Raw genomic sequence first — 540,677 nt, forward strand, 5'->3', positions numbered from 1 at the left:
TGTTTCCAAGATGCCCCAGGTTTTGATTTATTATCTGATATAGGAAATAACTATATATAACCTTTCATAGCATGGAGCCTTGTCTGTCAAAAACAGATTGACTTGATATTTCAGGTTTGAAAAGGCCGGCGCTGTTATCAGAGCTGAAAACAGTTGTTAATCTGCGCTGATTCTGAAAGTTGAAGTTTCATGTACCACACTGGCCAAGAAAAACCCCAAGTAATAAGTGTCAAAATGATGAAATCATGTATGTGTACGTTGGCAAAATTCCTCAACATAAGGCTAATTCACTGATCCAAAAACGCCAACATATTCAATTGACATTAATCCAACAAACGGCAACAAAAAAACGGTTGTAAATCACATCATTAGGGGTGTAACGATACGCTCAGCTAACAATTCAAAACGACAAACAATACTGGGTTAACAATTACGATTGCATCACAATATTTGTGAAAAATATGAAACTCAAATAAAAGATTTTTCACCAAACATTTTTTTGTAAAATGTGTTATTTTGTTAAAGAATTGACAAGGTTTAATAAAACCATTTTTATGTAAAATAATAAAACTGAATAGATCTGTCACTAAAAAACAAACTTCATTTTAAGATAAAAATATAAAAACTATATATATTTTAAATATATATTGGCAAAGGTCTACAATACATACCTTATATAGCACCCTATACCCAATACCAATACATACCCTATATAGCACAGTTTCTGTATAAAGAATCTGCCCCTGTATGGTTCTTTAGGTTCTACATAGCACCTCAATCACCCCAAGGACCGCTGAAGATCCACTGAAGCACCAAAATCTGGTTCTATATAGCACTAAAATTGGTTCCCCTTTGATTACGAGCCAAGAACCACTTTTAGTGCTACATAGCACAATTTTTTAGTGTACACATCAACTATCCACATTGAGGGTTGTCTTTTCCCAGTCCTGATTAAAAGCACATCACTAAGACTCATGATAAATACGATTAGACTTTGACTGACTAATCGACGGCCACCTGACTAGTCAATCAGCATGAATATGTTTTCCCATGATGCTTCTAAACAGACTCACAAAGCTTAAATGACGGAGAGAGTTTCCCTGAGAGCATTTGTGCATGCTGTGCTTTACCACGCTCGCAGTCAACAGGGTGAAACTCTCTCTGAGAGGTTCTGTCCTCATTTGCAGCTCCACAGCATTAAGCAGTGAATGAAAACAAAAACGGATGTACTTCAAATCACCCGTTGCAGGCAATTTTTCTGTCATTTTACAGAATCCACGAAAATGTATTTATCTAACAAATTTTTTGCTTGAATTTCTGAGTTTATTTTTTTCTGCAGGACACAAAAGCCGTCCAAATATAAAAAAATTGTCAAGGCTTATTCACTGTTGCGTCATTCCAAACCTCTATGACTTCTTCTGTGGAACATAAAAGATATTGAGAAATGTCTCACTGTTTTTTGTCTGAACAAATGTAAGTCAATGGTAGCAAATCTTGTCTGGTTTATGCATAATTGCAATGACAAAAGGGCAAGAAAATGATGAAAGAATTTGCCTTTTTGGGTGAAGTATCACTTTAAATAACATTGACAACCAAACAATCACTGGCCCGACTGACTTGTATAGACACAAAACCAAGGTCAAGGTCAAGTATATTTTGTAAAGCGCCCTAAAACAACATGAGTGTTGACCAAAGTGCTTAACATAGCAGTAGAAATAAAAACAAGTATACAACATACATTATGATATTTCATAAAAAGAAATGCTAAAACACAAACTACGACCCCTAGTACAGTAAAAAACACAAAATGAAAACCTACTCATGAATAAGCATGAGAAATGTCTTAATAGTCGTTTTAAAAGCAGTTAATGTAGTAGAGGCTCTGATCATTACTGGTATTGTATTCCAGAGTTTAGGAGCATAGACTGAAAAAGATCACCCATAGATTTCAAACCACATTTCGGGACGTTCAACAATAGCTGGTCTGAAGATCTGACAGATCTCTGAGGTGAATAAAGATTCAAAAGTTCTGATATATAAGAAGGAGCAAGTCCATGTAAAGCTTTAAAAACAAACGTTAAGACCTTAAAATCAATTCACCGGAAGCCAGTGGAGCGGGGCTCCAATCTGTGAAATACGGTCTCGCTTTTTTGTCCCTTTCAAAAATCGAGTTGCAGCGTTTTGTACTAATTGAAGTTGTGAGAGTGATGACTAACTAATTCCAGCATACGTTGGAGATAAAAAATTATCCAACCACTGAGACATTTCTCAAAATATCTTCTTTTGTGTTCCACAGAAGAAAGATTCATATACAGGTTAGTCTCAGCCTCAGACCTCACGCCCACCGACCGTTGGCTTTCTGCATGGTCTTACTGCACATGTCGTTTACCGTATATGTTATTTCAGTTGTACAACTTCTTTATAAGCACTACTGTATTTCATTTCTGTATTTCTGTATTTTCAATTTATGTCATAAAGCTTGCCAACAAACTCCTCGAGCACAATAGTAAATTGTGCTTTGTCTGAGGAGTCGTGTCCATGAAATAATCCATGTTTGTTAGTTTTAGATTCTTTCAAGGTCTGTAAACAAAGTCTACATACGTTTCCTACCGATTTACTCTGTGTTTTGCTGAGAGGTGCTTGTGGAGATCGATGCGCCATTATTATTATACACTTCTGCAAAGTTTGTGTGCAAATGACTGACTAGCTGCTTGTTCTCCATTGTCTTTGATTTTCAATGTTGTTTTTTTCTATGATTGACTTGTTGCACGCCGGTCTATTGTTGTGGGGACGTTACTAAACATGACACGGCACAAAACGAAACCTGATTGGTTGCTTTGCCTGTCAGTCATACGCACTTGTCATAAGGGCGGGCCTTGGCCAAAGAATGCGGCGATAAGTTTAAGACCTTCACTATGAAGACTATATGCAGTTTGACATGAATGACATGAAATATGATGACAAAAACATATTTTTACCTCTCTTTCATATCAACCAGTCTACTTGTTATTTAAACTACCCACCGATTTGGCCTATGCTAAATAGCAATGTAGAAAGTTGAAAACCTGCCAGCAGAATTAGCCGAGCGGTGGTCAGGAGCGCTCTGCATCATTTATTTTACATAATGAGTCTTGCAAGCCATGTGCACGCGACTCGAGAAAATATGTTAGATGTCAAGCCAAAAGTAAAAACGTGAGAGGCAAAGGGTTGCAACAAAGATTAAAGAAACGGTTATTTAAAACCTAAGGCGATAAAGGAAATATTATCTGTCTACAGTTGCTATATTTCATACCTCTGTGTTTAAGAGAGGGACATGTCCATCCCTGGCTCTGGTTTCAGGGCACGCTGTAAGCTTAAGGGGTGCAACAGATGGCCTGGCAAGCGGAGATGCTGTTCTGTTGTTGCATTGAGTCGATCTCCAACAGAAACAGCTTGAAACTGCTGTCGCGTCGAAGGCGAGTTTGTTCTGTTCTACTGGCACGTGTGGAGGGACTTTCACTGCAGATGTTAATTTTTTCTTCTTTGGTGACAGAGTCACCTTCCAAACACCTCCGAGCAGTGCAGGCATCTGTCAGACGTAAAGCCTACAAATGAGACTGAGAAAACATGCCTATTTTGGTCAAAATTCAGTGAAGGAAAAAACACAAAACTTTAGTGCCAAACATTTAATTGCTCTCTGCTTGATGCACGCACATTTCTTTTTGGTATTTTTACAAGATAAACCTGTTCTTCACTATTGATTTGTAATTTTACTAATTGTAAAGAGCGTTGTTATTTGGTGACTTTACTAAAATTTCAGATGTAATGTTAATGAAAACAGCTTTCCTGTTGCTCACTGGTAAGAGCATTGCGTTAACAACGCAATCTTGTTTCACGAGTTCACCTATGCAGATAATAAACGGTTAGCAGAAGTGTAAAAGGTATGCGTGTTTGGCGTGCTGTCCGGGGAGCGGGCTCCGAGCTCGCCGGTTCCTTCTGAACCCGGAACACTCCCCCTGCTAGGGTGAGTGTCCCGAGCTCGGAAACGGCCCGAACCCAGAGCAAACCCCCCGGATTCTGCTAACAGGGGAGTTCGGGGGAAGGAGCTGGGGAGGTGGGGTGGGTGTTAGAAACAGAAGAGATGTCGCAGGTAAGAGGTCTTGCTTATTTATGGGCTGGCTCGCTTAGCAGGTAGGTTGGAAGCCATGATTGCTGATTGCGAACCAGCCGGGTTTGATTATATGCTCCGGCTCCTCCCGAACTTTGTTTATAAAACATCATTTCACGAGTTCACCTATGCAGATAATAAACGGTTAGCAGAAGTGTAAAAGGTATGCGTGTTTGGCGTGCTGTCCGGGGAGCGGGCTCCGAGCTCGCCGGTTCCTTCTGAACCCGGAACACTCGCCCTGCTAGGGTGAGTGTCCCGAGCTCGGAAACGGCCCGAACCCAGAGCAAACCCCCCAAAGGCGTAGAACTAGACAGCAGCCGGACAGCGCATACCCCCCAAAGGCGAGGCTAGAGGCTGCGTGGTGTGCGAGTGGGTAGTTGATGTGAGCTCCGGCGAGAGCGGATGGAACTGCGGTGCAAGGGATGACACTCTTGATAGGGCAAGTTCCTGCTGTGGCGTGGATGATAGCTGGCCTGATGAGTTGAAATAGCTGGGTTGGAAATGGGAACTGATTATTTTGTGTGGGAGGGTGTGTAGACAAGGCGAGCCCCCTGTGGGGGGGAAACTTGGGTGGGAAGGGCTGAGGAAGGTTGTGACTGCTGCGGCAGAGCACTAGGAAGAAGCACGGGCCCCTGCGGGGGCGGTCGCTGCGGCGATACTGGCTTCGGGAAGGAAGGTGGGTGGGAGGATTTGGATAATGGTGTTGACTGCTGCGGCAGAGCACTGGAGGAAGCACGGGCCCCTGCGGGGGCGGTCGCTGCGGCGATACTGGCTTCGGGAAGGTGACTTGGAGGGACTGGATAGTGGTTGTGACTGCTGCGGCAGAGCACGAGGAAGAAGCAGAGCATGAGGAGGAAGCACGGGCCCCTGCGGGGGCGGTCGCTGCGGCGATACTGGCTTCGGGAAGGTGGCTGGGAGGAATTGGATAGAGGTTGTGACTGCTGCGGCAGAGCATGAGGAAGAAGCACGGGCCCCTGCGGGGGCGGTCGCTGCGGCGATACTGGCTTCGGGAAGGTGGCTGGGAGGAATTGGATAGAGGTTGTGACTGCTGCGGCTGAGCATGAGGAAGAAGCACGGGCCCCTGCGGGGGCGGTCGCTGCGGCGATACTGGCTTCGGGAAGGTGGCTGGGAGGAATTGGATAGAGGTTGTGACTGCTGCGGCAGAGCGTGAGGAAGAAGCACGGGCCCCTGCGGGGGCTTTCGCTGCGGCGATACTGGCTTTGGGAAGGTGGCTGGGAGGAATTGGATTAAGGTTGTGTCTGCTGCGGCAGTGGACGAGGAGGAAGCACGGGCCCCTGCGGGGGCGGTCGCTGCGGCGATACTGGCTTCGGGAAGGTGACTGGGAGGGATTGGATAAAGGTTGCGACTGCTGCGCCAGAGCACGGGATGAAGCGCGGGCCCCTGCGGGGGCGGTCGCTGCGGCGATACTGGCTTCGGGATGGAGACTGGGAGGGATTGGACGGTGGTTGTGACTGCTGCGGCAGAGCACGGGAGGAAGCACGGGCCCCTGCGGGGGCGGTCGCTGCGGCGATACTGGCTTCGGGAAGGTGACATGGGGAGGGATTGGATTATGGTTGTGACTGCTGCGGCAGAGCACGGGGCCTGAAGCACGGGGCCCTGCGGGGACGGTCGCTGCGGCGATACTGGCTTCTGTAGAATTGGTGTCTGCTGCGGCAGAGCATGAGTTTGCTGCGGGAGAGTATAGAAAGCATTGGCCCCTGAGGCTTCTGATGAAACGCTTTTGCTGCGTTGGATCGTTGGGGGGAAAACAGGGCTCTGGCCGAACTGAGGGTGGCTGGGGATTTCTTATTTGATACTTAGATGAGTCTGGTGATGAGTGTCCGATGGGCTTCTATGATGAGGGCCCGGTCAGACCTGATGTAAGTCTTGAATGCTTCAGATGACCAGCGTCCGAGCGCTTGAAGTTGAGAAAGGCCCTTTTGTGATCCTGTAGTTGCTGCGCCAATGCGGAATGAATGACTAGAGAAATGGTCTGCTGGAATGCCGGAGTGGAGCAAAACTGACTTCAGGTGTTTTTGGAACCAGAAGCGTGTGACGGGTAGGTTTGAATCGTCTACGAAGAGCGGTTCGGATGGTGATTTGACTTGAGATCTTCTAAAACGGAGGTAGGCTACGAGGGTTTGGTATGGCTGGAGTGGAGTTTGAAGATTGAAGATGTAAATAAAATGTCCTCTTCTGGCTTGATCTGTCTTGCTTTGCTTGATGAAAAAGGAGATTGTTTCCGAATCGAGCACTGATAGATCTGAAAAGTTGGGATGAATTGCGGGATCGTAATTTGCTGTGGTGGAGATTTCCGAACATCGGAGAAATCCAAAGAAAGCCAGAATGAACATGGCATCTAGCGTGCGAGCTGTATGTTTGGAGTGGTATCCTCTGCGAAGGGTTGTAATACATTTGCTCAAAATTTCTATAGTGATGGGTTGTCTGGCATCTGGGAGGGCGGGTCGGTTTCTCTGGATGCCTTTTATAAGCATGGAAGCTTGGGAGCTGGCTATGACTGGGGAAGGGGCATTGAACATTAATTTATGGAAAAATTGGATTCCGCTCAAGTATCCTTTAATTGAGCTTGCTTGAAGATTTTTAATGGTACTTAGGAAGGAGATAAATGATGTGATGGAGAGGAGAGAGAAATCTGGGAAGGGGAGGTTATAGGTGTGGTGAAATACTTTGAAGTTTCTCCAGGCTGTGAGATAATGCTGTATGGTCCTTGGGGAGACAGCTTGAATGATGGCGTCGAGTGAAACGTCCAGCATGGCTTTTAAAGGGTGATTTATATGAAGATCAATTCTGAATATGGAGGTACAGGTGTTGGATAGAGGTCCGCATCCGGCGCTAGCTGCCTGAATTTCTGCTAGAATCTGTGCCCTGATGTTGCTGGACACTGGGGGCGGTTCCAGGACCGGGGCGTTGATGGGCACCGGCATAGGAGCTGCTGAGGCCAGTGAAAATTGAGGGCGGGCCTGAGGCAGAGCGAGGAGGGAGGGAATTGCGGCCGCTGGAGCAGCTGACGGAGGAGGCCTTTCGATAGCGGCGGCATCCATGGCGGGGGCTTGAGGGAAGGAGGGATGGCCGAAGCTCTGGGGGAGGTAAGGGAAATTTTGAGCCGGGGCCTGTGTCGCTGACGGAGGCGGTCTCACGTTAGTGGATGACATTGGCGCCGCTGGCCACGAGCTTGCAGATGTGAGGGGAAAAGGTTGGAAGCGATCTGGAACCGCATGCTGAGGCAGGCTCGTTGGATGTTGGTAGTTGAAGATGGTGGGGGCGGGCCGAATTTCCTGTGAAGCCGCGGGGAGAGGAGTATGCAGCGGCTCGTGCTGTTCATCCGGCGCGCGGCCCAGACTGGCCGAAATCCTTCTGCGACGGGCTGGGGTTTCCCTGACATGCCCTGCTGATGCGGCGGAAGGCCCTGCCCGGGCTGAAGGAGGCCTGAAAGCCTGAACCGGCTCATTAGCAACTTCCTGTTGCGGGGAAGATCTGGCTGGTGGGTGTTCTGACTGCAGCGCGACGTAGATGTCGTACAGCTCGGCTTTGCTCAGCCGGCTGCTCAGGTTAACATCCCGATTGGACAGTGCGAGTCGCAGTCCTGCGACTGTCCACTTCCCGATGGCTGGGATTACTGAGTGCGCCGAGGCGTATGATGACGCCGGTGAGGAGGACGGGGGCCTAACCTGGCTCTGTACGGAAGAGCGGTTGCGTTTAGAGGCTTGACGAGTCGGTCGGCTTTGCTGGCGGCCTCGTTCTTGTTCTGCCGGTTGGGATGTAGCTTCCGGGCTTAGGATGGAACGCTGCCGAGCGCTCGAAGAGGCCGGAGTATCTTGCATGATTGGGCTGTCGTTAACAGCGGATTCGTGGGTCTCAGACATGTTAGAAACAGAAGAGATGTCGCAGGTAAGAGGTCTTGCTTATTTATGGGCTGGCTCGCTTAGCAGGTAGGGTGGAAGCCATGATTGCTGATTGCGAACCAGCCGGGTTTGATTATATGCTCCGGCTCCTCCCGAACTTTGTTTATAAAACATCATTTGTTCGATCCCAGGGGATAGCAAATACCTATGTAAAATGTATAGGCTAAAGCAATGTTAGTCGCTTTGAATAAAAGCATCTGCCAAATGCCTAAAAATGAAAAGAACAATACATTACACAACCACTTCGGAAGACGTGAAGAACGGTTGTCCTGGTCCAGAAGGACTTCCTGTATTTTTATTAAAATTTCTTTAAGTGTACATTTCTTTGTTCTGCTGAAAACAAAGGAAGATATACGGAAGTATCTCCAAAAGAAAAACCAAACAGATCTCATCCCCCGTTTATTGCCATATTAGGGAAAATAAACAATATGTGGGTCAATGGGTTGTCAGATCTGTTTGGTTACTGACATACTTCTGACATATCTTCCTTTGTGTTCAGCAAAACAAAAAATAACATACAGCTTTGTAGAGTAATTGATGACAGGATTTTCATTTTTTAGGTGAACTATCCCTTTAACACTATACAAAGGTTACAAAAAAATACTTCCAACAGAACATCTATAACTGAATCAAAATGTTAAACACATATTTTTAAGACTTGACTATGTATGTAAGATGTATGTAATGTTTCTGGACCAGTGTTTACTTCTTGTGGTCTAGTTTAATTTGGTTATCCTGTACTTAGTTCTTGTCGGTCAAGTAAAATTGGGTTGCCAGATATCTAAGCGTCTCACATTGTCAAAGTGACTACAGATATGTAACTCTGTCTGTAATTGTTGAAGAAATAAACATAACTACTTAATGTAAACTTTGTAACCTTTTGTTGCTGTTCAGTGGTGTAGGTCTCCCTCCAAAACAAGCTCTTGTGTGCACCGCGCGCAGAAAACAAATTCTCGATTTGTTCCACATCATTTCATAAGGTGTTTTGTATCATTTCATGGGTCACACTTGGGCCATTGCTCAGCTCTAATATGTTCCTCCAAACCCAGTAAAATACACCAACACAAAATACACGCTGGGCAATTTCACGGTGGATACTGACACTCGCACAATTATTCGTGTGTCCATTAATCTGCGAGCTGAGAGTTCTTAGACTTATTGAAATAAAACAGGCGTCTGTGCTAAAAAGGACACATCATATTGACAGCGGCGGATAGAGACGTTGAAGCCAGTGTGATGTTTATTGAAACATTTTTAACCTCTTCCCTCTGGCACAGAAACCATACTATGCTATGGATCAACTACGAAAGATCAACACCGCGTAATTGCTCCAAAAACCACACGCATGTGCGCTCCCACAGCTCTAAACAAGGATGTTTGCCCCTTCATTCATCTCAGGAGGTGGTGATGGTCTCAACATATTGGCATTTCTGAGCCGCTCAGCGGTAATTGTCAGTCCTGTGGCAGTTGCTCGTTTGTTTTGCTGACATTTCGCCTTCTCCTGATTGTGTATTTAAGGGAGGAAAAGGAGGAGAAATTAATTGGAGTGGGGCCTAATCTGTCTGCCTGAAATGTCACCTCTGTATAGCCCGTGCCCACCCTGACACTGTGGCATCAGAGAGGAGACACAAAGGAAAGGGCGGGCGCAAGAAAAGAGAAAGAGAGAAAAAAGAAAGCTGTTAGAATGCATTAACATATAATCACTTCGCTGACATTCAAAGCGACTTGAGAAGAACAGAGAGAAAAAGACATTCGAAAACAAGAGAGAAAGAGGAAGCTCTTGATTGCCGCTCCGCCAGGCGTTTAGATTAAATATCAGCCTGCTAATGCAAGGAAATTACCTTGCGTTACATGGCATGTCTATTCTAAGGGGCTCTATGGATTTGTTTGGAGACAGTGACACCTCTAAGTGCCAAAAAAAGATTCTTTAACATCTAGAAGGACAAAAATGTAGATCTCTTTAAAGGTGCTGTTTGTAATTTTTTGCAGGATCTATTGACAGAAATGCAACATAATATACATAACTATGTCTTCAGTGATGTGTAAAGACCTTACATAATTAAGTGTTTTGTTTTAATCACCTTAGAATGAGCTATTTCTATATACTGCTGGTCCCCTTACATGGAATTCACCATGTTGTTTCTACAGTAGCCGGGACAAACTGCTCTACGTGTTAGTAAATACATGTTTAATACGTTTTCGTAAATACATCTCTTTCAGTAAAGAAGCAAAAACGTGACATCTTAGTTCCGTGTCAGCCACCGTAGTTCTCCAAAAGGGAGGGGGAGGGGTGGAATGAGACATTGGTTGCAATTCGCAACCTCACCAATAGATGTCGCTAAATACACTGGATCTTTAATATGTCAATCACAACTTTGCTATATGTTTAATGAAGAGTACATAAAGACACTGGAAATCTTACACATATATTCTATTTGCCTTTTTGTCTATATTGGTGCTCCCAAACTGGTCTCGCTTCTCACTGAACATTACTTCATAACTCAACCACAAACACTGTGGCCTTGTTTAAGCAAACTTATTTTGATGTTCAAAGTATATTAATTCAGTGGCTGGATGCCATACGAGCTGGCGTTGATGTAACCTAAAAAGTTATTTCCAATTACAATGAATACAAAACAACTTCCAAATTAAATTCATAATTAAACTATTTAAACACAGGGAGTAGCTGAAGCATTAAGTAAAACAGAATTATTCATCAACTGTAAGCACATTACTATTCATTTCAACGACTGTATGTACTTATATAGGTTTCTGTTGTCTACGGTCGTTTCAGATCTTAAAGGTCCAGTATATGAAATTTAGTATACCTGGCGGTGAGGTTGCGAATTGCAACTAGGGCTGCACAATAATTAATCGTGATACCACTAAATCCTATTGCAACCGAGCTGGCTGCGAAATGCAATGTTTCGATATTTTTTTTAATGCGTAGCTTGTCCGTGAAGCACGACTCTGGGATCAGTAGGAAATGTTGCTTGATCTAAAAGAAGTGCGAGTTTGAGTCGCTTATAATGTGCATTTGAAAAAGCAACACCCGTCAAACATGATCATTATAAATATACTTTATTATCATAAAAATACCTGATGAGGCTCGAATAAAAAGATGTCCATAGGCATTTCCTAGATTCTAGAACATGTTATGGTCTTCTTCTGCAGTGCGTATTTGGATACGTTTAGGGTCACTGTAGAAACTACATGGTTAATTCCATTAAGGGGACATGCGGTGTAGATAGAAATAGCTCATTCTTAGTTAAGAAAAACATTACACTTCAGTATGTAAGGACTTTATACACCTCTGAAGACATAGTTATGTATATTTTATTGTATATCTGTCAATAGATCCTCCATAAAATTACACATTGGACCTTTTACATTTTAACAAACTGTGCTTAGATTTGCCTAGAGACCAAAGTTTGTAATCAAAAGTCGAATTGTTCATTATGATCTCCAAGTCCAATGATTATTTAGCTCTGAAAATCCACAATTGACTTCTCATTGTTTTTTTCTCTCAAAACTTAGAAAAAAGCATGTGACAGAAACACTTTCTAGGGACACCCTTTGTAAATTCTCTTCACAACAGTGAAGCATGAGTGTGTACTTGCAGGAACAGAAGAAAGAGGAAACACAGATCAAAGTGTGATGATCCAGCAGTCCCATTCCCTCCAAATCAAGCTTATCCCGGGAGACTCCTTCAAAGTTCCCCTTAGCCTGACGACCGGCTGGTTCAGAATGGTAGACGGCAGGAGAGTGAAAGTGGTGGGTGTTCTGGCGCTTGAGATGCAATGAGTCTGAAAGTGTGAAAATAAAAGAGTCTGTGCTAATGTTAGTGCAGTAGTGCTATGGGAAAGTGCTATGTGTTCCACCCAACAAAAGTCTCCATTTTAGCCTGAAGAGGAGGAGAAAGGAGAGACGAGGAATGAGTAATAGCTCCTACACGAGGGTCAGGTGTTTAGTGGATATAGATAATACTGTTTTTATCCTCCAGGAAACAATTTTCTTTCTGTCTTCTAGCCAGTGCTGAATTGTAGTTTAGGACTAGAGCTAAATTGTTCAGATACTTTCTCTACCTTTATGTCGTAAAAATACTTTTTTTTAGTTCAATATTAAAATGTATATATTTCAAAATGCTGTCATATGTATCTACACGCTGTACATGTAATTAAATATCAATGAAACTTATTTCATAACAAAACTACGTTCTTTAGTGTTTTGTAAATTACTTTTCCTTATTTTTTAACGTTTCCCCTGTCTCTGCCTTTTTGCTTATATGTATTTTCTGGAAAACCTGCTTTGCAACAAAACCTGCTTTGAGGAACAACCTTTAGACATAACGTTACTTGGTTTGCTCTCCCTTCTCATGTTGATTCAAGTTTCTAAATCTGGGATGTCGAAAATTTGAAGTCATTCTTAAAGTTTTTGGAGAAAAACAGACCGAAAATCTTCAACCATTCGACACTACGATACAAGCAAAGCGCCATTGTTGTTTACACATGCCCTGTCGCAGGAATTGTCCTTCAGTCCGCAAAGTCTTTCTTTCTTTCTTTCACCCATTTAGCGAAAAAATAAGTAAAAATAAGTGTGGGCAATGATACATAATAGTATTGTGGTTATATGAATAATACCTGGATCTTACATGCCATCTTTTAACAGGCACAGGTTTGCCACCTCTCATACAGGAAGTCAGAAAACCATATCGACCGCCTTCTCCCCTTTCTGTCATGGACTAATGACTAATGACCCTCACCCACAGACTGCCCAATAGCCTGGCTGGCGAGGAGCGCTTTCTCTCCGAAAGGTCAGACTCTCAGGGCCCAAGGTGTCAAAGCTATTTTACAATTTGATAAAGGCTGCCCAGATCCTGTTCTATTTCAAGGTAAAGAGTACTTAACTCTTAAAAATTACATTGGAACCTTTTCCTCTGTTCTGGTTTTAAACTGGGATTTCCTCACCTGAATGGACATACATTTCAGAATAACCTTCTGCTACAGTTTTGTAGATTGTTGTTTTTTTATCCATGAACTGATTCTGCTTGTTTTGATAACACGTCACTTATCATTCTCAAATTGTGAAAACAATGTAAGAGTTGAATGTTGATAAAAATGCATTATCTTTTTTATGTGAAATGATTGTTTTTACATTTTTGAACCCCCTGTTTCCTCATATTTATGCATTTCAATGTCATCAGAGTAAGCAGAACATGTATTGGCACTGTATCATCAAGACGTCACATTCTAACATTGCCAGATGCATTTCATACGAAGTGTGTCTGCAAGAAGACTTTGACACTACAGTTGACACTGTGGACCATGTCTGTGTTTCTGGAGCAGAAGAGATTTAAGCAGATTGGCACACAGATGACCAAACAACTTCACACCCTTGAGCGGTCACATGAGAACACAACTGACAGATCAGACTGATGGAGTGGAGCAGACTTCCACCTGCTGACTGCAATTTCTTCTAGGTTTTTTATAGAAATCAGACAACATAACACTGGTGAAATCTGAGGCTATTTAGCGTTCATTTAAATAAATATAACGAGTGATCGTATACACGCTTTTCTCTTTTATTCAACACAGGTCACCATGAGCTCAAAGGATTTACATACTCTTGGCCTTTAATAATCTGCGAATATTTTTATTCAAAAAACATAAAAAAGTAATAATGGTAGTAAAATGTAGAAAAAAGTTCACTTCTGGTTTAAATACATCTGGTTGATGTCAATATAAACAATACAATGTTCTCCCCATACCTGTAAATGGATGGACTTGAAACGATGTTGAATCAAATAATCAATAATCTTATTACTTAAAGATATTTTTACTTTATTTTAATTTGTGTTTTCGAACACAATGTTCTTAGAAAACCTAGTATTATTTTAACATGATAATGCTGCATGGAAGGATCTGCATAACATGGTTAAGTCGGATGTTCAAACGTTGTGAAGTCAAGGACTTAATACATGTTGAATCGATGTCCTAGACACATCTTGCACCATTAGGCATGTTTTAAGACGGGGTCATGTCTTTTTTAATCTGATTAAACCATTATAGCACCTGCCGTTTTATCGGCTCATTCCAAATTGCTCTACTTTTATTTTTATGCCGCCCCTAAGCAGTATTCAGATGCACTTTTAACCACAGTAAATGCTCTTTTGTGATAATTGACGTCAGTTAATTAATGACATGAATGATTCATTCTGAAATCAACTTAATAAGAAAAATATTGATTTATGAGCTCTTAGGCTCAAATGGAACAGAAGAACAATATTGAGTGTTTTTGTTTGAACATTGCAATGAGGCATAAGCAATTAACAGTAAGCAATATTTTTTCTTTAAGTTTTATGAAACATGCCTAAAGCAAGTTTTCCGCAAGCATCATAAATTTCAAAAGCTCATGACTTATTTACATTCACAAAGACAGTGAACAAAAAGCCGCTGGCACTCAGCTGTAAACGCTAATTTATCAGCCATCAACAACAGAACATCGTATGAAGTAAGGACAAACAGATGGCTCGAGTGACATTTCTGTAAATTGTATGAATAATAACTCGTGCTTCAACTCTGTGGAGAGAAAGCGGCAAAAGATCAAAGTTCAGCAGAGACACAACATTGGAAAACGAAATCATGCTTCATAAAGTATTGAAAGAAATGTTACGCCGAGGTAAATCTGAGGCTCCAGAAAGACAAAGAAATTTCATTAAAGTTGTCCATATGACTCCTAAACTACATCGCAAGGCTTTTGAAGTTGTATGACAGCTGTGACATAAAGATATCGGTACTTATGTGCATGGTTATAACCAAACACAATAAAGCCTTTTCATAGAAAGGTTACTGTATCTGACAAAAAAAAAAATTCAACTTTATATCACCATGTTATTGTATGAAAAAAGCTGTGAAATACTGCAAAGCAACTTGTTCTTACAATTTTTTTAGCAATTGCACAGTTTTCCAATACCATTTTTGAACATCCTTAAAAGGACAGTTCACCCAAAAAAGAAAAAAAATTGTCATCATTAACTTTGTCATCTCTTTGTCAAGCCTGTATTATTATTTACAGTACCCATTCACTTCTCTGATACAGACACAAAATGAATGCAAATCAAAGGGTTCTGCCGTTGTTCAGTTACCAACATTCTTTAAAATATCTTCTTTTGTGCTCTACTGAAGACCGTACGTCAAAAAGGTTTGAAATGACAAGAGGGTGAGTAATGATAACTTAAATATCATTTTTAGGTGAACTATCACTTTAAAACAGAATTCTGCACATCCTTCAATGTAACAAAAATCTTGTTTTCTGAATAAAAATATTGAAAAATCTTAAATCAAGACACATTTTCTTTACAGGAAATGTCACCCGAGATATTTATTCTTGTTTTATGAAAGAGGTATAAAAAATGAGTAAGTTTATTTTCAAATTAAGTTATGCTTGAATTATTTTTTCTAACTTATTCATGTTTATTAACCCCATTGGCTGTTTTACTTTTCTGCTTGTTTTTAAACTTTTTCTTCAGAAAACACGATAAAAATATTACTTTTAAATGAATCGTCTCTTGATTTAAGATTTGTTTTTAGGTATTATTACTTGAAAACGTGACAAAATGCTTAGAAAGAAATCCTTTTTGCAGTGTTGAGAAGCAAAATGATTTAGAGAGTTGATTTGCAAAAAGTCTGTCTAAGGTTTTTGTTATGCATTCTAAGTAATACCAATCAAATGGCATTTGGGTTGTTTTGATCATGTAATAATAACTCACAAAAATAGACTTAACTAACACAAAAGACAATAAGACATGATATCACAATAAAATACATCTTGGTTGAAGGTTGAGATGGAGGGAAAGAAAGACTTTGTGTGTGTGTGTGTTTGATGGCATATTGTTTACCCGAGAATGACTGTTTCATAGGTATCTGACTGGCCAATGCATATCTCACTCTCTCTCTGTCCTGATAGTTCTCCAAGGGCCAAACGCACCAGCCACTTGTATTCATTTCTCACAGCCAGCACGGGGCCCCTTGCCATGGACCAGGCTCCCAAATTGAAAAGAGACATTGCCATTTTTCACCAGGCAAAAACACATTACTTCCCACTGACATCACCCTACCCCAGGGACATCTCCCAGGTGACGTTGGTGTCACAGACCTTGAAATCAAAGATAAACCTCGAGCTTCGCTCACCAGGGGAGAGTGAAGAGTTGAGCCGAGGATGATGGGATCACCACAACCGGCAGGACTATGGGATTTTTTTTTTAAAAGAGCAAATAAAATTAAAATGGTAGTTTTGTGGATTTAAGTCTGTATCGGTTAAAACCATCTAATAAGTGTACCAAAAAGCTCTTTTAGCAGATTAGAATCTCGTGCCAAAATCACTAGATTTTGCAAAACAGAACCTCACATTTTTGCATTAATTATCTTCACTACACTTCCAATGCTTGGTAAGAAGGCCATGCATTTTTTTTAAGGAGACGCACAAACAAACAAAACAAAACTTTCAAGGCTCTTCAAAGTTCAGGTCATAAATAAAAACCTTTGTTTGTGATGGCTACTTCACTTGTGAAAACAAATTCCAAAAGCAAGACCATGCTTTCACAGAGAAGCCCACATGGCCAGAATTCAAAGAGATGCAAACATACTGTTGTGTTTACATGTCCTCCAAAACTGCTTTAGGAATAGCAAGGTCCTTATCAAACTGAGCAGGTTCATGCTTTCGTTTATCAATCTTTAATTCAAAACGTCCATTATACCTGACCACACAATCTACAGCATAACGTAACGTGAGAAACTTATATTTGTGCGTCTCTTCCAATAACATATACAGTAAATTAAACATAGAAATTGTACTATTCAATTAAATTTCAAATAAATGTTAATGCAAAGCTGTTATCAAACAAAAGATTCATGAGGTCTTTATGAAGTCTTTAACCATTCGACTCTATCAAATAGTTTAACCCAAAGTGTGTTAGTTGAGAAAAGCTTTAGAAATCTACACCATGTGCTCGTTTAAAAAAGCAGGCAGGCAAATTGAAGTTCAAGAAGGTCATGAAGCACATGAAGACCATGGTGGATAAAATGTAGTAATCACATGTACTTTTTCATTAAAATGAAAATCCTTGACTGTCGTATATTTTCTGAAAGCATCCATTATACAATTATGACCTTTGCAAAGAAAAATCAAAGTGGATACATTCTCTTGCTTCACAGTATACTTTTTTATTTCCCATCATGGATAAAAACGGTAATTGGGCAATAGGTTCAACTATTTTAACCTATTAAGGGAACATAGGGGTAACCAGTAAATTATTTAACTGCTTTGGTTTGAATGCAAAGTTGTTTGTCCTGGGTTGCTATGCATTCACTTATAAAATAAAAAATGGGCATTTATTAACATGATCGTATAACTCGGCTAATCTAAAAGATACAGTAACAAAAAATACACACACTAAGACCTCAGACAAAAAAGAGTTTAATATTCTACATATAATACAGCTAGACAACAAAGAGGATGGTTGGATGGTCAGACGGATGAACATACTTCATATTTCACATGACAAAAGTCATGCTTATTTTAATTGAATTGTACTACAGTAGATACCAAACTAACATCAAACCAAGTGGAATCTGCAAATCAATGAAGCAAGATATTTTAATGGGCAGATGTGAACTAATAATACATTCTTCCTGTTCTATCTCCACATTAAAGGTGACCTCAGGAAATGCGATTTCTTTCAGCTGAAGTGAGTCATGTCCCATCTCCACCCCTTCATCAGCCAATCCCAAAGCAGATACATACCGGACCTGCTAAGACTGTTGAACTGTCATAAATCACCATTTACTAAAAAATGATTTTTCTTTTTGTTTTATAGGAACCATTAACAGGAGAAACCTATTACCTGACAATACTGTACGTCAGAGAACAGTGGAAGTAAATCTATATCAGCGAGCACAGAAGCTGAGACAGAAGCTAACTTAAAATTTCTAGCAACTTAAATCACAGTTTATTGTCCTTATGGTTTTGATGGTGGGGTTGAGCGAAAAACAGATGCGGTGGGACTGGCATCAGGAATCAGAGGTGTTTATTTAAACATTAAAACAAGGTGTAATATAAAATGAATAAATTGTCTTTTGGGGAAGGTATTGGCCAAAATAAAGGGGACTCGGAGAAGGCATGTAGAGTATTGAAGGGATCAGGTAGGGGGCATAGTCCCGGTGGCCTTCTCCTGTGGACCAGAAGGGAAAGCGTCTCAGCATCACTTACGATGCAACACTTATGGGGAATTCGGCAGCTCGAATTTGGGCGGGACTGTAATCAAAAAAAAAAGGTTCATGTAATAAATAGTCATGACTAAGCGCAAATGATGACAAAAAGAAATAAGAAAAGTAAAAGAATTGAAAAAGAAGAAGATTTGTTTTTAAAAAGCTCTGGCCGGCTATGCAAAACTTAGGAACCAAAGGCTGAAAAGTTCATTATTCACAGTTCATTACTCTCAACACTGCTGTTGATTTATATTTGATTCATTCGTTTGTTTGTTTCCTCTCTTTTCCATTTATCTCTCAACAAAGTCATCAAGATATATTGTAGCTTTAGGGCACAGCCATAAATCCCCTGCTCCATAAGTCTTAAATTCCCTAAATCTGCAATTAACTCAAAATAAACCTCAGTTTCTGTACTGCCTTTATCTAAGAGTAAGACAGACGAAAAAATATATTTCTCATTAGATACAGTAAACCATGCCTGCTCTGAGGTGAAAAATGGAAGTCAACCTGAATTAGTCACAGTGCTGGATGCGAACCGGACTCGGGATGGAGGGAGTCGTCTACTTTCCCCGGCCATCAGAAAACTGCCCTTTCATGTCAACACTGCAAAATCTACGGCAATGAAGGTTTAGTGCCATGGCAACAAATATCAGGGTTCCAGAATGGCATGAGAGGTACAGAAAGTCCCGGAATCAGCCAAAAATGCACAAACTGATGTCTAATTGACCTCGCAGATGGACCCGTATGCCAAAACACACAAGCAAAACAAATTCATTAAATGTAATTCGTTATAGTTGGGTAAAATTGCAAGTGTTAATTCGTTTTCATGCGACGCTGAAATGGAATTCTACAGAGAGACACAGGTGAAAGCAACATAATTGAAAGAAGTGTTTTTTGGGGTCTGGAAATGAAAAGCTTTTGTGTGAGTTCTTTACATTTGATAGGAATAGTTCAGACATCATTTACTTACCCTCGTCATTTCAAACGTGCATTTTTTTCTTCTGTTCAAAACAAAAGTCACAGAACTTCCTAGCCACTTTTTATACAATGAAAGTGAATGGCCACAGGAGATATGGATATAAAAAGCACAATAAAGGTTTAAATAAAGTGGTCTATCGTGACTTATACACAATTTATTTAAAGTCTTCTTAAGTTATTAACATTACAAAACATCTTGCCAAAATTAACATATTAAATAAAATAAATTGATAAAAAACAGCATCAAAGTGCTTAGCATAGATGCCAAGTTTTTCATAAAATTAAGTATAGAATTAGTTACAAACTTTCTAGTATTTACTAAAAAGAATATACTGTATAATTTAGGAACGGATGGTTCAAACTGAGATGGGGAGAAGACATGGAGTGGATTTGACTCGGACTGAAAACTGAACAATATAATACAAAAAAGGTAGGTGGTCTCTTCAAAAAGCTACGCTGTTTTTTGCAAAATCTACACTGTAGAAAAAGAGTATAATTGTATTGTTATTTATTTTTTAAAGATTTTTTCACTTAAATTTCATGAAATTTTCTTTTATTTCTGTAAAACATTTTTATGGTTTATTTCTTGCAGAATTTCCATTATTTGTATTTTTTAGATATGGTCAAAACTCTGATTACATAAAAAGTCAGCAAATGTACAAGTAAAACAGGGAAAATATTTAATTTTAAATATTAAAAGTCAGAAGAGATGTGTTTTGAGTCGATTCTTACAGATGGCTACAAAATCTGCTGATCTTGTAACAGCCGGCAGATCATTCCACAAATGTGAACAGATCCAGAGAAGGTACGTGAGAGTCATTTTTTTACCTTTTTAGGATGGCACTACAATACGTCGTTCGTTTGCAGAGCGTAGGGATCTAGCGGGTACATATTCTGCATTAGCGAGTCACATAGGGGTGCCAAAACCAGTTCTGGTCTTGTAGGCCAAGAGCAGAGCTTTGAACTATAGAGAGTCAGTGTAACTTAATGAAAAGAGTAAAGTGTACTCAGTGTTTTACACTGTAATTTAAGACTTAAGAGGACTTAATATAGGTTTTAAAAGTAAAAAGAACTAAAGAATCAACTCCTGATCTGGAACAAATTGGCCAAAAAACTCACATAAGACAGGAACGCTGAAGCATGCAAATACCTGAAGAGAAATATGACAGGATTTTCAATTTTGGCCGAGTGACTTTTAAAAGTGATGAGCACAAGAGGTAAAATCATTTGTATTTAGTTGCTTGTGCAACGTTTTTAAGCCTTCTCGTTTGTCCTTGAACATTTCAAATTCTCTCCCTCTCTTTTATCCATTCGTCATTTCTCTCGCACACACTAATTTTGCTCATCCTTCACTTCTCTCTATCCGCCTCATACTTTCCCTTGCCTTCTTACATTATTATCTAATCTCTTTTTCTCTCCCAGTGAAAAACTCATTCCTCATTTTCCACCCACTCCCTCCTTCCACCTTTACCCAAATTCTCTTTCTCTCTGAGAGTCTCTCTCAAAAACGAAATCATTTCATATGAATCAAAAAAGCGGAGATGACAGTTTAATGGCTGTCAGTCATGTAGACGTACCTTGATGAATGTTGTGAGTAATTTACTGAGGTAACAAGTATTTTAATCATACTTTTGGTTCTATTGAAATGCTTCTTGTCTTCTTTTTTGTATTTTTTTGCCAGATCTTCACAGAATACTCTGGCATAGAATAACACCACAATTTTAATACCTATCTGCAGGTAAACTGGTAAGAACACCGGGGTCATGGGTTTGAGCCCCAGGGAACATGACAACTTATTAGAAAAATGAAAATTCTGTATCTATAATTCATCATCAAGTTGTTGCAAATCTGTTTAACACCGAGTCTACACCGGACATGACGCCACACGACACATGGCTTGTTCTAATGGGTTGCTTGTAACCAAACAGTTCATGGCCACCATTGACTACCATAGTAGGAAAATTGACAATGGTAGACAAAAGTGCCCCAAACAGTTTGCTTTCCTACATTCTTCAAAATATTTTTTTATAAAGCATTCAGTTCCCACTATAGTACTCAATGGTGGCCAATAACTATTTGGTTACAAGCATTCTTCCAAATATCTCTATCTGTGTTCATCAATATGCAACCAGATTTGGGACAATTTAAAGGTGAGTAAATGATAACAGATTTTTTTTATTTTTGGGTGAACTGTTAAGTTTTCTTTGAACTACTGGGATTTTTTCAATGAAGCGTTGGGTGTAAAATGTGACAAACCCCAAATACTGGGTTATTTTAACTCAATGTTGGGTCAAATACATACTCTTTCTAGATTAATCAAAAAAATTATAAAATTGACAGAATGCTGTAAACATCTCAATTCCTCGCTGAGCATGACTAGTGTTAAGCTTCTCTATCTTGTTTGTTGTCTTGTTATTGTGCAAGTAAACAAATTACTGTAAAGACAAAGTTTAAGTGGCTGTGCTTGAGCAAAGCACGTTTTAAGTCTGGTTTATTACAGAAAAAGTTATAGTAGCAATGCACAACACACAAAACGTACACCCTCTAGTCGCAGCATCTGCCAAATTAATGCAAATGTTTAAAGCAGGCAGAGAAGGAAGCTCATTGAGATTTTGCAAAGAATAAGAGCTTAGCTGTGCTCTACTTCACAAATCCTCAAGTTCCTGAACCTTGAACGTTGTTTACCGACAACCACCACGCGGGTGAGGATCGTGAATAATGCCACATCGGTTTGCATGAATTTACACTTAAATGTTTAGCGGTTGTTACGTCCTCCTTTCAATATGTGATAATTAGAGATACAGATTCATTCGCTGTTGTCTTGTTTGTTCCTCTGCTGCGAGCTCAATGGAATCGATATACACACTAAGACATCATTATTGTTAATGATTTGTGCCGTTTGATTGAGGTTTGGGTGAGTAGAGTTTGGCCACCCATTATGTTCGGTTTAGTGGTCGAGCATTTGGGACATTTTAGGCTTAAAGAAAATATTGTGCGTAGGACATTTGGAAACGATAGAAACCCAATAGAAACCATCAAAATAAATCTAATTGTTTCCCTTAAAATATCATAATGAACCAAAATTCCTTTTTGTAGTGTGTTTTGGGCATTATTCAAATAGGAATCCATCACATTGTAGACACATTATGATTTACATTCAAACCAATACAATTCCCATTATAACCAATAAATACATTATATTTACTTTTGTGATTTGGGCAGGGTCTTTTTTTTCAGCAGGGTGGTCTACACTCACCGAAAGGCTCAAAATCCAAAGGACAGCCAGTCTTGTTATTCCTTCTTTTATGTGACCTCACTGAAATGATGCTCGAACTTTATAATGTTTTCATACTCATCTAAATCTGTTTTACCTGTAAAACCTCAAGAATGGACCACTGTATCATTTATGATGTCTGATATCCGTACTGCTTCAATATTGGCTGAAATGTGAGCAAGTAAATGGGTTCCGTTTTCCACAAATCTCTCATTTCCAAACGACGCCTGTAGTGAGGGAGATGAGCTGGTCTCTGTCCCTCGCTCCTGCCACCAGATGAATAACTGTTTACACACCGGCCAAACGAGGCCAGATTTACCATCCCTGTCAAGCGCGAATGGAAGATGCGCAGAGCGGCTACGCTGGCCGGGATGAAATACGGACGTGCCGTCATGGACAGCGTAAAGCCAGCAACTCCAACTTTTTTAATTCGGATTGGCAAGCGAGCTGTCAGTGCGCTCATATTTTAAGCCCCTCTCATATTTGAGGGTCCTGCTCCTGCACTGAGTGGCTCTCAATCACATCTGCCACAGGGTTTTATTGAATAACAGTGAGAGGGACGACGTGCCGCCTCCCTAAACAGCAATGCATTGTGGGATAGTGAGGGGGTGCTGAATTGTTATCTCTCAACACATTTCTTCTCACTGGAATTAGTAACTGTTTTACGATGTGTTTGTACGATTATTAGCAGCAATACTTAACCCCCTCTCCTAAACAATACTTGCATCTGAGAAAATAATACTTAAACCTTAAAATTCAAGGCACGTGCAGTAGTTCTCTTCGGGTGAGACACGAATGCAAAGCTCATCAAAACATGTATTTAGCCCGTCATGTGTGTGGCTCGTCATGTCAAAATATGTGTTCGTTGTGTCATGCGCATCATGTCAAAATACGTGCCTGCTGCAGAGGAGTCTAAAGGTTTTTTGATAAAAGAGATGCTCAGGTTTGCTACATACTCGCTAAATATCATATGTAATCAGTGTTAAGCAAGTGTCTTGCAAGTATCTTCACAAGACGCACCAAACACATTCTGTATTTTACATGACCAGCCAAACACGAAACGCCAAACACATATTTTACATTCCTGCCTCCCCGGAAGAGAAGTCGTAAAATAGATTGTGTCGTCACATGATTAATGGCAACACACCTTTTTCTACTCTATACATCAGCTGAAGCCATGATCAGATTTACTGTTTAGGGTCCATCCGACTGCATTAAAAAGAAACCTTAGATTAATATTTATGTGTGGTGGTACCTGAGCTGTAAAAGACCACAAGTTAAAGGGGTCATATGACACGGCTTAGACAAATATTCTCATTCGTTTTAGACGTAAACACGATTTAAGGCTAGAAAACACAGTATTTTCCACATGCCGTGCATGTTTGTATCTCCTCTCTGAAACACTCTTTTTACTAAGCTCATCACTCTGAAAAGCGAGTTGTGCTATGATTGGCAAGTTAACTAGTGCATAGGGAGTGGTCGAATACTGCAAGCATGTGACCGAAATGTAACTCTTATTACCATACTTGGAACATCAGGTTCCAAAACATTGTACTGACAGGTACGCCCACCATACTTGCGAATACATTTTGTTGGTCTTAGTCAAATCAAACCACGAACTAACGTAGAGTTGTGCGGGTGTGGTTACACAAGATGTTTCAGGCAGGTCTCGGTGAGCATTCGCTTTTAGATAGAATGCATCTTTTTCTGACCCTTTAATTTTTGCAATTTTAATACATGCATGGGCAACTTATAAAACACCAAAGACACAGAAAAACACGTATTGGCGCATGTATGACCCCTTTTATAAAACACATCTTTAAAGCTGTCAGATTTTATGCGGTTACTGTAAATATTAAATTTCACTTCATAAGACTCTTTAGACTGCGATGGGTTGGCACTCCATCCAGGGTGTATCCTGCCTTGATGCCTGATGACTCCTGAGATAGGCGCAGGCTCCCCGTGACCCGAGGTAGTTCGGATAAGCGCTAGAAAATGGATGGATGGAAGACTCTTTAGAGGTCGTTTATCTGTAAATAAAAATCAAATGAGTTGGGAGGTTTAATAAACGTTGTCATTTCTGACCTTTTTATGGCAGAATTTAATCATCAGAAGTCCATCTTTACACATGTTGGATTATGTGGCAAAGTAGTTTTTTATAGTAAAATTATAGTGTTCACATTTCCAGTGTGTTATGAGTTTTGAACTGCAAATAAATTTGATTGCAAAATGCAAACATTTGAATGGATCCCAAGTAACATGGAATTGATCAAATTGTTTTAAACAATCATGCCATCATGATATTCAATGTTAATACAAAATAATAACTTTTTCCTGCATCAAAAATTTATGCAAAATATGTGTTTGTTTTTTCAAAGAGTGTAAATAAAACAGCATCCCTTACACAAAGCAATATACAGTAGATGCACCATGTGTTCGTGCTCAGCGCGCCGGCATATTTGTTAAGTGCAGATGTTACATTATAGCGATCCGAGCATGAGTAACTTCATTCACATTACAGACCTCCCTCTCTCTTTCTTCATCTGTAGACACACGCCCACAAAACCCGAATAACAAGACAAAACAACGGATGGGGGAAGAGTCATTACTTTTTCATACTGTGGCTAGTAAAACAAGGAGGCGCCATTACCGCCCAACTGCGATTAATGGGTGACATGGGCCTTGGTTACCAAAGCCAGGAAAGAGAGAGAGAATGAAATAGAGAGGTGAAGGGCAGGGTGCCAAAGCACACTGGATTCTTTACCCACCTTCTCTGGCTTCTCGTGTGGGTCGGATGAGCGACATTAGAGATTTGGAATGTTCTCATCTCCTTATTTAGCTCTCGTCTTTGCTATCAGAGTGTCCACAGAGCTATATTGGGACTCAGGCACAAGAATGCGTGTGTCCGGGTGTCTGTAGTAAGACAATGGTGCATTAGAACACTGAAGGTGAATTCGCTGATATTAATCAGTACAGACTTGAATTTCACTCTTGTGGTCTCCGGGCAGTTTTGTAAAGCTGTCAATGATGCCATTCATTTCAATGGAGAGCCGGCAACTCAGTAATGTTTGTTTATGCTGCTGCTTTGAAACCATCTAAACATTTACATTTAGTCATTAAGCAGATGCTCTTACCAAAGGCGACTAACAGAGTTCAGAGAGCAATAAGCGATCTACCATTTTAAGTGAACTTGCTTTACTTTAAAATTATGTTTTTTGAAACAAACTTTCTCAAAATCCCCTTTTGTGTTTCAAGCAAATATCTTTGCATTACTAAATGGTACAGTGTTCCTTTGTCCTTGTGTGATGAGCCTCACAACAGCGTATGAACTGCTGGAAACGTCGTTACCCACATGCGTCTCCACAGTCTTCTCTTAAACAGGCCCTTATTTATGCAGGTAATAAAAAGGGCATTAAATAAAAGCAGGGTGTTACACATGGCGCCTTTGTCACGCCGCTGTGATGCACCGGCATCCATAACTCACTATGATGGGCACGCAAAGGCAATAAGACCCTTTCAAAACAACGGCAGTTCCTCAACCCGTTCTGTTCACGTTCAATCATTCTCGCAAGGCTTAATGCGCTTGGTAGATTCAGCTTGTTTACGCATTGTCGTTAAGAAACTGTACATTCACCATATGAGTATACATTTGGATTCACAGTATTTAACCGTTTTTTATGGATCATGGAGGATCCAATACAATGAAAAAATGACGATTATACGGTTGGTTTATATATCGTAAAATCACAATATTGTGAAAATTCAGTGAAGAAATAAAAAGTTCCTGAATTATGTATTTACTTGCTCTTTCTCAATTTGATGTTTTGATGATTGTGCCATATCGCAATTGAAAGAAAAACAGTAAAACTAATATGCAATATTTCCTTTGCGTTGGTTGACACAACATCTCTCAGTACATTCTTCCCTTTTTACATCCTTCAGTTTTTTTTCACATTACTCCATGTATCATAACTGGGTGGCAATTTATTACCATTATAAGTATGATATGCTTCCATGCTGCCCACCCCCAGGTCATTTTTAAAGATTATGATAGAGATTATAGTGATCCAGCCATTTCACTCAATGAAAGTAAATGGGGACCAATGTTATTATTCATAATTTAAACATATCTTCTGTGTTCTGCAGAAAAGAAAACTCGTACAGGTTTGCAAAGACACAAGAGTGAGTAGCCTAAATAATGAAAGAGCAAACTATCAAGAACGTGTCTATAGGGGCTAAGCAAAGAGGTCTTCGGTGTGGTATGTCCTACATTTACTGTAGCCCACCTATGGACCAATCAGCTTCCAGGACTGGAGGGATCCATTTTCTAATCAGCTATATTTCTGAGGTCAGCCACTCATTCTAGCCACCTTGCCCTGGACCTCCATGTTCCTAACCTCAGGGTCACCAGACATTTGAAAACCCTTTCCATCATCATGCTTTCAAACCGCAGTCTCTTACATGATGGAGTAACACACGGCCCCATCCATAACCATTTACCAGCGTGCCCGACGCACTGCTGTCAACCTGAGGCTCGCGGTGATTAGCGACTGCCCAAGTGGTGATATTACAGCCAGAGGCCTCAGTTTTAAAGGACATGATCTGACAATTTTAAAGGAAGAGATAATGAACAAGACCTGCCTTGGTGGTCAGAATAAGGCGTTGGGAAAGGTTAACAGCCTGCCTGGCTGTGCCTGGCAAGGTTTTCTTCTCTTTTTCATTTGTTACACTGAAAATGTCAGGGGATGAAGGGGAAAGGGGTCTTGATGACCTGGAGAACGGTGTGACGTTAGCACGCTTTCACCAAAAGATGCTCATTAACTCCGACGAATGAGATGGCGTGACATTTCGCAGAGCCCCTGTTAATTTTATTTGCCACACTTCCAATTCGTGGCACATAATTAAACGCAAACAGTCTTGATGACACAGAAGGAGAGTAAATTATGATTCACCTTTTAATAAACGACTCCAAATCATAAGAAGATGCTCATCACAGATTCAAACTTTCCTGCTGTTAGTATTTTAGGTTTTATATGTTATACTTACCTTCTTTAAAAAATGTAATTGGTGGAGAGCAGTTGATCAATCATACAGGCTTTATTTTTACACGCGGGTTTCACGTTCCTCTGGGCCACAAAACACACTCTTGAATATTGATCCCAAGATGCTTTTGGGTATCAGTGACGCCGTGTAGATTCCAGCGTGCTCTCAGGAGACCAGGAAAACACAGCGTGTATAATCCATGTGCTTCCCCTAAATGATTTATTAACAATCATTTTTGTTGGAACCAATTTGTTTCATTGGACACCTTTGTTTATTTATTGAGCAGAGGGGACAAAGTTAAAAATTAATAGGCAAATAATTGCCTACAAAGCACACCTTCATAGAGGCTAGCTGGTGAATTATTGCTTCGCAGAGAGATCCAAAATGACCCCTGGTGCATTGAGAGAAGTGTACCCAGCAGCCCAAGCCTTTATTAAAAAGCCTTCTCTGGGTTAATGGGTTATAATGTGTAATGTCTGACACTGACTAGTGGCACATTACTAAAGTAGCAATGACTGTCTGATACGTGCAATGAAGATTTAAGAAGCTAATGAAATACGTCAGCAAAATACAGAGGAGATTTCTTCGCCTTCAGAGCAACTCTATTCTTATTGAAATTCCCTCAATCCACATTACAACCATTTCACAGAACACGGTGGAGTGTTTTTATAAAATGCAATAAAAATGCTAATAAATAATAAAACGACCTAGCAAACAAATAATCTTTTTTTGTGATACTGCAAAAGTCCATTATTTAGGAAAATATTGTCTGTATTATTAATTCTTCTTTTAGAGTGGATTAATTATCTGATATAAATAACTAGATTTGCATTTCCTAAAGGAGGTACCTGTGCTTGCAAGCCTGCAAAAATGATCATAGAAACTCAAATACAAAGCGAGAGAGATGAGAGGTAATATGCTTGCTATACACAGAGCCATTGAGAAAGAGAGTCTCGTCTTCTTCGTTGACTCCAATGGAACAGTTTTTCACAGTTTCAATCAGTGCGGAGCAATGTGACAAGATATAATAAAACGCGTTAGAACCCATAATAATTTTACGTTTTGTAAAGTTGTTATTGTCACTGTTCCATCTGTTTACATATCTGCTTCATCCTGTGTTCCCCCATGGACTCCGTTTGCCTTTACGCTCCCGCACCTGTCCCATGTATGTAATCATCGCACCTGCCCGTCATCAGCCTCATCACTGGACACTGGACATCATACTCTGCCTGTTACTCTGCCTTTGTCATGTCTTAATTGTAGTACATGTAATACAAGCCGTTCCATGACAAATGTAACATTACATAAGAAAATAAGTAAACATAAAAATATTTGCAAAAACAAAGTTAGCATGTTGAATAAAAAATAAACCTGATTTGCAATATTGTAAGATGCAGTAGTAAAGAAAACACTATATTTATTCTATTCTAAAAACCAATTCAACTATATAAAAAATATATATAATTTAATAATTATCTGTACCTGTTCATAAAGAGGTAACTTGACTTTCTCACAGCTCTATTACAGACGGCTCTAGACGAGAGGGATGAAAGAAGAGATTATACTCCGCTCTCCCACACCTCCTCTCTCACCCCTGCCACCACAAGATATTCAAATACAATCCTTAAAAGTGCAACTGACCTTTAAGGATTTCAAATCGGCTCAGCTGCCCAGAGGTCTCCATTGCGTCGCCTGGGCATTTTGCATTAGCTACCTTTGGCTAAATGCCCAGTTAAAAGTTCCTGTACTGGAATACATGAAGAGAGGAAGAGAATGTTGTTGTTAAAGATCCGGTAACATCCTATGTCATCTATTCTGACTTCTTTACACTGTTGAACTCGCTGGCTTCGCATGCTTAACATGGTCAACTTCTTAAAAGACGTATTGGACGTAGTATTTCTGTGCTTGATTCACTCCCCCTGCACTCCAACTTTGTTCAGAAAGTTTTTGTAAATCCGGATCAATTTTTCGTAACAGGGATCCTATTCCTTTTATTGGGAAATTCTCCCAGAAAAGCACGGCAAGGCAAAGGAATGATCACACCCACGAGCCAACCGACGTGCTTAGGAAGCCCCGCTTATCAAGATTGGCTGCGTTGCGACAAGATTGGCTGCGCTGTGGGCCTGGAGCTTTAGCTCGTTACTCTTGTGATGGTGAGAGATGTTGAGGTGTGTTTGTTTGTTCATAGCATTTCAGAGATGTATGTTATATAAACGGGGAATATAACGCTGGACTTGGAGATTGTTTGAAACTGATTGATGGCGCGGTCCTAGTGCTAAAAGATGCCGGATATGAACTGCACACGGTAAGTCAAACTAGTTCATATGTCTGTGTTTTGTTGGCAACCGGTGTGTATATGCATAAAGTATAAAAAACTAGGGGATTAATGCGATGATGTGTTGTGTACTCGTGCTATTGTTCCATTCCACTGCCTGCCTCCAGCAGCTCATGTTTTTTAGGAAATAATCGTACACCTAGGGCTGGCCGATATATCGTCCGATTCTTGTGCTCTCAGTTTCTCAATGACTTATGTACAGCCCTACGTACACCTATATCTCTCTTTTAACAATTTGATCAAAATAAATACTCTTCGAAGATATGATGTGTGCAGTACTAATGTGTAGGTACTTAAGATTAAAATGAGATTGGCAGAAACTGTAGTGTTAACAGATCTTTAAATTACTGTTTTTCTGACGCTTTTAATTGCTGTCTATCATTTTGCACGGACTTGAACAATACAGTATTCCATTCAATTTTATTTATAAAGCCTTGTTCACAATGTGCATTGTTCCAGAGCTGCTTTATAGGAGAAAATAAGAAAAAAAAACAAAAAAGGTAAAACACAGCACAGTGTTTGTAGAACAGTAGAGCCCAAAAGCCTGAGAGACAATGTATGATGTGGATGTGAATAAATGATAGTAAATGTTGTGACAACTCTTTTGCGGTTGAAGGTCAGGTTTCTTTCCATCTATTAAAATGCACAAGATACTCTTTGGAACATTCTAGAAACATGGCGAGAGAACACGGATCATCAGGTTTTGCACAAACTTGTTACAGAATCCATGACAGCTTGCCTGCACCATGTCATTAAAGAAAAACACAGTTTTATGTTTTCTTTGTTCAACTTTTCACTCATTATATGATTTTGATGTTGAATAATTATATTTAGAATATAATTTAGTATTAAAAAAGTATATTAAATCAGGAAACGATTCAGCCACATGACTGTACCAAGAGCTCAGATGGCAGGAGGTGTTTATACAGGTATATAACCTTTGGAAGTAAGTAACATTTATATTCCACACATTCAGTGAAGGACAATGCATTGATCTGGCACACAAGCGTCTTGAGTAGCTCAGCTCTGGATGGCCTTTTCTATTCTGCCCTCCGAGAGAATCATCTTTGCTTCCTGACATTCACAGGAACTGACAAAGAATTAGATTAAAGTCATGCACAGCTGATTTCTTCCCAACACTCTTCCTTATAGCTGTCATCGACCACAGAATTATGCACGTAAGACAATATTTACTGGTGCACCCTGCCATATGGACTCTGAATGCAACAAGAACATGTATTATCAACATAATGTTATTAGTGTTTGAAGGGCCGGCCCATCCAACAGGCAATACAGGTGATACACGACAACATGGGGGCCTCCAAAGTCTAAAAATAATTTTGCTATTTCACCAACCCCAGACACGGTCGGGCAGAAATAAGCGCTATATGTGCAGGGACCTTATTGATTTAACAATAGGAATCACAGGAACGGAAAGTGAAAAAACCCACAGGGATTTTAAAACAGGATAAACCCTCCACATGATAATTGACAGTAAAATGGCAATAAATACAAAACAGCAGTTTACTTAAAGTTATAAAACGTTGGACAATAGGACCAGAGTGGGCTAACCTGCATAATGTTTATGACGCGATTGCGTTGGTGCGTTAGGTGATGTCAAATATGTCTCCTTGAGCGTGATTGGAATGTTCACAATTATTGGTAATGTATCTTACAACAAAGTAATGTTCACGTTACATCAAAAAAAGCGCCTCATCTTAATTGATTAAGAGATTGCGGTGGCACACTATGGCATCAAATTCAGTACTTTTCAGGAGCTAAAAAGAGAGAGGCAGAGGAAGAAAAGCACTCTCAAAATATAGAAGAAGCTTTACATTGTTTTATGCGTAAGCTAATTTAAAAAATTTGACCAATATTCATCAACCTACATAATTTTAATCACATCATAAAATACTATTATCATTTACTATAGTAAACTGTGGTAAAAGTATTTAAAATTTACCATAGTAAGGTTAAATTCCTTGTCTACACTTGAACTTGAACATACTGTAGTTCTGTTGCAGTGTTGTACTTTAATAACTTTGCACTTGTTAAATGCACTAAATAAACACTTTTACACTTACATTTATACATTTTATAATATTAAAAAGAAATATAATAAATAACTTAAATATATACAATTAAAGGCATCAAAATTCTGAACGCTTTTCCATATGACCAAAAGTTAACTAATCCTTTGAGGTTTACACCCAGCTTATCATGTTACACATAAGTTATTTTTACAGTATTTATAATAAAGACAAAATGTGTTTATGACCATCACATTATTAACCATATTCGACTTATTCAGTCAATTTGACATTTAACATTTAATTCTGTTCAATGTGATTTTGAAAGAGCTGTCGGACCCCCTGTGACACAACCTAGGACAAATAAGTAAATTAATTAAACGAAAATTATATTTCATACTTGTTGAGCTTTGATGGTAATTAAATTCAGCCATACAAAAAGACACAAATTATTTTCATCAGCCCCATCTGGATTTCATTTCTAAATAAATTTGACATTTGAAAAGGTCTTTCTCTGCTGATATGTCTGCCTTTACACTGACACATTTACTCCTTCAACTCTATACTGTTTTATGCTGAATATGTTTCCATGCAGCAGTCCGCACTTATCCGGGCACTTTACAGCTCCGGCAAGGCTTCGTTCCGTCCTCAATGCGATGCCGATTTACACCAGGAGCGTCAAACACCAAGCGGCTGAATTCGCGAGACCGCGTGGTTTGACTGTCCTACCTTGATTTTTCATGATGAAGAAAATTGGCAAAATGGTTAATTTTGTCTGGTATATTGTTGTTTAATTTTGACATAAAACTGTGCAGGTTAAAAACTGCTGCTGCGCGGCTGGTATAAACAAAAGCAGTGACTAGAGTGGCCGAGTCGGGCCTGTATGCGCCGCAAACGCATGCAGTGTAAATGAGGGGTTACCCTATTGAAAAATATTTAAAAATATACATACACATTTTAAAGTTCAAAAAAATCATTTCAACGTATCATGTCAGAGTACGCACGGTTTGTATACGATATTGTGGACGCAATCGGTTATCTGAAAACATTTGAAATGAATTAAAGAAGCTGGAATGCTTCTATTCAGGGATAAATGTAATTTCGCTTTTCCATTTAAAAAGGCTTTAATACAACAAGGTCATCAAATATTTTCCTTCATTTTCCAGTTCTTTTGCTCTCTGTGTGTTTGAGTAATAACATTCATTTCCTGTGCATGAGGGCGTCATACCGTCTTTTTATCACTAAACTCTAGTGTCTAAGTACAAAAGAAACAGCAAATGATTCACAGATACCCTTTCGCTGGGGGGAGCAGCTCTTTTTATGAGTTTCTCGCCGCATGCGCAGGTGTTAGGGTGGTCTGTCATTTCCCGGTTTCGCGAGGCTAAGTGGAAAAAATTGATTGGTTGACGGTGGGCGAAAGCGTTAAAATGAGGGAGGCTTTCCTCACAAAACCTACTAAGTGCTGCCCGCTTGTTATATCACAGGACCATTTTTCAAATATACGGCTGTACGGGTGGGCACGTAAGCCATTGGCTGCTGCCTTTTTAGTGGCAGTTGAATCTCATCATGGAGAGGAACTGTTATCCATCTATTAAAGTCCAGAATGCACCTGCTTCCCCCTGTTTGGGCCGCGCGCACTACATCATCTTTAGCACTGCGGCTCCAGCACCTGGTAGGAATACAGCAAACCAATCATTTAAAGTGATGACTGCCTTTTACTGTGAAGTTGTTGAGCTGGAGAACTGGTTTTCAAGCACTCGGGCAATCTGTGAACGTCAAACTCACACACACATTCTTAGTGTGAATTTCATTACATAGAATCACAGGGTGTCAAATTAGTCCAAACAAAATTCTTATTGGTTATCTTGTCAAAATTGCATTCTCACTTTGTATTTTTATGTTATTGGAGCATTGTGAATCACTTGTGAGTTGCCGCCTGTCACGTTCTCCAAATCAGTCACTATAGAGTATCTCAAAATATAGAGCTTCTTTTCTGTTGCTTTGACGAGTTTCTCCAGTTTTTATTTTCTGCAAATAAATGACATTAGAAACAATATTTTTATTTGAAATGTGGTGGAAATATTGTTAGTAGTTTCTAAAAAAGCTCATGTTACCTAAATGCATACCTTTAAATAGTGAGTAAAAAACAGATTTTGAAATTAACTCTTTATTTTTGCTGTGACAAATATATTTCACATTGGCTTTTAATCACACTCGCATGAGATTCCATTTGAAGAATTAAGTAAACTTTGTGGAAATCGTACTTGCAAATATAGTTTTCTATTTTTGTCAAATGTGACTTCTCTTCTCCAGTTTTCTGCCTAGAGCACCAGTCATTTACTGGTTAATTTTTTAGTAGCGAATCATAGTCATTTACTATTTGGCAAGAACAACTAGCCATCTTTACGATGACATCATTAGTGTAATGTTTTGGAGCAAATGGGTCACACATACATGGATTAAATGTGTGATGCCACTGAGTATCTTGTGATCCTCTCTGCTCTGTTCACAAATAAACATCTTCTGTCATATGATACAGCACCTTTTGGACCATACATCAAAGAAAACATACCATGACAGGTAAAACTTCTCACTTGCTTTCTCTTCACATGGCTTATATCAGAGGGCTGCTTCTCACAATGCGTTTGAGGTTGGACTGCTACTGTCTACGAGATAGTTTCTTTTACAGTCCTTTCATTTGTTATCACATAAGGAAAAGCGGAGAAAAGTGGAAAGCAATATTCATTTCAAGAGGGGGACATTGCACACAAAGATACACGGCCTGCTTTTAATACATTTTGCTGCTGGATTTTAAATCAATATGAATGAAAAACACCTTTTACTATTGTATAAAGGTTAAAACAAATCGTAACATGCAGCATTCTGACAATGCAAAAGAGGCATGGCACCGATAATGCTTCTGCTGTTCATCATCTTTTAAAAGAAACTGTTTGTCTCCATTCTGCATGCTACATTGACCCATACAGGTATCTAAATAAAGCAAGCAACACAAAAAAAACTTTAAAGAGACAGATAACAAACAAAATTTTGGCATCATTAATTTATCCCATTGTCGTTAATAATCTGTACCTCTCTTTCTTTGGTGGAACACAAAACAAATTTTCAGAAATGTCTCAATGGAAGTCAATGGTTAGTGACGTTTTTCAAAATATCTTGTTTTGAATTTTGCAAAAGAAGGTCATTAAGGTTTGGAATGGCATGATGGTGAGTAAGTCAAAGAAATGTACTTTTTGGGTAAACAATTCCCTAACTCCAATTATTTAGATACTTCATATATCCACCGAAACTGATCAAGGAACTACCTGGTTAAAAAGAATTGACAAAAAGAAAGAAAGTTTGTTCTAGCGTTACTATTTATTTTAAGATGTTTAGTTTGTTTTATATTTGATCTAATGCAGTTTGATGTACGGTTCTAGCCATAAAGGCACTTTCATTGCTGTATTGATCTGGCTTGAAAAGTTATAAGTTCAAATCCTGGTCTGGGCAGTTCATTGCTACCATCATACCACCCTTGAGTCTGGACTTAACCCTGGGCTGCTCCACGGTGAATCAACCTACAAAAAGTAAAGCAATGAAACTGTTTTGGACACGAGCATCTGTGTACGGTCAACATTCTTAATTCTATTTGTTTGTCTTTATGATTGACTGAGGCTATAACCTTAAATTTCCCTCCATTCTCTAACTTACAAGCAATTTATCACAAAAATTTAAATATTTCAAAAAAACAGTTCACTCCAAAATGAAAGAAAACTCAAGTTGTTCCAACTCTGCATACATTTCTTTGTTCTGATGAACAGAGAAAAAGATATTTGTAAGAATGCTTGTAACCAATCAGTTCTTTGCCAACATTCTACCATAGTACGAATATTTGCTTCATACATTTCTTTGTTCTGTTGAACACAAAATAAAATATTTTGAAGAATGTATAGGCAAACAGTTCTGGGGCACTTTTGACTACCATTGTAATTCCCCCCATTATGGTAGTCATTTTGGAACAACTCAGGGGTAAGTAAACGATGACCGAACTTTTATTTTGGGGGGTGAACGGTCCCTTCGATCAATGTGTTAACAATATAGAATTTGAATGCAAATGAATAAAGCAATATGAAAACTTTATTATCTCAGCCAAAAATAAACAATTGCCTGAAACTCGTCATGAAAGAAACATGAGACAAGAACACGAGAACAGGTGTCAGATTGATTTAAACCTGTATGATTCATCATAAACCAGCTTGCAAAGGTAGAGTTACTTATAAATTGTTGTAAAAATAACAACAAATGTACAGAGTAAATAACACCTTTAAACTTTATTCTCCCCCACAGAGTGAACAAATGTTAATTGATCCCAGGTGGCTTCACACTGTACATTATGCCACTGTGAAAGAAGCACCATTAGGTATGAACAATGCTATATATAGAAATAGAATATTATACAAAAAATAAATGCGTATGAAAGAAAAGTACTAAACTGAGGGGCTTCAGTCTTACTCTTGTAGAGACATCCCTGAATGAAATAGGTAACCTTAAAAGGAGAATTGATCTAATCCATATAGATAAAATACATCGCAACCAGTTGGAAATAGTCAAAGTGAAGTAGTGTCAGTAATTCTACAATTTTTTTCTTCTGAACCTATGAATAATAATATGTAATGGCGAGGTGACCTATATCTAATCTAAATATGTTTCATTCACATAAGGTGTTGCATCGGTTCGGACTTCACTTCTAAAGAGTCTATTTTATCAACTTCCATTTTGCACTTGCTGGAGCATGTATTCGTCAACTCATTTGCGCAGTTCTTTTGCCTGGTCACCTGTTAGCTATAAAGCATGAAAAATGACTTGCAGTGAGCACATACTGAACAGAACAGACTGAAGTTAAACTGTTACGCTCGTATCTTATGGCCTTCTGGACACTTCTCTATAACTCTTGGATATTTCAATCATTTTCCAAAGTTCTCTGGTCGTGGTAAAGATTCAAAGGGTCACCGATGATTGGACTTCACAGACTTCAGAGTTAAAGGGATGTGTTTGGATGGTGGTCCAAAGCATTGGATGCTCTGATGTCAGCAAAAGATCATACAAGACTGTGATGAAGAATTTTAGACTGGTACACCTTGTAAACCTACACCAAATCTGCATAAACCAGATCCACATGAACATTCTTTCTGGTTCGCGTTTGTATTCTATGCAGAATGCACAGCTGTGATATTTCTTTCTTGTTTATTTATATGTTTCTTAAAAACTGCCCTTACTGCATAATTCCCAGCGTCACAGTGTGCACTCGCCTCAAATTAATCTAGCAAAACCACGTTGTTGCTATCCTGTCAGACTCGCGATAACAACCTTCCGACCGAACTGCTCTGAAAGCCGAGAGTCGCCTTTTAACCTGAGAAAGAGACATAGTGTTTTAAGGTCCCAACGTATTTCTTCAACAGGGGGGTGATTAGAATGAAATGGACATCTAGGTAGGGGTGGTTGGACTGCAGACCTTGCTCTTGGTGAGGCTGGTGGTGGTAAGCAATCTGTTGGGTGCCCTTCTCTGCCCATAATGCATGCAGAAGTGTGTGATTGATTTTCAGCAAGCGAGTGGGTGTCTTAATGTCCTAATGCATTGCTCTGTCACAGCCGCCGTTGCTTGGCAGCCTGCCCTTTTCGTGGAGAAATCGCCTGCTCGATTGGATGAGACCTGGGCAAATAAATAAAGAGAGGAAGGTTTGGTAAAGCAGTTTAGGACGTAGAAAGTGAGACAGCAAGACACACCGAACAGAATGACCACACCAAGAGGCAAGACAGCTGTTTTTATCATTGCTTTTTGGTTTTCGGCACACCTTGCTGTTGTCTTGTCGGCATGTCACTCAAATTTTTTTTGTTTTAGGCTTCTGTAATTTATCATTTGAGACCAACAGGCCACCATGAGAGTCAAGGCAAGTTGGCCACCTCTTAACGAAACAATAGCTTCTCAATATTGAATGATTCACACGCTTACAAACTACTTTGACATTGATTTCAAGAAAATAAAGTTTTTCCAGAGAAGTGAAAAGTGTTTTTTTCTGCCTCCGATATTATTTTAATGAACCGCCAATACATTTATAGCATGGGTTGCGACAACAGAACTTTAATTGTGGACATGCACGAAACAGAACGGCAAAACTTTATAATGACTGATGTGCGATATAGAATTGCAGCTAATGAGTGTGTACCCCGAGTCATTTGCATCCGAAGTGTGAAAATAGAAAGTGAGACGTGTCAAAAAAATACTCAACAAGGTTAAACATTCATTAGACGCAGCCAAACATGTCCACCATGTAACAAGCTACAAATGTTCTATATGTTGTGAAATCCCCAGAAGCTTTTCTGTACTGTTTACCAGAAATTGTCGTCACGCTCCATTTTACGATATGGTAAAGAGGCTGACATTATATATCGCGTTGAATTTAATGAATACAGTGGTGTCTTGGAGCTCAGGGGCTCATGGGATGAACACAGACCAGCTCAAAGACAATGCCGTACCAATTACTCCCTCGAAAGGACTAACCCTCCGATGAGAAATATTTTTTATTCCCAAAACAGCTATTTAGCGCATCAGTGAAATGTTTCTGTGTGATGACTGTAGGTGTGTAGAAGGATTTCAGGAAGAGGTATGAGGATGGAAGTCCATGAACATGTACAAGCCCCCCCACACACAGGCAGATTTCATCATGCAAGCCCTGCTGCTTCATGCTGTTGATTCATGGCCAGGTCAGCGTGTGGACGGCAATTACTCCCTATCGATCTCAATCTCCCGTGGGCTGAAATGCATGCGTGTTTGCTTGTGCGTGTGTGCTGTCAGGACTACCACCAGACTCGTTCAGCATTTACAACGTCCATGGGGGTTTCACCTTGGTGGTCCCACTAAACCTATAGAACTGACACGAGGTCAATTTACCCTCAACCCCTCCATATTTCTTTACTCTTGACTCTCAAAGGCGACTATGATTGACGTGAAATGCTACAGGAAAGGTCGAGTCGGTTGCCACACATCCTTTACAGCATTCCAGGCGCCTTCAATGAAAACCAAATATCCCTTTAGCCAGTGGCTGTAGCAGTGGGTTACATGTGAGCGCCGGAGGATTTGTATAAAAAAATATAACCTTTCCAAAACTTTCTTTCTTTCGCACAACACAAAAGATGATTTTAAAGAACGCTGGGAAAAAAAACAACAGAGCCTCCATAAACTTCCATTATATGGACACAAACCATTGAGAGATTTCTCAAACAACGAGCTGAGGTTTTTCTTTTTGGGTAATCAATCCCTAAAACTTTTAGATGAGCCAATAATAGAAATTCTCTGACCTCTTGTATTGGAAGATGCTTAATTCAACTAGCACCTCATACTGAATTGAATGCAATGTTATGTCTGCCGTACCCAAATGAATCTCTGAATTTTAACAATCTGTGATGGAAACACAAAGGTTTTTGTGATGAGAAAGAGTTTGCCTGTCACAACTGAATTGGGCTTTAGATTCAAGCTTTCATATGACAAAAACAGAAGCGAAGTGGGATAGAGGTGTGAGAGAAATGTGTTAATCCATGTCACGACTGACGGAGCGTGATATTGGGAAACGTCTGGGCGTGTGTGCGTGCGTTTGGCGTGTTACCTGTAAACCCCAGAGGCTGTGGGTTGACAGAGAAGGTAGTACACTCTGTCCCAGACCTCTGTTTTGGAAGCCTGTCTGAAGCATTTATATGACACCGTTTACACCTGGTATTCACATGTGCATCTCAGATGGCTATCAAGTGGTCGAGTTTCTCTGATGAGAAATTTTGAAACAAAATTTAATTTGTCCTGTTTGTTGAGTTCATAGATGCCACATTGACTGCTGAATTGATTTACATTGAGTTTACAGCCCACTGGTATTGACTATAACCACAATATTAAAACATGTGACAATATTGTAAATAATTCAGCTGCCACTAAAAACCTTTCTCTTCAGTGCGACAATGGTTATAAACTCTCTCTTCCCACTCATTTTAAGTGTGATTGGCCAAAACAAGAGAAACTACAGAATAAACAAAAGTAAAGATGTATTTGACTGTCAGCATTTATTTAAAGGGGACTTTTTCCATGTTTAAATGCTAAAATCGGGTCTCTTGTGTATCTGCCAACTCAAAAAACCTGAAAAAAGACAAATCATTAACTTTTTATGTGAGCCTATTTCTGCAACCCTGTGAAAAAACGATCGCTTCAGAAATCGCTCTCTCAATGACGTAAGTAGCCGTGTTCTTATTGTAATATTTCCGCCCCTTGTTCTGAACGTTTCCACCCATTGCGCCGCGGCCATTTTTGTTTTTGCATGTGTGAAGTTCCAACACCATGGCAAAAGTAGCAAAGCTTACGACCAGTTCTGTTTTTGAACATGTGACGCGGTTCTCTCTCCCATTGCGGTCGTGACGGGACCAACAGGGACCGGATGGGCTACGTGAATGGCCCCGGAGGAAACAGGTTTGCTTATCGAAAACAATGTGTTTGGTGTTCAAAAAGACCAGACCTTGTTTCACGTTTGCTTTATGTGACCATACTTTATTGTTTTGTCGCTGGAAACACAGGCTCACAGCCCTGGCTGCGTTTTCTACTGAAAAGGGGGCGGAGACTAGCAGCTCACTTAAAGAGACGCTCACCAAAACGGCGCGTTTCTCCTCACATGCAAAAGTGGGCTTGTAGTGCATGGGATATTAAACGATCTGTGGTGTTTTATGAGCTGAAACTTCACAGACACATTATGTGGACCCCTGTGATTTATATTACATTTGTGTAAAGCTAGAAAAAAATCACCCCTAAAAAAATCCATAGGCCTACAGTGAAATCTGTATTATAAATTATTTTAGTCACAATAATCCTGTAGTGAAATTCTAATTGTGTCACAGCCCTGAAACTACTTTCAAATGATTTATTGCGGTAGTTGATCGACATACAGGAATGTGGAAGGTTTTCTAGGTTGTATTATAATGCAGTAATGTAAACAATGCAAATTCAATGTGGTCATGTTAATATCAGGTGTAAACTGGCCCTGTCAGATTTCTATTTATGCCGTATCCCTCACTCAAACACTAAAGTCTGATTGAGGTCTGAATATTGCAGCAATTATCTGACATCCTTTGATGCAGTATTTTGAATAGCTGAATGAATGTCCAAGGACAGAATAATAGAAGTGAACAACAAAAGACTGAGATCTGTAAGACATCCTACAAGCTCCATTTCATGCCTGAGGGCAGAGGTTGGTATAGATCATCGCGCACACCCTGAACCGCAAAAGCTATCAGAGAAGCTTCCTTTTGATCAATGTGGGGTCTGAGTCTCTTTGTAATCCAACAGTGGCGCTGTGGAGCCCGTCATGGACGGTTGGGGAGAGAGCTGTCTCCGGCCTAACAACTTCATCAGGCAACCTGCTAATTATGCACAAGGCTCATTAGCAAGGCCCGAGGAAATGTGGAGCTCTGAAACTTCATTAATGTAAGCATTCAGCCTGACCATAATTACATCCCATGCCCCCTCTTGCCACGAGACGCCACATTAACCTGCAACTCCATCCGGACGCTGGTACAGACTCTCGCCAGACTTCCTTTGCAGCTGTTCTGGCCGGGATCGCACGCTCCAGTGTGTATTGGGCGTGTCCTCTTTCCCCCTTGGACCCTTTTCTGAGCGTTCCATCAACACAGAAGAGCAGGCCAGATCCCTGATGACTGTCTCACCGCTCTCTTACAAGCTTGCATGTTATCATGGCTCCGAACGTTTCTGAGGGGAAGCAGAGAGCAGAACAGGGTGAGAACAGGGAACCGTCTGGATGGGGTTATCGATCTGATGATGTGCCTTTTTTTCGTACTCGAATTTCGTTAAAAGTACGACTCCCCAGTTTATAGGGTTTGAGGTTTCATGGCTTTGCAAGTGAATTTCATCAGCGCCTCTCCGTCTAATGCATATGTCAGGCTAATATCTCAGCGGTGATGACGAGACCTTTATTTGGAAAGAACGGGTCATTTTCTGTCTCACATCTCACAAGTGATTGATGGATCTGACTGTGGTTGGAGAACACTGTTTGGCTGTCTCCTTAAAGATGTGTATAGAAGTTAACCAAGCATGTGAATGCAGATTCTTTGATTCTGGCTGATTTATTTAACTACTGATTTTCATTTGTTTGGGATGAACTGAAATAGTTTGACAGACCTAAGAAGTAAAATAGAACAAAATAGGCTTTACTTTACATACTTGTCGTTATATCAGGAGGGACTTGGGAAGAGAAGTAGTACAAAATATTAATTAAAACATACATAAAATAATTATGTGTGTATATGTACTATACATTCGGATAAGCGGTAGAAAATGGAATGGAATGGAATGGAATGTACTATACATACATATATACAGTATTGTCCTGAGCAACATGCATGCAATATAGGAAATCATAAATATTATTACATTTATAATATAAAGTTTCCAGACACCTCTGATTTAAGATATTTCCCACCGAGGTGTCTAACGTTACACAATTTCATATTTTAATGACAAGAAACCATTTGCAACCACATTTGGCAGGATTAAACTTTATTTCAATCTACAGTTTTTATAATCTGAACAGGTTATTTTGAGCGCCAAATCCGAGCTGTCTGGAACCCAACGTTAGTAATATAAAATTTCCATTAGTGACCCTGCATGTGTTTACCCAGCTAATGTAATTTAATGTGATTTATTGCTAAAATCGTCCTACATAATGTAAAGAGCATTCTGTGAAAATAAACCTTAGAAATTCTAGTAAGGCCATGTCAAAAAAATGTATCCATTTGATTTCAATGTACATCTATTTCTTTTTGTGTGCCGCTATATACAAATTTCAAAATACTCTGAAGTAAATAAAAACATTCTATATTTATTTAAAGTACTGCCCATCTTGTTTTTTAAGAGACTCCCATTGAGGCCCTGAACGCCTGGCGGTACTTGACACACACAAACTGATGCTTCATAAAGAACATCCCATCACAGGTTTTACAATGTAAGTGGAGTTTAATCTTAATGTATTCAAATGTGAAATTGAATCCTTGAATATTAAAAGGTATTGCTGATATAAGAGATCTCCATTTTTGTAGGCTGTATTTGACAAAGCGCTATATCCATATTTTAATATTCTGAAACACTGAAAAAAAGATGATGTGCCTTAGTAGAAATTAATAAAATATACTTAATAGAATTATGCTCCTGTTTTTAACAAAATAGATTGAGTTAAAATAATAATAATACAATTTTGGGGGGAAAATCTATACATTTTGGTTGTTAAGATATAATTTTTTATTTTGTTTGAGTAATACTAATTGAACAAATTATTGAGTAAATCAATCTAAATTTGTTATTTTAAACCCTTTTAAATTGGTTTAATTAAGTGCACTTATTTATTTTGTGTTGAGACTACATTAAATATTTTTGTAGATATGACAACCTTGGGGGGGGCATGGTGGCTTAGTGGTTAGCACGTTCGCCGTATCCTGCCTTGATGCCCGATGACTCCTGAGATAGGCGCAGGCTCCCCGTGACCCGAGGTAGTTCGGATAAGCGGTAGAAAATGGAATGGAATGGAATGACAACCTTGGGAGTTGATCTGTAGTTCCCAGCATGCTTTGTATCTAACTGCATGTTGAGTGTCTTTCAGTACAAAGAAAGACTTGTTCGTTTATGTTGATTTATCTTTGAGATTTAGGAGAGTTTTTGTATTAGTAGTTTGGGTTTTTTAAGTGGTTTTAAAGTTAAGATCTGCTAAAGCAAGTACAGAGACCACCAGCCTCTTTTTCCCTCTATGTTGTAAAAATTGTGTATTTGAGTATTAACGTGAACTGTGAGTTAAGAGTTAAACACGTTTTTGTTCAACACATTTTTTTTGTTTACTTTAAGTAATATTTACTTAATATTTTAACAAATACTAAATGTATTTAACAAGTAAAATTAACTTTATTCTGGCTAGTAAGTTGTACTTGAATTATAGCAGCACATTTTACTTAGTATTTTTTCTCAGTGATGGAACTTGTATTGTGAATTCAGGCGATATTATCAGGATAGCTTATCATTGATCTTTTAATTATCAGACACAAGCTGCATTGCAGAGGTCTGTCCCCGAGTGCTGTGCTTTATGGCGTGGAGCACATCTTGGCAAAGATGTTTCATAACATAAATTTGTCCCCGTTTTGCAAATTGCTGTGATCTCTTGACACGGGCCCCTCTTCGTTTCCCAAGCCTCTGGTGCGCTTGCCAGCGAGTGACAGATTTAAATAGGATTTGCATCTCAAACTAGTTTGTGAGGAAAATGAGTGTGATTTGTCGACAGAGAGGGAGATGAACACATCCAGAAGAAGACAGCTAGATTGCATTACAGTTTAAGGGGGGGGGGGTTCTGTATCAGCACTGACCTTGAAGAAAACACATCTGAATGAAAACAGGGAACAGAGCAGTTGCAGAGAATGATACGCTCAGAGATGAGGAAGATAAAGGTGTAGAAAGGGATGAGAAGATGGAAGTCGGTACAATAGCGCGCACCCTCATATCATGTTTATGGATAGTAGTGCGGAGAAATCCATCCTGGAAGTGCGTTTAAATAGATTAGACACAGTCAAGTCCGGGAGACGTAGTGAAGGGGAATCTGATGCTGCAATAATGAATAAAATGGCACAAATGTGACAATGCAGATTCAGGCATATGCTTGCTCTATATTTTCACCAGACATATTTGAATGTTAATTTGCAAGATGAAAGGTCTGTGCCAGGGTCACGGTAGTATCACGCTTGTAGATGGGCCTTATTAACGGTACAAACTATAAAATGGAAAAATCGTACATGGTGAGTGAGAGCGTTTGCACCTCTTGATGTGTTTGTGGAAGACCTGATATTTTGCAGTTTGTGTTTCTTAACTTTGATTATGCATTTTGCTGAAGTTAAAGTTGTGTTGTACAATGTGTTTAGTGTAGAGTTAGCATAACTCACTGTAATGAATAGCTCTGTCTCACAGACACTTGAAAGAGTGCATGGTTTAGCAAATATTAATTCACAATCATAATTTAGTATATTTTTTTAAATCATTACACCAGAACGATGGTCATAACGTTCTCTACTGTTCTTAAATGTCCGCAGATGGAACAGTGCACTGAAAATACAAAAAATTCGTAAAAATAGATTTAGTGTACTGGTAGTACCAGGACTTCGTTCTAAAATTCTTTGAAGGCCTGAAATAACAAAATGTAGGTTAAAAACTATTCAACTCGGTTCACTCCAATGAACAGTTTTTTCACATGGCTGTTCATGGAGTCTCCCAATAGTTCCCAGAAGATACTAGAAACAGTTAAACAGAACAATTGAGGTAAACTTTTAACAATTTCAAAGATGCAAGTTGGTTAATGAATAAAAAAGGAAAGAAATAAGGAAAAAAACATAACTTCCTGGAACTATTTGAAGGCTCCATGGATCACGTGACGCTCAAACAAAGTCGAACTTCTGTTGTTGCGACTCTCTCTCTCAATGGCTCTGGGTTAAGCTAAATTTGCTTTCCCAATACCATCATTCATTTGTGGTTGGTTGGACTATAATCAACAAGTTTTTTTTTTGTGTCAATTCTCATAGGGGAAATAAAATATTCAAATAACTTTACAATAGATGTTGATAGACAAAATTCTGGGCTATGTTACATTTGAATACATCGTAGGTATGGGACACCAAAGGGATGCTAAAAGCAGAGCTTCATTTCATGGATCAAACCATTGGCTCATCAACCATTGATGGCACAGGCCTGTTAGTATGTGTCGCCTGTCTCACAGATATATCATTAAGAAGGATTGTTATGCCCATCGAGGAAGAAATGATTATCATTCTGACACTTGACAAATCAGAGGTTTCCACACTTGTTTGCATGTCTTGTTGCTCTTCGTTCGTGGCAGCCAAACACATGGCATATTTTCTTAAGGGGATTATTTTCACACATTTATTGTGGATCAGCTGATTTGACAGTGGTTTGGCTATAACAACATATCAATGAATCCATCATAAACAACCAGTTATAATTGGAAACGTAATGGACGGTATGTACTGTTCAATTGAAATATGTTGCCTATGAAGTAACGCAATATGTGCTCTTTCAGTAGCTCAACTAGAAAAACCTTTTTCTGCCTAGCAACATCACTATACCGCCACTACACTTCTATCAGTGCTAAACCAGCTTTGACAGGCATGTGAATTCTGGTCTTTTTAGCCGGGTAGCACCACACAATTTTTTAGCTCTGACCAGTTAATGAGCGTATTTTACAACACAGGTGCCTATTGGTGTACCCGGTAAATCACTGCAAGGTGGAGAAAATCTGCCATTCTCGCAGTGGAAATTGGCAAGAACGTCAATCAGCCATTAAAGAAAGGCATAAAAAGAAACTAGTGCTTCTCAACGTGGCAAACAATTTTGAAGAACTGTTATATACTGCACCAGTGGAGCTTTGACACCATCAGTGGAATGCAGTGGATTCATCATCATAGCCGTGCTGTATGTAATGCATAATGCAGAGACTCGTAGAAGTCATAAATCAAATTCACATGAGCCAGAAATGAGTACGGTCAAGATCTCCTGTCACAATATATAGTCAATTATAATACCATGTCTCACTATAATATATTGGATCAAATGATGAAAGATTAATTAGTTACGATATACCGATAGATTATTCTGATTTACATTTGCCGATACAGATTTTGAAGATGAATTAATATTTCTTAGTGTTCTGAAAGATATGAATTCATATAATGACTTTTTATATTGAACATCAATCTGGTGATGTTTCTTAACATATTCTATATACAGATGAATGACGAAGCATTATGTAATGTAATTTTATAAAAAAATATTGTGAAAATATTATGATTTTTTAGGTTGTCTATGAAGAATTGAGACTATCGTGCATGTGATTTGAAACTTTTGTCATGGTTTCACCTCTCCCTGTCTGGTATTTCTTGGATTAGAGGTGGAATCATACAGAATCCTTTGTTTCATGTGGGGAGAGATAATTTTGACCCGTGTGGTCTTCCATATTCTCCCCAAGTCGCGTCATCGTTTCTACCCTCCTGTTCCCTAGTTTGTGTTGATTAGCTTTCCGTGAGGGTAATCCCTTGCACCTGTTCCCTCTTGTTACCTCTTCCTATAAAGAGTCCTCATGTTTCTTTGTCTTGTGCGCATTCATTGTATGATGTCCCTCGTCTGAGTAAGTGTTACCTTGCCTGTTTGCTGTTTGAAATTATCCTGTTTATATCTGAGTCCTTGTTCCTGATTCCCTTTCTTGTAAGTGTTAGTTTAGTGTTCTAATCCAGTGTTTGTTTTGTTAGTTTAGTCAGTCTGTTTCCTCATCAATGTTTATTATTTATCCTGTATTGTTTTTCCCCACCGTGGGTTTTGTTTTGCCTTTTGCCTTTGGTTCTGTCTTGTCATATATATTAAATCTGTTAACCCCGTCTCGTCCCGTGTCTGCCTGCAATTGGGTTCTCACGCCATGTCTCATGAGAATCATGACAACTTTCATGAATGATTTTCTATAAGGACGTATATGGAACGTGATTAGTAACTAATGAACTCTTGAAGTGATTATTAATTGACGAACTCTTGTAGTGATTGGTGTTGTCACTATTTTAATGGAAACTTGTATTCACATATGTTTGTATAAGCCTGGTAAAGGTCATGAGACCAAATTGTTGTTATACTCATTAAATGTACCTCTTTGTAAGTACTTGTATTGTACAGGATTTCTTTTCTTTTTTCCCTATGTAAAGAGCACACAATCATTGCATTTACCTGTCCTCTTTTGATTGACGGGATATATCGGCCCTGATCATTGGCTGTTTTCAAACTATCGTCTGATTGCTTTCATTGACAGATACCGGTTATTAGCTGATGTATAACTGTAAATATTCCTGACAAGACTTAACAATGAGTGCGACTATCGGGAAGAGTCATAGACAGGTGAGGGAGATGAAACACTAATGGGACGCTAGACAGAGATATGAGAGGGCGGAGCTACACGGAAGACACGTGGCGAAATGTCAAAACAAACAGCCACGTGTCTCCACACAAGACCAAACGCACACACACAAGACATGATATTGTCACGGCTCTGTCCCCAAGGCCCGAATACTCAGGACTGGAAGGACAGGACCGTGAAAGCTATATATAACTTTAGCGGTTTATTTCACTTATCTCTTTCAATCAACACTTTCTCAAAATCCAACACAAGCACAACACAAGTCTGTGAGCTCCAAAAGCTCAAAATATCCCATCTGCCACATGAAGAATATTGCAACCAACTCTGTCAAGTGGTCACCGATTGGGTCCTCTCACTTTCTCCTTTGTTCTGATTCCCCCGTTTGCCTCTTCACACTTGCTTGTTTGCCTGCAAAAGCTGTAAGGCTCAAAATACCCCATAAAACTCTGTCGGAGAGACAAGGCGAGCGTGAAGCTAATAAGCTTTTCGCGACGGGCATGCTCAGAGAGGAATAGATCTCGGGTCATATTCCACAGCCTGCATGCGTGAGTGTTAAAGCCAAGAGCATGACAGTGAAGAAGAAGAGGGGAGATGAGAGCAGAAAGAGAACGAGCGCAGAAGCTTGAAAGATCAGCCAGATAGTTTTTTCCATTTCTTGTCAGCAGAAGCCTTGCCGGGTTTCTTTCCAACCAGGATTTGACTACACAAAAGCAGGATAAGTAATACGGTCTAATCCCTCAATCCAGGCCTGGTAGGGTGTCTGATAGATTTGTAAATGGTGCCCTTTACAAATCTGTTTCATTCAGATTTTGTCTTCTCACATTTGTGTCTACAAAAAAACAGAATAGTCTCTTGTATTAAACATCCTTCTTTTCTCTTTGCTCCAGAATGCTCAGAATTGTGATTGAGTTCACAGTTATTTTTTTCCATACAGGTTTGAAATGACAAATTGTGACAACATTTTATTTTTTGGGTGAACTATCCCTTTAACAGTCTATATTTATGATATAAGTTTCATTGCCTGCTATATATTATTTAGTTGTTTTGTTTTTTTGTTATTCAAGTGATACTTCACCCATAAATGAAAATTCTGTAATCATTTACTTACACGTGCTCCTACTGCAAAACACAAAAGAAGATATCAAGAGGTTAAGCGAACAGCAGCCATTCACTTGCATTGGTTTTGTGTCCATACAATAGAGGTGAACGGGTACCGCCATTGCTCGGTTACCAACTTACCTCAAAATATCTTCTTTCGTGTTCTGCACATGATAGGGAGTTTAAAAGGACAAGAGGTTGAGAAAGTGACGTCAGGATGTTTACTTTTGGTAGTATAGTTACCTTTTATTTTCACATGACACGAACAGTATTTCTCAGCTAGTGGTTTGGGACCCAAAAGTGGGTCACAGGTTTATGGGCAAAAGAGTAAGATTAATCTACAGCTCTTTGTAAGATTCAGAGCGGCAAACAGACAGTAAAATCAGCACAAAATAGCATAATTCACCTTCAAGGGAGAATATTGCGTCATTGTATTATCAACATTACAAAATCTGAGTAACTTGAAATTGGTTGTTAGTGTTTTTTTCCGTTTGAGTAGAAACAGTGTCACAAGGGGAGGCGTAGGGTAACATCTGTTAATTTCCCAATGGTGGAGACATTCATAATACTGAGTAATTTTAACACGCTCTCAAAGGCAAGCGAGGGACTGAAGGAAATCTCACCAGAGATGGCAGAATTTAATTAGTATGCATAAAGGAAGTCTTTGTAAAATGGCTTTTTTCGCCACAGCTTGTCATAATTGTCTGTTAGCGCCATTCCCGAAGACACGTTGAACTTAAAATTTTAACATGTTTTTTGTTAATGTTAATAAGGTTGCGTATGACTGGCTCGGGTTTCATTTGCACGATATTGTTGTTAAGCCTAAGGTAAGTTCGTACATTGGTTTTGTTGGCGACAGAAAAGTTTATTCGGGGGTTGGAGATTAGCTATCATCAGGAAGCAAGTCTCTGGGGAAAATTAAGAAACGTATCAAACTCTCTTTACACCAGCCTCAAGTGACTCACTTTTTTCCCCATAAAATGATTAATTTCTGGTGCTCAAAGCATGAGTGATTGCACAACTGATTCATTCTTTCATAAACACCCATTTGGTACATGTGTAATCATTCTTAACAATGTAATCAATTTAACAACTCCATTTTTCTTTCTAAGTCAAGCGCAGTTTTTGCCAGGTTTAGGTAAGCCGCCCGAACATCAAGATTATGGCATATACCGCAGATCTTTTTGTGCTCAGACGGCTTTGACGGCTTGATTGTCTGTCCCTTTGTACGTTTATTTGTGATTCTCTCGCACTTCTCTTCACAGAAAGCCTAGCAATCAAAAATAAAACGTTCCCGCGTGATTTAAAAACGCCAGACTGTAAATAAATGAGAAGGCAACGATTTTGCTACTTTAGTTTAAAAGCAAGGTCTCTTATGGATAGTACAAAACAGATAATCACACCGGATGGTTTGCAACCTGTTTTAAATAATTTGTTTGATAAATATTAGTCTGAAAAATTCAAACACAACAATTTATGAAACATAAGTGTGACTTTACAGTTATGTTTGATAAATCGATTTGAATGGGGCCTTCAGAATTGCGGCTGATTTGTAGATGGTGTTTTCACAAACCCAACAGAATTGAGGTTTTGATGGCGGTCGTGTAACTTAGCCTCCACTTTAAGCGTGTCTCTCAGTTCTTCAGAAGGCTGTGATCTTTTTAATTCTCCACCTGCGCTCACTCGATTAGCGCGTGTCTGGGTAATCCCATTAAAGTCTGAAGTTTCCCCCGGCAGTGCGGTCTCGGCTGTTGTCGCTCAGCTGGAGGTGAACGTGTCCTGAAACAAAGACTTAAGAAGCTCTGTGTCCATCTCAGCCTCATGGACTCTGACTGGACTAAGAAGTTATGTAGCCATTGCATTAGAAGAAAAATCAGCGATGAGACAGTGAGGTATTACAAAAAGTTTTGCTGGACTTTAGAAATTTCATTATGTCTAGAGGTTAGTATGTTTTCATAGTGCCACAAAGTGTTTACACTTTATGGAAATCAACTTATAGCCTACCTTTAGTTGTCTTTAGACACCGTTCTGGGATGAGAAGAGTTTTACAAGAAAAACACTTTTGCGGGGTTTTTTTCGACCCTAAACATCATGTCTAGTGATATAAAACTAATAAAGAAATTCAGTAACTAAGCAAAATACAATAACTGCATATTTCTTGACATTGGTTCTAATTGTGTTTCTTCCGCAAACCACATTACTCTACGCATAAGATTATGGGTTATCCGAGGATACAGCAGCCAAGCAACTTTCAATAAAACGATGAGAAATGCTGACAGGTACCTTTTTCTAGGTATTATAGACATTCTTGGCCTGAGCTGGCCTGCGTTGATATCATTTTGAGGTGGTGAAATATGGTACAAATTCTTTTTAGATCTTATGTAGCACCAATACGATTCCTAACACATCCGCATATTGAAAACGTTAAACACTCTGACTACAAAACTTGCGGAGAGTGCTCCATTGTATTCGTTTAGTCCTATCTTTAGTTACTTTAGGGACTGGGCATCAGTTGCTTGCCTAGGGGCTCCGGGTAGATTGAGCGTTTTGGCTTGAAAGAACTCTGATAAATTGTACTGATGGGCATCTTGATCTGACCATGAGGGAGAAATATGGCAACATTGTATACAATCAAAAGAGAAGAACTGCCCACACATACTCTCGTTCTCGCCTCTTACTGTGAAAGACAATAAGCAGTTATCACTATTTCTCTCTGACAAATACGTTTAGCTGACTGTTGGCTCTGAATGTTTTTCTTGTGCATATGCCTGTTGGAATTTTGTTACAGAAAAACATTTCCTGTGGACATGTTGGTAATGTAGTGTTTGTGTGATCATTATACACAATGAGCTTTGCAGTTTTACACTAATACGTTTGTTAGTTACTTTGTTCATTGAAAGGTTCATTTGACGGAAAGATTACCTTTTTTGAAAGCCAAAAAAATATGGAAAAAAAGGCTAAAATATTAGTGTTTTTCCTCAAGTTGAGATATTAAAGCTTTGTTATCAGTTTTTTTTAGTATTAATATTTTGACTTCATATTTTGAAACATTTTTTTAAATTAATTTGTCTTTATTTAACAAAATGAATACAAATTATTATATATTACTATTGATTTTATATTTTCTTAATTTATTTTAGTATTTAGTATTTTATTTTATTTTAAGTTGAGTAATTATTTTCAGTTAATACTTTTATTGCCTCAACTTATTTCAGTTTACTGCCGACAAATTTTTTCTAATTTCTCCAATAATATTTGGTCCAGTATTTTATTTGATGATAATTGACATAAACGTTTGAATAATCATAGTTTATAAGATGAAATATCCTTGACTTCTTAATTAAAGAACTGTATTGAAGTTAAGACTTTTTTATGCCAATAAGGCAAAGTTAAAGAAAGTGTCAGGATCACAATTCAGTGCTTTTAACCCGACACAGCTAATATTGCATTTTTACAAACCACAAATACTGTAACCAGTGAAAACAGAGTTTTAAAAGAGACCATTGTGTATACTGTTGTTTACCGTCTAAAGTTTAATTTATGGACCCCATGAACTCAAAATAATGTTTTGTGGCTTTTAGGATGAATAGTTAGCCTTAAGGATATCTATAACTTGTAAGATAAGAAATCAAAACTTAAGATTCAAAAGTAGCCTCCAGGGCCATTGTATTTCCAAACCTGGTAAAAGCAGAATGGACAACGTAGACAGAAAGTTACAGCTTCACTGTTTCTGGGAGGCAGAGCACAGCACCGCAGTCTGATCAGAGATCAGTGTGAGTCCTCTTCCACCATCATTAATCTTACTTTTCCTCGCTTTCAACTACTGCTTTTGCCACTGTTGGAGTCAGACTCCCATGGGCTCTCATCTCTCCATCCAAGTGTCTGTGTTTTTTCTGCTTCACTACTTTCTCTGTCGAACAGAGATTGTGATTAAATAGCGCTTTCCAGCTTTACACATAAAACAGTGTGCCTCGGTTGGGGGGCTTTTTGTGACTGTGTGTTTGCCTACAGGATGCATCCAGGAATGGTTGTCAAGTATTTTGTGGTAGTTCCCTCAGTTCATGTTGTTTTGAGTTATTAGGAAAATTGATCGGTGGATGATTCTGACATGTAAACGGATCGGTGTGGAGGTTTAAAGTGTGAATACTGTGTCATACAAATGGTAGACTATTCTTATTTTATTTTGTACAAAGCAGCACAAGAGTTTGTTTGCAATCTGTTATTGCATGAAGAGCACTTCATCTTTAGATAAATGCTATAAAACGTTGTGTGATGTGTGTAAATTAGCATAATTATTCATACAGTATATTAATAATAATTCAGAATGATTTATAATTACAGATTCAAGGACAATGTTTTAAATTGTAGGCATCTTTGGTATGTCTGCTTAGAAAAAAGTTGTATTATTTAAATAGGAATTAATCATTTAAGGTGCGTAGTCACAGTCTTGACATCTCTGAGTCACTGAGCTGGAATTGAAATGTTTGTCAATCTATTAATCATTCATTTTTTGCATTCCTACAGTCTGCTTCTAATAGATGGATTTGTACTGTATGATTAAACATGTAACTTGGATGTTGGGCTAAATAATAATGAAGAATTTCATTAAACTTTGGAAAAAGCAGCTTTAGGAAATGTGATCGTATGCTTGTTTGTACTTGTATTTCGTATTTCCCATCTCAGTTGTGTTCGAATGTGCTTTTTATTGCTGTCTTGAGTATTTAAATCCTCGTGTTCTGTATGTTCATGGTAGCTCATATGGGTTTGGATGAATTAGCTGTACTTGGATCGTACAAGTCCTTTGACTAGCTGTAGCCCTTACATCAGATTTAAAGTGATAGTTTACTCAGAAATGAAAATCCTGTTCTCATTATTTTCTCGCCCTCTCGTCATTTCAAACCTGTATGACTTTCTTTCTTCCACAGAACAAATAAAAAGATATTCTAAAGAATGTTGGTAACCAACGGTGGTACCCATTTATTTTGAATTGGTCACAGCATAAGTGGGTACTGCCGTTGTCCTACATTTAACAATACAATTTTTGTCCCTATGTAGTGATAAAAAAACTTAATCAAAATGCATTTTCAAAGGAATGGATAAACATTTGTTTGCACAATATCTAGAAACTCTTGTTTTTGTCTATTCTCAAAATTGGCCTTTTGCGCTTCGGGGAAGTGCTTCATAACAACCGTGAAGGACAGCATTGAAATTTTAAAAGTATGCATTTGAAAATACTCATGTAAAAACGAAGAAATTCAGCTAAATGTGGCTTCATTTGGCTTGGTGCTTAATGGGCAAAAAAAAACGATTTATTTCTTCTTCAGTTATTTCATTTTTGACGCACATTTACAATTAATCCTGCTGTAGACTCACCAGCCGAAGGCAAGGAACAATGAGATATCGCATTGACTCGAAATGTCAGGAATTACACGACTAGGCTTCAGCACCTCGCTTTGAGACCTTTATTAAAATGAATGTCTGAGGATTAAGCTTTCATGTTCCCCTGCACCTCGACATCTGTGTCTTTTCCCTAACATTGCTGGTCACAGTGTTCAGGGATTAGTGGAGAAGCGTTCACTTATCCTTTCTGGCACAGGATGCTAAAATAATGTGTGCCTGAGCAAATTTAACTAAAAATGACATTATTACTGTAACACAGAGTCGGGTTCATTTGGCCTTCATATGTGGAAAGTTTCAGGTATATATGGCTTCTGTTCTTCTTCAATTTCGTGATTTTTAATTTTGGCGAAATATATTATTATCAGTCAGCCTTGATGTTTGTCACTGGGTTTTGCATATATCTAACCAACAAAAATGATTTAAAAGTGCTTGTCAACTTTGAAACCATAGTGTGTAATCATATGAAAAAAATAATCAATTTCCTGAAACACAGCAAATTTGGATATTCACGTTTTAGAAGGACACGGACAGTTAGATGATACACAGAGCTGATGTTTTATTAACACGGAAGGATTTATTTTTTATTTGGTAGGGGAAATACGGAGTAAGTTGAGCTAAAATAACCAACAATAAAAGATTCACAAGAATTTGTAAATATTTGGGGTGTGAAATACTTAGTCGTTCATTTTAATACGATTTGCTTTCATTCCAGTGACCATTAGGGGAGGGACTTCATTATTACTCTTTTCTAATTATCGTATGTTTTTGTACTATTCACATCCTAACCATTCATACGAATTAGCCTCCTCGTAAAATAGTTCAGAATTCCCATGAGATCAGGTTGAAAGAACAAATGTAAGGTCTCAAACAGGTTTTTGCACATACATTCCGAAAATGTCGTATAGGCCTACGTGTTTCCTTTTTGTTATTAAAAAAAAATCTTCACGCACAGATCTTTGCACACTGAGTCTGATGCGGATTAATGATTCTGTTGCGAGAAAAAAAAATCGCAAAAGAATCCCATCCTGCATTCGCTCTGCCCCATCTCTTTTCTATGCTATCCTCACTCTCTCTTCCTGCATTTTCTTGGATAACTTTCAACACTTCTGTTTTTCACACCTATCTGCCACAATCCGTCTGTTCAGTTATTTCTCTCATGAAACAGTATTTCAGTTTCGCAAATGGACCGATGGAGACAGGGAACAGGCCCAGTCAGATTTCGGACGCAAATTTCGGACTGTGCAATTGGCTTCAGATTCTGTTGTAATGTGTTATTTGTATTCGGAAGCCATTCCAACAGCAACAGTACATCATTGCTGGTTGGAGAGTTGACTGTCGATTGAGAAGCTACCTTTGAAATTAAAGTTTCACAAACAAGCACCTTTAAAAGCAATTTAATAGCTTTTAAAATATGACTAATAGCTGATATAGTTGGCTTTTAAGGCTAAATTTGTATAAAAAGGTTACTAGTTGGAGTGAAGCATTAACAGATGAATTGAAAGTAAGTGGAGCAACAATTCAGTTCCGTGATTCATAGGCTATTGGCTATTTTAAAAGGCCTTAAATAGCCTATATATCCTGTGTTTCAAAAGGATAGCAAGTGGGATCTTTGACAGGCACATTATCTTTTCTCAATTAAAAGAATTGGTTTTATATTCACGGTTCAAGGTGAGTACGAGACAGCATCGAAAAAAAAGCTCCATATAAGGCTGTGTCTTCAGCATGCAGCTAATGCAACAGAACACAAGGCAGAACCAGGACAGAGAGGACGAGTTTAAAAAAGGCTGAACAACATCAAAGTGTAACTTTAAATATCATACCAGGGACCAAAAAAAGGGAGCACAAAAGAAAGGGTGAAAGGGAAACAGCGAGAGCAAGAGAAAGAGCGGCTTTGATGTTCAAAGGTCTCTTGAATGCACTCAGAAAAAGCACACAATAAGAAATGCTGTATGTATTAATACAGACCTAAAGACAAGGAGCGCTCCTTAATGCCTAAGGTTTGTTTTGGATGGGACGAGATCAGCTCTCGCTCTTAATATTAAACCATCGTTTTAAGTTTTGTTAGTGTAATGGGGAGCTGAATTCATGGTTTATGGAAAGAAACATGGAGATTTTACACTGGCCTAAAGCGTAATTAAGAATTAAAGCGGATGAATATGAATTACCTGTGCTTAATCATAGCCTAAAATCCAATGTAATGAACATCCTTGAGTGATTTACAATTAAATCGGCAAAACATTTTCATATCAATGAATTCTTCCAGCGTGTCGGCTATACAGAATCGAACCTGGAAGAGGCAATCTGAGAAAATCACATTTTAATGAAGGTACCGGGAAATGAAACGAGCGGATTGTTTGGGTAGCGGGAACGAAAGGCTGAGAGGGAGAGACTCAAGCGGCTCCAGAAAGATTTACAAGTCTGGAGGAGCTTTTCACATGCATGCTTATGTAAATAATCTGTTAATTACAGAGCATCCAGGATTCAGATTACAGACACGAAAGTGGGGCCTCTTGTTGTGACCTTTCTGAATGGATTTGCAATCAGACGCTGGTAAATAGACCTTCTATTTCAAGTGCTCAGCCTCGCCCCCCCCTCCCGCAGGCCAATCAGTGCCTCTATCTCCATCGTTTTATGACTGCATCTCCACATCAGCTCTCCTTGTCCTCTCCTCTCATCTTCCATCTTCTATGGAGCTGCCTTGATTTGGTACTGAGATCCATACCGCAGAAAAAAAGCAGAGTTACAGATTGTAGAATCTTGCTTTATTAAAAACAATACATTGATAGTTCATATGCCCTACATAGATTAGTGTTACTAAAAGCTTTTGGCCACCCAGGAACTCGTCTTGTTGGGAAACGTCTAATCTTTAAAGACTCATTTTCCTGTGGTGGGGTTTTTCAATGCAAATGTCATGTAATGCTTAGAACGCGACATTAAAAGAAGGGCAGATTGACGGTAACAGCGTCGCATAAAGTTCCCCTTAGTGTATACACTTCATATAGTTATAAAGCTGCAATCCATAACTTTACATACCTTTACGTACACTCTTAAAAAAAAATGTGGTTTATTTTAACCCGCCGATGGGTAAAAATGGACAAATCCAACCATTGGGTTATAAATGAATCTATGTCTGGTTGCCTAAACCCGAAATACTGGGTTGTTTTAAACAATTGTTTTGTAGAAATTTCTATCGTAGAATAAAAAACATTTGCTGGTTTAAATCATACCTAATTGTGTATTGTGTACAGTTTTAAAAGGATTTTTTTCTATTATTGGTTTTTATTCTTCACAAAAAATGATGGATTGGAGCTTTAATTTAAAATGTTTTTGAAATATAACACAAATATGATACAGGTTCAAATAGAAATCTCGTTGTCAATATAGTACAAGTAGACGTTTGAAAATACTTTTCTTTATATGTTATACCTTTTAAAATAATAGTAAACTCCTCAAAACCACGGAGAAGGACAAGTGCAGCTCTGAGAATTATGAGGTGACTTAAAGCATCTAAAATAAAAAAGACTATATTTTAACACCTTCAAAGTAGTCACCCTTTGACTAGAATTTGTTAAATTGTTCTCTTGGCATTTTACAGTATCTTCCAGCTTCTTGAGGTCTCAACCTTCTTAAAATGTATTAGAGGAGTTCCCATCTATTCAGGGCTCTCATTGGCAGATTTTTTTAGATTGGTTTGGTCATCCAATACAAATACATATATTTTTAAATAAAACGTTTTTCAACAGTGTTTTCCAAACAAGAAGACCTACTGTATATTGTCCGCAGTCATTGAGTACATTCTCCGAGCTATCAAACAGAAAAGGATTTTTTTGACCGCGGCATGACAGGGCTTGATGCAACGGGCAGTATTTTGAAAGGTCCTTCAATGCCATGTTCTTTTACCTCAAAACTTGCTGTGACCTACTTTTTTGTTCTATAAAATGGATTATGCGTTAACGTTGCAGGAAAATGAGATTGGCACACCCGCCGCGACACTCTACGCAACGTCGACACACCGGAGCTAAAACGTCCCATTACAAAGTACACAATCTTTCGGTTACCCACTCCAAAACGGATTACCCTTTTCCAAATTCCTAAGTATGTTCCAGTGGAGTTATCACCCTTGAAAGCCTTCATGAGCTTTTGAATTGCCTCTTCACCTTCCGAGTAGGCGCTAATTACCCATGACTGCCTGCTACACTTTACATAAAGCCCAGCTGCACACAGAAAACACCCACCACACAAACCCCAGGGCTCGTTTCATTTACTCTCCCTAGAATGACTGTACAGCTAATTTGAGCTCGCATCTGTGGCCGGCGCTGGCCTACAGGTCTCACTAAACACACTTTAATGATCTCTCCAAATAGAAATACCCTCAAACATCTCCCAAATTATACTATAATTACAACAATTAAGTTGTAAGGGGAGGGTCACCTGTAACAGGAGTGGGTGCACCTGACTGGGACATTTCCAGAGCTTATTTGCTCCAGCGTTAACAAACATTGCTAAAAACGTTAAGTTTTGTTTAGTGTCGGTTTGCTTTCTTTCACAATAGGTTAATCATGTAAACAAACCTTCAACTTTATAAATCTGAGGTTAATCATGCATATAGAAATGGACAGGGTTGAAACAAGCTAAGCGGTGATGTGCTGTAAATGGCCACAGAAAATATTCAAGACTTCTCTTTGTTTCTCAATATTCACAGCTAGAGCTAAACAATCCCAAAGATCAAATTCAGATTTTCTCTCATAAATTTTGCAACAAAATATCTTTCACAAAATGGGCTGCTTTAATAGGCCTTGGCTCCTCCCGTCGAGGAACAAACCTTTCAGACAAATACATATGAAATAAAGGTATGAAACGTTTTAAGCAGATGGTATTTTAAGCGATACGTGTAAAAATATTAAACAAAATTTTAAGCAATAAAAGTGTTATTTCTCACAAAATACATAAAAAAATCTCTATTTTGACAATATGGACGTGATGATGCAATTTGGCCAATGAAGATTTTCAATAAGGCTGGTTTCCTGTGTTTGGTGGGTTAGAACCTGTCAAAAAACTACGTCCCGCAAGAAAAAACTGTTGATTTCAATGTTGATTTGTTTAGAAATCAAATAAAATGGACAGTTTAATTTTGAGCAGTTTAGATAAATCTGAATATTAACTAGATAGATAAATAAACAAATACATAAGCAATATAAAACTGTTCAACTGTTTGTCTGGTGTACTAAATAAACAATTTATGTGTGTACATGCACATTTTTCAAAATAAAAGACTTACCACTGTATGTTTATGTCGTATCTGTTTGTATATTGTCTCTACAACAAAAATCCAGCACATTTTTTTCCTGATCTATGTTATGGCTGGACGTCATCGTGAAAAAGTAATTTAATTCAGCAATGTTGGAAAAATGATTTTAAAAAGCTTGACAGAATCACGTAGGATTTGCTTTAAGCACATTTATGATGTGTCTTTACAGGAGCTGTAAAATGTGCACAATGTGCTTTGAAGTAATGATGCAATAATATGCTCTCTGTCCCCAAAGTGCTCCGGCGAACCTGTTTGAGATCAAGGAATCCCTGTTCTGCTGACGATGAACTTCGAGAGCGCCAACAATGAAGATGGATTTATGCAAGAAGGTCTCATTACGCCAACTTAATTTAACCTTTGCGGGTGAGCAGTTCATAATATTACCTTCTTTTTAATTGCCCTGTTTGAGAGTTTGTTGATAGTCATTGTTATTGCTGCCATCAACAACTGGCTTTGCATTTATAGGCGAGATCATTAAAAATCCATCATGGAGAAGGGAGGCAGAACTTCAAACGCTCGCCCAGGGAAAGGCGTTTAGGGTTCTCCCACACCGACTACAATTACCGATACCATTGCCTCCCAATAATAACAGAGAACAGGTCGAGTCGGGGAAAGAGATGTGAGGTGGATGAAAGAGAATTAAGTGCAAACAGAGAAGAAAAGTGTGATGCGTGTGGCGGGGCAATGAACATGTACTGGGGGATATTAAGAGGACAAGGGGGGCGACTCCAGTTCATAATCTCTACTAACTGCTCCCGTTGATGCCACTTTATTTGCTTCTTCATTTGAGACAAACTAATATTAAAGGCGAATAACACAGTTTTTTTTTCTAAAATTATCAACACGGATAATTTACAGATTTTAATTTAGTGTGAAATTATTTTACTGTCATCATCTCTCTCTCTCTCTCTCTCTGGAGTGAGTGACACACGCTGACTTTGTGTCATCCAATATTTGTCCTTCAGTTTGTACACAACTTTTAATAACAAACAAATAATTTTGATACATATTTTTACGAGAATCTTACAATACACCGTATACGGATAGTTCACCCAAATAGGGACCTTATAGGAATAGTTTACCCAAAAATGAAAATTCTGTCATCGTTTTTTTCCATCATGTGGTTTAAAACCTGTATATGACTCTTCTGTGCAAGAAAAAAGAAGATCATTTGAGATCATTTGATCGCTTTACGTGATTCAAGATCCATTCATGTAATCCTTTCCCATGGTAACCTTGTTTTTTTACTTGATGTGTTCGTGTTCATTTCAGGTTGAAGGAGAATGTTTGGGGACCCCTTTCCCAAATGGCACATTTGCAATGGATGCTGAATGCTGGCGCATGTTAAGTCCACAAGGCCGAAGAGTGTCTCTCTTGTCATTTTGTATTTTAGGAAGCTCTCAGTCACAGTCTTTTACTTCACCAAAGTGTGGACCCGGAGGAAGGCCACGAGGGCTTATATATGGTACGTCTTAATTTCATCTGTGTCCTTCATAATATAATGTGTATTGGTAATTTTAGAAATTAGCAATACATCAGAAGTGTAACGTTGCTGTCCTTACAAGACCTTGAATGCCTAAATTCACTCTTTTTGAGTAAATTGAAAAAAAGTATTTTAAATGATTAAATTGTTAACAAGGACTTTTTTAATACCTTTTTGCTTAATCCAATGATAGACATAAAGAGTGTCAAATAACGATGATGTTGCAAAAAAATTTCATTCCATTCCATTTTCTACCGCTTATCCGAACTACCTCGGGTCACGGGGAGCCTGGGCCTATCTCAGGAGTCATCGGGCATCAAGGCAGGATACACCCTGGATGGAGTGAGCAAAAAAATTAATATCACAAAATATGGAGGAATTAGAGCAACGATACAATGGTTTATTTTTCGAATGGTGTGATATAGCTTAACAGACGCGGTCAATATTAACTGACCTTAAACTTTTTGTTTTATTTAGAAATGTTTAATAAGATAAAAGTTTGCTAGTCGGAATATTAATTTTGACATCATTTGCATTTGTGGGAGAACTTTAAGCGGTTGAAAATTGAAAAACATGCACCTATTGTTGTGGTGTGAGAGAGATAAAAAGTTAGAAGTATAAAAATTATGTAAATACCTTACAAAAATAAAGCAAGAGCGTGTTAGCGTGGGAGGCTTTGGAAAAATCATTGAGTGGGGGGTTGAAGGTGATTATCAGAGTAAACAAGCCTGTGTGACTGAGCTCAGTGTTGTTTAACCGTCAAATCGACAGTTAAGAAAATAATGGTGTTGACCTCACGGACGCAGACAGAAAGTCCACAAATGAGACAAATAATTGAGAGTCTGTGAATCCTCGACTTAGTTTGAGGCTTTGGTCCAGTTTTGATAGGAAAGCATTGTGGGAAGCGATCATTTGGAAAGAGACCTTCAGCCATCAAGTGCCTTCATGTGTAAACTGTATGCTCTGTTTCTTTCTCTCGGTGTCTTTAGAAGCAAACCAACCGATTTCTTCCTTCGGTCCTCGCACGTGTTCAATAAAGTTTGAGGGGAGATTTGTCAGTTCTCTCCGTTTCTTACTCTTCGTGTGAGATGTACATGTGAAGCGTTTTGCAGTAAAAGCCTAGTTTACAATTTTTTATTGATAACAGAAAACGAAAGGATCATGGGGTGTTTTTTCTTCTACTACTGTTTGTCTGGTTCGCTTATGACAGCATGGGTCAGGCTGACTGACACGACACATGCTGTGGAGGTTTAAACCAAATCTCTACTCAGCTGATGCAAAAGAATTGGGAGCGATTGAGTGCAAGAACAATTCAGAGAGATGAGAGAAACGTGTCAAGAGCAGTAAACTGTAAGACTTAATATTCAGTGTCGATAAGAATTGAACTGTGATTGAAAAAACACTCTTGAAAAAGGTCTTCGGAGCAATGAAGGAACCATTTTTGGTTCCCAGAAGAACCATTCACAGAAAGCTTTTTATGAGAACCATCTCTTTCTTATATTTATAATCTATAATCTATAATAAAAAGAATCAATTTCCACTACAAAGCACCTTTTGTCCAATAGAGGGGTTCTTCCGATGTTAAAGGTTCTTTACGGAAGGGAACATTTATGGTTCGTCTATGGCACCGTGAACACCTTCTTGTAAAAGTGAAGATGAAAAAATATATTTCATTACCTCTGTGATCATGTTTTCTTACAGCATTTCCAGAAACAATTACATAAAACCAATTTGATATTTTCTATATAAAATCTTATACAATACTTTTCTGAACATATTGAATAGGGAAAAATCATATAAAGGCATAAAGGCAAAAATAAATGTTTTTCAGAATGCTTTATTTTACTCCTGATATTTATCAAGTTTACACGATGGATACAAGATCCGGTATGGCGGATATTGTTAACATTAATCAACTACATTTGGCTGGAAAGTAAGAAGTAAACAGTCGTTCAATATTGCCTATTTTTGTACCACCCAGTTAATTTAATACTATACGTACTTAATTTTGATCTTTTTCATTTCCAACGTAATGGAAGCAGACCTAAAGATGATGAAAAGATCAGTCAGACTAAAACACCGCACATCAACTCGCTTCTATTTTAATGAGCCATGATGTGATGTTGCTTAGAAATGTGTGGTCTTTCGATATTGATGATGTCATTTATGTTTAAAACATTTCTTCACATCTCTCATTATCAACTTCTATAACATCAAGAGTCACAGTGCAGGACTGTGATGTGTAAGCCTCAAGCTCAGAGTTTCTCCAGCTACATAGAATATAATAATCTTCATGTACGCCATTAAATCACAGCTAGAGTTTTGTGACTCATGTCTGCCAATCTTTTGTGGCTTATGGTTCACGTATGGTCATATTCTGCCATACGTTTTCTGCTCCAACTGTATAAATTAAATAAACGCAGGAGAGAATGTTCAGTTCTGCACAGTTTCTACCAATTAATTAGTTTCTTCATTATTTAGATTGTATTTTAAAGGGCAAGGAAACATCAAGAACACAAATCTTTTTAAGCCTTGTGAAATGGCACTGTTACTCTCTGTAGGGATCCGTTACTTATCTCATACTCTGATAGCAGGGCTAGTAAAGACAGAGTAAAAGAGAGATGAAGAGAGAGAGACGGGCCGTGGGGGGCAGCTTGATCATGGTGGGCGTTTGCTAAGTGAGAGATGAATAAAGGACTTCCATAATTAAGGTGCTATGAATGTGGGCCTTCTGGAAGAGTCTTTAATAAACATCAGATCTTGTCTAGCCAGCGTCACATCTCTCTGTTTTCTCTCTCTCTCATATACACAAACATTTAGAGATTAAAGAGACAGATATGAGGTGGGCTGTTTTCATGTAAAGATTACAGATTACAATATTTACAGAAATCATCATCTCTGTATTTCATACCAGGGGAAATAGTTCATGTAACACTGAAAAGCTCATTTGACCTTACTTTTAAAAACCATTCAATTTGTTTTTCCATTTATATGATAGATTTTTCGTATGCTTGTGCTTTTTATGATGTTTCTGATATTTGTTGTAGTGTTTATTTCTGTCAATGCAAAATTGTAAAGAGCGCTATAGAAATCAATTTAAATTGAATTAAACAGCTCACCCCAAAATCAAAATGTTCATATTTAAACAGATTCGTAAATACGTATTTACTTATTTATATTTTATTATTTATGTTTATAACTATATTGGAAGTATGTTGCAACAAAAAAACTAAACTTTTAATAGGGATGCACCGATGTGTAAATTTAACTGGATTATAACTGGGAGCAGTGTGCATCTGAAGTGGTTTAACCAGGATTAATGATTCATAATTTATTATTAACGATTTTTTTCTGCCGATACCGATAATTTATTGTACAGCCCTACTTTTAATATTTTAGCATCTTTAGAGTAGTCACATTTTGCCTAGGATTTGCAGAAATATTTTCTTGTTATTTTATATATTTATCTTGAAGTCCCACCCTGAGATGCTTTAAAAAAAATCTGATCTCTTATTGACCTCTCTTTCTTCATTCGCAGCAAGATGAGAAGTAAAGGGGCGAAGACACAGCACATCACAACAAAACAGGTACGATAAAATCCCCAAACTGCAAGAAGGAGGGAAAAAAAATCCAGAGCGACTTCTGAATAAACCGGGTAGCTTCACCGGAGGATGTTTGTATTCCTGCCGAGCACTGAGAGAGGTGAGGCTCTGTCGCACCTTCTGTTCACCTGCCACGCTCGCCCACCTTCATGATTAATGAGCAGAAGCGTGTGTGTGTGTGTGTGTGCGTGCGTGTACTGTTGGACTCTGAGAATTTGAATCGGTGTGTGTGTGTGTGTTTGTATGTGTACAGCATGAGCAGAGCCTGGCGTCAGTCTCCGAAGATTTGAAATGTGTGAACAACATTACGCATGGAGCCAAATGACCTGCCTTTAATACTTAATTGATATGTAAATCATCTTTCTCAAAGCTTTTCGAAATTTAAAAGTGCATAATCCCCCCTTAGACATGTGGTTTACTGCAAAACAAGCACACACACACAAACACGGTCGAATTTAGAAGACATCCCGAGAGAGCACAAAACAGCATTACTGCATTTTGACAAGTTAGTTTGAAGCTAATGAGCGAGATTTTTCATGCAATGCTCATGTGGGTTCGGGCGGTGTAGGGTTAGAAGTTGATATAGGTACAGAAGAAGGAAATATTAACAGGGAGAGGAAAAAAAGTCCGCTTCTAGGAAAATACAACACTTTTGTGCAAGATTTGTGCAGACTGAGTTTAATTTTCTGAATAAGTGCGTTGTTTTAATCTTTAGATGTGTTCGGATGGGATAAGGTTCGTATGGGAAGGTGGGGTTTTGTAATATTACCAGAGCTTCTATGTGATTTAAGTCCCGTCCAAATCGGCCATGTTAGCAGTTTTGGGGGGCTCTTTGCAGCCTTGCATGTTCCAGTGCTAAAAAAAAATTAAATTATTCTTTAGTTTCTCTAAGTTTCCGAAAAAAAAGTAGGCCTACAGGTGAGGTGAAAGCAATCCCATATGAAGTAGCATTGTGGGGAAAAGCCCTTGAAACTATACGTGGATTCGTGTAGCCTTTTTAACTTTTTTTTTTTTTTAAATTGATGTTTCAAGTGAATGCTTGCCTATAGAGAAGACAGTGCTTATCAACTTGTAAAAGAGACACATTTGTGCATTATTGTGTGGACTATTAAATTAAAAATACTTTTATTAAGCTTGCGTGGTCACACAGAATCTTGAATGAGTTTCTTTCCCGTCCCTTTTGGGAACAAGAGAGTCAGTAGCTAAGTTGTATAGTTGAATTTAGCCTAAACTTTGAAGTAATTTATTTGAGTAATCTCACAGGCAGTATTGAATATCACTACTGTCCCTCTGAAACCTAGTATGTCCATATTTCATGATTTCTATATTTTGCAATAAATCCGTATGATTAGTCACGTTTGTCACTGGGTTTTGCTAATATCAAACCAATAAAATGTATTAATAAGTGCCTGTCAACTTTCGTTCGTCAACAACGACAATATAGTATTTAATCATTTTTAAAAAATAGTGTTTTTTCCATTTTCTGAAAAATGTGAATTTGGACAACTGAAGGACAACAGCGTTATATAGTTTGGGCTGTGAACTACTCAAACAAAACTATTCGAAAATTATAACGTATGTAAGAGAAGCATGATAATCGACACTAAACCGCACACGTTCGGCGTTTGGCTGTGAGTTTTTTTATGCAGTTTGTCAGTGAAGTATGATTAAATGCAGTTGCATCTAAACACCAGAGGATGCTCTCACGCTCAAACTCCAAATAGTACAACGTACAACTGGTGCTGCGTCCTAATTCGCATTATACTATGGCCTTGAAGTATCTACGTTTTGCTATAGAAAAGTATACACATTTGATTTTATTGCGTAGTAAAACTGTATGAAGGCACTGGGACATACTAATGCGAAACTGACGTCGTTGCCTAGACGCAACTATGATCCTTAACCATCACAAACATCAAAATACAGCTGTTCCTTGCATTTAAGTATGTATTCATTCATTATTTTGTATGTAATGTTCACGGCATTCCATTCCATTCCATTTTCTACCGCTTATCCGAACTACCTCGGGTCACGGGGAGCCTGTGCCTATCTCAGGAGTCATCGGGCATCAAGGCAGGATACACCCTGGATGGAGTGCCAACCCATCGCAGGGCACACACACTCACTCATTCACTCACGCACTCACACCCTACGGACAATTTTTTCCTGTTTACGGCATACCTACATTTATTAATTTAGCGAAGCATCTTTTATTTCATTTTGTCAATGCAGTGTAGCGTCACTAAACTCATCCCTCTCGCGGTGAGTTGTGGGTAATATCAGCCGTTAAGTGTCCATGGATTCACACTTAGAATTTTGACCAAAAGCAGTAGAGCATACTCATTTCAGCATACTAATTCTATTTTTGAATACTATTCAGGACGGATACTATGCGAATTGGGACGCAGCTTAGGAAATGCCATCGTCATATCTTTCTAAATGGCATCTTTGTATCACTGTTCTTCAAGCCTCCAAGTATTTTCAGGATGATAAAGTATATGCGTTATAAGCAACTCAAACTCGCAGTGTTTTCAGATGGCACAGCATTATCTACTGATCAAAGACATGCTGCAGAAACAAGCTGCGCATAAAGCATAATCGCTGCATTTGCGATTAGATAATCGCACTATGGAGATGGATTTAAGCACGATTCCAATGGAAAGTGTGATTTATCGTGCAGCTCTATGTCTTTTACAATCATTGGCAAAACCGGTGATTCGTTTTTCTCTCAAAACTCTTTTTAACATAGAACAGCCAATCAAATTGGAGCTTTCTAGGCTGAAAAATGCAGTTCCAGATTTCTGTGCGTAATGCATCACATCATGAAATATACTGTGGGTGGGGCTGTGGGCGTGCCCTCTAAAGCTACGGTCATTGTAGTTGCATTGACAAAGTCATATACACAATTATATGTGTGTCACTTAGGTAGCGATACAGCTGCCTGAAACACGGTCAAGGCATTATTCTGCATTCATACTGAACGAGAGCCTGCTTTCAAAATATGCTGCTCCGTGTGCCCACATTGAGACATATATCACTGCATTACATCATCAGACATGAAAGCCAAATAAGATGTCTGCTCATAAATCTCTCATAGGTTGGAGCTTTGATGCTCTGTTTTGTACCACTGTCAGGCGTGTGTGCGTGCATCTGTTTGTAAGTGTGATTGTGCATGTCAGCCCACACTCTGCGGGTGTGTGGGAGTCACATGTATTGATCTGTAACAGATAGAAAGTGCCAGTTCTCTGATAGCCGCTCCTGATGTAGGAATGTGTTTAGAGAGAGACATTTAGGACAGAAGTCTTATGGTGTAGAGATTGATAAAACTCAGTAACATGTTTCTCTGCCTCCCGCTGTAAACCACCTATGTTTTCTTGACTTACAGAGACGACCGTGTTGAGAAAGGGTGATTTTGAGGAAAGCTTTAGATTTCACTCGGACATTCACTGGACTGATTTTGCCTCAGTTTGGATGTCTGTTGGTTTGGCAGGTGTGATTCTTTAAATATTTCTCAAAAGATCAGACTAATAATTACAACAGGGCACAGAAGTCGTCATAGAAATTTAAGAGGTAGATTAGAAGGACTGAATGAATGAGCCAGATTGAGAGAGAGAGAGAGAGAGAGAGAGAGAGAGAGCAAAAGGTAAAATGGCAGACAGGCATGCTAGACATTTCAAGTACATAAAATCACAACATCAATCTGAAGCGTTCTTAAGAGATACAAAAAATGTACCTGCATCATGGCATTCATGGAATATAACAAAAATGATTGATATTGTCCTTGAAGTCTTCAAATATCATGCATTATATTATGAAAAAGAAAAAGAAAAAGGGGCACTTTTGGTACCAGGATCACATCATTGCTGAAAGACTGTCAATTAAAGTGGTTTTCAAAAACAAAACGTGAGGCAAGAGAACTGCATAAATGAGCTTTAGGGTCGTATTATGAGATATACAATTTCAGTGCTTTGTAGCTTTTAGCACTTAACCTCCACAGTTTATCAAGAGAAGTTAGAAGTACATACCAAAAATTATAAAGCACCAATAGAGGGTGTTGACGTGTGGTCAGTTTACCATGTGAGCACGACAGAGGTGCCCCCATTGGTGGCAAGAGAAATTTCAGTTTCCAGGAACACCTGACTCTTCGTAGGAATGTCATACGGATCACGTCAAGTCCAACTGATAGTAATTTCAGCGAATAATTGCGTGTATTAGTCCCGGTTTCTTTGTTTCTCCTATTCTCCCTCGCCATTTTGCTGGGTGTTTTGCCACCCAGGGAAGCGTGTCTCGACAACTTCACGTGGGAAAGTGACGTCAATGCATACCCTACTGACCAAACATTAACGCCGATATTATGCTCCCCCCTTACAGTTCCCATTTTATCTGACAATAACGGCTGCACATTATGCGGTTTTCAAAAGTCCTTTGCGATCTTTGCTGGCTGTCACACTGTACCAAAATGATCCCAGCTGAAAGTCATGTCAGTTGGGAATCTTAGTTGTCATAATGCACAACATTAAATCAGACTCATACAAGAAGACTTGTCCTGAGTTTTACCAAAGGCTTTACCTCATAGACTGAATGTCATATGATCCCCACTGAAGGACTGCATCTCATCAACGCCGCCAGAATTTTACAGAAGGTAAAGTTTGATCTTTATGGTCATAATCACAGTTTCACCTGTTGTCTAAACATGTCAGAAACAAATGTCGCTCTCAATATGTTATGTTGTTACAACAAGCACACTATAGGCTACTGTTAGAGTAGTTAACCAACGCCAGCTAGGTTGACTAGGTTGTAAATTCATACTGTTTTTCCTTTTTAATGATGAGACTAGTCAATAGAAAGCTACTCAGGAACAGTGTTCCTCCTCAATGCAGTGATTCTCGATCGCCAGATGAAGCAGTGGTGTCAGTTTTATGATCTGTAGTCTAGAGCTCCAAACTTTATTTTGTTTACTTTTATCGAGTCACTTTCACATCCTGAAAATATACTTCAAATGCATTTTGCAGACCTTCTTATTGCTTTTGGCTGAAAGTACATTGTCATTTTTTTCCGGAAATTATTATTTCACAATAAATATTCTTTAGTGCAGTGGGAGTGCTTGGGATGTTTTGGACATAGCAAAAGCGGGCGGGCTTTGCGAAGGGTTACTTGTCCTCAAATTCTTGGATTTCAAATGTCCGAAAGCTGAATTCTCTTGTTTTGGGTGTCAGTCAAGGTAAAACATAAAACGTTTATAGCTGTTTATGTGAGTAGAATATTCAAAATATTCACCATATCTGTCCGGCTCTAAGCAGTCGAGCATCTCAGTTCAGCCTTGGATGTGTGTGGCACTTTTCAGCCCAGATTGTTTTTTGAAGGCTTTGCAAAAAGAGGCTGTTTATTGAAGACACGGTGGGGGGGGCAAACTATAAAACCTGACTGCAGTTTGCGAGTAAGCGCTTCAGTTACACGTTACATGCAAAGAGGCTTTTTACATGTAAGTTAGACCGGTACGTCGGCAAAAACATGTGGAAAAGAATGCTTCATATCTCTAGTCTGAGACGCTGTGATTCACCAATAAGCAGATCATTTGATGTACCATGGCACAATGTTTCCCATTTTGCACGTCATGTCCCTCCGTGCACCATTCAAGGAACACCAGATGATATTTATTAAAGTTCAGATCCGTTTCATTGAGCTTTAACTGAAAAAAAATTCAACAACAAAGAAAGCCACAGGATAGAGAATGATAGAGACGCGAGGCTCGCATCGATCGCTTGTGTTTCAGAACGTCTGAAGTACAGAGAGGGTGTGACCGTGGACAGAGAGAGAGGCTATCAGGACACACGCTCAATCGATAACAGTAGCCTTTGTCTGACCGCAGTCTTACAACATGATATAATCTGTATGTGCATTTGCTTGCATGAGCGTCTTTGTTCAAGTGGGTAGGAATGTAGTCTTCACGTCTTCACCGTATTTTGTATTCATTTAATTGCAAAAAATGTAGTAGTCTTCACAAATTGTCAGCAGAAGTATGAGTGAAATTTTTGATTGAAAATGATACAATTTTTTGCAACTAGTATGCCTGGGATATGATATTCATAACTATACAATTAATTAATATTCATAAATGTAATATTATAATATTATTATTATTAGGATTAATATTAGTAGTGGTATTACCACAACAACAACAATACTAATAATATACAAAAATGAAAAAAATTTTTTTTATTTTTTATATATATTTTATTCTTAACAAAAAGGTATGTGTTGTATTTTACTGTATATCTTGAATCATGTTTGCCTTGATGCATCAAAGTCTGCTGTAGCAAAAACAAATATACCAAAGCAAACCAATTCTAAAATTGTTTTTATGTTTCAAGCTGAGCTAGTGTGGATATTTTTAAAGAATGGAAACTTCAGTCCAAATTGTAATTCTATGCTCCAAAATGTTGTGTTTTATGTAGAATATTATGACATGTGGCTTTTGAATAATATGAGTAATTAGTAAATGCTGATGGAATCTTCTTTAGACTTCTTTTAAATTCTGAACGTGGCTTTATTTTTGGAGGCATGTCTGCGGTGGAGTCAGACCTACAGCCCATCTTTGAGTACACTGGAGAACTTTTTATGGATTAAAGCTACTTTTTGGACTGACATAATGGTCAAAATAGCAGGCGTTTGTAACAACCCTTTCAGACGGCTGGAAAATTCAGTTCCTTTTTGCACTCGCCCTCAAATTTCCGCCTGTGTGTTTATGTGATCAATTCTACGCAGACGTATTTTTAGTGGTATTAACTGAGATGGAATTGACAACGAACTTGCACAGACCAGATTTTACAAAACGTATAAATATATTACAAATGTACTCTGATGTACATTTTATGTGATTTTGTTGAAAGGACGAGACGTCTTCAGAGATGTTTAATCTTTGATGGTTTCATTAGCAAAGTATTTAATAGAATCTAGTCATAATGGCAGCACGAAACACTAATCATTACGAGAACAAAGAACCTTTTCTCGCTTTTTCTCTTTACACCACAGCCTTAAAACATAAATGCGTCATTCCTTTGGCCTTTTCCTGTCATTTGATTTAAACTGTGGAAATATTGGACTGTTGTAGTAATCCAAATCTGTACAAGTCAAGTTAAAATGCAAGCCAAAGATGGATGGACGGCCATCACTTCTGAACTGATAGTCTATGAGATGATGCTTTTGTCCATCAGCAACACTGATTCTCTTGTCTGTCACGTTAAATGACTTTCAGTCTGGCTGTCTTGATTGTAAAGAGACTGAGACTGGTGTGAACTCTTGATTACAGGCGAACTGAGTCTCTCCTGATCCACATTTCACTTTAAACGGTGACACACGATCTCCCGGAGGTGAATGTCATTGCTCTGATGTGTAGGTGTACCTTGAGAATGTTTGTCAGTTGCTTTACTGGAGGAGACTTAAAGGGGAACAGTCCATTTCCTCACCATTTAAAGGGACACTTCACCCAAAAATGACAATTCGGTCTTCATTTAATCACCCTCGAGTTGTTCCAAATCTGTATAAACTCTATTGTTCTGATGAACACAGAGAAAGATATTTGGAAGAATACTCGTAACCAAACGGTTCTTGGCCACCATTGACTACTATAGTAGGGAAAACTACAATGGTAGTCAAAGGTGTCCAGAACTGTTTGCTTCAAAATATCTGCTTTTGTGTTCAGCAGTGTTAAATTTTAATGATTTCATGTGTGATGCATTAAGAATTTAGATCCATTGTAACAGCAAACAGAAAAAAATGTTGCCATTATAGCTCGGAAGGTGGCTATAATGTCAGCATCAGCACCCTTTTCAAATATTCAGGGGTGCACATATGTCTGGTTCTCAAGAGAGCATCTGGGGATTGGGTTTGGTGCTCATATTGCACATAGTGTGACAAATTATATTTACCTATTAAAAATAAAGTAAAAAAGTAGTTACTTTTTAATGAACAATAAACTAAATAATATAATACTATATTATATTATTTTAAAGTACACTTTAAATACAATGATAATATATTTCTTCTTGTTTTTTTCTTTTACATATGTAAATATTAATTTTCAACACAAATTTTGAAACCTAAACGACAACCTTTTTGTTTTTTGGCAACTTGCTGGGATGTGCACTTGCGAGCGCACATGGAGACTTGCAAAGAGCATAGAGAAACACAAGCAGCGTGCAAGTGTCAAGTTTAAACAGCTTGTCCGTTTAGAAAGTTTAAGAGAAGCTGTGTTTTGGTAGACATGCAGCGCAGCGCAGATTCAGACATTCACAGAGGTCCCCGGTTTTATCTAGTAACGAGCACATTTTTATTCAGGTCGCGCATGGGCACCTGCGCACCACTAATGTGCATCCTCATAAATATTGTCAGGACTTTCAGTTGATATTGTTCATACAATATATACTTGAAATAGAAACACCAACAAATGTGAATGAAACTAGCTGGACCGTTTGTACAAAAGCATTGTGGAACTTACATTATTTTCTTCATGCGTGTATACAGATGTTTTCGAATAAATCCGTCTGGTTGGATGACAGCTCAAAAATTTTGATCTATTAGGCTAACTCCCAGTTTTTTTTAAACGAGTGCAGTTTCACACTCGTTTTACAATGACTCTTTTCTCAAGAAGCCATAAAGTACTATTATAGGGCTATTATGGAAAACAAGGCAATTATCATTACGCATTTCCCTAAGTGCTCACCTCTGAATGCACTCTGTCGTGGAAAACTGAGTGCTTTTTGCTTATTTTTTATTTTTATCAAATGAATTGAACACATGTGTGAGTTTCCTATCAGACAATGCGGCAGAAGTTCATGCTTTATGAAAGACATTGAAAACAAGTTGTTGTCCCTTATTATTGACATGAATGCATCAAATAATTAACAGCAATTATCTTCATTAGCAATTTGTACAGAACCCCTTTAGGGCCCAAATAATTATCTTTGTTTTATAGAGAAACAAAGTCGTTTTTGTTTCGCTTTTCATTCACATGCAACGCTTCATTTCAAATTTCCTGAAACATTTTACACATAAACTCGCTGTCTCTGTGTCTGAGGAATACTCTCCTGATCTGTAAGTGTAATGGGTCATTTGTTCCAGTCCAGTAAACTATTCATTTATTCAATGTTCATTCATTGTAAAGCACACATTATATTAGCCATAAAGTGCAAGATGACAAGACAATTTAAAATAACTAAAACTTCTTTTACATTTACATTTATGCATTTTGCAGATGCTTTTATCCAAAGCGACTTACATTTCATTATCCTATACAGCTTTCCTATAGCTCAGTGATAAGAGCATTGCGTAAACAACGCAAAGTTGTGCGTTCGATCCCAGGGGATTGCAAATACCTATGTAAAATGTATAGGATAAAGCATTGAAAGTCGCTTTGGATAAAAGCGTCTGCCAAATGTAAAATGTAAATGTCTATACATTTATACATACAGTAGGTATGGGCAATCCCCTGGGATCGAACCCACAACCTTGTTAACACAGTGCTCTTACCACTGAGCTACAGGAAAGCAAAACACTAACACTTTTAAGCAAACACTATATTAACCAAAACAATATTCAACTTGAATATTCTCTAAATGTTTGGATGATGTGAATGGTTGCTAGGGCTTTGCTATGCGTTTGCTAGTGTGTTTGTGTAGTTTCAGTCAAGCGCTAAGCAAATGTGTTGGTGTTGGTTCTACAGCATTTAAGGTGTTTACTGATGTGTTCTGCGTGGTTGCTTACATGCCTAAGGTTAAGAGTTCCTTCCCCCACATTTGACTCGTGTCTTTTCTTCAATGTTTATACTGTATATAAAATATAACTTAAAATAATACACATACAAATATGCAGAATGAGAATGCTATGAGATACATCAACTCATTACGAGCGGGAGAGATTCCTCCTACGGTGTTAGCTGAGAGCGTCTCTCTTAGATATTCAAACTAATTCTATGAAAATGAGAACTGTAATCAATTTGGGAAAGAAGCGTACTTAGAATGAGACCGCATGAAATTGAGAATGATAATACATATTTCAGATGTAATTATTCTCCGGTCTCCGCGTGCGTGTGCTGTGGGTGTGTGTAATTGTTCCAGAAGATGGAACCTTCGTTTTCGAAGAGATAATTGAGAAATATGGAAAAATGTGCTTAGAAAAAAGCTCTCCGGCAACACAAACCATTAAAATTTATTTCATGCTTGCTCTAAACTAACAGCTGAATGGCTCCTTAATTTCCAAACAGAAACTCCAGAATTAAAAATATCAATCAACAACTTCTTAAAAGTTAAAAATAAATGAATAAGACATGAGCCCAGGTATCTCTCAACCACCTGCATCTTTACACTAGCTCCACACACACACAACCACAAACAACATGTGGTTTACCACACAAAAGACGCATGATTAAACATGAATTCTCATTACAACACTTTTGATGGAGTTTAATCACTAAATATGAGCACTTCTCAGGAGTAATATAGGGCCGATGGAGCCTCAGGAGACCACAGCTGTTCTCTCCCTGGGGGATACAGCATCAGCATCCACCCAAGGATCCAAGAAAACCCAAATTTAGAAAGCAGGCTTAGCTGCCTTCCAGCAAAAATTCAGATGAAAATGATTTGATAGCAGCTCGGGTTTAACCTTGATGTGGTGTTCAGGTCGGTGGGACCGTGTTCAGTGTGTACTGAAAATGACAAATTTTAGCCACATGTTCTGTGTGTTTTGCTTATTATGGTATGATTAATAATTGGGATGAAGACCACTTCAGAAAACGTAAACAACACTGTTCCAGAAGAACTTACTGTTTTAGTTTTTTAACACTACACAAACGTTTAAACGGAATACATCCAACAGAACATTTATAACCGACTCGAAATGTAAATAAATATCTTTTTTATATTTACATTTTACATATTTGAATTTATATTTAAGATTGAACATGAAATAGTGTCGGTGTCTTCTGTGCTTCTGCAAAAGTTTTTACATCTTGTGACGTGATCTAAAGTTAAAATATGAAAATTATGTATTTACATATTCATGGCTTTATTTGATTACAGAAATTGGCCAAAACAGTGGTTCGCAAAGTGGAAAGCGCGACCCATAGAGGGGGCTCAAGGTCACTACAAGGGGGGGCGACAAGGCTTGGGAAATTTCAGTTGACATTCCCAACCATAAATGAATGAACACCATATAAGGGTCAAATAAATATTTTGCATTGAAGTAAAAATGCATTTACTGTTATTTAATTCTCATTGTCTTCCAAACTCTGTTACTGTTTTTTGATGCTCGAAACCAATATTTATTTCAATAATCTTCAAAAAGATCTTTCACAGTAATTGTGTCTATTCCAACTAATTATTAAATTGTTTATGTTGAGTTTGACAGCAGCGGTCACAGTAAACTGTTATTTAAAAAATCCAGTAATTTTTTTATCGTACTGTTTTACAGTAATATAACAGCATTTGAGTCTGAAACATCACAAGGCCGATTAAATAATGAAAATGCACCAATTTTACATTGCTGGGTAAGTTGTTCTCTTTCCAAAGAAACTGCAAATGTGAAGTTGTGCTTGGGTTCTGACTACACAGTGAAGTTATTTATGGAAACTCAATTGATAAGTGAGTAGTCAAAGAAACAGACTGCAATGCTAGAAATGCTGCCGCGATTCTGCAGGTGAAGATATTGTTTTACAGCCTAGCGGGGAAAACTCTGCCTCTATGACACACACACATGCACACATGCGAGCACAACACCTCTCCGCAGAATTCATCTTGTCTGTCTTTTCCAGTTTTTATACCCACTGTCTTTAAGTGTCCCTCTTGGATCGGTTCATTTCATTTTTATCTACATATTTATTAGTATGCTTTGAAATCCGCCATAAGATCATGATATTGTGAGATTTCAAACTGCTATCTCGTGGTAGCCATCTAGTCCCGAGCTCCATACATGTGCAGCGTGGAAAAGAAAAACCTGTCCCATTGTGGCCGCCATGTAATTGAAAAACTCTTTCCTCAAAATCATTTCCCTCGAGACCATGAATTATTGAAATGAATAAAGAAATAGAAGAAATAGCTCTATAGGCCGATCTTCTGATCTTTGATACTTGAGAGAGAAAAAAATCAATTTCAAGCAGATTGGTGCTATACCTCGCTCTATTGCCAGAGACAGAATATAGAAAATGAACTGGAAGGACTCAGACTTTATGCCTTCATATTTCCCTATCTCATGGCTGCCCAACCAGACAGGTAATTTAGATCAATGAAAATCAGCTTGCAGGTGCAACCAACCGTGTCCGCCGAGACAAATCGGAGAATATGCGGTTGTATTTCAGCAATAACGACTCGAAATGCGCATTGCAGGCAGATATTTGCTAAAAATGGACTGATAAAAACCCACAGAGATAAAACATACATCCAATTGCCGGCTTGTTTTGCACTATCGAGCGATCCGAGGTATTATAATCAGAACTCTGGGGAGTAGTGCAGCTAAATACTCCCTGAAGGAACAGGGGATCACTGATTCCTCCTGCCTTAAATACAAGGGAGTGAATAGCTGAGGAAGATAAAACCAGTGAGTGATACAGTAGAGGAAAACCCAGTGATTTGCTGTCAGGTGCTTGACTATCCGCACGGCAAATGGAGAGGAAGTGGGAAAGAGTTTTTTTTCTGACTCGGTCTGTCAATTACCGCGAGGCGCTCTGCTCCTGCTGGTGGAGGCCTCCATCACGGCTCTCTTCAACGCGGCCGTATGCACTGAACCACCGGGAGCTCTAATTGGGAACTTTTTTCTATGGATAAAGGGGAATTGGGGACACCTCTGCCTCCCTTACTTGGCAATTAGACAAAACTCGGACTGCTGAGATCAAAATCTCCAAGATATTTCTCTCTCCGTCTCTCTCTCTCTCTCTCTCATATTTCTTCTCTCTTCAGGCTGAATGCTGCAGTCAGATTTGGATTGCTCAGGTGTTCTTGGTGCAGCGGAGGGACTCGTAGACTTTCTGACATTTAACACCAGCTATCACGTCTTTTGGGAAGGTCTGTTAGAATGTTGTGGAAAAGGTGAAGATGAGAAAATGCAGAGTAAGATATTTTTGTAATGAAATTAGCATTAGAGTTGCAAATTCGCCTTTAGTGCAGATTGGGGAGTGTCATTTGTTGGTGTCACCTTGATGATGTGGAAGTGCTGTTAATAAGAAGTTGTTTGGTTCTTCTAGGCGGTTGTAAGGTGCACTGTCTGAAAAAATAGTACCTTGCTTTAACCGTGGCTTGATGGTTCAATAAGGGTTCTGTTTTGGACCTTTATAAGTATACGAAAAGTAAAATGTTACTTTCTTGGGTACATTTGCATACTTTAAAGGTATAGTTAAATTGTAGGGGTACAAAACATTTAATTAGGGTACACAGTAGGTATCTCTTTAGTAAATAAATCATTTGTTGGGTTATGTAACTTGTGGCTTTAAAGTTTAGCCAGGAAACGCCTCTTTTATTGTTAACCCAAAATAACCCTGGCTAGACATACTTTTAACTACCTAATGTAATTTTCTTGTTATTTATTTTGTTTGTTATCAGATATAATCTACAGGTACTCGTTCTTGCAGATGTGTACCGAATGTTTAGGCCACAAAGTTGCGCATACGCAGTAACGTGTTGTTGCTTTGAAACTGTCAATAATATTCGGTGTCAGGATACAGTAATGTTCACTTTATTTAAGTGTGACCTATGAATTGTTTTGACTACTTAGCTAGCCAAAAATCTCACGTCAAAACAACTTCTGAATGTCGTACTTACAGTTGCCTTTGCACATTAGGCTGGGCTGGCTGAACGTATTTTGACATCGAAGGAATTACACACATCACCTTTTAAGAGAAGCAACTCTGATTTGTTTTTTTCTGAGAACCGCTCTAATGGAAAATAAGTAAACAAAAAGCACGTCCAAAATGACTCTTCAGAATGTCAACATTAATGTCATGGCTAATTTCTGAGCAAATATGAGAAATATTAACAGAAGCGCATTTTTTAATTCAAAGCCGGTGACCTGAGGCGTTTTTATTATGGTGTTTATCGTGCCTTTTAATTTCTTGTTGTACAGTGCTTGGAAACAAAATAACAGGTTTTTACAAGTCATGATGCGTTTAACACTCGCAGCCTAAAATCTCAAGGGCCTCGTCTCTGAATATCCACGCGACTTTCATCTGCTGTTCCGCCTTCTGTCCCGCAGCTTTTAATGTTTGTATAATTCATGTTTAAGTGGACAAGTAGAACTGTCCTCGTGGGATTATTTAACTTTTCATTGCGAGATGAATCTTTTTACGTCCCCCTAAGGGCAGTCGTTTTATTGAAATATCGACACTGTCCTAGTTAAGATGATATTGATTCAATGCCGTGTGTTTTAAAGGAACAGTTGATGTATACTTAATGTATATGCCGTTCTTTAAACTCGGCTCATGTAAGGATTTATGGTCCTTTTTGAATTGTTTGCTGGAAGTAGTTAAAAGAAATAGTTGTCTGGTCTGAACGACTGCTTTGACTCAGAGCCAATGGTAAAACTAAATAGGATGTTTTAGTTTTATCTCAAGGTTTGTGAGAGACCAGTTTTGAAATGTTTGGTAAATTATGTTGACATGTTATTTGTGGAATTCTTACTATTTATTTAAAAATGTTTCTAAGCGTGTTGTTTATTTCATTCTTACAATGGCATTGTTGTTTACAAATCAATGTAATTTATCATAAATTAATAGTAAATCAAACATACTTCAATTAACAAATAACACATGTCATGTTGGGGTCAACCCTTGAGATTAACTTGGTTATAAAAAACAATATAAACATTTCAAACAGTATTTACAGCCGCTTGCTAACCCTGATCTTCCGTCCCACTGTCATATAACCAAACAGCAAAAATGCTAATATACACTCATGGCGGAAAACGGCGATCCTCACCTTTATGCCACATGGCCAGTCAGCGCTTTGTTTCCCAATTTTTTCATATATTGATGTCGGAGATTCCGTGAGCCTGGAGACTGTATTTTATACTTTGAGTTTTCGCCTAAATATGCAATATGTGTAAACTGTGCTCATTAACAGCTGTTAAAGCTGTAGCCCCGCTTGAAATGAATGGACTCTTGGACCCGAAAACGTCATAGGAATAAAACGTTATTCCTTACATCACTTAACAAGCGGACTTGGTTGTATTTGTTAACATCGGTAAATGCACTAGTTAACATGAACTTACAATGAACAATATCGTTTTTCAACATTCATTACACTTTGTTAACATTGGTTAGTATCAATACAATTATGTATATTGGTTCATTTTAACTATTACTTTACTTTATATCTATTTCTTGTTAGTCCATGTTGCTAATGCGTTACCAAATATAACCTTGTTGTAAAGTGTGGCCCAATATTGAAGGATAAAGTGAGTTTGTAAACTGAGTTTGTAGGAGTTACTGAAGCTAATAAATAGTTAAATATGCATGCGTGTTCCTGTTGCATTGTGCAAAGGTCATGGCTTCCTTATCCTTATTTATTTATTTTTTGATTTATATTCAGGCTATTAGCACTATTAACATCATGAGAAAGGGTTGCCATATGGTGATGTTGATATTCCTGTTATCGAAACTGTTTTATTAAAAAACCCTAAAAGATATTTCATCATCGGAACATAATGTGTACCGTAGAGAGATGACATAACTTTCCACACAAACAGCGATCGAAGACATTTAAACAGGGCTTTGAAGACGTGTGGTGTGTAGGTGGAAAATAACTACATTCAGCATGGGGGATGGTTAGAGCATGAAAAATAGCTTGAAGTGAAATGATTGCTCATCAGCCAGTTTGCTGCTGGAGGAGAAGTAAAGTGAGATGGCGAGATTTACTCAGGGCTTTACAGACTTTATGCCTCACTCGTACATGTGCCCTGTAAAGACATCTGGATTTCCCTAGCCCCATAGCACAAACACTGGAAATCCCAAACAATAGCTTGTCTGACACATACGTCGCTGTGCCAATACCATGACAACAGCATCTGCCAGAATCTCCAAATCCACCGCATATCTGCTAGAAACGCTCTCTGTCAAGCTTCTCGCCACAAGCTGAGCTCATGTTACTAACTTAAGTGGATGTAATTGAGTCCTTACACACTGGCCTGTCGCCTGTTGTAGTTTCAAAACGGATATGTTCCTGTCATTCATCCCAACCGGCAGTGTCGGATGCCTGAAACGGGCAGATTGTGTTCGGAAGGCTGTTTAATTGTCTGTCAGAGTGATAACTGTGCGTTGTAGGGACATCATGAAGCATTTAATATCTTTTGTGAAGTCGTACACTTCTAGACATATAAACACCAAATATAGAAACTCAGTGGTCACGACTGCCAAGTTTGTAAATGTGTGACTTCACTCTTAACATTAACGTTCACTTTGTGTACATATCGTCCTGGTTGGGCGGATCCTTTGTATTTGCAAAACTGCTTTAAATTGTGTGACAGGCTCTTTTAAAGAAGTCATATGGCCCGAACATGTGTTTTTCTGTGTCCTGGATTTACCTTCCGGTCTGTGTTTGGTTACTGGTCAGGCTGGAGCTAGTAATGACAATTTATTTTATGTCATTTATATTAATATTTGATTGTATATTGATTGTATTAAATTTTACTTATTAATGTGTCTTCCTTGAAGTTTAGTTTGGGCCAGCGTTTCTTTATGTTGTTGCCACTGAAACCATCTATACAGTTAATGAATACAAGAAATTGTGTGAAATGGATAACAAGGGCTATAAAATGTATTTTAGGTGTAGTAGAGACATTTTTTGAGTGGTGGGGTTGTTGGGCTAGTTTTGTCAGATCTGGTAGCCCTGCTTAGTTTTGCTCTCCATTTAATATCATTGCTTTCTGAGAGAAACAGTTGAGACGTTAAAGAGATCTCATCTAAGATTTTACCTTCTTTCGTAAATAGGCAGACCTTGCTATTAAAAGCAGGATTAGGCTCACATTTGAGAATTAAAAACCAGGAGTGTGTTTGGCGCTAAAGTGTCAGAGCATGTTTGCTAACAGCTAAGACACAGCTTTGCCAAAAAGCTACTTTATTATAATGCTGGCATAAATGTGAAGAAAATGTCAATTAACATTAATACTGATGTGACATCACACATTGACACCACAACCCAGAGCTACAGCCGTGTGTAGCGTTGTGTGTAGGGTGATTTAGCTTTGCCACCGCTAACTGTGTTTCTTTTATTAGTATGGAGAGATAGCAAAGTTTACAGATAGTTCTTCACGTATTGAACAAACTCTCAAGGTTGGTAAGAGAGCGTTTTGAGGATAATGGCGAAAAACAAAACATTTGCAATAAAGCATGTGCAAAACACAAAGTATTAACTCTTTCTTACAGCTGTTTATATTTTTATTTTCAGGAATATGGCTCAAACTTCAATAATCAGTTGTGAAAACTTCATTTTTAAAGTTTTAATGCAAATGTACTTATAATCCTTCAAACTTTTAATCATCTCTGTTCAACTGTCATTTCTCCTTGTTACGTTGTCCTTTTGTCAAACCAACTCCTAAATGCATTAGTACCGTAAAATATAATTGGTCAGTTTGAAGTTGTTTCCAAAGTCATTAAATTTGCAATTCTGGCTCCATTGCTGATCATACTGGAGTCACTTTGAAGTCCAGCTACGATTATTACAAATGTCATAGCATCTAAAGACCCCTAAGGTGTTTCCGACAGGCCGAACCTTTTTCTAAAGGCAGTAATTTTTCCGTGAGGCGCACAACCCCGGTTAAAGCACCAAGTGCCATTTGAACCCGCCACTCTTCATTTAGAACAGTGGAAACTGCGGTTGTCAGGGAAACCAACGGATGCTTTTGAACCAGGAGTCTGCGGAGGTCAGAACTGAACTGTGAGGGCATGGAAGCATCTTGCTAACTTTCTCTTTCTCTGTTCCTTCAACCTCCCATGAAATCAAGAGGTGGAGAAATATCAATGATCTGTTTGATGTCTGTGTCCAGCGGACTTGCTATTCTTTCCAATTACCACAGTGCTTCCGTTGGTTCGTCTGTGTGTGCCGATTTCTGTGTTGTTGTCCATGTGTCAGCTCCATAGTGGATATTTGCAGGTTGCTCTATTTTAATCTGGGGGTCCTCTGAGGTTTGAGGGAGAGACCGTTGACTCAGGTTGGCAATAGGGATTGGGTTACTTCCATAACACATAGCTGAGGAATTAGAGAATATGCATGATTCACAGTACAGAAATGCAAGACGTGGCTCTTTGCTCCCAATTCAATCGTTTTTAAATAAGAGGCTCCGTTTCGGCTTTGAAAGAGATTAATAATCATTTCCCCCCTTTCTGCTAATAAAAGGCCAAAAAGCCTCAGGATTTACCGACAGCAGCTTCGCAACGGCTCACATGTTTTGTCACTTCTAGTTCGTTCCATGAGGATGTGTGCGCAAATATCAAGTGGCTTAATATAACCTGAGGTCTTGTAAGATTTGTTCTGGAGCTTTGGCATATTTTTGCCGTGAAAATATGTAATGTGATGAAAGAGATGACAGTGAATTTGTGAAAACATGTTTCCTGAAGTCTTGAGACAGTATATGGAAGAGTTTAATGGTCTTGAGCCATTTAATTGTGATGCCCTGTCAGGTCAGATTATATAGCACCAGCACCTTTCAGTCATAACATTATAACCAAATATAGGTTTGTGAACAGATGATACAACTTTTTTGGATTTTTTGAATCATGTTTTTTTTAATAAGGCTTTTACATTTTACGATTTTATTGTAATTTTAGTTTGTTTTATTTTTTCTCTTTATTGTTCATTTATTTATATAATATTTTTACGTTTAAATAGCGAGTAATACGTATTTTAATAATAAATTAAAAACACACTAAAATGTATATACTTTTCCATTACAAAAACATTACATGCTTTTAGTGCATAGTATAAGATGGTGAACTGGTATGCAGCAATACAGTTGCGAAACACCAACAGGGTATTTCTGTTTTTCATTAAGCGGCATCTATGTCAGGGAGTGAATTTGCGTGGTCACTGGGCTTGTGAAATTCATTTGGGTATGAACGACGAAAAACGTATCGAAATCCGCTGCCGTTAAACGGGTGCAATTATCGTGCCGGTGTGTACAAGCATAATATCAGCCTAATGATTGGTCCGATCACATGTCAATCAAACTCCATGTGAAAGGTCAATTATGCCTAGTAATGCACCTTAAAATTGTAATGCGTCATGAATAATTGTAGTTACAGTTGATACATTATCAACACTTTGCCGTAAATTTATTTTATTTGACTATAATTCTTTAAAACAACATTTAAGGTATTACAACAGACATTATGAACAATTATAATGCATCATACCATTTAATATCCCTTTATAATGTCTTACATAATGCTAAATACATAAATGCTTAAAGCAAAGTGTTACATCACATCATCATATAGGAATAGAAGAGAACAGCATAAAGCAGCATTTTTAACCTTATAGCATATGTCCATGAAGGGGTAATTATGCATATTCATGTGTGTGTGTGTGTTTGTGTTGAGGGAACAGCGTATTAAAACTAACTCCGCTCAATATGTCCCCTGCACTTCCAAAACGTTATAACCGAGAAACAGAGATCCTCAACTCCGACCTGCACCATCTGTCAGGAGCTCACTGTCTGCAGCCCGCTAAAACACAGAAGCTGAAAAATCTTCTCATTGATAACCGAGTACCAGCACTGGTTACCAGCACACAGCCGAACTGGATGTAGGTGTCACGGCTGTGCGACTCCTACACACATATGTACATATCTTACTCCTCTCTGCTCTCTTGATCTCTCTACAGCTTTCTCAGAGTTTATATTTCGTCATCTCACGCTGAAGTTGCTTCCTGTGTTTGGAGGAGAAGTGAAAACTTTGGTTACAAGTTTTTTTTCAGAGCCAGTGTGTGAGGGACCGTGTTGTGGTGTAATGGCTCTATCACATTGCTGAACGGGTGACTGGGGCTGAGAAGAGACTGAGGAAAGTCACAGAACAATGAAGCTAGAGATTATTTTCATAAAGTGTTGTTGTTGAATTAAAAAAGACGCGGGGTAGTTATTACCACAGATCAACCTTGAGGAGAGCTCCAATGACGCTACAATGAGATACGATGGGAATTCATGCTATTGTTAATAATGGAGATGGACTTAGTGCGTGCATTTTCAATCCTTGTAGTTTTTGAAGAGCAAAGGGTATTTGGTTGGTTTGCAGAGATTAGGTTGATCAAACAATGAATTACTATTGAGTGTATGTGTGTGTGTGTGTACGGAGTAATAGAATCATATCCATTTTTCTGAGTTTTGACCAAAATGTTGTTTTGACGTATTTTGTAGTTGGTTTCGTGGTAACAATATGATAATAACAAATTATCAAATGGTATAATTAAATGCTGAGTAGGCAATCCTGTCCAGAAAATGTTTTTGTCATGCTGGTTGGAAGTCTCTTTACATCCTATAGGAATCAAATCCAAATCAAATCTCTTTATTGTCACACATCATTGCCATGGCATCAATAAGTAAATGGTGTTTTTATAATTACGTAACATTTTTTGTCAACCTATTACATCCCACCGCGCAAGTTCAATAATTGAAATTATTTATACTAAAAAACAAGGTAATAAAACCATGGCACTTATGTGAGAGGCGCTGCAAACGGTGCGAGACACAGGCATAACGGTTAAACATGTCCATCTAGAGCGTGTTTACATAGAAAAACAATATAAAAGTAGTTCAGCAGAATAGAAAAACACCTGTGAAAATGCACAAAATGCACAAAAACTGGTTTCTTCATATTTCGCAGTACTCAACACCTAAAAAAAGGTTTCTGACCTCTCCAACTCATATTACATGGGAATATTCCTTGCATAATTTACATTTTTGCATTAAGTAGTATTTAACAGTCCATGCATTACAAACTAAGCAATATCAATCACCAAAGCATTTAACGTTATCTTACTAAAAAGTTGTGACTAAGCTGAGAGATAACGTTTATCTTTTGTGATTTCCTCAGTGAAAACTCTTCCACAATGTAATCCAAATCCTGCTGTCTCACAGGACTGCATTCAATGGCCATTAAAGACAGCGAACTGAGATGTCTTTGACACATTTCTGTGGTTTTAAACAAATTTTGTTACTTTCCCTTCCCTTCTGCACGCTTATATTACACAGCATTATGATTATTTATTTGATTTATTCGCTAGGGTTGATACTTCACAACTGCTAAAATAATCCTTTATTCCACAGTATTTAGTGCTATTTTATGAGAAAATAAAAAATGAACACAGTTAAAAATTTGCCATTCCCCCTGCTGGTCTAATGGACCTGCCACGTGTACAGTTTGCCCATGTGTTAATCCGTCCCTGGATGAGTATGATTATAATCTGTCCTGTTTTTAAATACTACGGGAGTCAAGGGTTTCAAAGAAGTTGCCATGGTAAATGGCATGGACAGGTAGGTATGTTATGATTAGATTTTGATGGGTTTTGATTATGTAGTTTGTGGACCTTTATGTATTACATCGTTACCCGGCGTCTAATGGGAACTATGTTGCATCTTATCCCGTTTTAAAGCTGTTGTTTACGTTAGGAGTTTTCGCTACTATAAGATGATCTTACTGGTGAATGTGACACGATTTAATTGGAATGGATCCAAGAGCTTCTGGTTTGTGCACGTTCATGTGTTTTAGAGGAGGCGTGACTTTTGATGGTGATTCGAATGGAGGGTGGGGGGATTTCAGTGCTAGCAGGCTAAAGTTAGCATCTTACCAAATCCTCGAACATTACTCCTTTAAAAAACTCTTGTTTCTTCATGATTGCCTGGCAAAAAGCATCTCACTCGAGTGACTTAGCCACACACCACACACATTTTTTTTTTACAAAATACACAAATTAAAAAACAAGACATTTTATTCCATCACAACAGTATATACATTTCCAGAGAAAGGATTGGAAACACCTTTTCATGTAAGTAAAGTTAACACCCTTTGGCATTTTATCATCCCGCTTCTTGTGGTCTCACACTGGGAAGCTTTTTATAGAGTATTGATGGAGTTCCAGTCTATTCAGGATTCTGATTGGCTGATTTTTCTTCACTATTTGGTCCAAGTCATCCGTTTCAAGAATATTTTAATCAAATTTCTACTTTCTAATGAAAGATATTGATTATTGAATGACTCATCTGAATGATTCATTTGATTCATTGAATGATTCATTAGCAGTTCTGTTTTTATTGTGACAACCCTTATAGCTAAATGCTGTTGTCGTTCTCAAATCAGGGATAAGGTCACATTTTGCATTATGTATGGCTTCCAACATGGCATCCTAGAAAAAGTGCTCTATGAAAATTTCAGAGGAACACATACTCATTTGTTCTCAGAATGTGTGGCTATACAGTTTTTTTTAATAACCCATTATTAAAATGGGTTTGACCCGCATTGGGTCAAATAATGGGTTGTTTCAAAATGCTGTAATGTTTTGACTCAAAGTTTGGTCAAATATAAACATTTTCTGGTTTAATTTAACCCAACGATTGAGTTTGTACCTTTTTTGACCCAACGCGGAGTTGAAAATAACCCAGCATTTTTTAGAGTGGCAAGTGATACTATTGTACCTATTTAAATGAACCTATGATGGGTTGTTTTATCAGAAAATTCTGAGTTGTTTTAGCTTAAAGTTGCGTCAGACATAAACATTTTGGTGTTAAAGGCGCTGTTCTTGATTTATAGCAGCCACTAGCGTTGTATTATACATTTGCCAAAAATTGCTCACTCCAAACACGAACGTACGCATGTACGGTGGCCACCACAGTACAAAAAGATGTCGTTCTCATGTTGAAGGAGGGAAGAGATCATACGGGCATAAAATAGACTGTAGAAAGAGCAAAGTCTTATTTATGACATACAATTAAAGGTCTGTGGATTTTAAGGATAAAATGAAGGATGAAAGTTAGCTAAGACCTGCGTTAGGACCCACGGTAAGGCTTTTAGCAGATATACTCTATGGAGATACTTTCCAGGAGAGAGACGTTTGAGAGAAAAATCGTCTTAAAATCACCCCCGATGATGTAGCTTTGATTCGGATCAGTATGTGACTAACATTGTTTTTTCTGTTTGTTAGAAACAAGATATTTTGTTGTTGTAATATTAGCTGTGTGACAGAGCAATTTTGAGCGTCATTGTTTATCAGGAACCGCTTTCATATTTTATTTATCCAAACATTGTAGAGAGAGGGAGTTGGCGCTAAAACTGTAGAGAGAGCATGTTTTACTCTCTTTCTCAGTGATGAATAAACTTACTTACATTTAATCCACGGTTCACATGCGTTCCGAACCGTAGATTACAATCCGTACAGATCATCCGCGATCCGTTTCACCACTATATGGGAGGGGAGAGGGGAAACGCGTCATATAGATTTTCCGTTTATGGCTGCTGTACAAAACATGGCGGCGAATTCAATGAATGTAGATATACACAGCTCTGAAGAAATAGTTTTGTATAATATATTGCATTTCTGCAATAGATCCTTCTAAAATCACAGTATTGTTCATTAAATATAACCTAACGGTTGGGTTCATTTTTGACACAACACTAGGTTGAAAATAACCCAGCAATTTTTTTTAGGTCACCACATTACAATAAGTTTTTCTTTTTAAATGAATTTTGTACTATTAAGCCTGACAAGGCCAATATTAATGTAAGTATATCTTTATCAATCTATATTACTACAGATGATACTAAGTAACTTAAAGTTTTTCATTCTCATTGAGACGTGGCGATTTCTGCCTCAATCAATATAATAGTGGGGCACCCATTAGAAGAAACTTTAAATATAATTCATCATTTATCTTAAACATAAAGTCAGACAGATGAAATACTATTCTTAATGTTTAGGACAGAAAAGTTCTGCTTTTTCTTCTGTCGTCTCTAGGTCTCTGTGAAATTAGTGAAAGAGCTTTGTGGAGTGGCAGTGCCAGAGAAACACAATAACACTCGATCAGAGCCGCTGTCTGTCTTCGCTTTTATCTTAAAACTTTTTGGCCCAAGCGTAACCTCTCTGTAGCCGACACTGAGTTCGATAGGGTGATGTCACCAAGGTGTAAGAGTGTCAGACCGTCACGACTTGTTTTATTCTCTCACACTCAATCAGTTTTCCATCCTCTCTTCTGAGAAACAGACTCCCAAACAGAAAGCAACAGATAGAAGTGGATGTGAGACTTTTGGTTTTACAGGATGAACTGAAACATCACTTTATGCTTGTCCTTGACTTGTCGCCGAGATGTTTGATATACACCTACAAATCCTGCTGTGCCGGCGTCATGTGTGTTATATAAATGTCACACAGCCGACGAGAACACCTAGAATCAATAAAGAAGCTATTATTTACACCTACTCTGAAATCACAAGCGTCAGTCCTTGGCTACCCAGTCGAACTTTTAATTCCAATAAAGTGGGCTGTTTTCCTCTCTGTAAAGTTTCTCTCCTCTCATTTTTCAACTGATTTAATTCCGATGAACTTCTCTGGCTTTTCACCCTCTCACCATCTGTCATAATGCCTACGGTTAAAGCTTCTTAAATTAATTAGTCTGTCCATCAGCTTATTAATGTCACAGTATGGACCTGCTGGATACGAGGGCTCCCTCTTCCTCCGTCCTCACGTTGTTTACGCCTCTGTGACAGCACTATGACAAAATGACTCGAGAATCTGAAACTTGTTGATGCGTTGCCTTCTTTTTTGCGTATGACCTTCACTTTTCTCTCTTCCAGTTCACTTACAGTAAAGTATTTTTCCTAATCACTTTTTTTATCTTGTTTTCCAATATACTTTACATCAAAACATGCACAGACTTTAGCTTTCAAATATTTTTCTTACCTTCACTCTTAAAAATAAAGGTGCTTCAAAGGTTTTTCACAGCGATTGCCATAGAACCATTTTTGGTTCCACAAAGAACCGTCTCTTTCTTACTTTCTCATAATGTATATGTTAAAGGTTCTTTATGGAACCAAAAGTTTTTTTTATGGCATCGAAGAACCTTTTTAAGCACCTTCTTTATGAGTGTTGTTGGTCAGTTATTTTGTGTGTATAGTGTAAATACTGTATAATTTCTGAAAAATATTCGTATTTAATATCCTGAACTTGCTTTTGAAGTATGTTCATCTTATATATATATATATATATATATATATATATATATATATATATATTATATGATATGATATTTTTAGTGGGGGAGAAGACAAAATATAAAAATGAAACTTAATAACTGAGTTACTTCACAACACTTTACAATAAGGTTGTATTTGTTAACATTACATAACCAATTACCCCGTGACCCGAGGTAGTTCGGATAAGCGGTAGAAAATGGAATGGAATGGAACATAACCAATTAGCTAACAACAAACAATATTTCTACAACATTTATTAATTTTATTGTGTATTACCAATACCTTTAATTTAGTCAAAATAATAATTATTAACATTACTTAAAGGTACAGTTCACCCCAAAATGAAAGTTCTGTTTTTATTTCCTCATCCTCAAGTTGACCAAGAACTGTTTGGTTTTAAGGATTTCTCTGTGTTCATCAGAACAAAGCATTGTTTACAGATTTGGAACAACTTGAAGGTAAGTAAATGATGACAGAATCTTTATTTTTGAGTGAACTGTTCCTTTAATGAATGGCTAACATGAACAACTGTATCGGCATATACGTACATTAAGAAAAGATAATTAATGCTGAAAAACTACAGTATAGCCCTACTGGTTGTAGTTTATGTTAGCTAATGCATTCACTAATGTTAACTTAAAATATTACCACTTGGTGAATTAAAATAAGAAAGTAAGCAATAACAAAATAATTTGATGGATTACTTTAAAAAGTAGCATGTTACATGATGTAAGCAAATAAATATTACAAAATGATATAATGCATTTCTTTAAAAAGTAACATTCCCCAACACACTCTTTCCACATCCACCAATTTCTCTTACTGTACTTTAGAGTCACTGTTTATTAAATTATTCAGTACTGTAGTATCTGTCAATCCAGTACACATGCAAATCTATGACATTCAGTTTGGAATCCTCCATGTTTCTATGTCTCCAGCTCTGAATATCAAAGGTGAGTTGGGGAAATATACGCGATAAAGACTTGTAAAGAAATCTTGTTGAACTGAGCAAATCACTTCATCTGAAGGCGGATGTGAAGAGGCTTGGCGAGCATGCGAAATAGAATCCGCGAGGAAGTTAAAGACAAGAAAGCAAATGTTAAATGAGTCTGGTATCAATTGTCAAGAGGAGAGAATAACTCCTTACATTGATAGTTTTACATGAAAGAACAGTTGATGTTAGATCAGGTACTTAAAAGCATTACTATTACTCTTGCTTGTATTTAAAGGCGGTGATTTGAACAAAGCTTTAAACAACGGCGTTGTGACTCAATTTGACTTTGGGCCAGAAATTAAACATTTTCTTCATACTAAAATCTACTTAGAAACCACCTTAGAGACCAATTTACTATGTTAGGCAACCACAACACTGCAGCAGGTATTCTAACCCAAACTTTTTTGTTTGCTCTGTCACTGCACTCTTTGTCACATCATTCTTAAACCACCATAATGTGATTGAAAGAAAAATGAAGTTATTGATTTCTACCTCCGGTTAATTTGATCCTACACCATGTGATGTGAATTCTCTGGCAGTCTTTCCAAAAACAGCACTGTTCCAGACCTCAGATCTGTTTTCTGCTTTCAGCACCACCCATCATATTTCATGAAGGCTCTGTTCTTTGGGAGATGTCATTTTGAATGACTTCTCTTTGTCTGTTTTAAGTGATGACATGAGAACAGTATGGCATTGTTCATCTCACTGATGCAGTTGATGCTGATCGGACTGCTTGATAAACAGCCTCGGGTTCACTTTTTGACCATACTGCTCTTTCATTCAGAGGAGGTTTATTATGATTTTTAGTCTTGAGTTGTTGATTCATCTCTTCAGGTTGGTAAAAAAGTGGTTTTGCGCTGTTGTATAAAATCCATTGGCGGCACAGTTATGCTTTTAAGATATCTTATCTTTGCATGAAATGTACACTGTATGGACCAAGAATTTGATGACTGTAGTCATTTCTGTGAGTACAAATCTTACAGCATTTAATGATAGTCTGTGTGTTTCTTATTTTACAGAGACAACTTAGAACAGGCTCTTTTATATTCCAACACGACAATGTCTGAACAAAGCAAGATTTAAAAAGAAATGATGGATTCAGTCTAGTCTGTGGAAGAACTTGACTGTGAACCCATTTGAACACCTTTGAGCCAAAAACTCATCACCCAAACCCATCAATGACTTCAGTCATTTCAGGATAGAAAAAACCCTTCCAACCTGTTGCACAAAGATGGAAACTATTCTTTAATATGGTATTGTATGGCATTAATTATTGTAAATATTTTAGCAATAATATTTGATTTGTTTGGAATTACGGGAAGAGATAAACACGTTTAGGGTTTATCTATTCAGGCACTACAATTCCATAAAGCATTTAAACTAAGGACTTTTAGAATTGACTGTTTTGTGATGGGATATACATTGTAGGCTTATTTAAATATAAACAGAATGTTATTTTATCGACAGAAGTCCCGCCTTCTTGTAAAATCAGCCAATCAACAATTGTTAAAACTAATGATTCTGAATGGGGAGGGGCTCTGTACATTGTTGTGCACAGTGCAATTTGAGCTTAAGACAAATTTAACTAAATTAGGGTGACCATACATGCCACTTTTCCTGGACACGTCCTGGCCAGAATCTCAGGTAAATCCTCCCGTGGTTAACAGTTACATTTCAAGGTAAGAAGGAAACTACAATGATTTCATGTTTAAGGTGAAATAAATGTTAATTTAAAAAAAAAATTGTACCTGAGGTGTAATGGACTTGATGATGTATGCGGTCGACAAATGCAACCTCTGGAGAACTCCTCCAATTACGTCCTCTCCAGGACATATCTGGAAAAAGAACACTATTTGTTTGACTCCGTTAACCTTAACTCAAGTAACTAAAACAGGAGTTATTGCAAAATTTCCATCCGTTATGTTTCAATTTAATGGTTGTATGATTTACAATCATAATCACTTGCTCTTAAGCTCAATTGCATTTTTGCTTCATTTACTGAAATAATTGTTTGCTCGGCCCCCGGTTCGCTCCAAACCCCCCTGCACGTTCTATAATCTTGAGCGTGGTTAAGGTTAACCGGTTCAGATTGATGTCCACAATTATGCCTACCATGAGAATCAATTTGAGGTCAATGCTCTTTTTCCCAGTCCTAGTTTGTAATGGATATAAAGTGGAAAGAATTGCTGTTATGTCATTAAAATGAACACGCTTCTACCTAAACGGCCCACGTCTACAGCATCTACGGCTCCAGTGCCACATCTCCCCAGTGACGGCCGGTCAACTTGTAGTTCTCTCTATCTAGCCGTAAAGCTACTTTACAGGGTTATTCACAGATTAGCTCGGACCCTCTGACATGTATGATTAACCCAAAGGAGTGCTGCTTGATGTGGAAGTTGTTTTTCCCGCAGGCCAAAGGAGATCAATAGTCTTTGAAGTGTGTGTGCGTGTGTGTGTGTGTGTGTGTATGTGTGCATGCGCGTGTGGGCGAGCAGGCTCTGCAGAGGGAGAAATCAGACCGGTAAACTAGTCCACTGATGCCAGCTTGTTCTGCAATCTGACGTCCATTCTGGTGAAGCATTGCTACCGTTCTTACAGTAAATACGTATAGATTTGAAAGTGCTTGCATTTGCATATTCGTTGTGTGTGCGCGATTGCATACTATCCCGTAGTTTGTGAAGGTGTACGTTCTAGGACCTAGTGCTCCAGAACATGACTAAAGCAAGACTGCAGTCATGGATCACCACTGTCAACATGTGTCCGATCATGATTATGACTCATTTAAAGGAGGCCGGGGTTAGTTGTCACGCTTACTCTGTGTACATTAACTTTTCTATTTTGGTGACTTTTTATTTGGACTGTTATTAAATGACATAAAAATGTCACAATTCATTGCAATACATTATGTATTAAATAATATTTAGAATACAGTAGAGATTAGGCATGAAACATACAACGATTAAACTTTTACAGCATGACCCGACATGACATGTATAAAAACACCCTTGTCCTTTAAACTTACTGTTTTGTTTCTCTCTCAATTTCTTGATCTCAAAGTCTCTTTTTGTGCAACCAATATCCATAAATTGCTTATACGAGATCCGCATTCCCAGGCAAAATGCACTTTCATTGCTAAATGAATCGAATTTAATTTGAAAGTAAACCTGGTTTGAGGTAGATGGGTTTGGGAATGAGTTAAGATTTTAAATTAGAAAAGTCCGTCTACACCTTAATGTAATGGAAATAAATGTATACTTGCAGTTATATCTTTTCAATCAGCAGTTTCTGCTATCCAAAAAGACTTCAGGGGAAAAACAAGCCCATATGATTAAACTCTGAGCCAACTCAACACAAACATTTGGTTAAATGTTCATTTACAGTCGTTCTGCGTGCATTCGTATTTGCATTGGATGAATGTTGAGAACCGTTCGGCATAAAGCAAACAAATGACTGATTGAAGGACAGATAAAGATACAGATGGCCACCCAGACAGATAGATAGAATCCATTGTAAAATAGATGAATGGAATAACCTGTTTCACAGTACGGAAAAAGCGTGAGCTTGTCTGATTCTCTGCAACAGACTGTGCCACTGATTTAATGTCCTGATAAAAAGATATAGAAAGCTTGAAATGCAAACAAAGTAGGGCTAATATCATATAGATGAAATGTATAGGTAGCACGTGAATCCCCAAACGCCATGCATATTGAGTTTAGTCATCTGAATGTCAATGCCAATCACTTTCAGATCTGTAAGCACATGGCACAACCAGTGACAATGCAAAGGCACATTACTCTATTTATAATATTTGATAGAGCAATGTAGTGCGTAATATAGACACGCACTGATAATGACGGCTGATAATTGATCCCTACAGTCAGTGTAAGTGTTAACTATACACGTTCATTCCCGTGCATTCAGTAGCCAGCGCCCGTCTGTCTCACAGTGTCTTATTGGAGCTCACCGCGCGGTGGCACCGTGCGTCAGCCCCCTCCGTGCGCACCACCGTCTCTGATCCGCTGCTCATATGATGCTCAAGATCTTCAGAGGTTCATACCGACGGGTCGGTTCCAGCGCGACACACACCGACCGCAGTTTGATGTTCTGCGCTTTCTGTCTCCAACACGCTTAGCATGGTTCGTTTGGACCAGGCGGCACCGTGGCGTACTAAAACGGGACTTGGAAAGTAACTTATGCCGAATGAAGCTTGTTCTGCGTCTGGATTGACTCTGTGAACGGGAGGTTCGTCACTCGTGTTGGAAATAACGAGCTGCAAAGCAAAACTATAACTTTTGGTTTATCGGAAAGACGCATGAATGCGTAAATGTGACTAAGCGACAAATACGCTGGGCGCAGTTGCAGTTCTTCAACTAAACGTGCTTGCGCGCAGGATTGGGAATATACTCGTTGATAAAACATTTGTTGAATGAAACGCCGGTAACTGCAGGAGAGTACAGGCACTGGATGTAACATAAAAAGTCAACGAGTTATCGCTGAGAAAACAAACCCCTTGCAACGGAGTGCGTACAGCTGGTCTTGCTCAAAGTTTTCGCATTTTAAAATCTTTACCAACTCGGACCTAAAAGGGAGCTCAGAAATATTACTGTCATACACATTAATGTGCCATATGGCTGAAGCATCAGTATTTAATTGAGTCGCACAACACCTCGCTTAATCGCGCAAAGGCGCAGGACGCACCAGAAACCACAAACGCTCCAGAAAGTTACGCACTGTCCAACGCGCACAACTGTGGAGCAACATGTACCCGGCGTGCCGGACAAACCTGTTCAATATCTCTCCATCTGCTCTCCTGGCAATGTTTGGGAATTCGGGAAAACCGAGGAGGAGACCTTGTTGGATTGTTATGTTGCTGTCGGTGGTCCTTCAGGTGGCATCAGCGCAAGGTATGGGGCTTATTTAAGTACTCTCTGGAAACCAAGATTGACTTTGTTTGTCTTGACTAGCAATGAACAGTCTTCAGGGACCACTAAACGTGAGACCGGGACAATATGGTATAGCATGCGCTTGGAGTTTTACAACAATTTGGTTTTGAATGATTACAGGTTAATGAAAAATACATTTATTATTATTAAAAACAGAGCGGTCCTTTTGGGTATAAAAATGAAACATTTGTACCTTTAATCTTCAGGCATAAGCAATACATATTTTTCCTTTTATTTCCCTACATGGGGGTACGTATCGGTCCCACACACTATACATAATTTCGCAGTGACCAATCTATATCCGTATAACACTATGAAAAATAGCCTGCCTCGATGTGTAAGTTCATACCTCACGCAGCCAGTGCGTTATTGCGCGCACCTATTATACACGACATGGCTACGAAATCAGGCAAAGCAATTCAATGGACTTAAAGTCTGTAGATTAACCCTCAAAATTAATGAACTCCTTGTTTTATTACTACACCTAGCTGGAGAGCTCTGGTACAGAGAACTTTCCAAAGCTTGCAGTGATTTTCTTGCTCATAAAACTGTGTCAGATGCATGCTCAACCGGCATGTTTATCAGACTGCTCACAGCCTATTATGTGAAAATTAATGAGGGGATGATTAAGTATTTGTTAATTAATCAGACGGGGGCTCAAAAATGGGAGCTTGGCACCTATACCGGAATTTTCCAATGTAACATTTCTGAATGTAACTTGTTATGCATTCAACAAAGTGGACCATTAGATGTTTTACCAATGCCGTGGGCACATGTGCATCGTAGATGCATGTCATTAAGGATAGAAAGTATCCCCTCGAGTTGCTCAGCGTGTGTAGTACAAGGCATTTTAACTGGGCACTTGTGGTAATTTGCCTCTCTTCTCAGCTGATAGCCTCAAGCAGAGAAAATTGTTTTCGTTGAAATTTTCCAGACAGCAGGCGAGCAACACAAGCGTCACTTTTGTGCTTTCTGACTAAAAAAGGATTGAAACGCTATCCTTGAATACTCTCCATTGGCTCACATTCGCAGTCGCAATTTCCCGCAATGCATTTACAACGTATCGCTCCCCAACTTTCTTTAACATGTTTGTGGCTTTCAGTTTCTTCCGCTTGCAGCGTAGCTGGGACGCATAGGCAGGTAGTTGTTATGCAAGCTCAGGTGGGAGTGTTAGGAATGCATGAGAGCTGCAAACTCTAAGCCCTGGATCGGAAAATAGGCTATTCTGTAATGCTGCCTGGAGAGGAGAGCACGGCAAACAAGAATGTGCCATATATCCATCATTCATGAGTGTATGCAGCAGTCTAACCTGACATTTACAATAGATCGTAAACTTACACATTGCAAGGATTAGGCCACCGGTGTGTGCGTGTGTGTGTGGAGTAAAAAAGAGGCATGTGTGACACCGAGATTCTTACGGCACCAAATGTTTGTGCCGTCAGTGGATTCGTTCTCCACTTAATACATCATCTCGCAGGTGCTCTGAGACGTTCCTGGGGTTTGGAGATCTCACCTTAACCTGATTCAAAGCACCATATGCACCACATGGCTTAATATCACGACCTCCGAATCTTGGCAGGATTTTAATGAAACTTCTATTGAGATGTTTCCACTTAACGGAGGGATTGAAGTAGAGTGTGTTTTAACGCCAGACAGAACTGTGAGGGCCGTTTGACCCGATTCCATTGTACAGATGGTACAAAAAAGTGTTAATTAGGGTCTTGAAGAAGCGCGAGTTGTTATATTGAACAGCAGGGAAATTATTATTCAAGTAGTTCAATTATCAGAATTATTGCTTATACTTACTGTCAGGGATTTAAACAAAGCCCTAGAAGAATGCGCAAGTAAGAGACACGTTTTGTTGGCATGCACACAAATGTAATGCCAGATGTGCTATGCATTTAAAAAGGAGAAAGCTACATCTGCAGAGCCGTGCTGAGTGTGATGTTATGGGGGTGTATGTGCGATGTGAATGTCATGATTGACATGTGTATCAGTTGTTTAGGTTACGTAGATTATCTTGGCTGTCATGACTCATGTTTGGAAATAGTGTGTCTCAGGTATTCTAAACATGAACAGCAATGATTTCGGTGTCAGGTGTCTGGTAGAGGAATGCTGGGAGTTCTTGTTCACCATTGACTACCATAGTAGGAAAAATGACCATGGTGCCCCAGAACTGTTTGCTTTCCTACATTCTTTAAAATAGATTTTTTTGTGTTCAACGAAACAAAGAACTTTATAAAGCAACGTTTCCTACCATAGTAGTCAATGGTGGGCACCAACTGTTTGGTTACAAGCATTCTTCCAAATATCTTCCGCTGTGTTCATCATAACAAAGACATTTATACAAATTCGGAACAACTTGAGGGTTGAGTAAATGATGACAGAAGTTACATTTTTGGGGGAACTGTTGCTTTAATGCTTGTTTTGTCTTATTTGAATGAATTTGAAGTCATCTCAAGACCCCTCAGATGTTTGTTGAGGACCCAATGTCAGGAAAATGATGATAATTAGTCTGGACTCTGTGATCAGTCTATTCTTACGCATCTGAAGTCCGTCATAACGCGGCGTAGTAGAAAACCCTACTAGCGAATGTCATTCTCTGCTCGGCTGTGGTGTTGAAGTGAAGGTAATGACACATTGATTGGAGGTGGTTGTGATTTGATGATGCTCTTCAACTAAAAGCCTCGTCATTGACGCGACATATTTTTTCCAGAGTGCCTCGACGTCGTAGATACTAAGCACTTCAGGAGGACATTTTCTGTCAATTATACTACACCATAATTGGTTTCTCCTCATATGACCTCATTTCCAGTGGAGACTTGCCACGGGCGGCGGAAAGAACCGCAGGGAGATGGGGCTTATGATGTTTTTAGTAAAGCACAGATTGTTTTTATACCTTAACTGTCTTTAAGGGAAAAATATAAATGATGCAATTATTTTCTCACCAAGCAGTTATTTCAAACCAATAAATGTTTTCTTATTGTGCTGAACACAAAGAAAGATATTTTGAAGGATGCTTGGAACCAAACAGTTCTGGGGCTCTATTGACTTCCATAGTAGGAAGAAAAACTACTGTTGTAGTCAATGGTGCCCCAGAACTGTTCAATTTCCCACATTCTTAAAAATGATCAGAACAAAGAAGTATATATACTGTAGCTTTGGAACAATGATGACAAATTGTAAATTTTGAGTGAATCTTTAAGTGTTCCATATGAGGCAGTGAAGGATGGCTAAAATATAGTCCTTTTTTTGGTTTTGTGTCAAGTATTACTTTCATAACATGTTTTAAAAGAGTAAAATATTTATTCAAAAGATGGTTTCTTTGCATCCACAGTTGTCCGCTGATCTTAGAAAAGCCCTTGAGACAAGGTTAGACTCCGCAACAAAAGATCACACCAGGGTATTTTAAGATTTTTAATTCAAGATTGACAGATTGATTCACAGTGTCCAAGAGCGCGACCTTGGCGACTCTACAGTTTTCAAAGCCAAGCTAAATATCCTTTTAAGTTCTTCTATTGGCACTTACTGTAGGAAACCGCTCTGCATGAACAGACTTATCGAGTCCTCTTTACTTTTTTATAAAGATCCCCTCTGGCTCTCGACTCACCTCAGAATCCAGAGACGGAGGGGAGGAACCGTATCGATCCGATGTCTTCCTTTATTCACTCCGCTAGGATAAACAGGGCAGGTGTGAAGCTCACCCCTACCCCTCCCTGTTGGGTCAGTCTGGGTTTTCGGGGCGCATGGCTTTCTTCGGACATACTGTTGCCATGGGCGATGCCTCTGGCCATTTCCGTGCCCGAATACCAATTGAACATAGTTGGCTCTGTGGATTCTTTGGTGTATCAATGGCTCGCATGTGAGTTGAAATGTATGTAGCACATTTGGAACATGTTGGACTGTTTTCCATTGATAGACTTTTCTATGTTATGAGCAATACATGTGCAACTTTATTTCAAAATGCACTTTTTTAAATAATTTTTTACTTTATGCTTTGCCTTTAGTTTTCAGATCTGAGTTTGTTACGCCCCTCATGGCACATCAAATGTCAAGGGTGGACGGGGTAGTTTCTCTCTGAGCTTTTTCTGCTGTTTGTTAATGCAACATTTTATTAACAAAAGTTAATATTTGTGTTTTGGATTGGCATTGGTTGAACCGACGTGCACTAGTTACCTGATGTTATCTTCACAGATTTGTAAACTTTTTTTAATTCATATTTTCAATGCATTTTTATTTAAATTTTTCTTTTTTGTTTCAAAGCAGCTTAAAAAATAAGAAAATTCTTAAGCGTATATAGTACAAATGGAGAAGAATGCAATACAGTAGATGGTGTTAAGTTACAGAATTGTAATTTTTATAGTTTGGACTGTTATTCTGCGTTTTTTGGGCTTCTTAAAGGGATAGTTCACCTTTAAAATGACAATTCTGCCATCATTAACTCACACCGTTGTCATTTTAAACCTGTGTGGTTTTCTTTCTGCTGCAAAACACAAAGGATATTTTGAAAAATGTTGGAAATCAGAAACCATTGGTCCCCACCATTGACTTCTACTGTATGGACACAAAACCAATGCAAGTCAATGGGGATCAACGGTTTTAAAATAACTTCCTCTGTGTTCTGCAGAAGAAAGAAAGTTACAGTGGTTTATAATTGAAGAGGGTGTGTCAATAATGACAGCATTTCATTTTGAAAGTGATCTATCCCTTTAATAGTTTTATTAAATTGTTATTGTGTTGACCCGTCATAGGCTTTTGCTGTGATACTTTTCCACTTTTGTTACAAAGAAAACATATGCTAGCTAGTTATAGCATCAGAAAATGTCAGGGAGCAGAATATCGAGTCTTGAGGGGATGGCTTGTTCTGGTGTACAGTACTTTACAGTTTCCCTGTGGAGCTTAATGACACACTGTGTCTCAACAAACCTTGAGAAACATAATAGAGTCCGCAGAGAAGTCCTCACTGAAACCTTTGAGAATTGGGTACTGTATACATGGCACCTAGTGTGATGGTATTTCGGGCTCTTGGCGAAGAAGTCTGCAAATATTAAATGTCTAAACCTTTGGGAGAGAATGAAATTAGAAATGAAATGCCACAGTTTTTTTTTCATTCTAATCAGATAATGAAATGTGTTGACTAAATCACGCTCAGTTTAATATATCTGCCTACATTTATGATTTCTTCCGCTTCTGCTCTTTTCAACCGATGTGTTCGCATTATGATGAGACACGTTAATCCTTCACTCTCGCTGTGAAAAGAAGCAACGGTTAAAAGCTCGGACAAATCCGTCTGTAAATGGAGCCCCTTGGACTCGTGCGTGCCAACAAATGCAGACAAACGCGCTCACACACACCGACGCACTACCGAATACTAAGTTCAAGGACTGTGCCAGGGAGGCATTTAGCCAAGGTGCATGTTTTAAATGCTCGATGTGAGCGCACAGAAGCAGGCGTTATGCCTTCTCAGTCTGTGGAGTCACGGCCGCTGAACAACAGACTAGGAGATGTCACTGGGGACAGACTTCTGGTGTGACACGGTTCCATCTCACACATAGATTCTTGGTGTGTTTTGCCGTTGTGGGCTTCACAAACTCTCAAGAAAGTGTGTGGTTGCTTAGGACTTGTTGTTTACAACTGTGTTGTTTAAAGGTCCAGTATATGAAATCTAGCGCCATCTTGCAAAATTGCAACTGGTGGCTCACTCCACCCCTCCCTTTCGAAGCACTCCGGCGGCTGACACAGAACTAAGATATTGTCATGTTTTCACTTCTTTGCCGAAGGAGATAACGTATTTATGAAACACGGTTTTTGCTTCATGTTTATATATATCTCTTCTGTCGTGTGTAGGAATCCCTATGTCCAGGGTGAAATTACTGTATTCACAATTTTAAGAAATTATCCTTACCATGACAAGGATGATTTATTTTAATTTAATTTAAATGTAATTTAAAATGTCAATCCACCACAAAAATGTATCATTCTAATTTATAAAAAAAACATAATGCATATTTTATGCATAACACATTATTTTGCCTGAGGTTGAAATCAACTGCTGGACCAAGAAAAACTAGTGAAAGTGTGGAACGTCTGATTTAGAATCATTCGATGGGTTCACATGATCAGGACTAGCCATAGAGACATCCTGAGCACATAGGTACAGACCGGAAAAAACGAAGACACATCAGTGCTAAAATGAAAAACAGCTGATGATGCTCATAAATTCTGAAGATATGTTGAGGAAGATGAAAAGAACAGACGAGCGGGGCCACTGGATGTTGCCGGTGTCTGGCCGTGAATGATGCAATGCTGCAATTCTCTTTCTTTACTCACATCTTAACTCAATTGGGCTTATTGTCACTCCAGAGGCCCTCTGTGCTTTATTCGACCAATGTATTCCCACCTTTATTTGCGCTTTTGCAGCAATTGCTCTTTCAAATCATATTACATAGGTGGGCTGCTAGGGGTCATTTCCAAGCTCATGATAAAATAATTTGTACAATTAATATTGAACCGCTCGCCCTGCTCATATTACTGTTTGTTGGAAGCAACTGTGTTTGATTCTTTGGATTCTGGTTTATTTTTGGACTTATTGGCTAGTGCATTGTGGGGTAGATTGTTCCAGGCTTGGTGTATGTCTACACCATTGGCCGTATGGAAATCCACTCCAAGAGGTCAGGCAGTTGCTTCACGGTTTTAGTCTCGGGGTCGATGTGACAAACGGTTTGCATAGTGACCATTCTAGAGTTTAGACAAGTTGCGTGTGAGTGTTGCCTTACATTTGAATCATTTGTTGTTTGATGGATGGCAACGAATCATTTGGCTTTAAAATCTTTAAAAGGGAAGGTTAGTAGGCGCACGGCCGCACATTAACCATCTCCGCTGTGGGAGCGCTACGCTTTGAAATATTAAGTTAACGGTAGTGCGTCTGCCTGCTGTGGATTCTTTGAAGTCATGGGTTCCTTCTCAATGATGTCAGACCTGGCTTGGATCAAGACAGGAGGGGGAAGAGACCTTATAGGGAATGGCATTTCAGCATGTGTGATAGCCGTGACAAGAACAGCCACAGTATCTGATCCTATCTCCCCACCCAAGCGTTTCAGCCTGGAAAGCTTTTTGCCGCCCCCCTCTCACCCTGCCTACATCTTTTGGCTCCCGCAGTCAGTTGTCAGATCCTTTTGAATTGCCCAAGCAGAACCACACCTGGATATTACGATACGTCTGATCTGCGATCAGCTCTTCTGTGTCCTGGTGTTTAATAGAGACAACATTGATACAAGGTTCGAAAATATAAAATGAGAATTAGATCTCCAATATCGTCTAGTTCTACATCTGTGAACTGGTGATTTGACAGGAAACCAAAAATCAATGTTGATCAAATGAGCATACATTGTAACATCAGCTTTATCACATTATGATGCCATGGATGTCGTTTGTTGTTTTGTTATATTAGAAACATGTAAATAGCTTACTTTCTTTCAATGCTTCCTATTTTCTTAAAGAAGTTTGTGTACCTTTGGGCATTAATATTGGGACATCAGTTTGCTTTGTAGCCTTTTCTTATAAATGCCCCCATCAATTGTCCTGGTGTGCTTAAAGGGATACTTCACCCGAAAAGGAAAATTCTGTCATCCTTTCACTCTCTCGTCATTTCAAACTTGTATGACTTTCTTTCTCCTGCAGAACACAAAAGAAGATATTTTGAAGAATGTCGGTAACAAAATAATGGCGGTACCCATTGACTTGCATTGGTTTTGTGTCTATACAATAGAAGTGAATGGGAACCGCCATTGTTCGGTTACATTCTTCAGAATATCTTATGTGTTCTGCAGAAAAAGAACCAGAAACCAGAAGAACCTGGAAGAAGTGAAGTGAAATAGTTGAATTGTTAAATCAAGTATTTCGTCTTGTGGAATACATGTAAACATCTTTTATGTGAACTAATTTATTCATGTCAGTATAAGCAAAAACTAAGTTTTATGATCTTGCTATATTTTTAATATTTTCTTATTAATATTTAAGTGTTTTATTTATAAACATCACACAGATGTAGTGTAGCTAAAAGAAAATCTTTTTAAATCACAGCATTTGTTAGTGTGTCAAGCTGATCTTTTCAGTGGGTTATACAATGAAAAATGTTTTTTAATAAGACGACCGCTAAAAACCCTGTATGTTTACAGTGCCGCCCTCTTAAACATTTATTCTTGAGGGACAAAAGAGCCAATGCATAACCGGTTACATTATTAAAGGGGTCATATGACACGGCTAAAACGAATATTATCGTTTGTTTTACATGTAATGCAACATGTACACACGATTTAAGGTTCCGAAACGCTGTATTTTCCACCGTGCATGTTTGTATGCGCAGATTTATTTTCATCTCTCTGATAAACGAGGTGTGCTATGATTGGCCAGTTAACCAGTGCGTAGTGATTGGTCGAATACTGCAAGCATGTGATGGAAATCACGCCTCTTACCATATTTGGAACATCAGGTACCAAAGCAATAGTACTGACAGATACACCCGAGGATACATTTTGCCAGTATTAGTCAAATCAAACCACGAACTGACGTAGATTTGTGGGGGTGTGTTTACATGAGGCGTTTCAGGCGTATTCGTGCCATATGACCCCTTTAATGATACCAGACAGAATAGTAAAGCTCATGCAACCACCCGTTCAGGCATGATCCCCACCACACCCGAGCCTCCGCGAAAATACAGAAGCTGTGACTCTTTTTAAGTCTTTAATGCAGTAAATCGGACAAACGTGCCTCAGAGAGCGACACACTCAAGAAGTCATTCAGTGTATAATAGTCAGCCGAATCCCAGACCTTTTAAAGACTAATTATGTAAAGCGAGAAGACGGTGCGAGGCGCTTTTGGGGTTGTTTACCGGAGTCAGACAGTGCATGGAGGAGCAGTAATGAGCATGGACTGGCGTGCGATGCGTTGTTCACAAGGCCTTTATGCCTCAGATTCTGAAGCAGTGAGCTGTGCGCTCGGAATGGAAATGCAATCAGATCGGCCAATGCTTAAGAAACCACCCATGAACCCTGTAATTGCCGCTTCCCCAGGGTGCGTATGTGTGTGTTTGTTAGCTGAAGAAGGCCAGCGGTCTCAGAATTCTATGAATAATTGGACCTGTAACTGCCATTGTGACTGTTGTATGGTGCCACATACTGTATTCCCTCAGGTGTTAATGATTTCGTCGCGAGCTGCGTGCCACACGGCCGAAACGCAGGGGGTGAGTTGGCGGGGGTGCGGAGACGAGATCTCCTAAAGCTTATCCAAGCGCTAGATGTAATGAGCTGTGTGTGAGATGTATGAAATGTGAGTTTGCATGTTTCAGATTGACTTGTTTTATGGTCTTAAATGTGCCATTATTGTATTTATAAAGAGGTAACCGTTTGAAATCTTGTGAAAAAGTGTATTTGTACATTTCTTTGTACTGTTGAAGACAAAAGAAGATATTTTGAAGAATGTAGGAAAGCAAACAGTTTGGTGGCACTTTTGACTACCAATGTAATTTTTCCTACTCTGTTTGTCAATGGTGGCCAAGAACTATTTGGTTACAATCATTCTTCCAAATATTTTTCCCTGTGTTCATCAGAACAAAGACATTTATAGAGATTTGAAACAACTTTAGGGTGAGTAAATGATGACACAGTTTTTTATTTTTGGGTGAACTGTTCCTTTAATATACAAAAAAGTCATTTTTTTGTACTTCTGTTCGTGGTGACTCAAAACGGCACAGTTAAGTACACTTGGATCTTCTTAAGTTTATCCTAAGTATTAAAAAAAAATTTTTTAAGTAAGTACAAAATTAGTGTGTAAAAATAGAACACTAGTTTTAAGTGTATTGTAGTGCACATTTTTCACCTGTGAAGCTCCAAAAAGGGCGTACGCACGTCCATCATTAAAGTTTTCCAACGATTGCCTGTGGTGTCTCGTGGCGAAACACGCATATGATAAATTGTCCCGTATTTTTGGGGGAACTATTCCTTAATATAGAATATTTCGCTGAAACAACACTGCAGAGATTGGGTTTCAGACTTCATTAAAACAAAGATTAAATTCGAATACAGTTTCAGATAGAATATAACATAACGTTTTCTAATCTAACTTTGTTGTGCATGCACATGCGTGACGGTTGGCATATGGTGCTCACCGCTCTCTCCGTGAAGATGCGATATCTCCCAGTCCACAGAGGAGCTGAATCAATCAATGCCAGAGAGCAGAAGTCATTCGCCAGAGGAAGTCTAGACCCCTGATCAATTCCCGCAGATACCCGCCCTTGGCTTCCGGAACTCTCTGACTTCTCTCTCGGCCCCTTTGAGAGTTTATTTACCCATGCGTCATTGATAATAATAAAACACTTTCCTTTCTGGATTAATCAGATGTAACCATATGCTCCCTATGAAATTACAGTGTAATTTGGACCACGAAAGACAGCTGTTGCCATTTTGGAAGAACAGGGCTATGGAAGTATAATTGCCCAAACTTTGATTTGTCGGGTGCTTCACTTTTATAAGCGAACTCATTTGTGTATTTCACATGCTAGCAGATGGGGGCCAGAAACAGCAATGTGGCCATAATCAAGCTGCCGTTTTCATCACCCCTGCGAGTGCATTCGGATGACCAACGGCTTCACACCTATTGTGATAATGCTTATCTATTTTTTGGGTCGTCATGCCAACATGGTGATTATCTCTTGAATTCCTCTGTTAATCTGATGACGGTATGCAACGCTCCATGGGTTGTCACTGCAATCGTTTTCTCTAATCCTTCAGGTAATTGAGGCGGCTTTCTCTTCAATAGTTTTCACATGGCGAGGATTTTGGGTGCATTTATAGGCTTCCAAGGTCTCACCTAAAAATGTATATTCTGTCATTATTTATTCAACCTCATGTGATTGAAAATCTGTATACCACTGTTTCATCTGTAGAACACAAAAGAAGATCTTTTGAGAAATGTCTCGGTGGTTTTGTGTCCATACAATGGAAGTCAATGAAGTCAAGTGTTGTTTGGTTACCATTGTTCTTGGTGAACAGGTTTGACATTTCTTGAAAGGATTTTGGAATATTTGAGAATTTTTGCGCTTCTATACTGTGATCGATTAAGATTAGTTGTGAAATTTTTAGGCACTTGTTGAATGGAAATATACTTTAAAAGGCAAACATTTGCCTTGCTTCATAGAAATGCAAATGTCATGATCCCAGGGAACACACATATACTGACTAAAACAAAAAATGTGTAACAATGGAAGTCACTTTGGATAAAAGCGTCTGGCAAATGTGTAAATGTAAATCTCAAACATCTATTCAATATATTTTCTAACCAGAAATCAATTATTTATACTTATTTACTTAGCTTTGAGATTCTTGTCTCTATAGTTAGACTTTTGACCTCACTGTTTAAAAGCTCATTCACACTTGTGAGAATTGAGCAAAGACAATCTAAACTGACATTTAATTTATTAATGCCGAGTAGCTATAGCACTGTATTGTATCTACTTTCTCCATGTAGCTCCACTTGAAGAGTGTCAAGTTCAAATCTCTTTCTTTATTTTCCTAGAAGTCATTGGCTGAGTGAAGGTTGATTCACAGAGGTCTCTCTGATAGGGATTTTGTCAAATAAACTTTAGATTACTTCTTTCTATAACTCTTTGTTGTAAAGATGAGAGCCGATTTCTCCCACGCACCCTTTATGAAAAACCCACGGCATCAAAAATCGAATCGAGTTCAGCACACGCCATTTTCATCCACCTCTTCCTTATAGACTAGCCTCTGGTCAAACTCTTATGTTATGTGCTGTAGCAGGCGGTTTCCTCTCAAAGAAATAATCAAAAAAAGTTCAAAAGATCTGCTCTAACAAGACTCCGCTTCTCCCAAACTGGGATGTTCTCTTCGGATGTTCTGAGAGGCAGTTTCTGACCGATATATTTATGACGGATATTGAGTGACCGGGATCTTCAAACACATCAGGTGGGATGCTTGAAGCTCCTGAGATGTTCCTTCAGTTGAGTTTAAATGCAATATCCGTGACAAAATCTACAAAGTGTACTACACTTTCATAATATTGAGATTTTACTCTTATACTGTAATACTGCTGTTGTTGCGGTATACATGAGTTTTTTCCGACTCGGTAGCTGTTTGTTCGTAGTCTCTTAAACCGGTGGAATTGAAATAATTCAGTATGAAGCAAGCAATTAAATTCAGTATAAATGGGGCACGTTTTATCATGAATTTTACTGTAAGTTGCAACCAAGTGTAATATAGAGTAATTGTGGGCAACAGCAGTGAAATAATGGTAATAGTTTACAAATAAACTAATTCAATTTGTGTCTAGACAACAGAGATTAAAAAAAAAACTGATCGAGCATTTGCTGAAGTCTTTTGCTGAATCCATTATTTATATTATTTGTATCTCAACAATTGCCTGCATTTTTTTATATTTATAGTGCCACTAGATGCATGCACCTGGCCTGAAGTTAAATTCCGGTCTGTATTTGCCTGGAATATAACTTTTTATTTTATGTGTTATTAATATGAATGTACTTTAGATGAATATTTTATTGTACATCCATTTAACAATAATTGAAAAAATATGTATATATTAAACTTTTTATATTTTACATACCTGTTTATTTAAATCTATTTAGTTCCCCCAAAAATATATATATAAAAAAAATTGTCTTTATTCTATGGAGCACAAAAGAATATATTCAGAGAAATGTCTCTGTAGTTTTGTAGTTAAACAGTGGAAGTCAATAGGGACCTATTTCGTTTGGTTGTTTGGACAAAGTCATCCAGGTTTGGAATGACATGAGGATCAGCAATTGATGAAATACGTTTTATTTTTTGGCATAAGTACACATTTTAGCCTAGTAAGCCATGAAAGGTTAGACACTGAACAATACATTTTATTATATTTGGAAGAAATATCTGGTCCAAAAAATGACCCAGGGTCCTGTAATCATTTTGATTGGCTCTTCGCTCAGACGTGCAGTGGCGTGGCAGTCCTCCATCCATCTTGATTTGTCGATAGCTACATTTTTAATTACACCTGAGTGCTGTCAGCCCTCCACAATGAATGTGGGGTGATGGGGGTGATCGATCTGCTCCTTCTAATTGATTCATTACTTGAACGATGAGCAATCTCTGCTCTCCTTTAACATCCCGTGTCACGTCTGTCTTCGAAACGAGGCCCAAATACCGAAGCACCTGTCTGTATTTAGAGCCAGGGTGAAAATACCTTGTTTTACAGTGTTTTTTGGCAGCACTGTGAGTAGTTTGGTCGGAAATGAACTCTGGGATGGAATGACCGTACATCACTCTTGTGATTATATGTCAGTTATGGTGGGTGCAGATAGTGAGGGCAACAGCCAGTGACTTTAATTCCTGCGGCCGTTTTTCAGTCTCTAACAGCCATTTTGCCACCATTTCGGAAATGGAGGAGAGGATATATGTTTGTTATTAAACAGAAAACAGCACCTTGACCAGTTCTTCTGTTTTCAGGTCTATAAAGCATAAAAGAACAGGGTAATAGAACCAGGAGCTCTGCAGGCGCCTGTTGTAACTGGAAAGATACGTGCTGTGATTTTGTTGAGGAAGGTATGTGGAGGTGACGTACATGAGTTCTTTGGTTTCACAAGATTTTCGTTCATCCATATTTAATTTGCAGGATAATGCAAGGTGCGATAAGAGGTGACTAAATAAGAAAAAAAGAAGTTGTGTAAAGATACAATCTTAAAAATAAAGGTGCTTCACGATGCCGTAGAAGGACCTTTTGGTCTAAATGGTTCCATAAAGAACCTTTTTAATATACAAAGAACCCTACAGTTTCACAAAAGGCTCTTTAAGGTGCAAAAAGATTATGAAAAGACAAGAACGAGATGGTACTTTAAAGAACCTTTGACTTAACGTTTCTTTGCGGAACCAAAAATCATTCTACTATTGCATCACTGTGAAAAACCTTTTGAGCACCTTCAATTTTTAAGACTGAGTGTGAATCTTTCTATTTGAAAAGATCTCTTTAATATCGCAATTATTTCTCCAATACATCAACGAGAAATTGAAAAATTTCCCTATTTGCTGCGTTTATATTTGTTCCTGGGGTAAAAGAGCAAGAAATATCACAAATGTCTCCACCTTCAGTTTCAAAAGAGATTCCAACGATGTCCATAATCTATTCAATAAACACTAATTGACGACTTCAATTCAAACTTAAACATCTCATCAAATTCACTTCAATCCAGACTATTTTACCTTCACAGCTCTATACCCTTCGTGTGTTTTAACAATTTCCGTTTCCTATATAGGTCTCATCTCTTCCTATTTTGATTCTTGAAATGTCAAAGAATAAGCTGATATACTTAAATGAAACACATCTGAGTACTCCATCAAATCTCTTGACCTTTGACAGAGCAACATCTGAGCATTACCATATTTCTCTGGGTGTGTGCGTATGTATATGAAATGAATAAGGCAAACTGCAGCCTTGTGTGACAGCCAGCGATCGTCTTGCATCTCCGTTGAATGCAAAACAGCTGTTTTGACAGAATAATAATAGCTCATTTTCGCAATTATGAGATGTTCAGAAGAGGGGGGTCTGTCAGAGAGGGATTTTTTAAATTGTGGTAGCAGGTAATTCCTGAAGTATCTTACTGGTGATGCTGGTTCTGCACTTGAGATCCATTTATTCGAGTGATATTTCTTTTAAATGCTCTTTGATAGTCTCTCTAATAGTCTCAACACCACCAGCTGTGCTTGGCGCACGGGCATGGTAATCATTTTGCATGCAGAGCGATGGCTCCCTGTCATGGTCCCACGTCGGCATGAGGTGGGTGGGCCTTTTAATAGACATAGTGGTTAGAGGAGAATGTGCATTTTAGAGACCCCGAGAGCTCAGGAGAGAGAGAAAAAAGTGAGACAAAGAAACGGAAACAGACGGGCCAGATGCTGTACAACTTGAACGTAATGACCTCAGTGCTGCCCGTGTGTGACAAGGCCAAATCAGCCTTCGTTTTAGAGACTCTGCCGGCCCGCAATGAGCCACAAAAAAAGGAAACAGAAACGTGAAAGGGGAATTGGAGGGCTCCCCATTGAACACGACACAATAATGGCAAAGTAACGGTTTCTGGGTAAGGTGACAACCTTTCTTAAGCAACGCCTGAGGAACAAAAGGAGCCCGTGAATGAATGTTGATTGGGGTATTTGTGTGTGGATGTGTTTGTGACGTATCTAGCACCGCTTGCACGCTTTTGAAAGACTGAAATATCCTCCCCGTCTGCAGAATTTTTCAGGTAAGCTACTAAATACAACAACACAAAGAGAGTGTACGCTGCAAACAAAAGGCTTGTCTTTGCAATCTGCCACGGTGCACAATGACCAAATCTCTCTTTCTTTTTGTTTCTGTCCTTGTGTCTCTCACTTCTTTAACCAACAGCCGAGAGATGTTCCGCTGTAGTGTAAATGCAAGAGTAATCCCACCTGAGTGATCAGTCAAGGCAAGGAACGGATCATAAATCGATGCCATTAACTCTTTGCGCCTCATTGCCACTGTAAATTGAAATAAACAAGCTTAACCGAACGTCTCTGTTGTCATGTGGGTGACAAATGTGCTGGTTTTCTCTTGATATGAGTTGTGAAAAATAACCAGACGCAGATAGGTTTTGGCTTTAATTGTGGATCGCTGCAGTCTGTCGGAGGCCGGTGCGGTTTTCGTCCCCTCAGCACGTTGCTCAGAAACATCTCATCGTGCAGCTTGGCCTTGACCTTTTGACACGCCACCTGCACATAGATACTTAAAATAGCAGATGCTGAAAGACCAAAAGCCTCGTTGAGGACAAAACTGTAATTTTCTGTAAAGGTGATGCCGGATAGTAGTAAAAGTGTTTTGTTAAATAAAACAAAGATTGTTCTTTGTAATGCTGTGTCTTTTCAGATTTAAGATTTGTAGTGTGGATCTCTACTGAATTGAGTAAAAATAACTTTGTAAACTTGATATGAGGATTAACCCAACATTGCATTAAAGCACATGAAAGTATTGAAGTTCAGTCACTTCCGGTTGATGGAAATGCGTGTTACATTTTACAATCCGAGTCAATTTATTCTATTCAAGTCACAGAGAAAGTGTGTAAACGTTTGCTGAACAATGATTGTCACCCAGACGTTTGCCTGGTAGCCTGGGATATTCAGACTAGAAAATTATTATTCATATGTTAAACCTTCACCGATGTAGAATGTGTTAATTCGTCAAGTGATTAATGTCCGTTTCTGCATTCCAGCCAATGAGTTAGGAGAACATCTTGTGCCGCAATTCATATTCATGAGCAAAGTCTTCACTGTAGGGTGATTTGTAATTTACAGTGCATAGACACTACAATAAAAAATGTTCCGTGGTTTATGTGAACCTCGAAGAGGATAAATTGTTAAAGATTTATTGTAAGTTATAGTGACAAAGACCTTTCAACTATAATACAGAAGAGATCAGTAAGGAGATGTTGAATGTTACAAAGGTTTGATTCATCTATTATTTTTTACGCATTCATATTCAAATGTTCATGTTGCTAGGTAGTGTAATTTTGTAATTATCCGTGAAACTTTATATTTTATATTGAAAGTATCTTTTAGATTTTTGCTCAGTTCAATACTTGTTCAGGTTGTGAATTATTAACCTTATAGTCTTTTACTATAACTGTGCTTCTTACACCGTGTCTACACCGGAGGCAGCATGACGCGATGAGACACAACAAAAAAGAATATAGAATGCAGTAGAAGCCATTATAATTAAACATTTTGTCCACACTTGATACGCTGCAACATGACAATCCCATTAAAACAAGCCGTTTGTTGTGTTGTGTTGAGACACGTCGCGGCAGTGTTAGGTCCTCTCATAGTCTCAAAGTCCTCTGAATCAAAACTCTAAGATTTTATTCACAAGTTTATTCAATTGTGCTATTAGTATACTTATAAAGTATACTTTCATTTCATTTTTATGTAATTACGACTTATTAAACTTAAGTGTACTTGAGTTATACTGACAGAAAATCTATACAAATCTGTATTTGTTCTAAACTTGTGCTTAATTTTACTTTAATGTATACATTGATCAAGTGTTTTGATAACACTTTCCTAAAAGCATGTATGTATCATGTCTTATAAAGCATTATTAAGGGGTAAAATGCATTATAACTCTTCATAATGTGTGTTGTGGTGCATAATATGTAGTTGTCAAGAAATATAACCAATTTAAAATGTGTAGTGTAACAATGAATTGCTAAGTGTTATAATGTACTGTAATAACAATTATTTATAAGACATTACAATACATTAAAAAGTGCATTACAATGCTTTAAAAATAATTTTATAATGCATCATACATACATGCATCAAGGAAAGTGTTCCACTTTTTTCCTTTACCTGTTCTTTCCAGTTTAGTTCCAACTTCAAGTACGCTACAAGTACTTACTACAAACAGAATACTCAAAGTGCACTTTTATGAACTAAACATACCCTACAAGTGTTGAGCTAGTTAACTGAGAGTTTACCTCTATTTGCGCTTGTAGTCTCTGTGATGTACACATGACCATGTAGTTGTACACTAACTGTGTTCTCAAAGTTTGCTACTGTGAAACTTAAAGTATACTTTAAAGTGCACATGTACTGTACAAACTAAAAAGTATGCCAATTTAGGCTCTAGTTCACTACAACTACATCAATCTTAGTATACTTACTACAGGTACACCCAGAATACTTCAAAACATACTTTAAATTCACTGAAGTATACTTCTGAGTGTACTTTCATGATCTAAAAATGTGTCATTTGTACTGAGCTAGAAAACTGTCAGTATACCTCTAAGGTCAGTTGTAGTATAGTTGCAGTACAACTTGGATGTAATTTACAGTCATTCTGTACTCAAAGTTTGTGTCTACACCGAACGCGACATGCGCGACATGACACGACAACCTGCTTGTTCTAAATGGGTTTGTGGCTTCACGCCGCGCCACATCCAGTGTGGACAAAATTTTCAATTATATTGGGTTATAATGCATTTCTAATGTCATGACACGATGTTACACTTAAAGTCTACATCAAAGCGTACTTGAATAATCTAAAAAGTGGGCCAGTTAAGTCTCAATTATGCTATTGGTACGGTAGAATACTTACTACAAAAAATTGCGGCGAAGTATACTTATATTTGTAAGAGCAAACCAACAGAGGCTCTCTGCATTTGGCTGCTGAGGGACACATTCGTCTTGTACAAGTTGTAAACCACATTACCTGTCCAGCATCTCTAATGGAGCTTCTTCATGCATTTCCTACCAGCCGCCCATCAAATTCATCACACAAAGTGACTTGCCGTGCGAGGGACCGAGCAATTTTTGTCAGTATTTTGCACACACAGGCCACTAATATTAAACGTTTAACACGAGTGAAATTGACTATAGCAGACCACTCCACCCCGTACAAGAAATATGAATTACCCTCTATAAACTCGTCTCTCTTCTGAAATGCATGCTGACATCACTAATGAAAACAGCCGTAACCCCTGTCAGAATTCTTAAAGCATGTTCTCTTCCAGCATTCTGGTTGCTAATGGTTAACAAAATTCGCCTCATCACAGTAGCGGGCTGGAGCGTGCCACGCATACGTGATGCTGTTGGCAGGGAGCCTGGTACGTCTACAGCAGGCATCCCATATTGGTGAAGATGGGGCGGCCTCCCTTCAGCCCGCTCCCTATGGGAGCAAAGCTCTGTTTGATGCCACTTTTACTTTTTAGTGATTGTTCCTGTGTTCCCCTCTTTCTCTCTCGCTCTCTCTCGCATTCTGGGATTGAGTATGAGACCAATGTTGAGAGAGACAGCTCGCTCCAAAAGTTGCTTTTGTTGCAGCTCGCTCTTGTTAAGCTTTCTCTCTTTATCTACTTTTCTGGTACTGGAAATGAACTGGCAGGATCTTTAAGAGATTTTGTGCTTTTCTCATGAGAATTCGCAGGTCTTATTAATAATAGAAGCAGCATGCTTACATGCTAATGAATTGTTTCCATGATTGACAGCACAATTAATAGATATATTTAGTAAAAAGTGGTTAAAGTGCAGGGATTGTGTTGTAATTGAATACATTTTGTGTGCACTGAACCCATCTGGGCACAAAGGTTGATGCTTTGTTTTGTCTGTAGTGTACTTCACATACTACAAGCACTCATAGGGATTATGAGAGTTTTTTAGTGATACCAAAGTGGTTTGGTTTAAATGGATAATTCACCCAAAAATGAAAATTATTTTATTACTTTCTTAACCTTGTAATTCCAAATCTTTATGACTTTCTTTCTTCGTTCTTCAGCACACATATTTAGAAGAATGTTTGCAACCAAACTACATCAGACCCCATTGACTTCCATTGAATGGGCAAAACCAATGAGGCATTTCTCAAAATATCTTCTTATGGGTTCCACAGAATAAAAAGTCATATTCAAGTTCTGAACAACATGTGGATGAATAAACAACCAAATTTAACCATTCCTTTAAATCCAATAGCCTATAAACTCCAAAAGCTACATTATTAAGCTATATACTGTACTGTATACCTGTACAACTACATATTCTTGTTTTAATTTAATTTAATAGCCATTTTAATATTTAACTTAATTATAAACTAGCATATCCATCAAGTTTTTCACTAAAGTTTAAAAATAGATGTAGTAGAGTAGGCGGGGCGAGACCGTGGTTCGAGTCCGGTGAGTAATTGTGAATTAGCGCCAGCTGTGCGCACACCGGCCTCGAATCACGTAGGAGATGGGAGAATATAAAAGGAACGAGCGACCGGACCGTCGAAGAGAGAGGACCGGGCCCGAACTTGTGTTTGTATTTATGTTTATGTTAATGTTATTGCGCCGGCGGTCGTCCGTGAGGGGCCGCCGGCTATTATTACTTTATTAAATGTTTGTTTAAATGTCTTCCGGTTCCCGACTCCTTCCTTCCATTTTATTGAGATTTGTTACATTGGTGCCGAAACCCGGGAGGAAGGAGAGACATGCTGTCGGAGAGCCCTCGCCGCCGAGTGGCCTCGCGGTGCCGGAGAGTTCGGGCAGCGCGGACGAAGGGCGTCCGCCAGTGGCTGCCCGAAGCGGTGGCTCTGGGGAAACGGAAGTGCACAGTGCGGCCACCGTCAAAACTTCGGTGGAACGGCGACCTTTAATGCCGCGCCCCTGGGTCGAGGTGGGGTGGCTTTCGTCCAAGTGGGAGCGGGGGGGTTGCCGCCGTCCGCCAGAGGCCGGAGCCTGTGTCCGTCCCCCGAGGGGGAGGAGCAGGGGGCGGAAGTGCCGGGTGAGCCACCGCCTGCCAGAGGCCGGAGCCTGCGTCCGTCCGCCCAAGGGGGAGGAACAGGGGACGGGGAACCCGCCCCGACTCCCGGATAAAGGAGGAGCCACCGCCGGCCGCCAGGGGGCGGACGGTCGAGCCGTCCACCGAAGCCCCAGGGCCACCGCAAGGCACCGCGAAGGAGAGTACTCCGGCTGGTTGAGGAACGAGCGGCAGCATGTCAGGGAACCGGATTTTTTTTTTTTTTTCCTCTCTCCCCTCTCTCTTTCCGGTCGCTCCGAAGGCTCCCGTCTCCGTTGTCTCGTCTCGTCGCTGCATACCCCCCACCCCACCCCCCCCGAGGGAGGGGGAGGGAGCTTGCACAGTCGCGGGGGTACCCCCCGGCCTGTGAGGGGTGATGGGGGTATGTAGTAGAGTAGGCGGGGCGAGACCGTGGTTCGAGTCCGGCGAGTAATTGTGAATTAGCGCCAGCTGTGCGCACACCGGCCTCGAATCACGTAGGAGATGGGAGAATATAAAAGGAACGAGCGACCGGACCGTCGAAGAGAGAGGACCGGGCCCGAACTTGTGTTTGTATTTATGTTTATGTTAATGTTATTGCGCCGGCGGTCGTCCGTGAGGGGCCGCCGGCTATTATTACTTTATTAAATGTTTGTTTAAATGTCTTCCGGTTCCCGACTCCTTCCTTCCATACTTGAATTGTGTTACAATAGATTTTACTCTTCTTAAAGGAGCAATGTGGAGATTTTACCAGCATCTAGTGGTGAGGTTGCGAATTTCAAACAACCGCTCAAACACATAACGCTTCATTATGTAAGCTCTTTATACACCTCTGAGGACATAATTATGTATATTGTATTGCATTTATGTCAATAGATCCTTCAAAAAATTTCACACTGCTTTTGTGAAAGCCCATTTTTAGCGAAGCATAGTGTTCCACTCTCTGAATACCCTTTTATTTAAACTTAAATATCAGTTTGATTGTTTTGCATGTTGGGGGACGTCTGTATAAGTCTGTATTTATGAGTCTGATACGACGCCCATCCCCTCAGGAACATTTTCCCAGTGTACTGTACGCATATCTTTTCCATTCCCTGCACACGGCGCTGTAAAAAGTAAGGCAAGCTTCAGTGATCGCAAACTAAAGTTCAGCACATCTAATCGTCGTATACCTGTTAATGAGGGTTTAACATCCGATCGTACCTGCCTCAGCTAGCGGGCGTTTATGAGCTTCTGCAGTCTTCCTACGAGAAATATAAAGAAAGAAGGGCTGTTTCAACATTGCCTTATTGTAGTCCTGAAACCCAGCTATTAATCTTGCCCTTTTTATGTGGCTCTCACAGTGTCTGGCTATCATAATTTATATCCAATGGTATTGGGAATCTTGGTCAGCATGCCTCATTTTCGCCATATCTGTGCTTGTTATTTCTGTGTCTGGGACCTAGCCACTGATGTGCTTATTTTTCACCTCTGACCACACAGATTTTTTTGTTGCATAGAGAAAAGTGTGTTTTGCTGAATGGATACCATATACAAGCAATTGGAACCTAATGAGCGCTGTCTTCTAACTGAGTTTTGGATACGCGTCCATACGCACCGTATTGAAACCACAAGGGTCATTGTGTTTCAAGACCTCTGCCCGAGTACATCATTTGGTTCTGGGTCGAAGGTCACGCTTTAAGACCGATTGTACCATCTCAAGGTGCCGTGAGAACAAGGTATTTATACGGTTCGTCATTGTGTTATTTATGTGTACGCTTCAATTCCACTTGCCTTTCCTTATTTGAACTGTGAAAAGTGTTTCTCTAGGCAAATTCTATATGTTGTCCAATGTGTACTACGAATCATCGACATAAATAATAACATGTGCTTTTAAACAGCGTTTGGTCCTGGCTGATTCTGTTCTCACATCGTAAGTAGTGGTTCTGTTGAGCCGCGTCAAACTTATCAAAAGTATTCAGCCAACGCTTTTGCATTAAACATGCCGAGAGAGTTCCTCAGATTTGCCCGCGGGTCCAATGTGTGTGTGTGCCTGTGTGGGTAAGGATGTGCCAGAACACAGCGCGTATTCATCCATGAGAGGTAGAAAGTGAGAGAGTGATTGAGTGTTCGAGATATCAAGGGAGACGGGGCAAAAATGGCAGTCACAGAGTTTATATTTGGAAGAAACACATAAAGAGGAAGTTAGCTTGTCATCTTTAATGACTAATAATAGTTTCAGATTAGTCAGCTAATAGAGCTGTATCAAACTGTGTTAGACGAATGCCAGCCAACCCGCTCTTCCCGACAGGGGTCAATTGATCGCCACGGGGGGCAGAAGGAGCTCTTGAATCCGGCTAACCTGCCGTGAAGAAGCCCTGAAGGGTAGGGACCTCTTTAGTCTGAAGGTAGAAGTCGAGTAGGAGGGAGATTTGGCTTCAAAGAGCAGGATTTGGCTTGCGGTAATGCAGGCCTTGAAAGAACGTGCCATATTACCTGAAGGGAGAAAAGTAGGTTTGGAAGAACACCGTAGGTGGACACCGTGGATTACTTTGGTTCAGATTTCAGCACGTAGAGGTGTGAAAGCTGTTATCGAGTGGTGGGGTGAAGGTTTTCTTGTGCAAATGCAAATGCAAATCAAATCTCGGCAAGGTATTATTAAGAAATAGTCATATCAACTTTGAAAGAGGAAAAGTGCTTTTTGCGGCTGGGGACAATGACATCTTAAGGAGTCAGACTGTTGTTTTATTTCGTCGTCTATATATTCTTTCTTATCCTACAAGGTTATTTGACTGCGCTTATTAATTTTCTTCTACCACTTTTTTTATTTCTGCTGTATTATAGCGGTATCTTTGATATCATATTTAGCTATTAATCTCATGGGAATATGCATGAGAACTGGGTTTTCAAAAGTTTACACTGAATTAAGGGAAACTAGACCAGCTTTGGATCAGTATGCAAAACATTAAAAAGCATTGGAATGAACAGCAGAGGTTTTCAGTAGATGTGTAGTAATGTGGTATGATGGCTGTTTGATTCTTTAAAGTCCCCGTGAACCGGAAGTTGAGATCGTTTTTGATTCCATATTCTGATACATTTCCGAGTGTAACGGAATTCCAAAGGAGAACATTTGTGGACGTGGCTTGCGTGCTTCACTGCCAGTTGATTGGATGTGTAAGAACAGCTGTTGCATTTTGAAACAAAACTGGAAGCAGACTGACAGTTGAAGGAGTTAGAGGATGCCACGCCCAAGCCATCTAATTCAAGTCATTTGAGATGGATAGTCATTTCAGTGCAGAAGTTCCTTTTTAGATTTAACTGAAGATTATAAGGATACTTCAATTTAAAAAGACAATGACCGACAATGATAAGCTATTTACTATAATCTCTGCAATATTTCATGAAAAAATGAGAGTTGTCATTTTTTATTTCACTAGGACTTTAAAATGGCTCATGCATGCCACTGAACTCCCATCTGAGAAAATTCAGTCCGAATGAATCACCTTCTTTCTTTTATTCTTTTATTTTGCTGTCTCTCCCTTTATTTCGGTTCATTGGTTTGCTGTTAGATGTTGAATTGGCCATGCAAACCGGGGGTTGTTTTTGTAATAGGGATGGCAGGTGCCCAGAAACAGCCATCGGACTGGCAGGACAGTGTGTGACATACTTTCGTTTTCATGCTTGGCCAAGCTTTTGTTAGCAGGGATGCTAATTGTATTTAGAGTAGACAATGTAGCGATGTATAAAATACTATATTCATAATAGTTGGTTTTCAAAATTTTAGCTGTCACACCAAAAGTACAAAAGTAAGAATTGAACTACAGGAACACAAAATCCAGTTAAAAGTGGCAAGCTATAGCTTTAGCCTAAATCTGTTTGATAAAATGACATGTCCGGTGATATCAATTATTGTAGCTCATTATTATAAGCTTAGAGTTGCCAATTGGGATCCAGGGATTTGAACAAGGACTTGTAGGCTAAATATGCATTTTTAATTTTAGGTACCCGTCTCATGATTCGGTTCGATCATACGGACATGTAAACTCTGTCATAAGACGATTTATGCGCACGGATCTGCGCTCATTTCTACATACAGTAGATTGATAAATGATGCCCATTGTCTCTGACAAAAGAAAAGAAGCGTGATCACTCACACTCCCTAATTAAAACAGAGCCTTCGTGTCATTTTCTGTCCACTGATGCACTCCCTTTTCTCCCTATATCTTTATAAAACCTGAAATGTGTCCAACTATTGGATGCTTTCAGCACATGCCCCCGCTCTCCCTTCCGCCTATATATGAACAAACAGAAGTGACATGTACTTCCAAAGGTCACAAAAAAAAAGGTAATTTTGTTCTGTGCATCAATGCAGAATTGTTACGTCTGCATCGCCCTGCATCGTACAACTATTATGTTCCACAGCTCTATTTTTATACCCCCTCCCAAAATTACAGATTCAACACAATTTTCCAGTCAACATATAATTTGATCTGCCGAAAATGTGAAAAGTCTAAAAATGTTGGTCTAGGCTTGATGGGTTTCAAACAAATGGGGTCGTTCGAAATGAATCCAAACAAAGCCATTTGCTTAAATTAATCAGACGCTACTTGAGTGTATGTGGGTCTGTGTGAGAGAGAAAGAGAGAGAGGAATCTTTCGCCTCTGCTTTCTAGCAGCACATTGCAGTGTGAATTCAAACTCTGAGATTTGTCACGTTACACAGTCAGAGGATGGAAAACAAGTAGCTTCATAAAATTGATGCTGTTTTCAGCTAGACACCACCAAAACAGCGTATTCTCACTTATACTTACAAACACACACATTTTCTCCAAAAGCGGTGGTCTTGGTGGGCCCGCTTCATGTTTATAAGATGCTCAGTGGGGGTGAGAACATTCATGCTGTCGATGTGGCTAAAGAATGATCTCCCTTCCAGGTTTGGTGGTTATGTGGTGTATAGTTCAGTAACTTTTTCACGATGAAAATAAGCAAGACACTGTGGTATTATTTTGGGTGCCGTTCGTATTCCTGTGAGCGTGTTTTTTACCGTTGCGGAGTCTAGGTGTGTGTTCCTCGGCTCTCACACCCTCCCGCTGTTCTCCGGGGGATGGAGCCTGTTGGTGGCTTCAACACCTGCTGCTGTAACAGTAGATGCGGTTTTACCCAGAGATGAGGTAAAAATCCCCCACTGAGTAACAGGGAGAAGAAAATAACATGTGAGGTTTCCTCCACAGTCTTGGAATCTGCATTCACACACACACATAAACTGTAGCAAGGAACTTTTCATATACTAAAACTTGTTTAAAGGCAAATACAATATGAGATGAAGACGGGACTCTCTATAGAGGTGCTAAGCTGTAGTGACAGGGTTGCTAATGCAGAAAGAGACTGATGCTAAGACTCATTAACCACAACAATGAACTAATGTGTGTTGCTCTAAGGACTTGTGGACGAGTGTGTGATAAACACAGATAAGTAGTGTCCATGAAGAAATCAATGAGGGAACCTCATGTCAAATAGGAGATAGTGTTTTAGATGTGTGTGTATATAAGTTTAGCCGTACTTCCGAACCCCCCAAAATGTTTGCATGTCCAAAATGTATTAAAGGGGTACTCCACTCGAAAAAGAAAATTCTGTCTATCCATCCACCCAAACACCCATCAATCCATTCAAGCTCATATCTATCTATTTATCTATCTATCTATTCATCCATATATCCATCCATCCATCCATCCATCTATCTATTTATCCATCTATCTATCTATCTATCTATCTATCTATCTATCTATCTATCTATCTATCTATCTATCTATCTATCTATCTATCTATCTATCTATCTATCTATCTATCTATTCATCCATCCATCCATCCATATATCCATCAAACCATCCATATATCCATCCATCCATCTAATCCTCAAATGTTCATATGTTTCTGTCCAGATGTTGGAAGTTTTAATAAGACAAATAAAAAATGACAAATAAAATATGCTAGATCGCATCTCTAAGCAATCTATTCGCGTTATCATTTACTGTAATAGTGAAAATTGAAGATGCAATGCGTCGTGCAATGAATCATATTGAATCAAATCCTTGAAGTGGTAAATGAATCGTGAATCGAATTGAATTTGAATCAAGAGAACAATGACGATACACACTTCTATTATATTATAGATCGGCCTCACGTGTTTTGATTATATTAGTCTTGAGAAACAACAGAAGCCAATTTGGTGTCCATGATCTATTTATTCTGCGTATGTTTCATGTGTCATGAATGAGGCTCGATGGGGGAATCAATTTGGTTTTTGCCAAAGCAATTGACAATGTAACAAACAAACCTCATTTATAAAACATGAGAACGGTGTTTTACAGTTAGTATAAATAGTTGCATACATCACACACTGTACATCCGTATGGGTGAAAAGTCCCCACTATGATATACCAACAAACATACATTGGTCCGGGCATCATATTGAATGTGATAAAACAGTCCCGCTGTCAAGTGCATAAGTATGTACTTATGCACATTTCACATGTCCTTTTTCTCACAACAGTTTACTTACACATTACCACCTCTGTCCGTTCAGTCCTTAGGGCTCAAACATAGATTTCCATTACAGTTCTGCTGTCCTCCAGCGTGGTGTGAGGATTAACCAACACACTTCCTGATGAGAGAAAGGATAAAGCTCGGGGAAACATCACAGAATGGCCTCATTTTTTCTTACCTTTATCTCTTTGTCAAACCTGTTTCCTCATCCTTGTTCTGTACGTGTCCACGAAGACAGGTCCAGTCGTGCACCATGTTTCTGCCGTTACTGTATCTCCCACAGGTGCATCTTAAAATGTGCCAAATCCTATTAGCATGCTCGGGCCTCTCATATCTCACTATTGATGTAATTCTCAATGAGTTGTGCTATAGAGCTCCATCACAAGAAGGGGAAACATGTGTTTCTGCTGACTAGAGCGTCTTTTTAATGCCCACTGAGAAAAATCTATGAAGGTCTGAATGGATTCAGAGGAATTGTTCACCCCATCCCGAATGAAATGTTGTCATAATTTAATCACCCGAGAGTGTCTACTTCCATACAGGGGAGGCTGATTCATGCTACACTTCTGGTTCACACAACTCGCATTCTTAAAACAATACACATTGCCTCGAGAAGCAAAATAAGATAATATATTAAGTCTTGTTGACAGAGAAATCTAACAGAATGTAGTTATGTATTTGCCTGTGGGGTTTATTTTAGGTTTATTTTCTCTTAAATTGAGTTCATATTCAAAGACAGATGTGTTTCTTTCTCTTTTTTATGCCCAAACCACTTAAACTGAATGTAACTAGGTTTGTTTTGAAATTCGATTTAATACCTCGAATGTTTTCTGTACATGTATATGTGACTCATTTTATGTGGCTGAAATGTTTACTTTTTTAGATATTATTTTTGTATTCAGTTTGCAGAAAAAAGTCTTTTTGCCTGAGATTGGAGAACTCTTTGCACTTTTTTTTGTAATGTTGAAGAAAACCAAGTAGTAGTTTATCATGCTGTTGTGGCATTTCAGAAGACAGTGCTGATATTTAGACTCCCTGCACCATACATTTAAACTGAATACTGCAGTGGATCGCATCCAGACGCGGCAGACGATGGAAGCCAGGACCTGTGAAAGGTGTTTGAAAACACACTTTAGATTATTTTTTATGGGTTGATTACATTGGGATTCTAGACCAAGCGTTAGGACAGAAAAGTTAGCTGTGCAAAATGTACTGTTGCATCGAATGAAACAAGAATCTAAGGTATAGTTCACCTTCAAAATGCAATTTCTATCATCATTTACTTACCCTGTCGTCAGTTTAAATCTGTGTGACTTTCTATCTTCTGCTGAATACAAAAGAAGATAATTAGAAAAATGTTGGTCACAGAAAACTTTGGGTCCCCATTGACTTTTCATATTTTGCCATTTCATGTCACCTGTTAGTTCTTGTCTGTCTGGTAAAGAGCTGTTCTTGATGTGCGCTGGGTAACTTCACTTGTTGAATCGGAAGCCTTATATAAAACCTCTTGCAGTGCTGCCTTAGCACGTCTGCGGGTTCGGCACGCTGCGGTTTGTTTGTCCCAAGATGTCTCGTAAATTCTCGGTGACTTAACAGCTGCAGCGATGGCTGCAATCGGCTTCTGGGGATCTCAGCTGCACCCTTATTAAGATCAACATTAAACTGAGCCCGCTGGAAAATCACCCAGAAACTATCCAAGACCCCGAGGCCAACTCGGCCATTAGAGTACAGTGAAAGCTACTCAGCTCTGTGTTTACTCATTAGTTTTGGTTTGTGCGTCCCAGTGGTAATTTGTTAGGCCGGGTGTGAAGGATCGCTGGGGTGTATGTTATGGCCACGGCCCCAATGCTGAGATGCTCAGGTTGGGAAACCGGTGCACTCGCTGTATGAATACATGCAGAAGTCTTTGCCATATGCCGGCCCGGTGATGATATAGAACGTTTTGAAACTGAGCTGACCAACTATCTTTTTACTTTGTCTTCTTTTGTGTTTGGAATGTCTTTTGGGTCCACCCCATTTTTAGCGCCCCATTTTCACAAGTATCACAATATCCGTCAATCAAAAGTATTTTGTGTCTTTTAATGTATTGACAGAGCTGTGTGGATGTTTTTAGACATTGTCCATCATTAGCTAGGTGACTGACACACAGAGATGAGAGGTTAGGGGTCAAAGGTCATGTTCCCTCTGGCTATTTATCTTGCTCATTCTTCTCTTTTGGTGACTGGATTCAGAGACTGTGGGAATGTCCACAGCAGGGTCTGGTCAGCTCACCCGAATTAACCCGAGGAGAATTCAGCCTTGTCATGAACTAAATGCATTTGAACTGAGCCTGGGAATGTCTCGTGATTCATTTGGTTTGAAATGTGTTGTGCTTTGTGATGGAAGAACGGATCAAAAACTAGCTGACAGCGGTGATCGACTAGTGGACCATAGTGACCCATATCTCTTTGGTGTGCTCTTTTCCAAGTTGGTTTTCTTGAAGGCCCCTGTGTTGCAGTATGTATTACGGAGTCCACGTATTCATTTTTGAAAGGACTGCTTGAGATTCTTCACTTTGTGGAAAAGCAGTGTCTGCATGTATATAGTGTGACCGTGTGATCGGATGTTTAGCAAACATTGTGAGTGGGCAAGGAGCTGGTGTCATTTCATTGTTTACACTTTGATATTTAGTGCTAGATTGTAACTATGTCTCATTTCGAATGGTGTGTTAGAAAAAGAAAGAAAGAAAGAATGAATGAGGTTATTATATTGTGCAGTTTTTTATAAAAGATTTTTTAATCATAACAAGTTTCAGTGAACCATTATTCATGCACGACAAGACCAGGAATGTACACAAAGAGAGTTAATTTGGACCAATCAGAGGCTAGGAACATGTTTATTATAGGGAATTTACACTGTGTCAGCTGTACGTCTTTTATTACAATGCTATAGAAGTGTTTAGAATGAAAGTGTTTGTAAACATATCAATGAGAAAATTTAAGACAACTGTGTGTGATCACCTCCAAGACACAAGAAGAAATAGTTTTACTGTTGGACAAACTAGCAACCCCAGGGGGTTTTAGTTTTGTTTTCTTTCTGCATTCTCTTCACTTGTGTTTGTGAACATTGGGGGGATTCTCATTATTCTGTCTTCAGGCCATAAGCAAATCTTGCATGGCTGCGCTTGCACCGGCAGGGCCTGCGACAGGCCATGAAGAAATATGCTTCAGCCATACGGTGATGGAATTGCAGTAATGAATGCGGGCTGCCGGTGTAATGTGGCCGATGCACTCGTTTTCTTCTCCTTCCATCTCTGTCCTTTCTGTTTTATTTTTTCCTCTTTTATAGGGTATTAGTGTCTGGTGTATGATCATTTTGGGTCATCATATGAAGGAAGAGATTCCCTAATATTCTATTTGAAAACATTTTTAATAGATTAGATTTTTAACGTTTAGAACTTATTTTTTAGAACTATATTATTTTAAATGTTCAAATAAAGATCTAGAAAATATACTATTATAATGTATAAAATAAAATGAAATATAATATAATATGATATGATATGATATGATATGATATGATATGATATGATATGATATGATATGATATGATATGATATAATATAATATAATATAATATAATATAATATAATATAATATAATATAATATAATATAATATAATATAATATAATTTATCAACCCTGTTGATGTTTGAGAAAAGTGTCATTGCTTCCCCGGAAGCAGATGGATAAAGCTCTTAATCCTGTAAATTCACAATCACACTTATAAACGCGAAAGTTCTTCCCGTGTCGATTCGCACCCCAGATGCCGTGACAGATAGCGGGGTGGTGACCACACAGAAACTTGTGGAAGCGGATAAATCTAACTCTCATTCACACACACACATAGAGACACAGAGCTCCTTCAGATCAGAGAACAGATGTCATGACTTGGATTTAAAAAAAAGATGAAAAAGTCTCCAACATAACCACGCAAACATTCACAAAACCCTCTCTCTATTCTGTAGATTCATGCCGGATTTCCCTAAAGCTCGGCTCAGATTTCTCGGTATTGAGTCACTGTTTTAATGCCAGTTCTCGCTGTTTCCTGTTAATGGAGATGTTAAACATTATAAGAGGTTTATGAGACATGAAACCTTTTCGTCTGATTAAGCGATCAGAGGAAAGAATGCGGACCACTCTGTGAAAGCTCTTCTCATTTGTATTGTATGGGGGCTTATTCAGCTCGACCGTCTGCCTCTATATCACACGCGTGGTTCTGTGGCAATCCAAAGCATTTGCTGTGATCGTTGAGCCCTTTGTCCGGAAGGATCCTGTTCATCTTCCAGAACCGTGACTTTGATCGCAGAGAGCCGTGTTTGTACAGATAAGCGTGTTCTACACTGCCATAAACAAAATGCGCCGCACCAAGGTCAAAATGCGTGAGCTGCAGAGAGGAGGGATGAACTGAGATCTCAAGAGGATGAGCGCAGAAATGGGTTTGCTATCATAGGCTTTTCTTTCCGTCAATGAAGGAATTTTGAATATGAAGCGAATGTGTGCTGAAAGACTTTGCGCAGTGGTCTCTTTTGACTTGACTTTTAATATGAGTTACACTCGATTTGCAGCATATGTGGAATATTGTCGATTACCACAAACTTTGGATTTGAGGAAGGGCATGCAAAGGATTGAAAGTTAACAGATTTCCTTTGAATTGGAGTGCAACCTTACACTATTTGAGAGTGTATTGATGTATAACAGCTTTGGGTTATTCAATACCAACATCATTTCATTTGGTGGAATGTGCCATGTGAAAAAAAATTCAATTAGCAAAATAGTTTCGACTCATCTATTTCTATGAATCACATTAATTTTTTTACGTTAATGTTTTCACATTCTTCAAAGTTATACACAAAAATGAAAATTCTTTCTTGATTTACTCACTTCTGCAGAAGAAAAAATAAGATATTTTGAAGAATGTTGGTAACCGAACAGCGACGGCACCCATTGACTTGGTTTTGTGTCTATACAGCAGTGAATGGGTGCTGCTGTGGTCTGGTTACCAACATTCTTCAAAATATCTTCTTTTGTGTTCGGCAGAAGAAGAAAAATCATACAGGTTGGAAATGAAAATAAGAGTAAATGATGACAAAATGTTCATTTTTGCGTGAACTATCCCTTTTAAGTTATGTTTGTGTTTACATGCTCATGACAGATTACAACGTTTGAAATAAATAAGGTTTTGCGGCTCGACTTTTAACTCTATTTTTTGAGTATTTTAATGTTTATTCGGACTCCACGTTGTGGTCCGAATTGATTTGACAATTTAACTTGATAGAGTTGAACTTGTATTGACCGCAGAATGCTCTTTTTAAATGGTTCTTCTTTATTATAGCAACAATCTTCAAAACCCTGTTTGGACCTGTTCAGCAGCCCGGAAGGACGTCAACATGAATGCTGATCTTCTAAGTATCTCGCACTTAACCCTCGCTCCCTTTGTAGTAATTGAAACACGCATTCTTAAAAAGCTGTGTATTATGTCAGACAGTGTCATTCTAATGAGAATGCTTTTTGCAAGAGACACCAGGCAACAGCATCCAACATCCATGATTCCCCTGCACACACACACACACACACGAGCTGCATTCAGAAGTGTTTCCTGACATCTCACGAGGTTTTGGTCTCTCAGAGTAAAAAACAAAAGCTTAATGAAAAGATGTGATTAATACGCAACAGTCAATCATTTCAATATAATTAAAATGCTAAGCCTTTTGTGTAGATGAAGAATACGAGCAGCATTACTTTTCCAGCGGTATCTGTGTCAAATGAACCAGCGAGACTTCACACACATACAGGCAAGTTGACTCATAAAACTCTTCTCATTCGACAGGCCTTCAGTCTTTTGACAATGCAATTCAGCTCAAGCAGCACGTATAGAGGAAGTCAGAGATGCGTTCTAGTTTTTGCTCATGCGTTCAATAGGATCAATTGTGTAAAGAATACACGATTGCCTCGAGTAACAAGCGCCTCGCTCTCTTTTGGCATTTTATAAGACACAAGCAGTCTTTTTATAACCAAGCAAGATGGATTTGTGGCGTCAAGATATTTAAAATCAATGTAAAGGACATATTTAAGGATGCATTACAGTTCATGTATTTGAGTTTGAGTATTTGAGACGACTGGGAAAATATGATGTCATCTAATTGATATTCATGGACAAAGCTAATAAGGTTAATAATGTTGATGTGTTTACATACCCTTTGGAATGTAACGTGGTTAACACAGTAAAAGTATGGTAACCACGGTATTATCATCGTATGCATTTGATGGCCATGTTTTTTTAACACAGTTTTATCATAATAAAAGTATAGTGGCCTTGGTTTTATCATGGTAAAAGTACCGTATAGTAACCACGTTTTTACCGGAGTAGAAGTGTTGTGGTCGCAGTTTTATCAGTGTGGAGTATGATGGCCACATTTTTTGGGGTGCGAAAGTATAGTTTCCAGGGTGTCATCATTGTGAAAGTATAGTAGGCAGGGTTTTGTCATTGAGGGAGTATGATGGCCACGGTTTTGTCATAGTGGAAGTATTGTTGCCATAGTTTTATCATTTTAAAAGTGTAGCGATCACATTTTTAGTTCAAGAATAACATCCACGGTATTAACATGATAACAATATTGTGGCAACGTTTTTTTTCTTGGTAAAAGTATAGTGAACACTGTTTTATCATAATGAAAGTATAGTTTACTGCAGTTTTATCATGATACAATCGTAGTAGACACGGTTTTATCATAGTGAAAGTATAGCGATCACAATTTTATCGTTTAAGAATAACATCCAGGGTTTTAACATGATAACAATATTGTGCCCACGGTTTTATCTTCGTAAAAGTATAGTGAACACTGTTTTATCATAATAAAAGTATAGTGAACACTGTTTTATCATCATAAAAGTATAGTGAACACTGTTTTATCATAGTGAAAGTATGATGGCTGCTGTTTTATGTTAATGTTTAGTGAACACGGTTCTGTCATGGTAAAAGTATTGTAACCACAGTTTTATAGTCTATGTAAGTAAAGATTCATAAATATGACATCAATCTTCACGTTCATTGTTTGTTTTATGTGTACACTAGCTTCTCAGTTGAATTCTTCATGCTACAGAGATAATTAATACGATATTATTTACCGTCATTAAAATAAACCCAAGGCACTTGGTTTCTATCCTCTCTACACACTTTGCACTGTCTTGTTTGGTCTGTGTGTCGTGATTAAATAAGCACTTTACTGATGGCCGCTGTTTCCTGCTCGAGTGTGTTGACATTTGTCCTGCAGGAAGGTTTATTCTGTAGAACCTACATTAGTAGTGTGACGGTTTCTTTGTAACAGGGTCATTATATTTCACAACTGTGTGTAAGGGAGCAAGCGTGTGCGTTCTCCGTAGCGGTCGTCACTTATTCCAAGTGCCGTTACTCTCGTCTCTTCAAAACTCGGTTAAACAAGAGCTGCTCTTAACATAAACACATTGACTGCTGTGGTCAGACGCTCCGGGCTTTTACCATTTAAGTAAGCAAGGAGCCGGCCACCCGGCTTGGCCTTCATGTTTCTCTCTTTCTCTGTCAACGATCACCGACACAGTGCTGGTTTCCGATGACCTTTGACATATTTTACTGCGGGAGGGGCGTCCATCTCAAGGCGTTTGCTTTCCTATTTTATTTTTTGAAACAAATCCTCGTTTTTATTCTTTGTCCTTCTGTTCCTCGCAATAAAGAACGCTGTGTGTTCTAGCGTCTTTTTGAACAGATATTCAGTAATCTTGGCTTGCCAAAGACAAATATTTGTAAGAGAAGTTTGTAAATCAGACAGACAAATGTTCTCTCTCTCTCTCTTTCTCTCGTCAAACTACAGAAAAGCTACACTTTATAAAACTTTGTATAAAAGTCCACTTTCATTTAAGCCACAAAAGGGTGCAATATCTGTCTTAAATTATTTTATATATATATTTTTTTAATAGTCGGATTTAATACTGTATCGTTTATATATTTTTTTACAGTTAGAACTGTATTTTTTAATTTTCACTTTTTTTTACAATACGTTTGAATTGACCATTTTAAAAGTGGTGACTGAATCAGTGAGTCTTTTTTAAAGTTTACAAAATACATTTTTGTAATATTCAGTACTGTATTTTTCTGACATATTTTTTGTTTTATTTGACCATATTCAATGTGGTGACATATTTTCATCAGTTATTTTGAAGCCATCCAACGTGTTTGCTTTTTGTCTCCATTCGCCTGAAAAGTTGCTTGAAAGAATTAACGTGACACAAATAGCTGAAAAAGAATCTTTTTATTGGAAAAGCTATTTGAAACTCTCATGAAAAAGCTGAACTACAGACGCAGTCCTGTAAAAGTAAGTACCGTCGATCTTTTCATTTAGTGACTCCCCAGCTCTCTCTCCCTCCCTCCCTCTCTCTCTCTCTCTCTCTCTCTCTCCCTCTCCATCTCTCTCTCTCTCTCTCTGTAATGAGGGCGTGTGGTTGACAGAGGCAGATGGAAGTGCCTGTGGGATTGTGGGAAGGCAAGAAAACAGAGGAGAAGAAACTACGTGGAAGGATATGGAGGCGGGTAAGGGTGGTGCCATGTGGTGCCAGGGTCCGTTTCTGCCCTCTGGACTTTCTGCCAGTCCCGCTTGGTGGTCATCCAAGCTCACACCAGCCTGCCAATTAAAGACCAGCTCCCAGGCTGCCCCTGAGCTTCCTATTCCACCTCGCCTTCACTCTGTCAGTCTCCCTCCATCCCCTCGCCGTCGCCCTGTGTGGTTTCCGCAGACACGTCTCTCTTGTTTCTCCTCGCTTCTAGTCCTAAAGCCAGATAACCCACTTTCAAATCTCAAAGCAGGATCTGGCCAACAAACCCCTTCAAGCCCTGACATACTTAAACCACACGTTTAATATTACGAGGCCTGGTATTCATATCGGTGTAAACAGGAGTATGTGTATATAGATAAAGGTTTTATATTCAGACAGACAGAGAGAGCGTTGCGTGACTCTGTGTTTGTTGTAGACAAAAGGCCAAATACCGGTTTCAAGGTATATCGTGTTTTGAAAGTCATAGTTTTATTTCTGTTATTTTTTTTTGGCTCATAAAAGATGGAATGTGTAGGAATCCATCAGGTTCTCTGTTTTTTTTTTTTTATGCTGAATTCGTTGTTTGCTCATCTGCATTTATTATTCAGTGTTAAAATCATTAAAAGACTAATTACTTTTTTTCAAGGTTATCAAAATATCATACCGTCCTACGCCTAGTTGTTAGTGGTTTGTTATATAGCAGGGGTTCCAGAACTTTTCAGCTCACAACCCCCAAAATAACAGTGCCAGGGTCTCGAGTCCACACTATCCTTGGAGGTGGTGAAGTATACAAACATTGAGCGCAACTGCGCAAAAGCACTTATTAGGTCTATCCAAACAAGCGCATCATGACAACACAAAAGAACACAGTCTAACATAATATGACTTTATAGTTATTTACTTATTATTTCACTTGTTGTTATACATAAACCATGAACTATTACAACAGATGGTCAAATTTCATCAAACTGATTCGAGTGCTGATGGATGTCCTCTTTATGCAAACATTGTTCTCTTTTCGTACCTGAGCAGGTTGGCCTTTCTGTCTGTGGGGCTTCTCTGGCCTCCCCGCGTTGTCTTGGTTCAATATTAACCAACGTTACATTTCGACAAATAAAAATATACTAAATTTAAAGTGTGGACAATAATCTGCATGGTCACGATCGAGGGGGAGGTAATTCCAAAGGCTGATGGCTTTTTATTTGCGTGGATTTAACTAATATTTTTATATTTTGTTACACTTATTGATTAAATACGCTATTCCTAATAAAAAACTAAAAGATTTCTGGAAATCATCTTAGGACCCCACGCTCGGCCTTGTGATCCCCCGGGGTGTCCCGACACCTACTTTGGGAACCCCTGTTATAAAGTGTATAAAATGTATGGATTACCTTTATTATGCTTTTTCTTGTTTTGTGGGCAAGAGCACCTCTCATTACGGCGAACACCGATGCACATTTTGTTCGATGTCTTGACCACCTGCCACACCTGCGCCCTGTTACTGTCTCCGTAATGGCTAGCTTAAATTCTTCAGGCTGATGGAATTGGTCTCGTGAGTGGTCTTAGTGAAAGGTAAGAAGGGTTGTAGACCTTAAAAATTAGCAACACGGCATGTGAAAATCTGAAAATACCAGTATGACCATGAGATGGACCAAATTCTGTTTGGATGCTCAGTTGGTAAAGCGCTGCAGGAGAGGCCAAAGTCACAGGTTTGATTCTTAAAGAACACAAATACTGATAAAACAAAATGTATGCTTTCCTTGCATTCTAAATCACTTTGGATAAAATGAAAAAATGTAAATGTAAGTCCCGCATGTTGACAGGGTTCTACCGTTTACATTGCACGGATCAAAATGTGTGGCCTTGACAAATGGAGCACAAGGCAGGTTCAAAGGATCGAGCTGGCTGTGTACAAGATCCTTCCTGTGTTTTAATATCTCCCCTCGAGCGGCGATGATAAGGAAAGACTCTTAAGATTTTGTCTGTGCGCCTGCAAGACCGCTTGGAGGAGACAAAATATGTATTGCTTGTTTGTTTTCTCGTCCTTGGACACAGGTTTGTGTGTGCATATGACAAATGAATGGTAGATTGTGGAGCAATGTTAAATGATTTAGCAATAATGACATCATGATATTTTTTAAATGTCAGTTTGATACCTGAAGTCTCAGAATCAATTGTGCCATTTTCCGAAGGCTCTCGCCTCGCTTCATTTCCGAACCGTGTAGCTATTATGAGAATGTACGTCTGGCGGGTTTAACATATGGGAGAGAAGAGTAATGTCTCATGAATTCGAAGCATGGCTAGAGCTCTAATTGGCCCACTCGGAGAATAGAGTTTGTTTGCGGGAAATAATAGCATAATGCATTGGCTATAGACTTTGGGTCGAGACTGCTTTTGTCCATTGGCCTGAGGAGCTCTTCCAGACCTCTCCAAAAACCCTTCATCCACTCTCACGTTGAGAGCAATTCATCCGTTCCTGCAATCCTTACCTCCATCTGAAGGATCCAAAGAGAATGCAGATAAGCTTCTACATTCCCTCAGTCTTGAATGTTTGTTTCCCTTTTCTAGAGACTCTCACCTAACTATATGCTTGTATGTAACCACGACAAAGGGGTTGTTTTTAAAAAGTTTCTTCATTATATTTATAATTATTTTGGTTTTATCATTTTTGGGTTTGTTTTCCCTTTTTTCTCAAACATTTTCGCCCCTACATTGTCATGAATATTGTAATGGCTCTTATACCCCGACACCGGCTCATTTCAGTAAATATAATGTACTGACTGTAGACCACTTCGGAAAGTGTAAGCAAAGCTGATCCAGAAGAACTTCCTCTATCAATTTAACACTACACAACAATTGAAAACAAAATATGACCAACAGAATATTAAAAAATTATTAAAAAGATAATATAAATTAAAAGGAAACCGGACCAATGTTTACATTTTATTGTAATCATTTTAATAATGTAAAATTGCTCTCTCTGACACCTCAATTTATAAATAAGGAGAGAAGATAGTTTTCAACACTGCTTTTTATTTGAACTTGCTCGGTAATTTATTTTTTTAGCAATAAAGTGACAAATTGCAGTTTTAAAAATGTGTGGCAAATATCAGCGGAAACATTCGACCTGGCGTCTCCTGTTGCGTTCTTGAGAAGATGATACAATGCATCATTTAATTTTCAGCCTTCAAATTACAGCCTTTCTTATCCCTCCTGACTGATGCCCAGCGTACTCGCCCTTTACTTCCCTCCCGGGGCTATGGAAACTTTCCAAGTTTTCCTCCTGATGAATGTCTCGCCAGGTCCTCCTGATGGGGTAAACAGACCCGGGTTCCATATTTATGAAGCCACCACTTTAGTGTTGTCATTAATAATGAGCGCCCATGAACAACCTTTCTGTCATTACAGTGAAAAATAAAATCGCGAGCGGCACAGAAAGGGCTGTAATGAGACTAAGCGCATGGATCCTTTGGGAACCTGAGATAGAGGACTCGGGCTTGATTGACACGATGTTTGCTGGCATCTTTCTGTCCTCTATACAAATTCAACAGATGGTTTTAGTGAGGTCAAACAAAGCACTGATTTAGATTCTACATGACCATGTTTTCCTTTCCAATTAGGCTCAATATGTACACACAAGCTTAAATGTTGTTTCTCAGTGCAGATTAGAAGAGAACAGAGGCAGGAATCAGTAAATAAAGAAAAGAGATGGATGGAGAAGTCCTTCCCAAGCAAATCAGAGCTTCTTGGACTGGAGCGCTCATTAGTTTGGGGATAAGAGGTACTCTATTGAAGGAAAACATCTCCTTGTGTCTTTTGAGATGAAGTAGTAGTGCTGTACTTGTTAAAATTATATTCCCATTATTTTATGTACACAATAAAAAACAAGAACCTAATAAAGTAATCCTACTAATAAAGTGATTTAGACAATTTCACAGCCTTAATAATACATTCAAACCAGATCTTAAATGAATTCCTAACTATTTTATGATGGGACTAATTTGTGCGATGTGAATTTTTAGAAAAACGCAATACTGAAGCCCCTCCCCTAACCACACCCCTAAACCCCTAAGATCACTGACAAGAAAGCTAGTTGTACAATTAGCAACCAGTTATATTTTCTCACTTTCGAGTTATATTTCAATTCTAAAGAGTTTAAAAAACGTTTTTTTCTTCACCAAAAATAAAGATGGGGTTTAAAAAGTGGAATATTCTTCGCTCATTATACTTTCTTCAAACTATATCTTTCTTGTCATTCATACTCGTTTTTTTATCACCCCCATCTCATCTTTTCCTCTGCTATTTCTCCTTTCTCATTCTCTGCTTGATAATTCTAGGATATTATAGATCATTGTTTTGGTCGCATGTCTCCGCGGGGAGATGCGGAGAGCATCTTTACTGCCTGAAGGATGACAGGACTCATAAAAACAGATTCACACAGGAATTTAAACAAGTCAATAGCGTTCATTAAAATTAATGAATAGCAAAGCTTTGGCACCAGATGCCTGCTTCTTTAAGTCCTCGGTGGTCACAGAACGTGACTCAACCAACCGTGCTTCCCCCCTAAAGCAAGGACAAAGCACACACAAGATGTAATGTGACTTCAAGGGAACTGGCACCAACTGCTTGATTCCTTCCCATGATAATATAGGCACTCCGTCCTCAACTAAATATTAGCATTTCATATCTCGAGATACGCATACATTAGGAGGTAACCGGCAAACTCCAGTGTGTCGGTGTGAAAATCCTCAGTGAAAGTGACAGCGTTGAGGGGAGGTTTTGCGGGATGTACTAGAAATCGATAAGCTTTAGAGGACTTGTTTAGGGTCTTGCCCCAGCAGATTAGCCTGGCTTTGTCAACGCCAACAGGTTTGGTGTTCACACATTGGACTCAAGGAGGTTCAGAGCTTCTATGTCCGGTGGTCAATGATGATGTAGTGTTGGTGAGAGAGGAAGGGAAACTCCAACACGGTTTGATTAAAGTCCCACACAGATTATATCATCAAAGATTGAACATAATCCCATTTAATGAGAAACAACTCCCAAACACAACAGAGCTGGATGGAAGTGAACGTGTGTGATATGTGGTTGTAATTGAATGTGTGTTGAAGATAAAATAGATTCGATCTGAAGGTACTAAATGAGATTTTTTATCCGACTATATTTTAGAAGTATTTTTTGGTGTGTTTTAGAGTTTTACTTTTTAATTTTTTGACCGTGACCTCGCCAGGAGGTCAGCAGACATACTGTTCTCGATATAACAAGTCTCAGCCTTTGCAAGAGAGTTTGCTCCTGTTGCTGTTAGAATATAATAAAGAACAACAAACGTGAACCAAATTCATATATTTATTATTAAATATAGCCAAAGAAAGTTTAAGAGACCACTCAGTTTTTGAGAGTTTACTATTCATATTAATTATCACTTTTTGTGAAATTCTGTCAACCCGTGAAAACAGTTCTTCCACATTCCAAAAAGATGTGTTTTATTTGCATTTATTTGCAAATTGAGAAGTGACAAACGGGTCAAAATAAGCAAAAGGATGCAGATCTTGAGGACTGCAAAGCAAACAAGTTCAAAACATGAAAAATCGACACAATACATGTTTACATGTATGTTAGGATCATGAAAAATAGAACACATGATGGAATAAGCCTCATTATTTTTCACAACTTTCATGCATCTTTCATTCATTCTCTTACTCCCTGTTCAGACTGCAAAGCGACAATCTGACATGAATCGACATTTCCTGAAAGCTCATAGTTTCATTCATATCCAAATACAAGAGACTCCATTGAGGCGAAGAAAAAAGAATGACCTGATCATTACCTGTTGTTTTTATTGAACGCTAAAAAGAATAGCATTTCATCATTCTAAAAGCAAGAAAACGTTCTTTCCAAGTAATATCTTCTCAGTGTATTGAAACTCATGTGATTTTCATAAGTGATCATATGCACGTTATGCAAGCTTTCTTGTCATCACAAGTGCTTATTGAACCACCTTGAAATATCATTAAAACCCACAGATTTGATTTATAACAGTGTCCTTCTCTTGAAGCTTGAGTGCTCGATTCTGTAGATCCATTTGAAGATTTTTCCTGTCTTTTGTGACACTTGAGCACCTGAGAGTGTCAATTATGTGACCATCAAGCTGTCCACGCAGCGAGTTCTTGAAGCCACGTGTTATTAGAGAAGTTTGTGGTTTAGGGACTGAGAGGACAATTGTCAGTTGTTGTGCGAGGATTTAACTCGCTCGATCGGGGGGGTGGAGTGCCCCATTGATTCCTTCAAGCTCATCACAATGATTTTTATTGAAGAACCGAATAAAACGGAAGAGTGGCGCTGTCAAATCTTCTCTCAAGCCGCCTCTCCTGAGTGAGAAAAGACGCACCCTCCTCTATTTTCCTTTGGGCGAAAAAGACATTTAAGGCCTTTGGAATATGTAAAACTCAATAGTCTGTGGTTTATGAAAGTGCTAAATAGAGCACATCATGGATTGATTCACGCTGAGCTGTTGTCAACATGCCCTTTTCACTCCTTTGAAATTTCGTATTAATTTTTTAACGCGGTCCCTTTGATTGAGCTGGAGGAGGAGGGTAACGTCCACTTTATTCTCTGTATGTTTTGTCACTTTTGGATGACTGCGGTGGCTCATGCTTGACAGCATTATGTTTGACGGGACGGTCGATGTAATGTCAAAATAAACATAATACATCTTAATGACAGCAAATGAGGTAGTCACAGAGTTGCAGAAATGAAATCCACACAGTCATTTAATTCCAAAAAAAGAAAGGAAGATTGTTCAATCCCTTGACAAAACTGTTTTAAGATGGTCTTGACGCCAGAGGAGGTTAACACGTCAATCGGTCATGCAGAGAAAATGGCGAAATTATGTCAGTCTGTAATTTGTTTTGCTTTTTAATGTACTTTTTAATGTGCTTTTTAACGACAAACAACCACATTTCATCGTGCGTATTTTATATATTCATTGTATATAAAGGAAATATGTATGCATGCATATATTTATTTATGTATGTGTATTATACATATTGAAATGTGTTAAGTAAAAACATGAACTTATAAATGAAGTGTATATAAATATGACGAATATCTGGTACACATATGTGACCCTGGATCACAAAACCAGTCTTAAGCAGCACAGGAAAAAAATTTGTAATAGACAAAAATACATTGTGTGGGTCAAAATTAGCATAAAAAAATATTTTATGCCAAAAACCATTAGGATATTAAGTAAAGATCATGTTCCATGAAGATATTTTGTAAATTTCCTCCCTTAAATATATAAAAGCTTTATTTTTGTGAGTGGATGTCCTGCCACAGTGCCTCTGATTAACAACTTCATAGGCGATTTTCTCAATATTTTGTTTTTTTTGCACTCTCAGATTCGTGAGTTTTAAACGGTTGTATTTCAGTCCTATTCTAACAACTCATACATCAATAGAAATCTTATTTATTTATCTTTCAGTTTATGTAAACATCTCAATTTCGTAAAATTGACCCATAAGACTGGTTTTGTTGTCCAGGGTCACACATATGTGTATTCTTATATATGGACACATATACACATATAAAGGATTGTGTTTTTCGTGCATGCGTGTGCTTAAACTGTATACTGTAAATGTGTGTATGTTTACGTATGTACACATATAGGGCATACCATATATTGAATGTTATTTACTGTCATACTACATAAAATGTAAAAAAAATATATTATCTGTAAATACATTTATGCAAATTTTTGTTATGTACACATCTTATATGAACTCAAATATGTGTGTTTATATATGAAGAGTTTGGTTCCCAACGGAGAAAAATCATGTTTTTATGATGTTATCATGTTTATTTGTTGATTGCGTTATTATGGCTTAAATCAAAACAAACCAACTGCAGCTTGATAGATATTAATTTGAATGCACAATAAAACAACTAAACATTTTAAAAACGGACTTATCTCATTTTGGAACCAAACTCTTCACATGTAGAGCTCAGTACCTTTAGATACCAGAGCACAGAATGCAAAGCATAATACTTGCAGCCCTGTTGAAATGTTCACTCCATGGGAAAGTCGGATTGTTTTGAGGCAATAATACTTTACTCAGATGACTCTTGAATCCCTTCAAAGGCTGAGGATGAGCAGGGAGACAATGTAATTGATGAGTCTGATTTGCCAATCTGTTGAGAGACCTGTGCTATTCTGGGATAAAGGGGTGATAGTCCATTACTCAGATTGGAGACTCAGATAAAAGCTACTCTCTGGGTCCAGCTGTCGGAGGGTTTATAAAGGCCTAATGCAGTTCTCTATGTTGTGATCTTGTATAACAAACATAATCGTGGTGGCTGCGAGTCCCTCATTTGGGTCGAATCAACAGTGTAGATGGGCTGGTAATTGCTACAAGCTGCCGGTGATGTAGAGCAGTTGTTGTTATAGAGGCTTTATGAGGGTAATCACAATCTGTGTGTTGTTAGCGTCATATCTCGCATTAATGCCTCCAGGTTGACCATACCAAAAATCTACTTGTGCTTCTGAGATGGTGAATGTGGATTTTCATCCAGCTGTGGTCAAGCTAGCTTCTCTGTGGCGCTGTTGATTTCCACGTCAAGGCCGCCCCTACAACACGGTCTCATTTACAGCAGCGAGCCACAAAGCGATTTTCCTTACGTGGCTGCGCCAGGCAACTCTTCACAAGGTGGATTCAGAGGGTGAAGAAAGGCTTAGAACCACCTGGTGAGCTCTTAAACCCAACCATATGGAGCAGATTGGTTCTGTCCCTCCTCCTGTGTCCAATCTTTCAGATGTGGCATCGTACCATGACCCAAACCCCACGCTAAGCCCACCCAGACTCATCCCAGCCCCAGGACAGAAAATAAAGAGGTGGGGATGCACACAAACACACGGGGACCGGGCCCAGAGCTCAACCAGGTGCAGGATTAAATTAGTCCATTTATCATGACACACAGTCTAAACCAGAAGAACATGAAATCGGTTGTGAACTATCAAATTCAATTGAATTGCGTGCCAGGGCTTTGGTTTCATTGTACTTTATTTGATATGAATCGCATTTGTATGTTTGTTGTGGAAATTCAATCTACTCTGACAGAAATGTAATGTCTGTTGCTGGCATTCATTACTTTTTGCTAAATTTAGATGAAAGTTAGACTAGAGACGCAAGCTGTATGTTGTAATTTTTACTGTCGGACTTGAATTTCCCTCATTGTTTGGATTCTAAGCCACATTTTTTTCATAGGGAAGTGGGTTTTTACAAGCTGTTTTAGGCCATTGTTGGTTTTGAGGCTTCGGACGGTAAGACCTTACAAGGGGACGTGAGCTAAGGCTTGCAATTTCTTTCTCCATATATAGTCAAGTTTCTTGACCACAAACCAAGAGTAGACGGAGAGTCTGTGGAAGAACTGGGTGCGGCCCACCCTCGGTTTGCGTGTGCACGGATTCAAGAAAAAATGCTGATGATATAGAATTGGCCGCTACGGTCTCAACACAAATATCTAAATTCAACCATGTTTACTTTCTGTCTGGATATGTGTACCATGTATTTCCTATATTTTGTCTATTCAGCTGATGTCACTTTCTCAACCCCTCCCGTCCAATCATTGAGTTCCCTTAAAGTATAACTGCTAATTTACGCAATCCAGTTGGATAAAATCATGTCCCGCCCATGTTTTCATTTTTAATAAATAATGTGTTTTACTCAGAAATATGTCAGATTCCAGAAGTATAATGGGATACAAATGATACACCATGTGCACTTGTATTTTCATGAAATATGTTACATCTCATGAATGTTCCTGTGTGTTTTGAACTGTAGTGGCCTGCCATCACTCTGACTTCACTAAGTCAACATGACTGTGTATATACACGAGCACATCTGCTGTGTCATGTCAAATGGTAGCGTAACTTGATGTAAATATTATGACCGGAGCAGCCTTTTACAAATAAATCAATGTCCATCTTTTGAAGATAGATTCGGAGTGACACATTTGCTGTGTTAAGCATAGGACAGTGTGCGGGAGTAACTGACTAAAAAGTCGTGCTACAGACTGCTTTTCCAATAGCTGTAAAGCAAAAAAATTATAAAAATGATAATGTGCATAAAGCATAATTATTGTATAACGTCACATTGTGGCATTAGAAATTAGTCCAAAAAATGAATTGTAGAGATGTAGAGGTACTTTCAGGGGTGCTTTAGATGAAGTTATATAAATGATACTATTTTGTGTTGCACTTAATGTAACTGTTTATGTTTATAATGTTTAAATTAAAATGCACCACTTTATACAATCTTAATATTACACATTGTTTTTATAATAACTTTGTATTCAGTGATTTTAAAGTTTTCTTAGTTTTTCTTCTCTGACTAACCTGAAATGCGTCACTTTACGGTTGTCGCATTATTAAAATATGTTTGCATGTTTCGTGTTGAAATAAGATTAATGATAATTATTAAGGTAAAGTATTGCTTTCAGTACATTAACTCTTTCACCGCCATTGTCAAGTTATCTCGTCATTTAAAAAAAAACGCTTCCCCGCCAAAGACGAGTTATAACGGCAATCAGTGTTTGTACTGTTGTACAGCAGATGGTGCTATTACACACCACTGGGAAAAAGTACAGAATCCCAGAATCTAGAACGTATATGTTTTAGCGGTTTTAAATGATTGTTCTGAGTGGAATCTGGGCGGAGTCTTTGACAAAAAACGTTAATTATCTCAGCTGTTTAATCAAAGTGATGCATTTTTGAAGAAACCTACCCACATCTATGGAGTGATAAAAAACCAACAAATGAAGATAGAAGAATACGGTTTCATTTGTTTAAAAGCTGAGACTCTGTTCTTTCATTTGACATATTATTTGTCCATATATTCTTCACAGAAAATTTACTGTGAGCCATCAAATTTGGGCGAAAATGTTATAAAACGCTGGCGTAGACTGGCAACCTTTTTTTAAAGAGGCTGTCGGCGAATGAGTTAAGACTTTTTGTTAACAGTCAACACTCCTAAGTAGCGGTGTAGATGACTCATTTACAATTGCTAACATGAAAAGACAACAGTTTCAAAGTATCATCAACACTTTTCCCAGTTGTGGAGGGAGAGGTGCGATAAAAGACGTGTGGAGGAAAAAGCGTCCGCCACCAGACATCGGAACTCAGACTATAAAAGCAATCCATATCGTGGTTAAAAAATTTGATGGGGGGGGGGCGCGTTATAGAGCGAAACCGGATCAAATGTATACAAGCACTTTCTAGAACGTCTGTGACGGTTGTTAATCACCAGCGATGACTTCACACGAGACGCATTGACCCAAATGCCGATCCAACGCTTCAAACAGGGAAGATCCACTTTTTTGATTCCCCTTCGGTTTGGTCTCCACAGTTTGGCAGCGTTCTGAATTCACTCTCAGGCCCACGTCACATGGCTGGTAAAGTAGGATGGGCATGAACATGAACTTTTATCTTTGCTTAACTCAAGATTCAGAGAGTGAGAAGTGAATAGCATATGTCTCTTTGGAGAAGGACAGGGTTGTGTTAAAATACTGGGGAGGAATCGAAAGCAAGGTGATGAAACTTCGTTTTGTAGTCAAAACTATTTCCTCAATCTACAGGCCTGTTTGTGTGTGTGTGTGTGTGTGTGTGTGTATTGTTTTGTTTTGAGTGCTTGTGTCATTATATATATATAAATATATATATATATATATATATATATATATATATATATATATATATATATATATATATATATTCACGTACTGTCCAATTGAAGCCAAATGAAAATTTGTCTGTGGAGATTTATGCAAAGATATTGCTTATCATGCAGCGTGCTTTTGTTGTTGTGGATGAACATCATGATCTATTTTACACCCATTTTAAATTTCCCATATTTCAAATTTATAGATAATGTTTCATCTATTTTGATTGTTGTATCCTGAAGTTTGTGTGTTTCTAAAGGTGGAAATGTTGTTTCTTTAACCTAAAATATTTGAGATTTTGAAAGCAAAATGATTCAGTTGAATTATTCATGATTCACTGCTTCTGCTCTCTGAACAATACGCCATCGAATTCAAAGTGGCAGATTAATATACATTGAAAAGTACAGGTGAACACCCTCTAATGCTTTGTCCATCACAACAAATCTCTACTTTTAAATATCTTATGTTGTATGAAAATATGAACCCCTTTATTAATCTCAGTTCTTGGCAAAAGCAGTGCGTTTGTCTCATTTGTAATGGAAGTGTTAACAGATTTAAAGGGTAATGTGCCTTCTTGTTCATGCCACATGGTTTTTTCTCTTTAGTAATTGCTCAGAGACAGACTCCTCGAGAGCGGGCTGAACATCTTCTGTCAACAGGTCGAGCCCACAGGAACAGCTGTAGTCGTACCGAGAACCGGATCTCAATAGTTCTCAGACCTTCACAAACCCACAATCATCACCTCGTTCTCTTCGGGACCTGTCCTGTCCTCCTCATCCTCTGCTGGCATCTAACCAGTCGACTCTTTTAAGGGAAAACATGTGGCGTAACCATTTTTTTCTGTTTTGCCCAATGCTCGACTCTCTTTCAAGCCTTCCCAATGGGAGTCCAGGGAGAAGACTCAATTTTTCAGCCTACTGTTCCGTCACCTGATACCCTTGAACGGACGCTTCTCTCCAGAGTTTTTGTGTAAACTGGAATGCGCTTCTGCCGGACTAGGCTGATCTTTGTGACTGAAACCAGATGGAAATCTGAAGGAACTTTGGCCCCGCCGTGTTTAGATTCTTGCTCTTTGACACAGATGTTTCCTCTCCTCTCATGTGTGCTTTTCTTTTCAAGTGGGAAAAGGGTACTGGCGACTTGAGGTCAGGGTGAGATGGACACAGGTTTGAGAGGATATTGTGTGTGTGAATGCATGGGGGAGTTTTTCTCGATAGTTTGTCAGTTGTGTATTTATTTAAAGTCGGCGATGCAGCTGGTGGGGAATAATAAAGAGATAGTTTGCACAAAAATGTAAATTGGTTTCATTTACTAACCCTCATGCAGTTAAAAATCTGTGTCGTTTTCTTTGGTGCAAACTAAAAGGGAAAGTCATACTGATTACTTATTCAATACATTTTTTTTGAAGAACAGTGTTTTTTATTAGAAATGCAGATTGGTTAATAAGGCAAAGCTAGACTTAAGTCATGTTCACACCAAGAATGATAACAATAATAACTATAAAGAAAGTTTTTAAATGTTTTGGAGAATTTAGGAGAATTGCAGAGTCTGTTGGAAAAAAAATTGCATGTGCTGGGTAAGGTATGTTTTGATGCTGGTTTGACCAGCTTAAACCAGCATTTGACCATCTTAAACCAGCACAAACCATTATCAAAACATACCAAACCAGCATATGCTGTTTTTTTCAACACGGACACCACAACTACTGTAAAACAATAATGATACAGAGGAACAATATCATTGAAAATACTTTTTTTTCAACGAACGATAAAACATTGACAGGCAATGAATTAATTTTGATATTATTTGATTTGCTATTTGATGCTTTAGTCAATTTGATACTATGTTGAAAAGGCCAATCCATTTGCTTAAAGCCTGTTTAAAAAGCAATACAAAAACACTCATTTTAAACACTGGAAATCGTTTTTCTCGTTAGTTTTGTTTAAATTAGATTCCAAGAGTGCGTTATTTAATTTTTTCTAAAAAGCCCTGTTGACTAATATGTTCATTTGTTTGGTTAGTACCTCAGGCAATTGTTTTCATAATCACGATCTCAGTTATTGTTTCTCTCAGGTTAAACACCATTTGCAATGGAGCCACAAAGCAAAATCTATTAATGGCACCATATGAGTTTTTGAACATGTGCAAACAACATGTATTCATAATTTCGAAGGTTGTCTAATGAAAATGGTTTAATTAAAAGGTCTTATTAGACTACAATAAGAATGCCAAAATAATGGCATATCCGTCTGTCTCTCTCTCTCTGGATGTGTTCATCTGTCCTAGAAATGTAGGACAAATAAAACATCAATCAGGCGCCGTTGTTGCTACTTCTAAAAGCTTCGAGGCGTTGGAGGCTTCGTTAGGCACTTCAAAGAGACCATCATCTGCTCAGAAAAGACTGTGACATGTTTGAGGCGTCTCGTGAAAACTGAGTGCGGCGACCAAACAGCGGCGGAATGTGAAAAGCACGATCGCTCTCAACACACGCCGTGCCTAATCAGAATGTAATATTTGACAAATTGGTACAGTAGGACGCAAGATGGCAGACGCTTAATTCATTTGGCACGGTGATGAAATCGGCGACATGTGTCTATTATCCCATTGATTTTTTTCTACCTCATACCCTTCCCGACATTCCAACATGCCTCAAGGCAGACGCACGCTCTCTACCGCAGTGCAAGGTAGACAAGGTCACATCCCCGAAGCATTTCAAAGAGCTGCTTATTGAAATTTCAGAAGTGGCCAACTTAGCAAAAGGTCAGTGTGGATGACTTTGAAGGTAAGCTCAACGTGGCATCGCCTTGGCCCTGTTCCAATCAATTATAGACTGGACCTCAGAAGGCTCATAAGAGTGCAATAAGGTAGCCGGCTGGAAAAAAGCTTTACCTGAATGTGGCCCGGTGTGATAAATATGTCAATATACCGTTCACACACCATTGGAAAAGTAACTGTTTGATATTGAATTAGACAGGGCTTATTATAGATATATTGGTGCATGGTGATTGTCAGATGTTTTGAACGCCACTAATTCGAATGAGTCATTTAACAGCATAGATTGGTTGGTGCGGCATTAGTCCCGTCACACAGCACAGTCGTATGATGTTGGTTGGGGCGTAAAATTTTTGTTTTTTTTCAGCTGTAATGCATTGTTGCCTTTAGCAGATCTACTTAAACAAATAAATAATTGAAGAAATAAATTAGTATTAATAAGGAAGCTTGTAAAGAAGAGGATTTGCCTTTTTATTGCTCCGCATGCAAACCTCTAACAGTAGCCGTTTCAGTGTAATTAACAAGCTTGTTTTCTTTGTTCAACAAAAAGCAGATAACTGTTAAAAATCTGCTCATTATTCTGGGCAACACGAGGTTATACAACAAAAAATGTTATAAAACAGCATTTACAATGACAATTAATTTGCAAACAGGATGTTGGTTAAATTCTTTTGGTTAAAAATTAATATAAATCTGTTGTTGAGCAAGTATCCTGAATCAGGATACGATAAAATTATGATTTAAAAATGAGCTGTGGGGTACAGTTTTGCTGGAAATGTTTTTTTGAAATTTTGTAAAAAGTAATGACGATATAGACCACAGGTCCAGAAGAACTTCCTGTTTCAGTTTTTGCACCAACGTTTGAACGTTATATAACCACAAGATCATTTATATATCAAAATCAATATGTCAACAAAGATCTTCAAGATTTAATGATACATGTAAGATTTAAAAATAAAATAGCGGAAGGGCTTCTTGACCAGCGATTACTTCTTGCGAAGTGGTCTATAAATGCAAAAGTTGAATTACAGCTTTACGGCATCTAATTTTAGACATCTATCTGTTCCATGGGTTTGTCCCCCATGGTGTACACATTAGCGTCGCTCAATAAACGTGTATTGAACATCGTGTCTGTTAAATTATTGTAGTATGTTGCATGGGTAAAATACTTTGTAGAACATAAAGCATCCAGGTCTAGGACAATCCGTTCCATACATTGCGACATGAGTCACGCGTGCGCATCGATGAAAATGCACCAGAGATTATGTTATCTCCATTTCAGCATTAATGTTGACATAATTGGATTTGAGTGAGCGATGTGTAATGTCAAAACAAATGCCAACAACTGCTCATATTGTTTGTGTCCTCTGATTGAAGCTTTTTGGCTGTACTCATCATCATTACTGCCAAAGATAAGACACCTCAAGTGTAAGATGGAAATGAAATCAAATTAAAGAGAGGAGTTTTTTTATGATCGGTTGGGCGTTCAGGATCCGTAGGCATCCATTTATAATCCATTTGCCGTAGGTTTTGGAGAGAAAGGGACCCGTGGGTATTGTTGTCAGGGAATGCATTTTGCATAACTGTAAAGTCAGGGTTAGGATGGTGCGATCCCCAGCTTGTAAACGTATACCCGTGCCCTTGTGAACCAACATGCCATCTTTAACTGACCTTTTTAAGCCTGCTGTAAATAGAAAGGATCATTGCCTGGAGCTCTACTCATCATTGAAAGACGCTACATACAGAAGAGCCGGGTGATGTAGCTAAATCACGGATGATTTTGATGAAACTGATCTTGATGTTGCTTGTCTTGTCTTTATTTTATCACTGGAAACATTGCAACCACGTTGTGAACGTTCAATGCCTAGATCAATGCAGGCATCACAGAAACACAATTATTATTGCTTTTACAATGAAATACTCTTCTGGGTTCTTTTATTCTTACTCCTACTGAGGACAAATATTTCAGCACTGTATCACTGTATCATATCACAAACTGTATAGATGCTTCTGTTTGCCTCAGGTCTCCATCATTCTGAGAAGATCTTTCTATTGTCCCACAGTATTCTTTGATTACTGGATGGCTCTTTTGCTCTCTCTCTCTCTCTCTCTCTCTCTCGCTCACACACACACAAACACACACACTTACACACAGCACTCACACACATTTCTTTCTTTTCGTTCACACCTGTTTGCTCTCGTGTCCTCTCTACAGCTGTTATCATTCCTCTGTAGCTTTGTATTAAGCTTCATGTTGCCTGTGTGTCTGGACTACGAAGACACACACACACAAACACACTCAATTTGGCTGTGTCTGAATTCGCCCCCTATCTCCTCCTATATAGTGCACTATATCGGGTGTCCGACAATTTCTAGCGTTGTCCGAATTCTGAGTAAACAACTCGTTCCCTACATTTGTTCACTACTTTTTACCCACAATGCATTCTGAGTTTGAGTGGACACACGCGGTCACTCGTTTCCCATGATGTTGACCACATTCTATTCATAACATTGGTGCCAATGTTGAGGTCCACAGAAACTAGTTATGCTGAGTTATTGCAGCGACTTGAATGTTGGATCTGTTAGCCAGAAAGATTTGTTCGGATTCATTCTGTAATTCTTCCAGTGACTCTTATGGTTTTGATAATTACATTTATAACAGGATTCATTTCGAGTGGTCCTATGGCGCCAATACGTGTTTTTCTGTGTCTTTGGTGTGTTACAAGTTGCCCATGGATGTATTAGACACGTAAAATTGCTTAAATTCAAGTGTCGGAACAAAAGATGCATTCTATCTAAAAGCGGATGTTCACCCAACCTGCCTGAAACGCCTCATGTAACCACATCCCCAAAACTCCATGTCTGTTCGTGGTATGAATTGACTAAGAGCGCCCCAATGTAAACGCAAGTAAGGTACCTGTCTGTATGCGTTACATTTCCGTCACATGCTTGCAGTATACAACCACTCACTTTGCACTGGTCAACCAGCCAATCATAGCACACCTCGTTTTTTAAAGCGATGGACTTTGTAACTTTGTATTAAAAATCTGTGTTTCAGAGAGGTGGGGCAAACAGGAAATACAAACATGCACGGTATCTTTAGTATCCAGCGTTTTATACCTTAAGTCGTGTATACACATCTAAAACAAATGATAATATTTGTTTTGGCCATGTCATATGACCCTGTTTAATATCAAATTATATAAATTACAATAACAACCATTTAATTGTGTGCACCACAGCATTTAATTTGTAATTAACGGAAACTGTGGACATCAGTCATTTTTTACACATTTATACATCTGCATACCGTATCTGCAAAATTGACACGACTCATTTGTTTAATTAGTTCTAAAGTAACATCATAATTTCCGTGTGCTCGTAAACTCCGAAGCAAAGCAGTCATGCACATTACGAAGAATGGATCTATAAATCGATACATGGAGGTGAACAAAAACAAGAAGATTCCATTCTCTACCGCTTATCCGAACTACCTCGGGTCACGGGGAGCCTGCGCCTATCTCAGGAGTCATCGGGCATCAAGGCAGGATACACCCTGGATGGAGTGCCAACCCATCGCAGGGCACACACACTCACTCATTCACTCACTCACGCACTCACACCCTAGGACAATTTTTTCCAGAGATGCCAATCAACCTACCATGCATGTCTTTGGACCAGGGGAGGAAACCGGAGTACCCGGAGGAAACCCCCGAGGCACGGGGAGAACATGCAAACTCCACACACACACAAGTCGGAAGCGGGAATCGAACCCCCAACCCTGGAGGTGTGAGGCGAACGTGCTAACCACTAAGCCACCGTGCCCCCTGTACAAGAAGATTCATTAACTTAAAAGATTTGTGAAAAACAATGTCATTCACATGACACCTCTAGTCCACAGAGACTCGGCCGTCATGTCTAGTTTAACAGCCTGGCTGTACCCAAGCATTTGAGCTCCTGGCACACTATTTCGTTTTTCACACACCCACTCAGGGTGAACACCAGACTGAGCGATTACTCAGCTGTGTCGAATAAATGTGGTGTGCGAGTTTTCGCAAGAACCACATGGTTAATGAAATAAAATTTAACGCTGGGCCTTAAAGCCTGTAAGTGTAATCGTCTCAGTGCTGACGCGAGTCTGTGTTAGGTTTACAGCACTAATAGCAGGTTGGAGTGCCGCTGAAGGTGATTTGGAGCTAAAGATACGTGGAGGGAAACTGTTGTCCCTGCTGTGTCTGCTGGTTTCATTCAGACGGCCCCGGGTGCCCGACTGATCACGGAGCAGTTGAACATTACCGGTGGGAGAAGAAAAGAGAGTTTGGTCAGGTAACAAATGTTACTGCAATTCGTCTTTCACTAGAAAACAGTCCCTGGGGAGCTGCGTTGAGCTTTGAGAAGTTGCAAGAGAAGAGGATAAAAAATGATGAAAAGGCAACAAAGGAAGGAGAAAGATTCAGGCGGTGTGATGCATCAAAGAGATGGTGTGAATTTAAAGTCAGGTTTTCAATTTGACTTAAAATGCATAAGTAGAGAGAAATACAGAAATGGGAGATACATGAGTATTAAATACAGTATATAATTCATGGTGATTGTTTATACACTAAACAGGACGCATGGCTTGATAGGAAGAAATATTTAACAAATATGAAATTGATCAAAATGTGTCAGTATTTCAAGTAAAGATGCGATAATAATAATATATTTATTTAATAAAATTGTAGGAAAATATCAAATTAGTTCTTCAAATTCTTAACAATAAAGAAAGCAGCCAACATTTATACTGGTCATGATTGTTTTAATTTTTATGTTGATTGTGTTTTTAGTCTGTTTTTTGTGTATTGTCAATGAAGAGTTCAGATAAAGATTTTTTTGCTCCAACAGCCAGGCTTGTGGTACGAAACGAAATTTCCCATCATTTTCCGTGGCCACATATACAGTAAGAACGATAAAATACAGATATAACATCAATTACACACCTAATGTGCATCCGTTGCTTTTCATTTTCATGCATTAGTGGTAATGAGCTTCCCGTCTTTGTCTCTTAAAGCTCCAGTATGTAATAATTTTGTAATAAAATTTCAGAAAATAACTTGCACAGTGTGATATATTTCCTCCAGTTGTGTACTTACAATATTTCAAAAGTCTCTAAAGATTTTTTATTTCAGAGAAATTCCGATTTTAAATAACTGGCCGTCCCGGAAAAGAAATGTCGCCTCTCAGTGACGCAATGTCCGCTCTATACTTTGTTCCGGTGTAGACCAGAATATCACATGGTCAAATGCGGAAGTGGTTGTTATGGATCACGATTACTCTTTGGCGAGTATTGAAGTGCCAGTAAAACGGAAGCGTCCATATTTGGATACACGCAGACTGTGTGACAAACGGAGGAATAAAACCAGGATAAATATCGGCCAGGCGTTTTCGAGATGGAGAGAGCTGCGCGACAATCTTGGACTTGACAGAGACTCTGCTCTCGCGAGTGTATTGATAGACAGGTAATACAAAAACAAATAAATTACCTCATCCGTGATCATGATTCGTTTATCCAATTTAGATACATCGCTATGGCGAAAACGCATTTAAAACAACATCTCCCATCGTCACCTGCTTCATAGCGTCATCAAGCTTCGCCTTTGTTATTGTTGGAAATGCGCCCTCTTGTGGTCAAATACCAAGGTTACATACTGCAGCTTTAAGTAGAAAAAGAGAGAAAGATGAAATTGCTCTGTCTAATTTATATGGACTGAAATAGGGGAAGTTCACCCCCCAAAAAAATTCTGTCATCCTTTACTCACCGTTGACTACTGTGGTAGGAAAAATTGCACTAGTTGTCAAAGTGCCCCAAAACCGTTTGCTTTCGTACCTCAAAATATCTATTAAATTTACAAAGAAATGTTTCCTACCATGGTAGTCAATGGTGGCCAATGATTACTCAACTGTTTAGATGCAAGTGTTTTTTCAAATACCTCTCCTGTGTTCATCAGAAATTGATACAGATTTGGAACAGCTTGAGGGCGTGAAAATGATAACAGAATTTTAATATCGAGCTTTTCTAGAACTTGTTTTGAGTATGAACATTCAAGGAAGACTTGAAAATGCAAATGCACAAATCTGAAAATATCATCCTAACAGAGCAAAGGTTGATGTTAAGTCGATAAGTGGTTATCAACTCAACTTTTAGGGTTTCACTTAGAGGCGGAGCTTTACTGAGAGTCTGTGAGGACACCAGTGCAAAAAATCGTATTGTTGAAAAGCGAAGCTGCCCGGAATCCAAGCATCGCTTTAAAATGATTGGTTGGGCTGTTAAGTGGGTGGGACTGTGCAGTAAACGCCAATTATGGTTATTTAGATGATGTATAGTGTTTGAAATGAAAAAGACAAAAATGCTGTTACATACAATGTGCATTCGTAAACAATATTGTAACTCTAAAACTGCACTTTTGTGTTTTAGTTGGATTGTTTAAGTACTTGTTTAATAGTAATAAAATGCTTTAAGGCACAACACCACAGACATCTGCAAAAATTATGAGCGATTTAATCTATGTGTGTGTTGGTGTGAGTGTCTTTATTCCAGTCTTTGAAAACACCATCAGTCTCCCAAACTCCACGTATGAATCCCTGCTGCTGGCAATTGTCAATCAAATTATTACTCCAGATCAGCTAAGCGACTCGCAATCCATCAAACCTTCCGAGAGGCCTGTAATGTCATCATCATAATAACCCTCAAATATAACCGTGACTGACAGCCAAACGGATTTGTATCGACTCAGCCGTTTAGATTTCCAGAACGGCCTCCGAGTTTCTCGTCATCAAAACAATCGGATCAGCCGGAGCACTGACGAGAACATATTCGCTTTTGTTTCTGACTCTTTTGACGCGTTATTTATTTATTTATTTGCACAACTTCATGAATTATTTATGGCGGCATACATAATTTACCAGAGCGGGTCCAAAGATTTACACAGGCCTGTTTGTCAGATTTTTATTTGGTGGCATATTCAATAATTGTTTAATATATCAAATTGACTGGAAGGGGAGTTTTGTGTTTTTCACGACAGCTCCGTGAGCTCTGATGTGGTTACGAACGGTAGAAAGAGGAAAACTGCCAGCGCGTTTCCGCGCCATTACTCGTAAATCTCCATTTTCTTATTGGCAAAAACAGTAGTTGGAAGGCTGAGCAGAACGCTAATGAAAAGCACTTGAACATTTAAATGTCATTCTGAGCAAGTGAGACCCGGCCTGCTGTACCGTTCAAGCGTGCGCTCTAATGCATGTGTTTATGTATAGACACGTATGGTTGTGTTTTGAATGTTTATGGATGCGTGTGATTCTGAACACATCAGCTATGCACACATTTAAACTTGTATGCGACTCTTTCTTCTGTGGAACACAAATGAAGAATTTTTGAGAAATGTCTCAGGGGTTTTATATGCATACAATGGAAGTCATTGGAGGTCATTGTTGTTTAGTTATCTGTGTTCTTCAAAATATATTCTTCTGTGTTCTGCAGAACCAAGAAAGTCATAGACCTTTGGGTTACAATATGGTGTTATTGGTCACGTGACACGCATGGCTGTTGTGGTTGTCTCAAATATGTTTGTGGAACTAAGCACCCGTAAAGGAAATATTTTAATGTTTGGCTGTCTCTGGGTATTTTAGACCTCCTTGGTTGAAAGACTACAGACTTTACTGTTAATTGTTGCTTTGCAATAAACATCAATCCACAAAAACATGTCCCGCTGGCTTGTGAATCGAAACGTTGCAGTGTTGTAAAATGTCCACCTTGGGCTGCTTTGCTGTTTTGTTATACCTGAGCGTGCGTTTATGACCATTTGGGGTTCCTGCGTTCCAAGTTTCATTTAATGAACTTCTTGTTGTGAGCACCATAAGCATTTCATTCTATTGCCATGTGTCCGCCAATGGTTTCTCATTCCATATACTTGTGAAAGTCACTCTGCAGTAATGACAACAGCTTGTTAACCTCATGTTCTGAGACCCCCAGGGCCCTTATAAGATCTCTGAAAGATGTACGGAAAAGTTTATTTAAAAAAGTCGTCAGTTTCTAAGTCTCGCTGTATGTTATTTCAAGACAGCATGACTTTCATCTGCAGAACGCAAGCAGGAAAAATATTGACGCCCCCCTTTTTCATAAAATGAAAAAATTTGAAAATATAGAAACTAACCAGATGTGTATGCGTGATGTCTTTTGTTTTACACAGAAAAAGGAAATCTTTGTGGGTTTGGAACAACAAGTCAAGTGGGTGATTGAAAATGACAGAAACGTCATTTTTTGGTGCACTTTTAATTGAACATTTAAAGGAACAGTTCAACTAAAAATGAAAATTCTATCTTCATTTACTCAACCTCGAGGTGCTCCAAATCTGTAAAATAAAATGCGTTCTGGTGAACATATATTTGGAAAAATGCTTGTAACCAAACAGTTCTTGTCTGCCTTTCAAACTTCTTTGTACATTTCTTGTTCTGTTGAACACAAAAGAAGATTCTTTGAAGAATGTAGGAAAGCAAACAGTTCTGGGGAACTTTTGAGTGCCATTGTCATTTTTCCTACTATAGCAGTCCATGGTGACCAAGAACAGTTTGGTTACAAGCATTCTTCCAAATATCTTTCTCCGTGTTTATCAGAACAAAGAAATTTATACCGATTTGGAACAACTTGGGGGTGAGTAAATGATGACATAATTTATTTATATGTAACCCCAGACACAAGTGAATCATTTGTATATTATAATTAAAATTTGTGTATTTTGCATTGGCATTGAGTATTGAAAGGAGAAATGCTTATGATTCACTCTAAGGCTTCAGTGAGGTCTTAGTGCTCCAGAGAGCTCATTTCTATGGTTGTGTTGGTTTCTTTATCTCTGTATCACTGTGTGTTTTTCACTGTTGCCCGTCCTATGTGAGCTGTTATTTAACTCTGGTATATCAGAGTTACATCTGTAAAAACAACAAATCTAGAAGGATTCCCTCACAGCCGTTCTTTGATCCCTACGCTCGCCCGTTCCGCCCGGGGTCTGATTGAAAAGTGCCAAGCTTGGCCGCTAATGTCCCGTTTATATGCAAAGTTGAATATATCATTTATAGTTACCGCAGATGAGATCAGAAACGTGTCTTTTATCACAGGAGACACGGCTGATTTTATCTCGCCCTTTCTCTGCCTCTGAGGTAAGATAGGCTGACTTCTAAATGCAGAATGGTTTCTGTAGAGCAAACATAGATATTTTTTTCCATTATCAAGTCCAATCTCACATTCGCTCACACCCTCTGTTTTAACTTTCAATGGCGTTCGAGTCCAAACCGAGTTATTTCAAGTCAGCTCTCTTGAAAGACAGCTCAACAAATATATATCTACCGGGGTAAAGATCAATATTTAATACATTTGTGAAGTCTCACGAGAAAAGGAGAGATGCTGACGAAGCGTTGGATAGAGGAGGGCGTGCAACAGCACACGACCTCACATTTCAATGCATCACACATCACATTGCATCCCTCCTTATAAGCAGTCTATCGAAGACATTAGATATAACCGCATTTGGTAAACCTGATTTTATTTAACCATGAGTGATACGTTCTTAGTGCATACAGAATTATACAAGTCATGAGGTCGTGCTGCGACCTTCGGAAAATTTGCTTTGTGGTATGGATAGATGTATTGTGCAACCTGATTTAAATGTACCGCATTTGCATACACAGATAACCCGACGATCTGATTAAATATGTTAGCGTTGACAGTTCAGATGGGATTCTGAGGAAACAATCACGCACATGTAGTCATTAATGCAATTCGCTGGGTCATTTTAATTCAACAGGGTTGTTTACCTTTAGAGCACAGATTTAATAACACGACACGTCTGTCTCCAAAGCAGGAATGAGGCGCGTGCGTTCGGGAGACCGGTGTGTAACTGAATGTTTTTAGCTTTATGTAGGGTGGGTTGCCAGACGTCCTGATTAAACTGGGACATTCTTGGGTTTCACAAGGTGTGTCATGACAATTCACTGTAACATGCAAATCTGTCCTGGTTCAGCCGTTCGGCTCGATGACTTATTTATATAGTTCACCCAAAAATAATCTATCATCATTTTTTTACCTTCTTGACATTTCTAACCTGTTTGACTTTCATTGTTCTGCAGAACACAATAGAAGATATTTTGAAGGATGTTGGTAACTGAACAACGGCTCAAAACCTTTAAAAGTTAATGGGTACTGCCGTTGTCCGGTGACCAACATTCTTCAAAACATCTAGTTTATTTGCTTGTATTTCAATTCTAGAACACTATTCAGCTAAGCAGCTTATCATTTTATCTGGTTGCCATTACAGTAACTGTGCGTTCAGACCGTCGAGAGCGCCAAAGTGGCCGGAAGTCATTCATTTTCAATGTTAGCCGGCGGCGTTGAGGGCGTCAAGGAGTGTTGAAATCAGGTTAACTTTATGGTAATGAGCAATGACGCGGTTAGGCGGCAACCATTTGGAACGTAGAAGTCCGCTTGAGAGGATTCAGAGAACGCAGCCCTGTTAACCGTGGTTCCGACCACATTTGTTCCTAAGCAAATGGAAGAGAGGTTGATTATTGCTGTGGCGGGTTTCCCAATCATATACGATGCGTACCTGTTTGCGTACAGGGTCTTAAATAATAAAAAATGCGTGGACAAAGGTTTCTGAGATTGTTGTGTTCCTGGTGAGTTCCTGATGATGTCATAACGTTATACATTTTCAGTAAATTAACGGGATTTTCATGCTAACTTTAGCGCCAGAGCATGCACAACAGTGTTACAGCTGCAGAATATTATTTTGTTAGCAAACGTGTACCTACAAAAAGTTCTTTCCACCATTTCTTGTGGTCAGTCTGCACAAGATCAACAAGCTTGTTTGCTTTGCGGCCCCTTTAAATGCAAGATAAGATTTTGATCTACCTCAGAGCGTTAGCGCGCCCAAGACTCTTTCTACAGCGTTGTTGGCAGGGCGGCCAGAGCAATTTTTGACGCTCTCGACAGCGGCGGTCTGAACGTACAGTAACTTGACAGATTTTACATTTTAGCTATCAAACTCAAATGCATTTTCATCGTCGAGCCAAAATGAATAATTTTGTTACTTTGGTCAATTTGTAAATTTTGTAACTTTCTTCTTGAAGAAGTGACTTTTTCTATTATTATTGTAGACCAAGGTTGATGTCCACCTTTTGTGAAAAAAAATCACTGCCATTCCCTCAACCCCCCTGGGATTCTTTTTCCATCTTTTTCATCGAAAAGCCCTTCGCCCTATCGTAAACCCACAGTGAGTTAGCCTGCCACATTTAATTGAATTTTTAGCTCCTCAATATAGAGAGCTGTGCATTAATATCCAGAAGAATAGGCACTACAAACGCCGATGATCGTCCTCGGATAGCTTCAGAATGGAAAATTGTATCTTGTCTGCAGATGAAATCGCAGCCTGAACGTTTGACATGCGGTCAGATCTAATTTAACACAGGCAATTAAACCCAGTGTGATTGTAGAGCCCTCACGCGGCGCTCAGTTTCCCGCTGGTGACTGGGCGTTTGGCCGGGTGTCACGAAAACGGTGCGGCCCGGGGAGGTGAATGAACATTAGCCATGGCAAACAGTGGCATATTTAAAGACGTCATTAAAAATGACTGATGGATGTGTGATGGGGTGTGTGCGCGTTCGGTCATAATCTCAAAATCGATCTGCAAATAGGGACATGAGGGGGGCATGTGGAGGTATAGAGTTCACATTTAAAGTGATAGCTCACCCAAAAATACAAATTCTGTCATCACTTATTCTCTGTCATTTAAAAGTAGTGTTTTTCTCATGTGAAACACAGAAGAAGATATTTTGTTGTCTCAAATTAGTTTGGAAGTCAATGGAGGTCGGTGATGTTTGGTTACCAGCAAATATCTTCTTTTATCTTCAAAATATCTTCTTTTGTGTAAAAAATAAAGTTATACAGGTTTGTATTAAAATAAGAGTAAGTAATTGATGGAAGAAAAAAATGTGGGTGAACTATCATTTTAAGATAGCTAGACAGACAAAAAGACTTTAAGAATCAAACCCATGACCTTGGCACCCTCCTATACTAGATGAGCTACAAGAAGACATGAGATAGATGAAAAAAAATGACCAATAAATAACACAAGAGACAAAGAGCTTTTTTGTGGGTGATGGAACTGGAGCTGATGATAGAAATAAGACAAATAGAGAGGAGACACTGTAGCGAACAGAAAACACAGTAAATGAAATGGGAGATAAAGAGAAATAGACAGAGGCTGAACATTTTGTCAAAGAATGACAGATAGACTGAACTTCTAGAAAGAGAAAATACCTGCTATTCATTATTATTTTCTCGGTTTAATTCTTATCTCATTCTGTCTATCATTGCAGTTTTTGCTCTCTTCTTTCTCGCCCTTCTATTCATGTGTCAACTATATTAATGTAGTTGTCTGATTTTCCATTTCTCCACCTCCTGGTCCCCCATTTTACTTTACATAACCGTCAACATGAGAAATTCTGTTGCTTGCGTAAAGTTTGCTGCCCTCAGGAAGTAATATTCAACAGAAGCATAGGAGTGAATGATACAGCATGTTTTCATGCATTACATGACCCCCTGCTTTCATGACGTCTCTCCCCCGCTGCTTTTCAACTCTGATGGACATTTGTCCCCGGTCCCTACCGGCAATGTTTTGCGGCTTCTATTGGTTTATCGATTGCAATCACAGGGCAGTAATTTGCTAGGGAGTGTGGGGATGTGATTAAATGCCCTCCAGTCCCGTTGCAGGGACGTTGGTTGAGGTGGGTGACAGCATGCAGGCGTATGGGGGGGGGGGGGGGGGGGTGATGTTATGAAGGCCCAGAAGAGATATATGAAGTCGTATGGGATTTGTATGTCTGGTTATATGTTTTTGCACTCTAAACACGGTTTGGTTAAAAAAACACATTTTGTGTTGTTTCTGGGACAACACATTTTGTTTCTTTTAACTCAACTTGTGTCGTCCCTTTTACACAAAATGAACACGGAATGTGTTAATGTGTTAATTAACTTTTATTTTAAATTTTAATAAATTTAATAAATAAATGTATTTATTTTCCTATTTATTAATTTATTTTGTTTATTTTACAATTTATTTATTTATCAATTTTACAATTTATTTATTCATACTTTTTACTATTTTTTTATTTTTTATTTATGTAATTATTCGTTTTACAAGATTATTTGTTTATACATTTTCGATTTTACAATTTATCTATTCATTTCTTTTACAATTTATTTGTTTTTTATGAATTTAACAGTTAATTCATTTATTTTTGTCCTGATTTTGAGTAAGTAAGGCTTATGTTGGACTTCGGACTTTCACAGTTGCCTATGTATTGTGTGTACAGTGGTGCTATAATAAATACATCGCCTTTCTATTGTTGTAAAATTCGCTATTGCGTTCTTTTGAGTTTGTAATAATATTTGTCAGACAGTTTCAAGTCTGATCTGCTGGAGGACAGGAGGAAAAATGGCTGTAATTACTGTTCAGTTCTTCAATACCTCATGCATAAGGCTAAAAGGTGCTGACAATAAGACTTACTGTGTAATTTTCTAAATGAGACCTCTGACCGCTCTCTCTGTGCTTCAGATTGAAAAATGAAGGCAGGACTGATTGGTGATTCTGTAGGGCTTGATTATAATTAGTCAAATAGATGCACGGGAGGGCGGCCATCTCTCCTCCAATATTTTTTCTTCCACTGCAGGATGATTAAAGAATCATTGCCGTCCAGCTACATTTAAAGCTCGTCTGAACCATACAGATGACGGAAAATTGAATACAAAATGTGTCTTTCCAAAATCCAAAGTCTTATTGATTAAAAAGCGAGAAAAGTAATCGATTGGAAATAGTGTTTAACTATCTATTATAACTTTCCAGTCCACCATTAAGAAAGTTCGGAATTTACATTCAGTGATTATAGACTGACTATGCAAACCTCAATCAAATGACCTAGTTTAGGTTTGCCTGTGACTCACGCCTGCCTGTGGCTGTTGACCTCCAAAATGGCTTTCCCAGTAACTATACTCAACATTCCAAATCTATGATCCTACAGCGAACTCTGTAGCTAGAAAATAAAGCCCTTATTGGCCATAATGACTAAAACAGAGCGTCTGTTCTTTTTTCCCTTCCTTCGGTTTTCAGCCGTCTGCCTCCTTTAACCAGCTCAGATTTCCACACAGGAACCACAAAAGAACTTTCTCTTTTGTCTGAAATAAACATTTTAGCAGTCGGCAGGGGATCCGTAACATCTTTAAAGGCCTGGCTGTCATTTATTACAGAATTTAAAGCGTTCATAAATATCGAGCTGCGGGTGGAAGAAAGTTCCGAGTCCATCATCTGAAGACACCTGCTGCTACGGGCGGCACGTATTGCAGCTGCAGGTGTTCAGAGAAGAGCGCGAATCTGATGGGCTTTCATAGTTGGTTTAGTTCATCATTAGTTGATCATTAACTTAAATACTCTGGTTCCTACTGATGTTGCTTTCAAGGAGACTTGAAATGTTATTAGCAGTGCATGTAACTTGGGACGGTGTTAGGGGGAGAAATGGACCGCTGGTTTCTGCTAGTGAGAAATCGCAATGTTCAGTATGGTGGAAAATGTAGAAATGGAAGTCCATTCTTTTAGTTTAGTGATACAAATTACAGTTTGTACAGTATACTTTTAATACTTGTGTTTCATATTTTTGTCTGACCGTGTGTCCCCGGTTATATAAACAGAACAGATAAAACATTTCACAGCCAATTTTTTTATGAAATGTTATTACAACAAAGGCTGCGTATGAGATCAGGAATAAATATTAAGAAAGTTATGGACTTATATTTTGATTTTAGGTTATCTGAGCTGTGACTACAGTGTGGTCTCATTTATCAAGCGTTCCTTTATTGTACAGTTTATTCTGTTCTCTTGTTCAGTTCAAATTCAATGAATTCTCAATTGCCTTGGAATGTGTTTTAAACACAGTCTGCATCCGTGTTCAATACCTTCAGTATCACAAGGTCACGAATGCACTGCCCGCCCATTGACTCTCATACTCTTAATGTATGGAAATGTATAAGAGGCAGGCCGGGACGTGGGACGTTTATTCACTGCTAAAGAGGAAATAAAACACATTCTACAGGAAGGCATTTGCAGTGCAGTCTTTAATCTGTTGTAATCTGTCGCTTTGAACATGTTGTGTTTGTTTAACCAGCGGCATAGGAAAAGGCTATTTTGTTAAATGTGCAGTGTAAGACATTTGGTGGCATCTAGTGGTGAGGTTGCAAATTGCAACCAACGGCTCACTCCACCCCTCCCTTTCTAGGCACTACAGCGGCTGACACAAAACTAAAATTTTGTCACATTTTTGCTTCTTTGCTGAAGGAGATAACATGTTTACGAAACGCCCTCCGCAGCGCAGTCTAGAGAAAATGTAGGAAGGGGGGTATGGAAGGGGACCCTCGGTGTATGTAGATAAAAAAATCTCACTCTAAAGTAACATAACGCTTCATTATGTGAGGTCTTTATACACCTCTGAAGACATAGTTATGTATATTATATTGCATTGATCCTCCAAAAAATTACACACTGGACATTTAAATAGGGGGGGGGGCATTAACTGTACGAGTATCTATAATGCATTTTTTGTCCAAGTCTTGTTTCTATGATTCTAAGGTCTTGTGAGTGGTATTGCTGTGTGGTTGCTAAGGTATTCTGGGTGGTTTTCAGGTGGTTGGTAGATGTGTGTGTGCCCTGGCTCTGGAGTTTTTTGTATCAAAGTAGATTATTTGTGAGATGATATTCCCCGACTACAGGTAGATTCAAATGTTTTCATGTTTCCGGGTTTCTCCATGACTATGGGAACCCTGATCAATACATGTTCTGCAGTGCTTCACAAACAGCGATAACACTTCAGTGTGTTTTTACAACATGGGAGAGAAATAGAGAATTCAAGAGTACTCTATTGATTCATGCCCTACATGACTCTTACCCAGCTGACAATTGTGACAGTATTTTTATTTTTGTTGTGACTTTGTGAACCAATAATTGTCGATGCACAACATCTACCTGGATAATTAAAGCCATTTAATGAGATAATTGCAAACCATCTCTGAGATCGGGGCGCAATTGTCTCCCGCTGTTTCACTTTGTTTGCTTGCCCTATTCTCACCATATGACAAATTGGTCAAAAAAAATGCCACAAGTTTTATTTTGTTTCAGAAATGATAAATGTACTGGGTCTAATGCATTGCATCTACTTAAATACGAAGCAAAAGCTTTAAAATAATGTAACTGAAACATTGATTAAATTGAATTTGACTAATATTTTCTCTCTCTTTTTGTCTTTTCCGGCGCTGCTCTCTTGTAATGGTCACACAAACAGGTAAGACAATTTTCTGCCTTTTATTTATTCACCGAAGCTCAATTTCGGTTTGATGAATATAAGAGCGTAAGATGGGACATTCTTTTAAATGTTTATGAAACCATAATTACTATCAGGCTATTTTGATCCCATTAACACACAATTACGCATTTCTCAGCTTGTGTTGTTCCTCTCCTCCCTCCTTTTCATTACAAATGAGAAACTTCATACCCCATTAATAGCCATGTTAATGAAACAAAGAACGTCTCCCTTTGTAAGAAACACATGATTTTCCTGCAATTACAATGCTCAGTAGTTTAAAGGTGAGGAGTTTTTTTATAACCACATTTGATTTTACTATAATTATTGCATCATTTTTACAGTAAACAAGTCGATATCAAAATTGACCCTGCTTACTTTCTAAATAATTGTTTTTGCTGTGATAAACTGTTTTTTTATTCCTGTATATCTGTGTGTCTGTAAGTGTGTAGCAGAACAGAACTTATTTAGTGTAGTCCGATCGTGTCAAATATTTCCCGTTTATTATGCGTTAGTGATCGTCTGACTGCTTGTCATCCCCATATACTGTATACTAAATGGCAAATAGTCATGTGCTCAAACATATGTATTATACACTTGTATTTGAATTCAAACCATTGTTATCTGTCTGTAAACATATGTTTAGCGGCTTGGAAATTTGTATATGGTAGGCCTATAAACTGAATGGATATTCCTCTGGCTTGAAAAGCACCCATACGACAATAAGGCGTTGCTTTCTGCCAAGCGTGAGTCATCGCCTGTCCATTCATCTTAATAGAATATCGTGTGGCACAGAAAAGCCTCTAATTCCTGCGCTCCAGTCATCCAAACAAACTTGACCGTGAAGCATCAGTTCTGGCCCGGAGCTGAGAGCATTTATCGATCTATTTTCCCGTCAAGTTGTACTCTTTTCAATATACTCCTTTAAGTTATGCAACATTTAATTTTCTTGTTTTGAAAAGAAGATCTTTTAAGAGCACAGATTAAGTCACAGGGTTTCCTTTGGGTTCTGGGAGGATCGGATGGTTTAATGAGTAAAAAGAACAAACCAGAAGAGTTATTTTTCATTATGAACACAGCTGAGGCTTGATTCTTGCCCGAGGGTGAAGTTCGGCTAAAGGGGACGGACTTGAACAATCTTTTTTAAGCACACGAATCCTCAATTCAATAATAGAGGATTAAAGGAATCTGTACTTTATATTAAGGGATTTAAAATCTAGTATAAAGGATCTTATGTTTTTATTTGTTTTGTTATTGATTCATAAAGTAGCTTATACAGGCAGATGACTGCAGTTTTTGGTGATGTCCCGAATGTTTCTTGTAGACTTGCTTTGGGGGAATTGAAACAAATAGGAAAAATTTTGAAGTGAAGTGTTGAAATATTTCCTTAAACATTGTCAACACTTGGCCTAACTTTGGCGAAATAGTATTATGGTAAATCTAAACAGAGTGTGCAATAAAAGCAACATGTTTAAATGCACTAAAAGGAAAGACGGACTAAATTTGTCATAATGTATGCATGAGGGTTAATCTCAATGCTCTCTTTGTGAAATAATTGAAAAACTGTTTTTACAGTATAACAATGCGTATATTATGCAGAGCCTTCAGAGGAAGATGAAGAATGTGTGTGTATATAAATAACTTAAAGCCCAGTGCCCAGAAAGGTGCCAAATGCGTTCGTGTCCCCGTGTGCTTGGGCCGAAAGATTAAGGTCAATGATGGGATGGAACACACACAGAACATTCCTGTGTGCCGGGACTTTACAAACTGAGAGTTCAAGCGACGCAATCCATCTTCCTCTCTCTATCCAATTATTCACCTCGCTCTCTCCCACAGAGAAAAATGGAGCAAACGAGGGAGAGCTTAATTAGTGATAATTAAAGACCAAAAAAGGAATGGAGGAGAAGAGAGACAGCAAAAATACCAAATATCCTGCCAAGTTACACCAAATGACGGGGGCGCTGGATGAAACAAACAGGAATGAACACTATAGAAATCTTACAGGAACATAATGAACACTAAAGAAATTTAACAGGACATTTTTATTATTTTACAGAAAATAAAAATATTTTGTATAAGGTGAAGTACACTGTCGCAGTATTTCACAACAAGAAAATGTACATCCCCGGTACTGTACTACAGAAATTACAGTACACTATTTTGTAACTGTTATGTTTTTATTTCACTATTTGTACTGACTTATGTTGATAAATAAAACTTTTTTTTTCTGTGGTACTCCAAAGAAGAAAAAGAGAATTAATATATTAATGAGAGAAAAAAAATGTGTGAGAATTCGCTCTAAATTGTCGTAAACATCAAGACAATTAAATGTTTTTTTGATATTGCTAAATTTAAAGATTCAACGTTTTTAATGACATATTTGTATTTATAAAAAGGCAATAAAAAAGTAGTATACATAAATACATATGTTTAAATGTTTTATTGTATTGTTCTTGCATTATTTGGAATAATATTATTCGAGCACATCTATGATGTCCAGTATCTGTTTCCCGGTCCTTCCTCCGTTCTCTCTTTCCTCATCAGCTCTCATCTGTAGGTCCCTGTGTGTTTGGCCTCTATATCACCTGGGCACTGACCCTAATGCACCCATAATGTGTTCATCTGACCCCCCCTCCTCATACCAACAGTAAAGTGAGTCCCAGCTGGCCGGCAACAGGCACGTCCTCAAGGAAAGCAATGTCTCTTTTTGACTCTCTCTTTCATGTTTTGTCAAAGTCCTGATAAGTATAAATTTATAAAAAAATAAATCCTTACAATGTGCTGCATTTCGATGTATCTCACTTTTCAACTTGTGATCACTTGGATACTTTCCTTACGCGAGCTAATTCTTGATCTATGCGACCGACATGACTTTATCTGAGCTTCAGATGCACCATCACTTTATCCCTTCGTAATGGTTAGCACAACGCCATTTAGCGACAAATGGTCAAATGTTTAAAAGCTTTGTTTGCATGTCCTGCATTTTGAAGATTTTCAGAGCCATTCAATAGCATTGCAGGTGTTACGGCTCATGTGACTCAACCATTATTAACCACACAAACAACATAAACCCACAGCTGTAGCACACACACATACTCACACACACTTATTTACATCGAACGCACTGATGCAGTAGACAGTAATTGTGTCACTGTAATTAAGTCTCTAATAAAAATCTCCACACACACGTGCAGCTGTATATGCGCTCGTGTTTGTGTGTGTGATGGTATGACAGACAGATGGTCACACTACGCTCTGGTGAGCACTTGAAACTCACAAGTTCTCGTCAACTCTGCTTATCCCCATTGCAAATAACTCAATGCTCCAAAGAAGTTCAAGGTTCAAACTGCTTGATAATTGCATGTCAACAAAGTGTACGTAGAAGCAGTTTAGAAGAAACATTTTCTATAAGTGACTAGAATGTACATCTGTGTAATGTGTTGCTAATTTATTAATAATGACATAGATTAATGTCCAGTTTTTATGAAGACCAACTTTCTAACATCATATAGCCTACTGCAGATTTTTGTGTGCAAAACATTTTATATTCATTTATATTCATATTTAAGCACTTGCGGTTCCATCGTCCCTAAGTCAATGGTTTTAATGGGTTTTTGGTTAAATGCTTAAATAGGGTTTGTGGTTAACAACACCTTTACATAGTTCAGTTTGTTGTTCTTTCTTTAAATCGCACTTTTCTGATGCCAATAATGAAGTGCAACAGTGCAACGAAATGATTTTAGTTCTACTTTCATTGTTGTTTTGTTGCCATTTTATCATTTAGTTGTTAAAGGCCTTGATTTCATCGCTGTTGTTTTTGTGTGTACTTGTAAGAAGTATTGCGCTCATCCAAACATCTATCCCCGGACGTTCACTGCGCAGGGGAAAACATTTTTCTACACACAAGTAAACATGTTAACAGACGGGTACCACAAGGTCATTTTTCCTGTCTCTTCCTGGATTCTGTGCTGGATGTCTACATCCATCCACTCACATCTCCCACTTCTCTCCTTCCTGTGTCTTTGGTGCATGTAATATTTATCGAGCACGGTGGAGGGTATATAACAGCAGGCTCAGACGACCTTGATCAGGCAGGCATGAGAACAATTACAGGAAAACAAACCAGCACAAAATGAGGTTTTATGTGTTCCTCCCCGAGGTGAATTAACGTCCCAATTAGTTCTTGTGCATCGTTTTTTTTTTCTCTTTCTGGTCCAAATTACATCCGTCGATTACCTGTGATCTTAAAGGCCTTGAGAATATTCTTAAATTTGACCCGGGTTCTTCAGAGCCCTTAAAGGGATAGTCCACCAAAAAAAAAATGTAAAAAAGAAAAAACTTCTGTGGAACACAAAAGAAGATATTGTGAGAAATGTTTGAGTGGTTTTGCGTCCATACAATGGAAGTCAATGGAGTCCGGTGTTGTTTGGTAACCTAGATTCTTCAAAATACCTTCTTTTATGTTCTGCTGAATAAAAGAAAGTCAAACAGGTTCATTACATGAGAAAATTTCTCATTTGGGTGAACTATCCCTTTAAATGAAGATTTGCCCTCCAAAATGGACCGGCATAGTCTTGATTCAATAGCCTCAGAATGTCCAATAATGAGCAAATTATTTATTTTAGTCAAGAATCATCTATCTTGCATGCCTTTTCTATCATTGCCGTTTCTAAGAGTTTAATCACTGATCACAGTAAATAGATACAATTAAACGAACCAGCTCGAATCTTCACACGTCAGAACTGTTTCTCCCCGGCGCCCGAGAGAGAGATCGCTCTCATTCCCATCCCCTCCGCTAATTAGGAAAAATTCCTGCTCACATTTGCAGATTTGCATCCCTAAAAGAACCCTGAAATGTCAGAACTGTTTTGAAATGTTTGCAGCCGCTATCTTTCTCACCGCAATACCAAAGCTTCTTTTCTTAGAAGCGTGTGATCTTTGTCTTGAAGCTTAATGTCAGACTACATTCACCTTCAAGCCCCGAGGAAGGAATAAAGGGAATCAAAGTATAATGATCACAGGTGATTTGGGGAGACAAGAAAGAACGGGGCAGATCGGAGAATTCAGAACAGAAACAGAGTTTCTCATAAATGCTTCGAGGGAAGGCGAACTCGTCTCGGGGACTGAATGATGGATTCCCCATGGCTCTAAGCATATGGCATCGTTCATGATGTTATTCATTCAACGTTTGTACCTGCGTCGTGAAACATTCATAAATCAGGCAGCGGCTAAAGGTTTCAAGCAATGAACTTGGGAGTAGTCTGTGCCATGTTTTGAAAGATCTTGCTGTTGTTGACTCCGCGGGGATAGAAATTTACTTAAGTTCTTGATTAAATTGCACCGCCAGCGATTGGTTTGTATTGAAAATCATTAAAAGCTAAGGCCTCACTTCATCAGTATATGGACAACTAGTCTGAATTTAGTTTTCGGGGGTCGGTAGAAAATGACAATCGATATTACGTCATAATTGTTTCTTTGGACCCACAGGAATCCGCAGGCAGATCTTCTTTTGAGAAAGCCGATTTTGACCAATCTAGATGATGAGTTATGTTGTAAGACACAAGCCATGTCGACCTTAAAAGAATAGTTCTCCCCAAAATTATGTTCAACAGAAGATTAAATATACACTAATATAGAACAAGACTCTTTGTCTGTGCTGTGAGGAGTTCGGTTAAAGTTGTTTGTTGGCAGGGACGTGCGAGACGCCCGCGTTTCCCGTAGCGTTGACGGCTGACGTGGCACACGATTTCACCGGCTGCTCATAATTTGATTGTTAGCATATGGCGCTATGCTTACGGAACGGCTCGACTCATCAAATATTCACGATTACAAACAGAACAAAAAGCTCTCCCACCCGCTGTGACATTCATATTTCATTTCCCTCCCTATGTTTTCGCTTCTTTCTGGCCCTGCAGGTTTTTATGCCTTTTCTATTGTTTTTCTTATTTCTCCATCTCTTTCAAGACGTACTGGATAAAAGCTCTCTCTCAGCCCACCGGGGTCGTGGCGGCGAGGTTTTTCTTTCACCGTTCGGTTACCGAGGTGCCCTGAAAGACAGGAAGTGTTTTCGATAGGGCAGCGGTCATGATTCAATCATAGACGGTGACAGGGACTCTTTGAGGTCATTGGCTTATCGGCCGTCCATCAGTACAGGCAAAGGTCAACACAACTGCAGTGACCTGACATTATCAGATCTCATCCAAAGTCAGACTTGGTGCAGGTGCGATGCTTCAATGCCATATTAGATGCTTATTCATTTTTCTTGTATTTGAGGTAAACATATAACATATTTGAATTTAAATGAACTTTAATGATAATAATAATTGATCTAATAATGCATACTTTTTCTTTTCATTATTATTTAAAAATAAATCGTTTTATTCGTTTTTTATTGATGATAATAATAATATAAATTGTATTTAGTGATAAAATATTTTTATTTGTAGATTGTTTAGTTAATTTCGTTTAGACCATTTTTATATTTTTTTCTCTTGGGTGTGGCAAGTTTGGAAACACCAAATATTAAAAAAGATTAAATATTTTTTTTCTGCTTGGTCAGTCTACTGGGTAGGTTTTGTGTTTGAAAACGTACACAATGAAGTTGTTTCTAAACATCAACATTTAATGATTCAGTTCCTGCTCCAGTCTTAGTCCCAAAACTCTGCACATCGAGCAACCACCATTGATTTCCCCCGGTCTGCTAATTCTTTTTTGTTTTTTGGTGGACCTTCCACGGCCTCTTTCTAGCTCACAATACTTCAGGCTACTAATTACAACCGAGCAATTCACTTATCAGGGAAGCACTTTGCCATAAATTAATAGGAGCCTGAAAACAAATCTCATCTGACTCTTTGGGTGACCGAAGTGTTTGAGTTTCCTGTATCTGATTCTGTGGCGCCTGGGAAATTTAATTAAACATGCCTTGTCACATTTCACATTGTTCTCTTATTGCGCCCTATCTCTATCTCTCTCTCTTGCTCTCGCTCTCTCTCTTCTTTGTCTATGTCTTCACATCTCCAGATCCAGTCACAAGAATTGCAAGTTACATCTGGTATTAACATGAACCTTAAACTCGTCATATATGATCAGACATTTTGATCATCTTAAGGCTAAAACACACTACAAGACTTTTGCTCAGATTTTGTCCAGATTTTCAGGCTGGACTTGTTCTAGAAAGTCTGTGCCAGTCTGCAGGTTTGATCAGCTAGTGTGTTTCTATCTGAAACTTTCAAAAACTCTGCAAGTGTATGACGTCTAGTTAAAAACAAATCTGTTCAGATTTTAAAAGTCTTGTAGTTTATTCCAGCCATTAGTCAATGTTAGTTAGACTACAAGTATTGGGTGCAACAAGATCAGTGATGTTTTTCTTTCAGTGCGTCCATGTGCTTTTCTTTCATATTAATAGGACGGTAATTTTCTTTTAACGTCCAAATAACTTAGTTGAATCCTTTCTTTGGCTGCTTCCCCTTTGCTGTTTTCCGGACACATCATCATGCATTAGCAAGCGTTTATACAACAAGTGTAACGTGATCGCATGCATTTCTGACGGCATCCGGATGCGCATTTGTGATCAGAACGCAAACATTTTGGACTCTGTTTGCGTGGATTTAGATCTGTGCGCTCGTGTTGGCATGAAGGTTCAGTTAGAATTACATTTGGACTGCCAGATAGGAGTGGCAGAAAGAAGGAGACGAACCCATGCAAGCATCAGATTAAAAACATTACAGTAATAAAGTTTTTATAGTGTACACTTTTAATGTCAAATCATTCTGAGGTTCGTCGAACTGCCGTGGGCTCCAAAACATTGTGTGGGTTGTGTGAGTGTGTTTTTTTATATTAACACCATCGCACTTTTTACTTTGACGTGTACTCAAATGAGTAAAATGAGTTTTGGAGGGTGGAGGGGTAAATGACTTCTTCACTTCCTGAAGAAATGCTAATTGTCTAGCCGCTCTTCTGGGACGTGACATTTGGATCTGCTCAGGTGTTCCATCTCGAGTCTTATTTTTATTTTTTGCAGGCATATCTATTTTTGTACCCCGCAGGTAGCTGTTGAAACATTGAGAGTTTGACTTGTTTTTTGTCTCTCTGGCTAATTAATCTCCAGGCTAAGTTAACCGTCATGCACCGAGCCTGATATTTAGAATGTGGATTTTTGGAGAACGCTCACACCGATCAAACATTTTTCCCTCTCACAGGGAGAATGGATTTGAACGCGCCACTGAGAACGGCATACGCCAAGACGGAGCCTTCGCTCTTTAGTTGGATACTTTGAAGCGCTTAAACTGACCTCGGCCTGAACCCTCCCGCCCTCCAAATCTCTTTCAGCCGTCTCGCTGCGTCCTCTTTTTATCCTCTAAACTCTTCCAGCCCCGCAGTCTCACATTTGTGCTGGTGTGAAGATGGTATTCCCAAAGCTCCGGGTTTTGTTTGTTTATTTGAGCGTACGTCTTTGGCTCGTAACGCCTGTGATGTGTCCCAGCATCTGCTCAGCAGCTCAGTAGTAAACACAGGCAGAGGTGTCCAGACGAATGCTAAAGCAAAGAGATGTGCTCAGGGGCCGCCCGTATGCATCGTTTTGGCTTTGTCTGGGCATGTGCTGCAGGCCTCCAGCACGGGATGAGTGGGCCGAGATCCACTCCATCAGTCGGGTTGGAGACAACAACTGGAAAGGACACACACATGCACGCAAACAGCTGTTGGGTTTGGAGCGATGTGACAAAGATGACTCACTGTGACTGGCTATCGGAGAGACCCATCAGTCCTGTGAATCACCCTGTGCTCGTGTGTGTGAGGAGGTGATGTGTGTATGAAAGCTTGTGCAACAGGATGTGTTCTTGCATTCATCAGTTAAGACAGGATGAGATGGAACAGAATCTGGGTTAAATTCCATTTTGAAACTTTCCTGCTTTCCTTTGACACAGTGGTTAGAGCAAGGAGCTAGGAAGGCTAAGGTCATGGGTTCGATCCCAGATGTTTGCACATAGTCAGAAACGAATTTATAGTACGATGAAAATAAGTCACTTTGGATAAAAGTGAACATAAATGTAAATGAAACAATGCACTCGTGCACGGTATACTTAAAAAAACCCATTAAAATTCAGATTAAAGACATTCAGATCCTCCAATGCATGTGTTGGACAAAATAAAAGAATCATTTTTTTAATTCATTTAATAGGGTGTTGTTTGAATTGATTTAGCCACGCCCCATTGCATGATGATTGACAGGGAGGGGATTTTAAATATGTCAGTGCACAGCAAAAAAGACACATTTTATTAGTCCAACATGATTTAGGCGTTATTTGAAATCTTTAATGTAAATAGAGCATTCTTGAAAAGGGGGAATAACTATATTTAAGCTCAATTCATAATTTTTGTTAGAAATTAAAGTCAGTGATCAAAACTGTCTCCTTTACCCTGATTCACGGTGTTAAGGTTATAATAATCTTTATAAGTTTAACTATCAGGTTTGATTTCATGGGAAATCAGTTTGATGTAATTTCACCTCAGCCAATGAAATAGTACATAATGTAACCTTCAATCTTATGCTTCAAAGAAAAACGAAGAGGTAAAAGTTATGAGTTGCAGCATTAAATACAAGTAGGGTGCGTAGTTCAGGTGGAACTCAAAAACACTTTCGAAGTGAACAACTCCTGAGAGAGTCTGTGTATGAAAGTTAGAACCATGATCTACTGAAGACACTCCTTCAAGTGTGCTTTTGAGAGATACAGTATGCATTAAAACATGGAAGGTATGAGTCTGCGAGATCCTCCGATATAGTCTGTATATCTTTAAGGACGACAGAAGAAGAGGAAACTTGATAAAGAGACATTGAATAATCCCGTCTCATGAGAGAGGAGGCCAGTAATGAAAGCGAGAGAGAGAGAGAGGCGAGTACTTCACAAAGTGCATCCAAGAAATTCTCTGCTGTGTAGTGGATGTGTATTGATCACGGCAGTGAGAAACAAGTGCATACATCAGACGGAGCAAAGCTGAAATAGTGAAATAGCTCTGCTTATGCAACCCCGAGCAGTCTTGCTCAGAAACTCTAAACCTACACCATCATTTACCTCATTTAAATAAGCTTTGCATCTTTAATGGAAAATTAGACGCAGTTACCCAGAATTCCCTCTGCGCTCATGTCCATTTCATGCGTTAGCTTGGACACCCCATATAACACGTAGCATTTCATTTCCAATCCATTAACTTAAGAAAAAACAAACCGTGAGTTTTAACATGAGCGCTTTGCGGCAGCTGCTCTTGTAGCGAAGACGAGTCAAATTAAATAAAGGCTCAGTTTCGTCTTTGGCATTTTATTCCACTCGTCATCGCTTTAAAGTCCTGGCGCTTCTGCACGCAGCAGTTTCATGGTTCACGGTCAAGGGAGGCGCAGATACTGTATAATGGTTTTAATTTGTATACTGTATGCTTATTCTATTAGGGAGCAAGAGGAGAAATAGACAGTCTCCGTCTGTCTGGCGCTTTGGAAGAGAGACAGGTGGACCGTTGGTAATGGAGTAGAAGACAATGGGGTAGTGTAGTAAGAGGATGCACAGTGGTCTCTCTCTCTCTTAATGTGGCAACTGTAGGGCACTAATTGGTGGACAAGGGTTTTCCCATTGACATGGTTCTTGCCAACCCTGTGTAGTGTAAGAATAGCGGTTTTGTATTCATGTCTCTCTTATTAATAGTTGAGGTCCTTGTACACTGACACAACATTAAACATCGCTGCTAAACATTTTTAAAAGTTCTCTTGTAGCACAAACATAGTAAAAATGATGTAAGTGGTTACCAGCGTACCTATAAAGGTCTGAAGTCTTTTCAGTATCTTTAAGCACAGACTCGTGTTTGGTTACGAATGGTTGCTAGTGTGCTGCTAGGTGGTCACTAAGGTAGTTTTTGCCATCAATCTAATGTGCATTCTGCATAACCGTACGCCTTTGGTTCTTCCAGCCCGAATAACAAGTCGTCTCCTGTCCAATCCACACCTCCTTTGTTCCTCAGTCGGCCGTGCAGAGAGCTAAATTGCCCTTAAATAAGATGATAATTGAGAGAAGTCGCTTCCCGGTGACAGGCCAAATGGTGAAAATAGTGTAAAGTGATCCTGTGGGGAAATACAAGCTCTGACATGGTTGTGACAGTTGGCACTCAGCTTCTTCATCAGCACATTTAAAGGGCAGTTCAACAGATAATGAAAATTCTGTCTTCATTTTCTCCCACTTTGGTTGTTGCAAATCTGTATTTATTTCTTTGTTCTGATGAACACAGAAAAGATATTTTGAAGAATGTAGGAAAGCAAACTGTTCTGGTGCACTTTTGACTGACATTGTGATTGATTTTTCCTACTATGGTAGTCAAAGGTGGCCTTTCTACTTGTGGATCAGAACAAAGTTTTGGGTGAACTGTTCCTCTAACCGAATATAATAAAATAGAAACAACAAACTGACAAAATTCTGCCAGGAGCTTTGCATTTGAGTGAGAGATAGAACCCTAAAGACTTTCATTTTAATATTCAACACTTTCACTCGCCATAAAACAGACTAAACAGCTTCACGGTCGGCAGTTGCTAAATGGAGTCGTGCCGAATCCCAAAAGCACGGGCAGAAGGGCGATAAAGCACAGGAACCGTTTGGAAGCGATTGTTTACATGTGGCCGCCAACTGCCAACTGTTCTTTTTGTGGCATCTCAAAACACAGCAGCAACTTGAACCTTTATTAAAAAAAGACTGAAAGAAAAGAGTAAGGAACAGAAAAGAACAACATGATGTGGGAACAGCTGCGGGCACGCTGCCCGGTCGTTTGAGGCTCTTAATCACAGATGTCGCGCTCTCCAAGGAATAAAAGAACACCAGAAAATGCTCCTCAACTCTAGCAACCCTTTTTAAAAGCTTTTCTGGATAGACCATCATATCAGGTGAGGTCACGGACCTTCACCGCCCAAACGTTTCACCAGCATGGAGGATGTGGAACTTACTTGCCTCAGGAAGCACTCTGAAACTGAAGTTGGAAAACAAAGTAGATAAAACTCTATGCACTCTAAAAAATGTTGGGTTATAACCATTGGGTTATAAATCAACCTATGCTGGGTTGTTTTAACCCATTTTCAGGTAAAAAATAACCATATACTGGGTTAATGTAACCCAACAGTTGGTTGTGTCCATTTTTGACCGAATGATGGTTTCAAATAAGCCAACATTCTTTTGAAGTGTTTTATGTTGAAACAAAGTAATAAGCAGAAGAAATGTATTTAATATTCTGCTGTAAAAATAAGATCTAAAGTGCTATGCGGAACAGCTTTGTACTGTTTGGTCATGCTATACTAGGTGTCATGTTATTGCATACAGTTAAACAGCATCTGAACTTTTGTCGCTGTAATAAGAAAACATAATTAAGTTTGTTGCATTTTAAAATTGGTCCATTTAGAAAGGAGGTTTTACATTTAACTTCTGTATCATTTTGCATGCTGTGCATATTAAACCAAACAAGCTTTTGAGCCCTGTAGTTTTAAAGCGGAATAATTTCCTGAACAGATAGCAGACTCTTTTATAAATGACGAGGTGACAAAAGCAAAGTAGAATGATTGTCAGCCAGAGGGAGTTTGTAAAAGCAATATGGGGAGATCTTGCATAAAGCTCCATCATCGCTTCTACAGTTTCTGTGACAAATAGCACACGGCCACAACGACTTTTGAAGCAACTCCGATTTATTATTTATTTCAGGAGAAATATTAGAATCTCATTCATTTATTCTATTTTGGACATAATGGATTGGAGACAAGCAGGCAGATTGAATGGAAAATTCTTGTGCCTTCTCTCGGAATGCCACACCGGGTCATCTGTTTTAGCGCAGGGCTGCGATTTTTCTCTCCAGTTTGATGTCTTAGTCATGAATGCAACAGATATTCAAATATAATAAATCATACAATGCGACTCAATGCGTTTCATCTGAGAAAAAGGGGAAAAACAGGTCGCACGCTTTTAAATTCTTTGAAGTTTTAGGAATGTGTAAAAGCGTTCTCTTCATATCCATATTACAACTAGGTTAAGATGAAGCATGCAAGGAATACCTGAATTTGTTTGACTTTATGCATGGGCATGCAAATAAACTGTATTTGTTTTCCTTTAGGTGTGTAATATCTGCATGATGAATGCGATGCAAAATAATCAATTTCTGTGGAAGAGAGAGCAGCAGAGACTTACAGCCTATGAATTATGCATTGAGACAAAAATAAAAGTTTATTCTATACAAGCTAGTGTTTGCTCTTCTCATTGGCCCAGGCTTCACTTCTGCATCAGATAGTTTAATGTGTTACAGTGTGTGAGAAAGACGCATTACAGATTGAAGATGATGATTTGACAGACTGATGGGAAGAGAAAAGAACAACGTTTCTGATTGGATGGGAAAGAAAATGGAGACACTTTCACTCTTGAAGGAGCTCTTGAGCAGGCATCCATTAGAGGTGGACTTCAATGTATTCTGAGGCTTGAGTTTGGTGTCTGTTTCTAAGAGTTAAGTGTGGGTTTTGTGTTTCTTTGTATTTTGTGTGTGTGTTAGGGAATTGGTTTGGGTTTTATAGTTGAAAAACAGAAAACCGGAGATATCGAAATCTCAGTTTTTAATGTAGGTGGCCCTCAAATAAACACATGATAAAGGAACCTCTTCCTGCTTTTCTGTCAACAGCATCGCTCTCTCCCCACGTACACACACACTGTTTTTCTTGTCATTTTTTCACCCACACTGTGCATTTGTAGTCATTGTGAAGTCAGAATTGACCCTGTATAAATTCTTGATACACCTTCCTGGAAACAGGAATTTTTTGTTTGAATTTGAATAATTTCTTCTGTCTATAATACCACTTCCACTTTTAGAGTGTATTAATAAATAATATATAATAAACTATTTTCATTGGTTTATTTATTGATTATTTTTGTTAGTTTCTGTTATTTATCTAATATTTATTCAATTATTTTAAAAAAATATGTATTTTTTATTGAATATACTTTAAAATAATTTAATATCCTAATATCATTTAAAAAGCGAATTTGCTGTCATTGAATTATGTATATGGATAGTTGACTAATATACCGTACATGTGTTCTATGGTGTGACATAGCAAACATTTTAAAAACAAACTGTTAATAATATATTGTTTTATAGTAATCATATTTATATTTGTAATATAAAATAACAATACATTTTTTCTTAATTGTTGCAGTCACACCATAGGACCCATCTACACATTTATTTTTTGTGTATGATAACTTGAGGGTTTAAGCCTCATCCGCCGTCATGGAGTCCCATAATAAGCATGTTGCGGTGTAAGTAAACAACAAACCGTGGGCGTATTTGTCTGAGATGCGACTTTATTTCTTTTTAATAAGCAGCATGTGTTTCGGCCGGTAAAATGAGTGGAGCAGATCTGTAATTGGAAGAAATGCATTGCTGATTCATTTGTGTGACCACAGGGAGGGCTGAGTCCGTCTCGTTTTAATGACTATGGCGATGGGTAGATTAAACGTGAAGAATGCCGCCGCCGAATGAGGAATCTGTTTACCTGTTTAAACGTCCTCACTTTCTGTCATATTCTCTCTGTTTTTCTGTCGTCTCGCTTTCGATAGAAAGGCAGGTAAGGCAATTATTTTATATTGCGCACTTTCATTTGGGAATACAGATGATTCTTGGTTATGGAGGCCTGAAGCGAGTGTTAGACGTTATCACAGAATTATAAAAACATGTTGAATTATTAGCAAATAAATCTAGCTCACAGAGACAGAGTAAAACCTTTATTATAATATTATTTTGTTGTTTTCTTGTTGAACGTGAAATAAAGTTGGAATTTATTGGGAAATACCGGCTGCATTTGAACCTGCAAATGTTGCGCAATAGGTTCGCAAAAGTGGTTGGCACAGTTTTAAAGAACCAATTTATTCAAAAACAATCATTTTGACTTTTTTTACTCATGTTATGGAATGCAATCACTTCATTATATACTGAACTTGTATGTTATGATTTTCAGGCAGATTTCATGGCAGTACCCATACTGGTAGAGGACCTTTCAGAAGTCCTTCTTGTTGACACATTCTCCTTGCCAATGAATTAAGCAGTATCGACTTTGGAGACATTTTAAAAATATATTTGCATAAAATTAAGTTCATCAAGAGCTGATGGCTAAAATAATAAACAAACAGAAGAATGTGAGGCCACACCCAAAAATGTATTATTTAATGGATGATAAGCAGCTAAATAAAATGGGGCGTGATATCAAAAAGTTTAGAAATATTTATATGTTTCTTTCGCTGTTCGGCTTTTTGCTCTTGGCTGATTGTTTTGTGATTTCTCGCAGACACTGAAAGGTTTTTAATGGAGAGGCGAATCTGTCATTCTAACGGAACTGCATTTGTGACATTTTTTTATATTTTTTCCACACCGGTTCTGGATAAAGAAACTGCTTAACATAGTCAACTTGTCAAAAAACGTAGTATATCTGTGCTCGATACACTCGCAATCGTACAAGTTTCAGAAAGTTTTTTTCGAACATATACAACTGTTTCGTAACAATTTTTCTTAGTCCCTTATTGGACAATTATCCCGGAAAAGCACGTGGCACGCCCACGCTGCAGCAAGGAGAGCAGGAGTAGGAGGATGTGCAGAATTCGCTTTCACTTGTGTGCAGGAGAGAGAGAGAGCGTACCTTCGCAAAGTTCAGGAATTTGTTTGTTCACTTCATATGGGTAATGAATGTTATATAAACGGTGAATATAACACTGGATTTGGAGATTGTTTGAAATTGATATATGGAGCCGTCCCAGCGCTAAAAGATGCCGGAGATGAACCGCATGTGGTGAGTCAAACTGTTGTCTGTGTTTTGTTGGCAATGTGTGCGCATGTGCTTTAGTTCAGCCTCCCCCTCCCCCCGCGCCGTATGCTTTCGGAAAAAATCGTACAGCTGTATCTATCTTTTATAAATGTGATCGAACTAAATACTCTTCGAAGATACAAAGTATGCAATACTACTCTATAGGTACTCAAGATTAACATGAGATTGACAGAAACCGTGTGTGTTTGGGCCGCTTTAAAAAAATCCCTGTCTGACACTTTTGTTCAGTCCAATTGGTTGATTTATGTACTGTTTCTTGTGTTGAAGTAGAGAAAATAATAAAACTCATATCCCTAAGATGAATGAATAAAATTTAAAGCATTATGAATTCAGTTATGTATTTTTGCATGCTTTTGTGTTGTGTATGCTTATATAAGGGTCCTTTATGGCTAGAATTGTGTTCCTGTAGCTGAAGTGGTGGAGCATTGCATTAGCCATACAAAGGTTATTTGTTTGTGATTTCCATAAAACACACATACCCAAAAGAGATATTCTATCATCGTATGTTTACCCTTTGTCATTTCAAACCTGTATGACTTTCTTTCTTCCGCAGAACACAAAAGAAGATATGCGGTACCCATTGACTTGCGTTATTTTTGTGTCTATACTATTGTAACATACTTTTAATAAAAGAAACAAACAACCAAAGGAAAGTAAAGAGCCGACAGCTCTCTCACGGTCGACTGCCGGCCACAAAAACATAATAAAACATAACATAAAATCCATGCCTGGTCCTCTCTCATCGTACACTCCCATCGCTCGTCCTTTTATGCTTCCGATATCCTGCGATACCGGTGCAACGCGCAGCTGACACTCATTATAACTCGCGTCACCGGCCTTGCGTCGTTCCCTCAGGGCTCTCGTCTCGCCTTGCTCGTTACGACTATAAAGAAGTCATAGTTCTGTTACCAGCATTCTTTAAAATATCTTCTTTTGTGTTCGGGAGAAGAAAGGCATAGAGGTTCAGAATTTTCATTTTGGGGTAAACTATCCCTTTCATTCCCGGCAAATTGTATAGATAAATGGGTCTGTCAAATGCATACTTTGAAAAGTAGAACCATGTGAATAGAGAGACTTGCGTTGGTTAAGTATCAAAGAACAAGAAGATTCATAATTCCACCAATGACACAGGATTATTGTTCCATAGAAGCTCCTCCTCTTCCTTCTCTTTGCCATAGCAGCTTTACGCTGGTCTCTGGAAGATTGATGGGCACTTCAACATGTGCACCTGACAGACAGCTCATGACATCTGCAAGAGTGATGCAACATCGTGACACGTCTAAGTCATGCTCTATTTTCTCTTTTTTTGTGTGTGCCTAGACAGAATGGTGACATTGTCTCTCGACTTGAACGAGAAGGTCTGTGCTATCTATACCCATTGATCTCAATTTGTTTGGCAGATGCAGGGCCCATCACACCTACTGTTAAGGCGTCTTGGCACATCAAGGAATAAACACAATATATCCTGAAGATCTTGTCGACCTGCTGTCGAATCCGTTTGTAAAGGTTCCCTTCATCGCCTCTCTTGTCTCGTAGTTTTATTGTTGAGCATCTTTCTGCCAGAGCTCTGCAATCCCTGACTCAAGATCAGCTAGGGCTTTAGCAAAGCTACTGAAACGTTGGAGGATCGGATTCGGCACGGACGGGTGCAAGGAGCCGTCTCTCTTGTCACGGACAATAAGTCATGAGGAGAGAGAGAACGTGTCAGGAAAATGAAGGGAGAAGGAGAGGCGCGTTCGCTCCGCTAGCGTCGAGGAAATAAATAGGGGTGTTAATGACACCCGTAGCCGCATTACGACTTTGATTACGAGCCAGTTGTTTGCTTTTTCATAAAGTCCTGAAGTCCCCCGGGCTGTAATGACTCAAGACGCAAGAGCACAAAACCGAGCTCTGTTTTCTGAGTTGTGCAATGGGCAAACGAAAAATAAATTACAGTCTTTAAAACTGGTGGAAGGGGAAAGTTTGAAGTTGGGCGAATTGCAGGGGTGTGTCATATAAGCGATGTTCTCCCTCAGTCGTGCAGGCGCTTGGTTGCTTTGATTTGCTTTCATTAATTAGTCAATAAACTAACATTGAACAATTTAATTTATGTTCATTTCAACATTTACTAATGCATTTTTAAATAAAAAGTTGTATTTGTTAACATTACTTAATGCACAATGAACATAAACAACATAAGCAAATAATAAACATTCATATTGGTTATAATTAATAGAAAAAAGATGAATAAATGTTGTATAATTATATTCATTAATCATAATTCATGTTAGCTATCGCTTTTTCCAATGTTAATGAATGAGACCTTACAGTAAAGTGTTATATAATGTTTGTTTGCATGCATTATTTATATAATGCATAATAATGCTTTTTATTTGATTATTTTGTACATGATTAAATACAGCAAATGAAATTCATAAATTATTGAAATATTAAGAACGAATTGATTTACTTTATGTAGCTTAGGCAGCCAAAGGTTCCATCCAATGAAAATCGTTTTGCTCATTAAAAAATAATAAAAAATATTGAGTAATGAACTGAACTTTTTAATAGACTTATTTCACTTTGAGCAGAATGACGACATGTATTTAGATAATGATAACTACAGTACTAAATATCCCGAACGTGGTGGGGATCAATTATGATTTACATTTTCGGGTTTCATTATGCTTGTCAAGACAATAATAGGCGTGATAATGAAGACAATGGTAATGAAGATATGATTGATGCTAATTATGATAATTATCTTTTGTAAAGCAGAGCCAGTATCAATTATACAATCGTGTCCAGATTATTTAAAGTGACGGCCACATAAATAAAATAATAAATGCACAGAGGTGGAAGAGTCCCGGTCTAATATCCGCTCAGCATTTCCTGTACTTGTTTCTGCTCAACTCTCTAGAGACGCCATTATCAATCATTAACTAATGGCACACTGGTTGGCACCTGATGCTTCCTGTGCAGATAAACAAACTCAATCAGGTGGCCAGCTGCCCACAGTTTCTGTTTTCTCTATTTTCTGTCACCCCACGTTTGTAAGATATGTGTTGATGTGCAACAGGTTATATTTGGGAGGTTTATAAAGCATCAGGAAGCAAAGCGTTGCTTTTTAACTCGATGTTCTCAGATAGTTCTTGCTTTCTTGTGGCCACCTGGAGACACCAGAGTTCCTTTGACATTCAACATCCGCCCTGACTGTTTAAAACGCTGCAGGGAGCCATCCTGTCATGTTGCTCAGGCTTGCATTAACACTTGAGAAAAATATTGAGAATGTGAAATATGATTTACAGTCAAACAACCCCAAAACAGCATAGCCTAATACTGTATTTGTCCTGTACAGTAAATACAGCTTCAAACTGTATTGCAGATTATAAATGTTTATTTACGAGAACAAATTTAGCATGCATACTCCCTATCCTCCTGTATCTTAGAGATGAAAGTTAATTTTGGGCAACATACCGTTTGTTTATGTTGTCGCTATTGAAACCGTCTGTTAGTGAGATTTCAGATTTTTTTGCGTCAGGAGAAACATCTGAAACACAGGAGACTTAATGCCAAAGTTTCCTTGGCTCTCCTTGTTATCTTTGTGTCTAGGAGAAACAAATGAGACCATAAAGAGAACTCAACTGTCTGCGCATGACAGCTTAAGTTGGACACAAGTTCGACCACATGCCTTCAGAACTATTGAATAATATCTTTCACGTCATACATGATCATTCTGACGGTATGAATACATAGTCATATGTGACCTTTTATGCTGTCAGGTACATGCCAGAGGCTGTGGAAGTTTATTGAAGGTGATGTATAATATTGAAATGGGTAACATTATACATAGACTACCGCGGTGAATGCTGTCAGACACAACCATGTTTCGCTGACAATGCACAACACGGGCATATGCTTCACCTCACGCTGTCTGCCCTGACGCTGTGGGTATTTGACAACCCTTCACAGCTTTATGCATTATACATATTATGTTTTTAGAAAACACGCTTTTTACACAGTGCCATTTTGTATTATATTATCCTTCATAAAATATAGATGGAAGGTAGCAACCACAGAAAAGAAAAATCACTTGAAAGTGAGCCTAAATAATGAGCAGATGCTTTTGCTTTCTTAGATTCTTCTCATGAGAGACAACTAGTAATCTCAAATGTGTCTCGAAGATCTCAACAAGGTCTCAGGTTTCTTAACCATCTATCTTCATAATTTTCTGAGCTTCTAATTCTATCTATTTTGTAGCTCTATTTCCATTATGTATGCCAGTAATTATTTCTATGTGATTAATTTTGTATCTTTTTGTGTATCGGAATTAAAAAAATATATCCTTCAGGTATGTTTAGATTGCATCACCTTATCTATGAAGCTGGCGAACAGTCAATATTGGCCATGATTACATGACCCAAGGTTTAGATGAGATGCTTTCACAGGTGACACTGAATGACAATAAGGTCCAGATAGTTTGTGGGTGGCGATAAGGCGGGCAACTCCCGCGTATGAAGAATGAGCTGCCGTTCACGCTCACGGTATCGATTTGAGGCACTCACGATCAAGATTTATGAGATCTATCTGTCTCCAGCTTGATGTGGAAGTTGTCATCACTCTGTCAAAGTTACGCCCATTCCATCGCTGTGATTTGCAACCACTGACTTGTCGAATCATCAGCTTGGAGGCCGAGCAGGGAACACCAGACAGTATACTCCTTACGGATATAGTGATGCCTAAAGGGATAGTTCACCCAAAAATCGATATCCTTTTATCATTTACTCGTCTTAATGTGATTTTAAACCTGTTTGACTTTCTTTGTTCTGTGGAAAGCCAAAGAAGATATTTTGAAGAATGTTGGTAACCAATCAACAAAGCACCCCATGGACTTCCACTGTCTGAACATTAGTTCCTTGGCTAATTAGTTCCTTGGCTAACTCATTGCATAATAAGTGGCCCCAAAATGGAATTATGTTGACGGAGGGTGAAACTATAGATCTTAAAGACCAAGGTCCACCGACGAGGCTAGTAAAGGTTCGAGAGAGCTTGGAATTCTGGGAGTTGAAACTTCACCGTAAACAGCTGACAACAGCGTCCGCATTGATTTATGACTAATTGATTGCATACTTTCCTGCCGTATAGTGCCAGCCCTCCATCTCCAAGTTTGGCGCCAGAGACTAATAGCTTCTCTCAACTCTGATCAAGGGAAAAGTTTTTCACCGTGTTGCCATTGCCTTGATTAAATCTCCCGTTTGAAAAAGGCTCTCAGTGGCATTGCGATATGGAAGGGGGGAACAAAATGAAAGGTTCCCATTTCTCACCGATGATTATATTATTGAACCTGGCAAGGCCTGACCATCGCCAGTTTCTCTCTCGCTCTCGTGAAAGACGAGTAATAAAAACCGTCTCGCTCGCCATTCATCGCTTAACACACATAAATAAATCAGCACAATGAAAACCAATAAATGTTTGGGGTAATCAGTGGCCTTTCCGGTAAACATCGCAAATTGATGCGAGCTCTGCGCGGGTACGTTCGCTAACGGAAGGGAGAGGCAGCGCTCAGGAGACCTAGATGCATTTGGCACTCGACCGCCTGCAGTTCACTCAGCGATACAAAGGACTGATAAGTGGATTAGTTTCCTGGACCCGTGATGCTATGTGTCAATAGAAGTTTGCTGTTAAATGCGGAGGGAGGGATGGATAGATGGATAGGTGGATGCCCTTTGAGTGTGTGGTGCCATCGTGACTTCGGGTCTGGAAATATAAAGAGCTTTAACAAGGCCTGAGGTTTTTTATTTTCTCGAGGTTTGGCTTTGACTTTTAAGAAATTGATTTACAGATTTCACACGTACACCAGTCAGACAAGAGGGGTGATAGATGCCTGTGGTAATCCTTCCGATAAGTTTAGTTAGAGCCGATTTCACATAGACTGGTGTTTTAAAGAAAAGGGAGATGTACGTATGGCTTAATATATTAACAATGGCTTTGACTTCATAAATGATAAAAAAAATTTGAGGGAACCATTTTCTTGCGTCAAAATACGTGACATCAAATGGTTGCAAACTTTCCCTTTTCTTTTAACGCTACGGCGAAGCACACACAATTTTTAATAGATGTTAATAAATATATATCAGTTAAATATGAGACGTCACACATAAGATCAGATATATAATATGCAGGTAGCGGTGTGTTCTCTTGACTGCCTCAAAGAAGAACAGGTTTTGTAAGTCTCTGTTCAAGGTAAATTTGACAGTTTTAAAGCTAAGTCTTTAAAGGGATATATCCATATTGACTACGCTATTAATGATAATGTCTAACTACCATTATCCCTAGGCTTCTTGTGAACCAGAGGCTTGTTTTTCCGGCAAATAATATTGACGGAAACTCCCACACAGGGGAGAGGGTTTCCTACTGCAGCGGTTCTCAATCCTGGTCCTCGCGACCCCCTGCTCTGCATATTTTGTATGCTTCTCCTACCGCTTCGGAGGTTTGTTTAATACGCCCATAAGAGCCCTGCGAAGTAAACATCACTAGATATTCTGCCATAAATCCCGTTCGAAATGTGGATAATGTTGCGCAAATCTCAAAATTACGGTTAAATTACCCTTGAGTCTTCCGTAGTAAGTTTTGTTCTTCGTGTTCTTAAATTAACGTCAGCCGATTTCATGTGTGCAGGGAGTAGAGAGCAATGAACACAGTTCAGGGAACACGTCAATCGGAACGCGGTTCATTAATTAAGCTCTCTTCTAATGAGCTAGAGATTTAAATCAGGTGTGTTAAACAAGAGAGATACACAAAATATGCAGAGCGGTGGGTCGCGAGGACCAGGATTGAGAACCGCTGTCCTACTGGAATACATTTCAAAACATAAAAGGCTGTAACTTATGCTGGGTTCACACCAAATGCGAACAATCGCATACCACGCTCTTTATTACTTGCGGGAAAACTTCTTTATTTCATGCTTGAGTGGCGCGATCTGCAAATATTTTCAACCTTCGCGGAAGACGAGCTTCCGTGAGTTTGCATCTATATGCAATGACTTGACTTGTATGTCACCCAGGAATCTCGGAGTCATATTTTATGTAACATTAGAAAGGTTAGACCCTATCTCACTGAGCATATGGCACAACTCCTTTTCCACCCCCTGGTAATCTCAAAGTTGGACTACTGCAATGCTCTCCCTGCTGGTCTTCCTGCAAAGGTTATCAAACCACTCCAGCTGGTTCAGAATGTAGCAGCACACTTTCCAACAGCCCAAAAGGGCTCATGTGACACCTCTTTTCATCTCTGTGCACTGGCTACCTGTTGAAGCCCGTATCAGATTCAAGTCACTTATGGTTACCTACAGGGGTATCACTGGATCTGCATCGGCAATTCTGCATTCACACTCTCCTACACTCCCTTCACTCCAGTTCCCTGCGTTAAGCAAACCAGCGGTGTCTTGTACTGCCTTCCCAGAAAGACAGTAAATTGCTTTCCCGCTCATTTAAAAAATAAAAACTCTTTCTCTCAACAGGTAGTGGTCTAGCTTTTGTTGAAACCAGTAACTTTGTATTGGCACCTATTGTATTATTGCTCCTGTATGACATATCACTTATTGCTCTTTAAACTCTTTGTAAGTCGCTTATGGTAGTAATTAAAATTCTTGTCAGTTCATACCTGCATAGCATTATTTCTTCTGCAGAACACGAAAACAGATATTTTTAAAGAATGTTGGAAACCAAACTACATCAGACTATTGAATTCCATTGTATGCACATCAAACCAATGAGACATTTCTCAAAATATCATATTTCACATTCTGTGGAACTTTTGTGTTCCACAGAATGTGATTTTTTTTTACTATCCCTTTAAAGCTAGTAAATATTTGAATAGACCATGAGCTATTGACCTTACATTTTATATTACGATGATGCCATATCATTTATCATAGATTGTAATATAAATCATAAAGACCATCATGTATTGATACTAAACATCCATTAGCATTAAACCTTTAATACCAATTTCGCCATCATACGTTGTTGCATTGCAACACGATGGATTTGTTTGATCGAATCTGCATCGACTGTATCTCTCTTCAAAAACATTTCCTATGCCAGCAACCTGCCAGCTCAGGTCAGCACTAAATGAAGTCCAGGTCATAACCGGTGTTTCTTAAACTGCTCTCTGCAGACGCCAGAGGAATATGTAATAATAGGTCCACTGCAGTACTGCCGGGTGCATTAACCTTCCGCTAGATGAGCAGGGAGTCCTGTGAGGCCCGCTCCAGCTGCTGGCCAGACTCCATTCGACTCTGAGATAAACAGCAGGAGGTAGAGTAATCTGATCCCAGCGTCTGAGATCTCCCTGTTCCAGCGTCCGCCGGCCATACCCTCCTGCATCTGCATAAACAATCCGGTCAGCTTTCTCTTTTTGACAGGCAGTTTATTAGCGCTCTGAAATCTCAAATGTCTAGCTACGTCTGACCTCCTTCCCCCAGAGGTTGTGCTGTGAAGGATCTTCACCTCGATTACTCAGTGGCACAAGTGCCGGGCTTTAATGAGACGGTGAGAGGGAGATTGCATAAGAAATTCCACAAGACAACAAACGGAGGCCGGGAACGCAAACTAGGTTGCTTCAGTCTTCCCTCTCACCCTCGTTTTGACAAATGTAATTTATGCATCCAGTTATTATAAATAGCATATTGATATATTCCTGGCCTGTTTGTGAAGCCGGCTGTCATTGTAAGTAGGCCGGCTGTTGAGCGACTGAGTGGTCACCCTCAGCCGAGAGGGACGGAGGGGGTGCTGTACTGTAGTATATCCAAAATGTGTCTGTTTTGTTGTAGAGAAAAACCCTCATTTGTGTCCAAAGTGTTGAAGAAAGAAAAGGTTTTGACACAATATGTGCTTATTTGGTTTCTAGACATGTTTACTGGTCTTGGGAAGTCTTCCAGTTTGGTCTGGGTTTGCTGGTTTTAAAGGGGTTTTGAAGGATAAGTTCATCCAAAAATGAAAATTATTTAATTATTTACTCACCCCCATGTCATTCCAAACCTCTATGACTTTTTGTCTTCTGCAGAACACGACAAGAAGATATTTGGAAGAAGGTTGGTCATCAAATAAAATTCAGCCCTATTGACTTCCATTGTATGGACCTTTCTCAAAATATCTTCTTTGTGTTGCACAGAAGAAAGAGTTATACTGCAGACAGGTCTTGAATGACAATGACAGAAGAAGTATTTTTGGATGAACTATATCTTTATCCACTTGTTAACTGGTCTAGCAAGTTAGCCATCCAGCTAAACCATTCAAGACTAAGGGCTTAAGCCGCAGCAATCGCAAAAATCAACCCAAATGTGAAATATCTATAGTCACTGAAACGTGTTCCAGACTGGCTGGTTCTCAACAGATCAATAGATATGAAATGCATTGACTTCAGCTCCAACAGAGGGAGTGAAACATATTTCTGAAAGTGCAATGCAGTAAGAAGAGAGAGTGAAATGAAGAGGGATGGAATGAATGGGGAGGAGAGGGAGAGAGAGACTGATGTAGATGGTTAAAAAAATGGCAGGGAGAGGGGCAATAGAGGGATGTGAATGTTGCCGCATGATGGAGAGAATAAGCAGGAGAGAGAGAGAGGGAGAGAGTCACGGCTTCCTCTGTCATTTCTAATTAAGTATCCTCCTCTATAAAGGCGAGAGGAGAAAGGCTTAGTGCCGGAGCAGAGGTGAGTTATTATACCATGATCTGAGGCACTGTAAAGAAGAACAATATCTTCTCGCTGTTGGTTTTTGACATGATTTGGTAGTAGAGTTACAGACCCAAACAGAACAGGAAGACCTTTTCCATATTTTTTTTTCAATCAATCTGATCTCAAAGGAATTTGTCATTATTTTACGAGGTGGCTTTTTTTATTGGTACGTTGTGGATCGTACAAAAACGCTTGATTACAAGAAAAAAAAGGCAATACTGAAGCCCCGCCCTTAACCCCAACCCTACACCTATCGGCACTGACGCAAAAATGCGCAGATGGGATTGTATGAAATCATACAAATTAGCCGAAATTAGCCACATTGTAAAATATTTATGTTTTTTTTCAAAATCAAGTATTAGGGATATACAGTATGTGAGATTTCTGGGTCTTTTTAACCGTAAAAAAAGTGTTCCATACGAAATTTTTCGTATGTGTTTTTTCGTATTTGCCGCTTGTTTGTGCAGTGTCTCTGAATCGTCAAAACGCTTCTCAAAATGCTTAATACAGATGCAAAAAATTCAGAAAATCGAACCCAGTAAATGTGATTGACACAACATGAGGTCGTACTTTTTTTTTACGGGCAGAGATTTCTGCACAATTTTCGGAGACAATGCGCAATTGCCATTACTATTTCAAGTTTTGGCCAAGGGTAAATTAATATTACTTGAAATTGAGCTGATATAAATAAAAAAAAGTTTAAATGACTTAACTTATTTTATTGTTGACGTCGTGTAAAAAAAGCTGAAAAGATATGTGAATCCAAGTAAATTAGACTTAAAAATGTAAAGCAGCAAAGAAGTTTTCGCATTGAACTGGGTTAGTTTAAAACAATCTTTTTTTTGTTATTCCTATTACGTCACTGTTATTTTCAGAGATGATAGAGATAGTATACAGGCGTGTTCTTGCTAGCAAACATGTTCACAGGCATACTCCATTACCTGCTAGTTGAAATATTTTGTTTCTCCAGCCATCCCAGCGGATGTTCTGTTCCCACTGTGATCATCTGGTTTACAGTCTAATATGAATTTTGGGTTCAAGGTTTTCATCATGTGGGGGTCACGAGGCTCTTCCAGGCTCTGCAGTGAGAAGGTTAAGAACAACATCATGGGTTACTTTAAAACTGCATGTGTCCTTTGTCTACAGCGTGAAGTCTTGGCAGTTTTCGCTTTCTTTTCTGTTTTGGGACTGGAATTTGTCTAGTCAGGGGGATTTTTTTTTTTCATTTTGGTGGCTGTGTGTTTTATCCTGCCAAACCACACTGGGACAACCAGCCACTCTGGATGTTTACCGAAGAGACTGAGAATGAAGTTTATTCAAAATCACAGCAGAAACTGAGGCATGCACACGCACACATGCTCTTTGTACTTTGTGTTTATTTAGCTTTTGACTTGGTCTTCACCTCCTCTGAGCATTCACTCTTTTGGGCGTCTTTGTTCTTAGTTTATGCGGTTGCACACACTCAATAGGAGTCTTTGCTTATGTGGAGTTTTAGGAGTTTTTAAGGTTTCTGTGGCTCACCACTAGATTCAAAAAGGGAAAGATATTTGCATCTTAACAAACTCTGTCCTTCAGTTTTTCAAAGCGAAAAGTATTTCCCTTTGAAAGCTGATTAATGATAGTATGATTGTGTTTTACTAAGAACGTTTTTTCGTTTGCTAATGCAGGTGTCTAAAGAAACTGACGAAGGAAAGTAAATAAGAGCAGTTGTGTACAGATAAATTGCACGAGGGACTCGTTTAGCTCACTGTGTAGTTAACATTAACAGCAATAACATTTTATAGACCTACAGGCAAAAGTGAAGCCCCGCATATTCCTGAACATGTTAAACATTCAGTGCCAACAGCCTGAACATGCAATCTGCCTCTTTAACACATAACAATTGGCTAATTCATATTATACAATCATGCAACCTAATTTCTCAGTTTTACCAAGATCTGCTTTCCCCCCAGTACTGATAAGAATAAGGGGTGGAGCTTCATTTTTATTTTGTGTATATTGTTACCCAGTCTCTGACAATTTTTACATTTTTGTGATTAAAGGAAAACTACCAACAATTAAAAATCTGTCCTCATTTACTCATCCTCATGTTGTTCCAAATCTGTACAAATATGTTTGTTTGGATGAACACAGAGAAGATATTTGAAGAATGTAGAAACGCAAACAATTCTGTGGCACTTTTGATTACCATTGTAATTTTTCCTCACTGGCGGCCAAGAACTGTTTGGTTACAAGCAATCTTCCAAATGTCTTTCTCTGTGTTCATCAGGACAAAGAAATTTAACAGATTTACGAACAATTACAAAAACAAATTAATTTTTCTATTAATTTTTATTTTGGTTCTTTTAAAATCTTTCTATAGAAGGTAAAGACCATTCTGTGAAATATTACCTTGAAAGTTTAAATATTGACTTAGGAAATTTGAATTATATTTTGAGACATAAGTCTGATTTTCCCAGCCTGGGTCACATTCTTGTGATTAGGTTTTCTTTTTTTTAAATGACCTTTTCCACAAATTAAACTAATGAAAAATAATTGATGCTTGGTTATTTACTCATTTATTTATTTGAGATGAAATCTAAATATCTGAAATACAAGTTAATGGCCTGGAGTGCTATTGATTCCAATGATGTTATCTAATGTTGTGACACTTCAAAGGTTTTTTATTGTTGAATTTAATACGAATACGTTTATTAATTACATTTCTCTCGACTTGATTTTTAATCAATGAGCTTATTGCCATGTATTTTGCAATCACTTTCTCATTGAAGAACACATGCGACTGTCTTAGATTTTGGGCAAATAAAGTATCTGAGAGGGCTTATAATGAGGTCACCTATAGTGGGGATCAGTCTTCATGTCGTGTATGTTCGTAGGCTTTGTAACGCAGCTAATGTCTCTCTAATGCTGATCTGTAGACATTTGGAATGGCAGAATGTGGTCACCTGTGGATATTGACAATGTAGAAAGAAAAGCTATATTTAGCAGAGACTGGAGAAGAGTCCATTTTTAACAAATACACTGGAACATCAAAACTGATTTTGAGAGCATTTTGGTTGATATTCACTATAAAATTTGATATAAATCTCATAATGTCAACAGATTTGTGTAAAGCTTAGAACATATAAAGAATCATTATCATGGTAGGAAAATACTGCAAATCTATATGACGTCCTCTTTAATGTAATGAACCTTTTTGAGTGAGACTGCAAGGGTAAGATCTGCCGTGTTTTAAGAGTCGCTAAGAATGAGGTCAGCCGTCAGCATCACATCAGCATCGCGTCTCACAACACACAAAAGACACACACACAATGGCATGGATGTGGTGAGCTGACGCCCTGGGTAAGACCTCTGGCCCTTCCTAAGGCGTCTTAGTTTTAACATTGTTCCCTAGTGGCTGTTGTTGCCGTACCGTCTGTGGCCTTGACCGCGCAAAAAGGCTGCGCTATTCATAGCCCGTCTGAGCTGCGGCTTGATGCATGAGATTTTGTCAGAGATTGACATGGGAGAAATGGCGAAAAGCTGCTTCCATCTGTGTCAGTCTGAAGTCGCTGTTTGTGTTGGAGATTTAAGGGTTTTATGATGTAGATGCTAACAGCTGCAGGCGACAGAATGCAGAGAAAGGGTAGAACAATGACGAATACGCACTTTTGGTTGTGTGAGACTTGCATGAGCTAAAGAGGTGAGATGGAAAGTTTTGAAATTGCTTCTTTTAAAGTTGTATTAGGCAGGTGTGTCAAGAATGCAATTAATATGATCATTCATAACTTCAAAATGTCACGATTTTCAGTGCTGACTTGTTTCTTTAACTCATTAATTTCTTTTCATTAAAAACAGAAATATTTAATCGTTCTTTTCCATCAAATGGAAGTGAATATGGGGACTGGTGTTATGAAGCTTCAAAAGTACAAAAAAAACATCATAAAAGTAAAATATAATCTTGAATCTCAAGTTGCTCTGAAAAGATTTTATAATCTTTTAAACTTTGCGTTTCACAAAATTCTTATTTCGAGCTGTCTCTTTAACACCAACCCTTAAAATGGATAATCATTTGCATATATTCATATATTTCTTCATTATCTCTTTTGGACCAAGGGGGGCTCCTCTTCTTTGTCCTCAGTGACTGCGGCACCAGGCTGTGTGATCTATGCAAGGCCGGTGTGTTTTTAAGTGTTTTCACGCCACTCTCCATCACTTCCTTTTGCCTTCGGCTGAAACATCAGCCACTGTTTCCACCCACACACCCTCATCCGTCTGAGCCCATGAATTATTAACCATCTCTCGTCCATGACATTATCTGTAGCCGGCCTGCAATTATTTCACTCCCCTACACACAGCTGGGTGTGAGCTCACGTCCATGACGATGCATCTGCTATAATGCCCTGTGTGTCTGAAGAGAGAAAAAGATTTTAGCTAAACGTTTTTTTTTTTTTAAATAAAGTTATCATTCACTGGCCCCTCCGGATGTAAAACTGTTTTTATTTTTTGTGTATCGCAAAACAACAAAATGCATCAACCAGTTTATTCATACAAAAAAGTGAAGTGTGTTTTACTGTCAAGCTCCAAAACTACAAAAGAAAATGTCTTAACAGTGAAATTACACACTGTAAATGTTTTAAGCCAGTTTCCAGTAACCTACTGTAGATTTATCTAAGTTATTGGCAACAGATACATTAACATTAAACATTAACAAGTCTTTATCTTTAAAGAAAAAAAAATACAGCCTCATGCAAAGCATTCTGGGAACCAGAAACCCTTATCATACTTTTTCTGCTTTTTTTTTCTTTGGGTTCCCAGAATGCTTTGCATGAGGCTGTTATTTTATAGTTTTTTTGAACATTTTTATTTATTTTAACAGTAGTGTGTTCTCTTTCAGTGCATACTGAATTTAGCTTAGGTCTGAAATGACACGATGAGTAAATGTTAACATAATTTTCAAGCAAACTAAACCTTTGACACCCTGTGTAATTATCCTGGCTGTGTCGTGTTCCATGTACTCCATCACATTTGAATGTCTGACCCGTCACGACAGCAGAAAGGTCTTTTAAAACCACACCAGCAGGAACTGCAACGTCATACAATGTGATTTAATAGAAAACCTCCCTTTTAGAGTTTAGGCTCCTCTCATTTGCATATTAAGACGTGAGCTCTCTTAGCAGGTACCTGCAAGTGTTTGTGATGGCTGTTTGATGCTGTTAGTCATGTTAATAATGCGTGTCATTATTATCTGTAGGGATGCGAGCACTTTGTGATCTTTTAATTACGAGAAAAACAGCTTACAGCATTGGATCAAAATTGGTCATCTTTGATATAGTAAGTTCCTAAAATGTGAATCTTAATTGCATTTCTGTAAAGAGGGTTTCATCTTAACAACATAAACAAACGTTTCTGTGCAGGCGCACTTTTGTAACCCCAAGTGAACTTCTTGAGCGCATTCACAAACAATACAGTGCCTGAAGATTCTTTCTGATAACTACCATAAAAAAACGAGAATAACCGTTACTTGGCTAAATTCGTCTCTCCAATATTTTGAATTTGGACTCTGACACCAAGCTCAACCGCTAGATGTCAACGTTCCATACGGTTTCTGTAAATGTGACCAAACCACGGGACTCATTCAACAAATTGTTTATTTAATACAATTATTATAATAATACAAATAAATATTAAAATAAAATAAAATAAAATAAATAATAAAATATAAATAGTTCTATTGTTAGACATTAGACAAAGACAAACCGGATGTTAACTGAGGGCGTTTAATGAAACGGTTTATAAAATCAAACAGTTCTTTATCATAGTTTATCACAAAGAAATTTAAGTGAAAGTTCACCCCCAAAAAATTATCTGTCATCTTTTATTCATCCTCATCTCACCTAAAAACCTGTACATGACTCGTTCTTACGTGTAAAACAAAATATATTTTGTGTTCCTACAATGGAAGTCAATGGGGCCAGTGCTGTTTGGTTACCATCTTTCGTCAAAATATCTTCTTTTGTGCTCTGCAGATGAAAGAAAGTCATACAGGTTTGACATGAGGGTGCTGCGTGAGTAAGTGATGAAAGAATTGTTGTTTTTGGGTGAACAATCCATTTAAGTCCACAGTTAGTCACAATTCTCCCCAGTTTCCTTGACCCATCCGAAATGCTAGAATAAGTATACCGAACATTCCATTTAAGCCAACACGCCACGGGTGGATATATCTGGCTGAGTTAAAAGCAGTCTCATTCAAAAGTGCCTTTTGAGACCTGCCTGTGTTCACGCCGACAAATCATTCTCACGCCTCACCCCATCGGCATGATTACGTTTTTTTTCCATTGAGTAATTCATAATTTAGCCCATTCTTGACGTCGGAAGGAGTGCTGCCCATTGTCAGGACCCTGCCGCACCACAGCGGATATATTCAGAGTGGGGTTCGATAAGAGGGGCCTCTGCAGGGTCGCTCCAGAACGCGGCTGAGGTGTTAGATGTGTTTACCCAGAATGCAGTGCAGCGGGTATCAGCTAGGCCAGTCCTACGTGACAGGCAGAGAGCTATTTCAGGTCTTTTCATATCTTCCGTCTGTTTATGGAGCGGGTCAGATGAGATGTGGTGGAACCAGAAGCAGGCGCAACGGCCGGATCCTTTGGTGCCTTTTGTTGCGGTCTGTGTGTGTTATGCGCGGACGTGTCATTTTGAGAAAATAAAACATGTGCTGCTTTTTACTGATTTGTCAGGCGATATTAGGCAAAAAGAACAAAACGCTCCGCTCATATCCAAATAATTAACGCTCGAGAGAAGTTGCTCTGGTTGCCCCCAATTATCTGCGTTTTTCACGAGAGGTATTTCAAAGCAAAATCGTTCAGTAATAGCTTGGAGGGTGTTGTTTGTGGGAGATAAGATGGTAGACATTTAGACACTGTGTGCGCGTGTGGGTTGGTAGTTGTAGTGGTGAATGCGCATGGAGTGTCAGTATGTCTTTAGAGCAGCAGGAAAGATGTGGAGAGCTGTACCGCCCACCAGCCCTATTACAGGCAAACAACCACTGTCACCATGTCACGTTGATGGTACGGTTGAGCTGGTAGTCACACATGCACACACACAGCACATTGTCTCCAAACTAACAAGCAGTAACCTTCACTTTGACATTAGACAGGATAGTAGCAACTTTGTTGCACATTATTTATGAGAAGCTTTATTCATTCTTGATCAGAATTTGGCAGGCAGTTATTTGATTGATTTTTAGGCATGCACAACTGTAATTTTGCTTTGAAATACTGTGATATTGTGCATATGACTTTTATATAAAAAGAAAGACAACATGTTCATGTAGCTCAAGCACTGCTTCGCTTTATTGCACAAAACCATCTGCAAAATGCATAATATAGAACAAAAATGTCCATGCATTGAATGTTTTATGGTTAATGACTTGTGTAGGATTCAATCTTAATGCTTGAAGATACTGTTACATGGAATTTAAAGGGATTGTTCACACAAAGAAAAGAAAATATGTCAAATTTCCTCTCACGTGGTTCAAAACGCATGACTTTTTCTTCTGTGAAATACAGAAGAAGATATTTTGAAAAATGTCTCGGCTGATTTGTGTGTCCATACTATGGAAGTCAATGAGGGCCGATGATGTTTTCTTGTTCTGTTTTTGTTCTGCAGAAGTGAGTAAATCATGCAAGTTTGAAATTGTGTGAAACTTTTTCATTTTTGCTTCCCTTTAATTTAAAATGCTGAAATGCTAAAAATGCACGAATTGGTGAAAATATCCATTTTGTAAAGAATCAATCCTGCCCACTGTAAACTGACATTTTCTTCCAGTTTTGTCCGGTACTGTAATAAATTGTGTCTCAACTCTGTAAAGTGGTTGCATTTTATTGGATTTTATACGTATGTGTTTATGTGGCCTCGGGCTACTTGGCTCTCAGGGCCCTTGGTCAGATTCTCTTTACCTTAGCTCTTCTGACCCAGAGGCACTGGGCCAGTTCTCTCTGTTCAGACTTTCTCTCACAAGAAAGAAAATCATAGCTTTATACATTATTTATTTACTCTACCTCTGCCCCCACCCTATTTTATTATCTTTTTTTTCCTTTTTTTCCTTTTTCCTTGTATATACTACCAAAGGAAGTACGAAACTTTGCAGAAATGAATTACAAACTTTGTGTTTCTGTGGAAAATAATAATTTTGAATATTTTATAAGTTTATTAGACATTTCAATTGTAACGTTAAAGTGAAAAAAGATAATTTGAAGAAAAATGGTTAACCGGCATTCATTCACTTGCATTGGTTTCGGCTACAACTTTTTTCAAAATATATTTTGTGTTCTGCGGAAGAGAGGAAGTCATATAGTTTTGAAATGACAAGGTGAGTAAATGATGACATCATTTTCATTTCTGAGTGAACTATTGGAAACAGACATTTGTCTTTTGACTGTAGCCTAACATGTTTATGTTTGCAACTTCTCAAGTCGAGTCGAATGTGTTACACTGCATGTTTCTGGCTTTTCACATCTACTTCCACTGATATCCCCTGTGGAAATGGCATTAAAAAGGTCTAGATCAACACACACACACACATACTCACAGTTTCTTGGGCCGTTGTGATATTGGAGTCACGGTTGTGAGCACAAATAGCTCTTACATCACCTCTGAGCTAAGAACTCCAGTATGCTGGAGGCCATTGTTGGATTTGGACGTCTGAGTGGATTCCATACTGGAGAACATAAGGCTTCTATTTTCGTCTCATCTCACCTTAGAAGGTTCTGCTCATGTCAGCAGGGGAACAAAGCGCTTCTCAAAGCATGTAATTTATCCTCCGTCAGCTCTCGAGTAAACTGACCGAAACGTTTATTTCAGGTTTTTGACGGTGTTTTATGTCTGTCAGCTCTGTTTAAGAAAACAAAATACCTTCTAACCACCAATTTGGGTTTGTATATGCTTTAACAGAACAGGCACACAGGTTCTGGGAGTGGAAATCACGCTTTGAACATTTTGATTCCGAAATGCGATGAATTTCACCTTGTTAACCTTTAAATTATTGATGAAAATGATTTTTTTGTATGAGTTGTAGTAGTATGACATATTGTGGCGATAATTGAAAAGTTTATTATTAAAACGCTGTTCACAAGGTATGAGTATAAAACAACATTCGCAAGAGATCTCTTTAATATCTGGATTGTAGAATAAGATTAAATGAAAACATAAGGTTATTTTCATGTCTTTCAGTGAGAAGGGGATCGGAAGAGATCACAAACGGTATCTCAGATTTGCTGAGATCACAAAGTTATTTTATTTGAGTCAATTTATGATAAATCATTTTAGACGTCTAAAACAAAGCTGATTCTGAAATGAAACATCATCTCCCAAGCTCTGAAAGATCAACCTCCCAGCATTAATAATTTCCTTTGAGACGCCCCCCCGGATCATGCAAAGCGATTCCTTTTGTTTCCATCTCAAGCCCTTTGATTTTCTCTTTCTCTCTTGTCACATTTCTTTTTTTATCGGGCTGTAATCACATAGAGTATGAACTCCAGAGCACACTTATTTTACTTGCCTCTCGCTCCCTCACCGCAGCTCGCCAGGCGATTACTCGTCAGAGTCTTGTGAGGGTGTTTATGTCGGAGGAAGCGTGCTGAGAGTGTGGAGGATGCAGGATGACTCTTAGTTTCCCTCGCTGCTGGTGGTCCGTGCCACATCTGGGGAGACGCTGAGGGCGTCTGATTGGTGCTGGCATCGACAGGTTTTACTAGTACATGTAAGTGGAGTTTGGGGAATCTGAGTATAGTTAAAAAAGAAGAAGCAAGGCGTCCCTTGGGAAAAGAGTGACTCCGGGGTTTCGCCTGATCAGAAAGCAACAGCTGGAACTCACAGCATGACATCCAGTAAGCCTGTGCACCTGTCACCGTGGAAACAGAGGTGGTTTAGGTTTTGGCAGGTGCATCACCCGCTACCTGAATACTGTTGGCTTCTTTTTTAAATCTCAGATCATGTGTTGTTTATGTTGTAATGACACAAATTGTCCAAACATAGTATTATTATTAGATATAAAATATTATAATATGGTCTACGTCAAGTGGTCCAGTGGACTGTGCGCCGATATGTTGTGCAGCAGCACTTCTGGCGACCCAAGTTTGAATCCCGGCTTGTGGTCCTTTCCCAACTTCGATTCCCTCTCTCTCATCCCATAATTTCCTGTCCCACTGTCCTATCCATATAAAGATGCATAAAAATATATATATTATTATATGATAGTGTAATACCATGGTACTGAATGACTACCGTACTTAATAACCATGGCATTTACGTTATATTCGAATGTACATTAGTGTCCAGTTATTATGTCCGGGGGCTTAGTAGCTTTTATTCAACCCCATTAGTTTCACTCTAAACCACCAACATATGAAACATATGGTGCAAAATGGAGAAAAGTAAACTTGTTTAAGGTATTCATTTATTTATTTTTATATTGTGATATGCAAACATGCACAGACAAATTAAATGCTTACAGGAAACTGTCCGATTTTATCAAGTATTCATTTTCTGTTGGTCCTTCCTTATATTATGATCATATTTTGATTATTTTAAGCCACCTGAAATTCTTCTCAAAGCTGAGTTTCAGCTTACATTCCAAGCATAACCACACCATTTTAAATACACCTTTATTAATATATCCAAAACATACATTTTCTAATAACAGCAAGGTATTCACATGGTAGACCATTTTATATTATTTAGAGCGGCACGTTCAAACTAGCCGCACCCTTCTGAGCGTGCTAGCGAGGGGTTGAACACACAAAATAAGTGTGAAAAGAAAGATGAGCTTTAAACAACCGATAATGATCCGGACAAACCCAGACGAGCTCGGCATGAAGTGAAGGGTGAGAAAATCTATTATTGCGCCGAGCACCTAAAAGCAATCCAGACTTATTCATATTTAATAAGCTTCTCTTTATCTTTTAATCAAGTGCGCTAAAATGTGGAAGGAATGAATTAATGAAAAAAAGAAGAAATCACTTTAATGAAATGAATTGCATCATGGCATTATGATAAGAGGGTTGTGCTGAACAAATCTGACCGAACGTATTTTGGAGATCTGACAGAAAACTACCGAAACCTTCACAAAATATCTTTTTTTGTATATTGTATTGTACACACACACACACGTTTAGAAACGACACAAGGATATTTTCATTTATGAGTAACTTTAAGACATCTAGTTTAAACTCTCTTCCTTTTGTAACTTCTTCACTTTGTTCGTTTTCATTGTATATTGATATCAGAGTGTTTTGTCACCAGGCGGTGAAGTGTTTCTTCTTCCTCACTGTGATGAAATCCAACTAGCAGGTACTTTTACACATTTCGACTGTGTTTCTTTCTGTGACAGTCATGGCTGCACGCCCAGACTACCACACAGGCCTCAGAGATTACGTTTTCACGAAAATTCATTGTGCTTTAATTTATTTCAGCTTGTTTTTAAATCGAATGCAAAAGATGCACTGGAGAAATGAAGCGTTATTGTTGTACCACATGTCTATATGGACTGTGTGTGCCTCTTGGGTATTGATGAGACATAAGGTATCGGGGTTACTGACTCAGCACGGTGTCAATCTCTCGACTCTGATTGGTCAGCAGTGAGTGTGGAACTTGAAGGTGAGAGGTCATTGTCCCTGACAGCAGGTTGGCACATCAGTGTTTATACTCTCCTATCTGACTTAACTGTTCAGTTTGTCATCTTACTGTACTTGATGTCAGGTTTTGTCTTGTGTACATACACAAAGACAAACTTTAGAAGCTTTTAGTCAAGACGCCTCATAAATGCTTTATATTATGGTATATAATGTTCTTCACCCCAAGCACAATCCTCGAATAAATAAACATTAAAATGATTACATTTTTGACTTTTGTGGATAATCTATATCCTTTGAGGACAATTTGTCTCTAAAGTATAGCACACATTAAATCCCCTTATGAACACACAGCTGTGCATTTTATTGTAATAAGGCCTAAACAAGTAAACAAGTCCATACGCATTTTAAGAACTTAAGGAGATTTCCTGCATTGTCACGTCAGCCATTAACGTTTTGATCCCGGTTTAAAATCGGCTGTAAGAACCAGAAGATTGAAACAGGATTCTGGAATATGTCATAAAAGATGCAGTTGCAATTCCTGAGTAAATGTCACGCTGTGGCTATGTGTACATTTAAATCCTCTTGTGAATGTGTGCTTGCGATTCTGACTCTGTTGGCGTCCTCACATTCATCTCTTGTCAATAAAAGTCCATCACCATTTGCCCAAAATGCACCTGGTGTGTGTTCATCCCGTGACCCCGTCGTTGTTATTCCATCTCTCTTCATAGCAATCAACACCTCTGCAGGCAGGTAAGGTGTGTAGAGGAAAAGATTATATATCTCGGGGTGTCTAAGCTCTGCTAGGCTGATTGTACGGCTAGCATGCGTATAATCCAGCTTCTGAATGAAGCCTACGTCCAGTGTCACATTTGAACCTGTTTGTCAGGCCTCTAAACACTGGCTAATGTATAGCTTCAATGCGTTGTATTTGCATATTATGCATTCTTTATGCAAAGCAACGTGCATTTTAACAGTATGTGTGTGTCTAGGAATGAAACTCACAACTGTACTTCGCCATTTGTATTGTAAGTCACTTTGGTGACGTATAGTCAAATGTAAATCTATGTATACAGCCATGGAAAATGACAATTTTGACATTATTTTCAGTTTGAATTAATCATGTACAGGTATGTTGAGAAATGTTAGTTGTTCACGGAACAAAACAGAAAATATATAATTTTAGCTAAACACCAAATTTAAAATAAAAATATTGTTAATTTGCATTTATTTGCAGAAATTGAAAAGTGGCAAAACACGATCAAGTGACTCTACTGCAAAGAAGTTCATATTTACTGTAATATTTGTACATTTATTTAGGAAAAGTTCAAAAATTATTTTGATTATTTTTATCACAGTTGTCATGTGTCTTGTCATGTTGTCAGTCTTTCACATTGTCATTGGATGACTTTGTCACTGAGGTTTGATTCGGTGGAAATGCCACAATACATCTACAAATGCCTGTTAAATGAAATTCTGGAATGGTCTCTTGATGTTTTCCTCTTGATTTTGAATAGAAGCATCTTCTAGTTGCATAAATGCAAGTCAGAACGAAACCTTCGTTAGTGTTTGTGTGCCAACGAACACAATGCAGACATGTCTGTATAATTTCTGGATATCCAGTTCCGGTAAAACATCATTTCTTTTGTGGTGGTGTTGTAGCTTCGCTGCTGAAAAGCGGTGCAGGAAACACTGCGGGGGGACGTGATAACTGTTATTGATTCCTTTCAAAGTGTGTTTGAGAGTTGTATGTTCTACAAATCACGATAGACAGACACATGTGTAAAAACACTACTTAAAATAGCACTCGCAGGTTATAGCACAAAGCAGTCGGCAGGCCATTCAAAGCCCTTTGTGGAAAGCATGCATAAAAATCCTATACTGTTTTACACAGTGTTTATCTTTCTTTTCAGTTATAATATCTAAACCGTACGATAGAGTAGAAAGTAAAAAGAATCTTATAAGCGTGTTTTGTCTTGTTCCATTAGCATTCCTTTTTCAAATACATATTGCATTTTCATAACTTTCTCACTATTCTTGTTTAAGTAAATGTATGGAGATGTTATCAGAAGCTGTGATGAGTAAAACTCTCTTTTGTGAGTTACAACCATTGTACTATTACAACCATTAATGGATCTTACTCATCGCAGAGCTCGGGCGGCTGTCAAGATTCCTGATGATACGATTTGGTTAAATGAAGAGTTGATAAAGTTCCATATAGTTCAGGAAAAGAGAACCCCTGATCCAAACGATACCACCAGCTTCCCCAGTATTTTTCAGCGGCATCACGTGCACCTAAACCAGCTCTTTTTGATCAGCTGTTGTGCACGAGGAGATAATGTTGATTGCATTTGCATACTTTTATTAATAATCAAAAAAGTGTGACTGAGTTACACATGCAAATGTGCCATTTGGAAAGGAGGCGGGAGGAGGGGGGCGCAGAGGGGAGCGGAGACAGAGAAGGTCAGAGAGTAAGACGGGTCAAAAACTGAAGAGCGAGAACATGATGGATGGAAGAACATTAGATCCTGACCTGGAGCGGTCCAGAATGGGAGAGAGAAAAAGGGGAGGGGCTAGCGCTGAACGCTGTGCCCAGGGGCGTAGCAGCCATTATAACTTTGGAAGGAGGACGTGTCCCCTACACTTCAAGAACTTTCTAAGTTGTTCCTTCCTTTGGGTTAATATTTAGTATATTTTAACGGTTTTAATGTGCTTGGACGCTGTGAATGTTGTCTACAAGTAATGAGATTAACATCAAATTACCATTGTTTTGTTACCAACATTCTTCAAAATATCTTCTTTTGTGTTCTGCAAGAAAGTCAAACAGGTGAAGAAAGAATGACGGAATGTTAATTTTTGGGTGAACTATTACAAAAATATTTATTTTTTTACTTTAGATGCTGAACAATACATTTGCTATAATCTACTATTTAAAGCAAGAATATATAAAACACATTCATAACGGTCAGATGGATGCAGACTCAGATGTGCTTGCAGTGTCGGCCAGGTGGATCCGATGTGAGTTTACCATATGCTGAAGCACGCAGTATGAAAACCTTGCCTCGCTGGTGTTGGAATCGCATTATTTTCATTTTCACCTTCTATTTTGCTGCTGTCACCAGCATAGCCTCTCCAAACACTCGGGGGTCATGCCCATCACATCACACGCCGCCTGCGAATATACTTGAGCGCGCTGCGGAGGTGTGCCAACGCATGTCACATCAGATCGAATGAGTATCGCATTCAGAACAGCATGGCTAAACTTACTGGATCTGACAGCGCAGACAGTCACAGGCGTGTCTAACAATGCGTTTTCTACTTTGCTGCTTGCGCTTTGACTATTTCCTTCTCCTTGACATTTTCTTCACCCCCTACCGTAGGCAGAAGTAGTCCTTGTGTGAACAAACACGACGTCAATCTCAAAGTAATAATTCGTCCAATTCTGACAGCATTTACACACGCTTGTGTTGTTCCGAACCTCTTGAATGCAACAATAAATGAGACGTTTTGAATTCTCATGGGGTGAGAGCGAGTGAATGATGGAACCGTTTTCATTTGGCCGTGAATTTTACCGTAAGTGGTCAAATGCAAGGAGACATTGTAAGTGTATGATAATGTTATGTGAATCAAAACTCGGTTGGGCATTGGAACAACCTTGCGTTGGTTTTGATACCTTATGTTGTCACAATTCGGTACATTTTATTCTGAATCAGACAGAGAGCACCACCAGAGGCATAGAGCCCCTCAGGCTGCAGTCGACCGACCTTCTTCCAAAAACAGCACCTTGTCCCAAAGGTACCTGCGTGAAGAATCGAGGGCCCCACGGGAATACTGAACAACATTCCCAGAAGTGACGCATTAGATAACTGCTCTCAGAAGGACCCAAAAGCACAAAGAGCATTTAAAAAATATACCCTATAGTCTTTAAAACTCAGTAGATGCATTTTTTTACATACTGTGTACACAGATGTAGTAATTACATATATGTGGTTGTGCTGTTTTTGTGAAGAATACAGTTCAAAGGGTTGGTGCATGACCTGTGGGTTGTCTGTGGGCTTGGTATAAAAGGCTGTGTGTTCATATAGCATTACAGGGAAGTCAACTGGCCATAAATCCAGTTCTCATTTGTTTGTATTTCAAGTGTTTTTCTCCAACCGTTCTATAGTTTATTACACTTGTTCCTCCATATCCTGCCTACAGAGACTCTCAATCTTTTCGTAATCCATCCTTCTGTCAAATATACATACTCCTACCCAGGGACCGCTAGCTGCATTCAGATTTTCAGTGGGGGGTAAATCTGTCTGCAGCGCACACATATACTTATTAAGTAAGATGTTGTTCTGAAAATATGCAATCGATACACTGCACACTATGTTGTCTCATTCATGGAAAAGCCCTGTGTTGGTCTATATCTTGTAGATAAATGTTGTATGTTCTCTTTTAGAATATCCCTTGATACAATTCATGAAATGAATTCATGAACAATACCCCCCAATGTAATATTATGTAATATTAAAACCAAAATATGAACATGAGTCCCCAATTCATAGTTCCTGGTATCCTATTCAGAATAGGGTTTATGTAAGTCGAGAGAGAGATAGAAAGAGGACCTTGAAGAACAGAGAAAGAGAGGGAGAGAGAAGAGGAGCATTTAAGGCGACTGAAGAAAGACGGAGAGAAAAAGAAGCAGATGAAAATTCACAGATAGAAAAGCCCCCAGAGGTCTTCTGTCAGTTTTGGCGTTCATACCCTCAGCTCTCAAACATGGCATTTATTCAAAGACCCACAATCCAACAGGGAGCGGACAAAAAAAGCAAAGGTGTTCTGTGGAATAAAGCGTGGCTTTTTAAACAGAACTTCCACCTTGTTTCACACCTGTGTGTACTTTTGCACTCTCACGTTTCATTCTCTCGTAATGCAGAGGAGGGTGCAAAAACTTTGCAACAGTGATAGAAGAACAAAGAAAAAACATTTCATAAGCAAAACTCCGGCAAGGTTTAAGAACATTGGCTTATAGGTTCACTTAACTTTTAGGGTTCTGTGTAAATAAATTTCCACATGAGAGGCACTGTCGCTGTTGACAACTGATAATGGAACACGGTCTTTGGACTGGAAGAGAGGAAATATGTTTAATTCGATATAAGAAAAAATTGAAATCTTGAAGACAACTAGATCTGCCACTTTCTGCCACACAGGAGTGAACTTTAGTGAAGGTTTGGACTTTCAAAGAGAAATTTTAAAGACTGGAAAGTTAGAGACAGAGGGAGAGAAACAGATACAAAGAAAGGACTTTGTCATAAATTTTTGAAGCTTTAATGGAAAGAATGTTATGTTCTGAGAGGTAAGACCTCCTTAAAAGTTTTTATGTCACATTTACCCAGCATTAATGGAAAAAGAAACGAAATGAAGTGAGAGAAAACATGGGAAGATAGAAAATACGGATGGAAGTAAAAGCAAAACGAGTTAGAAATTTATAAAGATACAAGAAAGTCAGAGATTTAGTTTGCCGTTTCGTAAATGCTCTCTGCATACTTCATCAAGTCCAGTGTCATTGTCATATTTAAATTGTAGAAACATGACATTGTAGAAATCTTATAGATATCCCATAGCGCTCTAAATCCATCCGCCTCAGTTCACCCTCCTGAATCCACACCATGTTATTTAAAGGAGTCATATGACACGATTCAAAACTTCATTAACTTGTGTTTTTGGAGAAAAACATTGTTGTAGCTCCTCTATGCCCCGCCTTGACAAAACTCATCGGTCTGGAAAGCGCAGTGTGCTCTGATTGGCCAGTTGATCAGTGCGTTGTGATTGGCCGAATACCTCAAACGTGTGGCAGAAATGTTACGGCCCATACCATAACCACAAACTTCCAGGACGAGGCCGATTGTCAGTTCATCTCTCACTCGGAGATGTTTAGCGTCATAACGTTGCAAAATCAGTGTGCAAATAACAGCAGTGCCTGATTAAATAATGAAACGAGCGGATAAAAATATTCACATGCAAGCACTGCGGAGGCCAGACAGTGTTTGAACGCCCAGAGTGCGCAACTCTCATGCCAGAAGGATCGTCAAGTTTACCTCGCCACCCACTCGGGGTGGTTTTGTGTCGAACCAGTAATAATAAATAGCATAAATACAAGAACACAAGTGCGTAAAGAGTAAAACCGGCATTGGTTTTGCCTTCAAACCTAATTAAAAGAATGAAACCCAACGGATTGACTAGAAGGACACTTAACAGTGGTATATTTGCGGGTACATTTGGACAGCGTCATGCAAACATTTCCACAAACTGACGAAGAAATGTGGCCTCGTGACTGATCGAGAAAAGTGTTCTCATTTATTTGGAGCACATCATTTTGTGAAAAACTTTGAGTTTTGTGTCTTATACATGCAAAAACGGTTATATAACAATCTAAATCAAAAGCAAAACATGAAATCGTATTTAATCACCCCTTTAACCATTCCTTCCTTGATGCAAAGCCCCTGTTCCCAGATTAAACGACAACACGGTAGCACATGGCCATCTTGAAGCTATTCGGTCAGGAAATGGTGTAATATGGGCATCTGGTTCCTATTGAGGTCTGGACGGCATTCTGTTCCCGTAATGCTCCGATAAAGGGCTTCTGGGACGTCACGCTCTGGATGCGGCCCGATCATTCTAGCCTGCATCCTTTCTCCCGGGAGTTGGATCAAAGGCTGGAGTTTACTTTTCCCTCATTGGGCCGTGATGTCAACATGACACAAAATTGACCCTGTTTGCTCTTTTTTAATGCATGCTGGAGTGGAAACAGCTGACTTCAGTGTTCAAAGTCAACGTGAATCACAATTGGCGAGCTATTTTAGTTTTGTAATCTGATGTTCTGAGGAAAGATATTCAACACGACACCACACACGACAAGACTTGATTTTACGCATTGGGAATTGATTCGTTTGATTAACTTAAATGTGATTATGGAGGTAAAACGGGTCGGCGGTTCGTCTCGAGTTTAATAAAATCCAGCAATCAGTTTATCACAATCAAGCGTCGCAAATGTCGAACCCGGCGGTTCTGCTTCGGTTGCTGCGCTAAATAAAAACTCAAGCTTAAATACATTTGGAAGCTCTGGCAGGTTTTCACATCTAGTCATGGATTTTGCATGTAAAACGTTTTGGAGTAGTGTCACAATAAACACCACATGTACGCGATTTGGGGCAAGGCTTGCTTTTTGCTTTCATGAGATGGCAGCGATTCAGAACCGTAAGAGGTAGGGAGGTGATAACCCTCTCTCTCTTTGCTTCACTGTATGTCACTGGGAAATCGATAAAACCTGTTTGTCCGTTAATTAATCTTCACTCTGCATGGCTGCTTTGTGTTTTGTTCTAATAAGCGCCGTGCACGTCTTCCAGCGTGCTGTATTTCCCAATTCAATAAAAGATAATACCCACGATCACGTGACCTTATCTGTATGTTAATCCTGTGAGCGCTTATGTACAAAAAGGACAAACAAGGGGTATTAATAAACCCAGTGCAATGATGTCACTGATCCCTGCATGATCCACACCTAATCAGACGGACTGGAGAGTTGAAGACTAACAGAAAAACAATAGCATTATCACAGCAGGATTACAGCAATAGGATTTGGATGATATGACAAGGGCAGTCGGTGTGTTTGTGAGTGTCCGGGCAACAGACGGTATGCTAGAGATTCGAATCGTATGGAATTCATTTTATTCAATTTTAGGATTTTAGTTTCTTTATTACACTAAAGATTATTACAGTTGAAAGAGGCGAGACAAACAAATAGAAAAATCTGCTGTCGGATTCACATTAAAGCGATATCACATTAAATTTAGACTGGAACTCACAACTCGGCTGAAACATCAATTATTTTGCTGTGGCCCTTGAGGTTTATTAGCTTAAGTATAGTGTTTATACACAACATCTTTTTATTTTAACCTTTCGGTACAGGCACATGACTTGATACTATTATTCACACGCTGAGAGTTAGTGAGGGAACTATATGGTGATATTGCAAGAATGTGTGGTTTATTACCATTGATAATTCCTGGAAAAATATAAAAAGGAATAATTCATCTTAAAATGAAAATTCTGTCGTCATTTACTCACCCCGTCGTGTGATTTTCCGTCTTCTGCATAACACGAAAAGATATTTTGAAAAGTGTTGGTAACAGAAAACCATCGGTCCCGATTGACATCTATTGAATGGACACAATACCAACGCAAGTCAATTGGGGCCAACGGTTTTCAGTTACCGACATTCTTCAAAATAGCTTCTGTGTTCTGCGGAAGAAAGAAAGTCATACAGGTTTGAAATGACATAGGGGCGTTTAAATGATGAGAGAATTTTTATTTCCTTTAACTTTGCCAGTCATCTTCCTGGTGCTGTAAATGCAACAGTCTCGCAGAAATTTGTTGCCATTTTATGAGGTTTATAAATGATATTTCATTCATAAAACTTAGCTTTGGTGCCAGTGACTGGTGACGTTTTGGGGTGGAGCTACAATATTGTTGTTTCTAATAATTGTATGTTTTTGTACTATTCACATTGTACAAATTAAGACAAACTAGTAAAATGATTACAAATTACTGTGAGATCAGGCCGGTAAAAGTCATATGACCAGCTCTTGAACCACCAGGAAATGAGGCGCCAATGCCGACTATTCCCTTTCAGACTTTCAAAGGAAATTTAATGTAACATTTACTGAAGAAATATATAAAAATGTCCTCAAACAGAACATTGCATACATTTTTGGTGGGTGTACTGTGTAGTTTACTCTATAGTGTAGTTGTAGGATTATCCACCAGGGGCAGCCTAACCCTGACCCCATTGTTTTCACGAGCTCTCGTCACGTCAGATTAAATCTCTAAACTCAAATCTCTAATCACTAAAGGTGACCTGCTTTAACTTGGTGGGTTTTGAGAGTGTTGGATTATGGAGTAATCCTACCTCATCACCCTCGAGTGGGCTGTCACTTGTTGAGAAGAGAAATCAGAAAGGATGCTCACTGCTAGAACGGTCAGGTCCACTTATGGAAGGTAGAAAGCAGACTCTACACTCTTCGTTCTGGCTTTAGTTAGCTTGGACGTATCTCAAGGACAAAGTTCAGGAACAGTTCATTCTCACTGTACCTAAAGACTGTGGTTACCACTGGAGTGAAAACATCCGATTTTTGATCAGTTTCTATGTGAAAGTTGTATAACATTGAGTGAAATATTATATTCAACTTCATTTAGTGCATCATGAATGGATTGTAATGTGATAAATTGCTGTTACTTAGGAAACCATGTGAGGTGAACATATACAAATTTGCTACTTTTAAGTCCAATCATGTATTATGAATAATATAAACTTTTATTGTGTTGGCGTTAGCTGTACAATATGTGTGGTTAATTTCATTTTGGAAGAATACAGAGATGCTTGAGACCATCTCAGCTCCATGAATATAATTATGAATTCATTGAAATGCATTTATTCATAAACACTTAGCATATTTCCTCCCTTTTCTTTCACATTCTATTTCTCTAATTGTCAAATACTTGATGAGAATGGCAGAAGGGTTCATCACCGTCAGACATTATCAGTTTCAACACACAGAACTGCATTCAGTTCTGCTGAGCTTTTTATTAAATCCGGAAAAATAGGTCTTGGAAAAAATAACATGTTGGAGGTTTTAATAATTTGATGTATTTATTTATAACTACTTAACAGGTATTTTGGGAAGAATAACAAAAATCTGCATTCTTAATACAATGGTTGGATGAGTGAATGCACTGCATATTTATTCCAAATAGCCATAATATACAACATTTCATTTCATTTGCATGACCATAATAAATAACCAGTTTAAATAATACATTATTATTATTACTCTGAGACAACAAGAGAAGGATAATTGTTTGGAAATCCTAAAATACAGATACCGATGACTATGAACATACATACTGGTGAATTCTGTTGTTGACCACATCATTGCAAATGAAAACGCTTTGAAAGAAAAGCAACACTGTCTCACAGGATTTTTTGACATTGTCGCGAGCTGTAATCTATTCATTTATGTTTAATGACACGAATTTCCCCTTTTTTTCGTGTCGGTCAGCCCAACTTTTTTCGTGTCACCCAGCACGAATTTCAATATAATGTATTTTAATATGTGTATATGTATAAATATATATGAACGCAAACTGATGGAAATTCGTACCTATTTTACAAGGTGGCTCATTTTTGTGAATTTCTGTTTCCTGCGATCTTTTGGTTATGATTTGACTTTTGCCCTGTGACGTTAGGTTTAGGGGCGGGATTAGGGGAGCCGTCTTTGTTGTGCCGCCTTGTGAAACTCACGTATTTAGTAAAATTAGCCTTTGCGGCTGTGATTTTAGGGTTTGGTGTGAAGTAAGGAGTTGGTTAGCATCATCCTAAAATATGATTGACTTCTTTTGATATCAGGCTGTAAATATATAAATCTAATAAATACACACAGTCTGAGTGACATGAAAAAAATTTGATCAACGTTATATTCCTGTGACGTGACAGCTAAAGCGCGTTGTGATAATTCACAAATTCATTTTTCTTTAAATGCTCGAAATATTTATGAGAAACACTTAAATTATTTTGATACATATCCGTGCACAAATTTGGTCTAATTTTACATTCAACTGTTAAGTAGATTGTGTTTACTGCCTGTCAAGCAATTTGTGTTTACACATAAAATAAAAGAAAAAAAAGTTCTGTCATGTTTCATTAGGTTTATTGAGTTGGCTCGTGCAGTTTCGTGCAGATTTGTTTTGTCTACACTTTTACTTTAATAAAAACACAGTTAATTATCCTACAATACAATACACACACCTGACCATTTATTTTGCATTGACATTAGCATTGAACACTAGTAAGTACACGCACCTTTTTATTTTGCACCCTGTATTACTATTATTTTCGTTTTTTTATCCTTCCTATTAGTGTAGCATAGAAATGACATTGCGTGTTAATAAATCTTTTGCTTTAAACAGCCCAAAATTGGTAAAACGAATTTGTAAAAATGTCATAAAGTTGATGAAGTCAATAAATGCGGAATAATGTACACATGGCCTGGGAATGAAAAGCTGGAAATGTTTCCCGTCATGTGGAAAGGCGGCAATTAACAGGGGATTTCATCCCTTGTAAATTATAATTGAGTTCAAGATGAGAAATGCAGGAGACATTTCAAATCCATCCTGGCCTACAGCCTCAATCTTCTGTGTGTGCAAGTGTGCGTCGAGTGCACTTAAGCAGGGCAGATCCCACTGGAGTCGTTTTGGTGTGTGTTGTTCTGTCGTTGATCTGTGTTTTTCAGAACATGTTAAATGTTGACACGTGTAAAACGTGTCTCTCAGAACCAGACTGGGATTGATGCAAGATTTTGTGCTTCGTTTGAAACGGAGTCCCTTTAAAAATTCTGAAGGCTGCTGTCATATCAGCGAAATGTTTACGTTCTGCTCTCGTCTTGTGTTCCTCTGTACGTCTGTCTCTGGTGCGTCTTCAATATTTCATGTTACCTCTAAAAAAAGGAATAATTTTTTGAAGCTGAGAATTTTGGTTGAATCCTTTTCTTTGATCAAAAAGGCTGTAAACACGCGCACACAAACCTTGGTTGTTTCAGGAGTGTTTATTCGCTTGTTTTTACTTTTCTTTGGCAGTGTTTCACTTAGGTCAGTCGAGCTGGGTGCCCCAGTGCATTACACACATGTGCTCACACTCACGCTAGAGGCTAAAACACACCACAGGACTTTTGCTCAGATTTTGCCTAGTTTTTCAGTCCGGACAGTTGCAGAAAGTCTGTGCCAGTCTTCAGATTGAATCATTTAGTGTGTTTCTATCTGAATCAAAAGTATGCAAGTCTATGTCGTCTAGTTTAGACGTCACAAAATCTGTTCAGATTTTAAAAGTCTTGTAGTCTATTCAGCCATAAGACATACAGTATACCTGGTATGTGTCCCTGAGGTAAAGCGTGACCGTGATTCTAATGTCTTTTGTCATTCTATGCTGAGACGTTGTATTCACCTGAGATCTTAAATGCATGAGAGGGCCAGACGAGTACATAGTTAATTAGAGTAAGATTAACTCAACAGCACTTCAAGTCAAAAGTGATCTGATGGATTTAAAGCATCTTGGAATGAAGTTAACAACATGTCTGATACGCTCTTCTCGCCTTCACCTTTTAATTTCGAGACTGTTCGAGAGCTGCTTTGTGCACGTCAATTTTCAAAACCACTTGAGCTTCGAGATATTTTCATAAAAACGTCCTGTGTTCTTGTTTTTAAGGACTCATTCACCTAAATATTACAAGTCTGTCATTATTTGCTTATCCTTATGACCATTTAATAATTTTTTGCAGGACATAGTTTTTGTAGGAATGTGTAGTAAGAGTGCCGGTAATACACAATGTTAGCAGAAGGGAAGCTGAAGAGCTGGTGCATAGGGAACAATTTGTTTGAACCAAGATATTATTATTATATTTCTTCGGTGGACTTTGGCCGCCTTGGTTACTGTATAGCAAAAATATAAACTCTTTAATAGTACTCAAAAGTTTGTATGTTTGTGTTGCACAGGAAGAAAAAATAACTGCATAGATGGTTGAAATGTTTTTTTTTTTTCAGAGAACGGTACCTTTTATGTGACAATTCTTAAGTATGGCACACGTTTTGTATTATTCTGGCCTGAAATGTTTCTCTCCCTCTTTTGCCATCTTTCTTTTGTTGTACTTTTCCCTCCTTTACAGTTATTGTTGGAGAAATGAGTGCCGGATTGAAATTGTAACCTCAGAAACAGCAGGTCACTGTCAATCACTAGTTTACCAGGTGACTGGCTCTTTCCATTTTCACACTTTCTATTTACCTCTTGTACTTCTGCCTCGGAGGAGTAAATTACCGAGCCGACCACTGCCGGGAGAGGAACAAAATGTGTTAAACTGCTTCTTTTCTCTAAATGTCAGCATTCAAAGTGCTCAAATACTCACTGTCACTATCTGGAAAATCGGGTTCAACCTAAAGGCCTCGAAGACACCGAGTAATTTGCAGATTTATATGTTTTTTCTTTGTCATCATTGTCATGCTGCTGTATTTTTTTGTATTTTGCGTTCCAAAGGCAGCAATTTAGCCCGTGTAAGTGTCGTAATTGTCTCCTGAGGAAGATCTTGACATGGTGTGTGGTGATGAAGTGAAGGTGGTGAAGGCTTTCCACACAAAGCTACAAGTGAAGTTTTTATTTTCCGTACGAAATGAAAGGATCAGACGGTCAGAACTCGTGATGTTTAAAGGCAGAATAGGTGATCCTGTCCAGATTTTTTTTTCATGCTGGTTGGAAATCTCTTTACATCCTGATAGCGATCAAGAAGTATAGTGGTCAAATAATATTTTTATAATTATATATCGTCTGTGAAAGGCGAAGGAGCAAAAAACCTTCGCCCAATCAAAATGTTCTGGCAAATTGCTGTGACTGGTCGTGTGTACATTTTCAGTCAACGCATTCTACATGCTACTGCGCACCCTGTTCACGCAGACATCATACGTCATCACAGTGCTCACGTCCACTGTGTCAATGTAGGGAGAATGGCGCACAATCAGCAATATTCAACTTTTCAACAGAAACGACAACAAGCAAATCTACTAAACGAAAGTCTGTTTTTGAAGAAGCAGTGACGAAAAAACTTCTGGATCATGAAAAAACGCAAATTAAAATCTGTTCAGTTTTTACACGATGGAGACAGCTCCGGCAGGCAAAGGGTCCGAAAGACGAAACCATGGTTGCTCTCTTTCTTTTGGACAGGTATGTACATGCTTCGAGAAGAATTAAATGGATTTACTTTGTATTTCGTTTCGCGGATTTACGAAATACATTCATGTGTTTGGAGGAGGCGTGCCTTTGGATGTCGAATCGTATAGAGGATGGGATTATAATTTCAATGCTGGAAGGCTTAAATTAGCACCTTTCCAAATCAACCACTCCTTTAATATAACACGGCAGATTTAGGATCTATGAGGTTTTACACTATATTAAAAGTTACTGAACCTCTTGTTGAGGTAGGAGTCAAATTCGGTTAGCATCAAAACTCAGATTTAGATGTAATTCATGCCATCATTCAAAACCTAATCAATAGTGTGGGTATGAATGATGCAAGCGAAACATTTTTGGCTTTGAAAGTAAAACAATCTTTACTGTTACAGGTGAAGCTGATGCCCAGAATAGCCGTTGAGCCGTAACGAATGCTCAGTTGCACTGCTAGAAGGCAAAAACAGATCCACGAGGCAGGTTAATGCGCATTGACAAATAGTGGCACCTTGGCAAGTTATTATTGGCATTGTTTTCTGGCATGCAGTGGACGATTTCTTTCTGGAGTTTTGCCCTGGGACCGATTGCAGCTCAATTTCTGGAAGCTAGGTTGGCTGGCATTGTTTCCCACATTTTAGGAACGGTGTTCGGTTTATTTGGATCTAAATAGGTGTGATCATCTTTTTTAATTCCAAACGGCTGATAAGTCAGAAGGTTGAGGTTCATTCAGGGAATACAACAATGTTGTGTTTGCGCAGCCTTATAGCTTAATCAGTACAAAAAATTGGATAGGCGAGTAGATGATGCGGACGGATGGATATATAGTACGTAGATATATATACTGATAGACCCATGGACAGAGGGAAAAATCTAAATGAAGCTGTGTGTGGTATGCCACTTCTTAGCCCCTGCGTTCTGAGCTTAATGTATAATCAATTCCAATAGAAATGGGCTTTCTTGAACAGGTAATTAAAAGCCAATAGAAGCGCACTGTCCCTCCATAAGATGTGAAGGTCAGATTAATAGCTAAATAGATCTGCCCCGGGCATGTCTGTGTCCACCCATTCCGACTGCAAAATGGATTAACAACCCGATGGTTCTCTGATAAAGATGCATGCCCATTGATTCCCATTGCTGAGTGTCAATTTGTCACTTGACTGAATGACTGAATGCGCAATTATCTGAGACACGCTGCATAAGGTGTGGTTTAATTTCTGTTTGCTGAGGCTAAAAATTCATTAAGTCATCATACAGAGGCAAGTTTTAAAAAGGAACTCTCTGATTGGCCGTGCTCGGTCACATGCTTCATGCATCGGTTTGTGGTTTTAAACCTGTAGGAAAAACATCTGCCTCAGTGATTAGAAGATTTGACATGTTGAGCTCAAGAGAATATTGGAGATGATTTATTTGAAGTCATCTGAAAATGTGATGTTTTTCATATATAAATGCCATTACTGTTCATTAATATGATTCATGTCATGTTTCTTTACATCTCGCTTAACATAATATTTTACAGCTATTTTGAATCTTTCACAGATCGTCACAGATAACTTCTCTGACAGTTTATCAAGGTAGATGAAGGATCACATTGAGCTGGAATGCTAAAACAACATGCATGAAACTAAATAAATGATTCTGTCCTTGGCATCGTATTTACGGTTACCTTTTCCTCATTAGCTTTGAGCTTCACATGCTACATTACACTCATTAACTCCATCCCATAAAAAATTCATTTTTTTCTTTTAATGAGGACATTTGAGGTTGAGGTTTAATCGCTTCATGCAGTTGCTTCATCTCATGGCAGTCACAGCCCATGTGCAGGTGATTTTCAGCGGTACATTTAGCTGGTTTTTCAGCCTTTCCCTTTGACTTTTTAAGTAGAATAACGCAGCTTTGTGTTTTACACAGCTCACCAACGGAGCCGAATACAGTAAACAGAGCTTAATCCTCATTTAATACTCGTAAAATGTGAGGTAATCCAGGCAGGCGGATATGTAAGCCTTTCCTTTGTTTTGTCTTTCTGCTGCATTTTCGTATCAAGCTGCGTTCTACCTTTGTATTGTTCATAGTTCAGCGGACCTCCTGTAGACATACTTGCTATTTCCTTAATTAAAAAAGTTGTTCCCTCGGAGACAAAAGACATGCTTTAATTAACCCAAACTAAGTGGCTGAAATAACTTTGCCGTGACCTTCTGAGCAACACTTTTTGCTCCGAAGCGTTTTGCTTCTTTCACTGGAACACACAGTGTGCTTGGTGTTCTCACATATAATACACAAAATAATGGCAGGTACCGTACATTCAGATAATAGGTCCCCCTGGAACCAAAACTGTGTTTAAAAAGTAAAAGGTTGAACGAGGAAATGAACGGTTTAAAGATGGAACTCCCATCTGGATTTGTGAAATCAGATAATTGAATTTGATAGTGGCACATCGTAGCAAGTAAATATTTCCACATGGTTTTGAGCAGAATTGTGTTTTGTTTTTTATTTTTATTTTAACTAATCTGTACTCTCCTTTTGCATACAAAGGCCTTTTTAAGCAATCGCATCCAGAATAAAAGTTTGTATTTACATATAAGTATGTCTGTGTGCTGTGCATATTCATTTTATATTTATAAACACACACACGTAGACATAAAGATACTGTAAATAAATTGAGGAAATATTTACATGCATTTATTTATATTTATATATAATTTAAATGATATATTATAAACATTTATGGATTTTTTATGTTTTTCTGAAATATGAATAGTTCCAAAATGAGAACTCAAAAATTATGTTTTTTCTATAGTGCATTAGTCAAACTACAGTAGGGTTGTTTTGATTTAAACCGTTATAACTAAAAAAGTACAGCTAACTAACACAATAAAACACAATAAAAACATAATAACAAAAAAACATGATTCTCGCAAAATTAAAAACACTGTATATCACTGTATTTTCTGTATATCAGTTTGCTGTGGTGACATATTTGTATTTTTTCCATGCCAGTCAGTTGTTCATTGCGTTATCATTGTCGTCAGTAAAACCGCCACTGAATAACATAAAAACAACCACTGTGGTTGGGTAGTTGACATATAAACCGTAAATGTGTCCAAGGGTGTGACAGCAAAAGTAAATTAAAAAAACTGTTTTAATTCATTAAATTTAGCTGTCACACCATAAGACACCTACCTGTACTTGATCAGACTTTATTTCGAACATAAAAGGTCTGGCTTTACAATGATCCTAGACTTTATTATCTGCCGTTTTTGTCCTGCACACTTTTCCCATTTTGAAGCTAATAAGTGAGAGCAGAAGTCAGTTTTGATTCAGCAACCTTATGCAAAAATGCTGGCAAAAAACCTTGGTTCCAGTCCAAAGCCCTAAATAGATCAGACAATAGATCTGCTTGAAATTATGTTTTTGAATATCAGACGGGCCGCTGCTTCAGTGCTGTTGTAGGACTCTTTAAAGCTGGATGATGATGCTGTTTGATCGTAGGACTGATGTGGTTGGCACTGGCACAGACTCTTATTGAAGTCTCACTGTATCTCTTTCTCTGTAGTTGAAGAAGTTAACAGAGAATCCTTTAAACAGCTGTCAATCGTGAGCATAGGAGAAGTTTTGGGAATGTGTTACAACATGGCTGGATGAGAAAGAAACCGACACTGTTCTACACTGTGTACTTTGTGTGGTGTTTGTGTCTTTCCCCTTCAGGCTTGTATTATCAGAAATTTTCCTCATTCACATCTGTTCATTGTGTAAAAGGCTATATCACCGAGCCCGACCGAGCCATTTTTCATTGCTCTTGCCTTGAGCGAAGCTTTCTTGTAGCGTAATGAAATGTCTGATGCCGCGTCGAAGGTGGACAAGCATCTGGAGTTGTTGGTAAATGTTATTTTTATGTTTTGTTTCTTTCGCTACACACTGTTTGCCTTGGCAATTTGTCACCGGAGATTAGCTGCGTATCAGTTCTCCAATGTGTATCCGTTTGTGCGTGTACCAGGGTCAGATATTTAATGCAACCGGCGCAGGAACAGCTATCAGAGAGAGTTATTTGAGCTGGGAGTCTTGGCAGCCGAAGGGTGCTATCTCGAGGACATCTCTGTGATCTATGAAGGAGAGACGTGAGCGGGAGAGGCGATTTTCAATGCATTCTGAAAACCCTGAGCAGTGTATCAGATGAGTTGAATGCAGTCGCATTAGCAAAAATGTGACTGGGGGGAGACGTCTGGGCCCCGAGAGCACAAAAGGGGCCGTAGCTCAGTTGGCACAATGCAGATTGATAGGGCCGACTTCCGGGGGAAATTTAATTAAACGCTGTCTTTTTTAGAGCAGAATTAAGCACGGATAACTTGCTTTAACAGAAGTCGTATAGAGATGCATTTGTGGTTAATGTATTCAATGGTTGTAATGATTGTGGTGAGTGTAATGATGTGTGTGCACTTTCGTTTCGGATGAAAACATGTCTTGCGTTATGTGCTAATGTTTTTCTTTCTCTCTTTCCTTCTTTTGCATGCCATGGCGTTTTCAATCCACTGGACGACCAAATAAAAGGTATGAAACATTACATGTAATTATTCTTGGTTGTGTAACAATTCCATATTTTTTCATTCTTGGAAATATTCATGTTTTGTTGTCTGTTTCATAAATGTGGACACCCTAAACCTTACTCTGTAGAACAGGAAAATAATCTTTTCTAAACTTTTATGTAAAGGTTTCTTTCTTGTGCGAAAAACAATAGCAGTTTTATTCTCATGGGATTAGCATTACATGGGGAGCTCTCGTCATTTGTAACAATTGTAGAGATTTTCTGTGATTTTGATCCCGTGCGAATCGGCAATGTCTGTAATTTGTAAAGTATACAAAATTTCCCTGCATGTGACCTACCATATTTTGACGAACACCGAAGTCTTGTGATAATATGAGTCTCGTACGAATCGGCACCTATGTGCACCTTATATAACCTTTTCAAGGTTTTATCCACCTTTGTGAATAATGAAGACTGTTAAAGTGTTTTGATATTATTTAAAGTGCTGGGTCATATCCATACCTGTCAACACTGCCATTTTGGTCGGGAGTCTCCCGTTTTGTTATTTCACATGGAAACTGGACATTTCACAGGTACGGTAAAATATCCTTAAACACCATATAACTATATACGTATATAAAAACTATACGCAAAACCTTGCCATCATATCCGGGAAGTAAGTCTTTAAATTTGATAAAACGCAGGCTTCACCTATCTTGTGCGAATGCGTTACATGAAAAACAAATGTGAGGAGGTCATTTCTAAATCACACGTGGTCCCCAGATAATACTAATCCCATGCGAATACACATAACATTTTCCGACGACCATTTTTGTTTGCATGTATACATGTATCTGTGTGTTTAAAGCCAGTTATGCATGTTAGGAAAAAGTAAACATGTGTAACGCTTTCTGTGTGTCTTTATTGGTGCATTCAATGAACAGTACTACGCAAGTCAAGACACGTTAAATTTATGATAAAATGTTACAAGATGTCTATTTAATTTTTCTATAGTGTTTCAATTGGAAATATACTGTATATACTGTATATTTCCAAACATGGTTTGCTATTATAAAGTGAGGTCTTTGTGTAGGTCATTCACACAAAACTATTGAAATGACAGTAATGAAAACACAATTCAGTAAAAAAAATCATAATGTAGATCATTTGTTGTCTTGTATAAGTTTCTATCAGCTCTGGCATTTCATTTGAAGCTTTTGCTGTCCATTTTTCACCTTTTTTTCTCCAAAATGTACACAGCGTAAAGAAATACCGCCACAGAATAAGAATATGTGAACAACTAAATTTCGACAAAAATGTGTCAAAGATGAAGCTTAAAATTCCAAGGTGACAAATTGTGTTCTCTACCTTTCACTAACAATAATTCGAGCATAGAAATGATTGTTTTTACAGAAATCTACTTCATATATTGTACAAATTCATCATGGTTTCTCTTTTCTTATTTTAGCTAAATATAAGGTATTGATATTGTCAAAGGGTTATGATAATGAGAGTCTACATTTCTTAAAAAAATAATGCTTTTGAAAATAGTTTTAGGCCTAATGTCTAAAAAGTTAACATGTTGATGCAAGTATTTAAAGAAAATCATGCTTGACATCTTTGAAACCAAGATTTTGGTAGAATCACCTATAGGAACAACTAGTGATACAACAAACATTGTGGCCCAAACAAAGATCCGATCTCAGCAACATCAAGTCAGTCAGAGATTTCATGAAGAAATAGATAAAAACTGTCAGCCTAAATCCATAAGAACTGACCTTGGAACAACATACCTGTAAAGCCACCTTAAAATAGTACGTAAGGATATGTACTAAGCTGTTCTAAAGGCAAATTATTGTTTTACTTATAATTGATGAATTGAAAGATTCTTTTTAAAAACATTATCACTTTACAGCAAGTGCCTAAAAAGTATCACAGTACTGTATTTTCAAGGTAGGTTGTTCCAAGCATCTTGGAGATGTTGCCACGGTTCTCAAGGCACAAAGACTTTTGCACAAAACTGTACATCCTGACATGTCCACATATATACTGTAGCTTGAACTCTACAGCTGCAGAGCGCTGAGTTGCAGTTTCCCTCCCTAAAATCCCTATGCTGTCAGAGCGCCTCGTCCTCCGTGTTGTAACGCTCTATTCTATTTGTCAGGCTGAAAGCTAGATCCATTACAAGCAGCAGACAGCATCATCTCATCTCTCCTGCTGCAGATGCTGACAAGCTTTATGTTCGTCCTATCAAAGCTCTCCTCACCACACCGACAGCTCTTACACGCTCTTATACTGCTCACAGCAGGCCTGTGTCATGTGTCGAGTCCCCGTGTGCTGCCCCTGCTGGTTTCCACAGGAACATACAGTTTACGAAGAGCTTGTTGGAGTTTTTGTGAGATTGTTGGAGGATAGTTCAGCCGACAACTATGACGTTCTGTTTGTATGAACTCGCCCAGACGTCGTTCTGAACTCGTCGCTGCTTCTGTGGAGCACAAAAGGTGAATTTTTTGGAGAATCTGAGGAAGTGGCCAAAATCTGTCAGACAGGAAAAAATGCACCGTGACGTATCACTCAATTTTCAAATTTTTTTTTTTTAGAAAAGTGTACTATTATAATTCTAGTTTTTCCTGTAATATATCAATTTTATCTTTTGAAGTAAAAATGCATATGTTTTTTTATTCTTTATTTCATGTTTTTTTTCTAAAATAAAATTTGCTCTAATTGCTAAGAAGTGAAACATAATTTATCATAAAAGCAATAAATATATTTTTGCAAACTTTCACATCCAGGTTTAAAATGAAAAGTGGGTGATTTAACAATGACAACATTTTTTTTTTTTCGGGCGAACTGTTCCTTTAAGAACTAGAAAGGACAGAACGCTGTTTATATTTTTGTGCGTGTGTCTGTATTTTCTGGATGGATATACAGAGTGTAATGTTGTCTGACTATGTGCATCGTTTGATCTCCATCGCTGCTCTAATGATTGCAACATTGAGACGCAATAACGTCGAGAAGCCTCTGAAGCATATTTAATGTGAAAGGACTAAAAAAACGACAACGAGAGAAGCGTAACCAAAACTGAAATATGCGAGTCTCTTTGCATTTGCTTGGCCTTCCTGTCAGCTGTGTCTGTTCGAACACAAACAACAACAACAACAACAGCCCTGTCAGAGTGCACTATGGGATACAAACGCTCTGGCATTAGAGGGTATTATTGTATGCGGCATGATAGACCTTTGTTTGGGTCCTGACAGATGTTATATTGTCAAATGTAGCCGTCTCTACTTTTTTGTTGCTCTGTATTTTTATGTTGGGTCTGCAGGCCTCAGCATCTCATTCTATCCAAATGCGATTACAGTGGTCGTGACTCATATGGTTGTACCGGTTCTCAATCTGTTGGCTGTAATAAGGAGGGTGTAATCCCCGTTTCATCTGTTCATCTCTAAAGGGGCGGCAGGTCTGGAATTTGCCAGTCTTTTTTTATCTGATGTAACGCTTTTGCAACACCCGACCTGTGACAGTGGCCACCACCCGAGACAGGAGCTGATGGATCTACTGTAGTGGGCGAGACAGAGCGGAGAAGAAGAGGCAGTTTGTTTGTGATCCTTTGTGCGTGTTTTCTTTCCGGTGTCTTTCATCTCAATGTGGCCTCCATCAAACTGAAAGAATACAAAGGCATCGAGAGAAAGAGAATGAAGATTAAAGGAGAGCAAAATAATAGCAGTATGTGGATTACAGCAGATTTGTGTAGGAATGCATGATAGGCCATCTCATCCTTTTATCGGCTTGACTGACATCACGTGTCGTCTTAAGGAGAGGGAAAGAGACATTGGAGAGGCCGCGAATGAGACAGGGTGAGAGAGAAACATGTGAATGAGAAAGAGAGAGGTCAAGGGAAGAAAAATAGGACGTGTCTTCATTCACTATAAGATAAATTGGTTCATCTCCCTCCTTCTCTGTAAGAACTTTTCAAGGTCACATCTTCTTTTTTGTTGCTTAAATCAAAGAAAATTCTTTGCATAAAGAGAACAAAGCCTATAATGCGTTAAAATGATTTGGTACTAGTATTCATAATAATAATAATACTAGTAAATATTATTATTAGTTACAGTAGTATCATGAATTAAATTACACAAACAACACTAATAACAATTATTATTGTTATTATTATTAATATTATTATACTTTACACTAAAAATACTGTCACAAGGCGAATCATTTGTATATTATTATTATTATTATTAATTATTCAGGGAAGTGCTTTACTATCCTTAAACCAATGTCACGCTTCCAACAAACCCAATGTGCCATCCTTTCTTTTTTTATGGATTTTGTGGTGTAATGTGACGTTCATGATAAGTTTCATTAGATTTACACTTCTAAAACATTGAGAATTTTTTTGTACTATAACAGGATCCTGTTCATGTAGGGTGACCATATGAGCCATTTCTCACGACTCCCGGAAGACGCACCCAAATCCTGGCAAGGATGCGTAAGAAATGGCTCCTTAGTTCACCCTAGTTTATACCAATTGTAAACCATCAACTCGGACGGTACCGAAAGCTTTTGTTCGAGATCGTCCTTAAACCTGTCTGATCTTCTCTTTTATTCAATGGCACTTTTCCACACTGCTGTTTAATTTCCCGTTTGGTTTGCCAGGCTCAGCAGGGCTACTCCAGCCCACTTGAGGGAATGAGCTCATGGGGTCAGTGAAGACCCCCTCTGATATCTCAATGAGCCTTCATTTCTCTCAGGGTTCTTCAAAGTCCCCTGACAGTTGCATCTATGAGCTAGACAAACACTCTTGTTTGTGCTCTTACGGACACATGGGAAGATAGGCCTAAGAATATTGAATAAGAATATGCCAAGTTATTGTTACTCTGACATTGGGTTGATTGTCTAATTGCTATATGGTTGCTGTATATAGACCAGGGATTTGTTCAAGTCACTAACTATAAGCAGCTGTAATGGTGCTGCTTGACTTAGCAAATATCATAAAGTATGATTTGATCAGCACTTATGTCTTCAGAGTAGATACAGCATGATAAAATACTTTAGTGAAGTGTCACCAATTATTCGCTCCTTGCTTTGTCATTATTTGTTTGACTCTGGAAGCTCGCGAGTCCATTTTCGACGAGTCCAGGGCTTCGCTGCCAGCATCGCTGCTGTGTGCCAACAGCATAAACATTCTACTGACAAGGACGGTCGACTGTTTACTGACGAAGCAAAAGTGTTCCTGGCACCGACGACATGGTGTGTGCGCGTGTGTGTTACAGGCAGCATAAGCCCTTAATGTGTAGACACTTTTGTAGTCGTTTGTCCTCAAAGGGATAGTTTACCCAAAATTAAATTCTGTCATCACTTCGTTTTCCTTTGGTTTTTGAAGTCATAAAAAGGAATGTTCTTTTTTTTATACAGGGTTGCATGTTTTTTGGTCCAGTGTGTAATGTTTTGAATGATCTATTTAGAGAAATGCAATATAATATATAGTACAGGACCTTACATAATAAAGCGTTATGTTTTTAGTACCTTAGAATGAGATAGTTCTATCTACATACACCACGGGTCCCCTTACATGGAATTCCCCATGTTGTTTCTACAGTAGCCCTGTACGGACAAACTGCACTAAAGTGTTCATTTCATAAATCTCCTTCACCTAACAAGTGAAAACTTGACAAAATCTTAGTCCTGTGTCAGCCACCGTAGCGCTTCAAGAAGGAAGGAGGTGGAGTGAGCCGTTGGTTGCAATTCACAACCTCACCACTAGATGCCGCAAAACTAAATGCACTGCATCTTTAAGAACAACGGCTTTTCTGTAGTTTGATGAATTGTGTACAGTAAGACCAGAAGCTTAAATGAAAAGCAAATTTGTGATTTCATTTTGTATTTATTGGCACACCACCATTGGAAACCTTTCTTTTTCTATATCTTTCTCCTGTTCCGCTAAGGCTTACTCTTCCTTTCTCATGTCGGTAGTTTAATTCTTGAATAATTTTACAAGTGTCTTTAACAATGAAAATTGAGGAAAAAAAGCAAATAGCCTCCATCCCACACATATTGGGTTCATGTTACCAGACAAGTCAACTAAACCAGTCCAGTGAATTCATTAAGCGGGTCAACACTGGCCAGCACTCTCGCAGTGCATATCAGTCGCATTGAAAAGCACAGAATGCTATTATTTGACAATATGTTGAAGATGGGGCCAGCAAAAGAGAATGATGGAGAACGATGGGCTGTTTGGATGGAGGACACTTGGCATTGAGGAGGTCCCACAGGATTCATGTAATTCAAATGAAATTCGTGTCTGTGTGCAGATACAAATCACTCACAGTCGGTAGCACATGTTAGGATAAATATACACCCACAATCCTAGCTTCACGGTGCTGTTCTTTCCCAGCAGGAGGATCCGGAGTCGAACGGCTCTACCTGCTGGGTTCAAATCCGAGTGGCAACGCTCCAAGATTCCCAACAATCTGAAACAATCGTGCCCCGTCCTTGTGTCATGTCACCCCACCTACTGTACATGCCAGTTTAATCCATACTACCCTGTAAGGACTAGATGCCACATGCGTGGGTATGGGTGCCAGGCATACGGTCGGATTTTAAATCCTGGCTCCGTTATGCGATCCCCTTGAGTGTTGGCATGGCCCCTTGCGCCAGACCAGCTCTACCACCTGGCTTGCCGTCTGTGGCCCTGGTCTGACAGAAACACCCCGACGGTCATGGTGCAATCCTGTTTCCTCTACTGTATCAAATGTTAGTAAACAGGATATCCTGTTTAGTCTCTGTATGTCAATCATATTCTTTCGGGAAAGGTTGTCATAACTGGGAGTCCATGTCAAATCACAAAATGATATGGAGACCTGTAACTGTATCTTGGATTTTAAGATTTGAGTGTTCTTATCTCTGTTTATATCTGCCCAATGTTAACAATGTTGCTCCTTTCATCTTTGTTACATCATTCACATTTGTAGGAAATGAGATTGAATCTTCTCTCAGGCGTCCAGGTTCTTGACTGCTGTTGCATGTCGCTGCGGTGATAAAATGCATTCACACAGCATCAAACGTGTGAAGAAAGGGCCTCAATAGAGGAGACGGAGCAAGACAAGGAGAGAATGTGTGTATCGCATTTATTGACGTATCCAGTTTTTCCAGAACTCTCTTGTTTTTTCTTTGCTCCCAGACGGCGAAAGACAAAACCACAAAAGCAACATGGAATCAATAGCTCCAGATTATTTCTCACTTCTAGCGTCAAGGTGACGAAAATGTCAGCAGGACCTGAGAAAACAGAACGCTGTATTCGAAGCGGTCGTGCGAGACCTCACCTATTTGCTTTGTGAGCTAACACTTGTCAACAGCTTTCCGTTTGTTCGTCCCGAAGGGCTTTTCTCTCCGCTAATCAATGCTCATTTGGCCGTTGTGTATCCAAATGCCATCCTAAATCGAATAATTGCTTTTTGCCCTTTTCATTCAAAGCCGTGTGGCTGTGGTGTCCAAGCCTTCGATAGGCAATAAAATCAACCGCTGTTTCACGAGAGGTGAAAAACGAGTTTTGCTGTTCTTTCAGGGGTTCTTCGGGAGGTTACGATAAACTTGTACAATTTATTTTGTTTTTCAGTTAAATAAAAGATCCAATTTCACACAAAGTGGCTTACATCAGCACCTGATTCGGTTCCCATCAGGATCTGTTGGAAAACTAACACAAGAGCCTTATGACACCAGTCATACTGAGAAAAAGTGAGAAATGAATTAACTACGCTGTAAATGGCGAAGAACCACATAAAAAATAATAACAGATACTACTATAGTCTAAGCCTGTTTTTTTCACAAACTTTATGATGGCAAAGACCCCCAAATAGGATGAAGCTTTTGTGACAGACCCCCTTGCTAGAATATGTACCCAAATACATATTTTTATGTATAAACATTTGAACTGTTAGATAAATAGTAAATATCACATTAGAAAACATGTTGTTTCCAAAAATAAATAATTGGCTATTTTAGCATTTTTTTGCTCTAAAGTTTTCTGGGGACCCCTAAAAACATTCTGGGGGTCCCCAGACTCCAGTTCGAAAACATCTGGTCTCAGCGATTAGGTTTCCAAATAAATAATTTTTTTATTCTGCATTGTGAAAAACGTTTCCAGCTATTCAAGTTTGCCTCCTTAATTTAATTCAGTTTTGATTTTTTACAAGTTAAGCAGCAAAACTAGTTTTTTTCCCTCTTTTTTTTGTTGCCCTTATTATAGTTTTATTTTTTGGTTCAAGTACTGAGCAGTGCTTACAACAAGGTTTTTCGTGTATTTTTTTAATGAGAGAGTTAGTGAGAGTTATTTTAATAGATATTTTTTTAAATAATTTCATTAAATAATATATCAAAATTAATTTTCTTAGCCATTGCATATTTTCTGTTTCTTGCTAGAGTAGGTTATTGAAAGTATTTTAAAAAAGAATTTTGCATTTTCTAATACAAATGTCTTCTGTAAAGATGCTTTGTAAAGCCCATTACAGAACATTGAATATGAATTAATCCAACGAACAGTAAATGACAAGATTCGCCCACCACCGCCAGACTCTCTGTCCAATTCCAATTTCATTAAATATCTGGCTCCTCATGGAGTCCAAGTGACCTTGACAGTGAGTCCAGGTGATAGAGTCCATGTAAATTGGTTGGGGTGAGGAATGTCATTCCCCCTTTATCCTCAGGGTGATCAGAATTTACTATACCGCCGGGACCCTGCAGCTATCCTCAGTGCAGTCTGTCTCTCTTCTCTAAAGACAATCCATCTGGTTATTGCTTACAGAGAACGATCCAAGCTGGCACTGCCGTTTTTTGGCTTCGGTTCTAAAGGGTACATTTGACAGTGTTTGTGTAGGGTTATAAAAACAACATCATGGTCCCACAGCCGGCCGTCGCTATGTGTTGATAATAAAATCTGCATTAAAGCCTCTTCTAATCTCAGTTTTAACTCTGAACCCTTTGTGCCAGGTCACACCTGTTCTCTGAAACGGCCAATTGTGAGGGGTTAAACTGAACCCCCTAACCGAAACCCATGCCGCACCACCTGCTCCCTCCAGACGTGACTGTACCGTAGCCAATCTCCGCTTGGACTCTCCCAGGCTCGTGAAGGACCTTGTGCGTGGCTGGCGTGCCACAAACATGGCCTCTGAATTCTCCATGCATTCCCGGACGGGATTAGGCGGTGGGCCGGCCAGTCCAGGGCGGCACATGATATGACAGCTGGGTACGGCCTCGCGTTCAAGGGACTTCTGTTTCTGGCGCATTGAGTGGGGAACGTGGGACGCCGCCATCGCCTTTGATATTTTATAGATGCGAAGACAGCTTGTTTGGATTTGTGTGAAGAGAAACTATGTTTGGAGTTTAAGCGGGGAGCTGTTTTTTCGGTCTTTAAATCTACTTTAAGTGACAGAGAAGTGGAATCAGAATCAATCCATGATTTTATTCATTTTCTATGAAGTTCTAAAACTTTCAATAAATTAAGAACACACACTCTTTTTCTTTACAATTGAGATAGGACACAAGTTTCAATCTTTTTCAGCATGCAATTCCGCCTAAAAACAGACTATGATGTAACAAAAGAGGCAAAGAATGAAAAGCGTGCTTTTCTAGCTTCTCAGAAGTATTCCACAAGGTTAAGAGAAGATGTGAAGACCAGACTTTTTATAGGATTGAGTGGGTTGTTCACCAAATTCAGACTGTTCAAGTTCATATGAAACATTTTTTATGAGGAATTGGGGTCCCTTTATATGCCTCGGCCGTCTCTCTCTATCTTTTTTCTCTCTATCTTCTCTCACGCCTGTCCCTCATTGCCTGAGGATTCCTAAGAGCTGTGATGAAACTTCCTCGGCTATCTCTCCCCTGCAGGCACCAGTACTGAATCTTTTTCCCACCGAGCCCCTTGTCATCTTTCCCAAAAGGGAAGGAGAGAAGAAATTGGCAGCCGGAGGAGTGGGGATGCACTCTTTAATGTCGTGAGCAAGCGAGATAATTTGATGTTGTGGGGTAAAAAGTTTGGTTCTGTAAATATTTATATTTAAGAAGCGTGTTTTCTGGAATATAGACTAGTATGCTTTCACGCAGCTTGGAACTATACGGTTTGCAACTGGGGTTTAATGCATTGCATCTTCAATAATGAGAAACAACGTAAAATGGAAGTGATTTGGGTAAGGTTTGTAAATATAGGATTAAATAGGTTTTTGCTGTTTAGAAAAATGGATTGTTGCAAAAAATCATATGCCTCCTCTGTGAAGGCAGATGTGTCTCAAACTAAAGGCAGATAACATACTGTCTTGTATTCATCTTAGGAGAAACTTTATTGAGGTAATACCTTCAGCCGGAGGTTTTCGAGTGCAGCCGCTTGACTTTTACAGAAGAGCAGTCTTGTGGAAAAAACATGCGGAGAGTTAGACCTCCAAATTAGCATGTAGTCACAGACTGAGAGCCTAATGTTAGTGCCCACAACGTGAGGCATACCCATTACAGCCAACTATTAAACGCTTTAGTGTTCAGAGTTCAGTGAATCTGCCTGAATGAATTCAGGATGAATTCATCGTGCTCAAGACCTGTGGCCTGTGGTAAGAAGAAGAGATGGAGTGCATATGTTTTATTTTCAACCTCTTTTTGTATTTGCTCAGAAAAGAACTGAACCAGTCAAAGATGACATAAAAAGGATAGACAGTGTTATCTTTGATGCTTGCATGGTATTTATGGATATACCAGTGCGCATAACTAAACATATTTTTAGGTATTTTTGTTTAAATCAAGGAGTCTTTAGATATGCCCTATTCAAACTATTATAAAGTGATAGTTGACCCCAAAATTGTCATTCTCAAAATTGTCTTACCCTAGTGTCATCCCAAATGTAGGATTTATTCATTATTATAATGTCACTTTTGTCACTGTATGGGTACCAGCTTGTTAAAAGTTCGAAAGCACAGTATTTTTAGAAGCAAAACAATGAATTCATGTGAAAAACAATGGATATTGAGCTATTAAGCAAAATTTTCATTAAAACAAAAAGTTGGTTCTTGCCTGGTCTCGTGACTAGATGTCTTATGATATTTTATCAGAAAACTTATGAGAACCAAATATGATTGATGTTATTGGCGTGTTGACATGTTTGAATTTAGTCCATCTGTGAGTTTGTTTTGGTTTTTATAGTTTTTTTTTAATCTTTGTTCAGCTGAGGAAAGGAAGTCGCATACATCTGGGATGGCATAAATAATGAAAGAATTGTAATTGTTGGATGAACTTTTTTTTAAATAAAGAATTCAATAAAAGCACTAAAATTGATTATTAAAGGTGCTATGTGTAATTTCTTCTTGTGGTGAGGTTGTGAATTGCAACAAACGGCACACTCCATTGCTCACCCCTCCCTTTTGAAGCACTGCGGAGGCTGAGAGGGGACTAAGATATCGTCACATTTTCGCATGTTTGCCAAAGGAGGCAACATGTTTACGAAACGCACTCTGTAGAGCAGTTTGTCCATTTAGGGCTACCGTAGAAAATAGATGGTGAGTTCCATGTATTGGATCCGTGGTGTATTTAGACAGAAATAGCTCATTCTAAGGTAAGAACTACATATCGCTTTATTATGTAAGTTCTTTATTAACCTCTGAAGACATAGTTATGTATATCGCATTTCTGTCAATATATCCTCCTAAAAACTACACACTGGTCCTTTAATGCTTCATCTGCCTTACTGTTTTATTGATTTTTTCTTGATTCTCCAAGATCACATTTACTTGTAAAGTTGAAGTTTAAATACTACAAAACTTCAATTTATAGATGTCAGCAAAGCATGACAGTCGTTCCACTTTCCATCTGTGTATAATTCACTCATTTTCAACTCATTTTCAAATGATGGCATGGGACGCAGTGCATAGGAGTTCCCAAAAGACGCCCGCAGATACTTATTCGGAACAGGGGCGGAGATGAATGGCTTATGAGCGGGAAGCAAAGCTCCTTTCATCTCTTTTGATTCTGATTTTTCTTTAATTCCTCCATGTATTTAATCTGCTGTTTGCCGGGCTCAACAAAGAAGCATCATAGGTGAATCAGAGCACTAATAAAGGTCTGGCGTGGAGGCTGCTTGATGGAACATTTCTCTCATCTTGTTCCATCTAAGGGGCCTTTTATTTGTTTAGAGCGGGAGCTTCAGGGCTTCTCCCCTCTGCGCCTTCAAAATGTTTTTTTTTTTCCTGAGAGCTCTGACAAAATGTGTATTGTTTTGCCTGCGTGTTTGAAAAGTCTCTTGTAATAATAACAGGAAAAGAGACTTGCTGGAACAGAGTATGCTCATATGGTTGCCATCTTAGTATAAACAAGCATCAACTGTACATTATCATATATAAAATTAAACGTATATATGTCTCCCATTGGTGGCTAATACATAAATTCACTTCACATAATTCACCTTCAGATTTTAAATTCTGTCATTATTTACACGCCATCTCTTCATTTCAAACCTGTATGACTTTCTTTCTTCTGCAGAAACCATTGGTTCCCATTGACTTGCATTGGTTTTGTTTGCACACATCAGAAGTCAATGGGGTTCAACGGTTTTTGGTTACGAACAGTTTTTCTAAATATCTTCTTTTTTGAAAGAAAATCACACAGGTTTAAAATGACAACAGGGCAAGAAAAATGATGACAGAATTTTCATTTTGAAGATGAACTATTCCTCTAATTTGTCATTCTGTCACTGAAGTTGTGACTGTGGGTTTAGTCTACGCTGAAATACGTCAAAAACTGGACTTGTTTTTGTTGCATTTTGTAGCCTTTGAGAAGGAAGCATTTTACATCTGCAAGCTGTCATGGATATGGACGAGCCGAGCTGTTGAAAAGATATGTCGGCTGTTATTTGAGGATGAAATGTTCAGCTTTGTGAACTGAAGAGAGCATTCAGAAACGACATGCTCCTTTGATGTCCTTCTCGGATAACTCTTGTGCTTTTCATCATCTTCACAGTTTAAGGGAAAAGACCCCAAAAAGAAAATACCAGAGACGTGTTTGGTTTCAAACTCTGCTTAGCAAGTTTGTCATAAAGTTGCCCTCTAACATGAGGATGTTGTTGCTGGTGTTGTTTATTGTGATCTAGATCGATCTGATGGTCTCAGGTGTTGTTGCCTTGGTGTGTGGACATTGATGGAAACATCAGATTTTAAGTGATGGAGGTTGTAAGTCTATGAAGGCACACTGCGGTTCAATTCTGTCAAGTTGGACATACATTATTCAGCTTTTGAATTCTAAGTAGAGACGCTTTTGAAAGATCGTGAAGTTTGAGATTGTTTAGAATGGTTGATGGATTCAGGGCCAGAGCAGTGTAAGGTCTAACTTCTTGAAACTTCCTTTTTCTCCTTTCTTCTCCTCTTCTGGTCCTGTTCAAACAAAATAGACCCTGAATGTATTTAAAACAAAGAAATTGGATGATAAAATCAATGTTAATGATTCGTTCAGGTTTCATTTCCATGTCTTAATAAATAATTAAAAGTGTAAAAAGTCACTTTTTATTGTAATTAAATATAAATAGTATACACATATATGTGAATGTGCGTGTACCATATACAGCATACAGCCGCAGAAAATTAAGAGACTAAAATAGTCATTTATTTATATATTTTTTAATATATAATTTTACATTCCAGTCCAGTTTCAGTTGAATTTCAACAAAACAAACCTCAGGAGTGACGTAAAGTCATCCAACAGAAACACCGAGCAGGACAAGACAGAAAAAAACTTTGGCAAGAAATCCAGATTATTGCATAAAAAATAATAAATTTTCCTATATGTACAAATGTTACTGTCGTATTGTTTAAAAGTGAATACAAAGTCGTCTTTGCAGTATTTGAGGTGTGAAAAAATACATATTTTCTGTTATTTTGACCTGCTTACCCACTTTTCCTTTTCTGCAAATAAATTCAAATAGAAAGATTACTTTTTTTTTTAATTTGGGATAAATATTGTAAGCAGCTCACAGAATGAAACAAAAAGGATAATTTTACCTAAACACATACCCATAAATAGTAAATATTATAAATAATTAATCTTATTTTTTGCCAACCGTATATGGGGAAATAGATCTGCTCTGGCAAGCTTAACAAAAACTGGACCAGTATACTAACATGTCTTGTAGTTGTTTCCTCTTTCTTTGTCTTTTTTTATCTAGAGCAGCCAATGAGCCAGAACTGCCAATGTTGCCCTCTAAAAAAATAGGTGCATGATGCCCCCGTTTAGTTTTACTGAGTGTCAGAGCTTCTTTCTTGAGTTTTGGGTAGTTTTCTCCTCCTGTTTCTTTCCTCGTGTTTTCTCACCCCGGGAAGTCCCATGTGTCTCTCTGATTGCCTTTTTTCTACTTCCTACTTCCCTCTCTCCATCAGTTGTTTGATCATTCCTGCATCCATATCGCTGTTATGATGTTTCTCTCCTTTAAAGCATTGCGGAGTGGCTCCGGGATTGATCCAGGGCCCACGCGTCTCCCTCTAACCATCTATCGATCTCAGACACCAGACAGACATGCTCCAGACTCCTCGAAGGAGAAATGGAAAAAACGAATAACACCTCCCGAGCGGATCCTCAGAAGGGAAATTAGAGCCAGACGGGAGTGTATGTTTACGTCTGTAAAGCAACTGCTTGAGTGGTCTCACTTTTCAATTCACGCACCGCTAAAACTCCTCACAGACGTTGAGCGGCGAGGGTGACAAAAAGTAAACAAGGTAAAAGTTGTAGGAATTCATATTCATGTGAAGTCCGCCGCAAGCGAGCATCATGAAACGCGTTTGGAGTTTTGCTTGGCTTGCTGAACCGCATGAGGAAAATACGTCTTTAACGAGGACGGTTTTATCACGCGAGAAATGCCGAAAAGTGTTATTCTTCATCTTTGTGCCGTTTCTTTCTCTTTTTATCTGAGCAGAACTGTGGGTGAGTGTTTTGTTGTGTTGGAGCTTGTTTAGTCCCCTCAGGCTTTTGGCTCAGAGTTGACTTCTGCTAAATTAGTGAAGTGAGAACTGGCTTTTATGTTCTGCTCAGTTTCTCGAACAGAAATCTACAGCTTTTGTCCTTTTTTATTTCCTCATGCGTAGCAAACAAGTCACACGCAGAGATATTCAAAGTCCATCGAAATGCTCACTAAAATGCTTAGGCTGCTCCTCCGTGGTTTCAGAGTTCTTGACAGACCAGCGGCTTTCTTCAGCGCTGTTGGAGATTAAACGGTTTTGGATAAGAGAGATTATCTTAGCATGGCTTCTTCAAAAGCACCTGGGTTGATGTGTTAAAATAAGGCTTTGAATAATTAAAACCAGGTTAGAAAAGAGAAAGTGAGCAGTCAACAGACCCAAAGAGGATTTTTGACTAAGACAAAGTAAGCCTTTATCTCAGTGTGGTAAAGAGTTGGCAGTGTGTCACATTGGGATGTAACTTTTAAGTGAAAATACAATGTTAGGCTGCGTTTACACTGGCACAAAAAAAAAGATTTTTCCCTTACATCTGACACTGATCGAATATTGGAGATGTGTATAGTATAGTATGTGTAAACTCAAAAAAACATTTTTGGCAACGGTTCTGAGAGATTTTGTATTCCAGTGATGGAAAAATCGGAAGCCTGTTCGTCATTTTGACGGATTACAATGAGGACAGTTTTTTATTCCCCATTTTGTCGAGTTGGTAGCATCCAATCATTTCCTTTCATCAGAACGTGATTGTAGGGTTGCGTATGTTTCCCATTTATTATACTCCTAAACATCTCGTACATTCAGGAAAACCCACACGGGATCAGCGGAGACTGAGCCAGGGGTCTGTGTAAACAGGAATATGACGGCCCACCACCATCTTATTTGTTTCAAAATGAACTGAACATTTTTTTATAACATTTGAGCAGCATGATCCTCTACGATCAATCTCGCCGAGATATTTGCATACGTCATGTAAACCCCGCCTCCAGAAACAAAGGGATGTTGGATTGATCTAAAACACACTACCATCTTACAACGTTTTCTAGCTTCGTCTTACCCAAAAACGCAGAGCAAAAGCGCAATTTGCTTGGACTATGCCGAGCCCTTATATGCGGCCTTAGTCTGGTGGCGGAAAGAATAACATTTTTGTCTGAACTATCCCTTTAAATAGTGACTGAGCATCATACAAATCCCATGTGCAGGATTCATCTTCCCTACATCAGCTGTGGGTGATTCCTCCGGAATAGGCAGAACTAGCGCATTTTTAGAAAAAGAGTCATTTGGCTGCTGTGCGTCTGGCCCTTGGTCATTCTAGACATGTCCCAGCATTGAGAGGTGCTCTGGCAGCCATGCGCGACGTCGCTACTCCAGGACAGAATAGAAGAGACGAGTAGGAGAGACAGAAAGAAACAGAGGCAGAGAAAAAATGAGCGAGCGCAATATCCATGTCTGCTTGTCTGTCTTTTCCATCTTCCCTTATTTTTGCCTGTGTGATTTCAGCTTTGCCTGTAGGATGGGATTTAGAAGCCAATTTTCTTCTTGATAATGCGTCTGTATGTAGGGGCGGACAAAGTCCAAAACGACTGTCCCACCAACGGGCTACAGCCGTGACCATGGGCGGACGTACTATAAACGCGAATGCACACTACGTGAAGGCATTACCGATTCGGACACGTATGCATGTAACGCAATCCACCTTACATACAACGCCCCCTGCCCCCGCCATCAAGGTTTTGCCATAATCTCCATGGCCTACATTATCCGTTTTTTTTAGAGGCGGAGCGAGTTATGACATTTTGATATAATATTATCATTTCAAAGTTTTAATAATATATGTAGAGATGAGGTTTCAGAAGGACAGCCGTTATATTCTACTTCCGTTCTGAATGTCAGGTAAAGTCTTACTTTTTCTGAGTGTCACGTTCGAATGAAATCACCACAGCCTTTCTTAGAAATCAGATGGCTGAATGCACAATCAAAGCACGTCTCTCGCTGCCCACATACCCAGGACAAGCCTCCGGGCATGTGGGGTGGGGGACAGGTTACTCTGGGCTGAGCTGTCAAGTTGACTCAAGCAGGCAGGTAGAAGGCCTGCTGCCATGGTCTGGATCAGGCTTTTAGAAATCCTAATAGGCACAGCAAGACTAATGGCTTTTATTGTCTAGTGGTTGTCCCACGGAGACATCACCCCGACCAGCCTCTTCCTTTCCTTTTATTTCCAACAAACCCTTCTCTGGCTGAGATTTGAAGTGGACTGCTTTCATCATCTGAACTTTCAATAGCTTGTTAGTACTGATATCTGTCCGTCTTTACCTTACCCTCTCTTCGTATTTCGTTTTTTATTCATTTAAGCATCATATTTGAAAGGGAGGTGATGTCGTGCTGAAGGTATATTCTGGTGATGGTTGTATTGAAGCAGACGTTTGGCATGGGCGATGAGGTATTTTTGCTGTTTAATAGATGAGCCTTGCCAAAAAAGTTACATCTATCTCAAAGAGTTTTTGAGGGTATCATCTGTTGGTGTATCAGATTTCTCGAGGCTTTTGCTGAGATAATTCACTTGTTGATTTCCTCAAGAAACTGGACCCTGGTGTAATTCTTTCTAACGATTAGAATTGATTTGGTGGGGAAACATCCGCCTGTAGGATTCCCTGGCTGTGAACTGGAGGGCGAAGGATTGATTCGATTAGACGTGTGTCTTTTTTAGGTTTTCCTGGACGCGCGATAAGTCTTAACCATGTTGTCATACAACACGCTGGCAGAATAACAAGCTGGAGGTAATGGTGGGAAGAATTGAGTTGGGAGAAACATCAGATCTTTTTTTGAAAAACATGTTTTTATAGTTCATCCAAAACTAAACATTCTCATCTTTTTTCCCACTCTTACGTCGCTCATGTCACGTGACCCCTTTCTCTGTGAAACATAAAAGAAGATATTTTGAGAAATGTCACAGTGGTCATCAATGGACGGTGTTCTTTGGTTTTTCATCTTGTTTTGTGTTCTGCAGAAGAAAGTAATACAGGTTTAGAATGACATAAGGAAGAGTAAATAGTTTTGGTTGCATCACTTTAAATTGCATTTAATATAAGAACCATGAAATTTTTATGGTTACTTGACGGATTACGGATGACGGATTACTTGATCTGCATATGCTCAAATGTTCGGGATTCAAAAAATACCTAAAGGTTAATGTTTATGTTTTCTTAAATGTGGAAATATTAGAATAAGTAAGTGACTCTAAACTTTTATTCGATCATGTACATTACCAAACAGCTCATTTTTGAATAAATCAAATGTTTTTGCTCGTTTTTCAAACAGCATTTAAAATAACACCCAGCTCTCTTTTCTCAGCACTTCAGAGATAGAAACGCTGTCAGAAAAACCCACTGAGCCGAACATTCTGACCTAATAGACCGGCACACATGTCTCTCATTTTTTTAAAGAATCTTACTGAGCCCAATCACCAGCTTTTCTCCAGCAGAAAAAGAAAGACTTCAAAAAATGAACCTAAACTTCCAGAGTCCTTTCCTTAAGAGAGTGTCTTGCTCTCTGAACCTGGAAGCCCGAGTACTTTTGGCAGCCATTATCACCATTCAGGGAAGGATACAGAAAAAGGGAATACTGGCTAAAATCCGCTGAGAAGTCTGGAGAGTATTGCTTATTTTGCTTTTTCGAATGGCATGCGGCAGACCTGAGGACCACAGGGAAGGCTGCAGATATACGCTTGCCTGCTCCTTTTGTTTCAAAGAACAACAAAGTGCTATTTTCAGGGACCGAATCCACTGCGGATCGCAGAGATGGGAAAGAGAGAAACCCCAGTACCATTAAGGAGCTTTATTACTTTTTTATCAGTATCAGGAGGATAAGACCTGGGATTGAGAGCGGACCCGGTGGGGAAGAAAGAAAGAGAGTGATGGGGTCGGGGTCAAATCCCAGCAGCACGTCAGGGCCTCTATCAGAGGAGGGTTGGGCGACTCGGAGCTCAACGGAACAAGTCAACAGCAGGATTTTAAGGGGATAACATCTCTTCATCTATCATTCTGACACACCGTCAACATTTTTCCCACTCCATTTTTCTTTACATCAATCATTTTATGTCAGTAACAATAGGAGCAACTGTGGAAATAATGCATTTGATTACTTATAGCTTCATAGACTTTCTATAAAACTCAATTGCAGAAGCAGCGTGGCGGCGGGAGCGGCCGACTTGAGAGACAGGCTTTCTCGATGGCTCGCTCCTGGGATTCTGTAAATGTGTTTGAGTTCATACACCTCATTTTAATCTGTTTTGCATATACAGTATAATGGACTGCAGCTTTAAATCTTTTTTTTTTTATTTTCTTTGTAAATGTGTTGAGGATTAAGATCTGGCACAAAGGCAAGATTTTTTAAGTGGCCCTAAATTATTTTAAACTTATTTTAGGGGTCAATTTGAAATTTGACATCCGTACTGTATTACACTGGAAAATACTTTTGTCTTGATCTAAATCAGTATTAAAATGTATACATTGGTGTATCACTGTTTTAGATACTGTTACTTTTTTAAACCAATTTAATCAACTTTTAGTTGTTTTGGAGACATGAAAAGCTACTTTAAAAACACAAATTTTTATAGTCTGTCACGATCATAGGCCTACAAGGTCAAAAAAACAATTCATAATAATTTTGCAGAAATTAAAATAGATTTTGATACAATAGAATGTCACAGTGTCATTTCAGCTGCCCACATATGCAGTTATTCTTCAGCTTATTTACTCTGTTTCAATAACTTTTCATACTCCATCTGTCCGTCAAGCACACCCACTCTGGGCAGTATATTGTAGAAGACTGTATTAATCTCTATGGTAATGTTAGCTCAGATACCGTGTACAGTAGATGAAAAATTAAAGTGCTCTTTTTTTGGAGCCAACTGGGCAACACTGGAGCCATTTCCTTATTAATTATAACTTTAATCAATTATTTTCCCTTTTATACAACGGATCTCTAAAACGGCCTCTGGCATCTCTTGTTTTCTTTTAGCCTCTGTTTCAAAGGAACTAATTGTTGCTTAAATCCTCTAAAGATTTGTTTGCACAAGGTTAAGATGCTAAAATTCCACCGGGCCTTTTTATCTTAGCTGGGTCGCATTTATGGGATCTTAAGAAGTATGAAGAAACAATCATTTTCGTCCGCTGTCTCGGATTCACCTTTGATTTCACAACCCCCCTTCTAAGACACCATTAAATCTCCTTTATTTTCTTTTGTACTCTTTTCCAGGTACGCTGTTCCAGTAGGTCTGCCCTGTGTTTATTTCAAGGCAATAAAAACAAAAGTTTCCTTGCAACGCCTGCTCCACTTCCAGCTGTCAGACGTACAGCTCTAAATAGACGCGGCCGCCCTCCAAGGCTTGTTGCATACCGATGCTGAGATTTATTAGTGATGTGGGACAGCTCGTAGACCCATCGCCACGTTCCGTTAGTGTTGTTTAAATAAAGGTATTAAAGCTACAGAGATGTAGTCTTGACATGTTTAAAATGATGCTCACTGAAATTAAATGGTATCAGTGGCCTAGAAAAAGCTGTTTTGTGTGACATAAGGGCATCCCCGGTCACGGTGGTGGATATTTTTTTAGATGGCATTAAAGTTGAGAATGTGAAGTAACCTGCATTTTAAGTTGTAAACAGAGATGATTTTATGGAGACAAAATTAATGAATTGCTGCTTTAATAAGCGCAGACATAAAGCTTTTAATTGTGTCATAAAGAAAACTTATTTTTACATTAAAAGTAATTACACACTTTAAACTTGCGTTTAGTTTTTTTGTAGTATTTGATAGAATTTGTGAGGGTTAGATTTTACTGACTTGACAGTCGATTGTGACGTATTCTCCTGAGACTTAACGCACACGGCGCATGCAATAGCGCCTTACAAGCTTACAACTACGTCTTTTGTCAGGAAAAGAGTCAGCGGGAAATCAGAGTTTTACAGGGGTAGGAACAAATGACTGTTTTTCTTGCCTGTAATAAAACTAGTTCTGACATTAATGTGGAGGTATGAGGTAAGGAAGGCGGTCTTCCCCTTTTTTGAAATCTGAAGTACTTGGCATCGGTTTGTGAATAGTAAGGCAGACGGCGCACCTCTGGGAAATGCAAAATCTAGACAATTGTATAAATAGTCAGAGAAGGCCGTTTATTAAACCCCATTCTGTAGGAAGTAATACTGCTAGATTGACGGCCTCTCTTTGATCTTATTACCGTTGTTTTCTGGAGCATTATCGGTTACGCCATGTTCAGATTCAACTTTTCTTTACTCTTCTGTGTTCCTGTTTACCTCGAGTTTTTAGGGGTGGTTGGTTTCGGTGCTGATGGGTACATTCCACAGAATCTGTCTGCATTTCCATTTATTCCATCATTTTCTGTATTCTTTGATTTTTCCTTTGCGACGTTACAATCGATCTGACCTGCCCTCCCTGCGAGAACACCCAGACTCTCACACACCCCCAGAGAGAATGAGAATCTGCTTTCATGTGCACGTGCAATGCACATCAGGGAAAGAAACAGCAGGATTTATGTTTATTTATGTATTTATGTTTATGTTTTTCTGTTACCTGCCCATTTAACCTGTCTCGTAAAAGGCTTTAACAGGTGCTTTTGGAAATATTTGAAAATATTACAGAAAGAAATCAACTAATGTCTTTTTTAAGGATTTTTCTGCTTGAATAATATAAATAAATGCATGCATTAGGCTTTGGATAACAGCATTTTTGCAAGGTTATGCCAGAAGGGCTTTTTTAGGTTGTGAGAATATAAGAACAGACGGTGTGTCAGAACAAGCCAAGCAGTGATGCGACGCACATTTAGGTTTGACTGTTACGGATTCTATTGTGTTGGGTGTATATTAAACCACCCACAAATTTTTTACCATATTCTTAATTTGGATTTAATAAATCCACTTTTTTGTGCATCACGTACGTAAATTTAATAAAAAATATCTAAAATCATTTCTCCTTTGTCGATTAGATTAGCTGCTTTGTAAAGCCAAGCACATCCAAAGTACAATGTTTAACCCTGATTAATAATCTATTCTGAAACACATCCGTGTTTATAAAGAACCAAGCAGCCGAAACCAAAATATTAAGAGATTTTTGAAAGATCATTTAACTGATAGGCCCAGTTTCAAAGACAAGGCTTAGGCCACTCCCAGACTAACATTAAAGCTTTAGATATCCTAACTAAAAATCACTTTCCCTGACATACCTTAAAATATGTAAGTGTTATTGTCTCATAATCTTTCTGAAATCCACTTAAATATCCTAAATTAAAGATCCCGTGTACAAAATTTAGCAGCATCTTGTGGTGTGGTTGCGAATTGCAACCAACGGCTCACTCCACCCCCCCTTCCTTTCAAAGCAATATGGACGCTGACACAGAATAAGGATGTTGTCAGGTTTTCTCTTCTTGGCTGAAGGAGATAACATATTTACGAAACGCGCTCCGTAGAGCAGTTTGTCCGTTAAGGGCTACTGTAGAAACAACATGGTGAATTCCATGGAGGGGACCCGCGGTGTATGTAGATAGAAAAAGCTCATTCTCAGATAATTAACACATAACACTTCATCATATGCATAATACTTCATAATACATCTTTTTACACCTCCGAACACTTAGTTATATTATATTGCATTTCTGTCAAAAGATCCTCAAAAAAACGACACACTGGACCTTTAACTAAGGCATAGCCCTGGCTTAAGCTAAACAGTGTCTTTGAAACTAGACTATAATCCTTTAATTCACACTAACACTGTAGCTATTTTGATAACAATAAAAATATGTTTGGATGGTAGCTCTTCACTGGATAACACAACCTTTGATCTCTTCCTCACAAATACTGTTACAACAAATTGGCTTCAGAAAATGTGGAGTTGGTAAAGCTAAGCGGATTGTAAACTACTTTATTAATACCCTTTGTCTTTTGTGGATCATGACAGCCCCAAGTCATCATTCTTTTATTAAATGAAAAAAAAGCATTTTGTAAAAAGTCTTCTTTTAGACTCGGAAGAAACACAGTCAAGCAGGTTTGAAAAGACATGAGTCTGAGTAAATGATGACAGAATTGTCATTTTTGGGGTCATATGCAGTTTCATGACTTTTTGATAATTAAACCGGTGGATGAGCTCATGTAACAGATGGTGGTTGTGGTCAGATTTCCTCAAATATGAAAAAAGGATTTGCTCTTTCATCTGGGGAATAGAGCAGTAATATCCAATATTCCGCTGTGAGGTCTTATTTCCAGCAAGCTGCTTCTGGTCCAGAGTTTTCCAGAGAGTGTACTAGTTTCACATCTAACCACAAGTATATTTAGAGAGAGAGAGAGATGGACCGGATTAGGGAACGAGAGGTGTAGTGCAAAGGGTGGAATGGCGGATGGTGTTTATGGTGTTTCCATCTTGAGTTATAATCCACAGAGATTCCAGAGTTGTTTTATTCCCATTTATGTGTAAAATGAAAGCAGTTTACCTAAATAAGACATAAGGGAATGTTCCGGGATCAATGAAAGTTCAGCTTAATCACTGCACAGAGAAGCATCTTTACTTGTGACATTGGATTTTTTATATTGATTTATTTATTGCATTATTTATTCTTGAACTGTTTGACCTACAATGAAAGTTACCGATGTTGACATCCAGGGATTTAAAGCCCAAAACTTGTTTTGGCACTTATTGTCAACAATGAAGATTGAATGTCATTGTGGCTTTAGTTATTTTTTGTTCATTTTAAAGCCATTTATATGCTATTATACACCTGAACTTTGACTAAATTAATTTAGCAACACATAGATTGTGCCCAATCAATGCTTTCTAGCTAGATCGTGAGTAAGATGTCCCACCCTCAAGAATGTTTTTGAAGAAAGTTGTTAACCGAACAGCGCCGGCACCCATTCGCTTTGATTGTGTTGATGCAAAACCAATGCAAGTCAATGGGTACCAGTTAACAACATTCTTCGAAATATCTTCTTTTGTGTTCTGCAGAAGAAATGACACGATTTTCATATTTGGGTGAACTATTACTTTAAATACAAGAGAACGAGGAACTCCATTTTCTATCCTCTAGCCGTTCTCCCTTTGTTTGTGTTGCTCTATCCACTCCATATCTTTACGTCTATGTTTGTGCAAGAGCGTCTGGGTATTCTCCCCCCCACCAGATCACGTTTCCTTGCATCTGTGGTTAGTCTGCAAGAGCTCTCCTGGGGACACTGAGATCGAAGCTGATGCTGGAAATAGCTTCAAATAACCCATCAAGAGACAGCAAATAGAGTAGAGATATTTGGATGAAAAGGCAGAATATAAGAGGTAAGGAGAGTGGAAAATGGTGCGAGGGTCTATCTGTCAGTGACACCGGAGGACTTTTGGTCTAGTTAAGGAGTAAAAAAGTACACATCATTAGGGTATAACTGAGAAACCTACCAAGGGGGTGTGTGAGAATGATGGTTGATGTCAGGAGGTCGTACAGAAATAGGTCTAAGTGACCAGACTGTGAGAGCGGTAGGCATCTGTCATCTCAGGAGAAAGGCGGAACATCGGGGAAAGGACATTGAACGCAGTACACGTCTCCTTCGTGTCTTGGGTACGGAGGCTGACACACACACGAATTTGCTCATTCTTATGAACACGAATGTTAATGCAGCCAGTTGTGTGCAATAGGCCTAACATCTTATTTTGTTACACAAAGTGATGCAAGCGGTGCGCATTGTAGTTGAAAAAATGTACACGGGATACTAAATCGTGGATGTAATTATATACTTTTATTATATACATTTTTGAGACTTTGAATGTTTTGTATCACTCCGAAGGGGGTCAAATTGCAAAAATGACCGTCTGATTGTATATTATGCTTGGCTGCTTGATTAGTAAATAAAAAATGCATATGAAATATTTATTTGAGTTGAAATTATTATAATATGTGAGAAGAAAGAGAACAATACAGGAGGGGAGAAAATACCTCGAAAACCACGTATATGTTGGAAATTGGTTGCTGGGACGCCGTATTGACGTCAGACCAATTATTGACAGTGTTTAAAAAAAATCAAATTTTATAACGTTATGAAACGTATGAGTAGATCAGTGGCTTCATACATTAAATCCATTCAAGTCGAGGGCGAAATTTGTGTTTGAACATGCATGCGAACAACCTCCGCTCTGTCACGCATAGATCGGTTAACAACAATCTAGAAATATCTCTCCACTCCAACGAAAAAGTGACATTTACATTTTTGCTTTTCACGTTTGGGCGGTCAACCTTTCTCTTCTTCTTATTTACATGCGATGAATATTCCTCATGTTTAATCGTGCGTTCCTAACAGGCCGCAACACGACTACGCATTTATTCCAAATGCACTTTCATCAACTCGCTAATGCACGAAGGTACGCCACACTAGCTCGCGTTCCATCTCTCCTGCGACAAACGCGATTAACTTGCCTAAATGGACAATGTCCGCGGCAAATGGCACTCAATAACATTTAATTCTTCGCAATTATTTCAGACATCATCATTAGCATCGGAAAGCCGTTTAGATTATTAGCATTAGGGGGCGATTGATCTCGTATTCGCATCGGGTCTCGGAAGGAGGTCGCATATAAATGAAATGTGGTTATTCTCACATTTTCATAAAGCGTGGTCATAATTGCGTTCATTTACTTCACAGCATCGTGTTTGCTTTCTTGTAACCCAGGCACAGATCCTTCCATTCCACACGGCTGAACTTTCTGGTGTGTGTGCTTTGATCTCTCCACACACGAATTATCCACAGGGAGGGAACGTATACGCTGCGCTTCCACGGTAGCATAATTAAATCGTGTGGATCCTGTAATTGCTGCTTTTAAACAGGACTAGATTAGCAAAGATTTCTCACAGGAATGTTTGACTAGCGGCACAGGAGGAAACATAATTCCCATGCAGCCGAGTGAGTGGCATGCTAAATATAACGGAAACGATGCAGGAATCTGTCTGGATGAGCCCAAATGCATCGAAGCAAGCGACCAGAAGCATTTGCATTCGCTCTGGGCATTTTGAAAGACACAGCTGACATCTCGAGAAAAATGCTGTGGTCTTCATTGCCGTCCGGTTTGTCTGTGCATTTCAAAGGAGGATCGTCATATTTGTGTCATGTCAGTAGTCCTGTTAACATCCGATTGAGTTAATATAGCCATCAGTGGTTTTGCTAATAAACAACATATACAAGACTTTTAAATGCAGTTGCTGTTCTTTTATACGATGTGTGTTTCCTTGGAATTGAATCCATGACCTTTAATTCATAACACAAAATTTACCAACTGAGCTGCAGGAACACAAACTCAATTATTTGGAGGAAATGCAAAGAATAAGAAGAAATCTAGTGGTTAGGATACGAATAGCAACCAACGGGTCACTCCAACCCTCCCTTTCAAAGAACTACTGTGGCTGACACAGAACTAAGATGTCGTCAAGTTTTCGCTTCTTTGCCGAAGGAGATCATGTATTTACGAAATGCACTCTGTAGAGCAATTTGTCCATTTAGGACTACTGTAGAAACAACGTGGAGAATTCCATGTAAGGGGGTGTATGTCTTTTATACATCTATGAAGACATATTTTGGTATATTATCTTGCATTTATGTTAATGGACACGCCAAAAGATTAAATGAATTTACATTTTTATTTATTAAAGTGTAAGCAAATGCATTTACATTCATTGTAATGTACACTGATATCTTTCATATTTACTGAATATATTTTCTATCAATATCTAGTTAAAGTCATTTCAGGTGGTCTTTTAACTTTTGATTCTTTTTGTGAAGATCAAAATGTAAATAAATAAATATCTTGGAAACGTCAGGGGGGAGTCAATTCCTCACACCAGGAAACCTGTCTTCAATTAATTTTTAATTGATTGAGCCAGTGGTGGAATCTTTGAAGTTCTGATACCAGATGCGGGTGACTGAATCCTTTTTGGGGAAAAATCAGTTTGTTTTGATGATTCTTTGCAGACATGTGGGGAAAAACATAAATCTTAAAAAAAGTATATTCTCTATGATTTGAGTCCACACCAAATGCGAGACTGAAGCAAGCACACGTTTTGATTTTAAACTCCTTGATATTCTGAGGAGATTCGTGTTATAGAGGAGCAATGTAGACCTTGTAAGAATATGGACCTGGTCTTGCACCATCCAGAATACACGGAGCATTCATAATACAGTCTGTGTCCAGATGTAATCCTCAAATAATCCACGACTGATGTACAAAATGATTGCCTTGATTTACATTATTTAAGAGTGAATGCATTTTTAGGTTGGTGTACCAAAGCAGAAAATGTAACCAGGTTGTCCTATACAGACAAGAACATCAACAAATCTAACCTATATGCTTGACAGCTTTTAAAAAAATAAACACAACATCCACACCTTACATTTTCCATGTGATTGATGTATGACAGATGCTACATCTCAAAGTTATGTCAACATATGGTTTTTGTACTGTATCGCAGCGGCTGGCTTTCTGTAGATGGCATTTAAATGCGTGAATGTCTGCGCCCCGCGGGGACTGCTGGATGTTAAAGGTTACCTTCTCCGCACATTAATTTTCCCCCGTTTCCCATTGTAATTTCACGTTAAGATTTTTTTAAACGTATTCTCACCCTGTTGTTGTGATTTCTTGGGTATAACACGCAGATTCGCGGCTCCAGGCTAACGCTCTTGAAGTCACGCGAGCGATCCCTCTCTCTTTTCAGTAGGAAACTTCTTGTTTATGGGGCAGAGATTACGTATTGTCATGCATTTGACTTGCAGCTTTGAGGGAAATTGGCAGCATGCATAGAGACCAGGTGAGGTTATTTCCCCTAAGCTTAAAGGCGTCTGAAAGCTGTCAGCCCATGCCATGAGCTTTACACATCTTTTACTGAACCAAGGATGAATCAGCAAATAGAAACTGCGTAAACACACTTAAGGTTCCAGTTTATGGATAAACATACACATATTTCACTTATTATGTAATATTTATAATATTGTGTTTTTACTCTGTTTGTTAGCTGTATTTTTTTTAATTATCATTAACTTGGACATTCAACCACACAAGTGCAGTTCGATATCACTTGTAATGTAAAAATCTGTTCTTGCAAATTAACTCTTCGATACAACCTTACTGTGAAGTGTTACTCAGTTCATACGGAAAGTAATCTGCATTTTCATGATTTACTGTAAATAGCGAAAGACAAAGTTACATTTATTTACAAGTTACTTTATTTCAGCTTCAATTTCAAGGGACAATTCACCCGGAAATAAAAGATTTGTGATGAATTACTTGCTCTCTAGTCCAAACCTCGGTACATTTCTTTGTATGGTCGTGCACAAAGAAAGATATTTGGAAAAATGTTAGCAATGGAGCATCATTGACAACAATAGCAGAACAATTTTAAATGGTAGTGAATCGTGCCCTTGAACTTTTGTCTCTCCCCAATTCCTCAAAATATCGTGTTTTGAGATAAAAATATTATTTCTAGTATTGTAGTGAATGATGCCCCATAAATGTCAGTTGCTTACATTTGTGACCCCATTTTTAGTAAAAGACAAAAAAATAGTATGGGTCAAAATTTTAGATTTTTCTTTTATGCCCAAAATCATTAGGATATTATGTAATGATCATGTTCCATGAAGATATTTTGTAAATTTCCTACCTTAAATATAAAAATCAAAGGCAATTTTCTCAATATTTAGATTTTTTGCACTCTCAGATTCCAGAGTTTTAAACGGTTGTATCCCAGCCAGATATTGTCCTATTCGAACAATACCTACATCAATCGAAAGCTTATTATTTATTATTATGTTAAAATCTCAATTTCAAAAATTTGACCCATAAAACTGGTTTTGTTGTCCAGGGTCACATTTTTCCAAATATCTTTCTCTCTGTTCAACAGAACAAATAAATGTGTACAGGGTCGGGTTTTTATTTGTTTATTATGTTTTTGTTCATTTTAGGATGAAGTATCCCTTTAACCTTCAACGTATTACATATCAGCAGTTAGATGTAGTGTATCGTCTCGTTTTAGCACCGTCAGGAAGTCTTTATTCATCCATACATCTCTTCGCTGCGTATTCCTCAGCCCGCAAGTCTTCACTAATTAGGGATTAATTACGCAGGCAAGTGTAAACAATCACGGCAGATGGTGAGAAACCTCTAAATGAATGCTAATGTCCTTGAATTCTGATAGGTTGAAATCTATACTTTGCCTCACTCATTTAATTATTCGGCCTACTTTTGCAAAGTGACACCCTTGTTTCTAAATCAAACCGGATGAGTCCGAGCTTTTCTGGGTTTTTGACTGTCTGCTCCGTTTTGTGTGTGTGTGCGTGTATTTACTAATTGGATTAGCATTGCAGATGGTCTTACCTTTGTGCATGTGTGAGGCAGAGAAGATCAAATGAGTAAATGGTTTTTCCTCTCTCCAGAGGAGGAGATTTCTGTTAGTGTGTGTGCACGCTGTGTAATATCTTTCTCAAGGCTTCCAAGATAAACTCACTGCTGTGAAAGAAACTGAGTTTCTAAATAGCTTGCAGTCCATTCCGAATGTCCATTAATAGAAAATAAGAGCTGTTGTATTTACGTCATGGTACAGTTTTCATGATTTGCAGTAATCTTTAGGTGTATAAATGTGTTTTCATTGTACATATAGTATATGCAAAAAATAAAACGTACATTTCAGTCATGATTTTGATTCTTCCGATGAAAACAAAAGAAGATACTTTGAAGAATGTTGGAGACGAACAACTGCGGTACCCATTGACCTGCATTGGTTTTGTATATACAAAAGAAGTAAATGGGTACCAGTGTTTGGTAACGAACATTATTCAAATATCTTCTTTTGGGTTCAGCAGAAGAAATTCTTACAGGTTTGTAAAGTGTAAGTAAGTAAATGATGACAGAATTTTCATTTTTGGGCAAACTATCACTTTAAACTCATTGAAGTTATTGTGTTTCAGTTGCTTTGTGCCCCGTGACGACGCAACCAAAAACTAAGTGGTTTGGTGTCAATCTCAGGTCATGGTCTTCCCTCCTTTCCTCCAATTCTGTGTTCTCTCTCTTCTTTTTTTCCGTGTGCACTTATTGTTCTCAACAATTGATCACTATGCCCTGTTCTTCTCACCTCTCTTTTTCTCACCTTCCGACCGAGCTCAAAACTCACACTTGAATCTTCTCCATCCTCCCTATATATAGGAATGGTTGCCACCTTTGGTCACTGCTGACAGTTTCCCAGGAAGCTTGCTTTGCGGTCTGCGCTCAGACGCCGGAGCGGCCGCTCCTTAAAGCACACGCAGCGTTGCCGTGCTTGTTTACTTCCTGAATAATGTTTCTCTGTAGATTTCTTGGTGGTGTCGTCCGTCTAGTTCCATCTTCATTGAAGGAGCTTGATTTCCTCAGGCTGACAGGTGTACAGGGGTGTCTCATTTGGCTGGTACCCACTTCCCAGAACATCTGTCTCTCTCCAGTCGCATCACTGTCTTCCTCTTCACCCCTCTTCGCTCCAGGAGGAAGGTCTTCTTTGAATTCATACTCTACTCTTCATTCTGAAAAGAAGAGCGTTATAGTCCAGGCTGGTTTTTGCTTAGTAATGTTGATCTGGTCAAGTTGGTGGACCACCAGTATAGATAAAGGTGGGCGATAGGAGTTTCACTTATAGGGCTGTCAAACGATTAATCACTAATTGAAACTCACATCGCCCATCTTTATATATAATTAAAATAAAAAGTTAATATAAATAAATTCATACCAATATTTCTTAAATATGTATACATGTATATTTATGTGTTTATAAATGCTAAATTAATATACACAGTACACAGACATATATTATGCAAACACACACTTTTATTTTGGATGCAATTAATCGCGATTAATTGTTTGACAGCTGTAGTTTCTGACTGAAGTATAAAGAAACTAGAATGGATTGACAAATATTTTTATTTTCTAATTTAATAATCTTGATTATAGATGTTGAACATTTACAAATCATTTGATTCATTTGGAAGATCTGGGAGGACTTTACATAAAGTTAATGCAGAGAATTGCAGAAAATGTAGCACTAAAGACAATATTTGAGTTTATTAAGCACAAAATTAATGTCTGACAATAGAGCACTTTAATAAGATCATGGAAGTGTACTTATTGCACTTTTTACCTTTGTTTGGAGGAGTGTTGGTACAGTACAATCTTTGGTAAACCAGGCCTAAAATCCAAAGATGCTTTCAAAGAACTTCCCCATCTATGCCGTCACCTGAAAGAAGGCATTTTATGATTTGTCATAGAGAGCGGGAGAATAATGCATCTGGAAAATCCATTAGGACTTCATCTGCATCAGAAAGGGAGCGAACGTGAAAAGCTCTGGGTCAGAGACTACTCGTCCGGCTTTTACATTCCTCTGAACATTGCGTTGTCTGTTGTAGCCTTTTTCTGTGCATTGCACTTCATATGTGTTTAAAAAAGTATTGAGACATTGTTCGTTTAATTGTTACTTTGATCGTTTCTTGGCTTTGCTTCATCCGGGGCAATTGCTTTGCAAGGAATTTTCTCATTAGACCGGAAGCCCAACATTGGTGCTTTGAATATTAAGGTTTTCCTCCTGAAATTTGCACAAATGGTGCATCCAATAATCCATTAACCTCAAGAATGACACTGTGGACTTGTGTTTTGTCCTGCTTTGCTTTGTCAGCCATTGTATGTTTTTATAGGACATCAATGTGTTTTAAGCATCGTTCAAGGCCAAAATCTCACCAAAAGATTTAAAGAAAGAGTGTCATCGCACAATGCCCCTGTAATTACACTTCTTGTCTGTCAAATAAGGTAGACTAACCCTGGCTAAAATAATCGATGTTGTATACAGAAGTCAAGCAAGCAAGTGATGCTGTGCTGTTGTAATGCATGTTTAACTCTACACCATGAGGAAATTGCTTTCTGAAGTTATAAAGATGTATATGAGTGTGTGTTTTGTGTCTTTAATGCCAAAGGGCAAGTGAGAAATAGCCGTGACCTATCACTGCAAAATTTGTGTGTGTGCTTGTTGTGTGGTAGATGTGTTTAAAGATGGCCAAAGTTGTTATTGGTTTATTCCTCTACCTGCCTCCAAGGTCAGATATTTTAAAAGCAGCATTTAATTCACTTGTGTAATCTTAATAATGTGATGTGATGTGTGATGTGGCTGTGAACCTGCTCTATTCTTTAATACATTTATAATTGTGTTTGACTCATTGGCCTCTTGTTTCATAATGGGACAGCCAAGCAAGTTTAAATGGCTTTCTTTCGCAGCATCCGTTGGGTGGTAGAATGGGCCGACGTTACGTCATTGATTGATTGTGGTACGTGATGCAAGAGGTCTTTTTTGCAGCATCATTAGATGCCCGGTTGCAGATAGTTTAAAAAGATCTGGTGTCTGGAACATTTATCATTCAGACTGAAAATTATTCATCATCAAAAACTCACAGTGAAAAATCCCTTAGGCCACATAAAAATGAATATAAAAACAAATATTGCAGATTACTTGCATTGGTTAAAGTCAAATGATATCAAGATGACATATTAACTCATAAATTATTATTATATGTTTACCGTTGTGAATTAAGGGAGGAAGATAATTTTGACGGATTTTTTGTACTTACTTAAAGGTACAGTTTGTAAGAATTTTGCAGTAAAATATCCAAAAACCACTAGGCCAATGTTATATATTTTTTTCAGCTGAGTTTTAACAATATCTCAAATGTTTCCAACTGCTTTTAAATCCTGAGAAAATCGGCATTCTAAACAGTGGACTGGGGCCGTTTAGTCGCCTTTTAGTTACCGCCTTTACTGACGTAGCAACCCCGTGACACTGTCGTAGACAGATGCGGAAGTAGTTTGTACCGTCGGTCAGTCTAGCATTATTGCAATTGATGTGGGTAGATCAAAATAACTTTTACTATAATTTATTTGAACACTTTAAACTGCGGAGTCTTATCACACCATCGAATTGGACAATTACTGTAACATCAATGACTAACAGTTAAGTTTTAAACCTTAAATTACTTCTGGTCTAATTCATTATAATGAAATAAAATGATTTCATCAAACACAAGATTTATAAAACTCTATTACTTTACCTCTTCCGTTAACATGATTTCATGTTTCCGTCTGATCAATGTTTCAGCGGTACCATCAGAGGTGGAGTTGAAGACAACATATTCCATCATTCCACGCTTCTAAACAGCGTCATCAAGCTACGCGATTGTTGTTGTTTTGATCTTACACCCTCTAGCGGCGATTTCTATAAACTGTACCTTTAATCACCGATTTTTATTTTTAACCAGAAACAATGTTCTTCCTATACATTGATGCTATACAATTATGCCACGTTGCAGGCAGCTCAATGGTTACATCGTGATGCTGAAGATTTAAAGCGTTTTAACTCCATTTGCATCTGATCGTTTGAAACACAATCGATAATGAATAAACAGTTTGCACATCGAGGTCACAGGTCTCTTGTTGCGAGGTGTAATGAACCTCTAACACATGTCATGTGAAAGACATGAACTGTCAGATTTACTAGAACATGCTTGTTTTTATTTTTTTGGAGTTAAATATAACTGGGCGGGCTCCACAAGTAAGGCATTTTTTTTTTCTGCACAGTTGTTATTTTCTATACCTAATGCACAGCGGAAATCAAGATGCATGACAATTTATTTGTTGTTAGATTCTCTCAAACTTCCTTAACACGGCAAGTCTCGCAAACACTTTTTTACTGAAATACGATAGCAGGTAAAGGTACAAAAAAGGAAACTTTTACTAGTTTTTTCCTCACCTTCTCAAGAGTTACATGACAGCATTTTACCTTATAGCTGTTCTGCCATCATTTTATCAGCTTGTTTTAGTTCATGCGAATAATGCTGTTAATATATGAGTAGCAAGAGTAAATATATTCCTCCACTAACTCAAAATCCCTCTATAAGAACAGTTTTAAGTGTCTGTGACTATAAATGTGACTTTAAAATACAAAATCTGAACCACACTGTGTAGCTTATTCTGAATTGCCTGCTGCACACATGGGACCAACTTGTAAAACAACCCGTGAATTATTTCAAAGAAATTGTTTCAAATGAGCTCTTGAGGGCTGTGTGTTGTTTTGTGAGAAAATAAAATATTTCAGATAAATACCTATATGCTCTGTGAGTAAATTTAAATTAAAAAAAAATGTATAATGCATTCAGTATTGTGCCACCGACTGGTGTTTAACATTTCTATAAATATGAAAGCAAAACCCCTGGCATATAGTTTGTTGGCTGTGTGCAGAGCTGTTGAGAGAGCGAGTCGCGACAACGGAAGTGTCACCTGATTCATGGAGCCTTCAGATAGTTTTCTCTTGAAATGCTCTATTTCTTTATTTTTTATTTATTAAATGACTAACGTCTTTAAGTGAGTTAAAAGTTTACCTTAATTGGTCTATTTAGCCGCAGCTCCATGCGTTACTAACTTCCGGGAACCATTAAGAGGCGCCACGAATCGCAATTGCTGTGAAAAACCTGTTCCATTAGAGTCAACGGAGTTGGCGCAACTCTCTCTCTCAATGGCTCTAGCTCTGTGTAAGTGGTGCAAGTCTTTGTGCTATATGGAGTTTGTACTGCTGTATGTGTGATATAATATGTCAGGTTAAAGTGTGACTTTTTGTTTCATTAACACCAGGGCTATTCTCAGGACTTGCTCATCATTAGGAGGCAAATCACATGCTTTCGGTTTAGAAGGGGCTGGGTGTGTGTTTTTGTTCGTTTGTCTGAAAAGGACATTGTGTATATTTGTCATGTAGAGGGAGAATGATGAGTGAGAAATGACGATGCATTTAAAAAGGATTTGCATGGATATCAGTGAACTGGTATACAAATGTCCTCTACTTCTCAGAGAAATATTAAAAAATGGCTCCTTTATAGTTTTAGAATCACAAAATAATTCCCATTGGTTTGGGTGAGAAACAACAAAGTCTAATTTGTGATGTTATTATTTGCAGGTGTCATATGACACGGCTAAAACAAATATTATCGTTTGTTTTAGATACAACGTGTATACACGATTTAAGGTTAAATAATTTGACACATACCGTGCATGTTTGTATCTCCCCTCGCCCCGCCTCTCAAAAACGGGCAGATTTTTTACAAAGGTGTGCTATGATGGGCCAGTTAACCGTAGTGATTGGTCGAATACTGCAAGCGTGTGATGGAATGTAACGCCTCTTACCATATTTGGAACATCAGGTTCCAAAGTAATTGTACTGACAGGTACACCCACCTTACTTGAGCATACATTTTGGCGGTCTTAGTCAAATCAAACCACGAACTGACGTAGATTTGTGGGGGTGTGGTTATACGAGGCGTTTCAGGCAGGTCTGGGTGAGCATTCTCTTTTTGAAACAATGCATATTTTGTTCTGACACTTACATTTTTGCAATAATTGGTGTCTAATACATGCAACTTATAACACACCAAATACAAAGAAAAACACATATTCGCACACATACCTGTATTCGCGTCATATGACCCCTTTAAAGAATTTATTGTAAAAATTGACAAAATAGAATCTTACAAAATGTTCAAAGAACGTGGTTTGAAAAGGATAGTAGGATTTACTTTATTGTTACACCTGTTTTAGTAAGTTAATTTAATTACAACATTTTTATGCCAAGTTTTTGAATGCTTACATTTTGAGTCAAGTAAATTTACATAAAAACCTCAATTAAGGTAATCCTACTAGTTGTTTCTTTTTTAGTGTGATGTCTTAAAGCAAACAAACCAGATGTTTAAGGAATAGTTCAACCAAAAATGAAAATTCGGTCACAATTTACTCCTCATCAAGTTGTTCCATATACAGTCTAATATGGTATGTATAATATTTTTTAAGAAAGAAAAATATTTGGAAGAATGTAAGCAGGTTTCGGTTCTTGAATATCCTTAACTAGCATAGTAGAAAAATTATAGGATTTTTTTTGTTCTGTTGAACATAAAATGAGATATTTTGAAGAATTTAGAAAAGCTAGCAGTTCTGAGCACCTTTGACTACCATTTAAATTGGTCCTACTATAGAAGTCAACGATGTAAATTGCTAAAATTCTTCCAAATATCTTAGCACAACAAAATATTTATGCAAGTTTGAAACAACTTGAGGGTGAGTAAATGATGACAGAATTTTCCTTTTTGGGTGAACTATCCCATTTAGTTCTTTTTGGGCTGTCTTGCTTAAACTTAAACTAAACCTCAACTGTTAATTTTATACCAGCTTAATGAGTTAATTTCATATCAAACAATCTTTTTTGTAAAAAATGTGTAACCTACACGTTCACTGAATTTGGATGTGTCTGATCATTTCAACCGGTCCAACAGGGGGAGCACACAAGCTGTCAAATCTGATCGCTCTCCTCTTTCGTTTCCTCTCAAACTCTTTCCATCACAATTGAACTTAATTTGCAAAAGTTCTCTAGGGGAAATAAAGACATCTTATTCCAGTGACAAGCCCGGAAAGTTGTCTGCTGTCAGTGGACTTTCCAGTGGGAGGAGATCACACATTTATGGAAGTGTGAAATAGAATGATGGGGTCATTGGAGCTCTCAATCATTCACATGTTGATGAACTAACTGGCTAAGAGACGTGTCGCTCAGCGTGCCGTCCGGTAATGACATCGTCTCTCAGGCAGAAAGAGTCTCCAAAAGGGGCGGTGCGGAAGAGAAGATGGACAGGTCGGTTAATAGATGTGTCAGTGAAATTGGCCTTATTGATAGAGAAGCATATTGATATAGAGTAAAGTTGATTATGTATGGATACACTTCAATGTGCATCCACACATCTTTTATCTCATAGCTGTTTGTTTTGTGTAATATTTCAGTGCTTGTCTCCTCTCTTCTTCTGAGTCTTATCTATTATCAAGGGTTTGATGGATATGTGTTGGGAGAGGCTGTTGATTCCGTGTATTGGCAGCTGATGGGCTACTGGTTAAAGAGTTCACATATGGTAAAGCAAATCCGTGATGAGAGCCAGAAATGAGTCTGTTCACATCTGCTTGGCCTGAAAGGCTTGTACCTGAGGCTAAACTCTGACTATGCAGTTTTGTATTTTGAGGCCATTTTGGCATGGGTAGGACAGTATCTTTGGACTGGATTCACATTAGGAGAATTTACGTTTTCTCAACAGTATGTTGTCATACTGAAGGTGTGAACTGTACTGAATTGTTCCAAAAGTATAATTATTTTAAGCGAATACGAGTGGTGCGTACAGAAGTAAGCATCGATGTTATTTCTGTATGCGGTGGTTTTGTGGTTAGTGAGAATTCAGGGATATAGCCACAACATCTGGATGCGGTTGGGATCCTTTGATGAAATATTGGAATATAAAACTGTAAAATACTTGGGGAATAAATATTGATTTGGACATTTTGACTCTGTAGGAAGTAAAACTTCCAACGTTGAGCAACAACAAAAACGGTCTCACTAATGCAGACATGGCTTTGTACTATCAGAATGTTTGTTAACCATTATGAAAATTTGCAATGGTTTACCTAGTATCCATAGTTCAACTATGAGACATTCAATGTAAATAATTAGACAAAAAAGTTGACTTACCTTTTAAGTTGAATCAAATTTGCTTGAGTTGTATTTCTCATAGCTTATAAAATAAGGTTACACGGAATACAACTAGGCCTAGATTTTTAAAGTCAGTATAATTTAAATACATTTTCTTTCTTTCTTTCTCTTTCTTTCTTTCTTTCTTTTTTAAAGTCAGTATAATTTAAATATATTTTCTTTCTTTCTTTCTTTGCTTCTTTCTTTCCTTCTTTCTTTCCTTCTTTCTTTCTTTCTTTCTTTCTTTGACTCGGCACTTTGTTTTTTTTGTCTGCACGTGAGCCACACGCAGTGTAAAGGAACAAGGTTTCTTCATTAGTAGCTCATTAAGACTTTATTAAGAATTAGTGTGGCCTGACTGCTCACAGCCTTAAGATTTCTCTTCAAAAAACACTCGAACCTCACAAAACCAACACCGCGAGATGTCTTCATGCTAACAGCACCAACCACATTTCTCATTTCGGAAGAGAATAAATCATGTATTTAGGCAGTAAAAGTTTAATATTTTGGCACTAAATTAAAGTTGACTGTTGCTTGAAAAGGTGAAATGCACACTTTGTCAAGTGTTGGTAATGCAGAGGAGGACTTGGAAACGAAAGATAATATAAAAAAAAGAAAAATAGATACTACATTGTGAATATAGTACACTACTAAATTCTCACGGGTAAATTTTGTTGAGCAGTTCTCCCGTAGCTCACTTGGTACAGCGTTGTCTTAGCAGTTAGATGGGAACACACATACTGGTAAAATACATGAATACACTTAATAGTAGGTCGCTACTTTTAATTTTTTAAAGCAAAGTAAGACCGCTGACCCAAATATGTGCAACCCCCTATATTCAGCTCTAAAAAGTGTGTCCAGCTGATCTTTTTGACTCTAGAAAAGTTTATTTTTTACATAGAAGAGATTAAACGAATGTGTGGGTAGCTTGCTTCTGTCCGTGAGTCGTTTGAAAAAGCCACTTGACCTATGGCAGTGACAAGGTGAGAGATTGCTGTGACCTTCAACTGTGATGGCAGATTCAGAGCACATGTTCTCTTAAAGAGACAGTACTCCATTGATTCACATGAATTGATTCCTGAGTGTTCTCTGTGTGTGTGTGTGTGTGTGTGTGTTTGTGTGCATACAAGTCTAAATGTGTTGTTATGCAGCAAGGAGTGTTTGTTAGGGCCTTAACAAGGTGCAGAATCAATCCCATAATCCCCAGGTGCACTTTTGTACTTCCTTAATATTCAAGTGCACTGGAAGCCTATCACAATGTATGTGCATAAAGTATGACTCTATACGTGTAATGGAAGAGATACACTCAAAAAAGCCGAAACGTCAACACAAGCATGCAGTATAAAGAGAGAAAATGCAGTCAAAGTTATACGAACCTAATTTGCTATGTGCTGTGTAGTTTATGAATAGCTACAATAGTCGAATTAGTGATAAATAACAGTAGAATAATAATAAGTCCATTAAAAGTATACTCAATGTTACTGCTCTAATCATTCCCATCTGCTCTTTAATGAAATTGCGAGGACGGCAAGAGTGCTCGGATAATAGCTTCACTTCATTTGTCTCCATTGGGCAACCACAGCTCCCATGATCCTCCTCTCCACTCGCCTCCCACCGGGACGGCAGCAATTAGGACAATTATACCTAAATAATTGTTTCTGCTCTTTTTCTAATAGCAGAAAAATGAGAAGTTCATCAGATTAAAGGACAAACATGCTGAGGTATGAGCACAAATACACACAAAGATGAAATTGTCTTTTGTCTAGTGCTACTCAACGCAGAAGTGCTTCAAGTCTGGACTGCGTTTGAAAGTTGTACTTTTGAGTCTAGTTTTACAAAGAGCCCTGTTTCCCACAGTGCAATTCAAATGTGACATCACAGCAAATAGGACTTAAAGTTCACCAAAAAAAATCGGTTATCATTTATTCACCCTCATGTTGTTCTTCTGTGGAACACAAACAAAGATATTTTGAGAAATGTGGTCTTGTGTCCATTCAACGAAAGTCAATGGGGGCTACTGTCGTTTGGTCACCAACATTCTTTAAAATATCTTCTTTTGTGTTTTGCAGAAGAAAGAAAGTGAGTAAATGATGAAAGGTTAGAAAGATTTACTGTAAACATGAAGTGTGAGACCATTTTGGAGCTATATTAAACCTGCTTTTAGATCCTTATTCTATTGTCTCGCCGTTTCTTATTCTCTTTCTTCAGCTTTCATTGGTTCACCTAAACACATGAACATTAAAGACACAACTGTCTTCTTCGTTTTTATAAACCGCAAAGGTGAAGCGTGGTCAGTTTGGCTCCCTGGGGGCTCCCATAGTGCTGAAAAATTAAGGCAGTCAATATTCTTTCCTTTTTAATAATACATGGTTTGTTTGCTTGGGAATGACACACACTGCATACAAAACACATACACATACATGCACCCGGCAAATTGTACAAAATATGACACTTGAGCGAAGGTACGTTTGGTCAATTCCATGCTTTCAGCTAAAGGTACCAGCACAGTTTATAAATAAAATGGTTTAGGATAGTTCATCTTAGCTTAACTGACAGGTTTAAAATGAAACTAAGAACCAAACGAAAACATCTCAGCATATCAGCTGCTGACTCGTAATGATAACCGCGCTGTTGGCTTTACGCAGGGTTGACAAACTGCCTTTGTCTCTATTAATGACTTGTTGCTGTGTGTCTATGGCAAATGTATCGTTCATTACCTTAATGCAGTCATCCCAGAGTACTTGGCCTCACGTAAGGATGTTTGCTCGCATGAGATAACACTGCATGACATTATGACCTGGCACCACATGTATCTTTTTTTTAATATTTGCCCGTGTTTTTAAATACTTGAAGGTGTTACATTTGTGTTTGGGTAATAAACTGTATCAAAAGTTATAAACTGTAGAGGTGTATGCTGTCTTCTATACGGGAATATCCTTGGCCTGCTGTGTTTTCTGTCGTAATGTCGGATTAGATTTGCTTTCCATAATCATAATTCTGTAATTTGCTTAGTCCACTGGAGAGATTTTATTCCAGCTGTGGGGAAATTAACTTTCCTCTCCCACACACACACACATTTGTGTCAGGCCGAGGACTTCTCAAAGACTTTCATTGTTATCAGGTTAATGATATCAGGTTAATGATATTTTCTATTCCCAAACCTGTTGATATTATTAGATTCGGAGTAAAACATGATTTGACCAAATTTAAAACCCGTTTAGCTAGTGAGGAGGACCACCCGAAATGTTCACACAGGTCGGTTTCGGCATTTCTCAAATCTTTTTGTTGCTTTTTTGCACTATTGTATTTTATATATCTCTATATTTTAAGGTACTTAACTTTGCATTTTTTCTCTCTTTGTAGATTTTTGCAATTTTTGTCAAGTCAAATAAAGTGACCATAAAGGGAGCGTTCATCCAAAAAAAAATATTCTTCGCCCTCGAGTTGTGCCAAATCTGTATAAATGTCTTTGTTTTGATGAACACAGAGAAAGAATCTATACAGATTTGGAACAAATAAATGAAGAGTAAATGAAGACTTAAGAATTTTATACAGAATAAAAGTCCTCACAAACGTATAAAATCAAACGTGTGTTCTGGAAAAGTTTAATCGGGACATCTGGACTGTTATTTACGTTCAATGCATTACCTAGACATTACCAAACGTTTTCACCACAAAGTCTCACAGGGGCCAGTTGCTTTCATTGAATCTTTCAAATCGCTTAACATTGTCTGGGATGAAATGGGAACTTTTACAGACAACACAAAATGTTCTTTTAAAGAGATAGTTCTCCAAAAAATAGAATATTCTGTCATCGTTTATTCACCCTCAGATTGTTCCAAACCAGTATCAATTTCTTTGTTCTGCTAAAGACAAAGAAAGATATTTGGAAGAATGTCAGTAACCAAACAGATCTCATCCCCTATTAACTGCCATAGTAGGGAAAATAAATGTTGGATGGGATCTGTTTGGCTACTGACAGTCTTGCAAATGTCTTCATTTGTGGAACATTTGTTGGAACAATCTGAGGGTGAATAAATTATGACAGAATTTTCATTTTCGGATGAACTATCCCTTTAAGGTCTCAGTGTATATTTACGGTGCATATTTTAGGTCTAGTGCAGGTGTTCTTGTCTGGCAAGAGAGTTAATGACCCGATAAATCAACTGACAAACTGTACATTGTTAAGCTTGAGATTTCCATTCTTTATAAGTCACTTATCGTACTCCATTTTTATAATTTTTATTATTTGTTTGTATTTTGTGACAGAATAAATGTCCATTGTGTTTCCGTCAGTTTAAGAGGACCGCTTCATTTTTTTCCATATAACATTTTGCTCCAAATATATCTATTAGAGGAACCCTTGACTTTTCTGCAAATCCCAAATCACTAGGGGCACCGTCTCTAATCTATAAAACTCATTTTATAGCAACATATTTCATATTTTAGCTGTGGTACTTCAGGGACTGTCCAGTTGAACTGATGTAAGCCTGCACTGTTGTTGGAAGGGGATTAGCAAGGCATTCTGGGAAAAGCAGTTTATTTAGGGACAGAATGGCCTTGTGGTTATTGAACTGGAGTTTGGGACAAGTGTTTGCGTGTTTATCAGCGCTGGCCTTGCTCTGGGTGTCTCTCTGGGACGCACACATCTGCACTCAGGCTAAATAAAGACAAACAGCGGTTTAGCCACCGCCGTGACTCTGTCAACAGACGCCATGTGCCCAGATGACACGGCTGTTAAAGATGTGTAGGTTTGAGATGCAGTGTCTCGAAGTGTCCATGGATTTAAAGTAAAACCACACGAGTTAGTTAAAACCATAAATGTATTTGTGTATTTGTTTGTGTCTTTATGTTTGCAAGCATGTCACACCTCCAGTTCTCTTTAATTAGTCCAAAGCTTGATGGATCATTATGAGAGCGGGTGTGAGAAGGGCCAGAGGTGCCCGTACTTTTAATAGAAACCAGATAGACTCGGTTTAATTATGGATGTTAACCCCTGGGCAGTGTGTGCATGCGCTCATGTGTGTGTGTGTTACTCATTACTGAGTTAAGAAGGATATTCTCTTTGTGCCGTGGTTTTCGAGCCACGCTGAACCCTTTTGGCATCCCGGCCACCTGTCTCCAAAACAACCAGTGTGGTCCCCGGAGGCCCACACCTGACCCCTCTCCTCCTTTTTCCGCACTCACAATAACAAGCACAGAAGATACAGAGACCATAATTGGTGTGCATCTTCTGAAAGCACGTAACCTCCCGTCTTGAACCCATCCGACAGGCTTTTAAAAAACCACGTCTGTGAAATTTACAGTTTTCACCGACTAACAGCAGCGCTTATTAGGGTAGCTCCTCTCAGAAGACATGCTATGGTGTTGCAAGTTCTGTTTTTCAAAAGCCTTCGTCTTTCCACCCATCCGCACGCTTTCATGTCGGTCAATTAAGATCCGTGTCCCAACAGTCCCTTTACAATTCACACAATTTGCTCCCGGAGTACTTGTTACCGGTTTGCTCATGTATGGTTACGGCGGGTCGTAATCCCATCACTGCATCCGTTTACAGTATCAGTAACGGAGACGCTGTGATCTTAGTGTTGTGTCTCGGCTCTTTTGGCCCCTCGGACGCCCAACAGAGTGTTTGTTAGCCCCATTGACGGATCATTAAGGCTTTTAGCGGGCCGGATCGTTTGTTCTCTAATGAGGGAGAAACCCGAGTCCTGATACTCATCGATGATCAATGTCTTTTCCCCTATTTTAACTGTATCTTTCGTTCTCTCTCGCACGCTCGCTCGGCTTCTGTCGTCTTATCTCTCTATCAGAGATAAAAGTGCAGCTCCGAACGCTTGGGAACAATTAGCCTCGCCCGTCTGATCAAATCTCTCATGTGCAGCTCCTTCCACCTCATTTTCATAAAAGTTCGCTAATATCCCAAACCATGCATCGCATTAACACCCCTACGCTTGCTCTCTTTATTTCACAGACCTCACGTGTCCCTCTGAGTAACCGAGGGGCATTTGAACATTTTTCATTTCCGACTTAACAGTGGTTGAATCCTGCTTTGCATACTACAGTATCTGTTCCAAATAATATGCAAGATTGAGATTAGTGCATCTTATATTAGCAATTTTATCTCAAAGCTGCATGGGTGTCCAATGGTTCTGGTGGATATGCATGCTTTTTAGAGTTGTCTAGACATGCTATTTTAGGCCTATATTAATCATCGTGCCATACATTATGCTAAGAAGATTTAGTGATAGTTGCCTTCTCAGTTGAAAAACACACACGCACACATATGTGTAACTATGTTTATATTAATATATCTTTTTAAGAATGGCTATATTTTGATGTTATAAATATCGTTATTATTATAATTATATAATTTTGAAAATGTGTTTGTATTTTTAAGAATATATATATATATATATATATATATATATATTATATAAATACATGTATTTTTTATGTTTTGTATTTTTAGAATATATATAAATAAAAAATAAATAGAAAAGTTACGATAATATATATATATATATATATATGAGGAGCTCTATTCCAAACTGCTATAAATCCATTTTAATAGTTTTCATGAAAATTAAAAAAATTTACCTAGATCGTTACATTTTGTTAATAGTCAATTTATCCTGTTAAAATGAACATGTTAAACAACGATTGTTAAATGAAACAACAATATTGTTGATTATAAATTCAAAGTTGTATTTGTTTAAATTGTATTTTTTTTAAATGTTATTCTTTAAATAACATTAACTTGGTCTGGAATTTTTATTATGCAATGATATTAATAAATGTATAAATATTTTATATATATTATAGGTATACTGTAGAAAGGTTCATTAAAAGTCGGGAACCGGCAAACATTTAAACATTTAGTCACATAAAATCAAAAGTAAAAAGATAGCCGGCCCCCTCGAGGTCGACGGCCGGAGAATAAAACATACATACAAACATAAACATGTTCGGGCCCGGTCCTCTCTCATGGACTGTCCGGTCGCTTGTTCTCTTATATGCTCCCGATCTTCTACGTGATACGAGACCGGTGCTCGAACCACGGTCTCGCCCCGCCTACTCCACTACATATATATATATATATATATATATATATATATATATAGATATGTGTAAATATGATAATTAATTATATTTTTAGACAATATAAATTTTGTAGTCACCTGAAAGTTTGTTCTTGCTGTTAAGATGTTTGTTTTTACATTTATTTATAATTATATAGATTCACTACGATTTTTAAGATGCATCCCAATAAATCCCAATTAGTTGCATTCAATGCTCCACCTCCTGCTTTTCTTTCTCCTGTGAAGAGCTGAAACTTCCTTTAAATTAGTGAAACCAGAGATGTACGGCAAACCGCTGGCCTAATAGATCATTCTGACAGTTTCATTTTAATGCTTGATTATCATTCAATCTTATAATTGTATTATCCAACCGTTCATTTAATTGGGTCTATATTTACACCGATGATTAGGTTACGTTAGATGATTTCTAACGTTATTGTTAGATACACATGGACCTACTTAGAAGCTAGTTTTTCCACGAGAGCTCAACAGTTTATTCTTGCTCACTCATTGTCTGTCTGTATTTTTGTCTTCCTGCAGATGATGTTCCACCTTACTTCAAAACAGAGCCGGTACCGAGTCAGTTGCACCTGGAGAGGAATCGGTTAGTGTTGACGTGTATGGCTGAGGGGAGTTGGCCTTTGGAGTTCAAATGGATCCACAACGACACCGAAATCACGCGGTTCTCATTGGAATACAGGTAAACTTTTTGCATTTTTGCACGTATTTTGTAAAAACATAAATGCATGCTGTTAATTGTTATGTCCAAACGGAATCAATGGTGCTGTCAACATTGACTGTCCTTGAGCTTATGTTTTTGACACATCGCTGAGCTGCCAGGCCGTCTGATTTAAAACATTCCTTTCAGTGTTTTAGACAGTGGCCAAAAAAGGTATTTGCAAACTTGAGCTATGCTTACAAATGCATGAATGTATTAACATTATATCAAAATATTTCACACCAAGTGTTGTTTGTTATTAAGGGAAAGATGGCACAAGCAAACTTTTCAAGCAAAACATTTCACATGAATTAGTAGGTTCGTTTTCTGGAAACTTTCTGTTGTTTAATAATTTTAACCGAAGAATTGAAAATTATGCAATAAATGCTGACAACTTTCAAACACTATTATTGTTTTTTGAGATTACACAGTTTGGCAAGTTGGTCCTACTTCTTGACGCGCTTAGGACAATCACTAAGATATCTAAGTACAGTCAACAAAAGAATCTTTGTTTGTACCACATTAAGACTAACTTTGTTCAGCATACTCAAATAATACCTTCTTCTTCTACTAAAAAACTTTGTTCAACATACATTGTTACCTTTGTTGGGGGTACATTTGAAGTTGTATTTTTTCAGTTGGGTCACCTGATTCAGAGGTTATTTAATTAACTATCCTTCTTTATTTATGTAAACTGTGGAGCTGTGCTGAATGGAGTTTTAATTAAAAGATAATGGAGGTTGATTAGACTCTGATACACAGGGTGGTCACCGTGCTCCTTTCAGACACGTGAGTTTCCTATCAACTCCATTATATATATATATATGTTTTTCTACACCTATGGTAGCATGAACCTAGATGATGGACCTACTGTTTGTGAGGCATTCAGTGTACGTGTGTTATATCAGATCTTTCTTGTGTCATTGGTGCAGGTGAAGTCATGTGGTGAGTCAGCAAAGCTCTGGTAATTTAGCCAGCGAAGATTTTGAGAGGGAGTGATAAATGGTTATTTAAAAGCATCCCAGCTCCCACATTGACCTTTGAGAATGTGAGTGTGTTTGTATATGAGGCCGTGGTCTGTTGTACGCAATGGAGACTTTCCCAAATGAGCTCAATCAATTGTTATCTGGCGGCCGTGTCTTTGTATAATGTCAGCTCGGCTGACTCTGCTACTGTGACACTAATGACATCGGCCGGCCCGGGCATCTGATGAGCTCAGTCATTTTCTGTCTCTCTTTGACATTGCCAAGCGGTTTTTGGTATTAAAGGTGCATTGTGTAATTTTTTGGAGGATCTGTTGACAGAAATGCAATATACTATACATAACTATGTCTTCAGATATATAAAGACATTACACAATGAAGCGTTATGTTTTTTTATTATTTTAGGATGACCTATTTCAATCTACATACACAGTGGGTCCCCTTTCATGGAATTCACCATGTTGTTTCTACAGTGGACTGTAAAATGGAAAAACTGCTTTGCAGAGCGCGTTATATAAATACATAATCTCCTTCGACAAAGAAGCCAAAACATGACAACATCTTAGAGGCCGTTTACACAAAACTGTTTTCAACTAAAAACGTTTTATGAGTTTTAGCTGTTCATTTACACAACAACGGCATTTTTGGGGGGCTGAAAACGAAAACTTTTGAAAACGGGTCTCAAAGTGCAAGTTTTTGAAAACGACGACAATATGCCGTCATACATATTACGCGTTCAGTCTCTAGGCAGTATTGAGTACTTGAGTATTCCCCAAACAATAATGGCGAAAGGAAGGGTGGGGGGGTGGAGTGAGCCGTTGGTTGCTGTTTCACCACCAAACAACATTAGACCCCATTTACTTCCATTGGATGGACACATAAAAAAAAATATTCAAAACATATGACCTTTAAATTAAACATTAATGATAAAGTTTAACCATAGATTTTGAACGTCTGTTCTCAGCAAACAAGCCTCTCTCTCACGACTGAACTTGAGACCGTAATTTCACATTAACAGTAACAATTTCACGCCGGATCTTCAGGAATTAACTCGAGTTCAGTGCAATAATTTGCCTTGTCTACAGGATGGAGGAGACACTCGGTGTGCACAGTGTTCTTATAGAAATTCAGTGAAATATGTTATGGAATACAATCTTATTGTCGCTTCCTGGTTTGGGATTTGCAATAACTGCAAGATGCCTGACAAGGCGATACTTTTTTGGAATATATGTTGGGAGGGTTTCTGCTGAGAGAATACGTACAATCCAAGAGGTTTTAGAGTTTCTTGAGATTACATAGTCACAGTTTCAGTCTAAAATAGTAAATAATCCATGCACTTTTTTACGCAGTACTTTTTATTTATATATTTTATAATAGTATATAGACTGTGCGCTTTTGCGGTCTAAACTCCCTGTAGATTATTTCTGATAACAAGCAAATGAAATAACAACTAAATTACATTAGATAGCAAGTTAAAAGTTTGTCTAGCCAATATTGTTTTGGGTAACCAGTAGAAGAACCGTTACTTGGCTATATTTAAATGCAACAAAGTTACACGACCCATTCAACAAATTGTTTATTTAATAAAATGAGCATGCAACAAAATTCAACTAATTATTTTAAAAACAATGATTATACAATAAGATATTGATATAAATTAATATATATATATATAGTCTAAAATCTAAAATGATCTATTATTAGCCACTAGCCAGACCATTAACAAACACAGACCAGAAGTTAACCTCGGGCCAGGCGCGTGTGTCTGAAACCGTTATTAGTACACTATCGTTGGCAACCACATACAGTAAGTGTTCGACCAGTTTAGAAAGCATTTAACAAACTGACTTAATTTACAGGCCTCCAGGAAATAAATCATTATTTACATTAGCTTTAAAATCAATTGTATTGGACTCGTTAGTTCTGGTTCCAAGAAACACAGTTATCGTTTTCGATTTCAACATGGCAGTGGACTGAAATCAGTCTATACCCCCGTACTCAAATAAATAGTGTTCTTCCAGTATTCCCATAGAGCTCTCTCCACGACTTACTCAAGCAAACATCACCGTCTTCGACACACGCGCCATTAGTGTCACTATAACAGCTAGTGCCGCTGTTGTTTGGTTACTGCGAGGCTTTGCCATTCATCAACTATATGCACTGATTATTCTATAGGCAACAGATGTTATCGGTGCTTCCCGTAACATTGCCTGAGAGCCGAGCACAGCGTTTCCAGCAAATTGAATCACCTGCAGTGTAGGTTTTTAAACTTGCTTTCTTCCATCAAAAAGGGTACAGAAAAGCGCTGTGTTGTTTTCATGTGCAAACATGGTTTGTTGTCTGTGATCTGATAAAGGCACACTTTCATAGCTATGGATTCGGTCCAGAATGCGTCTCAGCAGATTCTCTCCTCTCCTGATGTGAGACATCAACAATACGATACCCACTTCGCAGCGTGGGTGTGCACGTTTGCATCCGTACCGATGCGTCAGAGACTGTCTAGATCTGTTCTGAAGACATCAAATGATTCAGATGATTTGAACCGGGGTCGCGTTTGTTGCATACAAGACAAGCCTTTTCAGCATGGCTATTGATGCGTCTCTCGAGCGCCCTTTAGTCTCCCCGGGGGTCTTACAGTATCAACCCACTGATGTTAATGCATTTGTTCAAGGAAGTGGACGATTCCTGAGAAATGCTGAAAAGGAGCTTCAGATTGCTTTTGCAGTTTTGTCACATGTACTGTACGCCATAAGCTACTTTCTAAAAGAGTCAACCTCGTTCAAGTGCAAAGTTTTCTTTGATATCTTTGAAGAGTTACCTGCTTGCGAATAGGTTGCTAGGTAATATCGTCGCATACAGGTGTCTGTTTATCAGCCGTCTCAGTCAGGGGGGCGTTTGAACCTCCTCTCCAGCTCACCCCGGCTTCCTCTCTTTATCTCCGCTCCTTTCTTTTCTCAGTTAAACAAATGCTAATTAAAGGAGACCTGACACTGCGCTCCGTTGGCTGGAACATCAATCAATCAATGTCTGAAGCCCTGGCCCCTACTGACTCCCTCAACCTGCTGCACAAGCTCGTAGCTCTTTAAAGGTTAATTATATTCATTAGAGATGGAGAGAGAGAGAGAGAGAGAGAGAGAGAAGGGGAGACATAGAGGAAGTCACCCTGAATTTGGTGGGATTTTACACTTCGCAGAACTCCGCAAGGTCAACCAAACGACGTTCGCTTTAACGCTCTTGACTCGTATGCCTCCTCCACAAACTATTGAAATAGTTTTTCAATAAATTGAAACTCTTTATTTATTGAAGTGATTTAAAAGAAAATGTATACTTCAAAATTTTGAGGTATACATTTTATTTTGTTAAAATATTTATTATTTAACTTATTTATCTTAATCATTTTAAATATTTTTTGTTTATTTATTTCGAAGTAGTATAATATGCATCTTGTGGTATGCACATTTCACTGAAATGTATTTATAATTTTTTATCAATCAAATGTAATATTAAAATGATTTTAAAAGTCATTTTAACATACTATCTAGTGGTGAGTCACCAGTGGTGATTGGCTGTAACTTGTAACAAATTACTTGAGATGTCCTAACCTATTTTGCTAAGTTGATGTAATTAAAAACCTTAAATTAAAATCAATTTAAATGAATTAAAAATGTGAAATATTAAGTTGGCATGAATTGTAAAATCAATTAGAATTTTCAAAAAATTATAAAGCAGTAAAAATGACTGTTGCAATGTTTTGATCATCTTTACGTACTGTAGTACAGCCATTCTTGAAAGCTTGTGTGGGCAAATGACCGAATCAGTGGATAATTCTTAATGAATCATTTTGGTGAATAGATTCAAAGTGTTCTTGAGACCCTATGTCCCTCAATTGGTAACTTCGTTATTCGTTTTAAGTACCTTCTAACACATTTGTCAGAATATGGATAGATTGTTTAACGATTCATGGACATGAAATAAACCCGTCAGACTCCACCTAGTAGAATATAGACATATAGACAATGGCAGATAAATGTTTCACTCTATGAAGTAAACCCCCCCAACCCCCCAAACTTCCTAATTAGTCCATTAGTGCTAATATACTCCCCACAAGAACCAATTTAGCGTGCCTGGCAGGATCCGCAACCCGCTAACCCCATCACTAATATCATCTGATGCTTCATTATAATCTGTTAATAACAGCTCTCCTCAACTCCTGCGTTCTAACAAGATGGCTGTCACTCATGCCCTGCCACTTTTCATCACTCCAGGAGTTCACTTCCACACCCACATAATCTTTCCTCGCTCACCGATAGTGTGGGCAAAGCCTGAGGACGTGAGTCAGGCTTGAGATAACGCCGTCAATGTTTCTCTTCTAATGGAACTGATTTATTTATAATATTAAAAACGTTGATTAACATTTTCCAGTCTTTTTATTACTTTTGAAAATGAAGGGTATCCCCATACTAGAACTTTGCAGATGCAGACCTTTGCAAAAGCCCCTTACCAATCCGTCACACTCCCCTGGATGTTGTTCATCCCTTTAACACCCTCCTTGTTTCTTATTCCTAGCATTATGTTCTCCCTTCCCTCATTATCTTTCTTTCTCTCTCACTTATCTCTCCCTCTCTCTCCTCTTCGCATTCTCTCTGTCTGGACAGATCTCTTTACTGTCTCTACTCCATTGTTTGTATTGATTGCCATCTGAGGTCAATGGCTTTTTAAAGCATCTAGATCGAAACGCAGAGTGTCTTTCTCATCTCGCGCCGCCTCTCGCATTCCTTCCCTCTATCTCTCCTTTTTCTGCTGTTTCATTCTCTTATCTCGCTCATCATTGATCCATTAGGTCTGAGATCATTCCAGTCCAGTAATGCAGGGCCTCCGGGTCATTTTAATTTGAGATCAGGTCAGCCGGGCTGATAGAGATGTGGTTTGGCTGGATTAAAGCGGTCATCCACTTCACAAGAAGAAGTAAATTAAACAAGGTTAATGAGGCTTTTGTTGGTTGAAGGTCCTGCCTGAATTTCTGACAAAATTGTGAATACAGGTTAAAAATATTACAAATGCGGAACAGCTTGTGTGATGCTGGGTTGCCGGGTGTGCACCCTTCATGTAAATTTGGTCTAGTGTTGTAACACGTTTTTTGGAAGCACTTTATTTTACAGTCCTTTTTCCCATGTACATACTGTATACTTGTTATAGTAAAATTATAACTGGGTAATAACTAGGTACTAAACCTGAGCCTACTCCTAAACCTAACCTTATTCCATATTATTGTAGTTACTTTAAATTACCCAGTACTTTCTTAGGTAAGTACACTGTGAACCGTTTTTTTATTCCACGGGTTGGATAAAAATTATAGATTTTGTAGAGGTGGAGATTGCTTGCATATTTTATATTTACAATAAGTAGTTTTACTCTCACGTACATTTTTAAACATCTGTACTTTATGAGAGTGTTTTTACTTTGAAAAACTTTTACTTCACTACATTACAAAGCACGTATCATACTTTTAATGATTTATTAAATAAATGTTTTTTTACCTTTGAATACTTAAGTTTGACTTTGTAAGTATAAGTACTAGACAACTTAAATTCTGTATTAAAGGTAAAAGTACAGATACTTAAAAAGTGTAAAAGTAAAAATACTTAGCCCACTTTCCACCTCTGAGATTTTGTTCTTCATGTTTTTTACAGTTATGTTAACACAAGAAATTGTGTGTAATATTAGATGTAAATGATGTATTTATTAGGAAAGACATATTTTAAGTTTTGGTATTTAGAAGTGGTCATTGGTCTATTGATAGGCCATTTGGGCATTTTTCTTGCAGATCTGGCAACCCTGGTCTAGAGTTAATTGTTCTAAACAAGGTTAAAAAACTAAAAACTATTTTTGTTTTTGGATGAACAGTTGCTTTAATCTTTTTGTAGTAATTTACTAACCCTCATTTTACGCATAAAAGACGTGAATCATCAATCAGAAAATGATCAATGGTTAGACATATAAAACAATCTGTATCCTATCCTTAAGCCTTTTAATTTATATCTCCCACAAATTAAATATTGAAGCAAGAATTAAGCAAAAAAAAAATCCTACATGTTACCCTCTTTATTATTCAAGAATATCCCTAGTCACCATTCACTTTCATTGGATGAAACAGTAGCATTGTCAACACTTTTTAACGTAAGAAAATTGGAACATTGGCTTCACGTCATTTGATCATGTGTGCCGTTTATTCACTTGTGCACCTCACTAAACCCAGGCCAGCCTCTTTTGTTTCCCCTCCATCATTCTGTAGGCTAGAGGACCACCTATTGAGAAAAAGGTGGTATTGCAAGCGCATTTACATTCTGAGTCAGTGAAATTCAAGGTCATACTGAGAGATGGGAATAAAGAAAAATTATATTTTATAGCAGTGGTTTCACTTTCTTTGGAGTCGTTCCATAAAAGATAAGGAACATATGTTGATATGAAAAGGAGGTTCGCAGTCGCTCTTGACTGATAACAGAGACATTTGCTGTGTGAAGGACGAGACTAACAGAATGAATAAAAGTTATATTGGATGAAATACACACAAAGATTTTAGGAATGGTATTCTGGCGTTTTGGCATTGCTATGTGCTTGCGTTTGAAGAAGTTTAACGCTTTCATCTTTCTCCTTCAGGTATCTGATACCGTCTTTGGACAGATCGCACGCTGGCTTCTATCGGTGTATCGTGAGAAACCGAGTCGGAGCGTTGTTGCAGAGGCGAACCGAAGTGCAAGTGGCATGTGAGTAGTAACCATATACCTCTCAAGCACATTGCGTTCGTGTATGCCACCTGCCGGTCCTCGTCTGCGCTATTGTGACCATGCGGTTATAGGTTGTGTCCTTGTGTGTGTGTTCCACAGAAAATATCATCTGTCGGTGAGGTGGCATACCTCTGCTTCATTTAAAAGCCCCTCTCCAACGCCACAGCTGGTCCACTTTAACTTTCTCATTAGTTTGATGAGGTTGTGGCGACCAATCACTTCCCCCGCTCGGATTTTAATTCATTCCTCCATTTTGTAATCTGTTTAGCATGAAGAACAGCTGCTGCGCTTGAACCGAGCAGCAAGAATCCTGCGCTACAAGCCAGATTCCAGTTTCACTGCCCACTGACCTCGCTCCGGCTGTTTTCGGTCATTATCGAAGTTTGAGTCTCTCGGTTAGCGCGGCGAGAGCTTCGGTTTGCACCAGATAAACTTTGCTTTCCGAACTGTACTCACTGTTTTCAGTTTTTAAATGCTGAGATTTGCGTACGCTTTGCTTTTCTCGTTTCCCTTTCAAGCACCTTTGCAATAATTGCCATCCGTCTTGCGTTTCATTGGGAAGCTGGAGATGGAGGGCAATCGAACGCAGACGTCAATATAGGAAATCACAAAAGTCTGATATCAAAGGCAGAACGTTGGCGTGCTGGATATTGTGTTCATTTTTTAAAGTGGGTTTTGCTTAATTAGCTTGTGAGATGAATAATGCTCTTGATCTTAAGGAAGTCGAATACAATTTTTTTATATTTTCCTCACCAGGAAGCTAATAGAAATCGAGGGCTGGTTTTAAGTGTTAGGTCAGATCCAGTTTCAAGAGAAATATCGTAAATACATGTAGCCAGAAGCTGTTTTATACAATTTCCTTTTTTTTACAATAAATCAATTCTTACAATAAAAGAGTTGTTCTCCAAGAAACTGAATTTTTCTCGCTCTCATATTGCTCCAAACGTATCATTTTCATTATTCGGATATTGTGTCTTGGTTCTTCTTTTGTGGTAGAAAGAAAAAGGATGAAAGATAGTTATATAGAGGTAGAACTACATCACAAAGGGTAAATGAGGACAAAACGCTTTTGTGTGAAGCGTAGAGAAAGCAGAAGCAAGCAAATTTTGTATTGACTGCAATTTGTTTTTGACAACTTAATAATTTCAATATGTATTATATCTGAATGACCAAAAGTGACGTATTTTGCCATTGTACGAGCAAAACAGTTGTAAACATCTGATATGTATTTCAAAAATTAGTGACGTGTCAGCTTTCCACCTACAAGGACATTTATTCCTCTAATCCAATGGTGTTTTAAATAAGAATGACTGCTGATTTAACGCATGGTGAACGTCCGTTCGGATAAGTCAGTTCTGGTCACTGTCATGGCCGCTAGATGGCTGGCACATATCATCACCAGTGCGACGGCAACCGCGACGATGTCTGACGCTCTGTCAGAGCGCGTCTGTCAAACATTGTCCAACCAGAGCAGATGGTGAAAGACACCGTAACCGTGAATTGCGTTTTTTAGACATTTCTGCCGTGGCCTGTTCCTCGTACGCAGGCAAAACAAAGACAGTTTTAGGCACGGGTGTAGGCAGCAGACATCAAAGATTTGTTTGTATTTGTTGTTGCGCCATGAGTATTTTAACGCAGATTTTAGAGAAGACGGAGGTGAGTTGTAAATCCTGTTTGCAGTAGAAGTTTGTGAGCATCTGTGTAAAACTAAACAAGATTTAAGAAACAAAACAGATTTTTTTTGTGTTGTGACTGAACAGCGGTCTGAATCAACAAGTGTTAATTTATATGTTTAAAAATATGTTTTGGCTGTTTATAGCAATAAATAACATTTTAAAGCAAGAAATTGATGGGTTTCACTGAAAGGTTTGTCACAGCAATGCAATAGAAGAACCATCTTTGGTTCCACTGAGAACCATTCAGCCAAAGGTTCTTTAAAGAACCATCTCTTTCTTACTTTTATAATCTGAAGAACCATTTTTTGCAACAAAGAACTTTTTGTGAAATGAAAAGGTTCTTCGGACGTAATCTATGGCATCGAAAAACATTTTGAGGCACCTTTTTTTTAAGAGTGTATATCATCCAAGAATGAAAGTCATAGCTTGAGTTTGATTGTTAACACTCTTAAAAAAAGGTACTTCTAAAGGTTCTTTGATGCTATTCAATTCATTTCAATTTGGATTGTTTCAAAGCAGCTTTACAGGAGAAATACAGAAAAACAAAGAAAATGTAAAACACAGTACAGTGCATGGTGTATATAGAACAAGCAAGACCATTCTAGTAAATAATATCTAATAAATGCAGTTTTCCGGTGCACAAGCCAGCCAACAATGCCCTGTGGAGAGAAACCCAAATAAATAAATTTGTCCAATTTTCATATTTTATTTTTTAGATGCCATAGAAGAACCTTTTTGTTCCATAAAGAACCTTTAACATATGAAGCACCTTTCTGTTTTTTTGTGGCGGAAAAAAGGTTCTTCATATTAGGTCAAAATTAGGTTCATATTTTTGTTAAATTGGATCATCATCGTGTAATCATTTTTTGATATTTTAAGCAAATTTTTATTGGAATATTATTTGAATCAAATATTAAACTGTGTCTCGTGTATTTTTCTGAAGTATAATTGATAATAAAAATGCACAAAGTGTATATGCCACATATTTTCACAGTATATAGTGTATTTTACAGCAGATGTGTTTGGAAATATTATATCAAAGGTTGAGAAATAAAAACTATATCATAGAGTTTTGCTCACTCTACTTTCTGTTTATAGATATGGGAAGTTTTGACGAAGGTGAACGGACCCAAGCCGTATCCCAGGGAGAAGGAGCTGTTATCCCAGCCCCGCGTATACGCTGTTTCCCTCAACCACAGGTGACGTGGTTCAGAGATGGACGCAAAATCCCTCCAAGCAGTCGAATGTAAGTTTCTAAATGACAGTTATTTTGTTTGGTTACTTTTGTGTCTCTTTCTTTCTTTTGACGACACTGGAGTGTTGTTGAGGAATCTTCGTGGCTATAATTCTTGGAAGAAACATCACATCCGGACATAAACGGTGTATGTATATTTGTGTGTGAGCTTGCATATGAATGTGTCCGTTGACTTTTGAAAATGTTTTTTTCACATGCCAGACACATTCTGTAGCTGTTTTCAGTTTTTTTAGTCTACACTGTAATTGCAAAACCACGTTTATGTGTCCACATGTTCACACTTTTTGGTTTTCCTGTAATGCTCTAAGCCAAGGTTACCTCGTGCAAATGAGCGGAGCAGATAACATTTATTCCAAGAAAATCATTTAATTGAATTTTAATCAGGCCATTGGCACCTCAGTTGCCGTTTCAAAGACTCCGTAAAACATGAAAATAAGCGTAAAATTGGCTGAGAAACCCGCGGAGAGCCACTAGCCTGCCTGAGAGCGAGAAACGCAGAGGAAAACTCTCTCTTTCTGCCCTCGATTTGTCAACGTAATCTCTCTTTGCCTTACTCCTTGTTTGTTTTTCAACGGATTGCACTTGTTTAAACTCATTTCGGGCAAAACTAGCTACGAAACCCGAGGGTCTTCAAAAGGAGCGCTAGCATCTTGACCTCATCTCATGTCCATTTCTTTGTCTTTCTCTCTCTAATCATGCAATCTAAGGCTAGATATTTTTTAGAACAGGATTATTACGCCGTTTGGAGAGAGCTGGGCTTCTACAGTCGTGTCCCTTTCTGCTTCAATTCACAGGCACTGATTTCGCACTGCTCTGGATGTTTAAATGATGTTTTCACAGCAATTGTGTTAAATGTAGAGTATATTGCATCGAATGTGTAAATTACAGATTAGCATCTAATGTGTTAAAAACATCTTGACACTACATTTGCATTTGGCTTGCGGGATGTGTCCATTCTGTCATTTATTGTAGAATTGGTGGAAATATTCTGGGCCGTGGTATTATTGAATATTATTATGGATATAATTGGTGTGATATTTCTGAAACATTTTGGAAGGAGGTTTTCTAAACCCTACATCCTACATTATTAATCTTTTGAAAATAATGAATTCAAACATTTTTCATCAAATGTACCAAATTCTTAAATATAACATATATTAAGAACAAATATATAACATCAATTTGTATTTTAAAAGAATGTACGATTGTTTCTTTTTTATGTCTTCCAAGTAATTTCATACCTTGTTTTAAATCTTTTAGCTGACTTTAAACATACATAACCGTAAGTACTGTCATTTTAATAAACAGATACCAAGTCACAATTTTTCATATCTTGTGGTTCAAGTTCAAATACGAAATAGCACACAGTGCACTCAGTCTTTGGATGGTGGAATTAATCTATAGTTGTGAGGTATATAGAAAATATTTTACTCAGAACTTTTCATTTTCTGTACGTGTGTGTATGTGTGAACCCTTTCCTCCATTTGCCCATCAACCAAATTATTTTTTTTCTTCCTTCTTTCTGTTTCTTATGTTGGGCAAGAAGAAAATGAACAGATTTTGTTGTAAATTGAGCTGTAGATTGGTAAAGCTTGTCCAGCAGATGCCGCATTCTTTCTCTCTCCACGCTCCCCTGACTGCAGTTTTCTCTTGATGAGACAATTTCATACTGAGAGGCTACAACTGGGACTCTCTCTCCTCCATTCCGGCTCCACGACCGCTCCTGTTGTCCATATATTGAGAGATGTGCTGTTTTCTATGAAGCTTCATGCCAGAATGTGGGCTCAAGACTTTCATTTGAAGATCTTCAATTTTTCTTTATAACTTTTTAATGATGTGTTGAAGACCTCTGAAACTAAATCTTGAAATCACAGTCACAACAAAGTGAATGATGTGTGTGTAAAGGGGTCGCACAACGGATGCGGAACCGGCGAGCCGCGCAGCGTTGTGCTTTTGTTTGTAAAAATCAACATCTTGTTTTCTATGAGTGCCAGCGCCGCCATTCCTCGCCTGTTGGCGGCACAATGCTACAACTCAGGACGCTTTCTGACTCCTGCAGCGAAACAATGAGCCACCCTTTTTTAACATTAAATTAGATGTTCCTTGACTGATATCATCTATTGTGTACACCCTGGCAAGATGTATTTATCTGTCTGGAATAACAGAAAAACAGCGCATTAATACAGAAAACCTTGATACATATATTTGATATATATTTTAGAAAAGGGGGTCCCTCACAAAAAGTGAATCATATTTGGGGGTCCTCGTCTATCAATGAATCTCTTAGTCTATTTATGTGTGTGTCTGTCTGTATAAATATGTGTTTATCTATCCGTCTATATATTTGCCTTTCAATGTCTATTTATCTGTCTGTCACAAAAAGAAAGTGGTCCTGTGATCATGTCCATAAAGTCCGTCCCTGACCGGTGCGTCCCACTGCAGTCCTGTCTGTTCTGGCATGATGGAGACGACGCCTCCCTTCATTACTCTCCTTTCCTTCGGGAGTGAGACCGACTCGAACGGCAGTCATTTAACTGCAATAGCCATTAGTCTTTCATTATTGAATGAGAATGCAATTGAAAGGTCCTTTTCCACTGGCTGCCTTTGATTTGTTGTGTTATTTGGGATGGCTAATGTTGTGTATAATCAGAACCTCTGATGGTAAACACATACCAGGAGCTGCCCCACTCCAAATGTTGAAAGAGACGTGCTATTATGTTTTTTTCATTTTGTTCTTTTCCAATATTCCGGACCATCCGCTAAAGAATTCGCTTGAGAGAAGGAAAATTGTCTTCAGTGTTTGAATGACTGTTTTTCATTTGACACTTTCCTTTTTCAAGAAACTGTGCAGTTTAAGGGTGCTCTTAACCCAGTTCTTGTTTCAGAGAGTCTAAAGCTTTTGCATATGATGTTGTATGTATATCAATGCCATATAGATTTGACATTAGTTGCTATTGTTTAGTTTTTCCAATAATTCTTTTTGTACTCCAAAAAAGCTCCAAAGAATTGCAAAATGTCTGTCATGGAACGCCTATAGTGCATTATTTTGTCTATTTATTGGCTTACTATTGAAATCAGATTTTACAATACTGTATCATTTTAGTCTATATTAACATCAGAACATCAATGACGATACATAACTGAATCAGAATTGTGACACTTATACACTTTCTTCATTCAACAGCAGATGTGGAAGGTCACAAAGCCCAAGGGGTTTTATGCAAACAAGCTTTGCATCAATTTTCTCGGACATATTACGCTTCCAGCAGTTTGGCAGGCCTGGCTGCGGCTCAATGCTTCGGACACGCGGCACATAGCTCGGTTTCCTTTTTTGTGGGTGATAAAATCTAGGTTTTATTCAAAGCCTGAATATATTTGACTGGAGTGTCAGAAAGCATTTCATTCCAACAGACGCTGATGGCACCGGAGGGGCTAGTTTGTTTTTTCTACAGCCTACAACTTCTCTTATCAGCAGTAGCATTATGTTTGTTAGACAGGTGTTGCTCGCGAACGCAAACTGTTCTTCTCCTATTGAAGAGCTTCTCCATTCCCGAGCGTTTCCCTCGAACATTGAAGCATATTCTGTCTGTCAGTGTTATTTGACCACCTGTGTTCATGCAGTGTGTGTGCAAGCTAGACGTTTGTGGTTCTGTCAGTATGTGTAAGTGTTGTCAGATATATTTACCGTGGCCGCGGCCGTGGTATTCGCTCGAGACCCTTTTCCCTCTTAGGGGAGCTCTGCTTGTACCGTTTGTATTTGTCTAGGTGTAATAGAGGTCATCGTCTGCACACTCGGCTGTTCTCTAGTGAGTGTAGAAAGAGCACCGCACTGACAAATGCCATTCCACTCGCTATTGTGTGCATGTAACTGTTATAGTAGGTGAGCAAACACACGCAAGTACCAGAGGCTTACACAAGCTCGGTACCAAAACCACTAAACTGACTTGATGTTTAAGGCTCCTACAAATGCATCAAGTGTGCATCCGTATTGCTGAATGGTTAGGTAGCTTAATGGTTTTGTAAGAGAGCTACACAAGTACCATTTCTAAACACGCATGAATTTTCACGTTTCGTGATGCGGCATTGCAGTAAATTAATCTGGTAAATACCTTGACGGGAAACGCAACTCGCAATAGGGATTTAATTTCTCAGATCTGTGATTTGACAAATTCCTACAAACAGCCTCAAGATGAACAGAACATTGATCGCTGAATCTGTGATAATACACATTAACACATACTTAGGTGCAGAAACAAGTGTTAATACATTTTGATAAGAATTAGGCTTAGTGCCGGGTGGTTGCTAGGAGGAACTGTGTGGTTGCTAGGAGATTGCGTTCTTGAGTCTTATGAGTAGAACCCTATGGTTTATGATATTCTAATCTCTATGGATCTTGTCACTCTTCCAGTATAAAAGTATGCAATATTTTGCACTTATTTGCTGCGGCTTAGACTGGAGGTTTATTTTTTCAAAAAAGAAATCTGTCATTATTTTCTCCCCCTGTAGTTGTGACAGACCAAATTTATTTTGTTCTGTAGTGTGAACACATAAGAAGATATTTTGAAGAATGTAGAAAACCAAACAGTTCTGGGGCACCATTGACTACCATAATGGTAGCTTTCATACAATGTTAGTCAATGGTGACCCAGAACAGTTTGGTTACAAACATTCTTTCAAATATCTTTCTTTGTGCTCAGCAGAACAAACACATTTACACAGATTTGAAACAACTTGAGGGTGAGTAAAAGATGACAGGATTTAAATTTTCCGGTGAATTATACCTTTTACTTGAATGGTGCAGATCTTGAATCTTCCATTATTATACCCCCAAGGGGTTTGTTAAATACATTTCTGATGGGCACCTGGGTATATATTAGTGGTGGGCATAGATTAATTTTTTTAATCTAGATTAATCTAGATTAATCTTGGAATTAATCTAGATTAATCTAGATTAAAATGGCTCATTTGAATTCTGCCGAAGGCATTCAGAATATGTGTGCTACCCAAATAATGACTAAAAGTAAGTCTTTGAGAACAGGTTTCTCAAGCCAGGTGGCGCATTAGACCAGGGGCTCATCTCCTGTTTCCAAAATGCATCACAAACTGCTTGAGAAAGCTGTTCTACTATGATAATTGGTGATGAAAATTAAATTATGTTCAATAAGATGAACTTGTGTTTACTTCCGCATTAGCTAAGGGATGATTTGCGTTTAGGTGGTACATGAGACTGGAAGAGCTCCTACAGTACATTTACATTTAGTCATTTAGCAGACGCTTTTATCCAAAGCAACTTACAAAGAGTGAGGGAGCAACAAGCGATATGTCATACAGGAGCCACAATACATTAGATCTCAATACAAAGTTACTGGTTTCAACTAAAGCTAGACCACTACCTGTTGAGAGAAAGTGTTTTTTTTTTTAAACCAATTCCGCATTGCACAAGGTGCAAACAACCTTAGTCTTGTCCATGTTTCCATTGGGAAGCTTCTTAAAAATAAATATTCCCTGAAGCAAACCCGGCGGCTTCATAGCTGCATCCATGTTAGCACGTCACGTTTGATGCGGTAATTTCACAGTAACGTTATGTTGTGTTCAGACCAAACGCGAATGGCGTGTCAAGCACGAGTGATTTATGTGTTAATGCAAAGAGCCAATAGACCTACTTGCGGCGCGAATCGCGCGAATTAAGCCCTGGTTATGAGATGATGAGGCGGCGCTAAGGACGCGAATGAAGCCCTGGTTATGAGATGATGAGGCGGCTTCTGCTTCCGCGAATGACGCGAATCACGCGAGTTGAAAAATCTCGTTCTCGCCCCGTACAGTGCAGTTAAGCTGGTATACATCCGCGCTAAAATATCAAGGTGAAAGTCATCATAGCTTGCGTAGTATAGACCCAGCTCCCAACCCAACTTTGGCAATAGATTACCGGCGACATTTTTTTTATCGCGCGATAAAAGTCTCACTGCGTTAACGCCGTTAACGGCCCACCACTAGTATATATATATCCTTAACTTTCTAATTGAAATCCATCATAGTATGTTAATGCAGTAAAACAGGTTAATCACATCTTGAATTCATGCCTGTCCCGCTAAAAACATACAGTATATCAATACTTATGGGAATTGTGTGTATGGTTTATGCATGTCTATTGTCATGTGTGCATTGTCAATTAGCTTTGTGTGTATGCAGATCAAATGCACGTTTGAATGTGTGCATATGTCCATTTGAATGCGTGAGTGTATGTTTAGGCACATAAGGGAAAAGAAATCGCATAAACACATGTGTGCGCTCTCAACTGCCTCATTAGCTGCTCAGCCTACTAGCGATATCTCCATTCGCCTTTATGCGCTCAAGTTCAGGGAATCACCCGAGATTAATTTGCAGGCTCGGTCCTCTCTGCGTCCCACTCCAGATCCATAATTTAGCAGCGGTGTGGCTCTCTACCTGACACCTGGCACAGCAGGACCCAAACAGAGTGAAATATTCACTGCCGATCATCAGGCTGCAGCCGCTCGGCCTTATTAACTGGCCCCTCATCCATCTGCAGAGATGCATCGTGGGCCGAAAACCGAGAAACTGAGACGAGCGTGTGCATGAACAGATATATTTAACTCCATCCGGTCTTATTTCACATCTGTTCGTTTAGCTGTTGCAGTCATGCAGTGGTTATTTATCATTTCACTTGGTTGATGTAGTGTGAACATGTGACACCCGACTGTATCGTCTATGTAGTTCTTAGGTACAATTTCAGAAATGTTTGTCGTTATTTGACTTCAACTCATGTAAAGATGCAAAAATGAACCTGCAATTTTATGTTTTGCAAGATGATGGTGATGTCAAAGCAAAAGTTATGAATTGCATCCCAAAAGGAAACTTTGCGATTATGACATAGGAGCTGCTGTGTTTTAATATGTATTATCACTGTTGGTTTCAAAACTAAATGCATTTTAAATTGGCAGATACTTGTGGATATTTGTCCAACATTAATATGAATCTAGTGCATTAGTTATGAGAGTGTTTTGAGTTATGATGTTGATCCTTTTCCACAGGCATCTATGCACACAGTTTATTATTGCAACTTATTTTATTGCTATTTCTTTTATTAATTTTTTTAAATTACAGTTATAATATTGCACAGACACAAACAGTATGTTTAAATTTATAAACAGAAATAAATAAAGAAACCATTTCGAAATGATTATTAGTTCTTCTGATTTTTTTCAAATTTCAAATAAAAATATTATTTCTATTTGCATTTATTTGCACAAAATGAAAACTGGAGAAACAGTACGGGAAGCCGCCATATTGTTTTTGGCAATAACACGCATGTGCGAGACGTCATCATTTTCAGGAAGTTCAGTCTTGCAGTTTACATGGAAACGAAAACGGCAGCGTTTTCAAAAAGTTGCACTTTGAGGCCTGTTTTCAAAAGTTTGCGTTTTCACTCCTATAAAAAGCCGTTTCCATGTAAACGGACAGCCAGAACACATAATTTTTTTGCATTGAAAGCGGTCTCGTCTGATCGGCCTCTGATAAATCTGTCAGTTCCTCCTGAAAAATATGTCAACTTTTTCAGCGCCTGCAGCCTTGTGCCGAACCGCTGTGGGGCTCTGGCCCACATTTGGTATTCCTATAGTGAGACGGACAGATTCCTATTAGCATTCCACTCCCCGAAAGACCCGGTCCGGGAAACGGCGTTGCCAGCAGGGAGTCCGCGGGGATGTGCGAGACGGGTCGAGGGCAGCCACTCAGAACGAACGATTCTTCCCCAATTGTCCAACACACACTCATAATGAGAAAACATTGATTGTAAACAAAGGAGGTGCTGTAATTGGCACTCCGTGGGGCAAGTGTCAGGATTCGGCCCAGTAGACAGCACTGGAGCGCTCGGGCGGAGACTGAATTCGGCGTGAACATACTGCTAAAGAGAAGCAATGGTTACATTTATAATACATGGCTGCTTAGTAGATTTTTTTTCAGTCCGATGTGTTCTTTAACAACTGTAACATTTTTTTCCCTGTGGTGAAAACTCATCAGTCTTTGCATGCACGAGGGGTCTGTGGCTAATTGCATTTTGTGTAATTTTAGGATGGATGGGCCTTAAGGTTTCTTAGCAACTAGCTGTTAAAATTGCAATATTACAAATGTCAGCCTTACTACCCTGTTTTAGTTAAAAACAGCATTTTTGTGACAGTCCCTTTTCTAACCGGGAACAAATTTGCCTCAAGGGCCAACATGTTCCACAGTTAAATTAATTTCATTAGTTTTATGCATTTGGCGGATGCTTTCGTCCAAAGCGACTTACAGTGCATTTAAGTTTGTTCCCTTGCATTTTTCGGGGAAGTTGAACTCATGACGTTGACATTGTTGGTGCGACGCACCTTAAACAGAGCTACTGGAATTTTTTCAGTATTTGTGGTCAACAAAAACAGTCTTATGGGTCAATCTTTCGAAATTGAGATTTTTACATAACCTCAAAGCTGAATGAATTAGCTTTCTATTCATGTATGAGTTGTTAGAATATGACAATATCTGGCTGAGATACAACCGTTTAAAACTCTGGAATCTGAGAGTGCAAAAAAATATTGAGAAAATTGCCTTTGAAGTTGTTAATCAGAGGCACTGTGGCACGCCATCCACTCACAAAAATAATGTTTTATAATTAAGATAGGAAATTTACCAAATATCTTCATGGAACATGATCTTTACCTAATATCCTAATGATTTGGGCGTTCTTCTTAAGACTGGTTTTGCGATCCAGGGTCACATTTGAGGTTTTTATGGATCTAGAAGCTAAATCCACGATAAGAACCAGCTGGTGCGAGTTTTTCTGACACCCGTAATTATTTTTACGAGTAAAGTGATTTTGCGAAGCTGTTGATCGGGAAGCATATGGAGAAATTACGTTTCTTTGTTCATCTCTGAATGACTCACATGTCAGTGACTGTGAGAAAGCAACAAAACAGCAAGAAAAATCATTCAAACCTCTGTCATGTTTTTACAGACGTTTACTCTGGTGTATGTGAATAGACATAATGAGATGGTGGTGAATTAACACTCCGTAGTCGCTCAGAAATATCATGGGTGAATATTTCGTGTGGAAATATCTTCTTCAACATTTGGCCTTCAGCTTGGTGGAGATCTGGCAGATTTAGTGTTCGAGCCGGATGTCTGTATCTGACAGCTGGTATTTGGAGAATTTTTAGATATTTATTCAGGTTTTTTTTACAGAGCCATCACTCTGGACAACACGCTGGTTATCCTGTCCACCGTGGCCCCAGATGCCGGGAGATACTACGTACAAGCCGTCAACGATAAGAACGGGGAAAACAAGACAGGCCAGCCCATAACGCTTTCTGTGGAAAGTATGAACACGTGTTAATCACTTCTGTTATTCAGAACTATAACAGCATTTACACTTCCTTACAAAGGTGCAGAGGATTGAAGATCGTAAAAAACAGTTTTTCCCCACAAACTTTGCAATCACTTTCTCTGCAGGCAATGTGTTGACAGAACACAACAAACATGCACACACTGCTGACGGGAGAGCAGGTTTATAATCTCCCTTTGCAAATGCAAATCTGTCACATGCCATAGCAACACATACAGTAAGAGACACCAGCTGCGGCCTCCAATTCCCGTACGCACGTTCACACCTGAAGATGACACATGAGAGTTCAATTACAAAAATCCTTCACTTTTACCTGCGTGTCACAACACACCTGCTTGTGCTCTCATTTACACTCTCTCTGTCTTTAGATGTCGGTGGTCCTGCAGACCCCATCGCTCCCACTATTGTCATCCCACCGAGAAACACCAGCGTCATTTCTGGAACGTCCGAAGTCACGATGGAGTGTGTAGCCAATGCCAGGTGACCATGCAATCACTCATTTTAATGTATTTCCCGTATTGCCCGATAGATGACGATATTGCAACTGAATCTAAATGATTTGTTTGTGTTAAAGATGTTGTCCTGATTAAGTAGTCAAAACATGAAATCTAAAATATTTCTGTGACAATTCTCTTTCACTCTTTAATTCTCTATAAGGCCTTTAATAAAACTGAGCATCAGTTGGAAGAAAGACGGTGTTCCAGTGAGGAGCGGGCTCAGTGATTTTAACCGCAGACTAACCGTTTTGAGTCCGGTTGTCAGCGACTCTGGATTCTATGAGTGTGAGGCTGTTCTCCGCAGCAGCAGCGTCCCCTCTGTCAGCGCTGGAGCTTACCTGAATGTGCTCGGTAAAACACTGGGATTTCATACAGTACTGAAACTACATTGAGAGAGTATAGATCTGTGAATTGCAGAATGATGCAGGGTGCATTTTTCTAACTTTATATTTCATTTTTACAGCTTGAATTTTACTTCTTGCTACTAGAACCTAAATAAATCTTATTTTAGATATAAACCTGAATATAAATTGCTTTAAATAACTGAACTGTCCAATGCACATTAATACATTTATATGTATTTTTTTTATTGTATGTATAGTGTTTTAAATAATGCGTATATATTTAAAGAAGCTTTATGGAAACAAGGTTAATATATATGTTACACTGTTAAGCTTCAAAATTTGTGTAAAGCTTTTTAGAAACATAACATACAAATATGTATTGAATCAGGGATGTCAAACGATTGTTTAACAAAATATTTACCAATAATTGATACGATATAGAAATGTATATACATTTTTAGATTTTTCTCAAATATACTGTATGCATGTAGATGTGTTTTTATAAATATAAAATGAATATGCACAGTACACATATAGACAATACACATATATCATTTGAGCTTTTATACTGAAAGCTATAAATCGCGATTCATGTTTAAACATTTGACAGCCCCAGTATTGATAGTTGACTCTACAGTTGTTATTTTAAATTAACTTATTTACAGAATGTTTCAGATATGTTAATCTCTTAAATTAAGGTTTTTTGTTTGTCTCTGTTTCTTTAGCCATTCCCCTTTAATACATTTACATTTAGTCATTTAGCAGACGCTTTTATCCAAAGCGACTTACAAGTTGGGTAAACAATGGAAGCAATTGGGTCAAACATTAGGACACAAAAATAAATCTATTAATAAATCTCATTGCATTGAAATGTACCAAAGCTCAGCACCCTTATCTGCCCTTTCTTTATCTTTCACAGAACCACCTCAGTTTGTGAAGGAACCAGAGAAACACATCACAGCAGAGATGGAGAAAGTTGTGGACATACCCTGCCAGGCCAGAGGTCAGACGTTCCTGACATCTAAATCAACTGGTTTTTCGAGCAGTTTTTCTGAGCTGCACAAGATGACTACTAATCTGAATAGATTGGATGTTTAATATAGAGCTAGGCCTATATGGATCAGGATATTGGACAAATGAGATTTCGTTGTAGGTGGGGATACCCATTAAGCAAGCAAGTAATTCAAGTGGGGAGAGTTGTGATTTATCACCTTGTCACATCTAACCTGGTTAGGTTACGTTCACCATAAACATTCAGATATACACAGTGTGCTGGGATTTTTGTCCACATTTAATAATGTAAAATCACCTCAGTGCACCCATACGGACAGCATGCTACCAGCCTAAAGTTTGAAGCTTGAGGATGCATTTTTGTCTTTTTGTGTTAAAAAGATTTAATTTAATCATTTATCATATAATATATCATATCTCATTTCAAATCATATCATGTCATATATCATTAATTGGGATGTAACAATATCAAAATCTCACTGTGCAATAATCCCTCGGTATACCGTCCATGGCACAATATTTATTGCTATATTTAAAATTACAAATGACGGAAACTTGTCATAAACATCTTCTTTATCCTCTAATCATAACGGTTGCTTAGAGGTACAACTTATATTATGATTTGGGCCAAATGACCTAAAAATCCCTTTTATAAAATAAAATATTGCACCAGATGGACCTTGCCAAAATATGACCACGATAACATTGAGATCGCTATTGCGATAACACGATATCGATCATATTGTTACATCCCTAATCATTAAATCTATAACCAAATGTATGCATTTGAACTTTTCACATGTGCTTCTTTTAGGTGTCCCTCAGCCTGACATTGTATGGTATAAAGACGCCATACCCATAAGCCCCGTGAAGACCCCTCGATACAGAGTTCTGGCGGGTGGCAGTCTGCAGGTTAATGGCCTCCTGCCTGATGACACTGGAATGTTCCAATGCTTCGCCCGCAACCAGGCCGGAGAGGTCCAGACCAACACCTACCTCGCTGTTACGAGTGAGTTCGTCTTTTGGTCCGTCTCCCCAGATTACATCTTCCCACTGTCTCCCTTTCTTCTCTTCATACTCTGTTGCACAAATGCATTTGGACATTTCTCTCTCACTCTCTCTTCCAGAAAAGCTTTTTATGCCACAGCAACAATCTCTCCCTTTCCTTTCTTCCAGGACCCACTTTCTCAGGCCGCTGTGCTGCTTTTTTGTCAGCGTGCCGGGGCTGTGATTAATACCCTGTTGTGAGAGGAATAGTTAGAAAGAGAGAGAGACTGACAGAGAGACAGAGAGAGATAAAGGGGCTTTTATGGAGGACTGACTGAGCTTATCTCGCCGCTTTTAGAAACGCACAGAGCTGCTAAAAACACTAAACGCCGAATCTGGCTGCTATTTACCTCGCTAACGCCGAACATCACGAAGCCCCACGAAGTTCACAAGTACACTTCTCCAGACAGCCTGTCTGCGTTTCCCGGTGTATTGTTTGTTTGTGTTTAGCGTTTGTGCGTTTTGTATCGTTCCTTTTTTGCTTGTTTGGTTTCTAAGCATTTTGATTCGTGTGAAATGATCATTGTGTCATTTCTGTGGTTGCTGTACAGTAAAATATATTGAATTTAAAATCATAGTGCTAAAATGTTTTTAATTAATACAATGATTTTGCAATGTTTTTTATTTTATTTTTAATCACACGTAAAATATGATTGATGGAGACAGAGAGAGAGTTTATAACTATTTTGGCTACAAACTCTCTAAAAGGCAAAACTATAAATAGGTTGCTGAATTATTTATGATATTAAAATATATGGGTAAACACAATATTGAGAATCATGGTTTTCACGGTTATTTACAGTTATTTACAGTACAGGTATATTGTGCGACCCCATCTATTTCCCCATCTCTGTTTGATACGTGAAATTGGCAGTTGTGTAACATTTGTTGAGGTCAAATGAAATTCAATCTAACATTTCCCACCAAATCGTACTCAATTTATAAATCATTCTTATAAGCATATCGTTGTGATTCGGGGAATGTTAAGGAGACGGTTTTGAACACTGCGGTTCTTTGTACTTCCTTACATTTACAAACAACAGGAAGTTCATAAAGTGTGTCGGAACACCAACGTGTGTTGGTCGATGTTACTTCTCTGTTTTTCTCATATAGTCTGTGTTTCTCTCTCAAAGGTATCGCCCCGAACATCACTGCCGGCCCTTCAGACAGCACGGTGATAGACGGCATGTCAGTTATCCTGCACTGCGAGACCTCAGGAGCTCCCCGCCCTGCCATCACCTGGCAGAAAGGTGAAGAACACGCATCCCTCACCTTCCACTCTCACTCGCACCTGAAAAAAAACATCTTAAAAGCACAAGCTCTCAAGCTCCCAGGTTGCACTTCACCCCGATGCCTCTCTGATCCTTTGTTGTATCGGTTTGCCTGGTTATGTTTTACCACTTCATTCCACAACCACTTTTTCATTGCAACGTCCGGTTCACACATGAATCCGGACATGCGATGGACATTTTGTTTATTTATGCATTGTGTTCATTCCTGTGTCCGTTTTTGATCTCCGCAGGAGAGCGTGTGCTGGCGAGCGGCTCGGTTCAACTACCGCGGTTCACTCTCCTGGAGTCAGGAAGTTTACTCATAAGCCCCTCCCACATCTCAGACGCCGGAACCTACACCTGCATGGCCAGCAACTCCCGCGGCATAGACGAAGCCTCGGCTGACCTCGTGGTCTGGGGTGAGTGCGTGTGACGTGTTTTTGAAGTGTAGATCACCGAGTGTCTTTGTACTTAATGTGTGATGTGTCCATGTTCTGAATAAAGAGAATTGTGAGCGGGTTTACATGACATCTGTGTTATACACACCTTTTCTTCTTACAGCACGTACCCGCATCACAAATCCTCCCCAGGACCAGAGTGTGATCAAGGGAACGAAAGCCACCATGACCTGCGGCGTGACACATGACCCTAGCGTTTCAGTCAGGTGAGGCGCACTTATGATTCAGGTTGCGTCTTAATATACAATATTGCGTGGGCCCACATTTAAAGAGATAAATCACAAATAAACATTCTCATAATTGATTCACTCTCACATTATTCAGAGAGAGTTATTCTTTGGAACACGAAAGAGAATATATTTTGAGAAATGTCTCAGTGGTTTTGTGTCCATACAATGGAAGTCAATGAGGTTGAGATTTGTTTGATTATCAACATTCTTCAAAAGATCTTCTATTGTGTTCTGAGGAAGAAAGAAAGTCATATAGGGTTGGAATCACACGGGGGTGAATAAATAATGGTAACGTTTGATTTTGAGGAAACTGTCCCTTTAATTCTTTCGTGTCCTTTTAAGGTTTTGATTTTTAGTCCATATGTCATGTTTTAAGTCATCATATGTGTCCGATGCGGGATGAGTTTCGCACCAGAGTTAGATATTTGGGTTTAATGTACTTTCAAGTCTGTAAGGCATTCTATGAGCAACAATATGGGTTATTTTAAAAGCGCGGCGTTGCTGTTGAAACCAATTGAAAAAACGCGCCGGCCGCAGGCGTAAACGCCTCGGTGGACACACCCCAATTTTTTTTTTTTAAATGTGTATGCCATTGTATGTTACTGTATCTTTAAACGGCTCCTCTCCAGGTAGCTCAGGCTCACCGCTGCGTACCGATGAGGCATTACATTATCTCAACATTTACAGCCAAACATCCTCACAACTCCCAGTGGAGATCTTTGAAAGTCCTTTGAATCTGCCTGCTGTCACAGCGTGCTTGACCTTCCTCTATTAACGCTGACTGACTGACAGAGAGAAGTGATGTGAAGACTCAACTCAGTCTCATTAAAAACCTGTAAACTTTCAATGAGTTCCTCTCGATGAAAACAAGTGTGGTCTTCACGGTTTTAGCTGATTCAGTGATGTCTCTCTCTCTCTCTCTCTCTCCGATCACCCGCTTATGTGCTAAAGAATGACGGATTAGTAGGAGGGGTAATTGTGTTGGATGGAAGCAGTAATTGATAACAGCAGTAAAAGGATTTCCAACAAGCCGGACCACGATGCAATTAATCACGCGTTTGTGCATGTGTTTGCAGCGCCTGTAAAAGAATCGATTGCTTCAGGTTGGACACATCTGTTAGAAGCTTTGGGCGACCTTGGATGTTCCCTGTGCGCTATACTGTGTGTTTATGATAAATGTTGTATGGGGAAATGGTTAAACGCACGGTTTCGTACGCTCTCAGGTGTTATGTGGTATCCCATGTGAGTTTGTGAAATATCATTTGGCGATACAAGAGAATCAGTACATGCATTGAATCATTTAAAGGGATCGTTCACCCAATAAAGAAAATGCTGTCATCATTTTCTTACCCTCGTTTCCAAACCTGTATGACTGCGAAACACATAAGATATTTTGAAGAAGAACATTGGTAACCAAACAACACTGGACCCCATTTACTTCCATTGTATGGACACAAAAAAAATTCTCATAGACTCATAAACAGTATTGGAATGAGATAAGGATGAATAAATGATAACAGAATCTTTCTTTTCGAATAACACAGCTTGGTTTCTTCAAATTTCCAGTTTCAGTTCCTCAACTTATTTTTTATTTAAAGGCTATATGAAATCCGAGTTGACCCTATTTACTTTTTTTAATAAAGCTTCCTTATTGGATGCATGATTTATGAAAACGCATTATTCTGAGGATTTTGAAAGAAAGTCTTTCATAATCTTTCATTAAAATGTAATAGCTTTCTTCCCCGCTGAAATGACACTTATTTTCTGAGTATGTAACCGGAGCTGTATGGACAGGGAAAAGTCATTTTAAGCAATACAAATATGCGGGTGATAAAGCGAGTGCAAAAGTCACAGTGATCTGGGGTTGTGGGTGATGGCCGTCTGGTTACAAGGGTGTGGTATCGTTTTTTTTCTTCTTTTAAGGGGAAATACTTGAGATTTGGCTCAAGTCTTTCCTCTAGTGTATGGGATTTGTCTGTCTGCAAATATCATGAGTATCATTGGAACCAATCTTGAATTTATGTATGTTTATCATAAATATGTTGCATTGTGGGTAATTGATGCTTGCGATCCGCTTTATCAGTACTGAAAGTAAATGTGGTTATGAAGATGTCCCACTCACTTGTATCTTGTGTATGTTGGATCCACCAGGTTTGTTTGGGAGAAAGACGGTCAGGTTATCATCCCTCAGTCTCTACCTCGACTGCGTCTGGACAATAACGGGACCCTGCACATCTCTCAGACCTGGTCAGGTGACATCGGCACGTACACTTGCAGAGTGACATCAGTGGGCGGCAACGACTCCCGCAACGCTCACCTACGTGTGAGGTCAGAGATGAAACCATTTTCCCAGTATCCTCTGTGATTCTATCCATAGAGCTCCTCATCTCTTCTCATCATTACTTTTTGATTTCACTTGCTCTCCGTAAATTGTGTCTCAATGGGTTTTTCAATACCTCTGTCCATCACCTCACCTTATTCTTTATTTCCACCTGAATTTTCAGTGTCGTTCACAGCATTTTTAATTCGATACAGCGGTTATTGTCTGCACATGTTTTTTCCTTTTCATACTGTATATCGGTCTGTTCATTTTCTGTATTCTCTCTCTCATTTTTGTCAAGTGTGTCTGTTTCGTCCTTTCCAGTTTAATTTTCATGTCTCTGATCGATTTGATAATCTCACATTAATCGTTTATGTCCACTTTCCTATTCTGCATGTTATCTTTTTTCAATCCCTTGCTCTCTTTCTCTCCCTCTCGACACTTTTTCTCTCTTGTACAAATTCACAGCTGAATGATTTTCTCACGTTTTCCTTTTGTTAGCTTTCTCAATCCAACTATTCGCGTGTCTGTTTTGATCAGTTGTTTACGATGTATTATTTTGGAAATAATCATGTGTGAAGAGCTCTAAGAGAGCTTTAAAAAGAAGATGCTCTGGAGGGAGTTATTAAGAATAAATTGCAGTCATTGATAGCTCCACATGCTATTTATAATGCTCTTCTCCATCATTTCATTTGAAGAACATCAGTTTTAAAGCTGCGATTTGTAACTTTTTATTAAATATAAACAGAAGAAGTGCATGAAAATTATAAAATAATAGTTTTGGAATAATTTTACTGAAAGGCTTTTCATTTCAATACTCTGGTTTGCTGGTTGCAGATTTTCTGCTAAACACTGTTGCACCGGTGAACGATTATCTCACTTTTCTTTTCTGGTTTCTTTAGTTATTTATATGCCTGTTTTCTTCAGATATTCACTGAGTGTAATTTTAGAAATAATGTTGCCTGGAGCTCATTAAACCCAAAACTGTCTCTCTCTCTTTAAATAACACACGACCCCACAGGCAGCTGCCTCATGCCCCTGAGAACCCCACAGCGGTGTTGAGCACTACAGAGAAGAGAGCCATTAACCTGACGTGGGCCAAACCCTTCGACGGGAACAGCCCTCTCATCCGCTACATTCTGGAAGTGTCTGAAAACAGTGAGTAGCGCGTTTCGGTTGAGTCATTTGAAAAGGGATACCTGCTATTTGGACCGTCAACCTTGGCAAGGGGATTTAAAGTGTATTTTTTTATGGAAACATGGTCTGAAAATCATTTTAATGGTGGCTGTTTTCCAGGACACCCAAAATTTAAAAGCACTTCTGCTGTTTTACTGAATACACACTGTATAGGACTTGGCTAATACACCATTGAGAGAGAAAAATGTCAACAAAAAACAGATTTGTATAGTATATTCTGTGTATACCACAGCATGTAAATAAGTGGGCGTGGCTAATTCCGCGGTCAGACAAGAATTTGACCATAGAAAATTTGTTCGGACGGTGCTGCGAAAATGGGCGATTTTTCCATCTTTTTCATTTCTGTACTGAGAGGTCACGCTGACACTGGTTCATTATTGTTAAAATTTTACATATGTATTATATCTTAAGTATATTTGTTGAACATTTTGATTTGGTTATACATTTGCTGTTGGTTCTATTCATTTTAAAAGTTTGTCCAGTGCTAAAAACAATAGGAAGTTCTTCTGGACCAGCATTGAACCAGCGTTGTTTGCATTTTCCTAAGTTGTCTATATCGTTGTGTATATCGTTACTGCAAATTAAAAGCAGTCATACTACCCACCCTTAAACACATACAGTAATGTTAATATAGTATTATTATCTAATATCATTAAATAACATAAGAACAACATTTATAGCCTGAATGTCGTAAATGTTTGATTCTCTGAATAGACAAACAAGAACATTCTTAATTATTAATAGTGTTAAACTTTTAAAAAAGTTTTGTAATTCATAATTATTACACATCATAGGTTTTTGAGATAATCGTCGGTTAACAGAGAAGTATATCCCCCCTGAAGCATCAGTGTGCAGATTTCTAAGCATCCACAAAGCCAAAAAAAATGCAATAACTGGAACATTAAACTCTATTAAACTCATTTTATGAAGCCTTTATTGTTTTATTAGCTCATTGTACATTTTATTTGCTTTACATAGATGCTCCATGGACTGTCCTATTGGCCAACATCGAACCCGAGTCCACAGTGGTGACCGTAAACGGACTGATCCCGGCACGCTCGTATCAGTTCCGCCTGTGTGCTGTCAATGATGTCGGCAAGGGCCAGTTCAGCAAGGAGACTGACCGGTGAGCTGATCACAGGGTCCTAAAGCCTGCCAAGTACCACTCTGTGCCCTTTTTGACCATAAAGATAACTCAATAACTCTGCCACAGCATGTGAAAATTGCTTCGGCTCTCACGGGCTGCATGGGTGACAGTGTATATGGGAGGATTTATCTGTCTTAAAGCTTTGTATGTGTGGGAACGTGTGCATCTTTCAAGGATCAGTGTCTCCATAGCCCTCAGCTCGCAAGAAGGCTTTTAGATGCTTATTCTAGAAGTCCAAATGTCCCCATTGGAATGGACACAAATCCCTTCTCCCGAGGTTTGAGGAAAACCTTATCTAGCCAAGATGATCCCAACTCAGATATACAAGACGGGCAAGCTTGTTTGTGTTTGCCATTGTGGGTTGCTTTATGTACAGTACACAAGTGCATCCGCTATTTATGTGTTTATCTCATCCATCCGTGACTTATTCTGAGAAAAGTGAATATCAATGAAAGCAAATATCTACAGATACGCATCTTCTGTCCTCCAGGGTCTCTCTTCCGGAGGAGCCGCCCAGCGCACCCCCTCAGAACGTCATAGCCAGCGGTCGCACCAACCAGTCCATCATGATTCAATGGCAGCCTCCACCAGAAAGCCATCAGAACGGCATCCTGAGAGGATACGTCATCCGGTGAGACATGAGTACATCATGTCTGAGGTCCTCTATTAGATGTTACCCTCTTCAGAGTGTTTTAATAACAGTAGACTGTATTCTTTTAATGTGCAAAGATTTAAGGATTGCTGTTATATTTATATTTCAAGGTTACTCCTGTATTTTGTTTCGTCGTTTCCTCCCCGTCAGTGAATTAATGACAGCGAAGTGGAGTTTTTGTTCTTGCGTATGTCTTAATGAGAAAACCCGAGACGCTTCTTCGGTTTTGCAAATTTAAGTAATGATGCCTGACCTTGGTTATACATCCACAGGTCCTCTGCATAGGAAAAAACCATGATGAAATTTCTCCTGTGGTTCTGTGTCGCCCTCTGTTGTTTGTAGACGGTATTGCCAAATGAAAAAATGATCTGAATACAAAGAATAGATGACAGTGTGTATGTATTGATGGTTATCATAGTCATTCAGACAGGGTTATCTCGTGTTTACCGAGGTTAGGAAATATTATCTCACAGTAATAATGTAAACATTCTCTAATCTCAGGTATCGGCTGACCGGTCTTCCCGTGGATATTCAGTATAAAAATCTCTCTAACCCTGAAGTTACAAACCTGCTTTTGGAGGATCTCATCATCTGGACTAACTATGAGATCGAGGTGGCTGCTTATAATGGAGCTGGGCTGGGCGTTTACTGCCATAAGGTTACAGAGTGGACTCTACAGGGAGGTGAGGGTTTACTGTAGATCTGATGAACTGATTAAACACGTTTCCGATAGAGTAAAGCTTGTAGGGTAACTATGACCTCTTTGTCTATAACTTGGATAAAGCCAAACTTCAATTCTGATTGGATGAGCCATATATGAAGTCTCTTTTTCTTTTTTATTCATAAAACTCTATATTTTCCATAATTTAAAAGGTGGAGCCAAAATTAAGCTCCAAAAAGCATTTGTAACCGCCATTGTTATGCAAACGACATTTTACTTAAGAAGACATATTCACTTTCTGAAGTCATTTGAATACCTTTTATGACTGATGTATATACTTTCTTGAGCTTTAACAGTCTTGTTAAAAGCATAACATTTTATTAGGAAATAATTTGCCTTCAAATTTTTTTGTTTGTTTAAGCTAATGAAATGCATTATTATTCATTTCATAAATGCTACTATTTATTGTACTTTCGTGTGTTTTATTATATTGCTATAGTCTTGCTTTAATATCCGGCAAAGGAGCTAGCCAGCATTACTCACTTTTTAAAGTTTCGCAGCCCAAGTCTGTTGCTATAAAAAGAAGTCTCATCTCCTTCTGTCTCCATCTTCCTTTTTCCATTTCACCTGTCAATCAGTTCCCACCATCGCTCCAGGCAGTGTGAAGGCAGAGCCCGTCAACTCCACCACAATCCGGTTCACCTGGACAGCCCCGAACCCGCAGTTCATCAACGGTATCAACCAGGGCTACAAGGTAAACGCTGAAAGAATAAGAATCCACCGATCTGCACTATTGCCTGAAAGACTCACTGAAGTACCTCAAAATGAGCTTTGTTTGATGAGCAGACATTATTTCAAGTGAAACAGGAAAATGAAACGCAGAATGATGTTAATTTCCATTTTGACGAAAGTGAGATACTGTGAATATTTAAAGCCTTTGGTCTTCCAAATGCACATTTTGTCAGTGTTTTGAAATTTTTTTTAAAAATAATTAAAGGAACAGCTGACCGCAAAATGTTTAATCTGTCATCCTTACCACACGTGAGTTGTTCCAAATCTTTATAGCCTACTGTAATTTCTTTGTTCTGAAAACCACAGAGAAAGATATTTGGAAGAATGCTTGTAACCAAGCAGTTTTTGGCGACCATTGACTACCATCGTAGGAAATGACGAGCAAATAAATAAATAAATAAAACCCTGAAGGGCGAATTTACTAAACGCTTACGCCTCTTAGCGCACGGCATTTCAGCACAAAACACAGCACTTCAACCTGAATATTTAAATCAAGTCATTTTCATTCTTTCCGCGTAAATGATGCTTATTACAGGATGATTGGGATTCAGAAATCGACGCTGCCTGATGCGGTTAATGTGCTGCTTTTACCGCCCACAGAAAGCTGGAGGTAAACAGAGGTTTATTTAAAAAACATGTTTGTGTACATTTCCTAGTGCGGCGGTAATTCATCATCATAATTAAATGATGGAGATGAGGGATGTACAGGGCACATATCCAGATGCGCCGTGTAGCCATTCGGCATGTTAAAGAGACGATTCAGATATCGGGATCTGAATTGAGACACGTACTGGAACAAAATAGAGATGGACCCCACTATCTATACTGTAGGTGTGAAGTTGCAGGTTGTTCACACTCCACAACACATCACAGGCGTGAAATCCATGGACGTGCCCCGTGCAAATCACAAATTTTGTGGCCGCTTTTGCGCCATTACCCAATTTGCATAATTTCTTTAGTGACTTGGATGCTAAAACAAAGCGAACAATGGTTTTGAATAAACAGCGATATCAGGGTAAGCAATTCATTCTATGTGAATCGTCCCCCGGAGAACAACTCAACTGTCGCCGGTTTTCTCGCTTGTTCCCATAATATTGGCATTTCAAAGTTTATAGACGCTGAAAACTCTCCTCAGAGGGCATTAAATAGGGAATAAGAGAAGAATGTTCCAGAAGAGGCCCACAGAGAAAACAAACCGCCTGCTTTCTGATTTTCCCACCAATCCAAGCTGCTGCAATCTGGGAGTGAGTCTAAACCAGTTTAATAAGCCATTACGACTAATGTGTCAGGCCGCCTGCCTTCATTTTCTTATTGTGCTGAAGTATTTTTTCTGGATATAAACAACACACGCGACGGGCAGATCAATTTCTTTTCTCTCGGGAGGAGCGTAAAAATGTCTGTAAAGAATTGAATACTGGACAAACATCTTATAAATTCGCACAGCTTTGTGGAGTATCGGCTCCTTTGACAAAATGTTGGAGACTGCTAAATGAATAAATGTAGATAAGAAACACACTCAAAAGTCTCGGTTCTAAACCTCCCATGAAACCAAATTTAAAGTTTCCAGGTTTTAACTTTGATGTGAGCCTTAAAGGGACAGTTGACCCAAAAATGAAAATTCTTCTTCACTTCCGGCTGGAAGACTTTTTACAGATTTTAGCCCAGTTTTTTAGTCTTGCGTTGTTGCAGAAAGTCTGCGCCAGTCTGCAGATTTGATCATGTATTGTTTTCTATGCAAAATTTCAAAGTCTGCAAGTGTATGATGTCTAGTTTTTTTTAAATCTATTCAGATTTTAGATGCCTTGTAGTGTATTCCAGCCTTAACTCAACCTCGAGTTACAAATGTCTTTGTTCTGATGAACAGAGAGAAAGACATTTGGAAAAATGCTTGTTACCAAACAGTTTTTGTCCACCATTGAAAAATGAAAAAAGGTAGTCAAAAGTGCCATAAAAGGGTTTGTTTTCCAACATTCTTCAAAATATCTTCTTAGTCTTCAACAGCTAATTGGTCAGGCAAATGGGCCCAAACCTACACAGTTGATTGAGACACAGAGATATTTATACATTTCTTTTCATCTTATGAATAGGATATAAGATTATGAAGTTTGTAAAGCGTTCTTAAGTTACAGAACCAGAGTTATTATCTTCTTTTAAGTTTTAATGCAGTTTTATTAATATAAAAAATAGCCTAACTTTTATTATTAGCTTTTATTAAAAAATCTTTGGTTATGCTTCGTTGCTATATAAGATTGATGTTTTAAATTATTTCTGTGGCACCTTCTCAGTTTTTCGTTTACATTTTAGTTGATTTCAATAAACAGAAAGTTTTAATTTTGGTAAACCGTTTTTACCTAGGATAGAACACACACACACACTAAAACTGAAATTATTATTATTTCATTATTATGTTCTGTAACTTTTTCGTTCTGTATTTTTTTATTTATTAGCTGTTGGCATGGGAGCCTGGAAAGGAGGATGAAATGAAGATAGTGACGGTCCGGCCGAACTTCCAGGACACGGTGCACGTGGGCCACGTCACAGGCTTGAAGAAATTCTCTGACTATTACACCTCCGTTCTCTGCTTCACTACACCGGGAGATGGTCCCCGCAGTCCTCCACGACGTGTGCGCACACATGAAGACAGTGCGTGATCAAATACACACAGATATACACACTTTACAATATACTTAGTTGGGAGCAAGAAATTATGCGACACCTGTTTAATAGAAACCGAACTGTAAACTACACCTGTATTGTAGGTTTTTTTTAAGGTCTCATCTCTGTCATTTATTTTTAGCCCCTGGTGCTGTGGGTCACCTGAGCTTCACTGAAATTCTGGACACGTCTCTTAAAGTCAGCTGGAGAGACCCGAATGAAAAGAACGGAGTTCTGACTGGTGAGTAGTTCTCATGTCCTGGTGACTCCAGGAACCTTAACCTTAATAGTTTACCCTGAAAATAAAATCCTCACATCTATTATTCACTGTCATGTCGTTCAAAACCTGTGTTTGACTGTTTCTTCTGTGAAACACAAAGAAGATATTTTGAGAAATGTCTCAGTGGTTCTGTGTCCATACAATGGAAGTCAATGGAAGTCCAGTGTTGTTTGGTTTCCAACAGTCTTCAAAATATCTTCTTTTGTGCTTTGAAGAAGAAAGTCATACAGGTTTGAAGAACAGTACATGGCCCATCCCCCAAATTGATGACCAGCGCATTTATTATTCCAATGATTTACATTTGTCTCCTAGGTTATCGTATATCGTGGGAAGAGTATAACCGCACTAATACACGGGTCACGCACTACTTGCCTAATGTTACTCTGGAATACAGAGTAACTGGACTGACAGCCCTCACCACCTACACCATAGAAGTGGCCGGAATGACCTCCAAGGGTCAAGGTCAGCTGTCCTCTTCAACCATCTCCTCGGGCGTACCGCCAGGTAAAGGCTTAAAGTCAAACATTCAAACACACACTCACTAACACATCTCTCCTCCAGACCACCGGTTTAAGTGCTCCCATTAAAAGCACATCAGAGGGTTATAAAGTTAAACGTCCAAGCGCTGGTTATTACACAAACACTTGCATCCAGAGTCACAGAGTAACTAACAGGAGTCCGGACAGCGTGGAGCTCACCATAATGACTCCCACAGCAGTGATCGTTCCTGCTTTATTGCTTCATTAGACAACATAAGGCGTCCAGACTCGAACCGTGAGCTCACTGCGCACATTCGGAAGTAAACGCAGACTTTAAAGATGAATGAATCCAGAACGGTTATGCAGAGCCCGCTGTTTACAGCCATATACTGCGTTTTAGTGGAGACATATGTCATCTGATGATAATAAACTGAGTTACCGCTGTTACTGTGGATTTATATCATTGAATGCTTTTACCCAGATGTTTGACAGTAGATTTTTTTGTAGTGATTTTTAATTGTACTTGATTTAATTGTGACCTAAAACACAGCTGCATCAGAACATCTGGGAAGATGCAAAACACCCAAAATATCCAACAGCCGCATACCAACAGGCTGACAACATTTTACTGTTTTCAAATAAGGATTTTTTTGCAAAACCCGACATAAAAAGCGCCCCATAACACAGCTTAAAAAATGAATTTCTTTCAAATTAAATTTTAAGATAATTAAAATTATGAAATTTGAATGCACTTTAAATCAATGCCAAATGCATGTATATATATATATATCTTTCCTACCCAGGATGTGTTAGAAAATTATATCTGACCTAAAGGGGGCGCCATAATACAAAAAAAATTGTCAATTTCTTTAACGTCTAATTTAAAAATAATTAAAAGTGATAAAATACGCCCCCTAAATCAATAACAAGGGATTGCCAAATTAATCAATATATTTTGTCTAACCGAGGATGTGTGTTATTATAGCACCAAACTATTATATACCAGAGCACGTTTCTCTCTCCTGTTACAGAGCTTCCCGGCCCTCCCACAAACCTGGCCATCTCAAACATCGGCCCTCGAACTGTAACCCTCCAATTTAAGCCGGGCTATGACGGCAAGACCTCAATTTCTCGCTGGCAGGTGGAGGCCCAGGTGGGTCACCCTTTATCCAAGGGAGCATAACCTTTAAGTTGCCGAGTTGATCTTTTCGCTCACATGAGTCTTTCCTTACCTCTGCTCTCAGGTCGGTGTTGTAGGAGAGAATGAAGATTGGCTGATGGTCCATCAGAGGTCTAATGAGCCTGACGCACGATCTCTGGAGGTCTCCGGCCTCAACCCCTATACATTCTATAGGTAACATCTATGCACCCAATCAGTCTACTTTTGAACTAACAGTAACATAAATCAATTTTTACTGATCTTAGTTTTTTACTGTTTACTCATCATATCAAGTGACGTACGGCTTGTATTTCCAGGTTTCGTATGCGTCAGGTCAACATAGTGGGCACCAGTCCACCCAGCCAACCTTCCAGAAAGATCCAAACCCTGCAAGCTCCTCCTGATATGGCCCCGGCCAACGTCACCCTGCGAACAGCCAGCGAGACAAGCCTTTGGCTCAGATGGGTGGTATGTTAAAGAAAGCCCACTCTATATGACGGATCAAGACACAATTTTGACGCACTTAACTTTTTTTTCGTTTATTTTCTCAGCCTCTTCCTGAGTGGGAGTACAACGGGAACCCTGATTCGGTGGGTTACCGTGTGCAGTACAGCAGGACTGGAGCTCCGTCTAAAGCGTTGCTGCATGTTATAGCCGACCGTTTGGAGAGAGAGTTCACCATCGAAGACCTGGAGGAGTGGACCGAGTATGAGGTCAGAGTTCAGGCCATCAATGGCATCGGAGCAGGACCCTGGAGTCAGCCCGTGCGCGGAAGAACCCGTGAATCTGGTAAAGAAGAGGACAGGCTTCAGGCATATTTATTGTATACATTTATATATCTATATTAGCCAAACTTAAAGGGATACTTTAACTTAAACTTTCACGTCAAAATGAACAATCTTTGATCGTTTACTCACCTTTATGTCATTCCAAATCTGCGCGATTTTCTATCTTCTGCAGAACACAAAAGATTTTTTTAAACAACGTTGGTGAAAAAAAAATTGGGACCCCATTGACTTTCTTTGCGAAAACCCATACAATATCATAAAGGGACATTCCTCAAAATATCTTATTTTGTGTTCTACAGAAGAAAGATTCACACAGGTTTTGAACGACATAAGGGTGAATAAATGATGACCAATTATTTTGTATACTATCCCTTTAACTAGTTTTACGTTTCCAAGTATCAAGAAGATCAAAGATCTTTCCGTGAATAAATAATTGGATTTAGTGAACTTGTAAAGTGGCTATATTACAACATCTCTTCAATGTGGTTTACTATAATTAAAGTCATATTTTTTGGGGCCGAAATATCTGTTTTGTATTGAATTTAAAATACCTTGCATTGTTCACATATGTGCAGTTCGGTTATAAATCATTTGGCTTATACAGTACGTGGGCACAGGATTTCCTGTTTAAACAAACTTAAATGGGCACAGGTCTTTTTTGGGGGGGTAGGTCTTTTCATTCATCTTGCGTGTTGAATGAGAAGTAAAACCTGACTTCCTTTAGACCACCTCTACTTCTCCCTCTTTACCTCCGTCTGCTCAACTGGATCTCCGTGGTGACCAGATTTCGAAGAGGCGGGCTTGAGATGAATAACCGTGTGTTGAGGAAATTGGTAACACATGGGGCCGTACGAATGACTCCCCTGTTTTTCTTTAGCCAAACAGACTCTTACAATCCAGCAAACAATGTTTGGGGATTAATGCCAGAGTACGAGAGTTACTGTCCCCAAAACAGTGAAAATCTGTTTTAGTGCTTTTGTGATGTGTGTCTGACAATCAGCAGACACTTCATCTCTCTTTATGTTTGACATGCATACACACAATTATAAATGTAACACACATATTTAACTACATTGAGAGCTTTGAAGGCCATTCTTTGTTTCTCTTTGAATGCAGTCCCTTCCTGTGGCCCCACCAATGTCTCCGCGTTTGCCACCACCTCCAGCAGCATCCTGGTTCGCTGGTTTGAAGTTCCAGAACCTGACCGGAATGGACTCATCCTGGGCTATAAGGTCTGTGAAGATCCTCGTGCGACATCACAAGTTTAATCACATTTTTATTGTTTATGATTAATATTAAATAAAGAATTACTCTGTTTAAGCCACAGGTATAGTCCGTTTGCACAACCCGTCCGCACGCAGGCCAAATTTTAAGACGAAACGCGTACAACATGTGCGAGAAATGTTAAGAGCCCACTAGGTGGAAATATACACACAGACAATTTGCGGTGTGCCATTGTCGAAGCAACACGCAGAAGTTAAGGAGCCAAAACGCTACAACAAAGAGTATGAGTACAATGGAGAACAATGTACTGCGCATGTGTCGAACTCGTCCATCCGCGTTTGTTTGCGAGACGCGGAATACCTTTGCTCTTGGAATATACTGTGTATACTTGGTCTCATTGTAAACCATTCATTCTAAAAGTTGTTCTTATTTTTATCAAAATAATAATGACTTGCTTCCCATCAAGAATGTTTTTTCTCTCTGTTGATGTGCTCAACATCATTGCTTGGGAGAAAAAATTGTCCCATTTACCCGTCACTCTCTACCCTTCTCTCATAGGTTGTGTATAAAGAGAAGGACTCTGATTCTCCTCTTCAGTTCTGGATGGTTGAAGGAAACGGCAGTCATAGTGTCCAGCTGACCGCACTGGGGAAGTACGTTCTGTATGAGATCCAGGTTCTCGCCTTCACTCGTATCGGAGATGGCCGGCCTAGCTCGCCTACGATCCTGGAGCGCACCCTGGATGATGGTGGGTCTGCTTGCATATTAACATCAGATATTAACATCAGATGGGTTTTTAGACGTGTCATGTGCATCATTTTTAGAGATGAGATGCAAAACCCTCTACGCTTCTGAAATTCTAAATGTAGAAGCCTGATGAGAAACACTCATTTAAATGAAAAGGGTTTCGCATCTGAACTCTTCATTAATACAGCACAAACTACAGAACAGCTTTGTGTGTGTGAGACTGAAAAAGGTGAAAAATATGCGATGTTGTATTTTAGTTCCCGGGTCGCCCGTCGTCATTCTTTTTCCTGAAGTGAGGACCACTTCGGTGCGACTGATCTGGCAGCCCCCCTCTCAACCCAATGGCATCATTCTGGGTACATGAGTTTGTTTGCTTGTTTTTATCTGTTTGTTTCTGTTCGTGATTATCAGTAACACTGTTATGCCTTCTTTTATTTAAAGTATTACATTTACCAATGTTAAGCTAATTTTATTGGATTTGTGCAATGACTCGATTGCTTCCTCTCTTAAAGACTAAATTAGTTTTACTTTAGTTCAGTAGCCTGTGTTTCCTCCAGTCATGCAATAAAGAGAACGGGTTATGTTATCCATTCCTTAACACAAAGAACTGTTTTGATTACCTGAAAGGAAAGCACATCCTGTTTTGATTTCTATGATGTCGTTGGTGTCCTCTCTAGCCTATCAGATCACGTACCGCCTGAACTCCACCAATAGCAACACGGCCACGTTTGACGTGCTGAACTCCAGCGCACGGCAGTATACGGTGACAGGACTGAGGCCGGAATCCGTCTACGTGTTTCGCATAAGAGCGCAGACACGCAAGGGCTGGGGGGAGGCGGCGGAGGCTTTGGTGGTCACCACAGTGAAGAGAGGTAACACATGTTAGCGTCACACGTCAACCAGAAAGAAGAAGAAAGCCCAAACTTAAAATCAGATCAGTGTGTAGATTGAGCCCTTTATTGTTATGAAGCATTCAAATAAATGATCACAGGTCTGATTTGAGTTTTCAGCTTTTAAATTATAAAATGAGTAAAAGATTATCTTGAATGCTGTGCTTTAGTGAAAATTGATGGCACGTAATGATTGACAAGAGGCTCCAAAAAAATTTGGGGGTCTCGCTATCCTTTACTGGCAGTCTCTGAGAGACTTGCTTTGTACAAAGGATGTGATTGTTTAGTGAAAAAATAAGATGTATTATTCAGTGTTTTTGCTTGTTTTCCGTTACAAATATAGAAAGAAGGTCTTATATATCCAAAAAATGTGGATGCTGAAAACAAGAAAAAATATCTTAAGTGGGTCAAGAAAAAATAAACTTAATTCAAAAAGACAACAAGTTTGTTTTTCTAAACCCACCGGCAGATTTTTTCCTGTGTTTTAAGCATAAAAACCTGATTATTTTAGAAATCAAGACTCAAGAAGCTTCTCAAGTAAATATATTCGGATTTAAGAACAGTTACAGTACATATTTTTACTGAAAAACAAAGCCAAAATACTGAGCAAGAAATTTTTGTTTTGCGTTGTGGACTCCAAGATCCATGTTTCTGTATGGGTCGATCTCTCAGATGGTCAAAGCTTTTGCTTATAAAATACATTTACTTATTATTTCATTGTAAATTCCGTTGAAACCTTTGACCTCCAGCACGACCCCAACCCACCAGCCGTCCTACAGTGCCTCAGGAGAACGTACAGGCGCGCAGCGTGCTGCTGGTATGGGAACCAGGCAGTGACGGTTTATCACCCGTGCGCTACTACACAGTTCAGGTCAGAGAGCTACCTCAGAAGAACTGGACGGTCCATTCTGCATCTGTCAGCCATGAGTCCAGTTCCTACATCGTGGACAGGTACAACAAAGACATCAGTAGAAATGTCCTGTGTGATTGAACAAAGACATTTAAAGGCTTTTTTTTTTAAATATAACAACTAAGTTTCATATCAGCCGTAGGAAAAATGAAAGAGAATATTTCGCTATTTATGTCAAATGAACTTTTTTTGCTTCATTCTGTGAAAAAAAGATTGTTTCTATTCGCAGTTAATGAAAACTTGAGAGATTTTCTTTTTGACCTCAAATAGGGCAAAGAAAACAAGTTAGTATTTACTTTCAAGCAATACAAAAAAATATATAGATTTTTATCACAATTTTTACGTGTCATCCAGTCTTTCACATTGCTGTTGCCTTTCGCTCCTAATGTTTGAGTTTAGTGAAGTTCAACAGACACTGGACTGAAATGGCCACAATACATCCAGAAAATGCTGATTAAATGAAAATTTGGAATGGTCTCTTTATTTATTCTGCTGCTGTATATCAATCTATTTGACTCTGAATGTGTTAAATGATTTAAAGTTCTGTGTTTTTGTGTTTCAGACTGAAGCCGTTTACTTCATATCAATTCAGGGTAAAAGCTACAAATGACATTGGAGACAGTGACTACAGTGATGAGAGTGAAGCCATCACTACGTTGCAGGATGGTAAGACCATAAATCATGTCCTATTTCACTGTAATATTAAAAATTATAACACAATTTCAATAACAACATATGCCTTTTCAAAAAAGGCACTCATGCACAATAACATTTATCTTAACAAATGTCATGAGTTGTATATATTTGGATATCAAAACCATTACAAACTGAGTCATTGACTGTTTTTGCAAACACTTTTGTTTGCGTTCAGTTTATATTGTGTCTGCATCATTTATGCTCACTCACACACAGCCGGGCTAACCTTCCCCTATAAAGCCAATTCATTCTGTATATGATCTCATGAATTGACCATTATACAGACCATAGATTCTATTCTGCCTTTGTAAGAGAGAGCTGTTTTATATCCACAATAGCAGCCAAGCTTTTACAGCAAACCCAGGTGATGCTATTGTATCCCAGCGATGATGTCATTGCTGAGGCAGTGGAGAAGATGAGGTCATACAGTATCTCTGGTTGCTATGAGACTCATTTGTACTGCTGCAACTTCAGTAGGAAGACAGGCCTGTGCATAATGCCCAACGCAACAAATCACCCTGTGGGACAGACTTGGCGGGTTTAGCGATGAAGGGTTTTGAGGGTTTATGTAGCATAAGACATTGTAACTAAAACGACATAATAGATTGCAAAGACCCGACTACTGTATACATCTGTCCATTTCCATGTGTATTTGCTTCTCTCTCCAGCACCAGATGAAGCTCCTTCTATCCTCTCGGTCACGCCACATACGACAACCTCAGTTCTGATTTGCTGGCAGGTAAGGGGGCGGGACTTTGCTCTCTGTTTCTTGTCATACATCCTACCAGACGGACCTATCAATCATCTGCTTGTAATAACAGAGCAAGGACGAAGCATGTTTGTTAAACACATGCTCTCAGAGTCACTCCTGAATTACAGTTCGACAGGCGCCAGGTTCAGGGTTTTAGCTACGGGGGTGGAAAACGGGCGAAAGAACGGGTTCCTCCCCCTGACACTTTCATTCAAGCTTTATTAGGGGAATTTCTTTGGTTTGCTTGAACGATCATAAAACTTTGGAATTTGTGAAAGAATAGTTTGTTTGACTGTTTAGGTTTGTCGGTGCATGCATCCAAAGCAAAGACATCTAACCTTTGGCTTGGGCAACATACATCTAGTGTTTTGACGTCAAAATTGTATGCTAAGGAATCACAAAGTGTGATTTAATTCCATCCACAAATCACACAGCAAAGTTGAAATGTCATATTTGTGCAGTCATATTTAACATGTAGATATTCTAAAAAAATAACGCCTTGTTTCTCCTTAAAACTGTGAACATTTCTTTAACTTTAACGAATTCTGACATTAACTCTACCTGTGGCATGGTTTTGGATGGGACTGATATTTCCTTTTGTGCCAATGGCAAATGCACACGTGATACACTCGACACACTTGTCTTCACCTTTGATGACAACGTTGATGATGTGGTGATGACATTGGATATCCTGTCATTCTCAGCCCCCACCTGAAGAGAAGATTAACGGGATTTTGCTGGGCTTCCGTATCCGGTACCGGGAGCTTCTCTATGACCGGCTCCGGAGTTTCAGTGTCCACCCCATCAGCAGTGCTTCGGCCGGATGGGGAGAGCTCACCTGTAAGCAGAACAACATACACTTGATGTGTACTATGAACTTTTGGAAAATCAAAGCATGCCACATAATTGCTTACTTTGAAAACCTTTGTTAAATACTTTTAATTTCAAGAATAAAATCACGTATAACTAATGAGATGACTACAAAATAATGATATACTTAGACCAAGAAATAATTTTTTTATATTTGTGTTTTCATAATTAACTGTTTTTAATATTACTTGCATATCATTTATAATATACGTTGTGTATATTATAATGTATTATATACAGTATAATAACAATATAATATCATATAAAATATAAGATATCTGAATAAAAGCGTGTAGCCAAATGCATGTAAATTTACTAGATTTTAAATACGGTAAATTTTTAGGCCACCACCAGCTTTGTTGTTTTAGCATGTTGTTTTAATGTCAATCCATATGTATTTGTCTGCCTCTTTATTTAGCTAAAAAACAGAAAATATAACAAATATGTCTAAAATGAGAATAAAAAAATTTCCTAACAGAATTTTTTCTATTTTCTAATATAATAATTTTTAGTTTTAGGTTCCCAATTAAGTTTTTCTGTACAATTGAAAGTATTATTATACGTTTTTAAACCATACATCTTCTCAATAATGTCTTCTTCTTCAGCTCCGTACAGCATGCGAAACATCAGTGTTTCATCTCTCGCTCAGTATGAGCTGGACAGTAAGTCACTTTCTTTTTCTTCATACAGTTTCATTCTCAGTCCATAAAACTTGACAGGCAAAGCCTTGCCTAAGAGTTGATAATGTGCAGTGTCTTTGACCCCTATGTTTTGACTATCTGCTATCAGCGAGCGTGTTCTCACATCACTGCTCAAGGCTGATAAAAACAGCAGAAATACATGTAAAGGGTCATGATGCAGCTTGAAAATTATGACAAACAACTGCAACTTTTATTAAATTTAGTATTATGGTTAAAGTGGTTATTTTTTATTCATCTCACCAGTGAGTGTGATTGTTTTAGGTGTGCATCTACAGTAGTTGTGCTTCAAACTCCTCCTCTTTCATGCAATCTCCTCCATCTCCTTACTCCTCCAACCTTCAACTTTCCTATGTCGCTTTTCAAAACCGCTTTTATTGGAGGTGTGAAGAACCTTTGCTGCAATAGGGGTTGTCGAGATATCTTAAAACCTCAGTCTGGTTCTGTCTGGTTTCCCTCGGCTCCTGACAGTTACAGGAAGAGCAGTGTGTCAGTCGAGGTCAGATAAAGATAACCAGACTGACTCATCTTCTTATTTTCCTGTGACCCAAAACTTATTACACAATTCACGAACCAAAAATGAACCACACATATGAACTAATATTTAGCAAATAAATATTTTTAGTCCTTTCTAGAATGCAATTGACAATAATTTTCAAAAAATTCAAATAAGTACTGAGCACAATGTGTTAGAGCGTTGTGTTGTGTTATATATTGCCAGGAAACATTTATGAGGAATGCAAGTCTCAAGTTTCATGTGTTTCTTTGCAGATCTAATGAAACACAAGCGCTATGAAATCAGAATGAGCGTTTACAACGCTGTGGGTGAAGGTCCAACCAGTTCACCGCAGGAAGTCTTTGTGGGTGAAGCAGGTACATTTTGAACTACTCTTTGTTTATAAATCCCTTTCATGTCCATTTTTCTCTGTTTGATTTTTTGAGTCCCTCCCACAGTTCCAACTGCTCCGCCTCAGAATGTTGTCATCCAATCAGCTACAGCAACACAATTTGATGTGACGTGGGACCCGCCTCCGCTGGAGACCCAGAACGGAGATATTCAGGGTTATAAGGTTAGAGTCTGATGATTTTTTTTTAAATGATTTTAAAGGGTTTTGTGCATGTGCTAAGGGAAAGTTCATCCAAAAATCTAAAACGCGTCATCATATATTCACCCCAATGTCATTCAAAACCTGTATGTCTCTTTCCTTTGTGTAAAACAAAAGAAGATATTTTGAAAAATGTCTGGTTTTCATTTCCATGAAATGGGGCCCAATGTAGTTTGGTTACCATAGTTCTTCAAAATATCAGGTTTGAAATGACACAAGGGTGGGTAAATGATGAAAGAATTTTCCTTTTTTGATGACCTGTCCCTTTAAGTCATTGGGGTAGGTGTGGATAGATTAACATTTCTCTTTAGTTTTTGTTATTCCTTGTAAGTCTAACATATGCAAAACACTAATACGAGTGGGATTTATTTGTTTACCTCTGCAGATCTTCTTTTGGGAATATAAACGTAAAAACGAGACGGAGAAACTCCGCACTCTCTTCCTGCCCGAGGGAATCGTGAAGCTCAAGAATCTGACGGGCTACACCACTTACATGATCAGCATTGCTGCTTTCAATGCAGCTGGGGACGGCCCTCGCAGCCCCCCCACCAGAGCACGAACGCAACAAGCTGGTGAGGAACCTTTGGGCAGTTGTCTTCTAATCTGTTCCTTTCAAGGTCTTCGCGCATATCAGCGTTGATAAGACGAAAACGCTGGTTCCAGCTCTTGTGTTAGGAACTTGATATACCGAGAACTGGATGGCCCTTATCATGGTGTTCCATTACTGTGATAACTAAGCTTATATAACTGTCATTTGCCGATTTTAACTTGTTCGATGTTGCAGTCCATAGTATTTCAGATGTAGTGAGACCACCTAGAGTGTACACTAGAGTAAAATCAAAACAACACAAAAGCATTGTCTGCATTTTGGAAAGTCTATATTTATTTTAAGTAAAATGGGCACCTTTTCCCAATTGATGTTATAGGGTATGTATATATGTATATATGATGAACACAAAGAAAGATATTTTGGAAAGTGTGAGCAACTGACATTTCTAGGACACCATTGACTACCATAGTAGGAAAAAATTATGTATTCAAGTTATGGGTCACCTATGACTACCGTTTTATTACCAAGGCACTCAGTGGTACTCATTCTTCAAGATATCTTTTTTCGTGGTGAATCTAACAAAGAAATTTATGCAGGTTTGGATCAACTAAACATTATCCCTTTAAGTAGAATACAGTGCTGAGCTAAAACAGTCATAAGGACTTAAAGGGATAGTTCAGCCAAAAACGTTTACTTACTCACCCTTCGGCCATCCGAGATTTAGGTGACATTTTTTCTTTAGAACCATAAAGAAGATTGTTTGGTAAATCCGCAGCCCTCTCTGCTTCATATAATGGGAAAATATGGGGTCCACCTGTCTAAGAGTTCCTAAAGCACATAATACCAAAAAGCGGCTCCTGGCAACATGTTGACGTTTCGTGAAGTGATTCGCTCGATATTTTCATAAATTTGAACGTCATTTTTAAAACGTAACAGACGCTGGTATGCCATACACCACCAAAGACTACAAGAAGACGATTCTGTGTGATTGTGTGCAGATGCTGCACATTATGGCTAATATTATTAAAAATGAAATTCAGCTTTATGAAAATATCAAACGATTCGCTTCACGAAACGTCAACATGTCACCAGGAGCCGCTGTTTGGAATTATGTGCTTTAGGAACTCTAAGACAGGTGGACCCCATAGACTCCCATTATATAAAGCAGAGAGGGCTGCGGACTTACCAAAAAATCTTCTTTATGGTTCTACTGAAGAAAAAATATCACCTACATCTCGGATAGAGCTAAGGTAAGTAAATAAACGACAAATTGGAGTTTTGGGCTGAACTATCCCTTTAAATGGCTTAAAGACAACATTTATTTTACTCTTAACACAGTCGGTCAGAGGTTTGGAATGATGGAAACTGTTTGAAATTATTTATTTGTCCAAACATTTGTGAATGTGAGCCATTGCCAAGAAACATCGCAAAACCCAATAAGTAACTTTTTCCTCCCATGATTTGAAAAAAGCTATTTCAGAATGCCGTGACTGAAAATGATTTTGCCTCATGCTGTGCAGCTGATCTAAGAAGTACAGACGGTACAAAAAATAGTTGGTTTAACACTTGGTGTGGCACCATCGTTTTTCTATGCAGTATGTGATGTCTGCACCTACTTTATCAAATGTTAAATACAGCAAGCTGTATTAAGTTCCCAGATTGAAAGTGAATTTCAGGGGATGAAGACAGACAGACGGACAGCTTCAATGCTGTCTTTATCATTATCTCTGACTATCATTATTTTCCTCTTTCAGCTCCCAGTGCACCCAGTTTCATCCATTTCAGCGAGCTCACCACCACCTCCGTCAACGTCTCCTGGGGCGAGCCGGTTTTTCCCAACGGCATCATCGACGGCTACAGACTCATCTACGAGCCCTGCATGGCTGTCGATGGTCAGTGTTTCTCTCATTTTCACTGTGGTAGAATCAATTATATGATGGTTAAAGAACATCGGTTACCTATTGGGATTCATTTGTGAGCAGCATTTAGATTATTTTGTTAGATGTGTTCATAGGTTTCGTTCAATAGTTCAAGTTCTAGTACTACAAGATACAAACATTTTATTCACGCGGCTAGTTATTAACAGAATAGTGTGTGAATGTGTGTTTGTGTGTGCTGGGTCGGGAGTACGTTTGCACGTTGTAAAGGGGCACCCAAGGTCTTATTTAGAAAGACAATGTTACAAATCAATCATGACCAAAAATTTTCTTTTTACCCAAAGTGGGTGAACTAAAAAATTCACACATCTCAAATGTTTATGTTTCGTTGCATTGCGTCTTTGCGCATAATCGGTTACGTTGACACATCGTTGCAGCACTATTCTTAATAATGTTACCTTGCCAATCATTTATTTACATTTAGGCATTTGGCAATTGCTTTTATCCAAAGTATTAAACAGTGCATTGAATGTCCAATGCATTTAATATATTTAAGTGTTTCCATTACCTTTGCTACTATCACGCTCTACCAGTTGAGCTACAAGAACACCAAACTGAGATTTAGCGAAAAAAGAGCTTGATGCCCTCCGTGTGTATGTGAGCGTGTACGTGTAGAGCTCTGGTTGCCTGAACTAAACGCAGTGTGTTTGTCTAGAGTCCTCAGTGGCCTGTGTCGACTGTCTTCACTCCCCCTCCCCCCCAGGCGTCAGTAAGATCGTGACGGTGGACGTGAAGGGAAACGCCCCCTTGTGGCTGAAAATCAAAGACCTGGCTGACGGCGTCACGTACAACTACCGCATACGCGCCAAAACCTTCACCTACGGCCCAGAAGTGGAGGCCAACATCACAACGGGACCTGGAGAAGGTTCGTCTGTATACCTCTATCTAGACGAGATAAAAAAATTTTTTTAATTTATTTTATTTTAAAGTAATGAGCAATGAATTTGCGATTAGGAGCCCCAGGCCCTCCCGGTGAACCCTTCATCTCTCGATATGGCTCCGCCCTCACCATCCACTGGGCCAATGGGGATCCTGGAAGGGCACCCATCACACGCTACGTCATAGAGGCCAGACCCTCAGGTGAGATAATCAGTGATGAAAATTTGGAAACGTTGAAGCTGTGGTGTTCCTGTTCTATTCTATCCATTCTGCTCATGAGGGTGTTGTAGGTGTGAATTGCATGTTATCATCTCCTCTCCACTGTTTCTGTCATTTAAGAGTGTTAAAATGCAGTGAAATGAAAGACATAGAGACATTTCGCGCACATAATACTGAACTGATTAAAAATGCAGTAAAAAAATGTTAGATCAATGCAGTCAATAAAAAGAAGCCAGCATGAAACTCATAATTATGGAAATCAGTAAACACAAATCAGAGATCAGTCTCAGGTTTAGTCTAATATACAGCCAAAATCATTCCACACACAGTCTGAAACAATGAAGATTGATTTTAGACGTCTCGGTCTGGTAAAAAGTCACTGGCGGCATTTTGTGTCACATGACAGAGATTTATGAATGTGAGCTTTTGAAAATCAGATTACCTCCATGGTTGAAGAGAAGCCTCAGTCCCAAATGTAAGAAGAGAGAGATGGGATTGATTCAAGAAACTGTGTGGATCAGAGATGTATCCCGACTGTCTTTGAATGCGGTTCCAGCACACGTGGTGGAATATTATTTTGAAGGTTACCGTAAAGAGACTGCATTGTAATTTCTATACCAGGCCTGGCATGTGTTGATCTACATGAACCATTTCTGCAGACACTTTGGGTTTATGGTAGTGCGTTATAAACGTAAGACGAAGCTAAAATGAATTGTGATGTATTGCCAGGATCATCTAGTGAAGATGAAACTGTGTTGGATGAGGTATCGCCTGTGGATTATCAGTTCTGCGAGTTTCTTATTAGCTTATTACCTTGTGCTCTTAAAGGGACAGTTCACCAAAAACAAATCGCCACAAATTGTCATGCCTTTTATTTAAAAGAAATGTCTCAGTGGTTCTGTGTCCATATGATAGAAGTCAATGAGAGGCAATTTTGTTTGGTTACCGACCGATTCATACGACAAAGAGGTTTTAAATGAAAACGAATGACTGCTTTTTCTTTCTCAAACTAATAATCAGATGAAGGCTTATGGGACATCTTAATCAAGGACATTCCCAAGGAGGTGACGTCATACACCTTCAACATGGATATCTTGAAACAGGGAATCAGCTATGACTTCCGGGTCATCGGGGTGAACGACTATGGGTACGGCTCTCCCAGTCAACCCTCCCCATCCATTTCAGGTTAGTTCAACGCTCAAGGTGGTCTTATATTTAGGTGGACAGATTAGATGTGTCAATTCTTCTAATGATAAATGCATGTCTTCACGTCCAGCTCAAAAGGTGGCTCCATTCTATGAGGAATGGTGGTTTCTGGTGGTGGTGGCTCTGGTGGGGCTTATATTCATCCTGCTTCTAGTTTTCATTCTCATCATCAGAGGCCAAAGCAAGAAATATGCCAAAAAATCGGACTCAGGTACGGTCTGTCCATCTGTCACTCTGTTTTACGGCTGCCTGTCTGTCTGTCCTTGTGTCCATTTGACTGCTATATTTCTGTCTGCCTTTCTGTGTACAGTATTTGTCTGTTTGTTGTGACTGCCTGTCTGTATATCTCTATTTGCTTGTCTGTCTCTCTGTCTGCATACATTTCTGTCTGCCTGTGTCTGATCTCTTGTAGGTGTCTATCTGTCTGGTTGTCTCTCTGTCTATATGTCTGTATGAATGTCTGTATATCTATAGTCCCTCTGTGTATATATATATATATATATATATATATCTGTGTCTGTCTGTCGGTCTCGTTGTCTTTTATGACTGTCTGTCTTTCTGTTTCTGACTGCTAGCTTTCTCTCTTTCTATTTATGTGTCTGCCTGTCTGTCTATGAATCTGTCTTGTTGCATCTGTTAGTCTATGCTGTATATCTGTCTGTCTGTATCTTTCTATGTTTACGTCTATCTATTTGTACGGTATATCTGTTCAGTGTGTTTGTTTGTCTTTCTGTCTGCATCTGTCTGTTGTGTCTGTCTGTCTCAAGTGTCTGTTAGTGTTTATGTAATTTATACAAGTGAGTCTTGTCGATTGAAGTAGCATTATTGCAGTTGTGACATCATCAGTTTGATGTGTGTGAGTGGTCAGTATTTCTGCACTGAACACACCAACCACCACAAAAGCGTGGCCATGTAGGTCACTACACACACAGAGGGAGTACGAGAGGCCACGTTTGCCCACACAACCACCCTTCTTCTCTAACACACAAACATCATTCACATAACACAACCCAGCCCAGCACTGTGTTGTGTCTATAATATGTTTTCTCAAACATTTTCTGTTACCTGGTACACTATAGTAGCTTAATGGATTTTGAAGGAAAATTTTCACACACAATTTTGTCACCTGACTTAGATTATGTGGTTTGTGGTGAGTTTTGTTGATCACCTTGTTATGATCAGTTCTGAAACCATTTCTATTCCAATGCAGTTAGACCTAAAGCACTTTTGACAGTTTGTTGTAATGTGGTAAAATGATCCACTGAGTTATTTATTGAAACAAAACAGACCAGAATGATCACATACTGTATCTATATCTACATACATTCAGGCAACAACTCAAACTGTAACGCACTAACACATGGTGAGATGGTCAGCCTGGACGAGAGCCGCTTCCCTGCCCTGGAACTCAACAATCGACGGCTGTCCGTCAAAAATTCCTTCTGTCGCAAAAATGGTGTCTATACTAGGTGAGTCTTTTTTCTTTCTTTCTTTCTGTTTTTTTTCTTTCTTTCTTTCTTTCTTTCTTTATGTTTGTTTTTTTCTTTCTTTCTGTTTCTTTCTTTTTCTTTCTCTTTCTTTCTTTCTTTCTTTCAGTTTCTTTCAGTTTCTTTCTCTGTCTCTCTCCTTCTTTCTCTTTCTTTCTTCATTTCTTTCTTTCTTTCTTTTTTTCTTACTCAGCTCTCTCTCATTCTTTCCAACTCTGTGCATTGCTTTTTCGTTTTTCTTTCATTGACCGCCTTTTTTACCTTGTATTATCACTGCAAAGGGATTTTAGAGGTTTGCTTTTCTCAACAGATTTTCTGCTTTCTGCATTTTGCGCCAACATCACATGCTGAGATTTACATTATGACTGGAACACTAATAAAAAATACACACGAAATGCACAACAATAGTTGTCACTCATCGCTTTGTCTGGAAAACGAGTTATTTTGAATGGTTAATTTTGAGTTTTGTAGTAAATCAGTGACTACATGGTCTTATATTTTCTTTGCACATACTATACAGTAGTCTTTTAAACTTCCATTATGTTTCAACCACGTGGCAGTAAAGAAGCAAAAATAGCCTTCATCCGTTTCATTCATCATGGAAAGACTAATGGAATTGCCAAACAACTATCTTCTAGAGACCATACTTTCCATCATAAAACTCCACTTCTTTGACGTGTCACGGGATAAGTGAAATAACAGAATCGGATGCTGCCAAATCTCTTCCTGAAAAGTAATCTTAACAAAATAAGTATAATATATATTTATTTTAGAAGATTCCTAACAAAGCTACATTTCAATTTATTGTCTATTATCTATTTTATCCAACAGGATCACCTACACACTAAAGTTTAATACTTATTGTTATTTTTAAGTGATGCTAGTAGTCCTACTCGGCTAAATTAATCTGTTAATTAAACATTGTTAAAACTAATAAGATAAATCCTTCAAAATTGTGTACGATCGCTCTTTAAGAAGAAAACAGATGTGTCGTGTAAGTTCCATCAACAATCAGGTGAAGATATCTGTCCCATTATCACTCCTTGGCTCTTATCTTCCACTTTCATTCGGCCTGGGTCACCTTGAGATGGATCAAAGGTCTCCTGGTCTTTGAGAGGATGCCAGGTCTCTTTCCTCTGGCTGGAGATTAAGGGAAAGGTGTGGAAGGAATGCACAGATGAAGTTTCTGAAGTCTGTGGTGCGGTGAAAAGTAAATGAAAAACAACTACGAGAATCTTATATCTGGAACAAATCCCCCAACAGGGCCGGTTTGAGTTAGTTCAAGCATGCTATTTTGCAGTTATAACCTCAATAGTTTTATGAAACACAATAGCTCATGTTACACAATATACTCACTGTTTTAAGGACTGTCACCCTGAGCCGAGATTTGAGATCTAAATCATTGTCCTTCTTCCGCATCTGTTATGGCCTGTCTGCGGTTTCTCAAACAAAACCCACTGTCAGAAGGAAAGAATTTTGTGTACAGCGTAAACCATTTGTTTCTTATTGACTGTAACTGACATTTTTAGTTTTTTACTTTAGCAATGCACCAAGTTGTGTATTGAGTAAATTGTATTGTTTTATCTTTTGTTTTGTCGACTGCAGATAGCTGACAAGTGCTGTCACAATTATGAAATAATCGTCTTATCGCAATTATTTGACATAAACGCAATTATTTCAGATAACCACAATGATTGTAAATTCTAAGAAAACAAGCTTGATCTGCAGCATTTTACATCCACCGTCCTTGAGAAATCAGATTTGTACTTTTGTGTTTATGAGTTTTATTAAAGTGATTCCAGATGTGCTTAATCTACACAGCGAGACGACATCATCCTCATTTCTCAGTTTTTTCTGTTAAGACACTCTTTCCTGTTAAGGTCTCTCTATAGGGAATGTGAGTTATTTACAGAATTTTCACATTTTAATGTATCTATATTTTATTAATTGATTATATTAATTGTAAAAAATCATCGTTATTATCGTCAAAGCCTTTAAACAGACAATTAATAATAGCCATAATCGCAATTATTTAATCGAATTAACCAAATTTCATCATCGTAACAGCACAGTAGCTGACCAGGCATGTTTATAACACACACATATACTGTAACAGACAGCACATTCTGCAGGTCACACACAATTGTACTATTCGTACACTGGGCACAGTGTTTGGAAACGTGACAGCAGTTAGATTCGCAGAAACAGAGGGATCTGTCTAAAGACGTATTTATTATCTGAGTGAGGTTAACACAGGGTTAGAGGTTACATCAGCCTCTCCAGCTGTTCTGTCTCAATCCTGAGTCCCGCCCATAGCCAAGAAAATCAGATTCCTCAAATTGTGATTATGTTTGCCAAGACTTTTAGTTTAGATTTTATTATAAAATAAGGAGATCTTTTGGACCATTCTGTTTACATTGAAGAGACAATTCACCTTAAACACAAATTCTTTCATTATTTATTTACACTCATGTCATTCAAAACTTTTTTCTGAGGAGCACAAAAGAAGATATTTTAAGAAATGTCTCTGTGGTTTTGTGTCTATACAATGGAAGTCTACCATTCCGTTTACCATCATTCTGTAAAACATCTTCTTTTGTGTTCAGCAGAAAAATTTAAGTCATGACAAGTAAACGATGAAAGAATTTTCATTTGTAGAGTAAACAATCCCTTCATTTGAATGGCTTTTTACTCTCTGTATGTTAACATGTGATTGATTTGTGTCTATTTCTTTACTAAGAACATCTCTGACTAAGATTCATAAATGAGATTCCACAATTCAGTTAATTCAGTAAATGTCACAAAGTCACAGAAAATATGTCACTGTTAAATGATTCTCAAAACTGTATTGGACAGCAGAATCCAATGTATTTTTAAGATGAAAACAACATTCAGCATTTTCTTTGTGCTTTTGATGTGTCTGAAAATACCAGAATTTATTGATCTTTCTGCTCCATTGTGCAAGTTTTAAATGTTTCCAAATTTGTACATTGCAGCTTTGTGTATAACCTCCTCAATACATTTTTTCAGGAAGAAAAAGTGCAGACAGTAAAAGGAAATTTGTCTTTTTACAGTTGGCATATAAACCAGAAATGAAAATATATTTTTATTCCTGCTCTCCAGCGATGTGTCATAGAGGTTTAATTATGCAGAAACCCCTCAGAGCTGGCATCTCACGGTCGTCTCATGATGCTCATAAAGAATCTCCGCTTATACAGACACACACTGTACCTCATTCACCCAACAAAGAGACAAGTGTCTCCAGTCAGAGATACTGCCAAATCATTTCCAAAGGTTAATGCATAGTCGAATAGAGTCAGGAATATTTGCTGAATATTACTTCATTTATTTATAACCAAAACATTTTACTGTTCTTATTGTGCCTTAATTTTGAAATATTGTACTAAAATAAAAAGCTTTTATTTATAGACCAGGAGCTTTTTTAAGTGCAAATTCTTCCAAGTTTATGTGGGTTGCTTAATGTTTTATTAAAGGCGCATGTTTGTGGCTTGCCTTAGAATGAATAGTTTTGTGTGAAAATTTGTGGGTATCACAAATACCTGAGACCTGAGCTGTGTCCTTTTTTACATAACAAAATTACATTCTCTGACATTTGAATCATATTTATACTTTTTTAATTTATTTTTTAATTGGTTGCAATCATTGCACAGCACAAAGGCTCTGTCTATGTGATAGAATACAATAAAAGAAATAAATCTGACGAAATTCTGACCACACCATCTCTTTTCCTCAGGTCTCCTCCTCGGCCCAGTCCAGGTAGCCTTCACTACTCCGACGAGGACGTCAGCACCAAATACAACGACCTGATCCCAGCGGAGAGCAGCAGTCTCACAGAGAAACCCTCAGAGATCTCCGATTCACAGGTAACAAATATTCCGACACGTGAGGTTATCCGTCTGTGCGTTGTCTGCTTAAAACAGGATTGCTGATGCTAAATATAGGGACTTCATTATAGAATAGAACTAGTTGAAATTCCCGAAATGAGCAGTTTTAATAGGACGGCTTTCATTGTGCTGAGATGTTCTCAGAGGTAGGATACAGATCTTCGGAAGTGGTCTGCTCTACCCTACTTGAGGTGTTGGCTGCAGGATGGTCTAAATCATGCATTGCTGTGGGGGCTAGGATAGTCATTTAGATCTATTTTTGTCCAATAAAAGTGCAAGGCCTCATAACACCTTTTATGGCGCTCTGTCAACTTTGTAAGTAGGATGTCTACACAGGTAGCATCTTTTTTGTAATTGATCCTCAAATAGAAATATTGCTCCACATGCTTTGTAGTTTGCTATCACACATACATATCACACACACATATACTACTATAATTGTCTGTGTCAGTATAAATACTATTATTATATAGATTATTCAATTTTTATGATTCCTGTTTAATTAATTTGTACTATGTGTGTGTGTCAGCTTTGGGCATGGCAAAACCATTTAGATCCATTCACTGTGTTTTGACAACTTTTTATTTATTTATTCACAATAATAATATAATGTTTATGTTGGTTATTTATTTATTTTATCAAAAAAAATGCATTTCACAATTTCCAAGTAGCCCGAGTACATTGACTGTATAATGTATTTATTCTCTAATTGTACATATAACTAAAATGACATTGGCAACTAAGTCCCGTTGTTTTTCAGAACATTTCGAAACCATATCAAAATCTTCTTGTAGAAAAAGTGAGAGAGAATGCTGCTGTTGTTTTTATTTGAATGTCACCTTGACAGATCTCCCAAAAAACACTCACATGACCCCAAACAAAAGTTCTTAATTTCATATCCCCTCAATCTTCACTGCCGTCTGCTAACCACCAACCACCTTCCCGACCGCTGGCATCTGTTTGGCTGCGCCTCGTGCTCCCGAACAGTCCGTCTCCTGTTCCCCCTCCACACCGTGCCTCAGTCGGGTGTCATCACCGTTAGGCAGGGCGAAGAGAGATGCCCGAATGTCTCTTAGAAGTTTTATTGAGCGGATAACTCCAGGCTATTGCACATCCATTGAGCTGTCTCTAAAAGGAGAAGAGCTGCCACTGCGACATATAGGCTGTCATTGTTCTTGACCAAAAAAAAAATTCTTAAATAGGGCTTAAATTCTGTCGACATGGCAACCAACCTGAGCTCCTCTATAGCCGGGACTGTGCTTGAATTAACGTGTGCAATTAAGTGTAGTCTTATATGCGTCTGTGTGAAATGTGTTGGATGGAAATGCACTTATAAAGTCCATTTTAAGTCTGATTTAAGTTGCTTTTGGTTTTTCTATGAAGCGCTGTCATCGCGGCTGCAGCGAGCAGCGGGGATCATACAGGCAGTCCTCCATAACAAAGAATCACTGTGTTAATTGGCTGTCTCAGTCATGTGAGCATTTCAATGTCAATACTGGAATATTCACTCCGGAGATAGCTCTTGGAAGTTCCTGCTGATGGAAATTGTTTGTCTAAATCCCTCTTCATTTATTGTGAAAGTTTAGTGTCTTTCTGGATGCCCAGCAGACTTCTGTTTAGAGTTCATGACAGCTTTCCACAAATACGCTCTCTTAAGGGTGACAATAATTGCACACAGATGGACAGATTCAAGCACAAAGTTTATCCACAAAGTAAAATGCATTCTTCAAACTCTCTAAAACACATAAAAATGTTCTTATAAAAAACTAAGTAGGCCTATTTACAAGTTTTTTTTAAGTTTATTAAAATTAGGGATGGGCCCGATACTAAGCTCATGTATACTCGTACTCGTAAAAATGCACCGATACCAAAGAACGATACCTTGTGTGTCATAACTGACAGAACTGACTGAGATTTGTTCTGAAATTTTCTTTGAAAGTTTGTGAAAAGCACATCAAATTATTACTTTTTTCATAATATGTTTAAGGTGGAGTTATGTAATTATGAAGGTATTTTGTTTTTATTAGTCTCCCTGTGTTGTGTACTCGCTCTTTAAAAAGGTTATCGTGCATCCCTACTTAAAATGATTTATTTTCACGCATTATATTGTATTCAATACAAAAAAAATCGTAATACTCCTTAAGATAAACTGTGCTGTGAGACACCATTAATACAAAAACTTTTTAGAATATTAATTATCAAAATTAATGTGTGAAGACAGAGCACTTCAAGTGCATTATGGAATTGTTACTAGTGTACTTTTTTTACCTGGGTTGTTATGTTTTATGACATAGTTTTAGTTTATGAAAGTATACAGTCAGTTAAATAGTATTTAGTTGTTTTAATACTATATTATTAGTAATTGTGAGTGTATTTCTGAAAAGTACACTGAATCAATGAAGTACTGTATGCCTTCTTGTTTTTAATTAGAAGCATACTAATAGCATCCTTCTTTTTTGTAAGGACCATCGAGCACATATAACAGAAATGCCAGTCAGATGACTGAATGCCTCCACAGTCTTCAATCTTTCTTTGTACTTCTGACCTCCTGCTGTGCTCTATATTCTATTGCAGCTCTTGAATATGAGATGCACTCACGCACAAACACACACACAAACACACACACACACTCCTCCCCTTCAGTTTATTCATATCCGTGCCACAATATGCTCCCTTTGTAGCATTTGGCGTTCTGATAGGATTTGACATAGAGATGCCTTGACACATCAACAGTGTTACATAATCTGTCGAAGAAATAAGATATCCTGTTACCTTGTGTGAAAACAATTGACAGTGCCTGTTTCTCTCTAAGGGATCACATAGGGTCGGTGTTTGAATGTAGGTCCACAAATGAAGTGTAGTTTGAGAAACTAGATGCAAACCAGGATTGTGAATGTTTTGTCCGACTTTGTCTCCCTGCTGGAGATTAAACTTTCCGTGACAAGTACCAGTGAGATCAAATCACGATGCGTGTTTTGAGCCGAACATTGTTGGCATTATGTTTAAAATGTATCTTTTCAGAGTTTCCTTTCTGTAGTTGTTTCTTTTATCCTTGAGAAGTAATTCTGCTCTCAGTTTAGGCACAAATGCCCTTATGCTAATTATATCAAGCGAATGTCCTCTAATTGGATTATTTTCACACAATGGTTGTCTTTACACAGAGGTTGTTTGTGTTGTGTGTGCAACACATAACACTATTTTATTTCTTATGAAAATACAAAAAAACGCTTTGTTTAGGTGAACAGCAGAGGAGTGGATAAATGCACAAACATTTTTTGGGAGGAGAGAGCAGCTGCCCCGTTCTGCTTATGTCAGCGGGGGGAGGCCGAGTGTGGGACACCACGCTCTGTGTCAACCGACATGTTTTGATGACCACACACAAACACACGGCTTTACACGCAGTGAGGTCAAAAAAAGCTTTCAAAGCTGAATCAGTCGGATTCGTGTTGGATTTGCTGGTATGACTGGAATGTCTCTCATTACAAACCCAATGCCACTCTTGGTCTGGGGTCTAAAATCATGAGAGAAGAATAGCCCTCAACATGTAATTTCAAAAGAATGTTACGTTTTTAAGCTGTAAATCTGATGTTTTGCAACCCTTTCCTAAAGAAATATCTAGGGCTCCTTTAAAAGCTACTACCTGAGTGGAGGTTTCTGGAAAGACTTAAAGGTTCTTTTTTTATTTAATACCGGTAGCTTGTGGATGGCGAATCGAGGATGGATGCTGAAGTCCAATTTTCATGAGCTTTCATGGAGAAGACTCTCGGGCAGGACAGCCACAGCTGTGGGGTGTTTATGGGAGTAGGGGGCTGGTTTGGGGAAATCCGGTTTTCTCTGCGGAATTTGAGTTGGAGGCATATGCATCACATATGTATGTATGTTGCAATATTGGGGGGCTGGACTGATCTGTGCATTGTCAATGCTTTTGCTATAACAGATGAAAGACAAACTTGAACTTTTGAAGGTAATCAAAAAGCGTTGTACTATTGCAGCATCTGTAGTTTATCGGAGTATTTTACTTTGTAAAAATTACTTCACAACATTGTAAAGCAGTGGTCGCCAACCCTCCGATCGAATACTTTTTTCCCCAAAATACTTTTGTGTGTCCAAGACCAGTTCACATTTAAGTCCACATTATTTTTGAAGTATAAAATCTCTTTAACTTCTAGATTTCTTAGTGATAGATGATTCAATTAAATAAACTCTTTGGGGGGAGTCAAAGCTTATATGGGATAATGTACCCAGTCTATTTACCTGTAAGAAAAAAGTATGATAGGTGGCTATACGTTGTTGATGTTTGGTAAGGATTTCACAGTGGTAATAAGTATACTGGGGAGACCAATACTCTTTGACTTTCGTGTGACAAGGAGCAGATAGAAGTCATTCCTGTTGGGTAGTATATATTTATGTGCCCATTATATTTATATAAGCAAATTACTTTCAGGGAGTTTCATCATGATACCTTTTTTTGCATGATCATTTTCTTGCTTGATACAGGACTACTGTATCTAGTATGTACAGTAATATACAGTATGCTGACACCCTAGTGAAAAATAATTGCTCTTAGACAGTGTAAATTAACTTTAGCAACTGAGTTGAAAGCATATCAAACCGTGAACCAAGATTCAAGCCATTCAGAGAGTAGATCAGAATCAAACCTTTACACCTGCATTGGAAAATCTCAGATTCTGAATTTCTGGTGAGATTTCTGAAGCAGTATTGAATGGGAGTCATGATGTGAATTTACCAAACTCAAAGCCGCAGCCATGCTGTTTCTGTACTCTTGTTGGCACTTGGTGCTTCAGGATGTTTCTATGGTCAACTCCATCAGCAGCTCTACAAGTGTGAGACAGATACTGTACTGTTCGTGAAAGTGAGGAGAGGCAAGGTGTTGTAAATGTTTTTGGGTGAAAGGGTATTAATGGAGAGCGAGGATGGAGTTTTATATAGTTGTCTGTTGTCATAGTAGTTCCAGGAAAGTCTGAAGTTTAAAGAACATGTTGACATGTTGCTCATTACCCTTACAAAAAGTATCAAATACAATAAAAATATACTTGGATGTAACCATGGTAATATATTGTGTTTTATGGATACTACTGTGCTGATGATACCATGGTATTTTTTTATCGTTCATGTAAATGTATTCTTATGGCTAGATGTACCTTACTGTAAAAAAATAGAAATTACAACATAAATAACGTTTAAGGATCTTAAACATTTTTAAACTGCAGGTGTAAAATGAAGGAATGGAAAGATTTTCCACATTTTCCGGGTCATTAAAACATTAATTTCCAATATGCCAAACAATGACGTCCAGGAGGGCTGGGTATCGATTCTGATGTTCCGATTTGATTAGATTCCAATTCACTCCCTACCTCTCGATTCAATTTGATTCTCGATTCGAGTCAAAGATTATAGATTCAATATAAATCCTTCATATTTCAAAAAAATATCAGATTACAATGGTGAGTTAAAAAAGAAATAAAGAGCCACAAACAAAATAAGCTGTAAAGAGAGGCTGCAATCATATGAACCACTAAATTGATTAATCTTTTTTTTTTTTCGCCCACCCCTAACATCCACCATATTATAGTTTTCAGATCTAACTATCTACTTGTTTCCATTGCCAGCATTTTCAAGTCGTGCTGTGGTGACATAAAGGGACAGACCAATGCATGCATATAAATTCTGTAATTTGTATACATTTTTCAATTCCTGTCACTGACTCTCAATTGGTAGAACATTACGTTACCAACGCAAAAATGTTTTGGGTTAAATTGGGAACGCACATGCTAATGAAATGAATAGCCTACCTTGAATGCTTTGGATAAAAGCGTCTAATGTATATGTATATTTGACTGAAAATTTTATGCTGAAAATATAATGTGTAATAAAATTATGCATAAATGCTAAATAGAATTGAACATCACTAATGTGGACCTCATTGTATATCCAAGTACCATGATATTATCATCTGAACCAAAGTACAACCACAGTACTTTTAGTAAGGGTACTGTGACATTTTTCTGCCCCTTGTGATATAACTTATGGTGTAAGGCCCCTACTGTACTGCTTTAAACCCCATGTCTCTGTTTACCTCTAGGAGGCGCTTGTTTTCTCCTTTAAGACTGGGGGCCTTCAAACTCTTCCAACTCAATGGGTGAGGACATGCATTGTGCAACGATTGACAGGAAGTTGCTTCCTAGTGCTTGTCCATTCCAGTCCTTTCCATTATGTCCATACACATGTCAATAACCCACCATATGGTGACCCCTATAACATGAAACCGAAATGGAGCGCGTGATTGGTTACGGACAGTAGGTACTGCACTAGCTTTGGATGTATTGAGGTTCCATTACCAATAGATTCCTTCGTTGTGCTTGTCTTTTTCTATTTCGTTTTAGAAATGCACGTTTTTGACTTGCAATAAGTGTGGTTGTGTACGTGCGTGTTTGGACATTGAGTTTTTAAAGCAGGTTGCGTTGGCTAAAAACAAATCTGACATTTTTGGGAGGAGAAATTTGGTATTTTAGTGTAGAAAGAAGTGAAATAATGAATGGAATATTTTTCTGGATCGCAAGACCACCTTGTTTAGACTACTGTAAGAGTTTTAGCCACAGAGGGTCTTCTCAAAAAAAAAAACTTTTTATTATAGTTGCAATAAATAAAGTTTTCCAAATAATCACTTTTTAAGTGTTTCAAACAAAGTTTTATTAAACTCATGTTTGTCGGTCTTGATTTTAGATCTTTATTAGCATTTATTGACATTACGAAGCCTACAGACTGCTATGTGCTTTTTTACGATGTTTTTGACGATGTTAATATAGCTAAGTGATGGATAATAATTCTTTTTAGCACAACTTCTGGTTACACCTGGACACCTCTTCAAGTCATATTTCCCTCATAAAAAAAAATGAAGAATGTAAAAACGTCATCTCCATCACGATTCTCTCTCTCTTTCTCTCTCAGGGAAGCGACAGCGAGTACGAGGTGGACCCCAACCGACAGAAGACCCATTCATTCGTCAACCACTACATCAGCGATCCCACCTACTACAACTCCTGGCGTAGGCAGCAGAAGGGAATCTCTCGAGCGCATGCCTACAACTACACCGAGTCTGAGTCCGGAGAGCCCGAACAGCACAGCGCCCCTCCACCTCCTCTGCCCCCGCTGCCCCCGTTCCCCCCGCAGCTCAGCTCCCCCACCCCTCAGAGCCAGCCTCAGACTGGCAGTCTCTTTAGACCCAAAGGCAGCCGGACTCCCACACCCTCCCAGCAGAGCTCCAACCTGCCCAGCCAGCATGGCACGCTTTATCGGCCCCCCAGCAGCTTGGCCCCAGAATCTCGGGCACCCATCGCCGGCTTCTCCTCTTTTGTGTGATGGAATCAAAGTATCGGTACGACGAAGTGACAAAGGCAGGAAGATCTCTCACTTTCCCAAAGTCTGGCCAATATCACGTCTACAGAAGAACGACGACAAAAGTCAGCCATCGATTTTTGTGCTTTATTTGGCATTGCAAGCTGTTTTTTTTTACTCTTTCTTTGTGCTGTGACATGCAGACAACAGTATCGTTTTGTTTTAGTTTCTTGCTTGGTTTTGACAGATGATGACAGACAATCATTTCAGATGTTTATTATTTGCTTTTTTGGTGCTGCTTGAGCAAACTGCATGACTTGGTTTGTTTCTTTCGGTTTGCCTTTGTTAATACTTCTTTTGTTTTGTTGCATTATATACAACACCATCAAAAAAGTTGCTGGACAAAAGCACCAACACATGCAGAATAAATGAGAAACAATAAGGCCTGTCTAAGGGAGAAAGTCAGGACTGCCAGTGGTGTTTAATGTCAATGGAGTGCTTTGAGACTTTAACTGTGGTGTTTATGTGCTCGGACATGTGACAAAGTACTGCAGCGATTACAAAGTTCATTCTGATGTAGCGACATCAAGACGGCGGTGCGATAAAGGCCTGTTTGCACTTAGCACATGCGTGAGTTGTTGGAGGGCCACATCATTGATGTCACAGGTCGATTTTCACCAGTGGTCTGAAAAAGGCCAAAGGCCACATTAAGTGCTTCACGCTTATCTGTGTTTTGAATGTTTCTCTTTTCCGCAGGTGAAATGTAGGTTGTGTTTGAGATTGCGAGCACGAGTATATTTTCCGAACGAAGCTGTTAGATCAAAGGCCAAATATGATTGTCTCATTCACTATTATTACTCTGAATGAAGCGTTCAGAGTCATCAGTGTTTGCAGTAGGTGTGTGTGAAGAGGGCTGGGTCATTTGTTGCTCCTTTTGATTTGACTCTATGATGTCATCCTGAGCTTCAGGTTGTTCTTTCCTGTACGAACTGCAACATCGGACACAGACTTCGAAAGACACCACTGAATAGTGAATACACAAGAGCTTCATCTTGGCAGAACCGGAAGATTTTTCTCTCACGTACCGCACCCTGCCAATAATGTCACCTTCCTGACATTATCACATGGATTCTGTGATGATCCGGCAAGATGTGATGCCATAAGCCGATAACGTTTCAGAGATTACGCAACTAAGCATACGTACTGTACCTACTGTACCCGCACTTTGGATGACATGGATTATTCACGACTTTGCTTTGACGTATTCAAAGTTACAGAAGAAAATGGACTAAGGGACCCAACATGAAGCCAGCAGTGAACTAAATGGCACTTGCACAGCTTATTTTTGTGGTTTAATGATGTCGTTTGCTTCTTTTCTGTGAAGTGATTTTACTGTATGTATAAACAAGGTCGATCACACGCTCAGTCTGCCTGAACACGGTATATTCCCAAATAAATGGTTTTCTGCAAAAGTTATTGGCTTCAACATTGACGAATGGGCCTTCTGAGGAGGGAACAGTTATGGGGCGTAGTGGAGGGAGTGGGTAAATCTAAGTGAGAAAACCCGCAAAAGAGTATTTACGGTACCTGTTTACGGAGGTGTGCAGGCTCTCGTTCTCACTGAGATGGCCACATATCAACAGTAAATATCACATTATTTGTTGTTTTTGCATTTTAAAATGAACTTTTATCCGATGATGCATCAAAATTATTTTGGTTATATACATTGCATAAGGATTGTTTGCAGTATTTATCAGGCTATATAACAAGCTTTATTTAATAAAGTGAGTCAAAGTGATATAGAGAGCCACTTGCATTGTCCAGAAATATATTAGGTACCATGTCGGACCTACCGTGTTCCAGATCTGGAGCATTGCTGTTGAATATAGTTGTTTACTTTTTGTGATGTGTCAAAACACGGTTCATAATGAAACTTGCAACTTGCATTCTCGGTGTAGATTTCAGTATCAGTCTAACTGTCTGCTTCTGCGGGCAATTTTTAAAGAATCCAACTGAGCAGGTTTGACCCACCTCATAAACATGTTTGAAGCTTGCTAACGTAATAACAAATACAGTTTAAAGGGACTGTCATTTGAAGGCAACGGTTTTTCCCCCTTCAGTGCTGCAACAATCCAGAATTCATGTAAACAGTGAACAAGAATCATCATGTTTCCAAAAACACAGTCAGTTTATGTGTGATTATTATTTTTTTAATTTGCCTTATTTTAGTGTTTACATTTACAACATGTGCCTGAGTGTTGGTATCAATGTTATTTCTCAAAATTCATCTTAAAGGGAAAGTTCATCAAAGAATGAAAAATCGGTCATTTACGCACCCTCAGGTTGTTTCAAACCTGTATACATTTCTTTGTTCTACTGAACACATAGAAAGATATATGCAAGAATGTTAGTAATTTTCAGTTCCGGGACATCATCCGCTGCCATAGTAGGAAAACAATATTATATTATTTGTTCTGTTGAACACGTAATGAGATATTTTGAAGAATTTAGAAAACAAAGAGTTTTCGGGCAGCATTTAATTCTTCCTACCATGATAGTCAATGATGTCCTGGAACTGAAAATGACCACATTCTTCCAAATATCTTTCTAGGTATGAAATTTGGAGGAACTATCCCTTTAAGTGTAAATTGTATCAACAGACCAGTGAAATCCTGTTCAACCGAAAACATCTGTTGCAAAGCTCCCTCACATTCACAGAGAATAAAGCCAATTAAATAATTTGTGCCTTCATCTTGAAAAACTGAACCGTTACTCCATATATCCATCTTTCTATACGTTGATTTACATTTTTGTCCCATTCAGTACCCGAAAACAAATCACACTCTTATTTGTCTTGAGACCCAAGCAGCATGATCACAATTATAGAGGGTCTTAAGCGGGGGGGGGGGGAAATGCCTCGAAAATTAAAAAATTTGTGGCTAAAAAAATGCACCTTAAATCCAGATTTTTCTATATATGACATCTAAAATAGTTATTATTATGCAATTCCTAGAAATATTATACAAAGCCCTAGAAATATAATATATATACTGGGTTTAATGCATCCAAATTTATTTTGTGTATGGATTGAACACGGCATAGTTTGTGTGTGGTTATAAAGAAAAGGCCTTTTTAAAATCATGTCCAGGGAGAAAATATTTGATTTAAAATCATTTCCGTCTCTGATTCCCAGTAAAATGTGTTAATAACATCTGCTCTCAGCACACCCACTTTACGTCTTAGAAAAGACAAAGAGAAGTGCAGTGAGTGAAGGTTGTTTATGTATTTTTGAAAGTTTTTCTCTTGTCCTATCTTAAAATGCAGGCACAGATACAATTTTTTTTTAAAAGACATTTTTCCAGAGTAAAGATAAAAGAATCACTGTGGCTCTGTGGTGCTATTACAACATTTATATGCCCCATTCGCTTAAGGAAATGGGACTTTGGACTTTTGTTAGACCAATAGTAGATTTGGTTGATTTGGTTGTGTACTGGTAAAATAGTTTGAAAACAGTCAAAAATCAAATGGGAATTAAAATTGGAAGATGTCGTGACATACAAGATACAATATAAGAAACCATTAATGTTCTCCTTTCAGAGAGCAGAAGACAGGTGCTCCAAATCACTGTCAATATAAAAACCTGTGACAGATTAATGATTAATGTGCATCAGTCAAACATAAATGGAAATATGATTATATAAGAATTGTGCCCGTTTGAAGTTTGTAGATTTAGGAAGAAATGCTTTTATCAGATAATGCATCAATATTTCACATTTTTCACATTTTTCATCCAACGTAATTTGTCCATGGGGTATTTAGATAATCATTATAATGACATCATAACAAGTGCAAGCTACCAGTTGGCAGGAACAATTATAACTGTTCAATACTTAAACAAACCAGCTGGAAAATGATTTAAAATCGCTCATCTAAAGATGCCAGTGATGTTTTGCAGCTGTGATTCATGTTTGGACCATCTGCACAGTCATCTCCGGTTTGTGGTTACATCTGTGATATTTGGGTTAATTATGAAAGTATATTATTTCAAACAGTTGGATAAACGCTTTTGATGTCAATTACAGAGAAGACATTTTACCACTGGATATGAGCTCATTGATCCGCTCGTGTTTGTGAAGAGCACTTGGGATCGTTAACATTTTGCAAACAGGTGTGATGCAGAACGTTTATGTGTTTTAACAGTTTCGAATCATATATGCATAAACGTAAGTAACCTACATGTCCGTACATTAGGTTTGGCCTGTTGCATTTTGCTTATCATCCATCTTGAGAGAAATATGGTCTGTAGATGGATGCTATGGGTTAATTTGTCCCTTTGTGTATTAATACTTTTGTTGTTCTTTTTTTACCTTGACAGTACTGTAGGCTATATGTGAGTGAGCTGTTCTGTACAATTAATTGTGTTGCAGTATTTAAAAAGAGCTAAAGTGAAAGCTAAGGTACACAAATAATGTTTCTTCTCTATCTTAGATGCAGATATGTACACACAACACACTTACTTATCTTTTATTGTGTTCTGGGGCTTGCACACATTGCCTTTCGGATCCGTGCGGTAAAACCAAATGATGTGTAATGAGGATAGAGCGCTAAAATTAATGTTTATTCAGATGTACATGAAGGAGAAAGAGTGTTTATTTTCATCACAAAAAAGGGCCTGTATTTCATTGTTTGCTTGGCCAATGTGCAATTATGAGGACTGTCATCATTTATCACCAGGAAACCTCCTGATACAGAGGAAGTGTGTGTTTACAGTATTTCTCACAAATTTGTTCCATGTGGTTTTTATTCAACATCAATGCATTTGTGAACGGTATCCTGAGGCCTAATGAAATGTAAATCGAGCGTTTTATTCACAAAAATTCATGGATACTTTTGTAAGCACATCTGTTTACCTATTTTTTTTACATATAATATTGGTCAAGTTAATTTTGTTTTTTACTCTGAACCACCCTACCTGCATCTAAGGACTTTTAAAATGGTTCATTTTAATGGCCTGCCATTGGGATATATTGTATTATAATGAGTGTTTAGTGCCAAGGGTAAACCCTGTGATCAAATATGTATGTTCTGTCAGTCAATAATCTTTTGGCTCTTAGTTCTTTGTCTTCGGATGAAAAAAAGAATAAGAAGGCTTGATGACAGAATTATTTTCTAAATAAAACAAAGTCGAACAAGTCGTTTCGTGAGTTTATTTCTATCTACACTTCACACTTGAGTAATACACCACAAGGACTTTAAATATACTCAGGACAGGATATTTTTCATTTTCGTTTTCATTTTTTTCAAACAAAAAGTCATGAATATTGATGTATAATCTGTGTTATATAAAACAATAACTTAAAATACTAATCATTACAAATAATTCAAAATGAATGAACACCAAGTTAAACTAAATTTCAGCCTAGAAATATTTAAACTTCGTGTCAATGAACTGTGACGCCCATTTGGCAGTGGGGGCGGAGCTCTGTCTGCGAGGCGCGCGCGCTGTGGGCGTTGCTGTAGGCGGAGCTATAGGCTGAGGAAGCTCTCGAACTGCATTCATGCGCCATGAAGCTTCAGTGAGCGAGTACGCGCTCGTATGGATCTCTCGCTGTTTGTATTAATCTCAGCGTTTGCGCCATAAAGCTGCTGAACGTTTGAAGGACATTTAAAACATTTGTGAAGCTGACGTGTTGGTCTGATAATATATTCTTAAAACTCTTTGTTTGGGATTGAATTGAACTTGGTCCATTGTTGTTGCGTGAGAAACTCAACTTGGCATTGGAGCTCCCGGGATCCAAAGGTTGGAGACACAAAGTGGTGAGACTTTATTTACATTCATTAATAACATTAACTTATGTGTTCTGCTTACTCATGATCAAGTCTTTCAGAACTTAAGCGAGATGTATTTGATAAAACAAAGAAGCTTTAAGATCTTAGTCTTTGCTGACTTGCATTGATAAGAGTTTCGATCCAAAATACTTGTCTTGTGTTGATCTTCTTTAGATTTGTGTGAAAAGATAAGGTTTGTATGAGGGCAAGACCCTGTTTTGAACAAAACAAACTATGGAAATCACTCCTGAAATGTTAGTGGATTTAAAAGCAATAATGGAAATTGTGTTGGTTTCAATGGAGACTGTAATGGTCTCTGTGGGTCACTCCTCCTGGTGTTGTGTTGAGGTTCTGTTGGTGAGATCTAGTCTTGGAGAGGAAAACCCATCAAAAACCTTTAAATCCTACTGAAATGAGACCCAAAACACACTACACAATGGGATTTTGTGTCATGGTTAACACTTGATGGTTCATTGTGGTATTTGTAATGAAAACCGTGATGATTTTTTTTCAGTCTTAAAGTTATTGCATTCATTTAAGTCTCAAATAGGCTTTGCAACCCACTGTGCCCCTAAGAGATCTATATATCTGATATCTTAATTTAGTTTATTAGTTCTGTGAAATTCCACTGTGTGTAGTTTGGCATGTCTTTCTGGGTTGGGTTTATCTTTTGGCGCAGCCCATTTTCAGCAGTGTACAATAGACTGATTTTGGCTTTGTTTCATGATTTTTTCTTGGTTAACTGTGTGTAAATCAAATCAAATGTATAAAAAGATGCTTCCCCTTAAAGTCAATTATTAAAGGGTTACCTTGCATTCCTTTCTAGATGTGGTTTGTGATGGAAGTGAGTGAATTATGGCAGTGATTAAATGATTGCTAATGGGCATGAGAAGATGTTTGTGATTCATTACCATAGTGCTGTTGAATGCGTGGCACGACTTTGGAGCCGTTATAAGACTTCTTGCGTTTGGATTGAAAAGAAATGGTCGACGGTTGAAACGCACTGTTATATAACCTACTAAAGGAATGAAAAGAACCACATCACTGTGAAACGGGACCCTCATACAGTTTTCCAACAATCCCTTGGTAATTTGTTTCCACATTATTTTTTCATATTGGATTTTCCATATTAGATGTTCAATACAGATGGTCGAGATCCACATCTGAATGCGACAAATTAAGAGGTTGGATGCAATTTCAGTTAGTTACACCGCTGTTGTTTGAGCATGTTATCTTGGCACGTGCTCCTGTATTGTATGAGGTTAACAGAGTGAAATTGATTGGCTTTAATGGTTTGTTTTAACGGCACAGTGAATTGAAACAGTCATTTGAGTGCAGAATAAGTCAATGCTATTTGAACCAATATCTGAGTGTTGCGTGACCTGAAGCGTTGACCTTTAACCTTCGACATTTCTGATCAATATTTGTAAAAGGTGACATTACAGCAATCCTGATACCAGAGTTCTTCAGTCTCAGATAGAGAAAACACCTGGAGTTAATATATCAAGAGTTTTGTTATGTTTCCGGTCAGAATGGAGACCAGGGAGGCAGTGAGACAGTTTTGTTATAATTTCAAGCAACGGAGATATAAATCAAGGTCGATTTGTGTATGTGCACTGTTTCCCTCTTTTCCATCCTTCTTTCAACTCCGTTTCATCTTCACCTTCTTTTCTTAATGGCTTTTCAAGTGTCTGCCTCTGGTCTTCTGTTTATATTTAAATGAAACCCTTTTTGGTGAGGCCCAGATGATATCATCGGGAAAAGGTTGTTTTGCTGAGGTGGAGCCAGATTAAAATCGTTTGATTGACGACTTATCATTTGTACTAAGAAAGCATATAGGGTCAAAGGGTTTCGCTGATGACTTTAAATGAATAATATCTGCAGTGTGTGTGGAGAGAGCGAGTGTTTCTGTACAGTTGTTGAACTGTTTTAAGTGCGTGTTTGTGTAGTAATGGCTCTGGATTCTCGCCCATACACTGCTGCAGTGATGTCATTCAGCAGCTGCAGTAAAGTGTGTGTGTGACGCACAGACTCACCCAGACTGTATGATAAATCTTTACTGTATATTGGTGTAGGAACACCACAGTGACTCGGCCTTCTGGTGACTCAGCAAAACGAGTCGCTAGGTCTTCATAGGCGGTCTCGTACCCCCCTGATGTAATCAGCCTGTCTGTTGACACATGATCCACTGGAGGTCGAAATGTCCCCATTTAGAGAGATTGAAGTTCAAGCGAAGGGGCTGTGAAAGCATAACCTTGCTAAATGTAGCATGTGAGTCATGGTGTGTGTGTTTGTAATTGGGGTTGGATAATCTTGGGCATTCCTGTTCTTTCTCCATAGTGAAACTGTACATATAACGCCTGCTCAGTTGTTTGTGTAAATGTGTGTTCGTTTTGATACACCCCCAAAAGAAAATTGGGCCTTTTTAAGTTACCTCTCATTATGACTTCAAACCTGTATGTTTTATTTTGAAGACTCCTTTGCAGATCTTTTCTATATAAATGTTTGGGAGTTATACAGTAGTCATGACTCATGGTGCTTTTTGGATCTTTGGACAGCCGTGATCTTTCAGCTTTTATATGGAAAACATCTGCAGAGGATTCTTTAAAAGCAACATCTAAATATTTTATGCATGGCTGTCAAATGATTAATCGCGATTAATCGCATCCAGAATAAAGGTTTTTGTTTATAAAATATATATCTGTGTAGGCTCAAGGTCTTTTCACACAGTCTGAAATTCTTGAATGCATTTTTTCATGTTATGTTTTGTACTTTGTCTCTGAATTGTTAAAAAGATGCCACTCAATATGCTTGCGTTCGGAAATTCGGACGCAAATTTCGGACTCATAGTGCAATGGGCTTTACTGTGCATATTATTTTTGTATTAATAAACACAGAAAACATACACATACTGCATATATATACAATCTTTAGATGCAATTACTTTTGCTTGATGTATTTTACTATTTGCTTATAATTGAAAATATATAAAAGCATTTATTAACTTTTATATTTTTCTTAAATGTATGCATGCATGTGTGTTTATAAATACAAAATTAATATGCACTCTACACAGACATTTATTATGTAAACACAAACTTTTATTCTGGATGCGATTAATTGCAATTAATCATTTGCCAGCCCTAGTTTTATGGTTAACAGCAGGGTTCCTCAAATCTTACCCTGGAGGTCCGGAGCACTGCAGAGTTTAGCTCCAACCCTGATCAAACTTGCATACCTCTGATTTTCAAGTGATACTGAACAACTTGATCAGCTTGCTCAGGTGTGTTTGATCAGGGCTGGAGCTAAACTCTGCAGTGCTCCGGCCCTCCAGGGTAAGATTTGAGGAACCCTGGTGTACAGTATATTGACAGCATGTAGATGTGACATTGTTAGACAGGATTTGAAAGAAAATGTATGATAATTCAAGACTACAGCATTTTGACATACGTTTTTTTATGTGGGCGAATTTTTCTTTTAAAAGCCATGAAAACACAGTGTTTGTTCATTAAAACCTGTCAATTGATTAAAGACTTAATATTAAAAAAAGTTTATGTTTTTTTATTATGCCGTTTGAAAAACGTCTTTGAGCAGCCCAACACAATGACCGGAAGCGTCTGAGAGACGTTCTCAGCTCTCAGCTTTTATTTAGAAGTCTTTGAACTTGGAAAAACTTTCCTTAAATGTAGATTCTGGATTGTATTCGTATCACAACACAGGGGAGAGTGAAACTATTTAAACCACAGCCGAACGTCTGGCCAAAAGTCAATATGTTACCTCTGTGTAGTTGAATAAGACATCTCCAGCTTCCTGCTTAAGACCAGGCTGAGGCCTCAGGAATTTGACATTCTAGATGCACAGAGGCGTATTCCTCTGAAACCATACCTTCAGCTGGCCTTCAGGTTGACCCGCATTTATACTAGGCAGTGAGCCAGTTCGTCAGATTCCAAGAGGACCTGTCATACGACCTTTTTGAAAGTATTTTGAACAGCTTGTATTCTTAATAACTGATTGACAGAAACAGAAATGATTTACTTCTGTAATTATAACAAACATCTGATGTCATCTTCTAGTGAAAATTATTGACGAAAGGCGCGTTTTCCAAGTAAAGAATTTATAAAAGATTACTTGGTGGGAATTTGTTTTTAACGCTTTGGCCTGGATCTACTATGAGCTTTAAACCTACCTTGATTTAGAGACCCTTCTTTGTCTGCTAAGTTTCATATTAAGAGAGCTGGAGTAGACACTGTGGTTTACTTTCTTATTTCCTCTATCATTTTTGGGATGACAAAATCATGATAATTATGATGATTAGAAGGGTGTGAAACCAGTTAAGGTCAAGGTAATTGTATAAGCACTCTCTAGCGTGGATGCCAGGTGATTTTCTCGGGGTTGAGTCACACATTCCAGTAGTGACAACATCGGTATCAATCTCTGTTCAAGTAGCTCTTTACTTGACTTTCCAGTTTCTATAAGTCTTCTTATCTCAAAGTATCATTTTAAACACCCGCCACAACCCATTAACTAATGCGGCAGCTATATGTTACGAAACTTGTAAATGAATGTTTTTCACAGGTGGGTCTCTGTTCTTTTTTGTCTAATATACAGACTTGTAATATCGCCATTACATTTTTTTTCTCTCTTAGGCCGTGTTCACATTTGACTTCTTTTTTTACAAGAAAAAGTTGACAATGCCGCATTTTTATTAAAAAAAGCTTGAAGAGTTGTGGTTACATATAGCAGCCGGAAATGTTCAGAGTATATAACTAATCACATATTTGAAAAGTACAATACTCATTTCTCGCTAGAAATGCTATCAAAAGTTTTTAAAAAATTGAAAATTAAACTTACATTTATCCAAAACGATGCTCCAAATGGCGCTTCGGAGGCTATTTTATTTTTTCGAGCTTGATCCTGCTCGACCAATCACCTTCACCTCTTGTTATGTCATTGGTTAGCTGTGAAAAGGTGTTTGAGGTAGGGCTTTTTTTCAACTTCAAAAGACACTGAGCTGCAGAAAAAGACACCGCTGCTGGCTTTTTAAAAGCGCTCAAGCCCTTTTTAAATAGGATTATAATGTAAAACAAACGCTAGCAGCAAGTCAAATGTAAACACAGCCTCATGCATTTTGCATTGCTTTTTAGCCATAACCTGCTCTAAGAGTTTTTGGATAAAGGCATCTGGAACATTATAATTAATAACTGCTTATTTTATCTTTGACCAACATTTTTTGTAATTAATAAAGAAAATAACTATGCATCCAAACATTGCAATAAAGTATCTCAATGTTCTTTCATGCTCCGGTTAGATTCTGTTCTCTCTCTCTTCATCTCTTAATCGTTCTTTCATCCTCTCGTGTTGAATAACAGGTGGTCTCCCTCAAGCATGTGGCTGGTGAAAAGAGAAAAGGAGGAATTTCTTTTCTCCATATGGGTTCATTTCATTCTAGATGCTCTTGGCTTCACTTGAGTAATCCAATATCCTTATAGATCCATAAGGAGCATATGCCCTCTGTCACTCAGCATCAAAATCCTCAAAGTTATTCGTAGATCTGGAACAAATTCATAGCCTATTAATAGATTTAGTCTATTTTTTAGTGGCAAATATTATATTTTTATACATCACAATGGAGTCGATAATAAATGACAAATAGACAATTCATTGTTAGATATCTAGATTCAAGCAACCCAGATCCCCTAAAGGGCAAAATAACAGTTTTAAAGACAAGATTTAAAGATTTTCTTAACAGTTCTATTCATAGCTAATGACTGGAGTAGATGTATTTTGCACATTTATCGGCTCATACTTTAAATCTAAATCTGCTTCATTCTTGTTTATTTAAGTATATTGTGAATGCTGATACTCTGGTTCAATGGTTTTAATGTCTTTGTGGACAGACAGTGGAGTGTTTGCAGGGAGGGTCACTTATATGCTCCAGTAAGCTCAGACACTAGGTCAGTGTGTTCATGGAGGGTGAGGCGGGGTTAAAGGTGCCAAAGTGCATTTTATTGATTCTTTTTTTCATGCTTCCTATTTAAATTGATTATAATAAACAAATCATTATATTTAAATGTTGTTGATTTTAGACTAGGTCATATGGGTTCATCACCACCCATGGAAAGTACCACCCAAAGTACATTTTTATTTGATTTTGGTGTCCCGTGCAAAAAAATGTATCAAGGTGAATCGTAATTCCATTTAGCAAGTATCCAGAGCGATGCAGCTTTTTTACATTCAATTTATTTGTTTCTCAATATTGTTTAAAATAATCGCAAAATATGATTTTTGTAATAATGTAGCAGTCCTACACTGTAAAAAAAGAATTCTGTTTTTTATACATATTTTTCATGTATTTTTTAAAACACGGTTAAAAAACGTACAGATACAGGAAAGACTAAAAATTTACAATAACATTTGGGAAAACATGTAATTTTACAAGAAAGAAAATGGTTTATTTCTTGCGCCAGATAATTTCAAATTTTTAACACTGTAGGTGGGACTATATTGGGGTGGGAGTGTCCAATGGCCAGAAATCCAACTTCCAATGATCCAATCAATTTCAAAAGAACGTTATCAAGTCCCGCAATACATTTTCTTTCCCCTTTCCAGTAGCCATCTCACTCTGATACATGACACGATATTGACCAGAACCACTCAACTTTCATATATTTTTATTATTCTCCATGTGATTTTATTAAATAAAATCATCTCCACCCTAACCTGCTTCACAATTTTTAGGTTTCCTCCATGCCTTTTTCTGTGCAGGTATTTTGTGATTTCCCTTCAAACATATCATTTGGTCTTTTTTGATCATCAGGCTTTGAATTGAAAATGTCAGCTTTTTTTAAGAAAGAAAATCAGTCAACGCGTGGTGCGAGTTTGTATTTCTCAAGGTGCTCATGTGTCATCCAATGGGGAATTCCTGCAGGGCGAAACAAAAAGTTGTAAATTAGAGCCGTATCGTTGCTTGGGCGCAGACCTCAAAAATGCTGTTCAACTGGTGTATTGTTCACCTGTACAGGAGTTTGTTTTGAAAGAGGTCACTGTTTATAGACCATATAATGCAGACAACATGTGCTTCCTTGATCAATGATTCATTCTGTGCACACCACCTTAGATGTGTATTGTTGTGAACTACTAAAAAGTGGTCTGTAAATAGTAGTTTTGCTAAGAATTCAGCATAATCGAAATGTGTGATGGGTCACAGATATCAGAATTATCCTAAGACACGTTGACCTCATTTTTTCCCTTCCTTTGTAATGAGCTGTTGGATTGAAGTAGGTCTGCAATGACTGTGCTCAGCCTGTTGGCACCATCTTTGTAGCGCCCCTAGCAAGATGGCACCGCCCGACATGGGTCTGCGTCTTATTTGTTTCCAGAAATGTAGGCCCCAACAGATCCGTCAAAACCCTGTGTCAGTCTTGCTTGGCTAACTACAACTGTTAGTGTGTTTCATTGATGGGAAGTCAAGGTCATGAGTTTGTTTTCCATAATGACAAATACTGTACCTAAAGGCGTTGTGAAAAATATGTGTCTGGAAATGCATAAAGGTAAATGTTTGGAAGGAGTTGCGAGCCCCAAATCTTTGCAGTCGCTTCTTAAAGATCAGATCAGAACAGCTAAGCCGGTCCAAAGTGTGATTTCACGCATTATGTTTCAAGATGCTTATTTGCATTCTTTTCTGGCCGGCTTTGGCATTTTCTGTTCGTATGCAAAGCAACGTAGCTGTGAGAGGACTGTTGGTCCATTTGTAACTCTGGGGCTTCTGGCAAGAGAAGACTACAGGAATGCGGAGTGGAAAGGATGTAGAAAGTTAATCATCTGCTAGAGTAGTAAGCCCATGTTCTTCTGTTCATACGCTGTGATTACAAAATGCAACTTTGACCTTGAAGAAGGTGACTGAGAGTCAAAGCACTATGATTCCGGGAAGATATGAGCAGTAATGTTTAGCTTCCCCTACACAAAGAAACCAGTGATACAGTGCGTATATATTACAATATATTGAATAGTACGTAAGGAATAACCACCTTTTATATTTTGAACAATAAAGCACTCGGTTCCAATTAAGAAATATAGCATATTTTCCAGTATATTCTCATATATTCTTGTTTTGTAAAGGTTACGTGTGTTCAACACAATATCACGACAATTCATAACTATTTTGCGAGGTGGCTAATTCGTGTTAGCTAGTTCGTGTGTTTTTGTACGATTTTATTTCGCATAAGTGGCATTATGTTTATAGGCGGGGTTAAGCTAAGGGCTTCAATATGGCCTTTTTCTAAAAATCGTTCATTTTTGTACGATTCACATTTCAAAAATTGCCCACTTCGTTAAATAGTTACGAATTCCTGTAAGATCACGCTGGTATGTTTCTGTGTGTATGTAGGAAGGCTTATAATATGCTAGTACTCAGGAATATGAGGAAAAAAAGTTAAAGATTATTAAATTAACTTAAGCGATCTTTAAACTTGGCTAAAGAGGCCAAATAATGTGTGTCTTTGTGTGGTTTAAACACAATTTGTAGTGTTTTCTTCACTCTGGTGTGTAATCCTTGTGGTTAGTATCAGCGTGTTTGGCAGAGGAACCAAAAGAACACACACACACAGTATATCTGTTTACCCCGCCGGCTGCTGAATTCAGACTAAGCTAACACATGATATCCTGCCTCGGCCGAGCCAAGAGAAACTTTACAAAAGTTTGATGCAACAGAAGTAGTATTAGCGTTCTTAGTTGTGTGTTTATTTGTGTTTCTTTACACTTTAACATGTTTGTAGAGGTATAATCCTTTAACGGTCATGTCTGTCATGTCGTCTATCTTGGAGTTATAGGCTATAAGCTTTTTGGCATATCTAAAGTTGTTATTATAGATCATTGTGGCACTTTTTCAAATACTCTATAAATCCAACAACACCCAGCGGAGAAGGTCATCATAAACCCAGAGTTCAGCATAAGGCCAGAAACACACTCTACAGAAGGACACAAGTGCAGACTTGGCCAGTTCATACAAGCATGTGGCTGTTGAATCATACTTTTTATATGTGCTTTTACATTACTGTGATATTCATTGTCTTCTGTGAAGGGGGCGATATCCAGATTTGTTTTCAGGATTACACTTTTGGGGATGTATGGGGATAACCATCCCATGGGTCCAAAATGATCCAATGCTGGGTTGTTGTTTCCCAACAAACGCAAAATAAAAGAGCGTTGAAAAAAAGAGCGTTGAAAAAAAGCAATAATCGCGTTAACTAAAACATTTGCTGGACTGTTTGTATAGATCTACTGTAAAGTTTCTCTTCTGTCTCTTTCTTTGTCAATGGCCACACACACAGTTCAAACGGTTTGTATAACACACGCTCATTTGACGTTCTGTACATGTGTGTTTATGATGTCTCCGTCCCGCTGAGAGGTTAACAGGAAAAACAGGTTGTAACTGTAGTCAATAATAACAAGCTGACAGAGACGTCTGAACATCAAACACTTTTTGGCTGCAACCTTTAAGCAGTTCCTGTGATTGTGTGTGTTTACAGATTTAGATTTCTACTTTACCAGTAAATGCAATATTATTAATTATGAGATGTATAAATGCTGTCTACTGCTGATTGGTTCCTATAGCACCCTGGTGAGCATTAAACAAGAGTTTAGATTTTATATTAAAAGCTTGGCACTTTATATTCTTAATTGATTTTTAAAGAATACTTTTCATGGAAACTTAAATAGTGGTAAAGTGTCCATTAGTTATAATTTTTGTTTTTGGCCTCATAATTTAACAGATATAGTGTGGTGTTTGTTAAAGCCCTAAATAATTTTAAGGTCCGGTCTCGTATCCTCGAAGAGTATTTAGTTTGAGCACATTTATAATAAAAGATAGATAAAACTGTACGATTATTTCCGAAAAACAAATGAACTCCTGAGGGTGTGCGGTGTGGTTGAAACTAAATCACAAGCACTTAATTGTCTCTCTCTCTCTCTCTCTCTCTCTCTCTATATATATATATATATATATATATTCATGCATTTGGCAGGCGCTTTTATCCAAAGCAACTTAGATTGCATTATACTATACATTTTTTTTGTATGTAAATTAAATTCAACATAATCAAACATTGATAAATTTTCTTTACTACAGTAATATGGATTTCTTTGAAACACTTTTTAATGAACAATTTTGATTTTTTGCTTTAATAACATCTCTGAAGTATGTTGTTACACAATTTACATTTACATTTACGCATTTGGCAGACGCTTAAAAGCTACTTACTTTGCACTATCCTATACATTTAAATGGATATGTGCAATCCCCTGGGATGGAACCCACAACCTTGTGTAACGCTCTTACCACTGAGCTACAGGGAAGCTGTAAACAATAATTACATACTTTACATACACAGACATACATTTACGTTTAGATTTAGTCATTTAGCAGACGCTTTTATCCAAAGCGACTTACAACGAGTTAGGGAGCAACAAGCGATATGTCATACAGGAGCCATAATACATTTGGTGCAATACAAATTTACTGGTTTCAACTTAAGCTAGACCACTACCTGTTGAGAGAAAGGGTTATTTTTTAATTTTTTTTTTTTTTTTTTATTATTTATTTGTCTGTTAGGTATTCACAAACAGTTGGGTTTTAAGTAGATTTTTGAATGTTGTGAGATTCTCCTGTGAGATGAACCATGTATTTTCTGCTGTTGCCACACGCTGACTGTAAATATCGCAAAATGTAACTGTAAAACAAAAATATTTTATGATATTGCAGCGATGCGCGGAAGAAATACGTCACTATTTAATTAATATTTGCCTGAGACGCTCGAAATGAATGATTTGTCAAATATCTCGCTGCAGTGGAGAATATCTTGCAGGGGTTCTGGAGTGTGTCTAGTGTCTCTCTTTCTAAATGTTGAAGGTATTAATGTTTCGATGACTCAGTAGCTGTTTAAATTGGGATACAACATGTCGAACAGACAGGAATCATCAGTTTAACTGTTGACACCTGCGACCCCCTCAATTTAATTTTAAAAGCAGAATGGTAAAAGGAATTATAGTACTTGGAGATTATTAAGGGTGCCTTTCTAGTGTTAGACAAATGGATCAGTGAGTCTCAGTCATGCTGCCCTACATCTCAATGTATCTCAGGCTCAGTGCTCAATCCTCTTTACCAGACGGATGTCTCTAATGAGCTTTTCCATGACTAAAAACAGAACTGTGTCACCGTTTTTGTCATTAACCTCCGTCAGGTTGATAGATGTTGATAAATGTACTTAAGCAATAATAATTATTTTTATTATATTTATTTTGTTAACAATATGCCAGACTACCTATAAAAACATGGTTCCAGACCTGGATCTTAAATGAAGCTGCATACATTTTTATTTGTTGATTTGTTTATTTTTTTGATTAGGAGAATTACCGCTGTTTTTAATTTATTGTGTGGTAACAGTAATAAGGAACTTAAGACTGCATTATATAGCCTACTTTATATGAACATAATACTTAGTACAGTCACTGAAGGTCACAATGTATAAGCCTACATAATGAGTACAATATTAAAGAGAGCCTATATACAGTATAATATAGACATAATACAAAACGGCATGTAATTTTGAGAATATATAAAGCAGTGCCTGGCACCTATATATAATGTATGCTATATATAAAAGAAAGCCTATATAATATAAACAATGGGAGGTTTGATATGATCTCAGCACATCTTCAGCTTGTTTAATAAGTTATGGTCTGGTTTGAAAGATTAATACGGGTCGGTCTATAAATAGTGCCGTAATGTTAAATGAATTCTGCCGTTTCATTTGCTGCAAGATTCTCATCTGACATCCTTCCATGTGTTTTGCATGAGCGCCCTTGCATGAGTGAGTGGGACATCATGAGCGCTCGGCATGTGGTGAATCGTGGGCAATGGTGTGCGTTTGTACAATCTTTCAAATGAATGAAATGTGTTTGGGGCAAAAATCTATTATTTATATTCTATTGATTTATTTCTTCACGGCTGAATAACTTGATGCGAGACTTGGCCACAGAAACGTGCATTTTATAAATCTGAATATGTTTGACACATACTCAAATGTATCTAAATATTTCTTCTTTTTCTTCTTTTTCTATAGTCGTAACAGCCTCCTGCCAGGCAGGACAGATCGAGATGTTTTCTCATGCAAGTGTGTGTGTTTCTTAGGAATGTTAAGATGTGAGCGGGTCTCCCGGTGTCCCGCTCAGAGTATGTGACATGGGGCCCTGTTGAAACGCAGCCCTGCAGATGTGAGGTTAGACCCATACTGAGTCTGAACACAACACTCTGTGCAGCTGTGAATTTGTGGGTCTCCAGTGAGCTCTTGTGTACACGCATTGAAGGTCAAGAGGGGGGAGAGATCTTAACTGGTGTTCTGGGGTTCAAGAGCTGTTGGGATTTTGCACTGATGTGTGATGCTTAACACAAATGTTTTGTGTCCAGAACTTCCTTGAGTTTTTAATGAAACTCACAACTTGGTTTTTCTGTCTCTCTCTCTTTCATTTTTCTATCTCGTTCTCTCTCACTCATTATATCTGTCTCTCTCTTTTCCAGAAATTTGAAGTCACACAAAGCTTAATTACATGTATTAAACAGAACAATTGTGAATAAATGAGAATTATGAAGCACTAACAGGAGTTTTCATATCATGTCAACTGCTTGTTCTTTTCTTGAATAATGTTTTAGTGACATCATCGCAAGCAGACAATTTGGCAAGTTTAAACAAACACTTATACACAAAGCATCTGTCTTGGGATCTCAATGTAGGGTGATGTACTTAACAATTAGGTCAACCTGCCAGCGGGCAGAGCTAAACCCCCAGCAGAGCCGCCCAGTTTTTGACTCGATGGGCGAGTTTATCATTTATCAAAACCCCTTCTGTTCACTCACAGCTACAGTCACTTGTGACCTCAATGGGCTTTGTTGTCAGAGATGCAAATGTTTTGGTGGGGTGACGTGTGTTTTGGATCTCATTCAACCCTGATGGCATGCACGCAAACCGAAGGCGGCGCGAAGTCATGTTTCAAAACATTTACTGACGAACGGCTAGACGGTTGATCCATTTTCAGGACGTTTTTTTTAAACGTTTGTTTTAAAGTCTGTGATCTTGGGTTGTTTGAATGAATCATTTGATGAGTCTCGAGGGTCTTTTTTTGCTGTTGGTGGCTGGTCAAAGCTAACAGGCCTCCCCTGTGTGAGGAACCAGATAATCTGATTATTAAACCATAAATCACAGGCGGCCAGCTGGGGATCAAAAAAGGTCGGAGCACTTGAAACCCAAACTTTCTCTTTCACTTTCTCTTTGTTTTGATACCCTCCATGGCAACACGACAATACGATGATACAGCTGTCATGCGAGACGACGCAGTATGTGTCTTAAGAAGGCAGAGAACAGACAACAAACAAAAGAAAAACATTAAGACACAGGAAAGATGGAAAGGGAAAAGAGAAACGTTCTAATCAGCACTAGGTCTGGAAGTAATATCTCAGTAGAACAGCGAGTAAAGGTCTAGATTTCCTGATGATATAAGAGTCTGGCACGTAGTAGAGAAAATTCCAGTCCGGATGGAGAAGACTTTGAAGGAGAAATGCAAAACTCTTCAGTTCCCTTCTCCCAGAATCCCCTGAGCTCCTGGTTATATAATCAGAAATTAAATATGGATTTTAAAAAGAAAGGGTTTGTAGCTGGGGTTGGGGTGTTCCTTTCATTGATTTTCAATCACACAAAAAAATCTGACAGAAATATACCCTAAAATATTTTATCCTGTATTATTACAGGATATGAGAATATATATATATATATATATATATATATAATACATAGTTCCCCTTTTTCTTATAAATTTGTCTTTTTCATTACTTTTACGTTTTTTTGACCACACTTAATAATTGAACTGTTAAAAAATTGAGCAGGGTGCCAGAAATAAATGGTAAAACAGTTTTTCCACAGTTTTTCTAAACTTGCTGTCTTTTACTGTAATTAACTGTATTTCAAAAATACATAAAAAAATCTGTTAAAAACAGTAAAACTAATAACGTCTGTAAAAAATCGTTTTTGTTCCCTTTTTTTTTTAAGAATAAGATTTCTGTTTATCTGTGTGCTTTCTTATAGCAAGTCAAATTGAAAGCACAAAAGTTTGCTTTAAGTGGTGAAGTGTTCAACACCATGTAAAAGTAAATCTTTCTGTTACATAAATCTACGCTTGTGCAACATGTCACCCTGTCGACACGGCACTTCTTCATCCAAGAACAATAAAAAGGATTATGGGAAATGGGACGGATTGTAAACAGGAATTCCTTTTCTGATCTCTTCCATTTGTCCTTTTGTGTAATTTAAAGCAATATTTTAAGTGGCCTTTTGTGTTGAGTGCTTTTGGTTGGCATGTTTACTTTAAGATTTCCATTGACTGTCAGCAATAAAATGTAGCTTATGTTGTCATTGACATTGCCCAAACTCAAATAAGTTCTTGGTACTCTATTTGTAACATTTTTAGGCCAGATTTGACTTCTGTTTAACTTAAATAACTTATTTACATACTGCATGTAGATTCCCTTAGTTGAAACAAGTTCAAAAGATGAAGTTGTTATCTACAATATCATACTTATATTTAGTAAAAAAATATGTTTGGCTTTGAATTAAAAAGACAAATGACATATGCTTTTTCTCTCTTCTGCAGTTTGCTGATATTTACGCCTGGACCCTGTTGCACATCTTGGCTTAAAATGGCGATGAGTCCCACATGCTGGAAAGTGTTTTCGTCCTGACTTCTGTCCTGGATATACACAGCTTGAGAAAACTTTGACCTATTGTTTGTGGACAAAAGACTTTGGTTATTTAGGTTTCTGTGTCAGAGTTCGAATAACGTCATCATGCCTATTCTGAAACAGCTCGTGTCCACCTCCTCCCAGTCGAAGCGACGGTCTCGTGTCGACCTCACTGCTGAGATGATCAGCGCGCCTCTGGGAGATTTCCGTCACACTATGCATGTGGGTCGAGGGGGTGATGCATTTGGCGACACCGCCTTTCTTAGCACCCGCACCGGAGAGCCTCCCCGGGAACCTGAGGTTCAGGAGAACTCACCCAAACAGAGCCTACTGTCCAGAACGTTTAGGAGCAGCAAGCGCTCGCAATCCGTCAATCGCGACAAACCTGACAAATCCAAACTTGCACCACCTGGTGGCTCTCCAAGCTATGTAAAAAACGCCATTTCGTTGCCTTATCTAAATGAAGACCATGTTGATCGAAGTGCTGGATTCAACTTTCCCAAGAGCGTGTCCTCCAGTCCCTTAAAGCAACTTTCAGAAGACAATATAAAGCCACTTAACGGTGCTACAGCGTCCCTTGCTTCAGACCTCGAGCTGGACGAAAAGAGCTTCGGCGAGCTGACCGACCTGCGCCCGTCGGTTCCTTACACCGGAGGCATGAAACACGCAGAGTCCATAATGTCTTTCCACATCGATCTGGGTCCATCCATGCTAGGAGACATTCTGAGCGTCATGGAGAAAAAGGGTTGGGACGAGGACGACCTGGGCTTCGAAGAGGGAAAAAGTAGCGAGGGGCGCAGCTCACCTCCCCGGAGCCCTCCCAACGAAGTGGATGAAGAAGAACCGCTTCCTCCGATTCGTCCTCCTCGTCTAATGCCCGGCACCAACCCCTACACTCCAGAGATCCTTACGAGGAACCATGAACATCTAGACAGCTGTTCCGTGTCTAGTTCGGGGTCCACCGTGATGGAGGACAAACCTCACAATCATATTTATGAGGATGGCAGGGTGAAGTACAGCTCGCCTAGAGATCAAGACGACAGGGACTTCTCGTACATGGACGACGAGGATGACGACGAGATCAGGGTGTAAAGCAAACCACGCGGTGCCAGACGGTCTATGCAGAGATAAAAAATCAAGCGGATGGCGACGTTTTCAATTGGTGGATGTACAAGCTAGCACAAGGACTGATTTTATTACGGAGATGAAAGGGAAGACGTGCATTTTAGCCCTAGCTAGCCTTAAACTCTCTCTGTTCTTTTTTTTCCATTTCAGGTACACAAACTCTTTGTTACTAGTGACTTTCACCAGAGCGCCCACAGCTGTGAGAAGAATGTGCTTGCGCGTTTGTTTGTGTGTGCCGTGGGATAGGAATTCCATTTAAAATGGCCATTTTTGTCCCGCGAGTATCATTAATGAATTCCAGTGTTGACCACTGAGAGTGCTGATACGAGCGGTATGTGTGGAACCAAACCTCATATTCTCACATGATCGTCAGACGCCTTTGCTTATGCTTCTAAACTAACACCAACAGTCTTAAGTTTTCTGTCTTTTTATAGTTTCATCACTACAAGATGTATAGCTCACCCAAAAAATGTATTTCCATCTTTACACGCCCCGCATTTTTCTAAACATGTATGACTTTATTTTTGTAGTGGAACGAGGAGGACAAACTATCCCTTTAAATTAGTAATGTTCACTAAACATGTGCCATTTACACAACCTTGCATTGATGTGAATGATTTGAATACCATAAACTCAAAGGTTCTCTCTGTCATGTGTTACCTTCTTTCCTTTTTATTGTTTGTGTTGTAGGTCTGGATTTTGTCATGTGCTTTATGTGTCAGAGGATTTCCTGTCAGGTCACATGAAATTCATGGTCATGGAGATGTGTAGAGGGTCAGATTAAGGTGATGTTTAAAACTAAAAGGAACAGTGATGTTGGATTATTATTGTGCAACAGAAATAATGAGCAGATTAAGACTTGTTGGATTGAATGGTTTCTTGGCAGTGTTGTGTTTGAGAAAGAGTGAAACAGATCGTCAAGAGGTTTGTGTAGAAGTGTTATTCGAGTATTGTTATGTAGGCTCAGAGATATAAAAGTATTGCTCTTCTCTTTAGAATCAAGCATAGTGTGATTATCTTCAAACAGTTCTGATCTACAGAAGTGGTTTTGGAGGGTTTCATCTTTTTTAACTTGGCAGAATTTGGTTTACGAAAAGAGATCAAAACACTGTGGTGTAAAACCACTAGCCACTTGAAGAGGTAGCGACAACCAAGATTTATTATTAATCATAGATGATTAAAATTCATCCATTTTCTCATCAATTCTACCATGCATTTGTACTGCTCTTTAAATCTGATGCATGTCTTTTCTGCACCACCTGGTGGGATCAAATGCAATTGCAATTTGATCTGCAATGAGTTTGGGGGGGCTACCTGTTTAACCAACCAATAGCAGGGGGAATGTCGGAAACGTGAATTATTTGAAGAATGATGTTAGGTTGCGTTAATGGTGCAGAAATTACACATTCACCCGTAGTTAAAGTCTTTAATAAACATTCTCAAACAACAAAAGGAAACTAGATAAGTATGCTTTCATGTCAGTGGACATGTGCAATTGGGAAATGGATTTGGATCACATACTTTTAAAGGGACTCGGTTTTAGGAAGCAATCCACTTATGCTGTATATGTACATCACGTTCATTTATTCAATTACTGTATATTTTAATCTTTTAGTCAGGATTTTCGTGCAGTCAAATCGCTCCTGTAGTCTGGCATTACAAGCACACTAGGAGCTTCGGCTCAAATTGGAGACGACCATTGTCTAAAATGAGTTCTATTCCTACCGAGTGAGTTTTGTACGGTACTGTTACACATTATACTTTAATTTGCATTATACATTTGCATTAGACTCTCTATGGCCTTATATGGTAACGTGGTGGTCTCAGAAGAAAGACTGCAAGCACTACAGTTTACTATAACCCATCTGTTTCTGTGTTTTTACTGGTTTGGGAAATCAGCATGTTTGTACAAAGGGACATGTACAGTACAGTTGAGAAATATCGACTTGAGTTTCTTGAATGCTTAGATATAGATGAGTTTGAAAGAGGATGTGTGGCCTACTAGGAACGTGTGTTACCTTATATCCAGGTGAAATTGTGCATCGTGCCATTTTGCTTGAGAGTAGACCAGTTTGCACAAAATACAGAAATGTGCCAATTCTTTTCTTTGTTGCCCTTTTATTTTTGTTACTTTTATGGGATAAGGAAGTGTTCTCGGAGATATCATGCTGCACGAGAGACTGTTGAAGATGGCCAGAAGCCTGGTTTTGTGGGGGTTAAAAAGAGCTGGAAAGCTTGACTGTAACAGGGTTTGTTAGAGAGGACAATAGCTCCCTCTACAGGATCTTTTTTTTCGGAGTAGTCTTATTCAAGTCATAAAATGTGTTACTAATGTCTATTCATTTACAGGGATAAAATTATAACATCCTTTTGAATTTTGTAAATGTTTTCTTTATTCTAAAAACCACAGTAGTATAATAATTTATCAAATCTGTAATAGAAGAAGTCCTACAGAAAAGGCTAAAAACACTAAAGCTTCAGTATAAAAAAATATCTTTAATAACATCAATTTTTTGTCTGTATTATTTTGTTTTGATATAATATACATAATGCTCTGTGTCACCTTTCCCTGCTAAGTAACAGCTATATTTTTCAATAAAACTGACAAACTTCACCTGAGAGCTGTGATTTATGGTGTTCAGACTGTTGTTGTGAAGCTTTAAGCTTATAAAATACCTGAACAAGTCTGTTCTTGTAATAGTTCATCTGGGTTTTGTTTATATTCCTTTTTATAATTAATAACCACAGACATTAAAAGTAATTTCAGTTATTTTATTCCAAGAATAAGATAGGCATAGACTTGTTAAACATGACCTTAGTGGAGGGTGAAATATAGACATTTCAGCTCTGCCAAACATTTACTGTACCATATTAAGTTCTTTACATGCCATGTGTGCCCATGTGTTATTGTGCCGTACCGTGTACAACTTTTGTGTTTGCTAGTCAAAAGAAACCTGTGCCACCGGCTCCTTGTATTTCCTTTTTCTGTGTATCTTGTATCTTGTGGTCAGTTCTCATTCTGCAGTGACCATGGTAATCAGTTTTATTTCTCCAGTGTATTTGACTTTTTGTCATTTTATTGTTTAAAATCCAGCTTCATTTTTTATTGAAACAAAAACAACCATTTCAGATGCAAATTTACAGAAAGATCACTCAAGGGGACACAAATAATACATAAAAACAGGAAAAAATAAGCACAACCAGTTGTACAGTAAGAATAACATGAGGAAAATTAAAGTAAATGTAAATAGATAAGCATATTTTTATGATTAAAATAATAATCTGTGATATAACAGTTTTTTCACAAAAGTGTGGAATTTCACCTATTTAAACGGGATCCCAATAGGTACCCCAGACACCAAATTCATCTTATATCACCCGAATCTGAGAGCTTGTTTACCCAAGAGTTGGTTTATATATACATGTAGCCTTTATTTTTATATGCAATTATTTTCAAATAAGTTTTGTTGCAGCAGTTTTGGAAGCACATTTTTTGTTTCAAATTGACTGTACTTCTCTGTATAAGTGTTAGGTGATAAATATTTTGCTATAAAATAAGAACATTTACATGGTCGCTTTGGATAAAATCTACAAAAGGACAAAAAGGCATAAGTACACATTAGAAGCACACAATTCTCTAGAATATCATTATATTGCTGTAGCATCAAGATTTATACTCATAGATATGCCTAAAGTAGTCAAACCTGTTCATTGGAGGCTGGTGTCCCGAGACTTTTGCCCATTTAGTGTACAATTTATATCCACACACACATCATATTCAGTTTTTCTGCTAGTTGGCGTTCAAAAACAGGATCATATTTAGATTTTTCGGGTCCAAGCAGCTTCTCCTGTTGATAATCTGTGATTTTTCAAGTTGGTGTACGCGCTCCATTGGAATTGCAGTAGAGACCAATGTGAGGTACTTGCGAGCAACTGACGGCAATCGTATAAACTCAGCTCTGGTTCTCCAGAATTTAAGTGGGTCCTCTGAAATGTTTCTTAATTGACAGTATTTTTCCAACTCTTCATTTCTAGCATCATAACTACTGTGCCCAGTGTGTGAGTTTCCCGTCATCTGTGATCTGATTTCACTTTTGACATCAATAGTAGGGTCCAACAGCACACAGGTTTTGTATCGTGGGTCCAGTGCTGTGCTCATTCTGACCCAATGATTTTTCTTGATGTTGCTGGTATGATGCTCCAATTTTTCGTAGAGCGTCTGGGCTATTTTGTTTCCCATGTTCTCTGGTTTTCTCAGTTCATCCTGGAGTTTCTGGACCAGTGGTATGACGTTTGAGATGGGTCTGTACTCATGACTTCCAATTTCTTTTGTTACCGCCTCCAGAATATTCAGTACTGCTACAATATCTTTCAATATTTTTCTTTCATTTTCGTTTATGGAAATCTCATGTAGAGTGTCAATGAAAACTTTGAAAATGGCTGGCCACAGCGCTAAGATGTTCCTTAGCATGTGAAGTGTTGGAAGCCACTTTAGATCAGTGATCTGAATCAGTTCAGTTCGTTGGAGCCTAAGATTTGAACAATGCTCTTGGAGACTTTCTAAGGCTTTGTTGTTTTGTTGGAAAAATGCAACTATCTGCTTACATTTTCTCAACAGGTTTTTCAAATCGGAGTCACAAATGGTTTCTCTGAACACTTTATCCAGTGTATGGGCAAAACAAGGTATGAATATCCATTTGCATCCGCTCTTTTCTAACTTTTTCATGCCGTCAACATTTGTGACCACAACTTGAATCTTCTCTGTGATGTTCCATTCATTTGAAATCCTCAAAAGCTCCTGTAGGACACGTTCTGGTGTATGCTCGTTGAGTAGGTGGGCTGTGTCTATAACATAGGATTTATGTATCCAGTTTTCAATGATCAGGTGGCAAGATACGGTCAGATAGAACATCTCCTCATTTGAACTCCACAGTTCAGCTGAGAGAACAAGATAACTCGTGACATTTACTGCTGTCTGTATTTCCTCTCTTTTTTGTCTATAAAGACTCTTAAGTTCAGCTTGGAACCAGGAGGAATTTAACTGAACATGTGAAGAGGGAGATAGACTTCTTGCAAGATCCTGGTAGCCTGTTGCAGTGTTTAACGGCATTAGGTCCTTTACGATCCTATTCAACAAAAGTGTCTTGAATCTTGAGTCATCGCCTAGTACACATAAAACACATTAAATTATATTTGACCTAATCATACACATTTTTTTTATAAAAGTGTAATGACTCACTTCTGTGTGTTGGTGAACTGTGCAGATTGTGATCCGGCAGGAGTTCTCTTGAGCGCAGCGGTACGGGATGGATGCTAGCTCTAGGTCCCTTTCCACCTGTGAATATTAAACGCATTAATTATGAACTGATGCTGCCTATGGTTATGAAAGCATTGCCATACAGACATCTGAACGGGCAACATATTTGTTATTAACGTCATGCATGCATTGTATGATACTGGTATTCAGAGTGAGACACCAAGTGTTGACATTGATGGGTTTGCATGGGCTATTTAAGGCTAAATCTTTTGTTTCTCTTAAATGTATTATCTGGTTCAATTGACGTCAGTCAGTCAGTTGCTGTACAATGTGTTAAATATTTTAAACTCATCTGGTTTTGGTTGGTCCAATTACACTTCACGACTTTAACTTGCACTCTTATTCAGTGTAAACTATAGTTCAAAATGCATCAATCGTTTTGTTTTAGCCCTTAAAAGTATCTGCAGTGATCCTAAAGCAAATGTAAGTTAAAATTTTAAAAGAAAAGACCAATTATTCGGTTATTTAATTTTGTTCTGTACAGGAAACAATCTTTTCAAAACAAAGTTAGTCAATAGTTTTTTTTACAATTAGAAATTCACTAATATAGCCTATATGCAATATCTGAATGTGTATTTCACTTAGAAATGTAATTACAGTGTCAATGACATGAAAAAAGCGCATGATCCTATGTAACACAATATTTTTACCTTTGCATATTCTTAACGTTAATATATCAGAGAAACAGGCTACGATTAATTGAAAGTTATGTGTGCTTATATATTTTAGGTCTATATACAGTATATACGATATATGAAGAGTTTGGTTCTAAAACGAGACGACTCCGTTTTCATGTTTTTTTTACTGTGCATTGCAATTAATATCAATCAAACTGCACTTGGTTGGTTTCGATTTAACCCATAATAACAAAAAATAGGGTCAACTAACACAATAAAAACACAACAAAGCATGATAATATAATAGAAAACATATGTTTTGAAAATTCTAATAAATGGAGAAACTCTTCATATATATATATATAGTACTAAGTTGCTGGTGTTGCTATAAAGTTTTAAAACATTTGACTTTTTATTTGAAATGCAAAGATCGCTTTTACCCCTTTCTGAACGGCTGGGTCGTCTATACACACGACCGTACGGAAGAGGTACGAATTGTTGTCCAAATGAATGATGTTTACGTCCCCTGTGAAGATTCTGCTCCAGATCTGTAATGTTTCACAAAAGTGTAAATCAAAAAACAGAAAATTAGCATCTGTGTGATCCAGTTATTGTGACTTTAAAGCAGTTCTTATGTTACAATATCCGTTACATTTATACAGCATTATTCACAATAACAAATGTCACACAATATAGACTTACCAAAGCGAACTCTATTCTTTTTTATTCGTGGGGGCATTTTTTGTCGTTTTCATGTAGCGTTGTCACGTAATAACAAAATCAAAGTTTACGATAACATACAGAAACCACGCAAGAAAAGAAAAATCAAACCAACGTCCTTGAAGTCCCAGGTCCAAGTAAGAGATGTCAAATCATTTTTACTTTCACTTCTGCTCCGAAACAAAACTTTTATGAGTGTTTTGCATACGTAACCAAACACCTCATAGGCCATTTCTGACAAAAAGGTTTTTCATGCGATAAAAGCAGCAGCCTATTTATCTCAAGATTCACCCATTTAGCATCTTCATAATTCTTACACTCTTCATAAAATCTGACACTCTTGTGACAGACTATAAAAGACAAACCACCGTCACACCATGAAACCAGCCTAAATACCTTGGTATGTTAAGACCAGTAAAAGCACCTGAACAAGTCTGTTTTTATTTACTTTTGTTTGTAAATCAATTTCACTTTAAAGATCAAAACGTATGCTTGTGCGTCAGTTTTTTTGCCAGGAGAGGGCGAAAAATATCTTTCAAATTGTTCATTATTTCAAATATGCCCAAATGCAACTCAATCTAAATTATGATCTTTTTTAGCACCATTCTGTATAATGCAGCTGTCAGTTGTACCATCCTGATTGACGTGTAGTTTTTATTTATTATTGTATTACATACATGCACAGTAAAATAATTTGTTTTATACTGTTTTAGTATAGCCTATAATAATCTATGAATTTTACAAAAATGCCATGTATTTTAAGCCACACGTATGCTGTATATTAATATTTTGTGGCACTTTAAGACAATGCAAAATTTAATTGAGAGCGTACACTAAAAAAAGGCTGGGTTAAAACAACCCAATTTGGGTTATTTTGGTAACCCAACATTGGGTCAAATATGGACAAACCCAGCGTTGGGTTATTTTAACCCAGCCAGTTGGGTTAAATCTTTGACCCAACATGCTGGGTTGTTTTATTTAAATCAACTTTTGCTTAAAAATTACATTGATGGTTTAAAACAAACCCGAAATGTTTAAAAATAATAACAAAATCAGAGAAATACTCGAGGCATCAGTAAGAATCAATAGTTTTATTAAGGATCAAAATGCAAGACAAAAGGAATTCATAAAAACATGCAATATGTTATGCTCAATGAACAATAAAATGGCATATAAAACACTTTGATGAAATGTATGTTTATACATATTTAAAGAAAATTAACTTCAATAAATTACATTAGTTTAGATTTTAACATACATTTAAAAAGGTTATTAAAGTGGCACAAGTAAATATAACTAGTTAGACAACTTAACACTTCAAAAATTCATATACAGTTAACAAAGTGGCACGAGTAAAATGCTTTAGGGCAATTCCAGCGTTATGGATGCGACATAAAAACACTATAAAAAGTATTTTACTAAACCCTTGTTGATAGAACCGCATTTATATGATAAAATATCAGTCTATGCACAAGTTTTCTATAAAAAAGAAATAAACAAGCGTTATGGATGTGAAAAAGGGACACCGTAACTTTCCTCTTCATATAAACTCACAAAACATTTTAAATAGTGTTAGTTCTTTCGGTTTCAGCACTGCTTAACCTAAAATATCCATGGAGCAGTCTTACTAAAGAGGATTCTTTTCCTGGGAGTTGTAGACAACAGTGTGGTGTGCACTTTTGGAAGTGGATGTCCAGCAGGAGGGTTTCTTATCAATCTATAAAGAGACAAGAAAAGAGACAAGAAAAGAGACAAGAGAAGAGACAAGAGAAGAATGTAAGTAAACTGGCCTACCCAGAGCACAATGGATTATAATAAACATATAAAGAAGTACATTAACATTTTACCTAAATAATGTTTACCTTTAAGCCTGTTATGAAAACACCCAAGTTCCAGTTGACATTCTCTTGAATAGAATGATCCATTAATATTAGCTGTTATTCTGCAACCTGTCAGTGTGGGAAAAAAGAAGAGTGGGATCTAGTACAGAAAGCGAAATACAGTCTTAAAAAAATAATATTATAAACGTTAAAACAACCCTTCACTAATTCGACACACTCGGGAATAAGTATAAGTCTAAAAAGAGCAACAATTGTTCGTCTCATATACCCAAAATTAATTATATCGCATTGTTAACCACTAACGTTATAAGAGCCAGCGGCTATTCCCGAAGCAATGGCCGAGATAGAGCTGCTCTCCACGGAGACACGACCGCTGACAGCCTGAAGCTCACACCTCCGACAGCGTCTTAACAAAATCTCAAAGAGGCGTTATGTTTATATATAAATCACGTATTTGAGTTCTTAACAACTACATTCTCGTCTAAAAGACTCTTAAATCTAAGTTCCGTCACCGAACATAAGCGGTATTTATAAAAAAAAAATGAGCTGGATGTTTGCTTTTGACACGACGCTCTCTCGTGTCAACCTTAAACTAATATCAAGATGCGCAAGTTACTGAACTAAATTCCTCACACAAGTCACACATTTCAGAGGAAATGTTCACCAAAAAGGAAGTTTAAATGATTAAAAAGCTGTAAATTAGAAACAACGTGGGCATAACGTTACAGACTAGCTATCCAAAGCTAACGAAGCTAGATTGTAACGTTACTTTCAAACCTAATGCGAACAGCCGAATTTTGCAAACTTTTGCATTTTTTTTTACAGTAATAGTTTTATACATTAAAAACTCGTAAAACATACCTTTTATTCTCCGAATAACAACTTTTCGAGATGAAGTGGATCAAAATGCCCGCGAAGGTAAAGTTTGTCTGATGCGTAGAGGAGTGGGAGGGGTTTACTCTCTCAACTGTCACTCAATTGGACCCGACTGCTAACCCAGCGTTTGGGTTACTCAAAAAAATGACCCAACACTAAGAAAATAACCCAACAAAATGACCCAACAGGCTCAACCCAGATGTTGGGTTAAACAAATCACCCAGCATTTTTTAGAGTGTACAAACAAAGGGTAATCCAAAATATGGTACTTTAATAAGAAAACCAGGATTCTTGAACACACATTGACAATAAAGAATAGCAGTCAAGGAACTGAACAACACACAGGGCTTAAATACAAGGGGAAACGTAATCAAGGGAAACTGAAACAGGTGAGGGACTAATGAACTAATAATGAAATCAGCCACAGGAGGAAAAACCTGTTTACCTCCAACCCTAATAATACACAACTGATCCAGCTCATCAAGGCCATTAAGCTTATTTGAAAACAGGTATGTGTGCTAGAGCAGGGATGGAATTAAACTTTGCAATTCAGTGGCCCTCCAGAAGTTGAGGTTTTTCATCCCTGGTTTAGAGTATAAACGTATGTAAAAAGCTGTGACTCAAAATGTAAATGTTAAAAAAGAACCGGTCTGGGTATTGTTACTCGTAAGGTATAACTTAACAATGACGTATAGCGTTAAAAAGGTTTCGGAAACCCAACCCTGTTTATTTAGTACAAAGCACATATTAAGTGTACATTGTTAGAATTAGAGTATTTTACTCGCTATGTACTTAAAGGGAGGGTTCACCCAAATATGAAAATTCTCTCATTATTTACTTATAGTTTACCAAACATGTATTACTCACTGCAGAACACAAAAGAAGATTTAAAAAGAAAATTAACAACGGCGGTACCCATTGATTTGCGTTGGTTTGTCAATACAGCAGAAGTGAATGAGTCGGAAATGAAAAGAGGTAAGATGAACTATCCCATTGCTTAAACACATTTCTTTAAATTATGGCTCGTATTCTCAAAACACTAAACACAAATCCATAAAATCTCACACAATTCCCCCAAAATCCTATTTTCAGGTCAAAATAAAGCTCTCTTCTCAAAATCATTCAAACTCGCCGAAAAACCAAACTTTCAACCACACTACAACATAGTCTTAGACACTGGTGAGATCAATTCAAAACACTGTCACTAAAACCTCTTATTGGAATTCAAGAATACTTTGACAGCTTGGTGTTTATTAGAATATACAACATAAAATAGTGAACATAGAGCAAAGTGCAAGAATGAGCTTTAGGAAAAAATAAAAAACATTACACTATACTGTAAAGTAGATGAAGATGATCGTACAAAACAAGAAAAGTTCAAAAACCAGAGAAAAATATAAACTGGTCATGCAACACAATACAATACAACTGCTCAAATTACATTTATATTCAGGCATTTAGCAGATGCTTTTGCAACTTACGTAAAACTATTCAACAATACAGTGACGCGATTAGTCAATAGGAGGCAATGTAGTAGGAGGCAATGTAAAAACAATATGGCATCCTCGGCACCTTTGGCCCAATTTCGTAAAACTATTCAGTATTGTCGGGAAAAATACAGAACAGGTAAAACGTGTGTACACATGCAGTTTACTGGAATTACAGAATAGTGAAATTTATAAAAAGTGTGTACTGTAATTACACTGTATGTTTACTGTAAATAGTTTAAGGCACAGTAGATGATTCTAGAATGCACAATTACCTGTTCTCCTATTGATATTATACTGAGATTCTGATTGATGTGTCATCAGTTTTGCAAATGAATGTTTACTGATGGATAAATGTGTGCTATTTGAGTTTACATCTTGACACTTCAGTTCATTATATTGTGTGTTTGTGTTTCTGAATGAGAACATGGTCAAATCTTTGCAAAATGAGGCTGCTTTTTTGTGGGGTTTGGACAAGTAGGTGTATTGTTCAATTCAATAAAAGTTTATTTATAAAGAACTTTTCACAATGTGCATTGTTCCAAAGCATCTTTACAGGCGCAAATAAGAAAATCACAGAAAGGTAAAACACAGCCCAGTGCATGGTGTTTATAGAGCGAGCAAGATCATTCTAATAAATAATATCTAATAAATAAATAATTGAATAAACTCATTCTCCTGGTGATCTCTCAACACTGCCATGTTCTGAGAATGTGTTTATAGTTGTGAGAAATATATAAGCATATATATAAGTGTATAAGCAATCGATAAAAACTTTAATAGCCACTATTTCTCTTTACAAAAAAACATGCTATATGTTAGGACCATTAATGTATAGTAATTGTTCTTTTTCACTCCTTTTTATTTTAAACATCATATATAATTAGAGTTCAATGAATCACCTTAAACATTAATAATGTATAATTGTTTTCAATCCAACCCTTTCCTGGCAAAAAACCCCATGGTTAAAACACTTTGATTACTTCAAATTTTGAGATTTTCCAACAGGTTATGTGGAATACTGGATCTTTGTTCCCTTAGGTAGGGACTGTTGCTATTTAGAAACAACATCATATTTAGATGTTCTGGATACAAGCTACTTCTCCGACTAGCCACTAGTTTGGCTTTTTCAATGTCATAGGCGACGTCAACTGGAACTGCGGTAGACACAACAGTCAGGTATTTGCGTGCAACTTCACTTAAGTCCAAGTCTTCATTTTTCGGGAAGTTCCAGACAGCAAGGGGATCCCAATGTCTTGGCAACATGGCTTGTTTGAAGTACCTGTTTAGAGATTCCTCAAACTTGTCTGGCTGTCTATAGAGTGTAGGCTGTCTGAAGAGTTTTGGCTGTCTTAAGAGTTTAGGCTGTCTAAAGAGCACCTCACGAACGCCATCCAATTCACAAATGATCTTGTTCTTTATGCCTGTTGTTTTTTCTTTCTCAGAGAGCACAATGTCTCTGTATCTCAGGTCAAGCGCTGTGCTTAGTGTCACCCAATCGGTTTCGATGATTTTCCGGAAATGATAATCACATGCTCGAGTTATTTCCTTAGCAAACTCATTTTGACTCTGTTGCAACTCGGTTAGTTTCTTTTTTATTTCCTCCACCTGTGGTATAATGTCTGACAGTAAACTGTATCGTTTTGCCGTTTTAGCTCTCACAACGCACTGGAATGCTCGGAGGCATAGAATTGCCTTATTTATGTTGTTATGTTCATGTTCGCTTAACAACAGTTCAACTTTACTTACATTAATAAGTACTTCACTTATAGCTTCTCGTTGCGCTTCGATTCTTTCTAGAATTTGCAGACTAGAAATCCATTTATCAGCCTGACACTCGACCAGGTTATAGGATGACAAATGACGCTTAGATTGTGCCTCCTTGAGTTGACTCTGTGCTTTAACATTTTGGGAAAAATACTCTACTATGTCACAGCATCTTTGTACAAGCGTTTTCCAGTCTGAGGACAAAATGAGTGTTAGTTTGAAAACCTCATCCAGTGAGCAGGCAAAACAGGCTATGTGCTCCCATCCACATTTTTCCATTTCCTTTTCAATATGACCCACATTTGTTACTACCACTTTAATCTTGTTTTCAACTCTCCAATTTTTTGCTATTCTCAAAAGCTGCAGGACAACATTGCTCGGTTCGTACTCTTCAGGAAGCGGTGTGGTTTCCAAAACCAATGACTTTCGAGTCCACCCATCATCAATCAGGTGACAGGAAGTAGTCATATACGTTTTTCTTGCTGTTGTTTTCCATACTTCACAAGTTAGCGTGACATTGTGCACTCTTTCAAGTTGGTCTTGCACAAATCCTGTTGTTTTTAAAAACAAAGTTTGAAGCTCTGAGAGTATAACGTTAGCTGATGGACAGTCGTACATTATAGACTGAAAAAATTGCACAAAACCAGGCTCTTCAACTATGGTGTGTGGATGCAGGTCGGAAATGATCATAACTAGCAAGGGGCTCTGCTGAACATCTGCAGAAGACAGTACATATGTATCAACATTTATTACTCGTATGTATTATGCTTCTGCCTTTTAAAAATTAACTGAAGATAAAATCTATTTCTATGATCAAACAAGAAAATGAAAAACCTTTTGACTATTTCCCCCTTTTCCTTGTATTGTTTTACTCTCTCACCTCTGTATTTTGCAAGTGGATCTTGCATGTAGGGATTGCATCTTTGACTTCGCCCTGTCCTCCCTACAAATAAACAGTTGAATTATACAAGTGCAGCACATTATTTGCCAACCAATTACTTGCTACATAAAACAAAAGTGCAACACATAAACAATTGCATTACATATAAATTCCCAAAAGAAAACTATTTCTATTTAAATTCAAATGATTTAATATGTGTGGCATAATCGAAGCATTGAGCCATATTATAGAAATACATCAACACCTGACCTGCCAGGTGTGGTGCTGTAAATGATGAGGTGTGGTTAGGATGGAAATTAGAGTAAAAAATAAGCAAGTCAAGTATGTTTCTAGCTCATTTTATACAAAGGTAGTGCTTTACATAGTGAGTCAAACCCTTTATCAAAATCTATTTACAACCTATATTTGTTTTTGTGTGAAGTTGCACCAATGCACGAAACTATCATTTGTTTTAAACGCAGATCGACCGGTCTTACCAGCTCCTAATCGATCCTGTTGTCTATCACGTCCATAGGGGTCTTTCGCTAAAGATGACAAACAAAACCATACACATTTGTTATATCCACGATTTATCGCAGAAACGTGTAGTAGTAATTTGATTGTTATTGCGTCATTCTTCTTAAAACGTGGCTATTTACATGTATTCAACAATATTCCCAGTGACAAGTTATTGAATTTGCGCCTACCAAAAAAAACTTACCAAAGCGTGTTTGCTTGTTTTGCCGGAAACACCACTGAGGTCCAGACATCGGTATTTTTGCCATGTTGTGTAAGAAAAGAGGTGAAATATTATGCATCCAACATTATTCAAAACGTCTTACGTAACGATAGATACTTATCTCAGCTCTGCTCCCTCATTGGTCTAACTGGCTCACCAATGTCAACATGATTACGGGGACCAATCAAATAAAAGAAGGCGGGCGTTACTGAGTTAAATAAACGAAGGCGGAAGTCCCAGAAGTCGATCATTACTGTGAAGGGTGATATACCTAAACGTTTAAAAACTACTTTATATACATTACAACGAAATCACGTGCACTGTTTTTATTCAATTTTGTGTGTTTTGTATTTTTATAATAACCAGGAGAGGGCAGCAAATACATAGAATCATTATTCTAAAGGTACCGAATCTGACCAACAGGGGTATTTGAAGGGAGCGTGAAAAACTTATCTATAAGTCAGTCAGAGTATATATTTTTGCTATCTAAAAGTTATCAAAGGCTGACAGCTTAACTTTTAAATAATCTTTCACAGATTTTGTTTGAATATGAGTCACAGGAGAATGTGGGTGTTTTCTTTGGTTGATAAATATGAGAAAAGGCGGTTTTTATTGATGATTCCAACAGAACATTGTTCTGAGGGAAACCTTTTCCTTAGGTGGTAGGGATTATGGGTAATTACTGTGTATTGTCCTGATTCAAAGGAGACATTATAATAATCATATTACAATTGTTTGATAAATGCATGCGCTATTAATAGAAAGCATTCATCTCTCATTCCCTCTGTATTTTTATTAGAGGTTTAGCCCTGACTTTTCTGTTAGATCTTCTTGAATTTAGAAGGAGCATTGCGTACACCAGAAGCACTGCAACCATGAATTGCGAGAGTATTACAGAATAATGAACACAAGTGCGTCTATACCAGGGGTGTCTATTACCCCTAAATTATGGTATATCAAATTGGACTTGATAAACCAGTAACAAAAAAAGGTGCATATTTAAAAAAGGGAAATACCGTAATACAACTTTTTCAAATATGCACCTTTTTTTGTAACTGGTTTATCAAGTCCAATTTGATATACCATAATTTAGGGGTAATAGACACCCCTGGTATAGACACACTTGTGTTCATTATTCTGTAATACCCTTGAAATTCAATATGCACCTTTTTATGTTACTCTAGTAATTCTAGGGTAATTTTATTAACCCTGAACAGGCCGTTTTCTCTTTTATTCCAAATATTTATAATATTTTTAAAACCCCGATTTTTGGTTTCATACCTTAAGGACCCATTGTATATCAATATATATTTTTACACATGTTTATTTGATTCTCTTCTTAACGTTAAAGCAGAAAATGTCGGATAACATTTCTGTTAACTCGTGTCCAGGCAGGGTGTCCAAGTACACACATCCAGTGTGATGTTGTTGTTAGAGTAAAGCCTGTTGTTTTTTCACCCTTTCTCTTTTTGTTTCCTTTTGTCATTGTAGAGACACTTGACAAGTTCAGGCCCTGACCCCTGCTGGGTGGAGTGAGGTGAATTTCCTTCCTGTTTCACGAAGGTCCTTCATACAACAGCTCCTCCCTTCACCGGAAATAGAGATAAAAATCGGATGCATCTACTCACTTCATGAACAAAATGAACAATTACTTCCTTTACCAGTCTCACCACTAACATACAACACGGGCTTCCTCATGTGTTCCTCACGTCCATGTGGTGTGTTTCATCAGTTCACCATGTCTACATCAGGGTTTTCAAGTTTGAATTGCAAATGAATGTGCTGGGTCATGTGATGTCCTGATTCCTGGGCCGGTTGCATAAAGCAGATAAAGTGTGCCCTTAAATATACCTTGAGTTTTACTTAAGTTATTCTCCTATTGTCTTTGTTAAAGGTAAATCACCCCTTAAGTGTCACATTTAAGGGTAAAACTTAAGGTGCTTTATGAAACCAGGAACTGACCCTTAAAATTTACACTGTAAACAGGAGCAGAAGCAGGAGAAGCTAAAGGACTTCCTCAAACATTAGGCACACCTCCAGTATGACCATTGATGGTTGTTTGTCATGGCAACGGATCTGGTTCAAGGGCGGAGACAAGCATCTCGTGAGTAATACTGTTTACTACAGATTGGATTTACCATGACGGAACCGAAAGCTAAGTGTAGATTTTATTCATGAAGACAAGTGAGGTGGATGGCTCTACAAATAGTTTCAAGACGAAAAGTAGATTAACATCTTGATGGTCCTATCAAGTTCCTACATGTGCTAGTACTAGTATTTATGAAGTATATTTAAAATATATTGAATAACAGATTGAGGTCAAGGTGAATAACAGACAAGGTGGCACAATTTTGCACTTTTAATCTGTTTTATTTGATTCAAATGAAGAGAATTCAAATTAAAAAGATACATTTTGTTTCTCTTGTTCTCTATCACACATTTCTTCCTTCGAGCTTGCTGTCTCAAATAAAAGGAGCATTCATTTCGCTTATTTTTTGGGCTGGTGCCCATAACGAAACATCATCTGTAATTCTGCAAAGAGACAAAGACAAAGAGGGTCGGAAAACCTGAGAACATTCTTTGAAATGTTTCGTAAACACGTTCCTGAAGTGTAGCTACTTATTTAATGGTGTCCAGAGCTGAGATGTCAAAAAACACGTAAAGCAAAATATATTTATTCCATGCCTTCATATAATCACCTTATGCAGTATTTAAACCTACAAGCTTTGAGTTACCTAAGTATTGGAGTCAACCAAAAATTAAGTCAAATTTATTTTCTGAATTTACTATTTATAGGTATGTGTTTAGGTAAAATTATAATTTTTGTACACTTCTGTGAACTGCTTAAAATTTCAAATAAAAAAAGGGGCCTATTGTTTTTATTGGTAGAAAATGAAAACTGGAGAAAAGATGTTCTGTATTTTTTCAGACCTCAAATACCGCAAAGAAAAGTAGTTCATATTCACTTTCAAACAATACAACAGTAATATTTGTACATGTATTTAGGAAAAGTGCAAAAGTTTTTTATGCAATAACCTAAACTTTTGTGTCTTGTCATGTTGTCTTTCACATTTTTATTGCATGACTTTGTTACTCCTGAGATTTGATTTTGTTTAAATTAAATATACAACTAGGAATGTTGATTAAATGAACATCTGGAATGGTCTCTCAATTTTTTTCCGTGGCTGTATTTTTCATTTTTGTGTACGTGTGAATGTCTACCTTACTCCATACATCTTGAGTGGAGAGCAATGTTTTGAAATGACAGAAAGTCTTATCACTCCCAAAATAAGTTATTCCCTCTGTCCCCTTTATATAAGATCACAGTGACGTCTGTGGGTTTACATGCCAACTCCAGCCACATGAAATTGTTGTTCAGACATGTAGGCTTCTGTTTCTTTAGCATTATAAATAGATGCACACCGGAGTCAATTAACTCTAAAACCCTGAACTTACACATACACACTGACATAATATACTGCAGATATACAGCTAACCACACACACTCGCTCTCTCTCTTACAGGCATGAGAAGGGGAGGTTACACTGTGAATTAAGGCCTTGTCTAGTGGGTGTATTTATAAGTGGTGAAACCCGCCCAGCCCTGCATGCCTCGGATGCCATGTATGTTACCAGAGCTGTCACCAAAGGCCACATACATTCCCAAAGCCTTCAGCTTTAAAGGTACAGGACAACCGTCCATAGCTTTTATTTTCAAAGTTTTTAATATAAACTTACATTATAGCTTTTCTACCATACTGTATTTCTGTGAAAAATAGCAAAACAGATGAAGTCTTCCTATCAGTTCTTGTGAAATCTATCGGAAAGTATTTTATTTCTGATAACAGATTGTGAAATAGTGGCAAAGTTTTGCACTTTTAATTTGAATCTCTTTCATTTAAATCTGTTTCTCTTGTTCTCTATTACACATTTCTTCCGTTAAGCTTGCTGTCTCAAACAAAAGCCGCATTCATTGCGCTTATTTTTAGGGCTGGTCCCCATCCCGAAACATCATCTTCGATTCTGCACAAGACAGAGGTTCGGAAAACCTGAGAACATTCTTTGAAATGTCAGCAGGAAATACAGTGAAGTTCACCTCTGTGCCAAAGACTCTGTAAAGATTCAAAAATCCCATTAACGGTAGCGCAGAACAAACACAGCTTAAATTACCAGATACTAAATATTAGTCCAGTTAAATAAAACTAAATATTGACCAGAAAGTCCTTTTAGGTCGATTTTACATCTCTTCTTGTGAAGACAATCAAAATAATGAGTGTATTTTCTAAAACTTTTCTTTGCGTTTCTTGATTTGCACAGATGTTAACATGTTTACTCACACAGTCAAGAGCTGATCAATTACGGCAATAACTTTGGCTACAATCGATAAAGTGACTCACTTATTTAAATTATATTATGATGATTCAGACGATTCACTTTACATAGTTTTTAAATTATTTTTTGAAAAAAGCTTTGCTACAGTTAAGACATTATACGCAAGGTTTATTATGTAAAAATAGCTGAAATTGAAAATTCTAGTTGAATTAATGCTCAATAGCATAAAAAATGAAATAATAATCATGCAATTATTTATTTAAAAAAAATGTCTGTTAGGGAAAACTTAACTTTAATAGTATGTGAACTCTCTTTCCTGAATGTGTTTGTGTATAGTGAAGCAAAATGGAGCTGAGTGTACAAAACCTATGTTTAGGTTTACCTGTGTATGTAATCTATTTGGTCTTCAATAGCAAATGAATCTCTGGTGTCTTTGTATTTCATTAACCGCCAGCTCCATATGTGGAATAAAACATTCCTCCCTGATGGAAATTTTGACATGGTCAACAAGAAGTAACAATTTAGCAAAAGCCCCAGAACACCTTAACATCTATACTGTAGCAACATGCTCAAAAGCACTCCGATCACTATAGAAAACACACGCGCAACGTTCTAGCACAACCTGATTATCTAGTTTCTCAACAATTTAATCATGCCTTTTTTATCATCATTCCACAGTTATAAACATTAACATGTTTATGTGAGTGTTGAAAACATAATTAATGCAAATGACATTCTGGTCTGACTGCTTGTCACCAGAGTACAGAGTTTTATAGACGGTTATTATTTACAATTTTGTATTTCTTGGATTTGGTTTGGTTTCTCTAAAGGGATCATCATTGTGCTCCCTGCCCTCTTCATCACCATATAAGAAGGCAAAGCAGTTTATGAGGGAGTCAGAATTCTTTTAAATTTCAGACAGCAACAAAACGCAATATGTACTTTTTCCTTTCCACACATGAACACTTACAAACCCTTAGTTCTTTGCTATAGAGACATCTATTTATGTCCGTGAAAGTGTCTGTCATTGGTGAAGTCATAATCCCATTCCTCCTCCACTCCATCTTTTGTCCGTGTCCCCTTTGAAAATTGTTTCAAAGTTTCAACGTAGGATGGTATGATATCAATGTTTGTGGTGGGAAGGCAAGTGGGCCGAATAATATGGCTGCCCTATCATTTTTGGCAACATTGTTGGATAAAGCTGCCCGTCAAAAGAAACCGAGTTTGGAAAAAACTGGTCCTGGTCATCTGACTTTGACCACCCACACACAGAGAAAGTGTGAAAGACAGAGAAATGGTTTTCATTTGAGCACAATTCACAAAACTGGGTGGAATAGCCTCACCGAACCAAAAGCTTAAACAGGGCATTTCCGATATACAAATCCTCAGATAGTAATAAGCGGTATCACACTCCTCCATATGTCTGAGTAATGTGTTACGCTGAAGTTCATGTGAGGTTTCAGAATGCTCGCACCACACTGAGATTTTCTGCACTGAGTTCATTTAGGGATCACAGCCAAGTGAAACAGCAAAAGATAGCACAGATGTCTTCAGTTAAAGCTTACATTTTTTGAAGGATTATTGACAGAAGTGCAATATAATATGCATAACTTTTTCTACAGAGGTGTTTAAAGACCTTACACAATGAAGCGTTATGCTTTTATTAACTTGGAGAGATATTCCTATCTACATAAGGGTCCTCTTACATGGAATTCATCAAGTTGTTTCTACAGTAGCCCTCAACAGACAAACTGCTCTACAGAACTCATTTCGTAAATATGTTATCTCAGCAACGAAGCCAAAACGTGACGACATTTTAATCCTGTGTCAGCCACCGTAGTGCTTGGAAAGGGAGGGGTGAGCGGTGAAGTGAACTGTAGGCTGCAATTCGCAACCTCACCACTAGATTCCGCTAAATGTCATATGCTGGACCTTGAAAATTGACATCCTGCAGTATTTAATGTTGTTTAATGCTTTTAATCTTTAAAAACATGGGTTTTTGTTAAGCACTTCAGAATTTAACTAATTAGTCAGCCGTTAATAAAATGCATATTTCTGTGAATGGTTGTTTGTTTTATCTTGTACTATTTTATTTTTTCATACAATAGTTTCACTTTTCAGAATGTTGTTTTAAAGGCGAATTATCATTTATAATTATAATGAATGTGTTGCAAATATAAACAGAATGAATGTTGATTTAACCCTTAATCTAGTTTTTAAAAGTGAGATTCTTGGAGATGTGTTATGATACAGTATGGTGTCCAATGTGTTCAGTGATACAGCTCGGACACTGATAGCAATATTCGTATATTTCTGTGAAGGTATGAGGTGGACCGTAAGAGTTGGCAACTACGGACTTCTGGGATAAACTGCCATACAGGGGCAAACCAAATACACCTGACTCCAAACATCTCATCCCCTTCTGACCACTCTCATCTCCATAGATGGTTCCAAGCTTGCAGCTGTTTCTAAAGGCGGGAACTCCTTTGAGTTTCAGCAGGACATTAATATACAGGCCCCTCGTGATTGTCCCTCTGCTATCCCAGGCAGCTGTAGACTAGAGGTTAAGGGAGGACTCTATCGCTCGGTCACCCCAACGAGGGAGTTCCGCTGTGGGAGGCCTGGCCTGACTCGTGATGGGCATGTAAAAAAAACGATCAAAGCTCGACCAACAACTGGAGACTCACCACACACATAAAGAGAAACAGAGAGTGATCAATATGACAACGGTGTCATGTGTCGGCCTGGGTTATGTTAAAGATATAGCTTGAAGTGTACCGTTGTCATTTCTGTGCTTGTGTGTATTTTATTAAAACAGAACGTTTGGGCGGGGCATCAAAGGGCCTGGCCTTTTTTAAAATAGCCAATTGCCCTTTAGGTTGCGGCAGCCATGGACTGTGATTGCTTCTTGCTTGAAGCCGGGTGTAAAAATAATAATCATGATATACTTTATTTTGCTTTCATGATTGTAATTTTCAACATTTGTTTACTTCTGTTACATCACCATGGCAACAAAATCTTAACGCTCCATATGTTACAGGTAAGGTTAAAGTATTTATGAACTCCGAAATGTTGTAAACAGACTTGGTTATTTTAGAGTTTTGATGACATAAAATGTTGTTACAAGGACATCGGCCTTTTCCAAACATAGGAGAGGTGTATAGCACGGCCTCATTCGTTACGTTCGCGTAAGGTTCACATTCACTGGAAGCTCTGCATTCTCAGCTGTTGGGAATTCGCCGTCCAAAATGATTGTACTAATGCCATTTGGGCAATGATGGGTCCCTTACGACTAGATTAAACATGTGATGTACATTGTGCTATTCAAAATCTAATTGGTCGGATAGTTTTCAAAATTAGCCAGAGTAACATCCTTGAGTCCTTTGCGTCTTAATCCTTAAAATCACCTTTAGAATTGTTAAAATTACAGTCCTTGACTCAAGGACACAAACTCCGTAAAACCCCTTTGAAAAATAAGGGAGTAATAAAACACTTTGCGGTTTGAAGGACGGAAGGAAGGAGAGAGTCACAAGCATTAAGCAAGCAAGGACGCAAGGATGTAAGGACTCAAGAACGCAAACCCTGTAATTTTAACAATTGTAAAGTGGATTTTTTGTTTTTGTCTGACATAAAACAGCTGTTTTGTGCAATGAATGTGATTTTTAGATGTTTGATATTGCTATTAAATCCCATAAACCCTTTCGAAAAATAAAGGAGAAATAAAACACTTTTGCAGTTGGAAGGACTCAAGGACACTGGTGCTCAAGGACGCAAGGACTCAAATCCTGTAAACCCCTTTGAAAAATAAGGGAGAAATAAAACACACTTTGTGGTTGGAAGGACTCAAGGACACAGGGGCTCAAGGATGCAGGGAATGATGCTTGACTCAAGGACTCAAACCCTGTTAACCCCTTTGAAAAATAAGGGCGAAATAATACACTTTGGAAGAAAGAAGGAAGGGGAGAGTCGCAAGGATTAAGCAAACAAGGACTCAAGGACACAAGCACTCAAGGACTCAAACCCTGTAATTTTAACAATTGTAAAGTTGATTTCACATTGTGACATAGAACAGCTGTTTTGAGCAATGAACGTGATTTTTGATATTTTTCCTCTCTAAATACTAAACCGAGGTAGTGAGCTCTTTCTTATTTGTTAATTGTAAAAATAAAAAAAATATATAAGGGAGAAATAAAACACATTGGGGTTGGAAGGACTCACGGATGCAAGGACACGAGGACTCAAATCCCCAAAACCCCTTTGAAAAATAAGGGAGAAATAACACACTTTGCGATTGGAAAGAATAATGAATGAAGAAAGGAGAGAGTTGCAAGGATTCAATGTGTCAAGACTAGGACTAAAGGACAAATGCTTGAACGCAAGGTATGAAACCCCCTAAACCCATTTGAAATCTAAAGGAAGAAATAAAACATACTTTGCGGTTGGAGGGACTCAAAGACCCAAGGACACAGGGGCTCAGGGACGCAAGGACTCAAATCATGTAAAATAAGGGAGAAAATAAAACACTTTGCAGTTGGAAGGACTGAAGGAAGGAGAGAGTCGCAAGGATTAAGCAAGCAAGGACTCTAGGTCTCAAACCCCCTTAACCCCTTTGAAAAATAAGGGAGAAATATAACATACTTTGCAGTTGGAAGGAGGAAAGGAAGGAAGGAAAGAAGAGTCACAAGGATTAAGCAATCATGGACGCAAGGACTAAAGGACACAAGGACTCAAGGATGCAAGGACTGATGCTTGACTCAAGGACTCTTTGGAAAATAAGGTAGAAATAATACACTTTGGAAGGAAGAAGGAAGGAGAGAGTCGCAAGGATAAAGCGAGCAAGGACTCAAGGACGCAAGGAATAATGGACCCAAACCCTTTAATTTTAACAATTTTAAAGTTGATTTCACATTGTGACATAGAACACCTGTTTTGAGCAATGAACGTGATTTTTGATATTGTTTCTCTCTAAATACTAAACCGAGGTAGTGAGTTTCTTATTTGTTAATTGTAAAATAAAATAAAATATAAGGGAAAAATAAAACACACGTCGCGGTTGGAAGGACGCAAGGACTAAAGCAATGATGATTGATTCAAGGTCCTTATTTCTCCCATATTTTCCAAAGGGGTTTCGGTTTAAGGGGTTTGGATTCAAGGACTCAAACCCTGTAAACATCAGTCCATGAGTCAAGCATCAGTCCTCGAGTCCTTGCTAAATCTTTTAGACTCTCCTTCCTTCATTCCTTCCTTCCGACCGCAAAGTGTTTTATTTCTTCCTTATTTTTCAAAGGGGTATACGGGGTTTGAGTCCTTGAGTCAAGCATCAGTCCTTGAGTCCTTGAGTCAAGCATCTTTCCTTGAGACCTTGGGTCAAGCATCAGCCCTTGCGTCTTTGAGAATTGACTTGATGCAGTCCTTGCAACTGCAAAGTGTTGTGAAATAAACTCACTACCTTGGTTTAGTATTTCGAAAGGAACAATATCAAACATCTTAAAGTCACGTTCATTGCTCAAAACAGCTGTTGTTTATCTCAATGTGAAATTTATGCACAGAAACTAGACAGAAACATAAAATTCAACTTTACAATTGTTCCCCTATGCACATCTTTACAAAAACTCAACCGCTTATTGTTCATTCACCTCATCAAAACCGGGAACAGCACTGTGTGGTGAAACAAACAGCTGTTTTCATGAACCGATGCTCTCTCACAAATTTTGCCTTCCCACTAGCTGAAAGAATAGCTCTGTTCTCCATCGGACAACGCGGTGCAGATACAGAACCAGAAGAAGTGTCTTGTTAACGGCCGATCAAGTGAAGATTGATGGCATTTCAGACACACAGCGAGCGGGTTGATGCATAATAGCGAGATATGGGAACAAAAGTAGAGTGGAAAATGTCACCCCACAAATAGAGTGAGAAGAAACCCTTTTTTCTGTTCTGAATCACAGCCACTTTCCATACTTTTCCCTTTCTGGATTTAATTTTGAAGGCCTGGCCAGTAGCGTGTTTACACAGAACAAAATTTTTCTGGACAATTGATGTCTGTTTTCTGGCTATTTGAGAGAAAAAAGACTGATAAGAATCTTACTCATACAGAAGGGAAACTTTCTTGCCTGGGGAGAAGTGCACACAGATTTAACACCTCTTTACACTTACAGGCAGTAGTTCCTTCAAGCATTTGGGTTGAAAGACATTTACTGTGATGTACAGTTTATAACACCCTTGAAACCACAACTTTTCTGTAGTTCCTAATTTAATTCACATTACAAATAGCATAACAGTTTGAATGAAAGGTAAAATTGAGACCATTACACATATTTCTATTCTACTTGGGTGCCCCCCGATTGTTTAGGTAAGTGATTGCGGCGTGACAAACTGCTCTTTTTTCCCTCATCTGATGTTTTGAGCTGGTTGACTCGAGCCCAGTTATCCTTTCTAGAATTCATGTGCCTCTCAACCATGGATCCTACTTTGACAAGTTGTTCGACAGTGTGTACCACACCTCTTAAACTACTTGCCAAGGAAGGATTACGGTTGTTTAAAATCCGCCTAACTAATTCAACTTTAGTTGAATCAGCTTTCCATCTTAAACATAAGTCTCTGTTATCATAGGCAAAATATCGAATGCATTGACTGGGGCCTTGCACTGAACTCTTAAGCTGGTCTTCCATCTCAGTAAGGTAATTTCTTGAAAGAAAAGCAGCCATAAAAGATTGTTTAAACTCATTCCAATTGTGCATCATACTTTTTTCTGCCATCCACCAACTTCTTGCAGGGCCTGATAGCACATAATTTAAGGTGGTTAAATGCTCAACATCTGTCAAAGGTCGTAGGGACAGGACATTTTCTCCAATACATCACCAGTCTCTCGTCATTGCCCAAAAACAGTGGCTTTTTCCACTGATCATCCCGACGCTGGAGGCAGTCCACAAAATCATTTTCTAATTTTTTCAATGATCTCTGCATTTCAGTTTCCAGCATTACAAAATGCTGTTCAATGACATCATTAAATCCAGCTTCTCTGTTGACAGCACTTTCATTACAAGACACAAATTCAGTTTTAAGAGAGTGAACTTCACCATGAAGAGTCTGGAAAGCCAAAGAGAGTTCATATACTTTTGATCCTACCTGGTCAATTACACTACCAACAGGATTCAGCACTGGGGGTTCATCCTCTTGACTTTCGTCGACGTGACTCTCAATATAGAGCTTGCTTAACAAGGAACTGATTTCAATTACTGGATTTGGTTCTCGATAGGAAGCCCCAGGAGGGGGATGATAGGAAAGAGACTCTGCTCCAAGTGAAGGGGACTCTGTACACTCCTCACTCCCCCCAGCCACAACCGGCTACATTATATTATCAGAAGTTTTATCCACAATGCAAACATAACATTTTTTGTCAATGTAAGAGGTAAACAAACAAAATTAGAATCCACCATCTCATATAGGTTTAAAAAAACAATACGGTTTGAAATCTCACTGTGTGTTTGGTCTATGAATTTTTATGCTTTTTCTTTATTTTCATTATTTTTCTAATCCTCAAAGTAAAAGCAATTTGTAAGAATACATTTCCTAAATCTATACAAAATGCACAATCCTATAGCCACAGCCATAATTTCAAACATCCCCCAATTAACACTTTTGACTGACAGACACATGGGTCATTTATGGGAGTGTCTAGGGGGGCTAACTTGAGACCAAGCTCGTAAATTCATCCTCAGCGTTAAACATGTGACCTTCTAAAACACCATGGCTTACTGACTTATCGCCTTCAAAAAGAGAAAAGCTACAGGGTTACTCGCTCTATATATTACACATTCTGTTGATGTAAAACTGTTTTCTCTCCAAGTGTTTTTGCACTCTGTTGTGACGTTGCAACCCAGTCTCATGGCGGTTGATTTGTGTTCATGGACATGAAATTCCCCTAGCGTGTAAGTCAGCATGACTTTTTCCGTGTCACTTAGCACGATTTCAATATACAAACCCTAAAATCCCAGAAGCAGAGAATAATTTTGCTTAAACACACACATTTTACGAGTTTGCAAAGCAACGATAAAGGACCACCCCTGCCTAACACTAGCCCTAAAGTTACAGGGGCAAAATAAAGGAATGAGACAAATGTACAAATTACAAAAATAGGTAAGAATTCACATCAGTATATTTATATATATATATGAAATAATTCAGATCAGTATATTTATACATATGAAAGATACTTCATGTTAAAATACATTCGATTGAAAGTCGTGCTGAGTGATATGAAAAAGGGGAACAAAATGAACACAAAAGGTGTTCATGTCCATGAACACAAATCAATAAATAAAATTCAGTGACAATGTCACAAATTTTAGGGAAACTGTGTTGAACATTTGGATAGTTCTGGGAGGTCGCATACTTATGCGTGTGGATGGATGAGCAGGCTGCAGCATGACACTATGATTCATCGTATGGGCTGCTGCTGAAGTCAGCCACAGTTTGGCAGCATTTACCTCTCTGATGTTTCATACAGGGGACACGAGAGCAGTTCTACCTGGGTGAAACCAATAAACCCAGCACAGAACTGCCTGATGATTCATGAAGCTTCCTGTATTAAAAAATGTAATCAGCATTTATTATACAATTATTGAGTTGTAAAACACATAAAAAAAAATGTATGATGGCAAGGTTAAAAATGCATTTATGTGTATCTGTTTGAATGTTCAATATTGAAATTGCAAAATTCTCCAAAGAAAAGTAAAAACGTACGGTAAAGGTGCTTTGCGTGTAGTTTTTTTGGGGGTCTATTGAAAGAAAAGCAATATAATATTCATAACTATATGTCTTCGGAGGTGTAAACATGATGAAGTGCTATGTTTTTATTACCTTAGAAAGAGCTATTTCTATTCACATACACAGCGGGTCCCCTTGCACGGAATTCACCATTACAGAACATACAGCGGTCCTAAATGGACAAACTGCACCACAGAGCGCGTTTCGACAAAGAATTTAAAGGTTGTCATGTTTTCGCTTCTGTGTCAGCCACCGTAGTGCTTCGAAATCGAGAGGGAGGTGTGGAGTGAGCCGCTGGTTGCAATTTCCCTTTACCTCACCAAGTGCTGCTAAATTTGATATACTGGACCCTTAAACGAAGATTTTGTGTGAAGTCATATAGTCATAATTAAATCCATTTATGTTTAGCCAACAAAAAATATTTTGTTCTGTATAGGTAAATGCTGACAATTTATGTTGTGAGAACTTTTAAACAACTTTAATATGATCATTTGAGTTATTTGAGATAACATAAGCAAAAAGTGCTTATGGTTTCCGTTTTATCCTAGGTTAAGTATTATTTCAAGTATCCATCAAACATGTTTTAAAAGTAAGCTGTAAATGACCATCAATTTAGGACCCTGTCCTCTTTGTGTAACGGTCAAACATAATAACACACTACCTAAATGAGCCATGAATTCATGGGAGTTTGGACTGCTATGATTTACTACAAAGACATTTCAAAACTCACTCACGAAAAATGTGTACCGAGTTAGTCATGTTTGCATGGAAACACACTTTTTCCTTTTGGACTCAGAGTATGTCCGCTGGGGAAGTGAGATCCACACCCCTTTCCGCAGTCACACCAACTCACCAGTTCAGCTCCAGAGAGAAAACGCCCATCAGGGTCTGCTGAGTCAGGTCGTATGACCTGCTGATGGGACTCATTTAGTTGTGACACTTCCATATCACCTAAATTTAGTTTGCGTAAGCTTGGAAACAAATTTAGCATAATACCTGATAGAAAATCAATGAAAACAATCTTTTCTCTCAACATGGATTCAACATTTAATCAATTATCTTTGTATCAAATGTATTTTATTCAAAATTTGTGCTTTTGCATGTCACTAAAATCATTATACAATTGCCATATGTTACAGCAACAGTTTGCATTTAGGAACACCAATTGATCCTGTTGCAATGTGTAATATAATATAAAACACATGATATCCTTTGCTTGAGATTAACTTGACCATTATGTTCTCTCGTTCAGTGTGTGTGTGAGTGTTTTTGTTTGTATGTGAATAAAATTCTGCTGGATGACTCACTTCTTCCACAGTTGGACAATCTCCAGGATTTAACCATTTGGCATCTGCTAGACATCAAACTGCTGTAGTGCCATTAGTGACCATAGGGGGCAGACCATAGAGTTCCTAAACAAGATAAGGCAGCAAGGATTTCCCAAGACCATAAAATTGTTTTTAAACCACCACAAAACAAAATAACTAGTTTTTATCACTGTGTCAGCTGATCATCTTACCACAGAAATGACTCACGCAAATGCATCAACTTCAAAACAATCCATGCTTCAGTTGCACTCCCTGCGGTGTGCCAAATCGGTTTACTCTGGAAACACCCATGCGTGACAATTTAGGGAGGGATTACGCCAGCATTTAAAACACAATTAAACGCTTTCCACTTCAAGCTTGAGCAAGAAAGAATGGCATCAAGGTATTAAAATGGATCTTATGATGTAAGCAATAGCCATTGGCTATAATTGGCACATTTCTGTATCTGAAGATGTAGATTACGAAAAAGATGTTGTGTTATGTTGGCATGACAGGAAATCCTGTAGAGAAGGTGAGAAATGTGTGCAACACAGCTGGCCCTTTATGAGGTTCTGGAAGGAAGAAAAACACAACACTCAAGGATGGTATGGAGACTTACTGTACATAGGTTTAGATAAAAACTGAATCTGACGACAACATGCTCCTGTATTCTTTAAAGTTAAGGAAATACAGTAAACACTAGGTGCAATGCATTTGTCCATTATTTATTGATTGTTTACTTCTATACTGGCATTCTCATAACTCACTAAGAATTGATAAGTACTGGTATAACTAAAAAAAAGACATGATTATTCACTTTATTGCGCATCGTATCATGGTTATAGCTAAACAACTTCTTCTCAACACAGTGTCTATTACGGTTAGTAGATCTACCATTAAGCTAATCTCAAAATGAGAGTTCAGCGAACCTCAAAGACTACAATGCTCTTTACACCTACGTCAGAGAAAACAGACAGACAATGAGCCGTGGCATTTCGGGAGCGTGACGGGGTCGTTGGCAGGACTGTGTGCTGTGTGCAGACTGGATGTATTGTAAGCTTGATCCTGGCCAGTCTCCCGGCTGGTGGCCTCTCCTCCGCTGGGCCGTGTGGCTCTGAAGGAATGTGATGACTGGGACGACTAACAGAGCCCGGTATTCATGCCGTACAGCCCGACTGTAGCCCGAAGTGCTGTCAGATATGTGCGGTGGTTTATGAGGTCTCTCTCTTTCTTTCTGTTCTTGATGTCTACAGTGTCTCTCTTTTTGATTCATATTTTTATCACTTTGCGAGCTGAACATTTGAAATGTGGAAAACACATGCTAGATGTTTTCAATTTTGCAATCATGCATCATGGGGAAGAATTAGGCAGCGTCCCAAATGGCATACTTGATGCGTACTTGTCTTGGGGATTTACTATGCCCTTCTATGCCCACGTATGTACATTCCAGAGGGTCATTTTAGGTTTCAGCAAGGTGATCATAACTGGAAACATACACTTGGCACATGGCACGCTCTGCATGAATGTGTCTAGTTTGTATGTCACCTGGCAACCAAACCAGCTTAGTTTTCACATCGCAACCTTTTAGAAATGCAAAATATCAGTCTTTGAGTTTTATAGTGTTTCTATAATGGGAAGATGGTTTTTAGCAACTCTGTGTTGTCTATGAACGTAGTGAACTACCTGACACACATGGCCTCTCATGGCTTTTTAACAAAACATCTCGGTTCAGATATGGTGCACCTTATTTCATTCCCCATGACAAATCCTATATCATTTCATCTCAAAACTATTACGCTACGCATTATTTATACTTCGCCCAGATGTCCTGTGAACCCAGCCGTGTGTCTAGACCTTAATTAAGACCAGCGCTTTTTAAAAGGATAAGTTCACCCTGCGAAGGTTTATCTGCCATCACTTTCCATGCGGTTTAACCTAATCTGATCACTGGCGCCTTTGCAGTTCCACTGTGTAATCCAATACTGTACCGTACTCGGTATCTTCAAGGATTTTCCACGAGACCTACAGTGAAGAATGCAAAACTATTGTAAACATTAGCACTCCACTATGGTTTAGTGTTTGAGCCAAATTAGAAGCATTAATGACGACATCGCTCACCAGCGATAACCGACCTTTTAAAAGCTTCAGACACGGATGAAAACGTGTGAGGGAAACATAGCTAAGGAAATAAAGCAAATGTGCTTTCTTATACACAAACCTAAATTAGGATCATGCAGACTTCAAAATGTAAAGTGAGGCCTTACATTGGCCTCCGTATTCCATTAAACAGACCACCCATTGGGAAATATTTTAGGAGATTCACAGCTTGGCATAAATGGCACCTGAGCTGTGAAATTCCAAATGTCACTTACAATCTTTACCACACTGCCGCATGCAAGTTTTCCATTCAAGGAGACAAAGGGTTTAAAGCATTTTTTTTTAATTGATGTCGACCAAAGCAAACATCTTAAAAATCTAGAGGATCTACTGAACAAGAATCTCATTGTTGACTCTGATCTATTTTATTGAAATGCACAGTGTACATTTAACTACATGACAAAGTGTTATTGAGTGTTATTGATCTATGTACAGTTGTGCATAAAAAGTGTACATTCGCCTTGCAGAATCTGGAAAAAGCTGAAACGTTTGGAAGAATAAGAGGATTTTCGAAAATTAAGGAATTTGGTCCTGCCCTGAGCAAGTTATTTCACTAAAGAAATGTTGACATAAAGTTCACTCTTAAGAATAAAAACAGAATTTCTCAAAACAGCCCAGGGCAAAGGTTTACATACCGCTGGTGCTTAATACTGTATGATGTTACCTAAACAATCAAAGACAGTTTTCAATGACAGTTTTTCAATGTTCAGTCATAGTTGTTTAAGGGTTTCTTGTTTGTCATGAGTCATTAGACTGTCATTAGAAACCTTCAGTCCTACCCACCAAGTCAACACGATTCATTTCAAGTCAGGTGGGTGTAGACCTCTGAAAATGTTTTTTGTGTAAAAAACATTATATATCATTTACTTTAAAACATTTATGTATTTTTAAATCTTCTGAAGGACATTAGTGAATGAAAAAAGAAGATGTACAAATGAAACAATGACAATTTACACCAAAACCATTTTCAGAGGTTTTACACTCACATGACTTTAAATGAATGGTGTTGACTTTGTGGGCAGCACTGAATGTTTCTATCTATTGTAATAGTTGTGTGTGAGTCTCTTGACTGTCCTAAATTTAAATGTAATGTATACATGCATTCTTTTTCCCTTAACTTGAAGCTCAGGTAAGAATTATAGGGGTCATATGATGCGAATACGTGTTTTCTATATCTTTGGTGTGTTATAAGTTGCCCACGCATGTATCAGACATGTAAAATTGCATAAATTAAATTGTCACAACAAAAGATGAATTCTATCTAAAAGCGGATGCTCACCTACACCTGCCTGAAACGCCTTGTTAAATTACACCATAACAAATCTACATCAGTTTGTTGTATGATTCAACTAAAACCGCCCAAATGTATACGCAAGTAAGGTGGGCGTACATGTCAATACAATTATTTTGGAACTTCATGTTCCAAATATGGTAAGAGGCGTTACATTTCTGTCACACGCTTGCAGTATTCGACCAATCACTATGCACTGGTTAACTGGTCAATCATAGCACACCTCGCTTTTCAGAGCAATGAGCTTTGTAAAAAATCTGCACACTTTAGAAATGTGAGGCAAAGAGGAGATACAAACATGCACGGTATGTGAAATATACAGCATTTTTATACCTTAAATCGTGTATACACATTGCATTACATCTAAAACAAACGATAATATTTGTTTTAGCCGTGTCATATGACCCCTTTAAGAAACCACTCAAATTTGCCTTTGTCTGTTGAATTGCCACAAAAACAAACCTCAGAAGTGGCATAATGTCACCTAATGAAGGACAATGTCAGACATACAGTACGAAAGCTTTATGAAAGCTTTAAAAAACTCAGGGTTTAACTTTGCATTGTTTCCAAAATACATGTAAAAACATTAGTATTGTGTGGTTTGAAAATAAATATGATTTTTTTCATTGTATTCAATTTTTGATTCAAAATCTAAAGACTTTGCATAATTTTTGTGATTTTGATGATTTAGTCCCATTTCATTTTTCTGCAAATGAATGCGGAAAAAAACTATATTTTTATTTGGAATTTGGGGGAAACATTGTCAATAGTTCACAGAATGAAAGAATAAATTAAGTAATACTGAAAATAATTTTGTTGTGTTCTCTTAATTTTTTCCTCAACTGTATAATCACTGCAGTCCTTCTAAAACTCTGAAACCTCATATATATTATATTACATTATTATAATATTCCACTCCATATTTCATGATTTAAATTGTTGCCAAAAATGATTCTTACTAGCCACTTTTTATATCTAAAGAAAAAGAGGACTACATACGTTTTCTGTGAATCAGACGTACTTTGAGAAATGATTGTCAAATCAAATTTAGGACGGTTTCTATGCAACATTTTATAAATGAGGCCCCAGATGCCTATGGCTCAGTAGGGGGGATGCTATTGGCTGATCAGATTTAATGGCTCATTGACTCTTCAGTTCAGGTGTGATGGCAACCCCTACAAACACTGACCATTAGCAGGTACAGTGCATACAGTATACTATTAACTGTGGTTGCCATACTGCTGATGTGAAAAACTTCTTAAAGTATTTTTATTTTATATTACTGGGACGACTGGAGACTGGCCAATGTACAGAGTCATCACATAATCACAGATTCCTAGCAGTGCAGACAGCTAAACTTCAATGCTGATGTAAACGGGGGGTGAGGTCATGAAAGATTAAATAGCATGTGTAGCACTGCATATGACAGGTAGTGAGAGGAAGGATACAGTAGAGCCCTAGTTTAACAGAGCAGGATGTTTAGGCTTCTCTGACTGACATTCTGATGGAGTCAAAGAGGAAGAGTTACCAGATATTTTCTAGACCCAACCGAGCCCTTTCCTGGTTCCAATATCCTTGAATTTCAATGGTGTTTAGATAGTAAACACAGTCATTTCCTATCTGTCACTATTTCCATACTTTGTGAGCTACATGTGTTTTCTGTAGAAAATAATGGAGGAGTGGGGTAATGGGTTTTAATGCCCGTTAACAAAGAGGCATGTAGATGAAACGGCCTGTTCTCACCTCAATCAAAACCCTCTTCAGCATGGAAACCTGAGCAACTTGAGTGATCGAGAGTCAAGTCCTCTCTCTCTCTCTCTCTCTCTGTGAATCTATCTGATCCCTGAAACTCCGGGCAGTGTCAGGTCTCATAGTGTAAACATGAAACCCATCCTTGCCGAGCCTTCATAGAGCATTGATTCTCAATAAAAGCACGGCAGTTCATCCACGCATTTGATATCTATTTGCATGTGGCAGTTTAAATCTGACACTCCCATCAATTATCTATGTAAATTCTTGTTTGATGATCCCAAAGAAGAGCCTTTTGTCTGCCTATGTGTCTATTGTCAGTGCCATTCAAAACATTTATCTTGACCTAACATGAAACTCTTATTAAAATCGATGAACATGACTTCAAATCACTGGATCAGATTTCTCAGCGGTACACATATCTTTGAGCCCAAATGGGTGGGACAAAAACAACATCTACTTAAAGGGGTGGTTTATGGAAAAATACAAATTCTGTCACCATTAGTTCACCTTCATGTCATTCAAAACCGGTTTACGAGTCTTTCAGTGGAACACAAAAGAAGACATTTCGAGAAATGTCTCCGTGGTTTTTTGCCCACACAATGGAAGTCAATGGAGGTTGTTCGGTTACCAATGTTGTTCCAAATAGGAAAAAAAGAAAGTCAGTCAAACAGATCTGGAATGACACGAGGGTGAGTAAATGTAAGAACTTTATATTTTGGGTGCACTATAACCCTAAAGACCAAATTACAATTTAAACTTTATGCAGTTTCTGGTTAGCAAGTCTATACTTCTTGATATTCAGAAAATGTGTTGTGCTCTACACATTTATGGCATGCAGTAGTACACCACATTCCATCTAGACACACAGTACCCGGATAAATATAGAGTACTCTTATGTTTCAATTAAACTGAAACCTATGAGGCCTAGAGCATTTAATGTCTGGAAATACATAAGAAATGACAACGGTTGCTTTTTAACCATGCCTGTACAGTATATATTCAACACAGGTTCATTAGAAGACAGGACACACTGACTAATTTATTTGTGTGTTTGTGTGTGTGTGTGTGTGAGTGCGTGTGTGTGAGTGGGTGTGTGCTTCAGAATGTGTGTCAGGAGATGGATCACTGGCACGAGGCCCCTTTGAATCTCATCTTACTTTGTTGACAGAAAGAACCAAGGGTTGTCAGACCACCTGGTGAGAACTGACCACTCAGCAAACCAAACTGAACCTTTCGTTTCCTGCATAATGGGGTTAATAGATATATCAAACGCACAACTTAATTTAAAAAAGGGCACATCTCAGTCTTTTCTTCACTGAATTCAGGCAATGTTAATTTAGTAAAGACGCAGACCTCAGGAAAAAAACACAATGGGATAACAGAGACAGAGGATCTGTTGAGGACGTCCACATTGAGAAATCTTTGAAGATATGAATTACGAGGTTCTGCTCATATGAGGAAAGGCAGACATTCCTAAAAAAGTTCACATTAAGAATATAAATTCTGTCATTTTTTGCACCTCTGCATTGTTCCAAAGCTTTCTGTAGAGCAAAAAAAACATCTATGTGGTTATTTTGAACATAATGACAATTTGAATGTAAATTAAACTTTAGGTCTTTGAAACTCTTTGGTACTTTTATTATGTGTTCGTCCTTTTTGAAGCTGGTTTGGAAGGACATGAGTGCGAATAAATAAATTATTTTTGTGATCTTTTCTATTAAAGAAACAGTTCCCCCCAAAATTAAAAGTCTGTCATGATTTTCTCCCCCTCAAGTTGTTCCAAATCTGTATAAATGTCTTTGTTCTGCTGAACACTGAGAAAGATATTTGGAAGAATGCTTGAAACCAAACTTCTTGGCCATCACTAGAACAACGAAATATATGCAGACTTCAAACAACTCGAAGGTGAGAAAATCATGACAGAATTTTTAAGCAGCTATGTTGATGGTATAAAACTCAACAAACAACTCACTTCAAATGCATTTAAAAGTAATGTAATGTTCCACAAAAGCTTGGCTGTGGTTTTTATCAGCAAAACTAAAGACGAACATTCTTTCCCTCTTTCTCAGTAGACAAACCCACATGCTGCTCTCCAGTCCATTAACAATTACTGGGGAACTCAGCAGACAAAGTGATTTTTGCATGAGTCAATTCGTAAACACCCTCTTCAGAACCGTATCATTCCAACCCACCCGCAGTCCTAGGCAAATATTTGTGTCTCTTAGCCTGGACTGTAACAAGACACACAGGTGATTATTTTGTGTTAAGCAGTCCAGTGTGCTCTCTTCCTGTTGAATGAATCATTGATAAGTCGTTGGTAACTCATCCTCATGAAGGGGAGGTGGAGGTTTAGGGGGCCATGCAATAATTAGAAGGTGTCACCTCTCACCAAACACAGAGATTCAAATATCAGATTCCCTACATAAACAGTACTTCATAATTTTGTGAAATACCCTGTTTAATATAAGGATTTGTTTTATGTCAAACTTAAATGGGTGGCATAATTTTAATAAACAAGGACTGAAATAGAAATAAAAAAGTGTGTATGAATCACTCACCCTCATGTCACTCGAAACCTGTATGGCTTTATATCTTCTGCAGAACACAAAAGAAGATATTTTGAATAACGCTGGTGAGCAAATATTCACCCCCATTGACTTCCATTGTGTCGAGACATTTCTCAAAATATTTTCTTTTGTGTTCCACAGAAGAAAGACTGACGAACAGATTTTGAACAATGTGAGTTGAAGTTTCAGTATTACATTTCTGAAAATCTCCAGTCATCAGTCGGTATATACAGCTGTGTAAGCATAGGCTCCATTCGCAGTTCTCAAAAATGTACATCTATACTTCCAGTGGTATTTCCTGTACACACCCGGGCGACACGAACTCAAGACCGTTTCGCACATGAAATATTAAATGTGCCGTATTTCCCTGTATAAACACGAATATCCAGCGACCTTTTCTGCATGTAGATCCAGGTCTGATTATGTCAAACGCCTTAAGTTTGATGGTCGGGTGTAGTCTAGAAAAAGCAGATGTTTGCGATAGAAACTGCGAGTGGAGATCAATCTAAGTTTGTTTTGTTAAGGGGGTGTAAACGGGAATATATATATTAAATTGGATATATTTTATAAATTATAAACATAATAATAATTTAACTTATGAAATATTTTACAGAAAAAACGGTGCTTCTATAAGTTAATGATGAATGTAAGATTTAACATAATATACATAAAATAATGTGAAACAATGGCCGAGTGATCTCAGTTCATCCGTGGCTGATCACTTTGACCCTGTTGAACTGTGTTACTGTTGTGTCCTGAACGGGCACTGAACAGTAATGTGCAATACCTCACAAGGGGGTATGGATGCCTAAAAAGCATGCAGTCAGATTTAATGTGACAGGCATACTGACAGGCAAAGAAAGAATTTCGAGGGATGACAACTAGCTAAGAGCATGTACATCAATAATGCACATCAGTGCCGTTTGATCCCTCACGCATGCGCAGAGGTGACCAGAGATCTGCAGAGGTGAGCGTTTTACTGTACACCTGTCGGCAGTGGAGATCTGTGTACCAGCACTGTGAGAGAGACGGGCACGATTCCAATACAAGGTGAGCTTTGATCTTATTCTTATTTAACATCATAGGCAGCATAAAATGTTCAGTGATTCAGAGATTGTCATGCTGAAGTCGTTAGTCAGTTTGTAAAGTTTTGCATTCCATGCATGTTGGATATTTTCCAGATTAAATTAAACAAATTATTGTTCTTTCTTATGTGTTGTTTGCATTTATACATTTGCATGTTTTGCATATTAACAAATATGTACTTTTCAGGTTAATTGTAAATAATATTAAATGGGCAAAACGTTACAATAAGGTGATGCTAGTTAACATTAGAAAATGCATTAGCTAACATTAGCTAAAAAATAAACAATTTAGTTTTTCTGCATTTATTAATCCTTCTTAATGTTAGTTCCTGTCAATACAGTTCATGTTAGTTCATGGTGCATTAACTAATGTTAACGGTAAAATGTTTTTTTTATGTTCTTTCACCAAATAAACCAATGTTGTGGTACTTCAGTATTTTCTTCTTAAAAGTATAATACAATTTTTCATATGGCTAAGTTTCTTGGATAAAAACATCTGCTTAACATGCTGCAATAAAATAAAGTAGTTAATAAACTTAACTTAAAATTAAATTAAATAATTTATTGTGAATTATTCCAGTCAATGTGAATAACAAAAACGGAAGATTACACTGTAAAACTTACTGTAGAATTTACTGTAACATACTCTATATAGAATCGCTACCTAAAAATACTTTCCTGTAAGTGCTGTTTTCAGTTGACTAAACTTTACTTTAATCGAAATTAAAACTCTTTGACTTTAGAGTTTAAAAATGAGCAAGAAGAGACTGTTCTCATTACTGGCATTAACACAGTAACACAGCAAAAAATTACATTCTTCCTAAGCATTTTTATCTTGTTTTCTAGTAAAAAATATTTATATCTTCCTAAATCACTATACAAGTACATAACAAGAAAAGTGAACCAAGATATTCAGTCTTGTTTTATGAAAGAAAATAAAAGAACAAGGTAAGTTTATGTAAAAAAAAATGTAAATTCAATTTACAGTAAGTTACTGGCAGACCTGCTGCAAAAATACAGCAAAGTTTTACAGTGTAATGTTAATTAATAATGCTATTAAATAATATAGTTATCATTAATCTTCCATTTTTGTTATTTTACAAATTTGTTATGTTATATTTCTTAAATCAGAGGTGTACATTTGTGAACAAACTTAAATGCATGTCATTGTTTATGTACAAAACTGAATAGCTTTCTCAGTTCTACATGGTATCTGTTCATCATTGCCTCAGCTATTTTTAATTTGATATTATGACCAGATTTTTCCTGTCTGTGAAAGCCACACACACATGCAGTCTGGATTTTAAACTTATGAACTACCGACGACACTAATAGCACACATTCCAATGAAAAATGTTATATTTTCCTTCAAAGAGGTGGCCAATTTCATAGACACATGGAGCTAATAGGATCCACTCAGACGGCCACTTACGCTCGGCCAAAGACCAGCCACTTCCTGCCAGCCATTTCCACTACAGCATCCAGTTATAGAAGCCACCAACCAGCGCTGACCTTCAACCAAACTTCAAACATGCCCTGGAAAACCAACACTTACTTTAGGACCGGCAGTGCAATACCCACCGTATCAGCCCTCCAAAGAGAAAACCTGGACCTGGTCCGGGCCAAGACCATGTTTTACCCCTCAAACAGAACGGCTCTCAGCACACGCTACATGCCTGATGATTGGTACAAATCCAACCACAGTAACTACAGGGAGTCGGAATCCTCCCGGAACAGCGCGGAGAGGCTGCGGAGAGACACGATCCGGTTGATCCAGGATAAAGACCAGCTGACCCGCAGAACCCAGGAGACCACCAGTAAGAACATTGGAGAAAGACTAAACAACATCAGCTTTTGGAGGTCGGAGCTCAACCATGAGATCGACAACATGGTGACGGAGATAGCAGCATTGACCGATGTCAAAAGGAGATTGGAACGAGCTCTCGCTGAGACGGAGAGTCCGCTGCAGGTGATGTGTTGACTACTAAACATTTATTTATTCAAATTCATATCTAGATTTTTTGTTTCTTAGTTAGGTAACTAATTTGGGTCATAGTGATCTATCTAAAGGACCAGTAACTAGAATACACCACAGCAGAGTGTCAAGTGACCCAACACTTTGTAATAGACCCAGGCGGGGTGTAACAAATAGACTCTGTCACACAAAGCACACTAGATCTAGCTGCTGACCTCAATGTGTTCAATCTTTGTCTTCATTGAGTTACATGTCTGACTCAAAGTGATACGGTTTCCATAGTAACCACACCAAAACATTGTCACTTCTAGCATCCTGCTATTTACACTACAGTAACCTTGCAGCATTGATCACAACACTTTTCCGTAGTGATATGTTTGTTGACCAGCGCTGCGGTTGACACATTTTAAGCAAATCAGAGAGGGTTTCCACACATGATGTCATATTTCATGTGGTATATTCTACACAACGGGTATTTGTGGACAAAAAAAGGTTTATTGATTTAATGTTCCACTCATTATATGTCAATTTTGGCACTAAACTATTTGTGGTTTAATGTTGCTTTGCAACCAGTTTTAGTAATTTTATGTCAAAGATTGAAATTAGACATGCACAGATACTAAATTTCTTCAGAGATTATTCAGACTGACACGGCCGATACCGAGTCTGAAGATTAAATTAATATTTCTTAACTTTCTGAAAGTTATTAATTAATAAAATGACTATTAATATTGAACATCAAACTGGTGATGTTTCTTAACATTTTCTATACACAGAGCACAAATTCAATGCATTTCCTGTCCTCTTTTGATTGACAGGATATATTTGCCCTGATCATGGTCTGTTTTTAAATGATCAGCTGATAGCCAATAGTGTGAAAAAAGGCACGCATCTCTTATTGATATCAATGTTTATGAAACTTATTTGGTAGTTTTTGAAATGTGATCTCAATAAAATCATTCATTTTCAATATATATATATATATTAATATAAATGAACATTTTGGTAGGCCTAGTCATCTATCTCTCAGTAAACACGTTACCTATTTTTCTTACGTTTATAAATATGAGTACTTTGATGCTCTTACTCCTAGGTCATATCAAGGTTCAATTATATCTTATTATATATTTTCTTACCGTTTCAGGTGTCTCAGGAATGTTTGTTCCACAGGGAGAAACGGATGACCATTGACCTGGTTCATGATGACGTGGAGATCGATTTAATTAAGGTCAGATCATCTTTAATCTAAACATCAAATTTAAAAAAATCATCAATTCATCTACATCTAAACACATAAATCCACATAATAAACATCATTCAATATGATGGGTGAGTGACACATTGAGTTATTTCTGGATACTTGATAATAATGAGTAAATCATAGCATAGTGCATATTTCTGTAATGACTCTTAAACTGTGTAGACGACCGTTTCCCAGACCACTGCTTTTCTACATTATATTCCACATCCATTGTATCACTCAGTGGTAACTTTCTATTAGTCACATAATAAGCATGAATGCACAGTCATACGGTCAATGGCTAAAGATTACACATTTTTCTCTCTTTTTAAACAGGAGGTGGAGGTTATAAAGTCATGTCAGGAGAGAATGAGAAGACATTTAGAGAGAGCCATTGCTCAGCTAGCGTGAGTCTTACAAAAGGCACTCCAGAAAAACCCAAGATAAAGTACTTGTAGGGTTTATTTTACCGATCTTTATCTTTTAAACACAATGCATTGTGTGGTTCAACCGTTACATTGGTCGTGTTTCTCAAAGGTTTCTGACCTGTTGTGTGTTGTTCATACGTTCACAGTTCAAACCGTGCTGCCCAGCATGAGCTGGAGAGAGATTTGAGCGATAAGTTGACAGCACAGAGAATCGATGACAGGTGTCACCACCTCAGAAACACATCTGACGGAATCAGTTACTACAGAGGAATCGATCGCCTGGACCCATCGTGAGTTCATTACACAGTTGTGTAAACACCACTAAGAAAATTAAATGATGTCACATCTACAGATGTTATTATCAAAACTCACTCATGTTTGTATTACTTAAAGTATCAGTCTTCCAGACACCTGGTCCAAGTTCACTGATGACAACATCCTTCACTCTCAGAGTGAACGGGCCGCATCTCACAGACTTCGTGATGAGATCGAGATTCTGCTCAACGCCACTTCCAACGAGATGTGGAACCAGTTTAACGCCGCAAACGTGTCCTTTACCAACCGTATCTCTGAAACAGCAGATGCCAAAAACAATTTGCAGGCACACCTGGCCAAGGTAAAAACACTGTGAACATCATTACTTTTAATTGCTCATTCAATCTCTTTAGGCCAATAACCAGTCTGAGTCAAATCAAATGAAAAGGTTCTCATTGTACACTATACTATACTAAACTTAGTAGGATTTTGGAAGTTAATTTATAACTGAGGTTCATTGATATGTTCATGGTTTTCTGGAACAAAAACCTTTTGGGCTGCTATGCCCTTTAAGACTTTAATTCACAAATGAATTTTCACCATCCAAAAAGCAGTCTTACCAAATCAAGTCCTTATACAGAGACCCTTGTTTCTAAAACAGTTACTAGGCTACATCATATGTATGCATGTGTTTTACAAAAAGACTAAATAAAGAGTTTGGTTCCAAAACGCTATAAATCAATTTTGATTAATTTGAGTAAAAATGTGTTTTCTTTACAAAGAAAGTGGCAAGATAAAAAACACTATTTTCCGTCTCACATAGTATATTTAGGTTCTAATAACATAACAAATGTAAATCCAGATTTGGATTTTAAAAGATTTAATATAAAAACTGATCATTTCATCCCCAAAATGCAATAAATCCATGACATTTATTTTCAAAATGCAATAAATCCATTGAATCAATATAAAAGTATTTTTTCATTTTGAAACAGTTGAAAATACACAACAAAGTGAGTTGATCCACATATGACAGCCTATGAACTCAATACAATACTAATTTTACATACATCATCATTTTAATGCTATAAATTACTATTAGTGTCTCGTCTTCTTAATCTCCTAACGTAAATTATTGGATTTCGATGGTTTACGTTTCTTCCCCACCGCAAAAACCAGCACAGGTTCATGAATGCCGTCAAAAGTTTTCATTTTTGTTTATTTGTTGAACACAAAGTACATCAGGGTGAACTAGGATGCCGACCTTATTCAGAGCGCTCCCATTACGGTTTACAATGCGTAGCGTGGAATGGTGTGCTGTGATTGGTTGAGCGGATCTATTGCATTCTCTAGAAAAGTGAGACTGACATATATTGCGGATATTGTCAACTTATTTCTACCATAACAACATAGGCGTATTATACATTTACATTTACATTTAGGCATTTGGCAGACGCTTTTATCCAAAGCGACTTACATTGCTTTATCCTATACATTTTACATAGGTATTTGCAATCCCCTGGGATCAAACCCACAACCTTTACGCAATGCTCTTACCACTGAGCTACAGGAAAGCTGTTTATATTATAATAGTTGCTTAATGTCTTTATAATAAAAGCATCACATGTTATTATTTGTCTGATGCTGTTCAATTTTCCATGTTTCAACCATAACAAAGAGTATTTTACTATTAAATCAAGTAAAGATTGGCCTTTTACCACATTAGGAAACTGCTCATTTTCTCAGACGATTAGCAGTAAGAGCACTAATAATTTCTTTCATGAATGTGTTATCTGCATTTTCTTTTTTTATTTGATCAGGACACGCCCGTGGTATTTTCAAGCTACACATCTCAATATTTCACAAGATCTGAAATGCAAAAAATGTCCCACTTTTAGGGCGATTAACCTTACTGATTTTGGCGGGAACAATTTTTTTTAAATGGCGTTAATCGCGTTTTGGAAACAAACTCTTCATATGTATAACGAATAAATATGAATATATGCACAAGTGTTTAGTTAGAGTAAATAGATAAAAAAAAGGAAAATGTGGGAGTTTCATTGATTTTAATCGCGTGTTAAAAAGTCAGAAGCAGTGCTGCGTCGTGTGTGTGTGTTGAATTTGCGCCTCGTATGAATCATATGAGAATCCTCTTTCATGTATACTGTGCTCACCGATGAAGAGAGAACGGTAGAAAGGGTACTTTTACATTTTTACTGTATGAGTAAATTTTGCAGTTGAGCCGCGGGTCACATGCATATAGAATCGTAAGGGGCGATCTGGACGGAACACAGATAAGATCCCTTACACCACGAATAATTGTTTCAATTTTTGTTGCATAATAATTGGCTAATTTCAAACGTGTTGCAGAATATATACACAGTCGGATGTATCGATGCGCGCATCGTCAGGAGGTCATGACGATGTATCGCCATAACGATATTTTGAACACAGCCCTAGTAGCCCTAAAGGAACAAACTGCTCTACAGAGTGCATGCATTTATATGTTATCTCCTTCAGCAAACAAGCAAAAAGGTGACGACATATTATTCCTTGGTCAGCTACAGTGGTGCTTTGAAAGGGTGGGAATGGAGTGGGCTGTTGGTTGCAATTCGCAAACAGACCATTAGATGCCGCTAAATTACATACACCAGACCTTTTATACCTATGTATGCTGTAAAGATCTAGACATTGAATGTGGACAATGGAGTATATTGTTGAGGAGGTCAAAATGAGTTAACATCATTAATGTGCATTAAGGGCAGTGAGGGAGGATGAGTAGTATTGCCTTTACGTTATGCATTTTGAAAATAACACCTATAGAATATGTTCTAATAAGTTTGTCTTTTTGTGTGATTAAGATCAAATTTGAACCAAACAGTCTGACTTCATTTATCGATTATTCAATCAACTCTCACACTCTCTTGTTCCATTTTCAGACCCTTCAGGAAATCTTCCAGACTGAAATGCTAATCGAGGCTCTAAAAAAGGCGATCCGAGACAAAGAGAACCCGCTTAAAGTCGCCCAGACTCGTCTGGAAGAAAGATCTCGCAGACCTAACGTCGAACTGTGCAGGGACAACCCTCACCACAGGTAACACTGTATATAGAAACGTCTGTGTGTGTGTGTTTATGTGTGTGGAGATTCACCTCTCTGTTCTGCATCTCACTCAGGTTGATCACTGAAGTGAGGGAGATTGAAGACACTGTTCAGAAGTTGAAAGGAAGATTAATGGAGGCGGAGAACACTCTGCAGAACTTGGTGAAGACGAAGGTCGTTCTGGAGTACGACCTGTCGGTGAAAGCCAACTCTATGTTTCTGGATCAGGAGAAGTGCATGAGTATGAGGAAGAGCTTTCCCAGCACGCCTCGCTTGATCGGATATACCTAGATCTTCAAGAACCTCGTCTTAATTCTGCTTCAATCGTGGCCAGTTTGGTGTACCAAATCTAAATCTAAAATCAATCTGTCGAATGTTGTGGACGTTTATAATGAATTCTCTGAATTACTGTCTTCTTCTCGAAGAAATTTTGGAGAAGCAGGAGATTCAAACAAAAGTTTCCATTTCATCTCCATTTAATCTCATTGGTAGCTACTAGAAATATTTGAGATATAGAGACCTAATCTGTGATTTTTCTTTCCTTATGAGCATTTATGTGGCATAGCTTTTCTCAAATTGGTAGACAAACTGGAATGACCTTTAACTTCAGGACAGTTCAATCAGTGATCTTAACTCCACCTTACATCTGTTAAACTGAGATTGTAAGCCGCTTTGATCATTCACTCCAGGGTGTGACGTGATTCTGACAGTTTGCGGACAGTGGACAAAACACCTTGGTTTTGTTTGTTTAGTTCAGTCGTCCAGTTTAGGGTGATCTTCACTCTGGACAGAGTGGATCTGCGGTTCTCACGTTCTTTTGCGGTACAAACACACACTTCAGAAACAGATGGCACAGGCAAGCAGACTCCCGGTTAAGTATACACACAGCATCTGGATCTGTTGACTCAGAGGGGGAATGTGTTTGCCTTTACAAACAACACGCTGTTGCTCTGTTCAAACTCACACTTAAAACTCCTTAGATCAAATAAATTCTGATATATTGCTTATGTTTTATTAGATGAGCTTGAGATGGTGCACATCTTGGAGATTTTTGTTCCTGAAAAATAAATGTGTGACTAGAGTTGAGATGGCGAGCTCTGAGACACAAGAGATGTACGATTATTGTTTTTAAAACATAAAAAGAGAAACATTAGAGCTCAAACATATCCTATTTAATGTCATCCTTTAATTAATGAAAAAAGAGGACAAAAGCACAGACATCAACCTAAAATGGGTGCTCGAGCTAAAAATGAATTAAGGACTATATACAAAAGTCGGCACACCAAAGCTCCAAATCATCATTCCATCATTTAATTGATGTCAATAAATAAAAAGTTTCACATTTTGAAAATTATTTTGTAATTTTTCTTTCTAACGAGCATCACCAACTTGATCTTATGGGTATTCGTAGCTTTTTTACAAAGTTGATAATATGTATGAAATAGTACAATGTGAATCGTATAAAAACGTAAACGATCATCAGAAAAAGCAACACTGAAGCCCCTCCCCTAATGGTAATGTCAATGGCTTGAGACCAAATCGTACGAAAACATACGAATCATACAAATTCGTACAAAATTCATACGAATTAGCCACCTCGTAAAATAGTCACCAATTCCCATGAGATTGTGTTGGCATTGCAAAGTTGTTTCATCCGAACATCTTTTTAATTTCGTAAAATTTTCGTAATCATACCCTTATTCAAATTCGTTTTTCCTAAATTAATTGTCAATGTATAAAATAGTTTGTATTTACAACAAATAAAAAGTAAGGAAATGCCGCTATACATATGTTGAAAAATATACATAAGTGTATATTTTCAAGTATATTTCCATATTGTTTCGTAAGGGCATACTGGAATATCCCTCGGGTCACCCTTAACGAAACCTTTAAACTTCTGATTGCAGGTTTACATCTTTATCCACTAAACCACACCAAACAAAACCACCTCACATTAGTAAATATTGAAATCTTGAGTACACAGAGGCCTCAAAAGTTTGGTGCAGTAGTCGGACAGGAGGAGTATTGATTTCAACATGTCTGAGTATAGCATTTAAGAGCTCCATTCCAGAGCCTGGCCTCATTACCACCTCTGCCCAACCCTGACCTTGAAAATATGGCAGGAATGTCTTGCTCAAGACAAATATGACTCTATTTGATCAGATGTTGAAAGAGAGAGAGAAACCTCATAACGTTGGATTTATTGCGGAAGGGATTGGCAATAGTCCCACTATTATTTGCATTGCGGGATTTATAAAATCTACTTGTAGAATTATGACTGGCTATAAAACTTGTTTGCCAAACTTTTTTGTCAACGTGGAAGGGTTACATTTTCTATCACATCTAAAGTGTGTTCTGGTTTTGAGTAAAGAAAACACACAGATAAAACCTCAGAATGGGTCTGTCAGCCCTTGAGAGTCATACTGTGGCCAGCTGTGCATGAAATTTAAGTTGGAGCCCTGAGTTGTGTTCTTATTGAGTTTAACGGATAAGTTAACATTTTAGAGCATGGAAACTGCCAAGAGAACCGACTTACATTCATGTAGCAGTAAGAATGTCTGTGTGGTCCAAACTCATCTCGTGGGAAAGTATAGGAAGTGTAGGCAACATTGAAACAGACAAATCTTTCACACACAGTTTACAAGCGTGAGACCTCTTTTTGCACATTGTGCTTGAGAAGTATTTTGAAACACATGTCAGCTTTAAGAACAAAATTCCCAATCTGCACCCCTGGCATATCTGTCCTCCCTTCTCTCCATTCCCGACAGCGCTCCAGAGCCTACTCGAACCAAAACAACCTCCACCATTGTGCATTTCACATTACGGACCTCTTACAATCTCTCACCATTACATAATTAGAGTTACTGACAGAGCCGTGCTTCTCTCGAACATCCCTCCTCCCTCCCTCTCTTCACATACACGTTAGGACTGCATACCTGAAGCACAAACCTCATCTGAGACGTGCGTTTTTTTCTTTCCCTGGCTAAACATATGATTGAGACACAAAAATAGCTGACCTAAGCCCATCACTCTTAACCCTGTCCTCTGAGAATGTACTCTAGAGTCTTCACCACAGTCTTCGCATAGCCAGACGTTATTTTTAACCACGACAAGCTAGCCAAATCTTTTATCATCATTCTACTTTCATTAAAAGTATGTAAAAGTATCAAAACAATTATGCATCCTCCTTTAAACAAGCGTTTTATTAATACAGATAGTACAGTGTGTACAAAATTACATTTTTTATACCTCCAGGTCATTTGATGAATTTGGCATTATGTAAATTTCAGATTTTTTTATGTACCATACCATGGCATAGTAATGTGCTTATCATTTAACAATAAGGCATACATCAAAAAATGGTATCGCCACTTGTTTCTTGGTGAACAAGCATTGGAAGAAATTACTAAATGCACTACATGCATTTTTTATTGTAATAAGTCAGTACTGTAGCTACCATTGCAACACTGAAGTTTTGTAAGGGCAAATCTGAGGCAGAATGCATGAAAACAGCAGAGATAAATGCATTTGACTTTAATAAATATGCAATAAAAAACATGCATTTCTTCTAAATTAACATATTTATGTATATAACGTGATGTTACGGCGACACAGTGGTGACGTCTTATGACGTAACACAATAAATTGCTGGTGCATCTAATAATGATAATGACATAAAAGCATTTATGACATTCTACAGTAATATATATATATATAGAGAGAGAGAGAGAGAGAGAGAGAGAGAGAGTGTACACAGGGTTTGCCCTTCAACCACAAGATGTTTGAGTCTGGCATTCAAAGTTGATAAAACAGGAAATCTGAAGCAGAAGATAAATCGCCCTAACTGCAGTTAGACCTCAACGGCTAGCGGGAATCCCTCTGTGTTGTTCCTGATTGCGTGACCTGAAAGTTTTTCATTCTTATGTGGTTGCACAGCGTTATCAGGTCTCTTGCATTCATGCACTGGCAGTCTAATGCAGTAGGAAACTTTACATCCTCCAATGTAGATTAATTATCTCTTTTGGCAGAGAACAGGAGTTGAAACAACAGAAGTCTACACGACACTGATGCTGGTGGTCTGTGGACTCTGTCTGATCGATCTGTCATTCCCTTTAAATACTGTAACTACTGGACTGTGTTTATCTTATACCACTAGACTGTCAGCCATATATAATTCCTCTTAAGAAAATTTTAACGGTTTAAAAACATGGTTTTACCATAGCTAAAAGAAATCATGGTCATTGTAGTGTAAACAGTAATCATTGCACCAAAAGACATGGTCACTACACATTTTTCCACATAAAACATGTTTATTTAGTCATGTTGTACTCAAAATGGTACAACATGAAGCGTTTAACATTTTGTGATAGGACCCAACAATACAGAACTCTAAAGTGGGAATAGGCAAGACGATCTCACAGCAAAATAACGTAGATTTTTCACGAGGTGGCTAATTTTGGCTAATTCGTACGATCTACATTTTATTAACAATTGCGTTCGTACCCGTGATGCTAGGTTTAGGGGCGGTGCTAGGAGTGGGGCTTCAGTATTGCTTTTTTTACTAATCTTACGTTTTTTTTATGAATTAGCCACCGGGTAAAATAGTTATGAAATCTTGTGAGATCAGGCTGGAATAGAGTTGAAGCCAGGAAAAGATGATTTTTTTTAAAAACGTTAAGAACAACAAAGTTACCCAGTGGAAAGTTAGAGATAAATGAACAGTGGAGACAATATGCTCTCTTTGTCATCCCCTGCTGAATCACACTGCATTATGATTCAAGAATCTACACTCAGCTTTTATACCAGCCGCTGGTGTTTATTTATGGCTTCGTCTCCAGGGAAACACTAGGATGTGTGACACACAACATCAGAATGGGAACCAGGGGAAGTGAGATCGAGAGAGTCGATCAACAAGAAGTTAATATCTTTATGTCTGCCTGCTCGAGTGTGGGTGTGGATGCGGGTGTGTGCTTTCAGTCGACCGCATTGTCCATTTAGCGTGAGCGGTGTGTGTTTAATGAAAACATGGTGACAGTAAGCAAACATCTGTCTCTTTTAAAAATATATTCAGACCTTGCCTGTCCTTTTTTTCCTCTCTAACTCATAAAAGATCCGTCGGTTGTTTTTATATTGTCATCACAGACAATGTGTTACAACTTTCTTTAAAAATCGACAAAAAGCCAACCTCACCTCTACATGAACTGCACACACATTTCCTGTAGTAGCTTTATCAGCACCCATACAACGTTTGTGTCCTTCATTTGAAGCTTGACTGCCATAGTAGGAAAACATTCTTTATATTTTTGTGGTTTCCTTGACCACAAAGGAGATATTTTGAAGAATGTAGTAAAGCAATCAGTTCAGGGACACTTTTTGCTACCGTTGTCATTTTTCCTACTGTGGTAGTCAATGGTAACCAAAAACTGTTTGGTTACACGTGTTCCTCCAAATATCCATCTCTTTGTTTATCTGAACAAATACATTTATAAAGATTTGGAACAACTTGAGGATGAGTAAATGATGACAGAATTTTTTTTTTTGGGTGAACTGTCCCTTTTAGGGGGGGCTCTGCATTGTGCCCAACTTTACTAGGGTAAAGTTCCAATTGCTATTGCTTTATTACTGTTCCCTTCAAGGAGATCTTGCACAGAGCACCACAGTGTCTTTAAATAATAATAAATAATCATGACTACCAGTGGAAAGTCCTTGAATTTGTATATTGTATATTTTGTGGCTTGTTTACAGAGAACCGAAAACATTTATCATGGACACATAATGTCCTGTTGATAGTCTCTCATAACCACTTTAAAACCCAAACACAACTGATAAGTTTGTGATAAATCTTTTAGACAAACACACTCGTTCTCTCTGAAGGGACACACATCCATCTCACTATGCACTTGAGTCTAGCCTTGGCTTTCAAAGACACTTAATGGCTGTAGTGTGTTACATTAGAGTCCGATCAGGTGGTGTGTGTGAGAATTTAACACTGTACCACTGTTGGCATGCATCCCATCCTTCAATTCTCCACTCAAGCCTTCCACAAACATTGGCATATAAGGGACATCCATGGCACTCGGTAAAATGACTCCAAAGATCTTGAAAGCTTCAGGCTCTGGAAGACCTTCCCTGTAGATAATATGCTTTCATAAACATGTCACATCACATGTACCATTATAAATAACTACACTATTGGTGCTGGAATATTAATATTGGATTTGAAGATGATTTATAAAAATGTTATAAACAGTGCATCAAAACGTTTTAATTTAACACCAAAGCGTTTCAGAAACTTTGCAATTCCTTCTGGTGATGCCAGTGTAGCAAAAATTCTACACTTCACCTTGTGGGAAAAGCGTTTGGGCTGATGCTAAAATGCTAAAGCATTTTACTGTAAATGGTTGCAGCCTTATCCAAAGCAAGTGCACCCTTAAAGTGTCTGCTGCGAGCCTGTCAAACATTGTATTGACCAAGATATCCCTGTATGTATCCATAGATGTTTATTAATTAAATAACAATTTTCCATCCATTTTCAATTGACTTTATAACAAAAACACACCACAATTATAACCCGCCTCTTAAAGGGATATTCACTCAAAAATAAAAATTACTTTTTTGTGTTTTGCGTCTTTTGTGAACTAGCACTTTACCTGACTTATAATAAATAAATGTGAAACATCGTTTATCTGACATACTTTGAATTTACTTCTTGATGAAGAAAATTAAGTTGAGAAATGGCATGCCAATGAAAGAATGACTTGTGGACTAAGTTACAAAATTTCCCCTTGGGCATCAATGAGGCATTTAGACCTTTCTATTTACAAATAAAGTGCACAGTTTTCATCCCAGATACATTGGCAAAAGCCACACTACAGTTCTTCTGGCTTGTCAAAGCTCTGAACGGTAGAGTTAACCTCCCTGCTGTCCTTGACATTTGGCAGTTATTTAACATTCGTCAGACACTTCCATTTAGAATGACATACAGTAGTGTTTTCAAGCTTCACATATTAGTCTTTTCCGATCAAACTCGTGACTTGTGTTTCTGGCAAAGGAAAGCGTTAAATATAATGTTACATATAACACACAAGGACCTATTTGCACTCATTTCAAGCTTGCATTCCCCCTGTTATCTCTTACTTTGCGTAACTGGAACGCCAGAACATTCCATAGTACCACAGGGATATTGCTCTTTGCTTGAGTCAATGGGTGATAAGCAAGGACAACAAGTCGCTGTAACGCTGCTGGTAAAAACATGAGGATTCTCAGAGATGTAACTAGCATTTGGATCAGTTCAATATCCATCTAAATAGTCTATACAGTCTTTAACCAACATTTCATCTAATTGACAATCAGGAGCAAATGATTTCAACAGCAAGTGAACTATTTAAATAGCATGGAAACGGGCAGCGGTATTAACATACAAATTAATAGGCATCATCAGACAGCACAACTGACCAATGATGAGATTGTAGAATACCATGCAGTGACAAAAAAGTGGGAAATTACTTCAAAAATCACTTTAAAAAAAGTAACATTATTATAAATACAGTATAAATACTAAATTTTAGTTTTTCAGACAAGGTCATTCACTGATTAATCTATCTGACCTATGTTTCATATCAAGAATTGCGTTCTAAAGTTTCTGCCCTCCCTTTTTTAAGTGACTTCCTACTTCAAATCTGATGACAGAGGGAGAGAGAGAGAGAGAGGGAGAGAGAGAGAGAGTGAAAAATTATTTTGCACATTCCTGGAGGACTCCCAAGGGTCAGCTTTGGGCACGCACACACACTCAGGGAGAACAGAGAGTGACATCTTAAAAGTTTGTATCTCTTGTTACCATAGCAACCATGAAAAGGCACATCCTCATCTTACAATTTACCTACGAGACAAGACCTCAACATTCCAATCTATGTTCATTTGTTTGTTTTCCCGAAACATAAATTATATGTGATATAGACTATGAGTGAGTGTTAGGGAAGCTCATATGATGGAGCTTTGCAATATCAATGCAAAAGGTCATTGGGTTAATTCCCAGGAAACACACACACACTGATAAATGTAAAAAATTGAACATATCGTGTAAAAATCACAAAATGCGTGAATAGAATATAGAATAATTAATATGGAAATAGCTCAGGACAATCCCAACACTAAGCCATTTCTATTTTTCTGTAAACAGTCCGAAGTTCAAACAGCAATAATGTTATGGTCACATGTCACCACACACAATGTTTTGCTAGGTGACCCAAAATGTGTTTAATGCCCTTTCTTAAAATAATTATAGCAATGATCTATATTGAATATAATTAAATAAGATTGAAACAAATCCAAGATTTGCCTACACTAATGAAAGTGCTTTTTAAAGGCTAAGTTTGCAGTTTATGCCTGCTAAATACCCAATTTCTGATAAAAGTACATATAAAAAGCAGTGTCGGTATCCATGACAACCAAACACAGCTCAGTTAGATTTGTGTATGACTAAGTTCCCGGTGGTTTTCCTCTACTATTACGCACAGAGCGCGCTCTGGATATATTGGGAAGGCGCTGTCACAGAGGGGCGCGCCCTGACGCGATCCACGCAGAAAAAGGGCGTTGCGCTTCCATAACCAGACTCTTTAAAACTGCTGCTCCATACACAACATTAATCTACTCACAGGAATCTGGACTTTGGAAATAACACGGTTACTTTGGCACCACTGTATTTCGGCGTTTCCATCCGTTTTTGTGGACTTACTTTCGCTTTGCTCTCAGTAAGTTGGATTTGTGTTACAAAAGTGCGTTGCCTGTTTATGAGTATAGAAAGAATCCAGAATGGATCAGAAGTGACTGTAATATTTGTTTTTGAGATAAATGAAGACTTTGAAATTGCTTAGTTCGCTCATAAAGATTTAGAATGAGACTTTGTTGGGAGATGCGCACGTCTGTCGACTTTGTTAGTGTAGTGTTTGCTCTTGTTCAGTGCATGCTGTTATATTTTTGCGCCAAAAAAATCTGTGTCTGTAACAGAAAGGGTTATTGATATTTTACAGTCACTGATTTACAAGCAATCATTATCGCACTAGTTCAGTGCTACCGATTTGGAAAAACGAAAGAATACTTTGGATCAAAAGATAACGTGTGACATGTATCAGTCATTCTTGTCAACCGCTTGATACTTTTTCCGAATGAAACGTCAGAATGCGTCATGCACGATATAACGCACTACAGTATTTCAATAGAGGTGCTGTTTTTTATAAACGTACTCTTTAAACGAAACACTTTCTATGTTTGTACAGAGGAAACATCATGTTGCTCCTGTTAGTGGGAATCGTCCTCATGCACATCGCAGCGCTCGTTCTGCTGTTCATCTCCACTATTGTCAGCGTAAGTAAAGATATATCATGACATCATTTTTTTTAAACGTTGATCAAAGCATTACAATACATTATTACAGTAATTAATAAAAGTGTGGATGTGATTCACTTCTTAATCATGGTTTTGTCTCCTCTGACAGGCATGGGCTGTAAACTCAGCCAGCAGCTCGGACCTCTGGACAAACTGCACCACTTTGAGTGAAGGCGTTAAATGTGAACCTGCAGATTCTGGAGGTACAGTAGGACCCCATTGCATCAAATGGCACACAACTGAATATGAATATTCAAAGTGCAGCTTAAAATAACTTTAAACAGGAATGGTTACAAAATAGTGTGAACGCCTCTCTATAAAGGGTTAACGTGGTACCCTCGGTATGTTACACATCACGGAGGGCCTGAACTTGGCACGACTGTCAAATCCCCTCTGCCTGTTTTTTACACTTGGTAGTGGGTGTGCCCCATCTGCCCCACATCTCTATACTGCCATCTAGGGTTGGGAATGCAAGCTTGCACTTTTAACCCACAGCAGATCCCTCTCCATCGGCTCATGCAGACTGTATAAATAGTCTGGCTGCCGGGGTCGAGCACGGCCCCCTTGTTTGGGAGTAGAGAGTGTTGTAGAAAGGTTCGAGAACGTATAGGGTGGGGCGAGAATTTCAAGCAGCTCGGATGTAGACTGATCTGCGCGCTCGAGTGACGGTGTAGCATCAGGTCACGTTGAGCCGAACGCTGTGTGATTTGAGTCACACCCATGCCAGTGACAAGACTGTTAAGAATGCAGCCAGTTTTACAGAGATTCTCAAAGACGTATAGCATTGAAAACACGTGACTGAGATTCTGTTACAGTACAAACTTGTTTTGTTGCTATTTTTGACTCTGCCACCAAATTGCAACTGCTGTGTGGTGCATGGCATAAAACTGATAAACAGTAGAAATAAAAAAAGGATACGCTTTCTTACGCATAGCATTTAAGAAGTTAAAAGTTATAACGATTTTAAAGTCCTTGACGTTTATGCCTCGCACTTTGACAGAATTGGCAGTTCTTGAAGGGTGGAGATGATGTCATAGTTTTAGAGCAAGAACCGCCTCTCTGTGCAGTTTGGTAATGGAGGCACGACCCAAATGCTTTGCGGTGTTATTTCTCAGTCGGTTGGCGTGGCAGCTATGATGTGTTGTGTTTGTTTTGGGCGTGGCATGGTGCGGGTGCGGAGGCGGGACAGAGGGATTTTCTGTCCTGCCCTCCTGTGCTTGCCGAGTCTAGCTGCTTGCTGCGCAGCTAGAAAAAGGGCCGTTTTCTTGAAATGTTTACAGTTGTTGCGTAGTACGTTTTATTTTTAATGTAAGCTCTTGTAATATACAGATATGTCTTTAAAGTGTTTCAGACGGGGGATAGTTCAAAAATGAAAATGATTTACATGTACAAGATATTTCGAAGAACGTTGGTAACCAAATAACATCAGACCGCATTGGTTTCCATTGTTGGACACATAGGCATTTCTCAAAATATCTTGATTTGTGTACCGCCTAGAAATAGTGATATACAGGGTTTGACACAAGGGTGAATAAATGATGACAACATATTTATTTTGGGGTGAACTATCTCCTCTACTGTAAACAGAGGTTGTTACAGTACTAGGTTTTGGAGTCAACCCGTAAGCACATTTGACATTTTCACACGTGCATGCCAGCATACTAACAAACCACATTAAAGTGTGCTTTAAAGTGGTGGTCTCTGTGAACTCTCTTACAGTTCAGACCTTTTTCGATGTTGAATGCTCTCACTCCAAGCAACTAAACCGAATGCATAAACAACCTAAGATTACCTAAATGTTTCAACTCTGAGAGTGATAAGGAACAAGCTGGCCGCTAAAGCAGACATGAAATCCTCATTCTGATATGAGAAGATGTCTCACAAATAAACCTGGGATTTTATCATTTTGTAAAAAGCCACATACATCACGATCAGGGTCACATGGACATACAAATTCGTAATGCAAACACGAAGCGTTCTACCCCTGAAGTACATCACTGTTCTTGATATCCTCACGTAGGGCGCGTGACTCAATTACTCTTGTTGTCAAGCACAAAACAGTGCATATAGCCACACCTAATTTTAGGAAACTACAAATGTCAAAGCAGTACGGGAAGGAAAAGAATGTCTGTTTACTACATGTGAGGATGAATAATATATTTTTAGGATGATGGATTACAGCAGTTTAAAGGGGATTTGTTTTTATTTTTACTTCATTGTTGAGAGATACAGTAAGAGTTAATTGTGCCATTTGTATGGTGGGTGTGTCAGACCCCTAGATAGCAGCCCAAAACAATATTAATGGATCTGTGCTAGAATAGACTCCTCACATGATAAAAAAGTGAAAAAACAACAAATGGCATTTCCACAACTGTTTCCATTCTGAAACTTTTACAAGCGCAAGCCATTTGAGTTATTTTGCCCTTTTCGGGACGCATGTTTGAGCTTCACAGTTTATTGGTAATGGGATCCTTGTTAAGATTTTGGAACATTTACATTTATATTGCCAATGTTTTCATACCAATATACAAATTAAGTCAGTGATTCATGATTCATGATTCAAAATCTAAGACAGAGGGTCTGACTCTTTGAATTAGCGTAAAGTCAGATTCGGATTTTGGCTGGAATAAAGTCTGATTCTGTTAAAATTATAAATAAATAAATATATAAAAATGAAAAGACTGACTCTCTGAATTAAAGTCTGATTTTGTTTTAGGCAGGGGTAAAGTCTGATTCTGGGAAACTATACAAAACATTAAGACTTTAGGATGAAATAAAGTTCTGTCAGGACAACTCTAAGTGGGTTTAACATGGTAGTGTACATGACATATAAATGTATTTGGTCTTGGCGGGAATAGATCTGCTACACTGCTACGGATGAGCAAGTGTGGAGTCTTGGTACTGCCAACACATCCATAACATGCTGCTGTGTGCATATAAGGAATATAACATATATGAATAAACCCTGCATAGTTTACGTGATCACCTTTTGGCAGATCTATACAGGTGGAGCTGGGGAGGGAGGAGGGATTCTGAATTTAAACATAGAGCAGCAAGCTCATTGGCTGCTGATACGGAAGGAACCAATCAGCTGCGCCGTGTAGTAAAGTTATTATGTCAGATTGGTTTAAACTTTAGGACTGCGCCATCTAGAGTTTCATGCCAGAACTGTCTGTGTCATTCTGATTTTGCATTAGGCTGGAATAAACTCTAGAAAATCTATAAAATCTGGCAGGAAATAAATAAAACAGAGACTGAATCTGAATTAAAGTAAAGTCTGATTCTGCTTTAGTCTGGAGCGACTTTGATTCTGCTTTAGTTTGAAGAAAAGTCTGATTCTGCAATAATTTGGAGTAAAGTCATATTCTGCTTTAGTCTGCAGTAAAGTGTGATTCTTTAAAGTGGTTAAGAATATCTGACTGTGCAATAGGCTTTAGTAGTCTGGTTTTGTGGAATGCTGGAATAGAGGACTTGGTTCTTCTTTAGGCTTGAGTAGAATCTCTAGTTTTATTGTCTAGCATGAAGCATCTGATTCTCCTGGAGTTGTTTGACACTTTCGGTGGCTATAAGGGGAGCGGCAGACACAGCTGAACATGAGATGAAAGAGAGAGAGGTAGAAACCTGATGCTACAGGAATGACCCTCAGATAAGAAATAGACACGTTGGACGATCCACGCATTCCACTTATTTCGGCTCGGGCACATAGACTTAGACAAGCTTAGTATAATCACAGTGAAAAGGTCTCGTATGTTTTGGAGGAACAGCAGGAATGCATTCTCCTATTAAAGAATATTGCTGAAATTGGATTATTTGACAGTCTGTTGTCCATTACACTGAATTTGTCGCCCTAGCATACAGATGGCATGCATATGGAACATTCCAGGACACAATGCATGCTACACATTAAGCTAAAACATCTGCCCGTGCCTTTCCTCATTGGTCATAAACTCATACAAGCCATTCCAACAGTAGTACACTATTGACTTTGGATGCAAGACTGATGTCCAACAGGCAAACATTTTGTCCATGGAATCAATGCGCAAAGCCGGAAATACTAATGCAAACAAAGACTTTCTCCTGTTCACACTTGTGAAAGGTTGTAAAGACTATAAATCAGGAATAATTATGACAAGCGGCAGGCTTTTAAAGCCATAGAATGCAGGTAAAATGGAGTTAATGGTACTGCTGTTTTGTTTTGGTCTTGGGACATCAAGAGAGAATCAATATCAGGTACCGGTATCCTGCTAAGAGCTTTTAGGAACAGAATCCTCATTACGTGATCGCTCGATGCATTAAAGGTTCCTGGCAGGCTGAGAGCTTGTGGATTCTCTTGTGACTTGTATATCCATAAAAGTATCAAAGCTTTGAATGCAAACTCTTGACAAGAATTACGCACTGATATTCTTTGTCTGATTTTTGCTGACACGCCAGAGCTCTGTCAACATCAATAATAAATAGATATCCAAGTTGCACTGCAAATGATCAAGTACGGTCAGAAGTTGTACTGTATTTGATAGAGCAGTTATCGATTGACAATAGCAGATGAGCTTTATTAGACAAGAAGCATTAAACCATTTAAAGAGAGCAGCTCCTCTGCTTCTAGAACAAGCATTTGTCCATAGAGCTCAAGCTTCTTTAAGTGGTTTCTGGAAAAAGTGAATGAACTAATGTGTTGGGATGCTTTTTTGTCTGTATTTCAGTTTGGATTCAGGCGGTCCAAGCCCTCATGATCCTGTCCATCGTCTTCAGCATCCTGTCTCTGTTCCTGTTTTTCTGCCAGCTTTTCACGCTTAAGAAGGGAGGACGCTTCTTCCTCACTGGAGCCTTCCAGATCTTGGCTAGTGAGTATCATGATATGAGGAGGAGGTTTATCAGTTTGGTTGTTTGCAGATGGTAATGATATTGACATGAAATGCTCAGTGCTAATTGGTAGAACTGAAATATTAATTGCATTAAATTTTCATGGCACTAAAACTGTAAAATTGATGGGTTGTTTTTAACCCATGGTTGGGTTATATATGAACGGTTTGGTTTGTTCCTTTTTGACCCAACCATGGGTTGAAAACGACCAAGACTTTTTTAAGAGTGTATAATCCTAAAAATGATTTTATTTAAGTATTTTGACGTTAAAGTATTTTTTTATCAAAATAACTTCACTGTCAGAAAACGACAATAAGGTTATTATTAAAGGCACCATTATATGTTAAACGCTAAAAATAAGGATGGCAAGCGATTAACCGTGATTAATCGCATCCATAATAAACGTTTTTGTTTACATAATAGATGTGTGCGTACTGTGCATATTTATTTGGAATTTATAAACACATAAACATAGGTATATATGTCTGAAATGTTTATTAATTTTTATATTTTAAATGTATATTCATGCATGTATGTGTATTCTAAATGTTTATTAATTTTTATATTTTGTATTTTTCTTGAATGAATGCATGTACGCGCATGTTTTTATGAATTCAAAATTAATATGCACAGTACACAGACATATGTTATGTAAACACAAACTTTTGTTCTGGATGCGATTAATCACGGTGATTCATTTGACAGCTCGAATACAAATAAAACTAGACAAGCCTGAGAAATGTAGCAGAATCAAACACATTCAGTTGTCAGTTGACACATTAAATTGACCTCCTTTACTCTAACTCAAAACACTTTTACAAAAACAAAATAAAAACATGAAAAAATTAATAGGCATAAAATTCATTTTATATCTTTATAAAAATGTTAAAAATGTTAATAAACATAACTTGGTATACACATCAGGTTATCTGAGATGCATTAGCGTTCATTAATAAAACGTTAAAACAGGGGTCAAAGTGACATCTGAACTTTTCTGTTTCTATGGCGATGCATCAGCTATTATTGTGCTAAATGAAAGGATCTCTGGCCTTGGTGTTGTTTGTCTAAATGTGTTCTGTCAGCTCTCATTAAACAACAGACAGAGCAGGAAACCCTTGAAACGGACTGACTTCCTGCAAATAATTTGGTTACAATTTCTAAAGATTAAATGACGCAGCACAGTTATAAATAGGCACCAAAATGAGAGAAATCTCTTTTACCACAACAACAAGTATAAGATCAGATACAAAAAGATTAGTTTCACAGTCATTCATCATCACTAGAAATAAAAACCCGGAAGCTGTAAAATGGAAGCTTGCATTACAGATGAGACTAAATTTAATTGAATTTTCAGGATGTAATGAAGAGGAAGCATTAATATCATTATTTTTCAAGTGTTATAAATAGTTCTGTGGGCATCATGAAGGCTGCTTGATCTTTCGGCAGATACTTAGGGCTTTTAGAGTTCATATCAATAAAGTGCATCGAGAGAGGACGGATGGTCCAATTTAAAGCTAAATGTCAGCTGAAAGCTGAGGGTGTATGAGCACAAAGCCAGACAGTCACAGGTGCCCACCAGTTTGGCACTGGACACACGGCCGATGTCACAAGATAAAATGTCAAGCCTGGCACTCAGGGGGTGGCATGTGGTCCGAATGACCGAAAAGAGCCTGGTCATGTTTCTGCCCTCACACGCAGACACAATAGTTACAGACTAGGTCAAAGGTCATTAGAGGGACTAAAGTTCACTGATGTTTGTGGTCAAAGGATCTGTTAAGTGTCTGATAGTGTGCTGTCAGGGAGAATGGGGTCCGTTATTTGTTTACATGCGTGAAACTGTTACAAACATGAAAAGTACATCTAAAACATAAAATAAATTTCTCCCCAAACATTTAAAACAACAATTGCAAAATTTCTGACATGCATTCAATATGAATCCTATCCCCTATAAAAAGAAGGGATTTTTTTCAAAATCATTTTATATTATTAATATGATTAATAGATTTGAGATATAAAGTATGAAGAATGAAATATGAAAAACTAATAATTAAATATTGTTTTGTGAAGTATTTCAAGTATGGTTGATAATTTAGAAAATGATTGACGTACGGTATCCCTTTCAATGACATATCTTGACATCTAACGATGTTTTCTCTCCTCCAGGTCTTTTCGTGATGTGTGGAGCTATCATTTATACGGTTATGAACAGCGAATGGGTCCATTCTTCATTGAATTACGGCTATTCCTACATCCTGGCTTGGGTGGCCTTCCCTCTCGCATTTATAAGTGGTTTAATCTACGTCATTTTGAGAAAACGGGAGTGAGGTGGCGCCTGAAATAATGCTTTGAAGCCCAAGTATCGCGCTGCAACCGCAGAAAAATCAAAATCCCGCAGTATCTTCATCACGGGGCGTCAAAATCTACCCCACTGCCACCCCACAAAGACATGCTCAATACTGTCATCATCTGAAGATGTATATAGTATCTATGGTTTAAAACCTATTTATAACACTTTTTACATATATGTACATAGTATTTTATGTTTGCTCGTTTGACAACGAACCTCTGAAAAGCTTTAAGTGCCTAGAGCGTGTGTTTGTCTCAGAAACGTGCCTCTTTAGCCATAATGTGTGTTTGTGACGTTTTCTTTCCTTAAACTGCCAAAAAATACATATAAAAACGGTTTCTGAGGTATTTTAACCAAAGTGCATGTATTCAATTTTAGGGAAAGTGACGTGTTTTCAGTGAAGCTGAGAATTCATAGATGAAGAATGAAGTAACCATGTTTAGAAAAGCTGTTTTCCTAATAATTTCAACGCATTTTTGTTTGTTTTTCTCTGTTTTCCAACAAAAATGGTGCTATGTATTTACCATTCCTTTGACTAGCCATTCAGCCTTGATTTAGATGATAGGCTAACACGGCTGAAAGTCCAAATTAGAACACCTTTGAATAGATAAAAATATGTTGTGCTTGTGCCTAATTGATGCTGTACATACAGTACTTACCAAAAGTTTCATTTTTTAATAAACAAACAAAACATGTTTTGAGTAACACGTTTAGTTTCGGGGACGAGAGATTAGGGACTATAGTGCCGATTCATTTTAGTGGAGTTTCTGAAGTTACTTTAAGAGCAGTATTAACAGCACGATTGGAGAAAAGAAGTAATGATTCAGCGTAATAGACGCTGATTGTGTCGCAATGGAAACGTGAAAATGTGAAGCGTATTGTGAAGATGGTGAGTTCATTTGTTAGCCATGTGCTGGCATCACAATCAGGGCATTACGTCATTTTATTCTCGAGGAGGAGACGCTGCATATTTACGGCAGACTTTAACAATAAAAATATCAAAATATAGATGTATAGCCCCTCTCTTTTCCAATACTTGAAATATAACTTGCTTCAATATTTACCATCCTGGGATGCTCCGTTTCCCCTCTACAACTTACAGTCATTTACAACGTAGGCCTACTGTATATGTGATTGTATTCAAATCAACTTATTACTTATCAATTTAAACATGTAAAGGCCCTGAACTGAGGACCATGTATTAGATGTTTATTAAATGGCTTTACCTGCAACACTGAAATAAATTGTTTTGTTATGATGAATTGATTATGTTACCTTCATAGTTGAAATTGATACAGTGTTGGTCAATGAATGTCTAAATATATCACCAATCTGTCTGTTTAGCTTGTATCCATTCATAAAAAAATGGCAAATTTTGTGCATTTAGCTTTTAATTAGGGCCGCATACTTAAGGTACAAATGAACATTTTACTAATACTAACATGTTAAGTGTCTAATAGGGTAGATAAGATACATAGATACTGTATGTTTCCAACTGGTTTTAAAGGGTGCAGTCTAAGAACCTCAAGCTAAAGGTATATCTTATTTGCCAAGTTTTTTTTTCTGACAGCGCAAAATTATTTATTTTAATTCATTTCTTTGTCTATGTCTGTGAATGCATTTAGTGATTTACAATCACCTTTAAATGTTCTTACATAATCATTGTTTGGGCTATTCTGACATGGGACCAGCACTCAGAAAATGCTGCATGTGCTCTATTCCCAGCATAGAAATAAACTACAAATATACAAACATTACTTGATTTTTTCACTAAAACCCTCTAATAAATAAAGTGTTGTACTAAATAGACAACTCAAGGGTTTCAAACATTGTAATATTTGTATTTGCTCGTTCTAAAAACATCTGTGAAGGAAACTCATACTGTACCGTGTATGGAGTCTGAAGGAGTGTGACCTCTGATGAAGACTGTTTAATTTAGTCTGTGCCTCTGATTTACTTCTATTGTAACAGCTTGTGTTTGTGTGTTCATTAAAACTATTAAAAGACATATTGCCTGCCGGAAAATTGTTTGCGTTTTACTACACATCTATTAAAGTACAAGTAAACTACAAAGTAAAACTGAAGGGTGCCTAAAGTTGTGGTAATCATTTGGTGGGCCTGGGTCTGTAGACAAAAACAATAGATGAACAGTTAAACGCAATACGTCACTATGTTAGGTGACCCTTTGTTTATGGGAAATGTGAGAACAAATAAAGAGGAATTGCTTTCCTGTAGCTCAGTGGTAAGAGCATTGCGTAAAGGTTGTGGGTTCGATCCCAGGGGACTGCACATAGCCATGTAAAATGTATAGGATAGAGCAATGTAAGTCGCTTTGGATAAAAGCGTAATGTAATGTAAATGTAATGTGAAAGAAGTGCCACACTGTGGTAGTTTTGTAATAGTGCAGCCTATAAAGTGCAGGTCAATGGTTTAGCGAAAAGCTGCCATCTGGTGTTAGAAATAAACATTACACTAAGTAGAAATTTTGATTCTCTGAAGTATTTTTCTGAGGGCCTACTAAAGCGCTTTATAAATGCCTCATTCGTTCACTCATTCATTATAAGCCGGCTAGGCTACTTTACAATAAATTACATTTCTGTCTTTTTCTTTAAAAAAATAAAGCTACACATCACTACGATCGCTTGCATCACTAAGATCTCTGCAAGGAGACTTACATTTTTCCTGTAGCTCAGTGGTAAGAGCATTGCGTTAACAACGGAAGGTTGTGGGCTCTATCCCAGGGGATTGCAAATACCTATGTAAAATGTATAGGGTTAAGCAATGTAAGTCGCTTTGGATAAAAGCGTCTGCCAGATGCCTAAATGTAAATGTAAATTTAAAAACAGGTTAAAGAAATATCCAAAGACGATGGCAGATTTTCGATGGCGTTTTAGCCCCAAACCCCGATGGCGCCATCTTGTGGCACACAATGACGACTCGGCCTACACTGAAACTTTTAACGCATTTAAAACTTTAAAGACGGATAACCCCGACAAAAGACACTAAACGAGTTTAGACGGAACAGATTAAGAAGAAAGAGAATGAGTGAAAACGTCACGCACCATTTCCAAAGTCGCCACGGACCATTTAATCTAACGACGGTGTTCATGAACTCATCAGGAGTGGAATTATAAATGATGAGAGTTTAGCTGAATGGAGTTTTGAAGCATTTAAGAGCATTTCTGACTCAAATTTTATATCAGGATGACTTGCAGCTATAAAGCTTTCCTGTAGCTCTGTGGTAAGAGCATTGCGTTAACAACGCATGGTTGTGGGTTCAATCCCAGGGGATTGCAAATACATATGTAAAATGTATAGGATAAAAGCAATGTAAGTCGCTTTGGATAAAAGTGTCTGCCAAATGCCTAAATGTAAATGTAAAACAAATATTTGTTTACATTATACAGTGTGCCCATCATTTCATAAACTTGACAGATTTTATATCAGGCTGTGATGTTGTCTGTCAACTAACATCTAACCAAAAATATTCTTGCTGTGAGAAAACAGAACTAAATAGGTCTTTATGTAACTAAACACAGCACACGCACTCACATGCTCATTTTCATAAATGATAGATATAAACACCCATAATGACTATTTAAGCAAGTCAGGGAGTGTTGAGGTCTCTTGGGAACGTCTGTGTAAGGCAGACAAATTAATTTTACTCATGTGCTTTATAATGTTGATAATTAATGTGTGTTTCTGCAAACCGCATGCGACCCAAGCCTGTCATTTTGATTTGCTGTGCCCCATCTTGTTTCCAAAAGTCATGTTCTTCACAAAGATCTGTTCTATAGCATAAGAGAAAAATAAAATACAGTTAAATTAATGAAATGCTATCAACTGAGTAAGCGAATTATTGCTTAGCGTATGTATAGACCGTTTCGTGTGAAGATGCACCAGGACTGCATTTAACTTCCGGTCTGTTTTTGGCTAGTGTCTAATGATATAACCATTTAAATTTTGTTTAATTTATATTAACGTAATAGTATTATTTTATTGTATAATAATTGTATTAAATAAACTATTTGTTGAATTTTGTTGTTTGTTCATTTTATTTAATATACAATTTGTTGAATGGGTCCTGTAGTTTGGTCGCATTTAAAGAATTTGAAGTATTAAGCATCAACACAACCTCAAAACAGGGTGTCACGCCCTGCCAGCATGCGTGCCTGTTCTGTGTCACCACCATAGTTGTTTATGTCCTCCGGGTCAAAAATAAGACTCCGAAATCATGACATCAGGGCCGGCCCAAGCCTTTACGGGGCCCAAGGTAGAACTATTATCAGTGTTTGATTATTTGCACACACACTTTGAACCTAACACACCCAATTATATTAGTTGTAGATGTGTTGTAGGAATGTCATAAAAACAAGAGCACATAAACCTTGCATTACGTGTATTGTGATTGTCAAAATATTTGATCGTTTTATTACTTCCAATATTAAGGTGAAATGTCCCTTTAAATTTTGAGCACAGACCATACAAAGCTTGTGGAATTTATTGATCAAAGATTTCATTAAAAAAAAATTCAACCACAACCTATAAACCCAATTTTAAAGCCACACAAGCCTTGAAGATGATTTATTCTTTAATGTAATTTTGACACACAAAACAGAAAAAATAGTTGGTACAGCCCTACGTGAGAAAATGGATGTGTTTTGTGATTATATCACAAAAAGGCTGTAATTTCATGTGCTCTTGGGGGCATCCTAGTGGTGCCGAGGCCCTAAGCAGCCGCTACGTCTGCTTATGGAGAGGCGGGCACTGAATTACATTATCTGTTGCGTTCCTCACACCCATCTCCATCCCCACATCACCCCCCACCCATGTTTCAACCCTTTAATTCTACACTCAATGTCATTACCGCCTACGCTATCCATTCTCCTAGTCGTTGGGGAGATAATATTCCTTGATTTCTTGAACACAATAGAATAGGCACAAACAGAAGGTCCACCATAATCTATCAAGCCTCCTTCCGTAGCTCTGAAGCTTTCTCTGACAGGCATAGCATCGCTGGACCATGGACCCGGCGACAAGCGACACAATTAAACCTCATGAAATGCAAATGGGGCATTTTTTAGGATGGAGGAGGGGCTTGTTTCATACCAAAACCACCATCTGCTGGCTATCACTTGCACAGTGCACCATCGGTTCGGGGAAATTTGTAGCTTTAATATTTTTCCTGTTAATAAAAAACTGTCTGGGGGTTTGGTGGGGGTGATAGTTTACAAGTACACAGCTGGTTTATATCTGAGAAGGGACCATTTAAAGGTTTAAATCTTATTTGAACCTTATTTAAACATACATATTTATATATATTCTTGACATGAGATGTCCAAAAGAGTCCCAATCAACTTAAATTTACCCTATAATATGTATTAAATATGGGTTCAAATATGTTAAACCCAATTTTGGAGGGTTACTGCTAGAAATATAAAATCAAGTTCGGCATCACAGATAAATGTTCCCTGAACTTATATTAAAGATGTTTATTTTGTATAATTTGCTTTTGCACAAACAAAGTTACCTGGATCCTTAGAAGTGAGTCCTCAATAACCAACCAAAGCCAGTTTTTAGCCGTTTAACTTGGAGACAGACCAAATACACAAACACACATGCACACGCCAATGCAATGCATAAACACATTCACATGCTTAAAAACAATCTGGACAAACAACCCCTTGACCCTTCACACATGCACAACCATCACCTTTAACTTACACACGCACACCACCTTCCATCAAAGGCGACCCTCTCACCATTGCCCCGGTCCCCCAGTGGCCTCATGAATCCCTTTAGATGCATTTGCTTGTTTAGAACCTGATCCTTCCTCACCCGGAGGTCAGCCACGGACTGCGCCCCAAAAACACGTCTGGACTCCAGCCTTCCCCAGGGCACCGTTGCACCAGGGTCAGAACGGACCTGCTGTTTTATTTTCTCCAGTCCTACGCTTGCTCGTGCTAAACCTTCATTCTTCATATTCACAAAAGGCCTTTCGCTGCATCGGCCCCCGAGTGGCCCGCTCGCAGAGGTTTCAAGGTCAAAACCAGGGTGAAGGTCATCATAGCCAGATCTGCCCTCTGCAATGGAGTCTGTCCATCATGGTGACCAGATGAAGGGACTACAGACTGCGAGTGGAGTTTCAGACTAAATCAAACCCATTCAATCTCATCTATCACACTCAATCACACTAATGCATGAGAACAGAGGGTCTGGTCATAATAACGGCATTGAAAGGAAATCATTCAGAACGGGGTGATGAGAGAGACAATATATTTCCTCCGTTTAACACTCAGACCGTGATGAATTGCCCAGAGTACGAGACCCACAGACGGTTTCATTGTCTAAGAACTTATTCGCACCACTCGCGTCTTTTGATAACAGGCATACAGTATGAAATGGTTATAACTGATGGGACATTAAGGAATATTAGGACTTAGTTGCAATGGAATTGTACATTTTGTTACTCTACATGCACTTCATTGCTCCAATTCAGCATCATATTGCTTACGTTTAGAAACGTGATGCTTATGCATACAGATGACCCACGAAGCTGGCAGTATAACAACCATCAAGTCTGCGAGGAACCTGGGGGTGATGTTCGACGACCAGCTGAAGTTCCCCTCTCACATCGCAATGCCTCTCAGCTGCTGGTTTAAACTCTGGTCATATCAAGATTGGATTACTGCAATCCTCTACTTGCCGGCCATCCAACCAGTGCAGTCAAGCCCCTGCAAATGACCCAGAATGCAGCTGCACGTCTAGTTTTCAATCAGCCTAAAAAACCCATGTAAACACCCCTCCTAATTTCACTTCACTGGCTGCCATTTGCATCAAGTTTAAATCGCTGTCACTGCCCTTCAGAACTGTAACCGCAAATTCGTCTCTTTACCTTAACTCACTGCTCTAGGTCTGCATACATCCCCATCATCTTCGGTCTGAAAATGAGCGACACCTAGTTACTCATTCGGTTCCCCTTTGGTGGACTGAACTGCCAGTCTCCCCCCGAACTGCAGCATCCATCACCAGTTCAAAAAATAGCTTTAAAACATACGTGTTTCGCATTTATTTGACTAACCAATAACTTTTTTGTGTTTAATTTTTTTTAAATAAAACATCTTGTTCATTCTTTTGTTCATTAAATTCACTAAGGTTCTTGGTTATTTTAAATCTTGTACATGTGTGCATGTGTCATTTCTGACCAATAAGATAAAAATGTATGAAAATGTTTGTCTGTTAAAAGTCTTTTAAAGAATGAGAATTTTTAAAAAATTATATTTTTTCAGGAGCTTTGGTTTGACGACTTTTTATACATTTTTCTGATATGATTGGTTTTGGTTGTGCACCGATTTCAAGTGAATGTGCATGCTTTTGTTATATTTTGTAAAAACATAACAATAATATTGTTATAATATTATTTGTCTATTATTATTTTTGTCATGCATTTCAGAACAGCACCTAATATTTACAGGAAAACCAAGAAGTGTTTCTGGATCAACGTCTTTGGTTTTCATTACAGGTACACAATCGAGCCAGTAATGGCGGCCTCTGTAGGCGAAAATGTGTATTACATGCGAGTTTACAATTTATAAGTATATGTTATTTTCTAATGCATTTCTAACAATGAATTTTAAAGCAGTCAACTAAACAATTGTAAGAAATACAAACCTTCACAGTCGGGGTAACTTCAACAAAAAAAAACTATTCTTATGGGATTCTTGCATATGATACAAAGAAAACTGCCACACTGAACGGGTCTTACCACAGAGAACCTAACTGCATTGTTCTTTATGGCAAATTACAGATAGGTTTCCACATCAACATTAGGGATAGATTACAGAAAGATATCCTTCTGATTTATTCATGACATTAAATGCCCATTTTTGCACATAATGACTTGTTCATATTATTTAGAGCACCCAATGCCAAGATAAGAAAAATGACAGGCATAGACTCAATACGAAGATGGTGAGAAAGAGAGAGAGAGAGAAAAAAGGTGAAGGTTCAGGGTTAATGAAAGCATGATTAGTAAACCTAATTATCAGGTCTCAGTTTGAGCTCTTGGCCGGCCCTGAAAGAAGCCACTCAGCATAAATCTGCAGACAGCAGAGAGCACTACAGCAGCAGAGATTAATGCAGTAATCTGACCACAATAACTTCTATTCATCACATCCATCACAGCTCCACTGATACTGCCTTCACATGCTGAGCGTGAGAGGAGTTATCAGCACACACACAAACGCAAACAACACATTTGGCATGCATTAAAAAGCATGGTTGTGATATACATTCAGTTTGTGTAAACACTAATCTATGGGATTTCTTTCTTTCAACCATGAAGTTTTGTGGTATAATAATTTATTAAGGTAAAGGTCAAAACAAATGCCTGATTTTCCATTCACACAGAAACACACCCCTTCTTACACCTGCGTCTGCTAATGTTCATACTGACAGTCCTCTCACAGTCAAAGGCGGTACTGGCCAGCAGAGAGAAATGGAAAAATGTGAGAATTTAGTAGATGCTGTACATTGTGGTATATAGAATATAGTGGTATATAAAAATGGCGTTCTACCGTATTTGAATGTTATAACGAAATGTTAACTTATGAAAGTATCATTTCAAATTCATAACAGTACGTCTATATACCATCTGCTCAATTGAACTATTTTCTAATTTTTCCGTTTCTCTCTGCTTTAAGTCTCCCCAACTGGAAACGCGGAAGTCACGCATTCATATAGCCCATTCTGGGTGTCCTTTCTTTGCCCTTTGATCCCGCTTTATTTTTTCTTTAACAATCAAACAGCATATGGCAAACATATTTTCCTGCCTCAATGATTTTTACGGCCCTTGCTTCAAGAATGAAGGAGATCGTGTCAGGTTCATGAGGGTAAACGATTCAGTCAGCCATTAAATGTCTTTTATTTCTGTTAGCACAGGCGAAGCGGCTCTCGGGGACTATTGGAACCCTGCCGTCAAATTACGGAAGAACACACAATCACAGAGCAATTCAACTGTGACGCATAGTCAAAAATGCAGGCTAGTTGTTGAGTATGTTTTTGACTGGTGCTAAACAACACTTGTTTAGTAATTAAACAGCATCTGTTTCATGTACCATCAGGAAAACTTTTCTCCCTAAAGAAATGTCTCGCCAACAGAAGGAGCATTTTTCTAAAGTGGGCGAGACATCAAAAATCCATTATATGTTTGGTAAACAACATTAGAGCTTAATTATATTTCTTTAAAAGCAGTTAATGCTTTAAGCGCTCCCCCGTTCATCTTTTTCAGTAGACATTAAGCTTTGGATAGTATATCCTTTAGAACTTTAAATTGGGGAGGAATTTGCGATTTTTTTTCTTTCGCAACTTTTTGCCGCACAGGTTAGGATGTAATATAAAGTCTTGATTTGGGCCTTTGCATTGCAGGTAACAATGTTGGGGCGTAACTCACATGAATGCTGAACCCTAGAAAGTGATCCACATCTGGACAGCATCTGGGGTCAGAGGTCAACCCAACAAGTGCAGAACCATCTGCTGGTATCCTCTCACCCTGTAAAAACAAAAATACAGGCCGAATAAGATAAAGAGACAAGACCGTTAATAATATTGTAGTAAAAAGCAGATATGGAAAGAGGAGGAGAGAAAACTAATTACAAACCAAGCATGTTTATTAACATGCGCAATATTGTAATTTTAGTTATTTTACTTTGCACAACCTCTCATTTAGTTTGTAGCTGCAATTATTTTGCAAACACAAAACAAACAAAAATTCAGTTCAGATGGCATATTTTGTTAATAATATGTAATCCTTATTGTTTTTTTGGAATATAAACAAGCTCCCTAAGGTTGGGACACAAACCTAAGTCAAACAAGTGTTTTGTCTTTGGTCTTTTGAAAAAATTCAAAGGTTTCTGCACACTCTTTGATAATGTGATGCCCAAAGGCATTTAAGAGGAAAAAACAGTGCCAGGTATCCCAGTGAGACATGGCAAACTTAAAAGAGTTACAAAGCCGGGCCCTGGGGTCCGAAATCTGTGCATAGGATGAAGATGATCACACAGGAAAACAACGGCATGGCACCAGAAGGAAGTGTTTAAGAGTTGGGGGATAAAAGAAGAGGGTCTTGGAGAATGAGAGGCGTTATTCAAGATACAAGGATATTTGGCATAGACCCATGATAGAGGGAGGATACAAGAGCTTGAGAGGAGATAATTGATAACAGATCGGCCCGCAGCGGTTACAGGTGCAGATATGATACACCAGGATGGTATTTGCCCTGCTAGGTGCTTGAAGGCAGACGTACGCAAGTGCATGCAGATGTCATTGTCTGCAGATGGGTCTTTTAATTATTCTAATGTAAATTTAATGAGCAGGCAACAGTCTTCAGCTTAAAACAAAATTAAATAGTCTGTTAAAGTCAGCAGGGGGGTAAATGGTAGAAACTGGTGCACGTGCTTACCATTTACATATTTAACACTGCAAAGCAAGTGAAATGCATGATGTTATGAATGAACATTCACTTGAGTGCACACGTAAGAAGCAACGTATTTATGCTCTTACAGAACAGGTTTGTAATGTAAATTTAATGAGTAGACATCACACGACTACTAAAATATAATTAGGCTAAGTAATCTGTAAAAGCCAGCAGGAGAGTAAAAGGCAGAAATTGTTACAAAGGCTTTTCATTTAAATGCTGTCTGATGAAATGCACATTAAATGTGTTTTGCCATTTATGAGTACACAAATAATCAAGAATAAAATGACTTCTATACTGACTTTGTTGTCATGTAAATGTAATTACCATGCAAAAAATGTTAAAGCTAAGATGAGTAGTCGAGCAAATACTTTACGTATACAGTGCAACAAAATTGTGGACTGAATTAAACTTGTGTGGTATAACTTTTGCAATATAAACTTAATGACCATACAACACACCACAAAAAATAAAAGAAAATAATTTGTTTAACGACGCGTGTCATTTTTGTCTGGACAGCATCACCAACACTACTCAAGTGTTACAAAAGCGATGCCATAGAAGAACCATTAACCAAAATAAAGTAAAATAAAATAAATAAGCCATGCAAAGCAAAAAATAATATTTGGATTCAACACCATCACCAACATTGAAAAAGTGCTACAAAGAAGAACCATTTTTAGTTCCCCAAATAACCATTTACCTAAAGGTTTACTTAATCTACTAAAAAGCCTTTCCATGGCAAAGAACTTCAAATCTACAGATGTTTCGTGTTCTAACCATTCAGCCAAAAAAGATTCTTCAATGCCATTGTGAAGCACCTTTTATAAGAGTGAAATGGACTTGCAAAGTGACCATTTAGCTGCTTTCCTAAACACGCTTTTATATTAACGCTGTAAAATGCAAGATTAATATGCGTGTCCATGCAGGAACACTTATCCGAGTACACAAACTTAATTATAGCAAACACGTAAACATGCTCCCATTTGTCAGCGCAGTCATTTAGCAAGACACATTTAGTGGAGCATCAGCCCCGCTCTCCATCAGACACCATCAGCTGTCTGTAGCACAAGAAGAAGAACCAGAGGAGGAAAGGAGGGATTGAAATCGAAGAAGAACACAATCGCTCTTCCGAATGCGACATGACAGAGGCGGCAAGCCACTGAAGAATATAAACAAGCAGGGGGAGCGTCTGGCATGCCGAATGAATATCTCAAGGTGGGTGTAAATCGCGGCGGGGTTCTCTAGACTTTCTGAAGAGTCCATGACTGATACTGCCAGGGTCGTGAACCACAGAGAAACAAGTTGGACTGTCAGCTCAAGGACGGCTCTCTGCGGAAGACTTCACATCATTAAAGCCCGTTTGACTGAGCCCTTAACCCGATTCATCCAGAATTTCACAAAGCGGGATGCTGTTAATGTCTAAACAAAACTATTGACTGTATTCAGCTCGCTCTCAATCTGGCAACATCTCATTGATTTTCTCTCATTGACGTCTCATTGAATTTAAACTGATGATGAAACAGGATTGATCTATTGACTTGTAATCTATCACATGCTTAGTGACCTTTATTTGGCATGAGGAGCTCATTGGAAATCACTTATGTAGCATGTACAGAACTGGACAGCTTTTAGATGAGATTTGGTGCATTTCGGTTGTTATTAGACACCTCTTGAAGTGAAGTGGTGATGTTCCTATAAACCCTTTCCTAAAAAAATCAATGCAATGCATTACGTAAATAGACAGATATAAAAAAAATGAAATGAATAGCCCACGAAAATGCACATTTACACAATCCATCAGAAACCGACACGGATCCCCACCCTTCAGCCCGAGGGCTTGAGACCCAGGTGACATCCACATGAACATTTTCTCCCCATCTCTCATTTTGCCCTTATTGACTATTTAAGAGTGCCAGGGATCTGATGAACTGGCATTTCACCCCTCCTCAAATGCTAATGCTGCTGTTCATGAAGTCGTCCACCCTCCTAACAGCTTGCTGTAGCCGTGGGGAACCATTGTTGTGTCTGTGGGGTCTTGCTGATGGTGATGGTCTCCAGAAGGCAGGTGGGCTGTGGGTCATTTGAGTTGTATTGGGCTGGACCTCAGCACTGGTTGCCAGCTGTTGTTCCTCCAACAGAGGTGTCATGACCTCTTGATAATGATTATTAAGTAATGATGTGTCCCTGCAATTACAGTCAGTTTCAATGCGTGACCCTGTGTTTACCTGTCTTATGCTATTTTATATTATCATTTTTTTCTCTGTCAACATAACACATGCATGGTAAATTTTTCAATTATCTATATATGAATATTTTAATATTATTATGAAAATTGTAATATTATTATCACTCTTTATATATAATAATAATTTTCTTACACAACAAAATAATAAAATTGTTAAATTATTTAGACCGTTTCATTGGATTCACGCACCGCCCCGAAGTTAACTTCTGGTCTGTGTTTGGTAACAATACACCAATTCATTTTATGTTCATATTAATATTTTACAGTATATTAACTGCTTTAAATAAATTAAAACTTTTTAACAGTTACTGATTCTTTTCCGAGGTCTACCCGAAGTTAGGTTTGGGCCACATAATGTTTATGTTGTTGCCACTGAAACTGTCAATAGTAAATTGCATTGCATATTTTATTATATATCACATAAAAAAAGGAATGCTAAATAATAATTGAATCATTTCCAAACTATAATACAATAATAGCAATTTGACAATTTCAGTATAAACAAATCTAATGTTAACATTACAGTTTTCACATTCTCGGCAGGCGCCACAGATGTTTTCATAGTTACAAAAATGTTCTTCTGTTGTTTGATAAACCCGTCTGAAAGACAGACAGAAAGTAAGTAAAGAAAAATGCCTTTCCCTAAGAGCTACGATATTGAAAAACTCTTCAAAAGACAAAGGATTACTTTTCTTTAAGAGCTACATGTACTGTAATCTTGGACAGCCCCTTGAAATTAAACTAACTATCCATTGTAAAAGACTCAACAATGAGTCCAAATCCCTTTTTAAGGTCCAGTTGAGTTACTTATTAACCGAGTAATGACTTGCTGTAAAACTCATTGTCTTAATCATAGAAGAAAAACAAAGAGGCAGAAGAGAGGAAGGCTAATTCATTTCAATGGGACCCTTCAGAAAGGCAGAGTTACCTTCATATGACCAGGAAAGCTTCCCATTGGCCCACTTCAAGCTCATCCCATCATTTCGTGAAAAAGAAGAACAATCACCCCCGATACACAATTCTGTGGCATAAAAGGTCCATTCTTCTGCCCTGGAGCTTGTGTGACGGCAACTAAGGCTTTCACTAAACTGCTGATTGCAGGGAGAGGGGTACGCGAAGACAATGAGATTTACTACCGTCATTCACCGAAGCCGCCGGGACCCTTTGCGGGCCAGATTACACGAACAGAAAAGATAATGGGGGATTGATTGGTGCTAATGGATTTATTCTTTAGCTAATGTTCCTCAATAACTGTTTTTTTATAAGCACTTTCCATTCGGGTCTTTCGTACGCCATAAATCAAACATCACAGACCTCGCACATCATCTCTCTCAAACCCTCCATCCACTGTGGTCTGGTCCCTTTCGTTTTAATGGATACAACTGTAATGCTTTAAAAAGGAATAGAACCACAAATGTGCTTTACACTGACCTTCAAATGGCACAGCAACATTAGACCTTATTGAAGGACAGCAGATGTGGTTCACTCACCTTTTATCTATTTGGATACTAACAACAAGCTTGAAAGCCTCAGGAAAAAGCAATCCGGATCACGTAGGAGAAGCTTGCACATTTGCACTTGGAATAGTTCTAACAATGGCATGCAATGACACGTTCATTAAAACGCTGGAAACTTGGCAAGATGAGCGGCAAGGACAATAAAGGTTTTACCACATGCAAAAGAACCAAGAGCCATGGTAAAATTGAACAGAGTTAAATTAAAATGAGCCACCTGCACCGCACAAGTACCATGTACAAAAGCATCTTGGATAATTTGTGAGAGGCCCCCATCTGAACCGTAAAATCCAAACTGGACCAAACTGGACCACCATAGTAAAATAACCTGAAGGGGACAGCAGCATATCAGTAACCCCATACTGGGAACCAACAATGCCGATCTTCTTATAGTTATCACAATGATGTATACAACTTTTGCCAAAATGATTATAGTATTCTTTTTCTTAATTTTTTTACTTAAAATACCACAACATTAGACCAGTTTTATTCCATATGATCTCTATGGTTCCTTCTAAAGCAAAGCTTTATTCGAAGTGTGATTTCTAACACGAGAAAGTTGGGTGACATAGACCTAATGAACGACCTATGTGGAACCAAGACAAACCCCATAATAGAGTGTTATTGAGGGTGGAAATCGGACCTTAATCCTTTTTGAAGACTGGGATCGAGTCCCACACTCCCTCTCTCTCTCTTTCACACACATATTTCCCCTCCTCCTTCATCCATGAATCCTGAAACCTATATTGAAACAATACTCCATCAACATTGTGCTGTTTCCACTCCAGTGAACCTAAAAACCCAAAGCCTTCTCTGTGTTGCACTACCCTGAAAGCTTAACCTGGACACAATGACGACAATAACAAAGACTTCCACCTATACCGCCGCCACAGAGGAAGGGACGACCCCGCATTCACGCAGTTGTGAACTCTGTTTCTTATTTGAGGAACTCAAAGAGCAGAGGAGTTGCCGGCGCACCCCCAAAACTCAGAGTACCTTCCCCCTCAAACGCCCAACAAGAGCTGGTCTACCATTGTTTTATTGTTCCTGAAGTGATGGATTCAATAGATCCGCACTAGAAGAGAAAGGACACACTGGAAGGGACCTAAAAAGACTGCTAGTCTTGATTGGCAAGTTAACTCTTTTACCTGTCAAAAGAGTATGGATAAACAACAAGAGTAGTTTGAAATGGAAGAGTCCCGAAAGAGAGAGAGCAAGCCAAACCACTTGTATTTAAGAATGCCATCAGAGAAGTGGTCAACGTTTGTAATAGGATTGTACATTGATTCAAACAAGCAGCCGATAGTTCTCAAACTTAATCTAGGAAATTATATCATATTCTAAATACATCACTACCTCAATTTCAATAAAAACGAATCAGAAAAACACATGCTTTTGTAGCTAGCATCAAGGCATTATGCATGCTTATCTCTGATAGAGGGCAGGAGATTAACATGCCTATTGGCTATAAGGATGTGAATGCAGACCAGGTGGTGAATTTGTCGTAAAGACAAAAGGAAAAACAAGGAGGAAAACAAAGTAACCATGCAAATCAGGTTGAAAAGGATAAAACGAGCAGTCACGATAGCCATTAAAAAAAGATTTAATTTACTAACAAATATTAGCTATCATAATAATATTCTCCTCTACTGCATTTATCACCAGCTGAAAAAAAGCTTGATTCAGGCCTGCTTCGCTCAACGTTGGCTATTTGGCAAATGAAGAGAGAAGCTAATATTTACCCGGGCTAATGAATCCCTGTGGTACCAGCGAGGTGGAGTGCAGTCCCTGATTCTGTGCTAATTCTGTATCACTGAGTGCATTTGTCCTCCATTAAACACTGTTGAAACATTAGGGCTCATTAGAGCTCTCAAAGACAAGTTCTGAAGATGTACCGATGCTGATAAGATATTAGGCATTGCAATCACTAACTGCAATACACAGCGGAGCGCAAATGTGGCTTGGAAAAACGCCAAAACCGCATTACTTTTCTATGCAATCTGGTTGATGAAAAACCTGCCTCACTTCACAACACAACAGGAGCGATACAAAGGCCCATTAAGGCAAGTCGGTGCGCTCGGCGGCCATCTTGGCAACACCCGTGGGCAACAAATTTTCTAGGTAATAGACACAAATACAGCTCCAACAGTACCACATTGAATTGGCAAACAGTCCAGTTATTAATTCTGTGCTTAAATCTTCCATTACATGAATAATGCAGAATTTGGAAATATGTGTTTTGTGATGGAAATTCTATTGCATTTACATTAATTTGTTTGGCAGATCCTTTTTCCAAAGCAACTTATATAGTGTATAACAAGTATACATTTTAATGTGCGCTGTGGTGGATTTTTTATGAAGCATCAAATGCTTCCACGTCAAGTAATGTGACAATGGTTTTAAGGGATAAAAATGGACAAAAGGGGGAACCCTCTTCACCAACAAAGAAGACAGAAAACATTTACATTGATTTTACTGAACTGAAAAGCCTTAAAAATACTCAACAACATCCTACTGGATATGAACTGAACACAAAATCTCCCCTTAATAAATTGCCGCATGTTTAATTAGGTCAGTGCTGGATTGTTATTACACTCAATTACGCTCCATGCTATTAAGAATCTTGGATTACACAAATTTAATGAGACAAATATTCAAAGCTGTAATTAGGGAGTCATATTGACAAATGAACATTTTATCATATTCTTGCTATGAATATTGTGAACAAAACCTCTGTAGGAGTTAGTCCAGCCAATTGCAGTTCACACAAGAATCACATTGTTCCTTTAATAACTAAATCTTTCAATATAACACCTTGGGATTTAATGTATCACAATTATCTAAAATTCAGCCGCTTTGTCAGAGTAAATAAAATGATGATTGTTTGATTATTTAAACAAACTTTCTTCCACATTTAAAATAAAATGTTTTACTATTGAAAAAGAGGAAGATGCTGTGTTTGCAGATCTTGAATACTGCAAAGAAAAGAGTTTACTTTGCAAAAAACAGAGAATGTTTTTATGTTATCATGTTTTATTGTGTTTTTCAGGTATTATTCCTTAATCAAAAAAATCCAATTGCAGTTTGACTGATATCAATTGCACAAAAAAGAACCTTGATGACAGTTATCTGTTTTTGCAAATGAACTCGGTTTCAAAATTGGTTTCAAGTTCATATTTTTATTTCAACAACCCAACACTTATGTTTTGCATGTATTTTAGAATCAGTTCAAAAATGAATATACTGTATGACTGAAAATAACTGTGATCCATCTGTGCATTGTCTCAGTCTTTCACGTTGCTTTTGGGTTATTATAACTGCTGATTGAGTGTAAAACTGGAGTGGTGTAAATTTTCCACAGATGTATGTATGTTCCCTTATGAAGTGAAGAAAATTATAACTACATCAACACCAAATAGCTTTGCGTGTGCATGGCCCTCATTCTCCTAGCACATGTAGATGAATTATGATGACTTCATAGGAGTTTTCTAAATCACTTCTCATTCCCCAGAAAAAAAAAACACGAGAAATGATCATAACACATTCAGATTTACTGTTAAATCATTTAAATCGCTTCAACAGATTTATACCTGCAGGACGCCATAATGAGTCCTGTGGCATTTGAATGAAGTGTAATCGGTATGATTTTTTAAATGAAGGCAAAATTAGACTTTAGTATAAGTGGGTCCTCTGTACCTCAAATTACTTTCAGCCCCCTTTGGTGTTTTAAATGAACCCTCCACGGCTTTCCGGCTAAAACAAATCTGCATTTAAATAAGGCCCGGGTCACATGAAGAGCATCCTCCTGTCTCAGAACAGCTAGATGTTTAATCCGTCACTCTGATGCAATGAGCCTGTTGACATTTTGCTCGACTTTAGATTTGTAAAGAGGAAAAAACAACAAAAATCAACCACACACCAGGGATATGGTGCTGAAAAGAAAGAGAAAGGCAGATGAAGAGAAGCTCAGCCGTCAAGCGAGACTCTTTCTTTCTTTACCCGGCTGATGTTTACTTTCCGCTATCATAGAAAAAAAACCTCTGGCCTTTTGAAAAAGACTGGCATTTCACATTTGAAATCAAATAGAGGAGCAGAGGGACCTCAAAAAAGAAAAGCATAAAAACAAAAAAACATGCCTCTTCACCTTTCCCTCAAAACGTGTGCGTTTGAGCTTTCCGATGTTGCATCAGGTAAACAATCCAAACCAAGGGGAAACAATACAGCTAGAACCATTCGAGCAGACTGTCTGTCTATCCCCACAACCTGTACGATAACTAAGGTTCATACAACATGACCCCGCATGAAACATGCCGTCTTTAACATGCATACACACTATGTGATAAGAGACCTTCACAGAAAGAACAGATAACAAACCCAATTTGTACGCAGATCACCTGTCAGGTCCAGCAAACAGCCTGTGACCTTTGTGAAAGCGTACGGGGTCATCTCTGCTACACCACGACTACAAACAGACCAGGGACACCAGAGATATGCCGCGGTACCTCCGCCGTCACCCCAGCACACATTCCCCCATTCCTGTTAGCACACCGCAGTTATCTCCAGAATGCCTGATGTATCTGGGCCCGACTGACTCGGGCCAGTTTGAAGGGATTTGAGAGGACAGATTCCTAATCCGAACTTTGAACACGAGGCAGGGCTTTGAGGGAAGGTCTCCTGCGCCGCGGGCCTTCGTTCTTTTCTTATGGAAATGCCGCCTATGCTTCCAGAACAGTGAGGAAAATGCCACAGGGCTTATCACGGCACGCCAGCCACGCTGACGGAGACCACCAGAGACTGACAGATCAACCGGCGCGGAGGACGGTCATCGCCGCATTACGTGCATCAGCTTTATTATGATGTGCGCTCGTGTCCAGTTCGTTAGAGAGAGAGATATGGTGATGGAAGTGTTATCATAAAGCACGCTGTCAATCACGGGAGAGAGATGCTAGTTTCTGTAATGAGGGTCATCTCCTCAGAGTCAAAGAAAATGGGAGGTTTAACCCTCTTAGCTTTCAAAGGGATGCTCATAAATGTCAGAACTTCAGAATCAATCACATTAAGACCAATAAATTGTTTTAATTACAGAATTGCCATTGAAGCAGCGAAACGAGAAGATCAAGACGTGCTGGAGGAAGCATGTTAGGCACATTAGGCCATCCGAGGAATACGTACAATGGAAAGTTACATTTTTTAAAACAGCAATGTTAGCTCATTCATTCAGTTATTTTTCTATTCTCAACTTTATTTCTTGAACAATAGAATTGAAAATCTCAACCTACGCTAATGTTGGAATTTATAAAAAAAGACAAAATAAAATTCTCAACATGTCTAGTTGGATAGAGAAGGTACTGAAAAATAACTTAAAGCCAAAAGAGCAACCATCTAGCCCACTTTTTTTACAATATTACTTTTAAAAGCATTTGAACATCCTCGACACTGATCAAGACTCATAAGAAATCATTGAATTATAATATTTAGTAATGTAAATATAAATAACAGAAAACAATGTAAAACTGTCACTTTTCTTATCAGACTATTCACATTTTCCTGTTATCCACTCTACATTTGTTTTACATGAATGTGTAACCAACATGACAGCGCATTCAGTCCGCTGAACCCATCTGGTTAGACACATTTCTGGATGGAATTATGCATGCTTAACGTCATACGTATGTCAAATGGGATATATGCACACAGGACGATGACGTACTTCCACTGAAATCTCAGGCAGCTCACTTCTGCTCTCATAGCTCTAAGGGGATTTTTCACCGAGTGATAACGATGTTTTAGTTAAAAAAAAAATTGGCGAACCGACAGCACTACGGGGAGCATTGTTAAGTACCTCTGTGATCATGTTACTTATAATTGCAAAAGTTCACTTTGCTCTTTTTCATATTTGTTGTTGTACCTTGAAACGTTTTTGGTTGTCGAACAATATCGAAGTGGTTGAATAATTAGACTCAAGATGTTGATCGTAAACCTATGTGCATCCTGAAGCGAAACGCCATTGTTCCCTATGGTGCCAGATGTAACAGCCTGGCTGAGATTTTAGCAGAAGCATTGACTACCGTAGTAGAAAAAATAGTTGTTGCTCTGTTGAATATGTATAGATTAGTAATGCTATATGCTATGTAAGGTACCGCACACAATCTTTAAACCTACGGTTGTTGCCTAGTTATTGCCAACTCTCTTTTTCTATAACTTTAATTACTAAACATTCCCATACCTTACATTGTTGCAGTTCATTTATCATTGTTTCTTGCTAATGTGAAGATGCTTTGACTCAGCCTCCACCGCATGCCCACCATAATCAGCCTGAGACTGAATCAGGAGAAATAAACTCCATACTGCCTCACCATCCAATAATAGTTCCTTGATGCAGGATATCTCACAGAGAGGATAGAGATTAGGCATCGTATAACAGGAGTAAGTGCTCATGACTGTGGAATGGTATGTCAGTGCCAGCGTGACTTAAGTTTATGCAGTCATAGCTATATTTATATGCAGAAAAGAACACGCTGAAGAATGACATAGATAATTTATGACAGATTCTTTACAAACATGAATAATAATCTGAAACACAGTCAAGTCTTTTGATGTCGGATAGTACTGGCGTCATTGCCAAAATAACATCTTGAAATACCTAAGATCACCTTTTCAGCAGCTATTATATTTTTATTTTAAATATAATAGATGGAATGGAACAGTAACACGTCATACGGGCACTAAAATCAAACTATGAAACATCCATGTAAAAAACACTGGGATGGAAATTTAAGAGAAATCACATTCCTGCAACAAGGTGCTTCAAAATAAGTTTTAATGTTGAAAATGTTCTATTTTAATGTTGAAAACTAATGCTTACTGCATGAGGGCTCTTTCTCTCTATTTCTCTCTCACTTTCATTTGCCAATATTTGTTGAGAAAAGGGAAAGTTCTAGCACTGTTTAAATGCAATGTTGTCTTTTTTAATTCTACGCCTGAAGAAATGTTTTCCTTCAACTCTTTAACGCATTACAGAAGTTTAAACCGCAGAAAGTTATCCTATTAAAGTATTCTGCTCCGAGAGCTTTTCCATTGGCACAATTTTTCTATGCGACATAAAAAGCACAATGATCAGAGACAGACATTTCTTAAAACATTGCCAAAAGACGTGTATAGTTTTGACGCTTATACGCATTTTACTAATAGTAAAGTCTCTGTGTATGATAAGAGAAAAATCTATCGAAGATATTGTTTATTTTGATCATTTTGCAGAATAACAATGCAGGAAATAGAAAAAGTGGAGAAATATTTCTGTACTGTCCATTTACAGGTAAATCAATTATATGCTAATATAATGGCCTGACTATAAGTGCAATCTCTTTTGGACTGAACGCATTAAAAAATAAGGAGAACACTTTCCGAGTACTGATGGTATTACTCGCAAATGCCAGCTATCCAAAGCTGTAGACTTCAACAAGAAAAACAGGTGCCCCTGTCAAGATTCATTTTAGGTAAAGAAACCTTTAGTGCGTGTGTGTGCGTGCTTGCGTGATAAAAAAAGGGATTGAGATTTACTGTTTATTTGTCGCAGTCTCCAATGCCTGTCTATATGGATCTAGAAACTCATTAATCATGTTCCAAACACACACACAGATGCAGCAACACATTTTGCTGCCACTAAATATGACAAGCCCTGACACGCACGTTGGGACCAGTGACTCACATGTTCAAGCCCCGGTACCAGCGTTCGCCAAACATGCCCACCCTGCCACCACCCAACACCAGCTGCCGTATGGGCATCTACATCCCCCCAGTTCGTTGGGCCACCAGACACCAAATTCAAACTCGCATCTGGGGTCCAGTGGGACTCAAAACAACCAAGAAAGACCACCTCCACACTCAAGTTCCTCAGGGTCCACTCGACCCACATCTCACTGACCCATCCGCCTGATCTCCGCTGGACCATCAATCATCACTCACCCGACTTTCATCTCCACCGACTAACATAAACATGAGCGCAATTTGCTGGGCTGCTCTCATGGTTGCCCCTTTCCTGTTTCATTAGAGCTGATTTTCTACGGTGCCACCTCCTTTGGATTTGTGACGGGTGATTGACAAGCAGGTGTGACGATAAGCAACCGGGTGGGATTTTCTGGGAGACGTAGTGACGCAGCGATCTGCTTCTTTGTGCAACCCAGGGACCTGTTCAGCATTAGATCTTCATTAATCACTGTCAAAACTTGAAATGCCTATAAAGGTTTAAATCACATAAATGATTTAAAATGATGTTCTTTGATCTTCAGGGGTGCAACACATTTTCGTGCAAGTTACACAAGGACGTATGTATAATAAACAGAATATTTTGAAATTACACTGGCCAAATTACATCTACAATTCCAAAAAACATCATTTCATGTAATGCAAGCTCAAAATTGCAAATTTCACCTCCGGTCTTTTCATGCAATCAGCCAAAAGTAAAACACTAAATATAAACTTAATGACATCGGCGGACAAATGAAGCTCAATCACACAGTCACACAAGAATACGAAGCAAAGTTCATTCGAGAAACATTTTATCCCATTCGTAATAGACAAAGTTGGACAGTTTTCTAAGAATCTGGTTGCCGTTTTGATGAGGTTCTTTGGAAAAGCGTTTCCATGACGTCTTATTTTAGGATGTTCATTTCTGTGACATTCGAGTGGGCCGATGAGAGAAAGTGTGGTCGTGCAAATACTTGTTTTCGAATGATTTAAAGGATGCGGCCATCCGACAACGTATGAAACGGCTCGATCTCTGGGTTTCTCAATGCTTTTGTGCAATGCCAAATTTTCCAACGCAGCCTGTTGGGAATTTCAGCCGAAATTCAATAAGCCTCGTCATATGAAATGCATAACCCCAGCCAATTTTAAAAACGTGCTCGACCTTTTGAGCTCACTGTTGTTATGCTTTCCGTTGCATTTCAGTCGGTTTCGATAAATGCCACCAAACTGTTTTGAAATGAGGGCCGAGAGCATCGAAATCCTGCAAATACAATTACTCTTCCACATGATTGATCAAGCAGAAGCCATTCTGCGCACCTTCCCAAACACAACAGCGATTCACACCAGCAGGGATGGCTGCAATTTACGCCTCATTTGTTATTATAAGACTTCAAATGCTGGTGGGGGTTGGTCAGGAGATTTGGGAACCCCCGCTAGGACTGCACCCCAGGACCTCGCAATTTGAGACTGTCCCAGGGGCCAGTAACCCAGACAGCACCCAAGCTTTGGCCCACCAGCCTGACCGCCTGATAGACAGAGAGAAGATCAGTCACCGCCATCCCCTATGGCTATCGTTGATCCTGGTCTCAACCCTGATCTCTCAGTATAGCAGCTCTTATATTCCTTAATAATGTCTGACATTTATGGCGTTACTCAACCTTGTGTTGTGCACTAGATCTCGGCAATGATCGAGTGATCTGTCAGGCATGATTTCACCACAACCATTAACTGCATACAATGTTAGTTCTGATCCCAATCACAGACTAATCCCAATCCAATTCTGGGTAACCATCATATGTTTAATAATTACGACCCATACACAGTTATGGACAATATAGTTTTTCCATAATGGACACTTACTGTAATCGAAAAAGTGCCTTGTGTCATGGTACATGACACATTTTTTTCAATACATAATACAATGCAAAATTACTTAAATCTTAAATCAATATGCCATGTGCACTAATTTATTTACTTGGTGAGAAGCTGGTCAATATCTCAAAATAATACGCTACAAGTCCCATTAAAGGGGTTACTTTGTGATACTGACTGAAAGACTGCACTTGATCCCTGATATAATCGAATTATAAGATCAACTATAAAAGATAAGAAACAAGACAATTTAAAGTATAAGAATGTGTGTTGTTCCAGTTGCTTTCACTAGGGGGAGTGAACCCCACAGGATTGAACTCGGTCTATACTGCAGTGCAAAATGCCTTTCCTTTGCTTTCTTCACCATAGTTGGTATAGACAAGCTGGAAAACAAGAACTGAAGTGCAGCATAGGGTACAATTTTAAAATCATGGCAGCGAAACCACATTAATCAGCGACTTGGATTCGCATCAGTTTTCTTCTGCTGTGTTAAAGCAGAACTGATAAATGTGTTCTGTGTGGCTGATGACCGGCGTATAGTTCATCTGGACCCATTCACAGGAACATGGCAGCGGTTCAAGTGCTGAAACATCGAAATGTATACACGCACGCACATACGCAACATGTTGAATAATTGGTGATGCTTAGCTTCGTTCCCAGTTAAGCCAATTAATTAAAGTGACCTTTACAGTGAATCCAGTGAATTACACCCTCTTGTCATTGCAAACCTGTGTGTCTTCCATTCCTCAAGTGAACACAAAAGAAGATATTTTAAAGATTGTTGTTTACTTGCATTGGTTTTGTGTCAATGGAAGTGAATGGGTGCTGGTGATGTTTGGTTAGCAACATTCTTCCAAATATCTTCTCTTGTGTTCTCCGGTAAAAATAAATGTATACAGGTATGGGATGACAAGAGGGTGAGTAAATGATGACAGAATATTTCATTTTTGGGTGAACTATCTTTTTAAGCACATGCATAAAGAAATGAAGGTATGAACGTCTAAATAACTTCACTAACATTCTAAAACCTTCATGATTAAGGAGAAAAATGAATGGCACTGCCGGCCATCTGCCTCACAGTTAAGCTGTGTGAGGGTCGGGGAGGGGGATCTACAGTACAGTGTGGTGATATGGGGTATCTGTGCGGGGACACAGTCTCTAATTGTTCCCTGCTTAGGCGAATCAAAGCCCTGATCTCCGCACGAGCCGTGCAATATGATTGAGCTGTCAGACACAATATGCTAATTGTCATTTTTCGTATGCCCGGCGGACGACTGCATTCCAGAGCTACGCTACTGTTAAATATAGATCTTACTGTCGGGCGGGTGAGCCTTTGATGCCGTGAGCCAAACCACTTGAATTTGAGTTAAATGGGGAATAATCCATTTATGCAAGCGTCTGTGAGGACAATGGCTCTGCGTCCTTTCTTAGTCTGAGAACGAGGCTTTTTCCATGAGAAAACATTTGGTTTTGAGAGCAGCCACCAATTATTAACTATTATTTTTTAGAAAAAGTGTATTTCTTCATGCTTTAAATGCATCAAAATGTCATTCCAAAGAGACTGTCTCTACAGATAAAATAAGAAAATCCAACATCTCTTGTTTTTCAAAACATACTGTTTGATAACTTACTTGACCAGACGTTAGAGGCTTAAAAATGTGATTTAACTTTTTCAGGCAGTGTAAAATGCACAAAAGTTACCCTTAGACCGGATTGTGGGAATCGGATTGGGAGGTTCTCCTTTGATCTGACAGATTACAGTGAATCCGTCATGGCAGGCTGGGGGATGGAAAAGTTGAGGAACTGTACGTCCTGCCGGCCGGGACGGTCCCTGCCTGGGCAGCATTCTTCCACTCATAGATCAAGCCTCGAAAATTGGTTATGGTTAGAGAACATTACAAACGCCCCTGGGAAATTCTTCACGTGTAGATGAACACAACTAGTTAAAATTGAAATCGCAAGTGGACACGGACAGTATGTTTTGTACAAATTATTATTTTATCAGTAAGTTTATTTAAAAGCCCACGGATAAAGAACAGCCCACATTAGCAATATGGGTAAATACAGTATATAGACTAGATATTCCTTCCTGCATACTGTTCTTTATTCATGAAACGTTCAGCCAATAGGAGGGTCCCGTGTACCTTCAGAATCAGACTTTGTGATAAACGTAAGCCGGTTGTTAGATACAGTCGGTCTGGGTGGAGACAGATTAAAGCTGCCTGTTAACCTCTGGTACGTGTCCCTTGGAAATCCAGGCTGAGTGGGATAATTGGCTTTTTTAATTAGTTATAGCGGAGCTGGAACAGAGGAAAGCACTTATGTTAATCACAGCGCAAATACCTTGACACTTCCCCTCGTGTGCTTGATGGAACGTCTGATGGGCTCAAGTGTTTAAGTGGCAAGAAGCCTCTTTCCCTGTTTTACCTCTTAACACACACTCTTAACTGTACAATGCCTCGGACGTTTAAGTGTCCTTGAAATGAGCAATTGAATGACGGGAGTGAGAAAGAAGAGCAGAGAAGAGCAAGAAGAGAAGAGCAGAAAGTGACGAGAAGTGATGATAAAGAGACTAGGCGAGAAGAACCGAGAAAGAAAGACGATAGGGGAGAAATTAAAAACTTGAGGGAAAGGAGGCAAAAAGAAGGCGTCGAAGCAACGCGAAGAGAAAATAAGGGAGGAGATGAGATGGGAAGGTAATGGTAGGAAGAGAAGAGACTAAGAAAAATGAAAGAACACTGAGAAAAAAGAAGTCAATGTGACAGGAGAGACGATATGAAACAAGAAAAAAGAAATGGGACATGAAATAGGTGAACCAAGACAAGACAAGACATAGGGGAAGACAACGTGAGGGAGATTAGGAAAGGAGTAAAGAGATGAAATGAATGAAAATTTAAGATCCGGCTAAAATCTTCACTTTCATCTTAAATGTTTTATGACGTTCAATCAGATTTAGAAAAGCAGAGGAACAGAAAATCGCAGACAGAAAGACAGACAGCATCCGGTCCAGAGGAGGTTTGAGAAGTTGACAGTGATCGTGGAATTACAGGTTTAGATCTTGTCTTCCATCTTGGTCTTCTCTCAATAATGAGTCTTTCTCTCTCTTTCCTCCAAGTAACTGAATACAGACATTAATCACTCCTTTCACAGAAAGTGACATCAGCGCTGCTTGGATAAACACACAGGTCTGTTTAAAAGAGTGTTTCCTGCACAGAGCAACCGGTACTAAACAAAGACGAGCAGGCTGTGAACATGTGACATTAATTGGGGCACGGTACAGCAGTACAGTCCCAGGTGACCCTACAACTGTATGATCTAATGTGTGACATCACCAACATCTTAAGGAAAAACCTACCGCCCTCATACAGTATACATGCGTTGGCACCTTCGACAGGACAACGACAACAGGACAACATCATACAAGCGCTCATTGAAACAGGTCTGCTGTATGGAAATCAGGTGTAAGGCATTAAAGTCCAGACTGAGCCCACGCAGATGATGTATTTAAACACGTTTACGAAGTTTACATTTGCATCAATTGCAAGACCCGATCTGCCAACTAGCAGTAGCTTAAGTATGATTTGCAATTCATTCGAGACATGCACGGTCTTGTAACAGACCTGATGTCAGTCGGGTGAACAAAAGCCGCTTTGGTTACCCCACCACCCCTTGCATACCACCCCCTCTCTCCCAGTTTGGCAAGCTGTCAAGGGATTATTTCATAGCGGTTATGGGTGGAAGATTTAGGTAGCAGACGGTACCTCCACTGCATCTTAAAAACCCAGATGGACCCCTTCCAACAAAAAAGGTTACATTGGCGCAGGGAAACCAAGGCGCTGCATTTTCCACCGTGACTTCTTGTGCAAAACATGGAAAACAGCCCAGGTGTGAAAAGCGACCTGGCTGGTTTTTCTTCGAAACTGCACAAACCATAAAATGCCCCTTCGCCTCATAGCCGGTAAATTACCTATGACATCAATCCCCTGATATTGAGAAACGCACCAGGTCCCGTTAAAACTAAGCACCATCACCATACAAAAACTTGTGGCTTTTTGGCGCAAGTCATCTCTTTGCTGTCACATGTTCAAGGCCAAGCTACAAAGAAACATCCAGGGGGCTCATGAAATTTCTTTAAGCTCAAACGCAGACTAGCACATTTTGGCTTGCACATGAAGACCAAAAGAGCCATAAATTTTAAACCCACATTGAGGCAAACATGTAAAGTTATGATTTATTTTGAATTAGCACAATGCATAAAAACAAGCTCTTTATAAAAGTAAGAAGACATAAATCCTGTTTGATTACTCCCAAAGAGGATTGTTGAACTGGGAAGAGAAAGAAAGAGGAGGAGAAAAAGAGAGATTCACCAGCATCTTCAAGCAGGCCAACCCTAACATGAAAGTGACATATTGCTCTGGTCTGCAGGAAAAACATTTTTTTTTTAATTGCTCATAATCATAAATATTAACTAAAAAGCCAAATATAGATAGATTAGGTATGACTAGTCTTCTCAACACCTAACTACTAAAATTCTAGCATCACCTGAGTAGTCATATGACAACAATTCCCAGTCACATGACATAAAGGAAGAGTTCTTCACTATTAACAAGCCAGCATGAAAGTATCTTATCAAAAATGAAATGGATAAAATATTTTCCAACCTTCACATCAGAAAAACATTAACCAAAGATAAATGTGTCTCTCCAAAGGCTTTGGTGAAATGGAAACATGATTATTCTTCCCTTTCTTTTCAGAATATGTGGTCTGATATCAATAAATACGTAATCTCAAATAAAGTCAAAGAAACTCACTTTACAATAATATACAGATATTATCCTGTTTTCACCAGTGTGCTGTTTTTGTAAAGAGAAGTCTGAAAAAATTGTACATTTATTTTTCAGTTGCTCATATATTAAAATGTTTTAGTTTAAGATCTATTTGTTGATTTTAAAGACGTTTTATATGTTTATTAATATAACTGACAAAATATAGTCTTGTTTTTGGATTGTGATACTGGTTCTTCTTAAAATTCTTATTCTGCTTGGAAATTACCATATACATAAAGCAAAATGATTGTCAATTGTACCAAATGGTAGATTGTTTTCCACAGATATAAAGATTTTTATGATTCTTTAATATTTTTACGAAACAATAGCAAAGCTGTGAAAACATCTTGACTATTGGTTAAAATTCTTAATGTATAACTGATGTGTTTTTGGGGGTTATTTGCATTGTGCAATTTTGTACCATTACATATTGTAATTTACCCTATTGATAAAATAAAGCCAGCATGAAACAAGATGCATTATGCTGTGTTCGAGATCAACTCGGATTTACGGTATTGCCGACCTCTAGCGCAGAATTGAAGGGAACGGCAAACGAAGTCGGTTGTCCTATCTTTGAACTTCAGCAAGAGACGCCATTTGACGTCGCAGACAAGATGGCGGCTAGCTCTTCACAGGTTTATGTGAACCGTAAACAAACTTTAACTATTTTTATAATAACGTAATATGAATAAGCATGAATGTCAATATACTGTATATCCAGAAACTGTATTTGAAAAAATGTCTATGTTGTAATAGCTATCACATAACGTTCTCTCGGCGTATCATAGTGACATCACTTGGTGGTAAACATGTGAATGTGACGTGTGCTTGACTGGAACGGATTGAGGTCGGAAGTCGGATGTTTAACGTCATAATATCCCAAATCCAGAGTTGTCTCAAATTCAGCAAAATAAGGTTTCTTAAATCATTTTTGCTATTATATGGTGAGAATTTTTGTTTTGAGATGTTTCACTTTGATGTAAGAAACAGAAACACTCCTTTTATTGACAATAAAGTCAAGCTCTTAAAATGTCACATACTATATGATGAATAGGCTTGGCTTAATCTTATATTGCACAACATTTGTGCCCAGAAATGTGGTATGCGTTTCCAACACAAATTTTATCCAGCTACGTTTGGGCAGACTCATCTGTGAACAATAACCAGCTGGGTATCTCAAGGCCGAGCGATTCGTGAGTAAGTAATAAAATAAAAGATATATACTCGAGGCTGACGGCTAATCTGAGGCAGGCGGAACAGCCAGTTTCTGTATAAGGGATCTTTTCATGGCACTGTGGGGCCCAACACTTTTAAAGAAGGAACCACTAGGAAAAAGAGCCCCTTCAACCCCCTTCCTCTAATCATTCCTCTGTCACCCCTTTGTGAGTCTTTTTCACTTTGATTTCATGTTTGCCCATCTTATCCTCCTGAGAGGGGTGGGGGTGTTTCCCAAGACATTTCTCTATACACTGACGCCCCCATTTTATCAGCATTCTAATTTCTTGCATCCTTTATAGTTAAACCCTGTCTTTACAGAAAACCAATATACTTATAAGGAGATTTTTAAAGGGTTTACATTTAAAATAAAAACAGGAGTGCATTTTATGAAAATGAAATTATAGATGGTTTTAGGGGCATCATCAAACGTTATGTGGCCACATTCTTTACTTCGGTTAGACCTCCGTCAAGAATCAATAACTGTTGTGTAGATTTAATTCTATTTAACACAAATATTATGCAGTGAAATGTTCATATTTATTGATTTTAATATAAATTTAATATAGATTCACATAATAGGACTATGTGTTTTAATCCCACTATTGAAATAAATTGATATATTACTAGCCAGATTGATAACCAAACTCAGAGTGGAAGGTAACCGGCGTGTGTCTGATGAAACTCTCTGTATCAATAAAGATCACAATATTTGGGTAAACCTCATAATGCCTTATCAAAGTAAAAACCAAAATCAAAATTGCGAGAAAACTGCACCAAACTTCTAAAAATCATTAAATCAATATTTTTTCTGTGCAGATAATGCAATGCCATTATTTTATTACTTTAATTTTAAAGTTTTTTAGATACATTTTGTAAGAGAATTTGTAATGTTCGCCCTTCACACATGACTTTTATTGGTTTATAGGTGTAACAAAAATTATCATGGCATTTTCTTGACAGGGTCATGACAGTCAAAGGTTCTCATGGGTCAAACATTCTTCCCCTCCAGATTTTTTCCTTTTTCCTCGCAGATGTCTGGAATACCTACACGACTAGAAATCAAAAAGTAAAGTTAGAAATTCATAATTTAGAAAGCACACTCTCTGGTTCTCTCCGTCACTCGTCCTCTCCTCAATCCTTCTCAGCTTGTTTCTGTGAGTGAGAAGTGAGGTGTTTCTGGTGGAGGGGGGGGCAGCTGGATCGTTTGTTAGTGTTGCCTCTGGAGCTTTATAGACTCCCCGCTGAGAGCATCTCCTTAATGTGCACAATGAGAACTATTTATACCAGCCTGACCATTCCGACCTCCTTAACTGTGTCTCATCGGCCCAGACTGGCGGATCCTTTCAGAGCCGGACACAAAGCACCCATCGGCAGTCTCTGCTCGTTCCTGTGTCGCTCTGAAACAACCTGTGTCTGCTAACACGGGGAAAAGAGAACTTTAGCATTAGCTTCAATCATGCACATGTCAAGGGGGCATTTATGGTCAAGCAACTAGAAATATAAAATAAGTGACGTAAGCATGTCTTATAATTACGGATGTACTCCATGCAAGTTCATTTAATCTGTGGGTTCCATTCCCACTTAACTCCACAGTCATAAATATGTTTACCTTAAATGCTTTTCAGAAAATACTATCTGCTAAATGAGTAAAATATATAAAAATTGGAAAAAATATAAAAAACTGCCACTTGAAAATGATCAATTTTTGTCCACATTTGTTTTTCTGATTACTAATGCTCATTACCTTGTTTTCTCCCTCTTTTTGAGCAGTTTGCGTCTTTCATTCCGACTTCCTTTTACTTTCAGTATTGTTTATATGGGCTTTCATTCCTCTTTCTTTCAATCCTTTCGCTTTCATTCCACCCCCATTTTCTCTTTCAAGGGCAGTGTGCGGGATTTGGATGTGTGTGGAAGGGGGTTGGGATGTACCCTGTATCCTTTTGGAGTCTCCTGCAGTGAGAGAGAAGCTTCTTTTATTTCATCTCTTTGCATGCCAATGCATCTTATACACTCCTTAAATCCTTTTAAATGTGGGGAAAACTAAAAGACCGAATGGAGGAATAATCTATATGCTTTAGCTCTTTATTACGGGTTTAGTTGATTTTCAATGAAACTTTTTGCAGGTTCAAGAGAGATAAACTCTACTTTATTTCTGTCATTATTTACAATTATTTAAAATATAAGAAATAAAACCAAGTTTTTCTGTCCTAGAACGTGTGTGGACTGTAACCTCGCTGTCAGAATTATAAATGTTTTTTAAATAACCTAAATTATACAAATCATGCCTTAGGTTTTAAAGGGAAAGTCCAACGAAAATGATCATTCTGTCATGAATTACTCATCCTCAAGTTATCCCGAACCTGTATAATGTCTTTGTTTTGTTGAACACGAATATGAATGTTTGCAACTGAGATCTTTGAGGCACCATTGACTACCAATGCAGAAAAAAATATTGTAGATATTGTTTTGTTCTTAAACCCTTAAACACAAAAGAAGATATTTTGACTACCCCAGAAATCTCAGTTGCTAACATTTTCTAAATATATTTTTATATAGAAATTTATACAGGTTTGGTACAACTTGAGGGTAAGAATTTTCTTTTTTTGATGGACTATTCCTTTAAAAGTGTTTTTTTATCCTAACCCTCAGGATGACTGTACAATGTTCACTATCCAAACTGAACAAATATTTTCTTATGAACTGCAAATTAATTAAATTAAATATTAAAGATTTTTTTAAGAAGTTTCTTTGCTTACATTAACAAAAAACTGTATCAAAGAAATGTATACTTACAGCATATACAAGGTCTGCAATAATTGCTATTCTATTCACCTGTTTATCTGTGCATTTGTTGTGTGTTAAAAAAAAACATTGAAATGAGAAATACCTCAAATAACAGATAAGCCATATCTCCCTTTGAAGTTTTTGCTTTGAGGTTGGATACACACATTGTGTGGTTACAAAATCCACATAGTTTTTTTAACATCTTAAAGTCCTACTTGACCTCGTCCTCTTTGAACAAATGTCTGCAATCATTAAACTGTTTTGACGTTCTGCCCAGAGATCACGGTTGGCTTAAGTTTATCTGAACCACATTGTATCTGTCCACCTTGCAACATTCCAGCACACAGGGATCAGGTGGACACCTGTGCCCTGCTGGCCTGTGATATTTCAAGACTTGACCCTTGACCTCCGGGGTCAGTAATGGCTGGAATTCTGTAATGTCTAGGAGCGTGCAGTGGTGAGGATCATGGATGGGAGATGTTATGGTTGAACGCGTAGACTTGATTTTGAAAAACCAGACTCAAAACCTTTCTGGATTTTTTAAAAAGTGAAGTTATTTTTTATCTCAACAAAAGCAAAACTGCATCAAAGCCTGAGATTCCTAAACTTCACTGTATTCACAGTCTAAACCAAAGAACCTTTTCACTCCGCAGTATAGACCAAAAAAGCTGCTTCAACCAAAAAGCAACATCATATGAATAAAGGGTGACAGACCTTTTGGTTCGTGTGTGTCCAAGTTGACAAGCATTGACACACTTGCACCCACACAATGGCCGCAGTGAAGAACATCTATCATCACAGCCCCCTTTCCAATGACCTTATAATCTCAGCAGACTCCCCTTATTTCCATATTTCAGCATCTACAGAGACTGAAATGTCAGTACCTTCAGAATTTCTTGCTTCATAAACTCACACACTAACCTACTTTCAACAGCAAATACACCCATGCCAACACTATTCTTACCAATTGGGTTTCCAATTTGTTGTTTTGTAACATTTCCGATTGCAAGCCTACTGACTGCTTGATTCCAAATCATTTCCATTTGGAAAAAACAGGATTCTTAGATGTGCGCGAAAGAATCGCATTAGTCACAAACATTGGCCTTGTGGGATTTTGTAACCAAACTTCCTGTTGAGGGGAGTTTGCTAGTCAAACCACAGGGAGAGACGGCAGAATATTATAAAGATGTAAGCATCTGCTTCTCCTGACTCAGTTTATTGACACAACATCCCTTGTAATTCACAAATGAGCTCATTGGATATGTAAAAATGTTCACTGGTGGTCCAGACTGGTTTATTCTAGTCTACTTATATGTATGTTTTTTACAAGCCCAACGTTGGTGGTTCGGAGCTCTGCTGGTGATCCTGTAGCTCAATTGGTGGAGCATTATATTAATGGTGAAAAAGTCATGACAACATATGAGAAAATGTAAACTACAACACACTCGACGAAAACCTAAATGTGAATGTACGGAAAAATCAAGCAGTACATAATTTAAAGGTCAAGTGAATTAAATTTAGCGACATCTAGAGGCGAGGTTGAAGGTGCAACCAACGGCTCACTCCACACCTCCCCCTCCCTTTCAAAGCTCTATGGCAGCTGATAGAGGAATAAGATGTCATAACATTTTCGCTTATTTGTCGAAGGAGACAACGTACTTACGAAACGCGCTCTGTTGAGCAGTTTGTCCATTAAGGGCTTCTGTAGAAACAACATGGCGAATTCCATGCAAGGGGACCCGTATTGTATGTAAATAGAAATAGCTCATTCTAAGGTCATGAAAACATAATGCGTTATTATGTAGGGTCATCATACACCTCTGTAGACATAGTTATGTATATATACCCCAAAAATGACACAAAGCACCTTAAAAATGTATTTTAGTGTTCCAAAAAAGAAAGTAATATAGTTAATAGCGTGAGATTTTTCATCTTTAGATGAAATATATCTTTACATTTACTGTAGTGGCAAAATGTAATGTCAATTTGTCAAATTGTTTAGCAAAAAAGCCCACTACACCATATCTGGAAATATGGAAATATCCATACTGCATTTAGAAAATCAAGACTTCTGTTTTATATGTTGATGTTTTGTAATCATTCTTCTAGGCCTTTGTTTATGTCAAGCACATCCAAATTGTTTTAGCAAAAATGCATCATGCATGCAACATTTAATTTTTTTATATATTTTCTTTTAAAAAGGGCATCAATAGAAGTTGGACATCAATTTTGGCCACTAGTGTTTGCATTGGGCAGATCCATTTGAAACCTGGAACACCTTTCAAGTGACGCTGGTTGATGAGGAAAGTCCTGCGGGTTAGGCTTAGTAAAAAGCTGGAAGGTCACCTTCCAGCAGACCACCATCCCATACAGAGGCCGGCATCCAAAACAAAACATGCTTGTGACCAGTCGTGCTGGTTCTGTGAACACAAAGATAAAGATATAAAAGTTCTGATGTAATCATTTATGCTCAAAATGTGGGCATATTTCTGGATGAGAACGATTTTAGGAAAGACTTCTGAAACGGATAATTCACACTCTTCTATAAAGGCAACAAAAAAGGCCTTGAAATGCACTTACTGGACTGCTTAAGAGTATTTTCCAGCTCTCTCTCACTGTAGGGGGTTTTTGGTGGAGGGTTTGGGGTGTTGAGGGTAAATTAAACCCCAGTTGCTTGTAAAGGAGCACTTCATTAGTCTCTTGGCTCACTGAAACACTGGTACAGACTTGGAAAGCCCCCATTTCACATGGCTTTGCAAAATTCGTTTTTTTCTTGCGTTGCTCCGCTTACGGCAAAAAATTATACAGAAGGTGAAAAAAAGGCTTTCAGCTTTCACTGTACTCTTACAACTCATTAAATGTTGAAATTTGCAGCAGAAACATTCTTTGTTCGCTGAAGCAAGCAAGATTAGAACGACACTTTATAAAATCTCCCAACGGAGTCATTATAAACGCTATGAAATTGTGCTTTTACTGTGTATGTAATGTAGCACATATTTCTCTGGTTGGAAGGTTAAAAACTGTCTGTCATCACCCAATCTGTCCTCGGCTGTACATCCGGTCAAAGTTATAAATCTGCTGTTATGGTTATATAAGGAGACGCTTACCATAGACCTGGATTTGATTTCTACAAATGGAGACATCGCTCTACACTTCTGCTTCTCTTGACATTTCACGTTCCTGCAAGATCAGACGAATAGCAGTTAAAGAATCTTGATCTGAAGCTTTCCTATCAGTATTTCATAAATATATGCAGTTGAGTTTACAATGTTTGTGTGAATAGAGATCGGTCATGTTTCTCCATATGCCAACATCATATGCTGATCATGACTAAACCAGATCATGTTAATGTAACTCGAGCATCAAAGTTACAAATTTTCCTTCTCGGGAAACAGAATTCAAGAAAAACTGCACTGCATGTTCTCCAATTTCCTGTTCTTTTTAGATTTGACACAGTAGTTAGTGAATCAAGTGACAAAATATGTGTTGAATGGCCCTATAATGTTAAAGCTTTTTAAATATAATCACAATTTAAAACGGATTCAATCACAAGAAATTGACTTTTCTTAAACAAGTAACTCTTTCAAACCTCCTGCAGTCTCTGTATTTTGCATTATATTATGTGTATAAAATCTATTTTTATAGAAATGTCTTTCTTTCCTAAAGACTGCACCACACACACACAAACACATCGATACCCTTAAGGTCACACAGCATTCTTTAAAGCCAACTCCATTTCCAGAATGACTCAGTGAGGAAACGGAGCTGTTTAATGGAGATCTGGGGCTCAGATTAGCCTTTATCACTTTCAATAACTTCCTCTCTCAGGATAAAAAACACACGCTGAAATAAAACTCAGATAAAAGCCTTTAAAATAAATCTTGCCAGTTACAAACACAAACAAGACAAAGGGAAATAATACGCTCCCTACGGGAGAGGCTGGGTTAATAGAGTAAACCGTAATAATCGTTTCTGAAACTCTTGCCAAATTAAACAGATTACACTGGCTGTAATGATTTTAGGGATAATTTTGAGGTAAATTAGGTAAAATACAGAGGCTCTGGGGATTGTGTTATGAAAATTGGATTGCTTTGGGTGTTGGGGAGGGCTACAAGTTTCACTTCACTGTGATCAGGCTCTGAACTACCTCATAAGAGAAAAACACTCGACTTGTATGGCCGTATTGGGTCATAATCATAATAATATAAGTATAAGTCAATTCAATTTAAATGGATTTCTACAAAGTTTTGACCATTTTGCATTGTTGTAGTGAAGAGCTTTACATGAAATCTTGCAAAATAAAAGATGTAAGAAAAACACTAGAAATATATAGGAACAAAAATATTATTCAAATTACTGCATTTGTTTACATGAGATGAAATTTACTTACTATTAATGTTATTGCATACAGGATTGCAATCATCTCACCTTTGTGGAAACACATTTCCGTCTCGCTCAATTTTTTTTAAAAATAAAGTTCATTAGGGTAAGTAAAAATGAGATTGTTTCAGTAAATAATACAGTTATTTTCTATATCTTTGGCAAGGCAGTCAATTTATAAAGAAGGATAAAAATCATGAGTTCTTCTTTAATATTTAATGTCAACACATATAGTCTTTATAAAGTCTGGTGGTTCTTCTGCATGTTATTTTTATTTCATTTTTGTTTACTTAAATTTTTTTGATAAATCATTTTTTGTGGCAATAAACAATACTGCACGAATGCTGACATTCCTCAACTACTGAAGTCTCCAAATGCTCTCCAACGGTTGTCAGAAATGAGATCCTAAACACATCTCCTTTGTGACTTTCCTTTCTATTTGAAACCTACTGTATGGCAATCTCTCTGTCCTTTTTCCTAACACAAACAAACACCAACACAAATCCCATTCCTTCAATCTTCCCGTCACCCCTGAGGGCAGCCAGAAGACTTTTTGGCCCGGTAATACATCATCTCAGTTTGGAGAAAGCCCTACGCAGGGAGCTAATGAGGCAAAATGAGACTGATTAGCCCAATAAGTCTTAAAGTCACTAACAGGGCATCCAGACAGCCACGATGAGTCACAAATACAGAGCAAAGATTCCTTATGACAGAAAAAAATGGATCCTCTTGCTTTCTGAATAAGAAACAAAAACGGGAACGTTTTAATGTCTCAAACATTTTCCTCGACAGAAATGAGACTTAGAAATAGAGATTGAGACCTGTGAAACATCTTTTGAGTGTTTTTTTTTTTACGTTTTTAACAGTGTCTCAAACGTTGCACAGATTTCCCAAAATTCAATGTGAACATATACATTTCTTATTTTATAGCTCTCCTGTTCGCAGTATTTTTATAGTGGTTTACTTCAGCTGTTTATCCACGATTTAATTGTTATATTTATGAAAAAGTAAATGAAACATTCCTGACAACTCTTTCATGCCCACAGAAGATCAACTTGTGAGCAATAAACTTCCATTCATTCTTTCCTCCCAGACACAAAAACAAGCCTTGTTAATGTCCCATGAAGCATTTCCAAGGTGTCCTTTACCTGAATATGTTCTCTGTTTGTCATGACATCATCAATTTCCATGAACCGTCATGTCCACTGATGATCGCGTTCCATTCACTGGAAGTTGCGCGCAGGTGAGAGATAATACGGGCTGACCCCTGCATGCACCGGCATAGCGGTGCATCGGCGTTGACATAGGGGTGACATTAAATAATCTCCCCGTGGAGCGCACAGCGCTCGGGTTTCATCGGCTGTATGACATGTGGCTCTGACGTTGACCCGGGGTTGGTAATGCTTGGCTAATTGGCCGAGGAACGAGTAAATGGCATGCTGATTACTGACAGTCCACATTGGCCTGCGTCCTCTCCAGGTTGTCTGTGTTAGCCGGTGGCTAGCACATGATTGAGTGCATGACCGGGGGCTTCTGTCCATGCGTGCCTCGCAGGGCAAATACATGCTCACACGCTTCGGGTCATTGTAAGGACAGCGGGGCATTTCTGCTAGTCATCTTCAGCTCAGATCTTGGGCCACTGACAGACCTGTCAGCAAGAGAGAGGGTCACATAGAGTGTGTGTGCATTTGTGTGGTTGTATGATAATATCTGAGGTCACATCAGAATCCACCATGAGTTCATAGCTGAACACGTAACCGATGCTGAGGATGTTGCTTTACAATGTACATGCTACTCAAATTGTAGCCATCAAACTACACTACAATTCAAGCACCAAAATTGAAAACTTCACTAAACATGACAATGTTATCGTATAAATCGTTTTAAAAACCTCCTAAAAGTGTCCTATATCTGCTTTGTTATAGAGTAAAAAACATTTTGTCAATCCACATCACAGCTATTAAAAGTATTTAGCTCCTGTAAAAGCTGAACTACTGAAATACTGCCAGGATATCAAATAAGTACCACCACTGCTTTTACTTGAAGTTAGTTACTCCAAAACACATCACACACATTCTATCATCTTTTACTTCTTGTATTCTAGTATTAAATGCACACCCACGTGTCATGTTGCCTTTGAACTCCAGCGAACACGACTACATGTTAGAAGTTGTCGAACACTAAATTGGTGGGGAAGCATGAAATTGCCTCAAACTTCATTTTACTGAATTCCCTCTGCACTACGCAAGTTCAACTGCAGAACCAAGACGATCATCTATCTTCCAGAGCAGAGTCGTGAATGAAGCATCACTTTATTTCCGTAGATCACAGGTCCTATAATTATGGCATGGAAGTTGACCAGGAATCTTGTCAAGTACACTCACAGGACCTTCTAATGAGTTTTCCCATAACACTGAGAGTGATGAGATGAATGTTTGCAGTCTCTTGTGAGGAAGCTGACAGACGTGTCTCCAACAGATGGACAATTCTGAGCAATGCAAGAGTCACAGAGAGAGACGCTGGAGAGGAAATTAGAACTGACACCAGCAAGGTTTAGTGGCCAGGTGGGATGGCGATTTTGATTTAACTGGGGAAAATCCTGCTGATTTATCACGTGTTTTTTTTGGTAATGAACCCAGTGAGAAATATCATGTGGTTTATAGGAGCTCTGATGCAAAAAAACACTGCATTAATACAAATGGGCTGTCATTTATTGGCGCTAAAATAATCACAAATAACCAAAACCTCAAGTGTGTTTAGCTGTCAGTCACACCAGAATTCACTTCTAGATCATAGAACAACCTTCATTCTAAAACATTCAGGGTTACTTAATAGACAGTGTTGATCAGTGTAATCTAAACCAGGTTGTTTTTTACCCATTGTTGGGTCAAATATTAACATTTTGTGGGTTAGTTTAACCCAACAGTTGGATTTGTCTGTTTCCGACCCAATGCTACGTTGAAAATAACAAATGTATTCTTATTATCTCAACACTAAAAAAGGCTGGGGTATTTTCAACCCAGCGTTGGGACAAAAGTAGTCTCGTGTAGCCAGACTTCATTCTGAAGGTCATAAGGCCTGCCCAAGAGGCCATATGACTGACAGGTGAAGCAACCATTCACGTTTCGTTTTGTGCCACGTCATGTTTAGAGACCCCGTGTGCATTTATTATCTTGTCAAAAGTTAACAGCAACAACAATGATTATAATGTTTATAAAATGTATGACATGAACATACTTCAAAGACTTGCGTTAGTCAAGCGTTAGTCAATCGTTATGAATTCTTATGGTTAAATTCACCCAGTAAGGATTCATATTTGATCTAACAATTTAGCATTTGGGGTTGAAACAACACAGCATAGGACAAATTACAACCCAACAGTTGAGTTCGTCCCTTTTTACACAACGCTGGGTTCAAAATAACCCAACTTTAATTTAAAATCTCTATACTCTAAAATCTCTACTCTATAAAACTCTAAAAATATGTTTTTTTCTACCCAGCATTGGTTCAAAGGGGGTTCTTAAATTATCCCATGAAGGGTTGTTTTAACCCATTGTTGGGTCAAATATAAACATTGTCCGAGTTAATTCAACCTAATTGTTAGGTTTGTCCCTTTAGACCCAACACTGGGCTAAAAATAACGCTAACATTTTACGTTTACATTGGCTTTGCTGTCTGAACAAATGATCCGGATGTCACTTACAAATTCACAATGCATATCTGTATTATGAATCATATAAATTGTATTTGTGTGACCAAAGCCAAACTGCACAGATAGCAGAAAATAAGTCACTGTTGTTTTGGATTTTCTGTAGCTGTCTATTGTGTATGTAAAACACAGTGTTTGGGGGTTGAAACCATTATAAACGGACTCAGAAGGTTGTGAGTGACGGAGATAAACTCATATTGTCCATGAGTGTGTCTGTGTTGACGGGGGAGGGCATCTCATTGTCCACCCCCTCCCCTGTCTCCGGCAGAGGTCTATTACCCCTGATAAACCAATGCAGTTGGGTGTTCATAGAGAGAGCCCTACTAGTCTGAACCCTACATTACAGACTTTGATATAGCACATGGGACATAGTGTTAGTCTGTATGGTCTTTCAGTGCACACAGAACATTAAAGGGACAGTTCACCAAAAATACAAACTCTGTCATCATTTACTCACCCTTGAGTTGTTCCAAATCTGTTTAAATGTATTTGTTCTGATTAACACAGAGAATGATTTTTAAAAAGAATGCTTGTAACCAAACAGCTCTTGGCCACCATTGACCACCATAGTGGATTAGACCTTAGACCAATCCAAGAGAGATACTTATTATATAAGCATATGCTAGTAAGAAAGACACATTAGATGCCTTTAAGACACCACAAACATTATTTAGTTATTCAATTATTTCTTTAAAATCAGCTAAAAACAGGAAGCTGTACACTAGCCAAAAGAACAATGAACTTCATACACACACACACACACCCTGGTTGTCTCTGAGCTTTTCTCAATTGGAGCAATAAATGAGCTCTCATGCCTAGTTGAATGACATAGTGGGGAGTCTTGCAGCTCACAGCACACAGACAAATCTCAAACTGGGTATTATTACAGAGTATAGACCCGTCTAAAACACACACACACACATACACACCAGACTGATCGATACCAGCACTGATGTGATGTGTCAGAGTACTGATGGAAGTCAGACACTCGCTTCCTCATGTCAACACACTCTAATGAGCTCCAGGTTCACTTGCCAAACCTGAATATCATCACAAAGACAACTAGTATGTCATGAAACCGTGTGTGTGTGTGTGTGCGTTTGGAGAAAAATAAAGATCTAAGGCAACGCATCTCATCTCCAGTCCTGGGGATCCAGAGCGATTACAAATCGCAGTATTATTAGCATAACAATTTGAGCGAATTTGCATGATTTCTGGACTTTCTGAGTCTCTGGTATCTACCATATTGCTTTAATGAGCATATGTTCAGACTGGTGTGGACTCCACGTCGTTTGCTCATCCATATCTTCCCAGCATGATCTCGCAATGTTCCAAAGAATATCTTCCATGTTTCAGTTTAAGCAAACTGGACCATTTCCACAAATGTGTTTATCGGTCAATACTTTTAACTTGCGGTTTATTTACAGGTTTAATTGAGATTTCTAATCCCAGATTGTCAAATGGTTTCAGGATATACACGCACACGCAGTCCAACCTTAAATTCCAATATTACACACGTAGGCATCTGATTACCTCCACAACCAACTCCTGCATTCACGTATAATGAAAATCTGATAAAAATATATATATGAGGTCATCACCCTGTCCTATTATCTGTATAAGAAAGAATTAAAGACTTTTATCTTTTAATTAAAGGTTTAGTTATTGGCTGCTTTGAGATAAAAATTGATTTTTTCCTGATATATACATGCTTCCATTCTGTATGTTTGACAGCTTTCCAGCTTTGAACACAGTTTAATGAAAACCTACCTAAACACTTGTAACCGTATCTCAAATACAAAACGAGACGTTCAGTCTGGAATGATCTCACTGATGAGGGCCTGTAAAATAAATATTGGTTCCCAGATTGAAGCGTCTGCCTAATGGAGACGGTTTTTATGACCTCTCTTATAGGGCCAGGGCAATGTAGACCTATCTTCTCTCTCTTACCCTCTCTCTTTCTCTCAGATCAAAGCGATAGCCCGGTCGGTCTCATGGGTCTCATTGCTCTTCCAGAGTAGAAGCAGCTCACGGAGGCTGTGATTGCAGTCATTGGCGCTGGAGGGGATAGATCTATCTATAAAGCAGATCTATCTTTCTATCCCCTCAGGATCAACTTCATCACCTGGGCATCAATACTCCTCTGTCACTGTGGCTCATTTGAATGCACTTGATGTGGAAAAGCTGGAAGGCAGACTGCTAATGTTAAGTCGAGACAAAAAACAGACATTAATGTACGTTTTTAATAAAAAATGTTGGTTGGCAATCTAAGCTGAATCTCATTTCATATAGAGTTGCCTACAGAAGTATTCATCCTCACATGATGTTTTTCTTTTACCACAAACAACTACACTTTCTTTAATTTCCAGCAATGCCATAAAATAAAAAAAATGTGGTTCCCCAAAGACCCATTCCCCCAAGGTTCTTATAATAACCATTTAAATGACTTTTTATAGTACAACAAACCTTTTTCACCACAAAAAATCTTTTGCGAATAAAAAAGGTTGATTGGACGTTAAATGGTTCTTTATGGAACCATTCCGCCAAAAATGGTTCTTTAAAGGCATTGTGAAGCAACTCTATATTTTAAGAGTGTAATGTGGCCAGTTTTCACCAATCTTGGTGGTGTAAAGAAAAATCCATTTGGGCTACTAATGTTTTTAAAAAATCAAAAAGTGTGTTATATTCATGAAAATGTCCTAACAGAAAGATAAATATCGCTTCTGTCCTTCTGAAATGATCTCCATATTTTGTGATTTTGGCCATAAATCATTACGATCAGTCAACCTTTTTGTTTGTCAATGGGTTTTGCAAATATCTAAACAAGTGCTTGTCAGCTTTGACAACGCAATATTTCATCATTTAAAAAGTAGAGGGATTTTCCACTTCCGATAAAACAGCGAATTTGGACATGTGCGGTAAATAAACTGATTTGGAAACCTAAGTGAACTTTTTTCCGCTTTCACAATCTACACATTTTTTTGGACTAATGTTTTAGCTTTATCTTGATTTTCTGGTATTTACATTTGATGTCTTTCTACGTCCTGCACCTTTCATGTTTCCCTTTATAACGTCTAATGTAACCAGACAAGATACTAAATGCAAATTTCTACCAAATGCCATAAAACATCTCGATGAGTCAGAGGAAAACCAGAATCACATTGAGGACGTATGATCTGCGGTATAAAGTAAATGGAAAGAAACATTAAATCATATCAGGGCAAGCAGATGCTGAAGGACACATGGTAGCTGACAGCTTTCATTAGAAAGCAGACGGCAGACAGACGAGGAAAATCTTCACTGAAGCTACTGGCTACGCACATACCAGACTCTCTGCAAACTGTAAACAATGTGAAAACCATAAAGAGGCACACAATGGGATCATAAGGGCCCAGTAACAACCATAAAACAGCCGTTTCCATGTAGTGTGTATCGCTGTAAGCAGGTTATCTTGATGGTAGGCTGTTTGAGGGGTGACGAGAGCTCCAGGCTGCATCCTTATGTTGCCTGAAGGAGACTGGTAGAGAAAATCGACTTGGAGGCAAATACGTCTGATTAGCTACAGAGACAGACGGCCCCAGAAAACCTCAGCTGTACCTCACCCTTCCTGTCAATCACATGTGGACACAAAAGACATTCCAGGCCCGTCTGCATTCATAAAACACATACTGCACCTAAAATTTCACGAAACACACATATTTACACTCATTCCTTCCCTTGGCCACAACACTTGAGCAGTAAAATCAGATCTACCTCCTTGTGACAGACTGATCTTAGGTGAGTGGGAGGGGCTGTCACCCACGGTGACAGATTGACAGGTGAGGACAGCACAACCAGACAGGATAGTATACTGATCCTGACAACCACCCAATAATACTGTAATGCTCTAATACAGTGGGTCTTAACTGGTGGGTCACGGTCCAAACGGTGTGTGTGACGGGTCTGTTCTGGACAACTCAATAAACTACACTATAATAATGAATGCAACAGTAGTGCAAAAAGTAAGAAAACTTTAGATTTTGAACTTTAGATTCTAATATTTTATTATATATGCCTTAAAAACGTGCATACATGTTGCATTGGTGTGTCTGAAGTATGAGCTGAAGCTCAGATTTGAAAAGAATTTAAGAAAGCTTTCTAAAAAAATTACACACAACACGTATGCATAAAGATATAGCTCAGGAGAATGACTACAAGAGAGGATCGACAAATATTACTAACAGCTTAAACTGTAGCCGATGTATGCATCATTTACAGTGAGCATTTTGTTTTACTATTTTTATTGTATATTTGATTAAAATGACGATTTGCCTTTTTGTCAAATAATTTTTGTAGCAAAAATACCTTACAACCCTAACAAACACCATATTCATTGATGGTCTGAGGGGCATTAAAAGCAAATATTGTGCATCAGTTTTGGCCACTATTGTATTAGTATATATAGTCACCCTCATCTGATGGGAATTCGCAACTATTTTAAGAGGTGGCTAATTCGTATTAATTCATATGGTGTAAATCATATAAAAAAGCGATTACCTCTTACCCCGCCCCTAAATCTATATAACTGGCACAAAAGCAAATCATACTCAAATGTACAAATGAAATGTTGCAAATTCAGACGAATTAGCCAAAATTAGCCACCTCGTAAAATAGTTATGCCAAGATTGTTTTAATAAAGCAAGTCAAAGCATTGATACATAAATGAGTCACAGCATTTAAGAGCTCTCAAAATAACTCTGTTAAAACAGATGAATAAAAAATGACTAAGTACAAAAAAGATCATTTATGACAGAAAATATACACTGTATATATAAGTATTTACAAGTACACACATGATTGATTACAGTCTTTTGCCGACTTTTCAATGATAATTATAGAGTTTGCCCCCGTCTCTGATTTTCAATCCTGTTCAGTGCAAATTGCTCTATTTGGTTTGAATATACCATTCCATTACCCTTCAGCCCCTCTGGGAATGGACATATCTGTGCTCCTCACGACCCCTGACCTTTCTCTGTCAGGACATGGGGGTCTCTTTATGGTCACCCTGACTCTAGGGTCCAGAGGGACATCACCCTCAGATGTTCTTCTAGTGATGTTTTTTACGACTCCTCTCTAGAGAACCGTTAGAATTCATTGTAAAGTAATAGTATATTAATTTTTTAATGACTTAACAAAACAGGGGTATATTTAAAGGCCCAAATGTTGCTGAGAGAATTTATTTATTGCTGGATTCCACAACAATTCTTTCTCTTTCTGTTTTGACAAAATAGCATTTTTGTAAATTTCAAGAAATAGGGCTTGGAAATTTTAAACCAAAGTTAAATATCACCCATAATATATTTAGCATCAGTAGATTCCATATTTTTCTTTTTCATAACTCCTTTTCTAAGCGGCACAACTCTTTTTCTCACCACTAAGTTAATATGAAGCAAAAAAATTGCATTGTCTGATCTACTGTCAGATCAGCAATTGACTCGCTTCCATTTCTACGTCTCCACATTTGTAGCCGAGTTTTCTGGATGCTTCTGTTGGACAGAGATCTCATGCCAAGGAGCCAGTGATTTACAGACGGCTCATCGTCTTTGTTTGGGTAAACGCTTCAACAGATCATCTGGTTATGTTCACATTATACTCACGGTGAGATCCTCTCCTGGCAAACAGAGCAAAGACTTATTTCCTGAAAATCAATACCAGCATTCACAGGGCAACTAGAGAAGAAAAAGACAGAAACATATTAAGACATGGTTCAGTAACTTGGGGATTCGCTGCCCTGTGAAATACACTGCTTGAGGTTAAGCAGATAAAGATACAGGAAACAAAGAAAAAACTTCAACTATGAAATAGTTTTAAAAATTTCGCCGCCAACTTAACAGTTTGAAGAAGCGATTTAAGAAACAGGATTCATAATCATAATAAGCACCTGAAGAACAACCATTGTCTCTCAAATATTTGAAATATCTCTCAAACGACTGGTTTCCTTACCCCTTAGGCTAATAATAACAATTTAGTTGAACTGTTGGGTACAATTTCGCAGGAAATAGACATTTAGCAGATGCTTTTATCCAAAGCGACCCAAAGGGACTTCAACCCACCCAAAGGTTGTTTTAAACAAAGATAGATAGAGGCAAAATTACGGACTGCAGATGAAATAAAAAGAAAAAATGAATAAGACCTACCATAACAATGTATCCAACATTTTGAGAGAGAAAATGAATTAAACCAAAGTTAAAAGCAAACAAAAATGAACCACAACACAGGCAAATAACAGACTGAAAAGGATAAATAAACCCGGACCTGCAGAATCTCACATTTATGGCATGAATTCACAGAACACATTACTAGCTGCCCGAGAACAAAAGCAAAGAAAAAGTTTCCATTCAAAACCCTATATAAACCATGACACCAGTAAATTCTCAGATTGATCTGATGCGAGTCTGGGATCTCTCTACCTACTAGAAAGATCCTCACCCTGGGTTTCATTTTTCCTCTCAATGAAAGCTCTCCAATTCTAACATCTAACAGTTGAAAGTGCACCTTTTTCATATTTCCTCCTGATTGCAATAATAGTCGTATTTATGAGTGTCCAGCACAGATCTCAGGCCAGGCGGAGCTGGAAGCATGGCGGAAATTACTCCACCAATCTTGAGATCCTTTCCTCATTTTTCATAAACTACCACAATTTCACCTCAATCAATGACTTAGATTGGATAGCGCCAAGTTGTTAGTTGAGGAATGATTACTCTGAAAGTTCTCCGACAAAAACTTTCCCAAACTCCTGGAGAGCTTGTGAGATTACAGAGGAAACATATCTGGTTAATGTGACACGTTTTGTAATAGCAACAACTGAACTGTGAGTTTAAGAAGAGCTCTTACGTTAGGTGCTGTTGACTTGATGTCATTATATCTGCCTCCAACATGCTACTAAAATCTGAGAATCGTGCGTGCTAAAGAGCACAATGGATCAAGTCTTCATCAATGGAGCTCCGTGACCGGATACAGAAGACTATTCAAAGCTCATCAATGTCCAGCCCGCTCGACCACCTTCCTTCCCATCTCTGATTAAAATGAGGTTGGGCCCCTGAAAGTCATGTGTGGGCGATTTCAGGGAGGCGCTCAGTTCTGTCATGTCTTTAAGTGGATTGGATTACTCTTGGTAGCACAAACACACTGATTCATAATAGGAGGTTCAATAAATCTGGGTTGATGGGGTGCGCTGGTAGTCAGAAGCAAACATGGGTTACCCTGACAGCTTTAAATAAGGCGAAAGTGGTTTTGTGCATAGCTCTTGAATTTGTAAAAATCAGATTCCAATTAGATATGCACAAAATCAAACATAGACTAACAGCATGAACTGAAACCTCACATTTTACACAACGCCTCTTTGGTGCAGTCTGCTCACTGCAGTTGTCCTTTATCACAAAAAGATATGCGTCCCAAATCACATCACCAAAACAACCTGTACTTGCGAAAACATTTACTATTAAACCCTATGATTGATGGTTTGGACGGGCAAAAGGCTTTAGAAACCCACTCCAAAAGATGAGTCATCAGTTTATGTCCAGATGCAATCAAGAACATTGAAACCTAAAGATCCAGTAAGCACTTGGGAACAACTGCTTCCACGAAGCCCCGCAGTGAAGTTCAGCAGCCAAATTAATCTCTTCATCTTCTCCCCGGACATCTCTTATCCTCCGCTGTCATAAACTTGGCCACGCTCACGATTTACAATCACATCTCCCACTTTCTTACGCTCAGCTTCTGAGTCTAATTGCTTTTATGTTTAAGACCTTTATCGTCTTTTTAGACTTTCTTAGGACCAAACGCCAGAAGGTACTAAGTATGGCGCTTTTCAAACTACGCTTTTAAAGGGACGATGGGTTTCCTCGCTTGGAGGATTTACTAAAAGATGTACAATAATGAAATCATTTTCTTTTAAAAGACTTGCATCTTCGAAGATCAGCAGGCAAATTTATTCTATGGTTTCTTTAAGCCTCGTCTTACCCACAAATAATTGTCTGCAAATGATCACTGTCAACATATCATGGATTATTAGCTTTAAATGTAAGTGGCAATCAGTTAAGATGATCAGCATCCATGAGTCATCAAAATGGTTCAACTGTGACCACCCAAAGACATAGGGGCTATATATTCGACTTCATTTTGGATTAAAATACACGAACTTGCTTGGCATGTTGAGTTGAGCTGCGGTTTTTCTCAGTTATTTTCTTCACACTGTTCTTTTTGAAGCTCACCAGTCCAAGTCCTTGAGCTGTCTCAGTTCTCCATTAGGGCGGATTTTTCCCAAGCGCTCTAAGTCACATTTTTTCCATGATTCCTATGTTCCAGGGATGAGACAATATCAGTGACCTTAAACTCTTTATGATATGATCTTTACTGTGAATGGGCATATTCAGCTTCAAGGACAACTTTATAACCACCACCCAAAGAGAGAAACCCAATTATTCCCGCTGGAATATTTTTAAAGAGTGCTCCTAAAAAATAATGAGATTTGTTGTGAAATCATTTTTAAAGCTTAAGTTTGCTGGCTGGTTTACTGGGTACCATTTAAACGGCGCAGTAGCCTTGTCAGTTTATTAGTAATAGTAACAATTCACGGAAAAATTATTATATTAGTTTATTATATTAGTTTATTATATTATTCCAAACCCATATTACTTACTTTCATCCTGAATGGTTTCATAATGAACGGAGATGGGGTCTCCAAAAATTCCAAAAAGCTCCATAGTGAGCTCTATTCCAAATCTTTTTAAGGCATGCAATAGCTTTGTAACAGGAAAAAAATTAATCATTATTCATAGCAAAAGCATCTTTCATCACAGTTCGCCAATCTCATTTGTCGCACATCCATCAAAATATGCCCCAGGTATGACATCAATGATGATCAGTAACAAGATACATGAGAAACAATGACGCTTCATGCCATTTATAGTCAGCAGGGTCCTATATTCCTCGAGGCACAAAGTGGACAAAGGCACAGTTTAAAAGACTGCAGAGCTACTGAAATATTGTTATTCTCTGCGGCTGACCTGCTCCTCTGCCTATAGACCATTTTGTCCAATTTATATGTTCAGTCTATGAAAACTAGTTTTGTAGTCAGGAATTCCTAAACTGAGACGAAGACAAAGACAAAGAAAAGTGCCCGAGTCAAGATAAGGAAGAGAACTCCTCAAATTCGTCTGAAAGATCAACTTCGACCATAAAACCCTTATATCCTAAATATTAGAGTCATAAAACAATGATGAAGTTATTGCATAAGTGAATTTTAAGTGTAGGAAATTCCCTTTGGTTTCTATGAGAGTACAAATAGAAACTCTTTTCAATGCCGAAATGAACACAATAAAACTTAAAATTCAGTTCTTTTTTATTGGATTTTTATATAAAATCAGTATTACATTTTCAATTGCACTTACATCCATGAAATTTAATAATGCTTAATGATAAATAATATCAGCACTTTTTGCAATTATACATCTCCAATTTTGTGGCCATTTGTAGAAATTTTGTTAACATTTTTGATACAACCCACTATCAAATTCTGACTTGGAACAACAGTTACAAAAGAAATCAAATCAGGGATCAATTAAATGCATTTAAATCAGAAAGATTTATAACTGAACTGTTCCTTTTCTGGGATAAAGCTTCCTTTTTGTACGTTTTGCAAAACGCTGTACCTTTTTGGTACATTATTGTACCCTATTGACGTATTTTGTACCTTTAAAGGTACACAACAACGACAGACAAGTTACAGTTTGAAACTTTTTTTTGACAATGCATTAATGATGTTAGTAAATAAATCAGACGATGTGGTATAAATGCAGAGTCCTTTATAAAATGACAAAAAGACCAATCTGGAGTTCTACAACCCTGTGAAAAACCAAAGCGATGTTGACATTGACCCCATACAGTGCACTATTCCACATGTGCTTAAAAAACCCAGCGATGAGAGACACTGTCAACAACAGTTCTGCCTGCCTTCAAATAGACTCCTACGCCAGAAGTTCGACTTTCCCCGCAGCCTCTCGGTCTTGTATCACTGTTAGCCTATGCAGGAAGTGAGCAGTGATGTCTGGAGATAAAATAAGTCTGGTTCTGAGGTCACTGCCATTAAAGAGCCGTTTCTTTTTGCCATTCATTAAAACTGGGTCAAATCATTGGCTCTTCCGAGCTGGGAAACAAGCGTCAGATGTGAGCTAAGCACATGAACATTAGGTCTGTTGTAAATGACGTCCTTGACTCTTTTATCTAACGTCTGGCCTACAGCTTGTATCTAAAACTCCGCTGTGACCTTTAGAGCCTGTTGTCAAAGTCAGATTACCTTTTGCGAGAAAAAATAGGAGATCTCATAACTAAAGGTTGGCCGGAGCACACGCGTCTACTGTAGAAGAACAAAAGCAATCAAGGAGAGAGCCTGCGCTGTTCCACCAAGCGTGGCCTCTTTCTTTACAGAGAATTATTAAGTACAAAGCAGGCAGTGGTCACAGAATGGATTCTATTATTGCTCCATTCTTCGTTTCGTATTGTTCCCCAAAATTTCATTTCAGCTCAAAAAATAAAAGTGTTGAGTGTGTGTAGAGGAACGCGCGATAGGCAAACTTGTGTGACACCATCGGCAGCGCTAATAGATGTTTTTGATGTGGTGCGCCATTTCTTGTCTCTCTTAGATTTACAGATGTTTCATAGGTTCTTACCGAAAAAATGAAATAAAATAGGACGAGGTGTTTCGGAAGGCATCTAAACTGAACATGTAAAGCAGTCTGTAACTTTGGCAAATATCATTGGATCAGATGTTGGGATATTGCATCAAACTGTCTGCCAAATGCAACGTAAATAGAAAAACTTAAACACAAATGTAATGGAAAGTGCTTTTGTTTATTCTAAGGACTTTGGGAACAGTTCACCCTCAAAAGCATAATCCTATGGGGCTGTACTCTGCAATAAACTATTCCTTTAAAGTATGAAGAAAAGGCTAAAGGGCTACAGAAAATTAGTTAAAAGGAAAAGAGCATGCTCTAAAAACAGATGGTTAAATGTGGTATGTTGCGGTTGGTTAGATTCTTTGACCAGCAGGATGATGAAGAGACTCATCAGTACAGATCTGATGGTTTACTTCATGTGATTTGAGCTAATGAGAACACTCAGATTCTCTGCTGTCCATATAATTACGCTCTTTATCTATACATCCCCAGTGGTTTGTTTCTTAACCGTCCTCCCTCTCTCTCTTCCTCTGCGTTCACATGTGGAATGCTGTGGATGAGGCAATTACCCTTGCGCACAGCGGACGGATGCTATGACAAACTCTAAACAAGTCTAGAACTTTGGATTGCGTTAAAGGAACAGTTCACCCAAAAATGAAAATTCTGTCTAAATTTACTCACTCTCACTTTGTTGCAAATCTGTATAAATGATGAACAGAGAGAAGTATTTTTAAAAGAATGTGTGTCACTGAACAGTTTAAGAGATCTTTTCCAAAACGCATCAAACGGCAAATAAAAACAAAATGAGTTTGTAATGCCATTTTGCTGTGTACTAAACCTATTCACTGCTCCATCAATGTTTCATGCCAAATCGCTATATTTCCTTGTTTAAAATGTTCTGCAAGATGCAGTTTCTTTCCAAAACGCTATAAATCCCGAACCTGTTTTTAGCCTAATTGCGATATGTCCTCTCGACCAATCAGAATCTGCTCGTTAGTGGTATTTGTATGTGTGTTATTTTTAAATTATTTGTTGTATCTGGTGGAAAATATTGAAACATAAATTTGAAAATATTTCTTTTATTTTGCTGTTATTTATTTCATGCATTTGCATTTATTTGATTTATATAAATGTATAGTATGAGTCCCTGATGTCATATGTTTCATGTTTGTTTGCTTGTTTGCTTTTAAAAAGAAATAAACCAACATTTTTGTGAAAAAAAGGACGGATTTGTAGCGTTTTGAAAAAAATAAAAATAAACTTTGAATTTATAATCAACAATGTTGTTGTTTCATTTAACAACCATTGTTTGTCATGTTCAGATTTAACCAACAGACCAATTTAACAGGATAAATTGAATATTAACAAAATGTAACGCTCTAGGTAAAAAAAAAAAAAAATCATGAAAACTATTAAAATGGATTTATAGCGTTTTGGAAAAGAGCTCTTCAGTTATTGATCACCATCAACTACCACAGAAGGAAGAAGTGCTTTGTACATTTCTTTGTTCTGTTGAACACAAAAGAAGATATTTTATTTAGATACACAAACAGTTCTGGGGCACTTTTGACTAGCGTTGTCAATTCTTCTACTATGGTAGTCAATGGCGGCCAAGAACTGTTTGGTCACAAGCATTCTTCCAAATATCTTACTCAGTGTACATCAGAACCAAGATATGTATACAGATTTGGATGAGATAAAGAAGAGATCTTTTTATTTGGTTGAACTATGCCTTTAACAACATTGAATGACTTGCATTTAACAAATCTTTCAGTTATTTAAAGTTAAGAGTTTTTGGTCATCTGAGGTACATGAAAACATGTAATGAATTACAGATTTACCAGACAGTTCCTCTGAGGATGTGGATAATGAGGCAAGAAACTGTAAAACATAGCCGCCTGCGGAGAGAGACGGCCACTGTCAGGCTGCCTTCAGTGAGGTCCTGTAAGGCCCACACAGACTCTGGGGTTTACCTACCGAATGCTTCCTGTCTCATGGGCAACTGGAGACACTGCTGAGACTGTATGAAAAAGAGAGAGAGATAGGTGGGGGGTAAGTTTTATAGCCACTTTTTTGACAAACATTGCTGGCCCCCTGGATAAGGCGGTAACAGCTATGCCAAGATTACAACCTCTGCAATTTTACCTATGCAAGGTGATGGGTGTATACTGTATATGATACAGCTTAGAATCAAAAGTCAACTCAATATGCACATTTTTACTTAAAGAAAACATTTTGAAAATTGGTGCTATAGAGGTTCAGAATCCACTATTTTTTTCATAATGTCATTTACTCGCAACAGTACAGAATTTACACGCAAGTTTAAAAAAAAGATTGTTGACTCAGAAACATGAAGCCTGATACTGTGTATCTTGCAAACATTAACAGCGGGCATTCGCCTTTAGTATAGATTACAGATTTATGTGCGTATGCACCTGTAAGTGAATCCAGAGGAAAATTTACAAAGTAAGAACACTTGTGGGCAATTATCAGTGATCGAGACCCTCTCTCGCCCTTCTTTCTCTCTAATTTGCCTAATTCTTCATCTGGTTCGCAGAAGCTCCGCAACTTTGAAAAGATGCATTATGCAGTCGCCGTCCACATCAGAAGCATGTTTTCTGAAAATTTTCCTTCTCATCTGGGAATGGTTTGGAATGTGGCTCATCACTGGAGCATCAATTCAAGTGTTGGTTAACAGCGGTGCCAGGCTGTGTGTATGCGTTTAGATGAGCCTCACCCCCTGAAGAAACACCGCTAATCGCCATTCTCTTGAGTCACAAAGATGGACTCATCAGGGGCTGTGGTCTGCTCAATATTTCCTGGATTTTTCCAGAATTTTATTCTTAAAATAAACTGGTCCATACCAAATATATTTTAAATAAGGAATCAAATAAGTTTGTACTTTAGCTCAAATGACACCTAATTCATATACAGTAAGTACAAGTTCCCCATCTTTGGTTGTCTTGAATTAAAAACAAATGTATATGGGCCTATCAAATATATCAATATAAAAGAGAACTTAAAGGGAGTTTAAAGTTCACGCAAAATGAAATATTCGTTCATCATTTCAACCACAGAGACATTTCTCAAAATATCTTCTTTTGTATTCCACGGAAGAATTCATATATTAACATGAGGGTATTTTTATAAGCCTTTAAAGTAGATCCCCAAAAGCCTGTGACAAACAATAAAGGTTTACTTTACAAAATATTAAATTAATCTGGCGGGCATTAATCGAATAATATAGTTTTGGAATAATCTGGTGATGTTTTAGCTCATACTGAAACTTCTGAATTCATGGCAGACAAGCTCATTTTTCTCCACCCAGACCACCTTCACAATAATAGAAACCTATAAAACCCTGCCATACGAAACCCCAAATACATTAGCATATGAAGATTTACACATTAACAACTACTCCGTGTTCAGCAGCTTAGCCCACGCTGAGTACACTGCGAACTACACCAGTACATGGAGTTCAGCCAATCACAACTGAGGCAATATAAATGCGGTACACATCCAACAAAACAAGACACAAAAGCAACAGCCTAAAATTCTAAAAGGGTCTAAACAAACTGTATGAAGTCTTTAAAGTGTAAAGATGAAGGCCATGACGCAAAAACTCACAACACAAATAGAACAGCACCTATCTAATAATAATAGTCCGCAATATCACACCAGACTCCACCCTCACACCTTGGCGGTGAATCATGGACTGGCTTCTCACGACTCATGTTGGATACATGTTGATAGGCAATGGTGGCAAACGGAAACCGCAGCTCAGGTAAACATTTACAATGACTTAATGAGCCTTTTTCTGACCTAGCACACTGAGTTTGGCTCATGCGTATGGTCCAAACAAATCTACTGTGCCCTGCCAATCTGCCCTGCCAAGAATAAACAAAGCTCAAACTCCAGCTCCGGACCGCCCTGACTTGCGCTTCTGGTCGCATTTCAAATAAAAACAGCACGTGTGGAATCATAAAGCTGTCAGAATCGGCCCCATAAGAGGCGGTTTTGAAAGGAAAAGAGGAAAAAATGCCCAGGGGTGTGTTCTTTAAAGCGGTGAAGGGTTAATTAGTGGTAATTGGCTAATTGCAGAAATAGGAAAGACTGGAGACGGTATGGGCAGAATGAGACAGACAGGCAGTGTTCTAACGCTCCCGGTCTCACGATAACTGCGTCATGGAGTTTGAAAGCAGCCACATCAGACCGCATCAGACAAGTTTTGAGTGCGTATTCATTTCGGTGTCACTTAAAATTTGACAAAAGATTAATCAAAGTAGGCTGTACGGTTCTTAAAGTAGGTCAGCTTGTCGGTGTATTTTTTAATGTGTTCATTATACGCAGAGCCAAAGATCGGATGTAAAGGAAGTGTAAAAAGAGGATAAATAGAAAGACAGAAAGAGAGATGGATAATCGTGTCATTTATGTTGAGGTTGTGTCATATTTGTTTCTTTAACATGCAATTTGTGCTGTCCTTCATGTGGAATCCCCCCATCCTTGTTCGGGGCCCTCAAACATGGGCCAGGCCAAAACCACAGCCATATATTTAATCAGGCAAAAGCAGAGACGGCCAGACCAGAACATCCTTCACTTTCTCTCGGAGTTGCTGTCATGAAATTGCAACTGTCTGGATGAGCTTTGAATATATGAAAAAGCCCGACACCAGATGTCCTTCGACAATCAGAGCATGATAAAATATAACCTACTCATACCCACTGATTGCCAAATAAAATATATATAACAATATCCAAAGAAGCGAGTTTGGAGTAGTACCACCTGTTTGTCCAAACAATGAAAAAGGGTACACATTTGGAAATTATTTTAAATTGTAAGTTATGATCTATTATTTTATACAAACATTTCAGTTTGATTCTACCAGAGCTACAGAAATGACACACTTTAGTTTAAAATGTATTCAAGGGTTTAAAGGGACAGTTCAGTCAAAAATAAAATTTGTCATCATTTACTCACTCACCTAAATGACTTTCTTTTGCAGAAAGTCAAGAGGGTGTTTTAATGATGACAGAATATTTATTTTTGGGTGAACTTTAAGGCTAAAATTATTTAGTCAAATCCTTTTTTCTAAGGAAATAAATTAATATGTTCGCACAATTCAATTTTTGATATATATATATTCCGATAAATATTATAAATATTTTTAAAATAATTTCAGAACACTTTTGAATGGTTAAATAGGTTTATTATATATTCATAAAGAAAATGACATTATTTAAAAAATAAGACTTGTGACACATACAATCATTCATCGAGTTTATTAAGACAAGCTTTGAATTCAAATTTCAAAATAAAAATGTTGTATAGGAAAACGAACATCAAGCATTTTAACTGTGTTAGAAGGTTAAAAAGTACATGGACATTTCAACTTGTCGATAGAGATCTGTAAAATAACCCAAAATATTGTTATTATTAACCCAAGGAACAGCATAACACAAATCATGTGTTTGTCTATTAATGTGTCATGTGACTCAGGCGGTATGAAGAACATTTCCCAAACTCATGACATGTTTGAGAAAATGAAAATTCAAAAATGAAATTTGTCATCGTTTACTCACCCACTCTTGCATGACTTTCTTTTGCAGAACACAAAAGAAGATATTTTGAAGAATGTTGTTACCAAACAACGCACTGGTTTTTCGCCGTACAACAGAAGAACGAATGTGTTCGGTTGCCAGTATTCTTTAGAATATCTTCTTTTGTTTTCTGCAAAAGAAAGTTATAAAGGTTTAAAATTACAAAGGGTGTTTAAATTATGACAGAATTTTTATTTTTGGGTGAACTATCACTTTAATGCTTATGTAAAACATGCCACGATTTACACTTTAAAATGTGAATGTTGGTAAATGGAGAACTAACCACATGATCTCACTGTACATACAGTACATATGTTTAATCTGTTGTACAATTGTCCATTCAAATGCAATTTAAAAGCCTCTCATGTATCAAAACTGTCCAGCACACTCTGCCCCAAAATCCCTCAGAATAACTGTCCATCACACGCGACTGCATAGGCACACCCAAACTGCGCAGAGCCGTCTTGCATCTCTGTTTGCATTATCAGAGCAAACCCAATCCAACTGTTTGTGCCTGTGGTGAACCATCTATCAATGCTAAAGAGCTGCGAGAGGGGCACTGCACACAGACACAACTGCGAGAATGGATCTGGAACTGTGGCCAAACAGAGGACATTAATCAGATAGCACGATTCCCTGCTGGGGGAAGGAGAGGACCGCTGAAAGAATCCTTCAGCAGAGCACATGAGCACGGGTCTCGTACCACACAGAAAGCTCCCTGCGGACTGCACCGAACGGCCTGAGTGAGGTACGAGGTTGGACTGCGTTACTGTACAAGTTTTGGCAGGGTTTAATATCTCAAAGCAAATAAAGTGAAGACAGGGGAAATGCTGCAAGAGAGACTGAAAGAGAGCGCCTGTCAACTCAAGGTTTATTTACCAGTCAGGTGCATGGTAACATAAAAACATATACCGTATCAACACACTATAAGTTAAAGGTCACTTACTCATTCTTTCCTAATATTTTTCCACATTTTAGAATAATTGTAAACTAAAAACTACATACAAATGATCAAATTTAATCCAAATGCACTACTGGAATGGCATTATTTTAAACTAAAGAAATTAAAAATAAATTAAATATTTTAGCATCTTCAATGTAGTCAATATTTGCCCTGGCTAGGCCAGGCAAGGCAAGTTTTTTTATATAACACATTTCACACACATGGGCAATTCAAAATGCTTTACATAAAATGATTGACAGAGAGAAATAAGAGGTATCTTTAAAATGGTAATGATTTAAGATCACAAATACTTTAGATTTTAAGAAACAATAAAACAGCAATAAAATTGATAAAAACTGAGTGTATATATAAAAAGAATAAGAGTGCATAGCAAAACAAAAGTGTTTTTAATCTGGATTTAAATGTAGGTACTGTTGGTGAACGTCTGAATTTTGACAAATATTCTCAACATTTTTCAAACAAACTTCTTGAGGTTTCTCACTGAGGGGCTTTTTAAACATTATTAAATAGCAGTTTGGATGTTTTTTTTTCTCAATTATTAGGTCAAATCCTTACTTTTTATCCGATTTTTTTCTATATTCAGAGTAATATTTTTTTGAACGATCACATAGGTTTATTATATATTCATCAAGAAAATTACCTTATTTAAAAAATTAAGACTCATCACACATAAATGGAGTTCATTAAGACAAGCTTTGAATAAAAATTTCAAAATTAATTTTTTGTAAAGGAAAACAAATATCAACCATTTTTAACTGTGTTGGAATGTTAAAAATACATTGACATCTCAAAGTGTCAATAGAGATCTGTAAAACAACCCAAAATATTTTTATTATTAACCCAAGGAACAGCATAACACAAATAATAATAAAAAATGCATGTGTTTGTCCATTAATGTGACACAGGCTGTCTAGGAACAGTATGGTGAACATTTCCCAAACTCGTGTCATATTTGAGAGAGAAAAAACTAAAATCAAAAAAAGCAAATTCAAATATTTTTGGAAAATTGATTCGTGCATAAACCCACTAAAACACATCTAAGGATTTGTTGACTGTTCCGTTTGTCATAGTTTAACGTAAACCAAGTGCACAGTAAAGACGATGAAAATCCTGCCCAGCCCAAATAAACATCGATGTATTAAAACATGAGTGACCAGGCATGGTACTGACGTTCCAGATCTTTGTTTAAACCCACTCATTTACGCATGATACTACAAATAGAACAAATACACACACATAGAGAACTGCCCCCGGTGAACACAGAACCGGAAAGATCTGATACAGTACACACCAGCAGGGATGCATGCACTCACACACAACATCTGGTTCTGGAGCAGCACACTCCATGGTCTGTCCCGGGGCCGATCTGTCATTAGGACCCGTGAGATGTTACCGGTAAACACTTACAGATGAGAGGAAGACCTCAATATCCCCCGCCTCCCCCCTTCAGCGTGTGTGAGGGGGAAACCTGATAGCCTATCTGTAATCAGTCTTGTTAGTGTCTGTGAGCAGTAGTCCTTCTGTAACCTGCCCTTGGTCAAAAACACGGCGGTGACGGAAGGAGACGTCTTACTCCAAACTCAAAACAGATGGCTTTAATGGATAATTGTGTATCCAATTTGTGCATGTATTTATTAAATGTTTTTCCTAAACTTCAGTGTTTGTATCCAGCCAGTGAGCTAAGTGTTGCTGTTGTAAGAAGTATTTTAAACATCTTCTGAGGGAACGCCCAGATAGAAAAGAAACTTAAGGGTACACAATAATAAAGAGTTAAAGCAAATATGTCATTTTTGTTTACTGATGTTAATAATAACAATAAAAAAAGTTATTTTAAAAAAAGACTATTTCCGAGAATAATTCATTTTGCATTTTTCAGTAAATGAAACAACCCACTAGATTGTTTCACTGGCTTGGGTCTAGCTGGGATCCAACAGTAACATTTCATGTGCATTTATGGCTAACCCTGCATGGCCTTTGATATCTGATAACATTCAAAGATTGAAGAAAGGTGGATTAGAAGCACCCCGGTTCTACCGAGCAGCGTTCTTCTTGTTGTGGTTCCGTTCAGACAGAACACGGATCGAGTGACCGGAACGGAGGTAGAGAGGATATGTAATTCAAGTAAAGCATCTTGTCTTCTCAAAGCTGGGATCAGCTTCAGTCGAGCAGATGCATAAGATAAGAACCAGATATGGAGGAGAGTGGAGTGTGAATATTGCTATTCAGAGATACAAAAGATGAGACAAAAGCAGAAACAATTCAAGTGGCATGTCTTGATGAATCATGAAGTGATTGTAAAATACAAGAATCAAACAAATGTGAAAACTGTGTGAATTAGACATGTTGGCAAACTAATGTATTTGAATAGGGAGTAGCCATAGTTTACCCAGACAGAAACTATTTCACCCTGTTGATGTAGGGTCCAGACGTGACGACACTCCAAATCAAATACTCTTATGTGAGCGTTGTAAATAAAACCTTTTTTAATTGTTCTTTTATTTATTTTAATTAAATTGCATTTAAATTGTTTTTTCAACACAGTAATTCCAATCTAAACTTTGAACTTTAACAAAGGTCTCTCTTTTGTCGGAGCCGATAGCAATCATAAGCTCATACTTCAAAACATCAAATTTCTACTTGTTTTCCCATTGAAAAATTGAGACCTGTGGATACCAAGGGCTGATTTAGACAGACATTTTTAAAGTCTTACGTCCTCTATTAATGCGAAAGTAAATTAGCCATGCCCAGCACAACACAATACAAATAACTACGGTCTGCAAAGCCGAAAAATGCAGTCCGTGAGGATTTCCATACACACTGCTGGTCTTTAGGGGAAATGTATGTTTGTAAATGGCTGAAAGATCCATTCATTTCGACTCTGGATTGGTTCTGTTGACTAGACAGGAGGGAAACTGTTCTGTCACTCTGGACTAAAATGATATATCACAGCTTTATGAAGTCAGAGGAACCGCCATCTTTCTGCCAGAGGATCATGGGAAAACATGTTGGAAAGTCTCCTCTGTTATTGTTGCAAGCAAATAATATTCTGCAGACATCTTGATAGTAAGTTCTGTAACTGCAGAAATATTTCATATGTCACCGATTACGTTTTTCACAATCATTCTGTCCGTGCGGAAAAACGTAATATAACGTTTACTTCACCTAAAAATTGGGGCCATTTCACCATTTTGTGTGAAGCATGGCCACCATAAGACTGTTACAAAATCAATCTATCCTCAAGGGCTAACTTTGAAGATGAAAGAAGCTTAGTCTTGGTCTCTCTTAACTTAACCATTGGCTTGGTTTGCTGTAAAGGATTTGGCAAGAGTACTAAGCCTGTGGTTTTTGGCATACATGACATGCCTGCATGTCTTTAGGGACGCGACAAAGGGAGTCGGTTATGTAAAGGTGGGCCAAGCCCTTGCTAAGCGGCCCATATGCTGCCCCTGTCGTGCCCAGCCGTGGGTCACCGTGTGCCAAAACTCACAAGCTGTACCAATTACACCACCCACCTCATCTTTGATACAGTGCCCATCAAAACGTTCATCTCTCTCCTCTTTTCCTCGCTTTCTGCATTACTTTCTTTCTCCCTGAAAATGTATAAGACCCAGACCACAGTTCCAGCTTGTTCTCCTTTACCCATAAATCTATTATCTCCACATTCACTAGAGAGCTCTACTTCAGATTTTCTAGACACAGCCGCACTGTTTGCCCAACACAAATATCAGAGCGAGATTTCGGTTAAGTCCTATATGGTTAGAGTTTCCTCTCCAATGCATGTCACTCAGTGAAGAGGGTCATAATGCAATATGCCTCATAATAAATCCATTTTAAAGCAAGCGGTGCAACCATTGAAAAGTTGCATTTTGGAAACTTTTCGGCTTTACTAAAGTACGTGTGATTGGTGGTCACTCATCACAGGAAGATTAAAAGTTCGGTGTGGTCGCCAGGCCATAATAGGTGTTGCAGACCTGCTCAAAAAAGGGCAAAACAGAGGAAGCGGTTCCCCCCAATCCCCCCCACCCCAAGACCTCCAAATTGACCTCCGACTCTGAAAGCTCAACTTTTCCACTTGGCTCTCATCGCTGTTTGCATTTCAGCGGGCCGCAATGCAGAAGATAAATGTATTTGCCTAAATCCAGAGATGTTGATGGGGAGCGGGGAGATCCAAGGACAACAGCACCAATGACAAGAGGCACTTCAAAAAGAGTTAATGAGTAACTGCAGGTCAGGCTCAGAGAAATATGGGGAGACGACTGCGAGAGCGAAAAGAGACAATATAATGTTTGATCGTGAAGGGAGGCCCGACCCCGAAGTCTGATTCTAGCCAGCTTTGCGTCACGCTAAAATCCTTCCCCCTCTTCACATGCTTTCATTAAAGCAGGAGAGCTCATTAATCAAAGTTTTAGTAAAGGAAAGAGGCTATAAGTCGCCCTCTGATGCTTCAGTGCCCATCTACTCACTAGACACACATACGTACAAATTGTCTGGTTACATATTAACAGACATGTGCATGCAGAAAGCTAATTATTACACCGTGTACTGTCAAAGCAGATTTATATTATCGAATACTATAAGATAAGATATTTCCCAATAACGTACTCAATACTAAGGTACACGACAACATGTTCAACTTGAAACGGCAAACTTTTCATGTGAAAATGGTGAAGTTATGCACATGCATATGTTGTGTTCACTTTAGGCAAACATGAGAACTTTACAACCAAAAACTTAAGCACGGTCATGTAGCGTTTCTTTAAAAATCAAAAACGGCAACTACTAGCCTAGCATGCATAATAGAGCAATTTTGTCGTTTTTTTTAATCCGTGTGAACAGGGACAAAAATAATATATTAACACGATGTGCCACTGCGGCTTAGTGGTTAGCACGTTCGCCTCACACCTCCAGGGTTGGAGGTTCGATTCCCGCCTCCGACTTGTGTGTGTGGAGTTTGCATGTTCTCCCCGTGCCTCGGGGGTTTCCTCCGGGTACTCCGGTTTCCTCCCCTGGTCCAAAGACATGCATGGTAGGTTGATTGGCATCTCTGGAAAAATTGTCCGTAGGGTGTGAGTGTGTGAGTGAATGAGTGAGTGTGTGTGCCCTGCGATGGGTTGGCACTCCATCCAGGGTGTATCCTGCCTTGATGCCCAAAGACTCCTGAGATAGGCGCAGGCTCCCCGTGACCCGAGGTAGTTCGGATAAGCGGTAGAAAATGGATGGATGGATGGATGTGCCACTGCCGTTTCAATAAATGGGGAGGTCATTTTAGGGCAGTTTATGCTTAGACAGGTTAAATTATTGATTGGAGATATGCTATTTAACTCCAGCGATTTTAGGACATAAATAGGTGCCCTGAGGCCTTTCAAACATTGTCGTCGAGTGGCACGATTTCCGTAAACAGGGATTGCCAAAAAACTTTTTGAAAACACAAAAAATGACAAAATATAAGAAATTACTATCATACTTATAGGTCACAGAATTTTAAGGTACAGCATGAAAGACAGATTATGGTACTGAGACAAATGTGTTAACATTTAAAAACAGAACAAGGCAATCATTTTCCTTTTGTCTGTATTCAGCCCATCTTGGATGGAAACAAATGTTTGAATATACACAATATATTTACTTTATAAATGCATTTCATTTCGAGCACGCTCAGCGTCCTTTGTTGGACCACCACTGTTGTCTCCTTCCTTCTATTCCTACAACACGATTACATTTCCCTGCTGCCTTTACTATTGTATGGATGATTTCAGCTCTTTGGCAAACACAGTTCCAGAACATCAAGATACACACAATATTTTATGCAAGATCGAGTCTCACTAGATACAACCATCTGTCATAATGCCGGGGGACAATCTTTTTTTCCTGGCACGGTCGACATTTCCATGGGTTCTTCACGTTGGGATTAATGTTTATCTTCATCATCAAAGCCTCAATATGAATGAATCAATCCGCAAAAGCGAACAGACTGCGTGAGCGCCTATGAACTCCACCAGCTGAGCTTCAAACTCTTCCAACCAATCCACAGAATCATCAGTCGGTTCGATCAATCTCACACACAGAACAACAGAGGGAACATTTCTCATAGCAGAGCCGTTGGCACGCAGAGGTCTGCTCCTGCCAGAAAGAAACGCATGACAGAGATGTTCGTCATGTTGAAGGACTGGTCATGTCAACAAGACGTGTATTTAAAGGTTTAAACATACAGAGAAAAATTGATGAATTTGGACTCAGCAGAAGGAAAACGATCTAGTGTGAATATTGTTTTATTAGACACTGTGTTGCTTGGTTTAGTTACATGCATTAAAAATGCTACGGATTTAACCTAAAATATGGACAGATCCAACCGTTTGGATTAAATGAACCCTAAAGGCTGGGTAGTTTTAACCCATAGTTGGGTCAAATGTGGACATTTTCTAGAATTAATCTAAGCCAACGGTTGGGTTGGCCTATATCAACCCAGCATTTTAAAGTGTAGTCAGATATAAAACAGAGTTTTACATACCTCAGAAAGAAAATGATAAACTGACACAGAAAGCAAATGGAGGGTTTGCTAAAATGCTGCGTGACACTGCATAAATCGGGTTACATAAACATTTACTCCTGAAATCAGGTTAAATTAACTTAGATTGGCCGAAATGTGCACATTTAAGCTGAACGTAACACGAATCAGTACTATCAAACAGCACACAACGTTATTCAGAACCAAAAATTGGCAAGCCATCTAGCCATCATTGAGATAACAAACAACTGAGAAGTTCTTCGTCTGTCAGCTAACTCTGTCAAGCCAACAAGGCATTCATCATTTCTCAGTCCTGCCAATTCCTACCTTTCAGATTTTCATAGCACAATCTACACATCACACACCATTAAAATCTCATAGAGGCCTTTACATTCAGCTAAACAACAGTGAGTAATGATTCTCAGATTTATAGAGAAGATATAAGGAGGAGACTGCAAAACCTAAGGGAAAATAGATGGGGTCAGAAGGTCCCATCAACAGCTGTCGGAGATACACCACATCAGTCAAACTCCAACCTAACCCCGGTAATCCACCACAAACACATGTTTCACAGTTTATTTCATCATATTTCTATTACTCAAACCCAAGCATCACTTTGATAACAAGGGTGGTGACTGAAATGATTGACCAATCTTGAGATGGATCACAGCATTGTAAACAACGTGCTGTAAGGGTTTCATTTCCATAATTACAATACGTGTGTACTTGTCATTTATCGGCGCTCCAAAGAAAAAAGAAGGAGCAGCATGAGCACAAAAACCAACCAATCGCGTCGTGGAGGGTATATAAACAGTCAAACTCATAACTCACTCCTTTCTACAGTTTTTCTGGCATAATTCCTTTAACACAACTTTTCTTTCCATCGTTTTTGGGGGTGAGCTTATTTTAAGTCTCATGTTGGAACCCATGCGGACAGTAAGTCAAACCCGTTTACTCTTTGCCAGCGCCCTTGCAGATTATATGTGTGAATTTATAAAAGTAAAATACGCACGCTGGTCATATTCCGCAGTTCAGTGAAGTTTTGCATGCCATGTCAAACCAAAAACAAGGTCTTAAACATACTCATAAAACACAGATGCTTTAAATCTCATATTTTCTTAAATCCACGAGGAAAAACTTCATCTATTTACTACCCTCAAAATGAAACAGTCGAGATGAGAATTATGATGGGGCAGATAAAACCGCGGCCCATGCCAGCCTGGGATTACGTGAAATGCAGGAAAAGAGTTCCACATTCCTCTTTTGGAACTGACTGGAGATTCTGTTTCCATTCTTTGTGTTCTCCCGCCATTAATCTTGAAGACAGAAATAAATTCCAGAAGTGTTTCGAGGATGGAATTCGAACACTAAAACAAGAGGAATAGTCACTGACTCGATTTAATAACTTTAGTGTGTTGATGCGGAAATAATGTGTCCATTGTGGGTCATACTGCCACCTCAATTCTGGTGATATCCAAATCAAATTTAATATTTTGTGCAATTTGCACCAGGACATGCATCCACAAAGACAAACACATTGTCTCAGCATCCAGGTGATCAGAAGATCCTGAGGTATTCTTTTTGGTTCTATTTATTGTCACTTGCCTTAAAAAGCCCCACAAAGATCATAAGATTTGATTTATCTTCCTATCAATATTTCACAGGGTTAAGCAATTTAATTAAATATCTAGATTACATCGGGCCAACTAATAGCATAGACAAAATCATGATCTTTAGAAAAAACGAAGAAACAGAATGTTAAAGCCGATTATTTAAGCAAAAATGAGAGAGGTTATGCCATTTTGTGAATATACAGTAGTTAAAAGAAATTCCATTAAAAAAGTGCTATGTTTCCAGAAGTTATCTTTTTACTTCATTTCAATTGTATTTTTCATTGGCTATTTAGCAATATACAAAATAGTCCTGTTTAGAACTGACAATAATCCTATTAAGCATATTTTCTTGACATGTTAATGCAAAGATAAGTTTACCAGAAACAACCAGCCAAACGTGTCACAGGTGACATTACTATATAAAAAGAGTTGAATCTTTCTTCTTCAAAGCAGTGTTGAAACGCACTTAAACGAAGCCTTTCTTACCAATTCCATGCCATCGGATTCTTCCCTTGATTTTCTCCCAATTTTCCTACATTAGAGAGAAACAGAGAAAATAACATTACTGTATAGCTTTGAAGATTAGGATGCTGTCTTTGAGAGCATCCATCTTTGGCTCTGCAAGCCCGTCCGAAACGCATGTACATGCACACACACATGATCCAAATGAGTTCAGCCCACACCAAAGAGAGCCGTCTGCTGTGATGCTGTGCTTTCTTCTGCTCTCTAAATTAGCTGAGCCGCTTTAAATATGAAGTCTGTGAACCATCAGCACTACCAATGGCCATGAGTGTTGATTCATGCTAATCTGTCTTTATTAAAGTCTCTGTGAATGTGCTTTGAAGTTCTGGTTAGTTCTTGGCCTTTGCGTGTGATCACGTATGTCGCCTTCACATCAAATAACATCAAAGCTGTGTTCTGTAACAGGAAGAGCAGTCAGGTTAGAATTGAATCATTTGAAAATATAGCTACACTTTGATAGTTATGGCCTGTTTCGCAATTGTGATTTTCATCAATTAAAGGGAGAGTTCATCTGTTTACTCACCCTCATGTCATTCCAAACCTGTACGACTTTACTTCATCTGCAGAACCCAAAACAAGATATTTTTAAGTACATTGGTAACCAAACAACACTGGACCCCATTGACTTCCATTGTTTTGACACAAAACCGCGGAGACATTTCTCAAAATATCTTATTTTGTGTTACATTGAAAAAATAGTTATAATCATGTTTTGAATGACATTAGGGTGAATAAATTATGACAATATCTTTATTTACTGGGGAACTACTCAAACAATTTTTACTTAAAACCAGAATCCTCCAGGAACCACTGTGATATTGAAACACGGGATCCTAAAATGCTCCATTAAAACTGAGCATGTAAAGTGAAAATTTCATCTAAATTACATATTAATAACTAATCCTTAGAAATGTAATATCAAATACAGTAATATTTGGCTTGAAAAGTCTCATTTCCTTTCCAAAAACTCCCGGATGGATATTGTAATTCTGATACATATACATCTTGCCTTAGAATGCATGATCACTTTAATTCTCATTTTCCGTCTCATTTTGTCAGTAGATTAAATTTACAACCCAAATAAAAGAGCAACGCAGGTGAACATTCAACAAAAAAATGAATCAAAATCAGCCCAGATGTCCTAACTGGAAATATCCTGTTTTTCCCAATCTAACCTATGAGCACCCAGACAACTGTCCAGCAGGTGTGGGACATATCAGTGATGATCCCAGACCGATGCGTCCCTCAGGAAAACCTGGTATGACAGGAATTTACCGTTAGTGTAAAGACTATAAAGCTCAGAACTGAATCTTCCAGAATGAATGTCTAGTCGCATTCACATAAGGGAGTAGGCATAACTCAGAAGAGACACATGCCCTTGACTTGGTCTGGTCATCCGTTCTTTCTCCTACACATCAGTTCATTTATGATTCCTCCCTCTCACAAACAGGCATTCATAAAAGCAGGCTAATGTCAAAGACAGACAGCGAGACAGACTGCCGGTCTGTACGGCCTCTCTCACTGGCCACTGATGGTAGATGGATGACTCTGATACCAGGATATATCGGATTAAAGAGGAGCGATGAAATACAGCACTGTTTGTTGTGAGTTATTGCCTGGGTCAAACTGCAGCAAGCTAACTGTTAAGATATTGGATGTGCATGAATAAAATCAAGTGGACGTTTTGCATGGAACATTTAGATTATGATATAAAAATGTTGTGCATGATGACATGAGTAAGTGCGTAGGCGAAGTCTTTTAAATGGCCAGTACAACATTTGGATCATTTGTTTCTTTCTTAAGTGAATTCAAATAGAAATTAAATGGGAATAATTTATATATATTTATAAAATTATATATATACACTGTGTATATATATTCGTATTTGGGGTCCAAAATACTGTTTATTAACCTTTGTTCCATTTGAATTTAATTTCCATCTAATTTTCCATTTAACGAATAGGGACATCAAGATGACAAAAAATCCATCCCAAAAAGTTTCTTAAAAATGGCTCATATGATATGACTCGAGCCAAGATAACGTGAACAACCTGAGGGTGAGAAAATAATGACAGAATTTTAGATTTTAGGTGAACTATTCCTTTAATCGTCCTTGTGAAAAAATACTTAGATAAGAATATGATGGCAGCTGCGTAAATGTGCACGGGTTATAAATAAAACCAAGAGTATGGAAATCGTCCTCATGTTTTTAAATCAAGGTAGAACTTCACCGCGCCGCAGGAAAACCTGCAAAAAGGAGAGCAGCCAGAGGCAAGACTTTCCACAAGGTTTTCTTCACGCATACATGTGTTTTCAAACCAGGCGTCTCATTTTCTATCGCCGTTCTGTGCCCTGTTATACCCCACATTGCCCTTACAGCACAAACACAAACAAGCTCAACCCCTTAAAGAGCTCCAGGGGGAAAAGTCAAAGTCATTACATCTATAATCTATATCTTTTTGAAGCGTAGCGCTCATACAAATGTGAAGGAAAACTACGGTGAGCAACGTCTCTGAGCTCTTAAACCCAAACAGGGGAGAGATAAATGTGCAGCAAACGGGTGAGGAGAGGGAACGGCTCTGCCGGCTGAGATTACATCATTCCATCGAGATGTAGAGATTAAATTGTGGTTTGGATCTGAAGTCCTAGGACCACAGTGTTAGACTGCTGAGGCCGAGAGAAAATTCTGCGGCTTTTCTAGGATAAAACTCCCTCGTTTTAGTATAATAAGGTCTGTTGCTGAAGCTAAAGAATAAGTCTGAGACTGACTAACTTCAGAGCATGCAATTTTTGTGACGTGAAGTTTCACATCTACTGTGTTTTACAGAGAAATATTTCACATCGGACAGTTTATAAGTTTAAATTTCACATCGGACAGATAATTTATAAGAAAAAGACATCCAGTGCTTCTTAAAAAGCAATTAATCAGCGTTGAAGATTCTCGTAAATTGATCCATTGACATAAGTAAAGCAATGACCCGCATCAAAATCTCCAAAGGGTTGGGTCTATAGAGTCCTGAAGGAACTAAAGAAACATCTATGCTTAACTATTCTTTCCATAGGCATTGCTTTGTGAAAGTTGCTGAGCTTGTAAGTAAATCTCAATCTTTAATGAGCACATTTACATAAAATGGATGTGCTTTCCCTGAAAAGAAAACTGGACTATGAGTTCTCAGTGAATAATATGCAGATCTTCGAAATACTAAATTCCCTACAAACTCTCTTGGTGCCGCTCGCTCATCTCAAGAAAACTACCTCCAGTGTTCACTCTCTCTGGGAAACAACTTGATCTCTGCCTCCCATTCTCCGTCAGAACAAATGACGTACTCCATCCACACTCTCCGTCCCCGGGCCACTGTTTCCTGCTGCTCTTATCTTCCTGATAAGCCTCATTGCTGCTGGGAATCTGGCATGAGGAAAGAGAGAGTGAGACAGCCTTATCTCACCTCTGCTGGTACTCTGGATGACTGAAGGCCGGGCAGGTGGCTGTTCCGGGGATGGGAATGACTCTGAATGCTTCTGGGAGTGTGGGGCTCAAGATCATTTGTATACAAGGTCATTTACTGTAGAGATCTAGAAGTGGGCTCTTTTGACTAGTATGCAATTATCCACCAAAGATAACCTGACGACCACATAGGAAAAAAACATAAAAGATTCAAACAAATCCTAACACTTTGGCAAACACTATAATATTGTGATGGTACGCTTTGCATGGAAAAGCATCAAATTCAATTATTAAAATTATAGAAATAATCTACCGTTCAAAACATGGTCACTTATTCTAAAATGCAGAAAATATATTTATAAAGAATAATAGTGATCTCATCGAAACTATTGAATACACAAATGTAACTGTAGGATTTATGATAATTATGTTTAGACATCTTTTCAAGAAATATTCCAGCGTTTATAGTAAATATCTTATCAATGTGGGTCATTTTTTATTTTTTAAAATTCATGTACCCTCATAATCTTCAGTTAAAATCTGAAAATGCACATCCATCTCAAATGACGTTAACTTGACGGCTTGGAATGGGCATCCGTTGACTCCACTGCTGTCTACTGCCAGTTTCATTTCAAAATGCAACGGCTGTTTTAACACATCCAATCAATTTGCATGTAAAAACGCAAGCCACGCCCACTAATTTCTCCTCTGAAATTCCTTTTCACTTGGAAATGTTTGAAATACTGAAGTAACAATGATCGCATCTTACGGTTCACTGGGACTTTAAATCAACCATTTTATCAACCAGCTTCTTGATGCCTTACCATGGGATACTTCAAATAGTTCCCATATCCATTTTCTTCCTTATTCAGTCAAAGTCATGCTTTTCATAAGCTTGTATTTAAAAGACTTTCTATCTTCTGCTGAACACAAAAGAAGATATTTGGAAGAATGTTGGAAACAATGGGAGTAACAATTGGCTGTAACGAATGGGCGGCGGTTTACAAAAAAATCATCTTTTGTGTTCTGACAAAGAAATACAGTCATACAGGATTGAAATGACAAGAGTGTAAGTAATGACAAGAGAATTTTCATTCTTGCATGAACTATCACTTTAAAGCGCATTATGTAGTCGAGTACAGTTTTCCTGTAGCTCAGTGGTAAGAGCATTGCGTTAACAATGCACGGTTGTGGGTTCCAGCCCCAGGGGATTGCAAATACCTATGTAACATGTATAGTATAAAGCAATGTAAGTCGCTTTGGATAAAAGCGTCTGCCAAATGCCTAAATGTAAATGTAAAGATTACAGAATGAAACAGAAGTAGAATGTGACACCTGCAAGCATGCATTGTAATATAATTCAGCATATTGATTTACAATTGAAATTCATCATGATATCAAGAAGCGAGCACATTTTAATTGAACAGTATATCACCCTGGACATCGCTTTTAAATCAATACGGGCCTTTCCTTGCGAACAGATCTGCTACAGTTTCTTGAATCCCTCAGTCTCATGTGCTAATAAACTTTCTTCTTGTATAATTCCCATCTCGCCGAGGGCTAATTAGGTATGAAAAGCTTCATTAACTCTGTTAAATGATAGCTCACCTCAGGGCACGACTACAGTGTATGTTTCACAAAACACTTAGTCAGCTAATCATCGCTGCCAGTTTCTTTACCGCACACGTTACAAATGCAGATTTTGATGGGCTACACCATTGTCTTTGCAGTGCATTTGCATGTGTGTGTGCGGATACTGTAAGCACGCACAATTCATGGATATGCTAAATAAGGTGACTCAGTCAAAGAAATGTGCTTACTTGAATTAAAAAATACAATCATTGATGCACACACACCTCAAATCATCCATCATGTTTAATAGTCTCTTATGGTTTTGTGGTCGTCTCCTTATTTTAATGATCAATTTATCCGTCAATGCTAATGGAGAGGCACACTAATTTATAGAGGCTGTACTGTTTGAATGTTAACAGAGTAAAGAATCCTAAAATATGATGCTTTATTCTATACTACAGAACTTAGTCTTAGTTGTGCATGTATAAGTTGAACCATCATTAGGCCAAAGACTGTTGCATTGTTCGACAAGGAAAACATTTGGTTTTTGCATTGCCACTGTAGAAAAGTTTTGCTTTATGGGAAATTATTTCTGGTCTTTTGGGCCACAAAGTCATTTTAGCACGTCGATGCCCAGAGCTGGGCTTTGCAAAGACACATTTATCCAGTTCATTTCAGACACATCGCAAAATTGAAAGTTAGGATAAACACATGCCATTTTTCTGGCTAGGTTGCGATTTCAATTTTGTTGTTTGTTTGCTAGAGTTTGAAGCATGCCAAGCTCTTTAAACTGGAGTCCTGGTATTGTTTTTCAAAGTACCGGAGGTACGTGGATCTTTTTTATGGTTTGGCCTTTTCAAGTCAATGAAATTGGGGAAACCCAAGCCCTCTCACTGGCATTCCTCTGGATTTTTACGATGCGCTTACCAGGCACCATGAATCTGTTTAGAGTGGCCACTGGAAAACTGGAGAGAAAGGATGGACTAGATGCCATCGCGTGATGAAGAGCAGGAAAGTTCTGCAGGCCGTGGCGACCTGCTTCGCTTCTCAAGGTATTTGCGGTGCAGAACTTTGGGTTTGTATAAATGTGAATTTATCTAGTGTCACTCGGCAGGATAATCCGATTCAGTTTTGTATATTCCTACTGTACTTACACCGTCTCCTCTTGTTTAAAAAATTAGTGGACCAAGTAGAGCTTCAAGAGATAATTTGTTTAAACCAAATAAGAAAAGCACGGATTACAACATTGCAAGAAGCGTGTCAAAAAAAATCGGGGAAAAAACAGGCTTTTTGGTAAAATGTGGGTTTGCATTGGGCGCATGTGCAATACTGTGCAAAATTGAAATATTTGTTATATTCCAAAGTTTCTTAGATGTCTATTTTTATCTTTTGCTTCTATGCATGGGAAATAGTCATATATTTAAGACTAGCACAATACTGTACGTTCATGAACATGTACAAACAAAATAAAACCTAACACACAACACATTCAATTAAATGAAATATAATGCTTGATAAGATCACACACAAAGGCCTTAAAAAGTATTTTACAGTGTGATGCTATCAAAAAAATTGTATAGTGTAGTATACCACACTCGTTTTGCTATTCATGACAGCGTGTCCAGCTTGTCATCACTAACTATTAAGGTCGTGTCCTTTACAGATGTAATTGTACAAAAACACTTAGGAAGCTATAATATTACAGTAGAACTGTTATTGTTTTACTTACAGTCTAAAATAAGAAGGTGGAGGTCTTTCCCATGTCCAAAACATCAAAATATGTCCTATGTGTTGGCCTCAGGCTATGGCTAACCATTTATGCGAAAAGCCCCTCTGAGAATCTCCATTTTCTGCTGAAACTCAAACAATTGATGAGTGATGAATAAAAACATCTAAGCCGGTTAACAAAAGAGTGAAAACGCTCAAACACTCTGGAAGTATGAAGCAAGGAATCTGATATCCACGTAGCCATGGGGCATGCCAGAATGGCAAGCTAGCCCCTCACTTAATTCACCTTTAGTTTACCTTTAGATTACCCCTGAGCACTCAAGTGAGAAACAAAAGTGGATGTTACAGTCTGATTTAACATGACGAGAAGGTCGTTTCTTATGGAAGATTATTTGTATGTGGTCTTGTAGCTCAACTGGTAAAGTATGGGGCATGCAAAGGCAATAAGGTCAGAGTTTCAAAGCAACGACAAAAACAAAATTGACTCCACATGCACGCTTTTGTGGCCCAAATTTAACTTCCGGAACACATCCGCAAATAAGAGTCTCTGCAGATTATTTCAAGTAGGAAGAAAAATAAAAAAATTTGGCTAGCCAATATTATTTAGGGTTGGAGTAGAAGCACCTTTACTTGGCTAAACTTAAATAAGACAAAGTACACAACCCATTCAATAAAATTGTATACATTTACTATACAATGCAATATAAATATAAATTAATACTAAGGTCAATTGAAAATGTAAATAGTTATAGTTATATTACTAACCTTTAGCCAGACCAATAAACAAATTAAAAGCAGATGTTAACTTGGAGCCAGGCCTGTGCATCCGATTAAACAGTCTATGATGCCTGAAGGTTTGAGAGACATTGGTTAACACCTAAAAGCCACTATTGCGATTTAAGTGCATTTCTTGAGTCCATCACTCTGTTTCACTTCAGTCTATCTGGGGCATTAAAACTGCACAGTAAGCCACTATCCGTTCAACCACCGTATAGGTTCTTGAGCTAATCTAATATCAGGTGTATTGATCCGTTTCAAAAGGGCCCAGAGCTAAGGCTACATTCATACAGGCTGTGATTGGAGTTTGAGCCACCAGCATCTGTAAATTAACCCCAGTAAAGCAATTTAATGACCTCAGAGACTCTAAGCAAAGTAATCTGGTCCATTTTGTGTTCTTAAGATCTGCTGAGGGAGAATCCCTTAGGTTATCACTATGGTGTTGATACAGTTTAGTTAACATCATGAAGTATGATGTACACATAAATAGTGTAAAGGTCATTATGAACAGCCTTTTCGGGAAGAAGCCCCTAACTTCTAGCATAGAAATATGTAAAATTTCTCTAAAAAATAAAGGATGAACATAAATTTGATTGCACTTGCCAACTTGCACATTGGTGCCCAAAGTTTAATTTCCTTTTTTTCAGCTTCTGTCGATACAACAGGCATACTGAATAACAGCGAATGAGAAGTAGAGCGCATCCACACGGTTCTCTAACCGTGTGTGGATGAGAACGATTCCACCAATTACGCTACACTACAATAGCAAAATAAAACATTCTGCTTGACAGTTATGTTTCTCTGTATTATAAACATTACTGCTGAGTTATGCGTTTAATAAAGCCACGAGGACAAAACTGCCCATGTGAGCGCCTATTCATTTGCATCTTGGCACATTTTAGATTTCAACAACATAAACGTTATGTGGCCCAAACTTGACTTCTGGTAGACCTCCACAAATTATCAGTATAACTGTTGAGTCGTTTAATTTAATTTAATACAATTAATACACCATAGAGTAAAAATGTATTAAATACAATTTTATATTATAACAAAACGCAGACCAAAAGTAAAGTTTGGGCCAGCGTGCACGTCCGATGAAACGTCTATAATGCTTTTCTGAAGTTGCTGCATTGTGCAACCATTTTAATACATCTGCAGCAGACAAATGCCAATGTAAAGTTTTGGAAGTAAATGTGAATCAATTTTCCTACAATAAAACTGTAAAGCTGGCTCATTCCTATACATTTGTTTCCCTAGCTATAGTGGTCGAAATATTTTTTGTATCATAGTGTTACTCACTTTCATGACGCAGATAAACCATGGTTACATGACCCAAAAAGAATACAATGTGTGACTGGCAGAAGGGGAGCTGGGTTAAGGCCAAGCGAAGAGGTTGTAAGGGCTAAAAGAGTGCAACTGGTGGAACACCTCCAGGACATTAATACCAGGCCCCATGACTCTGGAGTCTGAGGGGGTGGAGGTGATGCTGGACTGTAAGGCAGCAGATGGCCCTGGTGAAGCAGGAGTCATACAATTTCACGCTGCATTTTCTGCAGATGTGTCCGCGGTAGCTGAAGCGAGAGGCCGCAGGAGCAAGTGACAACCTTGATTGATACCCAGATACCCTCCGTGTAGCTGTTTAACATTTTAAATAACTCTAATGTCTATTACTTTACCCCATGAATGCTGAAAAACATGCAAAAATCGAATATTGTTGATGTTCAGTCTTTCAACGCTGAAATTGAGAAAAATGTTCATTTCAAAGCTTAAGGAGGATTGTGTACCCTGGATACAGCTGGGTTCAGTCTATTCACCTCTCTCTCTCTCTCTCTCTCTCTCTCTCGCTTTGGTGCACTGAGTCTATTGGCAGAACATGAATGAGTTCATCAATCAATTGACTGCATTGTTAAGCAGATCTTAATTATGCACTGAATTACAAACCAGCAGTGACACACAATTAAGAGAGAGTATAAAACAAAATAAAATAAAGAAAAACATTTATCGTATTTTAATCTACCATGTATTTTTTTATATGGTAAAATTGTAGCCAAAATTAATTTGCGAACCGTGCGAAATGAACTTAATCTTGAAACAAACACATTAATCAAAGTTCAGTTTTTGGCCACTTTACGTATAAAAAGCATGCTAGTAAAGAAAGAGAGGAAGGTGCATGAGTACTTTCCATTCATTTAAATTACTGTGCCATTTGCACTGGGAGGCAGGAATTTCCCAGCGGATATGCCAAAAACATGCTGGTGATGCACTATTGGTGTGATTCATTGGTTGCTGAAAAGTTAACAGATGTCTGGTTATGAAGACATTTGTCATGTTCAATGTCTACTAATGTTCCAGAATTGGGCTTTGGAGCTCAAGACGAAATGAAAATGTCTATATAACCAACCTCAAATATTAAAGCTTTGCCTTTTGTATGATTCACATAAGAAATAAAAAACAGACGTGCCAAACGTCCGACTTAATTTCCATTTCACATACTCTTATGGACTGAATTGTGAACCCCGTTGTGAGGTAAATGTCATTTTTCCAATAAGATCAAAAGAGACAAAAAAAAAAAAACTACAATTCAGTTCTCTGTCATATAAAGAAACGTTCAAATCATTTAGGAGAACGTGTGGGATTTCCCTACATTCCTAGACCCGCCCCTCTCTTTTGATGATGATTGACAGGACCTACCCATAACCCCTGGATGTAGAGGATGTGACTGTTCTGCACTTTCACCTTTTATGTAAAGACTACACAAAATATACAAGTAATAATAAACAAGACATTCAAGTGCAACAGTTATAATTCCAACACCTATTTTTTGTGTTTATTAATAATAATGATAGATCTGATAGATTCTACTACTGCACGTCCGATGAAACGTCTGTAATGCTTTTCTCATTTCTGAAGTTGCTGCATTGTGCAACCATTTCAATACAGCTGCAGCAGACAAATGCCAATGTAAAGTTTTGGAGGTAAATCTGAATCAATTTTCCTACAATAAAACTGTAAAGCTGGCTCATTCCTATACTTTTGTTTCCCTAGCCATAGTGGTCGAAATATTTTTTGTATCATAGTGTTACTCACTTTCATGACGCAGATAAACCATGGTTACATGACCCAAAAAGAATACAATGTGTGACTGGCAAAAATTTTTTTTTTGTGTTTATTAATAATAATGATAGATCTGATAGATTCTACTATCTTGTTTTTGATTCAAAAATGATAACGTAGTATTATTTCATCTTGTTCATACGCCAAAAATTTATAGATCTAACAATCCTGCAGACTTGGACGGCAGAGGGGAAGAACAGTATGCAGGAGACAGAAAGGGATGTTATGTAAGGGATAATGTACAGGCAGTCGGTTGTTATCGCAGAAATAAGCCCCTGCAGTGTGATCAGAACCCAATGCCAAGCGGAGGGTCTCGTGTCGAATTGAAGAGGGCTATTTTCGATAACAGCCGGCTACTTGTAGATTATTCTGCTTATTACACGGCTACTTGCCACATGAGAAAAAAACTTGACATGTGAATTTGAAATATTTATTTTATTTTTACCGAATGCACACCTTCCCTGAGGAAAAGCCATTTACTTCTGTTTAAAGGTAAGAAACTACATTCAAATGTCATGAACAGGCAATTTAGTTAAATCATTTGTAATACATGTTATTAAAAGACATATTTATATTTCATTTGTCAAAAAAACATTCAAAATAATTTGCTGCATCTGGGTTACCATGTGTTATTAGTTTTGAGAGGTTGTTATCTGGGAATAACTAACCTGCAAATAATGTGACTGGCCAATCAGAATCAAGCATTCCAACGAGCCGTGTAATGAAGTAAAATGAAGTTTATTGTAGAGAGAAAACGTAGTTGCGTTCAGATTGCCATTCTAACTCTGCCTAGAACTCTGTCTAGAGTTCACTCTATCTCTGTCTAACATCGTCTGACTAGAAACACATTGAGCAGGTGTTATTATACCAACATAGACAGTGGAAAATTACTGCTTCACAACGTTGTTTCGTGACGTCTTTATGAAACTTGAGAATAAGACCAATGCAAACTCGTACTACTTGAGAAAGAGAATACAAATGCAGCATCCAACAGAATGTAGATGTGACATGCCACCCCTGGCGCAATCAGCGTCGCCATGGAAACGGGAGAAATCAAAGCAGCACACTTGCTGCTTATCGGAATCATTACCAGCGGCTGGTTTACGGACGACTACAAAAGCCGCTGGGACAGGATCACGGGTGAGCAACGTCTCCCAAGCAGGGAAGCATAACCAAGCCTTTTCCTCTTGTGCCCATAGGCTCCGACGAATGAGGGCTAGCAGAAACCCTTCCTGGACAACGCGGAAGAAGCAAGGTACTCACAACCGGATATCCGACTCGTACCTTCAGGGAGAACGGACCAAACGGCTTACCTGGTTATCTTATCCTGAAAACCTTAATAAATATACCCTCCTGGGCTACTAACTCCACTTCTCGTGTACGTGTCGTTGCTCTACCCGTGACAGTAGAATATAATAAAGAAGTGAATATAATCTGTAACTAATAAAGTAGATATATAGCAAAATAAAGAATTATAAAAACGATAAGGAAATAAGAAATTAAATACAACACAAAATGTATCATGTTTAGGAAATACACACGCACACACAGGTTGCTTTTGAGAAATTCAGATCCTACGACCTATCAATAACAACACCTACTTATTTCCCAGTAAATTCGTATGTGCAATTGATATAGCATAATATTCTCTGCTGTCTGTAGACCTCACTTAAAGAAAGAGTTTATACTTAAAAAGAATCTATTTTAGACTCATATTTTTTATAAACCATTAAAAGCTATTTAAATAGGACACTGTGACAGCCTATGCATTAAGCTCACTTGCACCTTGTAGCTTGAAGCAGGTCACTTTTTTCTCTTTGTGTGAATGCCAAAGAACCAACTCTGGCCTCTTAGTCCAGGCCCCTTAATGGAGGAAAAACGGTAAATATAGACAAGCAAGAGCCATCATGTCTCAGGAAGGATAAGAGTGGAAACGTGAAGCACATCCTTGTTCATCCATTGTAGTCAGTCTCCTAATGAGTCTTATCTGTCCCATTGAAGGGTGACAGAGGGGAGGCTGATGTGAAGTACTTGTAGATCCAGGCAGAAGTTAGGATGCATAAGACAGGACAGGCTGTAATCTGTACTGTGAAGTCGCACTGAGAGAGGGATTTTAAAGTTATTTTGCTTGAGGATTAGATAACAGACCACAGGAGGCAAGCTGGGAAATGGCTGTACAAGGTGGGGTGGTGGGGGGAGGTTGACAACAAGAGGTTGATAAGGGACAATTAGCAACACAGATAATGGGTATCATTCGTTATATTTGTATTTAAATGAAGCATAGTATAAGACTTGTGGATTTAAAGGAGCATTGTGGAGATTTTAGCGTCATCAACCCACCTCTCCCTTTTGAAGCACTATGGTGGTTCTCACAGAACTAAGATGTCATCGTGTTTTTGCTTCTTTCGAGAAGTAGATAACGTATTTACGAAATACGCTTTGTAGAACTGTTTGTCCGTTTAGGGCTTCTTTAGTGTCGTTCCACATTTTACAATTAACTCATTAAAACTATGAAATAACAAATCATTGCTGTCGGCGGTAACCTTCTATTCACATTTTTCATATATTTTTTTGTTTTATAGATCATTACTATTGGCCACCCTTCATATTTGTTTGTGGTTTTAGCAAATATTTCACCAATAAAATGTATAAGAGAGCTTGTCAACTTTGAAATCATAATGTTTAATTATTCATAAAATATATATTTTTTTATTTTTCTGAAAAGTGGAGGTTATGGAGTTTCTGCCTGACACTAGACAAAAAGATTATATATATATATTACTGTATATTTGTGTATGTATAAGCAAACAGACGTGATGAAATGAAATGGTCCCCATCTAAAGAGCTCAGCCAGCTTTATAAAAAAACATCACAGGCACAGATAGAGAAACAGATGAGCTGGAATTCTGTTGAAAGATATCACATAAGCGGTCGGATTTCTGAACTATCAAAGTCGAGCCTCAAGCAAAAGAACTCTGAGAAGATGGTCCGCTTCCTTCCGAAGAAACCGACTCTTTTGGCAACACTCATGAGAAAATGCAACCATGTGTGTATGTTGTGCCGCGTGTGTGATGTGGATGGCTGGGTGTGCGTGTGTTTGGGACGAAAGGAGGGGAAGCGTGGTTACATCTGGTTTGTCCATCTGTCCATCAGTGTCGTTTCATTCTTTTAATGTAGCCATGTCATTATAAATTTCACAGGGTGATGTGGCTAAATTTGTGGGTTTGTGTTTTGTATCCAAGTCAATATTCAATTTTTTTTGATTGTTTTATTTTTTTTCGCAAAAGTTATGTATCAATGCTTTCAATTTTCTCATGGCTGTAGTTTATATATCACACGTGTGTTATTGACTAAATGCCATATTCTAAGTCTACTCTGTTTGAAACACGCCTCCGACCGGGGAAGTGATCGCCTGTGGCCAGGAAGGGCTCCCCGTCAACACAAGCTTTCCTGTCATCAGCCTTCCAAACTCTCTGGAAAATGTGCTCAGATGTGGCACAGTCGCCTTAACATCCCATGTCTGTGTTGTGTTTCTGCTTGTTTGTGTCATGGTTGATCCAGACAAGAAACCACTTGTTGAAAACTGACCCTCACAGTAGGAAAAACGAGAAAAAAAATCAATAATTAAAAAAATTGAGGCTATTGGTTGACCTAGATTTCTCAGAGCATGGATTATATACTCTAACAATCAAAAATTTTGGGTCACTTGACTGAAATTTCCTTTTAAGGGGATAATTTACCCCCCCCAAAAAAAAATCACCCTTGAAACCTGTATATGATTATTTCTTCTGTGCAACACGATGAAAGTCAAAGGGGTTACGAATGTTCGGTCATACAAGTTTGGCATCACCCAAGTATGAGTAAATGATGAAATTTTCATTTTTGCAAAAGTAGACTTTTGTATCATTGTTGTCCACACTCAGTGTTTCTGTTCACTGAAGCTTATAAACCCTAAAGACATTTAATAGATGAGGTACATTACATGTTTCGGGTATTACGGTCTTATCAGGCCGGATATAAGGGCACATTAAAGGGAAATATTTTAACTGCTCTTTAAATCCGGAGGATCAACAACCATATGTGAAGTCCGAAGGGATGTCAACATCTGAATGAGGTTGCTATTGAGTTGACTGACAGTAATGTGATTGGAAAGCAAACAATGCATGAATTAAAAGACTAAGATATTTACATTGAAGAGAGACGTGCACAGGGATGTTTAGACTTTAGAAATGGAAAATTGAGTCTGCCTTTTGTGTGCCGGTCATTCAAGTTCCATCACTTTCATCAGCAATATTGAGCATCTTGTGTTGATATGAAGGATGAAGTGCACTCGCAGAAGCATATATCAGCACTGCGAAGCATTGACTTAATTTTGAGTCAATACAGAATTCACTCGAAGAAGTAATGAAAGCAACATAAGAATCAAAGCGACTGGGTTTGTCAGCAAGCTCTGCAGAAGTGTCTCTTCAAATGATGCTATGGGAATTCTTTCAAAGCAAATTGTGCTTATGTTTTGTTATCTGGTATAACAGTAACTCCACAAGGGAATGGAAACTTCATCGAGGAATATACTTATACTAAATACCAAGAATGTCTAAATATACTTGATAGCGGATACATTTCAATAATGTTTTTATGTTGATTTCATGCAAATCATTTAATCCATGTCAATTCACATGGTATATATTGCAAGCTGTGTTTTCAATGAGCTTGCTATTCAACATACTCTACAATTGAGACATAAGGAACCGTGAAATACCCTTTTGCCATGGGTTCAGTTTTATCACTGCAAATATCAATATATCATACTATACAGACATTTACAGCAGTATTAATCAAGGATAACTATTAAAACAGAACATCCATACATCCGGCATAACAGAGAAGATCTCCATGCTTTCTTCACGGGACGTGTACATTCATGGGCATCAGTGAACCATCCATCAAGAGAGTGTAGGGAATGAGCGAAACATGGCAAACAACTGAAAAAGGAACTACGGAAGGATGAGAAGTATTCCGATGGCAATGTGTGTATTCCATCGAGGAAGTGATTCTCGGACACAGTTTAGCAGTGAGGAAGATGCATAGAGGTTAAGGGAAAATAGCAGAACCAAGCCAGACGGTGATGCCATTTCAGATCGAGACCAGAACAGTAGAAGGGAAAATAAACCCGCGAGATGAGAATCCAACAGTTGTTTTAACCATTACAGAAGATAGGAGGGATCAACTTGAATGAAAGCATGACACTTCATAAAGGTTATTTTTGCCATCATCTTAGCACTAGGGAAGACGGATGAACCTTTGTAAAGATTCTAGAAGACATTTAACCGTTATAGTCTAAATAAACATCAATTTAAAGGAGGCATGTCTTGAATTCTGCCGACGCTCAAGTACACGGTCTGTTGGTTGCTGTTGGCATATTGAAGGTGTGCTGAGTACCAAATATTCACTATGCAATTGAGCAGAGAACACAATTTCTCAGCCCAGATATTCTGCGTTTTCCAGAGTTTCTATTACATCTAATGAGACGAAAAATTAAACAAACAGTTCACCCAGATTCGGTTCAGAGTAACCATGACTTTAGAATATACGTTACAGAAGTTATATGGAGCGCTTTTAAGCTCCTGGACATGCTTATGTGTAAAATGAATTAGAAATGAATTGGGAATAAAAAAAATACATAAATACAAACATTAAAATATATATATATATAATATGTACTTTGAGATCAAATACAATTATTGAATTATTAATACTCTTTTTTGGGGTAACTGTCACTTTAAAGAAGAAGTCTATAATCGAGCAGGCAAACAACATCAGGTTGGACCAACTTTTTGTTATCATTTACTTTCACGAACATCTGCAACATTTATATAATTTTAAAAAACCCTCACACTCTCCCTCCCTCATACAAATAAATCCCACAACCCCCTGCTCTGCACCTCTGCTGATCACTGTCCTTCAGGACACGCTGACCTCCGACCTCTCTCTGCTCTGGTGGTCAGTAGCGAGGCCGTTGCGAGGCCATTGTTCATTTCTCTAGAGAGGGCAGAGCTTTGTGCGGTTTGGACATGACGGATGCTGCGCGACCCCTGCACCCTTTACCATGTACGCTGATGCCGGGGAAGATTCTGTAATTAGCCGGGATTATTCCCATGACAGTCCAAAGTCATAGCCCTCCCACGCTCCACACAATGTTATGCTATCAGTGCGCAACTACAGGGGCAGAGTTACTGTGATTTACACTTTTTATGACGGCTCAGGGTGTAAGGGCATGTGCATGTAGAGATATTTGGCAACTGGGTAAATTATCAGCCACCGAGTTACACTTACAAAGGTTTACCACGGTAATCATGAATTTGACATATTATATAGTTCTACAATAAAAACAATAAACAGTAGGAGCGCCTGATATCTATGTACGAAACGGGTTTCTGTGAATAATCGTAGTTGCAGGGATGCATATCTAAACTGTGTCTTAAAGGAATAGTTTACCTCTAAAATGAAAATTCTATCATCATTTACTCTGTTACCCTGTGTTGTCATTTTGAACCGGTGTGATTTTCTACTACAAAAAAAAAAAGATATTTTGAAAAATGCTTGTAACAAACCATTGGCCCCTGTTGACTTCCATTGTATGGACACAAAACCAATGTAAGTCAATGGGGACCAACATTTTTCTGTTATCAACATTCTTCAAAATATTTTCTTTTGAAGAAAGAAAGAAAGTCATACAGATTTGGAATGACAAGAGGGCATGTAAATATTAGCAGATTTTTACAATTTGAAGGTAAATTCTCCCTTTAACAAAAAGTAATCATGAAATGTAAAACACTAATAACAAAATTAAAATAATAAAGAGATTCAAGCTAAGTTAATACCAATAAGCAATATAAAAAATCCAGCATATTAAAACTGTACATTGCTTAAATTCAGGGACCAGAGGATGAAAACATGAGAAGAAAAGGATTATGTCAACTATAAATCTTCATTTAAAATATGGTTATTTTAAAGCCTCTTTCCTTCAACACTTTGTCCAGAAGGAACGTCTCTATATTTTGTCCTTCAAACACATCTTCACGCTGGACGTAAACTAGGATGGTTGATCAGGCAGAAAAACACGGCAGGTGAAGAAGTCATCAAAGACATCCCATTGCCTCTCAGTAGAGAATCTTTCTGTCAGACACCTCATGAATCATCCAGGAGAGCTGGAGGATCTTTAACTGCTGTTACTTAACCCTTGTCTAATGCTTGTCAAACCACAACGCGCAACTATTTTTATCACTATCGCAAATCAGTTGATGTTAAGGGTCTACTTTACCTGCACAGCCTTCATTTATAAAACCAGACAACTTACTTCAATTAATAAAATCTCAATTTATTTTATGTTTATACTTTTTCATTATGAATCATTTATTATCCTGAGATCTTACATTTACATTTAGGCATTTGGCAGACACTTTTATCCAAAGCGACTTACATTGCGTTATCCTATACATTTATACATAGGTATGTGCAATCCCCTGGGATCAAACCCACAACCTTGTGTTGTTAACGCAATGCTCTTACCACATGTACATCTTTTTACATGTTTGTCAGGATCTATGTTTTCTTATAATTGTTTTATTTTAAGACAACATATACTGTTCATATAGGCTACATACCGCATAATCCACAACTTTTAGGTTAAAATAAAAAATATGTTATTGAGAAAATACTTCAAAGACCACTCTGACTTGAATTTCCATGTGCCTTTATATAGCCTTCTCGGTCAGAAACAAGTTATGGATTGCATATTTAAATGGTCCTGTTGCATTGAAACATATCATTAAACATTCATAATAACTTCAGATAACTTCTTAGCACATTTATTTAAATTGCTTTAAAAATGAAATCAAGCTTTTTCTATAAAATAAATGATTCCCAGTGGAAAAGGGTATTCTGAAAGGATGCCAGTTTTAAGAAAGACATATTGATCACCAAACCAACTCTCCATATGCACAATGCTAGTTCCGCAGATGGATGGTTAGTATCATGTGACCCAAACGTGTCGAGGTCTTACACAATAGTATTACACTCCAAACCGAAGCTGTCATATGTGATGTTGACAGCCCCTTCAAACCCCCTTGAGTTTCTGAAGAATGACTATGTAAATGCAGGCATTCTCCACATACGCCTCTTCCTGTGCCATTGTTTTTGTCTTATATGCAAAGGATAAATAATCTATTGATCAGACGTTTATCGTTCAAGCTGTTCAGGGCCTGATGGGGCACACGGGGCATGAGTCCTGCCGCCCCTAAGGTCACAAAAGGTACCGATATTGGTTGTTAGCAAATGTACGCAAATTAATAATAGTGGATGTGTTTGAGAGCTAGCGTTAGAGTGCACGGGTGTGAACAAGCCAGTTAAGAGAGCGAGAGTTTGTGTGTGCATTAAAACATGCAGTGAACAGACTGTGTCGAACAAACAGCAGAGCTCCTGTTGGGAATTGATCAGTTAACACCAATAAACCCTGCAGGACTCCAGAGACAGTCTGTCTGTCTCCTGGCAAACATCTCCGATCTGTTTATTCAACCTGCTTCACCTGTCGCGGGAGCTGAAACTGTTGGTGTTTCTTAAACTTTGGACACTTGAAGTCAGTAGAATTTAAAACTGATTTCTAAAGATCTTTTAAATTGGAATAAATTAAGTTGGCTAGTTTTTAAACCTTTGATGTATAGATTGTGTATAGACTTCTCCAGACCTTATGACAATATTAAATATTAAACCATCACAAAAATATAAATTGGTTTAGATCATCTTGGGTTTAAATGTGAAACAAGAGTGAATTTGAAGTCCACAGGGCTTAAAGCACACACAGCAGAAGAAACACCATCGTTTTTAATCATTAAAAGAATTTACTGTGCATCCACATATAAGAGATCTGGTCAAAACATCCCACATCCAGGGGAATGTCAATAAAAATACAATTTAAAACCAGTCCTAATGGAGTTTTTACTTTCAGAATTTAATTTTATCCAGCCGGATTTTATTTGAATCATAGACAACTCTTTGTTTATCCCATTAGGAATTCCTTTAAATGATGATATTAGCATATATGGGGTACTTTGACAATGGTTATCAAAAAGCTTTTCTCCAAAATAGTGAGTTGCCAAATATTACTGGCTGTCCCCGAAGTGCATTTCAAAACGGTTCCTTTTGAGGCATCATTTTGTTTCAGATGCAACTTTTAAGGGGTCTTATAAATATAAATAGGCAGTATAGACTTTGGAACATAGGTTTTAAAACCAAATCTTTGGAGCATAGATTTTGTTACCAAGCAGGAGTCTCTGATTTTACAGTAGACAGGTAATTGTGCATGTAAAGCATGTCACACTAGATTAGAACAGTTCACATTAATGGAATAATTGATTTCCACATGAGCAGTTCATTTGCTAAACAGAACACACAAATACCCGTGATGGTGTCAGGACACTACTTGCAACAATTGGCGAAATCACACAAACCAGATTTCATGCATTGACAACAAAGAGAAAAAATGTAAATTAGATGCAAAATACTACAGCGGAAAACACGCCCTCCAACTCACAAGAGCACGTAACACAAATGAGAGCTAGACGACCTCAGAAGGCCCCATTGCTGGGGAAAAAAACCTTAGTTTTGCCATAAATGCTCTACATCTTAAGGGGCCACACTCAGAAAAGGAAAAACAAAAGGTCCCAAATGACTTCATATGACTTTAAAATTGAGTCTCCTGAATATCGAAAAGGTGAAAAGAGGTAGATACCTCAAAACAGCTAGAACGCTCCAAAATGAATCCTGGAATAATCCTACAAATAGAGTTAGGACTACAGACATGTGAGCTCATGCCACAACTGAGATTTATTAAAAAAAAACGTATTAAAAGCTACTAATTCAGTAGTATGGCTCTATTATGGATCTGCTACGGATTTCAAATTAAAAACGCAAAATGCTGCGCCTGCAGTGGGCGTTTTCTGCTGAGCTCCTGCCGTTTTCAGCCGTGTAAATGCGCCTCGGTGGATATACAGCCCCTTAAGAGGTAAAAAGTTGGTTACTTTCTACCCTAAACAAAGCCTCGAGTTTAACAAATATAAAAAAATGTGCCTTACTGTTTTAAAACAATTAAAAATCTACAAATGACTGCTATGACAAAAAAACGTGACACAAATTAGGGCTGCATGATTAATCGCAATTCCCATTCAAATCGTGATTAAATCGATGTGGCTATCGTGATTGTGAAATTGCAAAGGCTGCGATTATGTATTATGCGCAGCTTGTTCGTGAAGCATGGCTCTGTTATCTGTGGCAAATGCTAATCCATCCGAAGCACTGCACGTTTGATTCGTTTAAAACGTGCATTTAAAAGAGCAACACCCGTCAAACATCATATTTATAAATATACTTTATTATCATGAAAATACATGAGGAGGCTTGAAAAACAGTGATAGAAAGATGCCAGATTCAGATAGAAAGACGGCTGCAATTAACAGTATTTTACTGACAAACTGCGCAGCCAACCGTCAAATCGCGCGTGGTTTCTTTTCGATTCATCGTGCAGCCCTAACACAAATTGTAATCCGTTAACATTTAAACACCACATATTTGATTGAATGTGCAGCTGGTGCAGTCCATTCAAATAACAGACGTTGGCCAACGCAAAGAATTGTGGGTTATCTCCAGCAACAAAGTATATACATCATGTGTCTTCGAATTCTCGTGAAAGTAGGTTGCATTAGAAGGGACCTCCGGAGGACGCAGCCTTCCGAAATGAGATACAGATATTGACTGGTGTTGTTGAGACATGACAACCATTTGAATTTACATATGATTTTATTTGTGCAAATTAAAACTCTCAAGCTGATCCTCCTTTAACTTGGATAATTAATCTGATAAAATGGCCAAAAAGACATTCCAAAGATATATCTACCGCTTACAACACCTTAGGAATTGCATAGTAAAGCTCTGACAACAACCCTGATAATGATAGGAAACAACGAAAGAAAGATCAAAGCTATCTGGATAAGCCAGACTCATACTCGATTCAATGACACAAGTACCACAGCTCACTGCGTCAGAGCCCACATGCAAATACCTTTTCTTGTTTCAAGGTCTCCAGAAGGAAAAACAACTCATGCACACACAAACACAGACATTCATAAAAATAAAATTTGTAGCACTCCCTAAATGGTTCCCAGGTCAGTACATCCACAGGAGGCGACGTTATCTTCAAGGCCAGGGGGGAGTCGAAACATGGAAAGAATGTCTTTGAAAAACACGGTACAAGAGGACTGTATGAGACAAGAGAGGGAAAGAGAGAAAGCTGCTGCATGCGCACCTGTTGTCACACACTGCTGGGGTCCAGGGCTATCACTGGAGAATGACACTCAGGGGTTTATGGGGTTGGGAAGGCAACAGGAATTCTAAACCTTAAATGACAGCTATGGCTGGGTCAACACCCATGGTTTTACTGACAGCGGGAGTGAGCATATATGTGTGTGTGTGTTTGCGTAGAAGAGAGAGTTTCACCTTGTTCATCTACTGTAGGTGGCCCAGGACTGAGGTCTTGTTTGTGGTAAATATTATTTTAGCTGTTAAAGCCATTAGCAGTGATTTAATTTAGCCACCTGTTATGCTCTGTAATAATTAGTGGATGATTGAGTCAGGCATGAGGAGGACGTAACCATATGTAAAAACATCATTTACATGTGAAAATATAAGCTGGGAAATTATGTCTGAATCTGTCAATGCACAGGCTTAGAATTTTTTTTTAAACAGAAATTCATATCCTATTATATTCTCTCCCTATTTAACCAAATTCAATCATATTTATTAGCATTGCTTATGAAATGAAAAATCATCTCATGGCAATTAGGAAATATTTTACAAGGTTGCTAATTCGTTTTTCATTTGCATGGTTCAGTACGAACTGCTTTCGGGACCACTGACAGTTAGCCCTGAGGGGGGCTTGTTTTTCTCCAATAATTGTAGTATTTTGTACAATTCACGTTGTACAAATTCATTCGAAGGAGCCACTTTTTAAAATACATAAAACATTTCTGCAAAATCAGGCTGGAAAATATAGACCACTCATTCATATAGACCATTTTGAAAAACGTAAACAACACCTATCCAACGCTGGTCAAGAAGAACTTCCAGTTCTAGTTATATTTTTTTTAAAACTTCAAATGTTTGAACAAAATACACCGAACACAACATTAATAACTGAATCAAATGTTAAACTAATATCTTCAAAAATGAGTTACATACGTAATATTTAAAATTAAATAGTGCCTCTGGACCAGTGTTTACATCTTGCGAAGAGGTCTATACAGGTAAAAGGTTTTCTGAGGTGTTTGTGTGATAAAACTGATTCTCAGAACAATCTTTCTAACATTAAAACATTAACACACTTTAATAGTTATTTACTCCATCTCTTGACCCAAGTGATGAGTCATTATTTAATCTAATGTTTAGTTGCTGTATTAAGTCGTTCATTGCAAAGTTTCTTTGTGTGCTGATTTTTTCGCATCCATGCATTCAGAAATTCCGAGACTCTGATCTTAATTATTCATGTGCTCAGTCCTGTGCTGTAATCCTGGCCGACACTAAAAGTCCGTCTAGATTTAGCATCATGAAATTTTCATTGTTAAGAGAGAAGCTCTTTCTCCATCTTTTTGCATGTCTGATCTACCCTGTTCTCTCACTCCATGTACAAGGGTCTGCATGAGCTGTTTTACGGTTTAATATTCTCTTTCTCTCCGTTCGATAGTCTCGACCACTTGCACACCTTACACTCACTATGAGCGCTGGTGATGGATGGGGCCTTGAGCCCTGAGGCGAGTTAACCAGGTCACTGAAACGCATATGGGTTTGTTTAGTTTCCCCTGATCGTGCAGAAACGTTCCGATGAGTGAGAGACAGAAAGGTCATTCTAAGAAACAGGTGCCAAACGATTAAGTGTTACTAAATTTGCAATGTTGAATCTTAAGATAAATTCTTACATTTTATAACAATCAAGCTGTGCTTTAATGTTAGATATAATAGTATATAGCATATATTTATATATATATATATATATAAATGTAAAGTTTTCAAAAATCAATAAAAAAACAGTGTTGAAATGGTTGACATGAAGCTTGTTACCTTTCTGGAAGACCTAACAAAACACAATTGATAAACTCAGAGGGAGTTTTTTTTTTTTTTAAGATGTTGTTGAAATTAAGTTAAGTTGTATTACTTACGGACAAAACCTACCTACATAAAATATAAATTAATGCAGAAAGGCTAGAGACAATACATAGTCCATCTAACATCGCTTTTTAGAGATGCTACAGTGTATCTAATACGCCAATGTGAGAAACACAACTGACACCTTTTTGTTAAAATGACTTGGAGTATGGAGATAAAGCGATATTATAGTATCAGTCTCAGTGTTTGTGAAATTAAACCCAAGGATGATTTTCTTCTTTGTCTCTGGTTTCCACAGGCGTAAAAGTTTCACTTTCTCTGAGCGGCTTTAGTGTGCATTAGTCTTTCTAGGCAACGGATCAGTTCATCAAGATACAGTCGGATGGTTATGTGGCACCAGTTCACAGTGTTACAAAACAGATTCCATTCTGCATTTTCCAAGAGTCTTCAAAAAAACAGCTTTCTGTTCTCCAGCTCATCGAGTAAAAAAAGCTACGCTGGGTTTAGATTGCTCAGTGAAATTTCTGTTGATGAAAGGTCCACACCTTCGAAACTCATATATCTTCTGCCTGTGCCCTCATTATTTGTAATTTTAAAGACAGACAGAACAAGTTCTTGTTGATTTTCCTAGGACTACGCTACACAATAAAATCTGTAAAAATAGGGCATAATATACTGTATTTATAGGAAGAAATTATAGTTATTTGTTTTTTAAATTGTTTTAGCTGTATTTTACATTTTGCACTGCATTTTATAATTTACGAAAATGTCTGTCAGTGCTTTATCAGTTTTTTACAGTGTATACGAGCAAGGATCCCCCCAGTCTCTTCAAGAAATCACGAATACATTGTTAATCAGATTGAACTGAGACATTATTTTATTTAGATACTCTAACTGTATTATGCAAGTCAAGTACCTGAACTAACACAATACTAGCTTTTATATAGCAATGGGAAGTTTTATTCATTTTACTGTGTTCATGTAAAAGAACAGATTCATAGACAAGAAAAACTTACCACCAATTCACGTGTGAGAGAGAGAGAGAGAGAGAGAGAGAGAGAGAGAGAGAGAGAGAGAGAGAGAGAGAAAGAGAGACAAGGCTGATAAGATTTCAGTTCTAATCATCTGACATTAATCTCTGGAGCTGTGCCAGTATTAGCGTAGACGCATTAGCAGCTTCTCCCGTTATCTCAGTGGAAAAGGTTGTGCGGGGAAAGACAAGCCCTGCAAATTGCCGCTGTTGTAATTTCATTCCTCAAACTAGAATCGAGGCAGTGAAGATTAGCCGATAACTCACAATGAGTCTAATTACGACACAAAACCTCCTTTGCCTTCCTCACATCTTCCTCATCATCAGTTTTTCTTGTAATTAGCCCACCCACTACACCACAAGCCATGGTACATGCAAAAACTAAGATGAGATTTCTAAAGACGCTTGGAAGAATGTTGGTAACAGAACAAAACTGGACCCATTCACTTCGATTGTATGGACACAAAACCGCTGTTGTTCGGTTTCCAACATTCTTCAAAATATTTTCCTTTGAGTTCAGCAAAGAAAAGAAACTCATACAGATTTGAAATTACAAGAGGGTCAGGGTTGGTAAAGGATTTTCATTTTGGGGTAAACTATCCCTTTAACAATAAGCTTTAATAGCATGTCTTTAAGCTGGACAAAACCCCCACCATCTATTTCTCCAATGCCGTGAAAGCACTAAATCCATTTCTTTGAACCTTAGTGAGACAGTTAAGTATGCATGGTGAAGCATCTTCTCTTATGGTCTGCTATATGGGACACACTTTAATGCGGGTTTATATTGCACTCAGCAACGCCAATGAAACGTCTTGGTTACGTATGTAACCTCAGTTCCCTGATGGAGGGAACGAGACGTTGTGTCGAGAACGACAGATGGGGTTCGCCCTTGAGAACCAATCAACTCTGACTACTATAGAAAAGGCCAATGAAATTTGGCGAATGCAATTTGCATGCCGGGCTCCGCCCCCGGAAATCCGGTATAAAAGGAGGCCTGCGTGCAGCATTCACTTACCTTTGTTCTGAAGAGCCTGAGACCTCTCAAACTGCAGCAGAATACGATACGTGTTCGTGGCATAAGGGACACAACGTCTCGTTCCCTCCATCAGGGAACTGAGGTTACATACGTAACCAAGACGTTCCCTTTCTGTCGGTCTCTCGACGTTGTGTCGAGAACGACAGATGGGGTTGCCTATGGAAAACGCCACAACGCTGTATCGCGTCACAATCTCTAGCGAAGCGACGGTAACAAGCCTGGGCGTGTCATCTCGAAGCTTTCGTGAGACTGTAACCTTCCAGTGTGGTGGTCGGGGGGTTCCAGAGCTTTCTTGGAGAAAGATGGGTACAGCCCTGACCGGTAACTTTTACGGACGGGGCCTTAGCTCTCTATAGGCGAGAGGCCGTCCAGATCAGTTTACACCGGGTAAGCGCGACTCTTAATCAGAGAAGCGCTACAGAGGCCACCTCCTACCCGTGGGGAGGAATATGGTGGATATAGGTATGGTCTCGTCCTTGGAGGAGAACGCATGGAATGTGCGGACTGAGTAGTTAACCGCGAGGTGGAGGCCCACCTGGGGAAGCTCATGGGTTACCAGGAGTGGGAACCATTCTCATGAGGATACATCAGACGGAACAGCCCACGGAGGGGGTGTTACAGACGTCCGGTAGCACTAGGTCCGGTTAGAGCTATCTGTGATAGCTCACATGGTATCCCGGCCTAAGGGGGAAGGCTGCTCTGCCCAGCCAGCCCCCAGGGGGTGCTTGTTTGGTGATGGATGGAATGCCTATTCTTAACCAGTGTCTGGGTAAGAAGGGAGGCTGGTGAGGTACCAGTTTCTTAGCGATGTGTTCGGGTAAGAAGAAAAGGTAAATAGCACACTGACCCAACCTGTTAGAGGGTGGAAAGGTGCTTTCGCAGGCATACGCCCCCCCGGATGCCAGTCCTACATGTCGCCACGCAGGACGTGGGCTGACACCGGGTTTACGCGAAGGTTGTTAACCCTTGCGAAGGTGTTTGGGCATAGCCCAACCCGCAGCTCTACAGATGTCTGCTAGAGAGGCGCTTCTGCCAGTGTCCAGGAGGTGGCTAAACTCCGTGTGGAGTGAGCCCTCACTGCCAATGGGCATGGGAGATTCTGAGATCGGAATGCCGTCGTAACGGCGTCCACGACCCAGTGCGCCAGCCTCTGTTTGGAGACAGCCTTCCCCTTCTGCTGTCCTCCAACAGACACGGAGCTGGTCAGAGCTTCAGAGCTCTGCGTGCGGTCCAGTACGTACTGGACACAACACTAATCGGGTTGGGTCTTCCTCCCCTATGGGGAGCGCCTGCAAGTTCACCACTTGGCCCCGGAGGGAGTAGTGGGAACTTCTTGGGCACGCATCCGGGCCTGGGTCTCAAGATAACGTGAGAGTTTCCAGGGCCGAGTTTAAGGCAATCCAGGGACACGGAGGATGCTCGGTGGTCCCCTACCCTCTTGAAGGAAGTGAGCGCCGTCAGGAGGGCCGTCTTACTCTATGAGGAAGATCGGAACCTCCGAGGGGCTCTTTGGGGGGCCCTGAGGCTCCCCAGGACCACTTAGGGTCCCAAGAGGGTATGGAGCAAAGATGAGGCGGATTCCGCCCTCTCGCTGCTTAGGAACCTGGTGACCAGGTCGTGTTGCCCTAGAAACTTTCCACCGACTGAGTCGTGATGAGTGGCAATAGCGACTACATACACTTTCAGTGTGGAAGGGAGATGTTAGTCTCCAGTCTCGTGAGGAGGGGAACACAATCCTGATCAAGCACCTCAGTGGGTCTTTCTCGTTGAGAAAGACACCAGGACGAGAAGAGGCACCGTCTAGAGGCGTGTAACCGCCTAGTAGATGGGGCCCTAGCCTGGGTGATGGTCTCAGCCGTATAGGGGGAGTAGCCATCTTAGGATCTTCTCGTCCCGTCTAGAGACCAGACATGGGTGTTCCAGAGGTCTGATCTGGGATGCCAGAACGTGTCCTTCCCCTGAGAGAGCAGGTCCTCTGTCAGGGGAATGGTTCAGGGGGAGTCGCTGTCCAGAGCATCGGCTCTGAGGCCAAGTGCGGTTAGACCGGTGTGGTGTAACCAATAACACTTGGTGCTCCTGCTCCCTGACCTTGCACAGAGTCTGTACAAGAAGGCTCCTGGGGGGGGGAAGGTGTGCTTCCGCCCATCCCGCGTCCAGCTGTGCGCAAGGATATCCGTGCCGAGGGCAGGGACTATCAAGCGGGCAAATGGTGGTGTTACGGGAGGTGAACAGGTTTTACCTGGGCCTACCCGAACAGCCTCCAAATGAGCTGGACTGCACGGGGGTGGAGTCGCCACTCTCCACGAGGCATAAACTGGCGAGAAAGCACGTCGGCTGTCTAGTTCAGTTTGCTCGGGGTGTGTGGCCTGCAGGGAACGAGTCACCTGTTGACTCCACCGGAGGAGGCGTCGAGCAAGTTGTGTTTAGCTGCTGTGTGCGAACGCCACCCTGACGATCTGTATTCGCTACAGCTATAGTGCTGTCCTCGGAACAGCACGTGCATGTCTCGCACGAGAGGCCGTAGCCTGCTCAGTGCAAGTAGCATAGCCCACAACTCTTGGCAATTGATATGCCAGCGCAGGCGGGGGTTCGTCCAACACCCCACCTGCGTGCCCGTCGCACACTACACCGCACCCCTGCAGGGAGACTTCAGTCGTCACCACGACCTGCCTCATAACCTGCTCAAAGGGACCTGAGTCCGTCGAAAAAGTCATAAAGACTAGGGGTTATGGTGCGTCGGCAGCAGGGCGGCATCACCATGCGCCTGTTGCCGGTGTGCCACGCTCTCCTCGGAACTCGACTCTGAAACCAGTGTTGGAGCGGTGTCATGTGCATCAACTCGAGGGGTATTAACCCGCGAGGACGCCATGTGTCCCAGGAGCCTCTGAATTGTTTCAGGGGGACCGCTGTCTGCCTAAAATGTTCATTTCAGACAGTTCAACACTGGTTGGGCACAACTGCGGACAGGTGTGCCGACATGGTGACAGAGCTGAGTTCCATACCGAGAAAGAGGATGCTCTGCACTGGGGAGAGCTTGCCCCTCTCTTGGTTGACCTGGAGTCCCAATCGACCTAGGTGCCGGAGCACCAGGTCCCTTTGTGTACATAACAGATCTCGCGAGTGTGCCAAGATAGGCCAGTCGCTGAGATAGTTTAGTACCCGCTCGCCTTCCTCCTCTCAGGGAGAAAGGGCGGTCAGGGACAGACCGAAAGGGAGGACTCTGTACTGATATGCCCGCCTCTCGCACGCGAACCGTGGGAACGGCCGGTGTCGAGGAGGATCGAGACATGAAAGTAAGCGTCCTTCAGGTCGATTGCCACGAACCAATCCTGACACCTCATAGATGTCCGGACGCGCCTCTGTGTGAGCACCCTGAATGGCAGCTTGTGAAGGTGCTCTGTTCAGGGTACGCAGCCTTTGGGGGCAACCCGCCGTCTTTCTTGGGAACGATGAAGTGCGGGTGGTGACCCACTGAACATCTTGGTTTTGAGGGACGAACTCGATGCCTGTTTTGCCAGAAGGGTGGTGACCTCTACCCGAAGTACGGAGGCGTCCCTGCCTCTGACAGAGGGAGAGATGATGCCCCGAAACTTGGGTGAGTCTCTGGCGAACTGGATGGAGTAACCAAGACGGACCGCCCTCATTAGCCAGCGAGACAGTGTGGGCAGCTCTCGAGCTCCCAGGGACTGTGACAGGGTGACCAAGGGGACGGTCTGCTTCATCATTCCCACGGGGGGTGGTTCGTCGGCTGGCGGAGCTAACCATGTCGCGGGGAGTCCCCGGAGGGAAGGTTTTTGCTCCGCCTGCTTACCTGCCTGGCGGGACAACGGCACGCACTGTCGGTTTGAGAGTGGTGACGGCTGTCGTATGTGTACAACCTCACGCCTCGCCAGGGTGTGAGGTCGGTTCGCCGAGCACAGTCCAGTGGAGTGTGCGATCGGCTGCAAGTAAACCCGGGGAGAACAGAAAACTCAGTGAGTAAGTGGGCGCCAAGCCCTAACAAGGGCCCGGCTTTGGTGACGAGGCAGGAGTCGTCCCGTACCGACCGATCAGAGCCGTGGCTGTGAAGGTTCGGGCCCGATGTTGTTCTCCCTGGGGTCTTCCCGTCAGTGTCCCTTCTCGCGAGGAGGTTGCTGACGGGGTGGAGGTTTCCCCCTCGACCTCTGCTTCCGGGGTGCCGCCTGTGGGGGCACAGGAACCGGAGCCGATGTCGAAAGGGTCCTGGGTTGCAGGGAAGCAGACGTCACGTGAGATCTCGGAGGCCTGTAGGCGGCCGAGTCGCGGCGTGAAAAAAAAAATGTGGTTAATTGCCACTGTCTGCTTCGCCGTCAAAAAACTGCTGAGCGCAGTCCTCGACGGTGTTACCAACAACCCACCCTGCGAGATGAGTGCATCAAGAAAGCGGACTTCCTTGCTGCCACTCTTCTGCACAAGGTATAGCCGGGGGTGTCTCTCCTGGACCACTACCGTGGACATCGTCCGACCCAGGGCCCGTGCCGCCGCCTTAGTCGCCCGTAGAGCGCTGTCAGCGGTGGCACGGAGATCCTGCATTATACCCGGGTCGGCCTTACCCTCGTGGAGCCCTCTCAACGCCCTGGCCTGGCGGACCTGCAGGATGGCCAAGGCATAGAGAGAGGAGGCAGCCTGGCCCGCAACATCGCAAGCTTTCGACACCAGTGATGCCGAAGTCTTACGTGCTTTGGACGGTAGGAGTGGTCGATCCCCCCCCAGGTGGTAGCCGTCCGCGGCACAGGTGCACCGCAGGCGGACGTTCCACCCGGGGGATCTCGACGCAGTCCTTGGCTGCCTCACCATCGAGGGAAGTAAGGGAGCCGGAGCTGGTTTCACTGGAACGGTCCGTGAGTGGAGCGTTCCAAGTTTTACACAGCTCCTCATGCACCTCCGGGAAAAACATGGCACCCGGGGTGGGCGCGGTTTGCACCGCGCACCGACCTCGGGAACCACGCATCCCCGGGTTAGCACGGATGACATCACTTCTGCTTCCTCCTGAACTCGACCGCTGGGGGTGGAGTTTGGATTCGGCAGAGTCGGATGCCAGTCTCCCTCCGATGCTGCGAGCGACATCTCATCTACGTCACACATCGTTTCCGAGTGTGTGCGTGAGGATCCGGACGGTATGCCACCGCCGGTTGGGGAACGTTCAGAAGAGCGAATCGGGGTGCGATCGGCCCGTGAGCACTTGGCTGGCGGGTTTACGTTCGCAGAGTTCCCCGTATCACTAACGCTGCTAACGTGGGTGGTCATCAGGGCCGTAGCCACAGATGTCACAGCCCGGGTAGCAGACGAAATGGTGGCTGGTTCCCGTAGGAAGACAGCCACCCGTGACCGCAACTTCTGAATGACAATCTGCCCGCAGTGCAGGCAGATGTGTCAACGAACGCTGCTTCAGTGTGCTGGACGCCCAGACACCTAATGCAGCGATCGTGTCCATCCCCCTCCTCGATGAGGGTGCCGCACCCAAGAGAACAGCGGGACATGCCGCGCTGGAGAATGCTCAGTCAGTCCTGAAAAGGACTTTTAGAAAAAATCTCTAACACCTCCGGAACCGCCGAGACGCCCAGGGGAAGGTCGCTGCAGGAAGGGACGATCCGCTGTAACACGTCGTAGCACCAGCGTGTAGTTGTAGAGGATTGAATCCTGAGTTGTACTCATGAGCGATGGCTCTGAAGAACAAAAGGTAAGTGAATGCTGCACGCAGGCCTCCTTTTATACCGGATTTCCGGGGGCGGAGCCCGGCATGCAAATTGCATTCGCCAAATTTCATTGGCCTTTTCTATAGTAGTCAGAGTTGATTGGTTCTCAAGGGCGAACCCCATCTGTCGTTCTCGACACAACGTCGAGAGACCGACAGAAAGGGAACCAACAACCTTCACCTCCCTCTCGGTTTGTCCCTCTCTCCTCTGTCCCTTTTAAACCGGCCAGACCAAGCCTCTGTTTTCTTATTTAAAACTAAATTTAAAAGCATGCCAGATTTACAGCCACAATATCCTTTGTTTATGAGACTAGATATACAGTAGCCCATTTATTTTTGTCACTTGCTCTGGTTTAGAAAGATGCCTCGGGTCATTGTTCTTTTTTTAATAAACAACCCTAACAGCGTCCCTTGTAAGAGAAAACGCAAAATGCTAAGCAAACAATTTTCCAGATTGCATTGGAGAAATGCTGCTAAAAGGATTAAAGGAAATTGAATAATGGAACACACACAAAGTAGGTTAAGCAACATATAACCGATCTGAAAGGTTGAGCTTTAAACGTTGTCTAGCTGTCATAATACAAACACAAGAACAACCATAGTAGGAAAACGAATAAAAAAAAAAACTGAATTGTCTGTAAATTCCTTTGTTCTGTTGAACACAAAAGAAGATATTTTGAAGAATGTAGCAGAGCAAACTGTTCTGAGGCACTTTACCATTGTATTTTTCCAAATATGGTAGGCAATGGTGACCAATAACTGTTTGGTTACTGACATTCTTCTAAACACCTTTCTCTGTGTTCATCAGAGAAAATACATTTATATAGATTTCGAACAACTTGAGGGTGACAGAATTTTTTTTCCCGGGTGACCTGTCCCTTTAAAGGGGTCCTATGACTCGTCTCAAACTAATATTATCGTTTGTTTTAGATGTAATGCAATGTGAATACACGATTTGAGGTTCAAAAATGCTGTATTTTCCACATGTTTGTATCTCCTCTTTCCCCATCTCTCTGAAATGTGCTGATTCAGTCTGAAAAGCGAGGTGTGCTATGATTGGCCAGTTAACCAGTTCGTAGTGATTGGTCAAATACTGCAAGCGTGTGACGGAAATGTAACGCCTCTTACCATATTTGGAACATCTGGTACCAAAGCAATTGTACTGAGAGGTACGCCCACCTTACTTGCCTATACATTTGGGCGGTCTTAGTCAAATCATTCCACGAATTGACGTAGATTTGTGGGGGTGTGGTTACATGAGGCGTTTCAGGGCAGGTCTGGGTGAGCATTCGCTTTTAGATAGAATGCATCTTTTGTTCCGACACTTTATTTTTCGCAATTTTACGTATCTAATACATACATGGGCAACTTATAACACACCAAAGACACATATTCGTGTCATATGACCCCTTTAAGCAATGATGCACTGCTCTTTCCAACAATTTGGCCTGCCTCCATCAGCCAAATCAAATATGAATCTCAGTCAATTAATTTTTTCACCTTGCAGTCATGTTCAATCTTTTGGTGACTTAATATTATCTACCTAGGTGATTTATGCAGGGAAGATTGGAAAATGTACAATTTTTTGCATGAATGCAATCCTGTCTGCATAGAAACTTCAAATGAAATGAGTCATGACTAAGATATATTTATGCATATCTAAACTGACTCAACCCAGACGGTTAGCGGTGTGTTATAGTTATGGGGGGCATGTAATGGTGCATGCCTGAACTGGTTCTGCTTGAGTGATAACATGTCAGTTTTACAATATTCGCAACCTACTGCATGTAACTGAATACAACATTCACACATCTTGTAGAAACCAGCGACTGCCGTCTTATTGCTTTAGGTGGTCTGGTCAATAAAGGTCAGGTGGGAAATGCAGATGTTATAGCTGGAGGTAATATATCGACTTGATTCTGTCCGGAAATGGCATTTTGATGGCACAGAGCCATGCCATGGTCCTATCATGAGGAGCAGTATGACACACACACACACACACAATGCCTGGACATCCTGACATATCCAATCAGACATCAGTACACACAGGTTTGGACCCTATTTGCAGCAGTAAAGATTCTCGGCTGGCAATCCCGATAGTCAGATGTCAGTATCTTATTAAAGGGGTGACCAGCCCTGTAGGCAAAGAATATATGAATACATTTATATTGTTAATGCAATGACCCTAAAAATGTCTGAGGCATTCACTCTCAGATTAGAACATCTATTGATGTAATAGTTATCATCGGTGGAGGGAAAATTTGCCCTAATTCAAATGTATCTCCCCTGAAAAGAAGATGAAATATAAAGGATAACAGAGAATAGTTTAAAGACACAAATGGGTTCTACTGCATATTAAACGGCCACCAATAGTTGTGCCAAACCAAAACAACATTATTTAGATAATTCCCACTGAATATCCAAATCCAACAGACATGCAATGAAAAAAATCTTCTTGAACATTGTTATAGCTCACCAATGACAAGATAAACTTCTTCAGGCATTAAAGTTTAAATAATTTTTATCATTGAATTCACATGAGTGCTTGAGTTATTTGATTTTCTAGTTTAAGAATTGTAAGAATTTAGAGCAGTGATGGTTTTTAATAATAATGAAGAAATACATTAAAGAAGGGAAACAAGACTTATTTAAAAACCTGAATATCAGATGTTTAAGGAATGGGCTCTTCAGACCTAAAGGAATATACCACCTTCAAAATTAATATTCTGTCATTATTTACAAAACTGGATGACTTTCTTTCTTCTGCAGAACACAAAAGATATATTGACTTGCATCGGTTTTGTTTTTTGTGTCCATACAATGGTAGTCAATGGGGACCAACAGTTTTTGGTTGAAAACATCTTTCAAAATAGGTTTTGATAATAAATATAAAAAAAGGTGTTTTGCATAAAAAAAAGAGATTTCACTTTAAATCAGATTGTGATGCATTTAGTGTGATCATCATTACAGTGAGAAAGCAATTGAAAACAGAACAGAATAATGGAAAAGTTACTGATGAAATTTCAGGGTTTCTTTACCCATCATCACACACATACACTAAGCGCACACAAGCACACGCACTTAAATGCATCAGCACCAGATAATGTGCTCGATAGACTGTCTAATACCTATGAATGTTTTTACCATTATTAAAAGTACACCCACATACACACGCACAGCGTGCATCGCTCTCAGGACATAATCACACAGTAAGTGAACCGATCCGCTCATTAGGGCTTTGCTGAGCCTCAGGCCCTTTCAGAAAAGCTTGAGTCTCATCAGACACCAAATTAGACTCATCCATTCGTCTGAGCGAGTGCGGGACTTCCTGCAGGGACGCGGGCCAATTGTCCCCCCCACGCGCGCAACCTAGATGTTCCAGCTCTCTGCATTATTGATGGACGTCAGTCGGTGTGTCTGCCCACATTTAAGTGTTTCCACAGGGGGTCCAAAAGCAATCAAAACACGCCCAAACACACACACATATCTGCACAGCTGGTCATTCAGCTATCTTCAGGCGTCTATTGTTATGACTTCACACTACTCGTAGCTATTGATGTTAGACAGTAGGATATGAAATTAAACTTGTATTTGACACATACTTATGTATGACAGCTTAATCTAATAAAACCATAATCGCACACACAGTGTGTGTCAATGCAATACTTTAAGACTTTGTGATATATGTGAAATTAAAAATGGAACCAGTTTTGTTTACGTCTTAAAGAATGGTCTACAAGATATTCAATGCAATAACAAAATTTTGTCACATTGTATTTTTAATTAAACTAGTCTCATTCAGCTATTATTTTATTGTAATTTGCATTTTCAAGATCATGAAAAACATTGTAAAACATCTTTAACAGCAATACTATGTTTACTGAATTGTACAATTGCACAGTTGAGTCCTCCTCTCTACTAAAAACAGCACCTCCATCCATACAACAGCTTTCCAAATCCTTTGTCTCTTTGCTCCCACCTGCCTTCACCCTATATTTACATTTCCTCTCATATGTGCTGCACTAAAGTCAACACCACCATATGAAAGACACCTGCATGATCCAGCATGTTGTTTCCTGCAGAAGTTACCCTATCCTAAGCCTTGGCAGGGTCCCGTACAGGTAACATACAGTCTTATCTGTCACTTTGGATCCTGTAATAATACCTCAAGGTGAAAAAAGGGCAGAGTTGGCCAAGTGGCCTTCAATAGATGCATTTACATGGAATACTGATGGAATTGGATATTTTTTATGTAAAATATGTACAACTCTAATCTGTTTGGCACAAGGACCTGGTACAGATTTTATTCTGCTAAACGAAGCACGCGAACATGCTGCCTTAAGTAACGCACACCCCGAGACAACTTTAAGAAGCACCTGTGAAGGGCTCGGATGTCATGACGAGAGGATACGTCTTGTGCTCCATAAAATGTCTTTTCACGGCACACACAGACATGTAGCATAGTTTACATTATTTCCTGGGCTACAAGCTGCAATTCCAACATTTGCCTCTATATTGCCATCTCAGTTTGAAAAACAAAATTGCAGTCTCCTTATGTACTTATCTATACGTTGAAGTCAGATGACATGAAACCGACACAATTCCACAAAATTGTACCAAAAGTTCAACACATAATTCATTATTATGAACTTTACTGTTGTGAATTGGGGTAAGTTAAGGTGACAGTTTCAATTCCACATAGCAGCATTTTTGGATGAAGGGAATGTTTAAGTGTGAGTAAATCTGAAACTTCAATTCAATTCAATTCAAGTTTATTTATATAGCGCTTTTCACAATGTGTATTGTTTCAAAGCAGCTTTACAGGGGCAAACAGGAAAAACAGAAAAGTTAAAACACAGCACAGTGCATGGTATTTATACAACGAGTAAGTTCATTCTAATAAATAACATCTAATTTCTAAATAAATAAATGAATGAATGCAGTCTCCCGGTGAGCAGGCCAACACTGCCCTGCTGTGGCGAGGAACCCAAACTCCAATGATTGATTAATGGAGAAAAAAACCTCGGGAGAAACCAGGCTCAACCGGGAGGGCCAGATCCCCTCTGACGTGTCATAGCTGCACTCAGACTGGTGACATGTGATTTTAGTTTAGCATTTAATACCAAATATTGTAACTTCAGCATTAATAAGACAAAAAACTGGACTAAACCTTGAGAGCACACTGAAATATTAGTGATCCACGTCATTAACTGGTTTGAACAAAACTGTTAAAGAGAAAATGTTTTGTGATTTTAAAGGTCCTGCTTTGGTTTATGGAGTGTCCAACAACAAGTTTACGTACAAGTAGGGTTATGTATCGAGAACCGGTTCCATTTCAGAACCGGTTCCAAATTTCAAAGAATAGGGGATTCGATAGGATGCACGGATTTCGGTTCGGTTTATTGAGCATTTTTACTGTTGTGTCTGTCTGCCAGGACCTGCGACAAGGACCTTATCTCATTATGCAAATGCACTGTTCATTACCATCGGCACAATGAACGCAGCAAACGTTCAAAACTTTGGTTAAACTTTGTGAAAAAGATGATAGCATTGCCACATGCAATACGTGTGGTAGTTATTTCGTGAAAGGGGGAAGTACCTCTTATATGATGAACGCATCATTAATCTGAAGAAATGCACCGTGTTTAAGTCTCTCAGCCTCGAGTCCTCCAGCTACAACGCACCAGATAACTTACAGCTATTAGCAGCAATAGTAGCGTCTCACATAAATATTTTTTTAAATAATGGACGATCTAGCAAATTGAAGTTATATATTTTATGTTGTATTATTGTTTTATACTTACATAGTTTGGGTTATAATTGCTTCTGATTATTCCTTAACGGAAGTATTGTCTATTTCGTTATTTGACAAATTGTCACAGTTAACAGTTACAGCCTCCTGGTTTTAGCTAAATGTGACAAGACAAAAAGGTTAAAACTGTTGTCTTTAAGTATTCGCATTTTTTTTTCTCTCCCCCAAAAAATATTGGAATCGGAACCGTAATCGCTATAATTAAAACAATACCCAACCCGGTGTATAAGGTCCAAAAAACGCTTTCATTTTCTAATAATAGGCAGTTATTATTACCTTACTTCTTGACTGACACTCAGATGATTCGTTTGGCGATTCATCGGTCTTCCTCCTTTATGTCAGCCTACTCTGATCTGATTGGTCAGATGGTCTAGTCTGGTGTGATTGGTCAACCGTATACATCATCGCAAATGGAACGTTGATGGGAATAAACATTGAGCGACGCAAATCCAACCACAAACTGAAATTAGAACGAGACGACTTGTTCAAGTGATTCCCAAGCCAATAACCTTGTTTTTTGTTCACTTTCGACTGTACAATTTGACAGACTGTTAACATTCACACAGCAACATTAAACACTGCATGAAATATAATTTTAAGGACTTTGTATTAGTAACTCTTTAAATAAAGATAAACGTATGCTAACCTAAACACAAGATTGACAAAACCTGTGCTCCTTGACTTATGGAAATTGTGCAACACCAGCCAATCAGAACGTAACTTTAATGTGGTATCTAGGGGGCAGAACGGTTGAATTATTGATTGCGTCACTCTTTTCAGAAAGTCACATTTTTCTTCTTGGTAACGTGACAGCTCGAATCATTAAAAAACTGTTTTGCTCTTTGACAGCAGTCGGATAAAATTCAGCTACCAACCACAGAGAACAGGAGGGGGGGTTATGAATGAGGTATGGGGGCTTCGCGTGTCAAGAAAAGCCAGGTCTCTGCGCCCATCCAAACCTCGAAAACAACAGCAGCCGTACTCAAAACAGCCCCACGGCGGCTGTGACGACAGCGAGTCATCGGTTTCACATAAAGTAGCAATTACTGGATGCCATTCAATGCCCAGAGCTTAACTGCAGAAGTATAAACATCTCTTCAGAAGGTGTCTTGGCCCTGTGCCTTCATGTCTTTAAGGAACAGACATGTTTTTCACCCTCATTCACCTGTAAACTGCCTAATCAGGTTCATAATTTATCCGTATGGGCCATGCCAACACAATGTGGATTTGGATGCAGGCCAACATTGTTGAAATGATGTAAACAGGCCAGAAGGCAAATATGTTGTTGAGAGCGAAGGGTATGTCAGATTGTAGATAGGTAGCTCCAAAAAGAAAATGTAATTGCTCTTTATTATCATCTTTTTATTATCATCAAAATAAAACCAGACCCAATGATTTATATATATATATAATATTTTTTCATGTAGAAATAGTAAAGTAAATTATTTTTAGAATATTTTGAAGCGCATTAAATTCCTTGCCACTGTCCAAATTCATCTTTTCAATACACTGAATCATAAAAAAAGAACTATGCTAAGCATAATGAGACATAGAGCCAAAGTATATTGATATGGCACAGCACATTAACTTGTGGTAAGCAATTATCTAGTCCCAGACATAGTGTTGTCTGTTATTTTGATAGGAGGGAAACAATTATGGCACGACGCAGCCTGAGAAAAATCGTGTGCCAAGACTCATCTTGTTGCCTGTATAGTTAGAGGTCAGATTCGTTCCCTCATGGCATCATTTACAGCTATCTATAACCGTCTGTGTCAATTAGCTAAATACGTGGCAAGCTCTAGCAAGAATGATTTGACGTTAATCTCCAAAAAAACTTCCATCCAGCGATTACTGAAACAATACGTATGGATGTGGTTTAGAGATTAAATTACATTTGTCGTGGAAGAACGCAAACAACATGGAAATGTGTGCCGTGCAGGCAGCAAACTCCCTTTTGTTTACAGTAGAGCATATGTTTTCTGCCCCCCCCCCTCTGTTCCCTAGAATGCCGTGTTCCCTGAAGAACCTAAAGCTCGGCTTTGCTCCATCACAGCCAAGGATCTCTAAGATCGGGTAACACCTTAGCCCCACAGGGGGTCCCTTGGGCTAGCTGTGTTTTCAGTGTGTGTCAAACCTACAGAGTGTCAGCCGCCCTATAGAGTGGAAAAAGCTTCAGTTAAAAGCACATTCTATTGCAATAGTCTAGTCTCTATTGTAAAAGAGAAGATTCATTTTAGTTTTGGGTTTAAAAATCTTTTCTGCTGCCATGATTATTATTCTTGCTGATTCTGGAGATAAACTATTCTCATCAAACTTTCTAATAAAAAATTAGCTTCAAAATGTATTATTTGCAAATAGTTTTATAAGTAATAATAACTACAATGTGCTTAAAATTACATTTCAAGCAGTGTTTAGTGTAACTGTGTGTGAATGCAAGCAGTCTCCCAAGATGTAAAGCCGAAAGTAAACGAATATCAAATTTATTGGCTTGGGAATAAAAAAAATCAGGTGAAAGAGTCTGTCGTTCGAATTTTAGTTTCAGGTCAGATTTGCGTCACTCTGTGAAATGCCCGACAACATCCATTTGCGACACTGCAAATGGTAGAGCAATCACAGCAGACTAGACATTCTGAACAATCAGATCCGAGCAGGCTGACAGAAAGTGGGGATTAGAAAGATGAATCGCCAAACAAATTATTTGAGAGTCAGTCAAGAAGTAAGGTAATAATATCTGCCTATTAATAGAAAATGAAAGTGTTTTCACACGGTGCATGTTCATAAACTTGTCGTTGGACACTCCATAAACCATAGTAGGAACTTAAAAGTCACAAAATATTTATTGTAAGAATTCAGAGCAGTGATGACAAGAACTGGTTCGTTTATGAATAAATATAACTTTATGTTAAGTTAATATCACTAGGCAGTCAAACGATTAATCGCATTCAGAATAAAAGTTTGTGTTTACATAATATATGTCAGTAGTGTCGTTTTGAAATTTTAAAGACAGACACACACATGCACATATTTAAGAGAAATGCAAAAATTAATAAACATTTATACATCATTTTAATTATAAGTAAATATAAATAAACATCTTAATATTTCTTAAATATATATATACACATATATGTGTTTACAAATTGATTAATTATACACCGTCCACAGACATGTATATGTAAACACAAACTTTTATTTTGGACGCGGTTAATCGTTTGACAGCCCTAGATATCGCAATTACATTTTCTTACTTTTGAACTTTGAAAAGCGTCTATAACTACTTCTTTTCTAAAAAAAAAATAAGTTCGCCCTAGAAAAAGTGTGCGACCTGAGCCAACAGCAGAACAGAAAAGATCCCTTATTCATCCTCAGGTGACCCACATAGGGCTCTGTATGGCTTTAGTGTCCGTAGCAGATGCTGCCCTACCACACTTTCTAACCCAGGTGCAAATCACCTGTCTCAAGAGACACCTCTGCCTATGAAAAAAGAACTGCACTCTTGCTTGACAGTCTGGTGGCTCTTCTATCAAACAAACTAGTGTGCTGGTGGATCTCATCACAGGTACCAGCACAGAGATGTTCTTTCATCGGAGAGTCAGTGGGTGGGCTACAAGAATGCATCCACTGATTTACTACTTTATATATGTGGCAATATGGAGAGAGAGAGGCTGTTCTGAGTTACTGAACTAGATGCTGCACGAAACATTCTACAAATATTTGTATATTATTTATATTAAAAGGCAGGGTGTCCAATTTCTCTTAGCCGATGTTCAAATTACCAAAACAAACACACCCCTACCCCCATCTTTCCCTTTGGTCAGCGCTCTGCTTATGTCCGTCCTGTGCACTGTGCACCTTACTCCTGATTGGCTCCAAGGTTGTTTTGGTATTCGGCCCGACTCCTTTTCGGAAATCGGTAACCCCCCCTTTAAGCATTTGCAATAAAAGATAGTCCAATTTGATATGTATGTATTACTGTTCACATACCTGCTTTATTCAGAAACTATACACATTAGTTACCTACAATTATGTTTTAAACTGCCCACTATTTGGAAACTCATTGAACACGTGTTTACAACCTACAGATGGAGAGCCATGACGTCAACCCTATATTTATTGTCTGATCATAATCATGAAAGAAGCCAGACCCGACATCTAAATACCAGACATTTCAATTTGTTAGATTTACAAACAAAATGTAATCTCATAAGTTTAACAAGTATTTAGATATCTAACATTTTGTACTATATACAAACGAGTGCATGTGTTATACGTTTTAAAAAGGAAAAAATCTTATGACATTATGCATCGAGGCCAGCTCATAAGCGTACTGTTAATCAATGCGCGTGCACGTATTTGTCGCGAGACTATCGCGGCTAGGTCAGGTGGTTGATTTGCTACCTTTGAATATCTCGTATGCAAACCAAAAACTATTTTTAGAACTGACAATAAAATAAAACTATGAAATCGTTATTTTTTGCGTTATAGTGACATGGTTTTTCACTGACAAAAGATTATTTAACAGATAATTGAACAGGCCTTTAACGTTACAAATGCAGTCATGTTAAGCAGCACACATACCTGAACCAGCCGCACCTTGTTGAATAAGGCATTTTAACAAATACATTTAATTTTTGCCTCCTTATGGTTGATCGCTTCGATGTTAACCTAATAGATGCCTAAAGTAAATGTTAACTCACATACACCACACCTTTACGAACCTCCCAACGGAAGCAGTGGATCTAATTCGTTTCAAACATTGTCATTTAATTGGCTGGATTGAAATACCTTTTTACCACCGATTGGTCGGTTTTCATATCAGTCACTTTTCTTCAAGTTTTAGTGGGCGGTTCTTGTCAAGAGATAACGACACTGTGAAAAAAGTCAAGTATTACGGATCTAAATGGTTCGATTTTTATTATGATTTTATATTAAGTTTTGTTTATTTGATTATACATTTACTCTAAGAAGAGCATCATTAATAATTTAATCTGTGAATCATAAAAACAGAATACAGCAGTTTGGTAAAATATATATTTTATTTTGTCTTCATACAAAGCAAAAGTATGAATGTTCAGTATTTAATTATCTAGAAACATCTGTTGCATTTTGATCTTTCATGGTGTAAAATTAATTATTTTTGATACCACAAAATACTTGGTTTACATGTCTTCCTCATCATTTGTACATAAAGATCATTTCTAGTCTATATGTTGTGTTAAACTCAAGACAAACATTTCTTAAATTTCAATGTTTTATAAGGTTGAATAAAACTCAACCATTAAACAAATGCATCATAGACTGCCTGACCATTAGCAAAGGTATGAAACTTTGCTCGTACCAAAGTTTGAGAGATCAGAATTCATATGCAGTTCACATGTAATCAGTGAGAGACGTATATTACTCAGAAAATACCTGAACAATAAGCTCCTCTTTGACTTGATGATTCTGTGAAACAAAATGTAAAACCCAATTGCACACATAAAATTGCAGGAGGCCCTAAGGACTAACATTTGATGAAAACTCGCTAGACCTCATTTCACTGCCACCATCGATCGAATTTGCTTTTAAATGCAATGCGAATGCAAAAACCTTTGATGATTTTATTTTTTATTTAGTTGGAGGATAAACTTCGCATTGTTCTTTTTTGGCCTCCCCGGAACATTTGATTACTTGATAAATTGGATAAAGTAGGAAAAATGCCCTGGGACATGTCCCCCCGCTTCCCAACTTAGTTCAGTCTTGAAGGGCCAACAAGATTTGTATGGCTGTGTCCACAGCTGATAAATATTACAATCTCCTCTCAAAATGAAAGGAAGTTGGCTTAACAAAGCACAGGGCTGGTTCGAGGCACAGCATGTTCTAAAACCAAACAAAAATCATTGAGCCAATTCAGGCCGCTTTTCTTTTTGTATTTTCATTTGCATTCATCCAAAACCAAACAAATAGACAAACTTTTCCCTCTGCATTTCATTTCCACAATATTAAATAAGGGTGAGATTACATGAAGTTTAGGTACATTCGTAATGGTCCTGCAATAATCTGCTTTAAAACCTCTCCCTCAAATTTTTGCCTGGTGTAAGATCAGTATCTCTCAGCCCAATGTTAAAGCTAAGTTGTAGAAAGTGACACGACCCCTCCTTAAAACCCTACACCTTAACCCAATGCTGAGGTAATGAGAGCTGATCCAGGATCAGGTGCTTTGAGAGAACAGTAACTAGAGCTGCATTAAGACCAATCATTTATCTTGCCTTGACACAGCCGCCATCTATGCGGTCATGGGGTTGAATATCGCAGTTAAAGAACGGCTGACTGTTTCTCACTTTTGCATCACAAAAATTCAAGTAGAAAGACAAACAGAAGCACACAGAGGCAACATGAATCCAAGAAAATAAAACAATGAGGTGTCTTTATGCGAGTTCGTAAGCTTGTTAAAATTTGGCAGGAAGCAGAGAAACGATATCGGGTGAAAAATGTGTTTTGATGGGATGAAGAGAAATGGCCCTCAACATTATGGGTTTTCTTTTCTAGTATGGATGGCATGAACTCACAAAGCTTTTGACAATCTTCTACATAAAGATAAGAAAAGGATGAAGCCTATCTGCTCTCTGTGAGGCTTATGTCATTCGTTTCCTACAAACAGCATTTCGACCAATTCAATTCCATTCATTGAAATGTTATTGAGACTTTACTTGACCTTTGAACCTTTCAGATAGGGCTGTAGCCCAAGACAGGTCTTCCTCTAAGAGGGCCATAAAGCTGGAGAAACCTTATCGATCCATTCAGACGAGTTACACGATTAGCATAATGTCGACATGCAGCCCCGCTGTTGTCCGAGATACTATTTAGCCATCAATGGATTGGCCATTCATTACAGGGACCAGCGGTCAACTCTAAACATGAGTGATACTGTAGGTAGCAATTAGAGATATTGATTCTTATGTTATTGAATGAAGACGGACATTAGATCAGCTTTCCTGCTTAACATAGTAGGACGCATGCCAATATGGAGTGTAATGAAACGTGAAATGCAGTCAAGAGAACACTCTTTAAAGTGAAATACAGTCTATGCCATTCTGGTACATTTCGGTGGATGTTCAGAATTGAATGAATCACAAATGGCTCTTGCTATTGGTTTGTAGATGCACTATACCCGTAACAAACAGTTTTTTGTTGTCAAACCGTTTGAGTTCAGTCATGGTAAATTTGGAAGCACCATTATTCCATATTGTGTATGGAAAAAAACAAAGTGTGAAATGTTGGTCGTGACACTTGAGGGCTAGATGTTGTGTACAATATGGTTAGGCAGCTTAGTGAATTAATTGCTTAGAAATTAAAAATAAATTATTATAAAATAGATTTCTGTACATTTTACATATATATAGCAATCATCTCAATGCCATTTAAAATACACAGAAAATAAATGAAAAATTATAATGTGTCCTCCCCTCAGCGTTAATCCCAACCAAAATTATGCCCCGTCATCTGGTAGAACTTCATGTTAAAAGGTCTGTAGAAGTCTCTAAGTCTCTGCACCACCTCAGGGTCAATGTTTGGGTGGGTCCGCCCTTTGGTTTTGCCCAGGCAATGGGGTTTGCTGCTGCCCTCGGCCTTCTTAAGACAAGGGAAGCCCTTTGTCTGATTGAAGTAAAAGTGTTTGTCTGTGATGATTCGTTTCAGGCCCAGGAAGTCCTGCACGCGGCCCAACTCTCCGGCCGGGTCGGTGATCAGACGCTCTCCGCTGACAAACAAAATCTGTCCCATTGGGAAATACTGCAGCCAGTTGTCCAGGTGCTTGGCGTAGATGCCGATCTGAATGGCGCTCCACGAGGTGTCGATCAACCCTGTAGTCCTGTTTTTGAACGTCAGGCTCTCAAAGGTGGGAATGTCAGGCTTCTTGGACAATGTCTGTGTGTAGTCGGAGATGGCTCGTGTGACAGGGTCCCGGACCACCACGATCAGCTTGGTGTCACGGGACAAGGCGTAGATCCGGGCCGGAGCCTCACGCGTCACAAAGTAGCTTGGGGTTTTCTCCATGGTGATCTGGCCCTCTAGGGTCTTCGGCATCAGTTCCCTACGGAGAAGAGAAGGGGGTTAGAATGGAGGTGTAATGAAAACAAAATATTGCATAACGCAATCAAACAGATGGAACATATGGTGCTCTTCAATCAATGAGCCACTTCAAGACGCTGGGTTTAATGTTATTAGCATTGGTTGCTAAACAACACATTCATTCACGTGCAGATGCACAAAAACACTAAATGGGATTCCAAAGAGTATAGAGGTATACTGATGTAATACGTTCACAAGCTACCTCGTTCTACGTTGTTGTTTTAATTTGCAACTTAGAAATGCATCCGTGCTAAAACCGTATAGGGCTAGTTGACTAAAACATACAAATTGAACCCAAATCAAAAAGAAATCCATTAAATAGCTTTTGCATTGCTAATACGACAATCAGAGACACAAATAATTGGTTGATTCATTTGGATCTCAGCCAGCTATGGAAAACTCCATCGCTCTGCTCCAATAGTGTTTCCAATGTATGATCTCAGAAATAGTACTCACCACATAGATATAAAAAAAAAATTGTACTTCAAAGCAACCGATGCTAATGCAAAAGGCCACACTCATAGCAAAGGCCTTCAAAACGTATGTGCTTTCCACATAAAAGTCCTCAGCCTTGTTTAAAGAGAGCAATCTGTTGCAGGCAGCTTTCAGGGGCACTTACTGAGTGAAATGAATAGGCTATGTGCAGAACCACAAACAAGGGCCATTCGAGAAGAGGCTTTATAAATAAAAAGTCAACAGCAACTAGCAATGTTAACAGCAAAAAGGCTTGGGTTTATAGTCCTACCCAATCAGGAGAAGCGTACGGTATTACAGCGAGAGAGGTGATAACAGAAGACTTTGATGAACATATGGGTGTATGGATCCTATTTCATTGCCACACACTCTTGACAGGAGCAAACATGCTTATGTCACGTTAATGTTAAAGAAAACAAATGCTTAAAGGTTTTCATCTGCACTGACATCCAACCAGGCATGAAATTGTTTGAGATGAGAAATCTATCAAACAAATAAAACATAAAACGTATAAATTTATATTATACATATACTGTACATACAACAAACACATTTCTTTAAGGGATCACGCAGTCAACTACAGTTGAGTCAAAATAATAAAGTGGTGTGTTTGAACAAGTGTGAAGCCCCCCTTAGACATCAACAGACCCAACAGAAAAAGCCTCCTCAGGGTATCAGCGTATGCTCAGATAAGACTCTTGTTGGTCTGTTGTCTCTAGGGTATCTGTGTTGTGCATCTGGGCTGAACATACTGACACATTGTAAACGGCAATGTCAGCATCTAGTATAAACCAGCTCTGTGTGTATACACTCGAACACGAGCCAACCATCACTACACATCCCTAAACTGCACACAACCCTCCGTGATAAAGGATTTTCCCAGATCACATAACTGGAACAGGTAACTTTATAGTGAAAAAATCCCCAAGTTGCAAGTGAAAATCAGACATCACTCAAATCGGTATCAGAGAACAGCCTAGGGCTGCAGGAGGTAACGCTGATTTATTTGAAGGAAGACTGTTGGCAGATTTGTGCGGTTACATGGCTTCACTAAAGAGCTGGCCACATATCCAATTATGTTAATTTCAGTTTGATTACTGCTCTGTCAGGACATTGCAGAGAGAAAAAAACTCATTAATCTATGTAAAATGAAAACAGATTGTGTTATTGCCTTTTAACGCAACGAGGCAAACACACACCATCTTCACAGTTGAACTGTTTATTGCTAGTCTGGAGAAAATGTGTATAAATGTGTTGGCTTACAAACACTTAGCCTGAAAATGTGGTTTAAAAAAATGTTTATTTACTAATTATGGCACATAAGGTGCAAACCAGCTGTAAGTGCGTGTGTAAGATAATGCATGCTTTTGTCATTTTACTGTTTAATTAACCACACATATTTACTAAGCTGAGGAAATAAATTACACAAATACACGTGAACACGCACCAAACAGAGTGTCAAAATGTCACATTTCAAAGTATCAAATTTCACATATGATCTTAAATTATCTTGAACTAGTCAAAAAATAAACAAGAGGATAAATTCTGAACATCATGATACAATTATTAAGCAAGCAGGTATAAGTACGCAAGAACAGACCCGTATGTTGGTTTTCGACGAAACATTATTACAACTGTTGATAGTCTTCTCTTAAAGGGATGCTCCGCCCAAAAATGAAACTTTTGTCATGAATAACTCCCCCCAGCCCCCAAGTTGTTCCAAAATGGTATAATTTCTTTGTTCTGTTGAATGAAAGACAGCAAATGTTAGCAAGTGACATTTCTGGGACATCATTGACTACCATAGTAGGAAAGAAAAATGGTAGTCAAAGGTGCCCTAGAACTGTTTGCTTTGTTCTTCAAAATATCTCATTTTGTGTTCAACAGAACAAAAAAATTATACTACATAACAATTTTTCCAACTCATGTCCCAGAAATGTCAGTTTCTTCAAATACATTTCTTTGTGTTCATCAGATCAAAGAAAATGATACATATTTGAGACAACTTAAGGGTAAGTAATGACAGATTTAAAAAAAATTGGTGCAGTATCTCTTTAAGCTGCCACCTACAGTAATGATGGAAAAATGCTTGCATAATAGTGTAAAGAGTATCAAACTCAGGTTCAGACTAAACAATAAAACAAAGTGTGAAAAGGGCGTTCATTTTGTTTCAAAGATGTGGGGGAAGGAAACCTGAAAGAGGGAAAATAAAACAGTTGTAAGAAACTTGCAAAAAAAGCCATCCACGATCAGAAAGGCGTGGAAAAGGGGGTTAAAAAAGACAAGTAAGCAAGCTCTTAGAGGAACAATAGGCTTTCTTGCCCGTTTTGATTTATGAGGCGCTTCTTTTTAGACATTCCGTCAGCAAACAGGCAATGCTTTGACACCCGAGCCCTCTTTTTTCCTCTTTTCTTTGAAAACAGATCATTGTCCTCCAGTGATCTTAAAGAGCAAGGGCCGTGGAGGGGGCATGGAGTAAGGGGGAGGGACATTATTGAAGGATGAGTGGAGAGCACTTCTCCGGCTCTCTCAGGGCCGGACGAGAGCAGGTTGTGGAGAGCCCTTGAGTTGAACGTGTGCCACGAGTGCCTCGAGTGCCTCTCAAACACGTGGCGCACGCCGTTACAGGTAAAGATACACTCGCGTTAATTATTAAAACTGCCATTAGAAAGTGGAGATGAGAGCTCTGAAAGATTCTGCTGATAAAAGAGCCGATACTCTCAAGTGATGATCCCGGGACTTCTGGTCAAAGTTTTCTAAAAGAGCTTTGGCCTGGCTTGCCAGTGGTTATTGAAGTTCTGAAGCAATCTCAAAAACAGGACCAAAATGCTGTAAAAAGTGGGCTATGGTGAAAGTTTTGTCTTAGTAGAGAAAAAACAAGAAGGAAGAGACAGAAAGATAAGAAAACACAAAGAACCAGAGGAAGGAATTTTTAATAGATATGCTTTGTTCTTCTCGTCAAACACGGCTTAGAAGAGCCTGTTTGGCTTACTACAAACACAGTAGCCCCCAAAAATCCCCTAAACCTGCCGTATCTATAATCTTACAGCTTTCAAGTCAAGAGCCACAGTATATCTGTCTTTCAGCTCTTGTAATGTTATGGTTATGTTTTGGCTCACTTTTGTTCTTTTTCTCTTTATTTTTTTCTCTATGTGCAAACTGATATCAAGTAGAAACACACAACGCATCCAAAGCTTTAAAGTCTCGCAAGGATCATAGACGCACAGACATACCTGCACTTTGGTTTTGAAGAGCGAGTCAAAACAGACCCAATCTCTGAGCACCTGCATGTGCACGCGTGTATCTTTGATAGACATCTTCTGAGCCCCGCCGCTGCTTCACGTAGAGTTGAGAGGCTGTTTAAATAAGCTGCAGTGTAATAAAGTCTCAGCAGTCAAATAAACCTAAATTAATTGTCAATGAGTTTAACGGCTTGGCACTCGGAAAGCATAAAGACAAAGTCCAGGCTTACAAAGCACAGTGCTGAAGTGGTTGTGTGAGGGAAAGTTTGGCCTGGCCATGTAGTGTGTGGCTCTTAAAGGGACAGTTCACCCAAAAAATGAAATTTTCTCACCCTCAGATTATACCAAACCTCTATACATTTCTTTGTTTTGCTAAACACAACTGGAAATATTTGGAAGCATGTCACTAAACAAACAGGTCTCATCTCCAAAGTATTGCCATAGTAGGGAAAGTAAATACTATGGTATAATGGGTAAATGGGAGATGAAATCTGTTTGGTTACTGGCATTCTTCCAAATATCTTCCTTTGTATTTAGCAAAACAAAGAAATGTATACTGGTTTGGAACAATAAATAAAGACAGAAGTTTAATTTTCGGCCAACTATAAAGGGATACTTCACCCAAAAATGAAAATTTTTACTCAACACTGCTACTGTAAACCTGATAGTTTTTCTTCTACACTATATCATAAATGTTCTTGAAAAAAAACTTGATTACAGTGCTTGAACCCCATACTACCGGTGTCATAGTGATCTAAGGGTTTGAGTGACACTTCACTAGACCCAAAGGCTGCAAGGCCGTCTTTCCGGCAGGGCCACTCTCACCCATGCACTTCAAAGCATCAGAAAAGTAGCGCGGAAAACAGATGTGACTTTCATGAACTAACAAAGGAGTAATGCTCACAAACAAAACAGATCTTTTTGTTTGAGCGAGCGATCACCATCACTTCACAAGGAAAAGCTTATAAGCAATAGCTTTGTTTGGTGTCGGTCACACATTGGTGTTTTATCGACTGCATCCTTGAACTACTTATGGTTTAAAACTATCCATTGGATGCTTCGAGCAGCAAATTATGGCATATCTTTGTGAGATTAGGGTCCCTTCTTTACTGCGTCTGGAAGACCTGTGAAGAAATATGGATAGACGGGCACTCTAAGGATACATCTGGTAGTCCAAGCACTCCCAGCCTACACAATATTTTCTGAGCGTTGTCATCATAGAGACCCAAGCGAAGCTGTAGATTTCAAATGCACCCTGCAGAGCCTGGAACCTTGACATTATATTTAACCGCAGAGCAAAACTGCAGCCGTAAATCTATGGAGCAAAACTGGGTTTTATAGCACAGGCAACTGGAGAATGGTAATGTGATGGCAAGAGGAGAAAGTACGAGAAAAATAGCAAGACACAGTGCCAAGACGAGCATGTGTAGAAGCTCACTGCTGTATTTTGAGAGCCACTTAGAGCCTCCTGACAGTTTATTTCCCAAATGAAAATTGCCAGAGGTCTCCTCTTAACCGTTTAAAGTGAAGGGACCGTAGATAGCACAGACAAGTGTGTTTTATGAACGTAACTGCTTTGTCTTACCTTTCCCCCTCCTATCCTCTCTAATTCTGTCTACGTTCCTCAGGTTTCACGTCAGCCTGTGATCTTCTCCATGTAACCTTGACGTGAACATAAAGAGGTCTAAACGTCCGTCTCCGCAAGACCTGTCTAAGGTGTTAGTGCGTCTTAGCTTGCTGTCCCGACGTTCTCGTTGACAGATGCCGTCACTGGATCTCTATAAGACGGGGAGAGAAAGGCTCTCACGTGGAGCAACCATGGATGAATAATGAAGGAACGGGGAGGATTGCAGACACTTGTGACCTGCCTTTCTCTGAGAAACACGCTTTTCCTTCGGAGACGTCTCAAGACGGTTACACCTTAATGCTGATCTAGTTTCTCATTAAATTATTATGCCCCAGCCTGCAGCCAGGAGTGCTTTCGGAAAACTACTTCATCGTTGGTTTGAGGTTCAAACAGCTATGTGAAATAGACCTTGAGTGGTCCAAAAGTACCCCCTGAAAACACTAAAAAGAACTGTTTCTGTATGTTTTCTCTCAGAGTGGGGATATTTGGTTTTGGGCTCTTCAGGGTGTCAAGGGCAGAAAAATATATCTAAACCTCCCAGCAGCACTGTATTTATAAAGACGTTGAACGTCTGTGTCGTGAGAGAGGAGAGGGTATCTGCCGAAAAATCATAGACTGTATCATAGTCTTTGCCAACCACAATTTCGACCCCGTTTTCTTTCTTCTTTTCTTGCACTCCGTCTCGCCCTCAAACCCATTCGAAACCACATCGGCCTCTGAAAAGGGCAGAACACCCATAAATCACTGAGAACTCAGTCTATGCAAGTCGCAATCTGCCCAGACTCCGTTTAAGCATTATTTGCTGCCATTCAATGGCTACCAAAATCTCTTTAAATCAAGACTTGGGTGTCTGTCCGCTGTTCTGAGCTGCACATTGAATTACAGCCACACAGTCGTGCCAGCTGAGTGGAATTACTCTGCGTTAGCAACCAGACTGTGCGTGAAGAGGCTGCCATCAGCCCTGAATAAAAGATGGAGGCATGAAGGGAGGTAATAAAGTGCGTCGCTCTCTTTCTCGCTCACTCGCGCATTTTACAGAGCTATAATGCTTACTGATGAAAAGAGTGTTTTTCAGGGTGTTCTACAGAACTGGACACTTTGACTAGACTAGTGTTTTCGTGATATTAGGGGCATACTGTACCTAAAATGTATGTTATTTGGGCCAATTCTTTTAATGTAGGATGCCTTTTTAAATGCAAAACAGATTCTTACAAACTACAATTTAGTTTCTGAAAAAAATCACAACGTAATGTCAATAATATTTTGCTCCCCATTATTCGAAAGCACAGTACACCTGTCCTCATCACTTTTCACAAATTGTCCAAGGCAAGTTCCAACGTGTAATACTTTGCTTTCGCAAGAAGCAGATGTTAATTTGTGATCGGTCTGTATCTGCAAGCTAAAGTTGCATAATTTAGTTATGAGACAATGAGCATAAGATATAAAGAGAGGGGATGAGATGGTTTTCAATATCAATGTTATTTTTTACAGATCTTTTTATGACTTTGTATGATTTTATATAGACAGAAATCACCAAAAATGTCTTTAGCTGGGTTTTCACAGACTAGGTCACATTTATGTGATGCTTAAGGTCATTTAGAATATATTATTCAAACATGAAAAGAGAAGATGCTTAAAAACATTCTTCAGTTTTGAGACAAATGCTAACCCAAATATCCAAATAATTTGTATGTAAAAAAAAACATCATATGTCCCATATTAAAGTAGCCTACCTCACTGCATATTTCTAAATGTCTAACAGTATTCGTATGCTTAGTGACCCATGTACGTTCCACAAACATTAGCTCTCTCATTTAATCCTCTCTTGAGTTATTAGCACCGATCTTGCTTGCATCCCATTGTTTATCTTGCTCTTGTTAATCCCTAGTGATAAGTTTGTTTACCTTGGGTGTTTGTTGAGCGAGTTAACAGACTCGGTCTCACACTTCATTTACATTTTCAGTCAATAACACAACCAGTCTATAGACTGTGATGTGTTTAGTGTTACTACTGATGATGAGCTTGTTGACCAAGGATTAGCATTAGCAAGAAGCTACAAATACCAAACAGTTTGTACTATAGATCAGCAGTTGAATTGAGAACACATGATGTCAGTTATGCCACGGCTAAACTTGTTCTTAGAAAATAATGTCTTATTAATACAAAATTTGAATTTAAGTACATAAAATCTTCAATAACTAACAAGAATAGGCAGTGGATTGGCAATATTCCGGAGCGCCAAAGAGATTCTCTGTAGCAAATATGATATCTTACTGAATTGTTAACTGGCACAAACAGTCTTCAAAGACCTTCAAAGTCAATCCTTTTCCACTTTTCAAAGCCTAAACAGAGACACAAGCACACACAGGCAAGCACCCGTTACATCCTGTTTTGCTTGGCACACGGTCCTCTCTAACGGAGAACCTTTTGAAGACAGGTGAGCTTTAAGGTCTGGGAATTTCCTCCGTGTCTGTGAACCCGTTACATCAGAGGCCTACAACACAGCTGCATTACTTTGACGCTGCAGGTAATGGTTTACAAATTCCTGGCGAAAATTCTCCATCGCTAACCTGTAATTAGCTATGTTATGCGGTGATAGAACCCGTGTGGATAAAACTGCACAGATAAAACAGGAAGACTATAAGGACAGCTTGGCTTCCTTCTATGTAAGTACCCTGAGAAACTTTTTGGACGACGGCCCAGTTTTAGCATCACAAGGCTCATTGAGAAAATGATAACTGCCGTGAAAAACAGTGAGATCGCTGTTGAACCTTTCTGCTGACTGTAAACAGCCGCTTGCGGATGTCACAGGTGCAGTTTTGATTTCAGGGTTCAGATATTTTAGATGAGGTACATTGAGATGTTTTCGTTCAGTCTGCGTTCCGGGGGGCTTGCAGTTCTGCAAGAAAAAAAATCAAGATACTCCTTGCCAACAGGAAATCACAATTCAGATTTGACGTGTGAGAAATAGACTATAAAAGTGAGAGAATGTGAATAGAGAATGTATGACCAGCTCATTTACAAATACCTTAAAATTGTATTATTTCTTGATCATGGGGCTTTAATTATTACTGTCCAAAAAATAGAGTATACCAGAATAATAATGCAATGTAAATAATATTTAGCCTATAGACCACTTTGCAAGATGTCAACACTGATCCAGATTTCCAGAAGCACTTCCATTTTTTTTATTTAATTGTATATATTTTTTATATCTTACATATAAAGTTAAATCTAAGATGTTTGTTTAACATTTTGATTAGGTTATCAATTTTCTCTTGGTTTAAATTTGTTAAAACAGTGTTGAAAACTGAAACAGTAAGTCCTTCTGGACCAGCATTGTTTACGTCTTCCAAAGTGGTCTATATAAACAAGAAAAGATTTGCTAAAGTTTTTTGATTCTTTCTAATAGATGGTTCCTCTCCTTCAAAAAGTGAGAAGGACAACAAGAGTGGTGTGAGCACAAAAGAGGTGACAGCTTCTGGACGCTGGAGACACTGGCTTTGTTGCCCTGGAGCTAGGTTCACGCTGTGCTCCTGTGGGCACATCAGCAGAGTGTGTGTTCCTTTAATTGTCTGCGATTTTCGCGCTGAGGTTAATGGAAACCTCGGGGGTCTCTACTTCCCCTAATGCTGTGCTTTCACTTTCCGCACTGAGAGACAGACAGACACAAACACGGTGCCCCTAAAAATCATCTACACTCAATGTTTTCTATTATACGGTAACTGTGAGTCACATTCCTTCCCAGCGGTCCCTGCGTTCTCACATGTCACTCCATCTACTAATAATCCTCCTTAGGGCGTCAGACTTTTACCGAATGAGCTCTGATGATCTCACACTGGAGAGGACAGAGCTGGTAGGAGACATGAGCCAGCGATTACTGAACCACACTAGGAGCTGTGCGCTGTAGCCCTGAGGCATCTTTATACGTAGCAAAGACTGCCCATTATCTACAGTAAATGAGCATTTACCGGCTAAAGGAGGAAGGCTAGCATTGTTCTGACATCCAACATCCAAATTATCACAGGTCTAATTCATGGCAAGCTCAGAGGGAGGGTCGGTACAGGGCTACTAAACTAAAGAGCCTCAAATCTCTTGATTTTGGCTGTGTGTTCAGCCCCAGCGGGAATACGCAAATGATTTTTCAATGCATCTTAGTTCAGAATGTAACAGGAGGAAACTATTGTCCGTCTCAATGCTTTTTCTCCATTTACAACGCCCCCTGCCCTCATTCATTGTTCGTGTACGTTGCATCTAACTAAGGTAATTTCTCACTAGGAAGGTCAGAAACACAAGTGGCTGACATCAAGTTCCTGTCGGCCACTATCAGCCACCATTCTATCATCCAGTAGGAGGCTCCTGCATAGGGCGGCCATGTTATTTTACTTGCTCTGAGGGGGACGGTAGTATCTGAATGGCAGACCACCACAGTGGCCCTCTACTGTCTGCCTCTCCCCAGGCCACCCCTTTCACAATTAGCCAGTGATAATTTGGTGAATGAAAGCCTCTTTCTTTATTCTCAGACCCTCCCTGCTTGGTCTTACCCACTGGTAAAGCCATGCCAGCTCAAGCGGGGACACTGGAGGCCCCTCCTCTCTTCCTCTCTGTCATGACCAATGTGCCCGGTTGGGGGTGGCTTCTTGTGGGCACTGAGGCCTACAAAAGCCCCGCCTATGACCGGGGGAAGCGGAGCGGGATGTGGGGCCCGGCTTGCAAAGAGTTTAGACACATACATTACATGGGTTTGTTGTTATGAGAGGTACACTACCGGTCACAAGTTCAAGATCAGTTCCTAATTTTGTTCTTTATTTTATTTTATACAAAGTTATTATAGAATTGCAGAATTTGAAGTAGGAAGTATGTTGTGATAGTTCAACCAAAACTAAAAATTCTGTCATCATTTACTCACATTGTCATTTCAAACCTCTTCTGCAGAATATAAATGAAGGAATTTTGAAGAATGTTGGCAACCAAACTGCAAAACCCAATGACTTTCATTGCTTTCGTGTCTGTATACAATAGAAGTCAATGGGTACCATCGTTATTCGATTACCAACATCCTTCAAAATATTTTATTTTGTGTTCTGCACAAGAAAGAAAGTCAAACAGGTTTGAGTAAAGGATGACAGAATTTTCATTTTTGTGTGAACTATCACTTTAAAGAAAATGCTTCGCCTAGAATAAGCAAAAACGTGCCTTTTGCATTTTATCCATATTTTAACAAGTCATCAATAATTCAAACATTTAAGCATATTCCTATTTTTAGACCATGCGAAAACAATTCGGTCGAGTGATCCTAAACGTTTGACCGGCAGTGTACGTTACATATGATCTTGTAGCCACAATGCCACTAAACTGTCCTCTATTATATTCCTGACACAATGACACATCGGTTGAGTGATTTCACCTGTTAATTGCAGCTTAGAGGAAACAAGAGGAGCACAGTGAATGGAAAAAAAGGCTACAGATCAGCAGAGTACCTCGTTTTTTAAATAATTTTGGGAGACGTGAAATGGAGCTGTGGCCGAACACAAAAGCAAAGAAAACCTTTGGTCTTAAGGACGCTGAGCAGTTTAGCCAACACCAAAGCATCGTTTGGAGGCGGCCTTTTGAACATCCTCAGCTGGTGCTGTTCAGACTCTCAACAGAGGATGTCAACCTGCTGACTGCTGAATGGATGACAGGTTAAAGTTCAGATTCAGCTGAGCAGAGGAAGTGTATTGTGTGTGTAAGGACTTGCTTTAATATTCCGGTGGGGACCTAAACCAGAATGCACACCAAGACATGAGGACTCGTGTCACCGTGCGGACCAAAAGTGAAGCCCATAAATCTTTGTACAGAACAATATTTTTTGAAAATCTAAAAATGCAATTATTTCCTATGAACTATGGGTTTAGGGGGAGGGGATAAAATATAAGTTTGTACAGTATAAAAAATATTACGCCTATGGACTGTCCCCGCAGAGATAATAAACCAGAAGTGTGTGTGTCCGAGCATGTGTGCGCACGTGTGTTTTAGGAAAGGAGAGGGGTTGATCGGGTCTCACCTGCAGTGCAGATGGTCTTTACAGAGGCAATGTTGCCCAACAGATTCTTAGATAACCCAAGCCACAAAGACCTTTAACCCTACAACACACAGTACCCGACACAGCGTAAACTAATCGATACATCCAGTCCCACAGGATCTGAACTGGCATTAGTAATTTATTTGTGCTTATCTACGTGTGAGAGTGAATGTTTCAGTCAAAAGCAACCAACTATCACCGCTAGACTCTCATTACAAAAACAAAATTCACCCACACACCCATTCAACTGTACAGCTTTCTGTTTTCCAACACACCCAATAGGCACAGCTAAACTTTGATCTTTGGTTTGATCTCTCACAGTGCCACTTAAGATGCTTTGTAGAAAAAAGCCGGAAAAAAGGAGGTCACTGGCCACAGCGTCCGTATGGGTCACCTACATGGTAGCGTTAACTCCCGGAGTGTGGGTACAAAAGCAGGTGCATCCATCCAGAACTGACCATTGCACGGATGGGAGTCCTCATCTGGACGAGGTGGCAGGGGGTCGTAACAGCTTCAAAGATAAGAACTTTCAAGTGACAGACTTCCGAGAGCGTTCTCGGAACAGGATTGTTTTTTAGGAGAGCCTTGCCCTCTCACGGAACAATGCTCCACTTTGTTCTTTGGTAGTCTGCGGTTACGGATTGTATTAAGGACTGCCATTCAGAAAACTCGCCCGTAATCTCAGGATGGACTCGGGGATTGCACACTAAAGAGCATGAAGTGTACAATAAAGAAAAGCATTATTCACAACTACACACCAGATGCAAAAAAATCGTAACCTTAAGAAACACACTGGAAAAGTTGCATACTCCAATGTTCCATTCTTGGAAGAGAGGTTTGGCTTTCTAAACTGCTGGTTGGTTTAAATGTTACGTAACTATAAGTCACCCACAACACTAGAGCTTCCGCAACGCTCGTCGGTCCAACAGAGACCCTGTCTGCCTGGGTGGGTGGGTGGGATTTTTTTGAGAAGCCAACTGAACCACTTATGAAATCATTAGAGCCTCTTAAAATTAAATAAACTTGAAGCAGCAAAACCGGCAGAACTTTTGCAAGACCTCAAAACTCAGAAAAAAGTTCTTGGAAAGTTTTCAGTTTGTTCATGCTGTAATATCTCGTATGAATTTACTGACAGCTGCGATTAGCTCAGACCAGGTGTTTTGGGGTAAAGCTCATTAACACAATGGAAAAGGGTCAGATATGCAGACAATACTGATTCATAGAACTCCAGTAATTGTATTAAAATCACGGCAACTAACTCTGTACAAACCGGCTGAACAAGTATTCTAGAACAAAACGTATCTGTCATCACTTTTTCTCTACCCATCTGTTGCACAATATCCGACATCTATCTTTAAAAGGTCACCATTTTTTGATAAACTCAGACAACACGTTACTCATTTTTTTCTTTGTCACAGTTGTCTTGCACAATGAGAGCATTAAAGCACAATTTCCTGTTAAACCGCTTTTAACAATGCATTTGTGAACAAATGTGTACAAATAAATTTAACTTGACCTGACCTCATTAAAGACAGCTTGAATGCTTTCCATGCACAGGGACGGCATTAAAATAATCCATGAACACTTTTTCTAGTGTAACGCTCTAACGCCAAGTCTTTTTCCTCTCCATTTAGTTTTTTCACTTCAGTATAAAGGGGAATGAACACTAATGTAAGAGCCCATGAGCTTAAACAACACACTGACTCAAAAACTAAATGTACTTGCTTTCATTCCGCAAAAACTCTCACTTGAGTTAGGCACACAGAAAAATAAAAAGTCTGCATTTGTGCAGTATCCACAACCGAAACAGCAGTGCCCAGATATAGAATTTCGTTGAGGCATCGCATGTGCAACTAAAACCAGCTGCAATGGTATGCGAATCTAGTAAAATCTGAGACGCAGAAAATCTTATGATAAGTGGAAACCTCCATTCTACCCGATCACTTTCATTTCACTTTTTAAATGCAATGAATCTGCAAATTGGCCTTTGAGAAGTCACTTTCGGTCATCTGAATAGCTCACATTTACATTGCTCAGGGATAAAACTTTGGAGATGAGTCTTCACAACACTTTCCCACAGTCCAGGCAAGTCAACTAACAAAAAGGGATGTGACAATATTATCGATATGGTGTTACTGCAATAGCAAAATTGTCTCAACATTATTATGGTCACATGACGGTTTGAAACGTCTTCTGGGCCTAACATAGTGAATGTTAGGAAAAAATTATAGATGTTACCCTTTGCAAGGTCTGGTGCAATTATTTTATTTTATGAAAGGGTTTTTAGACTTGACCCATCTCATACTATAACTCACACCTCTAAGCAACAGTTTTTCATGTCATTATTTTAAATGTCAAATGAAATATTGTTTCATTGAAGTGATTCTTCTGATTTTGGTTCTGTTGTGATCCAAACACTCAAAAAAAGTTTTTTTAAAGTGCAGTATATCGGTTTCTAAATAGTAAACAATGTAATAAATAACTAATTCATACTGAAAATATTGAAAATATGTATTTATTTATTTGTAAAAGTTAATCAACACTTTCAATTATGTTTGTCTGTAAATTGTTAAAAAATGACAAATGGCATAATGCAAACAAAGCAGGGACAGGTTTAAAGAAACATTTTGGGGACCATCTTTAGTGATTCATTCTGGACCGGATTGACAACAATTTGGATTCATTTTATTACACTGAACTGAGTCCTTGACATTTAAATAATGACGTAAATAACCCGTTTATCTCAACATGCAAGAACATAATTTTCTTTTTTATCAAAGCTGAAGAACCGAGCTTTGACTAAAACGCCATTCTATCATTTCTCATTTTTTCTAACGTCTCATGTATTTTAAAGCACTCTGGTCCAATCCCCAAACTTTTGCAAATCCGTTTAGAGAGACAGGCGTGCAGTTCAGAACTTTTTCGCTCGGGTCCCGGGGTAACCAGAGACAGACCCTCGGCCAATAAGATCACCCATCCGATCTTCAGTTTCATTTTTAAACAATCTATTCATACAATCACATTTTACTGTGGAGCATATAATATTTTATTATTTGTCGAATTCTAAGATAAAGTTAATCAAAATATCGTCACATTTTCATAGTAAGTCAAAACCTCGATTTTCCTCAATCTTTGGTTCGTTTGAATGCCCTATAGAAGTTATTTGTGAAATACGGACAGTGTGGGTCTGTGAATTTAACTCTTCTATTGCGCGTCCTAAAACAACAGATAGATAAAACGAATTAGCAATTCGAATCGTTTTTAAAACATGCCCAATAAACGCTTAAAATATGCGCTATCCCAAATAATGCGGAATAAAGCAAAACAACGTCACCATTTATTAGTTTGCAACACCCTGCTGTCCAAAAAGATTAAAACAACGGCATTGGCGAAGCCATATAACCATTATAAACGAGTCAACTACATACAATTCACAAGGCACACGTTTTATTGACCCAGCCTATATATTTATTTCCCTTTAATTCCGACGACCATAAAAACCTTAGTAGAAACCACGTCGTGATAAAGAAAACGAATCTATTATAGCCCATCAAACCCATTTAATACGTGAAATAAATTGCTTTGATTTTGTTGCATCGGCATTTCGGATATCGAAAAGCAAGGCGTATATCACTTAAAAAACACGACAGAAAATACTTTTTAAAAGTTGTAAAAGTGAAAGGAAAAGTGCAGGTCCGTTAACCTGCAATGATCCTGTGTGTCCAATAGAGACCACTGCGCAACATCTGTGGTCGGATACGCTTCGTCTCTCAAACTGTTACAATCACAAAATCTATAATAACCGAGCGTTCAAGACCTAGTATGTTTATTTGAATAATATCGATCTGAATTAATGTGTATTTAAAGGACCGTGTTCAACATTTCGGAGTTTTATTCAATGCGAATAACTGGGCAAAGTCTAATACTTTGACAGCAGCAGCAACAACCAAACCAAGGTAAACATTTAAACTGGATTGTGAAAAGTAGACCATTCCTCATTTGTATAATCATTGGCCATTATTCAATTTGGTGTGGAAAGGTAAAGCATAAAGCATAGGCTACTGTAAAAAATAACGCTCGAGATTAAGCCAAATAGTATTCAGAAGCAGTCAGATATATGCCAGACAAATAAAATCTCGGTCATGCCGAGGAAATAAAAAATATTTGTTGAACATTTAGACATTTTATGGCAATTGTGATTATTATTAGGCTATAGAAATTAAAACCTCCCCGGGACCGAAGATGAACTCACAAAATATAACTAACAGCACAAAGAGTTATAACCCAAAGACAGCATTTTAATAAGAATTTATAAGTCATACTCATTTTTTACCTCGGTATGGTGGGAAAATTCGTTTTTATTTTCTACAGAACTAACTTCTGTGCGAGTGTGTGTCGCTTCTATACTCGTGAAGTCCCAGTTCACGTTTTTACAAATATGACAAGCTTTAAAAACGAACCTAAAAATGTTTTAAACGACTTATTAACTAAACAAAAGCGGCAAATGTTTTTCGTAAGTATAAGATATTACTTTTAGACAGAGATTTGATGAATTATAATTATCTCAATTAAGAACAACGGGAAGTATTAAAGTTTCCTTGGATATAAATTTTAGTTTTTACCTGTACCAGTCCAGTCCGTTGTCATAGTTGCGGTCAAAGAAGTGCGGCTCCGCTCCGACAGCGCGGATGTCGGGATGCACGCGCAGAAACTCCAGCAGCGCGCGCGTACCGCCCTTCTTCACGCCGATGATGATCGCCTGCGGCAGCTTCTTGCTGCCCGAGCCGCTGGAGAAACTTGACAGCGGAGAGACTCTCGGCTCTCCTCCCTGCCCGTCCTCCCAGTCGTCCGCTCGGTCCACTTCAACGTCATTTTTAGAGAAGCCTCTGGGAGCCCTTCTAAAAGTAGGTTCATCATAATCTGACTCTAAGTCCGTCCACGAGCTCTGTGCTCTGGACAGCAGTTTGGACATCACCGGGTCCGGTCGGCCACTTTCAGCCTCTGCGTATTTCCCGACGAACTCAGTCTCGCTCGCTCGATTATTGTTACTATTGTCCCCGAGTAAACTTCGTGGCATGGTGGCACAGAAGCCCACGCAAGAGTACAGCATGTAAACCCAGAGGAGCAGCATGATGAACAGGAGCCCGAGTTTCTTTTTCACGGGACTGACGGAGAGCGCGTAAAGATGGTGACAGAACAGGCTATATTCCATAAGCACTGCGCGTATAGACCTTTACGCTCCAACGGGACATATTGACGTGTGCGTATAATTCTGTCCAGGTCCAGCTTCAGGAATCCCCGCTGTCTTTACGAGCCATGAGTGCACAATAAAATAAGCACCAATCCACGGAAATTGAATAAACTAACCCGAAGTCGACGGAATTCGTTTTGAATTAACTATGCTCTGCCATAACTGCGTATATAAACGAGAAAACTGACGAGAGCGACCGGTGCACTTGATTCCCTGTTCGAAACCGAGCCGCGGAAACTGCTCCCGGTCGCATCCCCGTCGCGTCCTCCACCGAGAGAGTATGAGCGCACTGAACGGAGTACTAGACCTTAAAGAGCGCTGATGCGGGTGAGTGACAACTGGGCCAGCCTACCAACGCACAGTGATTTGAATAATGGTGGAGCTGTTGAAAGAAGCCTGCCAATCACAAAGGGACGTAGGCGTTTTATTTGAGAAAAGACATTCCGTCGCGGAGTCGATTGAACGCTCTTATTGGGCAGACAGAAACATAAGATTGGAGTATTTTTACCCCAGTTACTTCAAGTTTTATCAATTTTAACTGAGAACTGTGAGCGCATAAGAACAGTGACTTAATTCAAAAGGTCAACGATGTTTATTATTACTTATATATAACTTAAAGAGTTTAAATAGACTACACAAACAAACGTCACAGACATGTTTGAATAACTTGATTTTAAGTGGCAAAAACGATGTAAAAGTTTAACATTCATTTCTTTGGTCGACTAGAAATGAAAAGAGAACGATTATAGGAAGTCTGTGTAGTCTACTTATGTTAATTTAGATAAGAGGTTAAATTCCTTTGTGAGAAAACTTATTTATTAGGCTTTAAAAAGTAAAAACGAAGTAAGGGAAAGTTAAGGAAAATGCACAATTAATTTTTCTTAATATCTTAGCTCTTAAAAAATAAATAAACGGTCCACAAATTAGGATGACTTTGTTTGATTTGTCGAATTAAACAATTACCCTAAAAGCTGCTATAAGAACTGGATACAATAAATCTCAACCTTTTTTATTTTCATTTTAATTACCTAATTTACGGTTATATGTTCATGTACAGTTATAACTGGCATCTGCAAGTTTAGCCTAACGGTTCAATAAAACCGAACTTAAAATTAATAGGCTATTTTTTTATTAATTTGAACTGCCCATTACTAAAGGATGTTTAAGTAAAAAAAATCGACAGTTTAAATCTAATAAAGCTTTCACAGCAATCTGATGCTTCCTTTGCAGCAACAATAATTAAAATTCACCCCAATATTGTTTCAGAAGATAATGCTTTAAACAACTAAATTAAAAGCGATATCCCGGATAACATAAATTATAAATATAGCCTATAAATCATTAACATAATGTCAGCGTTATCACTAAATAATAGAAAGTGTTTCTTAACTTCGCAATTTAAAGTAAGCAAACCTTATTATGATTTATATTGGACGGCGCACCGAAATACATTTTGAAAGGAAATCAAATCGTATATGCAAGTGATCAATTGATGTCTTAATGTTAAAAAGACCACAAAACATTACAATTGAGGTCATCTTTTTGTTTAATTTAATTGTTGAAATTGAATGAGCAGAAATTACAGTCCAGCAAATATAACGGGCACAATTTTACCTGATGACCTTAAATTTAGCCTGCGGGCCTACAGTACATCATACGAGTTTTCCTTTTATGTCTGGCTAACCGATATTAAACGAGGTGGAAAGAAAAACTAACATGGTAAAATCTTTAAAATCAGTACAGCATTTTCCCCTTATAATGATGCATATTTCTACATCACTATTGACTCTGGCTCAGATCTTAAACTTTTCTGTTGCGTTTCGCGACTATAATGTATGAAGTAGACCGCATTTCTAAGATTGATGTCACTTTGAGGGTTAGAGAACGAGCGACTCCCTAAAGAAAAATATATCAGTGTGAGCTTTTTAAGAATATTTTGCTTAAGAAACAGTCCAACACATGACTGATTTCAAGCAAGTGGCAAGTATAAATCAATACAAAAGCCTTTCGCTATAACTGCTTTTGTGCCAGGAAACCTATACGTGATGCGGCGGCAGGTTTGTCAAAATGTTGCCATCTTGCCTAGCATGCTAAGAGGGCAATTAGGAGTATTTTAGACACTCTTAAAAATATTGTTTATAGCTGTCACCCATGATTGAGAAACTGGAAAGAAAAGACCATATTTCTAAACTTAGGCTATCATGTTTGATATCCAACCTGAAGTTAACTTGTATCTTTTCCAGCAATTAAAAACTGAAATCATCCTGCATTTCAGTGTTAAATTTCAAAGCATTTTGTTGACTGTGAATGAAAAGAGAGGAGAAATCCACCTGTTGCCGTTGTAACAAATGAAGGTCTGAGAGGCTGTTAAAGCTGTAATGAGAATCCAAGCTGGATGAGAAAAACCACAGAAAGCCAAAGATCATTATGTGAAATGTCCTGAGGGTTCACAGAGCTCATAATGAATGAACGCACGGTGAGAAACTCTCCATGACTGAGTCAAACATTATTTGTCATGAAAAAAATGATTATTCCATATACTCCATTACTCAAGACTGCTCTCTGTCCGGCTAACTAAATGAGCCAAACACCCTGAAAGAAAACGTTAAATACATAAACAATATTAATAAGTACAACTAAACTGTACATGCTGTCTATTATGTTGCTCTGCTATGGGACCGTATATCCTCCATCCCACACAGGGTGCCCACCTCCACAACCCTATAGAGCGGAAGCTGTAAAATCATGGTGGGAGAGTCTACGGACCCCGGGAGGGCTGAAACTGCTTTTTAATCTATTGACATGTTGGGAACAGCTGTTTCTCTTTCCCCCCTCCATCCCTCTCTGATGTGAAATGTACGAGCACTAGCCGCATCCAGACCGGACCTTTACGAGGGTGGAATGCCTTGCCCTGGCGTGCGGACTAAATCTCCCCGGTTGGATAGCATTGGAAAGGCGTCTAATGAAGGTGGTGAGAGAAGTGGGACCACAGAGCACAACTGGGAAGGAAACGGCAAAGAGGTATCAAGTGTTGCAGCCGGACAGGTGCAGAGGTCGATACTTAAGAGATTATATGGACTGATATTTTAGCCAAATGTGTC

The 540,677-nt window shown here is 38.5% G+C and overlaps 6 protein-coding genes and 1 long non-coding RNA gene across 12 annotated transcripts; 5 read left to right on the top strand and 2 right to left on the bottom strand.

Moving 5' to 3' along the window:
- The first annotated feature begins 95,184 nt into the window (after positions 1-95,184).
- Positions 95,185-327,331, top strand: sdk2b (sidekick cell adhesion molecule 2b). Its single transcript, XM_056771461.1, is given in 46 exon segments — positions 95,185-96,034; positions 263,169-263,328; positions 270,987-271,093; positions 273,889-274,036; positions 283,277-283,410; positions 283,805-283,916; positions 284,094-284,284; positions 285,197-285,280; positions 286,103-286,297; positions 287,469-287,585; positions 287,858-288,025; positions 288,168-288,270; positions 290,446-290,622; positions 291,636-291,772; positions 292,790-292,937; positions 293,449-293,589; positions 294,112-294,293; positions 294,910-295,025; positions 297,511-297,706; positions 297,861-297,959; positions 298,311-298,502; positions 299,509-299,630; positions 299,722-299,831; positions 299,954-300,104; positions 300,188-300,425; positions 301,541-301,656; positions 302,207-302,396; positions 302,653-302,751; positions 303,073-303,267; positions 304,035-304,236; positions 304,758-304,861; positions 305,560-305,630; positions 306,347-306,482; positions 307,118-307,174; positions 307,982-308,083; positions 308,165-308,280; positions 308,702-308,888; positions 310,621-310,758; positions 311,459-311,668; positions 311,758-311,883; positions 312,922-313,086; positions 313,178-313,318; positions 314,438-314,576; positions 318,349-318,478; positions 325,469-325,766; positions 325,769-327,331. Coding segments are annotated over 46 exon segments (6,933 nt in total). The 5' UTR covers positions 95,185-95,889; the 3' UTR covers positions 326,107-327,331.
- Positions 327,332-331,427: 4,096 nt separating this feature from the next.
- cdc42ep4b (CDC42 effector protein (Rho GTPase binding) 4b) lies at positions 331,428-350,208 on the top strand. The gene is made up of 2 exons (XM_056770890.1): positions 331,428-331,672; positions 346,382-350,208. The coding sequence occupies exon 2, from the start codon at positions 346,575-346,577 to the stop codon at positions 347,559-347,561; it is 987 nt and encodes a 328-aa protein (XP_056626868.1). The 5' UTR covers positions 331,428-331,672; positions 346,382-346,574; the 3' UTR covers positions 347,562-350,208.
- Positions 350,209-350,352: 144 nt separating this feature from the next.
- si:ch211-152f22.4 (E3 SUMO-protein ligase ZBED1) lies at positions 350,353-362,052 on the bottom strand. 5 transcript variants are annotated; one of them, XM_056770887.1, is made up of 6 exons: positions 361,821-362,052; positions 361,597-361,644; positions 361,100-361,162; positions 353,969-354,076; positions 352,834-352,929; positions 350,353-352,720 (listed from the first exon to the last, which is right to left on the bottom strand). In XM_056770887.1, the coding sequence occupies exons 1-6, from the start codon at positions 361,915-361,917 to the stop codon at positions 352,713-352,715; spliced, it is 420 nt and encodes a 139-aa protein (XP_056626865.1). In that variant the 5' UTR covers positions 361,918-362,052; the 3' UTR covers positions 350,353-352,712. The 5 variants fall into 5 exon arrangements, with proteins under 5 accessions (XP_056626865.1, XP_056626862.1, XP_056626864.1 ...); XM_056770884.1 differs by having other exon boundaries at positions 350,353-352,757; positions 361,821-361,961; XM_056770888.1 differs by lacking the exons at positions 350,353-352,720; positions 352,834-352,929; positions 353,969-354,076 and adding exons at positions 355,325-355,965; positions 356,111-356,197 and having other exon boundaries at positions 361,821-362,051.
- Positions 362,051-369,486, top strand: LOC130438752 (uncharacterized). 2 transcript variants are annotated; one of them, XR_008909375.1, is made up of 6 exons: positions 362,051-362,100; positions 362,205-362,241; positions 363,330-363,556; positions 363,825-363,942; positions 365,363-365,521; positions 368,491-369,486. It is a non-coding gene; the product is annotated as an uncharacterized LOC130438752 (long non-coding RNA). The 2 variants fall into 2 exon arrangements; XR_008909374.1 differs by lacking the exon at positions 368,491-369,486 and adding an exon at positions 365,827-366,043.
- A 15,436-nt stretch (positions 369,487-384,922) lies between these two features.
- tekt3 (tektin 3) lies at positions 384,923-392,484 on the top strand. The gene is made up of 8 exons (XM_056771779.1): positions 384,923-385,059; positions 386,469-387,063; positions 388,214-388,297; positions 388,646-388,716; positions 388,884-389,027; positions 389,131-389,353; positions 391,932-392,086; positions 392,167-392,484. Exons 1-8 carry the CDS (start codon positions 384,947-384,949, stop codon positions 392,381-392,383), a joined length of 1,602 nt encoding a protein of 533 aa, XP_056627757.1. The 5' UTR covers positions 384,923-384,946; the 3' UTR covers positions 392,384-392,484.
- An 8,199-nt stretch (positions 392,485-400,683) lies between these two features.
- pmp22b (peripheral myelin protein 22b) lies at positions 400,684-410,691 on the top strand. The gene is made up of 5 exons (XM_056771392.1): positions 400,684-400,842; positions 401,368-401,455; positions 401,586-401,679; positions 406,177-406,317; positions 408,500-410,691. Exons 2-5 carry the CDS (start codon positions 401,378-401,380, stop codon positions 408,658-408,660), a joined length of 474 nt encoding a protein of 157 aa, XP_056627370.1. The 5' UTR covers positions 400,684-400,842; positions 401,368-401,377; the 3' UTR covers positions 408,661-410,691.
- Positions 410,692-517,826: 107,135 nt separating this feature from the next.
- Positions 517,827-537,835, bottom strand: hs3st3b1b (heparan sulfate (glucosamine) 3-O-sulfotransferase 3B1b). Its single transcript, XM_056771444.1, has 2 exons — positions 536,948-537,835; positions 517,827-520,880 (listed from the first exon to the last, which is right to left on the bottom strand). Exons 1-2 carry the CDS (start codon positions 537,535-537,537, stop codon positions 520,262-520,264), a joined length of 1,209 nt encoding a protein of 402 aa, XP_056627422.1. The 5' UTR covers positions 537,538-537,835; the 3' UTR covers positions 517,827-520,261.
- Positions 537,836-540,677: the final 2,842 nt, after the last annotated feature.

Source organism: Triplophysa dalaica, chromosome 17 (genome assembly GCF_015846415.1).
Source record: "Triplophysa dalaica isolate WHDGS20190420 chromosome 17, ASM1584641v1, whole genome shotgun sequence".
Classification (NCBI taxonomy): domain Eukaryota; kingdom Metazoa; phylum Chordata; class Actinopteri; order Cypriniformes; family Nemacheilidae; genus Triplophysa; species Triplophysa dalaica.

Bases quoted from the DNA above. Each gene is read 5' to 3' on its own strand.
- tekt3 (XM_056771779.1), top strand. From the start codon at position 384,947: ATGCGCAGAGGTGACCAGAGATCTGCAGAGGTGAGCGTTTTACTGTAC. The intron at 385,060-386,468 runs GTGAGCTTTGAT...TTTCCTTCAAAG, and splicing joins GGGCACGATTCCAATACAAG to AGGTGGCCAATTTCATAGAC. The intron at 389,028-389,130 runs GTGAGTTCATTA...TATTACTTAAAG, and splicing joins ATCGATCGCCTGGACCCATC to TATCAGTCTTCCAGACACCT.
- hs3st3b1b (XM_056771444.1), bottom strand. From the start codon at position 537,537: ATGGAATATAGCCTGTTCTGTCACCATCTTTACGCGCTCTCCGTCAGT. The intron at 520,881-536,947 runs GTAAAAACTAAA...TCTTCTCCGTAG, and splicing joins AACGGACTGGACTGGTACAG to GGAACTGATGCCGAAGACCC.
- pmp22b (XM_056771392.1), top strand. From the start codon at position 401,378: ATGTTGCTCCTGTTAGTGGGAATCGTCCTCATGCACATCGCAGCGCTC. The intron at 401,456-401,585 runs GTAAGTAAAGAT...CTCCTCTGACAG, and splicing joins TCATCTCCACTATTGTCAGC to GCATGGGCTGTAAACTCAGC. The intron at 401,680-406,176 runs GTACAGTAGGAC...TCTGTATTTCAG, and splicing joins TGAACCTGCAGATTCTGGAG to TTTGGATTCAGGCGGTCCAA.
- cdc42ep4b (XM_056770890.1), top strand. From the start codon at position 346,575: ATGCCTATTCTGAAACAGCTCGTGTCCACCTCCTCCCAGTCGAAGCGA.
- si:ch211-152f22.4 (XM_056770884.1), bottom strand. From the start codon at position 361,917: ATGCATAATATTTCACCTCTTTTCTTACACAACATGGCAAAAATACCG. The intron at 361,163-361,596 runs GTAAGACCGGTC...GTTTATTTGTAG, and splicing joins ACAGGATCGATTAGGAGCTG to GGAGGACAGGGCGAAGTCAA. The intron at 352,930-353,968 runs GTAAAAGCGATC...TAATATTCACAG, and splicing joins ACCCAGCCGTTCAGAAAGGG to GTGGAAAGGGACCTAGAGCT.